Source organism: Buteo buteo, chromosome 4, assembly GCF_964188355.1.
Source record: "Buteo buteo chromosome 4, bButBut1.hap1.1, whole genome shotgun sequence".
NCBI lineage: Eukaryota > Metazoa > Chordata > Aves > Accipitriformes > Accipitridae > Buteo > Buteo buteo.
Genome location: NC_134174.1, coordinates 45,002,305 through 45,579,020, shown reverse-complemented (window position 1 = coordinate 45,579,020; position 576,716 = coordinate 45,002,305). Strand labels below are relative to the sequence as shown.

Sequence of the window (576,716 nt, the reverse complement as noted above, 5' to 3'; positions counted from 1 at the left end):
CTTCACCGTCCCCGTGCACCCTATCCACAGGCACAACTGTCCTAGGCTTCTGTGCTTTCCCAGAGACTCAGCAAATCATGGCGCTCGTTCTCGGCAGAGCCTCCTTCCGAAAAGCCAAACGTCCGGCTCTTCTCCCACAAGAAACGGGCCAGCCCTGAAAGCTCTTGCTGCTCTTCACCGTCCCCGTGCACCCTATCCACAGGCACAACAGCACTGAGGTTCTCTGCTTTCCTATAGTCGGTACATCTAACGGCGCTCGTTCTCGGCAGAGCCTCTTTCCGAAAAGGCAAACGTCCGGCTCCTTCTCCCACAAGGAAGGGGCCAGCCCTGAAAGCTCTTGCTGGGCCTCACCGTCCCCGTGCACCCTATCCACAGGCACAACAACACTGAGGTTATCTGCTTTCCCACACTTTGTCCATCTCACTGCTCTCGTTCTCGGCAGAGCCTCCATCCGAAAAGGCAAACGTCTGCCTCCTTCTCCCACAAGGAAGGGGCCAGCCCTGAAAGCTCTGGCTGGGCTTCACTGTGCCGGTGCACCCTATCCACAGGCACAACAGCACTTGGGTGCTCTGCTTTCCCAGAGACTCAGCATCTCACGGCGCTCATTCTTGGCAGAGCCTCTTTCCGAATAGGCAAACGTCCGGCTCCTTCTCCCACAAGGAAGGGGCCAGCCCTGAAAGCTCTTGCTGCTCTTCACCGTCCCCATGCACCCTATGCACAGGCACAACAGCACTGAGGTTCTCTGCTTTCCTATAGTCGGTACCTCTAACGGCGCTCGTTCTCGGCAGAGCCTCTTTCCGAAAAGGCAAACATCCGGCTCCTTCTCCCACAAGGAAGGGGGCCAGCCCTGAAAGCTCTTGCTGAGCTTCACCGTCCCCGTGCACGCTATACACAGGCACAACAGCACTGGGGTGCTCTGCTTTCCCACAGTCGGTCCATCTAACAGCGCTCGTTCTCGGCAGAGCCTCTTTCCGAAAAGGCAAACGTCCGGCTCCTTCTCCCACAAGGAAGGGGCCAGCCCTGAAAGCTCTTGCTGCTCTTCACCGTCCCCGTGCACCCTATCCACAGGCACAACAGCACTGGGGTGCTCTGCTTTCCTATAGTCGGTACCTCTAAAGGCACTCGTACTCGGCAGAGCCTCTTTCCGAAAAGGGAAACGTCCGGCTCCTTCTCCCACAAAGAAGGGGCCAGCCCTGAAAGCTCTTGCTGCTCTTCGCCGTCCCCGTGCACCCTATCCACAGGAACAACAGAACTGGTAATCTCTGCTTTCCACGATCAGCACATCTCACGGCGCTCGTTCTCGGCAGAGCCTCTTTCCGAAAAGGCAAACGTCCGGCTCTTCTCCCACAAGGAAGGGGACAGCCCTGAAAGCTCTTGCTGCTCTTCACCATCCCCGTGCACCCCATCCACAGGCACAACAGCACTGGGGTGCTCTGCTTTCCCACAGTCGGTACATCTCACGGTGCTCGTTCTCGGCAGAGCCTCTTTCCGAAAAGGCAAACGTCCGGCTCCTTCTCGCACAAGGAAGGGGCCAGCCCTGAAAGCTCTTGCTGCTCTTCACCGTCCCCGTGCAAGCTATCTACAGGCACAACAACACTGAGGTTGTCTGCTTTCCCACACTCTGTCCATCTAACTGCTCTCGTTCTCGGCAGAGCCTCCATCCGAAAAGGCAAACGTCTGCCTCCTTCTCCCACAAGGAAGGGGCCAGCCCTGAAAGCTCTGGCTGGGCTTCACTGTGCCGGTGCACCCTATCCACAGGCACAACAGCACTTGGGTGCTCTGCTTTCCCAGAGACTCAGCATCTCACGGCGCTCATTCTTGGCAGAGCCTCTTTCCGAATAGGCAAACGTCCGGCTCCTTCTCCCACAAGGAAGGGGCCAGCCCTGAAAGCTCTTGCTGCTCTTCACCGTCCCCATGCACCCTATGCACAGGCACAACAGCACTGAGGTTCTCTGCTTTCCTATAGTCGGTACCTCTAACGGCGCTCGTTCTCGGCAGAGCCTCTTTCCGAAAAGGCAAACGTCCGGCTCCTTCTCCCACAAGGAAGGGGCCAGCCCTGAAAGCTCTTGCTGAGCTTCACCGTCCCCGTGCACGCTATACACAGGCACAACAGCACTGGGGTGCTCTGTTTTCCCACAGTCGGTCCATCTAACGGCGCTCGTTCTCGGCAGAGCCTCTTTCCAAAAAGTCAAACGTCCGGCTCCTTCTCCCACAAGGAAGGGGCCAGCCCTGAAAGCTCTTGCTGCTCTTCACCGTCCCCGTGCACCCTATCCACAGGCACAACAGCACTGGGGTGCTCTGCTTTCCCAGAAACTCAGCATCTCACGGCGCTCATTCTCGGAAGAGCCTCTTTCCGAAAAGGCAAACGTCCGGCTTCTTCTCCCACAAGGAAGGGGCCAGCTCTGAAAGCTCTTGCTGCTCTTCACCGTCCCCGTGCACCCTATCCACAGGCACAACAACACTGGGCATCTGTGCTTTCCCAGACACTCAGCACCTCACGGTGCTCGTTCTCGGCAGAGCCTCTTTCCGAAAAGTCAAACGTCCGGCTCCTTCTCGCACAAGGAAGGGGCCAGCCCTGAAAGCTCTTGCTGCTCTTCACCGTCCCCGTGCACCCTATCCACAGGCACAACTGTCCTAGGCTTCTGTGCTTTCCCAGAGACTCAGCAAATCACGGCGCTCGTTCTCGGCAGAGCCTCTTTCCGAAAAGCCAAACGTCCGGCTCTTCTCCCACAAGAAACGGGCCAGCCCTGAAAGCTCTTGCTGCTCTTCACCGTCCCCGTGCACCCTATCCACAGGCACAACAACACTGAGGTTCTCTGCTTTCCCACACTCGGTCCATCTCACTGCTCTCGTTCTCGGCAGAGCCTCCATCCGAAAAGGCAAACGTCTGCCTCCTTCTCCCACAAGGAAGGGGCCAGCCCTGAAAGCTCTGGCTGGGCTTCACTGTGCCGGTGCACCCTATCCACAGGCACAACAGCACTTGGGTGCTCTGCTTTCCCAGAGACTCAGCATCTCACGGCGCTCATTCTTGGCAGAGCCTCTTTCCGAATAGGCAAACGTCCGGCTCCTTCTCCCACAAGGAAGGGGCCAGCCCTGAAAGCTCTTGCTGCTCTTCACCGTCCCCATGCACCCTATGCACAGGCACAACAGCACTGAGGTTCTCTGCTTTCCTATAGTCGGTACCTCTACTGGCGCTCGTTCTCGGCAGAGCCTCTTTCCGAAAAGGGAAACGTCCGGCTCCTTCTCCCACAAAGAAGGGGCCAGCCCTGAAAGCTCTTGCTGCTCTTCACCGTCCCCGTGCACCCTATCCACAGGCACAACAGCAGTGGGGTGCTCTGCTTCCCTATAGTCGGTACCTCTAAAGGCACTCGTACTCGGCAGAGCCTCTTTCCGAAAAGGGAAACGTCCGGCTCCTTCTCCCACAAAGAAGGGGCCAGCCCTGAAAGCTCTTGCTGCTCTTCGCCGTCCCCGTGCACCCTATCCACAGGAACAACAGAACTGGGAATCTCTGCTTTCCCACAGTCGGTACATGTCACGGCGCTCGTTCTCGGCAGAGCCTCTTTCCGAAAAGGCAAACGTCCGGCTCCTTCTCCCACAAGGAAGGGGCCAGCCCTGAAAGCTCTTGCTGCTCTTCACCGTCCCCGTGCACCCTATCTACAGGCACAACAACACTGGGCATCTGTGCTTTCCCAGACACTCAGAACCTCACGGTGCTCGTTCTCGGCAGAGCCTCTTTCCGAAAAGGCAAACGTCCGGCTCCTTCTCCCACAAGGAAGGGGCCAGCCCTGAAAGCTCTTGCTGCTCTTCACCGTCCCCATGCACCCTATGCACAGGCACAACAGCACTGAGGTTCTCTGCTTTCCTATAGTCGGTACCTCTAACGGCGCTCGTTCTCGGCAGAGCCTCTTTCCGAAAAGGCAAACGTCCGGCTCCTTCTCCCACAAGGAAGGGGCCAGCCCTGAAAGCTCTTGCTGAGCTTCACCGTCCCCGTGCACGCTATACACAGGCACAACAGCACTGGGGTGCTCTGCTTTCCCACAGTCGGTCCATCTAACGGCGCTCGTTCTCGGCAGAGCCTCTTTCCAAAAAGGCAAACGTCCGGCTCCTTCTCCCACAAGGAAGGGGCCAGCCCTGAAAGCTCTTGCTGCTCTTCACCGTCCCCGTGCACCCTATCCACAGGCACAACTGTCCTAGGCTTCTGTGCTTTCCCAGAGACTCAGCAAATCACGGCGCTCGTTCTCGGCAGAGCCTCTTTCCGAAAAGCCAAACGTCCGGCTCTTCTCCCACAAGAAACGGGCCAGCCCTGAAAGCTCTTGCTGCTCTTCACCGTCCCCGTGCACCCTATCCACAGGCACAACAGCACTGAGGTTCTCTGCTTTCCTATAGTCGGTACATCTAACGGCGCTCGTTCTCGGCAGAGCCTCTTTCCGAAAAGGCAAACGTCCGGCTCCTTCTCCCACAAGGAAGGGGCCAGCCCTGAAAGCTCTTGCTGGGCCTCACCGTCCCCGTGCACGCTATACACAGGCACAACAGCACTGGGGTTCTCTGCTTTCCCACAATCGGTACATCTCACGGCGCTCGTTCTCGACAGAGCCTCTTTCCGAAAAGGCAAACTTCCGGCTCCTTCTCCCACAAGGAAGGGGCCAGCCCTGAAAGCTCTTGCTGCTCTTCACCGTCCCCGTGCACCCTATCCACAGGCACAACAACACTGAGGTTCTCTGCTTTCCCACACTCGGTCCATCTCACTGCTCTCGTTCTCGGCAGAGCCTCCATCCGAAAAGGCAAACGTCTGCCTCCTTCTCCCACAAGGAAGGGGCCAGCCCTGAAAGCTCTGGCTGGGCTTCACTGTGCCGGTGCACCCTATCCACAGGCACAACAGCACTTGGGTGCTCTGCTTTCCCAGAGACTCAGCATCTCACGGCGCTCATTCTTGGCAGAGCCTCTTTCCGAATAGGCAAACGTCCGGCTCCTTCTCCCACAAGGAAGGGGCCAGCCCTGAAAGCTCTTGCTGCTCTTCACCGTCCCCATGCACCCTATGCACAGGCACAACAGCACTGAGGTTCTCTGCTTTCCTATAGTCGGTACCTCTAACGGCGCTCGTTCTCGGCAGAGCCTCTTTCCGAAAAGGCAAACGTCCGGCTCCTTCTCCCACAAGGAAGGGGCCAGCCCTGAAAGCTCTTGCTGAGCTTCACCGTCCCCGTGCACGCTATACACAGGCACAACAGCACTGGGGTGCTCTGCTTTCCCACAGTCGGTCCATCTAACGGCGCTCGTTCTCGGCAGAGCCTCTTTCCAAAAAGGCAAACGTCCGGCTCCTTCTCCCACAAGGAAGGGGCCAGCCCTGAAAGCTCTGGCTGGGCTTCACTGTGCCGGTGCACCCTATCCACAGGCACAACAGCACTTGGGTGCTCTGCTTTCCCAGAGACTCAGCAAATCACGGCGCTCGTTCTCGGCAGAGCCTCTTTCCGAAAAGCCAAACGTCCGGCTCTTCTCCCACAAGAAACGGGCCAGCCCTGAAAGCTCTTGCTGCTCTTCACCGTCCCCGTGCACCCTATCCACAGGCACAACAGCACTGAGGTTCTCTGCTTTCCTATAGTCGGTACATCTAACGGCGCTCGTTCTCGGCAGAGCCTCTTTCCGAAAAGGCAAACGTCCGGCTCCTTCTCCCACAAGGAAGGGGCCAGCCCTGAAAGCTCTTGCTGGGCCTCACCGTCCCCGTGCACGCTATACACAGGCACAACAGCACTGGGGTTCTCTGCTTTCCCACAATCGGTACATCTCACGGCGCTCGTTCTCGACAGAGCCTCCATCCGAAAAGGCAAACGTCTGCCTCCTTCTCCCACAAGGAAGGGGCCAGCCCTGAAAGCTCTGGCTGGCCTTCACTGTGCCGGTGCACCCTATCCACAGGCACAACAGCACTTGGGTGCTCTGCTTTCCCAGAGACTCAGCATCTCACGGCGCTCATTCTTGGCAGAGCCTCTTTCCGAATAGGCAAACGTCCGGCTCCTTCTCCCACAAGGAAGGGGCCAGCCCTGAAAGCTCTTGCTGCTCTTCACCGTCCCCATGCACCCTATGCACAGGCACAACAGCACTGAGGTTCTCTGCTTTCCTATAGTCGGTACCTCTAACGGCGCTCGTTCTAGGCAGAGCCTCTTTCCGAAAAGGCAAATATCCGGCTCCTTCTCCCACAAGGAAGGGGCCAGCCCTGAAAGCTCTTGCTGAGCTTCACCGTCCCCGTGCACCCTATCCACAGGCACAACAGCACTGGGGTGCTCTGCTTTCCCACAGTCGGTCCATCTAACGGCGCTCGTTCTCGGCAGAGCCTCTTTCCAAAAAGGCAAACGTCCGGCTCCTTCTCCCACAAGGAAGGGGCCAGCCCTGAAAGCTCTTGCTGCTCTTCACCGTCCCCGTGCACCCTATCCACAGGCACAACAGCACTGGGGTGCTCTGCTTTCCTATAGTCGGTACCTCTAAAGGCACTCGTACTCGGCAGAGCCTCTTTCCGAAAAGGGAAACTTCCGGCTCCTTCTCCCACAAAGAAGGGGCCAGCCCTGAAAGCTCTTGCTGCTCTTCACCGTCCCCGTGCACCCTATCCACAGGAACAACAGAACTGGGAATCTCTGCTTTCCACGATCAGCACATCTCACGGCGCTCGTTCTCGGCAGAGCCTCTTTCCGAAAAGGCAAACGTCCGGCTCCTTCTCCCACAAGGAAGGGGCCAGCCCTGAAAGCTCTTGCTGCTCTTCACCGTCCCCGTGCACCCTATCCACAGGCACAACAGCACTGGGGTGCTCTGCTTTCCCAGAAACTCAGCATCTCACGGCGCTCATTCTCGGAAGAGCCTCTTTCCGAAAAGGCAAACGTCCGGCTTCTTCTCCCACAAGGAAGGGGCCAGCCCTGAAAGCTCTTGCTGCTCTTCACCATCCCCGTGCACCCTATCCACAGGCACAACAGCACTGGGGTGCTCTGCTTTCCCGCAGTCGGTACGTCTCACGGCGCTCGTTCTCGGCAGAGCCTTTTCCAAAAATGCAAACGTCCGTCTCCTTCTCCCACAAGGAAGCGGCCAGCCCTGAAAGCTCTTGCTGCTCTTCACCGTCCCCGTGCACCCTATCCACAGGCACAACAACACTGGGCATCTGTGCTTTCCCAGACACTCAGCACCTCACGGTGCTCGTTCTCGGCAGAGCCTCTTTCCGAAAAGTCAAACGTCCGGCTCCTTCTCGCACAAGGAAGGGGCCAGCCCTGAAAGCTCTTGCTGCTCTTCACCGTCCCCGTGCACCCTATCCACAGGCACAACAGCACTGAGGTTCTCTGCTTTCCTATAGTCGGTACCTCTAAAGGCGCTCGTTCTCGGCAGAGCCTCTTTCCGAAAAGGCAAACGTCCGGCTCCTTCTCCCACAAGGAAGGGGCCAGCCCTGAAAGCTCTTGCTGGGCCTCACCGTCCCCGTGCACGCTATACACAGGCACAACAGCACTGGGGTTCTCTGCTTTCCCACAATCGGTACATCTCACGGCGCTCGTTCTCGACAGAGCCTCTTTCCGAAAAGGCAAACTTCCGGCTCCTTCTCCCACAAGGAAGGGGCCAGCCCTGAAAGCTCTTGCTGCTCTTCACCGTCCCCGTGCACCCTATCCACAGGCACAACAGCACTGGGGTGCTCTGCTTTCCCAGAAACTCAGCATCTCACGGCGATCATTCTCGGAAGAGCCTCTTTCCGAAAAGGCAAACGTCCGGCTTCTTCTCCCACAAGGAAGGGGCCAGCCCTGAAAGCTCTTGCTGCTCTTCACCATCCCCGTGCACCCTATCCACAGGCACAACAGCACTGGGGTGCTCTGCTTTCCCACAGTCGGTACGTCTCACGGCGCTCATTCTCGGCAGAGCCTTTTCCAAAAATGCAAACGTCCGTCTCCTTCTCCCACAAGGAAGCGGCCAGCCCTGAAAGCTCTTGCTGCTCTTCACCGTCCCCGTGCACCCTATCCACAGGCACAACAACACTGAGCATCTGTGCTTTCCCAGACACTCAGCACCTCACGGTGCTCGTTCTCGGCAGAGCCTCTTTCCGAAAAGGCAAACGTCCGGCTCCTTCTCCCACAGGGAAGGGGCCAGCCCTGAAAGCTCTTGCTGCTCTTCACCGTCCCCGTGCACCCTATCCACAGGCACAACTGTCCTAGGCTTCTGTGCTTTCCCAGAGACTCAGCAAATCACGGCGCTCGTTCTCGGCAGAGCCTCTTTCCGAAAAGCCAAACGTCCGGCTCTTCTCCCACAAGAAACGGGCCAGCTCTGAAAGCTCTTGCTGCTCTTCACCGTCCCCGTGCACCCTATCCACAGGCACAACAGCACTGAGGTTCTCTGCTTTCCTATAGTCGGTACCTCTAAAGGCGCTCGTTCTCGGCAGAGCCTCTTTCCGAAAAGGCAAACGTCCGGCTCCTTCTCCCACAAGGAAGGGGACAGCCCTGAAAGCTCTTGCTGAGCTTCACCGTCCCCGTGCACGCTATACACAGGCACAACAGCACTGGGGTGCTCTGCTTTCCCACAGTCGGTCCATCTAACGGCGCTCGTTCTCGGCAGAGCCTCTTTCCAAAAAGGCAAACGTCCGGCTCCTTCTCCCACAAGGAAGGGGCCAGCCCTGAAAGCTCTTGCTGCTCTTCACCGTCCCCGTGCACCCTATCCACAGGCACAACAGCACTGGGGTGCTCTGCTTTCCCAGAAACTCAGCATCTCACGGCGCTCATTCTCGGAAGAGCCTCTTTCCGAAAAGGCAAACGTCCGGCTTCTTCTCCCACAAGGAAGGGGCCAGTCCTGAAAGCTCTTGCTGCTCTTCACCATCCCCGTGCACCCTATCCACAGGCACAACAGCACTGGGGTGCTCTGCTTTCCCGCAGTCGGTACGTCTCACGGCGCTCGTTCTCGGCAGAGCCTTTTCCAAAAATGCAAACGTCCGTCTCCTTCTCCCACAAGGAAGCGGCCAGCCCTGAAAGCTCTTGCTGCTCTTCACCGTCCCCGTGCACCCTATCCACAGGCACAACAACACTGGGCATCTGTGCTTTCCCAGACACTCAGCACCTCACGGTGCTCGTTCTCGGCAGAGCCTCTTTCCGAAAAGTCAAACGTCCGGCTCCTTCTCCCACAAGGAAGGGGCCAGCCCTGAAAGCTCTTGCTGCTCTTCACCGTCCCCATGCACCCTATCCACAGGCACAACTGTCCTAGGCTTCTGTGCTTTCCCAGAGACTCAGCAAATCACGGCGCTCGTTCTCGGCAGAGCCTCTTTCCGAAAAGCCAAACGTCCGGCTCTTCTCCCACAAGAAACGGGCCAGCCCTGAAAGCTCTTGCTGCTCTTCACCGTCCCCGTGCACGCTATACACAGGCACAACAGCACTGGGGTGCTCTGCTTTCCCACAGTCGGTCCATCTAACGGCGCTCGTTCTCGGCAGAGCCTCTTTCCAAAAAGGCAAACGTCCGGCTCCTTCTCCCACAAGGAAGGGGCCAGCCCTGAAAGCTCTGGCTGGGCTTCACTGTGCCGGTGCACCCTATCCACAGGCACAACAGCACTTGGGTGCTCTGCTTTCCCAGAGACTCAGCAAATCACGGCGCTCGTTCTCGGCAGAGCCTCTTTCCGAAAAGCCAAACGTCCGGCTCTTCTCCCACAAGAAACGGGCCAGCCCTGAAAGCTCTTGCTGCTCTTCACCGTCCCCGTGCACCCTATCCACAGGCACAACAGCACTGAGGTTCTCTGCTTTCCTATAGTCGGTACATCTAACGGCGCTCGTTCTCGGCAGAGCCTCTTTCCGAAAAGGCAAACGTCCGGCTCCTTCTCCCACAAGGAAGGGGCCAGCCCTGAAAGCTCTTGCTGGGCCTCACCGTCCCCGTGCACGCTATACACAGGCACAACAGCACTGGGGTTCTCTGCTTTCCCACAATCGGTACATCTCACGGCGCTCGTTCTCGACAGAGCCTCCATCCGAAAAGGCAAACGTCTGCCTCCTTCTCCCACAAGGAAGGGGCCAGCCCTGAAAGCTCTGGCTGGCCTTCACTGTGCCGGTGCACCCTATCCACAGGCACAACAGCACTTGGGTGCTCTGCTTTCCCAGAGACTCAGCATCTCACGGCGCTCATTCTTGGCAGAGCCTCTTTCCGAATAGGCAAACGTCCGGCTCCTTCTCCCACAAGGAAGGGGCCAGCCCTGAAAGCTCTTGCTGCTCTTCACCGTCCCCATGCACCCTATGCACAGGCACAACAGCACTGAGGTTCTCTGCTTTCCTATAGTCGGTACCTCTAACGGCGCTCGTTCTCGGCAGAGCCTCTTTCCGAAAAGGCAAACGTCCGGCTCCTTCTCCCACAAGGAAGGGGCCAGCCCTGAAAGCTCTTGCTGAGCTTCACCGTCCCCGTGCACCCTATCCACAGGCACAACAGCACTGGGGTGCTCTGCTTTCCCACAGTCGGTCCATCTAACGGCGCTCGTTCTCGGCAGAGCCTCTTTCCAAAAAGGCAAACGTCCGGCTCCTTCTCCCACAAGGAAGGGGCCAGCCCTGAAAGCTCTTGCTGCTCTTCACCGTCCCCGTGCACCCTATCCACAGGCACAACAGCACTGGGGTGCTCTGCTTTCCTATAGTCGGTACCTCTAAAGGCACTCGTACTCGGCAGAGCCTCTTTCCGAAAAGGGAAACTTCCGGCTCCTTCTCCCACAAAGAAGGGGCCAGCCCTGAAAGCTCTTGCTGCTCTTCACCGTCCCCGTGCACCCTATCCACAGGCACAACAGCACTGGGGTGCTCTGCTTTCCCAGAAACTCAGCATCTCACGGCGCTCATTCTCGGAAGAGCCTCTTTCCGAAAAGGCAAACGTCCGGCTTCTTCTCCCACAAGGAAGGGGCCAGCCCTGAAAGCTCTTGCTGCTCTTCACCATCCCCGTGCACCCTATCCACAGGCACAACAGCACTGGGGTGCTCTGCTTTCCCGCAGTCGGTACGTCTCACGGCGCTCGTTCTCGGCAGAGCCTTTTCCAAAAATGCAAACGTCCGTCTCCTTCTCCCACAAGGAAGCGGCCAGCCCTGAAAGCTCTTGCTGCTCTTCACCGTCCCCGTGCACCCTATCCACAGGCACAACAGCACTGAGGTTCTCTGCTTTCCTATAGTCGGTACCTCTAAAGGCGCTCGTTCTCGGCAGAGCCTCTTTCCGAAAAGGCAAACGTCCGGCTCCTTCTCCCACAAGGAAGGGGCCAGCCCTGAAAGCTCTTGCTGGGCCTCACCGTCCCCGTGCACGCTATACACAGGCACAACAGCACTGGGGTTCTCTGCTTTCCCACAATCGGTACATCTCACGGCGCTCGTTCTCGACAGAGCCTCTTTCCGAAAAGGCAAACGTCCGGCTCCTTCTCCCACAAGGAAGGGGCCAGCCCTGAAAGCTCTTGCTGCTCTTCACCGTCCCCGTGCACCCTATCCACAGGCACAACAGCACTGGGGTGCTCTGCTTTCCCAGAAACTCAGCATCTCACGGCGATCATTCTCGGAAGAGCCTCTTTCCGAAAAGGCAAACGTCCGGCTTCTTCTCCCACAAGGAAGGGGCCAGCCCTGAAAGCTCTTGCTGCTCTTCACCATCCCCGTGCACCCTATCCACAGGCACAACAGCACTGGGGTGCTCTGCTTTCCCACAGTCGGTACGTCTCACGGCGCTCATTCTCGGCAGAGCCTTTTCCAAAAATGCAAACGTCCGTCTCCTTCTCCCACAAGGAAGCGGCCAGCCCTGAAAGCTCTTGCTGCTCTTCACCGTCCCCGTGCACCCTATCCACAGGCACAACAACACTGAGCATCTGTGCTTTCCCAGACACTCAGCACCTCACGGTGCTCGTTCTCGGCAGAGCCTCTTTCCGAAAAGGCAAACGTCCGGCTCCTTCTCCCACAGGGAAGGGGCCAGCCCTGAAAGCTCTTGCTGCTCTTCACCGTCCCCGTGCACCCTATCCACAGGCACAACTGTCCTAGGCTTCTGTGCTTTCCCAGAGACTCAGCAAATCACGGCGCTCGTTCTCGGCAGAGCCTCTTTCCGAAAAGCCAAACGTCCGGCTCTTCTCCCACAAGAAACGGGCCAGCTCTGAAAGCTCTTGCTGCTCTTCACCGTCCCCGTGCACCCTATCCACAGGCACAACAGCACTGAGGTTCTCTGCTTTCCTATAGTCGGTACCTCTAAAGGCGCTCGTTCTCGGCAGAGCCTCTTTCCGAAAAGGCAAACGTCCGGCTCCTTCTCCCACAAGGAAGGGGACAGCCCTGAAAGCTCTTGCTGAGCTTCACCGTCCCCGTGCACGCTATACACAGGCACAACAGCACTGGGGTGCTCTGCTTTCCCACAGTCGGTCCATCTAACGGCGCTCGTTCTCGGCAGAGCCTCTTTCCAAAAAGGCAAACGTCCGGCTCCTTCTCCCACAAGGAAGGGGCCAGCCCTGAAAGCTCTTGCTGCTCTTCACCGTCCCCGTGCACCCTATCCACAGGCACAACAGCACTGGGGTGCTCTGCTTTCCCAGAAACTCAGCATCTCACGGCGCTCATTCTCGGAAGAGCCTCTTTCCGAAAAGGCAAACGTCCGGCTTCTTCTCCCACAAGGAAGGGGCCAGTCCTGAAAGCTCTTGCTGCTCTTCACCATCCCCGTGCACCCTATCCACAGGCACAACAGCACTGGGGTGCTCTGCTTTCCCGCAGTCGGTACGTCTCACGGCGCTCGTTCTCGGCAGAGCCTTTTCCAAAAATGCAAACGTCCGTCTCCTTCTCCCACAAGGAAGCGGCCAGCCCTGAAAGCTCTTGCTGCTCTTCACCGTCCCCGTGCACCCTATCCACAGGCACAACAACACTGGGCATCTGTGCTTTCCCAGACACTCAGCACCTCACGGTGCTCGTTCTCGGCAGAGCCTCTTTCCGAAAAGTCAAACGTCCGGCTCCTTCTCCCACAAGGAAGGGGCCAGCCCTGAAAGCTCTTGCTGCTCTTCACCGTCCCCATGCACCCTATCCACAGGCACAACTGTCCTAGGCTTCTGTGCTTTCCCAGAGACTCAGCAAATCACGGCGCTCGTTCTCGGCAGAGCCTCTTTCCGAAAAGCCAAACGTCCGGCTCTTCTCCCACAAGAAACGGGCCAGCCCTGAAAGCTCTTGCTGCTCTTCACCATCCCCGTGCACCCTATCCACAGGCACAACAGCACTGAGGTTCTCTGCTTTCCTATAGTCGGTACCTCTAAAGGCGCTCGTTCTCGGCAGAGCCTCTTTCCGAAAAGGCAAACGTCCGGCTCCTTCTCCCACAAGGAAGGGGCCAGCCCTGAAAGCTCTTGCTGGGCCTCACCGTCCCCGTGCACGCTATACACAGGCACAACAGCACTGGGGTTCTCTGCTTTCCCACAATCGGTACATCTCACGGCGCTCGTTCTCGACAGAGCCTCTTTCCGAAAAGGCAAACTTCCGGCTCCTTCTCCCACAAGGAAGGGGCCAGCCCTGAAAGCTCTTGCTGCTCTTCACCGTCCCCGTGCACCCTATCCACAGGCACAACAACACTGAGGTTCTCTGCTTTCCCACACTCGGTCCATCTCACTGCTCTCGTTCTCGGCAGAGCCTCCATCCGAAAAGGCAAACGTCTGCCTCCTTCTCCCACAAGGAAGGGGCCAGCCCTGAAAGCTCTGGCTGGGCTTCACTGTGCCGGTGCACCCTATCCACAGGCACAACAGCACTTGGGTGCTCTGCTTTCCCAGAGACTCAGCATCTCACGGCGCTCATTCTTGGCAGAGCCTCTTTCCGAATAGGCAAACGTCCGGCTCCTTCTCCCACAAGGAAGGGGCCAGCCCTGAAAGCTCTTGCTGCTCTTCACCGTCCCCATGCACCCTATCCACAGGCACAACAGCACTGGGGTGCTCTGCTTTCCCACAGTCGGTCCATCTAACGGCGCTCGTTCTCGGCAGAGCCTCTTTCCAAAAAGGCAAACGTCCGGCTCCTTCTCCCACAAGGAAGGGGCCAGCCCTGAAAGCTCTTGCTGAGCTTCACCGTCCCCGTGCACCCTATCCACAGGCACAACAGCACTGGGGTGCTCTGCTTTCCTATAGTCGGTACCTCTAAAGGCACTCGTACTCGGCAGAGCCTCTTTCCGAAAAGGGAAACGTCCGGCTCCTTCTCCCACAAAGAAGGGGCCAGCCCTGAAAGCTCTTGCTGCTCTTCGCCGTCCCCGTGCACCCTATCCACAGGAACAACAGAACTGGGAATCTCTGCTTTCCACGATCAGCACATCTCACGGCGCTCGTTCTCGGCAGAGCCTCTTTCCGAAAAGGCAAACGTCCGGCTCCTTCTCCCACAAGGAAGGGGCCAGCCCTGAAAGCTCTTGCTGCTCTTCACCATCCCCGTGCACCCCATCCACAGGCACAACAGCACTGGGGTGCTCTGCTTTCCCACAGTCGGTACATCTCACGGCGCTCGTTCTCGGCAGAGCCTCTTTCCGAAAAGGCAAACGTCCGGCTCCTTCTCCCACAAGGAAGGGGCCAGCCCTGAAAGCTCTTGCTGCTCTTCACCGTCCCCGTGCACCCTATCTACGGGCACAACAACACTGGGCATCTGTCCTTTCCCAGACACTCAGAACCTCACGGTGCTCGTTCTCGGCAGAGCCTCTTTCCGAAAAGGCAAACGTCCGGCTCCTTCTCGCACAAGGAAGGGGCCAGCCCTGAAAGCTCTTGCTGCTCTTCACCGTCCCCGTGCAAGCTATCCACAGGCACAACAACACTGAGGTTGTCTGCTTTCCCACACTCTGTCCATCTCACTGCTCTCGTTCTCGGCAGAGCCTCCATCCGAAAAGGCAAACGTCTGCCTCCTTCTCCCACAAGGAAGGGGCCAGCCCTGAAAGCTCTGGCTGGCCTTCACTGTGCCGGTGCACCCTATCCACAGGCACAACAGCACTTGGGTGCTCTGCTTTCCCAGAGACTCAGCATCTCACGGCGCTCATTCTTGGCAGAGCCTCTTTCCGAATAGGCAAACGTCCGGCTCCTTCTCCCACAAGGAAGGGGCCAGCCCTGAAAGCTCTTGCTGCTCTTCACCGTCCCCATGCACCCTATGCACAGGCACAACAGCACTGAGGTTCTCTGCTTTCCTATAGTCGGTACCTCTAACGGCGCTCGTTCTCGGCAGAGCCTCTTTCCGAAAAGGCAAACGTCCGGCTCCTTCTCCCACAAGGAAGGGGCCAGCCCTGAAAGCTCTTGCTGAGCTTCACCGTCCCCGTGCACGCTATACACAGGCACAACAGCACTGGGGTGCTCTGCTTTCCCACAGTCGGTCCATCTAACGGCGCTCGTTCTCGGCAGAGCCTCTTTCCAAAAAGGCAAACGTCCGGCTCCTTCTCCCACAAGGAAGGGGCCAGCCCTGAAAGCTCTTGCTGCTCTTCACCGTCCCCGTGCACCCTATCCACAGGCACAACAGCACTGGGGTGCTCTGCTTTCCCAGAAACTCAGCATCTCACGGCGCTCATTCTCGGAAGAGCCTCTTTCCGAAAAGGCAAACGTCCGGCTTCTTCTCCCACAAGGAAGGGGCCAGCTCTGAAAGCTCTTGCTGCTCTTCACCATCCCCGTGCACCCTATCCACAGGCACAACAGCACTGGGCTGCTCTGCTTTCCCGCAGTCGGTACGTCTCACGGTGCTCGTTCTCGGCAGAGCCTCTTTCCGAAAAGTCAAACGTCCGGCTCCTTCTCCCACAAGGAAGGGGCCAGCCCTGAAAGCTCTTGCTGCTCTTCACCGTCCCCGTGCACCCTATCCACAGGCACAACAACACTGGGCATCTGTGCTTTCCCAGAGACTCAGCACCTCACGGTGCTCGTTCTCGGCAGAGCCTCTTTCCGAAAAGTCAAACGTCCGGCTCCTTCTTGCACAAGGAAGGGGCCAGCCCTGAAAGCTCTTGCTGCTCTTCACCGTCCCCGTGCACCCTATCCACAGGCACAACTGTCCTAGGCTTCTGTGCTTTCCCAGAGACTCAGCAAATCACGGCGCTCGTTCTCGGCAGAGCCTTTTCCAAAAATGCAAACGTCCGTCTCCTTCTCCCACAAGGAAGCGGCCAGCCCTGAAAGCTCTTGCTGCTCTTCACCGTCCCCGTGCACCCTATCCACAGGCACAACAACACTGGGCATCTGTGCTTTCCCAGACACTCAGCACCTCACGGTGCTCGTTCTCGGCAGAGCCTCTTTCCGAAAAGCCAAACGTCCGGCTCTTCTCCCACAAGAAACGGGCCAGCCCTGAAAGCTCTTGCTGCTCTTCACCGTCCCCGTGCACCCTATCCACAGGCACAACAGCACTGAGGTTCTCTGCTTTCCTATAGTCGGTACCTCTAAAGGCGCTCGTTCTCGGCAGAGCCTCTTTCCGAAAAGGCAAACGTCCGGCTCCTTCTCCCACAAGGAAGGGGCCAGCCCTGAAAGCTCTTGCTGCTCTTCACCGTCCCCGTGCACCCTATCCACAGGCACAACAACACTGAGGTTCTCTGCTTTCCCACACTCGGTCCATCTCACTGCTCTCGTTCTCGGCAGAGCCTCCATCCGAAAAGGCAAACGTCTGCCTCCTTCTCCCACAAGGAAGGGGCCAGCCCTGAAAGCTCTGGCTGGGCTTCACTGTGCCGGTGCACCCTATCCACAGGCACAACAGCACTTGGGTGCTCTGCTTTCCCAGAGACTCAGCATCTCACGGCGCTCATTCTTGGCAGAGCCTCTTTCCGAATAGGCAAACGTCCGGCTCCTTCTCCCACAAGGAAGGGGCCAGCCCTGAAAGCTCTTGCTGCTCTTCACCGTCCCCATGCACCCTATGCACAGGCACAACAGCACTGGGGTGCTCTGCTTTCCCACAGTCGGTCCATCTAACGGCGCTCGTTCTCGGCAGAGCCTCTTTCCGAAAAGGCAAACGTCCGGCTCCTTCTCCCACAAGGAAGGGGCCAGCCCTGAAAGCTCTTGCTGCTCTTCACCGTCCCCGTGCACCCTATCCACAGGCACAACAGCACTGAGGTTCTCTGCTTTCCTATAGTCGGTACCTCTAAAGGCGCTCGTTCTCGGCAGAGCCTCTTTCCGAAAAGGCAAACGTCCGGCTCCTTCTCCCACAAGGAAGGGGCCAGCCCTGAAAGCTCTTGCTGGGCCTCACCGTCCCCGTGCACACTATACACAGGCACAACAGCACTGGGGTTCTCTGCTTTCCCACAATCGGTACATCTCACGGCGCTCGTTCTCGACAGAGCCTCTTTCCGAAAAGGCAAACTTCCGGCTCCTTCTCCCACAAGGAAGGGGCCAGCCCTGAAAGCTCTTGCTGCTCTTCACCGTCCCCGTGCACCCTATCCACAGGCACAACAACACTGAGGTTCTCTGCTTTCCCACACTCGGTCCATCTCACTGCTCTCGTTCTCGGCAGAGCCTCCATCCGAAAAGGCAAACGTCTGCCTCCTTCTCCCACAAGGAAGGGGCCAGCCCTGAAAGCTCTGGCTGGGCTTCACTGTGCCGGTGCACCCTATCCACAGGCACAACAGCACTTGGGTGCTCTGCTTTCCCAGAGACTCAGCATCTCACGGCGCTCATTCTTGGCAGAGCCTCTTTCCGAATAGGCAAACGTCCGGCTCCTTCTCCCACAAGGAAGGGGCCAGCCCTGAAAGCTCTTGCTGCTCTTCACCGTCCCCATGCACCCTATGCACAGGCACAACAGCACTGAGGTTCTCTGCTTTCCTATAGTCGGTACCTCTAACGGCGCTCGTTCTCGGCAGAGCCTCTTTCCGAAAAGGCAAACGTCCGGCTCCTTCTCCCACAAGGAAGGGGACAGCCCTGAAAGCTCTTGCTGAGCTTCACCGTCCCCGTGCACGCTATACACAGGCACAACAGCACTGGGGTGCTCTGCTTTCTCACAGTCGGTCCATCTAACGGCGCTCGTTCTCGGCAGAGCCTCTTTCCAAAAAGGCAAACGTCCGGCTCCTTCTCCCACAAGGAAGGGGCCAGCCCTGAAAGCTCTTGCTGCTCTTCACCGTCCCCGTGCACCCTATCCACAGGCACAACAGCACTGAGGTTCTCTGCTTTCCTATAGTCGGTACCTCTAAAGGCGCTCGTTCTCGGCAGAGCCTCTTTCCGAAAAGGCAAACGTCCGGCTCCTTCTCCCACAAGGAAGGGGCCAGCCCTGAAAGCTCTTGCTGGGCCTCACCGTCCCCGTGCACGCTATACACAGGCACAACAGCACTGGGGTGCTCTGCTTTCCCACAATCGGTACATCTCACGGCGCTCGTTCTCGACAGAGCCTCTTTCCGAAAAGGCAAACTTCCGGCTCCTTCTCCCACAAGGAAGGGGCCAGCCCTGAAAGCTCTTGCTGCTCTTCACCGTCCCCGTGCACCCTATCCACAGGCACAACAACACTGAGGTTCTCTGCTTTCCCACACTCGGTCCATCTCACTGCTCTCGTTCTCGGCAGAGCCTCCATCCGAAAAGGCAAACGTCTGCCTCCTTCTCCCACAAGGAAGGGGCCAGCCCTGAAAGCTCTGGCTGGGCTTCACTGTGCCGGTGCACCCTATCCACAGGCACAACAGCACTTGGGTGCTCTGCTTTCCCAGAGACTCAGCATCTCACGGCGCTCATTCTTGGCAGAGCCTCTTTCCGAATAGGCAAACGTCCGGCTCCTTCTCCCACAAGGAAGGGGCCAGCCCTGAAAGCTCTTGCTGCTCTTCACCGTCCCCGTGCACCCTATGCACAGGCACAACAGCACTGAGGATCTCTGCTTTCCTATAGTCGGTACCTCTAACGGCGCTCGTTCTCGGCAGAGCCTCTTTCCGAAAAGGCAAACGTCCGGCTCCTTCTCCCACAAGGAAGGGGACAGCCCTGAAAGCTCTTGCTGAGCTTCACCGTCCCCGTGCACGCTATACACAGGCACAACAGCACTGGGGTGCTCTGCTTTCCCACAGTCGGTCCATCTAACGGCGCTCGTTCTCGGCAGAGCCTCTTTCCAAAAAGGCAAACGTCCGGCTCCTTCTCCCACAAGGAAGGGGCCAGCCCTGAAAGCTCTTGCTGCTCTTCACCGTCCCCGTGCACCCTATCCACAGGCACAACAGCACTGGGGTGCTCTGCTTTCCCGCAGTCGGTATGTCTCACGGCGCTCGTTCTCGGCAGAGCCTTTTCCAAAAATGCAAACGTCCGTCTCCTTCTCCCACAAGGAAGCGGCCAGCCCTGAAAGCTCTTGCTGCTCTTCACCGTCCCCGTGCACCCTATCCACAGGCACAACAACACTGGGCATCTGTGCTTTCCCAGACACTCAGCACCTCACGGTGCTCGTTCTCGGCAGAGCCTCTTTCCGAAAAGTCAAACGTCCGGCTCCTTCTCCCACAAGGAAGGGGCCAGCCCTGAAAGCTCTTGCTGCTCTTCACCGTCCCCGTGCACCCTATCCACAGGCACAACAGTCCTAAACTTCTGTGCTTTCCCAGAGACTCAGCAAATCACGGCGCTCGTTCTCGGCAGAGCCTCTTTCCGAAAAGCCAAACGTCCGGCTCTTCTCCCACAAGAAACGGGCCAGCCCTGAAAGCTCTTGCTGCTCTTCACCGTCCCCGTGCACCCTATCCACAGGCACAACAGCACTGAGGTTCTCTGCTTTCCTATAGTCGGTACCTCTAAAGGCGCTCGTACTCGGCAGAGCCTCTTTCCGAAAAGGGAAACGTCCGGCTCCTTCTCCCACAAAGAAGGGGCCAGCCCTGAAAGCTCTTGCTGCTCTTCGCCGTCCCCGTGCACCCTATCCACAGGAACAACAGAACTGGGAATCTCTGCTTTCCACGATCAGCACATCTCACGGCACTCGTTCTCGGCAGAGCCTCTTTCCGAAAAGGCAAACGTCCGGCTCCTTCTCCCACAAGGAAGGGGACAGCCCTGAAAGCTCTTGCTGCTCTTCACCATCCCCGTGCACCCCATCCACAGGCACAACAGCACTGGGGTGCTCTGCTTTCCCACAGTCGGTACATCTCACGGCGCTCGTTCTCGGCAGAGCCTCTTTCCGAAAAGGCAAACGTCCGGCTCCTTCTCCCACAAGGAAGGGGCCAGCCCTGAAAGCTCTTGCTGCTCTTCACCGTCCCCGTGCACCCTATCCACAGGCACAACAACACTGGGCTTCTGTGCTTTCCCAGAGACTCAGCAAATCACGGCGCTCGTTCTCTGCAGAGCCTCTTTCCGAAAAGCCAAACGTCCGGCTCTTCTCCCACAAGAAACGGGCCAGCCCTGAAAGCTCTTGCTGCTCTTCGCCGTCCCCGTGCAAGCTATCCACAGGCACAACAACACTGAGGTTATCTGCTTTCCCACACTCGGTCCATCTCACTGCTCTCGTTCTCGGCAGAGCCTCCATCCGAAAAGGCAAACGTCTGCCTCCTTCTCCCACAAGGAAGGGGCCAGCCCTGAAAGCTCTGGCTGGGCTTCACTGTGCCGGTGCACCCTATCCACAGGCACAACAGCACTTGGGTGCTCTGCTTTCCCAGAGACTCAGCATCTCACGGCGCTCATTCTTGACAGAGCCTCTTTCCGAATAGGCAAACGTCCGGCTCCTTCTCCCACAAGGAAGGGGCCAGCCCTGAAAGCTCTTGCTGCTCTTCACCGTCCCCATGCACCCTATGCACAGGCACAACAGCACTGAGGTTCTCTGCTTTCCTATAGTCGGTACCTCTAACGGCGCTCGTTCTCGGCAGAGCCTCTTTCCGAAAAGGCAAACGTCCGGCTCCTTCTCCCACAAGGAAGGGGCCAGCCCTGAAAGCTCTTGCTGCTCTTCACCGTCCCCGTGCACCCTATCCACAGGCACAACAACACTGGGCATCTGTGCTTTCCCAGACACTCAGCACCTCACGGTGCTCGTTCTCGGCAGAGCCTCTTTCCGAAAAGGCAAACGTCCGGCTCCTTCTCCCACAAGGAAGGGGACAGCCCTGAAAGCTCTTGCTGCTCTTCACCGTCCCCGTGCACCCTATCCACAGGCACAACTGTCCTAGGCTTCTGTGCTTTCCCAGAGACTCAGCAAATCACGGCGCTCGTTCTCGGCAGAGCCTCTTTCCGAAAAGCCAAACGTCCGGCTCTTCTCCCACAAGAAACGGGCCAGCCCTGAAAGCTCTTGCTGCTCTTCACCGTCCCCGTGCACCCTATCCACAGGCACAACAGCACTGAGGTTCTCTGCTTTCCTATAGTCGGTACCTCTAAAGGCGCTCGTTCTCGGCAGAGCCTCTTTCCGAAAAGGCAAACGTCCGGCTCCTTCTCCCACAAGGAAGGGGACAGCCCTGAAAGCTCTTGCTGAGCTTCACCGTCCCCGTGCACACTATACACAGGCACAACAGCACTGGGGTGCTCTGCTTTCCCACAGTCGGTCCATCTAACGGCGCTCGTTCTCGGCAGAGCCTCTTTCCAAAAAGGCAAACGTCCGGCTCCTTCTCCCACAAGGAAGGGGCCAGCCCTGAAAGCTCTTGCTGCTCTTCACCGTCCCCGTGCACCCTATCCACAGGCACAACAGCACTGGGGTGCTCTGCTTTCCCAGAAACTCAGCATCTCACGGCGCTCATTCTCGGAAGAGCCTCTTTCCGAAAAGGCAAACGTCCGGCTTCTTCTCCCACAAGGAAGGGGCCAGTCCTGAAAGCTCTTGCTGCTCTTCACCATCCCCGTGCACCCTATCCACAGGCACAACAGCACTGGGGTGCTCTGCTTTCCCGCAGTCGGTACGTCTCACGGCGCTCGTTCTCGGCAGAGCCTTTTCCAAAAATGCAAACGTCCGTCTCCTTCTCCCACAAGGAAGCGGCCAGCCCTGAAAGCTCTTGCTGCTCTTCACCGTCCCCGTGCACCCTATCCACAGGCACAAAAACACTGGGCATCTGTGCTTTCCCAGACACTCAGCACCTCACGGTGCTCGTTCTCGGCAGAGCCTCTTTCCGAAAAGTCAAACGTCCGGCTCCTTCTCCCACAAGGAAGGGGCCAGCCCTGAAAGCTCTTGCTGCTCTTCACCGTCCCCGTGCACCCTATCCACAGGCACAACAACACTGAGGTTCTCTGCTTTCCCACACTCGGTCCATCTCACTGCTCTCGTTCTCGGCAGAGCCTCCATCCGAAAAGGCAAACGTCTGCCTCCTTCTCCCACAAGGAAGGGGCCAGCCCTGAAAGCTCTGGCTGGGCTTCACTGTGCCGGTGCACCCTATCCACAGGCACAACAGCACTTGGGTGCTCTGCTTTCCCAGAGACTCAGCATCTCACGGCGCTCATTCTTGGCAGAGCCTCTTTCCGAATAGGCAAACGTCCGGCTCCTTCTCCCACAAGGAAGGGGCCAGCCCTGAAAGCTCTTGCTGCTCTTCACCGTCCCCATGCACCCTATCCACAGGCACAACAGCACTGGGGTGCTCTGCTTTCCCACAGTCGGTCCATCTAACGGCGCTCGTTCTCGGCAGAGCCTCTTTCCGAAAAGGCAAACGTCCGGCTCCTTCTCCCACAAGGAAGGGGCCAGCCCTGAAAGCTCTTGCTGCTCTTCACCGTCCCCGTGCACCCTATCCACAGGCACAACAGCACTTGGGTGCTCTGCTTTCCTATAGTCGGTGCCTCTAAAGGCACTCGTACTCGGCAGAGCCTCTTTCCGAAAAGGGAAACGTCCAGCTCCTTCTCCCACAAAGAAGGGGCCAGCCCTGAAAGCTCTTGCTGCTCTTCGCCGTCCCCGTGCACCCTATCCACAGGAACAACAGAACTGGGAATCTGTGCTTTCCACGATCAGCACATCTCACGGTGCTCGTTCTCGGCAGAGCCTCTTTCCGAAAAGGCAAACGTCCGGCTCCTTCTCCCACAAGGAAGGGGACAGCCCTGAAAGCTCTTGCTGCTCTTCACCATCCCCGTGCACCCCATCCACAGGCACAACAGCACTGGGGTGCTCTGCTTTCCCACAGTCGGTACATCTCACGGCGCTCGTTCTCGGCAGAGCCTCTTTCCGAAAAGTCAAACGTCCGGCTCCTTCTCGCACAAGGAAGGGGCCAGCCCTGAAAGCTCTTGCTGCTCTTCACCGTCCCCGTGCACCCTATCCACAGGCACAACAGTCCTAAACTTCTGTGCTTTCCCAGAGACTCAGCAAATCACGGCGCTCGTTCTCGGCAGAGCCTCTTTCCGAAAAGCCAAACGTCCGGCTCTTCTCCCACAAGAAACGGGCCAGCCCTGAAAGCTCTTGCTGCTCTTCACCGTCCCCATGCACCCTATCCACAGGCACAACAGCACTGAGGTTCTCTGCTTTCCTATAGTCGGTACCTCTAAAGGCGCTCGTACTCGGCAGAGCCTCTTTCCGAAAAGGCAAACGTCCGTCTCCTTCTCCCACAAAGAAGGGGCCAGCCCTGAAAGCTCTTGCTGCTCTTCGCCGTCACCGTGCACCCTATCCACAGGAACAACAGAACTGGGAATCTCTGCTTTCCACGATCAGCACATCTCACGGCACTCGTTCTCGGCAGAGCCTCTTTCCGAAAAGGCAAACGTCCGGCTTCTTCTCCCACAAGGAAGGGGCCAGCTCTGAAAGCTCTTGCTGCTCTTCACCGTCCCCGTGCACCCTATCTACAGGTACAACAACACTGGGGTTCTCTGCTTTCCCAGAGACTCAGCAAATCACGGCGCTCATTCTCTGCAGAGCCTCTTTCCGAAAAGCCAAACGTCCGGCTCTTCTCCCACAAGAAACGGGCCAGCCCTGAAAGCTCTTGCTGCTCTTCGCCGTCCCCGTGCAAGCTATCCACAGGCACAAAAACACTGAGGTTATCTGCTTTCCCACACTCTGTCCATCTCACTGCTCTCGTTCTCGGCAGAGCCTCCATCCGAAAAGGCAAACGTCTGCCTCCTTCTCCCACAAGGAAGGGGCCAGCCCTGAAAGCTCTGGCTGGGCTTCACTGTGCCGGTGCACCCTATCCACAGGCACAACAGCACTTGGGTGCTCTGCTTTCCCAGAGACTCAGCATCTCACGGCGCTCATTCTTGGCAGAGCCTCTTTCCGAATAGGCAAACGTCCGGCTCCTTCTCCCACAAGGAAGGGGCCAGCCCTGAAAGCTCTTGCTGCTCTTCACCGTCCCCATGCACCCTATGCACAGGCACAACAGCACTGAGGTTCTCTGCTTTCCTATAGTCGGTACCTCTAACGGCGCTCATTCTCGGCAGAGCCTCTTTCCGAAAAGGCAAACGTCCGGCTCCTTCTCCCACAAGGAAGGGGCCAGCCCTGAAAGCTCTTGCTGAGCTTCACCGTCCCCGTGCACGCTATCCACAGGCACAACAGCACTGGGGTGCTCTGCTTTCCCACAGTCGGTCCATCTAACGGCGCTCGTTCTCGGCAGAGCCTCTTTCCAAAAAGGCAAACGTCCGGCTCCTTCTCCCACAAGGAAGGGGCCAGCCCTGAAAGCTCTTGCTGCTCTTCACCGTCCCCGTGCACCCTATCCACAGGCACAACAGCACTGGGGTGCTCTGCTTTCCCAGAAACTCAGCATCTCACGGCGATCATTCTCGGAAGAGCCTCTTTCCGAAAAGGCAAACGTCCGGCTTCTTCTCCCACAAGGAAGGGGCCAGCCCTGAAAGCTCTTGCTGCTCTTCACCATCCCCGTGCACCCCATCCACAGGCACAACAGCACTGGGGTGCTCTGCTTTCCCACAGTCGGTACGTCTCACGGCGCTCATTCTCGGCAGAGCCTTTTCCAAAAATGCAAACGTCCGTCTCCTTCTCCCACAAGGAAGCGGCCAGCCCTGAAAGCTCTTGCTGCTCTTCACCGTCCCCGTGCACCCTATCCACAGGCACAACAACACTGGGCATCTGTGCTTTCCCAGACACTCAGCACCTCACGGTGCTCGTTCTCGGCAGAGCCTCTTTCCGAAAAGGCAAACGTCCGGCTCCTTCTCCCACAGGGAAGGGGCCAGCCCTGAAAGCTCTTGCTGCTCTTCACCGTCCCCGTGCACCCTATCCACAGGCACAACAGTCCTAAACTTCTGTGCTTTCCCAGAGACTCAGCAAATCACGGCGCTCATTCTCGGAAGAGCCTCTTTCCGAAAGGGCAAACGTCCGGCTTCTTCTCCCACAAGGAAGGGGCCAGCTCTGAAAGCTCTTGCTGCTCTTCACCATCCCCGTGCACCCTATCCACAGGCACAACAGCACTGGGGTGCTCTGCTTTCCCGCAGTCGGTACGTCTCACGGCACTCATTCTCGGCAGAGCCTTTTCCAAAAATGCAAACGTCCGTCTCCTTCTCCCACAAGGAAGCGGCCAGCCCTGAAAGCTCTTGCTGCTCTTCACCGTCCCCGTGCACCCTATCCACAGGCACAACAACACTGGGCATCTGTGCTTTCCCAGACACTCAGCACCTCACGGTGCTCGTTCTCGGCAGAGCCTCTTTCCGAAAAGTCAAACGTCCGGCTCCTTCTCGCACAAGGAAGGGGCCAGCCCTGAAAGCTCTTGCTGCTCTTCACCGTCCCCGTGCACCCTATCCACAGGCACAACAGTCCTAAACTTCTGTGCTTTCCCAGAGACTCAGCAAATCACGGCGCTCGTTCTCGGCAGAGCCTCTTTCCGAAAAGCCAAACGTCCGGCTCTTCTCCCACAAGAAACGGGCCAGCCCTGAAAGCTCTTGCTGCTCTTCACCGTCCCCATGCACCCTATCCACAGGCACAACAGCACTGAGGTTCTCTGCTTTCCTATAGTCGGTACCTCTAAAGGCGCTCGTACTCGGCAGAGCCTCTTTCCGAAAAGGCAAACGTCCGTCTCCTTCTCCCACAAAGAAGGGGCCAGCCCTGAAAGCTCTTGCTGCTCTTCGCCGTCACCGTGCACCCTATCCACAGGAACAACAGAACTGGGAATCTCTGCTTTCCACGATCAGCACATCTCACGGCACTCGTTCTCGGCAGAGCCTCTTTCCGAAAAGCCAAACGTCCGGCTTCTTCTCCCACAAGGAAGGGGCCAGCTCTGAAAGCTCTTGCTGCTCTTCACCGTCCCCGTGCACCCTATCTACAGGTACAACAACACTGGGCTTCTGTGCTTTCCCAGAGACTCAGCAAATCACGGCGCTCATTCTCTGCAGAGCCTCTTTCCGAAAAGCCAAACGTCCGGCTCTTCTCCCACAAGAAACGGGCCAGCCCTGAAAGCTCTTGCTGCTCTTCGCCGTCCCCGTGCAAGCTATCCACAGGCACAAAAACACTGAGGTTATCTGCTTTCCCACACTCTGTCCATCTCACTGCTCTCGTTCTCGGCAGAGCCTCCATCCGAAAAGGCAAACGTCTGCCTCCTTCTCCCACAAGGAAGGGGCCAGCCCTGAAAGCTCTGGCTGGGCTTCACTGTGCCGGTGCACCCTATCCACAGGCACAACAGCACTTGGGTGCTCTGCTTTCCCAGAGACTCAGCATCTCACGGCGCTCATTCTTGGCAGAGCCTCTTTCCGAATAGGCAAACGTCCGGCTCCTTCTCCCACAAGGAAGGGGCCAGCCCTGAAAGCTCTTGCTGCTCTTCACCGTCCCCATGCACCCTATGCACAGGCACAACAGCACTGAGGTTCTCTGCTTTCCTATAGTCGGTACCTCTAACGGCGCTCATTCTCGGCAGAGCCTCTTTCCGAAAAGGCAAACGTCCGGCTCCTTCTCCCACAAGGAAGGGGCCAGCCCTGAAAGCTCTTGCTGAGCTTCACCGTCCCCGTGCACGCTATCCACAGGCACAACAGCACTGGGGTGCTCTGCTTTCCCACAGTCGGTCCATCTAACGGCGCTCGTTCTCGGCAGAGCCTCTTTCCAAAAAGGCAAACGTCCGGCTCCTTCTCCCACAAGGAAGGGGCCAGCCCTGAAAGCTCTTGCTGCTCTTCACCGTCCCCGTGCACCCTATCCACAGGCACAACAGCACTGGGGTGCTCTGCTTTCCCAGAAACTCAGCATCTCACGGCGCTCATTCTCGGAAGAGCCTCTTTCCGAAAAGGCAAACGTCCGGCTTCTTCTCCCACAAGGAAGGGGCCAGTCCTGAAAGCTCTTGCTGCTCTTCACCATCCCCGTGCACCCTATCCACAGGCACAACAGCACTGGGCTGCTCTGCTTTCCCGCAGTCGGTACGTCTCACGGCGCTCGTTCTCGGCAGAGCCTCTTTCCGAAAAGCCAAACGTCCGTCTCCTTCTCCCACAAGGAAGCGGCCAGCCCTGAAAGCTCTTGCTGCTCTTCACCGTCCCCGTGCACCCTATCCACAGGCACAACAACACTGGGCATCTGTGCTTTCCCAGACACTCAGCACCTCACGGTGCTCGTTCTCGGCAGAGCCTCTTTCCGAAAAGTCAAACGTCCGGCTCCTTCTCGCACAAGGAAGGGGCCAGCCCTGAAAGCTCTTGCTGCTCTTCACCGTCCCCGTGCACCCTATCCACAGGCACAACAACACTGAGGTTCTCTGCTTTCCCACACTCGGTCCATCTCACTGCTCTCGTTCTCGGCAGAGCCTCCATCCGAAAAGGCAAACGTCTGCCTCCTTCTCCCACAAGGAAGGGGCCAGCCCTGAAAGCTCTGGCTGGGCTTCACTGTGCCGGTGCACCCTATCCACAGGCACAACAGCACTTGGGTGCTCTGCTTTCCCAGAGACTCAGCATCTCACGGCGCTCATTCTTGGCAGAGCCTCTTTCCGAATAGGCAAACGTCCGGCTCCTTCTCCCACAAGGAAGGGGCCAGTCCTGAAAGCTCTTGCTGCTCTTCACCGTCCCCATGCACCCTATCCACAGGCACAACAGCACTGGGGTGCTCTGCTTTCCCACAGTCGGTCCATCTAACGGCGCTCGTTCTCGGCAGAGCCTCTTTCCGAAAAGGCAAACGTCCGGCTCCTTCTCCCACAAGGAAGGGGCCAGCCCTGAAAGCTCTTGCTGCTCTTCACCGTCCCCGTGCACCCTATCCACAGGCACAACAGCACTTGGGTGCTCTGCTTTCCTATAGTTGGTGCCTCTAAAGGCACTCGTACTCGGCAGAGCCTCTTTCCGAAAAGGGAAACGTCCGGCTCCTTCTCCCACAAAGAAGGGGCCAGCCCTGAAAGCTCTTGCTGCTCTTCGCCGTCCCCGTGCACCCTATCCACAGGAACAACAGAACTGGGAATCTCTGCTTTCCACGATCAGCACATCTCACGACGCTCGTTCTCGGCAGAGCCTCTTTCCGAAAAGGCAAACGTCCGGCTCCTTCTCCCACAAGGAAGGGGACAGCCCTGAAAGCTCTTGCTGCTCTTCACCATCCCCGTGCACCCCATCCACAGGCACAACAGCACTGGGGTGCTCTGCTTTCCCACAGTCGGTACATCTCACGGCGCTCGTTCTCGGCAGAGCCTCTTTCCGAAAAGGCAAACGTCCGGCTCCTTCTCCCACAAGGAAGGGGCCAGCCCTGAAAGCTCTTGCTGCTCTTCACCGTCCCCGTGCACCCTATCTACAGGCACAACAACACTGGGCATCTGTGCTTTCCCAGACACTCAGCACCTCACGGTGCTCGTTCTCGGCAGAGCCTCTTTCCGAAAAGGCAAACGTCCGGCTCCTTCTCGCACAAGGAAGGGGCCAGCCCTGAAAGCTCTTGCTGCTCTTCACCGTCCCCGTGCACCCTATCCACAGGCACAACAACACTGAGGTTCTCTGCTTTCCCACACTCGGTCCATCTCACTGCTCTCGTTCTCGGCAGAGCCTCCATCCGAAAAGGCAAACGTCCGGCTCCTTCTCCCACAAGGAAGGGGCCAGCCCTGAAAGCTCTGGCTGGCCTTCACTGTGCCGGTGCACCCTATCCACAGGCACAACAGCACTTGGGTGCTCTGCTTTCCCAGAGACTCAGCATCTCACGGCGCTCATTCTTGGCAGAGCCTCTTTCCGAATAGGCAAACGTCCGGCTCCTTCTCCCACAAGGAAGGGGCCAGCCCTGAAAGCTCTTGCTGCTCTTCACCGTCCCCATGCACCCTATGCTCAGGCACAACAGTACTGAGGTTCTCTGCTTTCCTATAGTCGGTACCTCTAACGGCGCTCGTTCTCGGCAGAGCCTCTTTCCGAAAAGGCAAACGTCCGGCTCCTTCTCCCACAAGGAAGGGGCCAGCCCTGAAAGCTCTTGCTGAGCTTCACCGTCCCCGTGCACGCTATACACAGGCACAACAGCACTGGGGTGCTCTGCTTTCCCACAGTCGGTCCATCTAACGGCGCTCGTTCTCGGCAGAGCCTCTTTCCAAAAAGGCAAACGTCCGGCTCCTTCTCCCACAAGGAAGGGGCCAGCCCTGAAAGCTCTTGCTGCTCTTCACCGTCCCCGTGCACCCTATCCACAGGCACAACAGCACTGGGGTGCTCTGCTTTCCCAGAAACTCAGCATCTCACGGCGCTCATTCTCGGAAGAGCCTCTTTCCGAAAAGGCAAACGTCCGGCTTCTTCTCGCACAAGGAAGGGGCCAGCCCTGAAAGCTCTTGCTGCTCTTCACCGTCCCCGTGCACCCTATCCACAGGCACAACAACACTGAGGTTCTCTGCTTTCCCACACTCGCTCCATCTCACTGCTCTCGTTCTCGGCAGAGCCTCCATCCGAAAAGGCAAACGTCTGCCTCCTTCTCCCACAAGGAAGGGGCCAGCCCTGAAAGCTCTGGCTGGGCTTCACTGTGCCGGTGCACCCTATCCACAGGCACAACAGCACTTGGGTGCTCTGCTTTCCCAGAGACTCAGCATCTCACGGCGCTCATTCTTGGCAGAGCCTCTTTCCGAATAGGCAAACGTCCGGCTCCTTCTCCCACAAGGAAGGGGCCAGCCCTGAAAGCTCTTGCTGCTCTTCACCGTCCCCATGCACCCTATGCACAGGCACAACAGCACTGAGGTTCTCTGCTTTCCTATAGTCGGTACCTCTAACGGCGCTCGTTCTCGGCAGAGCCTCTTTCCGAAAGGGCAAACGTCCGGCTCCTTCTCCCACAAGGAAGGGGACAGCCCTGAAAGCTCTTGCTGAGCTTCACCGTCCCCGTGCACGCTATACACAGGCACAACAGCACTGGGGTGCTCTGCTTTCTCACAGTCGGTCCATCTAACGGCGCTCGTTCTCGGCAGAGCCTCTTTCCAAAAAGGCAAACGTCCGGCTCCTTCTCCCACAAGGAAGGGGCCAGCCCTGAAAGCTCTTGCTGCTCTTCACCGTCCCCGTGCACCCTATCCACAGGCACAACAGCACTGAGGTTCTCTGCTTTCCTATAGTCGGTACCTCTAAAGGCGCTCGTTCTCGGCAGAGCCTCTTTCCGAAAAGGCAAACGTCCGGCTCCTTCTCCCACAAGGAAGGGGCCAGCCCTGAAAGCTCTTGCTGGGCCTCACCGTCCCCGTGCACGCTATACACAGGCACAACAGCACTGGGGTGCTCTGCTTTCCCACAATCGGTACATCTCACGGCGCTCGTTCTCGACAGAGCCTCTTTCCGAAAAGGCAAACTTCCGGCTCCTTCTCCCACAAGGAAGGGGCCAGCCCTGAAAGCTCTTGCTGCTCTTCACCGTCCCCGTGCACCCTATCCACAGGCACAACAACACTGAGGTTCTCTGCTTTCCCACACTCGGTCCATCTCACTGCTCTCGTTCTCGGCAGAGCCTCCATCCGAAAAGGCAAACGTCTGCCTCCTTCTCCCACAAGGAAGGGGCCAGCCCTGAAAGCTCTGGCTGGGCTTCACTGTGCCGGTGCACCCTATCCACAGGCACAACAGCACTTGGGTGCTCTGCTTTCCCAGAGACTCAGCATCTCACGGCGCTCATTCTTGGCAGAGCCTCTTTCCGAATAGGCAAACGTCCGGCTCCTTCTCCCACAAGGAAGGGGCCAGCCCTGAAAGCTCTTGCTGCTCTTCACCGTCCCCGTGCACCCTATGCACAGGCACAACAGCACTGAGGATCTCTGCTTTCCTATAGTCGGTACCTCTAACGGCGCTCGTTCTCGGCAGAGCCTCTTTCCGAAAAGGCAAACGTCCGGCTCCTTCTCCCACAAGGAAGGGGACAGCCCTGAAAGCACTTGCTGAGCTTCACCGTCCCCGTGCACGCTATACACAGGCACAACAGCACTGGGGTGCTCTGCTTTCCCACAGTCGGTCCATCTAACGGCGCTCGTTCTCGGCAGAGCCTCTTTCCAAAAAGGCAAACGTCCGGCTCCTTCTCCCACAAGGAAGGGGCCAGCCCTGAAAGCTCTTGCTGCTCTTCACCGTCCCCGTGCACCCTATCCACAGGCACAACAGCACTGGGGTGCTCTGCTTTCCCGCAGTCGGTATGTCTCACGGCGCTCGTTCTCGGCAGAGCCTTTTCCAAAAATGCAAACGTCCGTCTCCTTCTCCCACAAGGAAGCGGCCAGCCCTGAAAGCTCTTGCTGCTCTTCACCGTCCCCGTGCACCCTATCCACAGGCACAACAACACTGGGCATCTGTGCTTTCCCAGACACTCAGCACCTCACGGTGCTCGTTCTCGGCAGAGCCTCTTTCCGAAAAGTCAAACGTCCGGCTCCTTCTCCCACAAGGAAGGGGCCAGCCCTGAAAGCTCTTGCTGCTCTTCACCGTCCCCGTGCACCCTATCCACAGGCACAACAGTCCTAAACTTCTGTGCTTTCCCAGAGACTCAGCAAATCACGGCGCTCGTTCTCGGCAGAGCCTCTTTCCGAAAAGCCAAACGTCCGGCTCTTCTCCCACAAGAAACGGGCCAGCCCTGAAAGCTCTTGCTGCTCTTCACCGTCCCCGTGCACCCTATCCACAGGCACAACAGCACTGAGGTTCTCTGCTTTCCTATAGTCGGTACCTCTAAAGGCGCTCGTACTCGGCAGAGCCTCTTTCCGAAAAGGGAAACGTCCGGCTCCTTCTCCCACAAAGAAGGGGCCAGCCCTGAAAGCTCTTGCTGCTCTTCGCCGTCCCCGTGCACCCTATCCACAGGAACAACAGAACTGGGAATCTCTGCTTTCCACGATCAGCACATCTCACGGCACTCGTTCTCGGCAGAGCCTCTTTCCGAAAAGCCAAAGGTCCGGCTCCTTCTCCCACAAGGAAGGGGACAGCCCTGAAAGCTCTTGCTGCTCTTCACCATCCCCGTGCACCCCATCCACAGGCACAACAGCACTGGGGTGCTCTGCTTTCCCACAGTCGGTACATCTCACGGCGCTCGTTCTCGGCAGAGCCTCTTTCCGAAAAGGCAAACGTCCGGCTCCTTCTCCCACAAGGAAGGGGCCAGCCCTGAAAGCTCTTGCTGCTCTTCACCGTCCCCGTGCACCCTATCCACAGGCACAACAACACTGGGCTTCTGTGCTTTCCCAGAGACTCAGCAAATCACGGCGCTCGTTCTCTGCAGAGCCTCTTTCCGAAAAGCCAAACGTCCGGCTCTTCTCCCACAAGAAACGGGCCAGCCCTGAAAGCTCTTGCTGCTCTTCGCCGTCCCCGTGCAAGCTATCCACAGGCACAACAACACTGAGGTTATCTGCTTTCCCACACTCGGTCCATCTCACTGCTCTCGTTCTCGGCAGAGCCTCCATCCGAAAAGGCAAACGTCTGCCTCCTTCTCCCACAAGGAAGGGGCCAGCCCTGAAAGCTCTGGCTGGGCTTCACTGTGCCGGTGCACCCTATCCACAGGCACAACAGCACTTGGGTGCTCTGCTTTCCCAGAGACTCAGCATCTCACGGCGCTCATTCTTGGCAGAGCCTCTTTCCGAATAGGCAAACGTCCGGCTCCTTCTCCCACAAGGAAGGGGCCAGCCCTGAAAGCTCTTGCTGCTCTTCACCGTCCCCATGCACCCTATGCACAGGCACAACAGCACTGAGGTTCTCTGCTTTCCTATAGTCGGTACCTCTAACGGCGCTCGTTCTCGGCAGAGCCTCTTTCCGAAAAGGCAAACGTCCGGCTCCTTCTCCCACAAGGAAGGGGCCAGCCCTGAAAGCTCTTGCTGCTCTTCACCGTCCCCGTGCACCCTATCCACAGGCACAACAACACTGGGCATCTGTGCTTTCCCAGACACTCAGCACCTCACGGTGCTCGTTCTCGGCAGAGCCTCTTTCCGAAAAGGCAAACGTCCGGCTCCTTCTCCCACAAGGAAGGGGACAGCCCTGAAAGCTCTTGCTGCTCTTCACCGTCCCCGTGCACCCTATCCACAGGCACAACTGTCCTAGGCTTCTGTGCTTTCCCAGAGACTCAGCAAATCACGGCGCTCGTTCTCGGCAGAGCCTCTTTCCGAAAAGCCAAACGTCCGGCTCTTCTCCCACAAGAAACGGGCCAGCCCTGAAAGCTCTTGCTGCTCTTCACCGTCCCCGTGCACCCTATCCACAGGCACAACAGCACTGAGGTTCTCTGCTTTCCTATAGTCGGTACCTCTAAAGGCGCTCGTTCTCGGCAGAGCCTCTTTCCGAAAAGGCAAACGTCCGGCTCCTTCTCCCACAAGGAAGGGGACAGCCCTGAAAGCTCTTGCTGAGCTTCACCGTCCCCGTGCACACTATACACAGGCACAACAGCACTGGGGTGCTCTGCTTTCCCACAGTCGGTCCATCTCACGGCGCTCGTTCTCGGCAGAGCCTCTTTCCAAAAAGGCAAACGTCCGGCTCCTTCTCCCACAAGGAAGGGGCCAGCCCTGAAAGCTCTTGCTGCTCTTCACCGTCCCCGTGCACCCTATCCACAGGCACAACAGCACTGGGGTGCTCTGCTTTCCCAGAAACTCAGCATCTCACGGCGCTCATTCTCGGAAGAGCCTCTTTCCGAAAAGGCAAACGTCCGGCTTCTTCTCCCACAAGGAAGGGGCCAGTCCTGAAAGCTCTTGCTGCTCTTCACCATCCCCGTGCACCCTATCCACAGGCACAACAGCACTGGGGTGCTCTGCTTTCCCGCAGTCGGTACGTCTCACGGCGCTCGTTCTCGGCAGAGCCTTTTCCAAAAATGCAAACGTCCGTCTCCTTCTCCCACAAGGAAGCGGCCAGCCCTGAAAGCTCTTGCTGCTCTTCACCGTCCCCGTGCACCCTATCCACAGGCACAACAACACTGGGCATCTGTGCTTTCCCAGACACTCAGCACCTCACGGTGCTCGTTCTCGGCAGAGCCTCTTTCCGAAAAGTCAAACGTCCGGCTCCTTCTCCCACAAGGAAGGGGCCAGCCCTGAAAGCTCTTGCTGCTCTTCACCGTCCCCGTGCACCCTATCCACAGGCACAACAACACTGAGGTTCTCTGCTTTCCCACACTCGGTCCATCTCACTGCTCTCGTTCTCGGCAGAGCCTCCATCCGAAAAGGCAAACGTCTGCCTCCTTCTCCCACAAGGAAGGGGCCAGCCCTGAAAGCTCTGGCTGGGCTTCACTGTGCCGGTGCACCCTATCCACAGGCACAACAGCACTTGGGTGCTCTGCTTTCCCAGAGACTCAGCATCTCACGGCGCTCATTCTTGGCAGAGCCTCTTTCCGAATAGGCAAACGTCCGGCTCCTTCTCCCACAAGGAAGGGGCCAGCCCTGAAAGCTCTTGCTGCTCTTCACCGTCCCCATGCACCCTATCCACAGGCACAACAGCACTGGGGTGCTCTGCTTTCCCACAGTCGGTCCATCTAACGGCGCTCGTTCTCGGCAGAGCCTCTTTCCGAAAAGGCAAACGTCCGGCTCCTTCTCCCACAAGGAAGGGGCCAGCCCTGAAAGCTCTTGCTGCTCTTCACCGTCCCCGTGCACCCTATCCACAGGCACAACAGCACTTGGGTGCTCTGCTTTCCTATAGTCGGTGCCTCTAAAGGCACTCGTACTCGGCAGAGCCTCTTTCCGAAAAGGGAAACGTCCAGCTCCTTCTCCCACAAAGAAGGGGCCAGCCCTGAAAGCTCTTGCTGCTCTTCGCCGTCCCCGTGCACCCTATCCACAGGAACAACAGAACTGGGAATCTGTGCTTTCCACGATCAGCACATCTCACGACGCTCGTTCTCGGCAGAGCCTCTTTCCGAAAAGGCAAACGTCCGGCTCCTTCTCCCACAAGGAAGGGGACAGCCCTGAAAGCTCTTGCTGCTCTTCACCATCCCCGTGCACCCCATCCACAGGCACAACAGCACTGGGGTGCTCTGCTTTCCCACAGTCGGTACATCTCACGGCGCTCGTTCTCGGCAGAGCCTCTTTCCGAAAAGTCAAACGTCCGGCTCCTTCTCGCACAAGGAAGGGGCCAGCCCTGAAAGCTCTTGCTGCTCTTCACCGTCCCCGTGCACCCTATCCACAGGCACAACAGTCCTAAACTTCTGTGCTTTCCCAGAGACTCAGCAAATCACGGCGCTCGTTCTCGGCAGAGCCTCTTTCCGAAAAGCCAAACGTCCGGCTCTTCTCCCACAAGAAACGGGCCAGCCCTGAAAGCTCTTGCTGCTCTTCACCGTCCCCATGCACCCTATCCACAGGCACAACAGCACTGAGGTTCTCTGCTTTCCTATAGTCGGTACCTCTAAAGGCGCTCGTACTCGGCAGAGCCTCTTTCCGAAAAGGCAAACGTCCGTCTCCTTCTCCCACAAAGAAGGGGCCAGCCCTGAAAGCTCTTGCTGCTCTTCGCCGTCACCGTGCACCCTATCCACAGGAACAACAGAACTGGGAATCTCTGCTTTCCACGATCAGCACATCTCACGGCACTCGTTCTCGGCAGAGCCTCTTTCCGAAAAGGCAAACGTCCGGCTTCTTCTCCCACAAGGAAGGGGCCAGCTCTGAAAGCTCTTGCTGCTCTTCACCGTCCCCGTGCACCCTATCTACAGGTACAACAACACTGGGCTTCTGTGCTTTCCCAGAGACTCAGCAAATCACGGCGCTCATTCTCTGCAGAGCCTCTTTCCGAAAAGCCAAACGTCCGGCTCTTCTCCCACAAGAAACGGGCCAGCCCTGAAAGCTCTTGCTGCTCTTCGCCGTCCCCGTGCAAGCTATCCACAGGCACAAAAACACTGAGGTTATCTGCTTTCCCACACTCTGTCCATCTCACTGCTCTCGTTCTCGGCAGAGCCTCCATCCGAAAAGGCAAACGTCTGCCTCCTTCTCCCACAAGGAAGGGGCCAGCCCTGAAAGCTCTGGCTGGGCTTCACTGTGCCGGTGCACCCTATCCACAGGCACAACAGCACTTGGGTGCTCTGCTTTCCCAGAGACTCAGCATCTCACGGCGCTCATTCTTGGCAGAGCCTCTTTCCGAATAGGCAAACGTCCGGCTCCTTCTCCCACAAGGAAGGGGCCAGCCCTGAAAGCTCTTGCTGCTCTTCACCGTCCCCATGCACCCTATGCACAGGCACAACAGCACTGAGGTTCTCTGCTTTCCTATAGTCGGTACCTCTAACGGCGCTCATTCTCGGCAGAGCCTCTTTCCGAAAAGGCAAACGTCTGGCTCCTTCTCCCACAAGGAAGGGGCCAGCCCTGAAAGCTCTTGCTGAGCTTCACCGTCCCCGTGCACGCTATCCACAGGCACAACAGCACTGGGGTGCTCTGCTTTCCCACAGTCGGTCCATCTAACGGCGCTCGTTCTCGGCAGAGCCTCTTTCCGAAAAGGCAAACGTCCGGCTCCTTCTCCCACAAGGAAGGGGCCAGCCCTGAAAGCTCTTGCTGCTCTTCACCGTCCCCGTGCACCCTATCCACAGGCACAACAGCACTGGGGTGCTCTGCTTTCCCAGAAACTCAGCATCTCACGGCGATCATTCTCGGAAGAGCCTCTTTCCGAAAAGGCAAACGTCCGGCTTCTTCTCCCACAAGGAAGGGGCCAGCCCTGAAAGCTCTTGCTGCTCTTCACCGTCCCCGTGCACCCTATCCACAGGCACAACAGCACTGGGGTGCTCTGCTTTCCCACAGTCGGTATGTCTCACGGCGCTCATTCTCGGCAGAGCCTTTTCCAAAAATGCAAACGTCCGTCTCCTTCTCCCACAAGGAAGCGGCCAGCCCTGAAAGCTCTTGCTGCTCTTCACCGTCCCCGTGCACCCTATCCACAGGCACAACAACACTGGGCATCTGTGCTTTCCCAGACACTCAGCACCTCACGGTGCTCGTTCTCGGCAGAGCCTCTTTCCGAAAAGGCAAACGTCCGGCTCCTTCTCCCACAGGGAAGGGGCCAGCCCTGAAAGCTCTTGCTGCTCTTCACCGTCCCCGTGCACCCTATCCACAGGCACAACAGTCCTAAACTTCTGTGCTTTCCCAGAGACTCAGCAAATCACGGCGCTCATTCTCGGAAGAGCCTCTTTCCGAAAGGGCAAACGTCCGGCTTCTTCTCCCACAAGGAAGGGGCCAGCTCTGAAAGCTCTTGCTGCTCTTCACCATCCCCGTGCACCCTATCCACAGGCACAACAGCACTGGGGTGCTCTGCTTTCCCGCAGTCGGTACGTCTCACGGCACTCATTCTCGGCAGAGCCTTTTCCAAAAATGCAAACGTCCGTCTCCTTCTCCCACAAGGAAGCGGCCAGCCCTGAAAGCTCTTGCTGCTCTTCACCGTCCCCGTGCACCCTATCCACAGGCACAACAACACTGGGCATCTGTGCTTTCCCAGACACTCAGCACCTCACGGTGCTCGTTCTCGGCAGAGCCTCTTTCCGAAAAGTCAAACGTCCGGCTCCTTCTCGCACAAGGAAGGGGCCAGCCCTGAAAGCTCTTGCTGCTCTTCACCGTCCCCGTGCACCCTATCCACAGGCACAACAGTCCTAAACTTCTGTGCTTTCCCAGAGACTCAGCAAATCACGGCGCTCGTTCTCGGCAGAGCCTCTTTCCGAAAAGCCAAACGTCCGGCTCTTCTCCCACAAGAAACGGGCCAGCCCTGAAAGCTCTTGCTGCTCTTCACCGTCCCCATGCACCCTATCCACAGGCACAACAGCACTGAGGTTCTCTGCTTTCCTATAGTCGGTACCTCTAAAGGCGCTCGTACTCGGCAGAGCCTCTTTCCGAAAAGGCAAACGTCCGTCTCCTTCTCCCACAAAGAAGGGGCCAGCCCTGAAAGCTCTTGCTGCTCTTCGCCGTCACCGTGCACCCTATCCACAGGAACAACAGAACTGGGAATCTCTGCTTTCCACGATCAGCACATCTCACGGCACTCGTTCTCGGCAGAGCCTCTTTCCGAAAAGGCAAACGTCCGGCTTCTTCTCCCACAAGGAAGGGGCCAGCTCTGAAAGCTCTTGCTGCTCTTCACCGTCCCCGTGCACCCTATCTACAGGTACAACAACACTGGGCTTCTGTGCTTTCCCAGAGACTCAGCAAATCACGGCGCTCATTCTCTGCAGAGCCTCTTTCCGAAAAGCCAAACGTCCGGCTCTTCTCCCACAAGAAACGGGCCAGCCCTGAAAGCTCTTGCTGCTCTTCGCCGTCCCCGTGCAAGCTATCCACAGGCACAAAAACACTGAGGTTATCTGCTTTCCCACACTCTGTCCATCTCACTGCTCTCGTTCTCGGCAGAGCCTCCATCCGAAAAGGCAAACGTCTGCCTCCTTCTCCCACAAGGAAGGGGCCAGCCCTGAAAGCTCTGGCTGGGCTTCACTGTGCCGGTGCACCCTATCCACAGGCACAACAGCACTTGGGTGCTCTGCTTTCCCAGAGACTCAGCATCTCACGGCGCTCATTCTTGGCAGAGCCTCTTTCCGAATAGGCAAACGTCCGGCTCCTTCTCCCACAAGGAAGGGGCCAGCCCTGAAAGCTCTTGCTGCTCTTCACCGTCCCCATGCACCCTATGCACAGGCACAACAGCACTGAGGTTCTCTGCTTTCCTATAGTCGGTACCTCTAACGGCGCTCATTCTCGGCAGAGCCTCTTTCCGAAAAGGCAAACGTCCGGCTCCTTCTCCCACAAGGAAGGGGCCAGCCCTGAAAGCTCTTGCTGAGCTTCACCGTCCCCGTGCACGCTATCCACAGGCACAACAGCACTGGGGTGCTCTGCTTTCCCACAGTCGGTCCATCTAACGGCGCTCGTTCTCGGCAGAGCCTCTTTCCAAAAAGGCAAACGTCCGGCTCCTTCTCCCACAAGGAAGGGGCCAGCCCTGAAAGCTCTTGCTGCTCTTCACCGTCCCCGTGCACCCTATCCACAGGCACAACAGCACTGGGGTGCTCTGCTTTCCCAGAAACTCAGCATCTCACGGCGCTCATTCTCGGAAGAGCCTCTTTCCGAAAAGGCAAACGTCCGGCTTCTTCTCCCACAAGGAAGGGGCCAGTCCTGAAAGCTCTTGCTGCTCTTCACCATCCCCGTGCACCCTATCCACAGGCACAACAGCACTGGGCTGCTCTGCTTTCCCGCAGTCGGTACGTCTCACGGCGCTCGTTCTCGGCAGAGCCTCTTTCCGAAAAGCCAAACGTCCGTCTCCTTCTCCCACAAGGAAGCGGCCAGCCCTGAAAGCTCTTGCTGCTCTTCACCGTCCCCGTGCACCCTATCCACAGGCACAACAACACTGGGCATCTGTGCTTTCCCAGACACTCAGCACCTCACGGTGCTCGTTCTCGGCAGAGCCTCTTTCCGAAAAGTCAAACGTCCGGCTCCTTCTCGCACAAGGAAGGGGCCAGCCCTGAAAGCTCTTGCTGCTCTTCACCGTCCCCGTGCACCCTATCCACAGGCACAACAACACTGAGGTTCTCTGCTTTCCCACACTCGGTCCATCTCACTGCTCTCGTTCTCGGCAGAGCCTCCATCCGAAAAGGCAAACGTCTGCCTCCTTCTCCCACAAGGAAGGGGCCAGCCCTGAAAGCTCTGGCTGGGCTTCACTGTGCCGGTGCACCCTATCCACAGGCACAACAGCACTTGGGTGCTCTGCTTTCCCAGAGACTCAGCATCTCACGGCGCTCATTCTTGGCAGAGCCTCTTTCCGAATAGGCAAACGTCCGGCTCCTTCTCCCACAAGGAAGGGGCCAGTCCTGAAAGCTCTTGCTGCTCTTCACCGTCCCCATGCACCCTATCCACAGGCACAACAGCACTGGGTTGCTCTGCTTTCCCACAGTCGGTCCATCTAACGGCGCTCGTTCTCGGCAGAGCCTCTTTCCGAAAAGGCAAACGTCCGGCTCCTTCTCCCACAAGGAAGGGGCCAGCCCTGAAAGCTCTTGCTGCTCTTCACCGTCCCCGTGCACCCTATCCACAGGCACAACAGCACTTGGGTGCTCTGCTTTCCTATAGTTGGTGCCTCTAAAGGCACTCGTACTCGGCAGAGCCTCTTTCCGAAAAGGGAAACGTCCGGCTCCTTCTCCCACAAAGAAGGGGCCAGCCCTGAAAGCTCTTGCTGCTCTTCGCCGTCCCCGTGCACCCTATCCACAGGAACAACAGAACTGGGAATCTCTGCTTTCCACGATCAGCACATCTCACGACGCTCGTTCTCGGCAGAGCCTCTTTCCGAAAAGGCAAACGTCCGGCTCCTTCTCCCACAAGGAAGGGGACAGCCCTGAAAGCTCTTGCTGCTCTTCACCATCCCCGTGCACCCCATCCACAGGCACAACAGCACTGGGGTGCTCTGCTTTCCCACAGTCGGTACATCTCACGGCGCTCGTTCTCGGCAGAGCCTCTTTCCGAAAAGGCAAACGTCCGGCTCCTTCTCCCACAAGGAAGGGGCCAGCCCTGAAAGCTCTTGCTGCTCTTCACCGTCCCCGTGCACCCTATCTACAGGCACAACAACACTGGGCATCTGTGCTTTCCCAGACACTCAGCACCTCACGGTGCTCGTTCTCGGCAGAGCCTCTTTCCGAAAAGGCAAACGTCCGGCTCCTTCTCGCACAAGGAAGGGGCCAGCCCTGAAAGCTCTTGCTGCTCTTCACCGTCCCCGTGCACCCTATCCACAGGCACAACAACACTGAGGTTCTCTGCTTTCCCACACTCGGTCCATCTCACTGCTCTCGTTCTCGGCAGAGCCTCCATCCGAAAAGGCAAACGTCCGGCTCCTTCTCCCACAAGGAAGGGGCCAGCCCTGAAAGCTCTGGCTGGCCTTCACTGTGCCGGTGCACCCTATCCACAGGCACAACAGCACTTGGGTGCTCTGCTTTCCCAGAGACTCAGCATCTCACGGCGCTCATTCTTGGCAGAGCCTCTTTCCGAATAGGCAAACGTCCGGCTCCTTCTCCCACAAGGAAGGGGCCAGCCCTGAAAGCTCTTGCTGCTCTTCACCGTCCCCATGCACCCTATGCTCAGGCACAACAGTACTGAGGTTCTCTGCTTTCCTATAGTCGGTACCTCTAACGGCGCTCGTTCTCGGCAGAGCCTCTTTCCGAAAAGGCAAACGTCCGGCTCCTTCTCCCACAAGGAAGGGGCCAGCCCTGAAAGCTCTTGCTGAGCTTCACCGTCCCCGTGCACGCTATACACAGGCACAACAGCACTGGGGTGCTCTGCTTTCCCACAGTCGGTCCATCTAACGGCGCTCGTTCTCGGCAGAGCCTCTTTCCAAAAAGGCAAACGTCCGGCTCCTTCTCCCACAAGGAAGGGGCCAGCCCTGAAAGCTCTTGCTGCTCTTCACCGTCCCCGTGCACCCTATCCACAGGCACAACAGCACTGGGGTGCTCTGCTTTCCCAGAAACTCAGCATCTCACGGCGCTCATTCTCGGAAGAGCCTCTTTCCGAAAAGGCAAACGTCCGGCTTCTTCTCGCACAAGGAAGGGGCCAGCCCTGAAAGCTCTTGCTGCTCTTCACCATCCCCGTGCACCCTATCCACAGGCACAACAGCACTGGGGTGCTCTGCTTTCCCACAGTCGGTACGTCTCACGGCGCTCATTCTCGGCAGAGCCTTTTCCAAAAATGCAAACGTCCGTCTCCTTCTCCCACAAGGAAGCGGCCAGCCCTGAAAGCTCTTGCTGCTCTTCACCGTCCCCGTGCACCCTATCCACAGGCACAACAACACTGGGCATCTGTGCTTTCCCAGACACTCAGCACCTCACGGTGCTCGTTCTCGGCAGAGCCTCTTTCCGAAAAGGCAAACGTCCGGCTCCTTCTCCCACAGGGAAGGGGCCAGCCCTGAAAGCTCTTGCTGCTCTTCACCGTCCCCGTGCACCCTATCCACAGGCACAACAGTCCTAAACTTCTGTGCTTTCCCAGAGACTCAGCAAATCACGGCGCTCATTCTCGGAAGAGCCTCTTTCCGAAAGGGCAAACGTCCGGCTTCTTCTCCCACAAGGAAGGGGCCAGCTCTGAAAGCTCTTGCTGCTCTTCACCATCCCCGTGCACCCTATCCACAGGCACAACAGCACTGGGGTGCTCTGCTTTCCCGCAGTCGGTACGTCTCACGGCACTCATTCTCGGCAGAGCCTTTTCCAAAAATGCAAACGTCCGTCTCCTTCTCCCACAAGGAAGCGGCCAGCCCTGAAAGCTCTTGCTGCTCTTCACCGTCCCCGTGCACCCTATCCACAGGCACAACAACACTGGGCATCTGTGCTTTCCCAGACACTCAGCACCTCACGGTGCTCGTTCTCGGCAGAGCCTCTTTCCGAAAAGTCAAACGTCCGGCTCCTTCTCCCACAAGGAAGGGGCCAGCCCTGAAAGCTCTTGCTGCTCTTCACCGTCCCCGTGCACCCTATCCACAGGCACAACAGTCCTAAACTTCTGTGCTTTCCCAGAGACTCAGCAAATCACGGCGCTCGTTCTCGGCAGAGCCTCTTTCCGAAAAGCCAAACGTCCGGCTCTTCTCCCACAAGAAACGGGCCAGACCTGAAAGCTCTTGCTGCTCTTCACCGTCCCCATGCACCCTATCCACAGGCACAACAGCACTGAGGTTCTCTGCTTTCCTATAGTCGGTACCTCTAAAGGCGCTCGTACTCGGCAGAGCCTCTTTCCGAAAAGGCAAACGTCCGTCTCCTTCTCCCACAAAGAAGGGGCCAGCCCTGAAAGCTCTTGCTGCTCTTCGCCGTCACCGTGCACCCTATCCACAGGAACAACAGAACTGGGAATCTCTGCTTTCCACGATCAGCACATCTCACGGCACTCGTTCTCGGCAGAGCCTCTTTCCGAAAAGGCAAACGTCCGGCTCCTTCTCCCACAAGGAAGGGGCCAGCCCTGAAAGCTCTTGCTGCTCTTCACCGTCCCCATGCACCCTATGCACAGGCACAACAGCACTGAGGTTCTCTGCTTTCCTATAGTCGGTACCTCTAACGGCGCTCATTCTCGGCAGAGCCTCTTTCCGAAAAGGCAAACGTCCGGCTCCTTCTCGCACAAGGAAGGGGCCAGCCCTGAAAGCTCTTGCTGCTCTTCACCGTCCCCGTGCACCCTATCCACAGGCACAACAACACTGGGCATCTGTGCTTTCCCAGACACTCAGCACCTCACGGTGCTCGTTCTCGGCAGAGCCTCTTTCCGAAAAGTCAAACGTCCGGCTCCTTCTCGCACAAGGAAGGGGCCAGCCCTGAAAGCTCTTGCTGCTCTTCACCGTCCCCGTGCACCCTATCCACAGGCACAACAGTCCTAAACTTCTGTGCTTTCCCAGAGACTCAGCAAATCACGGCGCTCGTTCTCGGCAGAGCCTCTTTCCGAAAAGCCAAACGTCCGGCTCTTCTCCCACAAGAAACGGGCCAGCCCTGAAAGCTCTTGCTGCTCTTCACCGTCCCCATGCACCCTATCCACAGGCACAACAGCACTGAGGTTCTCTGCTTTCCTATAGTCGGTACCTCTAAAGGCGCTCGTACTCGGCAGAGCCTCTTTCCGAAAAGGCAAACGTCCGTCTCCTTCTCCCACAAAGAAGGGGCCAGCCCTGAAAGCTCTTGCTGCTCTTCGCCGTCACCGTGCACCCTATCCACAGGAACAACAGAACTGGGAATCTCTGCTTTCCACGATCAGCACATCTCACGGCACTCGTTCTCGGCAGAGCCTCTTTCCGAAAAGGCAAACGTCCGGCTTCTTCTCCCACAAGGAAGGGGCCAGCTCTGAAAGCTCTTGCTGCTCTTCACCGTCCCCGTGCACCCTATCTACAGGTACAACAACACTGGGCTTCTGTGCTTTCCCAGAGACTCAGCAAATCACGGCGCTCATTCTCTGCAGAGCCTCTTTCCGAAAAGCCAAACGTCCGGCTCTTCTCCCACAAGAAACGGGCCAGCCCTGAAAGCTCTTGCTGCTCTTCGCCGTCCCCGTGCAAGCTATCCACAGGCACAAAAACACTGAGGTTATCTGCTTTCCCACACTCTGTCCATCTCACTGCTCTCGTTCTCGGCAGAGCCTCCATCCGAAAAGGCAAACGTCCGGCTCCTTCTCCCACAAGGAAGGGGCCAGCCCTGAAAGCTCTGGCTGGGCTTCACTGTGCCGGTGCACCCTATCCACAGGCACAACAGCACTTGGGTGCTCTGCTTTCCCAGAGACTCAGCATCTCACGGCGCTCATTCTTGGCAGAGCCTCTTTCCGAATAGGCAAACGTCCGGCTCCTTCTCCCACAAGGAAGGGGCCAGCCCTGAAAGCTCTTGCTGCTCTTCACCGTCCCCATGCACCCTATGCACAGGCACAACAGCACTGAGGTTCTCTGCTTTCCTATAGTCGGTACCTCTAACGGCGCTCATTCTCGGCAGAGCCTCTTTCCGAAAAGGCAAACGTCCGGCTCCTTCTCCCACAAGGAAGGGGCCAGCCCTGAAAGCTCTTGCTGAGCTTCACCGTCCCCGTGCACGCTATCCACAGGCACAACAGCACTGGGGTGCTCTGCTTTCCCACAGTCGGTCCATCTAACGGCGCTCGTTCTCGGCAGAGCCTCTTTCCAAAAAGGCAAACGTCCGGCTCCTTCTCCCACAAGGAAGGGGCCAGCCCTGAAAGCTCTTGCTGCTCTTCACCGTCCCCGTGCACCCTATCCACAGGCACAACAGCACTGGGGTGCTCTGCTTTCCCAGAAACTCAGCATCTCACGGCGCTCATTCTCGGAAGAGCCTCTTTCCGAAAAGGCAAACGTCCGGCTTCTTCTCCCACAAGGAAGGGGCCAGTCCTGAAAGCTCTTGCTGCTCTTCACCATCCCCGTGCACCCTATCCACAGGCACAACAGCACTGGGCTGCTCTGCTTTCCCGCAGTCGGTACGTCTCACGGCGCTCGTTCTCGGCAGAGCCTCTTTCCGAAAATGCAAACGTCCGTCTCCTTCTCCCACAAGGAAGCGGCCAGCCCTGAAAGCTCTTGCTGCTCTTCACCGTCCCCGTGCACCCTATCCACAGGCACAACAACACTGGGCATCTGTGCTTTCCCAGACACTCAGCACCTCACGGTGCTCGTTCTCGGCAGAGCCTCTTTCCGAAAAGTCAAACGTCCGGCTCCTTCTCGCACAAGGAAGGGGCCAGCCCTGAAAGCTCTTGCTGCTCTTCACCGTCCCCGTGCACCCTATCCACAGGCACAACAACACTGAGGTTCTCTGCTTTCCCACACTCGGTCCATCTCACTGCTCTCGTTCTCGGCAGAGCCTCCATCCGAAAAGGCAAACGTCTGCCTCCTTCTCCCACAAGGAAGGGGCCAGCCCTGAAAGCTCTGGCTGGGCTTCACTGTGCCGGTGCACCCTATCCACAGGCACAACAGCACTTGGGTGCTCTGCTTTCCCAGAGACTCAGCATCTCACGGCGCTCATTCTTGGCAGAGCCTCTTTCCGAATAGGCAAACGTCCGGCTCCTTCTCCCACAAGGAAGGGGCCAGTCCTGAAAGCTCTTGCTGCTCTTCACCGTCCCCATGCACCCTATCCACAGGCACAACAGCACTGGGGTGCTCTGCTTTCCCACAGTCGGTCCATCTAACGGCGCTCGTTCTCGGCAGAGCCTCTTTCCGAAAAGGCAAACGTCCGGCTCCTTCTCCCACAAGGAAGGGGCCAGCCCTGAAAGCTCTTGCTGCTCTTCACCGTCCCCGTGCACCCTATCCACAGGCACAACAGCACTTGGGTGCTCTGCTTTCCTATAGTTGGTGCCTCTAAAGGCACTCGTACTCGGCAGAGCCTCTTTCCGAAAAGCCAAACGTCCGGCTCCTTCTCCCACAAAGAAGGGGCCAGCCCTGAAAGCTCTTGCTGCTCTTCGCCGTCCCCGTGCACCCTATCCACAGGAACAACAGAACTGGGAATCTCTGCTTTCCACGATCAGCACATCTCACGACGCTCGTTCTCGGCAGAGCCTCTTTCCGAAAAGGCAAACGTCCGGCTCCTTCTCCCACAAGGAAGGGGACAGCCCTGAAAGCTCTTGCTGCTCTTCACCATCCCCGTGCACCCCATCCACAGGCACAACAGCACTGGGGTGCTCTGCTTTCCCACAGTCGGTACATCTCACGGCGCTCGTTCTCGGCAGAGCCTCTTTCCGAAAAGGCAAACGTCCGGCTCCTTCTCCCACAAGGAAGGGGCCAGCCCTGAAAGCTCTTGCTGCTCTTCACCGTCCCCGTGCACCCTATCTACAGGCACAACAACACTGGGCATCTGTGCTTTCCCAGACACTCAGCACCTCACGGTGCTCGTTCTCGGCAGAGCCTCTTTCCGAAAAGGCAAACGTCCGGCTCCTTCTCGCACAAGGAAGGGGCCAGCCCTGAAAGCTCTTGCTGCTCTTCACCGTCCCCGTGCACCCTATCCACAGGCACAACAACACTGAGGTTCTCTGCTTTCCCACACTCGGTCCATCTCACTGCTCTCGTTCTCGGCAGAGCCTCCATCCGAAAAGGCAAACGTCCGGCTCCTTCTCCCACAAGGAAGGGGCCAGCCCTGAAAGCTCTGGCTGGCCTTCACTGTGCCGGTGCACCCTATCCACAGGCACAACAGCACTTGGGTGCTCTGCTTTCCCAGAGACTCAGCATCTCACGGCGCTCATTCTTGGCAGAGCCTCTTTCCGAATAGGCAAACGTCCGGCTCCTTCTCCCACAAGGAAGGGGCCAGCCCTGAAAGCTCTTGCTGCTCTTCACCGTCCCCATGCACCCTATGCTCAGGCACAACAGTACTGAGGTTCTCTGCTTTCCTATAGTCGGTACCTCTAACGGCGCTCGTTCTCGGCAGAGCCTCTTTCCGAAAAGGCAAACGTCCGGCTCCTTCTCCCACAAGGAAGGGGCCAGCCCTGAAAGCTCTTGCTGAGCTTCACCGTCCCCGTGCACGCTATACACAGGCACAACAGCACTGGGGTGCTCTGCTTTCCCACAGTCGGTCCATCTAACGGCGCTCGTTCTCGGCAGAGCCTCTTTCCAAAAAGGCAAACGTCCGGCTCCTTCTCCCACAAGGAAGGGGCCAGCCCTGAAAGCTCTTGCTGCTCTTCACCGTCCCCGTGCACCCTATCCACAGGCACAACAGCACTGGGGTGCTCTGCTTTCCCAGAAACTCAGCATCTCACGGCGCTCATTCTCGGAAGAGCCTCTTTCCGAAAAGGCAAACGTCCGGCTTCTTCTCGCACAAGGAAGGGGCCAGCCCTGAAAGCTCTTGCTGCTCTTCACCATCCCCGTGCACCCTATCCACAGGCACAACAGCACTGGGGTGCTCTGCTTTCCCACAGTCGGTACGTCTCACGGCGCTCATTCTCGGCAGAGCCTTTTCCAAAAATGCAAACGTCCGTCTCCTTCTCCCACAAGGAAGCGGCCAGCCCTGAAAGCTCTTGCTGCTCTTCACCGTCCCCGTGCACCCTATCCACAGGCACAACAACACTGGGCATCTGTGCTTTCCCAGACACTCAGCACCTCACGGTGCTCGTTCTCGGCAGAGCCTCTTTCCGAAAAGGCAAACGTCCGGCTCCTTCTCCCACAGGGAAGGGGCCAGCCCTGAAAGCTCTTGCTGCTCTTCACCGTCCCCGTGCACCCTATCCACAGGCACAACAGTCCTAAACTTCTGTGCTTTCCCAGAGACTCAGCAAATCACGGCGCTCATTCTCGGAAGAGCCTCTTTCCGAAAGGGCAAACGTCCGGCTTCTTCTCCCACAAGGAAGGGGCCAGCTCTGAAAGCTCTTGCTGCTCTTCACCATCCCCGTGCACCCTATCCACAGGCACAACAGCACTGGGGTGCTCTGCTTTCCCGCAGTCGGTACGTCTCACGGCACTCATTCTCGGCAGAGCCTTTTCCAAAAATGCAAACGTCCGTCTCCTTCTCCCACAAGGAAGCGGCCAGCCCTGAAAGCTCTTGCTGCTCTTCACCGTCCCCGTGCACCCTATCCACAGGCACAACAGTCCTAAACTTCTGTGCTTTCCCAGAGACTCAGCAAATCACGGCGCTCGTTCTCGGCAGAGCCTCTTTCCGAAAAGCCAAACGTCCGGCTCTTCTCCCACAAGAAACGGGCCAGACCTGAAAGCTCTTGCTGCTCTTCACCGTCCCCATGCACCCTATCCACAGGCACAACAGCACTGAGGTTCTCTGCTTTCCTATAGTCGGTACCTCTAAAGGCGCTCGTACTCGGCAGAGCCTCTTTCCGAAAAGGCAAACGTCCGTCTCCTTCTCCCACAAAGAAGGGGCCAGCCCTGAAAGCTCTTGCTGCTCTTCGCCGTCACCGTGCACCCTATCCACAGGAACAACAGAACTGGGAATCTCTGCTTTCCACGATCAGCACATCTCACGGCACTCGTTCTCGGCAGAGCCTCTTTCCGAAAAGGCAAACGTCCGGCTCCTTCTCCCACAAGGAAGGGGCCAGCCCTGAAAGCTCTTGCTGCTCTTCACCGTCCCCATGCACCCTATGCACAGGCACAACAGCACTGAGGTTCTCTGCTTTCCTATAGTCGGTACCTCTAACGGCGCTCATTCTCGGCAGAGCCTCTTTCCGAAAAGGCAAACGTCCGGCTCCTTCTCCCACAAGGAAGGGGCCAGCCCTGAAAGCTCTTGCTGAGCTTCACCATCCCCGTGCACGCTATCCACAGGCACAACAGCACTGGGGTGCTCTGCTTTCCCACAGTCGGTCCATCTAACGGCGCTCGTTCTCGGCAGAGCCTCTTTCCAAAAAGGCAAACGTCCGGCTTCTTCTCCCACAAGGAAGGGGCCAGTCCTGAAAGCTCTTGCTGCTCTTCACCATCCCCGTGCACCCTATCCACAGGCACAACAGCACTGGGCTGCTCTGCTTTCCCGCAGTCGGTACGTCTCACGGCGCTCGTTCTCGGCAGAGCCTCTTTCCGAAAAGGCAAACGTCCGTCTCCTTCTCCCACAAGGAAGCGGCCAGCCCTGAAAGCTCTTGCTGCTCTTCACCGTCCCCGTGCACCCTATCCACAGGCACAACAACACTGGGCATCTGTGCTTTCCCAGACACTCAGCACCTCACGGTGCTCGTTCTCGGCAGAGCCTCTTTCCGAAAAGTCAAACGTCCGGCTCCTTCTCGCACAAGGAAGGGGCCAGCCCTGAAAGCTCTTGCTGCTCTTCACCGTCCCCGTGCACCCTATCCACAGGCACAACTGTCCTAGGCTTCTGTGCTTTCCCAGAGACTCAGCAAATCACGGCGCTCGTTCTCGGCAGAGCCTTTTCCAAAAATGCAAACGTCCGTCTCCTTCTCCCACAAGGAAGCGGCCAGCCCTGAAAGCTCTTGCTGCTCTTCACCGTCCCCGTGCACCCTATCCACAGGCACAACAACACTGGGCATCTGTGCTTTCCCAGACACTCAGCACCTCACGGTGCTCGTTCTCGGCAGAGCCTCTTTCCGAAAAGCCAAACGTCCGGCTCTTCTCCCACAAGAAACGGGCCAGCCCTGAAAGCTCTTGCTGCTCTTCACCGTCCCCGTGCACCCTATCCACAGGCACAACTGTCCTAGGCTTCTGTGCTTTCCCAGAGACTCAGCAAATCACGGCGCTCGTTCTCGGCAGAGCCTCTTTCCGAAAAGGCAAACGTCTGGCTCTTCTCCCACAAGAAACGGGCCAGCCCTGAAAGCTCTTGCTGCTCTTCACCGTCCCCGTGCACCCTATCCACAGGCACAACAGCACTGAGGTTCTCTGCTTTCCTATAGTCGGTACCTCTAAAGGCGCTCGTTCTCGGCAGAGCCTCTTTCCGAAAAGGGAAACGTCCGGCTCCTTCTCCCACAAGGAAGGGGCCAGCCCTGAAAGCTCTTGCTGGGCCTCACCGTCCCCGTGCACGCTATACACAGGCACAACAGCACTGGGGTTCTCTGCTTTCCCACAATCGGTACATCTCACGGCGCTCGTTCTCGACAGAGCCTCTTTCCGAAAAGGCAAACTTCCGGCTCCTTCTCCCACAAGGAAGGGGCCAGCCCTGAAAGCTCTTGCTGCTCTTCACCGTCCCCGTGCACCCTATCCACAGGCACAACAACACTGAGGTTGTCTGCTTTCCCACACTCGGTCCATCTCACTGCTCTCGTTCTCGGCAGAGCCTCCATCCGAAAAGGCAAACGTCTGCCTCCTTCTCCCACAAGGAAGGGGCCAGCCCTGAAAGCTCTGGCTGGGCTTCACTGTGCCGGTGCACCCTATCCACAGGCACAACAGCACTTGGGTGCTCTGCTTTCCCAGAGACTCAGCATCTCACGGCGCTCATTCTTGGCAGAGCCTCTTTCCGAATAGGCAAACGTCCGGCTCCTTCTCCCACAAGGAAGGGGCCAGCCCTGAAAGCTCTTGCTGCTCTTCACCGTCCCCATGCACCCTATCCACAGGCACAACAGCACTGGGGTGCTCTGCTTTCCCACAGTCGGTCCATCTAACGGCGCTCGTTCTCGGCAGAGCCTCTTTCCGAAAAGGCAAACGTCCGGCTCCTTCTCCCACAAGGAAGGGGCCAGCCCTGAAAGCTCTTGCTGCTCTTCTCCGTCCCCGTGCACCCTATCCACAGGCACAACAGCACTGGGGTGCTCTGCTTTCCTATAGTCGGTGCCTCTAAAGGCACTCGTACTCGGCAGAGCCTCTTTCCGAAAAGGGAAACGTCCGGCTCCTTCTCCCACAAAGAAGGGGCCAGCCCTGAAAGCTCTTGCTGCTCTCCGCCGTCCCCGTGCACCCTATCCACAGGAACAACAGAACTGGGAATCTCTGCTTTCCACGATCAGCACATCTCACGGCGCTCGTTCTCGGCAGAGCCTCTTTCCGAAAAGGCAAACGTCCGGCTCCTTCTCCCACAAGGAAGGGGACAGCCCTGAAAGCTCTTGCTGCTCTTCACCATCCCCGTGCACCCCATCCACAGGCACAACAGCACTGGGGTGCTCTGCTTTCCCACAGTCGGTACATCTCACGGCGCTCGTTCTCGGCAGAGCCTCTTTCCGAAAAGGCAAACGTCCGGCTCCTTCTCCCACAAGGAAGGGGCCAGCCCTGAAAGCTCTTGCTGCTCTTCACCGTCCCCGTGCACCCTATCTACAGGCACAACAACACTGGGCATCTGTGCTTTCCCAGACACTCAGAACCTCACGGTGCTCGTTCTCGGCAGAGCCTCTTTCCGAAAAGGCAAACGTCCGGCTCCTTCTCGCACAAGGAAGGGGCCAGCCCTGAAAGCTCTTGCTGCTCTTCACCGTCCCCGTGCACCCTATCCACAGGCACAACAACACTGAGGTTCTCTGCTTTCCCACACTCGGTCCATCTCACTGCTCTCGTTCTCGGCAGAGCCTCCATCCGAAAAGGCAAACGTCTGCCTCCTTCTCCCACAAGGAAGGGGCCAGCCCTGAAAGCTCTGGCTGGGCTTCACTGTGCCGGTGCACCCTATCCACAGGCACAACAGCACTTGGGTGCTCTGCTTTCCCAGAGACTCAGCATCTCACGGCGCTCATTCTTGGCAGAGCCTCTTTCCGAATAGGCAAACGTCCGGCTCCTTCTCCCACAAGGAAGGGGCCAGCCCTGAAAGCTCTTGCTGCTCTTCACCGTCCCCATGCACCCTATGCTCAGGCACAACAGCACTGAGGTTCTCTGCTTTCCTATAGTCGGTACCTCTAACGGCGCTCGTTCTCGGCAGAGCCTCTTTCCGAAAAGGCAAACGTCCGGCTCCTTCTCCCACAAGGAAGGGGCCAGCCCTGAAAGCTCTTGCTGAGCTTCACCGTCCCCGTGCACGCTATACACAGGCACAACAGCACTGGGGTGCTCTGCTTTCCCACAGTCGGTCCATCTAACGGCGCTCGTTCTCGGCAGAGCCTCTTTCCAAAAAGGCAAACGTCCGGCTCCTTCTCCCACAAGGAAGGGGCCAGCCCTGAAAGCTCTTGCTGCTCTTCACCGTCCCCGTGCACCCTATCCACAGGCACAACAGCACTGGGGTGCTCTGCTTTCCCAGAAACTCAGCATCTCACGGCGCTCATTCTCGGAAGAGCCTCTTTCCGAAAAGGCAAACGTCCGGCTTCTTCTCCCACAAGGAAGGGGCCAGCCCTGAAAGCTCTTGCTGCTCTTCACCATCCCCGTGCACCCTATCCACAGGCACAACAGCACTGGGGTGCTCTGCTTTCCCACAGTCGGTACGTCTCACGGCGCTCATTCTCGGCAGAGCCTTTTCCAAAAATGCAAACGTCCGTCTCCTTCTCCCACAAGGAAGCGGCCAGCCCTGAAAGCTCTTGCTGCTCTTCACCGTCCCCGTGCACCCTATCCACAGGCACAACAACACTGGGCATCTGTGCTTTCCCAGACACTCAGCACCTCACGGTGCTCGTTCTCGGCAGAGCCTCTTTCCGAAAAGGCAAACGTCCGGCTCCTTCTCCCACAGGGAAGGGGCCAGCCCTGAAAGCTCTTGCTGCTCTTCACCGTCCCCGTGCACCCTATCCACAGGCACAACTGTCCTAGGCTTCTGTGCTTTCCCAGAGACTCAGCAAATCACGGCGCTCGTTCTCGGCAGAGCCTCTTTCCGAAAAGCCAAACGTCCGGCTCTTCTCCCACAAGAAACGGGCCAGCCCTGAAAGCTCTTGCTGCTCTTCACCGTCCCCGTGCACCCTATCCACAGGCACAACAGCACTGAGGTTCTCTGCTTTCCTATAGTCGGTACCTCTAAAGGCGCTCGTTCTCGGCAGAGCCTCTTTCCGAAAAGGGAAACGTCCGGCTCCTTCTCCCACAAGGAAGGGGCCAGCCCTGAAAGCTCTTGCTGGGCCTCACCGTCCCCGTGCACGCTATACACAGGCACAACAGCACTGGGGTTCTCTGCTTTCCCACAATCGGTACATCTCACGGCACTCGTTCTCGACAGAGCCTCTTTCCGAAAAGGCAAACTTCCGGCTCCTTCTCCCACAAGGAAGGGGCCAGCCCTGAAAGCTCTTGCTGCTCTTCGCCGTCCCCGTGCACCCTATCCACAGGAACAACAGAACTGGGAATCTCTGCTTTCCACGATCAGCACATCTCACGGCACTCGTTCTCGGCAGAGCCTCTTTCCGAGAAGGCAAACGTCCGGCTTCTTCTCCCACAAGGAAGGGGCCAGCTCTGAAAGCTCTTGCTGCTCTTCACCGTCCCCGTGCACCCTATCTACAGGCACAACAACAGTGGGCTTCTGTGCTTTCCCAGAGACTCAGCAAATCACGGCGCTCGTTCTCTGCAGAGCCTCTTTCCGAAAAGGCAAACGTCCGGCTCTTCACCCACAAGAAACGGGCCAGCCCTGAAAGCTCTTGCTGCTCTTCGCCGTCCCCGTGCAAGCTATCCACAGGCACAAAAACACTGAGGTTCTCTGCTTTCCCACACTCGGTCCATCTCACTGCTCTCGTTCTCGGCAGAGCCTCCATCCGAAAAGGCAAACGTCTGCCTCCTTCTCCCACAAGGAAGGGGCCAGCCCTGAAAGCTCTGGCTGGGCTTCACTGTGCCGGTGCACCCTATCCACAGGCACAACAGCACTTGGGTGCTCTGCTTTGCCAGAGACTCAGCATCTCACGGCGCTCATTCTTGGCAGAGCCTCTTTCCGAATAGGCAAACGTCCGGCTCCTTCTCCCACAAGGAAGGGGCCAGCCCTGAAAGCTCTTGCTGCTCTTCACCGTCCCCATGCACCCTATGCTCAGGCACAACAACACTGAGGTTCTCTGCTTTCCTATAGTCGGTACCTCTAACGGCGCTCGTTCTCGGCAGAGCCTCTTTCCGAAAAGGCAAACGTCTGGCTCCTTCTCCCACAAGGAAGGGGCCAGCCCTGAAAGCTCTTGCTGAGCTTCACCGTCCCCGTGCACGCTATACACAGGCACAACAGCACTGGGGTGCTCTGCTTTCCCACAGTCGGTCCATCTAACGGCGCTCGTTCTCGGCAGAGCCTCTTTCCAAAAAGGCAAACGTCCGGCTCCTTCTCCCACAAGGAAGGGGCCAGCCCTGAAAGCTCTTGCTGCTCTTCACCGTCCCCGTGCACCCTATCCACAGGCACAACAGCACTGGGGTGCTCTGCTTTCCCAGAAACTCAGCATCTCACGGCGCTCATTCTCGGAAGAGCCTCTTTCCGAAAAGGCAAACGTCCGGCTTCTTCTCCCACAAGGAAGGGGCCAGCCCTGAAAGCTCTTGCTGCTCTTCACCATCCCCGTGCACCCTATCCACAGGCACAACAGCACTGGGGTGCTCTGCTTTCCCACAGTCGGTACGTCTCACGGCGCTCATTCTCGGCAGAGCCTTTTCCAAAAATGCAAACGTCCGTCTCCTTCTCCCACAAGGAAGCGGCCAGCCCTGAAAGCTCTTGCTGCTCTTCACCATCCCCGTGCACCCTATCCACAGGCACAACAACACTGGGCATCTGTGCTTTCCCAGACACTCAGCACCTCACGGTGCTCGTTCTCGGCAGAGCCTCTTTCCGAAAAGGCAAACGTCCGGCTCCTTCTCCCACAGGGAAGGGGCCAGCCCTGAAAGCTCTTGCTGCTCTTCACCGTCCCCGTGCACCCTATCCACAGGCACAACTGTCCTAGGCTTCTGTGCTTTCCCAGAGACTCAGCAAATCACGGCGCTCGTTCTCGGCAGAGCCTCTTTCCGAAAAGCCAAACGTCCGGCTCTTCTCCCACAAGAAACGGGCCAGCCCTGAAAGCTCTTGCTGCTCTTCACCGTCCCCGTGCACCCTATCCACAGGCACAACAGCACTGAGGTTCTCTGCTTTCCTATAGTCGGTACCTCTAAAGGCGCTCGTTCTCGGCAGAGCCTCTTTCCGAAAAGGCAAACGTCCGGCTCCTTCTCCCACAAGGAAGGGGCCAGCCCTGAAAGCTCTTGCTGGGCCTCACCGTCCCCGTGCACGCTATACACAGGCACAACAGCACTGGGGTTCTCTGCTTTCCCACAGTCGGTACATCTCACGGCGCTCGTTCTCGGCAGAGCCTCTTTCCGAAAAGGGAAACGTCCGGCTCTTCTCCCACAAGAAACGGGCCAGCCCTGAAAGCTCTTGCTGCTCTTCACCATCCCCATGCACCCTATCCACAGGCACAACAGCACTGAGGTTCTCTGCTTTCCTATAGTCGGTACCTCTAAAGGCGCTCGTACTCGGCAGAGCCTCTTTCCGAAAAGGCAAACGTCCGGCTCCTTCTCCCACAAAGAAGGGGCCAGCTCTGAAAGCTCTTGCTGCTCTTCACCGTCCCCGTGCACCCTATCTACAGGCACAACAACACTGGGCATCTGTGCTTTCCCAGACACTCAGCACCTCACGGTGCTCGTTCTCGGCAGAGCCTCTTTCCAAAAAGTCAAACGTCCGGCTCCTTCTCGCACAAGGAAGGGGCCAGCCCTGAAAGCTCTTGCTGCTCTTCACCGTCCCCGTGCACCCTATCCACAGGCACAACTGTCCTAGGCTTCTGTGCTTTCCCAGAGACTCAGCAAATCACGGCGCTCGTTCTCGGCAGAGCCTTTTCCAAAAATGCAAACGTCCGTCTCCTTCTCCCACAAGGAAGCGGCCAGCCCTGAAAGCTCTTGCTGCTCTTCACCGTCCCCGTGCACCCTATCCACAGGCACAACAACACTGGGCATCTGTGCTTTCCCAGACACTCAGCACCTCACGGTGCTCGTTCTCGGCAGAGCCTCTTTCCGAAAAGGCAAACGTCCGGCTCTTCTCCCACAAGAAACGGGCCAGCCCTGAAAGCTCTTGCTGCTCTTCACCGTCCCCGTGCACCCTATCCACAGGCACAACAGCACTGAGGTTCTCTGCTTTCCTATAGTCGGTACCTCTAAAGGCGCTCGTTCTCGGCAGAGCCTCTTTCCGAAAAGGCAAACGTCCGGCTCCTTCTCCCACAAGGAAGGGGCCAGCCCTGAAAGCTCTTGCTGGGCCTCACCGTCCCCGTGCACGCTATACACAGGCACAACAGCACTGGGGTTCTCTGCTTTCCCACAATCGGTACATCTCACGGCGCTCGTTCTCGACAGAGCCTCTTTCCGAAAAGGCAAACTTCCGGCTCCTTCTCCCACAAGGAAGGGGCCAGCCCTGAAAGCTCTTGCTGCTCTTCACCGTCCCCATGCACCCTATCCACAGGCACAACAACACTGAGGTTCTCTGCTTTCCCACACTCGGTCCATCTCACTGCTCTCGTTCTCGGCAGAGCCTCCATCCAAAAAGGCAAACGTCTGCCTCCTTCTCCCACAAGGAAGGGGCCAGCCCTGAAAGCTCTGGCTGGCCTTCACTGTGCCGGTGCACCCTATCCACAGGCACAACAGCACTTGGGTGCTCTGCTTTCCCAGAGACTCAGCATCTCACGGCGCTCATTCTTGGCAGAGCCTCTTTCCGAATAGGCAAACGTCCGGCTCCTTCTCCCACAAGGAAGGGGCCAGCCCTGAAAGCTCTTGCTGAGCTTCACCGTCCCCGTGCACGCTATACACAGGCACAACAGCACTGGGGTGCTCTGCTTTCCCACAGTCGGTCCATCTAACGGCGCTCGTTCTCGGCAGAGCCTCTTTCCAAAAAGGCAAACATCCGGCTCCTTCTCCCACAAGGAAGGGGCCAGCCCTGAAAGCTCTTGCTGCTCTTCACCGTCCCCGTGCACCCTATCCACAGGCACAACAGCACTGGGGTGCTCTGCTTTCCCGCAGTCGGTACGTCTCACGGCGCTCGTTCTCGGCAGAGCCTTTTCCAAAAATGCAAACGTCCGTCTCCTTCTCCCACAAGGAAGCGGCCAGCCCTGAAAGCTCTTGCTGCTCTTCACCGTCCCCGTGCACCCTATCCACAGGCACAACAACACTGGGCATCTGTGCTTTCCCAGACACTCAGCACCTCACAGTGCTCGTTCTCAGCAGAGCCTCTTTCCGAAAAGTCAAACGTCCGGCTCCTTCTCGCACAAGGAAGGGGCCAGCCCTGAAAGCTCTTGCTGCTCTTCACCGTCCCCGTGCACCCTATCCACAGGCACAACAGTCCTAAACTTCTGTGCTTTCCCAGAGACTCAGCAAATCACGGCGCTCGTTCTCGGCAGAGCCTCTTTCCGAAAAGCCAAACGTCCGGCTCTTCTTCTACAAGAAACGGGCCAGCCCTGAAAGCTCTTGCTGCTCTTCGCCGTCCCCGTGCAAGCTATCCACAGGCACAACAACACTGAGGTTATCTGCTTTCCCACACTCTGTCCATCTCACTGCTCTCGTTCTCGGCAGAGCCTCCATCCGAAAAGGCAAACGTCTGCCTCCTTCTCCCACAAGGAAGGGGCCAGCCCTGAAAGCTCTGGCTGGGCTTCACTGTGCCGGTGCACCCTATCCACAGGCACAACAGCACTTGGGTGCTCTGCTTTCCCAGAGACTCAGCATCTCACGGCGCTCATTCTTGGCAGAGCCTCTTTCCGAATAGGCAAACGTCCGGCTCCTTCTCCCACAAGGAAGGGGCCAGCCCTGAAAGCTCTTGCTGCTCTTCACCGTCCCCATGCACCCTATCCACAGGCACAACAGCACTGAGGTTCATTGCTTTCCTATAGTCGGTACCTCTAACGGCGCTCGTTCTCGGCAGAGCCTCTTTCCGAAAAGGCAAACGTCCGGCTCCTTCTCCCACAAGGAAGGGGACAGCCCTGAAAGCTCTTGCTGAGCTTCACCGTCCCCGTGCACGCTATACACAGGCACAACAGCACTGGGGTTCTCTGCTTTCCCACAGTCGGTCCATCTAACGGCGCTCGTTCTCGGCAGAGCCTCTTTCCAAAAAGGCAAACGTCCGGCTCCTTCTCCCACAAGGAAGGGGCCAGCCCTGAAAGCTCTTGCTGCTCTTCTCCGTCCCCGTGCACCCTATCCACAGGCACAACAGCACTGGGGTGCTCTGCTTTCCCGCAGTCGGTACGTCTCACAGCGCTCGTTCTCGGCAGAGCCTTTTCCAAAAATGCAAACGTCCGTCTCCTTCTCCCACAAGGAAGCGGCCAGCCCTGAAAGCTCTTGCTGCTCTTCACCGTCCCCGTGCACCCTATCCACAGGCACAACAACACTGGGCATCTGTGCTTTCCCAGAAACTCAGCACCTCACGGTGCTCGTTCTCGGCAGAGCCTCTTTCCGAAAAGCCAAACGTCCGGCTCTTCTCCCACAAGAAACGGGCCAGCCCTGAAAGCTCTTGCTGCTCTTCACCGTCCCCGTGCACCCTATGCACAGGCACAACAGCACTGAGGTTCTCTGCTTTCCTATAGTCGGTACCTCTAAAGGCGCTCGTACTCGGCAGAGCCTCTTTCCGAAAAGGCAAACGTCCGGCTCCTTCTCCCACAAGGAAGGGGCCAGCCCTGAAAGCTCTTGCTGCTCTTCACCGTCCCCGTGCACCCTATCCACAGGCACAACTGTCCTAGGCTTCTGTGCTTTCCCAGAGACTCAGCAAATCACGGCGCTCGTTCTCTGCAGAGCCTCTTTCCGAAAAGCCAAACGTCTGCCTCCTTCTCCCACAAGGAAGGGGCCAGCCCTGAAAGCTCTGGCTGGCCTTCACTGTGCCGGTGCACCCTATCCACAGGCACAACAGCACTAGGGTGCTCTGCTTTCCCAGAGACTCAGCATCTCACGGCGCTCATTCTTGGCAGAGCCTCTTTCCGAATAGGCAAACGTCCGGCTCCTTCTCCCACAAGGAAGGGGCCAGCCCTGAAAGCTCTTGCTGCTCTTCACCGTCCCCATGCACACTATGCACAGGCACAACAGCACTGAGGTTCTCTGCTTTCCTATAGTCGGTACCTCTAACGGCGCTCGTTCTCGGCAGAGCCTCTTTCCGAAAAGGCAAACGTCCGGCTTCTTCTCCCACAAGGAAGGGGCCAGCTCTGAAAGCTCTTGCTGCTCTTCACCATCCCCGTGCACCCTATCCACAGGCACAACAGCACTGGGCTGCTCTGCTTTCCCGCAGTCGGTACGTCTCACGGCGCTCGTTCTCGGCAGAGCCTTTTCCAAAAATGCAAACGTCCGTCTCCTTCTCCCACAAGGAAGCGGCCAGCCCTGAAAGCTCTTGCTGCTCTTCACCGTCCCCGTGCACCCTATCCACAGGCACAACAACACTGGGCATCTGTGCTTTCCCAGACACTCAGCACCTCACGGTGCTCGTTCTCGGCAGAGCCTCTTTCCGAAAAGTCAAACGTCCGGCTCCTTCTCCCACAAGGAAGGGGACAGCCCTGAAAGCTCTTGCTGCTCTTCACCGTCCCCGTGCACCCTATCCACAGGCACAACTGTCCTAGGCTTCTGTGCTTTCCCAGAGACTCAGCAAATCACGGCGCTCGTTCTCGGCAGAGCCTCTTTCCGAAAAGCCAAACGTCTGGCTCTTCTCCCACAAGAAACGGGCCAGCCCTGAAAGCTCTTGCTGGGCCTCACCGTCCCCGTGCACCCTATCCACAGGCACAACAGCACTGAGGTTCTCTGCTTTCCTATAGTCGGTACCTCTAAAGGCGCTCGTTCTCGGCAGAGCCTCTTTCCGAAAAGGCAAACGTCCGGCTCCTTCTCCCACAAGGAAGGGGCCAGCCCTGAAAGCTCTTGCTGGGCCTCACCGTCCCCGTGCACCCTATCCACAGGCACAACATCACTGAGGTTCTCTGCTTTCCTATAGTCGGTACCTCTAAAGGCGCTCGTTCTCGGCAGAGCCTCTTTCCGAAAAGGCAAACTTCCGGCTCCTTCTCCCACAAGGAAGGGGCCAGCCCTGAAAGCTCTTGCTGCTCTTCACCGTCCCCGTGCACCCTATCCACAGGCACAACAACACTGAGGTTCTCTGCTTTCCCACACTCGGTCCATCTCACTGCTCTCGTTCTCGGCAGAGCCTCCATCCGAAAAGGCAAACGTCTGCCTCCTTCTCCCACAAGGAAGGGGCCAGCCCTGAAAGCTCTGGCTGGGCTTCACTGTGCCGGTGCACCCTATCCACAGGCACAACAGCACTTGGGTGCTCTGCTTTCCCAGAGACTCAGCATCTCACGGCGCTCATTCTTGGCAGAGCCTCTTTCCGAATAGGCAAACGTCCGGCTCCTTCTCCCACAAGGAAGGGGCCAGCCCTGAAAGCTCTTGCTGCTCTTCACCGTCCCCATGCACCCTATCCACAGGCACAACAGCACTGGGGTGCTCTGCTTTCCCACAGTCGGTCCATCTAACGGCGCTCGTTCTCGGCAGAGCCTCTTTCCAAAAAGGCAAACGTCCGTCTCATTCTCCCACAAGGAAGCGGCCAGCCCTGAAAGCTCTTGCTGCTCTTCACCGTCCCCGTGCACCCTATCCACAGGCACAACAGCACTGGGGTGCTCTGCTTTCCTATAGTCGGTACCTCTAAAGGCACTCGTACTCGGCAGAGCCTCTTTCCGAAAACGGAAACGTCCGGCTCCTTCTCCCACAAAGAAGGGGCCAGCCCTGAAAGCTCTTGCTGCTCTTCGCCGTCCCCGTGCACCCTATGCACAGGAACAACAGAACTGGGAATCTCTGCTTTCCACGATCAGCACATCTCACGGCGCTCGTTCTCGGCAGAGCCTCTTTCCGAAAAGGCAAACGTCCGGCTCCTTCTCCCACAAGGAAGGGGACAGCCCTGAAAGCTCTTGCTGCTCTTCACCATCCCCGTGCACCCCATCCACAGGCACAACAGCACTGGGGTGCTCTGCTTTCCCACAGTCGGTACATCTCACGGTGCTCGTTCTCGGCAGAGCCTCTTTCCGAAAAGGCAAACGTCCGGCTCCTTCTCCCACAAAGAAGGGGCCAGCCCTGAAAGCTCTTGCTGCTCTTCGCCGTCCCCATGCACCCTATCCACAGGAACAACAGAACTGGGAATCTCTGCTTTCCATGATCAGCACATCTCACGGCGCTCGTTCTCGGCAGAGCCTCTTTCCGAAAAGGCAAACGTCCGGCTCCTTCTCCCACAAGGAAGGGGACAGCCCTGAAAGCTCTTGCTGCTCTTCACCATCCCCGTGCACCCCATCCACACGCACAACAGCACTGGGGTGCTCTGCTTTCCCACAGTCGGTACATCTCACGGCGCTCGTTCTCGGCAGAGCCTCTTTCCGAAAAGGCAAACGTCCGGCTCCTTCTCCCACAAGGAAGGGGCCAGCCCTGAAAGCTCTTGCTGCTCTTCACCGTCCCCGTGCACCCTATCTACAGGCACAACAACACTGGGCATCTGTGCTTTCCCAGACACTCAGAACCTCACGGTGCTCGTTCTCGGCAGAGCCTCTTTCCAAAAAGGCAAACGTCCGGCTCCTTCTCCCACAAGGAAGGGGCCAGCCCTGAAAGCTCTTGCTGCTCTTCACCGTCCCCGTGCACCCTATCCACAGGCACAACTGTCCTAGGCTTCTGTGCTTTCCCAGAGACTCAGCAAATCACGGCGCTCGTTCTCTGTAGAGCCTCTTTCCGAAAAGGCAAACGTCCGGCTCTTCTCCCACAAGAAACGGGCCAGCCCTGAAAGCTCTTGCTGAGCTTCACCGTCCCCGTGCACGCTATACACAGGCACAACAGCACTGGGGTGCTCTGCTTTCCCACACTCGGTCCATCTCACTGCTCTCGTTCTCGGCAGAGCCTCCATCCGAAAAGGCAAACGTCTGCCTCCTTCTCCCACAAGGAAGGGGCCAGCCCTGAAAGCTCTGGCTGGCCTTCACTGTGCCGGTGCACCCTATCCACAGGCACAACAGCACTTGGGTGCTCTGCTTTCCCAGAGACTCAGCATCTCACGGCGCTCATTCTTGGCAGAGCCTCTTTCCGAATAGGCAAACGTCCGGCTCCTTCACCCACAAGGAAGGGGCCAGCCCTGAAAGCTCTTGCTGCTCTTCACCGTCCCCATGCACCCTATGCACAGGCACAACAGCACTGAGGTTCTCTGCTTTCCTATAGTCGGTACCTCTAACGGCGCTCGTTCTCGGCAGAGCCTCTTTCCGAAAAGGCAAACGTCCGGCTCCTTCTCCCACAAGGAAGGGGCCAGCCCTGAAAGCTCTTGCTGAGCTTCACCGTCCCCGTGCACGCTATACACAGGCACAACAGCACTGGGGTGCTCTGCTTTCCCACAGTCGGTCCATCTAACGGCGCTCGTTCTCGGCAGAGCCTCTTTCCAAAAAGGCAAACGTCCGGCTCCTTCTCCCACAAGGAAGGGGCCAGCCCTGAAAGCTCTTACTGCTCTTCACCGTCCCCGTACACCCTATCCACAGGCACAACAACACTGGGCATCTGTGCTTTCCCAGACACTCAGCACCTCACGGTGCTCGTTCTCGGCAGAGCCTCTTTCCGAAAAGTCAAACGTCCGGCTCCTTCTCCCACAAAGAAGGGGCCAGCCCTGAAATCTCTTGCTGCTCTTCGCCGTCCCCGTGCACCCTATCCACAGGAATAACAGAACTGGGAATCTCTGCTTTCCACGATCAGCACATCTCACGGCGCTCGTTCTCGGCAGAGCCTCTTTCCGAAAAGGCAAACGTCCGGCTCCTTCTCCCACAAGGAAGGGGACAGCCCTGAAAGCTCTTGCTGAGCTTCACCATCCCCGTGCACCCCATCCACAGGCACAACAGCACTGGGGTGCTCTGCTTTCCCACAGTCGGTCCATCTAACGGCGCTCGTTCTCGGCAGAGCCTCTTTCCAAAAAGGCAAACGTCCGGCTCCTTCTCCCACAAGAAAGGGGCCAGCCCTGAAAGCTCTTGCTGCTCTTCACCGTCCCCGTGCACCCTATCTACAGGCACAACAACACTGGGCATCTGTGCTTTCCCAGACACTCAGAAACTCATGGTGCTCGTTCTCGGCAGAGCCTCTTTCCGAAAAGGCAAACGTCCGGCTCTTCTCCCACAAGAAACGGGCCAGCCCTGAAAGCTCTTGCTGCTCTTCGCCGTCCCCGTGCAAGCTATCCACAGGCACAACAACACTGAGGTTATCTGCTTTCCCACACTCTGTCCATCTCACTGCTCTCGTTCTCGGCAGAGCCTCCATCCGAAAAGGCAAACGTCTGCCTCCTTCTCCCACAAGGAAGGGGCCAGCCCTGAAAGCTCTGGCTGGCCTTCACTGTGCCGGTGCACCCTATCCACAGGCACAACAGCACTTGGGTGCTCTGCTTTCCCAGAGACTCAGCATCTCACGGCGCTCATTCTTGGCAGAGCCTCTTTCCGAATAGGCAAACGTCCGGCTCCTTCTCCCACAAGGAAGGGGCCAGCCCTGAAAGCTCTTGCTGCTCTTCACCGTCCCCATGCACCCTATGCACAGGCACAACAGCACTGAGGTTCTCTGCTTTCCTACAGTCGGTACCTCTAACGGCGCTCGTTCTCGGCAGAGCCTCTTTCCGAAAAGGCAAACGTCCGGCTCCTTCTCCCACAAGGAAGGGGCCAGCCCTGAAAGCTCTTGCTGAGCTTCACCGTCCCCGTGCACGCTATCCACAGGCACAACAGCACTGGGGTGCTCTGCTTTCCCACAGTCGGTCCATCTAACGGCGCTCGTTCTCGGCAGAGCCTCTTTCCAAAAAGGCAAACGTCCGGCTCCTTCTCCCACAAGGAAGGGGCCAGCCCTGAAAGCTCTTGCTGCTCTTCACCGTCCCCGTGCACCCTATCCACAGGCACAACAGCACTGGGGTGCTCTGCTTTCCCAGAAACTCAGCATCTCACGGCGCTCATTCTCGGCAGAGCCTCTTTCCGAAAAGGCAAACGTCCGGCTTCTTCTCCCACAAGGAAGGGGCCAGCTCTGAAAGCTCTTGCTGCTCTTCACCATCCCCGTGCACCCTATCCACAGGCACAACAGCACTGGGGTGCTCTGCTTTCCCGCAGTCGGTACGTCTCACGGCGCTCGTTCTCGGCAGAGCCTTTTCCAAAAATGCAAACGTCCGTCTCCTTCTCCCACAAGGAAGCGGCCAGCCCTGAAAGCTCTTGCTGCTCTTCACCGTCCCCGTGCACCCTATCCACAGGCACAACAACACTGGGCATCTGTGCTTTCCCAGACACTCAGCACCTCACGGTGCTCGTTCTCGGCAGAGCCTCTTTCCGAAAAGTCAAACGTCCGGCTCCTTCTCGCACAAGGAAGGGGCCAGCCCTGAAAGCTCTTGCTGCTCTTCACCGTCCCCGTGCACCCTATCCACAGGCACAACTGTCCTAGGCTTCTGTGCTTTCCCAGAGACTCAGCAAATCACGGCGCTCGTTCTCGGCAGAGCCTCTTTCCGAAAAGCCAAACGTCCGGCTCTTCTCCCACAAGAAACGGGCCAGCCCTGAAAGCTCTTGCTGCTCTTCACCGTCCCCGTGCACCCTATCCACAGGCACAACAGCACTGAGGTTCTCTGCTTTCCTATAGTCGGTACCTCTAAAGGCGCTCGTTCTCGGCAGAGCCTCTTTCCGAAAAGGCAAACGTCCGGCTCCTTCTCCCACAAGGAAGGGGCCAGCCCTGAAAGCTCTTGCTGGGCCTCACCGTCCCCATGCACGCTATACACAGGCACAACAGCACTGGGGTTCTCTGCTTTCCCACAATCGGTACATCTCACGGCGCTCGTTCTCGACAGAGCCTCTTTCCGAAAAGGCAAACTTCCGGCTCCTTCTCCCACAAGGAAGGGGCCAGCCCTGAAAGCTCTTGCTGCTCTTCACCGTCCCCGTGCACCCTATCCACAGGCACAACAACACTGAGGTTCTCTGCTTTCCCACACTCGGTCCATCTCACTGCTCTCGTTCTCGGCAGAGCCTCCATCCGAAAAGGCAAACGTCTGCCTCCTTCTCCCACAAGGAAGGGGCCAGCCCTGAAAGCTCTGGCTGGGCTTCACTGTGCCGGTGCACCCTATCCACAGGCACAACAGCACTTGGGTGCTCTGCTTTCCCAGAGACTCAGCATCTCACGGCGCTCATTCTTGGCAGAGCCTCTTTCCGAAAAGGCAAACGTCCGGCTCCTTCTCCCACAAGGAAGGGGCCAGCCCTGAAAGCTCTTGCTGCTCTTCACCGTCCCCGTGCACCCTATGCACAGGCACAACAGCACTGAGGTTCTCTGCTTTCCTATAGTCGGTACCTCTAACGGCGCTCGTTCTCGGCAGAGCCTCTTTCCGAAAAGGCAAACGTCCGGCTCCTTCTCCCACAAGGAAGGGGCCAGCCCTGAAAGCTCTTGCTGAGCTTCACCGTCCCCGTGCACGCTATACACAGGCACAACAGCACTGGGGTGCTCTGCTTTCCCACAGTCGGTCCATCTAACGGCGCTCGTTCTCGGCAGAGCCTCTTTCCAAAAAGGCAAACGTCCGGCTCCTTCTCCCACAAGGAAGGGGCCAGCCCTGAAAGCTCTTGCTGCTCTTCACCGTCCCCGTGCACCCTATCCACAGGCACAACTGTCCTAGGCTTCTGTGCTTTCCCAGAGACTCAGCAAATCACGGCGCTCGTTCTCGGCAGAGCCTCTTTCCGAAAAGCCAAACGTCCGGCTCTTCTCCCACAAGAAACGGGCCAGCCCTGAAAGCTCTTGCTGCTCTTCACCGTCCCCGTGCACCCTATCCACAGGCACAACAGCACTGAGGTTCTCTGCTTTCCTATAGTCGGTACCTCTAAAGGCGCTCGTTCTCGGCAGAGCCTCTTTCCGAATAGGCAAACGTCCGGCTCCTTCTCCCACAAGGAAGGGGCCAGCCCTGAAAGCTCTTGCTGGGCCTCACCGTCCCCATGCACGCTATACACAGGCACAACAGCACTGGGGTTCTCTGCTTTCCCACAATCGGTACATCTCACGGCGCTCGTTCTCGACAGAGCCTCTTTCCGAAAAGGCAAACTTCCGGCTCCTTCTCCCACAAGGAAGGGGCCAGCCCTGAAAGCTCTTGCTGCTCTTCACCGTCCCCGTGCACCCTATCCAGAGGCACAACAACACTGAGGTTCTCTGCTTTCCCACACTCGGTCCATCTCACTGCTCTCGTTCTCGGCAGAGCCTCCATCCGAAAAGTCAAACGTCTGCCTCCTTCTCCCACAAGGAAGGGGCCAGCCCTGAAAGCTCTGGCTGGCCTTCACTGTGCCGGTGCACCCTATCCACAGGCACAACAGCACTTGGGTGCTCTGCTTTCCCAGAGACTCAGCATCTCACGGCGCTCATTCTTGGCAGAGCCTCTTTCCGAAAAGGCAAACGTCCGGCTCCTTCTCCCACAAGGAAGGGGACAGCCCTGAAAGCTCTTGCTGCTCTTCACCGTCCCCGTGCACCCTATGCACAGGCACAACAGCACTGAGGTTCTCTGCTTTCCTATAGTCGGTACCTCTAACGGCGCTCGTTCTCGGCAGAGCCTCTTTCCGAAAAGGCAAACGTCCGGCTCCTTCTCCCACAAGGAAGGGGCCAGCCCTGAAAGCTCTTGCTGCTCTTCACCGTCCCCGTGCACCCTATCCACAGGCACAACAACACTGGGCATCTGTGCTTTCCCAGACACTCAGAACCTCACGGTGCTCGTTCTCGGCAGAGCCTCTTTCCGAAAAGGCAAACTTCCGGCTCCTTCTCCCACAAGGAAGGGGCCAGCCCTGAAAGCTCTTGCTGCTCTTCACCGTCCCCGTGCACCCTATCCACAGGCACAACAACACTGAGGTTATCTGCTTTCCCACACTCGGTCCATCTCACTGCTCTCGTTCTCGGCAGAGCCTCCATCCGAAAAGTCAAACGTCTGCCTCCTTCTCCCACAAGGAAGGGGCCAGCCCTGAAAGCTCTGGCTGGGCTTCACTGTGCCGGTGCACCCTATCCACAGGCACAACAGCACTTGGGTGCTCTGCTTTCCCAGAGACTCAGCATCTCACGGCGCTCATTCTTGGCAGAGCCTCTTTCCGAAAAGGCAAACGTCCGGCTCCTTCTCCCACAAGGAAGGGGCCAGCCCTGAAAGCTCTTGCTGCTCTTCACCGTCCCCGTGCACCCTATGCACAGGCACAACAGCACTGAGGTTCTCTGCTTTCCTATAGTCGGTACCTCTAACGGCGCTCGTTCTCGGCAGAGCCTCTTTCCGAAAAGGCAAACGTCCGGCTCCTTCTCCCACAAGGAAGGGGCCAGCCCTGAAAGCTCTTGCTGCTCTTCACCATCCCCGTGCACCCCATCCACACGCACAACAGCACTGGGGTGCTCTGCTTTCCCACAGTCGGTACATCTCACGGCGCTCGTTCTCGGCAGAGCCTCTTTCCGAAAAGGCAAACGTCCGGCTCCTTCTCCCACAAGGAAGGGGCCAGCCCTGAAAGCTCTTGCTGCTCTTCACCGTCCCCGTGCACCCTATCTACAGGCACAACAACACTGGGCATCTGTGCTTTCCCAGACACTCAGAACCTCACGGTGCTCGTTCTCGGCAGAGCCTCTTTCCAAAAAGGCAAACGTCCGGCTCATTCTCCCACAAGGAAGGGGCCAGCCCTGAAAGCTCTTGCTGCTCTTCACCGTCCCCGTGCACCCTATCCACAGGCACAACTGTCCTAGGCTTCTGTGCTTTCCCAGAGACTCAGCAAATCACGGCGCTCGTTCTCTGTAGAGCCTCTTTCCGAAAAGGCAAACGTCCGGCTCTTCTCCCACAAGAAACGGGCCAGCCCTGAAAGCTCTTGCTGAGCTTCACCGTCCCCGTGCACGCTATACACAGGCACAACAGCACTGGGGTGCTCTGCTTTCCCACACTCGGTCCATCTCACTGCTCTCGTTCTCGGCAGAGCCTCCATCCGAAAAGGCAAACGTCTGCCTCCTTCTCCCACAAGGAAGGGGCCAGCCCTGAAAGCTCTGGCTGGCCTTCACTGTGCCGGTGCACCCTATCCACAGGCACAACAGCACTTGGGTGCTCTGCTTTCCCAGAGACTCAGCATCTCACGGCGCTCATTCTTGGCAGAGCCTCTTTCCGAATAGGCAAACGTCCGGCTCCTTCACCCACAAGGAAGGGGCCAGCCCTGAAAGCTCTTGCTGCTCTTCACCGTCCCCATGCACCCTATGCACAGGCACAACAGCACTGAGGTTCTCTGCTTTCCTATAGTCGGTACCTCTAACGGCGCTCGTTCTCGGCAGAGCCTCTTTCCGAAAAGGCAAACGTCCGGCTCCTTCTCCCACAAGGAAGGGGCCAGCCCTGAAAGCTCTTGCTGAGCTTCACCGTCCCCGTGCACGCTATACACAGGCACAACAGCACTGGGGTGCTCTGCTTTCCCACAGTCGGTCCATCTAACGGCGCTCGTTCTCGGCAAAGCCTCTTTCCAAAAAGGCAAACGTCCGGCTCCTTCTCCCACAAGGAAGGGGCCAGCCCTGAAAGCTCTTACTGCTCTTCACCGTCCCCGTACACCCTATCCACAGGCACAACAACACTGGGCATCTGTGCTTTCCCAGACACTCAGCACCTCACGGTGCTCGTTCTCGGCAGAGCCTCTTTCCGAAAAGTCAAACGTCCGGCTCCTTCTCCCACAAAGAAGGGGCCAGCCCTGAAATCTCTTGCTGCTCTTCGCCGTCCCCGTGCACCCTATCCACAGGAATAACAGAACTGGGAATCTCTGCTTTCCACGATCAGCACATCTCACGGCGCTCGTTCTCGGCAGAGCCTCTTTCCGAAAAGGCAAACGTCCGGCTCCTTCTCCCACAAGGAAGGGGACAGCCCTGAAAGCTCTTGCTGAGCTTCACCGTCCCCGTGCACCCCATCCACAGGCACAACAGCACTGGGGTGCTCTGCTTTCCCACAGTCGGTCCATCTAACGGCGCTCGTTCTCGGCAGAGCCTCTTTCCAAAAAGGCAAACGTCCGGCTCCTTCTCCCACAAGAAAGGGGCCAGCCCTGAAAGCTCTTGCTGCTCTTCACCGTCCCCGTGCACCCTATCTACAGGCACAACAACACTGGGCATCTGTGCTTTCCCAGACACTCAGAAACTCATGGTGCTCGTTCTCGGCAGAGCCTCTTTCCGAAAAGGCAAACGTCCGGCTCTTCTCCCACAAGAAACGGGCCAGCCCTGAAAGCTCTTGCTGCTCTTCGCCGTCCCCGTGCAAGCTATCCACAGGCACAACAACACTGAGGTTATCTGCTTTCCCACACTCTGTCCATCTCACTGCTCTCGTTCTCGGCAGAGCCTCCATCCGAAAAGGCAAACGTCTGCCTCCTTCTCCCACAAGGAAGGGGCCAGCCCTGAAAGCTCTGGCTGGCCTTCACTGTGCCGGTGCACCCTATCCACAGGCACAACAGCACTTGGGTGCTCTGCTTTCCCAGAGACTCAGCATCTCACGGCGCTCATTCTTGGCAGAGCCTCTTTCCGAATAGGCAAACGTCCGGCTCCTTCTCCCACAAGGAAGGGGCCAGCCCTGAAAGCTCTTGCTGCTCTTCACCGTCCCCATGCACCCTATGCACAGGCACAACAGCACTGAGGTTCTCTGCTTTCCTACAGTCGGTACCTCTAACGGCGCTCGTTCTCGGCAGAGCCTCTTTCCGAAAAGGCAAACGTCCGGCTCCTTCTCCCACAAGGAAGGGGCCAGCCCTGAAAGCTCTTGCTGAGCTTCACCGTCCCCGTGCACGCTATCCACAGGCACAACAGCACTGGGGTGCTCTGCTTTCCCACACTCGGTCCATCTAACGGCGCTCGTTCTCGGCAGAGCCTCTTTCCAAAAAGGCAAACGTCCGGCTCCTTCTCCCACAAGGAAGGGGCCAGCCCTGAAAGCTCTTGCTGCTCTTCACCGTCCCCGTGCACCCTATCCACAGGCACAACAGCACTGGGGTGCTCTGCTTTCCCAGAAACTCAGCATCTCACGGCGCTCATTCTCGGCAGAGCCTCTTTCCGAAAAGGCAAACGTCCGGCTTCTTCTCCCACAAGGAAGGGGCCAGCTCTGAAAGCTCTTGCTGCTCTTCACCATCCCCGTGCACCCTATCCACAGGCACAACAGCACTGGGGTGCTCTGCTTTCCCGCAGTCGGTACGTCTCACGGCGCTCGTTCTCGGCAGAGCCTTTTCCAAAAATGCAAACGTCCGTCTCCTTCTCCCACAAGGAAGCGGCCAGCCCTGAAAGCTCTTGCTGCTCTTCACCGTCCCCGTGCACCCTATCCACAGGCACAACAACACTGGGCATCTGTGCTTTCCCAGACACTCAGCACCTCACGGTGCTCGTTCTCGGCAGAGCCTCTTTCCGAAAAGTCAAACGTCCGGCTCCTTCTCGCACAAGGAAGGGGCCAGCCCTGAAAGCTCTTGCTGCTCTTCACCGTCCCCGTGCACCCTATCCACAGGCACAACTGTCCTAGGCTTCTGTGCTTTCCCAGAGACTCAGCAAATCACGGCGCTCGTTCTCGGCAGAGCCTCTTTCCGAAAAGCCAAACGTCCGGCTCTTCTCCCACAAGAAACGGGCCAGCCCTGAAAGCTCTTGCTGCTCTTCACCGTCCCCGTGCACCCTATCCACAGGCACAACAGCACTGAGGTTCTCTGCTTTCCTATAGTCGGTACCTCTAAAGGCGCTCGTTCTCGGCAGAGCCTCTTTCCGAAAAGGCAAACGTCCGGCTCCTTCTCCCACAAGGAAGGGGCCAGCCCTGAAAGCTCTTGCTGGGCCTCACCGTCCCCATGCACGCTATACACAGGCACAACAGCACTGGGGTTCTCTGCTTTCCCACAATCGGTACATCTCACGGCGCTCGTTCTCGACAGAGCCTCTTTCCGAAAAGGCAAACTTCCGGCTCCTTCTCCCACAAGGAAGGGGCCAGCCCTGAAAGCTCTTGCTGCTCTTCACCGTCCCCGTGCACCCTATCCACAGGCACAACAACACTGAGGTTCTCTGCTTTCCCACACTCGGTCCATCTCACTGCTCTCGTTCTCGGCAGAGCCTCCATCCGAAAAGGCAAACGTCTGCCTCCTTCTCCCACAAGGAAGGGGCCAGCCCTGAAAGCTCTGGCTGGCCTTCACTGTGCCGGTGCACCCTATCCACAGGCACAACAGCACTTGGGTGCTCTGCTTTCCCAGAGACTCAGCATCTCACGGCGCTCATTCTTGGCAGAGCCTCTTTCCGAAAAGGCAAACGTCCGGCTCCTTCTCCCACAAGGAAGGGGCCAGCCCTGAAAGCTCTTGCTGCTCTTCACCGTCCCCGTGCACCCTATGCACAGGCACAACAGCACTGAGGTTCTCTGCTTTCCTATAGTCGGTACCTCTAACGGCGCTCGTTCTCGGCAGAGCCTCTTTCCGAAAAGGCAAACGTCCGGCTCCTTCTCCCACAAGGAAGGGGCCAGCCCTGAAAGCTCTTGCTGAGCTTCACCGTCCCCGTGCACGCTATACACAGGCACAACAGCACTGGGGTGCTCTGCTTTCCCACAGTCGGTCCATCTAACGGCGCTCGTTCTCGGCAGAGCCTCTTTCCAAAAAGGCAAACGTCCGGCTCCTTCTCCCACAAGGAAGGGGCCAGCCCTGAAAGCTCTTGCTGCTCTTCACCGTCCCCGTGCACCCTATCCACAGGCACAACTGTCCTAGGCTTCTGTGCTTTCCCAGAGACTCAGCAAATCACGGCGCTCGTTCTCGGCAGAGCCTCTTTCCGAAAAGCCAAACGTCCGGCTCTTCTCCCACAAGAAACGGGCCAGCCCTGAAAGCTCTTGCTGCTCTTCACCGTCCCCGTGCACCCTATCCACAGGCACAACAGCACTGAGGTTCTCTGCTTTCCTATAGTCGGTACCTCTAAAGGCGCTCGTTCTCGGCAGAGCCTCTTTCCGAATAGGCAAACGTCCGGCTCCTTCTCCCACAAGGAAGGGGCCAGCCCTGAAAGCTCTTGCTGGGCCTCACCGTCCCCATGCACGCTATACACAGGCACAACAGCACTGGGGTTCTCTGCTTTCCCACAATCGGTACATCTCACGGCGCTCGTTCTCGACAGAGCCTCTTTCCGAAAAGGCAAACTTCCGGCTCCTTCTCCCACAAGGAAGGGGCCAGCCCTGAAAGCTCTTGCTGCTCTTCACCGTCCCCGTGCACCCTATCCAGAGGCACAACAACACTGAGGTTCTCTGCTTTCCCACACTCGGTCCATCTCACTGCTCTCGTTCTCGGCAGAGCCTCCATCCGAAAAGTCAAACGTCTGCCTCCTTCTCCCACAAGGAAGGGGCCAGCCCTGAAAGCTCTGGCTGGCCTTCACTGTGCCGGTGCACCCTATCCACAGGCACAACAGCACTTGGGTGCTCTGCTTTCCCAGAGACTCAGCATCTCACGGCGCTCATTCTTGGCAGAGCCTCTTTCCGAAAAGGCAAACGTCCGGCTCCTTCTCCCACAAGGAAGGGGACAGCCCTGAAAGCTCTTGCTGCTCTTCACCGTCCCCGTGCACCCTATGCACAGGCACAACAGCACTGAGGTTCTCTGCTTTCCTATAGTCGGTACCTCTAACGGCGCTCGTTCTCGGCAGAGCCTCTTTCCGAAAAGGCAAACGTCCGGCTCCTTCTCCCACAAGGAAGGGGCCAGCCCTGAAAGCTCTTGCTGCTCTTCACCGTCCCCGTGCACCCTATCCACAGGCACAACAACACTGGGCATCTGTGCTTTCCCAGACACTCAGAACCTCACGGTGCTCGTTCTCGGCAGAGCCTCTTTCCGAAAAGGCAAACTTCCGGCTCCTTCTCCCACAAGGAAGGGGCCAGCCCTGAAAGCTCTTGCTGCTCTTCACCGTCCCCGTGCACCCTATCCACAGGCACAACAACACTGAGGTTATCTGCTTTCCCACACTCGGTCCATCTCACTGCTCTCGTTCTCGGCAGAGCCTCCATCCGAAAAGTCAAACGTCTGCCTCCTTCTCCCACAAGGAAGGGGCCAGCCCTGAAAGCTCTGGCTGGGCTTCACTGTGCCGGTGCACCCTATCCACAGGCACAACAGCACTTGGGTGCTCTGCTTTCCCAGAGACTCAGCATCTCACGGCGCTCATTCTTGGCAGAGCCTCTTTCCGAAAAGGCAAACGTCCGGCTCCTTCTCCCACAAGGAAGGGGCCAGCCCTGAAAGCTCTTGCTGCTCTTCACCGTCCCCGTGCACCCTATGCACAGGCACAACAGCACTGAGGTTCTCTGCTTTCCTATAGTCGGTACCTCTAACGGCGCTCGTTCTCGGCAGAGCCTCTTTCCGAAAAGGCAAACGTCCGGCTCCTTCTCCCACAAGGAAGGGGCCAGCCCTGAAAGCTCTTGCTGAGCTTCACCGTCCCCGTGCACGCTATACACAGGCACAACAGCACTGGGGTGCTCTGCTTTCCCACAGTCGGTCCATCTAACGGCGCTCGTTCTCGGCAGAGCCTCTTTCCAAAAAGGCAAACGTCCGGCTCCTTCTCCCACAAGGAAGGGGCCAGCCCTGAAAGCTCTTGCTGCTCTTCACCGTCCCCGTGCACCCTATCCACAGGCACAACAACACTGAGGTTCTCTGCTTTCCCACACTCGGTCCATCTCACTGCTCTCGTTCTCGGCAGAGCCTCCATCCGAAAAGGCAAACGTCTGCCTCCTTCTCCCACAAGGAAGGGGCCAGCCCTGAAAGCTCTGGCTGGCCTTCACTGTGCCGGTGCACCCTATCCACAGGCACAACAGCACTTGGGTGCTCTGCTTTCCCAGAGACTCAGCATCTCACGGCGCTCATTCTTGGCAGAGCCTCTTTCCGAAAAGGCAAACGTCCGGCTCCTTCTCCCACAAGGAAGGGGACAGCCCTGAAAGCTCTTGCTGCTCTTCACCGTCCCCGTGCACCCTATGCACAGGCACAACAGCACTGAGGTTCTCTGCTTTCCTATAGTCGGTACCTCTAACGGCGCTCGTTCTCGGCAGAGCCTCTTTCCGAAAAGGCAAACGTCCGGCTCCTTCTCCCACAAGGAAGGGGCCAGCCCTGAAAGCTCTTGCTGCTCTTCACCGTCCCCGTGCACCCTATCCACAGGCACAACAACACTGGGCATCTGTGCTTTCCCAGACACTCAGAACCTCACGGTGCTCGTTCTCGGCAGAGCCTCTTTCCGAAAAGTCAAACGCCCGGCTCCTTCTCGCACAAGGAAGGGGCCAGCCCTGAAAGCTCTTGCTGCTCTTCACCGTCCCCGTGCACCCTATCCACAGGCACAACTATCCTAGGCTTCTGTGCTTTCCCAGAGACTCAGCAAATCACGGCGCTCGTTCTCGGCAGAGCCTCTTTCCGAAAAGCCAAACGTCCGGCTCCTTCTCCCACAAGGAAGGGGCCAGCCCTGAAAGCTCTTGCTGCTCTTCACCGTCCCCGTGCACCCAATCCACAGCCACAACAGCACTGAGGTTCTCTGCTTTCCTATAGTCGGTACCTCTAAAGGCGCTCGTTCTCGGCAGAGCCTCTTTCCGAAAAGGCAAACGTCCAGCTCCTTCTCCCACAAGGAAGGGGCCAGCCCTGAAAGCTCTTGCTGGGCCTCACCGTGCCCGTGCACGCTATACACAGGCACAACAGCACTGGGGTTCTCTGCTTTCCCACAATCGGTACATCTCACGGCGCTCGTTCTCGGCAGAGCCTCTTTCCGAAAAGGCAAACTTCCGGCTCCTTCTCCCACAAGGAAGGGGCCAGCCCTGAAAGCTCTTGCTGCTCTTCACCGTCCCCGTGCAAGCTATCCACAGGCACAACAACACTGAGGTTATCTGCTTTCCCACACTCTGTCCATCTCACTGCTCTCGTTCTCGGCAGAGCCTCCATCCGAAAAGGCAAACGTCTGCCTCCTTCTCCCACAAGGAAGGGGCCAGCCCTGAAAGCTCTGGCTGGGCTTCACTGTGCCGGTGCACCCTATCCACAGGCACAACAGCACTTGGGTGCTCTGCTTTCCCAGAGACTCAGCATCTCACGGCGCTCATTCTTGGCAGAGCCTCTTTCCGAATAGGCAAACGTCCGGCTCCTTCTCCCACAAGGAAGGGGCCAGCCCTGAAAGCTCTTGCTGCTCTTCACCGTCCCCATGCACCCTATGCACAGGCACAACAGCACTGAGGTTCTCTGCTTTCCTATAGTCGGTACCTCTAACGGCGCTCGTTCTCGGCAGAGCCTCTTTCCGAAAAGGCAAACGTCCGGCTCCTTCTCCCACAAGGAAGGGGCCAGCCCTGAAAGCTCTTGCTGCTCTTCACCGTCCCCGTGCACCCTATCCACAGGCACAACAGCACTGGGGTGCTCTGCTTTCCCACAGTCGCCCATCTAACGGCGCTCGTTCTCGGCAGAGCCTCTTTCCAAAAAGGCAAACGTCCGGCTCCTTCTCCCACAAGGAAGGGGCAAGCCCTGAAAGCTCTTGCTGCTCTTCGCCGTCCCCGTGCACCCTATCCACAGGAACAAGAGAACTGGGAATCTCTGCTTTCCACGATCAGCACATCTCACGGCGCTCGTTCTCGGCAGAGCCTCTTTCCGAAAAGGCAAACGTCCGGCTCCTTCTCCCACAAGGAAGGGGACAGCCCTGAAAGCTCTTGCTGCTCTTCACCATCCCCGTGCACCCCATCCACAGGCACAACAGCACTGGGGTGCTCTGCTTTCCCACAGTCGGTACCTCTAACGGCGCTCGTTCTCGGCAGAGCCTCTTTCCGAAAAGGGAAACGTCCGGCTCCTTCTCCCACAAGGAAGGGGCCAGCCCTGAAAGCTCTTGCTGCTCTTCACCGTCCCCGTGCACCCTATCTACAGGCACAACAACACTGGGCATCTGTGCTTTCCCAGACACTCAGAACCTCACGGTGCTCGTTCTCGGCAGAGCCTCTTTCCGAAAAGGCAAACGTCCGGCTCCTTCTCCCACAAGGAAGGGGCCAGCCCTGAAAGCTCTTGCTGCTCTTCACCGTCCCCGTGCACGCTATACACAGGCACAACAGCACTGGGGTTCTCTGCTTTCCCACAATCGGTACATCTCACGGTGCTCGTTCTCGGCAGAGCCTCTTTCCGAAAAGGCAAACGTCCGGCTCCTTCTCGCACAAGGAAGGGGCCAGCCCTGAAAGCTCTTGCTGCTCTTCACCGTCCCCGTGCAAGCTATCCACAGGCACAACAACACTGAGGTTCTCTGCTTTCCCACACTCTGTCCATCTCACTGCTCTCGTTCTCGGCAGAGCCTCCATCCGAAAAGGCAAACGTCTGCCTCCTTCTCCCACAAGGAAGGGGCCAGCCCTGAAAGCTCTGGCTGGGCTTCACTGTGCCGGTGCACCCTATCCACAGGCACAACAGCACTTGGGTGCTCTGCTTTCCCAGAGACTCAGCATCTCACGGCGCTCATTCTTGGCAGAGCCTCTTTCCGAATAGGCAAACGTCCGGCTCCTTCTCCCACAAGGAAGGGGCCAGCCCTGAAAGCTCTTGCTGCTCTTCACCGTCCCCATGCACCCTATGCACAGGCACAACAGCACTGAGGTTCTCTGCTTTCCTATAGTCGGTACCTCTAACGGCGCTCGTTCTCGGCAGAGCCTCTTTCCGAAAAGGCAAACGTCCGGCTCCTTCTCCCACAAGGAAGGGGCCAGCCCTGAAAGCTCTTGCTGAGCTTCACCGTCCCCGTGCACGCTATACACAGGCACAACAGCACTGGGGTGCTCTGCTTTCCCACAGTCGGTCCATCTAACGGCGCTCGTTCTCGGCAGAGCCTCTTTCCAAAAAGGCAAACGTCCGGCTCCTTCTCCCACAAGGAAGGGGCCGGCCCTGAAAGCTCTTGCTGCTCTTCACCGTCCCCGTGCACCCTATCCACAGGCACAACAGCACTGGGGTGCTCTGCTTTCCCAGAAACTCAGCATCTCACGGCGCTCATTCTCGGAAGAGCCTCTTTCCGAAAAGGCAAACGTCCGGCTTCTTCTCCCACAAGGAAGGGGCCAGCTCTGAAAGCTCTTGCTGCTCTTCACCATCCCCGTGCACCCTATCCACAGGCACAACAGCACTGGGCTGCTCTGCTTTCCCGCAGTCGGTACGTCTCACGGCGCTCGTTCTCGGCAGATCCTTTTCCAAAAATGCAAACGTCCGTCTCCTTCTCCCACAAGGAAGCGGCCAGCCCTGAAAGCTCTTGCTGCTCTTCACCGTCCCCGTGCACCCTATCCACAGGCACAACAACACTGGGCATCTGTGCTTTCCCAGACACTCAGCACCTCACGGTGCTCGTTCTCGGCAGAGCCTCTTTCCGAAAAGTCAAACGTCCGGCTCCTTCTCGCACAAGGAAGGGGCCAGCCCTGAAAGCTCTTGCTGCTCTTCACCGTCCCCGTGCACCCTATCCACAGGCACAACTGTCCTAGGCTTCTGTGCTTTCCCAGAGACTCAGCAAATCACGGCGCTCGTTCTCGGCAGAGCCTTTTTCCGAATAGCCAAACGTCCGGCTCTTCTCCCACAAGAAACGGGCCAGCCCTGAAAGCTCTTGCTGCTCTTCACCGTCCCCGTGCACCCTATCCACAGGCACAACAGCACTGAGGTTCTCTGCTTTCCTATAGTCGGTACCTCTAAAGGCGCTCGTTCTCGGCAGAGCCTCTTTCCGAAAAGGCAAACGTCCGGCTCCTTCTCCCACAAGGAAGGGGCCAGCCCTGAAAGCTCTTGCTGGGCCTCACCGTCCCCGTGCACGCTATACACAGGCACAACAGCACTGGGGTTCTCTGCTTTCCCACAATCGGTACATCTCACTGCGCTCGTTCTCTACAGAGCCTCTTTCCGAAAAGGCAAACTTCCGGCTCCTTCTCCCACAAGGAAGGGGCCAGCCCTGAAAGCTCTTGCTGCTCTTCACCGTCCCCGTGCACCCTATCCACAGGCACAACAACACTGAGGTTCTCTGCTTTCCCACACTCGGTCCATCTCACTGCTCTCGTTCTCGGCAGAGCCTCCATCCGAAAAGGCAAACGTCTGCCTCCTTCTCCCACAAGGAAGGGGCCAGCCCTGAAAGCTCTGGCTGGGCTTCACTGTGCCGGTGCACCCTATCCACAGGCACAACAGCACTTGGGTGCTCTGCTTTCCCAGAGACTCAGCATCTCACGGCGCTCATTCTTGGCAGAGCCTCTTTCCGAATAGGCAAACGTCCGGCTCCTTCTCCCACAAGGAAGGGGCCAGCCCTGAAAGCTCTTGCTGCTCTTCACCGTCCCCATGCACCCTATCCACAGGCACAACAGCACTGGGGTGCTCTGCTTTCCCACAGTCGGTCCATCTAACGGCGCTCGTTCTCGGCAGAGCCTCTTTCCAAAAAGGCAAACGTCCGGCTCCTTCTCCCACAAGGAAGGGGCCAGCCCTGAAAGCTCTTGCTGAGCTTCACCGTCCCCGTGCACCCTATCCACAGGCACAACAGCACTGGGGTGCTCTGCTTTCCTATAGTCGGTACCTCTAAAGGCACTCGTACTCGGCAGAGCCTCTTTCCGAAAAGGGAAACGTCCGGCTCCTTCTCCCACAAAGAAGGGGCCAGCCCTGAAAGCTCTTGCTGCTCTTCGCCGTCCCCGTGCACCCTATCCACAGGAACAACAGAACTGGGAATCTCTGCTTTCCACGATCAGCACATCTCACGGTGCTCGGTCTCGGCAGAGCCTCTTTCCGAAAAGGCAAACGTCCGGCTCCTTCTCCCACAAGGAAGGGGCCAGCCCTGAAAGCTCTTGCTGCTCTTCACCATCCCCGTGCACCCCATCCACAGGCACAACAGCACTGGGGTGCTCTGCTTTCCCACAGTCGGTACATCTAACGGCGCTCGTTCTCGGCAGAGCCTCTTTCCAAAAAGGCAAACGTCCGGCTCCTTCTCCCACAAGGAAGGGGCCAGTCCTGAAAGCTCTTGCTGCTCTTCACCGTCCCCGTGCACCCTATCTACAGGCACAACAACACTGGGCATCTGTGCTTTCCCAGACACTCAGAACCTCACGGTGCTCGTTCTCGGCAGAGCCTCTTTCCGAAAAGGCAAACGTCCGGCTCCTTCTCGCACAAGGAAGGGGCCAGCCCTGAAAGCTCTTGCTGCTCTTCACCGTCCCCGTGCACCCTATCCACAGGCACAACAACACTGAGGTTCTCTGCTTTCCCACACTCTGTCCATCTCACTGCTCTCGTTCTCGGCAGAGCCTCCATCCGAAAAGGCAAACGTCTGCCTCCTTCTCCCACAAGGAAGGGGCCAGCCCTGAAAGCTCTGGCTGGGCTTCACTGTGCCGGTGCACCCTATCCACAGGCACAACAGCACTTGGGTGCTCTGCTTTCCCAGAGACTCAGCATCTCACGGCGCTCATTCTTGGCAGAGCCTCTTTCCGAATAGGCAAACGTCCGGCTCCTTCTCCCACAAGGAAGGGGCCAGCCCTGAAAGCTCTTGCTGCTCTTCACCGTCCCCATGCACCCTATGCACAGGCACAACAGCACTGAGGTTCTCTGCTTTCCTATAGTCGGTACCTCTAACGGCGCTCGTTCTCGGCAGAGCCTCTTTCCGAAAAGGCAAACGTCCGGCTCCTTCTCCCACAAGGAAGGGGCCAGCCCTGAAAGCTCTTGCTGAGCTTCACCGTCCCCGTGCACGCTATACACAGGCACAACAGCACTGGGGTGCTCTGCTTTCCCACAGTCGGTCCATCTAACGGCGCTCGTTCTCGGCAGAGCCTCTTTCCAAAAAGGCAAACGTCCGGCTCCTTCTCCCACAAGGAAGGGGCCAGCCCTGAAAGCTCTTGCTGCTCTTCACCGTCCCCGTGCACCCTATCCACAGGCACAACAGCACTGGGGTGCTCTGCTTTCCCAGAAACTCAGCATCTCACGGCGCTCATTCTCGGAAGAGCCTCTTTCCGAATAGGCAAACGTCCGGCTCCTTCTCGCACAAGGAAGGGGCCAGCCCTGAAAGCTCTTGCTGCTCTTCACCGTCCCCGTGCACCCTATCCACAGGCACAACTGTCCTAGGCTTCTGTGCTTTCCCAGAGACTCAGCAAATCACGGCGCTCGTTCTCGGCAGAGCCTCTTTCCGAAAAGCCAAACGTCCGGCTCTTCTCCCACAAGAAACGGGCCAGCCCTGAAAGCTCTTGCTGCTCTTCACCGTCCCCGTGCACCCTATCCACAGGCACAACAGCACTGAGGTTCTCTGCTTTCCTATAGTCGGTACCTCTAAAGGCGCTCGTTCTCGGAAGAGCCTCTTTCCGAAAAGGCAAACGTCCGGCTCCTTCTCCCACAAGGAAGGGGCCACCCCTGAAAGCTCTTGCTGGGCCTCACCGTCCCCGTGCACGCTATACACAGGCACAACAGCACTGGGGTTCTCTGCTTTCCCACAATCGGTACATCTCACGGCGCTCGTTCTCGACAGAGCCTCTTTCCGAAAAGGCAAACTTCCGGCTCCTTCTCCCACAAGGAAGGGGCCAGCCCTGAAAGCTCTTGCTGCTCTTCACCGTCCCCGTGCACCCTATCCACAGGCACAACAACACTGAGGTTCTCTGCTTTCCCACACTCGGTCCATCTCACTGCTCTCGTTCTTGGCAGAGCCTCCATCCGAAAAGGCAAACGTCTGCCTCCTTCTCCCACAAGGAAGGGGCCAGCCCTGAAAGCTCTTGCTGCTCTTCACCGTCCCCGTGCACCCTATCCACAGGCACAACTGTCCTAGGCTTCTGTGCTTTCCCAGAGACTCAGCAAATCACGGCGCTCGTTCTCGGCAGAGCCTCTTTCCGAAAAGCCAAACGTCCGGCTCTTCTCCCACAAGAAACGGGCCAGCCCTGAAAGCTCTTGCTGCTCTTCACCGTCCCCGTGCACCCTATCCACAGGCACAACAGCACTGAGGTTCTCTGCTTTCCTATAGTCGGTACCTCTAAAGGCGCTCGTTCTCGGCAGAGCCTCTTTCCGAAAAGGCAAACGTCCGGCTCCTTCTCCCACAAGGAAGGGGCCAGCCCTGAAAGCTCTTGCTGAGCTTCACCGTCCCCGTGCACGCTATACACAGGCACAACAGCACTGGGGTGCTCTGCTTTCCCACAGTCGGTCCATCTAACGGCGCTCGTTCTCGGCAGAGCCTCTTTCCAAAAAGGCAAACGTCCGGCTCCTTCTCCCACAAGGAAGGGGCCAGCCCTGAAAGCTCTTGCTGCTCTTCACCGTCCCCGTGCACCCTATCCACAGGCACAACAGCACTGGGGTGCTCTGCTTTCCCAGAAACTCAGCATCTCACGGCGCTCATTCTCGGCAGAGCCTCTTTCCAAAAAGGCAAACGTCCGGCTTCTTCTCCCACAAGGAAGGGGCCAGTCCTGAAAGCTCTTGCTGCTCTTCACCATCCCCGTGCACCCTATCCACAGGCACAACAGCACTGGGCTGCTCTGCTTTCCCGCAGTCGGTACGTCTCACGGCGCTCGTTCTCGGCAGAGCCTTTTCCAAAAATGCAAACGTCCGTCTCCTTCTCCCACAAGGAAGCGGCCAGCCCTGAAAGCTCTTGCTGCTCTTCACCGTCCCCGTGCACCCTATCCACAGGCACAACAACACTGGGCATCTGTGCTTTCCCAGACACTCAGCACCTCACGGTGCTCGTTCTCGGCAGAGCCTCTTTCCGAAAAGTCAAACGTCCGGCTCCTTCTCGCACAAGGAAGGGGCCAGCCCTGAAAGCTCTTGCTGCTCTTCACCGTCCCCGTGCACCCTATCCACAGGCACAACTGTCCTAGGCTTCTGTGCTTTCCCAGAGACTCAGCAAATCACGGCGCTCGTTCTCGGCAGAGCCTCTTTCCGAAAAGGCAAACGTCTGGCTCTTCTCCCACAAGAAACGGGCCAGCCCTGAAAGCTCTTGCTGCTCTTCACCGTCCCCGTGCACCCTATCCACAGGCACAACAGCACTGAGGTTCTCTGCTTTCCTATAGTCGGTACCTCTAAAGGCGCTCGTTCTCGGCAGAGCCTCTTTCCGAAAAGGCAAACGTCCGGCTCCTTCTCCCACAAGGAAGGGGCCAGCCCTGAAAGCTCTTGCTGGGCCTCACCGTCCCCGTGCACGCTATACACAGGCACAACAGCACTGGGGTTCTCTGCTTTCCCACAATCGGTACATCTCACGGCGCTCGTTCTCTACAGAGCCTCTTTCCGAAAAGGCAAACTTCCGGCTCCTTCTCCCACAAGGAAGGGGCCAGCCCTGAAAGCTCTTGCTGCTCTTCACCGTCCCCGTGCACCCTATCCACAGGCACAACAACACTGAGGTTCTCTGCTTTCCCACACTCGGTCCATCTCACTGCTCTCGTTCTCGGCAGAGCCTCCATCCGAAAAGGCAAACGTCTGCCTCCTTCTCCCACAAGGAAGGGGCCAGCCCTGAAAGCTCTGGCTGGGCTTCACTGTGCCGGTGCACCCTATCCACAGGCACAACAGCACTTGGGTGCTCTGCTTTCCCAGAGACTCAGCATCTCACGGCGCTCATTCTTGGCAGAGCCTCTTTCCGAATAGGCAAACGTCCGGCTCCTTCTCCCACAAGGAAGGGGCCAGCCCTGAAAGCTCTTGCTGCTCTTCACCGTCCCCATGCACCCTATCCACAGGCACAACAGCACTGGCCATCTGTCCTTTCCCAGAGTCTCAGCATCTCACCGCGCTCATTCTCGGCAGAGCCTCTTTCCGAAAAGGCAAACGTCCGGCTCCTTCTCCCACAAGGAAGGGGCCAGCCCTGAAATCTTTTGCTGGTGCACTCTATCCACATCGTTCACGGCTGGCCCCTTCCTTGTGGGAGAAGTATCCGGACGTTTGCCTTTTTGGAAAGAGGCTCTGCCTACAATGAGCGCCGTGAGCTGCTGAGTCTCTGGGAAAGCACAGATGCCCACTGCTGTTATGCCTGTGGATAGGTTGCATGGGGTCGTTGAGGAGAGCAAGAGCTTTCAGGGCTGGCCCCTTCCTTGTGGGAGAAGGAGCCAGATGTTTGCCTTTTGGAGCACCACCTGAGGACGTGGCTCGTGCCCAAGAGGCACCACCATATTATGAGTTATCAGCAGACGAAAGGTGTTATGCTTTGTTTACTGATGGTTCCTATCGTGTGGTAGGGAACCATCGGAAGTGGAAATCTGCTGTGTGGAGTCCCATACGACAAGTCGTTGAGGCCACTGAAGGAGACGGCGAGTCAAGTCAGTTTGCAGAAGTAAAAGCCATCCAACTAGCCCTAGACATTGCTGAACGAGAAAAGTGGCTGGTACTCTACCCCTATACCGACTCCTGGATGGTGGCTAATGCCCTATGGGAGTGGCTACAGCAGTGGAAGAAGACCAATTGGCAACGCAGGGGTAAACCCATCTGGGCAGCAGCATTGTGGCAGGACATTGCTGCCCGTGTAGAACACATGACTCTAAAGGTACGTCATGTAGATGCTCATGTGCCCAAAGCCGTGCCACTGAAGAACATTGAAATAATGAACAGGTAGACAAGGCTGCCAAAATAGAAATAGCTCAGGTGGACCTGGACTGGGAGCGTAAGGGTGAGCTATTTGTAGCTCGATGGGCCCATATAGGTGGGCTCGTGATCAAGGGGTGGACCTGACCATGGAGGCCATCACACAGGTCACTCATGAATGTGAAACAGTTGCTGCAATCAAATGAGCCACCAGAGTAAAGTCTCCCTGGAACAGAGGGCGGTGGCTGGGCTTTCGATATGGCGAGGCCTAGCAAATTGACTGCATTGGACCACTGCCACAAACACGCCAAGGCAAGCGCTACATACTCACCATGGTGGAAGCAACTACTGGTTGGCTAGAAACATATCCTATAAACCATGCCACTGCCCGAAACACCATCTTAGACCTCGAAAGGCAAATTTTATGGCGACACGGTACCCCAGAAAGAATTGAATCAGACAATGGGACTCATTTCCGAAATAACCTCATAAGCTCCTGGGCAAAGAAACACGGCATTGAGTGGGTGTACCACATACCCTATCACCCGCAAGCATCTGGAAAAACTGAGAGATATAATGGACTGTTGAAGACTATGTTGAGAGCGCCAGGCAATGGGACATGGAAGCACTGGGATACAAATTTAGCAGAAGCCACTTGGCTAGTTAACACCAGAGGACCTGCTAACCATCCTGGTCCTGCCCAAACAAAACCCCTGCATACTGTGGGAGGAGATAAGGTCCCCGTAGTGCACATGGGGAAGTGGCTGGGGAAGGCAGTGTGGATTTCTCCTCCCATGGGAAAAGGCAAACCCATTTGTGGGATTCTCTTTGCTCAGGGACCTGGGTGTACTTGGTGGGTAATGCGGAAGGATGGGGAGACCCAGTGTGTGCCTCAAGGACATTTAACCTTGGGGGAAAAATAATCTGAGTTGTATGTTGTAGGAAGTAATGTAGCAGGAATGACCTGAACTGCAGAGGAGTGAACTTCACAAGGAACCAGACAAATGCATTGGTGGCCCAAACCAAGCCAGTGTTGGTGCCCAGCGATCGAACATACTGCTTCTCCTGTCCTGACCACTCATCTTAATGGGTGGTGCCCAAGTCATAACCTGTGTGTGAACATCTGGAGGAGTGGAAGAAGCCCATGGAATATCTATCTCTTAAAGGACAGGGGATAGTAATTAATAAGAATGTATAAATCTGTACGTTGGGTATAAAAGTGGTTTAAGTATGTAGTTTCAGTTTTAAGTGTTGGTAAGAAGGGATTTCAGTAATGAGAATGAAATACGATAGTGTGGTTAGAAGATATCTGTATTAAATTATGTGGGACCTGAGCAGGACACAAATGGTATGGAATAAGGGGTGGAGATTGTATTGGGTCTGGCTGAGATGGAGTTAATACTCCCCATAGCAGCCCTCATAGCGCTGTGCTCTGCATCAGTGGCTAGAATGGTGTTGATAGCACACAGTGTTTTGGCTACTGCTGACCAGTGCTGGCACAGCATCAAGGCTGTCTCTCCAACATTTTTGCCCCACCCCACCCCCAATGGCAGGCTGGGGCAGGGCAAGATCTTGGGAGGGGAACATAACCAGGACAGCTGACCTAAACTAACCAAACAGATATTCCATACCATATGACGTCAGCTCAGATATAAAAGCTAAGTAAAGGGAGACAGAAGGAGGCGGGGCATTTTTTGGTCTTCCGGAGCAACCGCTACGCGTACTGAAGCCCTGCTTCCCAGGAAGTGGCCAGACATTGCCTGATGATGGGAAGTAGAGAATAACGTCATTTGTTTTTCTTTGCTTTCACGCGCGACCTTTGCTATCACTTTATTAAACTGTCCTGATCTTGACCCATGAGCCTTTTGTTATATCTTCTGCCCCCCGTCCATCTGGGGAGGGGGAGTGATAGAGCGACTTTGCTGGGCACCTGGCATCCAACCAGGGTCAACCCACCACAGGCTGGCCCATAAATTTCTTCACTCTGTCAGTAAATGAGTGTTTTGTAGCCTGTGGTACCAAAGTTTTGGCTCTCACTTAAGTTTTTGCTTGCATGGGGATTTTTTTAATGTGTAGGGGTTTTAAGTCCCACTTAGGTGTTTGTATTGCCAAGACATCCCAGCCTTATTTTGGACTCCTTATATTCTTTTGGCCTTAGTAGTTTGTTGGTAGTGCTAAAGGCATGTGCTGTACACATAGCAGTTCCTCCTGTGTACCAAGCAAAGAAGGTGACAAAATGCCATATATAAAGTGCATGTCACAAGTTTATTCTTCTGCACAAACAAACAGAAAGTGACTGTAAATTGGGGGGAACAGAAAAGCAAAAAAAAAGTATTTCCTTAAACAAAGATGCCACCTCTCATCTTCTTCTGGGGTCACATCTGCCACCAGACAGAGCACTGCTCCTGGGCTCCCATTTTCAGAGCACTGACGAGTTTCTTCTAGGAAGAGGGTCTGGTAGGGGTTGTTGGATATTATACCAGAAAGGGAGTGTATTCTTTCCAAGGGAGGATCTTGGATTGCACTGTGCTCATGTCTATCATCCATGACTCCTCATCACACCAGTCTCTTCCAAGATCCTTCCTCTCAGCTGCTGCAGGGTCCTGAGGTTATCTCTGGCAAATGTTCCCATATATTCAGAGGGAAAGGACTGATACTTCTGAAGCAAAGATAAACCCCCAGAACTGCCATAGCTGCAATGTGTAACCTGCAGCATGCTAGAGAGGAGTGATGGTAGGCAGTTTTAAATCAGAACCCATGCAGACATCTTCAAATGCTTAACAAGGGGACACTGGGGTTTGGCCTACCACTGCCGCTTATAACTTAGCAGGTGGGACCTAAAACTTGTCAAACAACTGTTTATATCTGTGCTTGTTCAACAGCTGAGGAATTAGAAATTTGGAGAGGCTCAAGACAAGCTTATATGGTTCAAAAGTATTCCTCGTAACCTCACCTGTGACCTTTCTAACAGGCCAGCCACACTATTTTCATGAGCAGACACTAGCAGAGCTGCTTGAAGCCAGCAGTAGTGTAGGTTTCTTCCTTATAGCTTAGCAGATGCATCTGAGTATTATTTCTCATCTCATGCTACTTGCAGCCACAAGACCTTAGTTGGGATACGCCACAAGCACTGTAGGCCTCATCTGCAACACCCTCTGCTTCTGCAGATCAAGTCCTGTGTCAGCATAGGATCCAGAAAAGATAGGGAGGGGCTGAGATCCATCAAACTACTTTGGCTTTGCTTCTTTGAACCAAGGGTGTTAGAAGTGAAATGCAGGATCCCCAGCCTCCTGGTTCTTTTCCTTGCTCTGATGTTTAATATTCATTCTCCAATCAGACATAACTTTTTTCATCTCCTGCCCACTACATTGTCAGAAATGATGGGCCAAATGCAGTTACTCCACTCACTTGGGTCCTGACATCTAACGGTCAACGGTGTTTGGCCATCACTCCTCCGCTTGCATCAGTGTCTCCCAGAAATCTGGAGTGGGACCGCTGAAATACTAACCACATGCAATCTCCCTTACATGCTAAGGCCAGACCTCTCTTTTTTCCAGTGGCAAAATGAATTTCCCGAGACACTCAGGCCCTGAGAGCACTTAACTTTAGGGGCCTGAGGGAAGGGGACACTGGAGTAAGACTCAGACTTTCTGAGGTTATTTTTTTCACTGCAGAATTATCTTGAGCACCCTTTCTCTGGTCCACACAACCCCGCTTTACACCTGAGTTCAGTAATGCTTTCAACCTAGGCTAGCTTGCCTGTCTAAGCCTAAGTGGTTTTAGCCACTAGCTAGAGAGATGGCACTCCAAGGAGTCTAGAGACAAAGTTTTTGGAGCACTCCTAGTCTTCGAGGTCCTTCCCACACCGTTCTTAGAAAAACGGAAGAATTATTCCATGTTTGGGAAGAATCACAGAGCTTCTTCTTGCTACAGCACAGAATTTTTTTCCAGAAACACTGGCGATGTAATGCAGCACAGGATGAGTGAGAATGCAATTGTCCAAGTTAGGTTTTGTGGCATTGCTGCTCCCCTTCACCAGAACTAAATGGATTCTGGAGATCTGAATTAACGTCCAAGAATACATAAAATCATCTCAGTTACTATCACCATCAGTTCAACTTGTTTGCTCCTCTGTCATACAACCAGGTGCAGCATCTCTTCTAGCTCAGCCACCCCTTTCCTCTTTAACTCAAGGCATTCTCAAAGATTTTCTCTCCATTCTGTCCCGTGACTAAGTGAGGTGTAAGTGCTGTCCTCCTCCCTACTCCACATGCTCATCCTACATTCAGGCCTCAGGAACATGCACTACAACCACAGGCCTGCAGAACATTCTCAGCCAAATCGTGAAGGATTCAAAGACTGGATTGTATAACTTTTCCTTTTCCCTCATTCTCCCCTCCTAATTTTGTCCAGGACTCCAGTTGCCAGCTATATTCTCCAGCCTTCTTTTTCTTCGTGGGAGAGCACACATGCCATATGTGCAGGTGCTCACAGGTGTACTTTAGAACCTCCAAGGAAAAGTAGAGAGTCTAGCTCTTCTGAGAAGGGCTATATATCATAAACTCCAGCTGCGCGAAGGAAGGTTGTCTTGGACATAGTGTGAAATCACACTAGCTGCACTGCTTACCAACGTCGCATCAGCCCTATTTGCACCCTTTTTTCCCAGAATGTACATGTTTGTACATCCAAGTTCTCATTCTATTCAGAGAACGCCTTCTGCTGGAAGGAGAGGAGCAAATCTTATAAGATTGAGACATATTATCAAGCAGGGCTATGAGACCCTCATCATACTGCCAGTACTCATTCCTGAGGGTCTGGGAAAAGGCTGGGCAACCTCTGCCCAGGAAGAGGAGCGAGCCACTTCCTTGTAGCTGGGGCACTTTCTGTTTTGGGCGCCAGTCATTCAGAAGCAATGGTTTCTTGGTGTACAAGAAACCATTTTGGGAATCAAACTGCAAAAGCTGCTGCTGCAAAAGAGGATCACAGGCGGAAAGCAAATGACAGGGGTCTGTGCAAACAAGAGCACAGATGACATGCACAGTCCTTACTAGTATCCTGAATTCTTCTTTGGGAAAGGGAATGCTTTCTTCTTGTATGCCTTTAGTGTAGGGATTAAGTCTGAGGCTAGCCTGGGACATTCAAAGGATAACCGGTCCCGTTTCTGCAGCATGGCCAGCAAACTGAGCTCTCTATGTGATTGCAGATCCCCTGGGACTCTCAGTGCACTTCAGTTCTTAACAAATAGACCCCAAGGATACTTAAATCATTTAGTATGAAATTCTACTTGTGACTTTCTCTTTCCCTGTCCTCCACTTCTATACTGAGAGGCTCTGTAAAGTGTTTCCGTTTTCCATCTCATCACAGTTTTCAGCAACCTTTATATAAGCCATTTCCTATCTAGCCACACTTCTGTCCTGAACTAAAAAAAGATGATGTGCAAATGCACATTCAATCCTGCCTACTTTTAAAGTCAACTCTAACTTCTCCCATGCAATCCTCCTTTGTACTTACCACATCTGTATCCTGTTCCAGTGGGATGAATGCTGCAGGGCCTTCCGTGCATATACCAGCCACTGCCTGATCTTAACTTTGACTTTATGTATCCTCAAAAATTGATACTTCTTTCTGAAGTTCCTCCAGCTTGTGATAGCGTAACCAAGTGCATTCAACGTCCCTCTTTCTCAAGCTGCTCCCAGACCTAATAGTAACATTTAGCACCAGCCCTGGTGACTGGAGGAACGGGCACACTTGGCAACCCTCCTGTGCAGGGCGTAGTGCCCACGTGTGGATGTGCAAGCACCCCTGCTCACTCTGCTCTCTCACTTCCTTTCCCATGCCCCTCCAAAGGGACTCTGGGAGTAGCGTCCAAGTTAAAGCACCACTTCTACTTTCACTCCCTGCTGAGTGTCGCTGTCTGCATGTGTGTGCATGTGTACAGATTGACAGGCTCATAGAAAAGCAGTCTAATGGGGAGGTTAGGGCTTCTGTGCTGTAATCCCACCTCTGTCCTTTTCCTCCGGGAAAGCTCTTGCCCCCCAAGTCTCCCTCCATTCAGGGATGACTCCAACGCCCTTGGGAAAGGAAAAGCACTACCCAGGCCATGTCTCACATCCTTATGTAACTGAACCCCTGCCATTAATCACCTCCAGATGTGGCTTTTGCTGCTGCATGCAAGTTCCCAGTCTCTCTGTACCATACTTAGGCCCTCTATCCACATTCTTCCTCCTGCTGTAGCCACAGCTAGTAGGCCTTGCCATGAAGCTGCCCATCTGAGACCGAGTGGAGGCTGGGGGAGAGGGTGATGCAGAAGGGGAGTAATTTTTTTTCTCTTTTCTTCATTTTGTGTCCTGAGCTGACAGGAAAGACAAAAGGAGCACTATCTCTGCGCGGCCACAGATGGGATGGGAGAGGTGCCTGCCTCAGTGGTGGCCAAAGCTCGGCCTCCACACATTGGCCTGCATTCCTGTTCTCGTTGCTGAGAATCTGGGCCTGGCTGCTTGAAACCGAGGGGCCGAGGCTGGCTTTGGGGAAGGCCCCTGCCCTGCCTGACCAGGCTCTGGGAAGCTCTGGTATGGCTTAAGGGACTGGCTGAGCTCCACCTGGAAGGGTGCTGGTGTAGCGGGGACAGAAGAGGCCATTTCTATTCTCCACACTGGCTCATCCAATGTGGTGGCCGAGCGGGGAGCAAGAACAGTGGGTGCCAGGCTGCTTGAGGCTGGCATGGGAGTCGGAGTGGAGAAGCGACGAATCTCCTGGGCCCTGGGTTTTTTCACGGCGATCTGCTTGGCTGCTGTGAAGGTTGACCTAGTCTGCAGGGCTGGCTGTCCAGGAGACTCTTGAATGCTGGTGCTTGGGGTTTCCTCAAAACAGAACATAGCTGACTTTAATTGATAGGGCTGGTGGCGCATTAAATCAATGACCTTGATCCCTGATTTCTGGCCAGGTGCCTTTTTCACTTTGCTCTCTGCTTTGCTAGCCTGAGATTTACTGGCTGCTAGGGGATAAAAAGGGGAAAGCATTGGGTTGTAAGCTATTGGAGGGGGAGCCCGGATGTTGGGTGAATATTTCCAGGAAGACGGTAGAGAAGGGGAAGGAGAGGGAGTTCTAGGCTTGGATTCTGGCTTCGCTGTTGTCTCCACCACAAATTTGTCCATGCGGCTCTGGCATTTGGCAAAGAGCTCTGCCCCCTTGCCTTTAAGCTGAGGCATGTCCTGGGCCCCATTTACCAGTTCAGCGTCTTGCTGCTGAGGCTTAGGAGCCACTGGAGGTGGAGTCTTGAATTTGCGGCCAGAGGACTGCATGAAGTTGCAGGCCTCAGCACCCAGGCTGAGGAAGTCCTCCTCAGGCCCAGACTCAAAGCCTGCGCCAGGGTGGTCACCTTTTGGCTTCTCATCCAGGTTCTGCACCAGAGACAGGAGCTCAGGGTTTGGTGAATTTTTCTTCTTCTCCTCAATCTTACTGAACATGGGTTTCTTGTTGCCCCGCCGGCGAGCTTCCTGCAGGATACCTGTGCGGGGAGCTGGCGTGGCAATCCTCTGCTCCCTGGAGGTTAAGGGCTCAGCAGGAGTTCGTGGCATAGCTGGAGAGACAGCAGAAAAAGGCTGCTTTGGCACAGGGGAACTGGTTATCATGTGCTGTGATGGCGCTGGAGTAATATACAAAGAAGAAGAGGCTGTTCCAGGGACTCCTGGTTGGGATGCTGCAGAGGCCTCCCCTTCTGGCTTTGAGGGAGTTGACAGAACTATAGAGGTGGTGGATGTCCGGGCAGTGTTGGCAGAAGGCTTAGTCTCTGGAGCACCTCCTACTCTTGGCTCTGACTCAAGTGGTGGTGTTGGCCTTCCTGGTGCAGGAATATACAGAGATGTGCTGGAGCTGACTGGACCGCGGTGTGTTGGCACCGGTGCATTGGTAGGTGTTCCTGGAGCTGGAGGTGAGAAAGGGGGAACCACCATGCTTTGCCCACTCGGATTTTCACTAGGTTTTTTGGGTGCGGATGGCGTGAAGATGACAGAGGTTGTTGCTGCGCGTTGGCCAGAAGAGCCAGGAGTAAAGGGCCGTGCAGACCTGTTGAACATGCTTGTTGAGCTTGCAGAGAAGGAGTCGGGGGTGATCGGGGGAGGTGGGAGAGAAGTGGGGCTAGGGAGACCTAGGAGCTGAGTGGGGAGGGTGGTTGCCTCCTTGCTGGGCACTTGCACACCTTCCAGGTGGATGCTGAGGGGCATGCTCTCTGCCTTCTGTGGCACGGGCATACCTCCGTTCTCTGTGACCTGCTGTGGCTGGGCAACCGTGGTAAACTGGGGGCTCTTCTGCACCGGGACTCTAGCGACTGTGTACTTCCCAGCCCGTTCCCTCTGCTGCTCAAATAATCGTGCTCCTTTACCTGAAGCCTCACTCAAACCTTTTTGCTTCTCTTCCTTCTGTTCAGAGTGAGACTTTGACTTTTCAATGTCCAGGTAGGTGTCCCAGTCTGAGTGATTAGTTAGGCTTCGGGCATCAGAGAAACCTTCCTCATCAAATTCAGACTCACTAGTTGGAAAAACTCCGTCTTCCTCCTCGTAGGAGCGGTCTTCGTCAACACTCCCAAAGCTTACCAATGTATACTTCTTAGCTCTCTGCCTGCGCTTCTTGAACATCAGCACCCCCTTGGAGTGGGGGTTGGGTGCATCTGTCAGCAGGGATGCAATGGTTCTGCACTTGGTTTTGGCTTCTTTCACGTTTTTCTCTTGGATGCTCTCGTGGCGGTGGAGTTCTGCAAGAGACAAAAAAGACACAGGATCAGATCACAGCAAAAGGCTGGGTGGGCAAAGATGGACAGTGATATGGCTGTAGGTATTCAGTGCCCGTACGAGGAAACACACTGTTACATCTGCCCTTCTTTTTCTTTCTTACCTTTGCTGACAGTGTCTTTAGGAATTGCTGATAGAAATCAATATGCAGTTTTCTCTTTCCCTGCAAATACAATAGAAGTCCATGCAGGTGCGGGAAAGGTACTCGTACAACTCTGAGGCCGTTCTCTGTTTCCTGGTCAGACTTGCGTTTTTCTATGCCTGCAGTATGTGGCCAAGAGTCCCAGACTGTATCTCACAGCGTTTTTAAAGTGCATGCCCTTTCTCCTGGGAATTTTTACCATTTACTTATCACCCTGAAGGTGGACCCTGCTTATTTTAGACCTTCTTCCTCCTATATGGATGATTCCCAGGAGCACGTAATCTCTCTTGCCCTGATTTTTTGGGAAGCAGCCACTGCTACTGTTAACAACCATGCATGTGTGCAATGGGAGAAGTCCTCTGCAGGCATAGCCGGGCTGCTCCTGCTCTGGGCCCTTGAGTGCCAGCTACGGATTGTCTTGTAGCAGCACTCTGTGTAGGGCTGTTTGCTGCTCTCTGCAGCAGCCCTGCAACAGCAGGAGGCACGTTTTCACCCTTGCCTTGTTCTGTTGCCTGTGCCCCATGCCCAGCAAGGAAGAATAGCCTTTGCTTCTAAGCAAGAATCCCAGACTTCCACAACTGATCAGCCAGGTCAGAAGGAATCCACTTAGACAGGCTTGCTTGGAAAAGCCAACACCTGTCGGGACGCTGGCATGAAACTGTAGGATAATAATTTTCCACCTGCTCTGCCAGCTCAGCCGTCAGTAGAGCCCCATACCTAAACGTTAGACTAATTTTTATTTCTTTCTTTTCCTTACACCGATTGTCTTTTTCCCAGCATGATAATACAGGTGAAACATCCATCCACTGCCTGCATCTAATAATTTGTCAAAAAAAAGTGTAGCACCTTGTCTAGTGTAGGGGTCGGCGTTCGGAAGATCTCGCGTTGTCACGGAAAGTTAGAGGGTTAGTCGCAGCCTTGTGATGTACCTGTAATCCCACCTCCCCTTGTTAGTATAAAAGGAATTAACTGCGCAATAAAAGGCGGAAGTTGGCGCTCACACTGTGTGTGTTATCTGTCTCTTTCCCTGGTCCGGGCCGACCAGTGATCTAAGCGTGGCACCTTGATATGTAGCGAATGCTACAGTCTAGATCAGACATTCTCAAGAAAGAGGTACAACATTATGCCCTGCAGAAAGGAGAGGAGAGGAGAAAACTGGAAACAGGAAAATCAACGCTAAACAAATGGCTCATTAGTTGTACTTGCACTTGCGAAGTGAAGGCTCTCTGCAAAGCCCTTACAGAATGACTGTGCCTTGTTCAACCAATACTGAAGTAGTGTCCAAGTTTTTGTGGAGATCTTGTGCTCTTCAAGGCAATCATAGACTTGCCTTCAAACACCTCATCTCCATGATGGAAACTAGCTACAGTCACTGAAGGTCTGTCCAGTCCACTTACAGAGCTGCATGCATGTCTGTGACTTATTCACAATGGAGGAAATAAGAGAGATTTCTTTCTTGCTACAAGCATCCTTGCTAGAAGCTACTGCACCTTACCTTCCTCATATTTTGCTTCGAAATTTACAAGGAGGAAGAGCAAGCACTACAGAGTCTTAGTCAAGTGCAGAATATGTAAACTCTGGACTATGAGTGACTCACAGGAGGATTTCTCTCATCAGGAGCTAACAGTTAAGGAGCTACACCATCCAAAGTGAGTGTCTGTATAGCTCCTTCTGACAGCAGAGCACCATGAAAGCGCACAACTCTAGAGTCTGGGCTAGCAAATACTGTTAGAGAAAATATAACAGTAGACAGTCTTGGCTGTGCCTCCACCAACTCTTGGTCCTGGCTTAGCTTTAGCATTTATGTACAGCTTCCCTCAGAAATTGCTTTGAACTTCCCTGTGCTGTGAAGCAGCTGGCAAGTAAGGCTCTCTGGGACCTGCTACTCACCTCCCTCTTCTCTCCTCACCAAAGGCTAAAAGCACATAACTAATTATACCAACAAAAAAATGATCAAGCTATTCAAGATACAGTCTCCCACGACAGTTTGAGAAAAAAAGAGAAAGAGAAATCTTCCTGGGATGAATTTCTGAAGGTAAAGAGCAAGAGTGAAATCAGAATAGGGGAAGGAGAGGAAAGGAAAGGAAAGGAAAGGAAAGGAAAGGAAAGGAAAGGAAAGGAAAGGAAAGGAAAGGAAAGGAAAGGAAAGGAAAGGAAAGGAAAGGAAAGGAAAGGAAAGGAAAGGAAAGGAAAGGAAAGGAAAGGAAAGGAAAGGAAAGGAAAGGAAAGGAAAGGAAAGGAAAGGAAAGGAAAGGAAAGGAAAGGAAAGGAAAGGAAAGGAAAGGAAAGGAAAGGAAAGGAAAGGAAAGGAAAGGAAAGGAAAGGAAAGGAAAGGAGAAAAAAACAAAAAATAGAGAATAGAAAAGAGGAGACATCTGTACCTGTATAAGGCTGATCCAAGCTTGAGAAGGCAGAGTCAAGACCTGGAGAGCTGGGCATGTCACAAAGCCTGTTTAATTCACAATTCACCATAAACAGAGAGAGGCACTAAGAGGAGAAGCAGAGCAGTTCCCTGCTGGAGCAGAACCAAAGAGGTGTCCAAGCCCTTTGCTATCAGCTCCACAATCCTTTTAAAGCCTCTCTTTTGTCTCGTAGGCATTGCTGCCCAAAGCCATGAGGTCACTTTATCTATTTTTGTCTTCTTAGCTTCATCATTGAGCAGTATGATGGACATTGTCACCTGGTACTTGAATGCACTCCTTCTTTCCCCCACCCTCTACTCCTTGTAAGGAGAAACGCCTTTATTTTGAAATAAGAAAATATACGCCATACTCTCACTGCTTCTGCGGTGCAAGCTTCAGGTTAGTGTTCACAGTGCCTCAAGGTCCAGCTTTTCTGTGCCACAGAGCTCTTCAGAAAGTTGAGACTAACACAGTGCTTATGTCCAACATGGACAGGCAGAGAAACCCACCCAGGAGGAAAGCAACTTTCTTGTCTGGAACCCTCAGACAACACCCAGCTCTGGATAAATATAAGGAAGTAAAGAGAGAGGAGAGAGTGTCTGATCCTCTATATATCAATTTCCTTCCTTGTCTGAGGAGAACCAGTCCATGATACAGATTTCTGTTGTGTACTAGGACTGAGGAACATTTAACAGAGAAGCATTAGGATCCTGATGCCTGCAGTGAACTGGTTTAGTTTTCAGATAATTTGAATTAAAATGGCAGAGGCTGTTAGCCACACCAAGAAAGAGCGTGGCTGTGCACAGGGAGGGTGACAGAGTATTTTTGAGGCCAAGGAGTGGTGTTTTGGCGGCACCATTCAGAGTTCCAGCACTGGAGACTGAGAGGTTTTGAAAGATGAGATGCTGATAGTGAGGACTGGGGTCTACGGGGAGAAGGGACAAGAGTGCGCTGGGAGTCTACCAATCTCTGAAGTTGTGGCCTGCTTAGCATCTCCTCACGCTTTGGTTAGGTCTTGTCTTACTGCTTCTTTCTGTACACAAGCAATAAGTCCTGTGAGAGAATCCCTTAGTCGTGGCCAAGGGACACTGCCCTGTGATTTCTCCCTCCCAGCATTTCTAGTCTTAGCAACACTGTAGCCCAGGAACTGAAGCAGACCATCTCCAGTGTTAGTGAGTTTAGAAAATGAAGGTATGACCATGCATGCTGAAATCCCCTAGCCATTGCTGCACGCCAGGAAGACAACTTCCAAAGGCAATGTTGCTGTAAGAGAGACTTGTCATGACTACTATAGAGGCTCTTGCAGCAAGAGCAAAAAGTAGTTCAGTCTCTTCTTCTTTGATGAATGTTTACACATCTAGGGATACAGTCTCTTTGGGAAAACTTTATAGAATCGGATATATACGATATGCAATTGGAAAGGAAAATACAGATTTGCAGTACAGAAAAAATTATATATTAAGAACATTCAAATTAAATGGAAGGGCTATAAAACTCTCTTGTCTTGGTGCGTTGGATAATTTCTATAAAAAACTTTTTGTTACCTTTTAAAGCACTTGGTTCTTGTCACCACTAAATTGTGTTGGAATAATACACAAACCCAAAAAGTTTCTATTAAGCAAAGCCTACAGAGATTTTTGCATTAACTTAATTTAACTAGATTTCACGGAAGTGAAATAAATAACATTACTAATTACACTAAAGAGAAATAAAAAAATGTAAATCTTTTCAGGATCAGGGCTTATTAAAAGAAAGCATTTTAATGCATTCTCGGGAAAACTACACAACAGGCAGACTTACACAATGTCAGATACTGTTGATATTCACTAGGAAACGAACAATGGTAAATTTTAATACTAAAACCCAAATTCTAGAATAGACATTACCATAGAAAATAAGCATACTGCTAATTTCAGAGAGAAAGAGCCTCTTCCTCTGTGATAAAATACTACTTGTCCACAATTTTTTTCACACAGGATCAACTAGAATCTTGTTCTTCCAGCTATTTATGTTAGAGAAGGTCATTTTTTCCATGGCTAACATTGCAAATATCTCAGTAAGTCGTTAGAGGCTAAAGACATCTCATGCAGTTCATACATGGAATTCTTTCAAAATAAGATTTGGATAGGTTACATTTGCCTTCTAAATTTTCCGTTGTTGAAAGCTTCCACCTCTCAAGCTTCAACCAATGTTTGAATTGCAACCAGTACAGCAGAGGAGTATATATTCTTTTAGTTAAAAGGAGTGCTATAGCTCTTGGGAGAGAAAACTGGTTTCTAATTCTTGGATATTTGCACACTTCAATTACGTAATCTGTGCATAATATAAAACGTAGATATGGCTTTATCGCCAATTTAGCATGCTGCAGGCAAATGCTTCTGTCCTACTCAAGTCTGCAACACTTAAGCATGAGGTTAAATACAGAGTTAAGTACTTGTCAAACCTTATTTCTTCTTAAAGGGGTAGTGACTTTAAAGCTCCCAGTGAGACACTGCCCCTGCAATCTTCTAGTTTTAGAAAAACAGAAATCAATCTTCTCTGCAAAATGAATTGACAGCCCATGGGAAAACCCATGCCCAGTCTTTTTTCACCATTCTTAGCCATTCTGCAACATCCACACTGGTATTAAAAAGCTCTGATAGGCAGAGATGCTGCGGACACATTGTTGTGCGTGGTTGCACTGTATTAAGTCTCATGGTATCCTGCTGAATAGCTTGCTCTCACAAAAAAATCTCCCTCATTTGATTGAGAATTTGCCCCCTTCCTGAGCTGGATGAAAATGTGTCCTCAGTGCAAAAGGTAGCACACATAGCCAGTTTTCCTGTGCTGACAGCTCACACTCAGGCCCTGGATATTCCCTACATACTGTTCTGCAACAAGACAGCCAAAGGAGAGGTTTGGTTTTTTGTTTGCCAAGAGAGCACCGTTGAACGCAGTAGTGAAGCTGTCTTTTGCAGTTTTAGGCCAGTTTCCTAAGAAAAGTTTATGCATTTATGCTGCATGTCTTTCAATCTTAGCTGTTTTCCTGTTAATAGCTTTTGAGCCCATTTACTAATTTTAAGGGTCTGAAGTCTCAAAGCTACAACACTCCTACAAGTTTGAATGCAAATATGTGACTGGACAGAGAAGATAGCCCCCACCACCACAGGTAGCAGAAAGCGTGAGTGCAGTCTTAATTAGGCACAAAAACTGAAGAGCACACAGAAGAGAGATTATGAGTTTTCATTTTGAATGTGAGAGCCATCAGATATATTTGCATTTTACTAGACATGAGAGAATGAGATATCAAGTACAAGACATAAATTAAAAGGACACCGGGGTCTTTTAATTCTACTGCTCAGAAAATTGCTTGATGTCTGACAGCAGGATACCATTGATTCATCTTCTCTTTGTCCTTCAGTGTTTCTAGCATCCACTCTCTAGTAATACAGACAAGCATATGCTCACCATCTGAGTCTGACTTGATTAATCCTTGATTAATTGCCATATATTCTTCCAATGAATTGATTTTACTCCTTTCCTGCAACCATTCAAGCTCCTACATTAAAAAAATCAAGCCTTCCACGAGACAAGTGCATACCTTCCATGCTTTATGATATCTGTTGATTAATACACAGCTATCTCTGCTGAATCCTCAGGTCATCCATTAAAAATGGCATTATTGTTATATCCTGTTACTGCTTTTTAGGTACAACACACTCAAGAGAAACAAAAATATATTAAAAGCTTCACTAGCAGAACCTGGAGTCGAAAAAGCAGGTAGGAAGAAAATAGTGTCATACCTGGGAACACTTTTGAACTCCTCAATCTAGGTAACCCACCTCCCTCCCCTGTGTCACCCACACATCTGAGTTTCTGTGGAAAGAAAGACCAGAGAAAAGCTGCAAGGTGTCCCCGCTAGGTCACAGTTCTCAATAGGAGCAGTTTCGGGGCTGCAGGGTGCCCCACAGCATATACAGCCTGTTCTGTCTAGAAGCAGATAGAGGACAAGTGCCACTGAGAGAAGAGTGTTAAGATTTTTAATCATCTGTCTCCTCGCCAGTCATATAACATTGAGGTGGAGAGGACATTTGATTGACATATGTTAGTGTTTAAAGCTCCATGGGTGAAAATATAGAGGTAGATTCAGAAGCCCAGTGAAACACTACTAACAGTTTATCCAGTTAGCTAATCTGACATCATGAGCCATTAATAGTAATGTTTTCTGTTCTATTCTTAGCCAATTGTGCAATTACCTTACAGTAGCCTTACCTCATCCATATTTCTCTCATTGGAAAAGTCATGTGGAACCATATCAGATATCTTACAGAAGCCAACATATACTGTGTCTACCTTACATCTTTAGCCATGAAGTGTTACCTTACTGAACAGGTCAAAGGCTATCTCTTTTTCTGTTTTTTTGTCCGTGTTGTTTTTACTAATCATTTTGTTTTCCACAAAGTGTGCTCAAAAGAACTACTTCATTGACTTAAATGTTTATTATTTTTTCTTATCCCCAGAGCCTGTGTCTATAACGCTGCTATTCTTGGTCTCTTTGCCTGAGACCCTTCCCATTATTCCAGGGTATTTATCAAGGACCGAAGGCCATTCTGATACAGTTTTCAGTAAATCCTTACATGTCACCTTTACAGAGAATATGATTCAGCATTGTCCTTTCAGTATAGTCAGTGTGTCAAGATATGCTGAATCTACTTACCCACATTCCTGCCCCTATATCTTCTGTACAAAGGGCTAGCTTCTTGGTTAACATAAATGGTAGATACAATGATGACAGTGAAGCTTTAGATATTTCACAGTAACTGATCTCTCTCTTCCTACAATGGATCTGAAGGAATGCTTATTTGTCAGGTTGACAGTTTTCTCCTTCCTAGCTATAATTCTCTCAGTTTTGTTGACCAATGACTGTTGTTTAATTACCCCTTGTCAAAGGACTTGTCAAAGTCCTTTTATGCCTCTCCCTCCCCCATCACTATCACTTTGTGTCATTTCAGTGTTGTCTCTGAGCAGACTTGTCCCAACCTTGTCAGCATGTCCCATATCCCTTTGAGAACTGATGGAAACAACAATGGATGAGTAGATGGGAATCCCATTGCCTGTTTGTATTATGATTTCTTTCAACTCAGCTCTCAAAATCCTGGAACATAAAAAGTTTCAGCTTGGCTAAGATAGTCTATGGGGTTATATATGGTTGTTTCAGTGTGACTGTTGCTCTAATCATATTGAGAACTGAATCACTGGTACAATTTTTGGCTTAATCCCATTGGTCCCCTTCAGCCTTACACATCCTAAGTCACTCCAGAAGTGTATCTGCAAGGACAGGCTATGTTAATATGGCAGCATAGTGTGAAAAAAATCACTTGCTGGGGCTCTGCAAGAACCATGGAAGTGTGAGCTTGGAAGAGAACTGCTGACACTCTATCATCAGCAGTAGGATGATGAATGACCTCTGACCATGTCTGAGGAACTGTGACCAGAAGTCAGACTCCCTGCACTGACAAGAGTAACATAGAAAAGTAACGTCTGACTAACTGATAGTTTAACAAAATGCTATCTCATATAGATAGCATAGATAGATGCTCAAAATGCTATCTCATATAGTGGAAATAATAGGACAGAAGAGAGTATATATGTTTTCAGTTCAGGTATCATATACATTTTTCCTCCAAACATATTCAAATACTAAAGATCTCTCCCCTCCCAGAGGATATTATATGCAGCTAGATTTATCTTGGGCTAACACATGTTCAGCTAAATCCATGTCTCTTTCAGGCTCTGGGGCAGCAGGATAGCAGTGAGGTACAAAGGTGAGGCAGAGCAGAACTCTATCAATCAGCCTTACTTCCTGTGCTGCAACTCACAGCATCTGCTGGACAAGTGGTGCCTGAAGGAACAATGCTGGAAGTCTCCAGTAAGAATACCTGAGGAAGATGGCAATTATCTGTGAAAATTTCTGAGATGGCTCAAGAAAGAAGGAAAAATTCATCCACACTAGCCAAGAAAAGACAACGCTAGCTTGTAATCCCTGTCTTCTACCCAAACAGTTAATATGTCAGCCTAAAAATATCACCTCTGTTCTTCCAATAAGAAGAATATAAACCAAAGGCATAAGCTCCAATGCTTTACTAGGCTAAAACTGTAAGAAAAAGGCTGAGGAATGCACTGTGTTTATCTCACTGTGGTCTTCTTTAATAAATGCCTTCCAAACTGCAAAGAATTAAAAACTGAATGTTAGCTATTAAGTGGGATATTCTTAAGCAAAGGCATACAACTATAATGCATACAGAAGTGTATGTAAATTGATTTCCCAAGTGGAGGCAGTTTCCAGTTTAATGCGTGCTGAAGTGAGATCAGGCTCGCCATCTCTGATTCAACCATGGAGCCTATTGTCCTTGTTTTCCTAGTGGATGGCTGCTCACGGAGTAGCAAGGCCCAAGAGTTATTCATCATTGCTTCATACTGCTAGGAACTTCCTGTATGATTGATACCTCAGGCAATTATTTTTAGTCTCCTGGTCTGAGCAGAATGCTTTTCTAATCTACTTTACAGCACATAGGATGGTAACAGTTGGCTACTATCCTAAACCTTTTGGTCTTCTGGACTGCAGGGAATGGTAAAACCAGTAAGCTAGCCTTAACAACTACATAACTATGATCATTAGAGTCACAACTGTCAAAGCTGAACGCCAAGTAGAAAATGTGGTGCAGTAACTTCAAACTGCCATTCAGGTACTTGTTCTTGTTCACAGCTCCTGTGGCCTGTACCGATTGTAACAGGCTGATAGACGGCTTGGTGAACTCACCCTCTCTGCAGAGAAGTGTGACTGTAGTCACTCTTAGAAGAGGCAATCTGTATGATCCTCAAATGAATAGGCCACTTTTATAATCATCCTATCTCGTCAAGTGATGCTGCTGTACATCAGCATTAAACAAGAAGAATTGCCTTTTCTGATATGCAATGCAGTTAACTTCGATGGCTCTGCACAGGCAGCCAGGCCCATAGAAAGCAGAGGAGAAAATTTACCCACCCATTTTTCCCTCCCTTCCCCTACCATACATGGAGAGGCTCTTGAGTCCTAGTAACTAAAAATAGTCCGGTGGATAAGTTTAAATTGAGATATTTTGAAGCACTTCTTGCAGTGACACAAATTCCTACAGTGTGATAGCAAGTTAGGAGTAGACTGCTGTCCTGGTATGTCTGACTTCTCCTAGCAATTGCTATTTCCAGTTGTGAGAAAACTAAAGCCTATTGTCCCTGGGAGACAATTTAGTATGGGGGTGAAAATCATAGAATCATTGATGTTGGAAAAGACCTTTAAGCTCATTGAGTACAACCATGAATCATGCCCACTAAACCATGTTCTCAAAATGGGGTGCACCTTAGAGAGCACAGATGGCTGAGGAGAAGCAGCCCTGGCTTCAGACAAATCCCAAGCCTCTGAGTGTGTGGTGAGCAGCGGAGGACACTGCAGGAGCTATGGGGAATCAAAGAAACTCCCTAGAAATTATTTGTGACAATTTTACTCTGATTCTCCCTGCCACCAGCTTCTGTTTTCCGCTAACTTCCTGAAACTCATTCAGATTTTTTAATTTCTATTTTCTGTCTTGTTGTCCTTTCTTTCCTTCAGAATTGGCCAAGCAGCACAGAAATCATCTCAGGAAGGGATGTGGTTTGGCCCTTTATAGTGATGACGAACTGAGCCCCTAAAGATCCCCAGCTTCCCCAGAGATTAATCACTTCTTTAAAGACAGCAAGTTACTGTAATAGTGGGAAGGAAGCAAATTTGTACTTCTGTTTCTTCAGATGAAGCAAAGTATTGGATATTCACAAGTATGAATGCTCTTCTGCACTTCACTTAAAGTACAAAAAAGAGTCCCTGTTTGCTGGCTGTTCTCTTGACAAACTGAGCAAAGCACCAGGGTGCATAGTAGCCACTGGCTAGCAATGAAGACTGAAGTCCTATTACTTTTAGCACAAGTTCGACACATTTGAATGGTGTGTGGCTCCCCACACTGCCCCACTAATCTGCATCAGCAATGCTCTGAGTGGTTTTTAAGCAGGCATGTCCAACTCATGTGTCCTGCCGAGGCTGGGATGCTGTATGTGGTTATTCTAGAGGTTGGAAAAAAGAGCCAATAATATGCAAACAGGGCGGGAACTTTGCAAAGAGACAGGCTCAAACCTCACTGCAAGGGGTGTTGCCGCTCTACGGAGTGAGCTGTAAGGATTTGTGTCTTTGCTGGGGAAGGAGAGGCACAGCTCAGCAGCTGTCAACATGCAGGGCATCACGAGGTGGCATCAGCTGCTGCCAGCTCTTCCCTGTGCATATTTTGCTCCGCACCAGCCACTGCCGAATCCTCACCTTGTCACCACACTGTGTTCTGCTCCTAGAGTCAAATCCTTGCCTAGTGTAAATAAGTGAGCTCCACTTACTCCTGTGTTACTGTGATGCAAAGCAGCTGTTAGACCGCAGTGTCACCTCTGGCAATTGGCAAGTGACTTGCATCCTCTTAGCAGAGGCAGGGAAAGCAGCTGTAGTTGTCATGCGTTGGTGGAGTTGATGCAAAAAAGTACGTATACTGGAGAAATGGCAACCAGATGAAAATTAAGAGAAAATGAATAAGTAAAAAAACAGAGTATAAAGACTGATCAGCCATTGTCGTGAGACTAGGAAAGATGGTGGAGGAATATGGGAAGCATTTCCTAAATTCATTGATGATCTTGAGGTCAGCATAGAGTCAACACAGATCATATCTGCTAACAACCACAAAAACAAAGGAAAATTATACAGAAAAGGGGAGGCAGGGATGCTGAATCCACTTGCCTACGATCTGGAAAGCTTAGAGCTCTGGTAAGCATGCAGTGACAACAAAGGTCTACAAAACCTCTAGAGACAGGAAATAAAGAGCAGAGCTACAGATCTTAAGTTTGAGAAAAACCAAGAGTTGACAGGCAATAGCAGTCTTACTGAGATCCTTGCAGAGTAATAGATCTTTGAGGAATGTCAGTTGCTACTCTCCCTGTGCAAAAGAATTATTATGTATCTCTGTTGTTGCAGAGGGATTTCAGTTCATTCATCTAGAAATTTGTTCTTTCTAGGTACTCATTTAGAAATACTATACCTGCAATTCTGTTTGTCTGAGTTGCAGGGACAGGTGGGAGAGGGAGAAACTCTCTGTAGCTTAAAAATGACAGTGAAAAATTAGAAAAAATGAATACAAAGGACAAGAGAAATACACCCCAAATTTGAGAAAACATCACAGCAGGCATGAGAAAGGCATACATTCTAGAAAGAAAAGGTGAGGAACCATCTGGGTAATAGTCCCAACAAACCAAAAAGGAGTTTTTCACATTCTTGTGGTGCAGTGGTGGCAACCATGATGGAGAAGGCCATAGCAAGGCAAAGAGGGTGTGCTGAGCAGGTGCGCTAGGAATATATTAGATAGGTAGCACTCCAAAAGGCAAACATCTGATTAGGTAGTCAGAATGGTCCTTAAATGTCTACTGCATTGACCCCCAGGCTTTCATGACTGCTTGTCCAAGTCACCTACCATAGTTAACCCAGATTTTAAAAACTTCCCTAACTTCTAAACTATGAGCTTGATTTTATGTTCTAGTTTAGCAAAACCCAGGAGTCTCTGTGTCCCAGACTAGGCTACTGTACTGTCGGTATTACTAAGGAAGGCAGAGAAACAGACCACTAAACTCTGCTGGCTCTGTGGTAGCCTGAAGCAGCTGTAAGATGCAAGCCCAGACATCCTTGCGAAGGCTACATCTTTCTGGCAAGAGATGCTATATCTTGTGCCTCCCATGCCGATAGCTTCTCTGCAAGCAGCCTCCCCCAGGGAGCCAGTGCAGCTCAGCAGTCCCACATCGTCCTGTGTTTATTCCAGATATAGGTGCTCCTTAACTCTGTTCACCACATAATGAACACCTTCCATCACTCTTCCTTCATTCACAGAGTTACTGGCTGCTGATTGTGACTTTCATTTTAATGGCTGCTCTGCTTCAGCATGATCAGGACATAGAGTTTTGCCTTCACATTTACTGTGAAGATTCGTAACCCAAGAAAAGGCCAAGCTGGCCATGTGACTTGCCATCCATGGCAGAGTAAACCAGAAGGGGGGTAAGCGGTGGAGGGGTAATAGGAGAATAAAATATTATCTCAGTCTGCAGTGCTTCTGGGAACCCTACCTCTAGCTGGCAATAGAGTTGCATCACCTTCTACCACGGGCTATTTTTTGCCGTCACAAACATGGCTTTCCCGGGAGCCTTCTGTATTGACGCTGTCCATGGAAATAAGTCTTGATGTAAAGCAATTGCTAATCCACTGCTAGGACTATCAGGTGGCAGTGAGCAGCTGAACATGCCTTTCTCAACATTCACCTCATGCTTGTACATTATTCAAAGGAGAAAAAATAGCTTCGTCCTTAGGGAGGCTGAAATTGCTAGTTTCTTTGCTGTTCTAAGGAAAGTGAGTGCTAAAGAATAGAAAGACATAATACAAGGCACCAGGTCAGTTGTACTGCCTAGCAGGGCCAGACATAAGGGACCCAACCTAGTCTGTCCTCTCAATACAGGGCACAGCAGTAAGACAATGTTCTGCCTGAGGAAAGCAGCCTCAGTTTGAAAGTTACCTCTAGGATCTCTTAGGCAGACTAGATAGAGGAATGTTTAGCCCAAGGAAAAAAGGAAAGACAGACTTAACAATTGCCTTGCAATATTATCTGGCCTGGGGAAAACATCTAGCATTTGGAGCAGAGAATTAGAAGTCAGCGTCTGTGTGCTTTATTTCTGATTCAGTCTAGTAACTTTTCCGTGTCTTCATTTCACATTCTGCCCCCCAGCTAAGTAACTTTTAAAAACCTGTTTTATTTCTAGGCTCAGAGAAGTGTAAATTAGTCAATCATACTGCACACTGAGGTGCTCATATGAAAACAAGGGGTTTTTATTACCTTGTTTTTAATGTTATTGGATAGATCACAGCTGTGAAATCAGGTAACATCTTGTTCTGCCTTCCTGTTTGGTTATGAAATACTCCATGTGTAGCAGAAACCAGGAAAGATATTCACAGTTAAGATTACTTCAGGTCCATCACCCGTATAAATTTTCAGTACATTATTCCACCTGGGAAGTTATTGACTAGTAAGGATCCCACTACAAGGAACTGTTCCTACAGCTGTTTTACCAGCTCCTGCTTGTCCTCCTTGCAGCCCTCCACTGCCGATACATAAAGAACAATACATTCTACCAACGCTCACCAGCTGTTGCCAGACATGGACAGCCTTGCTGGATTAAGTACCTGCAGTGAAAACATCATACGAAAGCCAATGTAGACAAGTCCTTCCTGAGCTTGACAAGGTGAGAGAAATAAATGAGCTACTGACTACACTCTTTTAGGGATATGCTGACTGCAAATTATCTCTGCTGGGTCCTTAATCATATGTAATACGACATGCCTCTATGCCCATGTAGAGATCAGCTGAACAGAGGACTCCTTGGGAGCCCCTCGGAATAAGCACCCTATGCTTGGACACCCAGATAGCTAAGGAGCAAACCAAGCTTCTGTGAGATCTGTGAAAGGCCAGGCCGGGGAAATTTAACACCCAACTTCTTCCCTGACACCATCATTTCCTCTGAGTCTTCTTCCACCAGAGTGTTGAAGAAACCAACGACCTCCACCCTGTTGCCAGCACATAGAGGTGCTAAAGCACAGCTTGTTGTATGGCAGCAGCTTCTATGAGTGACTCCCATACACCAGACCCTTTCCCTCATCTGTTCCTTGGGACATCTTGGCTAAAGTAGACCGCAGAGCCAAAGCTACAATAGGAAGCCCCAGTCCCTGCGGGTCTGACTTGACTGCTTCTTCCCAAGCTAGAGGAGCTAACTCACTTGACATTTGCAGGAATTAGGCTTTTGGAAGGAGATGCAGCATAGGAAGAGGGCATGGGTGAGTGGCAGGGTGCAGAGGACTTACTGGCCTGCTTGGCTTTCTCCACGTATGTGGTGGTTAGGTCATCATCGACCGGATGCTCCACTGGCCCCACCATGGGGATGAGATGGCGTTCTGCTCGGATAGCCTTGGTGGCATGGGGCAGGAGCATCGCCTCTGGAGAAAACTCCCGTCCCTCTGTCAACGGTGGCTGCAACTGTCCTTCGCTCTCCGAGAATGGAGTGCCTGTGCGGCTGCCAGGCGGGCAGGCAGTCTCCGTCCTGGCCCCCCCCTGCGCAGCAGCCTCCGGCATGCTCTCATAGCCACTCTGTTCGGACAGGGACACCTCGTCCTGAGGCGCATCTGCCTTGCTGTTGGTGCTGTCGGGTGGGGAGCGTTGGCTCTTCTTGCGAGCCCGGCGGTGCTTCTCCTGGGCCACATTGTCAGCATCGCTGTCTGTCTCACCATAGTAGGCCTCACTATCCGGCGGGGAGGTGAGGCTCTCCAGGTGCTTCTGTGACCTCCGTGGCTGCGAGGGCTGCGCAGTGGCTGGGGGTCCAGCCGGCTCAGGGCTGAGTAGCTGTGCTGGGGGGCTGAGTGGGGATGGCGGGGAGAGCACTCGCTGCCCTGGAGAAGGGGAGCGCTGGAGCCGTGGGCCGGTCTGGTCCCCACCAACTATCCTGTGGGGAGAAGAAAAAGCCGTGAGTGAGGTCTGGTTGGTGGGGCTGAGCTGGAAGGAATCCTCCACATGTGGGAGAAGGGTAAAGATCGAGCCAGTTTCAGGTGTCTTTCAGGTGGTACAGAAACCTGAAGTGCAGACATCAGCTACGTGCTATCATCCTGATTTTTCTGCTTCCTGACTCTTTGAAAACCAGGTGTTAAACACTCGAAAAATCAGAATACCGTGAGAGTATAATAATCTACTGAGCCAGCTTATTCATCTCCCCAGTGATTTCTCCTGGGGAGGTGAATGCCTGCATAGCAAACATTCCCTAGAACAGTGGGACATACCCCTACAGCCTGCTGCTTGCCAGGGGTGGACGGTTGGTACCTTAGCCACCACACTGCACTCCTGCTGCTGGGACTCCACTGTGGAGCTATGACAACTCTGCGGATGCCAGCACCCCCAAACTTCTTTAGTACAGACTGGCCTCCAAACAAAGAAGTCGGTGCTATTTTTTTGGCCTGAACGGGGCTGATTGGTTTTCTCTGGGAACACAAATATAAAATGGGAATAGAGATGTGATCAGAAAGCAATATTTTATATAGTTCTCCACTACCTCAAGATGAAGCCAACAGATTACATTATTTCCAAACCACCTGATCTTGGCTCCCAGAGGGCTGTGAGAAGCCTGCCTTTGTCACTTTGCTAATTCAAAGTGTGCTGATTTTGGCCCATTGGAATTTGCCCAGGCACCTGTTGGCTGCAGATAGGGTGAGATAAGGCCCTGGCAAGGGACCAGGAGCTATTCTGGACACCTTGTACAGGGGGTCACTCACTCATCCCACTTAATCACAGCTAGGGTATAGGGTAAGCACATCAGAAGGCACCTGCGCTTTCCCTGAAACCAAGGGGAAGATGCTACATGCTCAGGCTTTCCTCCTCTGAGTGCTGCCCACCTCTGCCCCCACTTTACATATGCCAGCAACCATCATGGCTGTCCTACTGCTCACAGTGCTTTTCAGGGCTGTAAAAAAATAAGATCTGCCAGCTCCCTTCACCAGGGCCTTATTTCCTGAGGGAGACTTCTGTTTTGGCAGTAGTGTGGACTAGCTGAGTCCTCACACAGCTTTGCTGCCTTTGTCTTTACATGATTCATTTACAGCTTGGGCCTCATCCAGTATGCACTGAGGCAATGGGTTAGCTTAGCACAGGTAGAACTAGGGATGTTACTTGGGACCATTTCTGTGCTTAAATTTGAGCCTGGTCTCCAGAATTCTGCTGGCTTAGAGACTGCCAGAGATACTTCTTCCTGTACAAAGGACCTCAACTACACACCTCTTATCTTTGTGGAAGTCAATTCACACCCTGTTGGACTACAATGGCCTGTTTGCAGGATAGCTCTCATGCTGCCAACATTTCCTTCCATCCTGAGGGGCAGGGGCAGGGAGGTCTTCTTTCAGTTCAGCGCCAGGGCCAGGCACTCAGGAAAGCAGCACAGAGACAGTGCAAAACTTTTGGCCGCCCATGTATTAACCATGGGGAAGTCCTCCTAGTACACCTTGCAGTATGGAGAAACCAAAGACTTCCTGCCTGCCGCCTTTCTGCTAGGTGTGGATAACTGCTGCACTGGGTGAAGCCGCCCATACTGTCACACCACCAGCACTTGGGAGCAGGTTACCTTTTCACGTGGATGTTCAGCATGCCATTGGACGAATCGATGATCTGCATGGCAGTAGCATGGGAGAGGCCAGCACATGACTTCCCATTGATAGATACTAGCACATCATTTTCCCACAGGCCTCCGCGACACGCTTTGCTTCTCTTTCGGATCTGGAAAAGCAGAATAGAGAGGATAGGGATGAAGGGAAGAAGAGCAGCTGTTTAGTTCAGTTGCTTGTATCCTGCTGGCCCTTCTATTGCTGTCTGCCTGACAGAATAAAATAAGGCCTAAGACTACTGTGCTGCTAGGGTGGAGGATGTCCTCTTGGGTGAGCCCTGGCTGTGTCTTTCGGTTGCTGTATTCTTGTTAACTCCAAGAGTCATTCTGCTGAGCATAGCTCTGACCTGATTACCAACCCAATTTGAGTCCTTCAGTGCAGGTGAAAGGCTCAAAAACATCCACGTGCCCTTGCCCTCTCATTCCCTACCTAAGTTGTTTAGGGAGTCTTTGTTTTGGAGAGGGAACAGAAACTCTTTCCAGACTGTCCCTGCACATGGCTGTGTGTCCCTCTGTACACCCCAACTGTGCTTCCTTGGTATGATTCCTTGACACTCATGCAGAACTCCTGCAGGCACCATCTTCTGATATTGGGAAAAAGCTGATATTGGTAAAAAATTAGGGCTCTGAGTCACTTCTTGCTGTCAAGCATTCCTACTCTAATGGCTTTGGCCAATGTATTGCTGGACATCTGCATCAGGCCATAATGGTATCTTGTTACCTGAGTGTAAACTTGAAGTAAATCTTTAGCCTTAACAGGAGCTGTGCAGCATATGCATTACTATGTCTGAAAATGGAGTCTGGGTCTATAGTTCCAGGCTAGTTCCTAGATCTGGCCTCTCATGGCCATCTTACACCAGGTGCTTCTTCTCCCTTTTGTTCTATCATCCACCAGTTAGTTAAACTTCTTACTGAAACCCCCAACCCAGCCTAGCCTTTCTGTTAGGGCAAGCAGGCAAATCAAATGCCCAGTCAGCCCAAAACCATGGACGTCTCCAATATAGGCAAGCAATGGGATAGGATAGTCTTGTAGTACAGGTTGGTACCCATAATGCTCTCATTTTGCACATAAAAAAATAGCCGAGCAAAAACACTGGGTCAGGGCAAATCAGGCCCCTGCTGGATTTGTTGATGCTTCTAGGCTATTTCTTCAGATCTTGCAGTTAAGTGAGAGACAAATCAGTGCAGAGCTGTTTAACAGACAGTGCAGTGAACAAACTGTGGCAGATACCTGCAGAGAGATAATACACAGCAGGGCACCTTCTTCCATATCTTACAGCCATTGTGCTTGAGCGATGAGACTCAGATATTAAATTGCACAAGTTACTTTGTCCACACTCCTATGGCAGCCCCAGGAAAGAGAAGTAGGTGTGAGAGGATTGCTGCCCTGTCATTGTTCTTGCAGAGGCAGGAGGGGAGCAGGAAAGGAGAGAGCAGGAGCCCTGAGGAGGTCCTATGGCATGGCTGGCTGGTGTCAGGGCCCAGGCCCTCTGCACCCATGGGGTGTGTGCACACCCAGGGCTCACCACTGCTGGCTTGCATTGGGCAGGCAAGAGCAGCACTCCTCCCAGGTCAGCCTGTCAGCAGAAGATGGAAAGAAGAGGGCTATCCTCCAAGTTGTTTGTGTGTTCACTGGCACTTATCACTCTATAGCCTCTCCAACTTGACCCCAAATTTTGCCTGCATACTTAAAATAGAGACTGGCTCATCCCAGCTGCCACATCCATCAGCTTCTGTTATTTTAGTGCTTTATCTCCCTCCTTGTTAATATAAGCCTGTAATGAGAATGTGTGGGTCTCTAATGAACTACTGCTAAAGAAACACTTTTCTGGTGCTTCCTGATAAATCCCTCAAGGTGCAGCTATTAAGAAGAGAGAGCAGACACATTTTCCAGTGCTGCCTACCAACGCAGCAGGTAATGCAGAGAGTTAGGAAGCTGAAGAGAGGTTAGAACGAGGGTCTTATTCTGGTATTCCCCAAAAGGCCAATTGCTGCTCCATGGCCAAGTGCTTGGTTCTCAGAACTGGATGGGAACACACTTGCTGAGTATCTCTCTCATGATGGAGTGAGGGGACTGTGGGTTAAAGGCTGTCAGCAGGTGCTCAGAGCATTCCTCACATCCCATCATACTCCTCCATGCTCACTGAAAGCAACTGGATGTGGGCTGGTAACGAGCCAGTAAGCTTCCTGCAATCCTCTGGTTCCACAGCACTGCAGGACTTTGCAGGCCAGTATTTGGGATTCCCAGGCAGGGAGGGTAAGGCTGTGTTCAAAACATTGCCTGCTGCTGCTTCAGGCACCTTTAGATCAGAGTAGGCTGGTGGGATGCAAGCTGCTCCACACGGGCTGAGCAAAGTGAACAAGCAATGCATTTCTTTTGTGCCTAGTAAAGATGTTTGGTCTGTGCTCAGATTTTACCAGGGTGGCAGAAGGCCCATGCACTAAAGCAACTGTAGTTACTTCAGTGCTGTTGCAGGAGCCTGCAAACTAGCTCTATAATCCAGGAGGGGACTTCTCCATATAGCACATAAATGTTCCTGATTGATTGTCAGTCTCCCACAGGTTTATAAACCCCTCCCTGGAACTTCTTAATGAATCTGCTTCCCGGGGCAGAGGGAAACAAACTATTCACAGCTTCATTTTAATGACAAACCTCTACCCAACTGCATTTGCCAGGGAGGAAAGCAAAGGGTTTAAAGGCAGAAGAGGATTGTGCAGGGAGAGAAGGAAGAAAGCACAACATAGAGAAAGGACAGTACTTAATCCACAGCAATGACAGCAGGGTGCAGTGTTCCGGAGGCTGGAGAGCCACTAGAGAGAGACCAGCACAAGCCTGCCAGTTTTTTATATGACTGCAAGCACTGTGCTGTGGAAACCTTTAATAACAACCCAAGCTTGCACGTCTCGCTCACAATGAGGGCAGCATTGAGCCTTTGAGGCCCCAGGCCAGGGTAGCTGCCTAGTCCAAAAGCCAGGCTTGCTGCCCACCCTGAAGGTCAGGCTGCCCTCAGGCTCAGCCACTTGCTCCCCATGGCCAAAAGATGCCCTCTCCTGGGCACCTAGTGAGCCACATGAAGAGTCACTATCAGGGAGCTTCTACTTAGGCAGCAGACAGGTTGGAAGGTGTCACCCAGCAGCTGTTCTGAAGAGATGGGAAAGGATGGGAAAAGCGGCATTTCAAAGAGAAATCCTCTCTGCTTCCTGTAGCAGATCCCTGGAGAGTTTTCTTGTGCAAGCGAGAGGCAGCACTGAGGGACTCTGACAAGTGGTCAGGGCTAGCCCCAGACCTGGCCCTGGGGGATTGCATTGTCCGACCTTCTAGCACATACTGCGAGGACTGACCTCTCCTTTTGCAAGGGGAACACCACAAATTCTCTGAGGCTCTTGTAACTAACTGCTTGTTACACTTTCCACTCCATACCTCAGTGGACACACTTCGCCATGGCACACCTTAGCTCACATCAGAGGAATGTCCTTGTTTGGGTTTTAGCTGTGTTTAGGGAGTCACGATTTTGAGGGCCTTACTGATTTGTGCTACTGGAAATACAAATCAGTGTGGAAAACTGGAACTATAAAGTAATGAAACACATTTACTCAAAAGATTGTCCATCTCACTGCTCTCTCAGCAGGACTTCTGTTGTGACAGAAGAGCTCTTGTCAGAAAAGTTTGGGTGCCCACAGCACCCAACTTTCCTTCATTACTTTGCCCTCCACCTCTCATTGATTATATTGAATCAGACAGGAGGACAGAAGCAGCTGAGGGGAAAAAGGGTGAAGGCAACAAATGAGGAGGAAAGGAAGAAGAAAAGGTGTTGAATGGAAGGCCAGTGCTAGGGAAGGCCAGGGCTGAGATCAGGCTTTAACAGTACAATACAAGTTTCCTTGTACAGCCCTGGGGAGACAAAAGGACATGCTGATTATTGTACATGTCTCAGGGGAATTCAGCCTAGCTTTCAGGAACAGAATGCAAGAGAGGAGGGCGTCAGATGCAACTTGGCAGCATCTGTCCTTCAGTAGGGACTATATTTAGATGGTGGTATGTGGGGGGTGAACACACGCTGGGATGCTAAGAATAGAGTGATCCTGATAGTAACTCAGTGGCTTCACCTCTTGCCTGAGTACAGCCCAGGGAACCTGTCTTGAAACTTTGCAACCACCCTCCCTGCTGGCGAGTACCACTTCTTCATAAGAAAGAAAATACGCTGTGGGTAGTCAGAAGTGATTTGCAGTGCATTTTAGGAATAAGCTGTAATAGGTTCATGCCATCTTCCCTCTTGCGTCCCCAAGGCGCCTCCTGCCTCGTCTCATAGGCAGAGCTCAGTCTACAAGGTAGGAAGACAAATTACATTATCAGTCTTCCCCTGATCTCCTAAAATCTTTCTAGCAGCAACCTAGCAAACTCAGGCCGAGTCAGAGTTGTATATTGTATACAGTTCATCTTCCCATCCAATGCACCTTCCACTCTCTGATTGCATCTCTCATCACACAGCTGCCCCCCCTTCCCTCAGCAGCTACAATGCCATGGAGTCCAACACTCCATGGCAACCTGTCAGTGTTTAAATTTCATTCCCGGCCTTATGTGAAATGTAGTCCTGTCACAGAGTTCCCATGGAGAGGTAAGAACTGCCTTGTTGTAGTATAAAGCATTACCAAAAGGGAATGAACTCAGGCAGGCGCTAACCAGCATTTAGGTCTGCTCCTCCCAGAACTTCCTGCTCAGCCGAACTACAAACCCAGTAGTTGCTAGATGCAACTTCTTTCTGAACATCTGTGTTGACATTTTGGTTACTGGAACAGTTTGTTTTTCCCCCAAGGCCAGGGCTTAATCTTTACTTGTGCAGGGAAGGACACCCCTGTGGCTAAAGCACTAGAGGGGGATTCAGGACACCTGGATGATTTTTTTGTGTGACCTTGGAGAAAACACTGAGACTGTGAGCCATAAATGACAGCAGCCTGTAAACCAGGACATTTTTCAACAGTCTTTTGCTCTGGCTCTTAAATTTTCTTTGTTTCAGCTGCCCACCTGAACACAGAGATCCAGTAAGATACTTTTTCTATGTCTTGTCTATTAAGTATGTGACTAACATCACATCTTCATGGCAATGCCATATTTTTATTGGAAGCTATTTTACAGGAGAATATTCACTCTAATCCATTATAATTACACTAACCATTACAATTACATTTCTCTATTTAGTTCCAATAACTTCCTGACCAAACACCATATTCCTGTTTAAGAGGTGACACTGGATGACTTGCCTCTTGGTAAAGTAGGTCCAGTGTCTCTGCAGACTTACTTCACAGGTCATCCACAGTGAAGCTTAATTAGGGATTCTTTACGTAGAGAAAGAAGGGAAAGAACACACACTTTCTGGAATGAACACAGCAAAGGATGGTGGTGAAAGAAGGTACCTTGAGTGGCAGGACAGACTTGGGTGGCTTCTGGGCAAGGGGTTTAGAGAGGAAACTTGGTTGTGGCAGAGGATGCTGGTGCTGGCCAATTGATTAAGTACATACATGACTACTGTAATATGTTAGCACTTAGAGTGTACTGGTGAGGGGGATATTGCTATCCCAGTGTGGGAAAGAGAGAACTTCTTCGGTGCACTAGACTTAATTCTGATTTGTACTGGGGGTACAAGCTGATAAAAAAAAACAAATGCAAGCAATCAGGGGTTGTTAGTTTTCTCTCTCTGTTGAAACCAAGTGCTTCAAAAAGAGCATTTTGTCATGATAATACAAGGGGGGGAAGAGAAAAACAACCCCAATCAATCCACCTTCTTTGCTTAAGCAAGGAGTTTAACACAGGGCTCATTGTTGGCAACAAGTATCTAGCTAGAGTTGACTGCAGGTAGATAAAAAGAAGCTTTATCTCCATGGCCTTTTGTTACTTGATGGGATATTAGCTGAAAAGTGAGTGAAGTGTAATACCAGTGACAAGGAATAATGCCACATGTAATAAATATATAGTAAAAGTACTTGATAAGCATTTTACTCTCAACAGACTAAACAGCAGGTTTATCAAGGGTTTTATATATGAAGCAAGGATTCAGAAGGAACAGATATGTTTGTCAAAAAGCATGAGTCCCAGTGCCCACATCTAGCTGCTGAGACAAAAGGAATTGAGTGTTCAGAAGAAACATGCTTATACATGTCTCATGTAGGTCCTTTTCTAGAGGCTCAGCCTTGCTCCTTTTGATATAAAAGATTTTAGGATCAAAATCTAAGCAAATTAGAGCTCATAAGCAAATCTAGCCACCAAAATGTCTCTTTACAGTGACATGCACTGAACTGGGACAGGAGTGAGAGAGCTTTGAACACAGGTCACAATCATTCAGAGACATGGCTTCAGTCCTCCGGAACAAGGTGTTCTCAACCTTAGCACTGCATTCTGGTACTGTGTTCTAAAGGGCAGCGAGGATATGCAAGCTCTGAACAAAACCCTTACTCAGAACAGAGGACTCTTTTCAGCTCCTATCAATTGTTGAACAGCAGCAATCTTTCTTAAGTATAATATGCCTCCACAGTACTTATGCTGAGAGAGGGCAAACCAGAAGAAGACATACCTACTATTATTTTGATAGGATGTGGATATTACCCAAGACAAAAATAACATGTTTGCAAAAAGTTATTGTACACAGCATTCATCATATTTGCAAGTGTGGGCTACTGTACCAAAACACAGCACTCAAAAACCCTAAGTGGGCCTCTCAGCAATGGTCTGAGGAGGATAAGCACCATTGCTCTGCAGCAGCAAGGACAGGATCAGCCACAGGTACAGCTTAGACAAGTAACCCATTCACCTGAAGCATTCCAGCGGAACTTTGGTACAGAGACCTTCCTGTGCCTTGCAGCATCTTTGTAGGCATCTTGTAGGTACAAATATACAGGAAAAAACAGGCTCAGCCTTCAGAGGTGTATTCAGTAGTTCTGGCAAGTAGCAGGTTGAACAATGCCAGTGAATGAACCTGGGCTCTGGACCACAATTGCCTGTTTAGTAGCATTAAACTATTGAAATTATCCTTGGCACATATTTGGCTCAGGCCAGCTAATGCTCTTCCAGAACAATTCCCAGGCACAGTTTGGGAGCTAGAACTGACCATTCCCAGAGCCACTGCCTGTGGGCAGCTTGCATGTGGCCATCTTGTTTGGGAGAATAGAAGAGGTTAATTGCTGGGCTTTGTTCCACTCTGTAGCAGTTGGCATCAGTGCCAGAGAGTGGTCCCAGGTACCTTTAATGCACCAGGTATAGATGTAGCTTGTATGGTTTAATCACGACTGCTGATTGTCATCTGTCAAGAGATTGTTCCGGGACTCCTTCCTGCTAATGGGCAAATAGGATGTAAAGTTGGAAACTGCCCAGACTCTTCACCTCTGCAAGGAGGAGAGGAAAAACTTTTCTAGCAGTGTCCTTCAAACAGGAGTCTTAGACAACTTGTAGAAGCAAAAAGCATGGGGCAGCACAGCTGTGGTCACATGGCAGAGGAGAAACCATTCAGAACAGTAATGTGTGAAAAGACCAGGAGCCGACATCACACTTTGTCATGGGCATGATTGCCTCATGTCCTTTTTTGGGGAGGTAAGAAGCGAAAAAAAGAATAAACACAGAGTGAAGTAGCTTGGGCAGTGAGAAAGGAATAGTTTAACAAATGGTTAAATATTATCTGAGAGTAAACATAGAGTATAAATCAAGATTCTAATAGTTAGAGGGAACGGCATAACCACCGATCCAGTCCATCCACACAGTCTGCTCTCTGTACTTGCTTTGGGAGGTTGTTCCTGTGTAAGGCTACTTCCCTTGAGGTAGCTCCAAGCCACCATGAGGCACAAGGAATTGTGAACCAGATCATTAGCTGAACAATCAGCAATGGTGATTTGCAACCATGATAATATAGTTTTCTGTTTAGGCTATTTACTTATCTTTGTCCTGGAGGTCCTATTTCACCATCTCTGCAGGGAAGGAAGAGCAGAACTCCTTGGACCCCCCCCAACATTCTCCCAGCGCACAGTGACTGCTGGGCCTAGCTGCTCCTTGGGAAGTTCCACCGGTGCTGCAGCCTGTGCTCCCTCGCTGGCAGCCAAGGGTGGCACCTGCCTAAGTGCCGAAAGGCCATAAAACATGTCCAGGAGCACTCCCAAAGCTGCTTGAGGCACTCTTTCCACAGTGCTGGCAGATATATTTGGCCCTCCAAAACCAGCACTACTGACTCCTATAGACTAGGCTGCCAGCAGTGCATTTTTAAGGTGCGACAGTAAACATTTGTGAAAACAGATAAAGAACAGCCTGCCCACTGAAAAGGGGAGAGGAAGAGAAGGTGCTTGCAAATCTGGAAGTCATCAGACCTATTTGGGCTAGAGCTGGCACCTCTAGCAGGAATAATGTCACATGAGCAAAAGTGAATGGGACAGAGCAGCCAGGCTGTGGGTCACAGGGACCAGCAGCACAGCATACAGGCAGCAAGGATATCTGGCAGAGGAGACAGTAGGAACAGTGAATTGTCAGCAGAGAAACACACAGGAGAAATTGGGGATATGGGAGAAAGAGGTAAAAAGGAGGTTGTGATGAACTGTTCTTAAACGACACAATTCTTGATTTTAGAAGCTATACAATCCTGTGTCACTGCTCCCCTAACAATTCACTCCATTGCTGGAGTATTTGTATAGAACAGTGAACTGAAAGAAGCCCCTTGAGTTATCAGAGCCAATCCCCCATTGTTTCAGATGCCGTATTGTTTACTCCAGTTCATAAACTGATTGCAAAAGGTTTTCAGTTCTTCCAGATTGTAAAGTTGTTGCTGAACCTTCCTGGTTAGTCGTTTTGTGCACATTTGAGTGGTGAAAGTGCTGTCCTATATTTGAACAGTGCTGCTGGTATTTGCCCAACATCTATTCATAGACAGCAATCATATCTTTCAACCTTCGCTAGGTCAAAGAAGCCTTCTCTCCTCCCCTCCTTTTCTATAGCTGCTCTACCTTACTCACATTCATTTTTCTTGAAAGTGGCTGGCTCCATAGGTGGGATATTTCCAGTGAATTCCCACTTGTGCATTAGACAATAACACCAATGCCTTCCTATCTCAGTTAGATATGGCTACCTGAGGCTCATTTGTTTATGTTTGCCTTTTTTTCAGAGATGCACTATTTTGCTGGCTCATTATCCACTTGTGATGCACTAATACACCCAGGTCTTTCTCCTCTACTATCAGTACCAGCTGGAAAGCCTCCACTTAGTTCTTCAGTATTACTCATGCACCGGATTATGCTGGAAGTACAAGTGCCTTCCTTACTTTGTATAGTAAGTAACTGGGTTTCCCTCTCATGGAATAAATCTTGCTTTGTAGCAGGATGCTAAAGGCAGGTTTGCATGCACTTGCACCACCTTAAAGCTGCCCTGTTCATCGTCGTAAAAATTATTTCCCTAATATAGTTCCATGTTATGTTTCTACTTTGCTTGCTTATGGGCTTAATGCCTATGTCCTGTCTTACGACTTTTCTCAGACTAGCTATTTTACATTTTGTTTAGTTTCAAGTGCATTTCATGCACATATACTTATTGCAAAGAAATCCTCCAGAAACCTGACAGTATTGTTCTCCCTTACTCTCTTTTCAGAATGGGTGAATCTTCTCATCATTTATAACTTCTCCTCGCAAGGAATGCTGTACATGTCAAGACCATGTACTTTTCCTTCAGCCTTTCTAAAATAAAAATTTGCCATCTATAGATCCTTTTTGTTTCTTGCTTTTATGCTTGTTTTCTTTGTTTCCTTATGACTGTTTTTGGCCAAAGATTTGTTGTGTTGCTGTGTGCACCACAGCTACAGAGCTATAGGAAATCAGCTTTATTTTGGTAAGGGGTAGTGTAAAATTCCACTATACTTTATCTGCTTCACTAGGCAAGAGTTAAAAGATTGATTAGGAATCACAATAAGCCAAATATGAATGCACAGTAGTTCAACTGATTTCACTTAGAATGATACTGCTGTAACTAAGAACAAAATGGACATTTTCCTTTCCTTTTTGGGTTCTTTACTCCTTATTTTCCCCTTTATTTGTTTCTCTAGTTCTCCATATTCCAACCTTTCCTAATTTCTGCAATTACTCATGTCCTCTGTCAATGTTTGATCCTGCTGTGTATCTGCCTGCTGAGCATATAAATGTCTGCTGTTCTTTCAGCTTACTAAGTTGATATTTTAACACAACCCTAATTTAAAAAAACATCTATTCTTTCTTACTGAGGGGTCCCCAGACACTAATAAATTTTCTTTTGCTTCTTCTTTGTCTCACCCTCGACTCTTACAGAATCTGTTTTTATGAGACTGAATTGCTATGGTACCTCTTTCATATACACATCAGGATGGTATTCTTCATATACACATCAGACATTTTTAGCACCCAGACACTGCAAATGATTGTTTGGGTGGAACAAATAGTCAGTATGTGCTCTTGTAGGCAAGTTTAAGACAAAAGGACATTTGCAGTTACAGATCTGGAACCATATAGTCAGTTGGCATTAATACTAGCATTTCAGTCTTGCTTATGTTATTGAAATTTGAGCTTATTCCTCGATATCCACTGGGCACTGCTGGAAGAAGCAATGTGTGTTTCCCTGACACTGAGGCAAGCAGAGCTGGTAAGGCTCTGTAAGGTTACTTGAACACAAAGCTAGTTATGTATGACTCAAGAGGCTGTCCACAAGATACATAACTCCAGCACCTTGCTCTAGGCATGTCCGTGAACACATAACCTGTCGGGGGATGCAACGAGCCTACGGAATTCCTGACAGTTCGAGAACAGCGCGACCTTGAGCAGCTTGTAGTGTATCCTTGAGAGTCTGGAAAGATCCGAGAAGACCAGTACAAAAACAAGATAGTGATAAGAAGAACCGTCCTAACGAACTCACCAATCATGAATTGTTAGTTACTAACCAAACCAATCATATACTAACACATACTCAAAAGAACGGTATAAAAAGGTGTGTTAGAACAATAAAGTAGCCATTTTGCATGATCTATTACTTGTCGTGTCCGTCTCTACTGCGACAAATGGTGACCCCGATGCGTCTGAGCGAACAGATCATTTAAAGGCAATAAATCCAGCACTAGCAAGAAGTATACCGGCGGCGACGAGCGCTGCGAAAGAGTATACGGGCAGCGAGACAAGCTGCGGAGACGGAGCCCGGTGAAGCTGAGAGCAGTGGAATCTGCCTGGTCCGGACCTGAGCCTAGACACCTAATAAGGTGAGCCACCGGGGACAAAACTGTTAGAATGGGGCAGCAATTAACACAAGAAAAGGAGACGATTTTGTCTACCTGGAGAGCCCTATTAAAAAGAAAAGGGGTTAAGACCCCAGAACAAAGCTTGAAAAGGATTTTAATATGGTGTAAGATGCAAGGCTTTCAAGCCACAACAGTTACTGCATTCAGTGTGGGTGTGTGGCAAGCAGTGGGATGTAAAATGTTTGGTGAAATCTCTAAAGGACAGAAAGAGCTGTGTATGTTGGCGATCGTATGGTGTCTATTACGCGAGACCCTGAAGGAATGGACAGCAGAATGTGATGCGAAAGATCAGCAAAAGAAAGCTGAGGACTCTGACAATGTTAGCAATGAAAAAGTTTCTGCTCAAGTAACAGCTGCAGCCAATGCTGCAATCTCAGCAGTTGCGGGCAGAAAACCCCTCACGGGCAAAATCAGATCATACCCTTATTCACCTCCTCCTCCTCCTACGCCATTAATTACTCTACCGGGCGATGAGGGGCCCTCCTCACCTACTGGTGCGGCGGCAGAAGGGGTGACTCCATCAGCCCCCGCCGAGGAGAATGATGTGGCGATTAACACCGAGCCGGACAGTGTGGGCCGTACTGAAATTGAGGGCCGAAAGGACGGTGAGAGTCAAACTGAGTGTGAGGGCCGAACGGAAAGTGAGAGCCGAAATGAAACTGAGGCAGAAAAATCTCTAACTGACACTATGCGATCTCTGCAGCTCACAGATAAAACCATACCGAAGGAACCCCTGCTGGGGGCTCTCCCTCCATCCACAATAACTGTGGTCCTGAGATCCCCTGATCAGTTCTGGGAGGGAGTTAGAAAATATGCTGCCGACTCTGGCAACTGGGATCTAGTAGAACGCCTCAGCCCGTGCTCTCTAACACCGACGTTTCTAAAGCCTCTAGATAAAGCAGCAGAGGCTCCTGTTACATTTCCTGTTTTCAGAGCTGCTCCAGGCACAAACCGGCACGATGAGCACAATCCAATCAGCTGGAGAGTAGTGCAGGATTTGCAGAATAGAGTACAAAAATACAGAATCAATTCTCCTGAGGTGATGCAACTTATTCGTGTAATCAGCACAGATCTGCTGTGTCCATATGACATTACGCATCTAGCACAGGTGCTGTTTCAGCCCATACAATTGCACATATTTCAATCTACTTGGAGGCAGATGGCATGCACAGCAGCACAGCATAATTTACGACTGCTACAGGGTGACCTGAGATTAGGCCTTGGAGAGGATGCTTTGCTTGGTGAAGGGCAGTATAGTAGCCCTCAGCTGCAGGCTACATGGCCTCCGATGGCTCTCGAACAAGCACAAAATATAGGCCTTATGGCAATGAAGCGAACCATGGACATGGCAGCTCCGAAGCAAAAATATGCCACTATCTGCCAAGGCCCCACAGAACCCTTTTTACAATTTGTAGAAAAAATATCTGCCGCCCTGGAAAAACAGGTAGAAGATGAGGTCTTAAGGCAGATTCTATGCAAACAGTTGGCAAGAGATAATGCTGATGAGGACTGTCAAAAGATCATACAGGCTTTACCAGGAGACCCTTCTGTCCCTGACATGGTCGCTGCATGTTCTAACGCTGGGACACTGGAACACACGGTGACCACCATAGCCAATGCTATGAGAAATTCTGGACAGTGCTGTGGGTGTGGCAGTGAAGGGCATATCAATGTAACTTCTCCACACAAAACATCACCAGGTCACATTTGTGCGATGGTTTCGACCCCCTACCCACCAGTGACAATCCCTAAAGGTACTCGTATTGCTCAATTTGTTCCTTTTTCGAGTTCTATTTCAAGAGCAGGACAGCAACTGCGATGCGATGGAGGCTTCGGCTCTACGGGACCCCCTCAGTTCTGCTGGTCTCAGACTGTCTCGTCATCCCGACCATGTATGACGTGCACGCTGTCGAATCACGGAAGATCGCCGACTACAGTAAGGCTTGCAGGGCTCCTGGACACCGGAGCCAATGTGACTATTACTGCCGATTGTCTGTGGCTGTCCACCTGGCCCACAGAGGAGGCTGGTATGGGAGTAGTGGGGCTGGGAGGCTCTGCGCAAGCAAAGACGGCAGACACACCAGTTCTGATTACCGATCCTGAGGGCCAACAAGCAGTTATTAAACCATATGTGACGGCAGCTCCCCGCAATTTATGGGGGAGGGATTGCTTGTCGCAGTGGGGGGTGAGAATTACCACGGATTTTTAACGGGGGCCACTGTGCTGCAGGGTGTTAGACAACCCATGCTTGTTTTAACCTGGTTAACAAATAACCCTGTGTGGGTGGATCAGTGGCCCCTACCAATTGAAGAATTAAAGGCCCTGCAAGAATTGGTAGCAGAACAACTAGCTGCCAGACACATTGAACCATCTCACAGCCCATGGAATACTCCAGTGTTTGTGATAAAACAGAAATCAGGTAAATGGTGATTTTTGCATGACCTGCGGTAAGTCAATGCTGTCATGGCCATGATGGGGACTCTGCAACCAGGCATGCCTTCACCTGCCATGATCCCTCAAGATTGGGAAATCATTGTCATGAACCTTAAGGATTGTTTTTTTACAATTCCATTAGCTTCTCAAGATGAAGAAAAATTTGCATTTTCTGTGCCTTCTATCAATCATGCGGAACAAGCAAAAAGATATCAATGGAGAGTTCTGCCGCAGGGCATGAAAAATTCACCAACCATTTGTCAATGGTTTGTTGCACAAGCTCTGTCACCTGTAAGGGAAAAATTCCCCACTAGTTATTGTTATCACTATATGGATGACATTCTGTTAGCATCAGACAACAAGGAGCAGTTGAATGACATGAAAAATTTGGCCACAAATTCGCTACGACAATATGGGTTGGTTATTGCCCCTGGAAAAGTGCAAGAAATAGCACCCTGGAAATATTTGGGAATGGCAATTACAAACATGCAGGTTGTGCCCCAACCTGTGAAACTTAATCTTGCGGTTAAGACACTCAATGATGTACAGAAATTAATGGGATCCTTGAACTGGATCAGGCCCTATCTTGGACTGACCAGTTCGCAGTTACAACCTCTCTTGGACTTATTAAAACATTCCAATGATCCAACAGAACCCAGAATATTGAATACGGAAACGTTAAATGTAATTCACATGGTGGAACAATGTATATACTAGAAATTTGTTTCTCGAATTGATCTGTCTCGATTGGTACAATTCTTTGTGCTAATTGCCAAAACTGTGCCATTTGGTGCTTTGGTGCAGTGGAATTCTGAGTGGGATGACCCATTACGTAATTTAGAATGGATGTTTTTGTCATTCCAGCCATGAAATACTGCTCCTGGCTTGTTTGAACTTATTGCTGATGTAATCATAAAAGCCAGAAAACGCTGTGTAGAACTAATAGGACGTGATCCAGCTACGATTGTTTTACCTGTTCAAAATTGGTACTTTGAATGGTGTCTGGCAAACAATTATGAGCTGCAAGCAGCTATGGCGGGTTTTCAAGGACAGATTTCGTATCATCTACCGTCGCGCCCGCTCCTGAAACTTGCTCGAGAAATACCATTTGGTCAGAAAAACTTAAGCCAGCCGGAACCTGTGAAAGGCCCTACTGTCTTCACAGATGGTTCTGGAATACCGGGTAAAGCAGCAGTAGTATGGTATGAAAACAACAACTGGAACGGCAAAGTAGTACATCAAAATGGTTCTCCACAAGTGGTAGAGCTGCGTGCAATGGCTGTTGCTTTTTCTATTTTTTCTACTCCTGTAAATATTGTAACTGACTCAGCATATGTAGCTAATTTAGTTTCTCGACTAGACAAAGTGGCTTTGACCATGTCAGACAATCAATTATTATTTGATGTGCTTTTAGAACTCTGGAAAAGTATTCACCTACGAATAGAACCTTATTTAATCATGCATATCCGGAGTCATACCACTTCACCAGGTTTTTATACGGAAGGTAATGCTAGAAAAAAAAAAACAAAACCAAAAAAACCAAAAATAAAACAAAAAGGGGGAATGGTTGGGGAACCACCATAGGCATGCCTAGATAAAGCAGTTTATGTTCTTACCTTTCTCCGTTACTGGGACAATTCTTCCCTACCTCCTCTTTCTCAACACTTCTCTCTTTTCAACACAGAATTTACAAAAGGGTATCAAAGTACATGTTAAAGATTTAGTTACTGGTCAGTGGAATGGACCATGTGAGCTATTAACCTGGGGGCGAGGTTATGCTTGTGTTTCCACAGATGCAGGCCCACAATGGACTCCCGCTCGATTTGTGCGACCGTCATCATCTGGAACATCCCAGAGGGTGCGGCAATATAAATACCACCTCAACCAAAAAACTAAGTGTAGGTCACCTTGGCCAATATAACAGGTCAAGATTCTCTGTGTATTGCAACCGCACCACAAAGCCCATGAACCAATAGACAGGATGGCTATGACTCGTGCAGCGCGCCTGGCCAGCGAGCGCATGCGTCATAGGTTGCAACTGAGGCGGATTTTGGCACCCGCTGGCCACGTGTGTTGAAATCCGTTCCTCTGCAAATGTATAAATACCGGGATTTTCTGAAGAGCATCAGGCTGGTGTACAGCAAGGCCATCGTTGCCTCCGTGGGGACGCCCACGCAAAGCCGGCACCTACCGATTGCTGGGCTGAGTTCGCAGAGCAAGACAGCACAAGAATGTACAGATGGTTCATCTACCTCACAGTCCTCAGATGGACGTAGTCATGGATACCGCCGCAAACCAAAGAAAACATCTGGATGACCCTGGCTGATGTGACCGGACAAGATTGCTTATACCTTAGTACAGTAACACCAAGCAATCCTTTTTTTGCAGGTTTAATAGGGGGTTACACTGACATCAACAGAGTTTAAGAACTTATTGATGGAGACCCCTGTGCAGCAGGTCATGGACTCAATGGATGGGAATGCCTGGTTTCCACGAATTGGGCATTCACCCTCATTGCCACCCCAGGAATCACAAATTCTGGGGTCCCTGAATACAGACTGGTGTAGTATTATCTGATTTACTGCTAGCCTTTGATAGTGTCAGACATGCTACGCTACAAAATAGAGCTGCAATTGATTTCTTGCTTTTAGCACAAGGACATGGTTGTGATGAGTTTGAAGGGATGTGTTGTATGAATTTACCCGATCACTCAGAATCCATTTTCAGTAGTATTCAACAATTAAAGAAGGGAGTCAGGAAGCTGACAGAAAGCGATGAATTAGATTGGCTGACGAAGATGTTCGAGGGTTGGGGATTGTCTGGATGGTTGATATCTCTGCTCAAGACTGTGGGGGTAGTGATCTTGGTTGTGATAACTATGCTCCTGATGTTACCCTGTCTTTTCAGCCTTCTGCAAAGGGCCCTGCAGAGGGCAGCCAGGACAATATCTTTAGCACAAATACAAAAAGGGGGAATTGTCGGGGGATGCAACGAGCCTACGGAATTCCTGACAGTTCGAGAACAGCGCGACCTTGAGCAGCTTGTAGTGTATCCTTGAGAGTCTGGAAAGATCCGAGAAGACCAGTACAAAAACAAGATAGTGATAAGAAGAACCGTCCTAACGAACTCACCAATCATGAATTGTTAGTTACTAACCAAACCAATCATATACTAACACATACTCAAAAGAACGGTATAAAAAGGTGTGTTAGAACAATAAAGTAGCCATTTTGCATGATCTATTACTTGTCGTGTCCGTCTCTACTGCGACAATAACCCACAGGGAGTTGGATGGCACAGAAGCTCTGTGGCAGCTGGATCCAGCGTGTGAAGATCCAGCTGCTCTTCTACCCCTTTGTGTGGCTGGACTGAAGTTTAGAATTGATCCCTTGCTTGGTCAAATGGTTTGAACTACAGCTATGCATCCTTTCAGTCTGAAGAAAAATGGGTTCACACCCCACTTCCAACATGTTTGTTTACTTTAATTAGTTGCGGCCAGTTGAATACTTTGCGCTAGAAAGGACGGTTTAAAATGCATATGCTCACTGTAGGTTCTGAGTTAGCTGCAATTTGAAAAAAGCCAATCATTTAAGCCATCGTTGTGAACAGCTTATGACAGAACAATCAAGAAGAGGCCGACCGATGTATTTGAAGAAGATAGAGAATAATGCTGAAAACATTCTAATGTCATTACATACCGTCTCATCTCAAAAAAAAAAAAAAAGAAAAAGAAAAAAGAAAAAAGAAAGCATAGAGTAGACCTGAAGAATTTTCAGGAAAACAAAAAAAGGATACCAAGAACAGCAATTAGTGATTGATTTTATCATAATCTCCACATACAGAAACAATAAAAAGATGATGATGACGTAAACTTCAGAAAGAAGAAAGGCAAGAAGACCTATGACTGTGTAAATCAATCATGTAAGATGATGAATTATGCAGGGCTTTGTAATACAACAAGAGTGACTCAAAACAGGAAATCCCACTTCGTGCAACATTTCGTCTTTGGAATGCCTGGCTGCTTGATGTTATCAAATCTTCATTAGGAAACCATATAAGATTTAGTCAGACAAGTAAAGCACTAGTTGTTCACAAATAATTATCTGTTTATGTGTAGGGTAAACCACCAGGACTGTCAATTCTTATGTACTTCGTAGGGCATGCTGATAATCAGCTGGGGTGAAAGAATTTCCCTCCGTATTGCACTACTAGAAAATTAGATGCGTTCGTGAAGTTTACAACTTCCTCTAAAACACCTGCAGGAAACGGGAAGCAGAAGATGGAGCGACCATTAACCTAGTCTGGTCTAGCAATTCCCGCATCTCTACGTTAACTAAAATGTATATCATTTATATATAACTTGTTATACTTGATTCATTTCCCAAATTAGATTTTTATCACTCTTTTTCATCCAGAAAGGTATACAGAAACAATTTGACTTGGCATCTGATGGTAAGCATCTTTCCTTAGTGTTACTACTATGACTTTTCTAGTCTAGAAGTTGAAATTGCCTAAAATGATGCCACTGGAATCCCCTGAGACACCAACCGTATCCACTCATTTATCTCCTGTCACCTATCAGATATTCATGCCTGCATGTCCTATCACATTTTTCTCCAGGTTCATCCATGTTCCTGTTCTGTCCAAATAGCTTTTGCTGTAAGAACAGTATTTCTGTTCTGCTAAGCCAAAGTTTTCCTGGTCTCATATGAACACTTCTCTTTCTCCCCAAGAGTCCTTTGCCAGCAATCAGCTTACTAATAGACCCTCTCATTTATCTCATCTGTCTTTCCATAAACACACAACACATTCTTCACCCTACTAATGAACACTGTGTTGTTATTTGACCCTACCTCTGCTAGGCAGGCTCAATCTCAGTGACACCTCCCTCTGACCACACTTCCCAGTGCTACCCAATGGCACCGATCTCCTGGATGGAGGCCGAACAGAGCAAATTGCTAATCCACATGAGTCCCAGCCATTACAAACCTATAGAGAAACAGACAACACTGCCCTGTTTCTCTATGCTATATCATACGGCTACAATCTCTGGTCAGGCTTCTTTAGCAACGGGACCATTCCCATCTCTGGCTCCTAAAATATCCAAACGGACAGTGCTAATGAAGTCAGAGTTTTGGAACACGCTTTGCAGGCAGCATTTTGGCTTCATCCTGCTGGTGTCAATAGCAGAATCCCAACTGCAGAAGGATGAAGGGTTGATCTTTCAACTGAAAGAGCTGAAAACTGAGATTCAAACGTCTACTCTCCGCGTTGTGAGAGGAGGACAATTAGGTTACTCCATGACTCCTGGGGGTTTATTCTCTTCCAAGCAGTTTACATTCAGGTATGATCTTCCTGGGTTCCTGGTAAGGATCCATAAATCCTTTCTTTGGAGACTGTTTAAATGATGTTGCCTTTAAGACAGTGAGTATGTATGGTCACCTGGATGCTGTTAAATTCTGGACAATAATAGCCCAAAATGATAATTACAAAATCAAAGTCCTGCTTGAAGTATACTTTGAGCCTCAAATGGATATCAATTCTATTTTCCAGAATTATTTTTTAATGCAATATCCAAGTATTGTAAAATATATATATATATTTGTATTGCTAGGCTTAAGGTATGACACCCAGTTCTGGGTGAGAGCTACTTCTAGTTAATACCTTTCTGGAAGGGCTACTAATCCTTGAGCAATATTCCATTCACCTTAAGGTGCAACTTAGCCTGGGTAATGACTAGTTCATGCTGCTGTTCAATCCCGAGTAATCTTTGTAAGACACTCTATCTCCTCCCTCTTCAGTCCCAGTTTCTTGTCTATTGCGGGAAAAAAACGAGAGTCAAAATAATACTAGATCCTACAGAGTTTATGTGGCCACTGAAAATCCCATTTTCCTAACAACCACTGATGCCAGATACCTGTTTCAAGGATATTGTTTTTTTCTCTCCAGCACCTGCAGCTCTGTGAGTATGCACAGAAGTTGTTTTCCTGGAGAAAAATTGTCTTTCGCTATGTAAGAAACATCTACTTCAAGGCCAAGCTATGGGATTCCAAACCATTTGGCAGAACACTACAGGCAAACACTCCTTGACCTAGGGTGGGCCAAATGACACAGAACATTTCATTTTAAAATTCTCTGTCAGAGGCACAGTCTACTTAAGGAAACAGAAGGAGCTGGGCATAGCATTTTTTCATTCCTGCTGCTGGGTGCCTTCCAGTGAGACATCCCAAGATATCATTGTGTCAAGGTTAATGCAGCTGTTATGAGCTTAATAAACAGAGGGCTTTTTTTTCCTAATTTTTAAGCTACTCAGTAGTCTTTATGAAAAAAACAGCAACAGCTGCTTATCAAAAGTAGTGCAACTCAAGGTTCATGTTTATTCCTTTTTTATTATTTAATCGCCCATCCAAATAACTGCTTTCCTTTAATTCTTGAAACAGAACGAATATTTGCTGCTTAGAGCATTAAAAATATTCACTTCAGACAGTACTGAGAAAGTTTCACCAGCAGAAGAGACCCTAAGAAATGTGTGTCTATTTTGAAAGCTGGAATATAATAATCAAGTGTCAGGGACAGTTGAACCGAATTACAAATATGGCTTTTGTTGCTTCGATTTAAATTATTTTTTCCTTAGCTGGATGTCTTGCACAAGTACTGAAGCTTCCACATATGAGCCCTTTTTCCTGCACTGTCACTATGGCTATATCTCTGCTGACAACTGGGGAGAGTTGTACAGATTATGAAGTGTCTGAGCTGTACAGACCTGCACTGAAGCAGGTACTTCACCTGACACTTGTCGCTACCTCAATAGCATCTATTTCAGGACCTGTATCCCACCCCACACCCTGCTTGACAATTCCACCCAAGTTTTCCTTTTAAGATCTGCTGCCACAGTAAGGCTTTCCTGCATTCCTTAACGGCAGTGGAAGATGCCTAGCTCAGTAAGGATATCTGAGTTCAGCAGAACAACTCTGCCCTCACAGTTCACATCTCAAGGTCCTACCTTTGACACTTGAAGGGGTCTTTTCTGCTCTGAACCCCCTTGCAGCCGGAAGCCCCAGGGGGCACCTCCAGACAGAGTGATGAGCATTTCTTCTTCAGCTCCCATGATTTCTGGGCTTTGGATATTTTGTCTTCCCAACTTCAAAACAGACTCCAGTTATTAACAGGTGATATCTGCTACTCCCATCTTCACAATTCACACCACGACTCTGCAGTCCCCCAAAAGGCCCTCTGCTCACTTTCTCCTTCAAGTTCACACACACATAAGAGAAGAGTTGAGACTGTCAAGCCTAGCCTTCCCTGCTCTTCTGGACTCTCAGCTGCTGCTCTGCCTATGATTAGACATTTGATTCTGCTCTTGGTAATGGGCCAGAGTTGTCCTACACACATGTCATGTCAATCTCACCCTCTGTGCCCCCCCACATACACCATGGATCTCTCATCAGAGTGTGGCTGAAAATAGCACACCTCCTGTCTCTCCAGAGCTTTGTCCGACACTCTTAAAGCTGGACGCATTTCAGTAAAAATTTTATTTTCACTTCCCATTCCAAATGCAAATCCTAGTCACCCAGCACTCAGGATTCATTAGTATGAGTTTCAGGCAAGGACATGACACAGCCACAAACTTGTACAAGATCAAATGATAGCACCTGACCCTGAGAAACTGAACAAAACCAGCTTGCAAGTGATGTGTTCTCCACTTGTTTTCTCCGTGCAGCTAGTGTTACTACACAGTAGCACTATCTGTCTGCCCTGAAAACCACAGGCAGACTATAGATGTAATGTGCTCCCTCTGCAGCTTGCAGCTCCCTGGCAACCCCTACGGCCACTCCTAATATTAGACACTGGGACCAGAATAGCCAGGATTAGCTATACAGATGGGATTTAAACAGTTCTCTGCAGGGCACTGCATACAAAGACTCCCCAATGGCCAAGAGAACGGCTTTGCACCCAGGTCATAGAATCATAGAATAGTTTGGGTTGGAAGGGACCTTTAAAGGCCATCTAGTCCAACACTCCCTGCACTGAGCAGTGACATCTTCAACTAGGTCAGGCTGCTCAGAGCCCCGTCCAATGTGACCTTGAATATTTCCAGGGATGGGGCATCTACCACCTCTCTGGGCAACCTGTTCCAGTGTTTCATCACCCTCACTGTAAAAAATGTCTTCCTTATATCTCGTCTAAACCTAGCCTCTTTTAGTTTAAAACCATTACCCCTTGTCCTATCGCTACAAGCCCTACTAAAAAGCCTGACCCCACCTTTCTTAGAAGCCCCCTTTAAGTATTGAAAGGCTGCAGTAAGGTGTCCCTGGAGCCTTCTCTTCTCCAGGCGGAACAACCCCAACTCTCTCAGCCTTTCTTCATAGGAGAGGTGTTCCATCCCTCTGATCATTTTCGTGGCCCTCCTCTGGACCTGCTCAAATAGATCCGTGTCTTCCCTGAACTGAGGAGTCCAGAGCTGGATGCAGTATTCCAGGTGGGGTCTCACCAGGACGGAGTAGAGTCCTTCACTGTCTTCTCTTTAGGACCACGACAGACAAGACCTCTGGGCTATCCCAAGCCACCTTGATCCCTTGGAGTTGCAGGAGAAATAAAATCTATGTTCCCCCTTTGCTACAGGGCTTAAAATGTAATTTTCTGTTCAGATCCCAAGGACAAACTTCTCTCTTCCTTATTCTGCACGCGCGTAGCTCTAGTGACTAACAAGCATCTTGCCAATCCCTGCGATACCCTTGTAACATTCAAAGGACTCAGTTTTGCTGTGACACCATCACTCAGTTGACTCCTCCACTGCCAGTGTTGTAACACCACTCATCCAGCGCTGCTGCATGGAGCTGCTGGCCCCACACCAACAACACGTTACTAGGTAGCAAACAGCTCCTGCACCACCACTGTATTTCGGCGCAAAACTGGCCCTGGGTGCTCCCGTGCCGCAGTCCTTCGCAGGCCGCTGGCGGGACACCCGGCGAGGGGCACCCCGACCAGCGCGGGCTGCGGCTCAGCAGCATTGGGCTGCGGTTGTGCTGCACCGCAGCCATGCCCTCAGCCCGCGACTCAGACGGTTCTCGGACCGGGCAAGCAACCCGAGAAAACGGGCCCCGCGGCTCTGTCTCCCCCCCCCGCGGGCCACAGCCGCCCCGCACCAGCCCTCCCGCTCCACTCGGGGCTCGGGGCCGCCCTGGGCCCACGGGAAGTGCGCGGCGCCCATCGGGCAAGCGCGGCTCTGGCCTCGGGCCGCCCCGCCGACGGCCGCTGCCGCGGCCGCAGCGGCGGCCGGTCCCCGGCCGGCCCGGGGCTGGGCCAGGGTCCGCGGGCGCCGCGGCCCGGCACTTCCGGACGATCGCCCAGCGACACCGCGGAGCGCGAGCACGCCCATCACGCGGCCGCACGGCCGAGGAGCGCGGCGGCAGACGTGCGCCCCCGGAGTGACGTCAGCGCCCGCGGAGCGGAGGCGGTGCGCGAGCTCCCCGCCTCACGGCGCCTGCGCCGCATCCGGGCCCAGCCGGGTGGGGCGCGGTGGCGGCCGGGGGTTGGCGGGCAGTGCGGACGTGGCAGGCAGAGGGCGGGGGAGCGGCGCTTCCGGGGGAGCGGCAGGTCCGGGAACCGGAAGCGGGCCCGGCAGCAGCGCCGGGAGCGGTAGGCAGCGACGGTGAGTGAGGTCGCAGGAGCGGCTCGGGGGTGAGGGCGGGGGACGCTGGGCCTTGCCGGCAGTGGCCGTCCACCGGCGCCCGGGGCGGGCGGCTGGTACCGTGCCTGGCGGCCCGGCTGGGGCCCGCGCCCGAGGCGCCGCTGCCGCCGCTTCCTTCCTCGCCAAGGAGCTGAGGCCTGGCGGCGCCCAGCCGGGTGGCCTGTCGGGCCCGCCGTGCCTGCGCGCCACGCCCGGCCTCTGTAGGGGCTCGGGTGTTCCCCGGTAACGTGTCCGGGCGGGAGCGGCCCGGCCCGGCCCGGCCCGGCCCGGCCCGGCCCCGCGGGTGCCGGCCTTCGGGGCCGGGGCCTTCTCTACCAGGGTATGGGCTGCTCCTAGGGGAGCCGCCGGCATCCCGGTGTGGTGCGGCGAGTCCCGGGGACTACGGGTCGGGCCGTCGCGCCCTGCCGGAGAGGCGAGCGGTTTTTTTTCTGCTCGGGTGCGCTGTGAGGCAGATACCCCCTGTGCAACGTCCCTAATCTCTTATAATCCGCGGATCCTTCCCCCAGTGTTTGTGTTGTGCTGTTCGGATTTCCATTCATTCGAGGCTTGTAAAGGATGGTTGTCCCGTGCGGAGACTTGGTGACCGAGTTTGGCTGCATTTGGTAGTAAAACTGAGCGATTGTGTGTCTGGCGTTGAAGAAGGAAGGAGGAAGGGAATGGAGATGGCATGACAAAAATACAAGCGCAGTCTTGAAAAAGTAGTTCTGTGAGATAGACTCTTGCCTTCCATGTAGATGGTGCTTTAAACGTGTTTGTTTTGTATGGCTGGAGTTCGCTTCACCCTTTCTGAGCAATGCTCTTTGGAGTAGAATGAAGGTAAGTGTAATTTCTTTTTATTCTTGCAATGTACTTGAGTATTTTTCAGTATTTGTGCCTGTTGTCTTACCTCTGAAATCTTTATCAGAGAGACTTTGCAAAACCATCCAGACTGGGCCTCCTCGGTAACTGTCATACCGTAGTTGAAGTTCTGTTTAAACTTACTGGCTGATGGAAGTGGTTGCTGAAACATAGATGAATTGCTTACACCAACATCAGAAGTTATGCATCAGAGTTAATATTTGTACTGTCATGTTAAAATGCAGATTTTTCAGTTTGGTACTCAGTGTTGATTTTTAGCCATTAATGTGATAATTCCATAAAAATGTGTCTAGATCCTTTTCTGTTACAGGGTTCCTTAGTTAACTTCACTAAATGTTGGGGGGGGATGTTAGGGGGAGAGAAATTGCCATACAATACAATGAGACATAACATGCGATGTCTTTTTTTGTTGTTGTTTACAAGCAGTGTAAAATCACACCACTAGAAAGGGAGGTGACTCATTGCTGATTTTGTCCTAAAGTCCTTACTGTTTATGAATATGATGAATATGAAGTTGTCCTGAGTAGGTTTAGGGGACTTTGGCTTTAACCTCCCTGCCCCCCCACCGCCTTCTCATAGAGTAGGTGTTCAGGTTATGGGGTGGATAGGAATATATGTGGCCTAAAACTCCAGAGCCTCTCTCTTCAGAGGAGACTTACCTTCAATCACATATATACACTGTCTGTGGAAGCGTAAGCGTTTATATCCATTTTGTGTGGAAAAGGATCTTCCTTCTGGAACTACCCTTTTCTGCTTGAAGCTGTACCACTCAGGATTGTTTATTGCTATAGACAGACTGTGAAGTGGACATCAATATAAGGAAAATTTCTTCTTAATATGCTGTGACATTCACTCCAAGTTCTAATTTAATGGCTGAAAGCTGAGTTATAGCAGTGAACAGATGTCTAAAGGATTATTTCTTTAATGAGTTTTTTGATGCTTGTACTTCTTTGAATGTTTTCTGCTACTGTAGGACTATATTTTCTTCCTGTAACACTTATTATCAGAAGGAGGGTCAAAAATCCAAGGAAAAATTGATGGTTGGCTAAGGAAGGGCAAGGTACAAAGAGTCACTGAAAGTGATCGACAGCAAGGTCTCCACAGAAACGAGAAGGTGGATGTTTCTTGTTCTTTAGGTTTGAAAAGCTGTGTTAGTGATGAATTGTGAAGATAGAGCTTGTTCTTATATGTTCAGCAAGATTCATTGTTAACATAGAAAGCACTAAAAGGCAGTATAAACTGGGCAGTATGCGTCAGGAAAAGCTAATTCTGAGCTTTTTTGTTTCTTGCAAGTGATGGGAATTGCATAATGCATATTTGTGTAGAGGAAGTCAGAGTACAGAAATTTTGGATGAAGATGGTCAGTGTTACAATGCATGTGAAGAAAACTTGTTTAGTATTATAACATGTTTTTTAGTCTTATTCTGTATATTCCTATTCATCCATTTTTCCTTCTGGCCTCTTCTCTAAACTTTAAACTACTCTTGTACCTTTTCCTAATCAATTATACTTGTGCAAAGTTCACAGAAATGAGTCAGATGACTTCACATGTTGTAACGTGTATGTGGAGGTAGCTAAGGAAGAGAGAAATCTTTCACTGTGATTTTGTTGATGTCATGTTTTCAATGACTCTTGCCTCCACAGGGTTGCTCTCCAGAAGCAACACTCAGTGAGCATTTTTTGAAATCTTTTCTTAAATCTTTATTACAGAGGTAGTGATGTAAATCAGTCCCACCAGGAGACTTAAGTCAACAAGCAGTATAAAATGTTATTGAAGTAAAAATCTGGTGGTGGTGGTGGCAGGGGTTGGAAATAGTGGTAGGTTGAAGGTAAGGTCAAGACTAAGCTTGTTTTTAATTCAGTTTTTAATCTCTTTCACTCTCATGACTTGTATGTTATATGGGACCTTGCCCAAGATGATGAATCAGCATAACAAAACAGGGTTTAATGTGGCCCTTCTTTAGAAGAACATAGAAGTGATTACACCTTAGATGTGAAATGTGATTTTTATGTCCTGAAGCCTGAAAGACCTCTTTGAATCAGCCCAGGAAAGACTGGGCTACAAAAATCTGCTCCAGTACCTGTTGTGTCATGAAGTTCTAGCAGCTAATCTATCTTTTCTTCTCCTGAAAGTGTCTTCAGTGAAAATGTGGTGGCTTCTGGATTTTCACTGATAAACTCAGTTGTCATTTTGAAAAGTTTCATTTGTTTCATTTTGAAAACTATGTGTCTTACACCTCTCATGAACTGTTAAAAAAGATGTTTCTGTCAGTGACTCAAAATGCATAGATGAAGAGAATATTACCTATGGTGTGACAAGTTGAGAATGTGCCCAGGTGCAAAGACAAGACCACCACAAAAACCCAACTGAATTGGAGGGTCAGTTCCAGTAGCTTCGTTTGAATTGATTTGGACAAATGTACCGGAGGCATTTATTATAATGGCCTGAGTGCTTCCAGATCAATTGCCAGTCTCTGACTTCCAGGATGTGAGCTTCTCTTCCAGGATTTTCTGTAAAAAAACAAAACAGGAGTTTCTTGTATCTGAAAAGAACCAAGTGTTCCATGAGTGCTTGTAGAGGAAACAAAAGCAAGGACAACTGCATTTCAGAAGAGTGTTCTTAGCTCCAGAGTCTAGGTCTTTATAAGGGTAGCATAACTTTTGCTACTGCTCCAGAAAGTTGCAGAATGGAACCATTAAAAGCATTGTAAGTAATATCTGAATTGGTCTCTGAGGATGCTGATTGTCCCCTTCTGTCACATCTTTTGGAAATGGTTTTGATTTCTGTGTTCAGAAATTAAGTACAAATATTTCCTTCATTTTCAGCATAATATAGGAGGCCATGTTGTTGGTGGTTTTTTTTTGTTTTGGTTTTTTTAAGGATCAGTCTCCCCAGAAGTTGAAACAAACAAGCCTTTTATTTCCCTGGGACCAGTAAAAAAGGCACTAGCATCTTTCTGAAGGAAAGTAATTTTGCTGTATGCATTTCCTTTAGAAAGCAGTCAAGAACTGATGAGATCAAGCTTTTTGGTTTCAAAAGGGAATTAACAGTGAATCCAGACCATAAAAAATGATGAATATGCAGTTTTCAGTGATTTGGGATATTTGCTGATTGAAACAAGCTCATATGAATCACTAGTTTTTTAAAAAAAAAAAACAGGTCATAAAAACTGCATTGTAGTCTGCTTTGTTTGGATACTAAGAAATCTGGAAACTACTGTAATAGTTAATAGATTTCCACCCACCCCACCCCCAATATTACTGTGTATTTTTCTCCTATCAGTTTGTTGCTGATCAGCACTGTTTTCTGTCTTGTATAACAGCTTTCCAGTATGAATTTTAGCTGTGCAACTATTTTGACCAAAACTTCCATGGTAAACTGCCTTTATACAGAGGAATAGAAAACAGCATAGAGTGACTGCTTCGTGCCTTGCAAGGAAATTTTTTGTTATTTATAGCAATGACCACTTGTCATATTATTTTCCCAATAGCATGAGTCCTTCTTATTTGAGCTTTGTGTATTGTAACTGCTGAGCAGTAATATGATGTTCAACAGCATGTTTTAATATTATGTTTGGCTTAGTTTTGGTAATGTGTTACTACACGCAAAGGAATATCCTCAGTATTTTTATCGAGTCAAACAGCCTGTTTTCTCTGTTTCTCCCTGCCTGGTGTATGTGTTTCATTCCTTCTGTGATTTTTTTTTCCTTCACGTCATAAGACAGCATAAAATTCTCCCTTTCCCCATATCTCTTCAAGTGATTAGGTTTTAATTTATGTATGTATTTTTTGACTGGAGACAAAATGAATGATGTTTCATACAAATAACTTGTACTGGGGGAGAAGGAAAATGGACACTGTCTTCTGCCTTCTTAGAGGTAGATACTCTTGGCCCTGTCCTGTATGGTATTCCACATCAGTGATGAGCAAGCATACCACTAGCCTTACGTTTAGAGGAAGCTGAGCAACCAAAATAATGAAGCAGCCTTGTCCCGAGCTTCAACACCGGGCTTGTTCTTGATTCTTTCTCCTCCTTTCCAGCTCCCTCCTTGATCCTCTGCCAGTATAGAACAAGCACCAGCTAGTGCTATCGTGGAGATTAGCCTGTGCTGGCTGCCACATTGGCTAGCTAAAGCTCTGAGGGATATCTACCTTTCTCTCAGTTCGGACATTGAGTTAGAACCATCTCCTTTGTGTAGCTACTTTTTCCATAGAAAGTGTAGGAAATTATCTCAAAACTCTTTTCGTTTCTAAGACTTGCATTAAATGAGCTTACCTCTTGGTTTCAGTATTATCGTGGAGAGAGAAACAAGCCAACAGATATCGCCCGCTCAAGCGGGAAATACTGATATTCATGTGAGGGAGGGGAGGGAAGGCTGATAAGCCAATAGTGAAAGATCATCAGGTAAGGTCACTTACTGAGTATACACTCAAAACAGTATGTCAGAAGTGGTTTCCAGGGGACATGCTTGAGTTCTTGCCCCATCATGCTTTTTAAAAAAAACAAAACAAAAACAAAAAACAAGAATTAAAAAAGCATGAAAGATTGATCTCCTGCCCTGTAGTAATTCCTTGTTCAAACATTAGATCTGTTTGGGGATTTCTGTAGGTGTAACTTGTGAAGAGTGTCTTGATGATTATAGCTCGGGAGGTATCCTGCAGGATGCTGCTACTTTGCCTGCAGCTCCTCCTGGAGGAAGGACCTGTTTGTAGGAGCAGTGACTAGAAGCCAACTTCCTCATGCACAATCCAATAAGCAATAGTCAGGGGCAGGAAGAAGAGAAAGCAGTCCTCCTTCCTTGGCAGGAAGTCCTGCCCGGATGTTCCAAAGTGTGTGGGTAGAGCAGTCGTGTCGCCACATCCTCCCTTCCCTTTACCCCACCTTTGCAGGAGGAAGTCTACTGCTTTACTGCTTCCACTGAACAGGAGGTGGTCGGGGGTAGGGCTGTGATTGCAATATGGTGACACTGGTTGCCTACCTGGGGAGGAAGAGGTTAACCTGCAGGGGAACTTGGGAAGGGAGCAGGTCCCAAAGTCCAGATTTCCTGGCCCCATAGCTGCTCAGGTTAGATTGTTCTGCAGAACTAAGTCAAAGGTGATGTGGGGAAACCAGAATGTTTAGAAATTACTCTCTTGCTGTCATGTTTATCATGTGTAATCATGTTTAAAAGCACTGTAGGCGGAACAAAAATTCTGTTATACTGTTGTAAGCTGTTGCAAATGATATTATGTTACTTTCAAGAGCAAATTACCTTTAAATATTTAAGATAAGTTCTTTTTCTAAACAAAAGCCCTATCATTACCTTTATACAGCTTGAAGAATAAAAATATAAAACTATTTTTTCCATATAAAGTTTAATATCTAATTTCAGAGTAAGCATTAGAATTCTTAATATTGATGTTTGTCATGTTTACTAGCTACAGGAGGTTAAATATAGTACGTATGTATTATGCTAGCTTTCTTCTCTAAATAATTAGATTGCTCTGTTGTGATATATGTATTTTCCTATTATTCTATATATGGATCTGAAAGAATTTCTGTGTTAATGGTTCTTACAGAGCTGTAGTTATTTTAGTACCTTTGCTGTACAGCTGTGGTGTCAGCTTTTGAAATAATGCTTTGACATCATATTTTTGGTAATGTGATGAACCAACCTGAGCAATGTTTGGCATACTCTAATCAACGTATAGGTAAAACAGCTCAGGTGTTTGCTACCCGCTTGAGTTAAGCTGTGGATTCCTCATTGGGATTTGCCTCAACTGGCTGGTGGCTGTTGCAGCTGTATGTCTCCTCTGTGTTAAGATTTACTGTGTATCTTTAACGCACAGTTCATCATAGAGTTTGGAGCAAAATATGAGGGCAACATTCGTTATTTGCTTTACCGTACCTTTGCATTTTTATATAAATTGGAAGTTTTTAGTAAAAATTAAGTTGTTCTAAGCACACATTTCTTTACAGTGTTAGTGTAGATAGTCTTAGCTGAAGAGGGTAACAGTGACATATGGAGTGTCCAAAAGAGTACAGGGGATGCAAAATATCCCTGAGAAATAGGCCGGGAGGGAATCTCCTGCCCATGAAGTCATCTCCTTGGTTTTCCACAACTCAGGGGTTCTGTGGTTTATCTGCTTGCTTGGTACTGTGGTTTTGTAAGAATTGCCTGCTTGGTTTGGGGTCTCCCAATGCTGTTTCTGTTTTTCTCTTGATAAAGTTAGTCAATCTCTTTAGACAGTTAATTAGCAGAATTGGGAATCTGCCTGTTAGGCAAGATTTCTTGCATAACTTTGCTAAGAAACATCTTTCCTGTCTCTGATGCTTTGTTTCAGATATTACACTTTTGTATAACTCCTTTAGTGACATCTTTGCCTGTGATGCTTTTCCATTTTGAACATCTTTCTTAGGAGAACATGCTGCTTTTGCAATATCTTAGTTTTCTGAAATCTATGTACATAACAAGGACTTTAAATCATCTATTTAAAAAAAAAAAAAAAAAGGCCAAAACCCCCTATATAGGTCCTGTTCTGGATTCTATCAAACACTTCAAGAAGCAGCCTTTGCAGATGGTGAAGTGTGTGTTGCCCGTACCAAGGAAACATGATCAAGTAGACTAACATAGAGATGAAAGCTGAACTTGTTCAGTGTTATTGAAGTGTTGTGTTAAGGAATCTCTCATCTATGTCGTGAAATCTGTTTTCTGTTGGTCTGCTGTTCTGTGAGGTTGAAGTAGTTCGTAAGGTGTCTCAGCAAGTTTGGTAATCATCTGCTATGAAATGGCAAATTATGGTATCTTTTTCTAAGATGATCATCACAAGTCTAACCAGGATGAAGCAGTGAATAAGTTGATTAGAAAACATAGTTTCTGAAAATATTGCTTTCTAACTAGCTGTTGTAAAGATTTTATCTTAGTTGAAAAAATTGCTGTGCAAGAGTAAATTACCATTAATGTCTTACCTTCCCTAGTATCTCAGGAGCTTTCATTTCTGTGAAAACAGTTGGGAAGTTGGCCAGTTTCGTTTTATGTCTGCTAAAAGCCACTTTTCCCCCCACTTTTTGCAGGTGAGATTAGTTTGGGGATGTGAATACAATGAGTGTAAACCAGCAAGCTCACACAGGGCCTCCTTACGGGCAACCTCAGCCTGGATATCAGGGATACCAGCAGCCTGCCTACGGAGGACAGCCATTGCCAGGGGTTCCTCAATCGCAATATGGAGCTTATAATGGTCCGATGCCAGGATATCAACAGCCAGTCCCTCCACAAGGTACTTCTCAGTCAAAACTTAATGATTGATAACCTGTGAATTGTTGCGTGCATGGAATTTTTTTCTGTATGCTTCCTACTGTTAGTCTTTATTTTGTGGTAGCAATTATCTTTTCTTCTGTATGTAGCTTACATGATGTTAAAAATCATGTTCTTCCTGTACATTCTGAGGTTATTGTTCTGTTATTTGTCCATTTTAGTAGGGCTTACTCTTAATAGCTCATAAAACTAACATGTTGAGAAGTACAGCCTGCTTTTTTTCTGTATGTCTCTGCTCCCATGGTACTGAAGCACCTGACTAGGACACTCTTCCTGATGAGGTTATGCTGAGCGGCAGCAGTTAGGGACTGTAACAATTTATAACTGAGACTGCCTTTTGTTATTGTGTGGAAAGCTCTGCACTCCATCCTGAAAGATTATACATACAACTTTAGGCAGAAAGCGTATTTGGAGCTACTTTCTCTAAAGCCTTTAAAATCAATAGAAAGTTTTTGGACATGTGGCAAGCTAATGTGTTCCAGAATTTCCCTGGTTCTGCAGGATCATATCACTTGTTGGTTTTGTATAAAAAAAAAAAAGGAAAGAAAGAAAGAAACAAAGTAGTTCAGCTTTTCTTTCCTGTTTTCAAAAGAAAGGATAATTTAAAATAATGAAAGAACTTTAGGAGTCTTTGTTTCCAAGTACCTGAATTGCTTTGGGAGATCAGTAGTGACTTTAACATCTGAAATGTAGAAGAGAAAATACTATTGCATTGAGTAGAAGTGGTTTTTGCCTTTCAAAATCATGTGGATGGATTCAGATAAGCACAACATGAACTTCCACTCTGAAATGTTTGTTTAGATTTCAGATTGGTATTCTAAGGAAAAGAGGAATATGCTAATCATGCTAATGGTGTCTCTCTTATTCTCCCCTCCAAGTACATCTTGAATTTTTTGCAGCTTCTTGAATTTTAAACCAAACTCAATGAGAAGGATAGAACAATCGAAGTGCCTATAGTTGTCCTGAAACTAACAGAAGTGGGAGACTTAAATTTGGGAGCTGAATAATTACCCTGTTGGGCTTTTCGTCTGGAGTTAGCAGGGTAGTGGAGCAGAAGAAGAGTTAGTGTGGTGTGCTAAAGAATGGGTTATTCAATTGCTGCATCTTCCTTTTCTTTCCTTAATCCTCTTCTTCCTCTCCTCTCAATAAATCTCTTCCAACAGCACTTTTAATCTGTGAATTTTGAACTAATTTCACAGAAGGCTTAAATTCCTATAAAAGTAATGAAGATCAGCACTGGGCAGAGGAAAGAAACCCTGCTTCCTGGGAAGACCGATGCAGAGCTCAGCCATTGAGTGCTGTGTCACTGCTCAATGTAGCCATTGACTAACTAGTGTTTCCTGTCCCATGGAAGGAATGTGGAGAAATTGGACTTGCTTCAGTGAGGGAGAGAAGGAGATTCAAGAAGGACAAAGATTACTACAGATTTGTTGGAAAAGTTTCATCAGTGCAGCTATTAACAGAAAACAGGTTTTGGTTGTTGGCAGTGTGAAGAATCTTAAGGATGTTTGTGAAAAGAAACTGATAAGCATCTTCCATCAGATACTTCAAGAACTTTTTAGACTTTACAAGTCTGAAAAGCATTTCTTTTAAGGGAGCAAACTCTTTTCCTTCTGAATTATTTCTGGTTTGCCTTTTTTAATTTTAGAACAACAGAAATGTGGTTCATGACACTCAGTAAGGACATACCTAGAAAGCTTGATAACATGCATATAAACTTGTGCAGATTAAAAATGCAGATTTTTGTTTGTGCCAGTAATGATTAAAAGGTAGTGTGACACTGAGGGCAACAAGGTGGTCTTGTTTGGACAACAAAAATTTATTGCACTACTCTTTAGTATCTCATGTACTTTATTGATATATCAGGCAAAGACCATCCATGGTTTGTGGACATTTCTCTTCCAACTTTTCTTCTGAGACCATCCTTCCTAGACTTAGCAGACTGTATTAAGGAAATGACAGTTGTCAAGTTGTGCATTCTGGACCTGATTCCTATCTTTAGAGGGAAGGAATGTAAAATTCAGAGCACTAGCACAACAGCCAGAAGTTGACCAGTTGATAGCTGCTGAATATGACATCCAGTTGGAAGAGAGTGGCAAACAATGCATTATCAAAGAGAGCAGACAGGTGATAGTGAAGATGGTGACAGTTATCCTTTCTATTCCCATTATGTTTATTGCAGGTCTTTGTAGCAAGACCTGTTGCAGCTGCATAATGTAGAGGAGAGAGAATTAATTTCAGAGGCACTAGAGTGACAGGAATTTAGTGAACACTGAGGAGTAAAAGGAAAACTGCCAATGTTATTCTGTGATCTCAAAGCAGATGTCTTAGGGATTTATTTTAAAAATAACAATAAAATTGCTTGGAGGACTGAGTGGAGAAGTGTTGGGAGCAGATGCCATCCTCAGTCAGGGAGTCTTTAGCATCTGATCTGTGACAAACCCCAGCTCTAACTAATGGAAACGTGGGAATGCTGTGCCAGTGATGCTAGTCTTACTTGGGACCAGAAGCGGAGTACTGTGCTGCTAGCTGAAAATAGCTGCTTCTTGCTATGAGTATGTTGAAAGAGCCAAGACAACTTTTTACCAGTCTTTCAGTCAGTCTGTTGGTTTCCTTCTGATGAGGTTGTGCAGTTGAAAGTGCAAATGCAATTATCTGAATACCAGTAACAATTAGGCTGCCACTGGATTGTTTTACATAGACTCAGTTTACGATAGTATTAACACTTGTATTAATGTTGATATATGAACTGTGTTGGTGATTGATGTTATGCGTTGTAGAAAAGTGAGATTTTATGTATATGATATTTTCTGCACTGCAGACTGTCCTCAGCATTGGAAATACTCTCTCTTGGTTCTTTCTCTCAAGCTTGATTTACTGGTGTATTCTGTCTTTCCAGGTTATTTTCCTTCCTTGGGGTTCCCTTCGAAGGGCTCTCCTGTATCTCTCAACTCTGACACTTCTTCTCTTGCACCTAATTTCATAGGTAAATGGTGTCCTTTCTGTGGGAGTATTTGTGCTGTGCCACTTCTTCTGTGCCAAGTTCCCATTTAATATGGATATTTATCTCAAAGGTGTGGGTACCTGGTTATTCAGGCAGAGGTGGGTAGGACACTTCCCAATCTATTTGTAGGCAGCACTCCAGAAACATAAATAGGATATGAAGAAATAGTCCTAGTAGAAATCTCTTATGCAGATTCATAGGTAAAACCTGACTTGTGACTAATGTTTTCTGAAGAATTGTTCCAAAACCTGAATTGGCCCATTCAGGTTTTGTCAGGGGGAATCCTTAGTTTAAAAGAGTGCAGTCTCCCACTTGAGAGAGAACTAAAACGTGAGGTTTGAAATTATAGCATTGCAAGGAAGAAACAAAAAATCTCCCCAAGCACCAGGAGGTTATTGGAAGTCATGAGATTTTTGTAACTTGGGCCTTCATTTAAGGGGAAAAAAAGGTTTTTAGCTTCTTTGGCTATAGCATAGAAACCAAATATATGTTAGGAGTAATTATGATTCCAAAAGCTGTGGCTTGAAGAAGGAAATACTTTTGCAAAGCTAGCAATCAAGATGTAAGAATTAAAAACACTGCAAGAAATCATACTGTATTTTTCCTTCTTTCCAACTAGTGGTATTTTGAAAGAGCTATTTCCAGCAGCATCAATTTGCTTAGAAGAGTAGGGTGTCAGAACTGGGCCAAGACCGTATAGTCTCGGGGCTTTGAGTAAAATCACAGGCATTTCCCATTTTGCTGTAATCTACCTCCATTTTGAGGTCTGTGATGAGTAAGAGCAATATCTCAAAGGTGTTGAAGGGGACCTTCAGGATTCTTCAAGACTAATGAATCTTAAGCTAATAAACCACTAGATATTCATACCTGTTCAAGTGAATTTTTTTCAGTGGCTATTTGAGCAGTCTGTGGTAATAGTTACAGAAATATATTTGTGACAAGAACTAGAAAAAGAAGACTTCAGAAGCTTTTTCTGAAGTAAGGATGTATTTGTCAAATTGTATGCCTGTTAAAGTTGAGGGGGAAAAAGTTAACTTAATGTAAAAAAAAATAAAATGTAGGATCCCTCCAGGAATTGCATTAAATATGCTTTCAGAGACAAATGATAACAATGCCAAACAGTTTACATGTACTATCAAAAGAAAGAGATTCCAATATAGATGAAAGTATATCAAATTAAGTGAAAAGGTATCACAAAAGACATTCAGAAATAGAAATGCCACACAACATACAAATAGAGAACAGGAAATGCTTAGCCAGAGGAACAGTAAGATCAAGGTGCTGTAACAGTGGTTTAGAAAAGACAAGATTTAAGGAGATGAAGGTATATAAAATAATAAATGTCTCTGGAAATAATTAAGTCCTAAGTCTCAAAATGAAGAACAGGAAGAGGTTTAGTAATAAAGAAAAAAGCCCCAAGAAGTTACCGATTATTCATACAAGGTCTAGTTAATTTCTTCCTTGAATTTACATCCACAAGCTTACTAAGAATTACATGTAGCAGATAAGGTAAAAATATATATGAGTTGAAACCTCATGCTCTGGTGTATAAATTTATACTGTAGAATTGAGAAATGGCTTCTCTTATTTCCTATTTCATAATGGTTCCTCACAAGAAGGTTTCAGAGTCCCTTTTAAACTTGTCACGCCAGTCACTGTCAGAGAGATATAACAGTGTGTATGTGCTGCCCTGGTCTCATGGGGCAGTTTAGTAATCTGTATTTAACGATACCCCATATGTGAAATATGTTCCCTTGTGGTTAGCAGGCAGGGTCATATGGTTGTTCTGATTGTCAGCATTTTTAACATGATATCATTACAATAGAAGTTTATATTATCTTTTTTGGAAGTAGTCACTGCAGTTGGTCTGCTGGTATTGAATCCAGCATTGTGTGGTCTGTGGAAAGTGCGAATACTTGTTTCTGAGGCAAATATGTTTGGGCTGTGCCTGAAGCAGTTCAGTCTCAAAGATGAGGAAATATTTGCATTAGCCTCCAACCTTGAGAGGCTGGGAAGAACAGTCTGTGGTGGCCGCCATTATGTTATATTTAAAGCAGTTAGATGTAATTTTTGAAAACTGAATCTTCTCACGTAACCTGCTTACCTTTCAAGTAGGGAAAATTGACCTGTAAGGAACACTAGGTTCCATGTGAATACTCTCCTTGGTCTGGATAAAAATAATTGGACTTGGAGGGAGAAGAATGTAATACCTTACTCGTAAGATAATGATTTTTTCTTTATCAAAAGATTAAATTGTCTTTTGAAGACCCTCCACAGTACATATTTTCTACTTGGTCTGTGTGGAGATGGTGACTAGTGACACTGGCTAAAAATATTTGTGCTTTCAGTTTAGCTACTTCTAATATAGTTGTATAAATTATTTGTTGCTCATGGAGTATTGATAAATCACTTTGGCCACCACTAAACTGTTTTCTGCACTTTTTTTATTTCCCAGATTTTTCCTGGTAATTGGTTCAAGGCCTTGTTTCTGTGAGTAATTTGTGGTTGGTTTTTTTTTGGTTGTTTTTTTTTTTTTTTTTCCTTATGTCTGTAGGTTCATTAAGAGCCCCTCCAACATCTGGAGCTCCCCCTCCAGCCTCTGGGGCATCTCTTTCTTCTGGCCACCTGGCATACAGTCAGTTTGGACACGGAGATGTGCAGAATGGGATTCCAGCCTCGGCAGTCCCGATGCAGAGGTACATACAAGAGCAAATCATAACAAAGGCCTGCCTTAGTAGACCTATGCTAGCTGTAGACCTTTTAGGGGCCAAAACAAATGAAATGCTTTGTTTTTCCTGTGGTGGACATTGACTTTCTTTATTGCTTCCTTATTGTTCTGGAACAACATTTTGCCATAGGGGTATTTGTTAGACAATAAGAATCTTGGAGGATGAAAAACTTCTGGAAGGATGTGAGCTGATGCCAGTGACAGATCAAAATCACTTCTCCAAAGGTTTTCTTTGTGGTGGTCATTTTCCCATAAGGAATTTTCAGGTTCCCATAATCTGTCTTGTTTTAATACAGTTGCATCCACACAGCCGTAGTATTTGATTCCTTGGCAGTGTGAACTGATCTCTGGAGCATGTTGCTGTCTGTCATTACTGAGTAATTCCTTAGTATTGATTCTGGGTCCTTTTCTGTCCATTATGGATCCCTGAGTTATCTTCATCTAAAGCTCTTGGGCATCATCTCTGGAAAGATACTGCCATTACCTCTGTGGTGAAAGTAGCAACAGTCCTCACTGCTTCATTCTGATTACTGGTTGTGGGGAAAGGTAGTTGTTTTTGTTTTCCTTTTGGTTAAGCTCAGCACTGTCAGCTGGAGAGTCCAAATCCTTTGAGCGACAGAGCATTCTTACATAGCTGTGCAGGCCTTAGTGTTGCTCACCCTGTAGATTCTGTTGCAGTATTTCTGATTTGTTGCAATAACTAAAATGGAATTAACAAAAACAATGCTATAAACACAGAATTTCTATTTAAGAACTAATAGATTTTTTTTTTTTATGAAAGGGATTCAGAGCCATGCAGGATATGTAACTATTTTTCCAAAACTGAGCTACAGTGCTTCATGTAAATAATTGAGATCCAGCTAGTGTTTATGTGGTAGAACAGTTTCAAAAGGCACAGAGAATTGTAACTGCTTGTATAATGGGGAATCCAGTGAAGTTTCTTATCTTCTTTCTCAGGCCACCTGCTTCTCAGCCGTTTCTGCCAGGCTCAGCACCCACACCTGTCAGCCAGACAGCTACGTTCCAGCAATATGGTCCACCCCCAGCAAGTGTACAGCAGCTCAGCAATCACATGGCAGGGATGACAATTGGCAGTACTACAGCCTCTGCTCCTTCCCCAGTTGGACTGGGCTATGGTGAGGTTTCCTGGCTACAGAAATATGCTATTGCTTTTCATTTATGCTAATAATTTCATAAAAGATTTGCTCTTATCAATGATTCATTACCATATGGTGATGGGAATTCTCTGGGTCTTGACATCTGCCATAGTAAACGGTAGTTTCCTTGACTGATAAGGTCATTATCGGGGAAAAGAAGAACTGAGACTATTGTTGGGGACGGTGCAGGAAGTACTGCAGGACGTGAGTAACAAAAGAAAGCAATAATATTTCTCCTCAACTAGGTGAATCTTGGTGTGAAACACAAAACCAGTCTATTCCTAAGTAAGCTGTTGGAGTCTACATGTCTTGCCACTGTTATGCAGTAGTCCAGTCAAAAAAAAAAAAAAAAAAAGAAGGGAAAAGAACTTGGTAAATCACAAAGGGCTGAAATTACTCTGACTGATTGTGTGAAGGGGTTTACTGGAAGTTGAGAAGAAACTTACTTAAAAAGTATAAACTGAATTTAGATATCGTGTTTTATTGTATTAGATCTACAGTCCCACCGCTGTAGATTACAGGATTTTATTTTATTTTTTTTAATTGAAGACTAGAGATTTGTCTTTAGTATGTATAAGCTGGTCTCCATGAAGCTCAAAACCATTCTTGAACTACAGGCTCCAACTTAGTGTGGAGTTCAAGATATAAACTTATTTCAGTTCAAGAAATCAGTAGACAGGCTTTTCATGGTTCTTGTTTGGCATACTCCTGGCTTTGCTTCTTTTTTCTGGCCATGAATCCTGAAGTGTATTCTGATTATGTAAAATAAGAAGCTCAGACTTTGAGAGAGAGAGAGGACAATGAAGGAACTATCAAGTTTCAGATCCCTTGGAGAAGTTTCAGCGCTCCGATCAATTTAGGAGGGTGTTCACTTAAGGTTTGTCTCTTAGTAGTGCCAAGTCCATCTAAAGACAAGGAAGTGGTAGACCTATTTAGATGATCCTAGAGCAAATGGCTTTTGCTTGCATCTTAATTGTCTTGAGGATAGAAGAAAATGGTGTTATATCTTCTTCTTATCAGGTCCCCCAACATCGGTTCCCCCAGTCTCAGGAAGCTTTAGTGCAACAGGATCTGGTCTCTACACACCTTACACTGCGAGCCAAGGACCCTCTCCTACCAGTGTGTCTCAGGGTCTTCCTTTGGCACAGCCTCTGTTTCCTGGTCAACTGATGTCAACTCAACGCCTACCTACTCAAGTCCCTGGTTTTGCCCCACCTCCCTCTTCTGCAGGGATTGGACCTTCCTCTTACCCTCCTAGCACAGGTGCCCCAAGGCCACCTACCATGCCAGGCCCACCACTGCCTGGGCAGACAGTTGCTGGACCACCAACGTCCCAGCCTAATCATGTATCCTCACCACCACCTCCATCAACTATGTCAGGGCTGCACCCTGGGCCTCCCATGAGTGGCCTCCATGGACCACCTCCTCCCACTCATCCTCCTCAGCCAGGATACCAAATGCAGCAGAACGGTGAGTATTCCTAGTATAGGAATTGTGAGTCATGTGTGTTCTCTGTGTGCTGCAAACTGAGAACTGGATTTCAGGTTTGTTACTTGTGCGCTTCTGGCTGCACTTCAAAGCTTTCTTCTTGTTTCCTTGTGGTCCTGTCTGAAGGACAAATCCAAGCTAAACAATAGGATGTGTCATTCTAAGATACTTGTCATACAGATTTTAATCAGATTAATGTAACTAAAGGAATCCTAGCTTACTTGGCCAAAAAGTTGTTTAGTAATTAGTACCATAATACTACAAGAATTTGTGATCAAAATTTTATGATCTTTAAATTGATGTCTGCACCCTCATCTGTTCGAAAGTAGAGATTTGAAATTCTGCAAAGCCTTATCTTTTTTTTTTTAAGATTTGTGGCAAGTGTGCATATACAACCTGTATGAGAGGAAGTTGTTAAACATTGAAAAGGAGTTGCTACTTCTTCTTCTTTAATTAGCAAAACTGTGTATTTTTATCCTTTTAGAACCTTTTACATTTTGTGTGTGCTTAGAAGTATTATCAGTTAAGCTTTCTGAATTACAAACAGTTTTGGTTGATTTTTAATCAGTAACATTTACAGATAGCTAGGATAAAGTAATCAGGTGCAAGTGTCAGGATTGAGAATCCCATCCCCCATGCAGCTTTACACGACTGGCCAGGTAAATTACTTAAAAATATCTGTCCAAATTGCTGTGAACTCTAAAAACACTAATGGGGTAAATCATGCTGTTATTCCATAACTGACTGAAATTGTCTAAAGTAATATGAAATAACTTCATGTAGTTACAAAACAAAAGAGATAATCACACATTAACTTATTACTGTAATTTCAGACAAGCCAAAACTGCCTGAAAGAACTCCTTGCATACCTTTAGTTTGAGGAATTATGAGTCATCCACTAGCTTATTTGGCTGTTCTGTGTGCGCTTTCTATTAGGCAGTTCTGCAATTTAACTTAAATGTTCATAGTGCCTGATCTTAATGTGTATTGTAATCGTATTATTCTAAAAATAGTTATGTTAGTCTAAAAATCTGTTTCCTTAAGTCTGGTTTTAAGGAGGACTGTATCCATCAATTTATTGGATTATTGATAGAGATGTACGGTCTAAACTGAAACACTGTGATAAATATGTTTAATCCTAATTAACTGAAAAGCACATGACTTTCTTTTTCTTTTTTTTTTTTTTTGACGATGACAGGAAAAGTGGCAAGTACCTAATAAGGAAACACCTAGTATTAGCCATTGTTTGATTTTGCTGTCCCTTTCTTGTAAGGTTCCTTTGGGCAGGTGAGGGGTCCCCAACCAAACTATGGAGGAGCCTATCCAGGAACACCAAATTATGGAAGTCAACCTGGACCACCACCTCCACCAAAACGCTTGGATCCAGATTCCATTCCTAGCCCTGTAAGCTTACTTTGTTCTTACCAGTGTGAGTTCTTCCATAGTGTCTTTACATAAAACAGAACTGACAAAGACCAAAGCTGAAAACAGGTTTCTCATTCCAAAGAACATCAGTCTGTTTTCCTGCTTACTTTTCTGTCATATATCCAGCTTCAGTCTTATCTTATGAATAAGCCCAGAAGCAGTATTTTTCTTCGTGACTACAGAAAGGCACTGCACATGCAAATCAATGCTCTAATTCCTCAGGTCTTTTTCTGTACTATGTTATATTTTGAGAATCCTTGACGGCTTTGATTAAACTTGTTTCTCCATTTCTGGATTCCTTCTTAATGACTTTCCAAGGTGAACTAACTTCAGGTTTTGAGGTGACAGTCTATGAACCGTATGATCCACGTTTAAAATATGGTTAATAGATAATTGTAGTGCTTTTTCTTTCCTTTTTGCTATAATCTGTCAAAAAGCTGGTTAGCGTTTTTGGGGGTCATTAAGTCATGACACTACTTCAGTCAAATATGGACAACTTCTCAAATTGGGATTATCTTTCAGAATGGAGATTCTGAGAAAGGACGAGCAGTGATGTGTAATGGTTAGCAATGATGAGTAATATTAAGCCTGGTGGTATTATGGCCACTAGTCTACTGTGCTGTTCTTTCTACTGCTGCTGATGCTGTTCTGTTACTGTCTCAGAAGGCCACAGTCATTTGATAATAGGAAACCTTTCCAGTGCAGTGCTGGCGATCGCTTTACTTCAAAACTATAAAAATAATGTAGAGTTACATCTTAGGTCTGGACTGGTGCTGTTCAGAAGTTATTGCTATTCAAAAAAGATTATCTGTTTAGACTCCAAAGTTTATGACCGTATTTTTTTGTAGAATATAAGAAGCCTTTAGTTGCTTGTCTGCTTCTCTTCTCTTACACTAAATGAGATCTCAAATGGCTTGTATCAGTTGCCTTCATTTTAGCATGTTCTTAAAGCATAAATCCCCAATTTCTAACCAAAATGAGCACATGAGCCACTACCTCTGTTAGCAATGTGTTCAGAGCCCAAGCCCAATATACTGGCGAGGCTGGTTTTGGGATCCATGTATGCTGCAGAAGCTGATGTTTCCTGTTGCATGAACCAATGTCTAAATGTATCTAATTCCAGTGCTACAGGTTTGGGTAGAGAGAAGTAACACTGTTACTTTTTGGTTTATTCTCTTTTTCTTTTTTCTTTTTCTTTTCTTTTTTTTTTTTTTGTGGCACTCTTTTTATTTTTTTTAAAAAAAGCAACTTAATGAGCTGCCACCTCAGCAGAAACCCAGGCACAGAATAGACCCAGATGCAATTCCTAGTCCAGTAAGTGTTGTATATGTCAATTGTAGTCTGTGTGTTGGTGACCATCTGTGCATGCCTGAAACCTGAACTTCACCTCACTAACCCACCATCATTAATCCTTTACCCTTTCCTTGCTGTCTTCTGCTTGCCTTATCAAAATGAGTAACATTACACCACAAGAGGTTGTTAAAATCTTCTCTTCTTTGATGAATGGTGAGGCAATAGAAAGCAGACTGTTTCAGAAACAGATCATGAAGAATGTCTCCCCTCACTTCGTCTGATCTTTAGAATATCTCCTTCATCAGATTCCAACTGGCATTTTCAGTGTAAGCCATCAGTATAATTGTCCATAGAATGTGTGTCTCATGTTAATGTACACACAGCATGAGCCTTTGTAGGCATGTTTTCTACCAGTTTTGAACAGAATTTGATTACTGTTCTTGTTGATATACCAGTACCAGGCTAATGCTTTGAAGGTCTAAAATTGCAGATGAACTGTTTTGTTTTGATGTTAATTACTGATCTAAATCTTCTAGTAGATTAATATGAGGCATGGGGAGCTATAAACATTCTATCATTATCTGTGCTCATACATAACCATTAAATTTTGAATTTGAAAATTTAATGTTTATGTGTAGAGAATCTTACCTAAAAGAAAGAAAAAAGCAGCTACCTTTTGGATTTGAAGAAAATAAAAAACCACGTTTGACTTTGGATTACCCTTGTATCACTTCTTCCTCGTTTAGTCAATGTTGGTCGTATAGTCATATAACAGGTACCTGCGGGTGAGATCACCAATATCAGTCTGTAGACTTTTGAAATGGGATGACATTTATCCTGGAGTAGTCACTGTCTGATGCTATGGGAGGCTTTTTGCTGGCAACTTAGAATCCTTAGTGAAAGGGTAGAAGTTCTGCCAAGCAAACTTAGGCATTTCACAATTTACTCTAAGCAAAGGCATGTGTATTTGGTGGCAAAGTAAAATCAGAAGAATGATTGCTAGTTTTAATGCTTTCATTCAGGCAGCAGTATGGAAATGTAGTTAAAACTGTGTGTAACTACAATTTGCTGTTCTTATCCAAAGGTCAGTGGATATTTTAGTCAAGTAAAACTGTTCATTGCATTTCCATTATCTTAAACATATTTGCATTAGTGAAGAATTTGAAATACTAAGAAATTTAAGATTTCTGCTGGCTTTGATATTTAAGCTTGATCCATTGACAAGTCCATTGAAACTTCACTATCCACATCCCCAGAATTCAAATCACAAACTCTTGAGCACCGTGGAGTAATGAAGACTTCCACTGGAGCTTGCAAGCATCTGTCTTTAGGTCAGAGTTACAGTGGTTAGAAATAAATGCATACTATGACAACAGTGGAAACGTAACAGAAAGGAAAAGCCAGGTTATCTATGGAACTTCAGCCTGAGGCTTACAGAAGCTTCTAATTTTAATTTGGCTAGGACCAGTATACAGGGGAATACTACCAAAAATTCCTTTCTTGATCTGTGTTTGGCTTTTATGAGTTCAGATCAGGCCTTAAAACACAAAATATGCTGCTACTCAGAATACTTGGGGAAAAATACTATTTGCAATGTGTAATTTATTGTTAGTCATTAAGTACTATTTGAGATCAAACTGAGAGGTGACTGCTTGACAAAACTTATTTGCTTTAGACTTCTTATTTTTAGAGATAGTAATGTTTGCCTCGGGTCCCCTTTTCACTGCCTTACAGATATAAATTTTGTATTTTACAGTACTTTGAAACCAAGCCTCCAGATATTAATGTGGTGTTTTTCATCATAGATTCAAGTGATTGAAGATGACAGAAGTAACCGTGGGTCAGAACCATTTGTCACTGGAGTGAGAGGGCAGGTCCCACCTCTTGTTACTACGAATTTCTTGGTCAAGGATCAAGGTGAAATATTTTTCTTTTCCTAAACAAACAAACAAAACAGAAACCCCAAAGAGTCAATGACAGAACTGTCGATGTCTTTCAAGGAAAAGTCTGAGGAATTCCGTGGCTGGGGATACGTGTTTTACCAACAGAAGCTTAGCTTCAAGTCCTGTGTTGATTTGATCTCAATTTAGATTCTCCTCATTGCTTGGTAGCTAATAAGCAATTCGCAAGTGAAAAAAAAATGTTTTCCAGGGCAGGTACCTGGGATCAGCATTACCAGGGATATCAGAAAGCAGCAAATGAAGCCTCTTCTGAAGAGCTATATCAACAACAGTTAAGAACTGAAATTTACTAGCAATATCATTTGAATTGGACTGGGAACTGTATTTTTTTTAATTGAGTGGAATGTCAGTTGGTCCATGGACTTCAGAGAGAAAGGATATTTAATCTTTTAATTTCCCATGCTTTTTTTGAGACTTAAAGCTCCCTTAAAACTTCAGAATCTGATTCTACAATCAAGTGCTTTACTCTTCAGCCAAAATTACAAAATCAAACAATAGAAATGTTTGAGTTGTTTTCTGCCCATAGTATATTTTAGTCTGCAAAAGACTGAAACAGGAATACCTTTTTAGAGGTTTAAGTTGATGTGGAGTCAAGTTCATTTGTTTTGACTTAAGGGCTTTTATTATACGTAGTTAGTCCTAAAGAGGCACTTTGTTTGGAATTCAAGTTTTGCATAGATTGAATTTAATTGATTGTTTAGGTAAGCTCTTAGTCTCTGGGGCTTAACAACACAACTGAAGGTATCTGTTTCTGTTCTTGAATATAAATCTAACTTGTACTGAAATTTGTGGGAATTTTTTCTTTGTTCCCCAGGTAACGCAAGCCCCCGCTACATAAGATGCACATCTTACAATATTCCCTGCACCTCAGATATGGCCAAACAGTCCCAAGTTCCCCTAGCTGCTGTCATAAAACCACTGGCTACTCTACCCCCAGAAGAGGTGAGAATCATATGCAAAGTTACATAGGCACTGTATGCACTCTAAACTTGCCAGGAGAATGCTATTAAATGTCAACATTTAACAGATACGTTGAGAAGGACTGTTCAGGTAATGAAGACTAGGTAAACATTGATTCTCCCACAAGTGTGTGGCAGAGATCTGTAAGGCGGAAGAACATTGTGTTCAAAACATTTAATATTTTGATCACGGTGATAATTTCAGCTTTTTTGCAGTAACTGTCAAGCACTGTGACTGAATGACCAAAATATTAGGATGGTCACAAATGCATACACTTCCAGTTGATCTCAATTTCTTTCTTGGCCTAAAGTATTTAAACGGTTACTAATCATTGATGTTAAGTCTTTCCTAGGATATCAAGTTGTGCAATTGCACACTGGTTAAGCTGTCCAACATACATGCACAGCACTGTGTGCGATGACAGCACAAGCCTGAGTACTGGGCACTGCGGAGCTGCACTTGTATTTCTGCCCTTGCTCTGTGCACTAACTTACTTCTAGGTGTAATGTGTGGCTAGCTAGCCTTTTACCCACTTTGCTTGCTGAGAACATGAAAGCTTCAAGACTATCACAGAGCTAGAAATTTTATAAAATATTCTAAATACTCTGGCTACTGTGTAGTGTTAGCCTGCTTGGAGCAGTGACATAAAGAAGAATATGCTTGTTAAATTTGAATACATATGTTTGCAGTATTCCGTGCCCTGTTAAACTTTAGCATCTACTAAGGAAAGGAATATTCTCTGGGTTTTAAGGGTGTTTTTTCCTGTTGCATTTCATTGATGTTCCTGAACTATGGTTTTGATTTTGAAAACTGGTTTGTGATAAAACTGAGTAGTGAAGTTAACTTCTATATTGCTGTATTGTGGTTGGAGTTTAAAAGGAGCACAGTATGAGAATGTGGTCTTATTTGAGAAACCCGGAGGCTTGTGGAGCTGCACACTTTTAGAGAAGCTTTACAAACAACTAGTTGTTAGGTCTCCTGGTGTGTTTATGCTTTGAACAAACATTTGTGATATCCAGAAAAAACATGGCTAGGATTGGAAAATTGCCCTGGAGACCGGTCAGTTTCTAGCATTGGGAAGTTCTTTATGGCAAGGGCAAACTCCCTGTGGAGGGCCCCTTCCAACAGATGAAGGCTCAGCTGTTCAGAGCAATAAGACTGTAAATAGAGCTGAAGCTTAACATATCACTAATGAGAGGATAAATGTCTCATGAAAATAAAGCATTCAAATAAATCTGGAATATACAAAAATTCAGCACCTGGTTGCCAGATACAGGACCTTTGCCCTATGTTAATGCACAGTTCAGAAAGCAAAGCTTGAGGCTTCAGAAAGAAGTATCTCTGTGCTTTCTGGGAGTAAGTGGTTACAGGAAGATCATGCATAGCACTGCATGTTTACAGCACCCTTGTAGTTTGCATGCATGTTACTGAGGGAGAGGCTGAGGAAAAAAGCTTATTGTGTGGAAGTACAATACCAACATTGCCTGGCAGTTAGAAAACTTGAAATTTTGTTTCCCCTGAGGAGGTCAGCCTTGGGGATAAGGAGCTGAGAAATGCTGGCAGCAAAACCATTGTATTGTCAATAAATGATTAATGGGGTTAAATGAGAGATGGGACACATCTGTGGCATGAAGAGGAAGAAAGTGACTAGAACATTTGCTCAGTTCCTGCTCAATGAATATGTTGTCTCTTAAACATCATCAGAGGTTTAGGGTGACTGAGAGAATTAAGACTGGACACCTTTAGTGTCAGAAAATTTAGAAGTAAGTAGTTAAACTTTCTTTTGAGATAGATTCTTAGTTATGAAAGATGCTTTGAACTATGAATGCAGCTTGTAGCTTGCACAAGTTCTGTCTTAACCATTTTAATGTGCTTCCTGCTCATTCTGAGGTTGGGAAGCTGCAGAAGTTGCTAAGCATCTTATGCTGGTTTGGCTGCAAAAAGAATATATTATCAGTAGTAGTTCAAAAATGGTATTGCTACGTAACAGTTTTGAGGACTTGCTGTACAATGGGGTCAAGACAAGCAGAACTTATGGATATACTGTATTTCATGGTGGACTTCAAAAATAAGTATTGGCTGTAACTTTTTTAAATGGTCTGGATGCTCTATGTTCTTGAGTATATGGAATGCAATGAGTGGCTTCTATTTTGTCAGAAAGCTTGCTTTTTACAAGGGAAAAATATAAGAGGTGAAGAGTTACTTTTAAAAAAACCCAAGCTGTGATGAAATGTAAAATTGTATGCTCGCTCCCATGAGGTTATTGCAGCCATTCTTTGCATGGCTTCAATCTTTCATGTTCACTTGGGATACATCTGTGCTTTGTGGTGTGGTACTCCTGCTAAAGCTTATGCTCCTCAAGCAGGCTACTATATAAGGTAGTGCAGCAAAGTACCTGTTTGTGTCTAAGTGGGATAGCCCATTAATTACTGCAGCCCACAAAGAACTGCTGTGCTAGAGCTTGAGTTAAAAAGTATTCATGAAATACTTGTTCAGGCTTCCCTCACCCCCTGCGCTCTCTTCCATAGCTGCCAAAGTGCTAAATCCTATGCAATGTACAGGGAGATGGTTTTAAGCTCTGCAATATGTGTGGTCACTTCTTTCTCATCATCATGTGACCTTTCTTTTCATTTTTCTCCCCTGCTTCCACAGACCCTTCCTTATTTGGTAGACCATGGAGAATCTGGTCCTGTCCGATGTAATAGGTGCAAGGCTTATATGTGCCCTTTTATGCAATTCATTGAGGGTGGAAGGAGGTTCCAGTGTTGTTTCTGCAGCTGTGTCACTGAGGGTAAGGTTTCTTCTGGAAATCGGTCTCTAGGCTCTATTGGAGTGATCTTTGAACAAGATGCAAGCAAATAAATCTTTATCATGTTATGATCATTTATAATATATACTATGCTTTAACGTGTGTTTAGTCTTGTAAAAAAATCCGTTATAAAACATGTTCAGCGCTCAGTTCTGAAATTATGTTCAAGTTAAGCAGGTGCTTATGCATTGCAGTATTATTGTACCAAATTTTTAACATGAGGTACTTGTAGCATAATGTATGATGTCTGAAAAATTATTTATGCTATTTTCTTAGGGTATTTCAAATTTACATTTTTCTGTGACAGACTGAGATGTACATCTAGTCAGTAGCATGAGTTAGGATTTTTTTTCTCAATTTTTTTTCTCACAAAGCCTCTTTAAACACTGCTTAGAGATGAGATTGCAGCTAAATCTGCTGCAGCTGAATAGCAGTGTCCAATATATGCCAATTAATCTTGGTTGCTCTTCTAAATTAATATAAAACATGCTTCATTTTAAGCAGAAGTCACTATGTGCTGCTCATAGCATGACATCTGTAGATTTGTTTTGAAGGCACAGTGGAATGTAAGGTACAACAAACCTTATGGTGATATTTTGAGTGTTTCATTTGGTAGCACTGATGGCTTTTAATGGACTGTTTGTTCTTATCACCTTGGTTATGCTGTACAACTGTTTGTACAAACCAAAATGGGAAGCTGATGGGGGTTAGAAATGGCCAACTTCAAAAAAACTTTTTTGTCTGGTGATTTTCAGCCTGCATGCATTCCCTGTCCCTGCCCACTCAGCAGCTGTATGAATGGCTGTACCTGTAAAAACTGAGCAGGGGCAGAAAAGAGAGGGATGCTCAGAGACTGCTGATGAAAGCAATGCTGCAAAGCCCAATGTAGTTGTACCTAATACTTGAAAACAATTTCTGCTTTCTCTGCAAAAAACAATCAGGTAATTAGCTTGTACTGGATGTGTACTTAGAGAGAAGAATGATAGGTGCTTAGAGATATATATATAGTCGTAATGATATCACTTTGTTTTCTTTTGAACTGTTGAAACTTTGAATGTTTAGAATAATTGAAACATGGTGAATACTATCATTACAGATAATCTCATTTTAGTCTCCCCTGGAGCTATATAAGCAGCTATAACTGAAATACATTTTGTTACCCTAGCAATTCTGCAGGAGGGACTCTCTGTCGTGGTAGTTCATGGGGCACAAGGCAAATGCTTTCTTTGTTTCTGCAGCTGACTTTTGTAGGTGAAAACTTAGCTTAACTCCCATTTTACTTTCTGATGCCTGGTACCAGCACAAAAGTACTGGGTGCTGATCACGTGGTTACACTTCCAGTTCCTCCTCCTTAATGCTTTACAATCCACTGTAAGAAGTACCCTGTCTATTGTGACAAAAGGATTATGGCAGAGTGCCTAGAATGCTTTACTCTTGTGCAGCATGGGAAGGGAAGGAAAAAGCTAACTCAGCAAAATAAGGAGCTCAATCTTTTAGTAAGCCTGAATTAAGTCAGTAATGTTGTAGCCTGTAGTTTGCCTCAAACTCTATTGTAAGTCATTTGTTACTACTTATACAAGATTTTTGTATTTTTCCTTTGGACTAAATCCTTCAGAAGAATCCTAAGAGCATGTTGTAGTGACATTTCTGATATGAAACAGTGTGCCACCTGGTGCATAAGACAAACTGGGAGCAGTTTGCCTGTATTTCTTGACTTTATTGATGCTCTTAAATTGCATTAATATTTTTAGTAATACTTGCATGCTAGCACAGAGTGCTAGCTAGCTTTCCTGGCGTTTTATTTGAAACAGCTGTTGTCATGTTAGCTCTCTAGTCACAGTGTTTATCATGGGTGTGTCACTGAACTTAATGATTTTTCCTTTCCCAGTGCCACCTCACTACTTCCAGCATTTGGATCATACTGGAAAACGAGTAGACTTCTATGACCGACCTGAGTTATCGCTGGGGTCTTATGAGTTTCTAGCAACAGTAGACTATTGCAAGGTACAGTAGTATGTGTTTATTAATGTATTTTGTTTTGTTTTTAAATAAAAAGCCTATTTTCCTAAAAGTAAGAATGACATGAATTGTCTGGGTCTGCTTTCTAGCTGGCAGACATAATTAACAGCATTAATCCAACCCACTTCATTGTGTAAAATAATGTGCTTGTCTGCTTACTTCTCAAAGTAGAGGAAGTCTTGATCACACATGGCATAATATAATTTTATTATAGGTGCCTCTGTCATTCTCTTCTGGAGCTATATAAGCAGCTATAGCTGCTGTTACTTTAGCAGGAGGGACTCTCTTGCAGTAGTCCTTGGGGCAGAAGGAGAATGTAGGAGAGATTCAAGAAAGTACTATAGTAACTATGCAATGTGCCACCTGTTGCCCAAGACAGACTTTACCTATTGAAGTTCAAATACAGCCATACTAGTTAAAAACCACAAGAGTAGTGTGGAAATATATATTGTCAGAGCTGGTTTACTTTTAAATTAAAGATTTAAATAATAATTAACTTCTAAGGAATAGGAAAAATATGTGCAAGGTGCTTATTAAATCAACTTACATCACTGCTGAAATAAATGCTGGGAAAATAGGTGTCTAAATATTGCAACTTTATACTGGTTGCCTTCTGATGCCTCAGCTTTACTTTGAGTTAAGGGAAAAACCAATTCTCTTGCTTCTAACAGTGTAAGAAGCATTTTTACTTCAAACAAGATGCAATCTTCCCAGCTTTTTTGAAAGTTCTTCTGTTTTGTTTTTGCTCTGTGTGCTCCTTCCAGTATGACCTATAGACTTCAGAAAACTGTTGACTGAAACAATTTTTTTCCTTCCCAAAGCAAACCTGATATTTAAGTAGAAGGGAAAGGTTGCAGTTCTCAGAGAGGAAAATCTTTTGTTTTATATTGATGAAATCACCTATAACAAGTCTTCCAAAGTCTTGAGAACTGGCAGGAAACTTCCCTGTCTACTTTCCCTATCTGGCCTAGTCATGTAAATGGATGATTTGGTTATAACTAGCCTCTTCTTCACTGAGCAATGGTAAAATCAGTCTAGGGCATGCAATGCCAGTCCATTTCAAGCAGAGTATGCTTACATGACTGTTAGTTGGGCAGGGATGGGAGAATGATCTGAAGAAAAGATTACTGCTCATGAGTAGAAAAGTACATGAAAGCTATTAGAGTTTTGACCAGCATTCATTTGTCCGTGTTACAGAGCTGTTACATGGGCTGTATTACATGGCCATAATGTGACTTCTTCCCTTTCTTCCACAGAATAACAAGTTTCCCAGTCCACCTGCTTTCATTTTCATGATTGATGTGTCTTACAATGCTGTGAAGAGTGGCTTAGTGAGGCTAATATGTGAAGAATTAAAGTCACTCCTAGATTACCTGCCCAGGTAGGTATATTGTGTACTACTGTAACCAGTCAAAATGGGGAAAATTGACACTTTTTCCCTTTAAAAGAAGTTAAAAATTAGAAAATTATTTGATAATCCTATCAAGCTTTTCTTTAGAAAAAGGCCAAGCAGAACATCTTTCTGAATACCTTTCTAGGTGAAGATAAATTTTCCTTCATTTTTCCCTTATCCCTGTTGTGTTGGGTTCTGTGTAATGATTTCACTACCTACTTAGATGTGAAGGCAAGTATGTCTCTTGCAGGGAAGGCAACATGGAAGAATCAGCCATTCGAGTAGGCTTTGTCACCTACAACAAAGTGTTACACTTCTATAATGTGAAGAGCTCATTGGCACAGCCACAAATGATGGTTGTCTCAGATGTGGCAGATATGTTTGTGCCACTCCTTGATGGTTTTCTGGTGAATGTGAACGAGTCCAGGACAGTTATTGCCAGGTAATGGGAATTGATTTACAATGTGTGTAGTAAACTTCTTGTTTGGTAGATTCAAGTGTTGCATGCCTATTTGTCAAGTTGTTCACCTAGAAGTCACTCCACGTATTTTAACTTCCTATACTCTGAGATTAAGCTGGCAAAGTAGGTTGGGAAAAGTCATGGGGTAAGGGTGTATTTGGCTTGTAGTGCAGCCTGGCAGAAGGTATATATAAGGAAATTTAGTACAGAAGGGCATTTCTGGGGAAAAAAAAACCGAAACAAAACACAACTAGAATGATGCAGAGCGAAAGTTGTAAGAATACTGAATCACTATCTTTAAGGCAACTGCCTAAATAACTGAAAACTGAGGCAACAGTGGTGTCTAATTTTGGTTCTGTGGAGAAAATTGAATGAGTGGGATAGAGAAGATAAAATCTAGAAGGAAAGATAGAGAAATTAGCAAAGTTTTGGCAAACTATTTAACATGATACTTGAACTGTAATTAAATTATGCTGTGTTGGTTGCTAACTATGTTTTGGGAACTAGACGTGGCACTGCTTGTTTTTAAAGAAAACTTCTAGCCTATTCTGTAGTGCATTAACAAACATAAATACAAAACTCTGGATTAAACCTATTAATCTTTGAATAGTACACAGGATGCTTGGCAAACAGAGGCCAAGCATCACTAGTCTTTCCTAAGAGTTTACTTACCAATATATATTGGAATATGTTAAAAGAGCAAGAATGCAGAAGAGCTATTGGAGTAGGCATCAGCTGAGGCTATGCAGCAAGCACTGAGGATATGGATGAGAAAAGCCAATGAAGAATGACAAGACATCATTTTTTTCACAGACAAATGATGAGATGCCAAATACCGTAAAAATTATAAAAATTTACAGACATGTTAGGGACTTCTGTTTAAACCACCTCTGTCTCCTAGGTCATCAACTGCAACTGTGGCTTTTCCAATTAAATGGAATATTGAATTCCTCTTTTTTCTTGTTCTTTGCTAGTTTGTTGGATCAGATTCCAGAAATGTTTGCAGACACAAGAGAAACAGAAACTGTTTTTGCACCTGTGATTCAAGCAGGGCTGGAGGCGCTGAAGGTTAGTAAATGCATTGTCACAGCAAGTTGTTTTCAGTCTGAGTACTCTGAAGTTCATATTCTGCTAACACACGCTAATAAGACAATTTGTAAGTTTTTCATAGTCGTCTTGTGGTAGGTGCAGTACATGTAGGGAGTACTTGGCTCATTCTTCAAGTATATGTACCCCTGGTTCTATGTAGCTATCTATCTGTTCTCTACCCTTTTTTTTTTTTTTTTTAGTGATTTTTGCTCACAGTACAAGACATCTGGCTTACTCTCAGTTACCTGGCTGCATTTGGCTTTGAACAGTTTACAGAACCTACACAAAAAAAAAAAAAAAAAAAAAAAAAAAAAAAAAACAACAAAACTTCCAACATTAAAACCAAGTGCTGAAGTCCATCATGTCTCATTGAGGAGTTCTGTAACATGGTGTCTTTCTAATCCTGTGCTTGAAGCTCTGGTATAATCTTAAATAAAAGGAGAGAATACAATCTGTTGAAGTTGCCCGCAACAATGTGCTAACCAAGTAAACCTTTCCTAAAGTTCTTCCATTCCAGTACTTCATCCAGATAATTACATGCATGATCTAACTCTGACTTGTATATACTGATAGAATTGACTGCCTGTATGATTCCATCCAAAACTGTTCATATAGCTCTATTTGTCTGTCATGTAAGTCCTTAGAAGTCTCTCTTAAACTCAGTTTTCATGACAATTGCTCAGTCAAGAAATAATATACATTACTAATTGATTGTTTACATACTGCTTGTGTCAGAGAAAATAACCTACTAAACATTGGCTAGTGGTGACATAGGTTATTGATTTAAAATTAATGTTCTGTTGAAGCTCAGATTACAAAATCCTTTGCCATTTCTGTGACTCTTTTACACAAATTCAGTAGCTGCAAATCAGAGAAGAAAACAGTCTAACACCTTTGCGCAAAACCTTTTGTAGCTGAGTCCTGCTTACTGTTCTATGTCTCCTTGGAGCCAGTCCTTTTCTTCCTGCCATGGAACTAGCGCAGGTCCAGTAGAACTGAAGCTTGCTTTTCTGTAACTGACAAGTAAGCTGTGCTCCCTGTATTGGATACCACTGAAGTAACCAAGTGGTCACTGAGCCTGTGTATCTGATAGAGAGCCTTCCTGACATAAAGAAGTGAAGTAATGAGGATGCTTGAATGCTTGTACTTGAATCACAGTTTCCCTTACAGTTTTCGAAATCGTTCTAACCTGTGCTATTGCACTCGCTTTCCTGCAGGCAGCTGAGTGTTCTGGCAAGCTCTTCATTTTCCATACCTCTCTGCCCATTGCAGAGGCCCCAGGGAAGTTAAAGAACAGGGATGACAAGAAACTGATCAACACAGATAAGGAGAAGGTAATAATGACTTGCATGATGCTTACATAACAGGTCTATATTATACTCTTTATGGGATAAAATAACTCTGAAACAACATTAAAAAAATTACAAGGGTAGCACGTAATGTAACCATCCCAGCTAATATCTTTTAACATTGCACTTTTATCTTCTGTTCTCAAGCAGAGTTGTGTAGACTTGACATCATAAGGACAGCGCTGGTATGAGAACAAGAAGAGAGAGGTCTAGATCCTTACACAGGATAAAATACCATAGCTGGGTTAAAGTAAATGTGCTGAGCTTACAATTAAAGCAGGATGTGTAGTAATTTCATAATATTCAACAGTTCTTCAAAGGCAGGGTCAGGAAGAATTTATATGATCCTAATTTCCCTGAAGAGAGACTTAAAGTATAAAAGTGTATTGACTGAGATTATAAATGCGATCTCACTTTCCTTTTCATACCACAAACTTCTGATGTCATCTCTGACTTCCTTCCCTAGACTTTGTTTCAACCACAGACAAGCTTTTACAACAACTTGGCCAAGGACTGTGTGGCCCAGGGCTGCTGTGTGGATTTGTTCCTGTTTCCAAACCAGTATTTGGATGTGGCGACTCTAGGTGTAGTAACTTACCAGACAGGAGGATCTATTTATAAGTATGCTTATTTCCAGGTGAGAGTGACATTGACTCAGACTGGTATTTGATGTAAATAAGGATTATTGTTTAGTTAAGAGTTCTTTTTCACAGTGTGAACCATAGTGAACAAGTACTTCTTTGGAAATAAATTGCTACTTAAATTTCAAGATTTTCACCAAAATGATTTAGTTAGCTTTATGTCTTTACACAAAATATATCTATTAATAACAAAAACAACAACAAGAAAAGCTATGCTGTTACCTTTTAGCACAATATTTTATTAGCAGGGCACTGAGCCCTCTATGATGCCTGATTTTTAGACTGAGACTGCAGGAGATAGTACCTGTTTTTAAATTACTTTATGATTTATGGAGCAGCTCTGATTTATGGGAGTATTGCTTGTGTTCTAGCTGGAGACAGACCAGGATAGGTTCCTGAATGACTTGAGGAGAGATGTCCAGAAAGAAGTGGGATTTGATGCTGTAATGAGAGTTCGCACAAGCACAGGTGGGTGTTAGTATGAATGAGTCTTAATAAATGGATCACTTCAAGCATGTTATATGGGAAGCAATAGATTTTTCCCTAATTTAAAACATCTTGAGATTAGGCTATGCAAAAAGCTCTGCTAAAGCTTTGAAATTCTGAGACTTTTTTAGAGACTGAGCAAAGATACCTGCTGAAATCTATCAAGATAACTTAGTGTCGTCAAGATAACTTAGCATCACCGATGACAGGATTTTCAGGGCTCCAAAGGCTGGCTGTCTTGTTATTCTGTTGAAAATTGTGGTTCACGTTGGGGTTTTTTCTTTTTTAGGTATTCGAGCAACTGACTTTTTTGGAGCTTTCTATATGAGCAACACAACTGATGTAGAGATGGCAGGTTTGGACTGTGATAAAACAATCACAGTGGAATTCAAGCACGATGACAAACTGAGTGAAGATAGTGGTGCACTCCTTCAGGTGAGGGGGGAGGCTTTCTAGGAGAAAGAACTGAGTTGACAATTTAGAATTGTCAACAAAACCGTGTCAAGGCAGAACCAAATCTCAGCTGGGGGCAGTGCCAGTTGCAGGAGAGGATGAGGTTGCTCTGAACTGAAGTATTAGACACTCCTTCAAGGAACTGTTCATTCTTTTCTTCTGCCCCTTACTATACCCTTAACCTTTGGCATCCTTGTTCTCAGGGTGACCTAGATTGCTTCAAACTACAATCTATTTTCCAAGACCAGTTGCCTTAATATAAACTGCTAACATTGCTGCTTGTTCTTTCATTGACCCTGATTCTTAGCATATGCTTTTAGCTTATTGTGCAAGTCTTTTACATAATTATCTTATTTGTTTAGGTATCTGAGTCCTAGTTTTTATTGAATTATATTCAGACCCTGCCTTTCTTGTTGTAGCTGGACCTAATTTTTCTATATTCTGGCATTTTTGTCTTCTACAGTGTGCTCTGTTATACACAAGTTGCGCAGGACAGCGACGACTCCGCATTCACAACCTCTCCTTAAACTGTTGCACACAGCTTGCTGACCTCTACCGAAACTGTGAGACAGACACTCTCATCAATTACTTGGCTAAATATGGTAAGGGTAAATATGGTAACAAGAACTGCAACCTTTAACTGCTGTTAAAATGCCTGTTATTACCCAACACCACCTGTTAATTCTCTTTGCATCAAATATCAGGTAGCAATCCTGATACTTCAGTCATTTATGGAAAAGAGCATAAAGTTGTCATGATAGTATTGTTGCTTAGGATGAGAGGTATGGATAGAGGGTGTAGGCTTATCCTTTATACAAATTCTTGTCTAAATTTTATTAATAGAGGTTTGTGTTGACAGCTATCTGAATTCATCCTTGTATTTATTTTTGCACTGTTTTAGTTCGTTCTCTGACTGTTCCAGAATTTTGCTCTGGGAATAGGAAATGGTGGCCTTTGCTCATAGATCCGGGTTAAATGTCATACTTCTATGCGTTGTGCCCTATTTACCCTTTCTAGTTAGCAGTAAAAGCCTACAAATCCAGCAGAGATTTAGAGTTGTGTATGTTTATTGCTATTAAAATGTAAGAAACGGTCCATTTTCAGTCCATTAAAGAAAGATGGCCAGGCTATAAAAGGAGTTTTTATAGTACCTCATGCTTTCAAGTATGACTAAGTGTATTTTAAAGTACACGGGAGATAGAGAGTTGAAGAATATGTAATAAAACCAAGTAAATGAGCTTCTTCAGATCTTTAGCAGGAATGTGTCATCTCTTTCCCACAAGTTTGAAGGGGAGGGAAAAAAGACTTTCATAAACAGTAGTTGTTTAAATTTACTTTGTGGAAGTAGCGTTGGTTTTTTTTTTACTTTTCATGAGTAATGACTTGATAGCTGTCCATCTCTTTCCTCTTTCTGTGCAGCATATCGTGGCGTTCTGAATAGTCCAGTTAAGACTGTACGAGATGCACTGATCAACCAGTGTGCTCAGATCCTAGCTTGCTATCGAAAGAACTGTGCTAGTCCCTCTTCTGCTGGCCAGGTAAACTCTGGATGCTTTCACTTGAAGCATAGGCTTGTGTATTAAAAGGTGATGAGAGCTTTTTCCTACTTAATCTGCTCAATCAAAAAAAGTCAATTGCTTTGCTAGCAGAAATTTGCAAAGAGAAGACTCAGGGAAGTAGAGAGACTGCAAGTAAAACTGTAGTTGAGAATGGCTTCTTGGGCATCTGTCTGGAGCCCAGGATTAGACTATCAGCTTTCACTCCTCACACTTTGTTGGTTCATGCAAGCCTTGTTTTGTCAGGCATAAGCTTATTCAGCAATACAGCTGACCAACTTCTGTCTGCTTGTGACTTGTAGCTGATCCTCCCTGAATGCATGAAGCTGCTTCCTGTGTACTTGAATTGTGTGTTGAAGAGTGATGTCCTTCAGCCTGGTCCGGAGGTCACAACAGATGACCGTGCCTACATTCGTCAGTTAGTCACATCCATGGATGTGGCAGAAACAAATGTTTTCTTTTATCCCAGGCTTTTGCCCCTGGTGAGTAATTCAGGATATTCTTGAGACTTATTGTTGTCTTGACTCATCGTAAGGACTGGCATTTATATTTTAGCAAGGGAAAGCAATTTGAGAAGGATTTGGGATCTGCTGTCTGTTGGGATACTTCAATTTATTCCACTCAGTGATAGATGCATTACTGCATCTTGTGAATTTACTGGGGGATTTTTTTCCTGAGCTATGAGCATAGGACTAGTGGCAAAAACAACACTTTTGACCCTTTCATGGTCTTTTAAAAGTCATGAAGCTTCTTGTAATTTTTTGTAGTAATTTTCATCATTGCAGGGCAACTCCATGTACTATTCTGACTTTTCAGTACCATAGTTACTGGAATAACATCAACAACTAATTACATTCCTACTCCAGGAGGCAATATTGGAACTACAGAGTAATTTCACAGAAGTCTTATGTTCTCTTTTGCTGACAAAGAGTCTCTGATCTGCTTGTGTATCATGTTCAGTAATAAAAATAAGCTAAGGAGATGATACTTCAGTCACAGCTATTGCAGTCTTATGAGTCCTAGAAATGAGAAAACCCTTGGGGTCTTAGTAGCAGAAGTCTTCAGGATTTCATAAGATGTTCTTAGTTTATAACCTTTATTTTATTTTATTTTATTTTATTTTGGTTTTTATTTCACTTTAAAACAGACCAAAGCAGATGTCGACAGTGACTCCTTGCCAGCAGCAATCCGGAACTCAGAGGAACGTCTGTCCAAGGGTGACATATACCTGCTGGAGAATGGGCTAAACATCTTTGTGTGGGTGGGAGTCAACGTGCAGCAAGGCCTGATCCAGAACCTCTTTGGAGTGTCATCCTTCAGTCAGATTAGCAGCGACTTGGTGAGCTGGATGGCAGTGCGGGAGCTAGTGTATGTGATAGTCAACCAAAATTTAGAACAATGAGAAAGAAAGTTGAGAAAATAGTGTTAAATTTTTCATACTGGGAACAAGAGAAGCACAGATGTGAAACTAGTGGAAATGTCCCTAGTCTGGGCATGTCAGGCATGTTTTTATCTAGCTTTATTTGACATTCCACATCTCCACTGACAGTGAGGAAAACAGTCAATACATAAATGGAATGAATAATTGACCTTTAATTCTGATATCATGTTACATTCTCTTTTAACTAGTTGAGATCAAAGAGATTATATGTCAGTAGGGGTAGATGCATCTCTACCCTTATGTAAGATGACAAAACTGCTGAGTTTTGTTTAATCTTGCTCTACTTCGTGTGACTAATGGGGATTGGATATCTTTCACTCCAGAGTACCCTGCCTGTCTTGGAAAACCCCTTTTCAAAGAAAGTACGATCTATTGTTGACATGCTTCAAGTGCAGAGATCCCGCTACATGAAGGTAAAAATGTTGTCCCCCATTCATAGCTTTAAATCCCCTTCCCTTTTAGTAGAGCAGGTGATGCCTGGTAATGCTGCAATGCTGAACTTATTCTTCCTGATTTCATAAATGTAATTCAAACAAAGTTTTCAAGGATCTGAAAGAAAATTTGTTACTAGTTTTGGAGTTCTGTGCTTACCATAGTTCTAAACCTAATTTTTTTCAGACCTATTATAATATACTACTGCACAAACCATGTACATGGTATTTTCCTTCTGTTTAGAAAGGATTGAGACTTAACCCAGCTTAGTTACAGAAGTCAAAGCACATAAGCCATATATGCTGTGATTCTGGTTATCTCTTTTTGGATTTTTGAGCTATTTACCTTTTTGCTCCTTTTTCCAAGAACATAAATTCTGCTAACTACTCACTGTTGGTTTTGTTCTTGTTTTGTTTTTTGTAGTTAATAATTGTGAAGCAAGAAGATAAGCTGGAAATGCTGTTCAAACACTTTCTGGTGGAGGACAAGAGCCTAAGTGGGGGAGCTTCATATGTGGACTTCCTGTGTCACATGCACAAGGAGATTCGGCAGCTACTGAGCTAGAGGAGGGAGTGATGCTGGAACTCAGCAGTGACATTTCAGTCTCCACTAATGACCTGATCAGAAGGCCCAGCGCCCTCCAAAAGGACAACATAGAAATCTGTACAATTCCATAATTTTTAATACACATTGCATAAGCAGAAATCCTTTTAACCTCTCCCAGTCCCATATGAGAGATGAAAAATTTTCCTGGTGAGGGCTAAAAAAAAAAAAAAAAAAAAAAGGGCCTTTGATACCAGGTCTTCTACTTGCATCTAAATTGTTTCCTGTGCTTGGCAGGAGTTCACACACCCCACCCCCACCCCCCCACCCCCATGCTCGCTAATCCTGTCGTAATGAATGTAGTTTTTTTGGTTCACTGTACATGATTCAACATTGGGTGAAAAAGCGATAACTCTTCAAAATTTCTGGTAGTTGCTGTGTGTTTGTATGGGCGCGTGTGCATGCTCCAAGTGTGAAGAGGATGTGCAGGTGGGGAGGACAAGAGGCAGGTCAGGTGATGCGAGCTGGAGCAGCCAAACATTTTCTGTCTCCTCTTAAGAAGGAATCATGACGTTGCAGAGCACAAATGTATCATGTGGCTGCCTGAATCAGAAATCCATGAAAAAGGAAAAGAGTGGTAAGCCAGGAGGCAACAGGGCAAATTTCTTTCCACAATCTTCCCTGTACTATAAGTTGCTGTGCAGATCTGTAATGGAGTAAGTAGTAGTTCAGTGAGCAACAATCAACAGCTTCTGAACAGCGTAGGGGTAGAGACAGTGCTTCCCGTTGGCGTGTGTGGTGACTCCTTTCCTTCTCATTGCACAGCTCTGTAATGTCCTACTCAATCCACATTCCATGGCCTCTCCTGCAGAGCTTACCTGTCTATCCAGATGGTGGTGGCAACAAAAGCCTCTTAACTTTAAGCAGAAAATACTTTTAACAAGGTGATGTGGGGCTGTCTAGGAACTGGATGATAAGGAAGTGGCTGTTTTCAACAATATTATTGTGAATCATAGCAAACAAACAGGAATTTGATTTATACTGATGCAAATTTGAGACTGCTTTGTATCCTGGAATACAAGGAAGGGGATACAAATACTAAGATTTAGACTGTACTGTAGTAGGTATTGCAAGTACCTGATTTCGCTTATTGAAAGCATCTGGGCCATAGTGAAGAGTTTCATTACTGGATGTTTATACCCTCCCCCATTCTACCTACTGATCAGCTTGCACAAAACCTTTTTATAAGCCTGTTTGTTAAACTAAAATACCTCAGACAGATTAATCCATCCACTTCGGCCACTCTGCTGCTCTATTCTGCAAGGGTGGATGAGAATACTCCTGTGAAGAGGGAGCGAGTGTAAATCAAATTCAGAATTCTAAGGGCTTCGTTTATTCACTTTTGAAAGGGGGCTTGTATATTTTAGCTTGAACGCTTAACAAGTGTTCTTACAATACCCAGGAGTTTAAGCTACCAGTAGCACTAAAAGTGGAAGGAAGAATGTGGGTGGATTAGAGAACATATTATCTGGGCTTGATATTTCAGAGGAAAGTCCTTGTTAAGATCAGAAAAATATCTGGCTGTGGTTTTAGTTCCATATCCTGTAGCATGTATATAAATTCATTTTTCGTCTAATGCTGCTAGTTTGTCTTCCCTCCCATCACTACACAGAAAGGGGAGTATGAAAATTATAATGGAGAAACTCTTTCAAGATGTAGCTGACAGAACCTTCAGCTTTTTTGTATGAATGTGGCCAACTTTTTACTCCACGTACTGCCTCCAACCAAAAAATCTAGAGGAATTTTAACCAGAGGAGAAAAAGAACTTCCCAGGAATATAAGGCGTAGCAACCACAGACTTCCACAAATACTAATTTCTAGTATTAATATTGGGGGGTGTGGGGGTGGAAATGAAATCATAAATGAACCTTTCATTTTCTTCACTTGTTTTTCCAATGCATCTTTTAATTTGTAAAGAAATAAAAATATATTAAGATGTATTTTATGTCATTGTTAGTAAATAAACACTGCTTATTTTTCCAAACCCTGTATTTTGCGGGAGGGAGGCAATGGGAAGGGCTGAAGTCTAGCTCACTGATCCTTTATAATCCAATCTTCTGCTGACCAAGTTCAGGCTTTTTTTTTTTTTTTTCTTCACACTGAATGATGATAAGAAATTCAACAAGTCAACAGAAAAAGGTGCTGTTTAATCTCAGTGTTACTTTGATTAGATGATTGCTTTTTTAACTTTCTGCCCCTTCTGAACTTTCATTTTGCAAAGAGATTTCCCTTTAATGCAACTTGAGTCAGATTGATTGGGGGTTTTTTGTTCTACTTTGGAAAGTATTACACTTACCTTGTGACAATGTTAACTTAAAGACTTCTGCAGTCTTAAATTTTTCAGAGAAATAGAGCTCCTCTTTCAGAGTTAAGATAGCAGGGAAGCTGGGTGGGTTGGTTTGTGGGGTTTTTGGGGGGGGGGGGGTGTCCTAACTGCAACAATAAAGTTCAGAGTAAACTGGCAGTGTAACTTAACTGTAGCCTAGAACATCGATATTGTACAATTTGCTGGTAACGTTACAACAATCTGTATGAAAGCACAAGACAATAATTGCTAAATATCCAATGCTACTTGGTTTGCTGTAGAATATTTTTGAGATTACTCTCCTACAGAATGTACATTATGTCCAGAATCTGCTACTTAACTGTTATATTGCAATAATGATGGGCCTTGTGGATCTTGTACATTAATCGTGTGGAGTAAATGCGCTTGTGGGCATTTTTGTGGCAGCACCCCTTCTGATGCATGTGGAAGTTGCCTTGCAGAGCCCATGTCTGTTAGCGTGCTGTGGCAATGTAAGTGGAGGAGCTGGTGGGGGTGGTAGTCTTTCTGCACTGGCTGTGGTGTTTCTGGATCCTGACTGCACAGTGTCAAGACCTAACTTTTCAAAGGAAAGTGAAACAATTCATGTGTCTTAACCTGTTCCTTATACAGACAGAGCATACTTCTTTGCTGCTGTCCGTAGTAATAGAATTATGAGTGGTAAGTATTGTGATTGGGATTAAGTTCTCTCTTCAGGAATGAGTTTGAAGCTTTTAGTGACTCCATAACCGAGTGGTAATTCTAGCATACTTCTGTTGGATTTTTATAATGTAGCCCAAGCTCAGTATCTGCAAAGCTAATCTACCCCTTACAGAGTATTTTAACACCAAAGAAGTTAGTTAAGGTTGGTACAGAAAAGGAGCTTCAAGGGAGCGTTAAACCAGCCTCTAGATGTGAAGAACCCCAACGTTTCTGTTAGTAGAAGGCGTTTTCTGCTCCCTCCCCCTATGGTTTTCAGCAGGAGCTAATCGGGGTGTACTTTCTTGCACCACCTAAACACCCCCCCCCCCCCGGTACCGCCCCTCCGCAGGCGTGTTTGCTCTCGGCATGCTGTGCCTCAGAGAAATAGCTCGCGTTCTGCCCTGTCAGCTGGAGGGGCTGCGGGCGCAGGTGCGTTAGAGGCAGAGAGGATTTACATCCCCTTGAACTAAGGCTGCGCCGCTACGGAAGCGCTGCGGTTGTCGTGACAGAGCCGTGTCACGTTTCGCGGCCCCCGCTGGCCACTTGTAATTTACGTTGAGGATACGAAGTGACGGGAGGGGGAGAAAGGCGGTGCGGCGGCGGAGCCCGCCTCCGCCCGGCCCCGGCCCTCCGCCCGCCGTTGCGGCCCTTGCGGCCTTTGGGCGCGCGCGCCCCGTGACGGAACACCGCCCCGGGGCGGGACCCTTGCGGCCGTTTCCTGGGGCGGGGCTGGCCCGGGCCCGGGGCGGCGGGGATGGGCCGCGGCAGCAGGCTGGGTCGCGTGCTGCGACGAGCGCCCGCCTGCTTCTGGGTGGTGCTGGCGCTGGCCTGGGCGGCGGGGGCAGCGCTGGCCACAGAGGGCCCAGCGGAGGAGGAGGGGGCGGCGGCTGGGCTGGCGGACGCCGAGGGGCTGTGCGGGGCGGAGGGGTGGGCGCAGGATGCCGTCTCGCCGGGCGCGGCCTTCGTCGCCTCCGCGTCGTACCGCGGCCCCGGCAACAACGACTCGCGGAGCAACAAGGCGCTGCCCATCCTGCTGTGGTGGAGCGGGAGCCTCTTCCCCCACTTCCCCGGCGAGACGGAGCGGATCGACTGCCCGCGCGGCTCCTGCCTCGTCACCCGGAGCCGGCGGGTGGCCCAGCACCGCCGCACCAAGGCCCTCATCTTTTACGGCACCGACTTCAGGGCGTACGAGGCGCCGCTGCCCCGCCTGTCCCACCAGACCTGGGCGCTCTTCCACGAGGAGTCCCCCATGAACAACTACGTCCTCTCGCACTCGCCCGGCATCCAGCTCTTCAACTACACGGCTACCTTCCGCCGGGAGTCCGACTACCCCCTCACGCTGCAGTGGCTGCCCGGCGTGAGCTACCTGCGGGGCCCGGCGGTGCCCCTGGCCGAGAAGGACGCGTGGCGGTGGAGAGGCTATGCCCCGGTGCTCTACATGCAGTCCCACTGCGATGTCCCTTCGGACAGGGACCGCTACGTGCGGGAGCTCATGAAGTACATCCAGGTGGGTGGGAAGCTGTGACACGGTATTGCTATAGGAGCTGGGTCCGCCCGGCTGCCCCCCCACCCCATCCACCTCCTCTTGTTAACGGGGTTTGTTCTTGTTTTTAGCCGAGACACGAATCGTAACGGGATGCATGCCACCCACGAGCTGGACAGAAAAACTAGTTGTGTTCCTTCCCAAAGCGTGGTCTAGACTACACCACGTGTCAGTAGGTAGGCCTGATGGTAGCTGTTGGCTGTGGAGTTGGCCAGACTGGGGGTCAGTCACAAGCTGGGCCAAGCCTGAGCAAGCTTGCTCTCGTGGACCAAGTGCTAGAAGTTGCTGAAATCTCCAGACCTTTACATTGGCATACAGGAAGGCTGTTTGTTTACAGGCCTTGTTCCCGTTTGAAAGTATGGGCGTGCAATAAAAAGACAGGTTGCTGTGTTTTGAGAACCTGCTCCTTCTCTGTGTTATGCTAGGACCGTGTTATTTCTGTGGTGGTTTGTGCTGCTGTGGCACAGCTGATAGAGAGTAGCTTCATAAACTGAAATAATGTAGTTTCTTTCAAGCAGAAAAAAAGTTCAGTGCTTTTTTTCTTAAAATTCTGAAGGATAGTAGATTAGGGGGAAAAAAGCATCTGTTTTTAGTCTTTGTCTGAAACATCTTTTTCCTTGTCATTTCTGCTGTTTCTATTGGTTGCAGTTAATTTATTGTGCAAGTTTGTCATGTACTCAGTAGTGAAGCAAAGACAAAAGGATTTTTAAGATATGACTGTATATTGTCAAAGTATGAAGCAGATTCCAGATCAAGTGTATTGTCTTTCATTTTTAGACAGTATTCTTTTAGTTCCCTGCATCAATTTTTCTCAGTCTAACAAATGGCAAATTTTTGCCAGCTTGCTGAGACTGGCAGGGACTGTGTATAATAACTGTTTGGAAAAGTACTGGGTCTCTGTTAAGTAGAAAGATGACTTTTAAATTAACATAGAGTTGAATGCTCTTCCTTGTCTCTCTGCTTCTGATTTACCTGGTAATAAATACATTTTTGAGTGATACCTTCTTTTCTGTGCCTTCCCCCCACCCCTCAATCTGTAGCATAGTTTATGCTGCTTTTAAAACTGAACACTCTGTTTTCTCTAAAGCTGTTAGAACTGGGACTCTAGGAATAGTCACAAGGGAAAGAACTCAGGAGTGAAAGTGAAGCTAAACTAAAGTAGCTAGGAACTGATCAAAGTTAGGAATTTTACAAGAAGTATAAGCTCTGAAAACAAGCTTCAGGCAAACAAATCACTTTGTAAAGATGCCGGTTGTTATTTTAGGTTGACTCCTATGGGAAATGCCTGCATAACCGTGAGTTTCCCAGTGAGCGACTGAGAGACACGTCTACAGCGACTACAGAAGATGCTGAATTTATGACTTTTATTGCCAGGTACAAGTTTCATCTGGCCTTGGAGAATGCCATATGTGACGACTACATGACAGAGAAGCTGTGGCGTCCAATGCACTTGGGTGCTGTCCCAGTATACCGAGGCTCCCCAGCTGTGCGGGACTGGATGCCAAACAACCTCTCCATCATTCTTATAGATGACTTTGACAGCCCCCAAGAGCTGGCAAAGTATCTTGATTTCCTGGACAAGAATGGAGAGGAGTATATGAAGTATCTAGAGTATAAAAACCTTGGTGGAATCAAAAACCAGTTCTTGCTAGAGAGCTTGGAGAGACGGGAGTGGGGTGTGAATGACATGACTCTGCCTAATTACCTGAATGGGTTCGAGTGTTTCGTCTGTGACAGGGAGAACACCCGGGTCAAAGAGGAGCAGGAACACAAAAAGTCTCGTGGGAAAATTCCAGCTCCCAGACCTCGCATAGCTCAGTACAAGCACATGGGATGTCCTGTGCCAACGCCTGGGTTTGGAAGTGTTGAAGACCTCTCTGGAGGAGACAGGTAATGTACCAATACTATGCTTTTTGAAGGAAAAAAAGCTTCAAATAATAGTAGCTGTAACTTTTAGTAATGCTTTGTACTTAAAGGATCTCTTAATACATTTCCAGTTACACTTTATATTATGTCTCGTCGGTGGTATGGTAGTTCTGTTAATCTTATGTGACACTGAGGCCAAAAAAGAGGCTTGGATGGTGGTATCTGTTAGTGGTTGAATGAGGAGCATGAGACACCCATAATATTCTGTTAAAATGCTCTGTAACATTGGGCAATGTAGTTATCCTATGTCTATCTTAGCCTCTTTGTTTGGAGGACGGGTGTTTTTCGGTACAGTGATGGTAAAGCACTTGGTAGCCCTCGGGTGAAAGAAGCTCTATACCTCATTACAAAGTACTGTGTTAAGAATGGGGCTGCCACTGTTCAGTGCAGGCCTAGTTAACTCCTATTGACTTCAGAGCAGAAGTTAGGCTCACCCAGAATACTTTGTAAGACTTTTTGTTGTTTTTTGTGACAAAATTCTGGCTTGTGTTGAAGGATGCCATCCCATTTATTTAGGAGAGGGACCATGCAGGACAGAGAATAGGTTGAGTAGCTTCTTGTCCCCTTTGTGCACAGGGATTGGTAGTGTTGCTGGAATCTCCAGGCCTATAGCCCAGTGTTAGCCATCTCCAGTGCAAGCTGCGCTGAAGTCTGTCAGCAGGGAACTAACCATGCCAACCCTCAGGCAGCTACTTTTGACAGGCAGAATAGAGTTTTATTTGCATGGCCTACTTCGTATTTATACGTGTGTTGGTACACAACAAGTCAGTGCTTGGGTTCCCAAACCTTGAGTTGTTCCATTGACAGTATTTGAAGTTGCAGTTGCTAGAAGGAAAGGTTCTTGCAGTTCATAAACCACATGTGCACTTTTTGTAGTGTGTATTACTAGTGTAACATGTTTGGATCCCCCAGCTTTGTCATTGTGGTGGGTTGACCCTGGCTGGATGCCAGGTGCCCACCAAAGCTGTTCTATTGCTTCCCCCCACACAGCTGGAGAGGGGAGAGAAAATATAATAAAGGGCTTGTGAGTTGAGATAAGGACAGGGAGAGATCGCTCACCAATTACCATCATGGGCAAAACAGACTCAGCCTGGAGAGAATTAACTTAATTACCAATCAACCAGAGTAGGGTAAGGAGAAATAAAACCAAATCTCAAAACACCTTCCCTCCACCCCTCCCTTCTTCCTGGGCACAGCTTCACTCCCAGATTCTCTACCTACCTGCCCCCCCCCCAGCGGCACAGGGGGACGGGGAATGGGAGTTACGGTCAGTTCATCACACATTGTCTCTGCTGCTTCATCCTCTTAAGGGGCAGGATTCCTCACACTCTTCCCCTGCTCCAGCATGGGGTCCCTCCCATGGGAGACAGTCCTCCACGAACTTCTCCAGTGTGGGTCCTTCCCACGGGCTGCAGTTCTTCACGAACTGCTCCAGCATGGGTCCCTTCCACGGGGTGCAGTCCTTCAGGAGCACACTGCTCCAGCGTGGGTCCCCCACGGGGTCACGAGTCCTGCCAGAACACCTGCTCCAGCATGGGCTCCTCTCTCCACAGATCCACAGGTCCTGCCAGGAGCCTGCTCCAGTCACTTTTCTTTGTGTTACATGCAACAATTTCTGCCTTTTTAGGCAATTACTCAAGTGCATGCAAGTCACTTTCTATAAGCCATCAGACAGCCATCATAAAGATAAACCCTCAGCTGTAGCAGATCTTGCCTATGCTCATACATATCACCAAAGATTTCAATGTTCTGATGTCAGTCCTGCTGTAGTATTAAATTAATGACCTTTTGAAAATATTGGGAAGATGTCATGCACTGTCCAGAAGGAAGTTGTCAATATATTCTATCCCAGTTTATATCAGTTTACAGCTTTGTTAATAATTGAATTGAATGCTTAGGAGTGTTAAAGGTTAGAAGAAACAGTGTGTTGAAAATGTAGAATCCATCATTTCAAGTACGCTAACCCAGAACGACGTTCTATGTGGATATGAAGCTCTCAAAGTTTTTATTACGTTATCATCCACAAAAAAATATGAAGAACTTTAAGTGTGGGGAACTACTTCAATGTTTGGATGCTTTGAAAAATGGCCAACTGAAATTGAAAAAGGGAAATAAGCCTGAGGTCATTCAGGTTGTTTAGGAAATGCCTATTTCACAAAACTTCTGATGTTTGTCATTAGAAAGCATTTTTCACAGTACAATTAAATCTCATATTGACAATTGAAAAGTTATGCTTGTAAGTAAAAGGGGTCCATAATCCTTTGTTTTCTGTTGGTTGATTGATTTGCTGGAGGTTTTTTATAGTAATACCTTTTCTCAGTCTCGGTAGCAAAGTGTGTTTTTTCCTTGTAGCACGCTCTGCAGCATGCTCCTCGAGTATTCTTTACTTTTTTGTAGATCTTCTTTTGCTTGAGCAGCAGATGGCAGTAGAGAAATACATTTGAAGGCCCAGCCTGGGTGCCTATGCCATTTACTTGCAAGCTCAGGTACTCCTGTCATTCTGTGCAGTGGTCATCAGTAAGGAGTTTTGAACAGTTGGTCCATAATCCAAGCTGCAGTTGCATCCCATGGAAGTTTCCATGTCTCATTGAACCGGAGTATGTATTCTTCTCCTGTTTGTAGATATGAGATGTGTCTGGAAAAATTGTACCAGGGAAGCTTCTACATTGTCTGCTATCTACTTTAGAAAGAGATGTATCTATACCTTCTGAGGCATTATCAGGGGGATCTCCAGTGAAATACAGTGGTTTCTATCTTGTAAGCATCTGAGTTTTCACTGTGTTTATCTCCAAAATGGAGCATGATTACTTAGAATTGTAAATGATGTGACAGTAACATAAAATTGCTGCCAAAGCATTAACTAAACAGATCATATTTTGTCAGAGTTTGACAGTAATATTATGTCAACAGTATGATCAATTTAGATGATTGTCTACTGAGTCAGTCAATTGTATATTTTGTTACTTAAAAAGCATTATTGTGGAAAAAGGATGCAGGCCTAGTGGGATTACAAATGATAGACTATATGCAACATACAAGGTCTGACTATAAACATACACTGTGACTTTTGAGTTCTGGAGGCTTCTGGAACTAAGAGAACAGCAAAGGCAATTGGAGTTTATATATTTTTAGAGCAAGTACCCAATTACAATAAGGTTACCCTGCGCATTTGCATGCTCTGTAACCCTTATTCCCAGATGTAATTTGTTTTTAGGGTTGACAAATGTGCTGAATTGACAGAACTGCTGCATCAGAATCTCTCTCTATGTAGGTATATGTAGCCGGAGTACGTTATTGTACCTTCACCTTGCTGTCCTTTAGCTCTAAGCATGGAGACATGGTTCCTAAATCCTTATGCTTGCAGCCTCACTTGTATTTGGACTTCTGGGCTTCACAGTCAAGTGAGCTTAAGAAGAAAAGGTGTAGAACAACTATTTGTATGTGTTAGGTTATGGGTCAGTCACTATAGTCTATTGAATTCTTGGCTGCTTTGTGCAGAACATAGTGAGTTACAGTGCTACTGATGAGTAGAATACCTGTTTAGTAGGAACCAGAATCTCCAATTATTCTTGGACTCCTAGCTTTGTGAAGAGAAACGTTTGGTTTGTTTCATTGATGATTCATTTTCCAAAAGTGGGGTGTTTGAGAGGATAACTATAAGAACACTAAGTGACAATACTTTTTCGGTTACCTAAAGTTTTCATCTGTGATAGCATGAGAAAAGAGAAGCCAGTGTGCCTTTAATACAGGAATATTTTGAAACCATCGTGGTTTTCCTAGTTCCATTTTTATGTCGATGTCACAGTTTATTTATGATGAGAATAAACAGCTTGAAAGTGTATCAGATTTGCCACGTGTACAGTGTAAGGTGTCTCTTGCAACAGAATCCAATAATCAGCCAGGATTAAAGATCTGTATCTCATGGTAATAACGATTCAGGTGTACGTAGTTGGTAGTTTCAGGGTATTTGTACAGTCCTGTTTGTGCTGGGGTACCAATTTTTTCCAAGTTACATAATCAGAATGAAATTATTTTCTTAAAAACCAATAACAGCAATGTAAAAAAAAAATACCAAAGGGTTCTTATTTAATGTTTTTGACAAAAGTTTTCACTTGGATACTGGAATTCCTTTCAGTGTTGGTTCCATAGAGTTCAGCTGGAAAACATTTTCTGTTACCTAGTGCCACTTAGTCTTGTGTCTAGTACTTAATGCAAGTATACCCATTTTCCTAACATGTGCCCTTATGCAGTGCTGTAAAAAAACAAGTAACTCATGTGGGCAGTCCTTGAACAAAGGTTAATGAATTTAGCTAGTAAGCAATGTGATCTCACAATAAGTCGAAGTGCTGCATTTTACAAGGGAACCTTTTGGCAGACTTTTTTTTTTAAGGTGGAAGTAAGCCTCTGTCCATGATCCTTCACATTGTAATCTATGTTAAAAGCTTTATTTTGAGGCTTCTGTTTGTGTACACTGCAGAAATGTCCCACCATAGATGATGCTGTTGACCACAGAAAACTAATTTCAATGGCATAAAAGTTGTATGCTGCTCCACAAAGAAAGCAACTATGACATGTTGTGTGTTTCTTTTGGTCTTCCTGGAGTAGTGGGTGAGATCTGCTTCTGGGCAGTGCAGCCATGTTTGATTTAATATATGGTGTATAGAGTGAATGCAAATGGCACTGTACTTATTTCTGTGATTGGGAGGGAGAAGAAGCAAAAAGCTTTGTATATGTTAACAAGTGTTGGGTAACTCATATGGACAGATTAAAAAGAGCATCATGTTTGGTCCTTATTCCCAAAATTTGTGATGGGCTTATGTGGCTAGGTAGCAGATACAATGGAGGAGAAATAAATAAATTATTACCATACCTTGATATAACACAGATGAGAGAAGTAGTCCACATGATCATGAATGGGAAGGGAATTGCTGAAAGTTGCAGTGATGTAGTCTGTGCTATGAAAACTTGGAGGTGTGCATTGAAAAAGAGAAAGCCTATACTTGACCATCTAGTCTGGAGATAAAGAATAGAGTCAGGGCTGAGGGATATAATGATTTTTTTGTCTCTGCCATGTATAACCTGAGTTAGTAATGAGTAGCCGTCATTCTCTAATTGTTAAATGGTTTATATGAAAAAAAAAAAATAAATTGATTCTTAGGCTGTTACACACATACTGGCCATAGAAGGCTACTCTCAAAATCGTGTAAGGACTCTGTGCTAGATTTTATTTCAGTAGAAGTTTTTATTCTCTCCAATTAATAATTTAGTCTCTTTGGTTAATACTATAGTCGCATGCTGATATTTCTAGAATGTTGTAAAGCTAATAGTTAACTTACATTTTCTGTAGAGAATTTTCAGAGCAAGTTTCTTTAAATTACTTGGAATGCAGTGGCACAGTAACAACATACTTTTTTATGACCATCTCTGGGCCTGTTTTCCTCTTAGGTGAAAGAAAAAAAAATGGTTTCAGTGCTATTACAGCTGCAGACTCATTTGGTTTTTTTTAATAATTTATGGTGATGTTTCTTTTTTGTTTCAGTTGGAAAGAGATGTGGCTGCAGGATTATTGGCAAAGCCTTGATCAGGGTGAGGCCCTCACTGCTATGATTCATCGCAATGAGTCACATCAGGGAAGATTTTGGGACTATATGCATGAGATTTTTCTCAAGAGGACAAAGCAACACTGACCCATCTTTGTAAGAGCTTGATCTGAAAATTGCATTGAAAGTTGAGACTGCAAATTCTTACCTCTCTCCAAATGTTTGCCTTGAAATAGAAGAAAAACTCTCACAGAGACTATTTTTTTCTGGTCATGAAGTGAGTAAGTCTCTGTTATGATTGGATTCCAGCAGTGGAGATCTTAGCAACTGCTTTGATCTGAATTTCAGCTCTGTGGCGTGAAGCCACTCCTAACTTGCAGGTGTCAACATGTGGGGCAAAAGAGGAATTTACTCTCCTTTTGCATTTGGTATAGTTTCCTTGTGGCTTACATGACTTCAGAGGAACACCTCTTCAGACTCTTGCTCAAATGCCCAAAGTTATTTCAGGGATTTTTTAATCTCCAAAATATTAATCATTTTTTATAAGTATTTTATCAGTCACTTATTCTCCTCACTAAGGTGTACTTTTAGCTGCTATTAACAAATAGCTTTTCCAGTGAAGGAATAACAAAAGACAAATGTCTGTGGAGAGCAATTGTGCCTTATGAAATTGCAGCAATAAAGTCTCTTCTCCCCAAGTAAGCATGCCTCAAATACTCCTACTTTTCAGGATAACTGAATAGCTATGGGCAGGTCACTTACTCTCTGCCTAGTTTCTCTTTTACTAATTTACCAGGTGATACGTACAATGGGATGAGAGACTAAATTATTTAATTCACAACTTCCAACAAAGTATTTCACACAGAAAATGTATTACCTGGTATTGTGCAGAACTAGAGTAAAATTAGTATGCTTTGGTTCTTTAAGTTTCCATCAGATCTGAAATCCCAGCTATAGTCTTGACTTCTTGTTATCTCCTTAATGCTAGCAATTCAGAGGCCTTTGATTTGTTCCTTTTGAGTATCTGCAGCTTTCTGCAAAGATAAATACATTTTAACGATGGTGCCTTTCCAGTGGTCTCTGCAGTTTGGATACAAACCTTGCAGCCTTTCTATGCTGAAGTGGGCGATCAGAATCAGGTGCACTGAAACAGTTTTGTATCTTTACCCAATCTTAACACTATATGATCCTGGTCTGTGACCATAGTTCCTAAAAGTAAGTGATCACATGTGGATAGCTCTTCCTTGTTGTGTAGCCTGTATCTCTTACAGATATAAATAAAGTTCTCTGTTCCCTGCCATGTTGGGTACCTTTCTGAAATAATTGATCTTGCATTGGAGGGAGACTAATTCACCTAGTGTCACTGGTTTAAAAGCACAGGCAAATACAGCCACACTGCTGTGATGTTTCTAATGGTATAATGGTATCTTATTTCTCCTCCCTCTTCAGAAGTAAATACTGACTAAATAGCCAGAGTTTATCTATGCCTAAGATAGGATGTTGGTAATGAAAGTCTAGAGTCTGTGGGGTAATTTCATTTTATAAGGCAGTTCATGCATTGCTATGGGAAGCCTGAAGCCTGTTAGTAAAAGTTAGGAACGGGAGTGAATCTACATTCTGTCCCTAATTAAGTCACTGTCTATTGCTTAGCTGTGGATGGATCACTTAATCTCTTTTTTTTTTTTCCTCAAATTCCCATTCATTATGTTATAGATATGATATCAGTATAGGCAATGATATGCATCTCAAAGTTTGCCTCTCAGGTGGTACAACAATATTACAATGTTAAAATCAGGGCACCTTGACAGAGGAGACTTCAGACCCATAACTGTCACTGGATTCTTGTAAATGTAGAAAATGCATACACTATACACTGATCTTTTTTTTTTTTTTGGAGAAAACTGCTTTTTTTTATATCTCTTCTGTAATAATAGTAACAAATGGTTCTTTAGCTAAAATGCATTCATCAGTTTACATTCTTTTTTTCACTTACTCAGGAGACATGAATATATCTGAATTAATTGTTATAAGTGGATTACTCAAATCAGATTAAGATTACACATATGTGTATTCAGAAATGAAGTGGCCACAATGTTCTTGAGAAGTAAATTAAGATAAAACAAATTAAGGCTGCTTTAGTTCTATTAACTTCTACTGAATAGTTTAATGATAATTAAATAAGTTGTTTGAATTAATGCCTTCAGTTTCTCTTAATTTCATGTTTCTGTATAGAAAATCATTCAGTCTTCTTTGCATGGTTCTCTTAATTAGCTATATCTCAAAACCCTTTCTTATTCAAGTGTTTGGTGGCATAGTCAGGAGGAGAAATTCTGATCCTGCTTTTTGTCCTAAACAAAAAATAAGAACCAGGTACTAGCACACTCTGCTTTTTCTATTTTGTCATGTAATTTAAGTAGATTTTTCTAGAAGTGAAGTATTTATAACCAAGTCCAGGTATTTGTTATATTTTATCTGCTGTTGCCAAAATTAGACATGCTACATTTAATATATTGTCCTTGCAGGAATAACAGGACGAAGTACCAATATAAGCATGTGTATCATAGCACCTGCTTAGTTCTTGATTAGCGATGTCCTAAAGACTCACTTCGTCTTCCCACTCAGCAAAATGAGCGTGTTTGTCAACTAACAATCGAATAGAAGATATGGTGGTACAAACTTAAGAGTAGCTAGCAAACCAGATAAAAACTTAGTGCTTTGGACCCTGATTCATTACTTTGCTAGTTCACAACCAAGTATTCCTTCACCCCTATTTATTATCTGTACTCAGTATATTACAGTCACCAGTCAACATGGTTTTTTTGTTACCCCTACAGGGGGTGTTTTTGTTGGTTTTTTTGCTGTATGTATGTACTACAGGAGGCTGTTGCTTTGAGCTTTGTGACTGTTGCCAAGCGTAAGTATTTCTTATTGCCACATTCCTTCCTAACATGGGTATGAAGGTAGCACAGATATGAAAGTAACTTTGTCACAGGTATTCTGTGTTTTTTGTCTGAGATTTTCAAAGTACAACTTTTGGTTTGTAGTTAAGAGTCACTAGCCAGTTTCAATAGCTTTGTCTTCTGAGTTCTTAGTGTCTTCCTAGGTTTAACTGGTTTTTTTACAGTGTTACAGGTGGTGAACTTCTCAAAAGGTAATGAGTATCAGCTACAACTCTTCATAGCTGTGATGTTCACCCAAGCCTTGTGTTTCTCTTGTACCTGTAGTAATAGATCATACTAGCTTTATTGTCTCCTGTATGTCACAATATGACCATGATTTATAAACAGGGTGTCTATTGGCTATATTAATATACTAAATTTGTTTCACTTACTGTACATGGTGCGCAAGAATTAAGGCTGAAATATTTCTTCCAGTGCGTAGTATGAATAACTTGCATACCTGCCAGGCAAACTCAGGGGCAGGAAAGATGGGAATCCTCCCCAGCTGGCTAAAGAGTTGTGGTTGCAGTTCGACCTTCACAACATCCACTTCTCTGCACAGCCAGGACTGCAAAATGTTGCATAAAGGTTGTTCTACCACCAGGTCTTTCCTTTCATCTCCCTCCTGTTATTTCAAGGAGGCAGGAGGAGAAGCTGGGTCTCATAACCTTGAAGAGTTTGCAATTAATTTACATAATAATGCATTTGAAAGGATTCCTATGTAATGTCCAGAGACTACTGCCAGTCTTAATCAAAGTGAATTCAATTTATGATCCTAGTTGTCATTCTACTAATGCAAGTATGTGAATGCAGACAAAGAGGAGGGTCACTGCAGCAGCTATTAATATTTTGCAAAAAGGTTTCTGATTTCTGTTCTTGACTGCTAACTGGATTTCTCACTTCACTGCTTTAAATCCAAACCAGCTAGGAGGTGGCTGAATGTAGTTGTGGCTACTGGAAGGCTTATATGATACTCAGACTGAACAGTGTATACAACATCTTTTTAATCAAGTTCTTACAGTGCAGGTGCCCATACTCATAAAAACACACAACTGAGACTAATCAGGAATTTTAGCAAAGATATCAAGTATTGAGGATGATAAAGAGATTACCTTTGTAAACCCTTTGGTAGGCTTCTACTAACTATGGTGAGTCACTTCACTGCTTTTCATGCATTTTGCCTGTTTACTGTGTGACTAGAGGGAGGATTTCAAAGCCATTGGGATAGCTTTATTCACTAGCATTGATGTTCTAAAAATAGGTATTTCCTCATTACTGCTTATATGAAACACTAGTAGATTCTATTGATGCTGTGTCTCAGAATTGACTCGACAAGCTAGGATAAGTTTATGCCCTCTTAGAGGTGAGAGAGGAGAAACAAATGTCTGACAGAAGGTTAAAAATCTAGCAATCCAGTTCATTGCATTGGACAAGCTAAAGTTCTTATTCTTCTGCCTGTGATCCCAGGTGCTGCCTATTTTTTCAGTAAGAAGCTGGGTATTTTATACACTGAACTAGTAGTCTGTGTTTTCTGTCCTTTAGCAAGGACTGCAATTTCCAGGAAGCATGTAACCTTAGTGAAGAATATTTATTTGATACCTAACATTGATAATTTCTAGAACTGAAAAAGAATTGCCTTTTCTTATTCTGTCACTGTAATTTTCAAACTGAAGGATCTCTGGGTCCGCTGTGATGGTAAGTAGAATAACAGCCAGGCAACAGTGGATTGTATATGTTTGGAGGGAAAGAAGAATGAGATTCTTTCCCTGCAAATGGTCTGCAAAGTGCAGCAGCTGGAGAATCACAGCAGAAATGCCCCTTTTGTACCTTGGCAGAGGGTAGTTTTAAGTGGCGTGGAAGAACAAATAATTCCTAAAGGACTGGGAACAGGATAAATTGAATTGAAACACAGCCATCAGGGACATCACTGTTTAAACAGGCTTTGCTGTGTTAGACAAGGAGCCATCTGCCTCTTTTACCATCCTTGCATACACACTCTTCAGCCATTGTCCCAGGAGAGCCACTCCCTTAATGATAAGCTGTCATCCATTTGGTTGGATTTAATTAAGATTGTTGATGGATCTCCAGGCACCTTCTCGGAAGTTGTATTAATCAGAAACATACAGGGTGGCAGGTTCCTTCATTCTGCCCCGAGACCTCTACTGACAGGTTGAAATTAATCAGAGACAAAATCCTTTTAGTGATATGACCAACTGAGCCAAAGCTTGTGTCAGGCTTTAACAAACTGCACTTCTTTTATGATTCAGTGTCTTGGAACTGGCAGTGAGAGATACATGGCCCTGCAGAGGGATTAGGAAGGGTGGAAAAGAATGGAGCTGCAGGATATGTTCCAGAGCTCTGACATGATTGGCATCTTAATTTGTATGCTGTTATATACATTCCTGCAGAAAAGACCCATCTAACGCTGAAGTGTCTCAGCAAGAGATGGTTCGGGGGATCTTGGAATGGATCAGAGCAGATCATGATATTTGTGGCATCTCTGAGCAAATAAGGAGGCATCAGGTAATTTGCAGTGGAAATGAGCTGGATTTGAGTAGATCTGGGAGTTAGGGATGGCAGCTCAGAACTAGTCAGGTGGACAGAATAATGCAGGGCAGCTGATCTGATCGAGATAGCTCAGGATAAGGTATGCTAGCACTGGAGTTGGGGCAGGGAGGTGACAGGTCAGAAAAGAAATTGCATCTGTCATTGTGATAATGAATGCATTTGTGCTAATAAGTCCATTAAGTGCTAATATTGTCCAAACACAATAGCTCTGCAGACAGGAGTAAGTCTGAACTGACTGGAATCTTAGCAAGACTTTAACTACTAAAGTTAAAGTGGGGGTGCCTTAACTTTTAAGGCATCTCCAATTAAATTGGAGTTTAAGGAGGTCAGGGTGAGACAGCTGAGAATAAATTGTGGTAGGTGAGGGCATTATGAAGTTGTATGAGACAAATTGGGGCATTCAGGATAAACTTGGGTGAATATACTGGAATTTACCTGAAAGCTAGATCCAAGCAGTTCAAAAAGACATGGATATCAACTCTATTCATTTCTCCCAGTACAACTGATTTCTCAGCCTCATCCCCCAAATGTTTTTTAGGCAGTGCGTGGAGGTTTTACATAGTTACTCCAGAAAGCAAAGGATTCATGGTGTAATTTCTCGCCTCTTAAAGAGGTATTTAAGACAACAGTCTTGTTTTAAGGGTGTATTTTATGACAGCATTGTTAGCATTGTATTTAATTGTGGCATAGCTTTTACTGTAGCATCATAACTGTCCTTTATTCCAGTTGTGATATAGATACTTTTCAAATCTAATATTAATAGCTTAATCTCTCTGGTTTTGACAAGCTGAAATGTGGGCTAGGATTCAGCTTTAACTACGTTGGTCCAAGTAAAGTAGTTGTAAATGCAGTTAGAATTTTACATTTTCTTTATAGTTGTACATTCAGGATTCACAATGAAACATCTGTGGGGTTCACTTGTCAGTGTGTTGAGGGAATTGGGTTTCTGATTGTCCCTGTGAAGTCAGAACTTCTGTCCCATCCATCAGTGTCTCTGTGCTATCAGCAATACGCAGTACAGGCTGTAGAGAGACTTGACTACTGAGTAACACACTTCTGTTGTTCCACATTCTCCATTAAAAACAATGTTTGTATCTTGCTTCAGACATCTTTGCATGGTGTGTGCAGACACCATCACGTACGTTATTCTGTCTGCTCAGGAATTTCTTAGGCTGATGCTCCAGTCCCAGGCTGAATGCCAGAAAAAGAGATTATAATGCAGACAGCAGTAACTGACAGGAAGCTATTACAATTCTCCTTGTGTAGCTTGCCTTTCTCTTTCTCAGCCTCCCCCCACACACACACACACACATTTTTCTTGGAATTACTTGAGAGAGCAACTTTTGAAGGTGAATGTAGCTGAAGGTGCTGCCATCATTAGCTAATGTAATTTGGAAAAAGGGAGGTTGATTTACAGGGACTGCAGTTCAGCTTCTCTTATGTCCTAGTATTTGCATCTTTCCTTTTTATTGTTGTGCAAGTCTACTTAGTAATTGCAGCAGGCAAATGCAGCAGAGAAAAGTGGGTATCAGTAGGGGTAACTAGAAGAGGCAAAACCAAGAGTAGCTGAACCTCACATGAACTGGAATACTGAGAAATACTTCCCTGTCTTGAATTTGCAAGATTTCTAATGCTTAGAGTTGCAGGGTGCAAGCCTTCTAGCCTAATTTGAACGTGTCAGCTTGTTTTTCTTCTCCACTGGTAGCCAAGCTTGAATGATAGCTCATTTCCTGTCCCATCATAAAAAAATGGAAGCAGAGAAACATCCCTCTTACCAAAATGTTTCAGAACTTCCAGACAGCCCGTTTGGACCTAGAGAGATGGAAATTTGCTTCTAAAGAGGACCAAAAGACATCTTTTGTTTACCTGAAAATGTCTTCTCATATTCTTTAAATTGGACTCTTAAGAAAATACTATTTTAATGGTAACACAAAAATAATTATAGAATTGGACATACCAGAATATATATTAAATCTGCAGATGCAGTGAATTCTAGTATTGATACTGATGCAATAAATTAATGATACTGAGAATATTCTGGTATTGGTCTGGTGATGTTTAAATCAAGGTAACAAAATTTCCAATGTCTTGTTAACTTCCTTGACTGGGCAGAGGCAAGTGGCTTTTTTTTTTTTTTTTTTTTAATGTCGATAGCTAGGAGTTTGAATATATTCTTTTCATCCAAAGCAATGTACTATGCAAAAAATCCTTCCAGTGTTCCTGTGGAAGAATGATTCTTCCTGTGTCCTCCAGTGACAAGGGAGACTGGTGGTGCCTGAAGGAGCCCTGATACGGTGATAAGGTGGCTTATTCAGTGACCGCTACATGACAAGCATCTGAGTATTTTAGGTCCCCACTCCGATGTCTTAACTCCTCAGTTCTCTCCATCTACCTTGTACCCTCATGCTGTGCAGACATCTGTTTGTACCTCGGCCCTTGAAATGTTACTGTGCCTTCTGTATTACCTGTCATTTTCAGCTGGGGACATAAGGGCTCCAGAATCAGCCAGATGAGTTGAAGACTTTCAGGGATTTAAGTCCTACGCTAGGGAAGAAACTTCTGGGAACAGCGGGATTCTCTGCTCATACCGAGTATGTGAGAACACCAGCAGTGTTTCAGAAGCAGCAGTTTCAGTATCTTCTTGGAAGACAGGGTAGGAACATCAGTAAACAACGCAGGAGAGACCCAGCTGTTAGTATGTAATGGAGAGAGATGGTGGGCTGGGAGCGAAGTGGTGGTGAGTCTCAAGCACCAAGAAAAGTTTCCATACAGTTGCAAAAGACTTCCTTAAGTTCCATTTGTATCACTTGAAATGGTGATGATTTCTCCTGCTCTGGTTGAAGCGCGTATGCTCCTTCACGGGTTAGGTTTGCTGCAGAAGAAGTTTTGAGATGTGAATTGCTGCAGTTGTCACGGGGTGGTTCCCTATGGCACAGAAACCGTGAGAAGGCAGGCAGTTAATTTTCATGGCCTTTGCCCGGAGGAACGGGGCGGGGGAGGAAAAACGAGGTTACACCACAAACGGATCGATTTGCCCTTTAACGGGATGAGACGACGTTACCTGTCGTCCACCGGGCTCGGTCCCCCGGCCGACGCCGCCCCTCGCAGGACGTGGTAACGTGCCCGTGCCCCAGCCCAGGGACGGGGAGCGGGAGCAGCAGGCTGTTGCGGCGGCCCCTCCCGCCACAGAGGCCGCAAGCGCCGGGCCGCGCAGGCGCCCGCCGGGTGGGCGGGGCCGGCTCGCCGCGCGGCCTGTCGCAAAGAGGATGGTGGCGTCCGTCTACCCGGCCTGGGTCACCCGCTGGGTCTCCGGGCAGTGGCGGCAGAAGAGGCGGCCCCCGGCGATCCGCCCGACGCGGCCGCTGGTGCTGGCCAACAAGGTGGCGAACCGCAGGGAGCAGGCGGGAGGTGAGTTCCCGGCGCCAGGCCGTTAAACGCCCCCTCTCCGGGGAGAAACGGACGGGGGCGGGCGGGGCCCCCGCCCCTGCGGGGTAGACCTGCCGCCGTCGGGCCCTCAGCGTTGCTCCCGGGAGCCGTCCCACCACTGGCCGGCGGGAAGGGCTGCGGTGATGTCAGGGCTGGGTCGAGCTGGCGGTCGGAAGCTCCTTGCGCTCTGCAGGGCAGCGGAGGGGAAGGGGGTCTGGTTTGTGCCGTAGGGTTAGCACACGGGTTCTTTTGAAGAAGTTAATTCCTCATACAACAACCCTAAATTTGCATCTTGTGGTACTCTGTATGAACGCGAAGTACTTTGTTACATCTCAACATAGCATTTACCGTAAGAACTCAGCCAGCGGTTGGGTGGCTACAATGGTGCTAATCTTTGTGCTAGCAACATCTTCTCTATGCAAAACGAAAGATGAGATCTTTATTTTAGTGTTGGTTTTTCTCACCTGCCTCAACCCCATCTTAAACTTCTCTCTGGAGATTTATGCACTGTGGAGGCTGTTAGCATGACGTCCCCAACACCTGAGATTTTGGTTGTGTCTTTCCCTTCTAGAGGCAACATGCATTACGGAGATGTCAGTAATGATGGCCTGCTGGAAACAGAATGACTTCAGCGATACAGCTTGCGCCGAGGAGATCCGGATGTTCTATGACTGCGTGGCAAAGGCAGAAGTAATTAAGGCCTCTTTTGCGTTCTTAAAGGCTGGTAGTAGGAAAGCACAAAGCCCCCAGTCGTTTTTTGTGTGCCAACAGTAATAATGTTCTCTGAACAGTTTGATTGGTGTTGTAACCCATTTGAGCTGTAGGAGAGATGCAGGATGATATAGATCAAACATGCAGTCCTTCCTTTTTGAATGCAGAAGTTAAATTAAATTAGAATTAAAATGAAGGACTGTAGGAAGGGACTGGATGTTTGGTATGTTCTAACTAAGGATGAAACAATAGTCACATCCAGTCCTTTTTGGGTTGTCAAATTCTTGAAGTAGACTTCAGCCGCTGTCAACTGACCCTAACCTAGGCCATTTATTTTGATTTCTTCCAGTTTTTAATCTCTAAACTTTCAGCACTAATGAAGCAATAACACTCACTGCTCTTCTCCATAGTACATGATAGTTCTGAATGAGGGAGAGTACTATTTGGAGCTGTTAAGTAGAACAGTGATTTGTATGGTGCGAGATGTGGATTGCATTGTAAATGGGGAGATGTACAGTGTAGGTAAGTTTCCACAACTGCTGTGATTCATAAAATTAAGAAATAGCTGACTCGGGTACCAATTCAATACTTGCATTATCTAGACAGTGGGGGAGTGTCTAGATAAAGTCTGTCATAAATCTGTATATAGTTCTGTGCTTGCGGGGGTGAGAAATAACTAGTGGTTTCAGTAATCCTCATAAGGAACAGAATTTTCAGCATACATGAGATAGTTTACAGCTATTCTCCATTCTCTGAAAATTAGGAGTTCTTTTAGGCTGTTTCTGGCTTCAAAGGCTAGACGTTTCCATGAAAAATAAATTTCATATTGTCTGGAAATTAGAGGTTTCCAGCTATATGATAACTTTGAAATCAAGTCAGTTTCAAAAGCAGACTAAAGGTAAGTATATGTACTAAACTTGTCCTTAAACTGATTTCGGGTTTCAGTCTTTTTTCAGTAACAGTACCATCATTTAATGAATAGTTATTTACTGTTGCTCTTTGACAGCACAAGTGAAAAATGGTCCACAATTTATTTGGTAGATTACAAAGAATCAAATTGAATAACAGAAAGTAAAAAGAAAAAATCTGAGTTGTTACTATAAGTATGTAATATTGTTAACTAAGAATGTGGAAGAATGTCATCTTCACAAGATGTCAGTCAGTCATTAATTACATCATTTAAAGATCATCAGCTTTTGAAAGCCTTGTGATTATTGAGCCAAGTGTTCCTTAAAGAAATAGCATTGTTCTGAAAGAAACTTCCCAGTACAATTAGTAGTAGTCTTTGGGGGCGAGCGTCAGCTCTGCAAATAGACAGAGGTAATATTTTGAGGTTTCTTTTTCTCTTTCAGAAGGAGCGCAAGGATCAAAGTGCGGAGACCCTGTCACCCAGGGGAAGCTTAACTTCAAGCAAAGTGAATAAGCTCCTGAGGAGGTTTCCTCAGATCACACATTATGTATAATGTGCTTTACTAAAGGGACTGCGGACAAGCAATTAAAGTTGGAGTCTTTCGCAAAAAAGTGAAAAGTAGACTTGAGTGAGTTATTTGATGTCAAGTGTTACCCATCAGCACTGCTGTATGGATCTTGACTGCACCAGAGCGGAAAACACCCATCTTGACCATCAGCTGACTTTGTTCATGAGGTTCTTGGGTCTTAGGGTCCTAGGATTTCTGCGGTATGTTGTTCAACTGCTACAGTGTGGAGTCAGGTCCTGACTGTGAAATAAAATCTTATAGGAATGCATGTAAATGCCTTTTCTAACAGTTAGGGGGTGAGTTTTCCTCATGTATAAGCTTCTGCCTAACTTCTGAGCTGCTATCAAAAAGTGCTCAGGCCCAGACATTGAGCCAACTTAAAATTGATAGTAATCTCATGGCTCATACCCCTACATGTACATATACACAGTTTGGTTCCTCTTGAAATTTTTTTAATTACTGCTGCTGTACAAGAAGGCTGTAGAATGAGGAAGAAATCTCCAGCAAAATACCTTGTTAATACACAATACGTTGGTAAGGATCAAATACAACTTTAACATAGAAGCTTGTGAATTAAGCTCTCTGATTGCAGGTGGGGCAGGTATGGTGCCATGTCAGATTGATTATGTTGTCTGTACTATAATAAAATAATGCAAGACTGTTGTTTGGTGTGGGTGACTCATAATCTACAACAAAATATTCCATTGTTTTGGTAAAAAAACTAAAAGGGAGAGAAAATTTCAAGCATGGACTGATACTGAAATCATGTAATTAATTGCTGGGTTTGATTTGTTTGGGTTTTTTTTTCACTAGAGTACCACAAAACTGCAGGCAGATCCCTGTTGTTTTAGGACCAGTACCTAACCGGTAAGAAATATGCAGTACCTCAGAATGCTAAGGATAAAACCATTTATATCGCTAATTCTTTGGGCCGTAAAGAAAAAGCAGAGGAGCATCAGGCACATACACACTGTGTGATTACCCACACGTGACCGTGGAGTTTGCATGGAGCTGGAGCTGACTTCTCTGGAGCCCCAGGCCAATACCTGTTCATCACATAAATATTGATCAAGTGTATGCTTTCGATTTATTTAAGCAATTTTAATTTACCTGTTACTTAAAATGGCTCATTAGTGGGTAATCCCACGGGGTAGCTTATTCTGTTGTTGCTATTATGGCATAATTGGGTCTTTCAGAGGGCTTGGGGTCAGTAGGAATGTGATGTCCACATCTAAGTTTGAGGAAGCACTTTGGTTCTATGACATTTTGCATTTTCAGTCCAAAAGACGTTCTCTGAAAAGGAGCTACTTGCTGATTCTTTGTTTCTGAAGGAGACAAGCTAAGTTGGGGGTGAGGAACCGATGAATACTAAATTCACTTCTGTTGATGATGTTTTTTCTTTCTTTGTATTAAAACTTGTAAGTATAGTTTTGCGCATCTTAAGCTAGCAGCTGTGCTAAATGTACCAAATTCTAGTATCTGTGAAGAACTGTCTCATCAGAGAAACTAATACTTTTTTGTTGTAGTTTTACTTTTGAAATTTTGCGCAGCTCCCACTAATCTGGACAGCTATTTTTGGATATTACTGCTTCACAGTGAACTTCACAAGTTCAGTTTTGGGGGATTTTTTCTGAACTTTTACATGTCTTCTGTAAGCTTGAAATTACTATGCTAAGGTTTTCCAGTCCTTAAAGGAATGCATTTATTTGGAAGAAGAAGGAAGGAAAGAGAATGCTTTTCAGATGGATGCAGGTTTTACAGTGCTGCTTTTAACAGTACTCTAGCAGTTCTTTCGGCTCAGGATCCCATGCTGCAACCAGAAAACCTCCAGTTACTGATTGTCCTTGGCAATTTGAGCTGCTGCCATTTCCCTGTATCTCGCTGTTAAGCTTATATTGGGTGTTTAAACACGTTCTGTGACATGCTCATGTTGGTGATCATTCCATTAATAGTTCATGTGCGTAACTGCAGTGAATGACACTGTCCTCTCTGAGTTCAGGGCTTGTACCACCCCATGATGCTGTTGCTGGGGAATAAAAGAACACTGGGTTCTGGTGCTGAGCCCACTGTTTAAGAATATTGCTGCAGAAACCTGTATGTGATTGCGTGGTGGGGAAAGAATTAAACAAAAGCTGACTAGCTGTTCTACCCTCCTAAGTCGGATTTACAGGATTTAAGCAAATCTGCTGGAATTCCTTGATCTTATTCCTGTTCCTTACAGTTTGAGTATTTTACCAGCTCTGGGTATGATTGCTGTGAACTACCTCTCTTTTTAGGCTTTCACTGAAGATCTCTTGTGGAGGAAGCATTGATGTTTCAGCTGGTTTTGATGAATAGTAGTCCTGCCAGTTCAGGAGAAATAGGTTGAATTCCAGAGAGCCAAGAACATTTTAGAAGATGGTACTTCTTGTTCGGAAGCGTCAACACAGAATAATGTGGAAAAATCAAGACAGACTCTGTAGGGAATCATAGACTTACTGTTATAGAACTGTGCTTATATCAAGGTGAGAAGGTGATTTGTGTTAAATAGTGGACTTAGGTATTTACAACCATGTCAAACTTGCTCACACAGGAAAGTTCAAGATCTGTTTTACCTTATCTTTAGATACATTACCTATCTAAACTGCCATAGTTATATTGGTATAATTTCCTTCTTGGTCTTCCTCTCCACCTTGGAGAGGGCCATGTAGCCATGAGAAGCTTTTGAGAATCTGAGTTCCATCTCTCTCAAGAAAATGTCATTACCTGTGCCAGGAAACCAGGGGGAGTCTTGGCAAGAAGGAAACAGTTCCAAAAGAGGACCCACCACAGAGGAGACAACTGCAAAACCCACTACATCTTTGCATGGTTTGTCATTCCTCCAGAAACAATACCAAACTTGGACTTCTGTTGCTCTTGGTGCAGTAGTCTGTGTTTCCTTTAAAATCACTTTATCTAGGAAATCACTCTATCTAGGAAAGCCTTGCCTTGAGAGGGAAGCAACTTAGAAGCTACTGTGAGAGAAATCCAGTACAGGCTTTTACTAGAGGTTTTAAGCCCTATTAGTATGTGTCAGAGGGCTAAAATAGGTGAGTGTCTTATGGGAGTTCTGAAGGGGCATCAACGACCTCTCTACTCCTGACTAAGAAGCAAATTTCTCTGAATGCTAGTAGATTTTCTGTTCATGCCTCCAGTATATCCTTTCCTTGTGTTTTCACTGGAGTAAGTGGTTCTAAATTCCAACACATTCCCATACTTTCATTTTGTTTTGCTCTTTTTTTTGCCAGTGCTGCCTGAGAGTTGCAGCATGCTGTAGCATCTAAGCTATTTTCATCCTCTGTTGCTCTGATCATCTGCCTCCCTTGCTACGAGGATACAGGAGATTTGCTCCTAATTAACTGAGTGTAATTCTTGGCCAAATCCACTGTGTCCAGAATGCACTGTGGTACAAATCCACTCCAGAAAGGTCTCCCTCCTAGCACTCAGCGACTCCTCTAGAAGATCCAGCATGTAGTGGAATTTCCTTCCATTTGGTGAGTGACTGAGGATGAGGCAACACAAAACGGTCATGTGAAGTGAGTAATGGGGCAGTAAGTGAGGGAAGAAATAGAGGCTTTTTGTCAAGCCAATGGATTTTTATCAGCCCTTTCCTTGTTTCTATGCTGAAGGTGTCTTCAGAAATGCTGCTCAGCAGACTTGGCCAAAGGTGAGCTCATTTCTTAAGGTGACCTTCATGTTTCATGCCGCAGAACACCAGGAGTTAATCCCTCCAAAATCAGAATATAAATATGGGAAATGTCCATTAGACTGGGCTGAGGGAAAGTGTAAAAAAATTTTGAAAAAGTGTAAAAAAAGAGTGAACAGCTTTAAATGGACCCATTCCCTTCTTAGATTTAATAATGTTAGAAACTTATTGTAGCCTCTAAGCCTAATTCATATGAAGGGGCAGTAGGCTGAAAACACTAAAAAACCCCGTAGGATTGTTCATTGCAATACAATAATGAACAACCCTCTGGAAAGCATCTTAGCCAATCGAGAGAAAATAACTTTACAGCCCAAGGTCAAGGAGACGCTTGCTGGAAAAGATCTCTGGAGGCAATACCGGTGATGGCGAGATGCAGGGCTGAAAACTGGGAATGCACCCTGGAGAGGGCTGTGCCACCTGTGGGGAGATCTGGAAGCTGCTTTATGCGAAGTTTTCTGGGTCCCGTTTACCTGGGTTCAAATCTGCGGAGAGTTTGACCTAAGGAAGCTGCAGGCGGCTAATCGAGGAGGCAGCGGTGGGGGGATAAAGTCCAGATTCCTTCCAACAAGTCTAATCTCTGGCAAGTGTGCGCGCACAAGCCGTTTCCTTTCCCAGTTGTGTTGCTGGAGGTTTTGCGGTAGGATACGGCCCCGGCTCCCCGCCGTGGACGCAGCCTTTACGCCTCAGGGAGAGAAGGAAGAGGCGGCTGGAAGGGGGAAGGAGGCATTGCAGGAGAGGAGAGGAGGGGAGAGCGGCGAGCCCCGGCGCTGGGTAGGCAGGGGCGGAGAGGCGGAGGCTGGTCCCGGGGAGAAGCGCGTACCTGGAGCGGGCAGAGAGGCCGGGGGAGAGGGGGGGAGGGAGGGGACAGCGGGGTGCGGAGCGGGTTGAGGGCTGAGCCCCACACGCCTGCGCTGCCGCCTCCCGGTTTGAAGGGTGCTCGGGAAATTCTGGGGCATGTTCTCCGCCCTTCTCTCTCCTCTTTTTCGCCTTTCCGAGGAGAAGAAGCAAGAAGGCATGGCGAAAGGAAGGGGAAAGTGAAATTCTAAGATGCTGCCGGGAACTTTGATCCCTTACCTCACGTCCCTTTCCCCGCACAGAGATGGAAGAGGCATCCAGCTTCCTCCGGTGGGGAGCGGCTAGTGCCCTGCTCCCGGGGAAACCCAGCTGCAGAGCCCGGGCGGGAGGCAGCTGCTGAGCCCGGCAGCTGGACGAGCATGTGATGCTTGAAGAAGCTTCTGCCCACTTTGCGCACAGGGATGGAAATCCCCAAAGTGCTCGGGCTCCTGGTAGAGCTCTCGAACCTGTTCTCCTGTCTCAGATGTGCGGAGGTAAGAAATGGTTATTCTTCTATCTGCTTGTAAGAAGTCACATGGCTCTTTTAACAGCCTCACTGTGAGTGGATCTTGTTATTGCTTGAGTGTGTTTTCCAAAGCGTCTAGGCAGCTGTGATCTCTGGGAAGGGCTTGGGGAGGGATTTATTTCATTGTGCATATGAAATTCAGAAAAGGAAACAAAGCAGGAAAGCAGGATGCACAAGGGCTTGCAGATGCTTTGGCCCTGGTTTCCTATGTTTCTCAGGTGCTGCAGTGACCCTGGCAGGAGAGATCCTTTGTTTCTGTTCTTTGCTGATTGACTGATTACCCTGATTGCTGTTGTGGACAGATGATTTATAGCCACAGGGACCTGGGGCAGTGACTGCAGCACAGGCTGTTTACACTAAAATTTGGTGGTGGCGATGGTCAGCATTGGGGGATTTGGTAGCTGCTGTGGGAACTGGCAGCAACTAATTTTCATTAGAAGGGAAGCATATTACTTGGATTGCAGTTCTTTCATTTATGGTCCGTCTCCAAGAAGAGCAGGTTCAGGCTTTCATATATAGCCTGTTATTAGTCCAACCCATCCCTCTACCACCTGCAGGCTCACATGTGCATGCAGGTGCACACTAAAAGCTAGGAGTCGGGGGACTTGGATTGTGGCTCCATCACCTGTTTGGTGCAGTCACAAAAGTGTAGCTTAGCTCACTTTCCTCTCTTTGCAAAGAGCTTTGAGATCCTCAGATAAGTCCTTCAGCATTGTTGGTTCATAGACTATTACATGGGCTTGCAACGGCCTGATACATGCAGATAGATGGATTTTTGGCTGAAAAGGGTTTTTCGGTTAAATGCTGGTTTATCTGTGCATCCCCTTGTGCATACACACCTGAGATCTGATCTGCTGTTCTGAACCATGGCAGGAATTCATCTTCAATGCGCAGTGTCACATTTTGACTTCTAGAGGGTGATGCTCGAGCTTGACCGTGGTTGTCAACACCTGCTGGACCATAATCATAAGCTCGATTTGAAAATGGTATCTGCCATGAGTAGGTGTCATTCTTGTCAGGTATCTATGGGAACTATCTCTGCTTATTCCAGCAGTGGATTTGGTTTAATTCCAAATTTTACTCTTCTCCTTTTCCAGAGAGAGGTGAAGCTGAGAGAAGCAAAATTTTGAAGAAAAACAGAACCATTTCCAATAGCTAGTATTCTTTATATACATATCTCCTCTCTGTGAATTATAACTCCGTGTTCATATAAAAGTATTAGAAATGTAATTAAAAAGTATTTAGAAATGAGTTAAACTACAAGGAGCTAGCAGAAGCATGTATAGTTTCTTCTTTTCACTCTGGGTCTGTGAAAATCTGGTACCTACCTGCACACTATGTAATGGTGTTGAGGGGAGATCCCTATCTCTCAGCCAGCAGCCAAGTTACAACCACCAAAAACACTGCCTATAAGAGGAAATGCAGTTTTGGGGCTGGACAGGATACTGGAATTCTGAGGGCTTTGTTCCATGTTTTTTGTTCTTAGCTATTTAACTCGATTTGGATAATAATACCATAGGCCATATCATATTCTCACGTATTAAAACCAAAATCCTCAAAAAAACCTTGTTGTATTTTCTTCTTTAGGTGTTTCCCATGTTGTACATGGATGTTTATTACTATTTTAACAGGGATCCCTGGGGGTATCATCCCATCACGTAGATTTATCTGTTTGCTACTGTGGCCATAGATGACTTCCCTATAAACGGAGAGAGAATGAGTGGTTATTAATTATTTTTCTTACTGGTAACAATTATTTTCTTCTAGTTTTCTTTCCATAGGCATCTCACTCAGGCTTCCAATTCTATTGGAAAAGAACAAGCAGAACTGTAATGTAGTGCTTAGATCAAGGGTAAATCTCTACAGGCCACTAATTCTTAATTTTGCTGTTAGTAGGAAGACCTGTGATTGGATTTGAAGAGAAGCAATGGGGAAAGTGGGGAAGAGGCTGGTTACTAGGGTGTGTTTGCCTAAAGCAGCAAAAAGCTGAGCTGCTTTTAGGACATGCCCATGTTTATTTCATCGGATAATCATCTCTCTGCTTTTGCTCTGTTTCTCTTCCCAGGCTTTCCTGGGATCCCAGCCCAACCAAAACCATTTGCAGAGTGCAGGTAAGAACAAGAAGTTATTAATTCAGTCATCGGGCAGATTCTTTCCTGCAGTGGTGATCTGAGACCATAGGTACAATGAACCACTGCTACCTGGCGTTCTTCCTTTCTTTCCATCACTTCTTCCATCTTTTCTCCTGCCTCAGTGCCTGTTTATCTCCTTCCCAATATGGCCAGACCACTTTCTTTTCTTCATGTCTAATACTCTTGCAGTTCTCTACTCCTCCCACATGTTATTTTCCTTTCATCTCTTTCTCTACCTCAGTCTTTTTTGTATGCTCACCTTTCCTCTGCTCTAATAACTACTGAATTCTCATTCACCCCCCCTCTGAGGCTTCCAGCTGATGCAAAGCGCATGGTGTGTTTTCCAGACACCTACCTGTAACTGCTTCTCATTTTTATACCTTGCAGTTGACCTTCAGCTCTCACTAACACCCTCTGGGCTTGGCAGCAGCTAGAAGGCAAATGGCATGAGCAAAAGTTTCTTTGTACCCTTACTGTTTGCCCTAAGTGTCTGTATGGCAGAAGGGTTTTCTGAAACTGTCAGCTTCTTTTTGTTTATTCAGTGAACAGAACTATAACTTATCCCTTTCTGAGTCTCTCTTCCCATTTTATGGACTCTAAAAAGCTCACTCTCACGGAGTGTCTGGTTCTGGTTTCCCTCTCTGTTATTTCAGGGTCATGACCATATTAAATGAATTGTTGAGGTTTCTTTGCATGAGATACTTCACATGGGCACTGGCCTGGAACATTGGCATCTGCACCCCCCCCCCCCCAAATAGGTTCCCTTTCCCTTCCTATACATTGGTCATGTTCAGATAAGCCAGGTGATGTGCTAATGAGTATAGGGAACACACATACAATGAAATACAATGTCATTTCCCACCTTCCTGCTTTATAGAATGAAATTGTAGCTAATTTTAAACACTTCTCAGTTTTGATCAATTTAGACAGGCAATTAATCTTCTAAAGAGCCTAGGATCAAATGTAAGAGTATCTAATTCAGGTGCCAAAGCAGGTGAGGAAGGAAGTGGAGGAGTGTGTGCCACACTCAAGTGCTGCTCCAGAGTAAGTGAATACATCTATTGAAATAAACGGTAATGGGAACTGGTTCAAATTGTCTGTGTTTGGGCCCAGAGTTAACACATTTCAAAGGCCTGTCTGGGCAGTTCATGACGTTCAGATCAATTTCTTTTTTTACATAGTGTGTATTATAAACATTCTTTGAGCAGCTGCCTTGAAGAGTGGTAGAACTGAAATCAAGCAAGTAGCAATGAAGACTGCAGAGAGGGGAGGTGTTTCAGGAGATCAGCTGGTATCTCCCATATTGTCTGAGCCTCTGTGTGTGTTGCCTTAAGTGATGCTGACAGCTCCTTTCCTGTGCCCAGCATCCAGTGTGTGTGGTGTCGGACCTCTTGGGTATTACAATGGCTCGCTGGCCGTCACTGAGGCCGGAGCAGAGTGCCTCAACTGGGCAGAGTTCCCCGATTATGTTCAGCAGTACCCAGACCGTGGCTTGGGGGACCACAACCACTGCAGGAACCCAGATGGGGGAACTACACCCTGGTGCTTCTACCGGCTTGCGTCAGGGGCCATCGGCTGGGCTAACTGCGACTGTAATCAAGGTAAGGACTGCTGCGTGTCTCTGCCAGCACCCGGGGTGGGGCTCAGGCCAGAAACGCGTGCTGTGCAGACTTGCAAGCAGCAGGTGGGACACCCTGTGAAAGAAGCATAGTACAATAGCTGTCCCAAATTGTCGAAATAGTTAGGACTAGACTCTAGCCTGTGTGGGAGAAGAACGTCTGTATACAGTAGGGGGTGGATTTAAGCTGCTGTAGTCATAATGCCTTGTATAGATGTTTTTATTCTCATACAAGGAAACTTTTTTTTTTTGCTGTTAACTTACGCCACTTTGAAAACAGTTTAAGATATGTGGAAAACAACCCACTCCTGCTCCTTAAGTGTCCATATCAGAACTCTCCTCATGTAAGTGTAGCAGTTCAAATATAACAAGGAAAAATCTTCTGTGGCTAGCTTTGTAAATCTTCTGTGGCAAGGTAGGTCATAAGCTTGCTTTAAAATTCCTCGCAGTGCTGACAAAAGGACTGCTGCTTACTTTGAGGCATGCAAGGGAGCTGAGCTCTCTCAATACACTGACTCCAGTGCAACATTCTTGAAAACATTTGTTTGTCCTCCTGTTTTCTGACCTTCTTTGCTTTTCCTGCATTTTGCAGAACAGATGAAATGTAGGGTTCGGCGTTCAGAAGATCTCGCGATGTCACAGAAAGTTAGAGGGTTAGTCGCAGCCTTGTGATGTACCTGTAATCCCACCTCCCCTTGTTAGTATAAAAGGAATTAACTGCGCAATAAAAGGCAGAAGTTGGCGCTCACACTGTGTTATCTGCCTCTTTCCCTGGTCCAGGCCGACCAGTGATCTAAGCGTGGCACCTTGATATGTAGCGAACACTACAATGAAACACCAGTTTAATAAACAAAAGGAAAAAGTCTTTCCCCTTGCCAGTGGAAGTGCTTTCAAAGATGGCTTCATTAAAGTGAAGGATACAAGTGTAGCTGTGCTGTGTGCCTGCATTGAGGTACTAGAGACAGAAGGTGTAGCCTTCTCCCAATACATAAGTGAGTGAGGAGATGTGCTTTCTAAGCAGTGGTAGGTGTTTGTGGTGCAGTGGGAATTGAAAGGGCATTTACATGGCACTTGCTTTTCTTAGAGAAATTAAAGAGGATTCACCTGCTGTTACTGAACATCTAGCTGTAGAAACAGTGACTCTCATAGGTGAGGTGGCCAATCGAAACTAAATCAGTGGAGTGTTAGAAGGAATTAGAGAGCCTGCCATTTCCATACATCTTTTCAAGGCAGCATGTAAAATAATCCCCATTTCACAGAAGGAGAATCCAGGAGCTGTGGCAGAAGCCAAGTTTGCTGCCGATATTACCATGGATTTGAAAAGAACGTAGCACCAGCCATCCTCCTGAGCAGCCGCTGCTGGAACTGGGAAGGTGACATGTCCCATGCTTCTTCATTCAAGTCACTTCAGTGACAGCATCAGCAAAACAGGGGTGGGAGAAGCCAAGTGCAGTTCAGCTCAGCTACATGCAAGTTCAAGACTGGCTGACTTGCTAGTCTGAAACATCCATCAGAAGATAGCTTTTTTTTTCTCTCTCTCTCTCTTTTGGAAGGTGCTGTGCGGTTGGCTGAAGATAATAGTGTGGAGCTGTACTTCAATGGACTCTGGGGCACCATCTGTGCTGACCACTGGACTGATTGGGATGCCAGCGTTGTCTGCAGGCAACTAGGTCTCAGGTGGGAACCTCAATCTAACTGCAAGAGTTACATGCTCATGTGGCCTTTGAAAGAACAGCCCCTGTGGTTACAGTCCCTCTAGCATAGTGCTGGGGGAGAGGAGTTCATTTTGTGGGCTCATTTCCCACTTTCCAGGGTCCTTTTGTACTGTTTTCTTTACATGGCTATGCCCATCCCAAACAGCATTTGCAAGAGTTTTTTAAAACAGTAGTTTGTGCTTGGTGCTCCAGACTATGATGAGTGAGCTGTGAGATCGTATTCCCTTTTTAGTATTACCAGCTGGAGTTACTGTAGTAATCTAATAGAAATTTTGAGAGCATGAACCCTCCTTGGGAATCTGGGATTTGGACCTTCAAGATTCCAAACAGCAAGGAGATAAGGTCCACAGAGATATTTGGATGTTTGAGTCTGTTGATGGGTTTGTTCACCACTCTCAAACGAGGGTGCCGTTTCTGACCAGACCAACTCCTCTGCCGTAAGTAGGAAGACAAAATGGGTTAGATGGTAGGAATTGCTTTGTGTTTGCTTGTGCTTTCCCATTAGACTGTAAATGGACACCCCTCTATGCACTCCTAATCAACTGGGCTCACTGGGATGTGAAATGGCACAGTTGGACTGGAGAGTCACAAGAACTGAGGGGAACTCGTAAGTCAAGCAGTGCTATGGCATTTCCATTGCTCTGTTGTGTTCTCTGTTCCAGTGAGATCGGCACAGCTCGGAAGAAGAGTCATCTCAGACTGTGGCCTGTTCCCCTGCACCTGCAGTCAGCAAACTGCCATGGGGATGAGAAAGCCCTGCTGCAGTGTGGCTATCGGGAGGCTGTGTCAGGAGCTTGTAACCAGGGGAGTGCCATGGTAACCTGTGTCCCTCCAGAAGGTAAATCTCCAGAAGAGGTTTGCTCCCTGTTTCTTGCATCAGTGTTGCTGATAAGATGTAAAATCTAAGGTCATGAAGCTGTGGAGAGCAAATCATTGGAGCATGTTCTTTTTTCACCTGCTATACAGGTGGTTATCTTCCTTCCAGTGGAAAATTATCCATCCTTTCCCAATCCCAAATACTCAGAGTGGGCATACTTCTACAATCACTGAAAGATGGCTGTTGCTTATGACCGTATTCCCTTTTTATCAAACCAGGTTTTTGTCTGCAGGCAGCAAAGTCTTAGTCACCGTAGCAGCCAGTTAAAGAGCCATCCCTGGACCAGCAGTACCCCATACTGTGGGCTGCAATCACAGATGCTTCTGGGGGGTCTAGAGGGGAGGATGTGGTAGGGTGGGATGAAAGCATCCCAAGAGCTCCTCTGGCTGGTGAATGGTTCTACACCCTGAACTGCTGGATGTGCTTTGTCTCTTTCTTGTTCTGCTGTGCTCTCTTTCCCTTTCTTGAAGCACAGGTGTTGGTGCCCCACTGCGTTTAGTTGGGGGAAAGGAGAGCTTTGAAGGGCGAGTGGAGGTTTACCATGATGGCAAGTGGGGTACCATCTGTGATGACCAGTGGGATGACCGGGATGCTGAAGTGGTCTGCAGGCAGCTGGGACTCAGGTAATTTCCCTGTTGTATGTCACAGAGTGGTAATAGAAGTAGGCAGAACAAAGAACATGAAAACGTGTCCCTTCACTATAGTACCAGCCCTTTCTATAAGAGGTATACAGAAACCCTGGGAAAGATAATTCTGGACTGATCATCCTATAAAGGGATTTTGTACTTAATTCCTGTCAGTCTTATGGATTTATGCTGTGAAAAAAAGAGTTGGTGCATCCCTATCTAAGGTTTGTTTGTGTTTATCCCTGTTCATTATTTTTGCACACATGTCCTAATGCAAATCTTCTTGGCCTCAGTGATAACTTGTCATGGTGATTTTCATACATGAACTGCAGTTGCTTACTTGGTTAAGTTTAAACACCTCCAGTTTCACTGACTGCTCTTATCCTCTTCAAACAGGAAAGCAAGAGATCACCTCATTCTCCTGTGTGCCATTCAGTGCTCAACATGGGAGCTGTTGTATACTGAGCATTCTTGAAAAATCACAGCGGTACAGAATTGTTTAAAATAGATGATTCAAATTTGAGATCCCTCAAACTTTGGGAGTTTTGCCTGTTACTGAGATTGAAACATCATAGTCCTCAGAACTCACCAGGTGTCTGAACTGTTCATGTTGCAGGCACTTTTTTGTTATGTGTTGGAAGGTCTCATTACAAAACTTTCTAACAGATTTTGGTTAACAGTTGGCAACACCACTGTGTCAGAAATACAGATTATCTATGGGAGGACACTGACCTAGCATAGGAGAGTGCCTGTGCAGTGCAAGGCAGAATCTGAGGGCACAAGACTGTGACCTTCCTTATTGAGCATATGTATCTGTAATGTTTGCAGTGGGAACCCAAAAGCGTTGTCATGGGCTCACTATGGGCAGGGATCTGGCCCAATCCTGCTGGATGAGGTGGAGTGCTCAGGCAATGAACTCTCACTTGACCAGTGCAAGAAGAGTGACTGGGGACAGCAAAACTGTGACCACATTGAAGATGCTGGCGTCTCCTGTGACCCTTTCACAGGTACAGATCTACAGCTCTATGCCAGTCAGATGTGGCCGGTCGTACTCCCATATTACATGGCTTGCTCAGCAGATAACCCCCCTGCTTCAGGATCCTGCAGGTCTTCTATGTATGGCTCCCACAAGGGCTGCCATAAATGGAGGCAGAGAACAAGCAGCAGGTGGGAGTGGATCAGAGCCAGGCTTGGTGGTGTTCCCATGGCTTTCCACAGGTGGCATGGAAAGGCTGAGGTGAATCCTCCCCTGACAGATGGGCATGTTTGAGAGCAATGAATGTTTGTTTTTTTGAGTACCTACAGATATCTGTGTCATTGGTTTCTTTCACTCATGGGCTGTACAGAGACTTCAGCAGTGGGCTCAGGCTGTTTCTTTTCTCCCCTGCTGAGTGCTGACCTTTCCTTCTCCCACCCCTTGCAGAGGGCACTGTCAGGCTGGCTGGTGGCCGCAGCCCCAGTGAAGGCAGGGTAGAAGTTTATTACAACGGAGACTGGGGCACAGTATGTGATGATGGCTGGACACGCCTTGGTGCCCAGGTGGTCTGCAGGCAGCTGGGCTTCAGGTAGGACTGAGAGTGTGTGTAGTGTCTGTGCTTCCTAATTTCAAGGATTAGATTCCATCACCCTTCACTGGGATAGGCTGGACCTTAATCCTTCAATGCTTTCTTTGTTAGAAGGGTTATTACCATTATACAGCTTTATTCACGAAAGATTAATAGGTACCCACATCCTTTCCAATGGGGGGAGTGGGGGATCTGTATTATCTCTTGCCTCAGCCTGTTTTGAAAGCTTGATACTGTCTTTATGAACCCCTCACCAGAAAGTTCTCTTAACACTCCTTAAATTTGCATGTGTTGCTCAGCACTGCCACTCCCTCTGCTCTGCCAGCTAAACGGTATCACCCATCTGCTCTCTCAGCTAAATGTATCACCTGCTTCAGCAGTTGAAGGAAGACCATCAGGGCAAAAAAGAGTAGTAGTAGGGATTTTTGTAATGCTTTTCTTTCAGCCTGTTGCTGAACTGTCGTCCCTCCAGGTATGAGTTTGAGGAAGATTTAAAATCAGGATACTGTAGTCTTGGAGCCAGTAAAGTGTTTTTTGTGTGTGGATTTTTTAATATGATTAGGGTATCTTTGTAAAATTTTAGCTTTATAGACTGAAAAAGACTGAGCTAAATTCTTGTCTTCGAGTTCAGCTGCATACTGTGTTTGTCATCTCTTGCAGTGCCTAAATGTTTGCAGCTTTCTGCATTTCAATTCCAGGTAGACGCTTCCTATAAAAAGAAGTAGAATTACTTAAATGCTGATATTTTTGATGCCTCCTCTGCTAGCCCATCCCCAGATTGATGTACCTGGTGTCATGTCTGCTAAGCAGCCTCTGTGGTATATCTGTCCCTTTGTGCTACACTGACTGTGCCTTTGACCAGACACTAGAAAATGGACTGGTCTGAGCTGGCCACCCTAAAAACTGAAGCTGGCAAGATGTGCAAGCTGCTTGATTGCCATCCTGTGTGTCACTGAGTGGTTTAGGTCAGGAGGCCACCGATATCACAGCTGGGCTCTGCAGGGGAGTTTTCCTTTGAGTCTGAGCTTGGGTCCCTCTGTGGGATTAATGAGCTTAATGAATCTGATGTTACATTCTGTTTCCTTCCGCTAGTGGTCCTGCTACCCTGGCCTCTGAAGGGGACTATGCTGCTGGCCAAGGCTTTATCTTACTGGATGATGTGGCTTGTGCGGGGACAGAGCTGTCCCTCCTGGACTGTCCCCACAGCAACTGGGGGCAGCATGACTGCTCACATGCCGAGGATGTGGGAGTCCGCTGTTCCCCAGAGAGCAACACAGTCATGGATGTCAGCCTGGGTAATTCACCTTGCCCCTTGCCCTGGACAGTGGGGAAGTGTCACCTGCTGATCTGTTCCTTTGGAAGCTCTGGCAGATGTGGGATTTTTCCCTGTGCTGTTCCAGTCAGGAGGCTGCTTTTTGAGAACTCCTAGAAATGAGCCCTGGCTCTCTTGGGGCAGAGCCACAGAGCTGTGGTTCCACCAAACATATGGCCAGAACTGCAGAGAAACTGAAACTGGAGAGAATTGTGTTGGCAGTCTCTAAAACAAACCTGAGGGGCTGAGGAACGGTGGCTGCCTTAGTGTGCCATTGCTCACCGACGAGATGCTTCAGCCCTGTGTCTGTGGGAACACAGGGCCCCTTTAACTAGACCCTTTAGGAAACTGGTGTAGTTACATTAGTGTCACACCTTGCCAAGATAAGAGGACTTCCGATGCAAGGGGCTGTTGTGTGGAAATTTACACTCTCCTGTGTGGATGGCACACTTTTAATTAAAATTGTGAATGTATTTCAAGTTAGCATAATTTCCTTATTTATATGAGGCCTGATACTCTCCCCTTTCCCTACTACAGGAGACTTTTTCCATTTTGTCAGACAATTTTTATTGAAATAGACGGCATCCAACTTTTTTTGTTTTTTTCCTGGATGTAGAACTCTTCTCTTGCTTGGAATAATGTAATAGGTTTATGATTTAATGGATCTCTTCCGCAGGCATATTTAAGCTTGTCCACTCTTGCCTCAGGAGTTAATAACTCTCCTTCTGTTCTTGTTCTCCTCTTTAATCAGCTTTCAGAATACGATCCACTAATGATTTCCAGTATGTATTAAATAAATTAATAGCTATGTAGTCTTCTGATTCAGCACAGAAGTGAAATGTCTTCATATAGAAACACTCCTTTTTTTCTTTTTTCTTTTTTTTTAGCTTATTGATATCTGGGATTCATCTTTTCCTATAGAACCCAAGTTCTGGGCACTTCACTCTCTGGTGGTTTTGCTTGCAGTGACCCACATGTTTTCTCCTGCAGGGCCTCCTGTGCGGCTGGTGGATGGAGAAAGCACCAAGGAGGGACGGGTTGAGGTATTCCTGAATGGGCAGTGGGGCAGTGTCTGTGATGATGGCTGGACAGACAGAGATGCTGCAGTGGTTTGCAGGCAACTGGGATTCAGGTAAGAGGTCTGGTACATGCATCTTACAGATCCAAACAGCTCTCGGGAATTGCTTCTTTCTGGACCTCTTTCTGGGGGCTTCATTTCTTAGTTTTGGCATACCCACATATGCATGAGGGAGTAGGGTCCTATTCTCACTGTACTACTGTCTGTGTGTGGAGTGACACATAAATACTATTTCTCTTAAAATGTGCTGGTCCATTAGGTTCACCTGCCTCCTGCTTATTGCAGATTAGCCACCCTCTCTCTACTTGCAGTGGTACAGCAAAAGCCAGGGCAATGGCTTATTTTGGTGAAGGCCATGGGCCCATCCATCTCGACAACATAGAATGCAGTGGCATGGAGCACACCCTGGGGCAATGTGTCAGGCCTGACACCGGGACTCACAGCTGCTGGCACAGTGAGGATGCTGGTGTGATTTGTGACTATGTGGAAGAGAAGGTCCAAGATATCAGGAGAACAGGTGACATGCCCATTTCTTCTATATAGAAAACTGGAGCTCCAATTGTAGGATCTCTACATGCTTTTATGCTTTTTCCCTGTAGTTCTTCTCTTTGGCTGAAACTTTACCTACAAAATAAGCATGTCCTGTCCTGCACCTCCTAGTTTTTCCTTGTTTTCATTGTCTCTTCTTAGGAGCACAGGGTGCTCCAGACTAGTCTGAGGAGCTCCACCCGTGTCAGGCCTTTGAGCCTGCAGAAATTCCCTGCAGCCAAGTCACCATACCTTTCTTTAGAGCAGTAACCATGAGCAAACTTTGGGTTTTAGAGTACTGAGGAAATAGCTGTAGAGGTCCCATTCCTGGCATAAGACTACACATACTGCAGGTAAGGACCTCCACCAAAACTGAGGAAATCTATGGGATCAAATCTTCTATGAATTCCATATGTACAACACAATGCAGTCAACTGCCATGAGGATTAATGCCCTCAGGGAAGGCGAATGGTATTTGGCTCTATGAAAGCAATTGTTGATACTTAAGCTGAAAGTATCTACCCAACTGCTCTAACTTTGCTGTGCAGATCCAGAGTCTGGTGTGTGTGGGATGCGTCTGCTTCACCGTCGCAAGAAAAGAATCATAGGTGGAAACAAGTCTCTGAGGTACTACCCTGTAATTGCTGGGAAAGCCAGAACTGGTTCCAGCTTTCCTACAGGCTCTGGAAATAGCCTGGCAAATGCTGAGTACATTAACACATTTTCACTGGTGATTTTTGAACTTGATTTGAACCAGTGGGCCTATCTAGGGAAGAATTCACACCAGCTGAGCCCGAATGGGACAGAGCAGATGGGAAAAGAGGAAAACAGCTCCCACATGTCCCCATGTGACACCTATTATTCCTGTTTCTTCTTCAGAGGTGGTTGGCCATGGCAGGCCTCACTACGGTTGAAGGGTTTTCGTCGAGATACTCGTTTGCTGTGTGGAGCAACACTGATCAGCAGCTGCTGGGTAGTGACTGCAGCCCACTGCTTCAAAAGGTGTGTTTGAATGAGGAGCCCTGAGGGACACTCAACGATGAACAAGATAACCTTATGCAAGGTTATCCTCCCAGCCCAGTGGAACCACATGAGCAAAGTTTCTAAACCAAGACCTTCAGGTTATGATGTGTGTGATCTTGGAGCACTTACAGGGATGAGACAATATAGGTTTGCTTTATCCTTCACTATTTACACCTGCCCTCTTAACTTTGAGGCTTTACAATTCAAAGGGAACCAGCATTTTGCCATTCTATAGTGCTTTAAGGAACTGTGAACAGATAAGGTCACAAGCCTGTTGCAACCATTGTAGCCCTTTTTATAGGAAAAAAAAGTCCTGTGCCTGCTAGTGATTTGGGAACACCCACTGGCTGCAACAGCTGGCATTATCACATCTGCTAAAGAGGTCCTGCAGTCCTGTAGCTGGCACTGTTTTATCAGTTTGTGAGGAGGTGGTTCAGTCTCACAGCAACTGAGACTTGTGTGAGTCTGTTTCCCCCTTAGTAGGAGTATCAAGATCTTGAGTCTCTTTTTTTCCAGGTTTGGTGTTGATGTGCGGCGCTACCTGCTGCGGGTGGGCGATTACCACACAGGCATGAAGGATGAGTTTGAGAGGGAGCTGCCCGTGGAGCGGATTGTCCTCCACAGGAACTACTGGGCTGGCAGCAATGATAATGACATTGCCCTGGTCCGGATGCAGGGCAGAGAGGGGCACTGTCTCTCCTTCAATCGCCACGTTCTGCCTGTCTGCCTGCCCAACAGGAAAGAGAAGTCTGACATCAACAGGCAAGCCTGCATCATCTCTGGCTGGGGAGACACAGGTGAGTGACAGGGCTTTGAGGAGCAAGAAAGGTGGGGGAGCCTGGGTTCAGAAGCCTACATGGGCCATTAATTTATATCTGCACAACTCAAGGCCATGTTCTTAATGCTCCTATTGTCTGTGCCGGTGCATGGTGTTAGGGAGCGGGGAGGTGAGGTGATTTTTGTGTCGTTGTGTTTTCTTCTGACATTGAGGCTTCTTCAGCCTGCCGATGGTGGAAGTTTTGGTTGCTATAGCATGCCTCTGAAGCTGTGGGAGAGAACAATGCTGCCATTTGACCATAGTCCCCTCTTTCTTCCCCTTTCTACACACGTTTGCCCACAGCAGACCCCTTAGGCAGCAGCCAGTGCAGAGCTGGTGTACAAAGCCTATGGGAGGGCGCCACGTTTCCATGACCTCCTGCCTTCTTCGTGATACTGTAGTAGTGAAGTGGGGGCTTAGAGGTGGAAGGAATCTCTCTCAGACTACCTTGCTCAATCTCCCTGGATATTGTTGCAGGGACAGCTGGGCTCTGAGGCTGGTTTCTGCACTAGGTTCGAGACAGCCTGTACCTGTCCTTTTGCAGCACATTGCTATGGAGCTTCCTAGGTAAAAGGGAGCAGGAAATATTCTAGAAAGTATTCATTATTAAATACTTAACTCTCTCAAGGTGATGTTTTAAAATGCTGGGCTTGGTGGAGTCCTGACATGGAGGCATTAGCAAGGTCTGGAGACAGCTATAAACTCTAAACAAAGCTTTATAACTGTCTGTCCAGTCCTCCCCCATTTGAGGATCAGAGATGCAATGCAGGGCTTGGGGCAGGGAGGCCTTTCTGGGGCTGCTGTGGCTGGAGCAAAGCCATGTGTTCAGAAAGACTTGCTGCCAAAAGGCAAATAGCCCTGGGAGCTTGTCTGTTGATTTTGGACTTACCCATCCTTCCCAGCTGTTCCCCTAGCCATTACCCCAAGTGTTTAACTGCAAGTACACATTTGCCTTTGGAGTCAGTTGCGCCACATGCACGTGTAACTTTGGGGTGTCTGGGGCGGATCAAGGAGGAACTTGGCCATGTAACTTCCTTAAGCTGTACTGGGGCTTAATGGCTAGAATCCCTTCCACCCCCCAAACCCGGCTTTCCCAGTGAGAGGGGCAGTTACCTACTACCTTGTGAACTTACCATAAACCTTGGGCACAGAAAGGTCGCACTCTAATATAGCATGTCAACCTTAAGTTCTGAGCAAGTCTGGGGTAATAAAGAGATTTGAGCAAATAAAGACAAATCTGGCTGGCCAAAGATGACATGAGCTCCCTTTGAATAATATTTGGATGCCTCTGAAACATCTTCCAAAACTTCTCTGAGGATTGAGCACTTTACAAATATTACTGCATTTATTCTCTTGAGAAAAAACACTGTCCTGTTTTACAGAGGAGGAAATGGAGGCTCAGAGAGGTGAAACAAATTGAACGAGATTCAAGTTACTTGTTGGCAGAACCAGGAGTAAGACTTGTCCTTTGATCTAACCTTTTTCTCCAACCTCTTCCCCATTTCTTTGATCTTACAGCTCTTTTTTGTGGGCTGGCTTGGCAGCACTGTTTTCTGAAGCTCTGGTGGCTCAGAGATGCTGAGCTTGGCCTATTTCTGTGCCGCAGTCTTGACATGAAATGTACAAATATCTGGGTTTGTGCGGAGTGCCATTGCTCTAGGTCACTGCAGTTGTCTGTACGTGAATTGGTCTGGCTGGTGTGTTCCAGGGAAGTCCTACTCGAGAACTCTGCTGCAGGGGGTGGTGCCTCTTCTTCCACGGGGAGACTGTGAGGTCCGTTATGGGCAGAAGTTCACTAACCGCATGATTTGTGCTGGGAACCTCTCGGAAGACAAACGGGTGGACAGCTGCCAAGGTGACAGCGGAGGGCCACTCATGTGTCAGAGGTCAAACGGACGCTGGATCATTTTGGGGATCACTTCCTGGGGTTACGGCTGTGGTCGGAAGGACTCCCCCGGTGTGTACACAAAGGTCAGCAAATATGTACCCTGGATCAAGAAAGTGACCAAGCTAAAATGAAAATGTCTGAGCTCTAGGAACTTCAGTATATGGTCCTTTTGCCCTGCAGCAGCAGAAGGCTGTGGCTTCTGGCCTGTGACTGATGGAGAATTATTTTGTTGTTGGACACTGGGAAAAGACTTTAATGTAGAACTGGGAGAAAAACAGCTATGGCTGATTTTTTAAAGTCTTTGGTTTCACTTTAGTCCATAATCTCTGAGAAGAGAAAGCGGGTGCACACTGTTAAGAATGATAAGTCTATGTTGTTCTGACTACCTGAGCCCTGTAATGGAATCACACTTGTTCCTTTGCCCTGGCACACAGAAATGGTAGAAGCGGAGAGATACCTGCCTCTGTAAATCTGTTCCTGTTTTTGTATGTTTGCACAGTTGAAAAACGCTGCAAGGAGAGGTAAGATGCTTGGAAGATGGCACCAGGCGCTGGCATAGTGGAAGTCTTCAGATATTTTTTCATAACAGCTCTCTTCAGTTCCAGGAATCAGAAGTTTTGAGCTGAGCTGAGGAACAGGCCAACAGTTGGGTTTTTTTCCTTCCCTGTTATGTCTCTAGGGGGAACCTTTTCTCTTCTGGATAGTAGGTCTGCTCCCTTATGATCCCTTTAAAGTGGCTGTCCCTGCTAAGAGATGCTTGCCCCTCCTGCTGTAACCCTCTATCACACATTTCCAGCTGTCAGATGCTATGGTTTTATTGCTGCTTTCTCACTATGGTGGTTCTTTTGTGTTTGGGTTTGTTTTTTTTTTTCCTTAAAGCAGCATCTCCTAGAATTGGTTGTTGGTGTTGAGAGTAAATCTTCATTTTTAAGAGACAATAGCTTTCTTGCCCTCATGATTACTATGAAAAACTTAAAATGTGACCTCAAAAGGCTGAATAGACATATTATTTTTCTTTAAATCCAAATGTGATGTTAATCTCAAACATTCAGGTGTCAAATCATGATTTAACAGCACTGCAGAGTCTTTCTCTTGATACCTTATTCAATATAGTTATTAGCTGCCCTTTATTTGTGATGTTAGTCTTTAATATCTCTGTGTTCACAGTTCTTCCATGAAACATGGAAATACTCCTGGGGTATAGATACACCTCAAGCAAATTACTCACTCCTTGTATAAAACAGTAAGTGTGCTGCAAAGCAGCTTCCCGCTTTCCTGAAGTGTGTCCTATTCTTGCAACCTCTGAGCTATGCTTCCTCTCTTCTCTTCTTTGCACTATTTATCTTTTCATTCCTCTCAGTGGGAGTAAACTGGCTTAACTCGAGGGTATGCAAGCACTGCCATCAATCTGTAGTTCTCAGCCTGAACAGAAATAATGCTGAGAGAAAGCAAGGGTTATTGAATACTTCAACTCCTTCCTTCCCTCTCATGCAAACAAATGAACAGTTTCCTCTTAGGCCTTAAGCACTCTTGTAAGTTAATTTATTATTCTTGAGTAGGTAGAAAAATATAAAAATAGGCAGAAGGGCTAAGTGCATTAACAGTTGTGCAGTGCACAGTGTCTTCTCACTGTGTATAGACAAGCCAGAGAGAAGACAGGTCTGCTCAGGAGCAGGGGCAGTAAGCTTTGATGTATAACCAAGGACCCGAACATGGAGTAATAATACAGGATGGGACACATGGAACTTGCACCAGATGTGCATGTTTTGGGTTCACTCATGCGCTGTAGGATATGCAATGACTGGGTCAGGCACTGGCCTGCTGTTTAGAAGGTCTGCACTCAAGGCACTAATGTGTTCGGTACCTAGGTATTACCAAGGCAAGGAGAGAAGGCAGAGCACAGCCTGTGGATTAGCATGTCATATTACAGGGCATGTGGTGACAAAGTCCTAGAAATTGCCTTGGATTCAATAAGTAGTGATTGCCTAAAGATTTAATTTGTCTTCTATAAAACAGCTTAATGTAAAAGTGCTGACCTGGCTAGGTGGCTGATTTTTGTGTTTGAAAGCTGAACTAAACAGTTCCATTATAGGGATTATAGGATAGTTGGGCTACCTTAAACAAAGGACTGTTTAAAGATCCTGCTTGGAAACTTTATTTTAAAAAAAGAATTGTAGGAATCTTTAAAACATGCAATGTCAGAACCCCTGCAAACTGGCCTTTGAGACAGATCTGATCTGTTTGTGCTTTTTCTCTAGGGGCTGAATGTCTGCAGTGCAGCTTGTGCTGATAACCCTATTTGAAGTGTGAGGCTTGATCCTTTGGCAGCACTGTGCTTGGCTCCATGCTGGCTGTATTGTCCTACAGCTGCTGGCAGAGTGTCCCTAAGACGCAAGCTGCAGGCTGCTCCTTATCTCCCAGGAATTAAAATGACAGGAGGACTGAGGGCAATTGTGTCACAGACCTCTGGTCCTGTGGGGGATTAAATGCCAAGTTCCACACTGGCAGCAACAGTACCTGTCTGGGAAACGTGGAGGGATTTGGCTTTTACCTTCAGCCTCCCCCAAGCCAGCATGCTACAGCAGCTCAAATGGAGTTTCAGTGCCTTGGGTGCTGTCACATCTCTAGTTTACCCTGGTTTGATCTTTCACTTTATAGTCATAACCCCAACAGGCATCAAAACACCCAAAGGATTGAAGCTATGAAGTTATTTCCCTAAGCCTGTTCAGCTGGTTGCCATTCAGAAGTTAGAATAAATTACCTTGTAACACAAGTGAGACGCAGGCCTGGCATTTTCTTCTGAAATTCCCATGTTATAGTTAAAAATATTTCTTTCTCCTAGATCTTGTCACCATGAAAGCTGTGAGAATCCTTGTAATTAACATCCTGTGAGTCCTGCATGAGTCAGGAGGAGGGAAGGAAGTATCCAATCTCCTTTGCCTACTTTTACACCTTACTGTACTGGTACTGTAGGCAAACCTGCCAATACTCTCCTGAATTGTCCTGGCCTGTTTCAGAGAACCACTATTGCTCTTTACTGTTTAAACTGGGACCATGGCCCAAGCCAAACTCATGTGCTTTGCCACCGAGTCTTACTGGAACTGCCTGGTTGGATGAGAGGCACTCAGCCGCCCTAGGACTGTATTTTGTACCTAATGTTGGCCAGCAGCAGATGTTTCGAAGGATAGTACGTGTGAGTTTGTAGTGAACAAGTTTTAACAACCTTTCCTTTGGGGTAATTTTGTTCTTGGCCCATTTAAATTAATTACTTGCATTAGCGTTATTATCATTAAAAATAGAAGTACAAGTACTTGGTCCTCTAGGTGTTGTACAAACACTATGCACTATCCTTCTGTGATTCTTTTTTTTCTAAAGCGTGAGAATTTATATCCCTGTCTTTTAAAAAACTCTTTAATGTAACCAGCCTTCGTCTTCCATATAAATGTTTAATTCCATATTTAATCCAACTAAGCTCTCAGCCTCATTATTTTCTGACAATGAGAACCAAGATAATTTTATTCTCCATAGCACATAATTTCTTTTTATAGTTCCTGAATTAATTGCCTTGTGGTCTCACCTGTGAGAGGAAATAAGGGGCCTGTCTTTACATTCTCTGTTGTCCATTACTCTAGAGATAGTCCCTTTTCTAAAACTGTGGCATCTCCATCTCTCTTCAGCCCAAACTGGCTAGGTATCTGCTAACATGCTGACTGTCTCTCTGTGTCTTCTCTTTCTGCTGGTTGTTTAAGCTTTGGTAACCAGAACTGAATGCAGTTTGCCAGGGGAGGTTGTGCCATCTGCTGATTATTTTCAGTATTATTTTCTATAGTAGCCAATGCAGTAAGTGATTTCAGTGCTGTATGTGTATTATGTATGTATGCCGGAGCTAGCGTTAAACTTGCTAGTGTGGTCTTGGTGGCAGCCTAGCTACAACGGGATGGAGACCTGTCAAGGTTAATTCCACTCATGTCTCAGGCAGGTGCAGCAGCTCCTCTGAGCTCAGAGTAGCTGCTGTAGGTACGCCTGGGGAGCGTAACGCAGCTCTGGGCAGGGAGCACCTAAATAGCTCTGTAGAGATTTCCTTGGCTGACATACCTGTAGGGTTGATAGAGTCTGTCTTCACAGCACTAGTCTGTTGGATAAGGCTAATACACATACACTATTTCCAGGAGCTGACAGCTCAGTCACTGCTACTGGTGGCTGCGCTGTGCCACGTGGATGCTGTGAGACAACTTCCCATAGCAGTGTGGCACATGCTGGTTATGTGGGAAAGGGAACGTCACTGTGGCTGGCTGGGAGCATTGGAGGAGTAGGAACATGGCTATGGTAAGGGTCTAAAGAGCAGCTATTAGTGTTCCAGGTATCCTTCTTTGAGGGAATACCCCAGTGCTCTACAAAGGCTGACCCTGTGCCGGTGTCTTCCTGACCTGCAGTGTCTGGACTGGCACCCTTATCAGCTCTGTCTTGACACCAGTCCAGGCTTTGGCCAGCTGAAGCTGGATTAAAGATTTATCCCTTTTCTGTAGCTGAACACTGTTCTGATGATTTCTATGAATTAGGTTCTATGCTATAATTAATCAGGCAGCTGTTTATTAACCTGGACAGGATGTCGATTACCCTTGTAATCCTTGTATGCTTGTAGCAGAAAATAACAGATCAGTTTCTCAGAAGTGTTAGTGGAAGCATTGGTGAAGAACCAGGAACATGGATATTTGCTATCTCAGGGGTAAGAGAGGTGGGCGTGCCTTTTGTCTGTCTTCCTTCCTTTCTAAAGCCAATATCCCAAAGTCTCTTCATGCCCAAAAAAGCTGCAGTAATCCATCAACCAGTTGAAGACAGATTTTTATGTGTATATTCAGCAATCGGATTAAAGGTTTTGAGATATGAACTGCAACTGCACTGGTATTTAACACCATCTTGATAGACTTGCTGGGAGTTTCTTGCAGCTAAAGGGAACAGAATGGCCCCTGGTGGCAACCAGCTTGGGACCACTCCTTGTGGAATGAGGCACTGTGACCCGGACCCATGCACATCTCTTGGGCTGGATTTTTACTTGTTCAGAAAAATATTTAATTTCCCACATCAAAAATAAAAACTCACTTGTGTAGTAGCCCACTCAGTCCTATTAAAATCCCTTTCTACTAACCAGGGGCTGAGTATCTCTGAAATCAGTCAAGTGCCAAAACTGTCATGTCCCCTGGATCAACACCAATGGCTCACAAGGTATGCTAATAAATGGATTATACTGTGACTGTGTGGGGCTCTGTCTTATTTTTAATAAAGGAATCTGTTCCAAGGGCAGGGTTTAGGATTTTTTCAGCACTGAATTAAGCTAATTAAATTTCTGTATTAATGTCATTTTTAGAGGAGCTTTAACATGCTAAAGCGTGTTACAAAGTCAGCATCATGTTAGCTACCATTACAATGAAATGCAATAGTTCTTCAAATGCCACATTTTTGGCCATTTGGAACAGGTAAGGGGTATCTGCAGGTCAACTCATTGCACTTAAAACTTAACAGGATTTAATATATCAGCTTTGTAATTTGTTGTTATAGGTAATCTTTCTATACTACCTTTGAACAAACTTGTTCAGCATGATTTAGTCTCCTTTCAGTCTAGGATTCATATGTCACCACTCTAAGAATCAAAGCCAACCTCTGGAAAAGTGGAAGTGGGAGGAGGGAAATGCAGTTTGAATGAGCTACTGATGCAAGAGCATTGTTCTACTCTCCTCCACTGCTGAAATCTGCATTGCTGTATAAAAAGTGCTTTGAAAAATAGTCCAGCTCCTTGCAAAGGTCGCTGCTACTGACTTTCCCAAGTCATTAGCATTAGACTGGGGCTTGGTGTAGCTGATGCCTGCAGACTCCAAGTATTATTTACAGTGTATAATTTTGTGTGTGTACTGACTGCAGCCTGCTGTTGGGAACTGACATGCACTCACTGAAGAAAGAGCTGCTTGTGGTTAACACCTCCCTCACTTCATGTCTGCCTTTAGGGTTTTCTGCACCTACCTACATTTCCTCTCTTGCTTGTGCAAAACTGGGAAGCACAGTGCAGGCATTTTAGATGCCCATCCATGTGTCAGCAGGCACTGTTTCACCAAGTCAGTTCTGCAAAGAAACAAAAGTCGAAACTGTGGTTAAGGTTACAAGTCTGTCAAGTCTCGTGTTTTGTATTAAAGCACTTGACTGCTGACTTCATGTGGTGAAAAGGCTTGGGAGGAGTGTATGGCATGAGTTTACTCGTTTCAGTTTGCCAGCTGTAGGATAGCTGGCTTTGGATTTTGAATTTGAAATAGGAATCAGGAGGAAATTGGTCTTTACTTCATGCAGTTTTCTAACTAGGCTAGCTACCATATTCATTGGGAGAGAGGAAGGTGGCCATTCACATATCACCACTGACACTAAAAAAATTCTTACTTGGGCACAATTTCCTCTTTCTAATGGAGGAAGACAGTATACTGCTTGGACAACCTTGGGTTGCTGGGCTGGGTGCTGTGCCTCTCTTAAACTGGCATGTCTAGAGGGGTACCTAGCATTGGTAGGAGGTTTCTATAGAATTGTGTTTATGTGCAAAAGTGAAAAGAGGAAGTAGAGCCAGCAAAATGGATCTTTAAGTGCATGGATGATCCAGCCAGAGTCATTTATGCTTAGAAAAACCCTTGGATTTAAGACATGCTGATGGAGGACAGACAAATTCAAACAAATTGGTGAAATCCCAGTGTACCACTTGATCTTCCCCTCCCTGCTTTTAAAATCTGACACATTCTGCCAGAGATAAAAGGCATCTTTCTCTTCACAGATTTTCAAAACTAGCCTGTCTCTTGAAAGGAAGAAACAGCTGCTTTGAATCAGCTTTACCAAAAAGAAGCTGTGAAGCTGTGTTGCTCTGATGTCAGCTAAGCAAAAGGCCTTGTTTCTGCTATTTCTATCTGTGCTGGCCCTCATACAGACATCAGGGCAGCTGTGGCTTAAAGGGCTGGGCTGGAAACAGAGGTAACTCAGTTCTGGGCTCATGTTCAGTTGCTGCCCAATAGAAGAAACAAATGGGCAGGAATTAAAATTGCAGCACTTAATCCTACTGGGAAGCGTTTGCTGAGCATGTTGAGATTCCCAGCCCATGCCAGCCCTGGGGCTCAGAAGCCAGGTACCTGTCAAAGGTTTCCACGAGAAGAGGTCATGCAGCTGCGTGCTGTCGTATTTGCCTGACGTGCTAGCCTGCACAGTGGGCCCTCCTCAAGGCGGAGATAGGGAGTGTGGGAGAGATTTACCATGGCAATGTAACTGGACAACTCAGCTGAAACCACTGTAAAAGTTTATACTTCTCTGTTACTTTCTTAAAAGCAGAACAAAACCTCTTCAAAATACAACAACAAACCCCTCTTCTTTGCAGTTTAACTAATCTGCTCTGCTTGAAACTGAGCTGTATACAAAGAAGAAAATGTGCTTCTAAAGGTTAGTTCCTTCCTTACCCTTTTCCCTCTCCCCACTTGCATGTACAGGCTTGCTGGAGATAAAGTAGGATTACAACCTCCGATTGTGGAATAGAAACCTGTTTAAGAGGGGACAAGTGTTCTATTCAGAGTACTGAACACTCTGTCGTTTTTTTGAACCAGCAACCCAACACACTGGAGGAAAGCTCCTGTGCTTCAGGTTTACCATTTCATTATCTCTAGCAAGACAAAGAAGGAGATCTTCTGATTCAGCACAACTATACCGAGGTCTCAACAGAAACCCTTTTAACTCCCCAAATATATATAAATATATAAATATTTTAATAAATATATTAATATAAATATTAATAATATTAATAATATAATATTTTAATATAACTATTTAAACCACAGCTAGGCTGATTAAGACTTGAGACATCTTTATAGTCCTACAAGGCTTGTCTTTGTAGTTACACAGGTTTAACAATTTGCTTAAACAAACTTTGTTGTTGGCACTTGGGGGTGATGCATTGTCTGAATCAGCTGCCTTTGTGCAGATGAGGCAGGAGTGTCCACACACAAGATGCCTGAAGAAATAAGCAAAGAATGTGCCACCACTCACTAAATTCCTACTACTGTTATATTTAACCATCCTGAATAAATATAGGTTGCTAGATTCAACACTAAATGTGATGCTAGAATTACACAAATCTGCTTTTCATCCCCCAAGAAGACATGGGAAATTACCTTGGGAAATGTATTAAAGTTTTGGATCGTAAGTTTTACAAGAGTTTGTCACAGCATTTTGCAGGCACACGGCTGAAAATGAAGATCTGCCTAAAAAAACTTAGTAGCTTTTGAGTCAGCTCATAAAACCACCAGCTGTCAGTACCTGCTAAGGGCTGGTCACCTACCTAGAGAGGAGAGGTGGAAAGAGAAGCAGCTGATTTACTGTGGGAATCCTAAGTCTCCTAAAGGAGGAGGATCCTGTTCAAAGAGCTTGCCTCCTGAGTACATCAGGTATATGAGATCTGCAGGTAAAATAGAATGAGATGAAAACTTTTTTACCAATAAGCATCCAGATAATTTTAAGGATTGACTGATTTGTTTTACAGAGCACCCTGCAATAGGTCCTACTTGCTCAAGTAAGTAGGTCTAGGAAAAAAAAGATAAAATCTTTTCTCCCTCTCTTCTTACAGAAACAGAGAAGTGACTGAGAGGTGTTACCTCTATATCTAGCAGCCCAAGTAATTTTTAGTCATCATGACATGCATAATATTTTTGTTAGTGTCTCCTCTTTCTTACACAAGAGGCCAGTTAAACATACATAACTTGGAAAGCGCTGACCGTTACCCACACTCATGAGCACAAAACTTGTCAAGGTGTGTTTTCTTAAATGGAGTACTGCCGTGTGGTTGTAGCAACCTCACTTTTTGTAAGAGAGAACCTTATGTTGAGTTGATAATTCGGTTGACAATTGAACCTCCCACTGAATTCTGATGGGAGGTAGCATTAATTAATTTTTTAAAATAAAAAGCTTCACATCCCTAACTCTAGATTATTTTTCTGACAAAAGGCTGTACAGAATACATTGACTATTTTACCATCCATGTAATATTGTACAGTGGTGTTCTTGCACTTCAGAATCACCTTTTCTTAGCAATCTTTTATTCCTATATTTAAGTGCTAAAGTGCCTAATCTTTTTATTTTGAAAGATTTAAGTGCTGAGAGGCAGCTACAGTGCAAATTTTGCTATGGCCAGTTTCATCTGAAGGAACAGGTTTCATAGCATGTAGAAAGTTTCCGCACCTAAAGATGCGAGAATCATGTAAATACAGCAGAGTAAGGTACCTCTAAGTTTGAAGGATTACTTCCGTTAGCCAGGATCTGCTTACATATTTGCAGAATAGTGTATGTTGACCTTGAGATGAATGAACGGACTTCCTATGTCTCCCAACAGTGATTCTTTACTTACTGACTGTACCCTCAACAGCAAATACAGAAACCTGGCTTCTACAGCAAAGGTGTGCTGAGAGTCAGCTACTGCAGCACTTCCATCTTCTTTTCTGTGATTATCATTTTTGATTTCTAAAACTGCAGATTGATAGAGAAGGAATGTCACATTTAGAAACTTTCCTTGATTATTTTTTGACAGACTGAAAATAAGTCAAGGAACCTATGTTTTTGTTAACGCCTGCAACAAAAGAGGTTTCTCAGAGTATTTAGGAAGCTTTCAAGTATGTAACATTGCTAGTTAGGGTAATATGCTCTCTAGACAAACTGAGTTATCAATTGCTGGATTTCCATAAATGGGGTATCTGACCTGCTCTCTAGACAGAGGAGAGAGGTATTACTGCTTTCACTATCTTTTCATCTTAGCTGAGGAAATGTCTAAATGTGATATCAACTGAAAAAAAAGAGAACTTGCAGTGTAACAGTTGTTTTCTTTCCCCTTGGAGAAATGGAGAACATCTCTTTCCAATTCCTTTTAGCTTGATGCTACTCCTTTAATTTATCTGTGAACTTATAGTGCATATTAAAGCCTGCCAGACTGTCAGCTTTGGTAATGGCAGAAGAAAGAACAAAGTGTGAAAAAGAAAACAAATGTTTCTGCAGGTTACTGTGAAAGGAAGAGGAAAATATACTTGTAACCTGTGAAATACAAGACACCAGACAAAATATGCTCAGTAATCCTTGCAGGCAATATTATCTATAAATGTCATCTTATGCGTTCTGAAGAGCAGTAGTTATGTTCATACATGAGGTTTTAGCTGAAATTGTTGTCTTCTGCTTTATAACAACAATTTTAATAGCTGTTGCAAAGTGGTCTCCTACTGACTCCGTTTTCCATGTATGTATGTACATACCAGTCATTTATCTCACAAATAGCGAATTCACTTTTGAATAAGGCTTTAATATCAGGCATATGTTCATATTCTATAAGATTCCAAAGAAAGAACCTTGGACACCATCAGTTCAAAGTCTCCTGTGGAAAGGATTAGCCAAAGATTGGAAACTGCTCAATCCAAAGGAAGGAAATTTGTTTCCAGAGCTTGTGATTCCTCAGGGCTGCTTTGCTTTCAGCTTCCCAGTGTGCAGTATCTGGGAAAGCTCCATGCATATTGCACAGCCAGTTGTCTAGTTAGAAGCAGAGCAAGGGGAAACAAGCTGTGTGCTGTCCCTTCTTTTGTGCTAAAGCAGTATTTGCTCCATCTGTTCTACAGGCCCAGTGTTTTGAAATAAATAACAATGGTAGTTGGTTGTAATGTCTCTGGAGATGTTTAATATCTGTTATTAACAGTGATCAGTATATATCAGTGATATTGAACCAGTGATCTTCTAGGAGGAACAAGAACTTAAGATACGAGAATTATCTGTCATAATGTCATAGTGCCAGAGCATGAGAAACTATTCCTCTGCATATTCAATGTATTACTTAGACACGAAGCCATATGTATGCTTTAAAAATTTGCCTTTGCTTGTCATTTCTGAGTGCATTATCACATGTGAAAGACAATGAAATCTTTGCCGAGTCAGAATGTAGCTGAACAGCTGGGTCCCACTGCATCAGCAGTGATAAAATCTCTAGAGTGCTTTATTTTGTTACTGAGTCTGTGTTAGATTCAAGCCGTAGCAAGGATGTGTTTTACTTTCCATGTGATCAGAAATAAAACCATGCTGGATATGACTTGTAGAATACCACATGACTCACCAGTGAAAAGCAGACAATTCTGGGGTGCAATGCAGACTCTCTTTGATTTTTAGTCCCCAGTGAGAGCTTAAGACAGGAAACAAATGTAAATGTTGCAATTCTGCTTCAGGGTATGTGTGAGCGCTCAGATGTGTCTCTCTCATATGAAATGCTGCATTTTGAAAATCATGTATAACAGAGGCAGAGGAATTCTGAACAGCAATTTCCTTCCTCTAAAATATGAGAAAAAGGAAAGGAAAAGAAAAAAAAAAGTAGTACATCCCTGTAAGGGAGAAATCATTCTAAGTGGCAACCTTGTCATCTCTGCAGGATTTCTTATTGAATTTCTTTCTTCCTAGCAGAGGACTGCTGAAATTGTCAGATCCTATTTTTCATGGTCTCCTCAACAGTGACTATAGTTTTTGTCTGTTGGGAGATCCACAAGGGAAAATATATGCCTGCCTCATGCAATAAGTTGGCTGGAAAAAAAATGGATGAGTGTTAATGAACTCCTGTGCCTTTCCAAGCCATAGCCCTGAAGACATTGGAGAAGTGAGTAATCACACCTGCACTCCCTCACGTTAGCCAGGGGAACAACACACCCAAGTCTGGTCTGCACAAGCCAGAAGACACATTTTTTCAGTCTCTTGAAATGCATTTTAAGATAGCAGTGCAAATGTTCACCCTGCTTTACTTGCCTCATTCTTCCATCAGGTTTTCCATGCTTTCAGCCTGTGGTGTTTGAGAAAGTGAAAGCAAGATTTCTTTGGAAATTTCTGCACCTTGTGGTGTCCCAAAGCTGGAAGAAGAAGGAATGGGAATGAGGATTGCTCCCATTTAATGCAGTTAAACATAATGTGCTGAAGCCCCCTTATAATTTGAAGCATGTCAAACTAGTATTGAGTGTCACTCTCTAGTATTCCTCCTCTCCTCTGCCCTTTCTTGATGTAATGTGTATTCTCTCCTGGATTCTGGTAAAAGCTAACAGTGCTGTGTTGTACCTAATATTGACAAAAGATATTAGGGAGTAGCACCAGGCTTATGCTATCACCGTATCTCCCTGCCCATTTATGCTGTTCCAAATACCACAACATCTAGGTCAGGGTGCTGAATCTCACCTGTAGTTACCACATCAGTCCTTGGATGCAATGTGTTTAGTTCCTTATTTTGCTCTTCTTTCATCTCCTTTTCCCCTGTCAAAATACACTTTAAAATTTAAGCTGTATTTTTTTTTATTCTTTTAGACTCCTACAATCTTCTAAATAATTTTTCCTCACCAGGGAAACACTTTTCCTGCAGGTGAAACCCTTCTTTCATGCAACACTCCACAAAGTACTGTGATACCTTCATGTAGCTCTGCTTTCTCATGTGGCATTGATTCCCTGCAATGCCCTTGACCCAGACTGCTATTGATGTAACCTGCCAGAATTCCCTTTATCAGGCAGGTGTGTCTCTCTGGAATTACTGCTGGGCACGAGCAGGTCATTGGGCAGTACAAATTTGATCCAGTCGGGCATCAACGCAGGACAACTTTTCTGTTGGATTAGCCAGAACACAAGAGACAGAACACATACCTGGCTCTCATGGTGTCCTGCCTCTGCTCGCCTGCCTAGTGCACCTGTGGGATGTTGACCTTGCTGCATTGTGGGGACCTGTGTGGTAGATTGATTGCTTGGAAGAACCACCTGTTACCAGCCTTAGCCAACACCTGGGAAAAAGTCTTGGGAGATGCACCAAGCCCATGTCAGGATGTCATCTGCAGCCTAGCATTAACCAATCATTAACATGGTGAAAAACATGAAAAGCCATTTTCATCAATTTGTTTTCTTTCAATATTCAGCACTGAGGAAGAGGCAACAACCTTGTGGCAAACGGGACTCACTTTATTATATGAAATTTTGTGCACACTGTAGAAATTTGTCTTCATTGTCTTTTCTGTGCATGTGTCTGTTCATTTGCTTCAAAGTTGTTGCCAGCTGCATCAGACATAGGGAGTTCAGGAGAAGGTGTAGGAAGGGACAAAATACCTAGAGTAGGGTAGTGCTGTGCCTCCCCAGACCAAGGGTGGGGAGACAGCGTGGTGGGTATACCCTGCCGAGATGGACAGATTGGGGAGTTGTGGCTGTGATACCAGCCTGGGAGCATGGCATGCAGTAGAAGTATGCACTCGGACAGAAATGGTGGGAGCAGAGAGCCTGAGAGCTGCTTCTTGGCAAAGAGCCCAGCACTTGGCAGAGTACCCAGAAACAAATCAAGACAAACCAGAACCATCCCAAATTAATGAAGGGATGCACTAATCAAGTCTTTCTTACCTCGAGTAGTGTCCCCTCATCCCACCCTCCCTAGCTTCTAAAGACTGGGCATCTTCTTGGAGAATTTGATTCAGATGCTTGACATTGGGAGCATCATCCTGCCCTCCCATAGTCTTTTCTCTCATGGTGTTCTTCTTCTTATCTTCTTTCTTGCCACTGGAGGATGCAAACTGTCTTTGAACTTTGGGAGTCCCAAACGCTGCCCTGGAGGATCCCAACTGAATTTGGGAATTATTTCTGCATCTTAGTTTAAGAGGTGATAATCCTCCTCAAACCACGGAACAGAAGCCGTGCTGACAAGGAGCATTCATTACTGACAGTTGTCTTGTGAGGCTAGGAGAGAACCTGTACTCTGTATTGGCTCAGGTCACTGAGGTGTCCACATGAGCACCTGAGCAGGTGCTCAAGTAACTGCATAATTCCTCAAATTCTCATACTAGCCCCCACATGGAAATTTTCTCCTCCCCAAACCAAACCACTCCCGTACCTCTGCCTGGTAAGACTGCAGTGGGCTATGCCTGGGGAAAACTATCCTTTATCAGAAGGATGAAAACAGTCATCAAGTTTGCATGCTGCCCTGTGACCAACTGTTGTTTTGACCTTGGCTATGACTTTGGGCCACTTTGGGTTAATCAGGAGGTCAAAATTTTTGTTTATTAAGTATTACATTGCATTTTGAGATAGTCTTAATCCAAGTAATTTGGTAGAAGGTCAACAAAACTCCAACTCTGGTAAATTCATAGGTGAGAGAGTACTAGGGCTAAATCTACTTGAAAAAAACAGAAGTGACATTCCTGCACCTCACTGACAATGGAAAAAAAAGAAAAGAAGAACCCATGGGCTAGACAGTAGAATGGTGTGGTACCAGCTGGAGCTTTGCTGATGAAGATCCTCCTTCAGACATCTGTGGAGAACTTTCTATCATTAGAGTCACTTTGCACCAGCTCAGCATTGACATACTGCTGTGGTGGTTTCAAGGATATCAAGTATCCTATCACTGTTATCTTTGTGGAACCAAGGTCTAAACATTTTGACTTTGTAGAACTAAGGGCAAAGCATTTTACTCAATGCTCTAAATCCCCAGGCTCTGCCAAGTATCACTCTCTGCTTGTCCCTGCATACTGTAGAAAGGGACTGAGCACAGTAATTACCTAATTGCCTCACTGTGTGTCATAGCTCACAGGGTAATTGCAACAACTATTGTTAATTAATACTATTCCTCACTAGCTGAAAAACAGGTTCTAGGCAATGCTTTTATTTTCACCAAGGAAGAGTCTCTGAATTTCAGAGATCCTGAATTGATTTAATAGGCTTTGATACACAGATTTTTGTGTAACAGACTGTCCTGGTTTTGGCTGAGATATAATTTTCTTCCTAGTAGCTGGTATAGTGTTATGTTTTGGATTTAGTATGAGAAGAATGTTGATAACACACTGATGCTTTCAGTTGTTCCTGAGTAGTGTTTAGACTAAGTCAAGGATTGTTTAGCTTCTCGTGCCCAGCCGGCAAGAAGGCTGGAGGGGCACAAGAAGTTGGGCAGGGACACAGCCAGGACAGCTGACCCAAACTGGCCAAAGGGGTATTCCATACCATGTGAGGTCATGTGCAGTATATAAACTGGGGGGGAGTTGGCCTGGGGGGTGGATTGCTGCTTGGGAACTAAATGGCATCGCTTGTTTTGTATATTCCAATTTTTTATTATTGTTATTATTGTAATTGTTATTTTCTTCCTTTCTGTCCTATTAAACTGTTCTTATCTTAACCCATGAGTTTTACTTTTTTTCCCCGATTCTCTCCCCCATCCCACTGGGTTGGGGGGATGAGAGAGAAGCTGTGTGGTGCTTAGTTGCTGGCTGGGGTTAAACCACAACATAGACTATTAAAGATAGTATTGCCCGTGAGATGTCAAGCCTTGCCATACGTATGTGTGCATGAGTATAAATGAGCTCTTCCTATCTCATGGAAATGTATATGGATAGCCTGATGGCAAGACTTTCTGAGAAAAAAGCACAGCAATCCTATTAGTGTTGTGAGAGTTTATTTGGCTAAACATTATTTATTTATGTAAAAAGACATGAATTGAATACTTTTCTTGTAAAGCTATTACCTCAGATACCTCCTCAAGAGGATCCCTGAAAGGAATTGTGTATTTTTAGAACAGTAGCTTTGGACAAGCATCACATTGTTAGATGCAATCTGGGAGAAAGATTTGAGGACTAGGATGCTGCAGACTCTCCCTTTTTCTGTACTGGTGGGAAAGCCACCGCCTTCCTTTGCTCAGGGTTCTGGCCCTTCCCGGAAGTTACATTACACTAGGAGGCACTGAAGGATATGACATTTACACAAGTAAACATACCTCTTAGATTTGATGGACATTTTAGTGATGCATCTTTGTGTTCAGGATCTTAAACTGGTAAGCATTATGTATGTAAGAACAAGCCACAGAGGAAGTTGCCCTTGAGGTCCAAGGGGCATCTCTTAAGACCCACTATGAGGGCGCATCAATTAATGTAATTTTTTTGGATCAAGGACTATAGTGAATTAAGATGACGGAGATGGTGAGCGTTCCCAGACAGAGCTCAGTTTCCCTCAGCTCTAGGATTATTGTTTCTTAGTACATCATTCTTTTTCCCATAGCTCTTTTTTTTTTTTCTTTTTTTTTCTGTCATTTGGTTTTTTTCCTCTGTACAAACATGGGAAGGGACCTGCGGGTCCAGCCTATAGCTGTTTGGCTGATGCTTACTCAAGAGAGAAAACTTACCATTTGGTATTTTGCTGGTTCACTCTCACAAGGAACCAAGGAACTAGATCTCCAAAGCAAGACAGAATTATAGAAAAAACTCAAGCAGGCCCCCCCCCCCCCCACTTTCAGAGAGGGTAGGATGAGAAAAACCTTACCTAACCTATGCAACTCCTTACGTAACTGGCACGTGAGTTACTTTCTCTGTTTTAGTTCTGGAGTTGTTCAGACTCCTGCAACTCCCCAGACACCTGCTTCCTTCCCTCTGGCCTCTGGTGGAGTGTGAGGGGCTTTTTCAGCCTGAGGAAAGAGGTCATGGAGGTTTGACTGGTACCTTTGAAATGGGCTGCTTCTTCTAAGAGCCATATTCCCCTCATGTTTTATTTCCCTTGTGTTCTTTCCTGGCTGTTTTATTTTTATTTAAATAGAAAATGTTACTGGGAAGTTGAGTATTTATCTCCCATCAGATGGTCACAGCGGAGTTGTTTCTACCTTATGCAACTTACATGTGGTACGTTCTGGGGGTAAAACCCCCACGTTTTAGTGTTGCTCATGCTCTCCTGTTGACTTTGGCAGTACGTGCAGGTACAACAGGCAAGTTTTTTGTTTTATTTTTGTTTTATTACAGCCCCATTCAAAGCTGCTCCAGCCTGTCCCCGGGTTCACCCGCTTGTTAAGAAGCAGCAGACAGGCCTCAGGCCGAGTGCCACGGCCCTTCCTTTGGGACTCCACCTTCACAGCGAGCCTAACCCGGCTACCGGGCACCCCTTTTTCCGCTGGTAGTTCCCTCGGCTCTTCCCTGCCTCCCTGACCCGGAAGGGTCGGGTCGGGCCGGGGCTTGGCTCGACCCTTCCGGGAGACGAGGCCCGAAGCCCCTCACACCGCCGAGACCCGCGGCAGCTCGACTATCCCGGCATGCCCCCCGCGCCCGCCGGAGCCCCGTGGCGGAAGCCGGAAGCGCCGCGGCGGAAGTATGGCTCAGCTGGCGGGGGGAGAGGGGCGGGGTGTCGCAGGTGAAGCTGGGAAGCGCGGAGCCATCTTGGTGCCCGCGCCGGGCAGGGACCCGCCGCCGCTGCCGCTGCCGTCGCGCCAGGACAGCGAACCGCCGTCGGGCCGGGCACGGGGGGGCGTCCGCGCGCGGGGCCCTGCTGGCCATGGGCACCTAAGAACCGCGGGGTCCGACCGCGACGGGAGCAGCAGCAGCAGCAGCGGCGGCAGCAGCGGCGGCGGCGGCGACGGGCTGCCTGCTCCCCCCCCCCCCCCCCGGCTTGCGACCAGAGCTGGGCTCTCCCCGCCTGCCGCCGCCCGCGCCCCCATGAGGCCGGAGCCGCTGCCCGCCGCCCGCAGGCGCCCGTGACGAGCTCGCCGGGAGGTCGCGCCGCCCCCGCCGCGGGCGCCCCGGCCCCGCCGGGCCGTTTTTAAGCCTCCGCCAGCGGGAGGGAAGTTGTCCCGTCCGTCCCCCCCTGCCCGCCCCTCGCTGCCCCTTCCCGCCCTCGCCCTCCCTCCGGTTCCTGCACCGAGAGTGAGAAAAGCACAACCTCAGGGAGACTTGGCCCTGCGCACAGATACCTGCTTTCCCCCGGCGGGAGCCCCGGAGAAGGAAACCGGCCCCTTCCCTCGTCCTCCAGCGCCGGGGCCGTGGGCGTTGGAAGCCTTCAGACCCTCCGTGTGGCCGGCAGGCACCTGTCCCGCCTGGAGGCAGCTCTCCTAGACCAGCCAGTCTCCCTCCGCCTCAAGTACATTTTGTGGACATAAGCATTTTTTTAACTTTTTAAAGAACTCGGGGTTTGGGTTTTGTTTTGGGTTTTTTTGTTTGTTTGTTTGTTTTTTCCTAGGATTTTTACGAGCTTCCCCTCGTTTGATTTCCTGCTTCTCCCACCTCAGATAGCACTGGCTCTGTTTTTCCTGGTACTGTAGTATGGGGATCGAATCAAAATTGAGATTTTAAGTACTGCAGGAGCCCTCAAGTCCATCCACCTGTTAAAAGTGAGCAGTGCTGTTTCTGTCTTTATTCTTTTCCCCCCACGTCGCCTGTCGGATGTGATGGAACTCATGTTCGCAGAGTGGGAGGACGGGGAGAGGTTTTCATTTGAAGACTCTGATCGCTTTGAAGAAGACTCTCTTTGTTCCTTCATCTCTGAGGCAGAGAGCCTTTGCCAGAACTGGAGAGGATGGAGGAAGCAATCGGCTGGACCCAATTCTCCCACTGTCAAAATGAAAGGTGAGGTCACCTGGTTTTGTTGGGATGCTCTTTGGACTCGTGGAAGCTGTGGGGCAAGGGGGGTTGGTGGGTGAGGAGATCTGCAGAAGGAATGTCAAAGCTGCAAAGAGAAGTCACGTGTAGGATCATTGTCAGGATAATTTTTGACCAAAGATTGAAACTGAAAATATACTGGGGATCTTAAGACAAAGCTGTCTGTTGGGTGAGTTTTCACCTGCATGCACTCTGTAGTATTGTAGTGCTGCTTTTCTGAGTAGATTTTGTGGGCTTGCTCTTGGAAATCTGAAAAGAGTTTTCTATGAACAAACTACAGATTTGGCTGGGGATAACTATACATAGGTTCCCACTTGCTTTGACTGAAATACACTAAAGTTTCATAGAGGTTTTTGTAACTGCTATAAAACTACTCGTGTAGAAGCACTAAGCCATCATTGTATAGAGCAGTCTATTTTCCTTGTCTGTTTCTTTACATTTCCCTTTTTTCTAGTAAATTAGCAAACTTTCTTTTGCAGTAGTAGAGCAAGAGGGCCTTAAGACTGTCACAAAGAAGTCAGCAAACTAGTGTGTCTGCTTCAAGAGTTGTTATATTTCCTTTCTTTTGATAGTAATTTATTTTTAATAGCAGACAAGAAAATAGATAACATCAGCAATTAAAAATTATTTAAAATTATTATATAGCTACTAACTCTTTGTTTGATTTTTTTTTTCAGAGTAAAACTTAATTTGTCTGTTATCCTGATGCATCTTGACCCTAGAATTCAGGTGGTGTTTACACAAGCAGAGCTAGACATACAGTTAACAGAAATTACGCAAGCCCTTTCTACTCTTCATTTTATCTCCTTTCTTTTCTTTCAGTCCAGTGTCAGTACTTTTCCTGTTATTACTGACCTTTGTGACCATCAACTGCCTCATTAATATCTCCCTATCTGGAACTGCAGAACTTCATTCTCTTCTGAATGTTGGCCTTACATGAACAGAGAATGCAATTTATATTGAATTGTGCTGAAATCTGGCCATGTTATGCTATGGACAAATGCTCACTTGTTACTGGATTAGGACCAGAAAGTACACTTTGCATTAACTGTAGGCTTTCGAGAGCAGCTTGAGTTTTAAATTTTTAATAAATTTGAGAACTGTCCCTAGCCCCAGGTGTGTAACTGCCTGTGTCTCCTGACTAGTCAGGATTAGAGTTGAGGGTAGGATGGGCACTTAAAATAAAAAAAATCCAAAACGAGAGAGAGAGAGAGAGAAATGCTGAATACATGTCTAACTTTCATAGCTCTCTTGGATCCTGCTGCTGGGACACAGTGGTTTTAGTATGGAACATTCTACTGGTGTAAAGAAGGGGAATAGTGTATGTGATTTTTCTGGGTCTTGGCCTAGTTCCTTCATCTCTCTTGACCAAATTAAAAGCAAGCAGCAATTGCTCTCTCTGTTGTCATCAACTTGTTGCATTAAAATGAACAATCACTTCAGTAGATTGTGCATATTTGCAGTCCTCAGTCTCTTTCCTGACATGAGAAACACAATAGCTAACATTATTGTTGTGATAACTGTAATTATTTACACCATATTGAGATGTTGCTGTTCCGGATTCTGTGAACCTGCATAGGCGAGGGTTGTATTGCTTGTACTTGGTTCATATTTTTTAGGTTTTATCTGTAGAGAGACTTAATTCCTTTCTATGAAAGTTTTACTTTAACAAGAGAGACGTCCTGGAAGGATACTGTTGCCTGCTTTAAGGCCTTTGCTGGCAGTTCCCAGGCTCTGGGTCAGAGTTATTTTGAGAAGTATGGGAACATAGATTTGCTGCCTAAATAATTATTTATCTGCTCTACGAAGTCACATATGATATTACCAACATGGAACACTTGCAGGTACTTTACTGTATACAGTGTGTTGCCAGTGAGTCTGGTCTGATGAGGAATCCGTCATCATCAGGGATCTCCTTGGATTTCGGAACTCCTGTACCAATTTAATTATTTTTAACACCTCTTTTTGACAGTGTTTTTGTAGTCAGAAAAAACAGTTTGTATTGAGAACTTGCTGGATGCTGAGGTTGTCAGTTGTAGTGAGTCTTCTAAAACATGATCATTCTAAATTGAGCTGTGTGTTTTTATTTCCATAGTTTACCCTTTTCCCGTGGCCTGTGATGTAGCTGCCTATGTAAACAAAAAATGAGGTTAGACACTGAGTTCTTTGGTGTTAAATGCTAAGGGAAAACAACAGGAACTATATTCTGTTAGCCTTTTCCTCCAGTTTGGAGCTTAGCCTGTGTTTTGATTTGGGATCAGCCAGACAAGTTATGTAATAGAAAGGATTTCTAGCTTTTTCAATTGTTTTCAGTTTGTCCTTGTGAGCTTCCAATTCTTCATTAATTAGTTCAAAGAGAATCCCCCCGAGACTGATGTAAGTGCTGTTGGATGGGGAGTACTCTTCTTAAACAAACAAACTACCCGCACACACACACGTTATGGCTTGCTTTCTTTTTGCAACTTTTTATTTTCTTCTTGGGTATTTTTAATATTATGATTATGCTTACTGTAAATTTAACAATAAGGCTTGGGGTAGCTTGTTGCAAATATACACAGTAGTCACTGCAGAGTGTCACCAAAAAGTTGAGTTATCCACTTGTTTGTCAGTCACCCCATCAGCTTCCTAGAAAGATGATGGAAGGTAGAGAAAAATGTCTGAGTTTCTCTAATATGATCCTTGGAACAGAACTCTTTATTAAATCAGGTATCTTGAGTAGTTACATCAGAAAAATAGGACTGTAACTGTAACTAGTTGATTTTCCCTCAATTAATTTTCACTATGATAAAGTTCTCTTATAGTCCTCTTATATTACTTTCTAGAAAGGAATTTTCTCTTTAAATGTAGAATTCTAATGTGAAGGAGGAATGCAATGCGTCCACTTTATGGATGCCCTTAGATTTTGAAACTGTTCTCAATCTCCACTGATTCACCTGTACTGAAATCCCAGAGGAAACTTCAGCAAAGCATGTCAATTTTGGGAATACCAAGAGTCCTGTCATAATTTTGAACGCTTATTTTAGGAATTACTTGTTCTCTTGTTAGACTGCCTTGATTGCTTGTTTTTACCCCTTGTTTTTTCATTTTGAATGAGGTAATGCTTGTAGCTGATATTTGGCCATTGCCTATATATGTCATTGATTAGAAGCTTTCAGCTGTACTAGGCAGACAGGGGATTCACCTCTGAAGTTAAGGTGAATGGATGTTTTGAAGAACAATGTCCTTGCAGTGTATTCAGAACCATCTGGTTCTCCAATTTGGCCTGTGGCTCCAACTCACCTTCTTCCATATTAAATTACTTTCCACCAATTTGTTCCCTTTCTACCAATGAATGCACCTGCTTGCCATTTCTCCACTTTTCTGGACAGTCTTTTCTTTCCCAGAAACCATATGAGAGCCATTATGATCCTGTCATTTCCCTTCTCACTTTTTAAAACAGTTATATTTGTCATTGGTAATTGAAGTAAGTCTAGTGTTTCTGCAAATGTTTTGTTATCAATTATCTTCACATAAGGATTTTTGTGACAGAGGTCTTAAGAGTAAATGTTAAAGTACACTCATTATGTCTCCAAACCCATTGTGGCTTTGTTTCTTCCTGAAAACTTCTAAGCTCTTTCCCACCCTTAGTCCTTTCCATTTCACAGTTTCTGAAGCATAAATGTTTACCAAACACTTAAGAAGTTGCCATAAATACTGTAGGATTGCTAAATAGTGTGTTCACAATACTTTTGCTCGGTTTGTATTTATTCATTCACACCAGCTTCTGCTGGAAGCGTGCTGATGAGTTGTGTTGGAACTATTTTCAGTAGGCAGCTAGTGAGAAAGCTTGATTTTTTTTCTTTCTTTTACTGTAAGCTTGAACCGTTGTATACTGTATTGCAAAACCCCCTCAGACTTAACGAACGATTGATGCAAGCAGTGATCTCCTAGAAAACATTCTTGTTATCCAGCCCCAGACAGTTTATGTTCTTCCAAACTGTTAGGAGTGCCCACAAAGTTAAGTTCTGGGCACAGTGCCTCAAGAATACAAGCTGTAGAGAGGGAGTCATTGGCAGAGAATAGGCAGAGCCTGAGGTCAGGATATGATCAGTTTAGAGAGACAACCTGATCAAAGTCTGAGTAGTGTCTACGCTCATAAAACGACAGTGACTGATTTTCATTAATTACAGACAAAGAATAAATGGCTTAGAGAGCAACACTTCTTCCTCAGGATTGCCAGGAACTAATAAATTAAAGTTAACCCTTACTCAAGCAGTAATTGCAGAAAACAGCAGGAGAGAGATGTAGTCTCTTTCAAATTCATACTGTGCTCTTCAGGCTCTTGTTCTTTTTGGAGAATACTGGTGTTGTCCAAAGTGTGTCTGCTCCTTGAGCCTGCTGAAGCTGGAAATGAAGCCTCTGTAGTTTGCTGCTGGTTTGTTACTGACTATTACTGTGTGTTATAAAGTTACAACTGACTTTTTTTTTTTTCCTACTTTATTTGTGCCTCTGGTATTAAGAGGGAGATTATGTAATCAGCTCACACTTCTGGGAGATACAGGTGTAATACATCTTGTGTGTTGTATTTTTTTAATTTAGTACTACGCATGACAAATCTGTTTTAGCCTAAATATATCTGTTATAATATATCCAAGTTCACTAATAACATTAAAAACCCAAAACAATAACTGTTGAGCAAAAGTATTGCATTGTTCCCCAATGAGTTTCTTTATAGAAGCAACAGAATTTTAAAAATATAAATGTTGGTGAGAAGATATCACAAATGCTTATGAAATAAGCAGAGATCAAGTGTCCAAAGAGTAAAGGTAACGTGAAGGTGAAGGCTTACCTGCTAGTAGAAAAATAGGTTTCTTTATATTTTCTCACCCTAGTAAATGCATTTCACCTACTTTTGTACTCTATTCCATAGTGGCTGGTGATGTTGACTTGCTATATAGCAGAAGCAAAAGTTCAAGTTGAGGAAGAGACCTACTGGCTTGTAATATAAGGTGCAAAGGGGACATTGATTCATTAAAGCTGAAGATATCACAGAGAAGCTCTAGAGACAGTCATTTGTCAAGACCAATTGGCATAATTAAATGCAGTGCTTCAGAGCTGGGATGCAGATTTCAGAAGCTGTCTAGAAGTTTCTACTAAACAAAAACATGGTTTCACAATGTAGTAATACCTCTGTCTTTTGGAAGGATGACAAGTTGAATGACTTTCACACATTTATCTCTTCATTTGCATTTTCCTGTGCCTTTCTGAGATAACTGAATGTGTGTATCCCTCTCTTCAGAAATGAGTACCAGAGAAACCACATAAAGAAGCTATCGGGAAAAAATTTTGAATGACCAATCCAGTTTTAACTCTCTTGTGGTCTTCTGGCCTTTTCCTTTACATAAGTTTCTCTTCTCCTCACAATAAGTCTTGCACATTACTTCCCTGTTTTAATGTCTCATCTTTCTGCTGGGAAATGCCTCATTTTCTCCTGTCTCATCTTTCTACTCATCTTTCTTCCTGGGTTCCACGGATTTTTCCTTTTTGTGTTTCTTTTCTCCTTCCTTTCACCTTGAGGAGATTCCTGTGTTGCTGAATGACCAGAGATCACAGATGCTCTATCTGCATTTCAGGCTGACTAAAGCTACAAGGGTTATTCTCTTCTGTGGCATGTTTACCTCTGGGGAAGCAAGGATAAAGATTTGGATTTGATGCTAAACTCCGGATTGTGCTCTCCCTTTATTAACTATTGCTTTCTTTATCTTCTTTTTTTTTTTCCTTAGACCTGTTCTTCATTGCTAAAAAGTGGGTTTTATTTTTATCTATTTATTTTTCACCTGTAGCTAACTAGGTCTGTCCTGAGGTAAAAACAAAGTGAAGACAAAACATCTCAGGATTTCTGTCAAGCTACACTTCAGGTTTGAAGGGTGTGGTTATCTGGGCAAATGTAATTCTACAATGAAATGCAAATGTCTTTTGATCGTTCAGTATTTTACTCGTAATAACACATGTTAAAACAGCTTTTTTCTTTTCATGCTTAAAAGTTTTTTTTCATGCTTAGAAGTACTGCTTATGTCACTTCGAATGCTAGCACCAAAAGTTGTTTTTTTTGTTAAATTAACATATTTGAATATCTATATGATCTGGTGCTGTAAGTAGGAAGAGCAGGCAGGAGATTAATTTTGTGTGACTTAACAGCCACCTTGTGTTTTGAGCTGTGCTCCTTCTGCGTACCTAGGGTCACCCATCAGTGAAGCAGTGGGGAATGAAACTGAAAAAGTATTCCCGCAGCTTCTGGAGTGTTGCTGATAAAGGCCAGGAGCGAAAGAGACTAGATTTCTTTTGGTGATAGATTATAAAACATGTAGCAGAAGATGTAATTCCTGCCCTGATGAAAACCCTAGAAGATTTAAGATTAGAACTTAGTTACTCTCAAGATGCATCTTCATTTCTAGGCAGATTACTCAGTTTCAGAACCTGCATTTTCTGGGTCTGCTTTTTCCTAATGTCCTACAACATGGGTGAATCTTTGCGACTCTTCACTTGACCATTAGAGATTTTTTTGCGAGCTGCTGAGTTCAGAAAGTGATGGGAAGTTTCAAGAAGCTAGGCAGGCTTGTTCCGTAGGTGGAGGTGTCCTCTTAGCTTCATGAATTGCATTGAGCTGTTGTCAGTTCTGTGCTCCTCTTGCTCTGTTCTGGTGTTGCTTCTAGTCCTAATATAGTGGCACGATCTGTATGTTTGAAGAGCCATCAGTTAAATGTGATATAATATGCAAGTTTACAACTTTGGAGTTCCAGTTCAGTTTGAGGAATAGCAACAAAGCCATAGCATAACCTATAAGCAGAAAAATAGCACCTTTTCTATGTCTACATTTCTTGTGGCTTTAGTGAGAAAAGAAGAGGTGAGAAGTGAACTGATCGAACCTAGGAATGGCTGTTTTCAAATATAATATGCCCAAAGTAAAAATTATTCTGTGTATGAGCTCTGGTAGTAAAACTCACATGTTGACTTGTGGCCAGGCCCTTTTCTTCCTCTCTGAAGTAGTACGTGCTCTGATCAACATCTGGTTTGCAGCGTTTGTGTAATAACTATGGTGAAGTTCATTTTTAAGCAAATGTGAATTCAGTGATTTCAGTTACTGTGAAAAGTTGGTAGAGGATTAGAGATGGCTTAGTTACTCAAATGGATTTTTTTTTTTTTTTGGTAGGGTAACTAGGAAAGTTGCTTTTTGTATAGCCTAGTTTATGAATCTTTGCTTGGTTATGATGTTTAGGTTTATTAAAATAGTTGTTACCCTATTAGCTACTGAGTGTAACAAAGGTGTCCTTACATGTTTTTAAGCTCACATAGAATTGAAGGGAAATGTGTACATATTAATGTTAGTCTAGTGAATAGGAGAGAGCTTTCTTGTCCATATCAAGTTCTTGATAGTCTGTTGTTGCTGAGTAATATAATTTTTACTAGTATGCTGAGGAAAGCATAACACAGTGAGTTAAATGTTAAGAATAAGGAATATGAAACCAGAAATAAGGCATTAAAAAAAAAGGGGGAATGGCAAGGATCATAAGGTAGTGTTTTAAACAAACAAGGAAAAAAAACCCCTTCTCCCCCAATATACTTTTGAGGGGACAGAAATAGACATCAGAGATTTGAACAGCATCTCTTATGCTGGTTATAAAACCAGGAGCAGACACCATCTCCTCCTAATTGTCTGTTGTCCTAGTTAATATACAGTACTTTGCTCCAGAGGAAGAAAGGAATGTACGGCTTCAAAAGATGTTTTACATACTTTAATGAACTTTTGGAGTAAATGTTTGGCTATTTAGAATATAATTAATTTGGGGGTTTTGTTTGTTTGTTTTAATATTTTTAAGTAACATTCCAAAGAGTGAAAACCAATTTATTCTTTAGTTCTTAAAGAGCAAGAATGTCTTTAAGATTTCATTGCTCTTTTTAGACCAACAACCTTTTTCTGTCACCTATCTAATTGTAAGACTGTAAAGCAGTTATAAGAGTAATTTAAAATAGTCTCATGGCTAGAAGTTATTTTTTCAACTTTATTTTAATGCACTTTACCTGTATTAATCTCTTCTCTCCCTCCTCCTGTTTTGTGACACCCTTCCAAACCCTCCAAACATAAAATTCAAAGCATCTATATATCAACTAGCTAAAATATTAGGCCTAGATTTTTTTTTTAAATATTAAAGAGCAGTGATGCATAATATACAAAATATTTAAAATACTGGTTCTAATTTCAAAATACCATATCACACATTTCTAATTTACCTCCTCTGAGGCTGTGTAGACTCAAGCAATAAGTATAGGGTTACTAACCAGAAGATTCTCATACTTCTCATGATTTGTGTGTGTTTTGATGCACCCTTTTTTCTTCGTTTCTTTTCCTGTAGAGTGGCAGTAGTGTTCTGGCAAAGCTGTGGATAGTTGTGTAGGATTTTTAACAGAAAATACTGAAAGGGATGACTCTAAGCATGTTTCTTGATGGTGCTTTAAACGTTGTAGGCAAGGCTTGCGGAATCTCTGCTGTTTTGATTACATTTAGTTCATCTATATTCGCTTCCATACAGCTGGAAACATACTATCTTTGAAAAGAATGAAACAAAGGAACTCTGGTCAGGCTGTGATATACCTATTACTTAAAATCTTCTGGAATTGCATATTTTGGGAAAAGTGATGCTGTGAAAAGTACCTGGGTTTAATAAAATACTGTTGCTATTATGAATCATTATTAGTGTTTCTAGATCGCTGCAAGAAAAACCTAAGAAAGGAGAAAATGTCAGTATTTACCAGTATCAATTAGGAGAACGTTGAGCATGTTTAAGATGTATACAACTGGAAAATCTGTGTGTTGATTTTTCTGTATTTAGCTAAATCTCTACTGGTGTGTGGTTAGCACTGAAAAAATTTGGAAGTTAAGACATTCTCTTTCCATAGAAGAGGGAAACCTGAAAAGATTGTAGGAGTAGTGTCTTTAAACAAATTCTTAACATCCTCATTCAGCTGCTGCAAGTAGGGGCACCTGAGTGTTGTTTCTCCATGTCTCAGTGACTTTGATGCCTTTCTTTTGTCTGCTAGGTTTAGTTTGTGGCTGTGAGATGTATAGTAGAGCTTTCAAGCTTCTTTTTCACATGGGATAAGGATTGGCATATAGAAGAAAGGGAAAGGATAAATGGATAAGAGGGAGGAAGGAAGAAAAAGTCTGTCCTCAGAAGAAATCCTGTCCCTTTGTGGGAGAAAAGTTGGATGCTGGAGGGGAGAATAGACTTGAGAGAATGGAAAAGAGGGAGGTCAGAGACCAAAAACAATATAGAAAAAGAAGTCCACATTTTTTTACAAAAATATAAATAGGTAGTGTGATAAAAGAAATATTACCCAGAATGTGTCTGCAAGCAATGAGAGTCTTTACAGAGAGGCATCCAGCTGTACTTTTTCATACCAAGGTAAAACGCTTATGAGGTGACTTGTTGAAGCAGTGGGCAGGTGAACACCTGGGCCACCAATTCTGGCTTCCTCCTCTGTTCAGAGAGATGAAAAATTTAAGCAGGTGTTCATAATTCTTTGCCATCCAGAAATACCAGTAAACATGAGGAATTCATTGGTGGAGATCTGAAAATGAAAACACTGATGTTTTAAAATCTGGTTGGTATGGTTCTTTTTGTGTGTGTGTGTTTTCCAGATAAACTAGTGGAAAAAGTTAATTGCAGCTTTTCTGTTCATTAGGCTTGATATCTCTAAAGATGCTGCTTTGAGCATGTCTTCCCAGACAGAACTAAAGAAAAAGTGAGGTGGCCTTGAAGTGCACATAGTCAAGTTACCATCTGGACTCTTCTTTAGATATATTGATTAAAACAATGCCAATGTGCAACCAAGCCATTCTTACTGGCATCTTGTCAATGTATGTGGCAGAACAAGGTTCTTCCTTGAAATACAGAAAAGTTTGCTGAGCCTCTGAATATTGAGTATTGTGTGACCTTATGGAATCTGTCCATGTCTTGTTTCTGATCTTTGTAGGACTTCAGGTTTACTGTTCTCAGTGTATGCTTACGTTTGCCAGACTTTGTATATCACAAATTGTGATTCTCAAGACTTACCCCTTAATCTTCTTCTTTTCTTTTTAATATCCCTATACTGGAATTCTTACCTGGTAAATTTGCGTGTCTCATCCTGTGGTGAATATACCAACACAGATCCTTTTTAATCCATGTTAGGGGTTGATTGGATAGCTTGATGATGTCTTGAATGCCCAAGTTCCATGTTTTTAGGAAACACTGATTGCTGATGTAAAAATTATTGGTAAGTATTTGACATTTAAGCTTCATGGTAGTCCTGCTGGTGGGTTACTATGTATTTAATAGGTGTACAAATGAAATGACAACTTCTTCTGAGAATCTAATACCTTTGTGAAGTCTGTAGGACATCATTTAGTAATTGTCTTGAGCTGTTTACAGTTCCTGCTGCATATTGCGTGTAATTCCATTTCCTACCTCATATTTAGGTCAGTAAATGCTGAGATGGGAGAAAAAGGGAAATGTGGCTGTAAATTTGTTTACCAGAGCCCCAGGTGAAAATGTTTGTAACTTACACCTGCATGTAACTTTCATATGTGACTTGAAGAGAAGGTGATCTGACACAGTGAAGTTAGTTGTATTTGACCCAAAATGCCTTTGGAAGTTTTCGTTGATTAATTGATTGCATTTAAAGCAGTAGTGCATGGGGTCAGCTAAGCTGCTTATCCTTCTCAAGGACAGGGAGTTAGTTTTCCCTGGCTAGTTATGAGCAGCGTTTCAAGACTTCTGCAGACATTTTTAGAAGGTGGTTGACTTTGCTTCAGTCTTGTGATGTTGGAGAGATCTTGGGGGATAGTATGCATTTGCCTAAGTGAATTCGTGCAATTGACCATAGTTAATCAGTGCTTCACAGTTTCCCAGTGCTGCTTTTGTTATTATTTTTGTGCACTGAAAATGATAGATGTGCTTGTAATTCATTTCTCCTCTGTAAACATTCTGTAGCTCTCTGCTTTCTTCATATCTTCCTTGGTACCCAGTTTTGTTTCCCCCCCTTTTGTTTTCTCTATAGGTGATGTGAGGGAAATGAAAGAGAATTTATTTCTTGTTAGAAAAGGAACTTTCTCCAACTGTAGGATACTAAGAAATGATCAGATGGATACCTTATTCTGAGTGAGATGAAGTGTAATTACTGTGGGCTGAGAGCTTGAGGAGGGCTAGGGACTGCTGGCTTTGGAAGCCTGTGTCCTGCAGTGGCGGTTCAGGCTGGTCAGGGACTGCTGTGCTGCACCTTTGAACTGCGGTTGGAGAACCTAGAATTGAAGGACATTGCTGAGTGGGCTCTGTAACCTCCCATAAAGCCATAGGCCTGGGGTTAGATTTGGGGAGATTTTTACAAAACCAAAGGAGATAAAGAGAGGAGTCGGGTAAGATTTTTTCAAAAGCATTTCAATATCTAACTTCTTTTGACTCCTGTTTATGAAACAGATTTTTAAACTTCTAATGGTTTCCTGTTGGTGGTATTAAGAGGCGGTATCTTCTTTTAGCTCCTGACAGATGTTTAATTTTTATTTTCTTTTTACCCTAGAGGTGAGAGTGCCTTTATCCTTTTCAGACAATAACTTTCCCATCAGCCCCAACAAAATTGGCCTGATCTCATTCTGATATGCTCAGTAATACAGCTCTTCAGTGTTTGCCAGTGCATTTGTCTGGATGCCAAGTGATACTGCTCTGGGATTTAGACACAGCAAAAAAGCTGGTTAGAGATTAATTTTGCATGTAATACTTAAGGATGGATACTAATGGTAGAGAGCAGCACATTAAATAGTAGAGGTTGCATGGTGTTTTGTATGACTTCCTTTCAGGATCTGAAAACATATCAATACTTCTTGATAGAGATTGATCCTCAGCTGTGATGCAATCTGACTGTTTGATTTGTGTTTGTGTTCCATCATCTACATTCAGGAAAGTATCTGTTGGTCTTTGTAGCTTGGTTTTTTTATCGTAGGCCAGTGGAGATAATTTTGAATTCCAAGCTTTTAAAATACCTTGCGTGGGGCAGAAGTGGGAATAACTGGTAGTACTGAGCCTTGCTTTCAGGAAATGGGAGCTGTTTGATGTCTGTGCTCTGAATGCACAATCCTGGTAATGCAGTATGCTTTCTGCATACTGGGGTGAGAGAGTGAGGAGTAACAGTGCAGGGGAAATGACTTGCCTGAAGCTGATCTGCTTCATCAGCTGTAGAGTTATTCTGAATGCAAGCTGCCCAATTTGTCATGAAACCTTGGCCAGTACTGGCATGAATTTGTGTTTTGTAGCACTGCCTGTCTTGCTTTACAAGAGTCTGCTGTTCATTTTAGGATTTCTAACAGCTGTCGGTTCCTTGCCCAGGCTGCTCTTTTTTTGAAATGAATTCTTTTTTTAGGGAGGGAAATGGAAGGGTGTTTGGATTGAGAATTTTTTGTCTGAATTTCCAGAGGAGGTTGTCAAGTTGTGAATGCTGCATTGCCTGCCCAATGCTGGTATTACAGTTTTGGGATCTCAGTCATGTTAGAGTGGGTGAGAGTTGAGAAAAGAGCTTACCGACATTTTGCTTTTGAGATGCAGAGCTTATGAAGAGGCAAATAGATCTCATTTGGCATAAGGCATCAACATAACATCGAATACTCCAATTTTGAGAGCACAGCCCTGTGCAGAAGATTTTCACAGTTACTGCATAGAAGCAATAGAGTTAAATGGAAAATACACCTTTCTAATCTGGACTTGTCTTGTGTTTGGACAGGTTCTGACATTTGCTCTGAGCAGATGTTTTCTGTAGGTATGTTGTACGCATCTGCAACAAAATCTTATATGAACCATGAGGCAGAAGTTAGGTGACTGGGATCTTAGGAATTCAAGTTTAGTGATGGAGCAATGTGCTGGTGTTTCTGTCCTGAAGTCATGAAACCAAATCGTGGGTTTTGGTTTCATCTTTATTTCCTTCCCTTTGCCCATCAAACATCTTTTTGGTTACCAGATATAACTTGTAGCTTTCTACCTTTGCCTTGTCCTCAAGTTCTGAAGACATGATTCAAGTGTTTGGTTTTTTTTCTAGAGATCTGGTTTCTAATATAGTAATAGTGTTGTAGCTATGATGCTTTAAGGACGTAAGGAAGACAAGTTTGTAAGGAAAGAAGGGAAATCTGTTCTTCAGCCAGCTGACCTTTGGAGTGCAGAAACAGGTTTCAGATGTGCAGCTTTTCTTCTGTCTACTAATTGCAAGATGACCTTTGAGGGATGATTACACAGCAGGTTATCTGCTTGGCAATTAAGGTTTACTTGGGCATATTGAAGCTCTTTAGTCATGTTTACCAGTGGTGAAAGGAGGAATAACACAACAGAGTGGTTATTTTTCTTATTAACATCTCATACTGCTCTGAAGAGAGGATTCCTTCAGATGTTTTGCTTCCAAAAGTGTTCTTGCTGACACAGGAAACCACAGATGAAGTTGGGAGGGGTAGAAGCAAGCAGCTGCTTCAAGAAGGTGTGTTGAGAAGTTTGCCTCCATCTTCATGTACATTGTAGCCTCTTGCCGTGAGGAGCTGTTTCTTGTGTCATTTTCTAAAAAGTCCTGTAGCAGAAAGCATTGGCCTTTTTCTTCTGGCATACCTCTGCTCAGCAGTACTAAGCTCCCCAGCTTTCCCCTGGTAATGCCAGTACTATGTTATTTGGTTAAATTGTATTTTCTCCCTATTGATTCAGTTCTGACGAGAGTAACAGTATCCTCCGCTGGCTGTCCTTGCAGTAGGATTATGGCAGTCACTGCTATTTTGTGGCATGAAGGAACATTCTGAATCATTTTGTGAAATTTTTTCCAAACAAATTTGTGTTAGGATTGTCTGACACAAGGTGACCTGAGTAGTTGGTCTGGCAGTCAGAGGACGTTGAACTTGCTCCCCGTGTGTCTCAAGTTCTCATCCAGTGTGGCACAGGGATGGGAGGTCTGATTCTCAGTGGAGAAGTCTCATTTGGAGAGAGTGCGGGAAGAAAAAAGGAACCATTTCCCCACAAATCTCTAGAAATTCAGGGAAAGTAAGTGCTGTATGTATTAGTGTGCACTATGCAGGCTAACATAAGAACCTGTACTTTTCATCAGTGTCTGCTTGCTTGTTTCAATGTTGTTTTTGCTTTAAAAGGAGGGGCAGTGGGAACTAGAGCATCTCAAAGCCTTTCTGAAGTTAGATCATGACCACTTTATACAGCAGTAGAAGGTTTTGCTACTGGTAGAAGGTTTTTGCTAACAGGAAGAAATGATTACTGCAAGGAAAGTTGAGACATGGCTGTGGGATTTTTGGCATACTCTTACTGAATTAAACTCTTAGCAGGTTAGGATTCTTGGACCTTACACACATATCATGCATCTTCTAAGTTTTAGTTCTCTGACCAGTTATTGTTTAGCATTATAAAGCCTCACCAACTTTCTTTTTGTAGGGCTTTTTTATGCCTCATGAAATCTTATGGAAGTCTCACCAGGAGTTGGCATAATACTCGAACACTTTATGCTTTAAAAGATGTAACTTTAAAAATAATAACATAAAGATAAAATACTTTTTAACTCAGTCTAATAATGAAACAGCAGAAGTTGAGCTGAGTATGTGGGATCCCTCCTCTGTTAGGTGCTCAGATTCTTTAACAAAAATTGTTTTGGGATGCAGTCTCTATGCTTGATGTTAGCACAATACTGATGCCATTTCTCCACAGGTGAGCAAAGTTAAGTCAGCTGGGTTTTAGTTGGTTTTTTTTTAGCTCTGTACACACGCAGAGAGTGAGTGTAGAAAACCATTGTGAAATGGTTTTGTCAGAAATGTTTTTTTTTAATAATTCAGATGACCAGAAGGGGAACTGCAAGCCTTAACAGGTTTAAAACTAATAACACTTGAAAAAAAAAGACCCACTCATCTACTCCAAATCCACAATGTGATTTAGTATTGTATTCTGCAAATCTACAGGGCTTGTGTGCAAATAAAAAATGGGTATTATTTTTTTGATATTTTGATGTATTTTAAGGTCTGCCTTATAGAAGAAACTAATTCTTACTTCCTGAAATGTCTTAATCTTGGAGGCAGAAGTCATGATCTCAGGATATGTTTATGCAGTCAGCCAAATAATATACTTCTCTCATTTTGAAGGGATATGTAAATACAGCAACAAAAAGATAGTTTGAGCCATTAAATATTTTGACTTAAGTGATGAGCTGTTTGTGATGTAGTGTTAAGCAATTTTCAGAAATCAAATTGACCTGAAATTTGACTCTGTGCTATGGCTTTTGCTGTAGGTGGCAGAGATTTTGGGGGTGAATTGGACACCCTCCTGTGATAAAACAACCTTTTTTGCATCGGATTAGAAAAAAAAAAAAGCCATTCTTAGAATGTTATTGTGATGGTTGTAACAGAATTTCTGTAGTAATAGTTACTGCAATTTGTCAGTTAAGCATGAAGTTTCCAATTCTGGACTGTAATCTGCCCATCTGGGATTTGTATTTTTAATGGGTTTTGGCTATGAATCTCATCAGTCTTATCCAGTAAATGCTAATGAAAAAGTTCTGTTGCTTATTCATCTTCTCAACTGCTTTGTACATAAAAATGTCATTCTGTGGCCTAGGGCTGATGTAGGTCTCCCCGCAATCCTTCTTTTCTCTTTCAACATGGTCTTCTGAATCTCTGCATTTGCTACCTTGTGGCTTTATTCTCAGTGTAATTTCGCTGCTGCAAAATGGGATCCAGACAGAGTTGTATAAATCTAGTTGAGGAAATAAGAGGTATAAGAAAGTCTTGTAAACACAGATCCCATTAGGGTTTTAATACTGTTAGTAAGCTTATGGGCGTAGTAGTAGTGGAGGAGGAGGAGGAAGAAGACAGCAAATAGAACAGACCTGTTCCTAAATTTAAACCAAACATACTTAGTTGATAACTTTCCTTCCTGAGAGTTCTGCACTATTTACAGGCAGTAAAAAGGGTAATGTGCAAATTTAACAGCTGAATTACATGGACAGAAAAATATAACCAAGTAACCCTGATAGTTCGTTTTTCTTTTGCTTTATCCTGTGAGCAAATCAATGTACTAGTGATTCAAACTGAATCTTTATTTGTTCTGTGGAGCATTTTGCTAGTTTGTTGATCACTTAGTTCTCTTTAGGGCTATGTTTTCAGTTATATAAAAAAAAGTGTCTGTATATATATATATGTGTGTGTGTGTGTTTATATATTCATTCTTGCATAGTGAGAATATCATCCTGCCATACAACCCTAGTGGAGAAAGCCATATTTTTAGAGCTTTTCCTGTGGCTAACTTTGCCTGAAATGCCTGATGATTGCATTACAGTGCCCTGTCCTTGCTGCTTTTCTAGATCAGTTTAGCTGCACTTGCTAGCCTGTTATGAGTCTGGCCATTTTAAAAATACAAAAACAGAGAGAGAGAACAAAACCAAAGGAGCCCTCAAATCAGAATGCTCCCTCCAGTCATCTTTTCTGAGCAAGCTTGATTAACAGTTAATCAGCAGCAGCATTTCTAGCATCCTTTCTACATCATTTGATCCCTATTCTTGTCTTGCCTAACCTTCTTGGTCTGTCACAGCATGTGAAAAACTCACACAGGTGAATTCCACCGAGGGCTACTGTTCTCCATTCGTGCTTGCAGCTGGCTTTGTGGATGGTGAGGTGTTTGGCAGGGAACTGGTTCAGAGTGGGTAGTATCTGAGAAACAAATAGCTGAAACTTTATTCTGACTTGGTACAGCAGGTGTTACAGTGTAAAGGAGTTGCTTATTTTCTTAAGATTGACACTGCTTGAATAGTTGAGGAACCAGGAACATATATCTTCACATTGGTTTCCTTAGTCTGTAAAAGGAAAATAAACTCCTACTTTTTAGCAATACTGTGGTTTGCTTGTTTTTTACAAGGAACATTGTGGGTTTTTTTTCACTTGGTATAAGATGGCATGGAATTATTAGTCTGAAGCAGAGGAATGCTAATTGAAGACAGCCGGGAGTCAGTATTTGAATATTGCACTGTCTTCAGCTTTCAAATGCTTCATCCTGCACGTAATCAAGCTAGACCAGGACTGGGTGTGGGGGACAGTTCTTTGTGTCCATTCAGCTGTCAGGGTCTGACATTGCAGGGTCTTGGTTCAGTCTTGGGGTCCTCACTCCTTGGCTTGCCAGTTTGGTTCCTTCTCTTGTACAGTATTTGCAGCAAGAAAGTTCAGTCTTGGTGCTTGTTCAGTACTTGGCATGTCTGCTGGCCTGCCATAAGAGCACCCATTAGTTCCAATTGTGCTGAAGCAATCTGTGCTCTATGTGCGTGTATCTGTGTGTCCACTGTGAACACCACTGAGACCAGCTACATGATTTGGAAAGATCATCTACAACCCAGAGAGTGACAATTTTTTGAAGGGAAATGAGTTCCTAATTGTAAGAATCAGAATACAGGCCTGAAAGAGGGCATCTTGAGTGAGATTTTTCATTATTATCTAATGTGCTTTATTAGATAGTCTATTCTTGGCATATGTCTAGCTAATCTTTCTTTTACTGCATGGTATAGCTTCATAGCTGCGCCAGCAGCTCACCTGTGGGCCTTTACAGCTGAAGCTTCTCATGCTGTTCATTTTAGTTTGAACTCTTTTATCCCAAATCCTCTCTTCCCTAACTTTGGCCCATTTTGGCATGGGTGTTTAAAGGTGAATACTACTTCTGTTGCTTTAAGTGCTTGTATATTGTCCCTTTCTCTTCTCTACATTTAAATTATGTTAACTATTTCAGTTTTTTTTAATGTTAAATATTTAGTTTCCTTCTGGAGCTTGATGGTTGTGGTTCAGTACATCATATGTGTTCCAAGTAAAGTCTTCATATGTTCCAAGTCTTACAGGCACAGACTAGAGTAGTCTTACAGGCACAGACTAGAGTAGCTGCAGTATCTCTTCTACTCAAGTGGAGAACTTTTCCTTTACGTCTTTGAAAACATAGCTATCCTGCTTGTGACTGCATCATGAAGCTTACATTTAATTGTGCTTAGTCTGATTTACTCCCAAGATTGTAATCCCAAGACTATTCAAGGATGCTCTTAATATTCCACCATTTCTATGTATTATGTACTAATGCATTATAAGTGTATTGTATTTTTTTAATAATATTGCCTGAAGTTTGGGAAATTGTGTGGGACAGGTATTAACTACCCATCTCACAAGTCTGTGCTTGAAGGCCACAAACCGGCAAGTGGACAGAAACATACCCTTACTGCTTATGTAGGCTACAAGTATATTAGTTCAACACTTCTGAAGATACTCGCTTTCTGATAACTTTGTAGGCCTGGGACCTACCTGGGCAAAGTGTTAATGTGACAGCAAACTGACTGGTGGTGGTATGTCTGTGACCCATTGAATCAGTTCTGCTCTTAATTTAATGCCTCTTTGAAAAGAGAAATAAAGTTAATGAGCCTTGTGGTTGGAGCTTCGGTGAGAAATGCTCTTGAAGGAAGAGAAGACATCTTATTTTCAGACTTTTGCAACATGCTTCTGTTACATACCATGTGACTTATCCTCAGTTCAGAGGTGAATTTTGTTTATTTTTAAAAACACATATGTTGCATTTTATAGGATATTGATTATGTGGTAAAATGGAAGAAGAACAAGTAAAGAAGTCTAAGTAATGGCCTAAATACCTTGGATTTATTTGAGATGAAGAGTAAATTTTTAATTAAAAAGCTCATGTTTCATTTTGCAATGTTCACCTTGGGAAACTGTTTTTTTAAGTACATTCAGAGCATTCATCTTCGAGTGTTACAGAGTTCAAGACAAAGGTTAAGTTTTCTGATTTTCTTGCAGAGTTTGAGACCTGACGGAGTATATTTCTCTGGCATGTACTTCTTAAAGACATCAACTCTGAGAATAAATTTCTAGAAAGGAAAAAAGAACAAGAGAATAAAGTAAAACCCACAGCAGAATTTTAGAAGGAAATGTACAAAAAATAGAAAATAGTAAGAAACCAAGTATTTTTGAAGAGTTTTGATTTAGGTATGTTACGGTTAAATGTAATGCTTGCTCTGCTTGCCATAGTTGAGAGTTCTCAGCACTTTTTGGTTTTAAGGGGTATCAGAGGGAGAATATATCAGTGACTTAAATCAAGGGGCAGTTTACTGATAGGCACTTAAGTAAAACAAACAGATACACTTGAAGTGCATTCTATAGTAACAGATGCATGGCAAATCCTGTAAAAAGCAATGTAATATTTACCATTTTTCAAATGAGGTTTGTAAAACAGGTTTTATAGCACTCCTCACATACTGGTCAAGATTGCACTCTGCTTATTTCCTGTTAGTTTTACTGTTCTTCTCACTTTAGCTTTTGATATCAGAAGTGCTTCACTTAATTTTCTTCCTCTTGTTCTGTGTATAGTTGCATTACTTTGGTCTGCTCTGTTACATTTTGGACTGAAGCCAGTGGGAAAGGTGAGGGGAGATGTGAGATGGGACCAGGCATAACTATAAAATCAAAGCTGTAGACTCATCTCTAAAAAGATAATGCAATGTAACATGCCATTTTTCTTAAGGTATATATAGCAAAAGCAATGTGTCCTGTCTTTGCTCTTTGTCTTATCTCTTGCTGTGAGATTTGTTCACTTGCATTTGTATTTATTCACTTGTACATATAGTTTATTTTTAGAGATGTGTGTCAAATGAAAGTAACCCAGTGGAAATAATTTAATTAGATAACAAATATATTCAATGCTTGGACTAGTTGTTTTTTCTTTCAGTTCCATTTAATACCTCTTTGGTATTCTCGTGGCCCCTATTTTGCTGATTATTCAAGCAGTTTCTTCTCTATTTGTCTATCATGGAAACTCAATTATTGTACTGAAGGAATAATAGCTCAGTTTGAACATGATCTGTTTTTATGAATAATTGTTGGCTGCAACTTGTTACAGACTACCCTATGTTAGGAAAGGCTAAGCAATGTAGCTACACGTGCATCCCTATGTCAGTAAGCCCTGCTGGCACAGAAGTTGTTTCCACTGGTGAAAATGCATGTTTGTGTGCATAGCTTGTGTTGGCTGTTTTGGGGTTAGGGGTTTTGTTGTTGTTGTTTCAGCAGAAATAAGTATGTCTATACTAAAGTTTTAGCTGTTATAAAATGGCTATAAAAATCACACCTGTAATTCACACAAAACGGTAGCAAAAAGGGTGGGATAGTCCTCACCAAAGCTGCATGTTCCATGTGGCAGTAAATAGGTGAGATGTGATTTATTCAGAACAGTTTACATATGCTTGATCCTGCTTCTTAGGTAGGAGGTGTAGATTAGACAGCCTCTCAAAATCCCTTCCTGACCTGGGTTTTGCTAGTCATTTAACCTGTAAGTGAGAATTGTTTGAGGTTGCTTATGCTTTGCCTGTGACTTTATACTTCCAAGGCTTGAAATATTTCCTTTGTTCTGCTTGGGTCATCATGTCTGCTTCCCAAGAGGGAAGCAGTGATTCTTGCTAGTTTTGCTCCACAATTTAAAATTATCTTCTCCCTTGGATAGATATATCTTGCAGATTTGTCAATTTTGTATTACATCTTTGATTTCACTACTGTATCATTTTTTATATTAAATTTGCAATCTTCCTTGCTGTCCTTATTGCTTTCTGAGCAGAAGCTGTGATTCTTTCTCCTTTTCTTTGTTAGCAGACTTTTCCTTTTTTTTTTTTCCTTCCTCAATATATTTATTATAGAGCCTGAGAGTACCTTTTGTCTGTTTTATTGATAATACCTTTTGATACAAGTAGGTATGAATCCACCAATCCTGGGTTTGTGTATCTAGAAATAAACTTTTTGAATGAATCTCTGTTTAGGACTCAAAGGAGAGTATTCAGGGTCTAATTTAAGCACCTAACTCAGACTATCCAGCCGACTTTATAGGAGCCCTAATGGGAAAAGGCCCTCTGATGCTCTGAGTCACATTCTTGATAAGTGTCTAACCTTGGCTACATGGGGGTCTACCCCCTTGAAACTTAGGGCAGTTTTTCTTAATTTTATTATTTACATTGTGTGCCAAGTTAGCTACTGTGAATTCACTCACCCTTAAAGCATAATTGAAAATTATTTTCTACTTTTCAGTTATTTTCTACTACTTCTTCTCTATATCTCTTTTTCCTTATACAAAATTAAACATTTTAGAAAGATGCATGGTCTTATAGGTAAGATTATTGCTTTTTAGATTATTTCTTCCCCACCAGGTTTTACTACTTTCACCTTATTCTGAAAATGTCGAAGCTGTGTGCTGTGAATGTTTGACTGTGGGTTATGATATGCCAGATAATTGGCCACCTGTCTTCTGCTGATTACTACTAACACAATACAGCTGATGAATCAGTTAATGAGTTCAATGCAAAGTCAGCCTGTTACCTTAGTTCGCTGTGTAAAACTACTAAAATCAAGCTGGCTGACTTGCACTGGAGCAGATGAGGAGGGCTCATGTTGTCTTCCCACTTGGAAGAAATGCTTTCTCAGGAGAGGTAACTTCAGTAACACTTGTCAAAGTATTTTTCTTGAGTTAGTTTAGTTTAGCTTGGAAGGGAACAGCCACACTATGTAATGGAGAGATTTGAGGGTAATTGCAGTGATCATACTGCTGCTCCTAGTACCAATACTGCTCTACTAGTACCACTGAGACTAGTAACTGATTGTAGTGTGTCATAGTCCATTGCAACAGTAAAGTAAAATATTTTTAAGAGTAAGGTGTACTGATAGAATAATAAGCAGAATGTATTTGCCTTTGCTGCTTTTTTGTCAACTCAGTCTGTCTTTATCATTTCTAATTTGACCTTTGTACCCAGCACAAATCCTTGTAAAAAGGAACACCACCCAGGCTGCAGGCTTGCAGCTCTTTGAAGAATGTGCAGGTGTTTCACCCGGTACTGAAGTCTTTTTTGAGTCTTGTACCTTGCGGAGGTTGTTTAGGTGTTATCTCTTTTCTAGTATTGTATAATGAAAGACTTGGATAAAGTGCCTCTATACAAACAGTGCAGTTAAAACCACAAGGAATACTTCTCCTTTCATTGCTCAGTGTAATTTCAAGTATTAAAGTGCCTCAGTTTAGACCTTTGGTGGTATCTACTACTACTGTTGGAGTAGCAGCAATGATATTTAACTTGACTATGTTGCACTAATTAAAAACAGTATTTTATTTTTTTTTGTGACTAATAAAAAACAGTAATTTTTTTTTAGTGACTTAATGAAAGCCTTACACCTGTTCCGGTTGTCAAAAGTGGAAATGAGATGACTTTTCTGCCAAAATCTTGTTTATCTGCTAGCTGTAGAGAAAGGGACACTCCATTTTTCCATCACTGTTCATTTTACAATTTGCTGCTCTCACATTTGTGGATGGGATTATAGCACTGTAAAACAGAGGCTCTGTCTATAACGTAGAGTAAAAGTTACTGGGATGGAGATACAATCCTGACAGTAAAAGACTAACTCTGTCTGGGAGTAAGGAATGCTGCCTAATGAATCTAATTTCACTGCAATCAAAAATTCATAAATGTGGATGTTTGAAAACTGTATTTTCTTTCCATATTTATGTAATCCTTCCATTTGACAGGTCTGCTCAGTACTGGGGGAGATGTTGGCTGCTTTGCTGCATGCATGCACTTTCAAAGCCCTCTCCTTTCCTATCTGTTTCCCAACTGTTCTGACTGGAGGGCATCTCTAGGCAAAGGGTGAGAAAGTGCTTACTGACATCAGGGCTTAAGTTTTCCTTTGATATGTTGCCTGGAGGCTGGTGGGGAGGGAAAGCTGAGGGTAAGATTGGTTTACATTCTGGCTTCCAGTGGTGTTTTTAGAAGCTGATTAGGGAGATGAGGAGACATAACATCAAATATCTGAAAGTAACTTAATTAAGCTCTTGGCAACAGGGTTTGGAAGATGGAGGAACCAAGACTGCTGTAGTGATGGATCAGGAAGTGATCTCAGTAAAGCAGTGAGGTGCTTGCAGATAAGACAAGTCTGGCATTTTGTATAGAGTGTAATCTAGCTTAGAGTGAAGCAGAAACATAAGGCTCCCATAGCCTGATGATAAGAAATCTTCATCTGCGCTTAAAAAGATAAAAAGTGGAGTTGGTTTGGTAGAAAGGTGGTGGTTAAATGTGTTTGTATAAAGCTCTTGGTGCCTTCAGTTAAGATCCTCATGGGCTTAGTGTAGTGAGCCCTGTACAAACATGGGAATTCCCAGTTGCTTCTGTAAAGAACTTGAAAAATAAAGACAGGTATTGTACAAAAGGTGGTAGTGAGGGGAATAAAACAATAAATACTAATCGAAATTAAAATCTTGTAAATAGCTGAATACTGAATGTTACCAAAAAGGTCAATACTAAGGTTCCTGGATAACTTTTCCGTTGCTGTCTTGTGCATATACACTGTAACAGTTATTCTCTGTGTAACTACCTGGCATTCATGGGATGTTGCTGCCATATTGTAACAGAAATGTGTGAAAAATATTTGGTTACCTTAAGTCTTGCTAAATGGCTTCAGTTTTGTCTGGAGACAAAGTTCGAACCACTGATGTCTGTTAGGCTAATGTAGCTCCCCTGACAAAGGACTGTTTTTTTAGGAAAGTGTACCCATGCCCTAGGGGGCTGAAAACAAGTAGTAAGGTTGGCAGGCAATTCTTCAGAAAATTTCTGTGCTGCCTTTTACTGTCTATCCAAATTGGTCCTTGAACTTGGTGAGATAAGAGAGGAAGTGGAAGAGCTCTCTGCTCTGAACTCTTCAGCCTCTTGTGAGTTTTGTTCTCTGAATGGCTAATTGCATTTTATGTCTTGTCTTGCTAGATGGGCTGGTGATCCCATTGGTGGAACTGTCTGCAAAACAGGTTGCATTTCACATTCCATTCGAGGTGGTGGAGAAAGTTTATCCTCCAGTGCCTGAGCAACTGCAGCTTCGAATCGCCTTCTGGAGTTTCCCAGAAAATGAGGAAGATATCAGGTAATTAATACTATTTCTGTTTCATTGATGCTTAAGGAAAAGTTCTGTTCACTAGTGGAGAATTGTTGTCCATTTGATGTCCTGTATGTTTGCTGCTTCTGCTGTTCTCGTGCATTTTGTGATATGTGGATGGATTACTGTGGGATATACTACGATACGGGATTTTATTTTGGGGTGAGCTGCACTGCGTATGTCCCAGGCAAAGCATGTACACGTGCAGGTTTTGTGTGTAAATGATAGCAAAATAAATGCATCCTTTAATTTCCCTGACAGTAATTAGTTCATAGAGTTTTGTCCTTATGTTAGTCTTATGCAGTATTCTTTCCAGTTTGAATCTGTTGCTTGAGTCAGAGCTTTAACTGGGCTCAGAAATTGCTAGGGAGGTCTAGTTCAGTATGCTGTGCAAGCCTCTTGTTGGTGTTAAGTAGGGGAATCAGAATTTGCTGAGTACATCAGTGATTAGAGCAGATACAGTCAGAGAGATGACTATATTGCTTATGTTTCTACATAAATTGTGTAAGTATATAGTCAAAACCTGTGCTTTTAGATCTTTTACCAAAGTATTTTTGCTGAAGCTTTTATACTATAGGAGGCCTACCCATGTAACTATGCATTCAGAATTTTGTTGCAAAGTAGTGATATTACACTCTTTTAGACAGAATCATCCTGAAAGTGGTTAGATGCTTTTGTCTAATGTTCTGGTATCAGATGCGGGAGGTAATGTCAGAAGTGCTGATGTAATTCATAAGATCACCTGTGGGGGAATAGAGCAGTTGGTTGTTGTACATGTTCATTATTCTGACGAGCACAGATGTAAAAAAACCTCATGTGAGCATGCATGTAACTCATCTAGAAGTGCAAAGAGTTTTTACTGTGGCATGCTAATATTGAAGCTTAATTTTAGGCTATGAATGAATTTGTATTTCAGAGTCTTAGGTTGAAATTCCTAGAAATACCAGTGGCTATACACAAACCCAGTTAGGAAGAGACTAATGATTTTTGTAATGGTTGAATTGTAATGGAAAAGCGGCAGAAAAGAGCTGGACTTCATCTTAAAGATGAAGATAGTAAGGATTTTTAAAAAGCCATGTGAACAAAGAATGCAAGAGAATAATACTGTGAAGTTTCTCAAAACCGGACTGATCTTGACATGTTATGTGCATCTCTTGCAGATTGTACTCATGTTTGGCAAATGGCAGTGCAGATGAGTTCCAGCGAGGGGAGCAGCTGTTCCGGGTGAGGGCTGTCAAAGACCCTCTCCAGATAGGTAAGAACATTGCAGCTGCACATCTCTAGATATTTCAGATTCCCCAAACCATATCTGCAATGGGACAGCAGTGGTATGACCATGTCTCAAAATGAACTTTTCTGGCATCCTAGGCTAAACTCCCTGCCACATGTATTCTTTATAATGTCTTGAGGTAAATACTATGTTTATTTCAGCTTCAATCAGGTTAGCTGTGAAACTGAGTGAAAAGCCAGAAATTTTCTGAAAATTAGATCCTTAATCTGTCTCAAGTGTTTTGGAAAAAACTGTATAGAATGCCTTTGTCTCCATAATGCTTAAATTCCTTGTTGATAAAGAGAACTTGGTTTTCTAGTGGTCTGATCAAATGAATGCCTTGCCTAAAGTGTGTGTATGGCAGAGAGGAAGTTTGCAAGGTTTAATTATTCTTGTAGCAAAAGAGTTGTATTAGTAACACAGTTAGTCATGTAATATTTTTGCAGAAGGAAATCCCTGTTGCTGGACAGTGGGTTTTATTGCTTCTCCTCACTTATCTTGTTCTTTTTCTATTTTATGGTTATAGAAACTAATCTTATCTTAAAGAATTGGACTCTGGCTTTTTCATTAAATCCTTTGAAGTAAAGAGCAACGTTGAGCTGGCTTTTCCAGTGACAACTGTTAGACAGGGAGGCATTATGTGAAATAAAGACACTAGTATGTCAAGGCGGGCCATATCAATCCAATGCAGATGTGGTGTTTTTTCTGCAAGTCTCAACTTTAGAATTAGAATATTAATTGGCATGTGGGAACTGAGCCTGGTTGTAATAAGAAAAATGATGATAAAAAAAGGTGTATAATGTTAAGGAGGAAAGTTCCTGTGTTCTCCTGTGGTGAGGGATAGAGACTTCTATGGGCCTGTTTAGTTGCTAGTACCAGTAATACTTAACTCTCTGTGATCAATGGAATGAATAAATTTAGGTAAAGGACCCTCAAAAAGGGAATAAAAGGGACTCGTACTGTAAAAGTTTGGGGGTAACAAAAAGAGGAGGAGATAGTAATTGAGATAGGCAAATTGCAAGAGACTAATGAACTGTTATTTGAATATAGGGTAAAGCATCTGAAAGAATTTTACCTTGTCCGTTGTCTACTGTAATAACAGTAGCAGGAATTCTTGGGAATGGAAGTGAAATACTTCCTCATATATAAGGTATATTGAGTTTTCAGTGAGACCAGATAGTAGTTTTGGAACATGAACGAAATTGAGCTAAATAGGATTAAACTGACTTTTGAGTGCATTCATAAGCTCCTGATGTCAGGACTGAAATGCTGTGAGAGGCCTCTAAGGCATCTGCTGAACTTCAGGAAGGCAAATATTTAAGAGAGACAAAATGAGTTAAAATGCAACTGGCTGAAATTCAGTAATTCCTGGGACTTTTACAATGGAAAAGAGCAGAATATTTAATATACAGTGCTAAGACTGTGGTCGAAACTTGTTTCAGTAATAAATTAAAAAGGTGAGGAGGTGTAAAGCAATGTAAATGAACAAAGGCTAGGAATATTAGTGCAAAAACTGTGCTTGGGGGAGGAGGAGAGGAGTAGGGAAAAAGGAGGCAGTGAATGATATAGGGCAGGGACTTCTAAGTACACATACAGCAACTGGGCTTCTTGGCAAAGGATTATGTGTGTGCAAGGGAAAGAAGTAACTTTGTTTAAACAGTGATGTTGTTTCCTCCTTAGTAAAGAAACTTCATCTAATGGAGAGATTTTATTATTTTTTTTTCCATGAGTAGCAGCCCAGAAGCTGGGCAGTACAGGTGGGGTGGATATAATTTCAGTCATTTACTCTGAATGACTTTAAGGTGTGTGGTTGCATATACTGACAAAGGGGAAAGAAACACAGAGAATGAAGTGGCCCTTGAGAGGGGATTTGATTTAGGGGGGGGATTGGGCAGTGCATTGTGATATTGTGATCAATAGGACAAAGCTTGAAAAGTGCTTTGTGCTCTTTTTGTCCCATTTCCCTTTGCAGTATAATTTTTTTTAAACATCAGTGAGTAATCTTAGTCATCTTGTCCACATGCAAATCCATATCCATAATTTCTGAACAATAGCACCTCTTCACCACATTCCAAAACCCCACTTTTTTACAGTGTTTGACTGTGTATACACAAAGAATTGGCTTTTGTAAACCTTCTCCTGCACATTCCCTTTGTAGCAGTCATATACCCATCTCCTTGTGCTGAAGACGTTATTGCTGTTCTCAGATAGGTGTGTTGTAGTTGCTGATCTCAGGGACTTCTTTTCTATCATAGTCCTAATTTCTTTTTAACAAATGAGGAAGGCAGGAGCAGGTTCAGTCTGGATTCTAACTTTGCATCTCCTTGAATAGTGTTTCTAAGTCTCCACTTTTTAGAGATTCTCCTGTCTTGGTTTAAAAGAAACAAATGTCCAAAATTGCCTTGCTTTTACTTCCTGTCTAAAAGCTTTTGTTCAGCTCTTGTTTTCCCATTTCTATTAGTCCTGGGAAACCCAGATAAAAAGTTCTTAAATTCTGTGCAGAGGTGTGCTTGCTGTCATTGTTACAGGGGCATCAGAACTACCAAATATCAATGAAGAAAGCTTGGAACCTGTATTGGAAGAAGTATTCTTAGCAGGGTGTTGTTAACTCATAGGTCACTTAAATCTTTTCATTCCAGTTGCTTACTGAGTAGCTTGGGGTATTTCAAATTTGTGCATTTCCACCTGAAATCACAAGGACTAGGAGGATCTCAGAAAAATCAATAAACAGACCTGAAATTTCACAATAAATGAGTTTCATGATAAAATAAATACTAAATGCAAACGACATTGATGTAGCTATCCTAAAATTCTAAAAACTGGATTTGAACCAGTGGGAACCATACATTTCTTTTGGATACTTTTCCTACAAGATTAAGTTTCTGGCGTAAAGCAGTGAGAAGGATAGGTTATGGACTGAAAAAGAAGCCATCTCTATTCTGTAGGACCTAGTCTAGGCAGCAGTTGATTATTTCTAGCTTTTACATTTGATGAAACCATGTGCCTTAACTGAGTGTCAGAGAGGACAGTGTGCTGCTACCCCTTCTTCACTGTGTGATAAAACCTGCTTCATGGGTGCAGTAGATCACTCCTGGTGCTCTTTGCGCATGTCGAGTATGTTGTACAGTGCATGTACCTGATACATCCTCTGAAGCATTGGTGCTGGCTGCTTGACGTATTTGTTCTGTGCATGAGTAGTAAATCTGGTGCTCATAAGTATAAGATGCACTTTCTGTTTAGAAAGCCAAAGTGCTTTCACAGAAGCACTAAGCTTGCTCTGTGCCCACAGTGCATTTAAGAAAAATGGTAGCCAGGGGGGTGAGATTCCTGACAGAGCAATTCCTCTGGCCTGCAGCTCATTCTTGAGGTCTGCTGGGAGTGGAGCTTGCCAAGAATAGGGTATAGATCTTAGTTTTTTCTAGTGGGCTACATGCAGTTGCAGAATGAATGCTCCTGGTACATGCAGACATGTTTTTGTAATGTAATGTATTGTTGTGCATGGAGTAGATAAACCATTACTGGGTAGTGGGAGCAGGGGATGGGTGGGAGGGAAGAACATATTTGTGGTCTCCATGAGGTGGCCAGGTCACTCAGGTGTGCAGTAGATGTGATTCTTGTCTTCACTTTTAAGTAGGAGGGTAAGAGCTGTGGTCTGCAGAAGACAAAAGTTGCACTTTGACTGTAAACAAGTACACTTCTTTAAACAGTAGTGTTGGGCTAAAGCACTCCAGAATAGTCCCCCTCATAGTCACCTTTTCAGTTCCTGAAGGCTCAGACTTTTGTAAGCTGTGCAGTGAACTGAATTGTGGTATTTTTCCTGGTAAAGGTAACCATTAATTTTTTCCTGTGGTTTCCTGTGCCATCCCAAAACCAGTTGTTCAGCACAGCAAGACTGGTGGTGCAGAAGAATTCGGCAGAGCTGCTTGAAGTAGCGGTGTCAGTGGCAGATGTGTTCATCAAGATACAGTTTGACTTGAAGCTGGTGATATGTCATGCTGAAGCCCTTAAATTTTCCTTGTCTCTTTTTATAACTGTTCTTCCCTCTTTGCATTTAATCAGTCAGCTGTCTTCATATACAAATAAAAATTTCATGGTAGGAGCTTGATAAGAGTGTAAAGCTGTGATCCATTCTTCTCTACCACCTTTCGAATACTTCTTTTTCTCAGTGAAACAGAATTGCTGCAATTCTGATTTGTGAAATGCTTAATTTGCTTTTGTGAAAATTAGGGCATTTTGGCATTAGTCTGAGATGCTTCTAGTATAACAGAAGGACTAGCTGAACTGTTTGGGTTGTATTATCCAAGTGTGCAACGTAAATTAGAACTGTAGCTAGTAATAAGCAGTGCTGTAATTTTGCGTGAATGCCTTGTTTTGTTTTGATTCTGTTCCAATTGCTGAAATGGCTGAAGAATTTGGGTGGCATTATGTGTACTAATCAAAATAATCACCCACATCAGGAAGAGGATTTTGAATTCTGGTGAACGTGAGAAATAGAAAGGTTAAGCAAGGTAAGAGCAAGTTTGTATGGGCACAGAGATTATATTTTGAGGAAGAAATAGTGCACATTGTTTTAAATGGGATTTAGTAGGTCACGTGCACTCCTGAACACCATCATTATTATAATCTCACAATATCGTAATAAAAACTTAGTAGTGTGGATTTATAATGTACTTCCCTGTGCTGATGATGGAGAAACTATTTTAATCACCTGTCCCAAGCCATATTTTTTCACTTGAGGTAGATTGTTGGACTGAATTTTGGTTATGGCTTTGATACCCATGGTGCTTTCTATGCTTCATTAAAACTGAATTTGAGACTAGCAGAAAGGTTCTGAGGCTTATACTCATTGCTGTAGAGATTGATTAACTGGAGATAGGGACCTTCAAGACAAGTAGAAGATTCATGTTCCTGATGGCCTTTTCCTGCTTGTAATATGTATGCCTCTGGATAACCATTATCTGTAGAGGAAGCTGCATTATGAGTACAACTGGTATGCATTGTACATGAGTTTACATGAAGCCAAGCCTCATTAAAGTTCTTTGTCATCCTGCGTAAGATGAGATTAATAATTTATTTGTTTGATCACAGATTAATGGGGCTGGATTTGCTCAAGTGTTATTGTTGGAATTTCCCATTTCCACTGATTTTAGTCTGAGCAAGAGGGGGTTTTTGTTTTCCGAGTACATGGTTTATAAAAATGGGATATTCACGAAATTGAAAGGAGATAGATAATTTATGAGAAATGGGTAGCTTCTGAAGCCACAAAGTGAAAGTATTCATATGTAAGTGCTGCCTTCTTTAGTTCACTGTAAAATTATGAAAGTTGACTGACTTGGAAATAATTCTGAAGAAGTCACCTGCCTGTTCTGCACCATTGCTAGAGTTAATTAACATAGAAACCATGCCTAAAATATGCGTAGTCTAGCTTTGACCCTGTGATCAGATAAACCACACTTTTCAGTGGTGGCTTTTTCCAGTTCTGCTTTGTTTGTTAAATATTAATAGAAGTAAGTATATAAATAAATTAATGTATTAAAAGCTGATATTTTTGAACCTTTTATAACATGTTATGCCTCTCTGCTAATATTCTGCCATAGCTGATTAGGAAGAAACAAGTGCTGGAGACTCTAAATTCATGTCCATCCCCATACGGATGTTGTTGCTAGAGATGTTGTTTCACTGTTTAAATGGCACATACCTAAATTTCTGTGCTAGCTGAATCTGTCTCCCAAGCACCAGAAGAGTAACTTTGGACTTTGAATTTTAACAGGTTTCCATCTAAGTGCCACTGTGGTACCACCACAGATGGTGCCACCCAAAGGTGCGTACAACGTGGCGGTGATGTTTGACCGATGCAGGATCACATCATGTAGCTGTACCTGTGGAGCTGGGGCCAAGTGGTGTGCTCACGTCGTGGCGCTCTGCCTCTTCCGGATACACAATGTAGGCCTTTAAATACAGTTCTGCTCTTCCCTAGGCATCTTCTCTGAGTCTCTCCCCATTAGTTTCATGCAACACGCACTCTCTTTAGGGAAATTTTTCTTGGCACTCCTTTTGGTTACAGACTCTGCAAATGTGTGCTCACAGTTGCAGTCTGCAGAGTGAATTGTCTGAGGCTCTAAACTGCAGAATGTCCTTTGATAATGTGCAAATTGCTACGGGTAGATACAGAGTCCTTTTTGGCCCCTTCCTGTTTCTCATTTAAATGCTAGAATTGCTCGTTCGTCCTTCAGTTCTGCAAGGAGTGAAAGGTCACCAATAGTTAGTCTTTTATTAAAGGTCTTTGTAAATATGGGATTATTTGAAAGCTCTTCTTTAGGTTGTTTGATCAGAATGCAGAAGGAAAGTAATTTTGATCACTGTTGGCCTTTATGTTCAACACATACTGAGGCAGGTAACTGTCATTTTGACTTGTAGATTTCAACCAGTCATTTAAGTTTATGTTTTTATTTGACTGCTTGTATTCTGTGAGGCCTTATATAGAGTGAAAAGTAGGTGTTTCTTATCCCAATGAACTCCAGGTGAAAATGCATAGAATCAACATGAAATACACAAGTTGAGGGTTCAGTCTTGCATACAGATTAATTTCCTCAGTCTTTGGGAAGCTGAGAAATACATCTTAAGGAAGGATTAAGCTTGGATGATTGAAAGGAACAGAAGATTTTCTGCTGTCACAGAACATTTTATAGCTACATGCTTATGATCAACTCCAGATTCTTAAATAAGTGCTAATAACCTGCTGAAGCTTGTTAATATTTCACAATGGAAAATTGTGATAGGCTTAAATTGATACTCTTGTGAAATCATCATAATACTGTCTGTACTTTAAGACTGGAGAGTTGGCAAAAAAATGGGTTCAGCTTTGAATTATTAGTTCCAGTTTTAAAAGGTGAGTATGGAGAGTGAGGATAGGAAACAAATTTTCATTTCTATTATTTACACTCAAAGTTTAAACCTTGTGTAAGATAAAAATCATTCTTTTCCCTCCAATCCTTTCTTCTACCTGAAAAATGATAGTGAAAGGATTTTCATGTTTGTATGTACCAACTGCTGACACTAGCAAGTTGCAAGCCAAGGTATATTGCTCTATGTAGGCAGATCAATATCAGAAACATCTTTACTATCAAACTGCTCTTGCCTGTTAAATTTTAGGTAGGTGCCATTTGGGCATTTTTTTGTTCTGTAGAGTGAAAAAGGTTAAGAAACTAGTGGTGTGGTTTTTTTTAACATCTAAGTTGTTCTAAGATATGGGAAGAGACTGATTTTAAGATTTTATTCAATCTTCTAATGAGATAAATGAGGTGGTTGTGATTCTGTGAAACACCCCACCCCCCCCCCCCCCCCCCGAACTGGTTGGTTTGCCAGAAGCTTAAAGAATAATGTCCTATTTTAGAGGTTTGTTTGTGAAATCCCTGCCAATATTTGTGCAATTGCTAGCAACAACAGACCTTAAGCACAGCTGTTAAAGCAGTTTCCTTGAAAAGAAACTCTTAAAAACAGTTTTTTATAAAGCATAGACAACTTATTTGCATCTTGTCTGCAACACACCACGTAATTACAGAAGAAAAATTGTCTATCAAGACCAAGCATGATATGCATCAGCATAGCTACTGTTCATGACACTTCATTCATTCAGTGGACACAGCTTCATTAAGTCTGACCTGTTAATGGCAGTTCATATCTCCTTTTCTTTCTTCAGGCATCTGCGGTATGCTTACGAGCACCTGTTTCTGAGTCCTTGTCTCGGCTACAAAGAGACCAATTGCAAAAATTTGCTCAGTACCTAATCAGTGAACTTCCACAACAGGTAAATGGGGACAATTGATAGGGACTGACTTTTTGTTAAATTCAGTTATCTTTATTTTGGGTCAATTTATATGATGTCTTATGTTGCAAGATAACCACATATGCTATTCAGTTGTGAGTTGCTGGGAAGGCTTTCAGTTCTTGCACTTTTCAGGTTTGCCATTCTATTATTTGACAATTGTCTATTGCCAAGTAAAAGATTAGAAGTGTCTTAAAAGGGGAAAGAAGAGTGGTGGCTATTCATATTAGTGTGACTATGCGCTTAGCTTGTGGAAGATCAAACACAATAAAATAAATGCATGGTGGTGAAAAACTTGGGTCAGAACAAATCAGGTTGCTTCTTTCTTGTGTGTGTGGTTAGTTAAGTGGAGAAGACTACCCAGGGGATGTGTTGTATATGCCTTAGGTGGGCACTTTCTAATGCACCCAACTGGTGACATTTTGACTGTCCCCAGTATAGCTTCTTGGTGATTCATAAGAACCATTTGGGTTATGGAAAGTAGTAGACATGACATTTAATTAGTCAAAGGCAAAATCTGCTCTCTTACTCCTTAAATATCTATGTTGTTCAAGGCCAGGTCATTTATATCATCTGCCTAAAATGCTTGCAGAAAATACCTAAGTGATTGTGAAATGTTTGCTTTAAAAAAATAAGGGCTTAGCAATTTTTTTATGCTGGTTCAACCAAAGGAGTTGAGAAAAACTGACCTGCATGGATATCTGTCACATTTCAGTAGTGTGTGCATAATGTATTAAGTAGGAGTTAGATTACTGTCAGCATGTGCCTAAAATTCATATTATGGTGCTATGCATGGGACACTAAGGTATTCTACTGCTAAAACATCCTCTAAATTTCCTACAGAATTACTAATCTTTTTATGAGCGGAAATCAAGGAATCGTATAATATGGAAGTGATATAAAAATACTGGGGTTTTTGTTGCAGAGAGTTCAGCACCAATAGTGTGTGCTTCTTGCTGCATTATGTAACAGACAAAGCTTTTCTTCTCTCCTTAAGGACTTTGAGCTTTATGTCACATAGTCTGGTGCTTAATAATAGGAGGGTTTTGAAAGGCTAGCAGCGGTGGTAGTTTTTTCCTGAATGGCACGCGAGTTGCTTGCTTTCAAATATTCTGTGCCTGCTCCTTTTTGCAGGGTTTATTTCTGCTTTGGTCATGTGTACCAGCTGTGTAGCCAGGAACATCTAGATTATTTAATTTAAATATTACTATCTTGCAAGATAATCTGATTGGATGCTGCCCAACAGAAAAGTTTGGGCTTTATTGGCAGATGCATCTTAACCTGTGTTGTGTAATTCCCTTGAAAAAAGAAAGGCATGCCCCCAAACTCTTCCAACAGTCTCATTCCCGGTCTTCAAGGTTTCTGAGTGGATAGAGATACTCTGATACCTTGGGACCCCATATTTTGACTACATGATGTAGAATTAGAGTAGGCTGTATACATGATTTTATTTTATAATTATTTCCAGCTTGTGAATGACATTATGGTACAGCAATATATAATGCTTAATTACTTTCAAGTGTAAAGGGATGGTGGTCTGTAGAAATGCAGCTAGATGAGGAGATGTTTTGCAAAATCTCTGTAGAAAGTGTTTTCCATATCTATGAAAATGTCAGTGATTCTGAGCAGCTGGAATTTATTACCCAGTTCTTCTCCCAAGAGCTATTTCCCTTCATGAAGCCAGTACTCCTATTCCAATTAAATATGAATATCTTGGCAAAAATGCCTGAAGGAGAGTCACTGCAGGTCCCTGATACTTCAACCTTAAGGTGTGACATTGCCTAGACCTGTGACTTTTCTGCTTTGTGGTGACTTAAAATATGTAGTAGTGGAAGAAGGTACAAGAATAGCTTAATGCTGAGTTTGTTTCTTCAGGTGACTGAAAAGCAAAACATCCTTCTGAAGCATTGTTTTTCTTCCATCTGTTTGAGATGGACCTGTGTTATTTGTAAATATAGATGTACTGAATGTACCTTGCTTTACAGTAAGTGTGATCTTTAACCTCAGCTGTTGTGTGGAGAGAGGTGGGGGGATATCAGACATTCTGTTGCAAGTCATTTAGATCCTAACTATATGCCTAACCTGTTGTAAGTGTGCATGCTAAAGGCTAAATGGATCTGTGGTTTCAACCCAGACTTAGTTTGGGAAAAAATGCTTTCTACTGTGCATTTTTCTTTCAAAAAGAGGACATTAAGGGTATATCTACTTAGGATTTTGCAATCAGGTGTGAGCTTTCTCTGCTTATGCTCTGAACTGTCCAGAAGCTATGATTACTTTAGTGCTGACCTTGCCTTAGCTTACTCTTGTGTCTGAGTTAATATATAGATTGTCCCTTTGCTAACAGGATGGTAAATAAGCTAAAGTCTGCCCGAAAAGTTATGTATAGATGTAATTTATAGTTTGCTCCTCTGTTCCCATTAGCTTGGGTTTTAGATAAATGATTTGGGAACAAGAAATAAAGAACATTCAAAGTGCAGAAAAACGGTGACCTTGACTACAGTCACTTCCATATCTCTCAAAATTAGCTGCAGTATCACTCTCTGTGGGCTGCTGCTACTCAAGAAATGAGAAGGGAACTAATAACCTATGATGTTTTTGTTTACTTCTTAAGATGTGATGTAGGAAGTAAGTCTTGCATATGCCTTTGCTTTGAGAAAGGAGAGGAGAAAGTGTAACAGCTGGTTTGCTATTGTATAATCTTTAGCACCCTCTATCGTCCTTTCCCAAAACATGATGGTGTGTATTCGATACTTCTGAAATTATGAGAGTGCTTCAGTCATGAAAATCCAGGCAAATCTTTGGCTGCGTATATCAGGATAAGAAATACTGTGTATATTGAAAGTTTGCTTCATGTTTTCAGATTCTTCCAACAGCTCAGCGCTTGCTGGATGAGCTGTTATCTTCTCAGTCTACTGCCATCAACACAGTGTGTGGAGCCCCAGGTAACCTTGATATATTTTATTTCAGTAATCTGTGCCACACCTAGGAAGTGGATATATTTCCATTGCTTTGAGTTTCTAAACTGGTCTGTTATCACGTAGCTGGGATTGCAGTTGGAGGTCAAGGGAAAGGGTTAAGTGCTTCTTAGAGGCACATGCACGTATATATGGCACAGAAACAGGCAATTGTTGGTGTAATGGACGACTCAGTGTATGCAGAGGAAGGGAATGTCAAACAAGGCACCTTTCTAACAAAAGATTTATCTTTTTAAGTCAGTATTTATGATAGACTCCTGGAAATTTTGATTGGAGGAGACCTCTCCAAACTCCTACTTGAAACAGGACTGTTTGCAACACTAGATTGGGTTAGCTGTGGCTTGGGCTAGCTTAGCCAAGTCTTGGTTGCCAGAGACATTACAGAGTATTCCTGTTTTAGTGCTGCATTACCCTTTTGGTCAAGAATTTTTTCCTGATGTCCCATATGAATACCCGTTTTTATAGTCTTCTAATGCCAAGAAGGGTTCGTTTGCATTGTGTTTGTGATGCCAAGTAGTTGTAGGCTGTTAATGATCACGCCTCACCCTCTCCTTTTTAGATTAAATTAGCCCATCTTCCTCAATCTCGCCTCATAGATCATGTGCTCTGTGCTCCCAACTATCCTGATACCCCTCCACTATATCCTCTCTGGTTTCTCAGTATCGTTCCTGGACTGGGGGACCCAAAATTGGATACAATATTCCAGATGTAACTTTACCAGTGCCAGGTAGAGAGGGATAAAATAAGTTCCTTAAATCTGCTAGCTGTGCTTTTCTTAATATATTCTAGTTTGCAGGTTGGGGTTTTTTTTTGTTTTGTGTTTTCAGTGAAAGTTTGCCATTGGTTTGTGTTCAGCCTGGCATCCACCATAATCACCAAGCCCTATCAGCTACATAGCCATTTGGTTTTCAATCTGTACTGATGCAAGGGGTTTTCTGTCCCAGGTACAGAAGTGTACCTTTTTCCTCAGTGAACTTCATGAAGTTTCTGTTGGCACAGTCCTTTAATTTCTTCTGGTGCCACTGGTTGTAGTGCTACCGTTCAACATGCCAGCCATGTCTCCCAATTTAGTGTTGTCAGTGGTTAAGGTAATGTTATGATAGCATTTTAAGGTAGTTCGGAATAGTGAGTTCTGCAACGGGTGAAATAAACTGTAACACTGCCTGTGTACTCCCTATAATCTCTGTGGTTGGGCACACAGAGGAAAATATCTTCAAAGCCTGCAGACTGTATATGTGTTATTCTTTTGTCAAGATCCCACTGCTGGACCCTCTGCATCAGATCAAAGCACTTGGTACTTAGATGAATCTACTCTGAGTGACAACATAAAGAAAACCCTTCATAAATTCTGTGGACCCTCTCCTGTTGTTTTCAGGTAAACTGTTTCCTGTTGAAGGGAAAATGTGATATTCCTGCAATCTGTAAGCTCATTCACTGTATAGCCTGTATGCTTATGTGATGCCATCAGCTGAAGGATACTTAGTTTCACGGTCACTCTTCTGGACTGTATTTTTGCATAGCTTGTCCAATGTTATTTCAGTAGAGCATGCTGTATTTGCACAATACCTTGCTTGCGTAGCGTTCTCGGTCTTGTAATGCATCCTCTCTTTTAGGTTATGCATGTCCGTCCCATTTAAGGTGCAAATATACTTCTGGACATAGAATATAATTTTGTATGGCTGTGCTTGATTTCATTTTTTCGTATCCCTGCTCTTCTGTTTTATCTACAGTGATGTGAATTCAATGTATCTCTCTTCCACGGAGCCACCAGCTGCTGCTGAGTGGGCCTGTCTTCTGCGTCCCCTGCGAGGAAGAGAGCCTGAAGGAATCTGGAACCTGCTTTCCATTGTGCGGGAGATGTTTAAGAGACGGGATAGCAATGCAGCTCCTTTGCTGGAGATTCTGACTGACCAGTGTCTCAACTATGAGCAGGTATAGGATCACATTTGCTTGACGGTGCCACTTTACATCAGTGATTCAGAACCAACTTTCTTCTCTGTTTCTGATTAATGAACACGGAATTTAGCAACACTATAAAAGGAGCTACCTAACAGACGTGGGACTTGCTGTACACTGAAGACCCTGCCACAGTGGAGCAGACATCAGGCACACCACCTGAGGGGAACGCAGAATGCCATCTCTTTGCTGTGGTGGGGAAAATTCTGGGGAACCAGGCTGAGCCAGTGACTGGTGCCACGTGCTTGTACAATCCATGGCTGAATAAATTTTTTTTAACAGTCTTTATGCATTATAGGCATGTGCTTCTCCACACTAAGATGATGTTACAGTTTGCTCTTGTGCTGATTTAGTGATGTCCTGGTAACGCTATATCCCAAAAATACCTCAGTCCTTTTAACATGAATATATGGAGTCTGACCTCTTTTGTTCAGCACATTTGATTTGATTTCTGCCCAGTCAAGGTGATTTACTGTAATGGGTTTTTTTTTGATAAACAAAGTACATCACATATGAGCTGTCATTTTGATAAACACTGAAGATATATGTTGGGTGGCAGAATCTCAGTGTCTTTTGTTATTTTTGTAGAAGATATCTTTTGATGGGTTTAAGTAATAAATTTTTAATACTAAATTTTTAATAGTAATTAATTTTTATATTTATATATTAATATATAATTTTATATAATTTTATATTAAAATATATGTTTTTTTAAAATAGTATTAAGAAAAAGGTTTCATCTGAGAGTTCAAGACACTGATCTCACTCTGTAACATAAATTGCAGTTTAAGTTTCCTTATTGCTCTATCACATACCTCAACTTTGAGCAGGGGAAAAGGATATGCTTCATTTATCACATTTCTTCACTTTTTCCCTCCAAGTGTGAAGGCCTTTAGTAAGAGAACCTCCTGTGAGTGTTTTGTTCTGTGGATATGTGCCTTCTAACCAGAAAAACTTTGAGAAGCCCTTAGTTCTCACAAACCAATACTGCTTTAATGTTTGTAGTTATGTTGTAGTCAAATGAAAACATGGTACTAGCTACAGATCCTGTTTCCTTGCAGTTATGAGGTTAAGTGAGAGCAGGGGATGAGATGTTGGCCACAACACAGCTCCACTGAACATTTTCTTCTGCAGATAACCGGCTGGTGGTACAGTGTGCGAACATCTGCATCACACAGCAGTGCTAGCGGGCACACAGGGCGCAGCAATGGCCAATCAGAAGTAGCTGCTCATGCTTGTGCAAGTATGTGTGATGAGATGGTTGTTCTTTGGAGGCTGGCTGTCCTTGACCCAACTGTTAGTCCACAGAGGTGAGCACCAGAATTGGATCCAGTCTCTCTTTTATTTCTGTGATATTCAAGCACACTCAAGAGTTTCTTCCTGTAGATTTCTTGTGTTTGTATCATTACCTCATTACCTGTTCAACCATTAGTCCTTCTGGACTATGTGCTGTGTAAGGTTGAGGAGCACTATAATTACTTTAAACTTTACTTGTTATTGCTGCTCACTTTTAGCAACATCATGTAGTGTGAATAATTTGTTTTCTGAGAGTTCTCTTTTATGTATGAGTGTAATTCTGCATTTTAGTGTCCCAGTGGAGAACATTTCTTTGAATTATAACACCGGCTACTGATAAATTTTAATACTTTCTAAATTTAACTATTCAGCAGTTTAATAGATTTCTGTTTGGCCCAATCATTCATTGTTGTCTGTTTCAAGATGAACCATTTCTTGCTTTCTGTGCTCTTAGGGAATTTATTCTCTGCAGTGTATTGGTAAACAGTGTCACTGGTGTATGATTTTCAGTCAGTGTTTTCAATTGTCTGAGTTAAAGTTATGAGGCTTTTGCAGGTTTCTAAACCATATTGTGCCTTGGTAAATCACTGCCATCTTTATTTAGCACTGGTTGAATAGCAGTGGAGGTACTGAGGGCTCGTGTTGAGATACTGTGGTTGACATTGTAATAATTTGGTTTGTACATCTAGTCTACAAAGTGTGGTGTGTAAAATGTACTGAATTAATGTGCTATAAATGCTCAGAGAAAGTTTTTCAGAACAAATGAAAACAGGATGGTATTTTCAATACAATTACACATTAACAGGATTTGCTTTCTGTGAATTGTTGTGTAACATTAATAAAATGCCCTAGGTACATCAGGAACACTAAAATGGATGCAGTTCCTGTCTTGTACAGTTTACAATATGAAGTAGCTAAATATAGGAGATGAAGACAAACCAAAAACCATAGAAAACTGGGAATGAGGCTTAAAATAAACACAAACATCAATCAGATCACATAGAAAAACCATAAAAGGTTTTGGCTTTGAATGAAGTATGAAGTTGTGCTATGTGTATTCACATTTGAGTTATTTGGCGCAGTTCAAATTTGCTCAGATCTCCTACTTGAGCTCACACATAATTGAAGTGCTCCTGCTTGATTACCTATTCTCTTGGCATTTGAATAGTCATCAAGAAAAACCCTCTTCTACCTATCCTTGCTGTTCTTTCCAGTGAATCATAAGGAGACTTGCTACCTCCTTCCTAGTTGATTGCAGGCTCTCATCCTTATGTTACCTTTCCTGAGTACTTGCCCGTTCTTTTTCCTTCTGAAAAACCTCTCCTTGATTAAGCCCTACCAGTCTGGTCATTTGTTAATTCATTTCTTTAGTGGACAAGTAGAAGCAGTCCATTTCGTTTAGACTCTTTTGTCCTAATACCCTTTGCACCTAAATTGGGTCACCCTGTTTTGATTTGATTTTTTTGTTCTTTTGCTTTTGATAGGAAATCTGAGAGGATTGAAGTGTTGGGCTTGTATCTCAGATCTCTGAAATCTGTGGCAGAAACAAGATGGCAGTTGATTGAGACACTTGGTGCAATTTCTAGAAATGTCTTTTTGCTCTTCTTGAATTAGGTCACCCAAACATGTAATCCATTTAGACTATCTTGCTCGTGCTCAGGCCCTGCATGAGATTTGGAGCTGGGAAATGCAGAAATGCTTTGTTCTTCCATGGTAATATGGGGCATGGGACTAACTGCTATGTAATTTAAGTCTATATAACCCTACCAGCTTGCTTCTTCCTCAGAGTTATTTGAACATCAATTATTTTTCTCTTGCTTGTTCTGTGCCTATGGCTTGCAGGAGTTCAGTCTCCCGAGGACAGTCTGCTAAAGCCTAAATTAAATTATTGGGCTCTATATAGGCATATCAGGGTAAAGAGGTAGATTAGGTGGTCCTGTCTGGCATTGTGCTTCTCTGGGTAGGCTGTTTAGATTGTACTTTTGAATGTCTTGACTGGAGTTGTTCACAGGGCTGTTTCACAGCTGCTGCAAACTGTTTTATGAATGATTCCAAGAGCAGCTCCCCATGGCACTCGCTGGTCTCAGACTGCTGAGGCTCACATCGCTAATACCTTATTTGGGGCAGAGAAGCAAACAGGGCAGACAGTATTTAATTTTAAACCTTCCAGTTTGTATTGTGCTTTCATGTTGGTACGGTTCATGTTTTGTTTCAATATCATGGGCCTGTCTAGGACTTGGTTGTTATTATACCTGTTTCCTTTTTTCAGCCTGTCTTCTTACTAATGCTGTCTATACTTAATTCAGCAGAAGATGTTTCTGACCAAAAGGAAGTGTTCTGTAGGTTAAGAGGTAGTTTGTCACAGGTGCATTTTGTTTTCTGCTTTCTAACCTGTCCTCTTGCTGCTTCTTTTAGGCGCAGGGACCTTTGCTCACAGCTCAGACAGTGGCAGCTGAAAGTCATAGATAATGTTAAGAGGGGTCAGCACAAGAAATCACTGGAGAAGCTCTTTCAGGGTTTCAAGCCAGCTGTGGAAGCCTGTTACTTCAACTGGGAGGAAGCTTATCCCATTCCTGGGATCACATATAGCAGCACTGACAAAAAGAACTCATTCTGTTGGGTAAAGGCCATCCAGCAGAGGAGTTGCCGGTTGCAGTGTACAGAAACTGCCTGTGAGGCTGGTAGAACCCATGGACAGGAGTCCGGGGGACCATGTCTGCAACCTGGGGACAGGCTGCGTCCCTCTCCACAAGAGCCAGCAGTTCGTCCAAAGGAACTTACTGGAAAGCGGAAAGTTGTCTCTGAAACGCCACAGAGGGTTCTGAGACGGCTTTCAGCAGAAGGTGATAAAGCTGTGTACAAGACTGCAGCGGGCAAAGCAAAGTTGCCAGTGAGCAAAGGCTTGACCAGTAAACATAGTGGGAAACGCCGCATGAGCAGTGAAGACAGCTCTCTGGAGCCAGACTTGGCAGAGATGAGCCTGGATGACAGCAGCTTGGCTCTGGGGGCAGAAGCCAGCAACACATTTAGTTTTACAGAAAGCCCACTGAGCAGGAGCTATAGGGACACCTTTGAGGAGGATGGTGGGGTGTACTTCTCCGAGGGACCTGAGCCCAGTGTCAGGAGCAGTTCCATGGCCAAGAAATCGCCCAAGGATCCTGTGGGGGAAATGGGTAGTGGTGATGATGACCTCCCTTCTGCAGATGAGAACAGTGGTGGTGTGAGCCTGAAGCCAGAAGAAGTGGGAGAGAATGGTGCAGCAGGGGGTGGGGATGATGGAGAAGACGACTATGATTACCAGGTATACTATCTGAATCCACAAGAGGTAGCCAAGGAAGATGATGACAAAGCTGAAGGGGGAAATGAAGAGGAGCAGGATATATTTGCTGGTATAAAGCCTCTGGAGCAGGAGAACCGGATGGAGGTGAGCTGAATCTAGTTAAAAACACTGTTTTGCAGTTTTGCAGTTTTATGTATTGTATACATCATGGTCTTGCCAGCCTCCTAGCTGTCACACTTAACCTAGTATGTTAAATCAAGTGCTTAATGATAATGTCATCATAACCCATTGTATCATAAGCTATCCACTTAATCCAGTGGTATCACACATGTCTCTTTCCCACAAGCTTGACTCCCTGTTTCTGTGCTAACTTCAAGTGTATCCCAGTTTTAGCTCATCCCATGTCACACTCCAGGATTTACAGATGTAGGCAACACAGTGTGTGCTTTTTTACCGAGTCTCACTCCTGTAAATGGCAAAATTGAGCTGAAATTAAAAACAAGTAAGTGCCCAGCAGGAAAATCTCAAATCCAACCATGTAAGCAGAAATTCTCTGGAAAGCCAGAGGCAATCTAAATAGACTGTGTCACGTTCCTGTAATAACCTCAAAATATGTTTAGAGCATGCACCTATATGAGCAAGCAGCTGAAATGGAGATGCATGGAAATAGTCAGTTTGGGCTTTAGTTTTATTTTTTGTTGAGTTCTTCTCTGATCTCTTATAGCACTTGGAGGGAGGATAGGACTTAATCATGGAAGAAAAGACTTTTTAGGGGAGTGCTTAAAGGGATGGTGGTGAAGGTCCAGGCAAGAAGGACTCTGACAACACCTGCTGCTGAAGTTAATTGTGAATTGTATTTGCAGAGTCTTCGCAACAAGTAGTTTGAGCAGGCTAGCTCTAGCCTGGGGGAGTGTGGTTTGAATATGACCATCTGTTCTTTCTTGCAGATCCTGTTTGCCTGTGCAGAGGCCCTGTATGCACATGGATACAGTAATGATGCATGCCGCTTAACTGTAGAGCTTGCCAGGGACCTACTGGCCAACCCTCCAGATCTCAAAGTGGAGCAACCACCAACTAAGGTAGAGAGAGAGCTTGCCTAGTTTTGGGGGTAGAGTAAGTTAGAAGGAATATGTGGGATGGATAGAACAGCATTCCCAGGCATTTCTCATTCACTGTGATTCAGGGCACTTCACTGATGCTCTGGGATGAACTTCTCTGGATGTCATTAATGTGCCTGATCACTGCGTGTGTGGGTGAAAAAAAAGGAGAAAGAAAATAACAGGCCATTCAGCAAGACTTGGAGTCTTCAGAAACTCGAGTTTAATTAAAAGCTCCTTCACTTTTCCTTATGCTTCAGAGAGAAGCTTGGTTTGTCTGTTTAAAGCTGCAAGTCCTTTAGGAATCTATTTTAAATCAATTGGACAAAACACTGTATTTAACATCAGCTTCAAAGGATGTTTTGTTTAAGAGATACCTGCTACTGTGTGCTATGAGAATATACAGCAGCTGTAAGAAGTCTTGATTTTTGTGCAGCTCTGTGCAGGTGACCCTGTTTCTTGTGATTCTCTCCAAAACCTTAGTCTCCTATTTCATAATGTGCACCACTGGAAATGTTAGAAGTTTTGCTGGTTCACAACAGAGGTTTGGAAAGGAAAGAAATAAGCATAAACTTCTGGAAAATCACTTGTAGTGGCACTAAGCAGTGTTTGTTGTATGGAAGGGTTCCCTTGGAAGGGACAGGCATGCGACATCTGCCTGCACAGCATCAGTCCAGTAGTGGACATATGTCTTATCAACAGGCCAGCTCTTCCACTGTGTCGTGTTGGGGTGAGGTAGGGGAAGTAATGATGTTCGTCAGTAACCACTGGGATTTGTGATTCCTCAGTAAAGGGAATAAAATTTAAATATGTTTTATTCTTTCTCCTGTCTACTGATTATTGCAAAGGGTAGAAGGACAAGCATAGAATCATTTAGGATATGTAGGAAAGTCTCCTGTGACAAATTCCTCCTCAAACAGGGCAAAAAGAACAAGGTATCAACCAGCAAGCAGACATGGATGGCAACCAACACCTTGTCTAAAGCTGCTTTCTTGTTGACTGTGTTGAGTGAGCGGCTGGAGTACCACAACCTGGCCTTTCAAATAGGAATGTTTGCTCTGGAGCTGCAGAGACCACCTGCCTCTACAAAGGCTCTGGAGGTACGAAACATCGCAAAAAGGCAGTATCCATAAGCTCATAAGCAACATTGTGCTGCTTGAATGCTTTTGCTCATGTGGTTTCCATTTCAGCTCCTCAAGTTTGGTTATGCTTTTATATGTTTCCTTTAAATTGATTGCAGTGGGACTAAATGGATTGTGCGCGTGTCCTATTAGCACACGTTGATCTGCCAGAAAAATTATTAGAAATATCACTTCATCTGGCATTACCTTCATTGATAGGAAGCTCAGACCTCATGTGCCATCAGGCCTTTGATCTCACATGAAGCTACAGGCTTGAAAATATTTAAATGAGTACAAAATCTTCTATGAATATATAGTTTTGATTAGAATAGCTTACTTCTTATCTTAAAATATGTTTCCAGTTTGCTTGGCTAATCTGGGGAAAATAAAACCATTTGTAAATGGAACTGTCCATATTCGCATTGGTGAAATGGTTTGAAACTTACTCTTCAGGGTGAATTGGTGCAATTGTTACATCTGAAAATAGTTGCTCTTGCTGATTTCATTCATTGGCAAGCGAACGTGTGCACTGTGCAAGCATATTATTTTGGATGCTGCTTGATTACTATTTGGCTTCCTGTTTAGAAAAAGGAAGTGTCCAATTAAGACCTTGTCTGTGTGATTTGCAGCTGCCTTGCTTTTCACTGCAGGGTTGTACAGTCCCTGGAGGTGTGTATTGTTGCTAGGTATCCACCAACTACACTTGTTACACTAATTATCTGTACTTCTTGTGGTCTGATCAGAAGATTGTGAGGTTGGCAGTTTACTTGCTACCTAAAAGAAAACAATCACTTTCACATGTTAAGAATGGAGAGAATGCAGGTATGGCAGAGTAGTGAAATGTAATGGTCTTCATCCTGGTGGCATGTGTGCTGCCACCCCGTGCCCATTCTTCTCCTAGTAAGTCTCTGTTGTCTCAAATGGGTATATTACTTAACATAGCATCCTTTCTTCCTACAATTAAGAGTAATCACCTTTTCCACTGACTTATCCAGTCAAATGCTTCTCCTGATGTTCCTATGAAAGCTGATGCGTTTTTTTTCTGTATGCAGCTCAAGAGTGATAATTTGAGTAAAAAATGTGTGTATAAATATGAGGCAAGACTTGTATTAGATTTGAAAATCTGTATTTAGTGTGGAGAGAATGGTAAAAGTGGCTAGGGTGCTAAGAGTTGCTATAATTTAACAATCCAATAAAAACTGTTGCTGTACTTCATGTATAGGGAAAAATGGTCCACGGCCCATAGGCCCTGTGCTGATGAGAGCTGATGACAGCTTCTTCTGTTTCCTTGTGGATACTACCAGGTGAAGCTGGCATATCAGGAGTCTGAGATTGTAGCCCTCTTGAAGAAGATTCCCTTGGGCACTAATGAGATGAACACTATTCGAGGAAGAGCTGAAGAACTGCGAGAAGGGACCCTATGCGATTACCGTCCTGTCCTGCCTCTGATGTTGGCTAGCTTTATATTTGATGTCCTGTGCACTCCAGGTACTGTCTGCATTGGCTTGAGTGCATGAAGGGCATGTTCTGAGATGCCAGGTCTTGAGGGGTTTTCAAAGAGCAACTGTCTTCTGTATAAGAACAACCTAATCTTGATTCTTCACATGCTGTTGCTTCCGCTTCCCTCCATATTGCTGTAGAGGTACTTTGTGCCCCAATGGAACTGCCTCTCCTTCTGCTTACATTTGAAAAAAACCTGGAAACTTACCACATTTCAGCAGTTCGTGTGTATTTGTAAAATAGTTATAAATGACTGACTTTTCTACTCTTATGCTGGTTGTATTCAGAGGAAGCCAATATAAATCTAGTATTTTAAAAAAGAACACAACCTGGGATTAGTAGACTGACTTGGCAGTATACCTGCCTGGTTTGGAACATTCTGAGTTTAGAGAGAAATGGAAAAAAACCCCCAAGATAGTGCTGTTGTCTTGAAACTGGTGCAGGGCTAGGAATAGGACCACAGGAAGCTCTGCAAATTTAGAAAGCTCTCAGAAATGGCTTTTGCCTTGAGGTCCTAGTTTTGAAAGCTGAGCAGTAATTCTATTGTCTTCTTTCAGTGGTTTCTCCTACAGGCTCTAGACCCCCAAGCCGTAATTGGAATAATGAAATGCCTGGAGATGAAGAGCTTGGTTTTGAGGCAGCGGTTGCTGCTCTTGGTAAGAATCTTTTACAAGAAAAGTCTTTCTTCATCTGTGTTCTGCATCCTGCCTCATTTTGGATGGTGAGAGTTAGTAGTTCGTTCCAGTTTGGTGCAGAAATGAAAGTGTTTGCATGGTTTGTCAGAACCAGGTGCAGAAGGATTCTACGTGCCAGGGTTGAGGTGCCTTTGCGAAGCTGTGAAAAATGGAAGGGGGATGCGGGACAGGAACTGAATGTTAAAGTAGTAGCATGAATTTTAGCTTTCTTCTTGCTCTTTTGTTGCAGAAGATGTATTGCCTGGACTTTAATGGAGGTGGATAATTTCAGAGAACAAAAGGCAATAATTTCAGAAGAGGTCTTTCAATGATAGTGAAAGACTAGCAGAAGTACTCTCGAGCATTATCATATAATTCAGGGTCTTAGCATAATGCTGGATTCTTGCCTCGTTTATCAGCTTCAGCAACAAAGCAGTAATTATATATAGTATGTTGACAATATTGTATGCCTGTGTTAAAGCAGCATGCAAAAAGGAATAGAATGGATTAAACAAGACCTGTCCTCTGTTGCCTCATCTCTGAAAGGAGGAAGATGAGTTCTTTATGGTGTGGGAATGCTGGCTCGTAGCATCTGCAGAAACTGGAAAAGTTTGTTTCAAGATGAAGTTGTGGGCTTGCCTGGACTCTTTTCCAGTGGCATAGATTAGGATTTGGTTGTTCTGACAGTTGTAGTAAGCTTAGTATTCTGGGGACAGACAGCAGCTCCTGTTTATTCGTGACCTATTTCTGAAGTTAACAGAGAAATAGGGGAAAAAAAAAAATCTTTTGCCTGTGACAGTGAGGTGAATAAAATAGTCTGAGGTATAGATAGTGCTCAGGATGTGGTGTAGTCCCCTGGGCTCACTTATCTCTTCATCCCCTCTTTTCTGGCCTGCAGGCATGAAAACAACTGTCAGTGAAGCAGAACATCCTCTGTTGTGTGAAGGCACCCGAAGGGAGAAAGGGGATCTGGCACTAGCCCTGATGATTACTTACAAGGATGATCAGTCTAAGCTGAAGAAGGTGAGTTTCCCTTTAAAAGGAGAGAGGGAGGTGCAAACCGTGTTTGGGTTTTGATGGATTTGATAGTTTTGTCAGTGAGCATAAGTTGCTGTGTCATGTACTGGTGATTTACAAGCTATGTTGTGGTATTTCTATTCTTCCACTGATGTAAAATCTGATTGTGCAGTGTGCATTGCCCTGGAAGAGGCACCCTTTCCATAAGGTCTTAAGGTCCAGTCGGGAGAATGCGTTCTCAGTGCTTTTAATACTTTTGCTTATTTGCTAAAACAAGTCCTTTGTTCCAGGGGTTTTCAATGTGCACTGTGTGTGTGGTCTGGGGATTGAGTCTGTTTTGCTGCAGGGATGTTGGCTTGCAGAACAGTATATCTAGCAAAGCCTTTGTTTCTTAGCTTCTCACCTCTTTTGATATACTAGTTCAGTCCACTTGTGCCTTAATTTCCCATGCAAGAGAGATAGTAAAACTCTGCCCTTCCACCCCAAAAGAGGAAAAAAAAATCAAAAAATGCTGAAGCTTCAGGAAGGTTTCATTAATCTTTTATATTCAGAAAAGCTTCTACCCAGCAAGAATATAATTAGTGTCTTTCTGCCTCCTAAAGAAGTACTTTTGCTATACTCTTCTCCAGGGAATAGCAGTGACAATGTGATATCAGTCATCTGCAAATAAATGCTCTGTCACACTCGTGGTGTTTGTTTCATCTGGAGAATGAACAGTAGAAATGGACAAACCCATAAAATGTGGTCATGCATTGCTGCCCAATTATGTAATAAATAAGGACAATAAAGTGTTATTGTAGGCTGGTAGAAGGCAGTTTCTCTAGTGGCTTTACCAGTTTCTCAGTAATGGTCTGACAGGATTTTTTTGAGTGGTGAGCACAGAATTTTGGTGACTTAAACAAGAACATCTAATGACTGGCAGAACTAAATATAAAGTCCTCCATTCTGTCCTTGATGTACCAGAAGTACTTCTTTATTGTGAGTTTTTGGTGCCTTTCAACTAAAGCCAGTGGCTGTTCGAAGTGAAAATGGGGATATTACTGTGTACAAATGAATCTTTACTTCCTCAGTGATACAGACCACGTGGCTCTCAACTGTGCATTGCTGATCTTCAGTGCGGGAAGACAATGCATAGTTTATAGAGAATAAGCATTTTCTTTTTTTCTTCAACAAATGGAATTTATTGTGCACCAGGAAGCTGATTTGGTACTTTCCCTCTATGTCTTGGTGTAATGCCTGTTCTTTTACCCTTCTGCTAAGCTCTTTTATTTTTTTTCTTTTTCCTTGCTGTTAAAGATTTTAGACAAACTCCTGGACAGAGAGAGTCAAACTCACAAACCACAGACTCTGAGTTCCTTCTACTCATCCAGCAAGCCTACAGTAGCAAACCAAAAATCTCCTTCCAAACATGCTGCCCAGTCCACTGCAGCTATCCAGCAGCTTCCAGGGACCTCTGTCACTCAGCAAGCTACTGTAAGCACTGCAGTCCAGAGCAGTCCTGAGAACTTTGTGGAGAAGAGTGCACAGGGTAAGAGGTGCTTTGTAAGGGCTGTGCTGAAACCCTTCTGTTATCAGTGCAAAACTGGAACTGTACATTTTTGTCTGTTTTGGGAAGTAGTCAGAGTGATTATATTACCATCTGGCTGCTTGGTGGTTACTAGAAAGTCATTCCCCCATGATCTGTTTGGCTGTATCCTTTTCTGTAAACATTCTTGTTGCATAGAAATTCAAGCTAATTTTCAGGTTTTCCTATCTTGAGCCAGTTGTATAACCAGTTAACATAAAACTACTGTGACTCTGTCTTTTAGGTTTGTATCACAGAGGTGCAGAATTTCAAAAAGTAACACACTGAGTCAGGTACCTTCATGCAAGATAAATAACTAAGGTTGCTGAAGAGCGTTAGAGGTAAACGTGGTTTTCTTCAAGCTGTGCCTCCACTTTGGTGGCAAACATCACATACAGCAGCATTTGGTGGAAAGCAAGTGCTGTCTTAACCCTTCCTAAAGAGATCATTACTAGCTGAGGATGACTGCAATACGATTAGGGTTGCTGGAGCATTTTTATTCTAAAATTTTTCTGTAGTCGCAGCAAATTTTCCAAATCTTGAGTTGTTAAGGTCAAATGTTCTTGGCCTGGTATTGGATGATATGCTTAATACTGAAAGAAAACTGAGATAATCCTGCTCATAAATACCACTCATTTCATAAAAATCCTGCATCTTTTGATGTTTATATCTTTTAAATGGCCACATCTGGTTTTAGAGATACAGAAACAAATCATAATATTTACCTTGTCACTGTCCTGTTTATGCAGAGAGCTCTCAGAGGTCCCCCTGTGAGCCAGCTGCGGAGGCCACTGTCTTGAAACAAGAGGGAAAGGTCCCCAGTCGTCTGGCCCTTGGAAACCGAGGTGGATACAATGGGAGATGCTGGGGTTCACCTGTCAGGCAGAAGAAGAAACACACAGGTAGGAACAGACTAGTTCATACAGCATCTAGTGCTGTGCTGGCAGTCTGCTGGGCTTTCAGCAATTCCCTTGCTCTTTCATTCCACTTGTCAGCCTTTCCTGTACTACGGAAGCAGTTGATTGTCTCTGAGATGTTTGGCATGGAGAAATAGGTTTTGCCCCACAGATTTCCTGCCCCGTTCTGTATGGGAATTTACCATACCTTTCTCACACTAGATATGTTCTGGGTGATGGATTAGGTATCTGGAGCTGAATGATGGCTGGACTCTGGGAGCGAAGCACTGTGCTCCTGGGTCCAGAAACAAATTCAGAGGAGCTGCCGCCTCTACACTTCTCTTGGGAAGGTTATAAGTTAGAGGCTGGGGATGTGAAGAACCTTTGTGTAAATTGTGCAACATATACCAGAAGGGTTTTCTTCATGCTCATACAATCTGTGGAACTTGACTTTGTATGTGTATTTGTTTCTTGTTGTTGTTACACACTGCCACAAAGCTTGGCAGGTGGAGCAAGGGGCTGGAATGGTGTGAAGGGGGAAATAAAGATACATTGTTCTTGGACTCTTCTGCTTTTTAATCCAAGAGCTGCAAAATGACACTGATATCTGTGGCAAAATTGTCTAATTTAATCTTGGTTTGCAAAGTTGAACGCCTGGCAGCTGTAAGGCTGACTGTTACTGACACAACTGATCTTGGTTGGGACTGTAGGTGATGTGGGTAGGAGTTTACCTATCCACGTTACATTTACCAACCCTGGTGACGTTACTGTGTTGGTTCTGGTGTTGTAGGCATGGCTAGTATTGACAGCAGTGCTCCTGAAACCACCTCTGACAGTTCTCCGACACTCAGTCGGCGTCCACTACGTGGGGGATGGGCAACAACATCGTGGGGCAGAGGACAGGACAGTGACAGCATCAGCAGTTCTTCAAGTGATTCGCTGGGATCTTCCTCTTCCAGTGGGAGTAGGAGAGCCAGTGGGGGAGCCCGTGCAAAGACTGTGGAAGTTGGCAGGTAATGAATACTACCAGTGCACAGAGGCAATCTCTAGGCCTGATGTCAGGAAGCTAGCACACGTGCATCAGGAAGTACTTCTTTGGGAGAGTTTGCTTCCATTCCTCTGGACCCTAAAGACAGGAAATCTGCACTCCAGCTAGTGAACTTGGGGTACTTGTTGCTGTCTGAAAGGTTCCTCTGTCTTTTTCTTCTAGGTATAAAGGGAGACGGCTGGAGAGCCATGCTCCTCATGTCCCAAACCAGCCCTCAGAGGCAGCTGCTCACTTCTACTTTGAATTGGCCAAGACAGTCCTTATCAAAGCAGGTGGAAACAGCAGTACCTCTATCTTCACCCACCCTTCCTCCAGTGGTGGGCACCAGGGACCACACCGCAACCTTCATCTCTGCGCCTTCGAGATTGGGCTGTACGCACTAGGGCTGCACAACTTTGTGTCTCCCAACTGGCTCTCTCGAACTTACTCCTCTCATGTCTCTTGGATCACAGGTTACAGCAAAACTTTATCAGGAAGCTTACTTCTGGGCAGGAAGGAGGGGAGGGAGGCAAGCTTATTCCCCAAAATGGTGATGCTGATGTGCTATGGTAACCATGTCAGCTGCTGGCACAGCTGGCAGTAGAAGCTGAGCACCAATGATTTACAGAGTGGTGCTTGCTTTGGCCTGGAAAGTTCCTGTGATCTGTTTCTTCTTGTTTGTACTGCAACATGCTTCAGTCTTCAAAGCCATAGACCACTTCTCACACAGAGACTGGTCTTAGTTTCTCTTTGAGGGGTCTGCTGAAGAGAGAGACATTTGTCAAGTCTGAACATGCTCTTTGGCTGCGTTCAGCATTTCACTTTCCTCCTCCTTCTGTTTGCACCCAGACCTACTACCTGCTTTCTATCCACATGGCTTCTAGAGCCTGAAAAACACACCCTTGAAAAGTCATGTTTTCCTGACATGGTGGAAATAGAGCGACAGTCCAGGCTGTGTTTTATGGGTACTAAAATCAGCTATAGCAAGTTCCTCTCACTGCCTCAAATGCATGTTTAACTTAACTTTGGTAATGGTACCCTTATTCACTGCTTGCTTATTGAGGGCTCCTGCCTGTCCTGTGTTTTGGGAGGAAGAGCCTAAATTTGATGTGAAGCCTAAGGGGAGCAACTGGGCTCTGTCACTGCTTCTGAAGAAGTGAGGAGTGCAGCTCCTGTTGAGGGAAGGCTGACTAGAACTGCGCTGGGCATACAGTGGTGTGAGAATCTTCTCTCTTCCTCTTAGGGCAGGCCATGGAGATCGGTAGCGCAGCCTTGAACATCTTGGTGGAGTGTTGGGATGGACATCTGACTCCCCCAGAGGTGGCATCATTGGCAGATAGAGCTTCACGGGCCAGAGACTCCAACATGGTGCGGGCAGCTGCTGAACTGGCACTCAGCTGCCTGCCCCATGCCCATGCCCTGAACCCAAATGAGATCCAGAGGGCTCTGGTGCAGTGCAAGGAACAGGTGAGCATCACGTGTGGGCTGGCTAGTGCAAGCTGATTTCTAGCATCAAGGATGTGCTGTTATTTGTGGGATTGGCTCCTCTGCCACTGGACAGCCTTAATCCCAGTTCTGTGGATTTCTTATGTTTCATGAATAACTCTGGTTATTCTGCTGCATAGTTGTGATCTGTCTGCTCCCCATAGCGTCAGTCATTTTAGAGCACCTTATACTTTTCTCATGTTGTAGTTTTGCCTTCTTGTGTTTCTCGTTTTGCGTTCTTCACTTCTGCTTTTCTTTCACTGCTCCCAGGACAATCTGATGCTGGAAAAGGCCTGTATGGCAGTAGAAGAGGCAGCCAAAGGAGGTGGCGTGTACCCAGAAGTCCTGTTCGAAGTAGCTCACCAGTGGTACTGGCTTTACGAACAGACTGTTGGTGGGACCCCAGCCCAGAGAGAAGGTGCCACTGGCTGCAGTGCCAGTGGTGCACGGGCTGCCTCTGAAGCGGCACGTGGGTTGACAGACAACCGGGTGACCTCTGAGCCGACCACTGTAACAGTGGCAGCTGCGGTAACTGCAGCAGCAACAGTCATGCCAGTGATCTCTGTTGGGTCGACCATGTACCAGCAGCATACAATGGCAGGGCCAGCAATGGCACATACGCACACGCAGGGTCTCCATCCTTACACCACCCTTCAGACTCACATCCCCTGTAATCCCCAGTATATTGGACACACTATCCAGCACATGCCGCGCCCAGCTGTCTTCCCGGTCCCTGGCTCGGCGTACCCACAGGTGAGTTTTCCCTGTGCCTTGTTCATTTATGGTGAACTTTGTGTGGCTGCTTCCAGAGGGAGTACATCGGACTGGAGAGAGTGTGGGGCTTAGACCTGCCATGGCTTGAGATCTAGCTTCTGCTCCCACTTACTTGCTGATTTGTGATACTTACTTTGGCTTCCCAGCTCAGCATTTGCGTAATAAGGAGCCTTCTATGGGTGCATTTAAAGTCTCAAGAGAATTTAAAATATAATACATCAGTAGTTTTTAATTGTTATTGCCCCATAGTTTCTCAGAAGGCACTGGACAAAAATGTTGTCGTCTTCAGAGCTTGCAGACTAAACAGAGACTACAGAGGGAAAACCAAATAAAGGTTATTTTAACCTCCGCCTATTTTTGAAAGTTTTTGGAGCGGTTTTCTGCTTTAGATTTAAAGGGAGGAGGAGCAAGCAGATGTAATGGTCATGTCGTGCCAGGTAGTTTCTGTGCTACTTTTTCCTGTGCTTCCTCCTCCCTGTCAGATTGGACTACCCATGCTCTGAGGTTTGTGTGGGGACATTGTGTTTTGGACTACTTCTAAATGGTCAGACGAGATAGACATGACTGTTACTTATGTTCTGTTTTAGGGTGTCCATCCAGCATTCATAGGAGCGCAGTACCCTTATTCGGTAACAACACCGTCATTGGCAGCTACAGCAGTGTCATTCCCTGGTGTGCCTGTCCCATCCATGACGCAGATTGCAGTGCATCCCTATCACAGTGAGACAGGACTGTCACTGTCTTCCAATGTAGCGAGTAAGTGTTACAGCTCTGGGCTGTGCATAGCATGGTTTATTTACTGTGCCTCCTAGCTGTACCGCAGTCAAGTCCTGCTCCTCATTGACCACAGGTGGAACCAGGGTTCTTGCACTGAAAAGTTCTGGCCAAATCCACTCCATCCTAAAGATATGCATGCTAAGGGGTACTGGGATTCATAAGGGTGCTGATTCCACTAGTGGAGCTTTAATTTCTGTTTGGCTGAATTTCCAGTATGAGATTATTTTGGCCTCTCAGACTAAAGTGTGGTTGGAGCCCTCCTGGTCTTTCTGACTTCTAAGTTGTTAGGGCATTATTCCCCTTCTTCTTTGGGCAAGGTGAGCATAGATGATCTTGAGCAGTGTCTTGTGGTTCCTTTGGGTCAGATGAATAGAGTGCAGGAAGCAGACAGCAGTCAGACTTCTGCTACACTAGCACTAATAGATGTCTTTCCAGCCCAAAGGGATTGGAGGCGGCTAGTACCTGAAATGTGGAACTTCATTAGAGAGGACAGATGTTTTGGCAGGAGCATGTCAATGGTAATCTGAATGATTGCTCACATGTTGTGTTGGCACTAGAGCAGTGGTGAAGACCCATCAAGTAGAGTGCAGCACTGGAACAGCAGATGTTGACTGAATTGTGGACATGCTCTCATTGCCGTGGGGTTTTGCACCAGTGGGTCATGGTTGACCCAGGCTCTGTTATCCCTTCACTGGAGAGGTTGTAGTGTTTGGCTATTTGTACATTTGCGTATCAGTGCTTCGCAACTCACCAGGTGCTGGAAGACTGGTATGTGGGAAAACACTTAAGAGCTCTGTTGGCCTCCTTCATATCCAGATTATCAGGAGAATCTTTTCAGTTATTTTTATCTTGCATTTTGATGCCAAAAAGCCACCACAAAAGCAAATAGAATAGTCCTGAAGGCCTCAGGATCTGAAGAGCATCCTTTGCTGTCAGCCTTCGTCCTGGGCTGATGCTGTGACTCTTAATTGTGAGAAACCATTTCTGTACTCCAAGGAGTTATGAATCTTCCAGAACTGCTAACTCATCCTAGGGCACTTAAAATAATGAAAGGAAAAAACAACTCCACCCTTCCCAGTTGCCATTGTTTATGGCTTGCATAAACTTCTGGTTTTGGTTCTTAAAATACTGTTTCATTGTTCCTAGAGTACATAGTCACATGGTGACGCTTGAGCTCTGGCAACTATTCAGCTCATTCTTGTGGGTTATTCTCCTTGGCCAGACTTCAAATGCAGCACAGATTTTGCCCCACTTTGTGTGTCTGCTTGGTTGAGGAGGTCAGACAGATCTTTCCTGGGAGGCATATTGTTCTCAGGTAGTCAACTATTTGCTAGTAAACATTTAAAAAAAAATGCTTGTGGTGGCAGGGGAAGAGGAGAAATCAGAACTTGGAGTATTGCCCAAGGTGTTGTAGTAGCACCACAGAGAAGCTGTGAAATAAGGTTAACAGTGTGCACACACCTAATGGCATCTCTGCTCTGGAATTCTCAGGCAAACCTTGCTTTTTCCTTTCTGTACCTTTCTTGAGAGGGAAAGTTAGATACACTTGAGTCCCTTGTCAGAGTACAGCTTACTGGCTCAGTCTTAACTGCTGTCCATGCAAGTTTAGGTGGTACAATGTAATGGATTTTCCTGTGATTTCTGATTTTCCGTGATTTTGCCCATACTAGTTAAGTGTCTGAAGGTGACAGAGCTTCTCAAGTTTCCTTGCTGTTTTTATTGTCAGTATGTGCTGCCAGTGTATGCAGTGGCTGTTCTTTCTGAGGATGTATTGGAGACTAGCCTCCAGTAGCACTCTTCCTGCATGGTAGCTGGATGGAGTCATAGCTGTCTTACAGCAGAAGTGGAGGAACCTCACAGTGTTGGACTTGATCTTTGAGTGACTTAATACTGTTCCTGCTCAATGATTTTCCTCAGCAGTTTCTCATCAGATGTAGACAAGCACGTGCTTGTTTCCTTGCACAAGAAATCAGAACCAGACGTCATTTAATAATAGCAAAGACCTTTGAGTCAACACATGTTTTTACATGTAAAACATGTATCATGTGCATATTCATGGTATGCTGTGAAAGAGATGGACAAGATTGTAACTGACCGCTTTCAGGCCCTACTTGCAAACAAAACAGAGATATTTCTAGCCCGTTGTATTTCAGTTGTAAGTCTGTGGTTTTTGGTTGCTGTATTGTTCTGTTTAGGGGAACAGAACACTACATTGGCAGGGGGCGGTCAGGTAAGGGAGATGATGGCCCAAGTAAACCTTCTTTTAGGCTGGTGGTGGGTCCTAATGCTGCTGTTTTGCTCTCTTCAGTAGGAAGTGTCCATGCAGGATCAACGTTCCCAGCGATTCAGGGGGCTTCCTTGACAACTCTGTCCTCACAGCCCAACTCCCTTGTTACAGGGAGTTTTCCTGCCGAGGATGAGCAGCACAGTCAGCCTGTGAGCCCCCAGGGTCTGCACTACCTCCACTCCGCATACCGAGTTGGTAAGGACGGCCAAGTGGGTTTCTATGGCCCCCTCGAGAGAGGGATTCAGGGCAGGGCTGCAGGTTTTCACTGTCATTTGGCAATTTGCTACTGCACCTGTTGGGGGTGATGGCATCTTAGCTACATGGGGAAAGCCAGTTCATGATCATATATGGAGGCTAAAAATGGACACAAAGCAACAGAAGATTGAACAGCTGCTGTTGAGAGCCATCAGAGTAGAAGAGAAAGCTAAGTGGGTTAGAGCTGGGAAGAGTCTTGCCTTTCAGCAGGTGTACATAAAGGAGTCTGGATAGGGCTCTGAGGATGTGGTTGTGCAAGTTGTGACTATGTGAAAACAATGGAGTTCAGCTCCTGCGGCTCATGGATGGTGCAGGCACACTTCTAGTTTAATAATACCAGCTGAGTCTTCAGAGGCACAGAGGGATGTGCACTGTGCCTTTCCAGCTAGGTTGTTGAAGACTGACATGGAGGGAACTTATATTTTGAGGAGAGTGGGTATGTAATTCGCATTCCTTTCCCAGTCACGCTGGTTATGAGGAAATAGAGTTTCTGCCTGAACTGCCATCAGTGCAAGGATATCAGTCTTGGGGTTTCTGATTTGAGCTTAGATTGCAGTAAGCTACTTGTACATAGTCATGGTCCAACCCACTGGATACCTGGGGAGGGAGAAGGAAGCCTCTAAGATAAGCAAAGCCAGCGCAGGGTAGCAAACAAAGGGAAACAGGAAGAAAATGGAAGGAAGGCTATCTAGAGGTTGCTTGAGTTTTTTTTGTTGAAAGCTAGAGAAGAAAGTACTTGTTAGCCAGAAAGGGGTGCTGATGTCATTGGAAACATCACAGTGGTAAGCTTTGAAAGGCATTTAATAGCCCGAATAACAGAGAAGCGAGGGGAGGGAGGGAGAGGGTCTGGAGGATGAAGACATAGTGCCTGTTGGTATTTTAAAACTCTTTAAATGGGAGAATTTGCCTGAAGAACTGTAATGGAATAAGTGAAATGTTTGCAGATTGACAGTACTGCAGCTCAGTGTTGGCCTGTTGTCTTTGCAGCTGAGTAAGTTGATTTGGGTAGCTTCTCTGTTGCAAAATTTGGAGCAAATGCGTTGCTTTCAGGACACCTTTTGTAGTGCAGCCTTTGGGGCTATCTTCTTGATCCTGCTGTAGATGCTAGTGGAGAGTCTCTTTGCAGCTCTAGTGAGGTGTGATGGCTGTGCAGATTTCCCAGCCTGGAGCAGCAGATCCAGCCATTCTTGCAGATACTGCCTGTGGTGACAGGCTCCAAGATGGGCCTTTCATTTCACTCTGGACTCTTTTCAGTTAGGGAATTTTCTGCTGATGAAGGGCAGGCCAATCAGGTTGTGTTGCAGTGAGTGAAGTGCTAGACTAAGTCTTACTGGGCAGAAGTGCTGCTTGACTCTGGCTGCCCCTTTCTCACAGGGATGCTGGCTCTGGAGATGCTTGGCCGAAGAGCTCACAACGACCATCCCAACAACTTCTCCCGCAGCCCACCCTACACAGAGGATGTAAAATGGCTCCTTGGGTTAGCTGCAAAGTTAGGTAAGGCTCAGAGCAGTACTTCAGCAGAAATCCACTTGCTGGGATTTGGACCATGGTGGGAAAAAGCTCTCCAAAGAGTCAAACTTCAAAGATTGGGTGAGCCTGGTATCTGATCCCATTTCTGAGAATGTTTCAGAAGATCCCTGCTGCTCTTCCGTCCAGGCAGTTGTCCCATTTCTGGGTTCTGTAGACATGCTGTTGAATTTTGAGGCGTTGGATTAAGTGCATGGGGTTGGACAGGGCTCAGAGCTTGTATCTCTTCCATTCTATAACAACTTTTTCTTTTCCCTTTCTACTATCTTGTAGGTATTGCTCTTTCTTACGTATACTTACACCTTCTGAAGACCTTGTATAGCAGTAGGTGCTCAAACGACCAATTGTTTGGTTTTTGGTTTTACTTCCACTTTGCTCTTGGATCTTTTTTGTCACCCCTCTGCAAACAGCCTGTCTAGTGGTGTGGCTTCTCCTGCTGCTGCTGGGGGAGGTCCACTGTAGGCAGCAGTGGGGAAGCTTGATTATCTCTCCAGCCTCCCTAAGACCTGAGTGCTGGGGTTGCAGGTGCTTCCTAGATGGGTAGGCAAGAAGCAATGGGAGGAGGTGCAGTGTGTCCTTGCCTCTGTAGTTACCTTGCCACATCAGTTTTCTTTCATATCCCCTTTAAAGACAGGTGAACTGGGAATATCAGTGACTAAGGTGGTACCTGGTCTCTACTCAGACCTGATGAATGATCTCTTGACCCCATGAGTTTGCTAGACTTATCTCCCCTAAGCTTGCTGGAGGATATATTACACTGAGAAGGTGCTCCAAATCCAGGTTCTTGCTGGCAAGTACTTGATTTCTTGTGTGTCTCTTACCTTAACACTGTTGTTCTGACTTCTCCTTCCTGTGCAGGTGTAAACTACGTGCATCAGTTTTGCGTTGGTGCGGCCAAGGGGGTGCTGAGCCCTTTTGTGCTCCAGGAGATCATCATGGAAGCTCTACAGAGGCTCAACCCTGCCCATGTGCACAACCACCTGCGCACCCCAGCCTTCCACCAGCTGGTGCAGAGGTGCCAACAGGCCTACATGCAGGTAACGTGTGGCCTGTCTTCTTGCCTGTCAAAGCTGCCAGGCCATTGCCTGCCTTGCAGATACTGCCTGTGTGTGTGTATGTGCAGAGGGGAAGGGGCCTTGGGTACTCGTAGCTAAACTGGTCCCTTGCCTGATGCATCCCTCTCCCTCAGCAGGGACTAGAATAAGCATCGCTTGCTTGTATGGAGGCTGCATACAAAGGACCTCATTGTACTGCTTCTTCCAGGGCCTCTCACCTCCTGTGCTAACCATGAAGGATGGGGTGGTTCTGTGTTCCCTGTCCTCTTTCTTCCTCCAAATGCTACCTGTACCTTTTAACTTCTGTACTTTTTCTTTGCTATGTTTTCAAGCCCTCTGTCCACCTTCCTTCCTAGCCTATCTTTTTTTTTTTTTTCCTTTCCTTGTTTGTAACCTGTCTTCCCCTTGTTGTGAAGCCCTAGCATGGCTGTCTGGTGTGCCAGTGCTGGCACTGATAGTGGAAGTGGCTTGGTCAGCTACCAGTATGGATGAGATATCTCAGGATTTATTGAAACCAGGAAAAATGTGTTTCAGCGAGCCAGCTGGAATACCAGACCTGCCTGTTCCTTAAAACAGTGTAAACAGGACAGCCCACCTGTACCTACTTCTCTTGAATAAATGACCAGAGGGTGATTCTGTAGACATACTGTCTGGGTTGGATTAGCTGTCCTATCACCTAGGTGATATTTTTGAGAAATGACAGCTTCTTTACTTAAGCTCTTTTTCTGAGCTACATTAGGGAAATAGGTTTCTTAAAACCTGGACCTGCAGTTTTGGGGCCTTAGTTGAGAAGCTGATGGAGGTGACAGTGCTAAGCCTAGAGATATTTTGTAGCAACTTGGTGCAAGCATTACTCCTTCGTACCCCTTAGCAAAGGAGAGGTCTGGTGAACATGCTGGGTCCCCATGTGTAACCTGCAGAATGAATGGTGTGAGAGTTAGTTGCTGGTGGGTGGTGGGGTGGAGTGTTAGCTGACCCTTTTGCACTGTACTATGACACAATTTGGTGCTCATGAAGGAGAGAACACCTGCTGATGCTGTGTGGTGCATTTTCATGCTCTGAGGGGACACTCGCCTTGGCCGTGTTAGGATGTAAGATACAACACTGCTGTCTTTTGACCTAGCTCTCTGTCAGAGCCTCTGACTCTCGGGACCTGGTAGCAGGACCATGTGATCTATCACCCTGGGAGCTCTTGAGTCCTCCTCTGAGTGTCACCAACATGAGGGTGGCGAGCAAATACCTTAAGGCTCTTTCCCTGTTCCCATCCAGTACATCCATCATCGGCTGATCCATCTCACTCCAGCTGACTACGATGACTTTGTGAATGCCATCCGCAGCGCCAGAAGCGCCTTCTGCCTGACTCCCATGGGCATGATGCAGTTTAATGATGTTCTCCAGAACCTAAAACGCAGCAAGCAGACAAAGGAGCTGTGGCAAAGGGTCTCTCTGGAAATGACCACCTTCTCGCCGTGACAGCAGGTGGAGCTCCATGGACACACAACCCTTTGCCCCACATAGTTGTAGTTCCATTTACACCATCCTTCCTTCTGGTGTCTTTTTTATTTTAGTTTTAACTTGTTGGAAACCACTTATCTGATGTATTTATACCATGACATTCCTCTCCAGCACTGTTGCGTGTTGGCACTCTGCTTTGCTCGCTCTTCCTCCTCCTTCCCAGTGGGCTGCAGACTTCAGAAGTATCAGGAAATGAGAAGGAAGTTGAGCTGGCTGCCCTGTGGTGTAGTCACTGCTTTTTTCCCTGAGCCCCTGGAGGCTGTCCTGTGAGCAATTTGCAGTGTGATTACGCACGTGTTAGAGGGGTGGGGGATTCTGTCTTAAATATTTATTTTGGCATTTATAAATATGTAAACTTTTTTTTTGTATGGGCTTCTCTTACTCCACACACCAACTCCTGTCGGGAGAGGCTGGGACTGCTGTGCACAGCCAGTGCTCCCTCCATTCCTTTCAGCACCTCTTGCTGAGAGAAGCTGAGACTGGAGTAGCAGGGTCAGGGCCACCTCTGCAGCTTTTTTGCAGCAGCTGCTGAGGGCAGAGGCTGGAGCTTGGGCAGTCAGAGTCTATGACTGCACTGAGCTGCCTGGAGACTGCCAGAAGTGCTTGGGCTCTTTCTCAGGAGTGTCCCTCACTGGGCACTGCTGGCTCGTAGGATGTTTTGATTCTGGTTGTTCTGAGTTGTACAATCGTGTTTCTTTTGGCTGGGGTATTACTCTTCTGTAATCAGTTTCTTATCCCTTGTCTCTTCTTGTTTCCTGATTAAACACTCGTTTTCTTAGACTGACTCTCTCTTCTCTCTGCTATGATGTTGACAGTCTGATGGAGCTGGCCAGTTGTGTGTCAGTGGGAGCTCCTGCGAGCCTTGGTAAATAGCTGTCCTGGTTTGGGGAACAGCAGTCCAGCACAAGGCAGGTGGCCAGAGGTTTTACACAAGCTGTGAGCCAATGGTTTCTTGTATGGTACTGCTATGAGAATGACATGCCTCTGCAGAGGCTGAGGTATGTGCGGATTGGGTCATTGGTGGGTGTCAGGGGAGTTGGTTCTAAGCCTGGGATGTTCTGCCTACACTTCTGCCAGCCACCAGGTTCCTTTCCTGGTCTTGACACCAGTGATATTGTGTGGTAATGCAGACCTTTGTATTTCCAAAATATTGTGCAAAACAGTAGCTGCTCACCCTTCATGCTATTGTTAAAGAAGGCTAGGGGTCTGTTACCATGCGTTTAGAGTTGTTTGGTAGACTATGCAAGATATCCAATAGGGACAGCATTGCAGAAAATTAATTTTAGAAAGCTTTTATTTTTATGCCAAGGAAATTTAAAAGGCTACTGCTATTTGTAAGCATAGAAGCACATAAATATCAGGGCTTTTAAAACTGGAAGCCAGATGGTTGATGGATGTTAAGAATCCATTTCTCAGTAGTAACGTCTTTTGCTTCTTACTTGGGTTTAGCCAATGACAACGGGGAGCTTTTTGTTTCTGCAAGCTAGAAATATGTGCCTGTTTGTATTTGATATTTTCAATGATACTCTTAAAAAATAAACAATCTAGCTCATGGGCATAGGGCAAAACAGATGAATGGGCTCCTTTGGTTTGACTTTGTGTACTGCACAGGCCAGAGAGCGTGACTGAGGTTCCTCTACTTCTGATTGTGCAACAGTAACTATTTAAAGATCTCCTTATGGCCCCTGGTATTGCTCCATAAGGTGTCTAGTTACATGCTAGTTATAAATGCTGATGTTCGTAAGAATGTGTTAAGTTTTGTGGTTTATAAACTAAACTCCATGTTGATTATGAGCTGCCTGTTACTCGGCAAAACTCCTGGATTTGACTGAAGAGCACAGCCTGATGTCTGGAAGGTTTAGGTTCCTGGAGCACTTTCTGTGCTCTCTGGTTCTTGCATGTTCAGAACTGGGAAGGGAGTTCAGAGAGAAATGATTTTTCTAATAAAGTCTAATATTTTCCTTTCTACTGCTTATAGGATAAAATTAGGGGAAAAGAGGGGAGCATCTTCTAGAAGGAAAGAAGCAGAAGTCAAATGGGCAAAAGAGCTGAATGTGTTAAATATCAGGAGCAGAAGTAACTGTTACTGCATTGAGGATTCGGACTGAATAGGGAAATGAAATGGCAGAGCCTTATCTGTGATATCTATTAGAAGACTACACTTAGATCCTGAGCAGGCAAGTTTTCAGACTACTGTAATTAAGAAACACCAGGAACATGAAAGCACTGTAACCAGTATCCTTGTTTTGGGAAAATACAGTGGAGCTGCTTACTGTGAGGTTAGAATGGACGTTATCTGGAAGTGTACTTGCTTTCATTCTGTGTAGTCCCCATAAAGACTGTAACAGAAAAGAAATCCCAATGCTCGTTATCTTTCACTGTGCTCAAAACTTTCTCTCTTTGGTTATTTTACCCATTCTAGCTCTCATACAGATTGCACTGCTTCCATATGACAGACCCTGTCAGAGTTGTCTTCCAGCAGCGGCAGAGACCAAACAGAGGAAGAGCCAGGGAATCTCACCTCAGGCTGACATTGACTGAACAAGCAGCTTGGTGGTATGAGGCACAGGTCGGTTGTTTCAGAAGTTTCTAGTCTTTTCTCTGAAGAAATTCCTTAGAGTGAGCAGACAGAGATGGGAGCTGTGTGGAGGTGCTATACCCTCATTTATTCAGGTCTTCCAGAACACACTTTCAGTCTTGGATCTCTGCATCTGTTAATCTGTTGTTGTTCCTGAGCCATGTCCCATGGAAATATATCTAAGCCAGGACAGGATAAAGTAGAAAGTGAGAAAGGAGATGGTGATGTTTTTTCTCGCCATGTGGCTGGGAGGTTCTTGAGGTATTTTTCTTTTATGAGAGATGAGATGAGCCCTGGTGGCCCCAGAAGCATTAATCTACTATTAAGGCAGAAAAATTATTACCCAGTGCAGTCTTGTTAGTTTGGTCACTATTCCAGGAATGGGGAAAATACTGAGGCTCAGAAGTTCTGAAAAGACATTTCAGAAGATGACCTGTAAGAAAGCAGAGGTTGCAGCCAACTCAAATTTCCTTTGACTTCAGTTAATCCATGTGTTTTTTCACTCAGAGCAAACGTTCTCTAGGTCCTCACTCTTACCAGCAACACGTGAAGTAGCTGCAGTGAAGGGCAGCTGCCACAACAGCTGGATGCTTTAGAGCTCTTCTAGAAATGGTTTTACATAGCTGAGAAGCTGTTCTTTGTGTTGGCAACCACCTCTTCCCAGGTTGGGTAGCAAATGCTGAATTTAGTCAGTACTAATAGCTACAGGTATTTGTCTGGATAGGGCCTGGCCCCCACTTGCATGAAGACAGATGATATTCTGTGATGGGTTATTGCAATGGGTTATTGTCACGTTTGGTGAAGTCTAATTCACTGTCTGTTCCTTGAAGGTAAGACGAATGAGGTTTTCAGACTACTTCCTGTGTTCTTTGTTCACAATGACTTGCTTTCACTTGCCAGATTTGTTTCTTCTTGTGACCACAGGAATTGTACTTTCCCTTTTAGCTTTTAGTGTCTCCGGAAATAACAGCTCACTTCAGTGGGGAGTTGGAGAAGTCAAATTTGTACAGGTGCAGATGAAACCAGCTGAGAAATGGCTGATGTCTTTACTGCAAGATACCTGTAGGGCGGTTTTCACTGTCCTGCTAGTGTTGAAGATCAAACTGCTTAATAGTCCTAATTAGGGCATTGCACTAAGAGCAGCCTTGTACTCTGAGTTAACCCACTGTCTGCACTTGAAGTTTCATGGGTACTTGAGCTAAACAATTTGGCATGGTGCACAGATGTGCATTTTGATGCTTTGTCCAAGAATGCAGATAAAAGAAGATGCAGATAAAAGAAAATGGTGTTCCAGTGTTAGGATACTTACAAGCAACTCCTTAAAGTTGGAAATTCCCTCTGTGTCTCATTTTATATATATGTATCTCTACACAGTGGGGGCCATATATAAAAAAACGTCAGGGACAGGGTGTGAGAAGATACAGATGAGGTACTGTAAGTGAAAGGGCCTTCCTCCCCCCCTCCCCTTCCCTGAGGACCTTAGTGGGTGGCCATGTAGTGTCTTTACCCTTGTCTTTGTATGCACTCTTACCCTGTATCTGAGACAGCAGTGTTTCTAGAGCTTAACCTGTTGATCCCTGCAGAGTTTCTGAGTGTTCAGGGGTAAAATCTTGGCATTAGTGTGGTTGGTAGATGACATGCCAACATTGCATCTGGACTTTTGGCTGTTTGGCTCATTGGAAGGAATAGTGTGACTTTTGCTCTTATGGAATGGATAAAATAAAGGTTTTAGTCATTGCAAGCCTTATTCCTTGGAAGACATCTCGTGCTGCAGGTACCCTTTTTCTGTGTAGATCAGGCATGCCAACCTCTGAGAGGGCCGATTCCCCTCCTCCCTCTCTGGACGTGCTCACCTACAATTATCTTTCTTGCCTGTGAAAGTTTTCCTTTGGAAGCACTTTCCAGGAATATGAGTTAGCAGAACAGTATTTGCCTTTGGACACTAAAGTGTCTTTACAGCCCATGAACAAGTTGAGTTGGAGTTGTCATCTGATGAAGCAACGTGCCTAGCAACAGGTACAGCTGCAGTTAGCTGAAAAGTGTGTTTCTGTCTAGTTTTCTTTACTGTTACTAATATTTATTTGGTATATGTATTTTCCATTCAGAAATAGCCTCCTGGGGAGTTGTTGAACCCAAACTGTTTAATTCTTTGCGTGGGTTTGGATTTTATCAAGCCTAGCACTGTTGTATTTTGGAGCAGAATACAGGCTTTTACTTTCCCAGCTTATTTAGCACTAGCTCGGCTATGGCTACACAGTGCTAGAGTGCACTGGACAGCCTTGCAAATGCCAGAGTCAATGGAAATGGAGTAAGTGTTGAAGTATCTATAAAGTTTATCACCACCTCCTGCTATAAATCAGTCAGCTGTAACAGGACATCAATTTGAAATCGTTTTATGTAGGAGTTGGGAAGTTGTATTTTTCTTACCTAGGTGATAAGAGAGGGGCAGGATATTAAAATGAATTTTCTAGGATGCATCTGGGGGGAATTGTGCTGAAACAGAAGTGTGCTTACAGTCTGCTACTGATGCCTCTCCTTTTTCCAGCTTACTTAAAAAAAAAAACCAACAAAAAAAACAAAAAAAACCACGCAGGTTGAGCCATGAGGACTTCTCAGCATTTGATAACCATGACTGTTGTATGACTGACTTTGCTTTTAAGCCCTACTGACGGCATGATCGGCTCTCAACTACAGTTTATTTATTTAGAATGTTTTGTGTTTTTTCTTTCTGTGCTCAAATTTGTGCCATATGACATGATTATGGTAAAGAGGGTCTTTCTTAAATAGTACTACTTTTTGGTTTTTTTTAACTACCTCCCATCTCACTACCCCTCTGCCCGAGCACAATTCAAATGTGGCTTTTGAACTTCTTTCTGCTTCCTGTTTCCATTTTAAGGGTACTTGCACTTGGGGCAGGGTAGTGGAGGCACCTGTCCAAGAGTGGCATTAATCTGTAAAAGCTGCATTAATCTGTAATAGCTTGGGGCTATTCTGTGCTAGGGTTTTTGTTTGAGCCTATGACTAGTTAATGCTTTTACTCAGGGGTATTGTCCAAATGCAAACTTTGTGTGCTGTTAGAAGGTAACTTCACTACTTCATAGTGTTTCTTGTTGTAAAGACAAGTGAGTGCTCTGTAAGCAAGTAAGTGATGTTTTTCTTGTTGGCGTTGCCTGCTTACAGTTACAGCATTCATTGCCACACTGCACAATTTACTGCCATGAAGGGGATGTGAGCTACAAGATAGGGAAACTGCTGGAAATGCATTAAAAGTCTATTGTATATAGTACATGTACATAGATAGCATGCACTATGAATGGGGACTGGGTTCCCACAATTTCCTTCCATGTCATGCTTTACTTTTTGCCTCATTTAAGTCAGCCAGGAGAGCTTCTCTGTCAGGAAGTTGGGGGCTTAAAGGGCAGCCATTGTGCAGGGCCTTAGTGTCAACACATTGTTGTTCTAAGTAAGTCTTGAAATGCACCTTTTCCAATGACTTGAGGGGTTCTGAGATCAGCCTGATTTAAGATCGTTTGTTACCATAGGTGAAATAAACATGAGCTGGGTTTCAGACTGCTGGGGCAGTGTCACCATTATGGATGTGCTCGTTTACAAGCATTTTGGAGACTGGCAAGTTGGTAAGTCTATATAGATGAGAATGGGAAGAAATCCACTCTTGAAAGCCAAAAATAGATGGATTAATAAATTATTTCTATATTGTTCTCAAGAGCAGTGGAGATGAGTGTCAGGAATACTTTTTTTTTGTAGCAAAACCAGCTTGCAAATTGTTTCCCAGAGGCAAGCATTAGTTCCTAATCTTAACAATGCTCAGTGTTTATGCTCCCCCCCCAACCCTTGCCTTTAAGAAAAAGGGGAAAGAAATAAACTGTAGGTAAAGCCCTGATGACTGGAGCAGAGGTACCAGAGCTCAAGCCATGTCTTGCTGTGTGATGATACTGTTCGTGGCTTGAGGCAGCCTGCTGAAAACACGTGTGCCCATGCGTGTTTTAGCCTGTGTGTGTTAGCTCCTACTGTCTTGTTTTCTTGCTTGCAGCTGCAGCATGTCAGCTGGGAGACACTCAGGATTCAGGCGGGGAGGGGGGGGGTGAACAGGTTACTTTCAGATTCATGTGGCATGTTCAGTTGTGTTTGTCATTGCTTTTCTTGCCATGTTACTATTGATACAGCAAAATGACCAGCAAAGAATCAAGGATTCTCTTACCAACTGAGTGTGGGGGCTGAAAAACATCAGGATTTGATCAAGTTGCTTGTTAGATTCATATAGCTAGACTCTTGTGTGTTGTTCTGACTTCGGGAGCTGCAGACTTCTGCCTTTGCAGTGTTGTCATTAGTTGAAAACTGCAGATGTTTATGTAGAGTTGATACATGCTGCCACCTAGAAAGACATTCTTCCAGTTCCCTTAAAAGGTCTTCACCCTATAGTTGAGACTCATACCAGTATTTCCTGTACCTAGTAGGAAGAGCTAGCAGCCTACTTTTAAGTATCTTCCCAATTGAATTCCAGAGGTTGTGTGTGAGTAGAAGTTCCAGCTTCATATGCTGAGCTTTCTTTTCTGAAGTTGGTGTATATAGATACTGATGGCTTTCTTAAATAAATAAATAAATAAATAAATAAATAGTTTGTTTTGCCAATTCTCACCTTTCATACACCCTTCTAGTTCTGAAGAGTGATATGACCTGGCTACTGTTTCTATTACAATTGCATGCCTTTTTGATACCTGTGTCAAATCACTCCTTTTTAAATGGGTCAGTTTCCTATGTATTGGACTACAAAAATATTTTTAATACATTACAAAAAAATTTTCAGGTAATGTTTTGTGCTTACTGTTTTCCTTGTCTTAGAAGTGAATTGCTTACCATGAAGTCCTGTTACTAAAGAGTGAGGTAAGAAGATGAGGTTTATTTCCACTATCACAATGAAGTGTGAGGGTCTGTAATGTGTAAGTGCCTAATGGGTCAGTATCCTAGTAACCAGTGTATCCTGCTAGAAAAGATGTTTTTGTTGGCTTTTTGGTATCACAGAGCTGCTGATATTTTAAGAGCTTCTCTTAGGAGGGGGTGTTTGTTTCCACAGCTTTGAAGAGATGTCTGGAAAGAAGGTAGTTTCTGCAGCAATGTGCTGTCAGACGGAGTTACCAGATTTGAAAATAACTTGTCATCAGCTAGATCAGATAAGGTTGTCCCACATTTGGATCTGACCACAGCAGGTGATTTGTTTGCTGTTAGCACAAGCAGTAAGAACAAGCACAGCATAGAAATGAAGCAGTTGTGGGGAGGGAAAGAATAAATGAGAATACACAGCTGTCCTTTGCTGCCTTGAGTGAAGGACTATCATCAGTAAGCTAACCCTGACATTCAGTGAGCCCCTCCCAGCACTTATTCCCGATACCTTGATTCTTTTAATGTTTAAATCCATCTCCTCAAAGATGTACCATAGTCTGAGGTAAAGTATGAAGTAATTGTGTAAGTGAGCGACACCCTATAATGGATTAAGAGCAGGAAACTGTGTTTAATAGAGCATCAGTAGCATTGGTCCGGGATCCTCCTCCTCCTGTGGCAGCATGCAAAAATAGCTGCTCTGCTGCTGCTGTGTTTATTTGTGACGTGCTTGGTGAAGTGAGAGCTGTAAGGCTGTTTTATAATGCTGACACAACTGTGACTATTTAAACAATGTTTTGCTTCCAGTTCAATGTAAGGTTGCTTATTACTCTAGGTCTGCTGGCCCAGGCCAGGTGACAGAGCACACCTGGACAGGAGGTGCACAGCAAAGCTTTGTTGCTGCAGCACAGCAGCTGGAAACTACTGCAGAAGCCAGGGATGGCCCAAAAGCCATCACTAGTGCAAACCAGTAAGAATGACTCTCTTAAACTAGAGGTTGTGTGCTATGCCAGCTTCTGCAAGCCTACAGGAGCACTTGCAGAGAAACAAGCCTTAGGACACTGTTTCTGTGTTGTTACAAATTTAAGTTAAACACCTTTGTTGCCCTCCCAAATACCAGGTTCTTCTGTTTTTTCTTACCCTTCTACCAACTTAGGGTCCATGACATCACTCCAAGTCATCACAAAGAAGAAAAATAAGTAGTACATTTATTGATTCTCCACTTACTACTACTTCTAGCCTTTATTCAGACACTTGTGCTCAGCTTCAAGAGCCAAGAATTTCTTCATTATCATTCAATGTGAATGATGCTATACATGAATCCAGTGCAGGAAGTCAGGCTCTTCTCTCCACCAGGAATGAGAGAGGGGTTTCTAGTCTTTCTGTCCTTTTTTTGGCTGCACAAAATAACCCTTTCCAAGGGCACATGAAATAAAATACTATATTGCATACTATATACATTTACATACAACGGTAAATGCACCATTCATTCAGAAATACACAATACCTAAGGCTCAATGGAAAAGCTTGGTTGAAGCAACTTCTCTCTGGATAGGAGAAAAGGAGCTTATGACAGTTGTGGGAGTTTCCATAATCTGTGTTCATATGTCCTCTGTCCTCTGGAACTGCAGCAATCTCCAAGCACTATTGGTGCATGGGAGGGAGCGGCGATGGCCCACACAATTCCAGAAGCCCATGGCTCAGTGACAGAAAACATGTACAACCATGATGGAGGATTTCCTCTGAGAATAATTATGCAGCAACTACAGGAGGAGGCAAAGCACCTTAGTGTACTTACTTGACTATGTGCAGAAGTAGTAAACTGAACAAACAGCCCCTTTTGGACATAGGAAACCACTTCTAACTCCAAGCCTTCCCTTTATATCTGAACAATATTTTTAACTGCTTTTTGCTTTTCTCCTTTGATAGCAAGGGAATTAAAACAGATGCTAGCTATCAGCATATGTGGTAGGGGCCCTGGAGCTGTTGGAAAGAGAAAAACATTACTTTTTTTTTTTTTTTTTTAAGCTGATCAGACATGGGGAACTGAATTGTCTGTTTTCAGCTGCATCAGCCTTATTTTACAATACCTGAGCTTTGCCTCCCCCGGCTGCTGTACTGCACTAACACATGCCTCCAGAGTGCTCTAAGGGGACATACGGCTCCTCGGTTATCTTTTGAAATGTCTAAAGTCCCTGCAGAGAAATACTTGCTGCGTTGCCACACATAGCAACCTTTTCCCTAAGAAAACAAATTAATTCTGTGTGTCACTATCTGCAGCTTTGCCTTATCTCCCACTGCCCACTGACCAAAGTCACTGGACACTGTATCACACCAACAATGCTGTAGGTAAGGAGAAACAATCTTACATCTATTACATCAGCCTCCAAGAAGGTGCAGTCCCCAGCAGCCACACACAGTGGCACTGTAAGTAATGATCATGGCCACTGTACCCTGCATGGGGAGGAACAAGGCATTCTTGTACCTTGCTGTTGCCAAACAGACTACTGGATAAAAGCTGGGGTTCACTGGACTAGATTCCCCTTTTATTAAGCTGCTGCTCTTTTCTCAGCAGTGGGCTCAATAGCTCATCTCTTAATAGCTTACTTCTGGACTCAGAAGAGTAATACATTAACCCTGCAGCTAGTCCCTGTTTCATATACTGAGAAGAGTAATTTAAACAAAGTGTTAACCATGCTCTCTCCACTGCTCAAAGTAGGGCAGGTGTTCCAAATCCTTCCTGTAAGTAAAAGTCAAAGTGTAACACACCATTAATACTCAAGAATGTGACTTGCACTCCATGCCCCAGGGCAGTGTCAGAGGCAGGAGCCCTTCCCAATGGTGGGGAAAGGCTCTACATGCACATTCTTGCTCCTCCTCATTTGTCCAGTTGTTTTGGCTTGACAAGAGATGGCATCATAGCACACTTCGGAGCACCACACATCCCAATGGCACTGGGGGCAAGGGAATCCCTCTCAGCTCCAGCTGGAGTTCTGCAGTTCCTCTCGGAGCCAGGTTGGAAGGGGCTGCCCAAGTCTGTTCATCAGCTTGGATAATTCAATGTTGTGCTCCCGGTAGAAGTCTCTTAGGAACAGCCGTGACTGTGTGGAAAACACAGACCACATTAGTGTGAAAGAAAATGTTACCCTCAACACATCCATAGGTAATCTAGGACACAGATGATAAGAAAATCCAGGTTGGTTTGCTGGGATGTTTCTACACCTCTTGCTGCCAACAGATTTGAGACAGTTACTCACCGAGGAATCCATATCAGGGTATTTTCTTCCTTTACTCTTTCCTAGGCATTTAGTTTTTCCTCCATCTAGCAGCTGGCACCAAAATCCTTTTGCTTCATCAAATCTGAAAAGGACACTTGTCTTTAAAAGATACAGCCACATGCCCAATTAGTAGCAGCAGAAATTAAGTAACTCCATAGGTATTTTCCATTTCAGTGCTTTACAAATTGGGTTTGGGTTTTATTTATTTATTTGTGGTATTGATTCCTTTTTTTTTAGCACTTGACTACTTTGACAAGAAATCCATTACAACCATGACTGTTTCAGCTTTTTGCAAATTTCAGAGGTAATGTGGTGTTACAATATTTGTCTGTTAAGCTTGGGGTGGGGGGAGAATAATAATCAATGTTTTACTGTATGTAAATTCTTTTACATCTCCTCATGGAGAAGTATTAGAGAATCCCCCGACCATTTAGAGTCAGTTTTTCTTTTCTTGCTTAAACACAGGTATAAGGCAATGCTGGGAACCATGTCTGGTCTGGTCTGTCCTGTCTCCTCAACTGGCTAAAGGTGAGCCTGAGGTTTGAGCAAGTACCTCTACCAAACTCTGAGGCCAGCTGACCAATACCATTTATTTTCTGACCCTGGCTGAAGGTACCACCCAGTACCACTACTGTAAATAGTCCATTTACCATCACCACATGGGCTTCAGCAAGTAAGGCTTTCAAGTAATCTGCCATTTCTCTAAATCTGGCCTCCCCTGGGGAGCTATGTGACATCCACTTGGAAAACAACTGTGGGAGAATTGAATTGGTTCTCCTCTCTTTACTGTTAAAGGAAGGGACAATTGCCAATTGCCTACACACATGTGCAGCACCTGCGACCCTCAACTAGCATAGGCTGTGATAGCAGAGAAGATGGGAAAACAGGTTGCAGCTGCAAGGAACAATATTCAGGATCTCCAGTGGGCTTGCAGGATTTTCACTGAAGACTGATATGTCCACAGTTCACCTTCAACTAGCAGTTAATCTATTCAGATTAATTGCACTTGCACTTTGGGCAAGATCACAGTAATGGCTGAGTAACATTCTTCAACTTAGTAAGAGTAAGGTAGTGCCTCTGCTAACACTTCCTCAGATAGCTCTGGGCACCTGTCAACTCCATGCCTTCTGTAATAATAGGCTCTTTACCTCAAAGCTGTGCGATGTGTCCCTAATCTCCATCTGGTTGAAGATATGAGCAGCTCATCATATATTTTTTTATCATACCTCCTCTACTTTCTGTCAGATATAGGTATAACACAAAGCATAAGGAGTGCTAATAATTCCAGCACCTTTTCTGAAACCACAAAGACCAAATTGTAATTACTGCTGTGAGCAACTTCACGCTTCTCCATGACAGTGCCAAAAAACACCCCTTCCCCTATCATTTCTAGAAAGACAAAGCTATGATTCCAGTCTCGGCATAGCATCTCATGCTATCTGAACCTACTTTTAGGGTTAGGCATACCTCTGAAACCTTAGCAGGTCATGTAGTCAGAGCTAAGTATTCTTCCAATCAAGTGCTCATTAGTATCACACTTGGCTAAGAAAGCATCCTCCCCAAACCAATTTCCCTACCTGAGGGCCTGGGTGTAGTTAAAGAGCGGTGTAACTCCTAAGAACTTCTGGATGTTGTCCATGACAGAGGCAGGGTTGTGTCTCAGCTCCTGGCCATCCACAATGAGAAGCTGAAAAGAGAGCAGCTGCCTTAGCCTCTGACAGTTTGTGCTGAATGACACGCATGAGCTTCCTGGATCTCAAAACTGCCCCTGGCCTTTGTGCCTGTGAGTAAAGGCTGCCAAAGCCTGTTTATTCTAGAGCAACATGGTGAGGGGATATGGCCCGTTTGTCACCACAGATAGAGAAGTTTTGATACAGGCCACAAGTACCATAAAACAGTAGATCATGACAGGCTTTGCTTAATAAACTTGCCTTTGGCCAAATGCCCTGTAACTAAGCACTAAGGCCCATCAGTAGCATGATTTATAGATTGTCTCTGGAAACCTCGTATTCTTTTTTGATCTCAGCAGCCATTCTGCTAAGTATTCTTCTGTAACCTATGGTTATTCTCCTGTTACATGTATGATAGACAATAACAAATAACATTTGTGCTAATTAATTACCTATTTCAAAGAACAGAACAGAAAAATAGTCGCATGAACTGAAGTAGGAGACCCTGACCCACAGTAAGTACAAGGATGGCGTGTCTGGCTCTATTATTCCTCACAGCAGTAACCTCCAGGAATGAGGCAATGAGATAGAAGCCCAAGAATGTTTTTCCATGTCTCTTTTCAACTTGGCAGATCTGTCATGTATGGTTTAGGCTGCTGCTTTGTCAAAGAATAAGAGACTAAATGGGCATTATAAGCCTCTGCCAGATTACAGACTGTAAGGATAATCCCAGCAGCAGAAAGGAACTTTAAAGAACACATCCTGATTCACACTGTGTTGGACAGTTTATAAATTTCTTGGAAATTTGGAGACAGTAATGATCTATACTGTCTATTAATTGACTTTTTCCAAATTTATACACAAAACACAGAATCCTGACATCTCTGCAGCAAAATTTCCCTTCAGCAGACAGCTAAAGTCTTCACAACACAGAAACTAACAAGTGACAGAGTCCAAGAGCCTCTCTCTAAACCCATGAAACTGCAGCAAGTAGCTGAACACTTACTGGGCCTGAAGAGGGTCCCTGGGCTGCAGGCTGCCAAGATGAAAGGAAGGGAGTGCTAACACTGCTGTTCTTGCTGAACTTCTCAATATTGTGGAGCAGTCTGGGAGATCACAGTATCCCCCTGCACTCATTTAGTTTTACAAATACAATAAAATGCAAAATTGGAGTATTCAAGCCTGATTTCTTATCAGCTCATAATAGGAGGAAGGAAGTGGTGGCTCTTGTTCCAAAAGACAAGATAGAAGGTGAAATGAAAATGGGGTGGGGGGGGCACATGCATGTGTTACAGTTTGTTCTCCTCTCCACTAAACCTGCAAGGGGCTCCACAAGAGCCTCTGACAAACCTCCTACCTGCCCAGAGGGGTAGTATGTTAGCCAGCGCTCTAGGTGAGTTGAATACCAGCCAGGGAGCAGGCATCGGCTTTGCAGGTTGCGCAGTTCCTGAGGGGCCTGGGATTTCGCAGAGATCACTTGGTAGAAGGTATAATTGAGCGCCACAGGGTCATTGTGAGCACGCTGGTGCTGAAAAATGTAAGCTAAATTTAGGAGTAGGAACACAAAATTTTATCTATCACATCTCTGTGCAGACTCCACTCACTTGGCACAACCACCCATCAATGCCTTTGTCTGTAACTGTCCACACCCTGCAGGCAGCCTGCATCACGTCCCCTGGCCCCTCTACCGGGAATGGATCCATGGGCTTTAGGCCCTGGGCTTTCCCCCTCACCCCACTGGAACGTCTCTCTGGCCCTCACCCACAGAACAGTGTAGCGAAGTTACCTGGTACCACGAATAGGCTCGGTCAGCAGGGTTGATCAGAACAGTAATGATTTTGGCTCGAGGCAGCAGGGCTGCACCACGTTTTGGTACCACCTCTGTGTCAAAGTAATTGGCACTCTTCTCAAACATGAAGTCTGTGCTGGCATTGGAGGGGATGGGAAAGAATTCCATGTACCTGCCGAACAGATGGGATGTTGGTGAGCAGCACAGCCCAACAAAGAAATGTCACATGACAAAATGATCTTGCTCCTCTTCAACAGATAGAGTTTGCAGAACAACAGCACCTCCCCAGTAATGCAATGAATGGGCAAACAGGTGCAGAGCTGGCAGAGGCATGACTTGGAAAGGGGTGGTGGAGCACAACATAGAAAGCTGGAGATCATAAAAGGCTAAGAAAGTCTTTTTCTGAGAGTGTGTTCCCCAAGTCCTTAGCCAGTGGAAGGAAAAGGCTGAGAGTAGGGTACTAGTTGCATGCTCTACAGAAAAGAGTTTTTTTTCCAAAAGTAAGGTCAGAATCAGCTGCCTGCCCTGCCACTGACCGTTTGTTTAAACCCATCTAAATCATTTGTCTCTTTGTACCTCGGTCCATAGCTGAGATGCAGGGTAAAGAGCTCTGCTCTGCCTCATAGGAGCTTGTCAAATTAGTCAAGTGGAAACTGTAAGATATTCAAGTAATGGTAGGGTAGAGGGTAATGGGGAGACAGGGCACTGTAAAGCACTGGAAGACTGGTCTCTGCTGAAATTTAAGCTGTACAATGAACTTGAATTCCATGCTAAACACAAAGATTCTCCTCTTGCATGTGATGCTACACTCAAATCAAGTTGAGTGACTTTTCCAGGGGATGCACATAAAAGCCTACGCTTTTGAGGCCCATCTGTCAGCTAGTACAACTGCTCTGTAGTGCTTGACTCGGAACACTTCACTTAAGTACCAACCACCTTCCAATATCTTTTCAACAGTCCTCTAAATGATCAGAGAAGTTAGACAAAATCTCCCACAGCTGACAGGCAAAGAAATCCCACAGCAGAATGCCTTATTGCCACACAGCTGTCCCTTAGAGCCACACATGAGGGAGTGCAGTGCCACAGCTGACCTGAAGTTAATGTTTCGAGCAAGAAACTTCTTTAAAATTTTTTTGCCTGGAAACATAGTGGCATAATAGTGCCATAGTTATACTAGAATTTCCCTGCCAGGTGGAAACACTTTATCCTAATTGCATACTTTTGCAGGTAAAGATGAAGGTATGCATGTGGACACTAGAGCCTGTGCAAGGAATGCAGTGATGGCTCCAAGTCTAAAGGGCCCAGAACAACAGTAGGGAGGTTGGCTCCTTAACTTGGAAACCACGAAGAACTTTTTAGTGAGCACACTGTTGTCTGTTTTGCATATCAAAGGATAAGAAACCTCATGACAGCAGTGCATTCAACAAAGACTGAATTTTTAAAGCTAAATCATGTCTACAAGTCTCCTGGTGAACAGTCAGTAAAATCAGAACCTACCTGTCCTGCTCCTGGGACTAAGCAGTTGGGTTAGCAGGAAAACAGCTGCTCAGAAATAGAGACACTACTGAGGTGGTCAAGGTGGACATACAGAGATACTCGGGAGAAAACAACACAGGCGCATCTTATCCCAGAAGAACACGTGTCAGGGTTCTTACCAATCGATTCCTTTATGATAGTTGGGTCCATTAAAAAACTGGATCTCCTCGAAGGTGGATGGACTTGGGAAATTACTGGTGACAGCTGGATGCATGGTCAAGAAGAGGTGCACAGCTGTTGTGCCTGCAACATGAACCAGTTAACAGGACCTGGGTCACACATAATGCTTGGCTGAATGAAAGGCCCTACCTACACCACAACAAACAGTCCCCAGATGGGCACACTCCTACCATGCATGGCTAACCCACCCCTTAACTCATGCAGGTTACAACAGCAGTGACACCAAGCACTTTGGGATTTAACTTCACTGAGGAGTCCAATACCACATTTCAGCTCATACAGCTGATTTAAGTCACCTCCTTAGCACGACAGCTGTCACCCATGTCAGTGACCCCCACACCTTATTTTCCCTGGTGGCATAGCCACACTGTCACATGGTAGAACCCATACCTGCCAAACAGGAGATGGCCTGGGCACCACAGGACAGCATCATGTGTTTGGGAAGGAGATGAGCTAGGGACAACATTAGTGTCCTTAGATGGGAATTCAGCTAGAGATGCCTTGGCCTGCCTCTGCTATAGATGTGTTCCCTTTACCCAGCCAAACCCAATAATCCTGCTCAGCGCACAGCTGTAGGCTTCCAGCAGGCCAATAGATCAGCTGAGAGAAGGGTTTTCTTACGGTGTCATTGCAAGCTTGGGCCGTGATATGGGAGGGCTCTTGCTGCACAGACACCAACAGAGCTTCACAGTGACACAGGCAGGAGACAGCATTTTGGCTGGGACAAGCTTCCTCCCAAGGCCAGGATCACCATTTGCTGTGCATAGTTGGCAGCTGCTGTTTCACTGCACTACAGAGAAAGCCAAGGTTTGAAGACCTGGCTTTGGCTGAAGAGATTTTGCTCTCTTCAGCCTAGAAGGGACTCCTCAGTACAGTATATACAGCCAAGTCACTGCCAACCACAATACCACAGCAGTTAAGTGATGGTGACAGAGGTCAGAGAAAAGAGGATCTCTACCTCCTGCTGACAGTGACATGGAGCATGCAGTGGGTACACAGATCTGTTGCAATAAAAGCACTAGGGGGCATTCATTGTAACCTTTGCTAAGCATGTACATTTAGTCCTGCTGACAGCTTAGGTTTGTGACACACTAAGAAAGGTCACAGTTTCTCTGAGCTTACATGGAAAAGCCAAAACACAACCCTGCAGGTAGGGCTTTTCTCTGCAAATCAGGACCGAGCCAAGCAAAATGCCAGGATGCAAAGTGCTGATAGACTTGCCAGATTTAGGTTTGAACAAATCTGAGATTCTCTGAAATGTGGCTATTTGGCAGCTTGCAAAAAGGGCAGCTGTACAGATCTAAAACACAGACCTTTCCAGCTCTCATCTCTGGAGGAATAAGATGGAAGCTGCTATCTATCTTTAGATGAAGTATTCGCATTACCAGTTTTCTGAGGTCCCACGATGAGGAACTTGGGGAGTCGATCACATGTTTTCTCTTTGGACCAGATATCCTTGTGCCTCTTATCATCGCAGGGATTCTGCAGCACAAATGATGGGATTAAGCTTTACCACAGGAGCTAATGGGAAAGGGGAGGAAAAGCTGGAAGGCCAGTCCTCTTGGGAAAATACTATTAGCATATGAAGAACACTTCACAGCCACACTGCTGCTCTGCCAGGCACCAAGAAGAGTTAAGTAAAAACATGGGGGAACGTTTCCAAAAGCTCCAGAGTGACACAGTAGCCAAGGTCCTTCTGAGGGTGTTAACCACAGGCCTTGCCCTGTGTAGCCGTGCTGGGCTGGGCCACCACAATAGTACAGCTCAGCATCTGTGAACTTCTGGCAGACAGACAACTCTATCACCTTCAGTTAATTTCATCTGCTCATTACCATGCAGAGAGCTGCTGCACTGGGATAAAATGGAATAAGCATGTTTTTATTTAATGAACATGAATTCTGCAGTGTGAAATTACTTTAAGATTAATCACATTAACACGCCTGCAAACTCCTCCAGCACCAAACAGGGTTCTTCCTTGCACACTTAACATTTCACAGCAGCTTGCTCTAATACAAGCCCTTTAATGACCCAAATGCTTACAAGCTTGCCCCCTAGTCACTTATGACAGTCATCCCTGTCCCTAAGTTCACACCATGACCATGCCCTGCTGCTCCTACTCCCCATCCCTTCCACCTTGCAATTTGCCACTTGCAGCCTCAAGCCACAGAGGTTAAACCTAAAAAGCTTTATGCATTACCCCTCTGTGCTCTGGACCAGCAGTCTTGCCACACTTTAAATGTGGGACATACCTCTTGGAAAACCACTAGGAGCAGTTAAAGCTGCCTTCTCACCTGCCACAAGGGATTCTTCTCCTGGGGAAAGATTTCAAAGTACTTTTTTGCAAGTTGAACAGGGGGCAATGTTTGCAATCGAAGGTTGGTCCAGCACTGCACAAACTTGACCAGGCTCTCAAAAGTGTACAGTCCCAAACGGTCATTCCCATAGTTGGACAGGTGGGTCATGAAGATGCTGATCTGAAAATAGGAAAGACATGGGATACTGGTAAATTGGGTAACAGTATTGTCTCCTGCTAGCTTGATTCCACTGTCACCAAGACACTGTTCACACCTCAGACTGCCGTGGCTGTCTGAGTTGATGAATGTCCATCTGCCAGGATACAGCACTGCCTTGATGAAAAAGAAAGAAATTTAGTGCTTGCAAGACAGGAGGAACTCAGGAGAGGAGGGACACAGACCTCACGGTAACCCCTGGGAATGGAGGGGGGCGGGGGTAGGGGGTGATAACTGAGCCCCGGATGTGAGGCCAGAACAGTTTCAAAATCCCATTCCAGTGGCTCTGGGACATTTAGGGGAACAAGGGTTAGTCAGTGACTCTCTCCTAGTCAAAACCTTGCAAAGCCTCTTTCATGGGAGAACAGGAGCTTCCCTTCCTCTCCCCAAGGCACAACCAGGTCAACCTCTCTAGCTGTGGTGCCTGCTACAGCAGGGGAGCAGGCCAGGGCATGGTGGCACAAGGGACAGTTTTCGCAGGAGTTATTTCTAAGCCCACAGCCTGTCAGCTTTCATTCACTTCGGAGTTGACATCCCAAGTGTAAAGAACAACTAGCAATTCACACTTTAAAACACAAACAAGCAATACCTGGGGATCTGAACAGGGACTGCAAAGAGACATTGTGCTAGGAGATCGTTCTAAGAACAGACTGATAAGGTTTTAGCTCGCAAAAGCCTTCAGAACAGGCAGCCCCTGAAAAATGTCCTGCCAAGCCTGAGGATGTAAACCCTTGGGCAAAGTGGCACCGAGAACCCATGGGAGCTCCCCCAGCACTGCAGTGCTCAGGAGCTGGTGTGCTATCTCTGCGTTGCCAAGCCATCCCTTCTCTCAAGCAGATACATTTCCCTCCTGTCTGTTTTTCAGTATTTTAACTTTTGGAAAAGAGTGTAAAAGACTGCTGTCAGCTTGACTGTGGTGTGTGGCTTTGACAGGTCCCATGGCGTTCTGCATCCCAATACCTGTAACACAACAGCACTTTGCCAGACACAAGCCACACCATGGCTAGAAGTTAGCAAAACAAAAGCAGAACACTAAGGTCAATGGAAGAATGACTATATGGATGATTTAGCGCTCCTTGCCCAGTGTCTGTTAGTGCAGGGAAGGGAAGAGACCTAAGTCACAGTAGGGGCACCCATTGCTGCACAGTTCAGGGCTGAATCCTGATGATGCCAGGTAAGGTCAGCAGGCAACAAAAGGCTTCCCTGGCAGGGGGCAGGAATGGCTTTCCCACTCACAGTAGGGGAAGAGCAAAAGGGGGAAGCAGGAGACAGATGGTCTTGGGATGAAGACATTTGCTGGCACTTAGGAGGTCTGAATTAATTTTTCTGCCCAGTGTTGCCATGGTCTGGTCTCAGTGCAGCAAGAGGTACTGATAGATAGTAGCTCTTTGTGCCTGAGCCATCCCCAAGACACTGAAATGAATTTAATCCTGTGCGTGAGGTGCTCAAACCCCAGGGTCTTTGGGTAGGCAGTGGTAGGACTTTGGGACACATGGAAAATAAATAGAGTTAAAGATTTATCACGTTCGTCTGCCTGTGAGTTTTCACTTCTGGTTTCCTACTGAGCTGACAGAGAGGCCCTGCCAGACAAGCTCTCGCACCTACACTTCAAAGAGTAGCGCGTGCTTGGTGCTGTTGTGTAAAAATGATGTGCTAAATAAAACACAGAGCAAAGGACAGAAAGATCTTCTGTGTATCAGCAGGAGCATGCCATGGAGCAAAAGGCAGCAAAAGGATGTGTCTCATGTTGTATCTTGCCATTTCTGGGAGACACCAGGAAGGTGGTGTGACAGCAAAGGGTGGCTCATCCCTTTAGCTTGCTAGTGAGACATTTAGAGGAAAAGTTTACTGCATGAAGCATCTGGCTTACTGGCATAAACCAAGTACTGCAGCAGGGAGGACGCAGGTCACCACCTGGGACCCCTTCAGGATTTCCAGAATAAAAAAAGCCTGCATGTGATCCAGGTTAGCAACTGTGTCTCAAGGCTGACTACATTCAGTAAAATGGCTCACACAGGTAATGCTGTCACCTGCAAACAGTCCCAAGCAACCAGATTTAGAAGACAAGACAAGCCCAGTTGAAGAGCCATCTCCCTATCCTTCTTTCTGAGCATGCAGTCATGTCCCATAACACACATGCACTGTTAACAAGGTCTGGCGGCTTCCTCTGCCTCGGCACAGCTCCTGCTGCCAAAACAGCTCTGAGCACTACTTCTGACATAAGCTACACTCAAGTCCCATCTCTCCCTCCCTCCCATCCACACCCAGTGACCCCGGGGACTGGCTTGGTAATAACACCTCCCTCCTGTCCCCCTCCCTTCCACTGTCAGCATGCCATGGTTTCCCCTCCTTCACACTAAGGAAAGATGAGAGGAAAGGTCACAGAGAGCCTAAAATACAGAAAGCATGAGGGTATGAGCATTCTTGCAATATGTAACAAGCAGCTGCGGGCACAGAAGTAACCTGCCTGCATAGTGTGAACAAAAGTATTTGTGAGAAGCGATCAGCCTGTCTGCTGAACATCAACAGCTATTCTTCCTGACATCAGAGCTTGTTCACTAATCAGAAGATCAAACATCTTCTGTTTGCACTGTGGAGTTAATTATACGCATACAGGCTTGGAGACTCCTGCATGTGTATATCCACTCAAAGAGAGCTGGAAGCACCAAAAAGGACTGAAAGAGCCTGGTCCAAGTCTGCTATGGATCACTGCTGGGGCTGTGGGGCTGGCCAGCTTTCTATCAGGTCTGTGAGATGGCTCTATCAGCGAGGGGAGGAATGCAAGGGTCTGAGTCACTGTGCAAACATGAGCAATGAAGAGGAGCTTAGAGCACAGTACTCCACTGCCAAAAGGAAACAAAAGTGTAAACATGGGAAGCATCTGAAGGCACCTGAGTTTTAAAAGTCACCACGAAGAGCCAACAGTAAATCTGGCAAATAAACTCATCCTATACCACAGCACAATCCTCCCAAACTTTTTGGATGACAGATTATTGCCAGCTGCTTCGACCATCACATGCTTATCAGCAAATTTTAATGAGGAGCTCTAGAAACTCTGTTTCTACAAATTCCTTGGCACAGCCTCCTAGACCAGCAATGATCTCTGGATTACAGTCTGGCAACTGGTTTTCCAAGAGAAACCTAGAGCTCTTAAGTTTCACAGTGGCTATATCTGCAGGCATTCTTTAAGATCTGACAATTATGAAGTGCAGCAAGGTGGATTTCACCCAACATATGGGAAGAGAAGCCCAGAAAAGAAAGCAGTTTCTTTCCATCTGACTGATCACTCCATATATAATGCAAAGAATAGCCTTCTCCTTACTACAGACTTTGATTAAGCAGGTAGATTTGGTTTTTGTGTGTAAAGATAACCATTCTGTCTCAGGCGACAGGGACAGAAGGCTGGCTTCCAGACCTTGGGGATGGAAGGTTGGCTTCAGACCTGGAAATACGAACCCCTAGCTTTTTAGCTAGGGCTGTTATAGATCCATACCTTCTGCAGATCATACACCAAGCCAGAGCTGGTCACAGGCTAACCTTCAGAAACACATGGCCTGTTTGTAAACTACAGCCTGTCTATGTGATGCACCCAAAGCACATTGCGAGTATCTTTTCACTATCACAGTTCTAGGAGTAGAGAGGCACAAAAAAAAAAAAAAAAAAAAAAAAAGAAGAAAGATACAAGAAAAAATTAAGCTCATTGAGGGAAAAAACTTGATTTTCTGATTCACTGAGCCTCTACAGCCTTAACCAAAAGTGGCTAAAGCTGAGTATTCAACCCTGTGATCAAGATGCAAAAGAAGGAGGGAATGAAAGAAAACATCACAGTGAGCAGAGCCGCTGATGTTTATGGGATTTGTCATGTAACAAGTACTCAATAACTGGAACCAGTACTCAAGGGTTCCCACCTAGGAAGCTAGTGAGAAACAACCTACTTTCAGATCTGCTTGCATGGCTTCTTGCCCATACTAAGGCACTGGTGGAAAAGATGTATAAAGAAGTAAGAAGACAGAAATTTGGAAGTCATGAGAAAAGAAAAGATTAAACATCATTACATCCAGGAGTGGCTATAGAGGTAGACATTTTAAAATCACTGTCTAAACCTGGCAGGGCAATGTCCATTCAGACAAAGGAAGGACAATAGGTGCCAAATCAGCTTTAATAAGAAATAAATTCAGGTGGGGAACTGAGAAAGTTACTGTACAATCAAAAAGAGCAGAATGTCTTCCTGCTGCAGCCAACAAGAAGGAATTTGAGGCAGCATGATCTGTGGTTGGAGAGGGCTACAAAGCTTCATTTCCTAATTCTACCCATTCAGGACTTTCTAAAAATGACCGCTATTTTTTGTGTCTCTTGCCACCTAGTACATCTTCCCAGCTTCAATGGGAAGTGAGGAACTCATGTGATTTGCCATCCATGGCTAAGAACTGGGAAGGGACTGCAGGGTGTTGAAGGTACTATATTAACTTGGTGGCTTGATGGAACTGTCAAGCATTGAAAAGGGAAAAAGAAACACCTGTGTTAGACCCAGATTTCCCAAAAATGCCTTAGGGTCACAGCTTCATCACAAAAAAAGCATGCAGAAAATGTTTCAGTGTATACATATTGAAAGAAAGGGAAGGACACTTCATAACGAAAGCCCAGAGAAAGCAATTATTCCGAACAAAACTCATCAGTGAGCCAGGGAAGAAGCAGCAGATGTGCATGGAACAGAAGGAGCCAAGGCACATCTCACTTCTGATTCATGAAGATGCAGCAGCCTAAGTAACACCCACTTTACATTGGGCCATGCTCAGCACATCACCCTGGCTAGTTGCACTTGTCAATACTCAATACTGATGCTTCCTTGGCAGTGTGTAAAGCAAAGCTGCATTAACTAGCAAGTACTTCCTTGGCCCTCTATTTCGCATCTCCTTAGCATCACACTGGAGACGGCCACACTGTGATGGGTAGTTACACTGAATCTCCCATAAGATCTAGTCCTTTCCCAAATCAGGCACATAAATCGAGACACCCAGGCACTGATTCCCCTTTCAGATGAGCTTACAGGGTTCAGGAGCACTGTCAGGAAGAGTTCACCACCACGAATGCTCTTGTCCAACTCCTTTGAGCCACCGGGATATTCATTATAGAATATAGTGTGAGTAAAAAGACCACAGGTCTGTCGAGGCAGAACCTGGCAATATCAGAGAAAAGCAAGGTTAGGTCAGAGGCAGATGCAGCAGAATCTACACATGAATGTGTCAAAGCAGCGCTCTGTGGAACAATATAAAGAGTAAGGGACATAAGTGACATAGGTTCAGAGGACTCTTGGTATTCCTCACAAACATTTATTCATGACAGTGCAAACAAGTCAGTGGGATCTCAGTTTAGTCTTGTTGTGTTTGGTTTTGCTCTCTGTTCAGTACTGACTTCTGAATTGTACTGAGAAACACAGAAACTGGCTCTAGCCAAGTTTCTTCTCTTTGATTTTAGAAACACTGGTGATATCAAGATTAATGTCTCTGATGCAGGTCACTAGGAGTCTGTCCCATGGGTAGGAAAGTGGGCTCTGCTTGCCCAGCTGTGCTCACCATGATTCCATTATGGATGAATCCACGCCGGTACCGGGCAGGCCGTAGGTGTGGGTATTCCTCTGTACTTGTTACTTGGATGCTCCAAACGGATTTCCACGCCTCATAGAGTTGTGTGTGGACAGGATAAACCCCAGAATGATGGGGGGCTACAGCATAGCCCAAGTCTGTGGGAATCCCATGCTCCTGGAAGCAGAATATGCAGCTTGATCATTCAATATTTAACTAATATCCTTAATAAGGACCATATTTAGCAATGGACTCCAAGTTGGAGCAAGGTGACTGTTGTGTTTTAACCCCAACTGGCAACTAAGCACCATGCAGCCACTCGCTCACTCCTCCCCCCAGCCTCAGTGGGATGGGGAGGAGAATTGGGGGGGGGGGGGGGGAGGAGTAAAACTCATGGGTTGAAATAAGAACAGTTTAATAATTGAAATAAAATTAAAAAAGAAATTGTAATGAAAAGCAAGATGACAAAAAGAGAGAGAAATAAAATCCAAGACAAGTGATGCACAATGCAATTCCTCACCACCTGCTGACCGATGACCAGCCAGTCCCTGAGCAGCGATCCCTGCCCGCCCCTGTCACCAACATGCCCCAGTTTATATACTGAGCATGACATCCTATGGCATGGAATATCCCTTTGGCTAGTTCAGGTCAGCTGTCCTGGCTGTGGTCCCTCCCAGCTTCTTGTGCACCTCCTTGCTGGCAGAGCATAGGAAACTGAAAAGCCCTTGACTTAGGATAAGTGCTACTTAGCAGACATCACTGTTATCAACATTATTCTCATACTAAATCCAAAACAGAGCACTGGACTAGCTACTAGGAAGAAAATTAACTCTAACCCAGCCAAAACCAGGACAGTGACAGAGTAACATGAAAACTCTCTGGATTGGGAAACCTAAAATACTGCTTGTACTTCTAGTTTTACGCAACTACATAGATATAAGAGTGATTCTGTATCAACAAGGACATCTAGCACTGGTAACAGCTGCTATAAGAAGGGTCTTGTAGCTTGCAGGTGGGATAAATCAGATTAATTCACAAGCAACAGGTCAGGTTCCTTGGTTACTACAAACTAATAAATGCTGTTAAACGGCACATCTCACTCCCACAATGCCTAGATCTGAGTCACTGGAGGAGGAAACCAAAATTTCCTTAACTGATACAGAAGGAAAGGAAGATGACGACTAGGCTCTGTCTTGTCTCTAGCAATTCAAAGAAAAGCAGACATGAAGCAAGAGACTGTTGAGGGTAAAGATATGGGGCCTGGAGCTATACTAAAATGACAGGAAATACCTGAATTTCATGGGGTTTAATTCCACTGTGTGGTTCTGGTAACAATATGAATGATGACAGCTCAGCCCTGGTTGTGTACAATAAAACCAGAGCAGAGCCCCTAAATGAAGCAGCAACCTTCTCCTTCCCACTGCTAGCCTGTTTTACATTAAATATGTGTAATTGCATTCTGTGCTTTCTCTCTCTTTGCAGAAGACTGCACTGTTATTTAATCAGTAAAAGAAGGAGCCTAAATTGTTCCTATAATGCTGCAACTGTGCTCTGAATTCAAGATCATTCCTAATCTGTGTGTGTCATGGGAACACAAGACAGCAGCCTGTTATTCCCAAGAGGATTACCAACAAAAGAACCAAACTAGAGATGCAGAGGACATTTCTTTTCAGTGAAACATGTATACTATATTCAACTCTGGGCTGTAAACATCAAACAGACATTGTTCCATCAATGCAGGATGTTCAAGGCTTCCCCCTCCTCTGCCAAAACCCAGGGAACTTCCCCTGAACTTCCTAGATAAATAACTTCCTTCAGCATTGTCTGGGGAGGCCAGAAGTAGGGCTGTTAGCACACAGAGAATTTCATACTACCAACCAGGTGACTTCCTTACAAAACCACAGTGAATAAGGATGGAAAAGGAAATGCTTTCTCACTGCCAGAGTTTGTAGATTAATTGGATTTGGATGGTAATGCTACAAGTTCACACCTCAGCAAACAAGAGCCTTGGGATTTGCACCCTGGAATGTAGTGGGGCTGCCTGGGGCCATGCAGGTGCCAGGAAACACTTCCCACTGCACAAGCAGGCATGCAAGTGGTGTTTCTTGCCTGAAGACAGCAGGAGCCATGCCCCAATTTAAACTTCCAGAATTGCTTTTCTTAAATGCAGCTGAGTTTCTAGACTAGTATTTGATTTCAGTGGGGTCCAACCAGCTATCCCAGGAGAAAAATGCTTAAGGATTAATACTGTAAAGTAAATAAACTGTGATGTCCCTCACCACTGCAAACTGTTTGTTGAGCTTCATCTGCTCAGCCAGCACAGTGACATTGTGGAAAAGATGAGGCTGCATGTGACTCCACATGTGAGGGAACCACCAGAACTCCTTCCTGTGTTTGAGCAGCATGTCATCCCCTTCATCTTCCTCATCTGTACCTACAGACAGCAGAAAGAAAGTGCAAAAACAAAAGGCAGAAGAGGGGCTCTGTTTCAAAGCAGTGGCTAATCCCCTGAAATGCTGAGTCGTTCCAACAGAGAATCATGCTCTCTCTGTGTTACACACATGCGCGCACACACACATGGGGGCTGTACGCAGGCGCTTGGACAAAGGAGTGCCAGGGGCTTACCTGTGTGGTAGAATTTCCCTGAGAAGCCCAGGTTGAAGGTGAAATTTGGGACTAAAGTTCTCAGTTTATTCTGGGTGCTCAGTAAAGCCTGTTTGAATGAAAGGAAAAAGAAGTGTTCATATTCAGTTGCTCTGTTAACATTTCTCTGTGCTCTACTGGTGCCCAGTTCAGCCTGAAGAGGTATCACAGGGGATAGGGCTAAGGCATTGTTGCCTGTGGAGTGAAGCACAGTAACCAGGTGCTCCACATACAGAGTCTTTACTTGAAGTAGTTCCACTGTACTAAATGATGACACTTTAAAATCACAGTCAGATGATGCTCTCCAATGTGAAGGACCCAGAATGTCTGTGCTAAGGCAAAAGGAAAATAAATCTCACTTTCAAGCAACACATCCCTTACTCTTCCCAGGTTCAATCTCCCTTCATCTCCCATGTTGGCTGGGACTTTGCTATGGAACCTCTGCCCTTTCTCTAAGCCTATGAGTTAATGAAAAGGAGGATGGGGCAGCATATGGTGCACAGTCAAAGGAAGATAAGTCAACAGTATCATGAACAGTAACTAAGTGATCCAAAGGGAGGGGGCTTTTATTTAGAGAGGAAAGGTGGATTCACAGAACTACCCATGCAAGGAGTCCTGCCACAGCAGGGAGGTATCCCTTGCTTTGTGTCCCTTGAAAGTGCCCAAATCCTTCCTTTTGTGGCAGGAAAAGTTTCCTGGCTTCTGCAGAGAAAACCTGGGGGAGCTGACATTCAGTCATCACATATCCTACTCTCTTACTCACATTTGCCTGCTTTAAATGTCCAAAATAATTGCTATAGCCAAAGAGAAGGAGCCTTGTGCCACAAACCCCAAGGCCCACCACTGTACAGAGTAAGACAGCAGACAGTCTTGAGAGGAAAAAAAAAAAAACCCAGAGGCTCAGTATGTCACAGACAAGTAAGACACAAACTAATTCCAGTCAAATTTCTTCTGCTGGAAAACAATAAAAAGAGAGAAGCCCTGAGATGCATGCTCTGCTGCTACCTGCGTGCTTTGGGGAAAGTGTCACTGCTGCAGCTCCCCATGGGAGAAGTTCTCAGTCAAATAGGAACCTGGCAGGAGGACTGTTGGCAGGTGACAAAGATGGTCCTTGCCCAGGCAGTTATTTAGATTGTAATAGCTTTTCTAAGCAAGCAATGGATCAGTGGCTGCATGAAGGTCAAGGTGATGACCTCTCAACAGCAGATCTGGGCTAGATGCAAATACACAAGCAACCTGGCACATAATACTGGGAAAAGTATACCAACTTTTCAAACTGTGCAGGGGAGATGGGCAGATCTTTCTGCATTAGCTGCCCTTCCCCAGCCCCAAGGAGCACAAAAGAGCACTACAACGCTGCCTTCACATGGTTCACACTCTATAGGCATTGTCTAGGCACACTGCTCCATTGGTAGTGAAAATGCATTCACAAATGCAGACTCTCATTCAGTGGAGGGACCAGCCTTGACACCTACCACTTAAGGATATCCTGACAAATCACTGCAGTCACTAATATTTCAAAACAGCGTTAACCAAACACTGATCATCACGTTAATTTAAAAATTATGACTTCTGTAATTTACTTCAATCACCCATCCACTGCAAATGTATCCTGGAGCAAATAAGTTGAGTGGTTTTATTCCCAAGGCAGGCAGCCCTTGACCTCTCACACACGGCAAGGTGGGAAGACCAGACAAATTATTTCTGCAGCGCTGCAGACACTCTCAATGCTCCCTTTGAGGGAACCAAGCTTTCCGACTCTTCCCTAGAGACACACTTAATTGTTGTGTGGATGTGGGGAGGAGGAACAGGCAGTGACATCAAGTACAGCCTGGGACAAATTTCAAAGATCCCAGCTCCTCCATGGCCACATGCCTACCACATCCTTACCCCAGTCCCCACCCAAGAGCAGTATTTTGATAAATGTATGGCACATGACATCTCCAGGACCTATAAAAAATGTAGGCAGTGCTTTTAAAAGGTGACATGCCAGCAGCACTGATGGCTGAAGCCTCCTTTGCTGCACAAGATCCAGAATAGGCAACGGGAGGTCAAGTTCCCCTCACGTAACCCCGTAAGACACAGGGACTCATTCCATACACCAGGGAGCACTGACTAAGAGCTGTGCATCTCTCCACAAAACACCTGTCTACCCAGCTGGATGACAATACTGCATCAGATTTCAGACCAGCACCTTGAACACATCGCCCAGTATCTTAGACACTTTCTTTTCTTGTCTCCAGAGCTGTCCCAAGCCTTATCACTTCTCTCTGCTGCCCTGAAAGGCACATCCAGTTCTTCAAGCTCTTCAAGCTCGGGTAGGAAGGTGGAGGGAGGAAAGACAGCGGTTAAGAGGCTTAGCATTCCTCTGCACAGAGGGAGATTTAAAGCCTGGCTGGGGTTACCATGACGACACATCTGTCTGATGATAAATCCCCAAAAGCCCTGCTCCAGCAGACAGCAATCCTTTGTGTCCAGGGAGGGACCAGGGAGAAACCGTGGGGGCCCCAGAAATTCTGAGACTATGGAGCCCTATGGAGTCCTGCTTTCCTGGCGGGTCGACTGCTAATCATGTGCCATCCCTCTGCTGATGCTGGGTCCTCTTCACAGCCACATCTATAAGGTGGCACAGCGTAAGTTTGAAGAAATGTCTTTCCCCTGCACAGGACAAAAGAGACTAAGGTGCCAGGTAAAATCTGGAAATGTGTTTCAACAAATTATGCATTCGCTGCTTCCTAGCACACTGGTTCAAAGAGGTCTGTGAGCTGTAGTACGGTAAAACAATACAGATGTGGGAATGGGCCGGGAAGATGGCACTTCTCTCTGCTCTGACGCCTCTTCACTCCGTTTCTCTCTTATAAAGTAGGATGAGTATGATAGTGCTAATAATATCTTACAGATGACTCAAGTGGCATTTCATTTATATCCATAATGTGCTCTGAGATTCTTAAACAAAAGGCAATCAAGAAATGTGGAGTAGGCTATCCATTAAGATATGAAAGAGCTAGCCAGATGCAAACAGATCTTCATATGCGGATTTAAGAAATTTAGTTGCTCACATGACACAGGACAGAGGACTAGCATTTTAGTTATCCCCCATCTCTAAAAAGCCAATCCTTCCAAGTATTTATATTTTCTAACTATCTTCCATTCAAAAAATCCTTCCAAGATTCAGCCAAGCCCACTAGCTAGCCACAAAGGCCCCTTCCGCAGCTAAGCTCCCTTCTAGAAGCTCAGCAATGCTCACCCCAGGAAGGAACACATGGGGTCGCCAAGAGATTCCCACCACTGGCCACCAGAACTCACAAGCCACATCAAGGCCAGACCTACTTCACGCTTATCACAGGCTATCAGCAAACATCCTCTGCAACTCACTACCTGTATTTGTGGAGGCCTTTAGTACTTAATTGGGGCAGCCATGCTGCAGGCCCAAGTGACAGACATCTACATTCCAATGCACATTTCTGGACACAATGCAAAAAAGGTCTAAGCTTCAGCCTGATGTTTGATGCCTATCACTTTAAAAAAGGCTTTTTTATAATATCAAATGATGATAAATATTTACTTCTAAGCAAATGTTAGGGGAAAAAAATTTAAAATTGTGCCTTTTGTTGCAACCCATTTAAAAAAATCTATATAATCTCACTGACGGATCTGCAAAGATTTACTCAACAGTCATTACAAGCTCTTGATGCTATCCAGTGAAAGACAAAAACTCTCTCAATGGGGTTAAAATTCTAGGAGCAAGGAAGAAATCAGGGGAAGCCACAGCATCCTCACTGTACCCTCTTTTAGGCTGCTTCTTTAGGATCTCATCCTCTTCTAAGATGTCACTGTGTCCTTGGCATTGCAATAATATGGGGCTAAACCTTCATGCAACTCTGCTTTTTTAGCTATAAAATTTTTAGCTTCCAAAAGTGTTTGGAGAGATTTTAGCTGTTTCATACAAACCCTAAATATTACCTCCCCTATCTCAAGTCCCTCTAAAAAGAGGCAAAAGAAAAGGTGGAAATAAAGTTGAGAGTCAGATGCTGGGAAAAGAGGATTGCTGTGAGTCTAGGAAAACAGTAGGTGGACAAATGAAGAGAAACAGATGATAAAACATGGAGGAAGAAAGCAGAGTGCTTTGACAGCCTCTTCTCAAATGCTCATGCAAAGCACACTAGGAACATGTTGCAGAAACATCTTCTTCATAGGAACTGCCCCTGTGGACACGGGGCAGCACATTCTCAAGAGGATTTTCTGCAGTTTTCTCACTGCCCAGCAGTAGCATTGGCATAGCTCAAAACAGTGCTGTCAAAAGAGAAAGCATTCATGATACTGGTACTTCTAACTCCCCTACAATGTTAGAATCAGGGAGTTCAAAACTGCTGAGTATTTTCATTTCAGGTAAGATCAACCTCTACAATTTAGAAAGGCAAGAGCTGGCTGACAGCCACCTTCACTAGATTCTCTCTCTTCCACCCTCACCATTCATAACCCAAAATGAAATGATTGTCCTTGATTTTCACTTAGCTTGCCCTTAGACTTGCTAGCAATGATTGCTCACTATTTATGCCCTTGTAGAGACTTATCAGCAAAAGTTGCAAAAACTCATCTACTTAATCTTCTTTCCTCACACCTAAAGATCACCAGGAAGGATCATAAAAGCCAGATCCTTTGGCATTAGAAATGGCTCATCTGCGTTGGCCAGTTCCATGGAGGTTTGGTAAATTCCGAGGACTGATTTTAGAAGGGGCTAAATGTGGAATAATTGACAAGAGAAGGGATTTTCTGAGATTTTTTTTTTGTTAATTATGTGCAGCTCAAATCTCTGGTAAACTTTACAAGGGAAAAACGTTGGGAAAAACGTTTTCCCTGTGCAACTTCCAACTGTTTCACTTCAATTGAGGACTGCAAGCTCCTGCTGCAGCCCTTCAGCAGAAACAGACACTCAAGGGTTATCGTCTTTGAAGTAAAAGCAAGCACAATTCCTTTTTTTCTTGTTAAAGAAGAAAACTATTCAGGTCTCCTTTAAGCATCACAAATAAAAACATTCCTCCTCTCACATAGGACGTCTACCATAGGCATGCATTTGAACAAACTATACTCAGCACTTTCTTTTAATAGTCATTTTGTCTGGGAAGCTCTCTGAACATGGACCTGCATATGGCAAACAGGCTCACCTGGGACAGCAGAGTCAATTTTATACCTTCACACAACATCCAATCTTCAAACCACCACCCTGACCACTGTTAATCTAAGCTTCAAGATAAGGAGCTGTGTGTTGAGATAACAGCCCTGAAACACAGCTTTGATATAAAAGGCCAAAGAAAATGCCAGCTGTTCTGTCACTGTTATATCCCTTTCTCTCCCCATAGCAAGAGGCTATCAACAAATCCATGTAGTTATTTCTCGCTTTTAAAAAATAAAAATTCATTAAACTCTCATAGCTCTGCAATCAGAGAGCTTCTTTTAAATGGATAAATCTGCGTTTCATCTGCTTTGCCTGAGATTCTCTGCTTACTGATCACAGATTATTCCTCCATTTCACCCTGTTAAAACCCAAAAAAGCATCTTTTGGAATTATCTTGTCTAGGTTTGCTTTTAACATCACTAGAGCAGCCTTTGTTTCCAAGAGCTTTGGCCACCCATCTCCTGTTTTTCTCACATGGGTCTGTAACCTGCACAAACACTACAGAGGTGAGAATCTCTGCCAGTTTGGACTAGAGGGTGTAGGGCCTGCTTAGGACCAAGATAAGATTGTGATCCTTCAAAAAAAATCTTACAGAGCATTTCAGCACCTCAAAACATAGAGACACTGCAGTGAAATGAAGAAAATAAGTATTATATACAGCTGTTCCATTTTTCTATACCTGTCTGCTTACAAACACTTTTTTTATAGCTGATTGCTTAGAGAGTTATGGTCAAAGGTGGCTCTGAAGATTTATTAAAGAATGAAGCAAGTAAAATAAACAATGGCATGCAATTAGAGCTGCTTCAGGCATGCAGCTTCAAATAAACTGAAAAGATAAAGCTAGCTCTAAACAGAATGCAAGGGTTTCCTTTTCCCCAAGCTAAATCTGGGATCAGAAGCAGAATTTAAAATCTCAAAGACCTGAAAAAAATGGAGATTAACTGAGTTATGTCTTGCATGGATGCATAAAACACATAGAAAAGATGGTAAGAGTCCTAGTGAGGTGGAAGAGTGCTCTTGGGAACATGTAACGGATGAGGTTCAGTTCAGATAAGGGGACACGCATGTACAACAGTATTTTGTTTTATACCTTTGGCTCAAATGTTCTGTGCCCTTGGATGAAAGGTTAAAGGATGCTTCACTTTGAAGCTGTTTTGGAAACATGCTAAGGCAGCTGCTGTCACTATCGTCATCATAGCTGGTACCCAGGGAACTCCACCCAGGACTTATCCACGGGCAAGTGCTAAATGGGAATCCAGAGTGAAAGGCCTGGGGCCTCATACCTCTGGGAACAGCCTCAGCACACCTGGAGAAACAGGCAATGCACCTGCCTCAATGGCTACAAACCAGAACTGATGGGGAAGATACAAAGACAAGTCCCTGGCTCCATGAGACAGCATATGTACACATATCGCAGACTTAGAAGAACACTTTTCCGTGTACTTTCAAGGACACAGAGAATTAGAAGGGGCGCTTAGTTTTTTACCTTCTTCCTACTTGTCTTCTCCTTTGCCTGTCTCACTTCCCTTTCCTCCACAAAGTCTCTCTCTCTGTGCCTTTCCCATATCCTTTCCTAATAAGTCACTATTACTCAAGGAACTGCCAAGGAAAGCAAACCACAAAGATGTCATCTCTCTTCCCAGTCATGAGGCCACAGAGACGGTTCTCATGAAGGGTTGGTCTGAGCATGTTTCCCTGGTGAATTTTTGGATATTCCCTGCCCAGGGATGGGGGTTGCTGGTGGAGGATATGAGGGGGGTGTAACGAAGGGTGAAAGAAAACCTTTCTTTTCCCAATTTCGTTATGTCCTCAAAAGCTAAAACATAGACTATAGCAGTTTACACCACATGGACTGTCTTACAGTTTTGCAATATAATATACACAGTTTATATATATATCTATCATAAATAATAACATAACAAATATAGTTTTTCTATTCTATTCTAACACAACTTGCCTTTTCCTTTCGAAAAGTAGACTTTACAGCTACAAATAGGTTGACAGAGGAAATCTGCCTATGCTTGTTTCCCACGTTAAAGAGGAGACAGGATAGACCACCACAGACATCCTCCTCTTAAATTCAGAGAGGCCAGCTACAGGTCCCAGAATGAAAAATTCTCCATTTAAACCTGCAAAACTGTTGAGAGAATCACGTACGGTGCCTCAGCATCTTTGCAGGCTACCTCTCTGTTTAAGATGAGAACAATTGCAGCAATCAACTCACTCAAATTAAATGCAACCTTAACTTTCCTGGCATACCGCACACACTAGATATTTGTCTGGGGCCTGTAGTTTTTCTGGGGAATTTACCTCTACATCAGACACCTTCATGCGAGTGCCCTCTTTTCCCACAAATATATCATCAATGTCGACGAGGATATAGCGATCGAGTGTGAGACAGAGGCGCTTGCCAGTCAAGTAGGCAATGGCATCCACAAAAATGAGTTTGTGCAGCCAAAAATTGAGGTTATTGCCAAAGAGAACCCGCTGGATCCCATCATGCAGGCCCAGGTCCTGCACCACTGTGGCATGCAATGCTTTGTGGGTGGCCAGGTGAGGAATGGACTCTGAGGACTTCGTGCTGGCCAACAGCACCGGCTCGTAGGTGCTGTGGTTTGACTGGAACACAGTCCAGTCATCACCAGGCAGGGGACCCTGCTCCACCTCATTAGCCCGCGTGACGTAGAGCAGGGGAGCACTAGGGTTGATGTGATAGTCCCGCAGCCCCAAGTTGGAATGTAGGAAAAGGGGGAAACCCTTGAGCTGTGCACTGAGCAGGCTGTTCTCATTGGCTTTGAAAAAGCCTATAATCCCCACTCCATACTCTACACAGTATTTGTCCAGCAGCTCTCGGTTCCAAGCATCTAGGTTCACATATTTAAGGATGTTCTCATAGATAATAAGAGCATAGCGTCCTCTATCTTTGTCTGTCAGGGTGGGCATATCTCCTTTGCCAGGAGCAATCTCTGTCCTGTATTTAAACCGGCTAGATTCCAGGATGGCCACTATTTCCTGCCCCAGCTGGGAGTAAATGCTTTCCACAAAGACTAGCACCACAGGATCTGTGCGTGAGGTGTCCACAGATTTCGTGAGCTTCCAGCTGGCTTGCGGTGGGATCAGGATGCGGTGCTGGTTGCTGCAGTCACTGAAGGGCAGGGGTGGTGGCTCCTTGATTTTGGGACTGTTAGTGACGTAGTAAGCCAGGATGCACATGGAAATCAGGCTGAAGGCAATGAGCAGCAAGATCAATCTGTGCAGCTCCAGCTGTCGCACATGCCGCACTACTTTCCACAACTGAATCATGGTGAGGCGGGCTGCCCACCCCCTCCTCACACTCTGCACCCACGTTGCTCTTGAAACCTCCAGTGCTGCTGTGGCAGTACCCAGCAGCAGCTTGCAAAAAAGAAAGAGCAGCTGCGGAGCGAGACAAAGCTAAAGGAAACAGCTACAAGGCTAGACTCCCAGGGATCTGCCATTTATCTCAAGTAACCATGGCCCTCAATTCCCATTGCTCTTTTGTGTGCTTCCTCCTGTTCCTCTCCTCTCACTCAGGAAAGTCTTTTGGAGGAGCAAGGTTTCCTGAATCTCGTCTCCAACAGCAAATCAGTCTGTCATCCTGTGCACAAGCAGTTTCAGCTCAGCCTTCCCAGGTGTCCTGTTTCTCATTTAGCTGTTTCACATTCACATGATGGCACCTTCGCTTTGCATCCTGCAATTTAAAAAGAAAAAGTCAATTCTCAGTATGGATTCATGGTATTTAATGGGTTTGAGATGAAATAGCAGGATCAGCAGGTGCTAGGTGGGCAGCATCACTCGCCTGTCAGCAGGCAGACCTGTTCCCTGGGAAGTGACGCACACCGTTTGTGCGTGAGCTTGGCAGAACAACCAATACGGCCTTTGGAAGAAAGGTCCTGACAGTGCACAGGGACTCAGGATTCGCCTTGGGGTGAGATTCTCACACACTACAGCAAACAGAGCTGGTGTACCTGGCCTTCCCCCACTCCCCTTTATGCCACTGAACAGAAAACATGAACCCCTTTTATTCTAGCCTATATTTCAAAATTAACAAGAGGAGGAGAGATCCGTCACATTCTCTGTCTTGTCTTGTTCACATACTAATGACAATGAGTCCAAGTCCTTGCCAGTGACTTCCTAGGCCCTTGGGATACAGCTGTCCGAAACCCAGCAGGATGCCTCAAATTCCCACCAGTTCTCTTGCCCCACAGCTCCCGATTTCCATGGTTCCCACCCCTCTCTACAAGGCCACCCCACTTGTCCTGGGAACTCAAGTTCTTCCAGGGCTCTCAGAACACGGCTCTGGGGAGGCATTGTCCCTCAGGCAACATGGAGCCAGGGCACACAGGCTGCCCATGCTCTGCACACGTAATTGCTGCCAACTGATTCAGTGGCAGTTGGAGAGGAAACATCTCCTGAAACCTTCCTCACCTTTCCTCATATGCCACTGAAGAGCATGAAGCCAGTTTTAAATCACCAACAGCACGACATAAATTTGGGTTGGTCTCAAACACGTGAAAGCTTGTTAGGAAGCTCTCTCACCTCCCGCTTTGTATTTATGACAGCAGACTATTTCACCATATGTTGTTATTTTTCTAGGATAAAATGCTCAACAAAGCCAACAAACACCAAGCCATCTAAAATATAAACACTAGGGAAAATAACTAAATTGCTCCTTGGTTTAAAACTAATACAAAATCCCTGTGTAGTTTTCTCTCCCTTACCAGAAGTCTGACTTACCTACAGCAATAGCCCCCAGGTGTGCATTACCTGGGATACAGGCATATTTTGGGGGAGCACCTGCTGCCCCTCCCAGCACAGTGCAAGGACACCCTGAATGCCAGATCTTCCTCACCAAGTCAGTCATGCCCAAAATGAGCTCTCTGTAAAAGCTAAACATCTTTTTTCTCTCAAAACCTTTCTTACTCACACACCCACACTCCTGCAGACACGTGTTCCACCACATACCATCCCTCTAACCACCTGGCATAGCTTACACCACCAGGAGGCACAAGAGCAACAATAACGTAAAGTACTACCAAAACAGTTCATCCTTTCTCCATTCCTCCCATTTTTGAGCCTTTTTGTTACTATCATTCTGATAAAACAAAGAATAGTAGAAGACTAGTTTGTCCATAAGTTTAAGACAGACATAAGGTTTTTATATGGTAAAGTCAGGGTTTTAACAACTAGCTCCACCAGAAATGAAACGACTTGCGAGACAGATGCTTATTTTGTAATGTTTATTACTAAACAGAAAAAAATCCTTCTGAGTCAGAGAAAATACCAGTTCACAGATGAGGCCAAAAGTCCCACTCTGAAGACTCCCACTAGGCTGTTTTCCGAACGGCTGGTGCAGCTTGAAGCACAGACAAAAAAACCCAAGCAGATTTTATATGGAGAGATATAATATTGCTAACTTCGTGACAGCAGATGGAAAAGAGTCAGAGTGCTCTTTACACAAGCCTTATAATGACCATTAAGTATTATCTCAAATAACTTCCATGCTATAAGCTCGGCAGAGCAGGGACTGGCTTGTGTAGTGCACAATGAAACCTCAGCCCCGATGAGGTCTTCAGAATAGCTCTAGACTGTAAATGTAAAGTATATTACAGAAATAATTTTCCACTGCAGAAACTGAGACGCAGCAAATCTTACTGACGGTCACACTGCAAGGCAGCAGATGAATCAAGATTAAAAAAAAAAAAAATCTCTGTTCCCCAGACTCCAAATGGATCGAGTCTCCATTCCCAAATGGCCCTCTAATGACAGAGCTGGCTTTGGAAATCCAGCTCAGCCTGTGAAAATAAACTGTGTTTTCTTCAACACAGACAACCAACCACCTTTCAGTTTTGTCTCTACATGCTGTTAATTTCTTCTTGGAAAAACGACAAGGGAGAGAAGGGGAGAAATTACTATGGAAAGATGTAAAAAACAGAATTCACGCAGTTTTTTCCTTGTTTTGTTACTGACGTGACAACTGGTTTTGAATGCATGACTCTCTGGACTGAGTGCAGGATATGGCTTGTAATTCCAGTTCAAGTCAGGTTCAGTGCTAGTGATACAACGGGATTGCCAGTGTATCAGCATAGTACCCAAAACCATGTGCCACCTTTCAAAAGCAACCAGGAGAATAACCTTTCCACCTCCACAACGAGCCTTTCCCCTCCCACTGACTCTGCAAAGAAAGCCCCAATGATACCACCCTCGTGCTTGGCACTAGAGCTCCGAAGTCGCACTGAACTGCAGAGAGGCAGGAGCCAGCGGAGGCAGAAGTCAGTAGGGCAGACAGAAGTTAGATAGAAATATATAATAAACACTGTATCTTTTTTATGAGGTGAATTCCCTGTTAAGACACAATATATACAGAGCTCCATGGGTATCAGTTGCTATGAGAAGTGGTCTTCCTTCTACTCCTGTGCAACAAATTCATGCAGAACACTCCACTCAGATCCCTACACACTTGATTTTCACTGAGAAGACTGAGAATTCCAAGCCAGTGTCTTCCCAAATAGCTCACATCCTTTTACTTTTTAATCCCATTGGATAAAATAGAATAATTAGACTATTTTGGATTCAGAGGTTCACTATCTTAACATGTATTAGACAAGAAGTTGTTTTTGCAGAAAATAATCTAAAGAGGGACGTACAGGCTCAGGAGCCCACGCATTGCCTGCAGAAATTTCCAAGCAAGTGTTTCTGGGGTAGAATTTATAATCTAAACACCACGTTGTCCTGGTTTCAGCTGGGATAAAGTTAATTTTCTTCTTAGTAGCTGGTACAGCGCGTTTTGGACTTAGTGTGAGAATAATGTTGATAACACACTAATGTTTTATTTGTTGCTAAGTAGCCCTTACTCTAAGTTAAGGATTTTTCACAGTTTCCCATGCTCTGCCAGCAAGCAGGTGTACAAGAAGTTGGGAGGGAGCACAGCCAGGACAGCTGACCTGAACTAGCCAAAAGGATATTCCATACCATAGAACGTCATGCTCAGTATGTAAACTGGGAGGGGCAGATCACTGTTCAGGCATCGGTCAGTGGGTGGTAAGTAACCACATTCTGCATCTCTTAGTTTTTCCTGGGGTTTTATTTATTTATTTATTTTTATTCCTTTTTGTTACCATTATCATTATATTTTTTATTATTATTATTATTGTTAACATTACATTTTATTTTACTTTAGTTATTAAATCATTCTTATTTCAACCCATGAGTTTTACTTTTTTCCCCAATTCTCCTCCCCATCCCACTGGGGGTGAGGGGGTGCAGAGTAAGCGAGCAGCTGTGTGGTGCCTGGTTGCTGGCTGGGCTTAAACCACGACACACAGTAATAGTAAGAAAAACCAAGAGTATGCTTAACTATGCAAAAGCCTGGCAAAGCACTGTACTACTTTTACAACTCTTTATCCCCAAAACATCAACCTGGAAAACACTTCTCTTCCCTGGTTACACTCACTCACCTCTCCAATTTCATTTTTAGTATTGAACTGAGTCTCTATTTTGCAAAAAGCTGGAGCTTCAGTTTCCCAGATATTGGTTTAAAGATGAAAATCACAAGACAACTGGATTATTCTGTAGAATAATGATGAAACCAGAGTTTAAGCTAGGCTGCCACACCTGCAGTGCCCAGCTGAGGGGCAAGAAGGAGAGGAACCCCCTTTGCTGGGCACTTCTGAATCACAGCAGTGTTTTGGTAACAATGGCTCCATTCAAGCCTCTAGTGAAGCTCCCAAACAAGCCCCCATTTGTTACATGGGTGAGCTCAAAAAAACAAATTTTAAAAAAAGGCCTGTATCAGATTGCTGCTCAAGAATCTGTCAGCTCCTATCTCTTTAACAAGGCTTCACAGCCAGAGGGCATGCCAGCTGGCATGGTATGCATTTAGCTCTTTGGGGACCACATCAGCTGGTTTAGGTTCAAATGAAAAGAAAAAAAAAAAGCAAAAACCCAAATATACCAGTGAAAATTTATATGAAAAGGTGAGAGAGCTGTCAGAAACCATCCGTACCCAAAACACAAAGCCCAGAAAGATCTACACTGGAGAAAGAAAAGGAAAAAAAAAAATCACACTGAAAATTGCTTCCTCTTAAATGAAAAAGAAAATACCTGTGTCCTCTTTTGAGATCAAACTCCTTGAAATCTAACACCACAAAACCCCCCAAGTTTATAAATAAATTAAGGTCCATTCCAAACTCCTGCCAGGACTGTCTGAATGCGAATTGCAGGAGGTGGCAGTCAGATCGTACAGCAAGGATGAAGTGTTTCACTGGTGCAAGGATGCAGGCTCAGCAGGCTCCTGTCCTGCCAGAAAAGCATCACTAGATCAGAGAGCATCAGCTGTAAGGTCAGTTATCTCACAAATCACCAGCATTAAGACAAACACTTTATAAAACTTAGATGTTCTGTTTCCTAGTGATATACAGTGTTAATGTGAAACATAAACCATTTTGTGAATTATCAGCTGCTAAGCCACATGGCAACTGATGTGATATGAAAGCAAGATAACAATCAGAATTGTGCGGTTTTAATGTCTGATCTCCAGATACTTCCAATGCTTGGAAAATATTGTGGGGGATCAGTACAAATGATCAAAACCAGCACTTATCCAAAACCAGTGACCAGAATATATGTATTTGGGGCTGCTGGTAGTACCTTCATGCCAAGGCACATGGAAAATAATTTGTGTCATTTGACACCTTTATCAAGAACTTCTGTCACAGAAGCTCCTTCCTAGCTGAGCCACAGAAGGTCTTACCACCCTAAAAAACAGTGTCACGAGTACATTTCCCCAGCCCTTTTTATTATTCATAATATAACCCCTCTTTCTGGAATGCACAGTGGCAGGATCTTGCCTTTGTCCACAAGAGCTCTAATTCAGAGGTCTTTCTCTGGCATTTCCTGCAAGATGGTTGTTGCCTTGGGCCCCAGAAGGACTGCAGTAATTGAGTTACACAGTAATCAGAGAAGGAATCTGATTGATTTTCCAACCCATTCCACTTTAATGGTGTCATCATGACATAAAATTCCTCGTTAGTCTGCTTGATTGCGAGACACCGCAGCCCCTCCCTTGTCTGTGGTGGTACCTGTATGCCAGGCCTCCAGGTACAGCCCCCGCACCCCCCCATGAAGGTAGGGAACCTTGCAAGTAATGTCAGCAGAGCACAGCGAGCCACATGGCAGAAGAATTAGTAGAAACTCAGGACGATGAACGCTGCTTGTATTCCACACACTGGATAAAAAAATACTGTGGAAGTTACAGCCACATGGTAACGTAATTGCCAACCGAGCTCATTTTTGGGCTCTAGGCTTGTGTTTCAGCTAGCACCCACTGCCAGTCAAATCCTGTGGTGAGAGACTGCCTGAGGAATACAAAACTCAGATCAAAGAGGCAAGAAATATTAACGATGCCCATGCTGCTCCAACATACAGGCTTGCAGCCTCTAGCCAGCACTGTGCTCTGCTTCAGCAAGTCCCCACACAGGGATAGGCCTCTTTCAGTACAGACCTGTGGTAAGCTGGAAAGCTTCCAGCTGGCCAGCAGTCTTGAAACGTGTCAGTCTGGTATAAGAGGAGAAGACCTGTGCGATGAAGTAATAATTATTCTTATTTTTTTATTGTCATCCCCAGACAGGTATGTAACTTCACACCTTCTGCAAAAGCAACAAACTGCAGTCCATGCTAAACAGATCTGCATGAACTCCTCTCAGCCCAGTCTGGTGGAAACCCAACTGCAGGCTTGAATTTACCCTTGCACCAGTGCAATGAAGTTTGAGGGCACCATGAAGGCACAGATCTTGGAGAGGCTGGCTCATGCTGCCAGGCCAGCTCCATGGGGGGCTACACAGGGATCCCGTGATTCCTGCAAGGTTCTTGCTGTTCGGATACATGATATATCCCTTCCACCGACAACCTAGTTTGCAGCAGATCTTTGTTCTCTTACTCCTTTACAGTATAAAAAAAAGAAAGAACAGGTTTAGTCCTTCCCATGCCAAGGACAGAGGCATGGCCCAAAACTACCTGCTAGCAATGTAAACCAATCCTTCCGTCTGAAAATGAAAAGGTCTTTCTTCTAAGAGCTTCCAGGAAATCTGGTTTTCAGCTCCCTGCCTTCTCCCATCATACTACACTCACTGCTTAGTGTCATTACCACTGACCTGACTCATTTTCAAAAACAAGGGAATTTCAAACATTTACACTAAGGTATTCCCTCAAGTTAAATGTCAGCACCACAAGCCCCTACATGTTTCACTGTCTCAGCACAGAACAGATTTGGGAAGGAAAAACAGTCATCTTGTTTTGCAGCCTGCCTAAAGATCAGATGTGCAAATCAGGAACCTGAAGAATTGTTTAAAAAACAAACAAACAAAATTTCAGCCTTCAACAGCTGCTGATGCGATCTAATTAATAAAAATAATACATCCCTTGGCAGCTGCACACCTTTGCTGGAATGAAAAGGAAAGACTACAAGTATTGTGGCAGTGAAGTGCTCACAGAAGTCAGAGTTTTCCACCAGCTAAGGGGATGTTAACTCTTCTAGGGGTGCACAGGTCTCTGTAATGCAACTGCTTATATGAGAGAAAGGAGGCACTTTACTCAGAGGTAACCAAAGGGTCATACCCACTTCTTTATTTCATGTGCTACTGAACTTCTAACACCTAGATATCAGGCCACCACAAGAACTGCACAGTTTCATCTTGGCCTTACCTTTCCTTCTGTTTTGTGTCTTTCCTGACACGTAGGTCTATGCACGCTCTGACCCTAACCCTTCTCCCAAACCAGGTGATAACATCGAGACACCAGCTCCTTTCTGCAGCCAGCCACTTGGAGCTGTGAGACTGAGAACCAGTTAATGCAAGTTAGAGCCTGCCACGCAAGAAGTGTAAATGCTCTCCAATCCCACCCAGGTGGGAAGTGAGTACCTCAGTCACCCCAAATGGTGGGAACATACCAACTTTAGCCTCCTCCTTACATCAGTAATCAACACATATGCTCTATCATGGCATAACATCTTCAATTCAACTGTGAGAACAGGAAACAAATGCAGTTCCTTCTGCATTAGATATGGACAAGGATCTAATTTCCACTTCCTCATGCACCCTGCTTATCACAATTCAGATAAATGATCCTGCTGCAGAAAGCAAAATGTCTTCTCTGCTGTCTTCTCCTAAGTAACTTAAGTGGGGAAATACAGTCAAACTGTGGCAAAACCAAGACAACTCACTGTCATTCAGAGTTGAAGTGTCTTAGTATAGAAATGTACATTATGAAAGTTTATCTGTAATTGCTACGAAAGCAGCCTAAGCATTCTTCTTTGAGCTATACTCTAAAAATTTTACCACAATTAGCAAGAAGCTGATTTTCTATATTCAATTGCCTCCTCCTGTCTGGTAACACATAGGAACTAATCTTGTTTTCCAATCTATTTTATCTAGGAACATAGGACAGTAGGAAACAGGTTCGATACTGTTACACTGAAAGTTTGACCAAACTGACACCAGAAGAAAGCCATAAGTATGCTCTACCAAAGCATAAAACCTCAGGAGAGCTCTTGTGCTTACTTGTTCTTATGTATTTGCACCAGGATTCACACAGTCGGAGTTCACTGGGCTTGTAAAAGAACATGTTCCCCAGCTGTGTACAGCAGCTGCCTCCTGCCTGCCTTCAGCTGAGGTCTTACAAGACCTCCACCCAGTGTAAAGCTAATGGCTTATCTCCCAGCCTTTGTAGTTTCTAGTATCCAGTTCTCTATTACCTTGGTGCAACTGAAATAAATAAGTCTCCTGGACTCAGAAAACAAAATATTATCATTTTTGCTGCTTGGCTATTGCAAGAAATTCAGAAACTTCAGAAAAAGGGGGTAAAAGTGATATAAGCAAGCTATAAATCTGGCCTAGCAAAGGCAAAATGAGTAAAAACAAGCAAAGGGAAGAAGAGCAGAATGGGTGGAAAAGGCATGACTTGAGGTCTACGGAGATTACACAGGCTGGCTGAGACAGTGGTTTGGAAGCCTGGGTTTTGCAAGACAGGAACAAATGCAAAATCCTAAGCCTTCATGGCCACCCATGCAATGAAAATCATCATCTGTTTTTTCACAAGCATTATGGCAGAAATAGATCTCAAGGGGGGGCTCTGTAAGGAAGACTGTCAGGGCCCTGCATACGCCAACAGCCTCTGAATGCCCTGACCAGCCTTCACCTACTGACCTGTGAGCTGCACCTGAGCTCAGGCCATGACCTGAATTACAAGTATGCTCTGCCTTGCTTACCTGACTTTGGACCTGCCTGATGACTATGGACTGATCTGGTGATTGCTGGACTCTAGGCTGAACCTGGTGGCTGTCACTGACCCCCTCTAGTTGTCCTGTTTAGGTACTGTTGTTGAGGATGCTGTCTGTGCCGGAGAAGGAGGAGGGTGGATGGAGACCCCATGCATGGTGGGTGAGGGCAACTCCAGCCTACTAGGGTCCTTATGGCTTCGATGGACTCTGCAGCAGGTTCACGTACTAGTTAGTTTTCAATGCATGAAGGATGTCTAAGTGACAGCAGGATGGAGTCTGCTAGAGAAACAGAGTGATAAAGAGTTGTGGCTATTGTTAGACTTCCCTGTCTTAATGTAGGTGGAATTATTTAATTTTCTCTCAAACCATCTGTGTTTTTAATTTTTACAAAATCAGAGCAACACAGGCAATGCACACTTATTTCCAGACCACAGCTTATACTATGCCATGCTCGCTACCATTATTAAACAAGAATTTCAACACTACCTTGTTCCCCCTTGTAGAAACCTTGTTTTCAGACAATCAACACAGAGCAACAAAACTTGTTATTTGAAAAGACATACATCTCAAATGTATTAATTCATTTTAAACTGTACTGTATTTACATGCCACTAGTTCTTAGTCTTCCTCCCATTTTATAGACTTAATTGCTAAAGTGGGTGCTACATTCTTACATTTTTAATTAGTAAACTGATTACAAGTAGAATTTTTTTTCTACTATGAAGCTGCATCTTTAAAACACTCCTTCATGAAAAGTAAGTCCAGGACCTCAATAACATCGTAATTAACAGTACAGACAAACTCAGGAACAAAAGCTGCCATATTTGCAATCAAATCTACTCTCTGATAAAACTGAAGTTTTGCCAGGAAAGCTCAAGGATTTTGAGCAAAATGTGTTTCCATTGAGGACTGCAGCTGAAGACAAAAAGGATCTGGGTACTGAAAACTCTAAGGTGCACAACTATGAGTTTTGGAGACTAACTCAGCTATCTTGGAGACTTTTTTCCCAAATTTACAGGTAGTAAAATTCCCCAATAAAATGCATTCAGCTACTGAAAACTGGATTCATCTTCCATTATTAACATAGAAGCTATTTATGTTTTGAAGTAAGAAATTGTTTTTTCCATGAAGAAATTTAGTTTTGAAGTTCACTATTAGTTTCTGATAATGGAAAAACATATGCTTAACCTTCAAGTCCAAATTAATGAGGTTAGTCTTGTGTGCCATTTTGCAAGCTTGTATAAGTATTCATAGGATTAAACAATTATGAAACTATTACTGTTTTACACATAGCAGTACGATACAAGGTCATATATTATCAGAAGTGGGACTTAAGAAAACAGAAGTATTCAGAACGCTGTTTATTATGAAACTTAGTCTAAAGCAACATGAATGTTTTCAGAGTTTCTCTTTCTCTCTCAATAAATCTTCAGCTTGATTCAAATAACTGAACTGAAAACAGAAAATCTCAATAACTTTTTAAAAAAATCAATGATCAGAGTGCCTTGTCTCAGTTGGAATGGAACGAACAGAATTGCCAGAAAAGTGAAATTCTCTCCAAGTAGAAACGTTCATCAGCTTGTATGGTGAGGTGTTCAGCAGGAAAGAGAACTCACTTCTCAGTCTAGCCTGGCGGAAGGTATTCAGCCTATGAAATGCATTGCAAAAAACGCTGTAACTTGATCCACCACTTGCATACAACAACATAACGACTTACCAACACATAGTTCTACTAATATGGTGGGTCTTGTGCTTTTCTGCAATGTTTTTGTGGTAAGACTTGTTCCACAAACAAGGATGCAAAAATGCTTTATAAACAGTAAACAGATACAACTCCATGCATGCCTCTGGGAGCTTGTCCATGTCAGGAAAATAACAGCCACAGCACCACAATTACCACTGCAGTGAAGCTATGCAATGACAGTAATATTACTGAGCACCACCAGATTTGCCCAGAGCCCTGTGTTTTCTACCACCATTTCATGAAAGTTGACAAACACAGCTGAACTTTGCCTCTACAGACAGGCTAGCTGATAACACTTGCTGTAATATAGACACTAATCTTCCACAGCCCAGCAATTACCTTAAGATAAAACATGGCTGCTCTTTAATAGCATACAGAAAACAGTGAACTAAGTGAAAAATCCTGCACTCAAAAATGGGAAGGGGAATTTATTACTAATCATTGTATAAAGAGTTAACACAAACAATTCTCAACAAAACGGTGGCAAATACACTCCTTTATCCTGCCATAAGTACTCTCTCACTTTAAGAAATATGATCCACAACAACAGATACGGGATAGAAAGCATACGGAGAGACAATTAGTCAAGTAAACAACTCGGGAATGATTGCTGGAATAAACAGGTTCACAAGAGCAGAGAGAGGGAGGGAGGATTTGGCAGCAGGGATTGGGAGACTGTTCCAGGAATAGGAGGCAGCATGAAACAAAATGCAAAGCTGAGAGTAGGAGGAAGAGATAAAGGGAGGACTGCACAGGGAGTCAGAGGGGAGTAGGAGAAAATGACAGCTCACATTGCTTAAGGAGGCAGAAACATAGTGCCTAAAGACAGAATTTGCCCAAGACATTAGGTCTAGCTTGCCTACTTTTAAAAAACATAGGTTCTTTAATAATCAAAAGAAGCAGAATCTAAAAGGCTTAAGAGCTCATCTTCAAAGACAAGTACCAGCAGAAATACACTAGCATGCTTACAGCTTATGTATTTAATGCTGATGGAGGAGCTCATACAGTCTGGAAGCCTAAAATTCACCATGTCTTGCAATATTCCAGACACACCACAGCATTATTTCATCCATATCCTGACTAAAGCCACTCTGCTGGTTCGGTTGTGAAAATCTAATACGTTTGCAGTACTAACTGCCTTCATCCCTTCCCTTTGTCCAAAGAGAAGCGTTTGGGAGAAAAAGAAGGCAAGGACTGCATTAGGCAGGAAAGTTGCCTCAACTACATTCTTACAGTGCTTTCTGCCCTTTCAATTGTAAACTGTTTCCCATAAAGAGACAAAAGCGGTATCAGCTAGCTGACAGTGTAGATTACCTACATTAAAGTACACTTACAATAAAACATTATAAATGCTGAAATTTCATCATTAATGTTGAAATCTCAAGTACAAATGTGCTAATTGATCTCAGCGAAGTAACAGATACTTTATAGTTTTCAGATCACTTAACACTAAAATCTTGTGCACAGATGTGACTGGAGAGAAACAACTGCATTTAGAGCATTCAAGTAATTTAAACTCGACTTTGCAGTAACACAGTAACTAAATAATTAATGCTTTTTAGTAGCCCCAGATTAGATTAACACTATACTTCCAGACAAGATTTTTTTCTTTTTATACTCAACATTGCTGCAAAGGGGAAAGCAAAAGCAGTCTGGATATCCAAACTCTGAATTTTCTTATCTTCTTCGTTGTAGCCAAAACACAAGATTTAAATAATTTTTAGCTATGCAGCAACTTTGAAGAACTATAATTATGTTACTAAAAAAAATACACAATGATAAACATCTTTTAAAATTTTAGACATTAAAGTTAAATACACAAATTAATTTTAACTCTAATTATTTGGTCTACTTAACTCTCACAGAATTTATTTGGTAGCTGGAATATAAAGATTACAGCTTTCTGGAAGACATGCTCTGTTTTCTTACACAACAAAGAAACAAAGCTTCTACTTGAATTGTAAAATTCAGTCTTCATTATGAATCTGGGTTAGTGTTTCTGCAATCATTTCAAATGCTTTGACTTTGTCCTCACTCTCCCATGAAGTGCTAAGTGGCTTGCAGGACATCTGTGATTGCAAGTGTTAACGGAAACCGCATCAAAGGACCTGCTGACATCTTGGTACCTGTAGCAAGAATCCTGCCCCAGTCCTTTTATGCTTATTTTTGCCCATATTCCCCCTTGCCTGCCTGTATTTTTCTCAGCCAATCTGACACGACCAGGCAGCATCATGAGGCAGCTGCCTGCTGCTGGATGCAACCCAGCCTCCTCTGTGCTCGCCAGGTGCTTGGCTTTGCTGCCTGACTCCCCTCTCAGCTGAGGGGGACACAGGTAAATGTGCAAATTCACCAGTATCCCCCCTGCCCTGGCCAGAGAGCAGACCTGCACATCCTTCTCCTCCTTGGCTACACAGGGCTGCCAGTTTGACAAATGCATTGGTCGTTCCAGCTCCAGGAAACCCACCAACGTGGCTCTCTGTTTCAATCCCCCATGTCCCTCTGCTCAGTGAGGCAGTCCCTTGGCAGCAGTGCCAACAGGTAACTCTATGCAAGCAGTGACAAGGGGTGTGTGTAGGGGTTATCAAGCCGTATGCTACCCTTATTCGGTTCCTCCAGAGTTAAGACAGAGTGACTGTTTTCTAACTCATTCCTGCACATGTAAACTGAGGATCCAATTTTGTTCTCTCATCCAGACACTGATTTTCCAGAGCATTCAGAGAGGAAGATTCCACAGCTGAGCCACAAGCAAGGGCACCATGTTCAGCAGACCAATGCTGGGAACTGCCAGGGAAATTTCAGTGCTCTTTTTGGCTTCCTTCTCGCACAGTTACAGAAGGAAGAGCAGCATTATGGGAGATGAGACAGGGTGGGGATATTAAAATCTTCAACTTCCCTCTGTGCACGGGTCCACAAGCATCAGAAATAGGTTCAAAGACCATCTTTGAGACAGTGAGAGCTCTTCACATACCCTCTGGGAGGGAGCTAGACATCAATCATCCTAAAAGCTAGAGAATTTGAGAGTAAGCCTGAGTTCAGTCCTTTATTTCACTTTTAACTTCATACGGTTACCCATTTCCTGAACGCCATCTGTAAAATGACAATCACATTACACAAGGATGCTGAGCACCGATGCCTCAACAGCACTTTGTGAACATATCAATGAATTGGTATCCTGATGTTACCTGGGTAAAACACAAACTTCAAAACAGCGATAACGGTGGGATTGCCACTGTTTACTGCTCTACTGCAAACACCCCAGAGAATGAGATTTGAGACAGACAGAAGGTGAAAAATCCTCTAGCAATTCTCAAATAGCAGAAGGATTGTAACTCAGCTTGGTTTGCTGACAGCTCCATGGAAGGGGTGAAAATTCTCTTCCCCTCCACTGCATTTGCCGGGCTCCCATACATTTCTTTCTCTTCACTGCGGCTATTTCCATCAAACAGGGGAACCACGCTCATTCAGCAAGGGCCACCTCAGAGGTTAAACTACTGGCAATGGCATTTAATTTATTGGGAAGGGGGAAGAGAGTGAATTTATTTTAGGTCAAATTGCTTATATGAAGAATCACTTTGGACCCTGCAAATGCTGGGAATACAAATAAGAGGAGATATTTGAGTCCTCTACTTTTTTAGAGAGAGGTCCACTTTCCTTCACAATCCTAAACAGACTAACATCTATCAACCAATTTAACATGTGCAGGCTGAACCAATGCCACGAAACCAACCTCTAAGTACCCTACCACCTCAGAAGAGACACCTTAACTTCTATTCCCGACTCCTTAGAGAAATTTAAACCAGAACAACTGTACAAGTATCAGTGGGAGACACTGGAGGTCTGCATCGTGATCTCCCACATTCCCCACACCCCCCACCCCCAGGAAAAACATTTGGTCTTTACACAAATACATTCTGCACTTGAATTTTCAGTATAAAAATGATTACTTACTCTGAAATGAAGCACACAATATGGAGTGGCCACTAAGCACCACAGAAAGGCTGAAAAGCTACAACATGCTAAAGCAGAGAGAGGTGAACTTCTCCATTTGGTCTTTTTCAGCTCCAGAAAGGAGGGTCTCTGCATAACGTCAGCTCATATATAGGGGTATGAAAAAGCAAGATTGTGCTTCCTTTGTTGTACAATACCTAACTTTACAACCTTTTGTTTGGAAGAAGGCATCACACTGGATTGAAAGCAGCTTTTGAAATGGTAAGCAACAAAAACAAATCCCTTTGAGGAATATTTTGCATTAAAGATGGCTTCAAATTTGCAGTGAAAGATTCCAGTGCCAGCCATATTCTGAGAACAACGTGTGTTCTCTCTCTGCCAGCCCCTGGGGCTGGCTTCCTGGCTCTATAGTGAGTTTGTTATTGCCCTAAGGGAGTATTAGATAATGAAGAGCCCCGAGTTTTCCTTTCGCTTCATGCCTGGGCTCATCCTAATGTGTGCAAGCAGTCTTAGCGCACAGAGTTTCCTTCTCAACCTCTTTCCCCTCCTATTTTCCAGCAACATTTTTTATAAATGAGCACTACCAATTGCCTCTCTTGAAACAATCTTATTGAATCGATCACCTTCTTTAGAGTGTTTCAGAGATTAAAATGAGGTTCCCAGCTTTCAAACACACCCAAGTGCTTTTACTGCACTAGGTGACTCCATCATGAAGCATCAGAAAACAGGCACCCCACAGAGTGATAACTACTCAAGTACCTGCTCCAGTCCAGCTCTGCGCTACAGGTGGCACTTCATCCTGCTAGTAGAAAACTTGAGCAGGGTCCAGGTGTGTGGAATGAGGTATGACAACAGAGACACATCTATACAGACTGAAGCTGTAACACCAGGCTGAACGGGAGCTTGTGCAACCAAACCTTAATTGTGGTTTCAGGCAAATGGCTGCATCCACTCACAACATGCCTCTGACATGCTATAGCATTTTACTGAATGCATAAAATGTTTTTTTCATGATGAAGGACAGCAGTGGGGTTAATAACTTTTCATTGTATTTCATTTAAGGTAAACAGACCTGAGACATCATTTCCAGATAGTTTAAAACAATGGAGAACGTTTTTATTGAAAGATCATTTCTATTTTTTTAGTTATTTCTTTCAAATCTTCAAAGCAGAAGAGCCACATAGGAGGTTGTCTGACAATTCTAGCAGTGAGGTAAGACCCTAGAATCCTGGAGTTAGCAGCAGGCCAACCTTTGACAGGTTTCTTCAGCTCTGTGTTGGTTAAACACTCCTGTCTACATACACCTTTTCATTATCTCTTTGGGATTCTTGAATTGAATGGCCTATGGAAAGGCCAGACCCTAATACAATATGGAAAAAATTTCACTGTAATTTTAACTAACCTGAAACATATGACATCACTTAGGCAGAGACCACCACCCTTCCTCATCCTTTGTGAGCTGAAGCTGGGGAGTGAAGAGGGAGGGCAGAGAACGGAACTGAAAATTGTATCTCCTCTTCCATATAGACACATTGTAGAGGGAAGGTTTTAGACAGCAGGAGCTACATCTACACAGTTACTTACAAAGCAGCCTAACCATCTGACTACATTCGTTACTGTAAGAGGAAAAAACAAAGACCCTTAAGAGAAGAGGCCCTGTGAGAAGTTTCTGGTCTGTGCTCCAGGCCAAGCTCTTGCTTCCTACATCTGCAGCGTTTGGCTGCATTGCAGAAGCATCCGTACTATCAGCATGAACTTGACTAGTTAATTAAAGAACATATTTAAAGGCCAAAATTCTGTTTAATGTGCCTTGACCAGGAGAATGGTGGCTACATCTCAGCTTGAGGATCAAGAAATTTCTTCACGATCAGAAAATCCTCAGTGTTCCAAGTGAATCTTATTTCCCAAGGAACTAAAAAATGGAAATCAAACACATTGTTAATCAAAGGGTCTTCTTTTACTAGTTTGTGGAGAAAGGAAAAAGAATACCTACAAAAATTTCCACTTCTAAGCTTTCAAGATGCTAAATATTAACTTAGCACAACTAGCTTTGCTCTTGAGATGCAAATGAGAATTTAGATTGCTGTGTGACAAACCACTAGAAAATGTGGTTGCATTAGTCCTCAGGGAACATACAAGACATCATCTGATTTTTAAAATGTTCTATCTCTAATGACTCTAATGTTCACAATTATTTCATCAGTTACCAATACTGCTGATATCTGTTCATCTTCCAGTCAGATACCCAAGACATAAAGCGACTATGAAGGGTCAAGGGAGTATCTATTTATAGTGCAGCATGAGCAGTAGCCTAGGTGAAGGCAAGCAACTATAACCAGCTTCCTTGTACTATTCAAGTGCATTTGTGAGCCACCAGCTCCTCAAAGGCCAGATTTCATCCTCCTCCAGCACATTTCAGAACCTGAATTTAACCCAGCAGCAAGGTCAGATGCAGAGACATCCTCTCAGGGAGGGAAAGGGAGAGCAGAGGGAGGAGGAGGAGAAGGAACTAACAAAGAGCTTAATGAGCAAGGAATGTTGCAGGCACATCAGTGCCAGATACAAGCCCTGCCAACTCCACTTACTGCACTGCCTAATGCAGTCACTGAAGAGCAGCTCCTCCATGCTCCTCTCAAAGCACTGTCATTGCAGATGACTGGTTAACAAGCAGTCAAATAACAAGGCATGAAAGAAAACACTGTTTTCTTGTAACAATCTAGGTAACAACTAGATGAGGAATAGCAAAGATAAGCACAAAGACTGAAATTCCTACCTTTAAAAGCGAAATCCTCGAGTGAAGTTACTCTCTCAAAAGCAGTCTGACAGTCAGCAACCCAAGGAAAGACATGGAGCCAAAGGGAAAGCAAGAAAGCCTGAGAGCTGCTCTTCACAAAAATCATATATAAAGTGAGCTGGCCTTTCTGGAGAAGGGCAGCTGCGCTGCACAGTTGGTAGATGGCTGAACCATTATTAGCAGCAGCTGCCTTCCCTTCACTCAGTGTTGCCAAAATCTCTCAGATCATTTTGTGAACCTAAGGATGCTGGAATTGTAAGTGCAGACAAATGGAAAAATGTAAATAAATTCATGCTAAAAAAGAGCACATCGCTGTTGAGCATAAGCACTATTAACCACTAGCTGGTATATCATACTGCAGCTACAGGTGGGTGGTGGCCAAAGCACAGTCCCACATAAACAGTCCAAAAGTACAGCCCTCTTCTCCCCAGAAACTATCTTGCCTTGCAGCTCCTCTCTGAAAAGCTTCCATATCACTCCCTGAAATTCCAGGAACAATGAAAGAAAAGTAAAGAAGGTGGTGTGCAGAGGAAGGCAGAGAAGCATGGTCCAGTACTCAGATTATCATGGCACAGGGCAGATTTGAGATGCTCCTTCAGGGTGGGGATACAGTTCCATTCCTTCCTCCTCTTACAGAGTGCGCATCTAATCATGGCAGGGCATTGAACTCCATTTGCACGGCTGACAATGGGATCTGGCAACAGTTCAAAGGCATTTCTAGTGAAGTGACTGAACAAGCTCACTGCCGGCACAGGCAGCCAGGGATGCAGAGCACCCGCTTCCCTCCCCTTTGCTCGCCAGGCTTCAGGGGCAGGTGCTGCACCACAGGCAGCCAGTTCTCCTTTTGTTCCAGTGGCAAGAGGATCAAGGAGGAAACCAAAAAGGTACCGCCACAGAGAACAGCAGCACCTAAACCCACATCAATAAGGTAGACAGAGGCAGGGAGCGGGAGGGAAGAGGAGGGAGAGGGGGAGAGAGAGAAGAGAGAGGCAGGCAGGCAGAGGGAGGGCAAGCAGGCAGGCAAGGGGTGAGAAGGGAGCCCACAGACAGCAGTGCCTGGCACCCTGACAGTTTGCTGCTGGAGTTCATCTTCTGAAGCTGTCACGGGTTTATGGATGCCTCCAGACTGACAAGCTGAAGGAAACTACATTCAGAAAATGTATTCAGCAGCAGTAAATTGCTTCTCTTGCCCTAATGTGGCTTGCAGTTTCACTCAGTGAACTGATCTCATTATCGGGGGGCGGGGGCAAGCCAACCCAACAGCACACCAGCTAAGTATACTCAGACACTATTATTGGAATCCGGAGGCTGGAACAGATCTGCAAAGGGACACAGAAAAATCACCTTCCTGTGCACCACAAATAAAAAAATTAACATGTTAAAAGAACAAATACATAAATCTAAGATATGTTCTGGCCCTATCTAAGCATGTTTGGTCGCAGTGGTGATGGGGGAGCTAAACCCTTTTTATACCCCTGGAAGACTGGCACAAGAGGGGCTCTCTACTTTAAAATGTACTAGAAAACAGTGTCCTAGAGGAGCGGAGAGGCTGGCCAGAAAGGAGGCACTTCTGACCACAGCAGCATACTCTGCTCTTTGAAGATGCAATGCCCTAGGTACGCTCAAAGTTGTATCCTTTCCCAGTCAGGGTTTGGGAGAAGAGGGTTTTCAGACAGGATGACACACTAGCACACATCTCTAGAGGAGTTATTTTAACAGGAGCTGACAGCGCACAGCAAACACTTCTGTAATAAGACAGTGAAAACTTAATGCGATGGAATGTTACAGGGTATTAGAGACCACTCTGAAAGGGGCCTGAATCTCAGTGATTCAGGTGCTATCTGTTATAAAGCGGACAAAGCACCTCCTTAAAATGTTATCCTGACAATAACAAGCTAAAAACTAAAATCAGAAACAAGGGTCAATTATCAGGCTCTTGGGGTTACCTACTAAGACTTAACCTGCTTTTGCAGAATGTCACAGTTACATTGACCAGCTGGCTGCAGTAAGTGCAGTAAGGTCCGTCCCAAACGTATTTTCTACTGGCTCATTGCTCCAACAGGACAGGAACAAGCCCCGGAAGCTAAGGTAGAAAAATTTTTAAATTGTTTATTATGAGTAGATTATTTTCCTTTTGAATTAACAATAAAACTAATTCAGAATGGGCATACTATTATGTATTCTTTCTGTCCTGTAATGGCACAATGATTTGCTCAGTGTTGTTTAATCCTAGAAGGTACATTACAAAAACATAGCAAATTATTTATTCATTTATCTAATACGAAAACTGAAAAAAGCACTGAAGTCTTTCAGAAAGAAAAGCATAGAGACAGTAAGATATTTATTGCTAAGCGGTGAATAAAAGACGAGGTGCTGAGGGATAAGGATTACATGCATGAAACCAGTGCTGCTGTCCTAATCAATGAATAAAAGTTAAATGGATGTTGAGTACCTTTGAAAAATGTGGTTTCCACATCTAACAGAAGAGACAAGTCTCTATTCTGCCTTGTTCAAAAAAATCTCACATACATGTCATGCTACAATGCAGCACTGCAAGTTTGCAAGCCTCTTTGTGAACTGCAGATAGATGATGCTGACAAAAATTTTCATTTATACATAACCAAAAACCATTTAAATTTTTAGCTTCCAGCTCCTGTCTATACCAGTAAACAAACCCTTTCCATTCAAGCTGCAGTATGCAAAAAGCAGGTGTTGGAAATTTCTCGATACTCCACTAATCACAAAGATGACAGATAATCCTCACTCCACACAACACAGCACTGATTTTTAGAATAACCAAGATCTTCATGATGAGTTTTCACCATACCCTTGATACATTTTTCTCCAGTCTTAGTCTTTTAAAATTTATTCACTTCGGAAATGTTAGAGAGAAGAATTACTGCTGCTCCATGTATATGAAGACAATTAACTTCTGCTCACTGACTAAAGTCACAACTTCAGTATCTCTCTCAAAGGCTAAATTTCCTCTCCTCCATGCTCCCTACCCAAACCTCCTGCACTTTCCCACTCCCCACCAACTCCCGGAACTATTCCATGCTGTCCCCCAGATCAATGGCAAGCAGAGAAAAATTTAGCTCAATTGCTGTTAAGCGTCACTTAAGAGGCAAGTACATCAACTGTGTCCTCGTGCTAGCAGGTAGTTACAGTGAGATTTCAGTGACATTTTCCTAAAGCATCAGTCCTAACTACCCTCGCATGATGCAAATTGTAGTTCTGCTCAGTATCTTTTCGTGGTGACTGTCTCCAAAGAGCCCTGGAAATAAAGGGGGAAATGCTGGTTGTTGCTACCAGTTAAGAGACAGCCTCTACTGCTGCACATTGTTAAGTACAGCCTCCCCTTCCCAGACAGCTTTCCCAGCCACGAAGACTGGGATAATCATGTAGGTCTCTCTATAACATTCCCTGTGCTGGCGATGATATACAATAAGGCCTTTCTAACACTACCATTACATGATCTCTGTATTCACTACTCAATGTATTTTAATCATTGTAGTGAGAGCAGAGGCACAGCTGCAGAATTATACAACACCAGATCAGAGGTTTTCCACCAGATCAGCAGACTATTTCTGAGGGGTCCAAGGAATAGTTACCAAGAAAATCAAGCCAATCATCAGTAGCTTTAATTCACTGTCAAGGTGTCAATATCTTTATTAGACATTTTTTGTAGATCTGTGAACTCAAACAGATTCTAGAAGTAACTTTTGTTATGGTAATGCCCAGGAAAACAAAAGCAAACTCAAAATGTCTAGTCATGACTCAGAAAAAAGTCTCTCTTCTGTCACTGGCTGAAATCATGTCCCCACTGCAGCATTTCTGGACCAGCCTGTATCTTTCGTCTACTTCCAATACTCATAATCTGGAAAACCCATCTGAAAACCAGAACCAACTATTTGGAGAGAGGGGCCTTTCAGAGTCTCTATACCCAAAGTAAGAATGGTGGTTGTTACAGAAATATTAATAGTATTTGCAGTATTTCCTCCTTACCAGGGTCATAGTGTGTAATGGCATAATTTCCAAGACGTTGGCTAGACTGAAACCTCTTGCTGTGCTTTGTATCAGTAGCTTAAAAGGGTATATATGGTCTCAAGGTAAATATGTTTTAAGTAAGTGGCCTTAGTTTGTAAATAAACCAATCTTAAGTTAAATTAAAAATGAGCAAAATCTCACTGTCCAAGCAAATCTGCTAACCGACCTGTATTGAAATCCTGGCTTCATACTCCAAAAGACACTCGACAATCCTCTCTGATATCTCTCATTCATTGGGCTATACTACAAGGTGTTTACTTGGACCTTTACAATGACTTTAAATGGCTAGGCAAAACACATTTTTCACGACCTGCCACATCAAAAGGACATATACTTTTCTGTTACACGTTTTTCAAAATACCTCAGGTTTAGGATGCTATTTACACTGATTGCACTTAAGAAACAGACGGGACCTAAATGGTTCTGAACTACCAAGACATAGCAAGACATATGTTTGTTTAGTTTACATTCTTTGAAAAATTTTCTTGATCAAGGCTTATTTGTAAGCCACCATGGCACAATAGCATTAATAGTGCTATCCCTAAACAATTCTTAACCTTCAGACAGAAACACATAACAAATCTAGCGTGGTTTACAGGAATGTGCCAAACAAGAATTTCTCACCCAGTTCTTCAGTCTCACACACACACCAGTCTCCTCTATGCACCGATCTTGTCCCCCAGTGCTCTGCCCACTGTTTCACTGATTCACTTTACCACATTTTACAGATAGAGACAACACACAGAATATGGTGTAGCCAGACCCATAAATCTTGAAACTCTCACTGGAGCCAGTGAAGACCAAACATGTTTACGTGTAAATTTCACTGGGAAAATACTAGGAAAGATCGGTCACTATTGAGGTATTTTAGTACTGCACTAACCTGAAAAAAGTTATATTTGAGCTCCTCCATCCTTCCTCACCCAAATATTGATAAAGAACCTAGATTACCTTAGCTCTTCTCAAGAAGATACTTGGACACAAAGCAGATTTTCTGGGGATCACCAACTGAGGAAGGAAAACTTCTCATCCTCTTTAGCAGCCACAGAAGGGATAGGAAAAGATTTAAGGATGCATTTAACCCAGCCAGTATCTATTAACAGAGAAACAGCTTCCTGTCCTGAATTTTCCCTTTTACTGAGGTTAACAGACATCCACTCCATAGCACAAGGAAGACTACAATCAAACCCTACAATTAAACTACAAATAAACTTCTTAGCATAACAAACCATGTGAACACTGCCAGAACTGAGGCAGGGATGGGGGCTGAGAAAGGAGATGAACCTGCAGACTTGTGCAGGTAAAACCTGTTCAGCTCCAATAAGCTCATTTTATTTGCACAGATTTTGGTAAATTTCTAGCTGGCTTGAATGTTTATGTTGTCACTGGTGAAATCTACCCTACCTGAAATTCAGTGGAAGACAACTATGTCATATTATCCTTTTTTTTTGGCCTGCCACTGAAAAAGAAAAGAGTGGTTCTTGAGAAGTTCTACATGTAGTTGATGTTGGGATTAAGGGGGTGGGTGGGGAACCCCAAACAAAAACCAATAAAACGTTTGCATTCCTAAAAACATACCTCTGTCTCTTACACCAGGACACAATCCACCCTGTTGGGAATTAAGTGCCTATCTGCGGGATGACAAGAATTTCTGGGGCCAGAATAAGCATATGTGGGAAAACCCTTTTCTTCCTCTTCAGTGAAACAAAGCGGCTTTCTTGTAGCTACCAGTTATATCACTAAAACTTGTGAGACATGACAGCGTATAGAGCAAGCAACGTTTCATCTGTCCAACTAAGGAGCTGGAGGTGTCAGGACGCTGAGAGCACCATGAGCCCTTAACAGCACAGACCAGTCTCACGTGGGACCTCCACCCACGCCCTCTGCCTATGGTCCAGCATCCCCATTTAAGCTCAGGCCTGGGCCTTTGCTCTTTGCAGGAACTTTGCTGTAGGTGTACCCATCTGCAACCCTGCCTCTGGCCCTGTCTCCTAGATTGACTTAAGGCTGTAGGTAGCTTGTCTCCTGGAAAGACCTCTTGTATGTACAATGAAGCTTGCAGCCAGTCCTGTCTTTGGCCCTGTCTCCTGGGTGGACTTTGTACCCATGCTGTAGCTTTGTCTCCAGCCCCGTCTTTTAAACTCCTGGATGGAGCCTCATTGCTCCATCTTGCCTGGGACTGTCAACAGACCCTGTTACTAGCACCCGGCTCTGCCTGTCATGCTCAGACCCTGTGGGACTGCGCCCCATGGGTGAGGGCACTGCCTGCACTGGGGCCACCCTCGCCTCCTGGCTTGCCTCAGCTCCTGGCCCTTGCTGGGCCCTGACAAGAGGCTGGTGCATAGTGGTTGCAGGAATAGATTCAAAAATCAATGGAAACAATATTCATCTCTTGTAACTGTTGACTGGACAGGTCATTTCTGGGAAGCCCTCCAAGTTGTCCATAATCACAACCTAAGTTGATTTCCAAGCCTTTCAGCATGGTTTTAGTACAGCCCTTGGCAGTTTGGCAAGGGCCTTGGAGCAACAGCTTTAATGCCAGATACAGTAAATACAATCTCGGAGACTAACAGAGTTTTGTAACATATAAGCCCATGAATCATTTTGTGGAAGAAGGTGAAAGAAAGGAAGAACATGTGTTTGCATTTACAAGAGAAAACTTAATGGTAATGTGCTATTTTTCCTCTTCCATGTTAAAGCAGAAAAAAAAGCTCTTGATGTATTGAACACAGCATTCCCCAGCCATAAAATTGTATTCATTTAAAATGCACAGTGAGAAGGGTGAAAATGGCCAGAGTTAAGCCATTCAATTGACAAATAGATGATAGATTCAGAAGAGAGGAACGTGCCCATGCCAGAGCATTCTAAGTCATGCCCTTCTGCTTTGTAATTAATTTTTTGCCTCTGTTTAGCTGTGCTCACATTTCTTACCTCACAGAAGATCTCCAAAGCCCACTTGGGAATAAAGTAAGCTTATATGGAGGAAAGGATATTGAGGTTAGTAGGTGTTGCTATGCAGGTTGCTAGACTTACATAGTCTTTACACTTAGTAGTGCCTACAATCTGAGACAGTTATTTCATTTTTGCATTCAACTTTAATACTCAACAGGCTCATCTTCAGCAACAGCCAATCCTTAAAAATGATGTGAATTATAACCGGCAAAGATCCACCACTAACTTCCCAGTTCTCTTGAACTTCAGTCCAATACGCTAATTAAAATGTTTAAGACCAAATCCTGTCCAAGCACTAGAATTCATCTCTGTTGCGTAAATGTGGCATGACGTCCTGAAGACACACCATTTTAGTAAACCAGCATACTTCTGGAGACGCTTCAATGACAGGACCTCACTGATATGGTTAGATCAATTCCACCAGTTTCAGAGGAACTGGTTACTATAGCCGGCCCCAGGCAAGGAGATGAAGAACTGGTGACTGCAAAGAAACACCTGGTAGACAAGTCCTTATTAGAACCAACTGACAGAACAAAATAGACAGAGTTAGGAACCAGAAAAAGATAAAACATAACGGAAGAGAAAAGGAGTTATTTGTCCCTCTACTTCTGCTACAACTGAAAAGAGTTGAGATATCTCACAGGAAAATAAAGGTTTCAAGAAAAGTAAGCTGCAGGCATTTTGTGGCTCGCTCTGTTCGTTTTTCTGTAATTTAACTGTGGGATATTATTGGCACAGGCATCTCATTGCAGGAAACATTAAAACATTATTAACCAATAAGTAAGTATTGCCAAGGATGAACTAATTATGGGTTAGCACCAGGAAAGCCCAAAGTCCACTTTTAAATTAGTAACTATAACTTACAGTTTCCAAACACTCTACTTTCATGTACATTGAAATGAGTTCTGCATGGCCTACCTGACTATGTATTCTACTGCATGGTCTCCTTTCCATCTGCTATCATTTCTACATTTTTGCTATCTTTCCCCATTTCCTAGCCTTTATGTCAATGAAATCAAAGGTCCAGTGGTGACTTACTGTGGCTGTACCTGAAATCAAACATTCTTCTCCCTTTGCTGTTCTAGCCATGATGTCACATAAATAGGCATTAGTAGAATATATTATTATATTAATATTTTCACTCTCTCACTTATAATTATTTATCAATTTCTCGTATGAATATTAGACCAAGTGTCTCTGGAATTACACAACTATTCAAACTGGACAGAATGCTAACGTAGCCATTACACTCATTCTACTCCATCACAAATATTTGTTTAATGTATTCTGTTTCTACTCTTTTGTGTTTGCAAAAGTAGCCTGGCTTTGATTGCCACTCTACTCCTCACAACAATATATTGCAAGTAGAAAAACCTTTATCACATTTCAAGTTATTTTTGCTCCTTTACTAGTCTCTGAAAGTTACACCTCCAAAATTGACAACAAAAAGTTTACAGGAGAGAAGATTTACTATTTGAATCACACTAGAAGAAGGAGCTGTCAAAACAGGGGCACACCAGCTAGATAGGTTCTACCTCTTTTCCAACCCTCCAAAATCCTTTTATCTGACCAATGCCTGAGGACCCTTGTCTATGTGTCTCCAGGAAACTCAGGGTTATGGTTGAGAGAAGAAAGCACAGAGCTGCAGTGTGAATGGGGCTGGGAAGGGGCTGCCAAAAGAAAGTGCGAGCTGCATGGAGACTGGCCCTGGAAGAAATCTTTCATTTGGGCAACAGTATCAGACTCATCTATGGTTTTCCAGAAAAATTAAGGTTAAAGTTCAGTTTCCAGTTGACAGTCAGAGGAAGTTTAGAGCTGTAGCATGAGTAGGGCTCGGAGAGTCCTCATTTTAGCATGTCCACCTTTCCTCACCACCTGAATTTTTGTACACTAGAACTCAGCATTAAGTACTAGCTCCCGCAATTTCCTTTTTATAAACCCAGTCTACTTGCATAAGGAATGGACCGTTCCACCGTCTCTTTTTTGCTCTCTGATTTTCTGCATAGCTGAAGCCATAATGGTCTGTTTGTATAAAGCAATCTGAGATATCCGTATAACTGAGAACACTCTTCAGGCATGAAAAAGTATTTCAAGCAGACTTGTCCAGCACACACACAAACCCAAATCATATCTGTTCTTTCCAAGCAAAGAATCTAGGAACCTTTCAGTGGAGGCAAGACTTAACCCCATCATCCCTCCTCTAATGCACTGACTGTAGGAACTTCCACTCTTAAGATGGGATTAGCCTTTTTGCAAGTACTGCAGCACCTGAAATCCATAAATGTCAGAGGAGCCTGAATCTCTGCAAGTTTTGCATCAGGCACCTTGACAGGACCAGTGCTTTTTCTGCTACATTAAAGTGCAGTATTCAAACATATGTCCTAAATAAACTCCACAAGAATTACCTTCCCTCTCTATTCATCCAGACAGAACTGAGGGAAAAAAATTAGAAGCCCTTTCCTTCAGCACAGAATTTGGACCAACCAAATATTTCTATTTTTAATTACATTTATGATATTCCCTGTGGGTATAAGTCATGAATGCAGTCCTACTATGCTGGGAGCAACGTAAATATAGTCATTCCCAAAGGGATCTTACAGCTGTTATGCACAGGTCAGAGATTCTGTGAAATGCAAAATCTGAAACTTTAAAAGCTTTTTAGTCCACATCCTTCCCATTTCTTTTCAAAGGCAGAGTTAATGGATACTTAATATTGCCCCCAATTTTGCCCACAAGGTATGGAAGTAGTAACTCCATTTAAATAAAGTAATATTTAGCAATAAGCAACCACCTGGTCCTATCTCTCTCAGGAACTGGATCAGAAATTCCATTCTGATCCAAATTAACTCATCTGCCACTTCGTGCTGACAACTGTGCAACTGAAGACAAGATACATGGAACTGTCTCCTCTGCAAATCATTCTAAGGGGAGGAAGGAGTGCAACTTCACACTGCAGCATACAAGTCTAGCCGCCTCCTCCTCCTCCTATCTGATTCCTTGCCTCTTATTTTGACATGAGACCACTCAAACGGACTTAAGTAAGCTCTTCCCCATACAAATCTGGAGGTGTCAGCCCATAAAAATGCAAAAGATTCTGCACTTACCTCTGATCACAGTCTGGTGAAGGAAAAGTACTCATCAGCTGCTTCTCTCAGGAACAACGTTCTGTTTTAAAATAAATAAAAAAGAAACAAGACTTCAAACAGTGCTTCTCTGTCTCTTCCCTAATGTTAGCCTTCATCAGCGTTCATAAACATTTACTTAGCAGGAGCACCTTCGCTCTCCAGAACCAAGGTAATGATTACATTACACTAGCCATGGCATGAGGACAGAACGAGGCCATGACAACAGCCTTGCTGGCACCAACTAGACTACGATGTAGGCTTGCACTGCAGCAGGCTCAATTGTGCAAGAGTGAGGAAGAGTGGGGCGAGATGAGAAGTTACAAGTGCAGGGCGAAAAAAAACCCCAATCAACAAACCAGGACCCTGGATTTACAGGTAAACCACAAAGAACAAAGAAAGTTCACAGAACAAGCAAATGCAGTACGAGCTGAGAGAACTGGACATGCCAGCGTAGTCCTAATGGGATTTCTCACATCTGTTCATGAATATCGTTACCTTTGAAACAGTCAACAAAGCAAACCATAAGACCCTACCTTCTTTAGTCCTGGCCGCAGCTAAATCAGTTCAGTAAAACTTCAGTGGTGTGACAAAGTCTGTGTAGTCTATTGCCAAAGCCTTTTAAAGAGTCAGAACGATTAGGTATACTGCAAAACAAAACCAAACCACCGAAGGAGGGAGTTACACCCTTCCTCCACCCCTCTACCTGGCTAGAGATCACACAGATGAAAGTACTTTGTGAAGCTAACTGAAGCTCAGGAAGCTTCTGTGCGTGTACACACCAAGACACACACTCACAGAGCAGCTTGCCAGTGAGAGCGTCTCAGCAGAGTCACCAAAACCCCGAGGGAAGACACAGATTAGAACAGGGTTGGGGCTAAAAGGCTAATTTTACTGTACCTGTTGGACAGCCTCTAAAGGCAGCTCTTCCACATCAGCTGGGTTTCAGATACACAAGTACTCTCCTGTAGCTTTCCAGCTCACACAGACCTTGATTCAGCAAAAACTCTGACCTTTGAGTTCCAATAATCTTTAATACATCTACAGCCAGTTAGTAAACAAATAAGAACCACACTTGTGCTGCCTGTAAATATAACCAAGCGCGCCCAGCTCTCTGCCTTCCTCACAAATTTACAAGAGCAAAATTTTCTCTTTTCCTTTTTCCTGGTTAGATAAAGATTAGTTCAGGAAAAGAGCACATGCCCTTCCTCAGTACACAACTTTCCTCTTTTATTTTGATCCATAATTCTTATGTTTCTTCACTGAACAGTTTGAGAAGGCAGAACGAGAAGCCTTGCATGCCTGGCCTCCACAGATCCCAACACACCAGGGTAAACATCAGAGCAGCCAGATTCAACAGCAAAACAACTAAACTACAAAAGGGATGAATGTTTGATGTCACTATAAAAGGAACAGACACCTAAAGAAATGTTTTTCACGGAACTGTGACAATCCAGTGAAACTCACTGATAAAAATCAAATTATGAGGTTAATTATTAGTAGAATTTATATGATGGCAGCAGATAAGACTCTCACATGTCCACTGCCCCCATGGTAGTCATTAAGACCCACACAAGCAGATACACCAACATCCAACTAGTGGCATTTAATATAAGTTTCCCATAGGGGTTAGCCGTCCCCTGGTGTTTCACTGCAAAATATCTTGCACTTTCTGATGCGAACTATTACCAAAGTGGTGACTTGGATCAAGACGGAGTATCACTCCGGTCTAGTTGGTTTTACTTTCCAGAATACAGCAGACTCAGAAAAAAGTAAAAGGATCAACAGATCACAAATGCAGGGGAGACACTCAGAGAGGAACATGAATTACAAATAATTTTCTCGTTAGCTTTTAAAAATGCAACTTGCTCACACTTAGAGAAGCTCAGAAACAGTTCTATCAATGATGTAAAGAGACTCCTGCTCTTTGCAGTTCCACAGTTCTCCTTTAAGGCATGTCACAACTGATAGAAGTAGAAACCCAACAGGGCAGGGTAAGAGGGGAGGCAGAATTTTAACACTAGTTGAATGGGGTAACAAGGAATTTAAACTCAACGCAATAATTGATAAGTAGCCAGTGACAAAACACAAAGAACAGAGTGATATTATCAAGCAGATACATTTTTCCATCAGTAGAATATGACTGGAATTGGCCAAATCTGAATTCACTGCAAGATTTATTTTGAAGAACCTTCAACAAAAGGAGTGGTTTAAAGCAACACTAAAGGGATGACACTGCTGTCACTTCCACAGAAAGCTAAGTGAGGTGGCAAAAACCTTGCCTAACAATTTCCCATTTCCCTCCTCCATAGATACTCATCTGCCTACATTGTCCTTGAGAAGCAAACAGATTTCTATGTTTGGAAAACCCTCAGCAGGAAGCGCACGTTACCACCATTATCAACAGCTGCTAAACACCACCTCCCAAACGCTAACAGAGAAGGCAACACCACATTTCATCTCTAGGCATCAAAGCACTTAACTAATGAAAATGAAGAAAGCTCAGGAGCCTGTGTGCCGGCCACGCAGGCTCCTGCAGGAGCTCCCGTTAGTCAGGGTGTGTGCTGTATGGAGATTTAATAAGCAATGACATTTGTATTCCTGACACTTTTATTTCTTTAAACACCAGCCACACTGGAAGTTTCACTTTACTTTTTACTCCAGAAAAAGAGCCAAACCTGAGTGTAACAGATGCTGTCTGGAATGCCCAGGGCACATACAAGAGCATGTGTGTGGTCCCCTTCACCGTTACAAGATAAAACAGCTTTCAGGAAAATGGGAAGGGTGCTTAGTTTTCCTAAGCATGAAAACCTTAATATTTACAATAATCAAATACAACAGAGTCCACTTAGAACAGTATTCACACGGGAGCCCAAACAAGTAGAAATATTTTCCCATGAAGATCTTATCCTCAGTCTGGGCAAACAATCCATGTCACACTGGACAGGCAACAGTTTTACTCTATATGTCTCTGTAGTAATTACACCAAAGAAACATGGCAGTCAGTTTAAAAATAATAACAACAACTTTAAAAGCCCAAATCAGAAGCACAGTGAAAATATATAATCATAAAGCATACACTGGGAAAACACAGAAGGTAGTTTGATACAGTCAAAATTTGAAAAGATTTACAGGGACATGAACAGAAAGCCCTGCTTAGTAAATGGTGGAGATTTTTAGTTAATTTCTGTGAAAGAATAAAATAAAAACAAAATAAAATAAAATAAAACCACAGGCACCTGAGGTTTGCATTTCTTCCTGGATAACAAATACTTTATAACATCACTGAAAGAGTTGTGTAGCTTTAAAGTTCAAAGCTACACAAAGACAACAGAGAGCAAAAACAGGGGTGACTTTTAATGGGTACGGGGAGGAAGGATGGATGGACTGCAGCAATAAAACAGGAAAAAAGGGGAAAAGGTACATAGAGAAGGGGGAGAGAAAAGGTGTAGAGCTATGTGGGAAAGAGTGAAACCAAGGAACAATTATCAGAAAAAGTCACTGTCAGAAACTGCAAATGCTCAAGAAAGAAGCACTATGGAGAAAACCACATTCCCTGTCAGGATCTCCAAGGAAATGAAAGAAATGGAAACTAAGCAGCAAGGATATACTTGAAATAGTTAATCAAGGATATTTGCCATCAAAACAGATTACCTTAACACATATAGCTCCTTTATGGCTCATTCATGTGCATCCAGCAGAACTGGTTTGAGAAGTGAAATGCTTTCTGAGACCCAGTGAAGCTCTTAAGTGAATTTCTATTTCTGATAAGAGAAAGCAGTCTTATTTTCAAATTTCTAGAAGTGATCTCTTAAATTCCTCCCCTCCCTCTGGTATGATGGGTTGCCTGCAATGTAATTCACCAGAGAAGCTTTCACAACAGAAGAAGGCGGCAGAACCATCTGAGGAAGGAGAAGCATCAGTTCAATAATGGCTTAGCATGGTTCATCATTTAGCCCATGCCCTACTTCAGATTTTGCATGTCCTTATGTGGCATCCCCTCGTCTGCACACAACAAAGGAAAGGATTCCTCCCTATAAGCCTATTCATGGCATGGAGTGTACGTGGCCCAGACCCGATCTGCCATCAGCATGACTCTGCTTGCCTGCAACCGTGCTGCTCTGAAATGCCCATGAACCTGACTGCTCCAGCAGTCCAGTTTTCAGAAAGGCCAATGCAAGCAGTGAAGTGTTAAAACTGTAATGCTATCTGCCTTTGCCTCTGTCCTTTTCTCTTCTGCTATTAGCTAGCTGTATGTCTCCCAACAAGCAAAAAACCAAACCAATTGCCATCAAGGCCAATGGGGAAAAAGGTATCAATAACAACCTTCTTCCCAGTGCTGCAGCCTAGCAGCTAAAATCATGCCATCTTTATGAGAAGAGAAGAAATTCATAAAAAAAGGGGGAATGACTACAACTAAAATATTAGGAAAAGATCTCTCCTTGTTCTCTTTTGCTTTCTGCTCTCATCACGCAGGTAAGAAGGAAACAGCTTTCTCAGCTGATGAACTTCCATTGCTACAGTTCTCTCACCCCCCCCCTTGTTTCTGACTGTTTCTCAATGAGCAAAGAATGGTCTTGAAGGAGGAAAAATTATGATTTATGTATCAGACAGATATATCTTTAAAGACTGTCAGTTCCATCCTGCCACAGAGCCAACGACTCCTGACAGCAATGCTGTAATTAAATTGATAGCATTGAGCATTCTCTGAATTACTGGGTTAAAGTAGCAGAGCACTGTATTTAAACCTTTCACCCCATTCAGATCATATAAACAATTCTGCTCATGACTTGTTTAGGCTACTCCTCCCCAAAGCATTCAAAATTAAGAGCACTCAAAAGAACTAAAGACACCTAGTTCGGTACTAGTCTTTCCCTGGTCCTAATAAACCATGGCTCACACAGACAAAGCAATGCCTTATCTCCCCTAGACCAGTCATAAAGCACTCATTATCTTAAGAAAAATAGCATTTTAAAAAAAAGCAAACAAATAACCAGATTAATGAAAGGCAATCATGTTAGTTTCCAGACAGCCTGAAAACACCTAGGAGCCCAAATCCCACAGGAATGAATTTAATGTCAACAGAAAGCTATGTAAAGGCTTTGTGCCTAAATGGTGACCGCCAATTTACAGTGAAGTTGACAGCTACCATGGAGAATTTCAAGTGGAAGAGGGTCATTTATTTCTCTCACTTTATTCCTCCATTAAATAAAGCAAATTAAGTCAGCAGCCTGCTGACTTTAAGTCCATGTAATTCCTTCTCTACATTTTTCATTTATCATTGTCAATATTTGATCTGGACAGCGTTGCCTCTTCAGGTTCCTTAAGCTTACTTTTATCTCTGTCCTTTATCATAAAGCAAAGTGCACTCTGCGTTGCAGAGGAGATTCCTCCAATATCTAAGGTGATGTGGGGGGGAAAAATAAAGTATAAACAGCTCCTCACTTAACCTCACTAATGTGCCTACAATGTTATGAAATGGCAATTCCAAGTTATGATACAACCCTACCAAGGAGCTAATTAAAACTAAATTTAACATTGTTCATTTTTTATAAAGGGAAAAACCAATAAAGCCAATAATCTGTACCCAAATAAAAGATATAAAACACGTTTGATATGACTGTACAGACACACTGCAATAAAGAAAATGGCGTTTTGCCCATAATTCAGCTCTAATGTGCTGTTTAAACAGCTTTCCTTGTATGCACTTTGAGGTTCATAGCAGCAACTTCCAAGATGCCCAGTAGGTGGCCATAGCACAGCTGGCTGTACAGAAAAGATACATAATGAGAAGAGATACTCCATTCAATAAACCAAATAAAAATTACAGATATAGGGCTTCCTGGAAGCAAACGCACATAGCTGAATGAAATCCAAATCTGGAAGAATAAATATGATATCTTGAAACCAAATTGTGAAAGAATAAGACTTGTTAGCAGATTGGCTGTATCTGCAGCTGTTTAATTAGGTGCATTTTGCCTTTTTCAGAAGGTGAGAGGAAGGAAATTTGCATACATGGAAACAGAGAAAACAGGTAAAAATAAGTCATGCTTTCAGGGGGATGAGGGGAAAGAAGACATCAAAACTTCTTACTCAATTACCTTTCGTGTGTTTAGCCAATGTTCAGCCCCAAATCCAGCTTAGTCAATGCTTAGAAACAGACATGCATCTTCAGGATTTTTCCCGCACTTTGAGGTGCGACAGCTTCCTTTCTCCTTCCACACAGTTTTCTCAAGCTCTGCTCCTCACTGCTGCTACTTTCCAAAATGCTTCTATACCCAGCCACTGATGGCGAAGGCTGCAGGTGCAGTCAGCTGGTGAGTAACGCACAAATGTTGAACAGACTGTTGCCTCCTCCCTGGGGGCTCCCAATTGCCACTGAGGTTGACTATATAAATGCTCAAATTGTCACCAAACTTTCCCACAAATGGAAATAGATACCTGATACACCCACAGAAGTCTCCACTACCATATGAGCTTGTTTGGAAGAATACTTAAATGCACTATTTTAACTGCCTACCATCCCTCTTCCTTTATGTTTTCTGGGATGCAGAGGTAAAACAACCTGGTACAGACATCCATGTTAAAAGAAAATAAATGATGCAGCTGCTTGATCCTATTGTTCATTATGCCTGGAAAAAAATCTTTGCATGAACCAGTAATTCTCTTTCTCCTTATTTTCCATGAGACAACGCTACAGATTGTGGCTACTGAGAGAGTAGTGCCAGAACAAAGTGAAGAGAGGAGTATCAATTCTTTCAATGCTACAGGTTCAAGAACTTGGCCACATCTTTTCACTTGGTCTTTTGAAGTCAACAATCTGACTGTGGTTGAATTGTCAGGAAGAATAGCATCTGAAAAAGGTACACATGATCAACCAACCTGAGTTCAAGGAACACCATAAATGCTTTGAGATTAGTAGTCAAAAAAGCCTGCATATTCTCTAGGACACTGGGTTACGATCAGGGAGAATTTTCAGTACTTACAGATTGACTCATGGAAGTGCAACTAAAGCAGCTCTGTGTGGCATTGTTTGAGAGTCATTGACCCAGAAAGGCACTAAAGCAAAGCTGTACATAACACTCCCAATGCAGGCACTCAGCTCTGTGCTCTGCAGCTGGAAGGAAAACACTGCACAGAGCTCCACAATTTCATAATTCACATAAACAGCTAAGGGAGCTTTTGTGCTTGCAATGCAATGAAAATTTCTACTTCCCTTCTTAATTTCTTTTCATACCTCAAGTTAAAAGCTCTCTGCTGTCTTATTCTACCCTTTCACAGTGATTCTGAGTCAATCGGTGATTAAATTCCCTGTGTTTTCATGCAAACATCTGACTTTCCTGGCTTCACTGGAACATCAGTGAAGGCCCCCCTCCCACTCCTCTCTCATCCCAAGAGATTGAGGCATACAGAAAATTGCCTGAGCATCATTTCAGAATAAGGCCACACTTGTGTTTTTAGAAGAGGCATCCAGCCAGCTGGAGGTTTCTTTATGGCTTCACTAAGTGCAAAGCCTTTTAGACTAGTAGACTGAGCCAAAACCTTGACCTACCATGCCCTCGTGGGACCAACAATATTCTTCCACTACTTGAGAGAGAAAATACATGAACTGTCAGTTTAAAAAGCATGCAACATGGCAATTGAATATTATCACTGTAGGATACTATCAAACAGTGTTTCAGTAGATGAAACACAGCAGGATCCAGTGTGCAGGACAAATTTTTTTTAAGACTTTCAATCAACTCTTCTCCATTTTAAGACAGGTAGAAAAAAATTATGCAAAAGCAGAAGCTTCGGTTTGAGTTTTAGACCACATTTACCTGTCAGCGTGAGAATCTGATCTAACACTTGTCACAACCATCAGAAATATTTCCACAAAATTCAACAAGCACAGGGTCAGGATTTAAATTTATGTTGTGCCAGTATTTGTACATATATTTACATATATAAACACCATACTGTACAGTATTATAATTATTTTTTTTGGCATGGAACTCTCTAAGCATTATACATGAATCACAGCAAAGGGTTGGGTTTTCTCCTTTGGGACCCAACCATAACCCATTCTTATCTCTGTAATAACATAGATTTTCATCTCATTAATCTTCTCCCCTCCTCAGTACAAAAAGAGAATTTGCAAAGTGGATGACTAACCAAACCCCTTTCAGTTAAGGCTCCTGCTTAGGTGTTTTGACACTCCTAAGCTATATTTTTCTAGTCATTTTTTGAAAACGCATGTTCCTTTTGTTTCAACAGATTTACAATAGAGTCAGAGACAATGCCCCATCTGAGTTACCTCATAAATCATCAAAAATGTCAGGGGAAACTACCTTTTTTATCTTAGCAGTGCAAACAGAAATTGCCCTTGTCCAGCTTTATTTATCAGACCATCTTGCTGTGCCCTTGTCCAGCCTTATTTACCAGACCATCTTGCTGGTGAACTGCGTAACCCTCACACTGTATCCTAAACACATCCAAGCTCCTGTGGACCTAGGCAGTTGCAGATTATAGGGCTTTGCATGGGAAACACTTCTTTCTTATACCTTCCCTTCAGCTTAACTACCAGTCCAACCTGAACAGTATAAAACCAGACAAAAGGGAAATAATTTCCCAAATACCAATACTCAATCCACTTTGTACTTCTCATTGCCATTTTCTCTAGGCAAAGGCTCTGCCATCTCACCCTCACCCAGACACAAGTCTGACTCAACTGTCAAAAGAAAAACAGAGCTGTTTATAAACACAATAGCATTTAAGTCTTGTGTCAACAGAATCATAGCAAAGCTCTCCCTAAAACAGGCTTCCGATTTACAGGACAGCAAAACTGAGGAACAGAGCACAAACTTGGACACTTACCATGTCAGCAGCAGAAGCAGGAATGTGAGTTTGCAGAACAGTGTTCACAGGCTCCTAACCATTGCCTTTTTGCCTCTGGAGCACTATCTTCTGCCTGCCCAGAGCACCCCCCTGATTTTTTGCCTCACATGGAGCACAGGCCAGACTGCGCTCTCTGAGGTTGCTGGCATGGCCAGGGTTGGGACTGTGCCACTCTCAAAGTTGTGTCTTCCAGGTGTCATCCTTTGTCACCACAAATATTAAATACCCAACATTCAATACAGGCCACCTTCAAGTGTTTATCAATGAGAAAAGGCAGTCATTTGATGCAAAACCAATTTCCCACTAAAAATCACGATTCCTTCCTTTTTTCCTAGCACCTTCTTGTCAATTCCAGCTCACCCTCAGTTATATATTTTACCTACCAAAGAATGTCCCACACCGCACCACAAAGTTAAGGAAAACATTTTTTCAGCAACAAGAAGACTGATACCTTCTTACCAAGCAGAACAAGAACAGTTCTTTTAAGAAAATCAGATTTTACAGGTTATCAGAGCCATCTCTTCCCTGTTTCAGTGGTGGCTGGATGACTGTTTTCTGTCCCTTTTGCTGCCTTTCTTGTCTATCTCAGCTGGACTCAAGCTAATAAGTTTCTCATTAATGAAATGACTATGCCAAGGTACTGGCAGATGGTCCTATGTTCCAAGCACATCCTCCCATTCCCTCCCTCCCAAAAGTCCTAATCTATACACAATGTAATCGTCACAAAAGCATATGCTCCCTGACAGAAAGCTTCCCTTCCATTACCTCTGTACTCTAGGGGATTGCCCCCGAAAACTCAATGACACAAAGCAACTCCATTCCTACTCAAGTCTCAGTTTCCTACATGCCTGAAAACATATTCACCAGGTCCTGGCCAAAGTGCCTGTACAAGGCTTAAAATCCATGCTACTCTCTCCATAGTACTGTCCATATCCTAGTCCATTACTAAGCAAAATGTACATAAACATATATATGCATATTAAAAAAAATATAAAGTAATATATACCTCATATCTTACATGTAATACTTTGCCACTGTTTTATTTACAGGTCCCTGTAACAGCACATGAGCCTTTCTCTTAGATGAAAAACCATATAGTATAATTTATTACATTGGTTACTAGTAAATCTTGTGCAACACTTCCATTTAAATGCTGAGTCAGTCACTAATTTGGCATCTCACGTATCTTAAAATAATCTGTTTCATCTGCTGGCTCCCTCTCCCCCATCAATTTAATCAGATTATTGTGATTGATGAATTCATTAATATGGTTGTCATATCCTGAGAGCATAGCAACTTCTACAGAGAAAGTTTAAGGAAGGAAGAACAAATATCTCCCTTTTGCACACACAGATAGATATGGGCAAAGGAATAGCTAAATGCTATCAGTTTCCCAGCTGTAGGAAGGGCTGCACAAACATTATGTCTAGACCCTTAGGATCACTTTGGCTGGCTTTGCTGGAGCTCCTCAGAGAAGGGTCAGGGTATGGTGGGCAGAGACAGGACACCATAATGTGAAAGGTTGTTTTAGCTCTCCAAATTGACTCTGAACCTTCTGAAAAATCACTACTTTCCAGAGGAAGAGAAAATTTTATTGTCAGGTCTTCTCTGCATTTAAACCCAACAGTACTAAACAGATTTTCCCGACTGCAGATAGGGAAAAACACCAACAGAAAGTAGAAGAGCTTCCCTTTAATCTTTGCCACCTCCTTTTTTTTTTCACTTCAAGTTGAAAGTCTTCAAAGCAAGACCTTTTCTCACACTGCGTGACACCTTAAATCACTCCTGACTATTGTAGGGAATAACTTAAGCTTAGTAACTCTGAAACTATCTGCCTTACAAAACGTGAAAGAGTTAAAAAGCATACTCATTTCTAGACTGAAACAAAACCCAACAGGTCAAATACAGGCAATGGTGGAGAAGAAATGGCAAGAAATATTATTTAGCCAGCAATAAAAATAACATAATTATGCTTCTGTAGCTTTTGTCATCCAAAAATAAAGAAGCCAAAGCACTCCGACAGCACACCTTCCCAATCCTCCCAAGCAGTAAAGGAAAGGAAAATAGAAGGAACTTGGCACTTACCGGGAAAAACAGTAACTACAGAAAAGCATGCAACAGCACTGCTCAAGTACCCAGGAACTGTGACTGCCTGAGGAGGATGATATAAATGACCTCCACCTGTGCTTCCTAGTTGGCTGAAACTGTATTCACAAGTGAGACAACTCTGACTTGAGCTGTAGCTTTATATCTTTCTAAAAACATCATAAACCAGATGAAAGACATATTACCTAAAAACATGGTAAGACACCAAATTCCTAGGGAGAAAAGCCAGTCTCTACCTTTTGCTGCCCGCCAGAGCAACATCCAAGATGACACTGAGCATTTGAGGATCAAAAAGGCTCTCGGTGAGCATCTGTCAAGTGGAGAATTTGGATGAGGATTACTTTGGGAGGATGGCCAGCCTGGTAAACAGCAGCAAGCAAACAAGAAAGGCTACTTGTTGGAGGCAGAAATGCACAATAGGCTTCCAGAAAGTAAACACACCATACGTAATTAAAGCAATTTATTACAGTTATGTGGCTTTGCACATTTGGAAGCGCATTTCCCCCTTTTTAGTCTCCGAGTGGTGTGCTTATTCATGTAAACCGAAAGGAAATATGTAAACAGTTTAGAAAATGTAAGAAGAAAGTGTGAGAACGGAACATTTGATATGGTATTATCTTGCAAATGCCTCCAGATTCCTCTCTGGTCACTGTGTGGGCAGCACATTCCCAGGACAGAGCGGGGTGGGCGGGAGAAAGGGGACTATAAAGCTATTCATGAACTGCATTTTGTCTTTTCCTGCTGAGGTTCATTAGCGACCTACTGGAGCACTTGGGAGGAGGGAGGGCTGGCTCTGGCAGGAAGCGCACGCACAAGGAGCCCCCAATGCGCTGGAGGAGGCCATGCCAAGGGAGCACGGCCCTCTCGCCGACTCCCTGCCCACACAGGGCCTTTTAATTGCTCTGCTCGGGCTGCCAGGCTGCTTTGCAATCTCTCATTTGGATGTACCATATGCAATCATTCAAAAGGAAAGTTAATCTGTCATAATGAAGTTCTTACAAACCAGGCAGCCCTGTAAAATACATCGTCTTGATCGCTTAGACTTTCCCTGACCCCACTGAAGCTCAGAGACGTAGGCAACAGCTCCCTGAGACAGATGAGCCGAAGAGGACAGCAGAGAACCCGCGCTCACTGCTATGCTGAGAAACAAGGCCTAGGGGCACCCAATGCCAGCAAAATGAAGTGTACACATACTGCATCATACACCTAGCTGCTGTAAAAACAGGAACTGTCCTGCGTCTCCCTGCTACAGCAAACGTCAGGAAATGCCCCATCACACAGCACGTTAATTTTGACAACTGAAGATCCTGGTAGAAATAGAAACTCAGACCTCCAGCTTACTAGGAGAGGACTCTACCCAGGATTTTTCTCTCCACCATCCTCTGCCAGCAGATCCTCCTGTCCCCCATTCACCAGTACCCTTTGTAGCACAGGGCAGCTCTATAACCAAGGCAATGTGAGAAAGCAAGGTCTGCCTGGAGGTCTGAAGACAGAGATAGATTTTGAAGCTGTGGTATGGAAATAATGTGCAATTGCTGACAAGTGGATGATTAGCCCTCAGTACATAACAGATAGCTACTGGTGTGGGCTGGCTGTGGACAGAATAGCACTGAGTAGTGCCCACAAGGTAGGGGCTAAAGGAAAAGGGTGGGGCTAAACACAGCTGGAGAATCTGGATAACTGGTTTATCTGCGTAGCCCATTGTTACTCCAGGTATTCCTCACAGCAGAAGGATGTCGAAATGACAGTGCTGTGATATAGCCCTGGCCCCTTAAAAAATGTTCTCCCTGTGAGAGGCATCGAGATGCATTCATACACGGTAGCCTCTAAAAGTGGTAAAAAAAGAGTGTTTGGGGTCTTCCGAGTTCAGGGTTAATTTCTGTCCCATTTTTAGACCAGTAACATCTGGGGCTCAAAAGGCTGATGCAGGATGAAGAATGGTGTAAAAGAGAGAAAATTACTCTGCCATGTAAAAAGAGAATGACATAACAAGAAAAACTGAAATGCAGTAGAATGACAGAAGTCACTAGACTGTGATTACAGTGGGCTATAAAGCAGAGTATATCACATTAATGAGGTAGAAGATTTGTCATATGTAGAGGATTATATAGAGTCTAACAAAAACATTCTCTATTAAGAGAAAAACATAATCCAATTCGTATGGAAACAACTTTCGTATTATACACATCATGGTACAAAATGCAGAACACAAATTCAGGAAAAAGGGCACGTAACACTGACATAAAGCAAACTCTTAATAATATCTGATAAAATCGTAACACTGGTGAACAGAATATATGTTTGATTAGTTCAAATAAATATAACAGTAGGAAAATATTTTAAAGATTCGAAATAGCAAATGCTGTACTCTAAAGAAGCAGAAATGGTGGCACAGTGTGTTTTTGATTAATAAACCTGACTTCCATAGCTTGCATATGAGTTGAAATGAAGGATTTGGGTTTTTGTGCTGCATTCACAGAGCATCCAAAACAGCTGGCACCTGACCTGTGATGAGGACTTTATGCACTTTGGCAATGCAAACAAACTGTAATTCAAACAATAATTTCATTCATATGCATTCCCCTCAGAAGAATCGAATTAAGAAGAAACATGATGATACATTATATTTAAGCAAAGTACTAAACAGTAAAAATTATAACCACTCATACTTTTTTTGAACAGGGTCATAAACAAATTGCTAACTCAAAAAAGGGGGAAAAACTAGACACCTTCATGAAGGCATACTGTGTGCTCAATCAGTAGTGACAGTAAAAAATGCAGTAAAAATGCAAATTAAGTTCTATTAAGATGTATAAGGAATTAAAAGGTGAGTAGTACAAGAACTAACATGTGCTTGCCACTGTGAAACACTGTTCAGTTGTCACCGCTTTATCCTAAAACAACAGAAAAACACTGAAGTAACGGATTGAAACTCTAATTGAAAAAAATAGTCTGTTGGTTTTCTTCTCTTTTTCGTCTTTAAGTCTGACAGGAGGTTTAAGAGGCACATGAAAAAAATCCAAAACAATCAAGAGGAGAGACTGGACAGATTAAGAACTATTAATTTGGTTTCCTAATAAAAGAACAAGGGAATATATAATGAAACTCAAGGGCAAAAATCTGGGTAATTTGAGATTATATAGTTTCACATCATACACAATTATCCAGCAGTGCTTACTATGGCATTAACAGTGATGTTAATAAAATTATGAAACATTAACATTTATAGTAAGCATATTTGAATTAATAACAATAAACATCGATCACAAAGCATAGAAACACTCCTGTTTCAAGGCAAAACATAACAATAAACATCTAGGAAAAGTGTAATATAATAATCTTCTACAGATTTTATTTTTTTTTCTTAAACGGAGCTACTGTTGATAAGGGAAGCACTTCGAACCTTGACGGACAGATGCTCTGATCCACTATGGGCAATGGAGAAGACATACCAGTAGCAGTTTCTTCTGCAGGAAAAACATGTTATAAATTATATCACTGTAGCTACAGTGATAAAAAGTCTTATGAAGTGTGCCACACAAATGCAGAACTAAGAAGAGCTTATAGTTTAAGGTTAAGAAAAGAGACAACAGAGAGATTTATAGGCAAAGCTGCAACAGAGGGTAAGACAACAGTAATCAACAAAACTGGTCTAACCTTTTTAAAATCAAGGGGGTTTTGTAGGTATTTTAAACATTTCTAGAGACCTTCCTAAATGAGGGGCAAAATGAGAGAATGATAGTTGGACAATTTATGAAGTGCAAAATGGAAGCTGTTATCATTGACCTGAGATAAAAGAAGCTATATATTGCCACAAAAAAGAAGACATATTACTTAGTATTTTGACAAGATCTTATGCTTGCTGGTATATAAACAGATGCCTTCATTTCAGGATCCCTTTCATTCCAAGAACCCATATCAGTGACAGTAACCACCACCAACAGCATCACCACTGCCTCCCACTGTTGGTCCTGTGGCAAGTATGGGGAGACAGAAAAGAGAATTTCTCCTATGTGACATGTGCTGATTTTGGCTGGGATAAGAGTTAATTTTCTTCATAGTAGCTAGTATGGGGCTATGTTTTGGATTTGTGCTGAAACCAGTGTTGATAATACAGAGATGTTTTCATTATTGCTGAGCAGTGCTTACACAGAGTCAAGGCCTTTTCTACTCCTCACTCCATCCCACCAGCGAGTAGGCTTGGAGTGCACAAAAAGTTGGGAAGGGACACAGCTGGGACAACTGACCCCAACTGAACAAAGGGATATTCCAGACCATACAATGTCATACTCAGCATATAAAGCTGGGGGAAGAAGGAGGAAGGGGGGAACGTTCAGAGTGATGGCATTTGTCTTCCCAAGTAACCATTACGTGTGGTGGAGCCCTGCTTTCCTGGAGATGGCTGAACACCTGCCTGCTGATGGGAAGTAGTGAATGAATTCCTTGTTTTGCCTTGCTTGTGCTTTACCTATTAAACTGTCTTTACCTCAACCCACGAGTTTTCTCACTTTTACTCTTCTGATTCTCTCCCCCATCCCAACAGGGGGGAAATGAGCGAGCGGCTGTGTAGTGTTTAGTTAAACCATGACCCATGTGTTGTTTACCAGTACTGTGGGTGGCTGGTGTCAGGCAGGAACAGCTTTAAAAAACAAAAAACCCTAAAATACCACCAGCAAGAAAAGAAACACTAACCCTGTGTTCTCATGTTTTCACTTTTACAACTGTTTCAGCTTCAAAAGGAGACAGTGATCTTGCAGATAGTTTGTTACACCTCTTCTGGCTACTTTCTCACCAGCAATGACTCAGTCAGTACAATGCCTTGTGGTCTCAGGGTCCATCAGGGGCTGGCAGCTCCAGAAGAAAAAGAGCAGGAAACCCCAGGGCACTTACAGGGTGCAGTCCCACCATGTCTGAACATGGTAGGCAGAGCTGTATGCTGGTGACAAGGTCCATTGACAGTCCCAAGCAAGGAGAGTGATGAAACAGGTCCAAGGGCCACCCAGTGGTCCAGTTAGGAGCAAAAGGAGCTGGAGCCTAGGGACAGGGCAAGACAGAAGACACCCTATCTACAACATAAGTTCATGGTCCAGGAAGCAAGGCTAGAGACAGGCACACCTACCACACCACTCAGGCCAGGACTTAAGGCCCAGGCTTGAGCTTGAGGGCAGTCCCTGGACCCCTGGGGAAACAGTGCACAGGTAGAGGTCCTGAATGAAGCTTCGCAGGGCATTGGTGCCCTCAGGGCTGATGGTTACCTGGTTTCTGCAACCTCTGAGTGCAAGGAAGGGCTGTGTGCATCTGAAGGAACAGACAGATTATGTGCCAAAAATGTGGTATCAAGGGTGGTTTATATTCACACATTCTACTGTCCCCACGGGAATATACACAAAATTACAGATCTCTGAAAGCACTTCTCCCCATGGGAATATACACAAAATTAGATATTTGAGAGCAGTTTTCCTACTAATTATGTAAACACATTCCTGTCAAACGCGGGGGAGGGGATACTTTTTTCCTCACTTCAGCTGCACTGGAGTGCTCTCTTGTAATTGCTCTTTCAACCCATACTGGCCTCTTTATACCAGTGCAATCTCCACTCAACCTTATCTTTAAAGGTCTGAAACAGCGTTATGCCTCCAGCCATCACCATCCCAAGCGTTCTAAACACTCTTGACAATACAGGCAATACAACTGCATGCCCTTCTTCAAAGTTCTGCTATCACCTCTCACACCCTCTTCAAACAAAGATCAGGGAAGGGGAGCCTCACCTGCAAGAGAAGGCAATCCTGGAAGTTAGAAGGAAGAATAGTGAGGAGGTGTGATGTGAGCAGCGAACAGCAAACCTAAATAGAAGATAAAATCTTCTGGACCAATTCCTTCCACATAAGCAGCACTGGGCTTGTCTACACCGATACTCTTTAAAATTTCCTCTGTTTCACTGCTGCCAGTGCCTGCAGGGGTTGTAGCGTGAAGTGCTGCTCTGTACCAGTTTCCCAGGCACAGCCATTATGCCTATATGCCGATTCCAATGGGAGATACCCATTTCCCTCTTGCCTTGGATTTCCTTGCTTTAAAACACTTGACAAGCATGGTTCAAAATTTAAAACCATAAATACACGCTTCTCTGCATGCTGGAGGAAAAATCCAAGCCCAAGAGTTGCATTTCACATGTTCAATTAGGCCATGAAGAAAAGTACTATGGATAAAGAAAAATAACAGCCTTCTGCGATTTGTTGGGGTTTTGCCACATAAAAGTGCCATAATTACTAAATTTTCGATTAAAAATCATACTCCTAAATTTTCTGGTTTTTGTCAACTAGCTTAAAAAACGTAAAAGTACACAAAGTTGTTATCAATGCTCAGCCAACAGTTACAACACACTGACCTCTACCTTAACTCAACATGGCTCTAACTTCAAAGCCTGCTTAAAACTATTTAAATACCAACATTATTAAGCATAGCAGGCATGCCGAATACTCAAACGGAGTCAGCATGCTTTATGCAAAACCCAGTCTCTGCAGTTCCTCCCCCTTATTTCCCACGCTAAGCTTACCTGCTCTCCAGAGCAGGACTTACCTGTCACACTTCTGACAGAGAGGAGTGGTGTTTCCCTGCTCTCTCATCCTTAGACTACTGCTTTTTATTTCCCCATCTCTTCCCCTTTTTACTAACTGCAATGGAGGCTAAGCACATAGCTTCTTTGTTTCAAGTCACAGGCTTGCACCCTTAGCCCAGTGGCTCCGCAGGCGCCTTCACAATTGCTGGTGGGGGGAACTGAAGGCTGGACTGAAATCCAAGCATGGCTCTCCTGCTGTACACCTGGTGGAGGTGAACGGAGACCCCCGCTACCACTAACTGAGCTGGGAGGGCTCAGTGGGGTTCATGCCTGACTGCACCTGTTCATGCTGTTTTAGAGGCTGTAACACCACAGAGGTTTTTTTAAAATAAGCAGCTTACAAGGAATCTGAAAGTATTTCCTACAGAAGGACAAAACAATACAGGAATTTTTGCAATCGTTCACAAAATTAACTGTGGACAGAGCTATTGTAACAGGCTCTGTGTCATGAGATGACAGGCAAGCGGTGGAAAAGCCTGAAATGCTAGAGCCCTTCAACAAAGACTTTCTGGAACTTCCAGCTTCTTTTTTACTGTATTCAGTTACTGATTGTACATCTTAATTGACACTGAAGCAAAAACACCACATCAGGAAAATTATCTGCCATCAGCAATAGTTATAAGGAAATGCTGTAGTTGAACCAATGTCCAGAAGGGTTTAACTGCTTAACTATCAAATGCTTAGCATACTTTAAAAGTAAGGCAAAGCTTCCATCACAGTTTCTCAATCATCACTCAAAGGCTGCTATTAGTAACATTTGGATCTCAAGAACATGTATTGCTGATATCTGCCAGCAAAAGAAATGTTTAGTAGCCTGAAAAATGTCCAAGGGGTAAAATTGCAACAGCACATTTAAGATGCAGTTATGCGGCTGCACAATCAAGAGCATAATCCCAGAGGAACAATCTTCACAAGAATGACTTTTTTTTTTTTTTTTTTTTTAAAACTCTTCTCCTTTCTGTCTCTCAAGGGTCCTGGGTGTGGTTATGATACCCAGACTGGTACTAATCACTGTGGTTTATGTATCATTTTCCTCCTGGTCCTCATTGCTGTGGCCCAAACACTTTTAGTCTCTCCTGAAAACCAGAGCATGGAAGATACACTGTTCACTGAGACCCTTTATTCCAGACTGCTGGACTCCAAGGCACAGTCTTTTAATCAAATTATTCTTAAGTCTTATGTCAAGTGGCAAATGCATCAAATTCTTGGCTCCAACAAAACCAAAACAGCTCCCTCCAATCTAGAAGACATATACTTTCCAGGGTAAAATTTTCAGAATTATCTTTTACCTAAAAGCCACAGACCTTGTGCTTCTAAGTAATAATTTGCTTTTAAAAATATTATGCTTGAACGTGATTTTCTGTAAGTGGGAAAGAAAAAGGAGTCGTCTGGATATAAAGAGTTTGTGAGCACATGGGGAAATCTGTGTTCCGTGCCCACAAGTTAACCAGTACCTGGCACAGGTATTGCATTTTTCCACCAGGAGTTACCTTCCCTGCCTCCAAAGTAATATATTTTAGTCCGAGCTACAAAAGCTATGTACGGTATATCGAAGTTTAGACATCCTTAAGCTTATGCACCAGCAAAGGATTTCTATTTACAGTCACTTTCTTCACTCCCTTCCCAAAGTACCTCTTAGCCTCTGAGTGAGGTCATTCTCCACCAGTTTGCAATGATCTGTTTTACATTCTGGATACTTGCTGTGAATCCTCAGAAGAGCTGGGAGATAGACAGGGAGTAGAAGCTGGATATAAGAGCCCACTCCAGCACAAACATCCCAGATCAATTACCAATATAGATCCACTGCACTAAAAGCCTCCTCGTTTCTGAACCCTTCCTAAAAGTCCCCTCGAGCACACAGTCCTACTGTATGTAACGATGGGATAAATTAAAAATGGTAGGAGGGAGAGGAAGAAAAGAAGAATCCTACACATAAGGAGTTTACCTAAGGAAAACATGTTCAAAGAAACAATCACAAACACAGTAACATCTACAGACTCAAACTGGAATTCACGTACAGATTTCTGGTACCTGATCTACAAATCATTGAGAAGTCTTGGCTACTAGAGTCAGACTTAACATGCTGAAGCCTTCTACAGCAAAGCTTTCCATAGCATCATTGGAAAGCTTTGAGTACTAACTCATTTTGCAGCTTCTTTTGAAACTTGGAAGACATACTTTGACAAGGAAGGATAAGGCAGGAAGGGACCCTAGGACTTACATATAGGTTCAAGTAGTCTTTCTATCGCTTCACTGCAGAGTACTCTTGAGCACTTTCTTAGATGAGTTCAGAGTTGAAATCTGTTTTCCCCTCTCTTAGACATGATTCTATCCCCTAAACACACTGCCAAAATTATTACTTTGGCAAGAAACCTTCAATATATCGCTACAGGGTTAATTTCCTTTTACCTCCTACTATCACACTTGAGCGCTGAGTGCTTAGCTTGGCTAAAAGCTCAAAGGGCATGAATAATATAAGAGGACTCCACTGCAATGACCATTAATGCCTCAGAAAGCCTTCACTGGATCTCTCACCAGTTCTCACTTGCCGAATCCTTCATTTCCTTTAAATGTTACAGTACTAGCGCTAAATCAAACTCAAAGCTCTCATGTCTGGCATCTCCCCACCAGCAATGCAGCCAACAGACTACAGGGACTTGAGAGTCAAAAGGGGCCAGGAGGGGAGTGGCCCCCACAGCCTTCTGGCTATGCCAACTAGCTCCTCCACCTTCTCAGCCTGTTGTCAATTGCTCCTCCACTTCTTTAGCTTTTGCCTTCAGCACTGAAATATTACATCTGTGGTTTAAATAAAATCGTTTCAACTGCCTTTGAGTTATATAAAGACCTAACAAATGCAAGAAATAGTTTTAATATTTGGAAAAAGTACTTTTTGCTTTAAAGGATGGCTGAAATCCAACTAAACTATTCACCTTGTAACATAACACGGACATCGACCCTACTAGATGGCCCATATATTAAGCTTGCGAAAATCTGGAAATAAAATGAGTTGTGGTTACAAGAAAACCCAGGCAGGTGCACACACGGAGGGAAATGGTGAGCCTGAACGTTATCTGATGAGCCACAAACTTGATACTAACATCACACATCTATGAAATTACATATAGTTCTTAATTGAATCATTCCAAATCAAATCAGGAAAACACAACCAGAATTACAGGAAATACTGGCATCTTGGGCAAATTGCCTTCAGTGTCTGCTCTCAGTTATGCTATCTGTAAAATACAATTGATAAATGTAACCATTAAGTAAATGCACAACATGATTAGTCCAATTCTTAAACAGAAAAAAAATTAGACAGGGACTTGTTCGGTGTCATGTGTCAGATACCTGCTTTGCACTACATTGCAACTATAATACAATTTCCGAATGCTGGAAAGGCTGGAAAATAGGAGCTGAAAAAGCACGTTACAGGTAAACAATTTGAACGTAGAAAATCCTTAATTTGCATATGCACAATTATGATTTGTATCAGCTTTCCCTGCATACATAAACTGAAGTAACAAAATACATAAAAACAAATCCTGAGGACTTAAGGAGGAATGTCTTAACCCATACCTATGAACCTAACACTGCATTAAAAAAAAAACAAAAAACCCTCTGCACTTCCATTTTCAGTTAGTTTCGCAAAGCCCACATGACAGGAGTTTTACGTGATGCTGCAAGTAGGCACCAAAGAATAACTGAAGGGAAAGATGGGAAATCACCAATATTTTCTGTGGTGATAAAACAATATGAGGAGAGGCTTGAAGAGCACTAAAGATTCTAAGACTGGCTGGAAAGGATGACTTAAAAGTAGTTTGAAGCTGTGGTTTGAAGTATTTAATATCTGTAGAGGCAACTGTTCCAACCTTTGGAGGGTTAAGCACCTTCTGCAAGCTATATTAACTGAGGTCCGTGTTAGAAACCACTAGACAACTATTTTGTTCTGAACACTAAAAATTGTAATACAAGACATCTGTTGAAGTTATAAAATGTCCTGTAGCTCTTTAAAATGTATAAATTTGCTTTGGTCATTATATGTTTTCCCAATATCATACAGGATTACGTGAAGTGCTTTGAAATGAAAGATGCTATATGTAAGTGCAAAACATTACTCCAATACACTCAGCTTAATTTGGACATGCTATAGTAGGATGGCTCCTTTATTGAGACATCTGCTAGGAAACCAATTTGTCCAAATCACAGTGAGTAATAATGAGTGCTGTTTAATCAAGACAGTATTAACATAAATTTTAACTTGTGTCAAGTAGCTTAATGGTAAATTACTGAATGTTAAACAGACATGGAATTTTACACTCTGGTCTTTCAATAAACAAGTTCTTGAGTAAACTAAAATGTACAGTTTGTTCAATGTGCCGTCAAAAAGAGCTAGATACAACAAGAAAGAGCTGAAGTCAAACAATGCAAGACTTGAAATCATAAACTTCATTTTCAATTTTAAAAAGGTTCAGTACTGGAATCCTCTTCATCTTTGAACTAAATATAAGATCTTTAACAAGAAAAGTACATCCAGATAAGCTTATAATTATAAAGTAATAAAAGGTATTTTAATTAATTTCTGGCTTTTGTACATCTATGACATTTCTGACTTGGATACATAATCCTGAACAGCTTTTTACATTTTATATGGATAAGCATCAGTGAATTTCTGGCCTCAGCACTGTAAAGATGGCTATAAACAACTGTCCTGGGTTCAGCTGAGATAGAGTTAATTTTTACAGAAACCTGAAAGGTGGGGGGCATAGCCGGGGCAGCTGACCTGAACTAGCCAAGGAGCTATTCCATACCATGTGACATCATGCTCAGTATATATATAGGGAGCGGGCCGGGGGGTAGATCCTTCTTTCGGTGGGGGAAGTGGCGGAGCGTCGGGTCCCGGGTGGTGAGCAGTTGCACTGTGCATCACTCTTTTTGTATACTCGTTCATTAGTACCGTTGTTGTTGTTGTAATTCCTTTGTGTTGTCCCAGTAAACTGCCTTTATCTCAACCCTCGAGGTTCCAGGTTTTTTTTTTCTCTTCTCTCCTCCGTCTTCCCCCCATCCCACCGGAGGGGGGCGGGAGGAGTGAGCGAGCGGCCGCGTGGTTCTTTGTTACCGGCTGGGCTAAAACCACGACAACAACGTGCCTTTCCATGATAACCCCAGATTATGTGGTTTCACCCATTAGCCATTGATTTTGCCAGTCAACACATCCACTTACTATTTGTCCGAGAAAAATATAAAACTTCTGGCATCATGACTCAAAACTACTAGGAACTAAAATACTGATAGTGAAGAGCCACCACACTCTGACATCAAGCAGAAGCCTTTACTGCAAAAGCATAACACAGTGACAGATACTGCTTTAGATATTGACTCCAAAAGGCAGGGAGATTCCTGAATCCAATATTAATAATATAATTGATTTATCTGAATTTTAAATTAAATGGAATTTTAAATTATTCCACGACATACTCAGTTAATGAGTGCGTTAAGAGCAGAACAGCACTTACTACAATGTTCCTAGAACATCCAATTCCTAAGAAAGGGAAGAGGAGTAAAGGAGACAAAGAAAATCACAAGGAACAGCTCAGTACCACAAATTACACGCTCTGCAGGAAAAGATAACAGTTCAGTTCTTAGGACCAGGATACAAGGGAAGAAGCAAAATAAAACAGTTGAAAAAATAAATAAATTGTATTTAGGCTTGCATTAGGCACCCATATAAGAAGAATCTGCTTTCTTAACTACAGATTAAAAAAGCCAACCCCAGCAAGATACCAGTATCAAACCATATGCTTCTGTTCCTACCCACCTTTAAATGATAACAAGGGGCTGATCTATGGAAGTATTTAAGGAGTTGAAAGCTTTTTAGTCCTCCGCACAGCAGCAGATGTTGAGACAGGCAAGTGTACTTCAGTTTGAAGGGAAGTCTCTTACTACTTACAGGAGGTACCATGCCCAAGAGATGGATTAACATTTACTTCCTATTTTCGGTGGAGCAATTAAACATAACATGTCCCTTCCCCACAACGCTAGGACAAATGCTGTGAGACAGCAGAATAGGTTTCTTAATGTGACATGCACACAAAAAGTGTCTATAAGCAGGTGGACAGAAAAATGTACACCTGGTTTTGTACTGTGCATGAACGCATGCATGAAGTGGAAGTGGGTCCTATATGATAACAAGAGCACATGCAGAGAGCTAAAATCCTCATTGCTAATGTCTCAGTCCCAAGCCTTTCATTTGCAGAGCTTAGAAAGAGCCATGACTTTCAACACAATCATTTTATTAACGCTAAACTGCACAATTAAATAGGACTCATATTCCTTCCACTGTCACTTCATAATCACACCAGCTCTGCTGAGAGTCACACTCTTCCCATCCTACTCCTTCCACTCCTGACCTCTACAAGCTGAAATCTCAACAGGGGACAAGAAGTCCAAGCTTTTCCACAGTTCCAATTCTCAAAGCAACAGCCACCTTGAGAGGGGAAAAAAACAGCAAGTGTGCTGTTGCTGTGGAAACAGAGCACAAAAATACTCCTATTAGATCAAGTACCTCTTGGACAATCGAACACACTGCCAAACAGTTACTGGAACTTCCCCTAGCATGCAGGAAGGGTTAGGACAGGGAACACAGTCAGCCCAGGTGTCTCCACCATCACCCAGATTTCAGGAGATCTGTGACAGCTTTTCAAAAGCGAGTCCCTCACTACACTTGGTGAGGAAAGATACCTTGTTTGTGAAAACAATTACCATCACATAAAGGCCCTGAACTGGGAAGAGAATAAATTGCACAGCTTGCTTAAATTTTTGACACATGTATTAATAAAGAATCCAGGCCATGGTGTTTAACAGAGGACTGCAGAATGGCCTGAGCCTGCCCCAAAAGTTTACAGGCTGAATTCAAAAGCAATACTGGTAAATAGTAAAGAAGAAAATTAACCTACATCCTAGTAAAGTTCTGCTGTTCCTTGTTCCCTAAGAGATGAAAGGGAATAAATAGAATGCGATAATGTAATTAAAGACTACATGATAATTAACACACAAAAATATCTGAATTCAGATCACATGGGCAAAATCAGTATCAGACTACTCTAATTTTCAAGTAACTTGACTTTAAAATCATTCTTGTACATAAATCTATAGTTTTGTTCCTCTCTCCGTTCCCTTTGAGATGCCTTAACTGTGTAAGCTGTTCATAACCTGAACTACAGGAACAGTATGAAACTGTAAGATTCTAATAAAAATCAGCCAGAGAGAACACTGTAGTTACAACCAGTATTAATGAAAACACCACATACACAAAAGCCAGCTTCAGGTTTTCAGGAAGAAAGGAACTGCCAAGCGTCAGCACTCCTCATACTATCAAAGATCAGGTGAAACCAGAAATTTGATACTCTAAACCACTGATTTTGCTAGGACATTTTAAACATCAGACAGAGATGGCAGGGGATTCCAACAGGTTAGAAATTTGTTTAGTTTATCAATGCTACCAGACATTAATTCCCTCAACTCTGAATCTTCTACCCTTCCTTCCCATCCCTGCAAAACATCTCATATTAAAAGAAACTAGACTTTGGCAAGGTAGAAGAATGATTTCTTTTACAAGGGTGTTGTGAAGCTTAATTCATGTTTGTAAAACCCTTTGTATTGTGCCTTTCATCTACTGTGGGAACCTCGCACTATTATCAATAAGGTCTTTTCTACAGTAGAAAGGCTTTGCTAAAATAGCTATACTAGCAAATCTGCCTAGTCGAGATGTGGTTTACACAGGCAAAAAAGTTATTTTGCCAGAACAGCTAATACCAGTTCCTTGAAAAAACAAGCTATACTGGTAGAAGCACGTTTTTGGTGGTTATCTAACCGAATCTAGCATAGAATTTGTATGACAACTAAGGGTTATTTCTGCAGAATCTTAACAAAACACAGGTATGCTGGCAAAACCTTGAAGGGTAACTCTGACCAACATATTTTGGAGACTGCAAATGAAGGATGTATATTTACTACTTTCACAATACCAAGCCTCTGTGTTCATTTATTCATGTGAATGAGGTAGAAGCAACAAAGTCCTCTAAAGAGATCCCTTCAGCAGCAAATGCGTTTGACCTTGTACAAAATAATTGTTGGATTATTTTTTTCCTTTAAGAAGCAAGAAGCCAAAGGAATAAAGACAATTAAGATCAAGCCTTAGTCAGATATATTTTGTCAAATAGAAAAGAACAGAATATTAACAGCACTAGAATGAATGCCTAGAAACTACTTATACAACTGCAAAGAACACAGACTGTGGTACAAGAAAATAGTTCACGCGACAGTAATTTTTAACTGTGCTATTATTATTTTCTATTCAAGACTGCAGTCTTCTCACTCACATTTATAAACAACATCAAACATCCAATTGTTATTTGTCTCTTAACAAAGGTGGAGAGGCACCATCATGCCAGGTTCCAAAACAACTACTCGCCATTTTTTTCCAGTCGTGTTTAGCCGCCTTCTGAGCTGCTTAGGGTGGTACCCTGCAGCTACCAGCAGTAGTGCATTTACATTTTGCCTTTCAATGTTTCCGCATCTTGCTAGAAGTCTGCAGCAAACCTTATCATCTAAGGGCTTGCTTACACAGGGAAAGGAAACTCATCTGTTTCACATCCCTGGAAGACTTTTCTCCAGTAGACACCTGTATTTATTTTAGAAGGGTGTCTCTCCATATCCGTCTGCAGTAGCATACAATTTTCTAACACCCACAGCACCAAAGCTATGCACTACAGCGCAAGGCTTCATCAGAGCCATGTTTCAAATCTGTGGTGGATTATAAACTGCCTAAACATTTTCCCACAAACTGATTCGGCTCAGACATGCTTGAATCTGGAATGGAGCTCAAAATCCAAAGACAGAAATTGCCATAGTTAAGGGAAATAAGCTACTTAACAATACGGAAAATTTGTTTTCCATATGAAAGATGGTTTCATTACAGAAATTTAAGCAGGTGTATTCAGTTGTTTTCCACTGAAGAGTAAAGCTAAATCTACTTTAAAGCAAAGCTAAACATGAAAATCTTCTCTGCTATTGAGACAAACTAGAAAAAGACTAGCTACCATAAATTAATCAGTAACCTATTATTTACTGACATAGCACTGTAGAATACACAGCCTGCATACCAGGACTACCTGATGTGCTGTTTTGTTACACCTAAGAAGTCTCAGTCACTGGTGTACCTGTCTGTGCAGCATAAGGAACAGCACTGACCTAAAAACCAGACTTGACAATTCTGCCTAGGCTTAAAAAGAACAAGGTTCAAATGAGAGCCAAAATACATTAAATCCTTTTGCAGATTGGCTAATACAGCACCCAAAAGCTGGGCTTTCTTGCTTCCAGTTAAGAAGCACTTTCTTGTCATGAGAACATTAAAAAAAAGCTGGATCACGTTTCCTTTTTCCACTAGCATACATTTTGCATGTAAGCAGCTGTTGCTAATCAGTGAGAGATATTAACACTTCATATGACATGATAAGTTCTATCACAGCCTTCTTTTGAAAACTATAAAGACACTTTCCCCACTAGCTCTGTGCCATAGGCCAGACAGCACTCAATTGCTGTACCTACAGCATAGCAACCATGTACCCCCCCATCCTCCATAGCATCCTCCATTGGCATCACTAGAAGGTTTGCATGAGGATCAAGGACAGAATATGGCCATTAGACAGTAACTACGTTTCTAGCTGGAAAAGTTCATTCTTGCCTTTGGGATACTCAGCAGGAAAATTTAAGGTTCATCACCTTTAAAGGCAAGGCTATCTTGCCCCTCCGTTTTCTTCCCATTCCACTTACTTATCTGTTTTGGCTCCTTCCCGTCCCTTCTTAACTACCATCTCTCTTTAGCCCCTGATCACGCTGACTGATCCCTTCATTTCTTCCCAGTAAGAGAGCTCACAGGGAATTTGCAGGGTTCAGTGCATAATCTTTCTGTATGCCCGGGGTCCTGCCCACACAAAACTGCTCCCTTGCTGAGCAGGCCCTGGCAATGAAGTTTAGCTAAAGCATTTGGAGCAAAAGTCTAGGAGCAAGTATGTGGAGGCTGAGGCCAGACTTCCCAGTGGAAGGCCACCTACTCTCAAACATCCCTCCATCACTGACAAAGATATCCCACATTTATCATTCTCAAGTTCAAGTACACTTCAAGGCCAACTTTGTTTCTCTTATGCAAAAAATGGAAGAGAAGGCATACACTCAGGCTGAGGCTTTTTTCCTCTTAGTTTTCTGGAATTTATAACTGCTCCAAAGTTTCTGCAGGGGTAGAAAGGAAATTTAAAGGGTAGAAACAACAGTTACTCAGCATGATCAGCTGTTCTGTTCTACACTGAAGCACGAAGCCACAACCACAAAATAAATGCAGTTAAATGATGAAGAACTCACTTTTACTCTGAGACACAGCTGAAGCGCCCTGAATGGTATGGGAAGACTGAGGCTACATGTTTTCAGCGAGCTCACACAAATAAGCTCAAGCTGTTATTTTTGACCTTTGATGCCCTTCATGATTTGTGTCCTGAATGACTAAGCTCAGGAAAAAGTCTAGGACAGGTTAAAGATTTAGCCAGTAAAGAGCATTTACATCTCAATTATGAACTTCCTAGTTCTAACAGAATGGAGGTTTACAGACTTTCAGAGCATGCTAGGGCTTACATACTCAAACTTTACAGGGATGATGGGAGTAAGGATAAATACAGAGGAACAAAAGATTTAATTTTTTCATATGTAGTTTTTGTAGCTCTCAAATTATCTGTACAGATGAAATTTAGAATTAGCTCTAACTGTACCTAAAGATATTTATTGTAAAGGAACAACACAATTGGGGGGGGGAAAGCAGACTTGAAGATATACTGATTTTGCACAAAGGGCTGTAGTACAATCAAAATCCGGAATTTCTTGCATATTAAGTATCATTTTAGAAGTCAACCATAAATACATGAATTTTGTTGCAGTAAAAAAAGCAAACAGAAAAAGCAGAACTCTGGGAAATCAATCACCCTGTCTAGGAATCCATTTGTGCATACTATTTCTTTGAATGTAAAACACAGGCTTCAAATGCAGCTGCACCTATTTCATAATTCACATCTTCATCACCTAACTATAAAGGCAGCATAACAGTCTCTGGTTATGCACAAGGTATCTATGACAAACCAGCAGTCCTAATCGAGGAAAAACATTATAGACACAATGTTTAGAAAATTAACTGCCTTTTTGCTTCCGAGAAACAGCACTGAAATTCCAATTTGTCCTCATCTTAACATATGTCTGTATTTTAACATAATGAACATGGATGCAGTTTTATCACTTCTTTCACAAAGGAAAAGAACGGTCACTTTTCAGCTGAAAACAGGTCTGAAAAATGCTACCTTAAGACTGAACATGCAAGACATTTTGAATGCAGGTGCTTCCTCCACCAAAATGTTAACACTTTTAACACTGCTTTTCCACAAACATTTTATTTATAAACAATTTTTTTATAAGAAGTTTTTCTTGAAACAGCTGTAAAACAAACAGTTGAAGATCAAAATTGCACGATGTGTGTTACCCTTCTCCTCACTTTCCAGAGCACGTGTCAGAGCCAGTGTCTCTCACAGAACTACAGAAGAGTACCTCTAAACAGGCAGACAAACCCCCAAATCAAAATCTGTAATGCGATCTTGTAACAGCTGATCCTAAATTAATTTTAGAGTCCTAAGTCTGAAAAGTTGAAGCAATAAAATCAGTGCTGGGTAAGTTTCATATAACCATCTGAATGACTCTATTGTCTCTTTCGTCATGCTAAAGTTTGCTTTGTTGTTGTTTTCATCTTTCCTTTCAAAATAGCCTCCTGCAGCTCTAAGCTAAAGATCTTCCTGGAGCTTCTATGTGACAGCTGCAGTATCTTAGCCATCTGTTTAATTTATATTTGCTAATGCAGCTCCTGCTGTTTTCAACTGACAGCTTTTTTCTCTCTTATTACCCCCACACAGGAAATCATTGCACTTGCCAAAGTTTCTCTGTAGTCTCAGATGTCAAGTCTGGTGACAAAAGGTGATGAATGAGGCTCCTATGCACCTCCCTTTTGTTTTGTTAAAATTATGAAAATCTGTAAGTGGGTTTTATGTTATTTCTTTAAAGAACGATTATAAACAAAAAGAAAGGATGGAGTGCGAAACAGAGGGAGATAGTAAAGGGAAATCATACCCCTTTCCTCTCAACACAGCAATTCTGTGGGAAAGTTGAGGCTGGAGGATCTCCAAGATACTCTCAGAAGCAGAATATCTATTCCATATGTATTCCTAAAGCTGCGATTCAACCTCTTCAGTCATCTATGCCCACCTACCAAGCTCAGGGTTTGGTCGACTACTGACTTTCCCTCACTTGCAACCAACATGCCTCCTAACTTTTCTAGAGTGCTCTGGATCTCAGAAGTATTCACAAGTCAATGGGAAGTGATGGAGCCTCAAAAGGCCCACACATTGCAACACCAGTACTTACTGCCATCCTGTAAAGCCTCCAGCAGGAAGGTGCAGGGCCTGCACTCTCTGTGCTATTAAAAGACACTAGATAAAAGCACAAACTAGCTCCTGAAACAGCAGTCAGCTTTATACACCAAGCACAGATGTTACCGTCCCTGTAACTCCCCTAGAGCATAACAACAAGAAGATTAAAGAGTCTAGCCTTGCTGAAAAATAACATCAGGTTTAACATAAAACTTTGAAATTTAACATAGATACCCCTGTCCTGCTTAAAACCATATCAGCTGAATCACAGTGAGCTCTGCAATACCTGTCCCAAGTGATGCAACGCTCCTATGTTACAAGGACCACATTTCAGTGACTAGCCCCAGTCCAGAAACAGGCAGACATATTAAACGCAAAGAGCTGCACATAAACCAAACCCAGAAGTGTGACCGCTCTTCCTTTCTAAATTCTCCCTTTCAAAACAACTTTATTAACTGGAGAGGCACACAGAAACATGAAATGGACACTTCCTGAAGGACTGGAAGATGCGCGCTTTCTGGTGCCAGAGAGAGCCCAGTGCAGCAGCTGATAAGGAGCTAGCAGGGATGCATGTTTGAGGGAATACTTGGGAGACCAACAAGTCATAATCTCTTACTATCACTGTTCCCAGAAGATGATGACGAGAAATTAAATCCATTGTTCTGACACTCTAGAGTTGGCTCCAGCTCCTAACATCAAAGCAACCCATAGGATGGAACTTGTGACAGCTCCCTATCTTGTGCACAATCATCCCACTGAGCTCTGGAGGATGAAGTCACTTGAAACAAAATGAACGTTTCTGCTTTTGAAAGTACAGCAAGCTAGTACCAAAAAAAACTACTGCTGCACTCTGGAGAAGGTTACTGCTTCATCTTCATATCCCCACTCCTTTAATAATTGTGGTACAAAAAGTCAATCTTTGAAGAAAATATTGGACAAACCAGAAAAGCTAAAAAGAATAACCTAGAATAACCTTAGACCTAATATACTAATAGCTACACCATACATGAGAACATTACATCCTTTCCTACCCAGGAGATTTTGTCCAAGAGCCAGACAAGTTAACTCCTGATTTTTATTCTGTATCTCAGTCTTTCCAACTGTAAATATACATAACTGTTGATGTACTTCACTATAGTACGATTATCCAGTGCTATAGGCTAGTTACCCGGCACAGATTCTAATCTTTTTATAACTCAGTGCCAATACCAGGGGAAAAAGAAAAATCACCAAGGAGTATACAGGCCTGAAAACGTGAAGAGTCACTACTCAGCTTCAGTTCATTGCTTGTACTTTATGGCATTTCATAAGTAACACAATCAAGAAAGCATAAAGTATTAAATTATAATAATATAGATAGATTAATGTCCCAAGTCAACAAAGAATTGTTTCTTTCGAGTTTCTTCAATATACTGAACCAAAGACCCACCAAATATTAATTATCTCCCAGTGTCTCCCTCTACCATGCTACCCAGGCCAAAACTATCCTTTATATCAGTTCCTCCTTACCTCAGGAACTCTATGTGCAGTCTCAGAAAGAGCTGTGTTGTACCAGACACAGACTGAGTGAAACCACCATGAACCTGGGCAGAGAGAAGTTTTGTATAAATACGTGTACCTGACAGTGTAAGGCAGTAATATTTTCCAAAGTGCAAACATTCTCCAGCCAGGGTGTCTGATTCATTTCAGAACCTGAACCACTGCAGTTTTCAGCTTAGGAAATTAAATTAAAGTAGTGCTGATTTTAGTGGTTCCTTCAGCCAGGAACAGGAATAACTGAACTGAATAGAAATTACCCAAAGTTGCAAATAAAATAAAAAGATTAAAGAACTGTAAGGTAGGCATACTGGTCTTATCTTTGTCAGCCAGATATTTTTGTTTTCCTCCTTTTTCCTGGGTTAATAAGAATTATCAAGTGTTACTTTGACTAGCCTTTGGTCACAAGCTCCTGAAGAAAAGAGGAGGCTCAGCCATGTGCTGTTGCTTAGTCTGTTACACATTATTGTACCTGTTAAGCAGAAAGGCTAAATCAAGGACTAGGAAGACCACAGGATTCCAGCGGAAAGGAAAAAACCAGTGCACAGTGAGGTGCTCTCCTAGGTGAGTAAATGATGTCTTGCACAGTAAGACACAAAACTACTAAAGAACTGGCATAACAAATGTTGCAAAACCAGATGCAGAAAACAAAAACTTCAATGTAAGATGGCAACACATTTTACAACTAACAAACCCAGTTAATTTCTTCTCTATAGACTACCACAGCCCAAGGACAGAACAATACTTTTCTACCCCTTAGGGGCAAACACAAGTAAATATTAGATTCATAGAATTCTTTAGGTTGGAAAGGACCTTTAAGATCTTTGAGTCCAATCATTAAGCTAATACTCCCAAGGCCACCACTAAACTATGTCCCTAAATGCCCCATCTACGTGTCTTTTAAATACCTCCAGGGATGGTGACTCCACCACTCCCCTAGGCAGCCTGTTCCAATGCTTGACAATCCTTTCCGTGAAAAATTTTTTCCTAATATCTAATCTAAACCTACCCTGGTGCAACTTGAGGCCATTTCCTCTTGTCCTATCACTTGTTACTTGGAAGGAGACACCAACACTCACCTCCTTACAACCTCCTTTCACATAGCTGTAGAGAGTTATAAGGTCTCCCCTAAGTCTCCTTTTCTCCAGGCTAAACAACCCCAGTTCCCTCAGTCACTCCTCATAAGACTTGTTCTCCAGACCCTTTCACCAGCTTCGTTGCTCTTCTTTGGGCACGCAAAGCATTGCTTCCTATGGGAGATTACACGATGGCAAGTAGTGTATTTGTGCACACCTCCTTTTGGACACCTTTTCACAATTTTACAACACAATGTGTAAGGCGGAAAAACCTGACACTTTTTGCTAGAAGAAAATTTGCCTTTTTTTTTTATTATTTCATAAAATACCTCTGCTATACAACTTCTTAGCACATACAAACCACACAGGCCTACAGGCTTTCCTGGAACTGGAAAATAAAAACGCATCTTTGCCATTTATAACACAGAGATAAAAGATACTTCAAAAACTGAGTAGGTTTGTTTTAGGAAGAAAGCCATTATTCAAGGGTATATGGATTTAGGAGCAGAGTCAGGTACAGGATTATCTGCCCTCTCAATCTTTTCCATAAGTGTTCTAAACATTGAGCATCCCAGGAGAAAACATCTGAACTAAACACTTGATTCTTAGCTTGGTCAGACACCACTTGATACAGCCTTCAACCAAGCATTAACAAACTAATTTCAGCTTTCCATTGTCCAGCATAGTGGGGGATGGGAATAGCCACATTATGGAAAACCCCAAGCACACAAACCCTGCTGCACAGAGGCAAAAGCCCAGTGCCTGTGCACCATACTTCGCAGCACTCCAGGTTCTGGGAACACTCTTAGTTGGGGTACAGAGGCAGCCCTATAAGAAACCCCATCTGACAAATCTCTCAAAGAAGAAGGGATCACAATAATATGGTACTCTTTCACCAGTCATCCCTCCTAGAACTGCTGCTATGATCAGCTCCATGGCTCTAAGTCTTGCAGAGCCAGAGCTTCAGCCCAAATCCACAAGTTATAGGCTCCAGCTGGCTCCCGAATGCTCCTCCAGCTCCTCCAAAGCCAGTTTCCCAGCGTCCCATGTTCCGGGAGCACAAAGCAGAGACACCAGCAGTGGCTCTGAACAAAGCTGGCAAAGGTTCAGCAGGTGAATTAGCTCAGGGTCTGAGCCATGCAAAAACCTATGTACTGCTTCCAGGTCTGAGCCTGGGATTTCTGTATGGATAACTTGTTACCTGAATAATGTACCCATGGAAAATAAAACATTAGCCATAAAAATTAAATAGAAGAAAGGCCAATTTCAGTGCCTACACAGTAATTCAGAGGTCAAAAATTAACTTATCATGCTTACAGAGGCTACTTGCAACATCCCTCATGCAGTGTTTGAAATCCCGTTCTCTAAAGTTTTGCCTGTGTGTATTTCTCTTCACTTCCCAGCATCCTCAGGCATTCCCCAAGAGCCACTTCTTCAAAGAGTATAAAGATGATACTCTCAAGGAAATCAGACTTGGCTCTCTAGGCTGTCCAATATATGCAAGTAATATACTTAATTAAGCATGAGTGTCCATACATACACAGCACTTCAAAACCACACCACTACAGACCTTAATACTCATCACCCTGAACTTAACTCTGAGCTCCAACAAACAGGTCGCAGCCTTCCCCAGAAAGGTTAATGCTAGTTTTCTTCAAGCACAGAGGCAACAGCTTTCAACAAATTCCCAAGAATTTAAAAGTTTTACCTTCCAGAAAACCAAGTTTTGTTGTTAATCTGCACTTTAGGTGCCTAGATTTAAAATGAAAAGGCAAGTACAGCTGCTCACAGCTGATAAGGCCTCATACTACTGGCATCTATTTATATCTATGATACAGAGTAACAAACCCCTGTACTTCAAACAACTGAAGCAACTGTTAGATAAAATATGGAAATAGAAATATGGGGCTAGAAGCCATGTCCTTTACTGTATAAATCCCTTCCTGTCGTGGTTTAACCCCAGCCAGGAACTAAGCACCACGCAGCCGCTCACTCACTCCCCCCCCATCCAGTGGGATGGGGGAGAAAATCAGGAAAAGAAGTAAAACTCGTGGGTTGAGATAAGAACGGTTTAATAGAACAGAAAAGAAGAAACTAATAATGATAATGATAACACTAATAAAATGACAACAGTAGTAATAAAAGGATTGAAATGTACAAATGATGCGCGGGGCAATTGCTCACCACCCACCGACCGACACCCAGCTAGTCCCCGAGCAGCGACTCCCTGCCCCCACTTCCCAGTTCCTAAACTAGATGGGACGTCCCATGGTATGGAATACACCGTTGGCCAGTTTGGGTCAGGTGCCCTGGCTGGGCATGAGAAGCTGAAAAATCCTTGACTATAGTCTAAACACTACTGAGCAACAACTGAAAACATCAGTGTTATCAACATTCTTCACATACTGAACTCAAAACATAGCACTGTACCAGCTACTAGGAAGACAGTTAACTCTATCCCAGCTGAAACCAGGACACTTCCCCATAAATCAAGAAAAAGCATATTTGGGTAAAGGTAATAAAAGACCCATACTGCCTCTGAAGACCAACTACCAAAGCAGGGAATCTTGAAAACAATTTCCAAGTTAGTACATGATGGCAACTCCCGATGGCATCTTGTTGGTTCTCATCTGAATGCTGGAGCCAACTCTTCCACCAAGCCAGTTAATGTCTTTTTACTGAGGTCACTAACATGCTGCTTTGTGTACAGGCAGCTTCTGCTGCTCAGCATTGCTCAGGAGCACAGCCATTGCAGGAAGACATATGGGAGCATGAGTTTAGTGTTTGTGATTAACTTCAAGCAATGCCTGATTTGCAGGGTTGCGAAGCATAGACGGAAACACAAGTTTAAGGTCCCAGGAAATAAGGAAGAGGTAATTGGTCCTATGGGCCTAGGTCCAAGAGAGAGCAAATATGACAGAAGACAGAGGAGGATGGAACAGAACTGTGCTTCCACCTATGGCCATGCCAGCTTGGCCCAGAGCTGATGTTACTCCTGCAGATGATACTCAGCCCAACCAAGTCTGAAAACCCCTACATAAGAGGACATCACAACTCACACATACACAGTTGTTATACTACGTTGACATACTACTTATAGGAGAAGAAACTGAAACATAATATTGCTCTGTGCTCAGTCGGTTATCAAAAAGCTTATTAGAGAGGAGGGTTAATAGCTTCAGGGTACAGTTCCACAAGGAGCATAAACCAATGTTAGTGGCTACCAGCAAAAAGGTGGACCCACAATCTCTGGCTATTCATAGCACACTGATCCAAACAACTAATCCACCAAAAAATTATTATCAGTCGGTCAGATTTATGAGCTGATCGAATGCACCCTATAGCTCAGGAACTGAAGCAAGACAGAAATGCCACAACCATGGCAGATGAGAGCAACACTGATCTTTCCAGGAGAAGCATAGTCTGAGATCACCTTTCACAAAACAGTATCTTTATTATACAGCCTATAGGGGAAAGCAAAGGATATAGAGGCTCGCTAGAGAATGTCCTAGTCCATTAGACCATGTATTTTGTGCGCATGTGTCTAGTCCTAAATCTCAAGAATCACTATGCAACGGAGACACTGGTTATTTCCATCTAGACCTTTAAACTGTAAAATGGTGACAAACTTTGAATATGTTCTAGGAGTCAAAACCCTGAACAAGAGTGAAATACAAGCAGCATTTTCAAAAGCTCTCCCTAGTGTGCCCTGTTTCTTCTACAGTGTCTCTCTGCTGTGAACTTTTATTTAAAACAGAAGCAAATACCACTTTCAGATATCCCTGCTTTCTCCTATCTTTCTGCTTTACTGATAGAATAAAAATCCAATACCACAGTTGGGGAAGAGCAATACAGAGCTAACAAAAGATAACCAGACTGGGTGGGGAAGGATGTACTGGTATAGAATGCTACAGCTCTGGAACAAGACTAACAGAGAGGATTTCACAGGGACACATCTGAAATAGCCAGCAGCTCGCCTTAAGGCATACTCTACACAAATTATAAGAGGCATCCTTTACGTTGCACCCAAATTTAACCCCAACCCACACTAACTTGCTATTCCTAGTCTTTATGGTAAACTGACATCAAATAACTATTCAGAAATCCAAGGTTAGAGGGGAATAGCATTTACATTAAAAAGATTAATCCCAATTCTTGTCATGCCTACTGTGCTGTATTTTGGTGTACAGTTTTTCATTTTGATTTTGTGTTCCAAGTTTGGGTTATGGCAAGACAACAGGAACTTCAGTTGCTATGCATAATGTAAAATAAACAAAATAAATAAAAAGTCTCAGCTCCGAGAATCCAATGCTCTACATCTATAGATAACGTAAGCACCAACACTATGTGCGTGACATTTAGGCACAAAAAAATCAGGCAGAAAATCAGTCTCAGACACTGACCAAGGTAATTTTAAACATAAAGCCAGATGCCACAGAGTGACTTGGACAGGGATTACAGGCAAAAGCAAACGCACAGTACCTGAAATTGTCACATTTCTTCCAGTCAAACCCTCACGAGTATTTAGCAATTATTCAAATCTCCCCATCTCTGATGAGCAGTAATACTGCACATCTGAGTCTTTTAACTAGCAGCCACATGGTTTATGGAGCAGCCACTCTGCCAGGTAAGGGGAAATGATCGCCTGTTGTGCTGACCTAGCACAGAAACACATTTTGTCTCAGCTGGAAATTGTTCTTACACAACCAGTGCTCTCAATACACTAGAAAATAGCTTAGATACCTGATATCATAGGTTTTAATATTCTGCCTGTGGATATGGCCATCAAAATCCCCACTGCCTCTCATTCCTCACGCACTTAATATGCTGATTTAATTATATGCCTGTAATTCAGTTTACATTTTACAGGAGGCAAAAGGTAGAGAGATTCCAGTAAATGACACTTGAGGCAAGAGAATGAGCAACTGGAGACCATTCTTTGCATATAGACCAGGGCTTAAAAATTCACTCAACCAGAGCAGGTAGGAAGCCTTGGCAAAAGCTAAACTAAAATTAATTTTCCAGACTTTAAGGTTATAAAGGTAACTTGCAAACTACAAATCAGTGAAAAGCTGTCTTCGTAAATCTGTAGGCAGACAGCTTCCGTCTGCTGCTCCACTCGGGGCTTTTTCCCCAGCTGCAGTGCACAGTGCACAAAGCTTTGCCCATCCTCACTGACTGGGGCACCGGGGATGGCAGCGGAGCTGAAGCAAACAAGGTCAGTTCCGTGCTGCACTGCCTGGGAAAGCTCTGAATGGAAACCCAGGCACTGGTCACTGAGGAAAAGGTGAAGTAAAACATCTAGCAAACTGAAGGAGGTTTAGAGCTGGATCTTCCTCCAGTTGCCTGTACATAAACAGCAGCCAGGAGGCTTTAGCCCAACATAAGAAAATGACAAGCCCTGGCTACTGTTCAGATGAGAAAGGAGAAGGAAAAAATGAATCAAACAACTCTAAATCTATAATGAGTGGGACATTAAAAAATTTTCCAAAAATAATTTAACCAAAGACCAGATGGAATGAAGCAGAGAAGCTACCAGATGTGTCCTAATAATAAAATTTATTATTGTTGTTGTTATGAAGTCAGTCCAATTGTCATTAGGGAAAACATAAAAATAAAAAAAAACAAACGATCAAGTAAAGGTCAATCTTGGTGAGGGGAAGAGGAGGTAGCATTTCAGAGGGCAAAGTGAATCTAAATATACCCATTTTGAAAACTGGAAGATTTCAGAAGTTGAAACCTGTCAAAAATACCCAGAAAAAATTTTGACAACCTCTAGAATTATTAGCATAACAATCCTCACAAAGAGAGTGGGAGCGAATGATTGGGGATTTCATCTCATGCAAACTCATAAGCAGGTAGGAGTCTATTTTTTTTAATAAAACAGTATCTAAATCAAAAAAACCCAGCAGATTAACAGAATAAATGGAAATACACATGCAAGCCTTAATACTGATGCTGTTTCAGCTCACTCAAAATCACCGCGTTAAAACAAATGCTCACCCTTTCCCCCAGCCCTTACAAATGGCAAAATGAAGCTGAGTGCCTATTAGGAAGCTAATCCCAAACTACACTATCATTCTGTGTCACAATGGACTTCCCCCCCTTTTCTCCTCCCTGTATCACTTTCTTTCAACTCCATCTGACATGGGTGATGTATTTATGACAAAAAGAAGCTGCTTCAGCAGTGTATTTTTGAAAATCTAAGTTTTTTACAGTACCCCAGCCAACCAGGTTCAAACAGGAAATCAAAGTCCTGCATATTATCTCATATAACTAGAAGTCATAGGTAATTGGGTCTACTACGCATGTATCTCTCTAAGAAATCCCTAGCTCTGGGGACAAAAATACTACTACAATCTTTACAATAAACTAATTAAGGAATGGGATGGTATATTCATACATATTTCATATACCTGTTTCTATTTTTATTTTGTATGTATTGACATACACATATGCCTTTCTGATGCAGGAATTAAAAATTCCCCTTTAACACACCAGTGGCCAAACAGCTAACATTAGCATTTTGGAAGTGGCTTGCACAACATGAAAAGCGACCGCATGGTAGGAAAACTCCAGCAGGGAGACAACAATCCAACAACAAACAGGACATAAAGCATCAAATGGTAAGCGAACTCTCAAGGAGCTAAGGCAGATGCAAAAGCTGTTGGTGACAGTGTAGAAAGATGTATTTGTTTAGCAAGTTTAGAAACATATAAGAGGTGTGGAAATATTTATCAGTGCAGTACTCTGAAAAGATGTACTGAAAGAAAGAGTTCACAAACGTTTATCAAACACAGCTTTTCAAAATCACCCAGAATGAATTTCCACATATGACCTCAAACAAATTGAAATGCTACCTGCTAAAGTACACCATCAGTATTAATTAATTCCTATGCTGGTACGGTCCTCACACAGTGGGTTTTTGCAGAAAGCTCACAAAAATACCTTCCCTCTCCCAACGAGTATATGTTCGTGGAATGCTTCTAGTTGGAAAAAATGTCTGAATTTAAATTCTAAAAGTCATATAATTTACTAAGCATTACTTCCAGAAGCGAAATCCACACACCTACCAAACAATGCCAGGTATTCACTTCTCCCAAACTCTATTAAGTGGTCATCAGTCAAAACAACTCCTCCAGTAAAAAGGACATGCTTAAGCCTTTCAGCATAAGCTGAAAATTCTCCTGATCCCCTCCAAAGCCACAGTTATCATGCATGAAAAGTAATAAATCACAACAAAGAAATATTTTCTGTGTAATTTTACAGTGCTATCAGTCTGATTTTTCTGCTTTGTAGCTCCATTTCATGCACTTCAGCAATATCCCCAACATCACATTTCAACCTTGGGCCTGTCAAGATCCACAATTTCACATATTTGTTATTAAAAGGTACCTTACTCAGAAAGCTGTTTTGACTCTGCACTGATAATACCGCATGTAGGCAACCAGTGCATACGGGGACTGTTAGAATCCCACTAAACACAGACTCTCCTGCTAACTTCAGCATCGCAGCCAGGAAACCAGGCAAGTCAGACTGCAGCAAAAGAAATTCCACTTCTCATGTGACATGGCACTAAGATGAAGGCTAAAAGAAGTATATACGAGAGGAACAGGTTATGCCAGAGCATGCGTTGTATTCATTCATTCCTTACCTTTCCCTTTACATTGCAGAGGTTACATCACCCCTTGAAACAGTCATAAGCAGGATCAAGCCTCGTACATGAATCTTCCCTTCCCTGGGTGCTTTGGGGAAGCAGGAGCATGCACTCAAGTGAGCATTCATGCCTCAGCCAGCTTGAGGACAAGGCTCTGCACTGAAGTCCTGAAGACCTCCTCACGGCTGCCGATTTCATCCACAGAACTGAAAGAGCATCTCAGCAGGACACTGCCAGCCTCCTTTTCAGTTCCCTCTCGCTCACTGCCAGTCTCTGGCAAGTGAAATGTCAAGAACCAGGCAGGGGCGGTGTTTGGAGAAGGAGGGATAAGAGATTCTCACCATCCATCAACCTCAAAACCTATTCAGCCGACAACTTGAATGGAACTGGCATTTCATTCTCCATGGTAACAAGAGATGGAAGGAGGTTGGAAAGAGAGAGAGGACAGACCTGGGAAAATCTGATCTTGAAGAATCAGGGAAAGTTGTAAACTTTGCAACTTCTCTTTGCTGTGCAAGCTGCATGTAGAAGAGGGAAAAGCCCCTTCCTTGCCTGCACAGTCCCTGAGACGAGCTGTCACATGGACATGATGAGGTGTCCTTTATGTAGGGGGAGAAAATCCCTTCTTCTGCACCAGTCCTCCCCAGAGGAAAAACAAATATCTTCTGAACACTGGGAATTAGGGAAAGCTGCAGATTATTGCCCCACAGAAAACAGAACTGCCTGAAAGGGAAAAGATACTGTCGTTCCCTATACGGTACTTCATGTCTACAGATTGAAGCCACTGATGCCAACTCAGTCTGTGTGCCAGCACTGACCACAAACTGGAGTGGAGAATTAGCATCACCCTCTTTGCCTGCTTTGCATCTTACATGGAAGTAAATGTTTGTTACTTCTGTTATGCTGAATCACTTAGATGCACAGAGAAACAATGTATTTCTTCTTCTACAAGGCACACCAGAATGAAGAATGGAAGCAGCTAGACTTAAAATTCGGGCAGCACCCTTGCCAAGCTCAGGGGAGCTCTGGGTAAGTCAGTTCTTATTAACATTTCAGGCCTGGCCATCTTCTGAACTTTTTTTTTCTGCTATTTTACATTCATAACTTAAGCTGTCACAGCCAGAATGTGCACAACAGGGAAATTACATTTGGATTCACGCACGTTTGTGTTCCAAGCTGGCCCCATGCAGCTACTGAAAGAGTCTCTGGCTAAAGCACTTATGCAAGATAACCAAACAAAGGACTGAAAAGCTCTGCAAATCCTGGCTGCTGCTGCTGCCATCTTATTTCTTTCTCAATTCTTTACACAGATTCTTTCCTGAAGGACACATTTAAATCTCCCTCCCCCATCCAAACCCACTACCTCTCAATTCTGAGTTTGTTCTCACTTTTGTATTGCATATGGGACATACGGTTGTGTGGTACTTTTTTTATAGCCTTATCTATTCAGTGAGCTTTTTGTTAAAGGCGACCTGCAGAGTTGTTTTGAGTTCTCCCAGTAGTCCTCATGTATCAGCAAATATGTTTAAAAAAAATCATAGTTTTTTTAAAAACATCAATTTTTGTTCATTATTCCTATTTGAATTTTGGACATTCAGCTTTCAGTTTCTTATGTTAAGTCTTTATTTACCATTCGTGACATTGCAATCCATAAGGCATGTTAATACACACCCCTGTCCACTGAACTTCAGCCTTTATCCACCACCAACCATTTCAAGGCCATGTGAATACATTCTTGCTTTTGAAAAATACTTTCCTCCTCTGAGAAAATGTATTTAATTTTCCCCTTTGTCTTCCAAGACTCTGAATCTTGGAAAAAGCAAAAGGGAACCTTGGAGGGAACAATCCAATAGCCACTTCACTTCTGCAGCCACTTTCTACTGTTCTCCAACTCATCTTCCCAAGACAGCCTTTTCCTTAGGTAAAGGGGGTCATATTTACCTTTTGAAATGTACTTCAGATGCACGGTTCAGAAGTATTTTCCTTCCTTCTTGAAGGATTTAACAAGGAAAAGATAAACAAGACTGTTCCATTCTCCCTCTCCCAGCCAAAGCCAACCAAACTGGGAGTGACACACATCAGTTAGAAGATGTTGGCCTCCTGCAAGTCTAAATAAGCAAATAAATGCTGTTAAATGCATCCACACAATCAGATTACTTCAGTTCTTTTCACTTACTTTTGAAGATATTTCAGAATTCCAAGGAGATATTTCAATCCCTTTCAAAATATATTCTCCCCACATCTATTAAGATGAAGATATTTAACATAAAAAGCTTTTTATGTTCCTTTCATAGAACAATCTCAGAGTACTTTGTTATTTTGCTTTGCTATGGGAGGACAAAAAGGAAGGAAGGTATTTTTGCCACTTGTCACAAAGCAGGATCATCTTCTCTGCACTTGCTGTTCACCAAGTTTCACCTTGATCCTCTTGAAGGTTTGAAAGCATTGTTGTTTATCTGTAGCTCAGGGAAGGGATTTTCTCTCTCTCTGAAGTTGATTCTAACGGTACTTCAAAGGCTTGCCGTCTACTAACATCATCCACTTGTCTTCCTGTGATCCAAAAACTATACCCATACAAATGGAAAGCTTCCCCAAATCTGTTCTAGCAGCACGCTTTAGGCAAGGGGGAAGACACTGACAAAGTTATCAATATTCAGAAATGTGCTAAAAAGCATTCCAAGAACAGAGAGCTGTACCAACCATACTGTCCTACTGTGTGTTTTCCTACAGCCACCAGAAATGGCATGTGGATGTGTCTCACCAACAAGATACACATTTTGGAAACGACTCTACTATGAATTGGCTAAAGCCAACATCTCAAAAGGCACCCTACCGAGAGGTACTGAAGCGAGGAGAGAAGAATGCACCCACAGAATCAAGGTCTTATCCAGCTTTCCAAAACAGAAGAATAAACAGTACAGCACAGCCAACATTCAAAGGACTGCACACCATGTGTGCCTGTCATGCAATAATAAAAGCTGGGATACAGCAATAGCTCCAGGCTGACTAAGAATGAAGCCGACTTTGGTTCTGATCAAGTTTGGGGGTCGCCACACAGGTCTCACGTTACAAAAGCTATCATCTCAACTGGCAGCAATTTTACAGAGAAGTGAACCAGTGGTGAACCTGAACCAGTGGTGAATGTCACTGGTAGAACAGCATTGGCAATGTCATGTCCTAACATCCTGTATTGCACCTGCTCGAGGAACAAACAGATTTTCTGCTGCCACAGCTGTGAACCCAGAACTAAATGCAACTTTTTCAAGTAGATGCCTGCTCTGAAAACCTTGTCATGCCTACCAACAAAATTAACATGTAAAGCAACTACGCTGTAACAGTGCTATGATTTAGCAGTAGAACGCCTTACTACAGCTATTCCCTGAAGTCCCACATTAAAATAGGGAAATGAGCAATCCTTTTCTACATTAAAAAAGAGAATAAATACAATAAAACTTTGCAAATATGTCAAGTTTTGAGTTAAGTATCCATCCACTGACCAACACAGCTGAGACTGAGCCAGAATTTAGAGTGTCCAAGAGAAGATGTCTTGAAAGGTGTTTTAATACAACAGAGAGATACCGAAGCCCCAGACTGACTCGCCTGACACGTGGAAATGGTGGAGACCAAATACTCTCCTGTTCCTGCTCACAACCTTGAGGGAAGCTTAGTCAATCAGATAGTCCATATCCTCAGGTACTCACAGAGACTGATACTATGCCATAAACTAACACAACAGCAAAACCCCCTGGCTAAAAGCCAGAACAGTGGAGGGACTGGCAGGGCAGCCACGAGTCACTGTTCACTAAGATGCTTTTCTGGTCCTCAGTGCCCTCTTATTTCATGTAAACCAGAACCCTTCAGCCCCAGAAAAATGACACCAGAGAAGTGGGCATTTATCAAGTTGAGAGGGCAAAAGACTCAAGTCCAGCAATCTCCACCCAGGCCAACATCTACCCCACTGAACATCATGGGCAAGAAAAGGCAACATCTCAAGGCTTCTACATCTCTGAAGCTACAATTCTGGTTTGGTTTTGGTTTGGGTTTTTTTTAAGGAATTTTTACTTCTGAATTAAACAACACATTAACTTATCATCACCATCTGAGGAATAAACACCTGTTTTGATTTCAGGTCAGAAAACACTCACCATCACAGAAATAATTTATGTAGTTTTTAGTTTAACAGCTTTGCAGATCCTGTCAATATCAAAAGTTCATCTGCTGTGGGAAAGGAATATTTATTTTTTTGGTTTGACATTCCCAATTTCATCCCAGCTTAACAAAAGACAATTTCTAATAAACATGGCAAAAGAACTACAAATATACACTTAGGAGCATCATGGAATAAAACTCCTATTTTACCTGGCTGAAATGCAGAAGTGAGAAAAAGCAAGCAAAAAAGACAGATACTCACTGATAAAGATTCAGAGGACAAAACTGTAAAAATACTACACATGAATCTTTCAAAGCATACACTAAAATGGTTTCTGGGAATAAAAAAGCCTAAAAAACAAGATTAGAAAGCACACAAAATTCTTCCAAGAAGTCCAGACTTCAAAAAATTCTGGGGACAGCATTCTGGAAAGCCAAAGCATTGTGATGTAAATTGACAACCATGGCTGAAATACCTCTAAACTATGCTCAATACAAGTAATTTCAAGGTAGGAATGAATATGGACACAGAGTACGCAGACTGAGTCAACTTAAGACACAACACGTGTCATCAGTAAAAGAACACACCATACCACTGATTTACCAGTCATTTCCCACTGCAGACACACCGCCCCAAAAGGGGAGGGATGGACTTCTTGCATACAATTTTATCAAAACATATTTCTCTAATAAGCAAAATGATACTAACTCCATAGCTTCCTAACTTCAAGTGTGCCACAAAATTAATCAAAGAGAAGAGTTTAATAAAAATCTCTTCAAAAGAATCAGCATGATTCATACAGACCATCCTCATAAGGGTGAAGATCTTCAGAATGCCATAGGATTGAAATTTTAATATACTTTAGGTTAAATAATTTTTTTCTTTTTTTAATTAGAGTGTTTTAAAAACTTTTCCTAAAATAGGAACTCACATTCAACATCATCCATTAACCAATCTTTCCACTACTTCAGAAACAGAAAGAATAAATGCAAAATCCTTTGCATCATAAGAGTTTCATGTTTCATAACAGAGAGCAAATGACTACAAGAGTCCTAACAATTTGTTCGACTAATGCTATCTAAAACAACACACACAAAGTCACCTTAATCTGTTATCCAAGAACTTGCAATAGCACTACACATTAATGACACATGGAGAGGTGAAAGCTATCAACCAGTGAAGGAAGAGCTTTTAGAAGAGCATTAGAGGCATATATGTTTTGAACTCCGAAATGCTGTATCTGCAGTAAAGGTTTTCAGTACTTAACATGCAAACATTTTCATGCAAATAAACGTGTGTTCCTCTAAACTGACAAAGTTTACAAGGGTACAATTAGCTGTTTTCATTGAGTATAAATTAGACAGCTGCCTGTAATTGGAACCAGGAGCAAAAGACATGTAAGAAATGCTTTATTCTTTGCAGGTGTTTTTCTGAGATTTAAGGGAAAGTTCTACTTCAAGAAATGAACATAACACTACCCAAATCTACATGGTCTACAGCTTTAATGGGTAAATTTACATGTGAATAGTTGGGTGGGTTTTTTTTTCGTTCCCAATTTCCTCTTGGATTTTACCTATTTCATATAAGATTAAAACAGCTACAAAGATTCTGCAAGCCAAATTAAGCACACCGTGATACCTCTGCAAATAAAGATAATCTTTTAACAAGCAGCAAGGGGGGTCAATGCAAATCAATCAGCGCTAACTGCTATCACTAACAGTGCAAAAAAGAAAACCGCTACCCTTTCGTTCTAAGGGGGATCAGAAATGGCTGCAAATTGTGAGTTTTACAGATGCAGAAATTAGATACAAGGTTCATATGACAGTGGCATGTCTAAATGTCTATTTCTGTCTACATTTCATAATGTTACTGAAATACAAGTGATGTCCAGCATATGCTTGTGACACAGGACACTACTTAAGGCACAGCACTAAGCTATGCCTTAAAGGTCCATCAGTGTAAATAATGCAAAAACAACGGGTTTGGGGATTTGGGGGGGAGGAGGAGGAATGGAGGGAACACATCCTAATGAATCTTCTTATTTTCCCACTAAGTCAGCATCTCAACAGCTTAACTATCTATAAACGAACCTGTCCCTTAAGAAGAAACTAATTTCATTTAATTCTATATCATTCTGCAACTAAGAGGACAGTATTTAGAACAGATGGCACAATTTACTTCAGCCTTTGTGCTACAACTAACTGCTCCCACAATTTCTAAAGCACTTTCCAGTTTTACACACAGTGACTCCAGCTGGTAAAAAACCAGAGAAACTTCCCCTTCAGTGGGGTGAAGGGAAAACCAGAAACAAAACACTTTTCAACATGCCAGCTGACCAAAATGTTGCAAATAAATATAAAGAACCGTAAATTACATATTTTTATGCACCCCCAGTCCTAAGATACCAAAATAATGGAAGAACCAGCTGAGGTACCAATGCAGATGTGACCTAAGAGGCCTCAGGCACAGAAAAATAAGTAAATTCTCCAACTTTCAAGGCAACAGAAGTTCCCAGCTGCTGGCTTCTCTTCCCCAGTGTAATAAGATATAACACGAATTCAGTTTACAGTATGATGCCATATTTTGGCTGGAAGGCATAAGAGATCTGAATTTAACAATGTCTAAAATTGGAGTGTAGCGCCTGTGTCTTACTACCAGCCTGCTTGATTTCCCCAGGGCGGGAGATGTGCCTGCCACCTGGAGATGGGCAGTTCAGGCTGACCTACTCTTCCTAGGCAGAGCTACCTGGGCACAAGGTCCCAAACCTGACCGCAGATCTTAGGCACTGTGATAGTGGTGTGGAGGGGAAGCACACTCTGAATGCTATTAAACACTTCAGAGAAAAGGGTTAGTCTCCATAAGAAAATATTTAACATCGTTTACAAGCATCTCTCACATTATCTCCTCCCGCTTGTCTGTACTGATATAAGAAAGGTGGGCATACATTATAATTCAGGCAACAGCTTCAAGTGACCACACTGCAGACAGAAGCATCAACACCTACTACAAAAGGACACGTTAGGGAGGCTTGTCTCTCCTACAAAATGCTTTTAAACAACCCCCTCTGCTGCGACATGGACTCTAATCAAACACCTGCATTCTCTCAAGGTATCTTACTGACAAACACAAGTACTATGATGTGTAATGAAAGGGGATAAAGCCTTGCTTCCCAGAAAATAAAATCAGACAGCTGATTTTACCAGAGGAATAAAAGGAGGTTGAAGCTTTCACTAATGGCTTTTTAAGTGTCTGATTTCTAATCTAAAAAGCTTCCTGCACTTAGGTTATGAATTTGGAAGGAAAAAATTATGAAACAAAAGTACGTTACACATTGTCTCACAGGCATGTTAACTTCTACCTCTTCTGTGAAAATAATTTTACACTGCAGTTTTCTGCATTTTGAAATTTCATCATCTTTTGGAGCCGCAAGAAAAGAGACACGTTGCTGAAAACATCTCATATTTTCTAGGCTGGCCTTGTGTTCACTGCTTCCCCACACAAACAAATGCCAAAATACCAGACCAATCCTTCTGTCCTGCTGCCTTTTCTCTCTGACCTCCAGGTATTCCTAAATATTCTGCGACTGCTTGGAAAAAATCTACTATATTCCCACCCCCTCAAACCATTCCCCTATAAAACAGTTAATCTTAAAAATACAATGCTGTCACCTTCCTTTTACAGGTTTCTGTCATTGCTGTCACTATGGAAACAATCAGAACATCAAATATGTCAGTAAGTATGGTTTATAAAATATGAAAGCGCCAAAGGTAAAGACTCTACATAAAAAACAATCGAGACAAAATTAGCTTGTTAGCATGGAAACATTGGCTTTAAAGGATTTTCAAGTTCATATTAATTTCTAGGGCAATGCTGCAGTGAGCTATGGCCATGGAGAGAGCTGCCAGTGCAGCATCATGCATGAAGTCACACAGCCAAAGGCTGCAACTATCCACCAGGACAAAGTGTTGTAAATCATCCCTTTTCCATCCATTTAAAACACAAAAATCAGACAGTAAAGAAACATCAGTATAACCCCAAAACATTACACTAACATAAGAAATATTAGAAGACATACAGACATTTGTTTCTTTCAGATTTAGAAATAAATTAAGGCCCTTGCAGCTTGCATTGCGTATATGTCGATAGCACATTCAGTCATCTTCCCCTCTGTTCATCCTCTTCATTCACATCTGCATCAGAAGCAAAGTCAAAGTCAATTATTCTTAGCTTCCCAACCAAACAAAGATTTAAAGCAATTCTTAGAGAAACATCAGCTACAGAGCTTGGTTGGACAGCTATTCTGTTGTGTTGTGGCTTCAGCAATGCAAAAGCAGAGTGCTTATAATTGCTCTAAGACGGGGGTTCATCCAAGCCCTGTATGTGCAGAAGCAGCAGTTTTCCCCTGCTCCCGAAGCTCGCCACATACTTCACTTTGACATGTTGACTCAATTATAGCACACGGGAGCCTCCAGGGAACAAACACAGCATTTTGAGACAACTCCCTCTCTGCCACACACACATTCTCTCTGTGCTTTTTAGAAGCTCATTTCTGAGAACATTTTGCCTTTCATCATCCCGTTGTTCTTTCTCTCAGCTCACTACATTACTGTGATGAACCTACCCCCTTTGTGTTGCTGCTTTTCCTCACCTGTACTGACTTAGGAAGTAAGCCACTATTCTACCTCAAATTCAGCTACTGAAGTTATAAAACAGATAGCAAAAGCAAGAGGGACCTCTTCTTATGCCAAGATAGAACATTTCAGCTTAAGAAAAAAGAGCAAAAAACCAGCTTGAACACAAATGAGACCCCCAGAGCACTAGCAGAAGAGAGGAACAGACATGCAGCTGCAAAGCACTTCTAAAGCATTGTGGAGCTGAAAGAATAAACATATACTTTTCTTAATAATTACATGGCAAATGGTAAGCTCCAGGTGCCACTTCAGGTAGGGGAGACAGTTTGCTAACTAGTCAGTGCTGGAGAGGTGACCCTGCAGACTGCTTGCCGCCTTTAGGACTTGGCTGAAAGACTTCTGCACACCCGCTGCCTTCAATGCTACACGCATATAGAGTGAATTCCCTTACATTCAGATTCTCCCAAGTGGCTCAGTAAAAGAAATAGTCTACAGTATTCTTGACTTCAAAACAATTTCTTTGACTGGATATCTTAATGATAGGTGGAAATTTACCAGATTATTCACTTTTTGCCATGGGACTGGCCACTTTGGCAGCAGTTCAGATACTCTAAGATGGAGATAACTCCCTTCCTCACTTGAAACATACGCTTTTGATTCCTGATTTCCAAAATATGAGATCACATGCTTTGTCTGAGGTTGCCTCTATTAGACTGCAGGAGTCAGCTGGGATGAATCCAGACAGGAGCTGTAAGGTGAGAATGACTGAAGGATTTGGCATCCTGCACTATCAACAGGGTAAGGAAGAACAAAAGAAATTATATATTACAGAACTGAGAGGAAAGGCAGAACATAGGACAAGTAAGCTGAATTAGTAAGTCTTCTGTGGGAGCTCCCCTTCCACAAAACAGATCTTCCAGAAACAGAGAGTGAATTTTGATGGACTGTTCCCTGGTAGTTAATGATGACATTAGTTCACAGTATCAGGAAACACTATGATAGTACAGAAGACAATTCAGAGCTGGAGATTATCTTGCTCAAATACTGGACAATTTGAAATAAGCCATACCACCCCTTTTGAAAAGTTTCAAGAAATCCTAAATTAAAGTATCTTCATGGAAATAATCAGTCTTTAGAAATTGACTCACACATTGTGTCGTGTGAGTTTATATCCTCTTCTACCTGGCTCTTTTTTTTTTTTTTCCCTTCTTTTCCATCAGTCATGCATGCTGAGTCCCACTGATTCCCATTTACACCTCAGAACTAATAACAAGCATGGCCATGAGTTCCGTGGACAAATTTGGGCATAATAAAAAGTACCCCCTGTTAGCAGTTTAGGTTTGCTTCTGCTCAGCTCTTCTGAATAACTCTTTTTTTCTTGCATAGATAAAGAAATGTAAACAAGAAGGTTTTAGATTACCTGTGGTAAAGTATTCACTACTTTCAAAATATATTACTTCAGGTTTGTCATGTCTTCAAAAAAAGTTCCAAATTTTTTAACTTAGAGTATTATTTATATGGTACCATGCTACTTCTCATTTGTCTATGTATCTCTCTACCCCTCTGTTTCTGTTGTATCCTTTCCTGCCCTTTAAAGGGATTACAAAACACCACACTTTGAAGTCCAGGTAACAATATGGTACCTACACAGTATTTTCAGTATTATCATCTATTGTGCATTTCAAGAGACTATAGTACAATTCTGAGACCATAATTAGGCTACTCTAATCAAGCTGATGCTAATCACAATCTGACCTCTAGTAAAGATGGCTCTTAGGACTGTGAACAACCACCACAGTGCCACAACATCAAGCTAAGAAAAATCTAGGTGATACACATTACAAATTTTCGCATTTACTGTATGAATTCTGCTGGATTAATTATGCCACCAAGATCAATAGGGGAGATTATTAGCAAAACTTCTTGATGTACATGGAGGGAGCTTTTATTCCTTGGACATTTGGAAAGGAAGCTAAAGGAACAGCAAACTCAGGTTAACTTACTTCTGAATAAGAAGTCCACACCATGATTGAAGCTACTTGAGTTTACATACTGACTTCCTATCTTTAAAAAGTTAATTTCACCTTTTCTCAATGCATTCATGCAAGCAAGTCTTCAGCAGTCAACATGGTGAAACTCTCCCACCCTCCACATGCCTTCAGAAAACAAAGTGCAAGGTAGAACTGTTTCAGGTGAAAACATCTTCTTGTGATGGTGGATGTATCAAAAATGAAAATTGATTTTACCAGACACTGAAATGAGTACTTTGTCTCAATGGAGAAAAGGTCCCTGAAAGGGTCATTATGTTACTATAAATATCATCCCCTACAGCCCTGAGATTGATTACTTTCAACCCCATTACTTGGATGTAACTTCCAATAATCCTCTTAGCAGGAAGGATCTTAGAAAAGACGGAATACTAAAATTCTCCAATTTATGGAAGGAAGACGTGGGCAACTGGGGACAAGGTTATCAGCTATCTCAGCAGAAATACTCAGTGCAGGGAAGAAGTCATCCCTGAAGACTGATGCATCCTGTGCATAAGTAGTCAGAAATACTGCTTTCTTAGGGTGTCTAGAAGTATAGCCACAGTTAATCATCTAACACAATATTTGCACATTTAACCAAATATATTTGAAATCACTCAAGTTGGCCAACAGGCATTAAAGGCTGAAGAAACCAAGCATATCTGGATCTTTATAAGATAAGAGATTGATATCAGAGAACCAAGAAGCTTCATGAACAGTTATCAATGTGGCAAACTAGTACTAGTGTGGAAAAAGAGGAGTTTCATTATCTGTGATTTCACTGAAGAAGACATAAATTTATGGGTCTTCCTTATAAAAGGGCATACAAAGGAAGCAAGTACAGAACTGAAGAGAAGAAGGTAAGTAATCCTGTTTAATGGAAAAATGGACCTGGAGTCTGAAACACATACACATTAATCTTCTCAGGCTGTTCCTTGCTTAGCATATCCAGAAAAGAAAACTGTGTCCATTACCTCTTCCATCTTTGCTTATCTGATTAGTGAACTAAATATTATCTTCTTACTCTGGGTTCTTCAAGTTTCATTTTAATAGATTAACAACAATGGAAGAGCCACAACACTGAATAGCGCACACTTGCTATTTTCTTTGCCTTTCATATATTTTCAAACAGCATTCCAAACTAGAAGATACATTTCACACATAAATGCAAGGTTCGCAGGTACAAACCACAAACAGAAAGGAGGGAACATGGCACTGCATGAAGTGTAATCGAGCCACAGATGTGGGCTGGTCAGTACTGACTATACCTGCAGCAGACTGAACTTGCTCCAAATATCCTGATACTCTAAAGCAGAGCACCAACAAGGCAAATAAGCTTCAGAAGATTTATATGTTTTGGAAAATGACAGCAATTCTCAGCCATGTAACAGTTGTCTTCAAAGAAAATAAACGAAATCCAAAGCAGCCTACTGATTCTGCACTGTTCAGCAGCCAGCACTTAAGACCACCTACGCCCTAATGCAGCTCTATCAGAGTGCAGCAGGCTGTCCAGAGGAATCACACACTACCAGAACAACAGTCAAAATCAACATGTAACCCCAGGTTCCCATTCTACATGGTATACCCCAACTATTTCAAATATCCCTTCACATTAACATAAGGGGCAAGGACAACCTGTTTGGTAAAAATGAACAAGTAGCAGAAAAGACAGGATAAAATGTAATTTATTGCTCAGTAAATACATTAATTCTATGAATGAATTGCATTGATGAGATCTGTGCCCCTCTTCTTTGGCGTAAACAAAGCAGTTACCCTGCTGAGAGAACAGAACATCTAAATCCAAATGAAGTTTGCCATCCATGTAGAGAAAGAGTAAGATGACAATCATGTGACATTTATCACATTTTTAATGCAGTTCTAGAAACTGGAGATGTTCAGCAACAAGCACAGCATAAGAAGTTAGAACAAAATGAAACACCTGAAAGCATGATTGTTGGCAAGGCGCTCTCCCCAGGAAGGACTGAGGAAGAACAGCCCTTCTCAGCAATTTTTCAGACCCAATACACATTCAAAGCTTCTACTTTGTGCAATCTCTCCTGCTCTTCCTAGTTCATGGGAAATTCCATCTCTGCCAGACAATTCAAGGGAAACTGAACTGCAAATTCCATAAACTTGAACTCTGAGACAGCAACTCGGCTACTGTGAGACACTGACATCTGGGAACAATCCTGCCAGCTTGGGAGAGACACCAAATCCAATGCAATATCCTCCCCCCCCCCCGTACACTCTAGTCCACAAAAACCAGCACATCTGAAAGGAATCACAAGGATGCTACTGCTTACTGGAGAGGGAGATGTCAGTCTGCTTGAAAAAAATCCCTCAGCAGGAAGGGCAGTTGCTGATACAGCCCCACATGCCCAGAGCGCCTCAGCAGAAGAGCACTTCATGTTCAAATCCAGTATTTCTAACACAGAGGTCCAAAACTGTTCTGCACCCGAATTTCTGGTTTGAGTGAGGATCTCAAAAGGGGGCTTAGAAGGCTTTCCTGCAGTAAACTTATGTACTTAATTACCTCCAAACCATCAGTTCTTTGGGTATGGGAAAAGAAGAGTAGCATGCAGTATGTTAACATAAGGACTCCAAAGATCCCTTTACAGATTTCACATGTATCAAAGACGGTGTTCAAGTCTTCCTCCATCACGAATCAGAGCACAAAGAAACAGATACCACAGAATATCAGGGGTGAGCAATCAGCTTCCTTCGATACCTAAAATTACACTGCTAAATCCAACAATATTCCAAATGAAGAAATATTTTGTATCTTTGGTCTCATCAGGCTGTCTGATTAACAAATCTGACTTGTGCATTATACACTGCTTTTGTTAGCTGCATGAAGTTACTGCATGTCTACAGCTCAGCCAATTACACAGATATGACAGAAGGTGTACAGTAACTCATTTAAATGGGTGAGAGAAATGACAAGAGGAAAGAAGCAACTTGATTCAGATCCCTAAAACTCCATCTTTTATAAAAGTATCACTTTTGGAAATAAAGTTAAGGAAGTTAGTTTGTTTGAGGGATTTGTTGGTTTTTTGTTGGTTTTTTTTTTTCTTTTTAAGGAATCCATGCCTTCTAGAGGACAACCACAAAACCAGAAGTATACTCAGTAACTGCCCTAACAATTTTCAACACATAATCTTTGCTTGCGTTTAAGGCCTTGTCTATAACAGCTAGTTTTAGAGAAAAAAAACAAAATGCTATTTCCAACTCAGTTGTACCACTGAGTGTCACATGATTTAGCTGCTAACGGTAAAAAGACCAAAGATGCTTAGCCTCAAGAGTACCTTGGTAATTGCTGAATTAAACCTTACTGGAAATTATTATTCTCTACAACTCCCCAGGTACAGAGAATTATTCTTTATGATTATTTAATAAAATTACAACCTCATAACTGTAACTTCTTCCAGGCCAGATCCTTACATCTACCTGCCACCTCTTGCTATTAAGCTTGATCCTTGCTTGCTTGCAAATGCTTCTGCATATTGTATTCCTCATGATTGCTCCTCACCACTTCCTGACAGAAGAAACATGCAAAACACAACTGGTAACTCCAATTCAATTCATACTGTTGTGCCAAATGTCAGTCAGGGACACACTTCTGACACACAGAACTAGTTTTTGAGCTGTATGTAGGAGACTACTTATTTTGGTGTCCTTCTTTTAGGAGACTGTAAGCGTCCTTAGTCAGAAAGGTTTTTTTCATAGATATCATAGAGCAAGAGAATCACAGATCAAGATCTTGCTCTACCAGGCATATTTATCTATACACAAAACCAGGAAAGAATCTTGCTTTGCCTTTCATGATTTCAAAGACATACCCTGAAATTTAGTAGACAGCTTTGAAATGACCAAAGCCCAAAAATAACCCAAAACCCAAACAAACACAAAACCAAAATAAATGAAAAAGGAAATAAAAAAGTGTAAGACCTTTTGGACACTAAACTCCATGAAATATTCCTGTAAGGTCAGAAACACGACTGTGATACAATAGTGGCATGTTAATATGGACTTCTGACATCAACAGACAAATCTTCTAAGACAACACAAAGAGACTCCACATGAGACCAATAGCAGTATCATGAAAGCACTGATTTTTAAAACAAGTGGATTCAAAAAAACAATCCAAGCTGCAGTTACAGAACAGGAGCTCTTCCAACCTCTTTCCTTTTAAAACATACTAATTTCTCTCCTAAGAAGTGTTTAACAGCTTCTTACAAGACAAGGCAGTACTTAAATAATGATTTTTAGGTAATTAATAAATATTTTATTACATATATATAAAATAATCACATTTCTCTTAATATGATACAGTGATATCCCTATTAAAAACTTTACTACAGGAAAAATTAAGCAAACAATAACATTAACTGACAAAATTTAAATCTATGTATCTCAGTATGTTGAAGTTTTATCAAGTATAAAAGTCCAGCTTTCTAATGAAATATACAATATCTGCTTATAATCTTGAACATTCCAAGATATTTTTCTTCATGAAGTCAAGATATTTACTTTACATACTTTACTGTATATAAAAAGCCTTTTTCGGCTACAACTTGGAAGTTTCTAGAATGTTTTACCCAGACTCTCTTTAGTTCCTAAAATATTAAGCTAATAACTCTAATGCAGAGTGGTTTTACAGGCAGAGGTAGATAACACTAGTATTTGTAAATACAGAATATATATAAGGAAAACTATCTGCACAAGACCAATACACACATAACCTCCGACAGCATAAAGTTTTACAGATGCTCCTGAAGAACTATCTTCAAACCTTATGCATGACATCCCCATTTCTGATGGTTAATGCAGTCTCATGGAAAACAGAACAATATAAACTTTACAGTATCACATATTTACTTTCATCTACCCTTCCATTAAAGTACTAATACTCTCCTATAAACAAAGGTTTGTTTGTGTGCAGATAAAACACATTATTTCTCAACCATAAAGCACTCTAGATGTTTCTAAATGTTCCCTTCTGTGCTAATCCTCTGTTGTTTTACTCTATTCACTGCCAGTTGGAAATACTTGTAAAATGACACTCTCTCCCCTACACTGCACCTTTGCATGCCTGGCACACTCAGCATTTCATTTCACTCGCTGAAAGGAAAGGTTTCAAGAAATTCCTGCTAAGTACTCAGAGCAGAGCAATACCATTAAACTTATCCCCCATCTCATAAGTAGCCTTCTCGATTTGATAAAAGCCTGTTTTCTTTTTCTTTCAGTTAATGCTCAGGTACCTCATCTACCTTCAGAAGACAGCTGATGTGAAGACATTAGATTTGATGAAGAATTCACACAACTATGTAGGAAATGGGTAGTCACACACACCTGTCAGCCATCCCTTCCCATGCTGGTCATAGGGTAGGAATTGTATTTTTATTACTGTTTATTTTCAGGGTCTCAGAGTTTTCTCTAGCTCTAAACTCAGATCTGTTCAAGAGATGAAACATGCCTACCTTTCAGTTTCTCTGGTCTGCAGTGCTGCAGAATGCCACACAATTTACAGTAAACCAGAATTTAACAGTGCTTTGAGGGCCGATGCTCACAATTTTATGAGCTGGTAGGTTAGATTTTCTCCATTGCAAACCTAGATACGGTTTAAGCCGACAGGTTTGGTGAGTCTAAATTTATCAGTTCCTCTGAACATAAATCTGCACATAAATCTGCATCAAAGAGGATGGAAGTTAAATACTCACCTTTTGAGCAGCACCTTTGTTCAGAAGCCAGCACACAGAGCAAAAGCCAACAAGCCAACAATGCCTGGCTCACAAGTACGCCCTCCAGCTGTGGGGGAGGCAGAAGAGTAAAATGGGTCTGGATTAGAGACACACATGAAAGAAAGATCAAAGAGTACTTTATTTTATACACGTATGAAGATCATCGCACACGGGCTGAGCAAACAACCATTTTGTTCCAAACATGAATTATTCAACAAGACAGTGCACACACTATTGTGTCTCATTAAAAACATGGCAAGTGAAAGTGAAGACAATATTTCTTAATCACTGAAACTGATTCCCAATTATATAAAAGGAAAAGCAGGAAGGGGAAGAATATGCTAAGAACCTTCTGGCTTGTTTTAAGTGCTGATGGTCCAACAGTCGGAAAGTTCCAACTTCCACGACTATAAGCATCATGGCACCGATAACTTGGCTTTGAATTTCACATGAAGACCTTTCTTCATAATGAAACATTTAAAACACACCCTCAGATGGAGTCCTCAATACTGGAGTTTAAACAGCAGCTTAGATCCTTGTACAGATTGCATGTAGAGACCATGTACAGAAATGCAACATAGCATCATAAATTCGCTTTCTCTTAGTGCTGTTTGAAAACTAAGGTTTAGAGTTTTGTGCTTTACAAAGGAATGCTCCAAAACGGATACACTTTCCAAACTTTTTAAATAATCTCCTCAAATTAATCCCAGGGCTGCCTTCCAGCCAACAGGAGTCAGCCAGCAAATGCTAAGCATAGCCACATCTTTGTGACTGGGGCAGCAGCTCAATGCAACTCCTCCTCGCTGTCTTCCTTCACCACACCAGAGCCTAGCAGGCACCTGGCGTCCATCCAGACAAGAAGCCACCAAGAGTAGTAGCGAACCTGAAGACCTTTTACTATTTAGCCTATCGCCAAGCCAAACGGAGCAGCTTAGGGCTGCTCTCAATCCTCTCAGATGCAGTCAACTGACTTTCTGGCTGCAATTTAAGATGCGCCTTGTTTCATTATGGAAAAATTCTCTGCTGTCTTCCTCTAAGCTAAAAAGGGTTTTGCTCCTATTCTTACCATCCCATCAACTGCAGGTTGGCTGCATGTAACACAAACAGTAACTCACAGGCTGGGAGCTCCCTCAGCTAGATGCAAACAGGAACAAAACAGTGCAACTAGACCTCTATATCTGGCATTAGCTTGCTCCCATTTATTTGCAGCTACAGCTTTTAGGCAGAGTGTAGACAGACAATGTTCTTGAAAGTCATTGCCAAAGCTTACTTGCCTTTCTTTTCCCCTTATATCTTTTTACATTGTTTGCCCAACTGTTCCTTTTTTAAACATTTTTCTAAACACAGACAGCATCTAAGATTGGTATGCAATAACGTAGATTTGAACCAGTAGTAACCATTAGGGAGACAAAATTAAAGAGTTAAGAGAGGCTGCCAACTTGCCTTAATACCTCAAAAGCAAACATAAATTAAATGGGTAAAAGAGACTTACTAAATTATTCAATCTATTTTCATCAGAAAGCTGACTCTTTGATGTTAGATTATTTCCTGAATCTTTCTACCAGTCTTATATATATTTGTTCTTCCAACCTTTCCTTTGGGCAGACTATTCCATACTTTGATATATTTCATAATCTCATTCCCTTGTTTCTAGTTATGCCCCTTCTCACCCTACTAAATTAATTACTTTCTATCTTTCAAGTATGTGCCTCTCAAATATTAGTAGACTCTTATCACACCTCCCAGCTGCACTTCTAGTTATCACATAGCCAAGGTAGGCATGTTTGCCCATCGGTCCCTTGGTCTGTACTCATTTGTCATTCATCCCTCAACTCTCTTCAGTTGGTTTACATCTGTCTAGAAACAAGATGTTTGGGCCTGCATGCTTGGCAAGTTAACTCTCACAGTTGTTCAAGAGGGAGCTTCTCTTTAATTTGTGTAACCCCAAACCGTATTACTTTGTATTTTGCTGCCATGACACATCTGCAAACTAATTTATCTATTGCGCTGCTGCTCACCCCAAAGGCTTCCGGTGCTTGGAAAAACACTAGTGCTTTTCCAGTTTCACTCTTGCCCTGGCGCACACACAAACACATTTCAGGTTAAACTTTTTTGTTCTCCAGTGCCTCCCCACAAATGGGAAACACCTAATTTTGATACTCTCGTTATTTCTAGTACCCCTAGTTCTTCTCTGTTAGTGTCTTCACCTACATCTGATTCATCTCAAACATTTAGCATCTCAGAAGTTTAAAAAAAAAAAAAACAAGCCTGTAATAAAGGTGTTAAAAACATACATTTCTCAGTAAGATACAACGAGACAAGGTCTCCACATGACTAAACATGACATTGTTCAGCACTACTGTGTTTACGTTTCTGTGACTTTCTGTTGAGCCTTTCCTACTCTCAGCCTAAATTACCTAATGCAAAAGGAAAAGATGAAAACAGACAATCCAACATATCTTAAGCCAGGTATGGTACATGGTTAAGCCAACAGCACTATCAGAAGGCAGCAGCTATCTCCCCTTCTTCCCCTCCCTTTCCCACTCATTAAGCAGCTGCACACTGCTTTTGTCATGCTGACACTGCCCTGTACTGGCATAGGCTGTGGTGAGCCAGGTATTTTTCAATTTTAGATTTAGTGCATTGTGCATCTGCACAAATACTTGCAATGGCTCTACGCACCAGATTTATGCAGGGACAGAAGAGTGGGACTGTGTGAGAACTTAGACCACTGAAAAATGTCCATGGGATATTGGTCCTGTATTCCCATTTGTAAGCACAACCTTGGCATAGGAAAGCAAACCTGAAATCCTGTAAACTGGGAAGTCTGCAAAAACCCAGACTTCTCAAGAACAGATGGAAGGAGAATCCTTCTGAGCATGTGAACACTGAAGATTTCTGCACAGTTGAGAGGACAAGATGAATTAAACACAAGGTAGATCTGTTAAGGAGCTGAATTCTTTCAAGGATTAGAAAAAAAACCTGATGGAGCAAAGGAATACAAGAGCACATTGTTTATTGGAACTTTCTCAAAAGATTTGGTCAAGTCCTTTACAAAGGGCTACTCAAATCACTGTGCAAGGCAAGAAGAACAAAGTACTGTCACAAGCTGGAAACTGGCAAAAAGAAACAAAACCAGAATCACTGATCACTTTTGAGCATGGACAAGGGTATCTGCCAAGCTCTCAAAGACTAGCATCTATTTTTTTTCAGTTTGTTATTACATAGTTGCAAAAGAAAGCAAAAACTGAAATAAAATTTCAACTGAACGCAGCTTTCAGTAAGGTTAGTTGAATACACAGAATAATGTGGGTTAGTTTAGGAAATTCTAACACAGAGAGCTGTTGCGCAGTTTGGGGCCACAGCAACAAAGAAAATGAGAAAGAAATAAAAAAACAGAAAGAGAGAGGGAGGTTTTTAATTACGAGCTATAAATTACCTAAAGTTACTCTGCAAGAATTTATGTTGTGTGTCAGTAAAAACAGTCATTTGACCAGCATGGTAAAAAAGCAAACAAGATATTTAGAAAAAATATTGACATTATATATATTAACATTCTTTAACATACATTTTCTTAACACATATCTTCACTTTTAATGTATTTTAATCCACCTTGACTGAAACTGTATTTAGCAGAAAAAAAATCCTCAAGAAAATACAATGAAAATTATCTCGGCAAAGAATATGCTTAAAACTGAAGGGAAACTATCCAGAAACAATTTTGGTACCCTTGAAATCACAGACAACAGGCTTGGAAGGAAATTCTTTCAGGTGGGATCAGTGATATCTAAAGCATTCCTGACACATTTGCCTGTCACCTCCACTAACATCTTCCAGGACAGAGCATCCAGAAGGTCCCTAGGCAATTCAGTCTACAGCTTAACTGCTTATGCTGTTGAAAAGTTTTTTCTGAAGTCTATTCTAATTCTGCAATTTAAGCTCTTTATTTCTGGTCTTACCCTGTGTGAACACGGCAGAGAAATTGTTCTTTTTCTCTTTGCAGCACACTTTAAAATATTTAAATTATTTTAACTTCTCCAGCCTGAACAATCCTGATTGTTTCATTCTTTCCTTGTAGGTCACATTTTCATTGCTATCGCTTTCTCCTGAGCTACTTCCAGCTTGTCCTCATCTCTCCTCAAGTATGGTGTGCAAAAACAGCTGCAGCAGTCCATTGTTCCAGGACAGAGCAGAGAGAAAGACTACGTGTTTCAGATGCTGGGCTCCTTCATATACATTATTTGCATTGTTGCCTCAGGTACAAAGTATGATCCACTACTACACCTGCTGCTTTTCCACAAGCCTACTACTTAGCTAGCCTTCACTGTTCATCAAGCTGATAAGTCTTGCCTAAACAAGATGTTTACCTTAAGCAACAGCAAAACATACAGTAAAATTAAAAGTCAATTTATTTAAAGTGGAAGGGAAGGATTGAGAAGCTGTGCATACTCACGTAATCCATTATCAGAGCAGTATTTTAGTAAAAGCTAGCAATAAATACGAAAATAGAAACATCTTTAGTTTCTACAAACACAAAGGAGATAGGCATTTATACAGTTTGGGGTTTTTTTAAACCTCCTCACCTTTCAGTGAGATGTGTGTGCTTAAATCTCTTAAGTGTTTCTGAAACTCTCACTCATAATTACATAATTGTCCATTATGGAGATTTGATCACTTCCTCCAAAACAACTGATCATCAGGTACTACTAGAAACAGAACAGCATATTACACATATCATTTATCACACTGGATATGGCATTCTCATCTTCGTTATTTCTCATAAGTGCATTTTATGACACAAAGTGAGCCAAAAAGGCGACTGGGTTTTATAATAACATGAATCATGATATCAAAGAAATAAAGTCATTAAATGATGGATAGAAATTTTTCTTTTATGTATTTGTGCATGGATGTATGAGTTCTGAAAGCTATCATACAGTATTTATGGCAAGACCTAAAAGTCCTACAGTTAAAAACAGGAAGCTGTATTTTGTGACCAAATTGTTGGGAAAGCATCGTATCATTTGTTTCAACTATATTCTCATTGCTATTTACATTACAGCACACACCAAAAGGCTTCAGTCAAGGTTAGGATTGCTATATATTATCTATCTATCAAAACACATACACAAGCACACAACTGTATCTGTATATATAATCAGATTTCTGTATGCCTAACAAAAGACAGTCCCTGTTCCACATACTTTTCAAAAGAAACAGAGATAGTACACAAGTATTAGAACAGAAGTATTATCCTAATTTGTCAAAAACAGAACTGAGGCAGCAATGAAGTAAACTACCAAAGTTCACATGAAATGCAGAGCAAGGTACCACAGTCAAATTTACTAATCCCAGTTACAGCATATTAACCACAAAACAATCCTCCTGTATTCCTTTCCCTAATCACCAAATAACACAGATGTAAGATGCCTGCACCTAACACTCATTCACTGTAATACTGGCGGCTAAACAACATGTAACAATTCTCCAAAAGAAAGCAAGAAATACTTTCATTCTTTACTGTCCTGAATTTGGGAAGCCAGTATCACTGTTTTCATTCCTCTTTCTTCTCTGCCAGTTCATTCCAAAGGCCTACACAGGCAGGGTTTAAGCAAACAATTTATTTTGCAACTGAAGCAAACTAAGAACTCAGTCACTGCAGTCCACCTCTAGTAGTTGGTTGTTAAAGTCATGAGAACTAAAGAATTGCTTCAGTTACTTCACCCTTAAAACGAAAGTATCATGGAGTGCTACTAGAACAGCTGAGAAGAGAAAAAACACACCTTAAGTTCAAGTACAGCACGTCTATATGTGAACAGACTTTAAGAAATAGAGAATTAACTGAAGAAACATTACCAAACCTGTCACAGACATTTTCATCTATGCTTGAAAAAAAGCATGCAAAAAGCAGTAAGAGTGGCATCAGAAGTGAGCATATATTTTCATGAAGAAAATCGCAAACGCTGCAGGAAATGATGGACAAGAGAACAACTGAACCAGAAACTAGGTTAGAAAGGGACATCTCCCCAGAGCCCTAACAAATCCATTACAAGACCCTAGGGAGATGTTAAAAAACAAGCAGCTTTTGTAGCGATGTTTAACACTCCTTTATGTGACACAATGCATATATTTACCAAGAAGAGTAATACAGCACACTGAAACTAAAAATACAACTGAGTACTGAAAGAAATTAAGACAACAAGACAGCATTTGATCAAAGACACACAAAAGGTAACAGATTATGGAAGGGTACAAATGATGTGAGAAAAACCAATATGGGTTTATTTCAAAGAACAGGGAAGAAACCACAGAGAGAAAGCTGGCAGAAAACATCACAGAGGTTACACTTGCAGTTTAGTGAAAAGCCTAATGCAGCATTGGCAGCAAAGCACAATCTGCAACAAGCAAGCAAAAGAGCCAAGTACCAACATGCACTGTGGGCACACAGGAAAAACATCTAACTGGGTACCTTTATGACCTATTTTGTTCATTTTATATTAATGATAGCTTTCTAATCACTTTATGTTTGTATCCAGGCAACAGGACCAACCATGTATGTAACAGATCAGGATGCTATTAATATATCTTTAAGCTGGGGCAGATGACAATTTTTTACAGAGGCAGTGAAGAATCCCAGGCCTTGCTCTCTCCTTACCAACTGGAAAAAAACCCAAACATCCCACTCACACTCCAGATTATACGCTCTGCTGCAATACAGCAGCAAACTACTCCCATCACACAAAATATCATAAGTGCCAATTCCACTTCCATCATGTGATACAATTACTTCCAGTCAGAGGACAGAAAAATATCAGTAGAAGTTGGCAGGAAATGGGTAATTGGGACAACTCATGAACTCCTCAACTTGGTTTCCAGCACGTCTGCAGAGTCCTGAGAAAAAGGGGTGGCCCATGGGCCAGATTAACTTTTCTACTGCCATAGATCCGATCTGCTGTCCAACCTTCTCACCTTTGAGTGAGATATGACAGTTCTTGCTCTTATCCTTTATCTCTCACACAACTTTCAATCTAGCAACATCAGAGTGATTTACAGAAGAAAATAAAGAGTCCTCCCAGTAAAGATAAGGTAATGTATGCAAACAGCTAAATAGCAGTGGGATTTTCTGGCTCATGCCAAAAAGAGTAGTACACTGACCTCAGCTAAATACAGAATCCATCCCCTCCATCCAAAAGAAACGTCTGTATGCTATTAATATCACAAGATGAAGCTCAGCTGTACAAATAAAACCTCTCATTTCAGCTAAGTCTTCATCATCTTTCCGGCATCCACCACCTTCTCCTCTTCACAACAAAACTCTCAGGAAGGCCTTCAGTGTAGGTTTCTCGTAGCAAGACTGTTGCTCAAGTACAGCGGACAGGAATGCAAGCCTGGTTTTATTATCTTCTCTTGGCAAGTTAACATTTACAACAATTAGGTTGGAATTAAGAAAAAGAAAATCAAACAATGAAGTTCTGAAGGAAATGCTGAAGTAAGTATTTGCAAGTCAGCATGGTTTAAAATGGAAACATATTGTCTGGAAGTCAAGGGAACCTGCATGCTCTTTCAAGAGACTTGCTGACGTGCTGGATGACCTCAAGCACATCACTTGATCTCTCACACATTAAAAAAAAATTTCCTTATACGACCTTCCTAGGTACCTCACTTTGAGAATTAAAAAATAAATACACTGTAAATACTCCTATTATTATCACTGCTGTTACTATGGGGGCTGGAACTGTCGTCAGCAAACAGGCAGGACAATTTAATTTTCTTCAAAAAATTTCTTCACGCAAATATTTATTATGCGACAACATAGCCATCTCTTTAACACTCACTATATTTAGTTTCTGTCTTAAAAAACACAGGGAAAGAAAATACCAGCTTCTGACTCTCACTTCCACATATCCTTTCCAGCCACATATGCGTTAATACACAGCCAATATCCTTTCAACTGTAGCACACAAGAAATTGCAAGGAAGCAGACAAAATTTCAGCTTGGATGAAAACAATCCCAACTACAAATTTATTCTCCAATATACCAAAACCAGGATCTCTAGTTTTAGCAGTATTAAATAAATTTTAATTTCAGCATTGAGGTCAAAGGACAGGATATGAAGGAAAATGGTGGGACAAGAGGAGATAGATGGCAATAAAGCACTGTGCACAACGACCATATGCTAAAAGAGGGCAGATACAAGAATGTTACATATCTATACAGAAAAAATAACTTTTCAGTAGCATTAATTTCTCTCCAGTACATTATAAAATAAACCATCATTCTTAAGTAACAGCTGTTATACAAAGGTGCCTTTGGCATCTAAATGTATTCTACTCGGACACGTTTATGAAAAGGCTTCTCTTCTCTCCATTTGCACCGCATTCTTCCATCAGCCTGTATGCAAAAATCTTTATCTAACACGTCTCACGTCACACCATTGGGACTTTGACATAATTCAAGTTAAGGAGGTAGCAAAAAATCTAAACTAATTAACACACACTGAGTGAATTTGCTAATGAGGAAAACAAAAAAACAGAAGGCACCAGCTAAAAAGCACTCATCTCCTTTTATTCCTTCCTATTCTCTCCTCTGCTATTCCAATCCTGAAATCATGAACTGCTCCCAACGCATCTCAGCTCCTGGCAGCAGCATGCCTTACCACGCCAGTCCTGGTCCACCAGCAGAATTCCAACATACAGAGCTCAGCCCTAACTGGGAGTACACCCTAATTTTCTAGAGCTATTTATAAATGGTGATACCACATGAGGTCAGTCATGCCTCTCTCAGAGGCCAGTATCTGACACTGCAATAAAAAAGGGCATGGAGCTCAGGCCAAAGAAACTCCAGCACACAGGTGAAAATGCCTAAGCCAAATGCATAAATGCAAAAAGATGCCCACAGCTGCGATGCTTGGATTGTTTTAAACAGTTTCTTTTCAGATCTCCTATTGCTGACAAGTCTTCCTCTGTTTTCACAGAATCAGAAGATACACTGATATCATTAATTTATTGGCATTTGATAGCTGAATGAATAGCAAATAACACCTCCCTAATATAGTGTCAGTGTTTTGTCCATCAACAACACAGATTTGTTGATATGTCTTTTTGCTCATGAACTGTAGATTCCAAATATGCAAAGCAAATGAATTTTTAAAAAACAGGGACTAACAGAACCACGACAGGGGGACACATTAAGGCTGTATAAGCAAAATTAATTCTGATATGTTCTATCTTATGAGTGTTTGTCCTCACAACCTTCAGAATATCTGAATGTGGTGGTGTACATCCATACACATGCCTCCGTGTGTGCCTCTCCTCCTGTCTCCAATTTCCATGTTTAAACAAAATCCTAAATGATGAATTCCACTACATAATCATCTGACTGATATCACACAGGCAGAGCTATCACCTGATCTGCCACAGGGGCATCTTGAGCTAACCATAAGTTACAGCAACTATAGGTGGTTGTTCTCAGTGGGGAAGAACTAGAAAATGGAAGCAGCATTGCCATAAGGTTTTAGGTATTCTCTGACAGCCAGGTCTTCAAATTCAGAGACCTGGATTACATCCAAGGCACAAGAAAGTGCTATAAACTGTTGTATCTACTTCTTGCTATCTGTATCTTAGCTATTTCATCTTCTTTTCTCCTCCAAAACCTGTCTCTCCCACCCAACCTGTTATAATCTAACCTTCTGTCGTGGTTTCAGCCCAGCCGGTAACAAAGAACCACGCGGCCGCTCGCTCACTCCTCCCGCCCCCCTCCGGTGGGATGGGGGGAAGACGGAGGAGAGAAAAGAGGAAAAAACCTGGAACCTCGAGGGTTGAGATAAAGGCAGTTTACTGGGACAACACAAAGGAATTACAACAACAACAACGGTACTAATGAACAAGTATACAAAAAGAGTGATGCACAGTGCAACTGCTCACCACCCGGGACCCGACGCTCCGCCACTTCCCCCACCGAAAGAAGGATCTACCCCCCGGCCCGCTCCCTATATATATACTGAGCATGATGTCACATGGTATGGAATAGCTCCTTGGCTAGTTCAGGTCAGCTGCCCCGGCTATGCCCCCCACCTCCCAGGTTCCTGTAAAAATTAACTCTATCCCAGCTGAACCCAGGACACCTTCTCATGTTCCTCATGCCATACTTGCCCATCTTTGCTGATCATCTGTCAGTCCCCTGTCTAATGTTTCCCCGTTGGCAACACAAGCTGACAGATGCAGTACCCTCCTGATGCAGTATTTTCCATTTCATTAGCACCCAAAAGCCTACTAGCACCTCAGCACATCCACCATTTCTATGAAACCCATTCATTTCCTACAATCAGACACCTTTTTTCAACAGCCATAGTCTTCATTTCCCACAGCTCCCAGCTTCAGCTTCTGTCTCCTTTAAGGATCAGTCTGTATGCTGGCCTGCTCCAGCTCACAACCCCTGAATCCCCCAGTACAGGAGCTCCCTCCTATCCCCTCTATAAAGAGACTGCAGAGTCCAGACTACAGGACAGGTTCTCAGTTCTGGTGCAACTCCAGTGCTGACCATCTCCCATGGGCAGGGACCTGCAGTTCAGGGGAGAAACCAGGGCCAGCCCCAGGCTTACACATGCTCATTGGGGGTGGCATCTTCAGGATTTCTAAGCAACTCTACAATGTCTTCAGCATGCTTAAAGCTACATTTCTTCCCTTGACATTGTATCTCTCAGGTAACTCTCATAGGAACATAAGAGAGTATTCTAGCTGTAATGCAATATCAATAACCACATATTATATGTATTTTGTAAATATACACTTCTATTCTTTTTGATAGTCAAAAAGACAGTAACAGGTATTGATGTTCATAATAGTTCATATCCATTTCCCTATCCCACCCATCCACATTAGTGAAAAAGACACCAGCCTTAATACACAGATTCTCTACAGTGCAGACACAAACTCACTATGTTGCTTAGTTAACAATTCTCATAATTCTTATCCACCTACCAAAAAAAAAAAAAAAAAAAAGTGAGACTACCGTTCCCCTGGAAGGGGAACTGAGGTATGGTGGTAAAGGATAGAACTACAGTAGAAAATGCTGTAATCATTGTAAGTACTAGCCCAAAAAAAGACTCCATGCTTCCACCATCTTCTGGTGAAAATTTAGGTGGCAAAGTGCTGAAGCAGACTCAGCTCTATTTACAAATGCTTTAAATACTTTTATCTTTTGCTGAAAAGTAAGCTCAAAGTTTTCCAAGGCAAAGGTAATGTGTATTATATACTTTGAAAATATACAGTGTGGTTTAGTAAATGTTTATCATTACTTACTCACTGGAAGGAAGAAAAAAGAAAAATGGAGCAAAATACAAAAACCTTCCAAAGAATCAAATTTTCTCCTTTTCCAATTTGCGTACCTGTGTTGGGAGGGTTTTTTGATAAAGCCAGTGGCCAACCAGCATATGCTATTTAATTGTGATGAACAGCATGATGTGGTATGATAAGAACAGCTCGGAAGGCTGAGAAATAGCACTTGCTGAAAATCAATCAGATGTGTTAGGGGTGGAAATCTTCATAGGACCTCTGATGTATGGACATCACAGATCTCTCCGTGCAATGAACTTTCCTGAGATAAAGCTGCTCTTTAGAAGAAAGCAAGTTCCGCTGTGTGAAGCATAGCCCGTGCAAAGTCATACGATGAACAGCTCTTCTAACCAGAAATAAACTGCTTTAGAAAATGTAGCTTTTTATTGGAACTGACTTTTGGGGCTCCTTCTGAGAGCTGACATCTTTCTCCAAAGCAACACAGCAGAATGTCTGGTATCTGTAAACTACTTTAGATCTCACAGTAACAGAAGAAAAACATTAGATTCACTGTTTAAACAGCACAATCAGGAAGCACTCTTACAGAAATTGCCACATCAGATATCACAACTGGGTGGCAATTGGTTTGTAATCTCTGGTATGGGGCCTTCCAGTCCCAGCATCATCTTTCAGAAAAATAGCAGCTGGCGCACAAAGATCAGAAACATCAATATTGATTAAAGTTATATTCCAATTTGAAAATTTTAAAGCCATATGAAATTTTCAGACTGCTGGGCTTTGGGGGGGAAAAAAAAAAGCAATGTTGGCTTTCAAAACAGGTTTCTGATCTCCTGGAAAATCCAGATTGGTAATGTAGTAAAAGCCAAAATCCCAGCAAGAATGAAGGTGCCCTATTGTAGGTGCTCTCAACCTCACCACACACATCCCCCCCTTTCTCACAAACCATCTGAGTGCAAATGGTCAGGAGGAACCTCGGGCTTACCTCTAATTGTTAAGAGGTTGACACACTTCACTGCAGTTAGAAGCAGAAGAATATGGTAGAGGTAATCTTATGACTGCCCGGCTCTTGGAAGGGCCAGGGGGCTCTGACGAATGTATTTATTGCTGTAATCTTGAGCCAAATGCCTAAGGGTGACTGCTATTTCAAATCCTCTAAAGCCTGTGAAAACAGATAATCCATTGTTTAAAGATTTTAACTAAAAAAGGCCAAGGTTGAAAAGCCTCAGGCAGAAAGAACACTGAAACACTAGACAGGAGAGCACTTTGCATTAGTTTGCTGCCCACATATTGCTATGCTCTGAACACTATACAAGAAATAGCAGCAATTGGACCTTTGTGCCAAAAAAGAGCTTCCACCGAAGGAAGAAAAAGGGGATTCCTCTGCCCAGTCTCATAGCTACCTGCTCCCAGATGCACTATACACCAAAGGTTTTAAGCCTTAGAAGTGATTAGTTATGCCCAACATGAGCTGCATTAAATAGACCCAGAATTTTTAAATCACTCGGTACTTGCTCTGGTAATGAGGCCCCTTTAATAAAATGCCTCAAACTGAATACTTAAATATTACTGCATTCAAAAAAATCAGTAGTTATTTATAATCTCTGCAGCTAGTACATTTAAAGCACGAGGATGCTGTGCTACCAGTGTAATGGCAATGCTGACCTTGTGCAGGAAGTTTGCCAAGCCAAAAAAATGCACTGTATGACTTGCTCCCCAGAAAAGAGACACCATACCCAAGCAACCACAACAGAGGAAGAACTACTCCACTTGCTGCTCTCATGTACTACTTCCTAGAATTTGCCGTGTCCAAAACCAAGAAAAACTAACAAACATTTCTAAGAATTCTTGATGTGACGTTTCCTCATCCCTGTTTAAGATGGTCTTGGGTTACAGCAATAGGACAGTCTTTCGCACCAGTATTACCAACTTGAATCTAGATTCGGATCAGTATTAGTCAAAAGCAATTTCTACTTTTTTCTCGTATTCCCCACTGCTCTCTATTTCTGCAGTCTCAGTGAGGCCAGCCTTGAAGGCAGAAGAAAGGGATGAGAAGCCTCCTCACATTCACAGGATGGATTTCACTGCAATAGCCAGTCTGTTCCTGTACCTTTACATAAACAAAACATTTCTTTCTGCTTCTCCTTCAAGACAGGTGGAATCAAGCTAGATGGCAAGATTTTCCTAAAAAATATTACCTAAGGATAATTCATTGCAGGAAATCTAAATTTAAAATTAGAGTATTAGATTATATCCTAAAGTCTCTGCATACAAGGTCATTCCCATTTCATTTGGCTGAGAGTTCCCTCATCTTATTCTGGCCGTCACGAAAGCCCTGGCATGCGTGCTCACGAGCCTTGCAGCCACTTCCCCAGCTTTGTCAGCAGTTTCATAGCTACACTGGAAGACAGCTATGGTAAAAGGTCATGATTGCAAAGGAAGATGGTACTCCATACAGCCGCAGGAAAAGTTACAAACACCACAACAGAGACCCAGCAGAAGAGGCTGTATAACACCAGTGCCAAAGGGTTGCGAAGACAGGACAAAACCAGTAGAGCTCTCAACACTCTTTTTCAAGCTTGGTGCCATCAGTCCCATCCTGGTATAGCAAGCATGAGGTTTCTAAATCACTAGCCCATGAAGACCAAACAACCTCTGCATCCCTACCTAATGCTTTCTCCAGACGAAACCTAACGACACGGGAAAAACGGAACCTCACGTTTGTGGTTTACACCCTACATCTGTATGAAAAGGTGTTTGTCTTTCTTATTTTTAGAAGTTTGGTCATTTTTAAAACTACTCAATATAGACTTTAAGACCAAACAGTTTACAGACATACCCTTCAAGAACAGCCTTGTGTCCAGTGCAGACACACTATCAATTTCCACTGCTTTGTCTTTCAGCATTGCCTCTCACTGATCTTCACCCTTGCACAGGATGCATTTCAGGAAGATATAATTGCAGGAAGGGGAAGGGGCCTGAGCATTTACAACAATTTCAGTCCCCAAAGATCTGTCCAGAATAGTACCAAGGGTCAGACCATCAGAGGCAGGGTGCTAGGAAAAGGTGTTGAGGAAAACTCAGAAATACATATGTATATTTTTTTTTTAACAAGGTATGGAAAAAAAACAAAACTAAGAACCATTCTATGGAAACGTAACTACTTTTCTTACATAACATGTCATGTCTTTTTGGTAAATTGCACAGGAACATAAAGATAATGCAGCACTGCTCATCAGAGAAGCTGGCAGGTCCTGGAGTAGGACACAAAAAAATACAGTGCAGAACCTGCGACCCAAGGTCTGGTCTGCACCTTGATCAGAGCAACTGCTTTCCTCTTCCCCTGGACACATCTCATTTAGAAATTACTATTGCTATGATTTCTTCAATCTTTCCCCTCAGCGGAAATCACTGAAATAAAAATTAACCCAGTATCCAATTAAAAGTGGAAAAGAAAAGGCAGCAATGAAGGGCTGCAGTTACTGGCTTTCAGTCTGCTGGGCATGCAGCTTGGCTCTTAATCATGCTGCCTGCTTCCGATACCCTTTTAGAGTTTGTCATGACCACTGTTAGTTAAGTCTAACCTAGATAAATTTGACATTCAAAAATTTTGCAGGACTGATACAAAGAGAAGTAGCGTTAAGACTCCTCTTCAGTTTGTACCATGTGAAATTGTACTTTTAAGGGGATCGTGATCATCTGGCATGTGTTTAGGTGGTCACACCTCTCCTCCAAAGACAGCAGTCCTGGCACCTCATCAACTCATCCTATCCCCAAGGCACTCTGTGGTGTGCCAATACATAAGTATTTGAGCCTGACTGGGTTTCTTACTGTTCAACTGAAAAGTAACTTTTTCCTCTCCTGGAGAATAACACAGCAAAAAAGGAGGTTTGTTTTGCTGTTTAGTTTAATTTCCACATCAGTTTCCTGATCCTGCTTGCTGAGTGGTTGTGCCCATATTGAGAAGGGTCCATATAGGATTGGATTGCTTTCCTCAGTAGTAGCATCAGCTTAAATGCAAACCAACAGGAGTATGTCCAAGGGGTATCTTCACCCCGTTTTCATTTACCAATGGGAAAAAGCTAACACTGACATGTAAATAAGATAATTATAGAATGGCTCTACACACGCAAAAGAATTAACTATAACAATCTCAGAGAAACATTATACTCAACACCAACTGCAATTACGACAATCCCTGAACAGTAGCTTGTTCTTAACCTGCCCACATATGCAACGGAATACCAAGAGGGACTTCCAAGCTCTGCCTGCTACCACAGGCACTGTATCATCATGTGTGGTTACTGAGGAATTTGTATTTAAAAGTAATGCTGGGAAAGGCAAACATCAATATTTTGTTTGAGGCAAAGCAAGTTTTCCTGCAGAAAGCTCTGTGTTTATATGTTTATGTGGACTTGGGCCATGGAAACATACCCTGTTCCATGTATGGCTGATACTGAACTATAAATGCTAACACATGATAGCAGCACGTTTTCATGGTAGCCTTGACTCAGGGAAGTAGGCTTGTTCACATCATAGTTTGATATAAGTGGCCAGACCTGAAACAGGAACATAAAGGAAGGATATGGATGAAAGCCTGCAGACAAAACTAAATCAGGAGACAGTGACAGATCTGTGCTTATGAGGAAGATGATTATGACTCAGCCACAAGTAAAGCACATGCAGTTTGAGCTGAAGTATCATTGACTGAATCCAGAACATTTAATTAAAAATGAATAAACCCAACAAAATTATAAGTAACAAAATACATTATTTGTAACTGAAATGGAGGGGGCAGGAAGAAGCTTGATGTTTCAGAGGTGTTCTGGACAACAGATCAGACATGGAGACTAACAATTTATGCCAGGCTTCAATGCTGGAATGAATCTGCCTCTTTGCAGCTGCCAGACTGGGCCAGGATCGCACTTTATCCCACTGAAAAGACAGATTTGACATTGTGGTAGCTCACATCGTTCCCTGAAAGTGGACTCTCACAGCTGATGAAACAGGGAGCTGCAGCAGTCTTCATGCACGGCCACTGTGCATTGATGGATGCAATGTCTACATTAGTTTGCCTGCTCTTTTTTAATACCTCTGCAGCCCTCGATAACTGGAAGGACAAGCAGTTCACCAACAGTAAGGTGCCAATGATTTCAGTTCTGTAGCTCCACAGCCAAGACAAACGATGCCACTTCAAAGACATCTCTACACTTGAAACAGACTCACACACAGGTGATGCCCAGAAGAGAAACACAAACAAGACACAGGTGATGACAGATGGAGGAGGATGACATTTTAAGGAGTCAGCCAAGACACCAACCTTTTCTCCACTGAAAATTTCGGCCTTTAATTAGATGCAAAATTCCCAGGCTTACTGTGCTCCTCGTTCACCTTGGGCTGTCAGATATTAAGAGGTATTCAACTTGCTGTGAAATTACATTATTCATCTCAAGTAGGGACCTAGACACAATGTGCCACTGCGTTGGGCCACTCCAAGCCTGACCTCACCCTTTGTTCAAAGTTGAAACTTCCAGCAGTGCAAAACTCAAGACTGTGCAGGAGAGAAGCCTGTCTCTTTACAGAAAAAAAATCATAGAACATTACCTGACATTTTGACAATCAGCGTCCTTCCAAAGCCAACTATCATCTTAGCTGTTAAGGTTTTCAATTGAACGAAGTCCTACTCATGACCTGGTCTGACTTCTCTGGGACAGGCATGGCTGGCCAGGACCACAGTAAGGTCACAGAATCATAGAATGGTTTGGGTTGGAAGGGACCTTAAAGATCATCTAGTTCCACCCCCTCCTGCCATGGGCAGGGACACCTTCCACTAGACCAGGTTGCTCAAAGCCCCATCCAACCTGGCCTTGAACACTTCCAGGGATGGGGCATCCACAATGTCTCTAGGCAACCTGTTCCAGTGCCTCACCACCCTCACCCAGTGAAGAATTTCTTCCCTACATCTAACCTAAATCTAGCCTCTTTCAGTTTAAAGCCATTACCCCTTGTCCTATCTCTACATGTCCCCGTAAATAGTCCCTCTCTGGCTTTCTTGTAGGCCCCCTTTAGGTACCGGAAGGGTGCTGTAAGGTCTCCACAGAGCCTTCTCTTCTCCAGGCTGAACAACCCCAACTCTCTCAGCCTGTCTTCATAGGAGAGGTGCTCCAGCCCTCTGATCATCTTTGTGGCCCTCCTCTGGACTCACTCCAACAGGTCCATGTCCTTCTTATGCTGGGGGCCCCAGAGCTGAACACAGTATTCCAGGTGGGGTCTCACAAGAGCGAAGAAGATGGGGAGAATCACATCCCTTGACCTGATGGCCATGCTTCTTTTGATGCAGCCCAGGATATGGTTGGCTTTCTGGGCTGTGAGCACACATTGCTGGCTCATACTGAGCTTCTCATCAACCAACAGCCCCTCAAGTCCTTCTCCTCAGGGCTGCTCTCAATCCACTCATCACACAGCCTGTATTTGTGCTGGGATTGCCCCAACCCATATGCAGGACCCTGCACTTGGCCTAGTTGAACTTCTTGAGGTTCCCATGGGCCCACCTCTCAAGCCTGTCAAGGTCCCTCTGGATGGCATCCCTCACCTCCAGCATGTCGACTGCACCACACAGCTTGGTGTTGTCAGCAAACTTGCTGAGGGTGCACTCAATCCCCCTGTCCATGTCACCGACAAAGATGTTAAACAGCACCAGTCCCAATACCAACCCCTGAGGAACACCATTTGTCACTGGTCTCCACTTGGACATTGAGCCATTGACTGCAACCCTTTGAGTGCAACCATCCAGCCAATTCCTTATCTGAGTGGCCCATCTGTCAAATCCATGTCTCCAATTTAGAGATAAGGATGTCATGCAGGACAGTGTCAAATGCTTTGCACAAGTCCAGGTAGATGAAGTCAGTTGCTCTTCCCTTAACCACCAACGCTGTAAGGCCATCGTAAAAGGCCACCAAATTTGTCAGGCACAATTTGCCCTTAGTGAAGCCATGTTGGCTGGCACCAATTACCTCCTTGTTTTCCGTGTGCCTTAGCATAGTTTCCAGGAGGATCTGCTCCATCATCTTGCCCGGCACAGAGGTGAGACTGGCTGGCCTGTAGTTCCCCACAGGTCTTCCTTTTTTCCCTTTTTAAAAATGGGGGTTATGTTTCCCCTTTTCCAGTCAGTGGGAACCTCCCCAGATTGCCACGACTTCTCAAATATGAGGGACAGTGCCTTAGCACCTTCATTTGCCATTTCCCTCAGGACCCAGGGGTGCATCTCATCAGGTCCCATGGACTTGTGCACCTTCAGGTCCTTAGATGGTCTTGAACCTGATCTCCTACAATGGGCAGTTCTTCATTCTCCCAGTCCCTGCCTTTGCCTTCTGCATCTTGGGCAGTGTGGCTGAAGCACTTGCCGGTGAAGACTGAGGCAAAAAAGTTGTTGAGTACCTCAGCCTTCTCCATGTCCCAGGTAACCAGGTCTCCTGTTTCCTTCCAGAGAGGACTCACATTTTCCCTAGTCTTCCTTTTATCACCGACGTACCTACAGACGCTTTTCTTGTTGGCCTCAACATTCCTGGCCAGATTTAATTCTAGCAGGGCTTTAGCTTTCCTAACCTGATCCCTGGCTGCTTGGACAATTTCTCTGTATTCCTCCCAGGCTACCTGTCCTTGCTTCCACCCTCTGTAGGATTCCTTTTCGTGTTTTGAGTTTGTTCAAGGGCAACTTCATCCACACAGGCCTCCTGGCATTTTTGCCTGGCTTTCTCTTTGTTGGGATGCATCACTCCTGAGCTTGGAGGAGGTGATCCTTGAATATTAACCAGCTTTCTTGGGCCCCTCTTCCCTCTAGAGAGCTTGATCCTATGGTACTCTACCAAGGTCCAGGTTAGCAGTTACAGGGGAACCCTGGCTGCTGAACAACTTAATCACATCACCATTAGCTAAACAAAAAAAACCCCAAACATACACCACCACCCCAACCCCCCCAAAAAAAACCCAACCCCAAAAAACAACTAGAGAAAAAGTGCTCTAAAGATGGGAAAGCTAGTTAAGATTAGAACAGACAAATTTATGTAACTCAGTTATCAGTGAAGGTATTAAAAATGCTACACTAAAAGCAGTCCAGGATTAGGAGCAAGTTAGTGTCACTCTGGGAGGTGTTCAACTTAGCTTCTGCTCAGATATTTGTCCTGCTGACATTTTCTACATCTGGACTAACATCCTCAGTTTTCATTATATTCAGTGGAAAAACAAATAAGAACTTCCAGAATGTGATTCACCTCACCAAATGTGGACATCTGCTTTTGGGTGAAATGAATTGCACCCTAACATACCCTTAATATTAAGGGAACTTATGGTGCCTAGCTCAGATGTGGACACTTCAGTTGTAGATCTTCATGCATAGTCAGATGAGCTCAAATCTCATCATCAAAGAGATGACAGAACTGACTGTTTTAAAAGCCCCTTCTGACATGAAATTTCCCATGCACTTTAAAGCACTGGGTAGGGCTAGAGAGCTAACGCAAAGCTGTTCAGTAAGAGGCTCTTAAGACAAAACCAGACTTTTATAAAATGTTCTGGGGTTCTTATAACCTTTCTGAAGTAAATCTCAAGTTTCCCTTCTTTTCTAAATTGATCTCTACTACTTGGAGTCTATTACAGCTAAGGCCTGTCATCCCATTGTTTCCTTTGAGGAATTTATACCAAAGTGATTGAAAATTTAAAACTTAAGATCCATTGAAGAGCTCTAAAAATCCACATGCTAGCTCTGATTTTACTTCAGAAGTACAGCCAAGCAAACTAGCATTAATTAGAGAAAGTTGAAAGACCAATAAAATATTAGGCTAATGGAATCATGAAACTGTAAAACTAAACATGATCAAAGAAAAACAAGTTGCTCCATCACATCATCTAATGGTTCTGACACAGGAGCCTCCCAACATGAGCCACTCAGAGGAACACCATATTCTTGGAGAGTTTCTGATGCAGAAATGAAGGATGTAGGAGATTGGAGAAACAAGCAGAGAAGAAAGGACAGGGTGCTGGAGTTGTATGCTTTCTAAGTGACTGACCAGAACTGCAAAAAGAGATTAAGAAGGGATAAAATTGTCATTTTGCTGTCCCTCTTTCCTCCTTCCTTGTTGCGTCAGCTATGCCAACCTAGGTCCCAAGGAAACTGCTGAATACAGAGGAAAAACATACATCAATATATAAAAGCAGCAGTGATCCCTAGCCCTAGAGAGGGCTATGACTTGTTGGCACATCATTTAAACACATGCAGTTTCATGTCCTACTCTCTCCCACGCTGTGGAAACCCTTCCTCCCTGAGGAGGTACCTGCGAGCCCTTGTGTCCTCTCGTGAGCTACCGTACTGGGACAGGAAGGTAGGAGAGGAATGAACAGACTCTGCTGTCTCTTGCTTTACAGGGAATGCCCAAGACAATCTTTTCCACTAATATAGACACTTCCAAAGGGGGGAAAAAAAGGGGGGGGGGGGGGGTAGAATTTGGAATAACATACTGCAGCACAGGGAGAAAACAGCTCAGACTAGTGCAGTACAGCTGCACTGTTCAGATCCCACCAAAACCCTAGATCACACTGCCTCATTCCCATCCCACGCTCAAAACATGCGCCAAAGCGCCAAAGATGGTAACTGCAGTGTGACACACACACAGCACAGAGACCAGCACTAGGACATGCATAGGCCCCATACACTGGGCAGAGGACAAAACGTGCCTCTCCTTTTCACCCTCCTTTGATTCTGGAGGAAAAAAAAAAAAAAAGAAAAAAAGAGAAAGTTGTTATCTAATCGCTGTTAGTTCTAATGCTTAACTTCATAATTTGTATTTAATGACAAATATTAAATTCACTTCATGGAAAGAAAATGTGCAGTATTTTAGGCTAAGTTCAGGTGTTAACATTTCAGCCTGAGAACAGCTGCAAACGCTGTTGATATTCAATGTCTGCAACCCCAGCATGAAGAACAGCTTCGGCTACACACAGCTACAAACACACTTGGAAGAGACAGGTATTTCTGAACATCTTCATAGTGTTATTAGTACATAAGCAAGCAGTACGTGCCCTTACTTATTTTGCACTATCCATTTTACTCAAATTCAAAAGCAGGCTGAGCCTATATACAGAAATAGGCTGTGACCATTCCTCTCCTTGTTTGGAGAGTTTGGGCAGCTTTAAAAAACAAGCAAGCACCAATTCCCACTTCTGTGAAAACAGATCTTGTGACATTGTCCAGCATAAGCCACAAATATTTTGAGAAGGTCCAAACTGCATTTACAATCTTATCAACCCCCTCACATTCACTGCTAGATCAGTTAGCTTACTAAAAATACTAGAACAGGCAAGAACATGATGGAGGATATCTTCCTGGTGCAGAAGATTAATTCATCATTCACGTCCAGAGATTTCTACTGCATTTTTAATAGGGCATATATGGATTGAGTCTAGTGATCTATATCATCTCCTTTCTGGATATGGGTCTTATTGAAAACCAGCCCCCAAAGAGCAAGGGCCAGAAGCCTAAGACCTTCAAATATCGCTATGGAGAAACAACAGTTAGGGCCCTGATGTATGTACTCCAGTAAATCTTTCAGTGGCGATTTAAGACATAACTGTGCTCCACAGCTCTGCTGGAGATTTCTGCCTCCAGAGAAGGATCAGCAAAGCAGAAAGTCTGCCCATACCTTTGCTGCTGCACCCCCCAGCCCGGGATCTCAGCTCCAGCAGCTGAAGCAGAGGCACGTATTCCCTTCTGATTTTGCTATAGTGGGAAAATCGCCAGTGTAAGGGCAGGGGGCACAGCTCAAAAAAACCCAAACAAAAAAAAAAAACACAACAAAAAAAACCCAAAGAGCCTTTGAGACTTCCAGAACTGATGTGAGAGCACCAGCAGATCAGGCGCAAGCTGCACCAGCGCACCATGCCTGCGGACTGTGCTGTTACAGGCCAGAGGTGAAGCGCCTCGGTCCAGGCATAATGAAACGCAGAGCTTCACCACTTTGCATTACATTCAATTAACCAAAGCAACTGTGTTCAGGAAAGTCAGAGGGAATTTTATCAAGACAGCTAATGTTGCTCTGGGCCTTCTGAAAATACGCTCCCAGCATTAGCCTTCTACCTATCCTGTGCTGCTCAAAGCCTGTCATCAGACAACAGCAACTTAAATGTATTTGCATTCAATTGCAGACTGGAAAGAGAGCTAGAAACAGAAAAATTGAACTCAAAGACCCTTGCATCAGCAACGGCTACAAAAAGGCTAGAGAAGCAGAGAGAGCAAACAGGAGCATTCACCCCAATTATTTCCAGAATCCGGGACAGAGCCGGCACTCTTGCCCAGCGCTGCCACCACAGACTGCTTGTGTGCTGCTGCTGCAGCATCACTGCCTTACACCCACAAACTCCACTGCAGCTGCCTGTTGAGCTGGAAATTTGATACACTGCAAAGGTTGCTGACAGCCAGAGGCTGCTCCCTTGTCTATAAAATATCCTTTAATAAATTACATTACAGAGCGGGGAAAAGGATTCGGAAGAAAGAGAATTAAAACACAACCTTGTGAGAGCTAAATGAGACCAATTAAAAGAGATTTGCTACAAGTGCTGAGGGATTTTGACCTGAGCTGTAATCAGGGATGGATATGCGTTCCTTTAAAAGAGGAAAATGAGCGAGAGATCATGTGTAAACAACTCTGCCAATTAAAATGAAATGGATTATCTTACCTATGCAGCTCTGCTCAGAAGATCACCACATATTCCAGATAGTCCACAGAGAGATCCGAGATAGGCGTTTAAACCTCTGAAACAAGGCTCAGTGATGAGGAGATATGCTGTGATTCAGGACACATCAAGGCCTTAGCTGCATTTGGGTATATCCTCCCCCCCTTCTTTTAAGAAATCATGGAATTATAAATGCTAATACAAAAGTAGGCTCGGGCTTTTTTACCAGGTCACCTACATGAATTCCGATGCAGATCAGACTGAAGGTGAGGCATTGCAACAGTAAAACATACCTTACACCAAAACCATGCAGCAGATAGCACCGTCACTGCACCACTAGATGCTCCTGAAAAACACGTAGCTTGCCAGTGCACACGCACTTGTCTGGATAAACACTCACAGATATTATACAGTGATTCTCATTTTTTCTGTATCCCAATCCCATTTTGCTGCCAGATACCCCAGAACTCCTCTCTCCTCACAGTCAGCAATACTGGTGAGCAGGATCAGCCCCCACTCTCCACTCTGACACCAGGTCTTGAGAACCTGTACCCAAGAGCAAAAGTTATTTCTGCGACTGGAGCAAAAAGATTTGATGTGGACAGATGTGCCACCTCTTCTGCTCTGCATCCTTGCTCTGCAGCTCATTCTCACTGCTTTTTGAAGTTTCCAGTACTTCCTAGTTCAAAAATCATATATACGTTCAAAACCACAGTTTTACAAGGGCTGAAAAAACATTGAAACAGAGAAAGAAAAGATACATTAGGAAACCATGCTAGAGAAGCAGCAGCAGCAAGAAAATAGTATCATGAACTTAGGGAAGAGCAAAAACTAACAAGGAAGAACGAACAAAAAGAGGAATTTGGGATGAGGAAGAAAATTTTTAAAAAGAAAGCCGCAAGCATACAAGGCAATAACCCTAAGAGACACGTACTTGTTCACAGTTGCTGACAGTGGAAAAGTTTTAGAACACTTTACACTGGTTGCCAGATTCAAGCACGGAGTTTTTCCACTGGCTCAAATGTGGTCTAGCGGAGTCTGGCTCCTTTTGGAACCAGCCTAGCTCTTAACACAGAGCAATCACTTTTGTGCGGCGTGAAGTAGAAACTAAAAAGCCTTTCTAGGTCCAATCTGCCAGGAGTTGGATCAATAATCTCAGTGCCATGAGAACAGCTGCACTGAGAAGCCCAGTGCAGGAACACCACTCCATCCACGGTGTGGATGGCACGCCTCAGGTGTCTCTGTGCAGCAGTCCTACAGGGTTCGGTTCCGGGACCACTCGCTGGTGCAGATAAAAAGTCAGCTCTTATGGGCAATGTGAGCACGTGTGGGCACCCAGCCAAATAAATTCTTGGGGCTGATGCTGAGCTTCTAATTATTTCTGGTTCTCAGGGTGTTTTTGTGCACACGGTGCCCCACCATACTGGTGCTACCTAGATTCTTCTACCACCCAAATTTCCCAGCCCAATTACTGTAGGTAATTGAATTGACTGCACATAACCTGAAAAATTCATCAGAAGTTTCTAGTGTACCTCTTTGCCACAAAGGGCAAGGTTACCTTTCCTAATGAGAAACGCATGTACAAATAACAACTCCAAATGCTTCTTTGGCAAGATTGGTCACAAAGAATCCTAGTGTGGAGCAGTGTAACTTGTGGTTAATTTCAGATATATGGCATTTGCCCACTTCTATTTCAGGCAACACAGAGTTTATTCACTCTTGCATAAGCAAATGGGCGTCTCACGCTTTATCTATCACTTTACCACTGCATGTATGTTTTAACGACTCAAGGATGGGAAGTACTATAGGAACGATTCCTCATGTTCCATCAGCTTCTCCTACGCAACATCATTTTTGTTGCATCTTCATGCTACCACAGCTGTACCCGCTGCCGGCCTCCACTGAACACAACCCCCCAAACAGAAGCATAAGCATGTCCAGCACACGCAGTCGAGCTGCAGCCGTATGTCGGGGATACAAGCATTCTTTACCCCGCTGCATGCCGACTCGTTCAGCGGCGGTTAACGCCATAACAAGCAACCCAGCCCTTCGCAACCCAACGCCATCGGGTAAACAAAGCCGGAGCGAGGCCGGGAGCGCAGCTCCGGCACAGGACCGTGCCCCCAGCTGGCGCCCGGGGAAAAGGGGGCTACGAGGGGCTGGAGCCACGGCAGCTGCGATGGGGAAGGAGCCGCTGCTCCGGGCCGCGCGCCGGCGGCTCGGCGCCCACGAAGAGCAGCCGGGCAGGGCTGGGAAGCCTCCGGCCGCGGGCGCCGCCGGGAGACGGGGCGCCGTGGCGAGGCCGGGCCTCCCCAGCCGCACAGGTGGCTGCAGGGCGGGCAGCGCAGCGCCTCAGGGGTGGGGGGCAGCGCCCCCCCCTCGCCGCCTGCCCCAGCTCGGCCCCCCCGGCGGCGGCCGCCGCCGCTCTCCTCCCGCGGCCCGGCACGGGGCCGCCCCTCGCAGATCCCCCCTCTCTGCCCGGGACCGCCGTGCCCCGGCCGGCACGCAACTTCCCCCGGCCCACCCCCAGCGCCGCTCGCCCTCCCCCGCTGCCCCCCGAGCCGAGCCGGGCCGCCGCCACCCCGCTGCCCTCCTCCTCCACCTCACCTGCCGCAGTGAGGCCCCGCCGGGCGGACTGGCGTAGATAGGGCACGGCTCCCGGCGGGCGGGCGGGCGTCCCCCGGCGCCGCGGGGAGCTCTCAGGCCGGCCTCGGCCCGCCGGCTCCCGGCCGCTGGGCGTCCCTCCAGCCGCTGGGGGAGCCGCCGCCACCGCGCCGCTCGGCCGCCATCTTCCGCGCGGGGAGGGACAGCAGGCCCCGCCCTCCGGCCGCCGCAGCCGCCGGGCCGGGCGCGGGACGCCGCGGGGAGGAGGGGCTCCGGGGGACGGTGGTTTTGGAGCAGAAGCCGGGAGGGGTCGGCTCAGGTCCGGGCTGCTCCGGTCCAGGAGGGGCCGCGTCGGTAGCGAAACACGTCGCAGCGGATTACTTCTTCCCCCCCTCCACCCCCGCGCCTGCAAGCGCGGCCGCTCGCTGCGGTTTCGCGGCGGCGGGGGGAGCCGGGGGACGGCGACACCGCCGCAGCCCGGGATTACAGGGCACGGGTGCAGCCGGCGTGCTCCTGGCAGCGCGGAAGGCGTGGGATGCCCAGAAAAGCAGCAGGTAGGGATTGACACTGCTGTAACATCCCCGGTGGCGGCAGCTGCCCGGGGAAAAACAAACATACACACGGTGCAATTTCCTACTTAGAGAGAGAAAATTGTAGTAGGAAGCCAGAACGGGATACGGAGCCACATCACAGGAACATTTCTTCTCAGCAGCAGCTGGAGAAGCAGACAGCAGTTTGGGAGTGCTGTTCCCACGGTCCTGTTTTTGAACCTGCTGTGCAGAAAGCAGCCATCGTGCTACGAAGCAGTGAAAATCTGTGACAGGTTAGCAGAAGTAGGGCCTGGAGTGGTCAGCAGAACTGGCTGGTGGCCAATGAGGAGCAAGGAAAAGGAAAGCAGGTGCTCAGGGAATGAGGCCTCATCCCAGCAAAGCACTGCTGCCCATCCCGCCATCTGAGAATTTCTGGGGCCCTGTGGATCACTCCCAGGAAACCTTCAAAAAGCAAGCCAAGATGTAAAATTGCTGTATAGGAACCTGCTCCTCCACTGAAAAACTTGAGAGTCACTGCTTTCAGACACGTTTATACAGGGATTTTCATCTTCAGCTCTCAGTTTGTACCTGAAGCTCTGACCATGCTCCTGCAAGCCTGGTAAGCCTGAGTTAGCAGGTGAATCAAATAACCAAAGTAAAGCAGACAAAGCTATGAGCAAGCATATCTTTAGTGCAGCCTGTTCTGCTTCCTGGCCAACAGCACCCCACCTCAACAGAGGCTGACGAGGCAGCTGCTCCCACCATCTGCACAAAGACTGCGGTCCCATCGCAGTGGGTCCACGCACTGCCAAAAATACCCAGTAGCACGTATTTGAACATGTGATTGCACCTCTGTTGAATTAGCCCAAACGTGTGCCACAGCACTTACATCAGATTAAATATCACCCCCCTGCCTGCAGCCATCCTGAAGCTAGCGTGGCAGCAGCAGGTGATAGACGATCCACCTTGCACTTTCCAAAAGAGCTGAGCAAATCTGAGCCAACAGAGGGAATCTGTGGCAGTTCAGCACTTTGTGTCATGTGCTTGTAGCATTTATGATCCAGTACTACATTCTGTGAAACTGGATTTACCAATTCAAACCACAGTCTGGTATTCTGGTGTAAATACAGGTTTTTGGTAGTTCCCCTCCCTCCCTCAGTCCAACCAATCTCAATAACACTGAGGGATGGGAATCGTTGACAGGAGCATACGTTGTACACTATAGTGCACTATACAAGTGCAACAATATTGGCTTAAAATTCCTCTTAAATCTTCAGTGGAAGAAACAACCCCAAAATACACCCCATCTCTCCAAACTCCTCCTCCTTCCTCAAACCACCAGAGCAGAATTCACCTGCCTTCCTTTTCATTTCACCACATGACAACTCTCAATGCCTCCGTCATCACTGTCTTTCTAGCTACCTCGGATGTAGCTTCCTCTAGTCACTTGCAAGACACCTTTAAATCCATCTTGCATCTCCGCTCTCTTCCCCACACCAGCCTCCTCACACTCCAAACCACTCCGAATGCTTGGCTTTATTAGTCCTTTTCCATCTTCCAGGCTACCATATTGCTCTGTGCCTATCTCACTTCGCACGTGCTATCCCTACTAACGTTGCGTTTCTCTGAAGTAACTTCTCCTTCTTAAGGTTACATAAGCAAACAAACAATCCTTCCCTCGATAGTCAGTAAAAAACTGAGTTATAATGAATATTTCTATTTGCCCACTTCTACTGAAGTTTTAATGGGTCAGGAAGCCTGCTTCATTCAAAAGGGAAGGTTGAAGTATAAAGCTGTATAAAAGATTAAACGTGTTACTGTTAATGTAGAAGCTCAATGAAGTATTTCTAATAGGTATGGAAGATTTTTACTGATACTGTAACAGATGAGGTGGTGTTCAAACTTGCTGACTTATGAAATTTAAAATAATTTTAGCATTAATACTATTTTGGAATGAACAAGGCTGAAATCCATTTACAATTCTTAAAAACATTTGAGACAATCTATCTCAAAGTTTGGACCTTTTTTATACAATACGATAAATCCAAAGCAATGAATTTCGAGCAACACATGAGCAGAACACCTCCCTCCTGTATAAGTACTCATTTTCAGTTTATTTTGAACTTCTAAACACATAGTAAGAAACAAATAAATAATTACTTTCTGGAACAGGATCAACCATACAGCAGTAGCACTACTGTAACTACTGATACAACGTATAGGATATTCCAGTGTAAACAAGGCCTCTGAAGAGGCCTTGATGCCATTTTTGTTGGTTATGAACACTACACTTTTCCACAGAAACATGAAAGAGAAATAAATCATGATGAGACAGTATTTCATCCCAACAAGAACTGGCCAAATCCCAACTCTGCCAATACACAGTCGCATGATGCATTAACAAAAAGGTTTTCTGTGAATAAACCATCATCCTGCCCATCCATTCATGGATAATTATGGTGAGTAAAGTTATGCAAATTGTCACAGATTAGGGACAACAACGTTTCCTCTCCCTCACATCCACCTGTGCTTTAGAAGACCCCACTACAGCATAAGGAACTTTCAGACTGAGACTGTATTGACTTAATTATTTGCATCCTTTCAGTGTGGCCAGGTTGTCTTAAAAACCATGAGCATATGCATTTTTGTTTTCTAATACTTGTTAAGTATAGAAGAAATTGCTTAAAATTCTTCATAATACTACACACCGACCACTAAATTCCTATTCCTTACTGGCAGGCAGGGCATTCCTGCAGGTCAGGAGTTCTCAGGCACTATGGACCTCAAGGGAAAAATTCATAACTCTCCACTTGAGCCATTTTAAGTGCCCCAAGGACCACCTTTCCCAACTCTAAAATAAATGTATACCAAACCCAAATAAACAAGCATTCCAGGTGCATTAGTCTGCAGTCCCAAACCTTTCTATTTCTCAGAGTGAGGGGGGAGCCATCTGTGATAGGTAGCCACAATACCACCCAGCTGCTCTGCATCACTGTTCATCAATCTCTTCCAGCGGTTTCTACAGAGGTCAGTCTCATTATCTGCATGGACAAATGGGAAAGCTGAAGCACAGAGCACACAAGTGGCTTGTCTGCAGTCACCCTGCAGAGCCACAGCAAAACCAGAAATAGATCACAAATCTCCTGATCGCTAGTCACATGCTCTGTCCATTTGTCTACATTATCAGTTACACATAAGTAAAAGCTAACAGTTTGCATAATAAAATAGAAAGGATATTGACACTTGAGGTCTAGTTCTGCTCCTCCTTCTCCCCACATCTCATACTTACGATAGCATAAAAGCATCCTGCCAGACTTTGTGCCGCTAGCCCAGCAAGTGAGAACAGACAAATCCTAGTTTAAAAGGAAATCTGATTTGAGCACAAATAAAAGCGACCATCAATCATATGTCTCCCACAGAGTAATCCACCTACATGTACAAGCATACATGGGCATATACTGGGAGAGAGGGAGGGAACTTGGAAAACAATGCTCAGACACTTCTCTTAGGGAGGAAGATGGCAAAATGCCATCCAATAGGGCGAGCAGATTTTAACCAGATATGGCATACTGGAAAATAAGTTTCTGGGAATATCACTACTTGATAGCTCAATACGGGAGCTATCACGCTACAGATAAGTACCATTCCCAATCCCTGCTGCCAGCTAAAACATAAGAAAGCATAAGACAGGAACCCTTTCTGGAGCAGATTCTATCCCATTTTTCAGCGCTCCTGCCCAAGACTGACTAATAGAGAACTTGCAAGTGGTAAAGGCACATACAGTACAGCTTAAATGGAACACCATCACCTTTTTTAAATGTACTCAAATCACCCACATACACAGGAACCCTCTGAAAGGCCCCATATATATGCCACATAAATATTCTTGACATAAGCATTAGTCTGACTATTGTGCTTTCAGCAAGTGTTTAAATTACTCTTGTCCTGGTTAAAAGAGCTACTAAGAACATGGGAAATCATCACTAACTTTATGGGTATCTTCCTAGGGCATATTGGATCATACTGCAACATTTCTTCAAAGATCATTAAGATATGATTAACTACTTCAGGAGAGACCTTACCTGATGAATGATGCCGCCTTGGATGTCAGAAATGATAGCAGAACCTCTCTTTGCTACTGTAATAGCAGGAGCTATCTCTCCCAGCCATGAACAGATTGTCTTCAGTCCCAGTGAAGTGGGCTGTAAAACTCTTACCTTCTCCCTTTAAACACTAAGGACAATTTTCCTCCTGTTTCATCAGGCAGCAAAAGCGATCATTTCTTTAAGCAGCAGCAACTGACACCTATTTACTAGGTAATTGCTGCAGTTAAAGGGGATTAAGCACACTGAACTCTCTTTCGGTGATAAGGCAAAGCCACCCCCTCCCACCTGCAGCTCTTCTCAGGTGCACCTGAGGAGAGCTCAGGGGAGCGGGAGGCCAGCTAAGCCTGCACAAATGGGGGCAACAAACACTAGCTAGAGCCCCTCAGGCTTAGCTGCAGCCAGTACCAAAACAAGATGTGTATCCCCAGTGCAATCACAGAAGTAACTCTGCCAGAACCGGCACACGCTCAACTACCACAAGGCCAGCGATACCAGGAGATGCAAAAAAGCACACAAGCATCTCTGTCCCAGTGACAGCCACGCTCCCCGGCCCCAGCAGAAGAGAAGAGCAGCACACACTGCAGGCTCACTGCTGAGCTCACCTACCCTTAAGACAGCAGCGTGAACAGGACAAGGTGGGAAATAAGAAGGCCTGAATGGAACAAAGCCCACCCAAGGGAGCATAAATGAAATGCTAATAACAAGAGACAGTATAGAAACAAAACAGGCTAAATGCAGCTAACTTCCAACTTCTGTTAGGAAATCACGCTTACGCTGCTAGACCAGGCAAATTTGTACAGGTGAGTGGTTGATCTGTGCCTCTGCAGGAGCATCCCATCTAGGACACAAAATACACTAGCTCACAAATATAAGAGCTGCCACCCAACTTGAGTTCAGCATGTTTACATCAGGCAAACCTAACGGCAAGACGACTTCTCCTATAAAGAGTCTGAAATATTGGTGAGGAAAACAAAGACCAAGAAAGAAAGTAACAGCATAGACTTGCCAAGGCCTAGGCTATCAGGAACAGAAGCAACATTTCCCTATTATCCTATGGTCTGTCAGGGAAATGCCATGAAGTTAATCTTAACAGGTTCTGTTGTCCCTTTGTTTTTATTAACACTGGTATTTTTGGGGGTTAAGTATGGTACCACTTACCCTTTTTCCTTTTTAAAAATGACGTTTTTAAATCATATGATTTACTGACACAAAAAGAAGCTTCGCAGATTGATTCTTACCCCAGAAGTGCCAATTCCACACTGTCCCGTGGTTTAAGAGAAAAACACAACACTCAAAACTTTGCACTGTTTAAATGTTATTTTATTAAATATCTTCAGTTCAAGGTTTCATTGTAACAAAGCTATGAAGGTTCTACCAACATTCAGACCAAACAAACAAACACTAGCTAACTTTAATTATTTCTATATCATGCAAAAATTCTGCATCAAATGCCTTCCATTTCCTGTTTAAAATGTGATATTTATAATATATATTATATAGATGCTTATATTAGCCCCATAAGAGAACATTAAGAATGCTAAAGGTGTACAGCTGTGTTTGATAATGGCCATACCAAGCTAAGGTTCTCATTAACTTAAAAGGAAACAAAACAAACAAAAAAAACCCAAAAGAGAGTTTGTCTCCAAGACTGTGCAAAACCAAAAACCCCAACAGTTCTGTTCTTTTAAAATTTTCTCTGTAAGATGCAGATATTTAATACAGAGGGTTTTCTTTTTAATTATTAATAATCATCAGGTAAAGAGACATGGAAGATCAGACCTAAAGAAGGCATGCATGTTTTGTATTTATCTTTTTAAAATGGCATAATTGTAATCTCCTGTTTGCTCTTTGTGGCTTAAAAAAAAAACACAACTGAATAAAACATCAAGGCTTTCCACTTTTCCACTTCACTCACTGGCTTAGTGCTGTCTTAAAACGGTTTTGAAATAATAAAATCTAGTGTTTGCTCCCCATGAGTTCAATCCCCACACTCCTCCCTGGGGTGGCAGAGGGAGGAAGGAAAGGGTATTTGCTCAGACAAACCTGGGAAATGGGGACGTATAGTCTTCTCCTTCATCAGAGGTTAGCTGATCTAATCCTGGTGTGGGATAGCACCTTTCCAATAAAGGAAACAGAGAGCTATCTGTTGCAAAGTGACAGCTTCACTTTGTGCAACAGCTTTTATTTTCTGCATTCTGTTAAATAAGTATTAAAATTCCAAATTGGCTTTCTTCTCTTCCATAGTCTGTAAAAAGGTTGTCTCACACTTAGTATGCTGTCAATGCAATCACTTTAACTCCCTCGAAAAATCTGAAAAATGATTAGGGGTAGGCAGAAATTCAGATAAAAGCCCATCCCAACTTCTGGAAGTGATGCCTTCCCTTGGTCAAGACAAATCCTATCAGGTCCACCAGAAAGGCCATTTTCTTCCTGGGGCTAGGCTCCCTCCTTGGCAAGGTCAACAAAACACTTCCACATTCCCCACCCAATGAATAAAGAAAATGGACTCCTTTTACAGCAAAGAAAAGAAAAAAAGATGAATTGGCCCAAAGGACAAACATCAGATCACATGTGCTACTTCCCTTTCCCCTCTGCTTCATGAGGTATCCTCTAACACCCAGAGGCAACACAGGCAGGTGGCCTGGAGTCCTGCAGCTATAGTTTCTGAGGTTCTGATCTGATAGTTTTCTGTGTTACAACATCACTGTAAAAAATAGAAAAATTACCCAAATAAACACTAGGAAACATGACACTTACAAACATCAGATGGGTTAGTGGTGGGGAGAAGCACCTGGCTGGGGCTGCTGGCTCCCACTACTATTTTACTCGGAGACCAAACAAATCAAACAGGAGGCCAGGTAACCCCTTTAATTCTATGGGTGCATATATTTCAGTATAAAAAACACACGCTATTTATGCCTCATATAGGAGTGTATGTGCAAGTTTTCATGAAGAACGTAACACTAAGTTTTTTGTCTGCTTCCTAAGGAACACATGTTCTGCAGCACTGTGGATCCCAACTATGCTACTAGAAAGGAAAAAAAAAAAAAAGAAAATCCCTTTCATGTACCCTCTTCCTCCCAAATCTCTGCTCTTAATGCAATGCTTTTTTTGTCTTGTTAAATTAAATAAGATGGCTTCAAACCTCCATGTTTGGCCAGGTAGTGGCTGTTTCTAAAACCAGTATCTCTGAAAAGCAAGCTTCTATTTAAGTTATATTCACTTAAACCCTTTTTTTTTTAATCCCTACCTCCACCTTTAGTTTTAATTCAACATCCCATTTTGGTTTGTTTTTTTTTTTTTTAAAAAAAAAAAAGTCTGTTTTGGGATCCAGCAGCTGAGCAACCAGCTTTCCATAGCATTCTTGCTGTGCAGAAATTGAAGAAGAAACAGGCTGAAGTCAGTCTGCTGGGCAACAGGAAGAGAAGCGCCTCCTCTCTCTTGAACCCCAGTCTTCACACTGGCTCCTCTGGGGTCTCCTCGCCACCTCTCACTGACTGAAGTCGCAGCACAGCCTGAATGCAATGTTAACTTCCACCACGGCTTTGCGGAGCACAGTTCAGTCATCCACTGCTCAAGCCGCTTCCTTTTTTGCTCTCCCTCTCTCTTTCTCTCTCCTTCACTTTTGCTTTCCCCCTCACTTCATTTCTGAAAGATGTTCCAGCTGCTGCCATTTTCTTAGCCCTGGGGGAGGGGGCATGTTGGATAATCTGTCATTTATTTAGCATTATTCCTGGGTTTTATTATTTTATACAAACAACATGTCCTTTTTTTTTTTTTTTTTTTTTTTTTTTTTTTTAAGATTTAAAAACACCTTCGTACAGCAGAAACAGACACGATGGATCCATGGAAAACAACAGAAAGGCAGCGCCCGGAGCATCAGATGCATGCAGGGTTTCGTGCATTTGGCTGCTGCCTGTTTGTAATTTGTATTTTTTTTTTAACGTCAAAACAGACATGACCGTTGCTGTCACTCAGGCACTCCAGAGCTGCTTGCTAAGAAGATATTGCCCTCCAGCTGAGTATCTCCACAAGTTGCTGCAGTCAGGAAGAGGTGGTGTCCACCCAGAAAGGAGAGGGGGAGAACAGGATGGAAGATGGAAGAAATAAAGCCAAACATTAGCTGTACACAATTAATAAAACACGCTTTTTACAGGCTAATTATTTGGTGCAGGCAGAAACCCTTCCTAATGCAACACAGACTGGGGCTCATGAGAAGAGCCCAAAAGACAAGAGGCACACACTTTCCCTTCCAGGTGGCTGAGTGTGCCAATGAAAATGAACTACTTGCTAAAATGAATTACTAGCTTGATTGGAGCAGACCTGGGCCCACTATCCAACAGTGGCGTCCCAGAAGCTGAAGAAATTTCCCAAGGCGTGATCAAAGGCTCTGGTCCTAAAGAACAGTTTCTGCCTCACTTCCCATTGGCTTTTGCCTTGAACTGAAGGATCATTCTTTTTTTTAATTTTTCTTTTTCTTTAAGTCTTAAGTAATTTTGTCTCTGAATGTTCTTTATATTTAAACAAATGTATGAGCTTTTCTGCAGTTTTGCAAAGTTATAGTCCTAGCGACTGCTTTTAGCAAAGGCTCCTCCTGGCTAATATTCTTGTGTCAAATTACTGGATTTATTTTGATCAGTTTTATGTTTGGGTTTTTTTCATGTTTGTTTAGCACTGTCCTGCCACGAAAGTGTAGCCAAAATCTTCTTTCTACCATTTCTTAGTTTGCAAATCTTTGTTGCAAAGCCTCTTACTAGTCTTCTCCCTTCTCAGTTTCCACTCTCTCCTTACATGGAAGTCCTCTGATTAACCTCAAACTTCCTTTACAGCTGCAGTTTCCTTTTAAGACGACCTACCCAAAACTGAACTCTGCCTTCCAGGTGAGAACAAACCACCGATTTCTATTTAAGCACTCTTATTCACCTCATCCCTCCATCCTTGCCCTTCACTGCACACGGGCCAATGCTGCTCCGAAATGATTCAGTGTGTTCAGATGGGGGCTGCCCACTTGTAATTGCACATGATCACACCTCCTTCAGAACCCAGAAATGCATGCAAATACTTCAATTTAGTTTATAGGCTTTTTATAATATTGTTTTAACCAACATTTTGTGGTTTGGAAATGGCTTCTGCTCTGCAGTTTTCAGAAACCCTCCAGCACATACTTTTGGAGGAGGTGCAACATTTCAGCAGCCAAGCCAAGGAAACATAACTCTTCTGTAGCGGTTAACACTCTCCATTCCTAAGCTTTCTCAGAACTCCGAGGCACAGCCACTGAGCCATACCAATCTTTAATTTAGTAATTTCTTCTGCATCTTTTTTTGACTAAATCCAGGACAGAAGTGTCCCTTAACATCTCTGTGATGAAAACTGATGCAAGTAAATTATTTTTTGTTTCCCTGCAAAGGTTTTATCCTTCTCACTGCCTTACTCCCTGGAAAATCAGCTGATTGTCCAGCTCTCTCGAAAGCTTCCTTGCTTCTGGTGCCCCCAACTGGCTTTTGCTTTTCAAATTCCATCTGTGACCTCTGCAGTTTGTTTGTGATAGATAGTTCACATTCCTTTCCATTGCCTTCAGTAGGGTTGAATCCCTCACAACACATAAGAAAAAAACCTGCTTTTGGCTTAGTCCCAAGTAGTACTCAAGACTAGGACTCAAGTAGTAACTATACGTGAGTGGTTCACCCTCAAATGACTGCATTAAAAAAAGCTTGTCTCCCAGATGTAAATGTTTTTTGTGTTTGCTCTTAAGTAGAAAATCTTTAGTAAAAAGGTCCTAAGATGAGGAAACTTAGATCTTTAAAATGGATGTGACGTATAGTTCAGCATAAAACAAAAAGGAAGACTTTGTACATCTAACTAAAAGAAACCAGTAAGGCAGTAAACAAGAATGCCTATGCTGCAGAAGTAAATGGATCTGCTGTCCTTCAGGAACAAGCAACAATCATTTCTTCATGTCAAATTTTATAATCAAAGTTTCCTCTAATGCTGAATTGTGGCAAGCTAATTGGAGCTTATTTTTAAATCCTCTGATATTATTATTTGTTTAGGTTTTTTTTTCCTCTGAGTTCTCTCAACATTGTACACTGAATAGCTTCTGTTAACAGAAAATCAGTAGTAAAATTTATATGAATAAATCTTTACCCTTACAGCATAGAAATTGTTCTGTATAGATTTTACAATATCCTCTCTAGAATACAACATTCTCATCAAAAAAGTCCTCTGAAATCACCCCCAGCATGTAAAGGCAGGTCCCTGACAGCTGGGAAACAGCAAACCTGTGCACAGCATGAGATACTCTTCCTCTCTGCTCTGGATTAGCACTCTGTCCGAGCACAGAGCTGAGTACCTGGGAGGAAGCACTACTGCTACAGGGGTAGCTATGCTCAGGAACAAGCATCTGACACATGACTCCAGTTCGTCATGAGTGGCAGCTAATCCTACTGACTCCGGATGACAGAGCTTAGAGAAAGGACCACCAACTGATCAGCAGAAGTTTTCAGCCTACAGACAGCTAAAAATGGTTCTCTCACAGCCAGCTAAACAACCTTGAACAGTGAATTCCCACATACAGCAGCCTTAGCTGTGTGCATGATATACTCCTTCCTTGATAGTCCATACCCGTATTTGATCCTCACTGGAGAGGTGCTGCAGGAGCTCCAGAGCAGTGGTAGTGGACATTAAGCCACTTGCCATCTCGGCGGTGCCAGACGCGGGTCTCTTCAGACTGCGTGGTGCGGGGCCGGCCTTGGCCATCGATGTACTGTGTCAGGCGGATGTATGCGATGCAGGCAGCATCTTCACCAATGACATGGACATGGGGGTTCAGGATGGTGGTGTGTATTGGCTTGCTGTTCTTCGAGAGTACTGGCAGAACATGCAAAACCATCAGCTTCATTTTACTACTGAGGAACAGCTCCCCACATCCTCCAACCTCTTTTGTATTCTACTCACCTTCCACTGGATTCTGGGATACAATAATAATTGCTCCTGCAATTTTCCAGGCAGAATCCAAGCAATTCTTTCCCCTATCACCTGTTCTTCTCCTTAGGAACTGCACACTTATTATTGCCTAGAATCCCCTGGCCCCTTTGCTCCCACTTCTTCTGCAAAGCATACTCGCCACTTTTTTAACATCAGCGCTGCCATTTTTTCAGTTACAGAAAAGATCTTTTAATTACAGAATATTGTTGCAAAGGAGTCAATAATCAGATCTTTAAGCTAGACCTGCATTAAATATGAACAAGCCTCAGAGAAGTGTAAAAATCACTCCAGAACAGGCTTTTGAGAGAGACAAAGTCTGCATATTTAGAGCACTAGGAATTGCCTATACTAAGGACCTTGACCTAACCCCCACAATAAAACAAATTGAACAGCTCAGGATTTAAATTTCAATGATCTCGTCCTGTGAAGACATCCAGGAAGGGAGGCAAATCCACTAGTATAAATGATAGCATTTCTCCCAACTCTTTTTCCTGCCCCAGGCTGACAAGGTGACCCTTGTATCCACATAATGGCTTCACTAGGTGTTAGAGATCTGAAATGTCCAGGGAAAACTCACAGCGAAGGCATGACTGATTTGTGCATGACTATGTCTGACCATTCAGTATGTCTACCCCAAACATACACGTTGTTTCCATCAAAACATGCTCATTTTTTCCATTTCCATATCAGTAGGAAATCCGGCACCTCAAACTTCTAAAGTTCCTGCAGTCCATGCTTACAAAATATTTGGGCCAGGCAAATTGTATGCCTGCAGTGCAGGGATCTGGGAGTTAGAATTGAAATTGTTGCTGAAAAAGGCTTTTGAGAGAAAGCATGCTGGCTCTCATGAATGCATCATAACCCATGCACAATCAAGCTCTTGCTGGTTCTGACAGCCAGTAAAAACAAGGGCAATTCTCTCCCCAAAATGTGGCATAAAAGAAGATCAGAGAGAAAGCTGTTGGTGTTACCAAATCTACCCACTCACGGTTCTCAAAGTAAAACTTATGGAAATCCATTCCTTCAACCAGGTTCCCCAGTGCTTCAGGTTCAAATGAGGTCAAGCCAGGATCACAGATTTTTCTGCAAAGAAAAGCACCACAGGCTTACAGTCTGCATTTGAGCCCAAGGGCTATTTACACAATGAAGTGCTGGTACAACTTTTGACTCACACCCTGTGTCCACCTATTTATTTCCCTACTCCAAGGAGTAAGTTCCTGGAGGACTCAGTCCTACCGCAACAACACAAGAGTTGGTGCTAGTTAACATTTCACATAAAATAAGCCTCTAGGTTTCTGGCTTTTCCTTTATTGTCCTTCTGCCCATCTCATTGTCCTTCCCCCTACTTTTCTTACAAAGCCAGGACATTTTCCTTTTGTTGCTCCTGTTGATGTTTGATACGTGACTTCTACTTGATGTTCATTTAGAGAACTCTACCATATCCCTACTCCTAAATGATGGAGGCTAAAGAGCATAAAACTTTTTACCATCCCTGACTGCATGACAGCTCTTCACACCCAGGAGCCGGAACATCATTTGTACACAAACTGATAAACAACCTGTCAGAAGACATCCGGACTTACGTATAAGCCTCAAAGTCTCCATTGTTGATGGCTTCTATCAGCTGCTCTGTTATCTTAATGATCTCTTGCTTACGCACTGTGAACAAGAAGAAAGAGCAATTTAACTGCGCATAAGACTTTGATGGGAATATGGGGCTAGTGGGTGCTTCCTACAAGCAATTTGCGGAGCACCATTAGTCTAGATCTCATAGGATGCTGCTCATTGCATTGTGAAGATATGCAGTAATGACAGCCATCCACATGAGAGTAGGGGGGCAATGGTATGAAAGGGGAATGGTGATCCCATAATGTAGGGAGAAAGGAAATAAAGATGTCATATTCAATTTTTTCTTCTAGAAAGGTCTAAGGCACCAGAGGTGTCTCCTGAATGACAGCCTGAGGTGCTTCTGGGGAGTCTGACCAATGAATGTCAGTGAACCTGCCAATGTGAAGCACTTGTCTGGCAGCTTAAGGTGTGGAAAACCTTCACCACAGTAGTCATATACAAACAGCCACCACACAGATATAGCCAACTGGAAAAAGTCTCCCAACAACTTGTCTATCACGATCACCAATACCTCAGCTATCATGAATGCTGCAAACAAGCAACTGGGACATGTAGGGATGACTTCCACAAGCTAGAAAGACAACCGCAGCAGGATGGATGGGTTGGATGAACAGGTCCTAGCTATCTACCAGCGTGCACTCTGTTCCTCAGGCAGTTAGATTCTGCCAATCCCTATGGCACAATTCTTTTCAACGTTCTGACAGAACTGCCATTAACCCAACCCAGCAGCCTGGACTTCAAGATGAATGAAGACAGGGGCTAGCTGTCTACAGTTATTTGGCCCCTCTCTGGCCAGCACCTCTGTACTCTCTTCTCTTGGTTTCCCACAACTGATTGCTCAGGCCCCATCCCCCCTGAGATGTTCCATCACTCATGCTGACCTCAAGAGTTCTTAACACTCACAAAGTTTGGCTCGGCTCTGTTAAATAACACAATTCTAGTTCTACAACTATATGTGCACCATATATATGCCTGAGCCTATATGCACACTCTCACATCTCTTCAGCCTTCCCCACACTTTCCCTGTAGGTAGAATATCCTACATGTTATACAAGCATTTAGGAGGTACTCTAGCATTACCTTCGATGTTACCAAATAATTTACAATTCCTACCACCAGAAGTGGAATTTACTGCCCTTAGGCAACTAAAAAGTTGGTGTCTGAAATGGAACCAGTCACCTGACTGTTCCTCCTTTAGGCCCTGAAAGAAGTAGGCACTTCTGGAAGTCTCACCTGAGGCATCTCCGATGCCTATCATTAGGCAAACAGCATTTAAATCCAACCTACTGTCTTTAGATGTCCAAGTCAGGGAAGCTGAATTCCGCTCTAAGTGCCAGAAGGTGCTAGTCTGAACTGTCCTCCCCTCTAAACTTTCCTCCACATGTGCATCTCATCCCACCATCGATAAGTGCAGCTGAAGAACAACAAGATGATAATCTGGCTGGCTATGAAAGATGTCTGTACCCACTCTGGAAATCAATTAAGAGAATTACACTACCCAGTCAGCCACAGAAACATCTCAGATAGGGAACAACTGGCTCATAATAGTAAGGGAGCTGGTTTTGCCACTCAGGCTGTATACATTTCCACACATCGAAAGATGTATACAGGGAATGGATCAAAACAACACAGTGGGCTGTCTATTGTAAAAAAAAACATCCTTACAAGCAAGCCATCTGGAATTGCTTCCGCATGAAGCAGGGCTACTTGCTGGACCTCCTTCCCATGCAGAGCACACACCAACGTGTGCAACGTCCAGAAGATGGAGTCCATGGGAAAGGCTCCATTTGGGATGAGCGAGGAAATCTGCAGCCCACAGCCACCATGCGCTTGACTCATCTCAAGGAGATCTGCACCCCCTTCCCAAGCGCAGCGATGCAGCAGCATCGACCCTGTCCTCCAACACAAGTCCATTCCATCAGACTGTGCTCATCTTCTTGCTTTTACTACATGTCCCGAGCTACAACCAGCACACGGGAGTTGATCCACTTTTTCTGAAGGGCAGAGAGCCTCGGGATGTCACGGGGGAAGGCGTTTGTGCCTGCCGCTCCTGACAAATCCACGGGGCCTCCTAACTTACATTGCGGAGAGGCACAAAAGGGAGGCAAGCACGCATCAGCACGGATGTAAAAGTGTGACTCACGGCTTTTCTGCCGTCTTTTCTGAGTAACTGACGGGGGAGCCCCGCTACAGCAGCCCGCCGGCGCTGCCGCAGCGGCACCGCCGAGAGGAGACTGCAGGCGGGCACAGCGCGGGCGCGGCGGCAGCCCTGTTAGCGGAGTTCCGTTTGAACCCCGCGGCAGAGTTCGCAGCCGGGCTTTCCTCCCCGGCGGCGGGAGGGCGCCGGCGGCCGGCGGGCCGGGCTTGGAGCGCCCGCGCCCCCGCCTCCGCCCGGCCCCGGCCCCGGCCCCGGCCCGCTGCACCGCGGCGCCCCCCGGCGGCCGCCGCTCCCTGCAGCCGGCGCCGCCCAGCGGCGAGAGCAGCCCCGGGGCGCGGCGGGCGGGAGCCGGCGGCCCCGCCGCGCCCGCGGCTGGCTGCCGGCGGCCGTGCCTCCCGCCGGTAGGAACTGGCGTCAGCGGTTAGCTCAGAGGGGCGCTCCGTCCCTTCTCGGGCGGCCGAGGGGTGAGGGGCACAGAGGTGGAGAGAAGAAGGGGGGGAGCTTCACATCTACGGTATCTAGTATTAGTTGCACTACTCCACTACTGCTACCCAGCTGCTAACTTACACGGTGCACGGTTAAGTACAAAGGGAACTACTGGAGTTAGCAAAGGCTCCGACCGAGCACGCTCTAACTCCAATGTCTGCCCTGGGCTGTCCCAGGCAAGAAGCTTCTCTTCACAAGACTGCGTAGCTGCAAAACAAATGTAAGCATTAAAATAGCAAACAAACAAAGACCAGAAAGCAAAATAAAAACCAACAAAGAAGTAGAAAAACACACAGCCCCAAGCCCGGTCGGCACACAGAGACATCCACATCCCAGCAACCTCTACCTGCCCTCCTGCCTCTGTCACACATCAGCTGGGCCGGACACTGCTCAGAGGGGACCACACTGGCACCAGTGCAGAAGACCCCGCAGAGCACAGCATGAATCGCACTAATGCTCCTGGAGGTAGGTTGAGGGTCACCTAAAACACTGGTCGGAGTAGTGACAGAGCAGCACGAGGGCAAGTACGAGATGCAAGCGAAAGGGAAAGGAAGTAGGGCATCCAAATCACTGCAAATCTCAACTCGGAGGGGAGTGGGGTGGGAGAATGCCGTCCCACCTGGCAGAGAAGTGATTTGGCACTCCTCAGCGTACCAAGCAGGGCCTTGCTATGAGCAAGAGGAAGGAGTTAATAAGAAAGCAGTGAGGGGACAGTTCACAGCAAAAAGGACTTCAGGAGAGATCATTTCCCTTCCGTTCTGGCTGGGCAAAACACCTTTCCCATTGCACCTCACGAACCAGCAGTTTGACATCCTTAGACCTTAATTCAAAAATAAGTAACAGAGAGGCTCCAACTGCTGCATCGTATGAGATACTGGTACTGTGTGCAGGAAAACAGGGAAGGAAGACAGGAGGAGACAGAAGAGGACATGCCTGTTCCTTCCTTCCCAGACTGACCTGGACAGAATCAAATACTCCAGATGTTCCCATCTCGCATCCTCAGATCCTTCCAATATAGCTTTAAATAGTCAGGCAGCTAGTACAGTATGCCTGTGTAGAGGGAAAGGCTGGGAATTCCACCTAGATTTTCTCCAACCTACTACCTTTTTCCATATTAATTTTCAGAGTTTTTCAGCCACAGGCTCCTCTGCAGAGGCAGCCAATTCAGGAGAGATCAGGCAGACGGTACCAGACTAATCACGGTACCAGCTAACTGAGCTAGTGAGAGAGACATGCAAGGTAAAGCTCACAACAGAGAAATGCCCCTCAGAGCCAACATTATCCAAGGATTTTCACTCAGAGCACCTGACAATGGATTCAGAAACACTGTGGGATCTTCCAGCAGCCACAGCCTCCCTTCCAAAGCATCCTTGAAGCAATCTGTAAAAACTGGTTTTCGTTCCTTTCGTATTTCCCGAGCACCATCCGTGTCTGGGGTGCTCAGAAGTTCTTGACAAGAGAGACTGAATTCAGCCTCGTACATCCCCTCCATAAGCATACCTGCACCACTGACCCCATTTCCCACAAGGAAAACTAAGAGATGCAGTGACTTGCCCGAGGAAACCCCAAAAGATAGTGTCTCTGCAGAGAACTCCACATCTCGCCCAGATGAAAGCAAGGGAATGAAATTAGCTAGGATGAGGTTCTGTTGTTTTTTTTTTCCAAAAAGGGAAGGAAAGGTTTGGAAATTTTCAGTGTGCAAAGGAGGGTATTTTGCAGGAAGGGAGATGATTTCTTTTTATTCTGGAGTACTGGAAATGAAAAAAATCAACATTCTGGAAGGAAGTTGAGGAAAGGAAAAATCGTGGGGAAGGAGAAATGGGAAAGGAGGAGGGAGGGGTGGAAAAAAGATGCCATAAAGCACTGCACCCCTGGACTTACTGGCTGAGAAACAGAGAGAAAGCTGGGACTGCATGGACTCAGTCTGTGTTTTGCTCTCACTGTGCCTCCGTCCTTCAAGCACTGAGCTGCCATCCCCGGTGGAGAGAGGGGGAGCTAGCATGGCAGGGAATTAAAACACAAACACAAACAAAACACGCAAGTTCAGTAAATAAAAAAAGAGAAAGGAAATAGGAGAACATTAAAGAAACCACAATGCTGGGCACAAAACATGCAGGAGTATCCTCCAGGGCAAAGCCAAGTAGACAGCTCTACAACATGGACCTGCTGTGCAATTTAGAAAGACACGGGGCAGGGGGGTGCTGCCTTTAGCCCCACCACAGTGGAAACAACATAACCCTGAGGCAACTGTCAATGATGGATCAAGACAATGTCTCCTACATGACAGCAGAACAGATCTGAGTAACCTGTTGTCTATTGAAAACAAGAAGTTGGCAGAGGAATTGCACAAGCATTGCCCTTTTCCTAGAGTCATGGCTATGCAGAATGCTGAGAACTCCAACACCCCCAAACCTTCTGGTCCATTTAGTTTTGCTTGAGTGCTTCCTTAGCTTAAAACATGGAGTGGCAGGAGTTGAAAAGGAACACTTAAAACTGAAGCACTAAAATTACCAGAGCTGGCCATAGCACAAACCATTACTGTGCAAGCTCCTTCCCTCCCAACCACCATTCAAATGCTTCCTTCAATTAAAATCGTGACAGAATTTTCTAACCTCTGCCAAAAAAACCCCTACCAACCCTCAGTTTTGACCTGCAGCTATGTAGCCCTATACAATTCTTCATAGATTTAGCCCTGGCCAGCTGCCCTCCTTTGCCCCCCCCTTCTGTTCCAGTCCTAGCCTTACTCTCCTCACAGCATTCATATTCCTGACTTACAGGACCCCTTGCCTCAACTGGCTCAAGCCTCGGACCCCTCCTGAACAACAGCTGCCAAAGGAGACAAGGTTCTGGATGGATATCTAGCAGAGATTAGATAAATCAATTTCATTACCACACTACCAAAACCATCCAGTTCCCTCAAAGCTAGGTTCTTAAACCAGGAATTACTCTTTGGCAAAAAGGTGGGAGCTAGAATACTGTCCTGTAATGAGGTCAGGTCTTATCTGAAACAATCTGTATTGCAGAGCTTATTTACTCACTGGCATGTGTTTCTGCTCCCTGTGACTCCTCAGAAGAGGACCCAGCAGCTTGTGATAAGCCGCGGGAAAAGCATCAGGAACTAGCCCACCTGACAGAGGTGACATTTGCTACTACACCACAGGGTCAGCATTGATTTTTTTCCCTGGATATGTAACTAAGATTGACTATGGGGAGCACAAGAGTACCTCTGCCTCAAAATGCAAACTAGTAATACATTTGCCTCAGAATGCAAACTGCATTCATCCATCCCAAACCTGCTCATTCAGGAAAATGTCTGCTTGTCCTTCTTTAGGGAGGTCAGGAAAAGGACAACTGCTCAAACAATATGAGCAGATATGGGACTTGGAGTTCCTTCACCTAAAGAGTTTTACAAGCACAGAATATTTATGATACGGTCACTGAAAGGGGCCAAATCTCTTCTCAGCCTCTCCCTCTACTGATATCTCAGTCAAGGACATAAAAAATAATTTCCATTCAGAGATGACAGGCTGAGAATGATCTTCATCTTAGAAACAAAAAATAGACCCAAAGAGAAAAAAATAAAGAGGGAAGTGTGTGCATGTCACTAAAGAGATTCCCAGAAAGGGGTAAGAAGGGTGACTGAGCAGTAACAGAGAGGTTTCAACTCCCTGTAACCTACAGGGAAGCACAAAAACACAACCGGACTCCAAATCTCAAGGGCCTGGTAGGGATTTTCCACACCTAGAAATGGACTGGAGATGAACAGATTATGATTTTTGCAAGAAAAGAATTCCAACTCTGAGACAAACCATATTAGCCCAGGGCAACAGTGTTTATATACCACAGAGGCCAAGTCAGCTGGTTCCCTAATGCATGGTCTCACTGTGACAGGAATCACAGCGTCATGGCAAATTTATGAACTGAGTCAGACACAGAAATCTGGGAAGCTAGTTCAAGGCAATGATCGAATCTCCAGGATCCCCTGCCTGCACTGAACTATATTAGAAATCACAGGCAAAACACCTACCTTTCAGATCCTCATCTTCCGTCGTAGTGTTACAGCTCTCTGTGGAACCCTGCACAGCAGAACAGAGCATTACCAGGCATCAGCAGTCGGGAACACGAGTAAATAGTTTGATTCGTTTGTGAAGAAAGATGGGGAAAAGCGCAAAAACCTTGGCAGGTATGGCAAGGGAGAGGAGGATATAAGGAAGATTTGGATGGAAGCAGGACAAATATTAAGCAAAACTTAACAGCATCTCTGCTCAGCTTTTATGTGCTCAAGCCATTCAAGCCGTCCACCCAGAACTTTTACAAGGACAGAAGTTACCAAATTCTGTCAAATGTGATCAAATGGGAGTTGCTTCTGTTTGGAAGAAGAATAGCCGCAAGAAGCTAAAGAAGGGCTCCTAGGCTTTCTCAGAGGAACAGGTCTCCACTTCCAGAAGGAAAAAAAAAAGTGCGTAAGTGCCTGTATGTTTCTTCTCTTCCACCCCACATATGAAAGAGAGTGGTGATTACACACCGCAGTAGGAAAGAGATGATAATATTTGAACAGTTGTCCCTACTCAGCCTCTTCCAGAGATCCACAGCCATACAACACAACCCTCGCAGTCTACTGCCAGCAGTATTCAGGAGCATGCTACAAACCAGACATTGGAAAGGTAGAAACCAAAGTAAGACACGTGAAGACAAGAACGACGAGAGAAGCAGAAGTTTCTCTGGCAACACTCCCATCCCTTACCTTTATGCCATCTGTAGCATTATGGACAACAGTTGTTTGAGGCTCCTAGGAAAGGATGGAAGAATCATTAAACTCCAGTTCCAAAGCATTCTCTCATTTCTTTTCACTCCCCAGCAAGTGAAGAAAAGGTGACTGACATAAAAAAAAAAAAAAAAATCAAACCACAAACTCCAAACAGCACATGTGTGCTTGAGTGTGCACGCACACACTTCGGGCACAAAAGGTTTCCTGAAGAGAGAAGCTGTGCTAAAAGCTACAGTCACAAGGAGACAAAGCCCCCAGCTTCACTGCATTTGCCCCTAACTCCCAATTTGCCTCCAGTGAACCAGGTTGGCACAAACGCCAGATGGCAACCAAGCAGCCAGTCTGCACCCTCTGCAGCTGTTCAGGAAGTAATGATCCCTCAGCAGCATCCTCACTGGAAAACGTTTCAGAAGAGGGAGAGGATAATACTGGGCTGGGGCCTTTGTCTCCCAGTTTTCTGGGAAGTTTGCTGGGTATTTTAGCCTAAAGAAAGGGACATTCATAATTTCCATAATAGAAAGGTGATAAGCCAGACCACCTCAATGCCTCTCAGAGAGGAATTCTAAGGGAACTGGGCTGTAAAAAAGGGCACGTTTTTCTTAAAGTCTCTAAAATAAGATCCAATTCCAATAATAACAACAATAATTAATAATTTAGAAAGGCTCCCTTAGTATCAAAACTATCATGAACAAAGCCAGTGAAGGGAAAACAGAAAATTATGAAGTGTCCCAAGAATGCTTTGTCCTACAACAAACCACAAAAACATTAAGTCCCACCCTTCCACCCACCAAAATTGCCAAATCCAACTCTCCAGAGACACACAACAAAGAGCAGCTACCGGGTCTACAGGTGCTAACTAGCTCCTGCACTCATCCTTTCATTACTGGGACAAGACTTCAGGATCCTGCACCATCTCCTCCCACTGCTATCACTCTTGCAGGGTGGTTCAGTGAGGGCACCAGGGACCGTGACAGTACAGTGAGGTACACTCACCCATCTGCCTCTGTCACCCATTGCACTGCTGCCTGATCTTCCAAGCATACCAAGGCAGACCACACCGAGCTGTGCCGTTAAACATACTAGGCACAGGGCACCCTATGAAGCCTGCTGCACACAGCCCAAACAGAAAATGCCAGCCCAGCAAGTCAGCGAGCTGCAGAGAATCAACTGCCCAACTAAGCAGGCCAAATGGGCCATCAGGGGATTCCTCTAAAAACCCTTTGCCTGCCCTTTCTTCTGTGCTGTCCTGAAGTCCATCCTCCATTTCCTGAGCGTTGGAGAGTGGATGGAGCTTGCCACTCTCTTCTTCCAAACCAGCCTCCCCAAAGCCAGCAGGAACAGTTGAACCAGACACACAGAACTATACAGGGATGGCACACGGGGAAGACCAGGCAAGCTGCAATCCCCACATCCAACCACAGCTCTGCTCAGCACCCCCACCCCAAAGCCTGTGAGGCTGTGATCAGGCCCCACAGCAGCACAGGGACATCAACAGAATGAAGCCAAAACACAAGCTGAAACAGAGCAGCACAAGCAGCACTTGGGATGGGGGGGAAGGAGAGAAGGGGAGAGGACAGAATCAAAATTAAACCAAACAGGAAAAAAAATAGCGGTCGGGGAAGATACCATGGACGTCTGCACTGGGGGTGTTTCTTTTGCAGTGCTTACTATACTGGTTTTGTTGTTGCTCTGTGGCTGAGACAGAAAAACATGGTTTTAGTTCCTCTGCTGCACAGCAGAGGCAGCAAGAAAACAACAGTATTGCTTCAACCCCAACCATCTCCGTAGACCCTCCCCTCCCCACTGGCTCAATCACCAAGAAGAGGGAGGAAGGAGTGCTGCCCGGCTCGCTGGACATCATCCTTCCCTCAGAGGCAACAGATGTTGTAAGGGATGTACGAAACCCAAACGCGCATGGACTGCTAGAGCTATAAGGAAGGAAAACAGAAGGGAAAAAGGCAGCAGCCCAAAGGGATGGGGAGAATCCTGCAATGAGCACCAACAAAAGTATTTGGTGAAGAAGAATGAGAGATGGCAGCAGTCCCGAGAAGACAAGACTACAGAAGTGAGAGACACGCAATAGTCATGGTGCAGTCTCAAACAGAGGACAAATGGGAGTCGTGTCCGAGGAGTCCCAAAGTGTGCAGGAACAGTCCTAGATATGTGATGATGCTGAGGGTCTCAGGGAATCTACTGATGCAAGATAAAAGTGTCGTCAGCCCTAGAAAAGGTAGAGAAAAGGTGAGGTATGGTGTGTTGTGCCCCTGCTGTGACCTGAACAAAGAGACTTCAGGACCAAAACATGGAAAGGGATGGGGGTGGGACACAAGGAAAAGGCCATGTAGTTCCCCAAGTAGCAAGTCCTCTGGATGGTGCCCAATAGTTTTTCGTCATTCCCCTCTTCAGTCTCTCTTGTAGCTGTGGTAGAAGAATAAAATCTCCATTTCCTGCATTCACACAGCACAACAGTGAGGCAGTCACCAGCTTGCTGCAAAGAAATGTCCCACTGGGTCATGTGCGTTGGTTATGTCAGGAACGAGCAGTCTATGTTTGTATGAAGCCAAACCTGTGTCCACTAGTATATAGTTCCTAGCCCACAAATCCAGTCAGTTGTTGGAGAATTAGGCCCACAGTTACACTGCCATGTAACCCCCACACCAGGTACATAGCTCTCTTGCTGCCAGGCACCATCAACAATGTCAAAATCAGCACTGCAGGAGCGTCACTCAAACTCCTTGGTTTACAGATCAGGGGTACTAGATGGAAGCTCACAGCAGTGTGACCTCATTGCAGCTGCTCTCCATCCCACCATTCTTGGGGAGTGCAAACTCATACTGCAAAACATCAGGCCCTCATCACCCTGTAACCACCACAAAGAATGCAAAAGTCAAATGCTGAGCTGGAAAACACCTGCCAAAGGTTTAATTATGTCAACCAGAGACAGATCCTATGAGGTTGAGACGTCACACACACCTACTAATACTTCAGTTTTTCTTCATAAGCAGCATGCCTTGGCTTAGCTATCCCTTTTGGAGAAGGAGAGAGGAGAAACAGAGGAAGATGGGGCAGGTGGAGAAGGGAGGAAGTACAAGAGACAGGCAGGAATGAATTTGTTAGAAGTCCATGGGAGAAAAAAGAACATATGACGCACACTCATCCCCAAAGCTAAGAAAGGAGAAACACTTTACAGATTACTGTTTACTGTCTCTTCCTATACATCCCCGCATTGTCCTAAGACTTTGGCCTTCCAAGAGCTTTGCTTCCTGCATGTATTTCCAGCCTGATGGTAGAAGAGATGACAGGCCACTGTGCATGTAAGAGAGGAGCAGATCAACTTGAAAAAATGAATCCCAAGCTATTTTGTGGCATAAGCACAATCAATCTTCTGCCAATGCCTGGGTCCACCCCTCCACACAGCACTGAGGTTCCCGTACTTCTTCAGAAACAGTGATCCTAATGCAGAGATCTATCTTCCAAACCTCTTCAGTGAGAAGAGCACAGCCCATTTTTCTTAGTCCACTGGGATAAGAAGATAAAGTTAGCATGAAAGAAGCTATACAAAAATAACTCTGATTTTCTGAAGGCTTTATAACTGAGGCCAAATGGGAAAAAACCCCAAACCATCCAGGAAGCCACTGTTCTGAAAAAAAGTTGACAGCACCCTGTTAGGTGTTAGACGTCACCTTACAAAGTGCAAACCCACACACACCCAAAGCACGCAGCCTACCCTCCAGGCTGCACTGAACACCCAGTTCATACTCTTACCCATCATACTCTTACCCAGCCAGTGGGTTGAAGAAGACCAAGTATCATGTTTGCTAGTACAGAATCACATAGCATTTTACTCCAGGACAGAGTCCCAAGGAAGTAAGAGGCAGAAGACTTAGCCTAAGTGTTTTGCACAGGTCTTTCTCAGATGGAGGTATCTGACATACGGAGCTTCCTGCACACACTTGTGTTTTCTGCCCCCTAACCAACTGCCCTTCCCTGGAAAAGACTGGCCTGCCCTTCCCAGAGCCCCAGGCAGCACAGCCAGCTCTTACCCCTCCCCTTCCCCTCCTACTGCCAGCCAACATCACAGTCACTGGGCAGGCTACAACCCTTGGTAATTCACAGCGATACAGCTCAAGTTGAAAGAGGCCAATTCACCTAAAAAGGTGACAGGCCCTTCTTAAAAATCTATGTAACATGATTAGTTTTGGCACAGCAGTTGGCAGTGCTTCCTGAGCTAGACAAGAGACAGACAGACAGGCACAAACAACATAGAGGGTGCAAGAGAAAGAAAACAGACCAGTGATCATATCGCTAGGGACACACATTTCTAGCCAACTAAAAGAAAATAAGTACCAACACATGGGCCATCTCTGGTTATTTAGCCACCTTCACTGCTTCCATGTTTTCTGAGGCTGACACAGAGTTTACATATCCCAGCTGCTTTAAAACAACATGCAGAGGGAATTTAAGTATTGCTGGCCGTGGGCAGAGAAGGGCAAGAAAGGCCCAATGAACTCCTGCCCTGGAGTTTCATAAAGGCAGGGCTGGTGAAAAGTCAGTCCCTCACATCAGATTTTCCAAGCAGTACTTTGGGATTACTTTTTTGTGTTTACATAGTTTTAAGCTGTCATTCAAGGAGGAAGAGGAGAAATATCTTCCAGATAGTGATGTAGAAACAAATTATTCTGCTTTCTCAGTACTATAACATTCCTGTTCCTACCTGCAATAGGGGAGAAATATTTTCTGTTCTTTTTCTGTATAAAGGAAATAATGCAATAACTAATTTTTGTACTTTACTTTCTGTTCATATGTCAGTGTCAGAGACAAAGGCATCATCTAATGGGCTGTGTATGCCTCCTTACAATATGGCACTGGACAATTTTCTCTTTGCTCCCTTGAGAGTGGATTTGACTAGTTTTCTGACAAATTCTATGGAAGTCAAACATCTGGATGGATGAAAAAAGGAAATGAACAGGACAAGGGAGGCAGTTACTAGGTATTTGGTCATGCTGGGATACATAAACAAGATCAGGACAAAAGGAAGTTTTGGATTATAAAGGCTTTGACAAACCTTTTCAGTAAGTATGCTAAAAAAAGAAGTAACTGGCAGCTCTGAGCTGCCTAGCGGTGCTGTGCCCACACATTTCATCTGAACAGTGGAGCCCCATCAGTCTCTGCCACATTTGGAGCGACTCCCAGTTTGTTCTACACTGCAGGGCTCCCACCAAGGATGATGGCACCAACACCAGGCAAAGCACCTGCTCCTCTTTTTGGCACCTCTGCAACAGAATGACAAAGCCCCATGTCCAGGCAAGGCACGCACCTGCTCTGCTGAGCCCAGGAGAACCACTGCCTTTTTTTATTTCACACTCAGAGCAGGGAAGGTCAAACTGCATTGCCAGCAGTTGATTTTCTGCACAAAGTGGGAACGGTACGACTGGCCGGGGGCCAGACGATCACAGGCCCATTTTAGTGAGGACATGGACCTTTCAGTGCACAATGATCCCCACCACCACCACCCTGCCCCTGCACAGACATGCTATGTAGGGTGATGAGCACAAGCCGAGCGTGCATGGCATGAGAATGGCGGACGCACGAATCGCAGGCAGCTTACGGGAGGTGCTCACCATCAAATGCACACTGGAGCTCGACTTCCTTTTCTGGACACACCATTGAGAGAGGGAAAGAGAAAGGAAGAGAGGAGATGAGAAGAAAAGCACAGAAACTATTCACACTTTAGTGTGCCAGCAAGGGCCCCCCTGCCAATAATGCTCCCTTAGGGACAGGTATAAGCAGCAGCAGAAATGCACAGACACATGAGAAGGTGCAGAGAGAAGTAATCATTAAAGAACATGACTACACACCAGGGGAAAGGGCAGGGTTGAAGACCCCCATCCACTCAAACATCGAGGTCAGAACATAGGTGCCCCACACGCTGATGTGAGAGGAGAAGAGAGAGGAATATATATTCACAAGATGTGGGATGCAAGGGGGTGCCTCTGTGTGCTCTCCCACCTCCGAACACTGTGCAGCTTCCCCAGCCACACTGAAGAGGTAGGCAGACCCCCCCCCATGTGTTCCCATTTGGAGGAAACAGAGGTGTGTTTGCAACTAGAATCAGAGGGTAGGGAGGAGGAGCATCCCCAAGGGCTAAAGAAAGAAGAGGGAACTTCTGTGCATAGCATGGGGAGGAAAAAGGCTCCCTCACACAGAAACTGGGGCTGATTGGAGAGGCAAGGTGCACCCATGCTCAGACAGAGGAAAGGCAAGAAAGACAAAGAGGCACTCAAAAGCCAGAACACGCTGCACTCTCAGATACTTGGAGAAGAAACAGGGAGCAATGCTCAAACACTACCCAACCTTCTTGGATTCTACTCTCATTCAAAGGCATCTGCAGTCATCTTCAAAGATACCTTCACACCAAACTGCACTCTCCAGTAAACCAGGTTCAACATGCATTTCTCTGCTTTTTCACAACACTCTTAGTGTCATCCTGTCCAAGCTGAGCCTGGCAGGTCTTTCAGCATTACAATGCTACCTCTTCACTCTGCTGTCTCCACATACATTTTCCATCCGCCCTTCTCCTTTGGTACTATCTAGGCTATTTCTCTGCTGCTTACTACAGAGTCTAGCTCACAGAGTAGTGTAGGACAGCACATCCCAGCCAAAAACCACAATGGCTTGGGCTCAACTGCACAGCTGTTGACTCCCGCGTGCTACCATGGCCCACATCTGTAGTAGCCCTTGAACTCAGTACAGGCCACGGAGCTGTACCTCCCCATTTCATACACTTACTGCGCCTTCACAGCTTTCACCTTGAATATTGCCTTCATCCCTGCTATCCTCACATCAGAGCTCAAGTACACATACAGACTGGCATGTCTTTGAGAGCAGAAGTGCCCATGCTCACCTCATACCCAGAATCACATTCCTAATCACACCATACAGTCCAGGATCACGCAGCCACTGCACAGACTCAAACTAGCAAACCTTCTGCCTCATCTGATTTTTAATTCCAGTACGGACAGACTCCAAACACTGATCTGTTCAGCATTCGGCTCATGAATCTTCCACTTTGTGGGGGCACAACATAGGGCTTGCCATTACCTCGTTTACAAACTTGTGATTCCTCTCATCTTTTAGGACAATTTAGCTTCTCCACAGGCTTTTCCTCAAGCTAGAGCTAAAATAAGATGCACTACCAGTGCACAAATACAATGCTTACACCACCACAACCCAGAGGAATCCTTGTACCCAGTCACAACAGGGAGTTTTTAACTGGGAGAAGTGGATATTCACACCAGCTGAGAAACTGCTCCAAAACTTCAGGGTTTATTTTTAATGTATCTTATAAGTTGCAGCAGACAAAGGGTATAGGCATACTGCAGGGAAACTTATCTCTAAGGAAGACAGTCTCATTTGAAGTTCATACAGATTTCCAGTGAGTTACAGAAACAAGAGGGGCAGAAAATATTAAGAGACAAGCAAAAGGTTCAATATGAAAGGAGAGTCAATCAAGCTGTGAAGAAAAGAATCACCCTCCTATATTAGAGGCACAAGTAACACTGACACAGGAGGAAACAGAACCCTCTGCAGATCAGAATTTAATTAGAGTACAATCTAAATTTAAAACAGCGTTGGTCTATTAACATGGCATGATGTATTATAGAAATCCCTGAAAGCACATTATTACTGGCTACTATAATAACAGGGGTAAAAAAAGCTAGCTAGGCAGCATGTAAAGGGTGGGGAGTAAGGTCTGTGTTAAGACCAGAGCATGAAAATACTACTACAACTCAAGACAGGTTGGATAATGCCAACACGAGGCACCAGCAGTAAGTGCTAAAGCATCAAAACTTATTAAGTCAAAACATACACAAGGAAATAACTAAAACCACATCAGTCTCCCAATCCCCTCTGTAACTGCTACATCAGAGCCATTATGTTACCTTCCCAAGATGACTAGCTGAGTGAGCAAACCTTTTTGTTCTTCTGGTAATGTGACTGCGATTCAGCAGAGTAAATAAGGTAACAAGTTTAGTTACAGAGAGAGTTCTCTTTCCCTTCCACAACACAGCTACATCTCTAAGTATTTCTAGGCAGTGCAGAGACATCCCAGGGAATGCAAAAAATTGTTAAAGGCAGACAGCCTATGGTAAAGTACCTCACTGATCACTTTAAGGATTTCCCTACATTTGAGTGACAAAACATTCTCCCAAAGCAGTATGGACAACATTTTCCTCTCAAACCCAGGGATGAATGTTTGTTAAAGTTCTATTTCTGTATTTGTACGAAATTCGGGTGTTCATCTCAAAAGAGGAGCAGATTCTCTACAATGAAACTTAAGGAAGACTCTTGCTTTAGGTAACAACAAAGTCAGCAGGTGACAGAAGACAACCTGGAGAATCACTGTCCCTTCAGCAGAGCACTAACACTAGAAATGCAAGTGTAAATCATTCCGAGCATCTATAGAAAATACAACACATACTGGAAGATGCTATAGGAAGTGGAATGATTCCAGGCAAGGTCCCATTCACAGTTCTGGACACTTAATATGGGTATCTTTTCACGACAGCTTTTTGTATCTCTATCTTCTATGTGCAGTCCTCCCCCGGTTTGATACTGACAGTATATTTATGTTAAAACATCATGCTTGCTGCAATTCATATTCCTGTAGAGAGTATAGTCATTTCAGGACTTAAGGTAGGAAAAAAAATGCTGAACTCAAAGCAGATCAGTGAGAGGCAGCCTGAAATAGCAGATTTGAGGTCCTATTTCTACTTTACTTTAGACCTTTTGTGTGATGCTGAGCAGATCATTTAATCTTTGTCAATCCATCTTCTCTCTTGCCCTTTGTCAGTTTGTCTATTTAAATTGTAAGCTAAGAGGCAGGGATTTTCTGCTTAGGCATCGCTACAGTGCTAAGCACACTGGACCCTTGATCTCAGTTGGAGTTTCTAGGCATTACAACAATGCAGTAAAAAAAGTGAATGCGTCAAAGGTGGGTAGAATGCGTTACTGGATGTCAAGCACTTAAACCAGATCTGAAGTGCTCCCCAAGCATCTTGCACAAAACACTTCAGCATAAAACTCTGCTGTTCAGGTGAACTTGTGTTCTCCTCATTTAACTTCACCACAACAATCTTTAAACAGTATGGCTTTAGGATCATAAAAAGTCCAGATACAGAAGTAGGAGCATTAACTCCTGTTGGTCACTGCATGGATGTTACTTGACCCCTGCAAGGGGGAATTTCCAGTACCTTGCTGATTTTCAGTCCCTTGCAGGTTTTCCAAGGATTCCCTGTTGGTTCACCTTGCTACTGTGCCTTCTCTACCTAAGGCACACTTTCACAAACTGCCATGCCAGCTTACAGAGTATCCTGCCTTCCCCACATACTCTTTACTGGGCAAAGAGCAGGGAAAGCTGGTACCCGCCAGGCATCAAGTCTACACTTACTGCAATATTCCCTACAAACAGCAGAACAAATGGTAACTGGTGCCTCTTTGCAGTTATGTAAGATGAAGGCAGGTTTTACAACACTAACCTTGCCACACCAAAAATCTGGATTTTTACTCTTTCAGCTGAGTCCTCCTTTCAGCTGTTCAGCTTTTACTGGGAAAGAACACAGTGTGCCGCAGCGAGACAAGGTAGAAAATCAACAAGTTTTGCAGAGCATTGCAAGTGAATTCTGTTAAAATCTCCTGCATCTCATAGCATTCTCCACAAGTTACTATTTACACAGAGTGTTACACTGGGCCTGAAAAACATTATTGATATAATTTGTATCCTCTAATCAAACCAAAGTGCTCAGGAAAAAAAAAAGAAAGAAAAGAAGAAACTGACAAAGAGCTTAGAGGAGAACTAATTTTAAAATACTTACATACTTAACTAAAAATAGCACTTTGTGCATTAACAAATTCTGATTATAAAGATGGATCTGACAGGCCCTGCTAGAACTGGAAACACACACATCCTCTCACACCAGTAGGAAGGGAAATTCCCCTTTGGGAAAAAAGGGAACACAATTGTTTGAAGTGCTGCCCAGAGACAAAAAAAAAAAAAATCAACAGTAGGACTGTAACACTAACTACAGGGAGCCCAGATCCCAACAAGGTCAGAGAAAGGACATTCAGCATAAAGTGTCCTTAATCTTCACCCAGATGTCTGCCCCAGCCCATTCCTTAACCCCTCCCTCACCTTGCAGTGGATGGCAAGTCCACATTACAGGCAGAAAGGGGAACAAGAAAGCAAGTAGATTTGACATGAAACTATGTAAAGTCAATTTTAAAATGGTAGCTGCACAATGTTGCTCACAGATTTAGAATCTTAAAAAAAAAATACCTGGGACCTACAGTGGTGGCCACAAGACACATGGTACGTCACATGGCTCTGCAATTTGTCACCCAGTATCTTCTAGCCTCACTTTCTCGATTTGAAAGCAGAAAAACATGTTCCTTGGGGATAAAACCTGGGCCTTCCTTGCTGCTACTCCATCAGCTTGGATCCAAATTCTGCCTCATGAAAGTGAGTGCGGCACTACCAAAGGTTTGGTGAGTAGGGACAATTTAAGATTCAAGGCAGTTTAAATCATTCATTATTTAAGATAATGGAAAAGTTCTCAAGTGCCAAGCTGATGAAACATCTACCAATTAGCAGAATTAGTACTTGAAATAGAAGCAGCAGTGCAAAATGAAAGCTAGGAATGCTTCAAATAGATTTTTGGAAAGGAATTTGCCAGAGGAGAGGGTCACACACATGGAAATTTATCAAAATAACCCCAGTGTGGATACATGTACATCAGAATAAAAAAATGTTTCCTTTTTGTCCTCCCCTCCTGACTTGAACTTCCCCCCCACTCCCCCAAATGGTCTAATGCAAGTAAAATGCATGCATCCCCATTGCTTTAGTGTGTTAGGCTTCCTTCAGCAAAGGATTAAAGCCAATTCCTATAGAAACAAAAAATGTGGTGGTTTTATTACATATCAGCTCAACACGACTCACACTAGATGCTCATATCACCACAAATGACTAATATATCATTCCTCTCTCATTTATGCTAAATCAGCAACAACATGCTGCACCTTGCATCAGATATTCACCAATACACATTGTCATGGAGTTCTTGGGAATAATGCATGAGAGAAACATATAGGCCTCATTCAAACTTGCCTATTACTATGTAATAGCAATTCCTGCTGCATTTGTCAAATAAAGCAAGATTCTAGCATAGATAGCTCTGAATATCAGCCAAAAGTATGGGAAAGTTACCTTACCTTGAACAGAAAGTAAATTAAGACAAACTGGCAATGTTGGGTTTTTTTCAATGGGCTTAAAGCCATTAATTTTTACACTGGTGTAATCATCAGTTTGTGGAAGAAATACTCTTCCTATTCCCATCTACTGTGTGGACATCTATGGCAACAGTCTCATGGAGCACAGTCACCCTGGACCAGATAAAGCCAGTGAAAAAACAAACATATTTCCTCTCAAATCTCTGTAAGGAATTAATTTCCAAGAAGGTTTTAAGAAACAAGCAAACAAAAAACCCAACCACCAAACAAACCAGGAGTCTCCATATCTGGAAGGAACATAAGAAACAGTCTCACCACGTGGCAGGTGGTCAGCAGCAGACTACAGTTAAAGATACAGCATGCAATGCTTGTTCTAAATCTACATCTGATGTAAAATTATTTATATAGGAAGTGGGAGTGAAAAAGGTACCACAAAGCTGAAAATCTGTTTGGTGTTCAAGTCATGGTATCTGTGCCCTGCACTACTGCAGTGGGCAGAAAATCATAGCTTACTACGAGTAACACAAGGCCAGATGCTCTTAACTCAACCAGTCGCTGGCACAAGTTGTTTGTCAGAACTACGTAGGATGAGAAGATCAGTGGGGCTAAAATTACAAGTTTCCCACATAAGGAGCAATGCATGAAAAGCAGACTGGTCACAATGGTGAGGCCACCTGCCAGACAGTGACCAGCACAGAGACTGCTGCACAGCAGCCAACTGTGCCAATACTGCTCCAATAAGCAAATGGAAGTGGTAAAAGGCTATATACTTCCATAGGATGACTAATGGGAATCAGCACTGTACATGTAGACAGCCAGGGCAAGGAAAGAAATAAGCATGTAGCCACAGAAATCCTACAACAGAAGTGTTAAGGATGTACTACAAACACACACAGACCACCACCTGCTCTCTATCTTGTCCAAACTTAGCACCAGGGGGAAGAGACCTGTACTTTTAAAAGTCTGCATTATTGAGCAAGAGGGTTACTCAAAACACCAGCTTTAAGAAAAAATATATAACTTCCGAGTTTTAAAGCTTATAGAAGTGAGGACTCAAAAACCACACCTGAAGATAGATGCTGTCTGGGGAAAATGGGAAGCTTAAACAACTCTTCGGAGGTCCCTCAGTGCAGGTTGAAAGCATGTAACGCCCCTCATGGACACCACTCAGGTTCATACTGCAGGGCAAGACTGCTCTCTTAGGAGCAAGGAAGTTGCATGCAGAGACTTGAGTGCAGGTCTCCACTGTCATGCAGAAGTAGAAAAGAGGTTCCCAGAGGACAACCCCATTCACCATGTACAGAGAATGCTGTGATCTCTAATCTACCTTCCACTTTATCACAAGTATTCAATTGTATGTATCAGGAACAATATATACTGTGAAGAGTTGAAGAATACTTCAGCTAGAAAAGCAAATCCAGCTTTACCCTTTTCACAGAGGAAGACACCGTGTTCTCAATAAACCAAACACCACAAGCTTTCTATGGAGCTGGAAGTCTTTTAACATAACAGGTCTCCTTGTAACTACGTGACCAGGAAGCTGTGCCTCAAAACCCATGCGCACATCACCTGTCTATTTCTGGAAGATTTTGACCCAAGCTGTAGCATTCCCTGAGACCCTGTTGGAAATCAAGAATCCTGAGAAGAAAACAAGTTTTTTCTAGGTAGCTAACAAAAACTATGTAGATGTGTTGGTATCTGCTGCTTTCCCAGTTGCTTCTCCCCTGCCACATTGGGATTTTGAAGCAAGTATCTGCTGGTTCTCAGTTCACAACATTTGGGATCACCCATTCTTATTCCACTGGGATTTTACTGCAATGTTTTCCGTATTGACAGATGCGACAACTCAAAACACACTTGCTGTATTAGTGTGCATGTGTTCAGTGCATGTCGGTACAAGAGGCAGGCATGTGCAAAGGCACAAGAGCTCACTCTTGCAGGTACATTTCAAAGATAAGTATCCTAGGGCAAGAACTGCAGTTGCACTATAGCATTTTGGTCAAAAAAAAACCCAAACTTGGGTGTCATTAGGGCAGAACATAGCAGAACTGCAGGAATGCAGGTTTTACTAGAGCAGTACCTTAAAATAAACACAACTCCTCTGAAAACACCTCTTCTTCCAGCAGCCTGCTTGTATTGTGAGCCCTCTGGAAACAGAGCCTCATTAAAATGGAAAAGGGCTAAGAGAGCAGGAGAGAACAAGCATGCTGGTCCTGCAGTGTGCCTGTCAACCCCCCAGCATGGGGAGAATGAAGACTGTCCACAGTGTAAAACCAGATGATGAACTATTCCGCCTAACAGCTGTGGAGAAACGTTTGGACTTCCAATGGAAATGCAAGCAAATAAACCAAACCCTACTTTCCCATGTGGAGGACAGTTATCCTTTGGAACAGTTAGGGGAAGACAGTGCTCTAGCCCATGACTGTCTCTACTCCAGTACCAGATGGTAAAGGGCTATTGCCTGCAGCAATATACAGCCTTGGGAATGGCCTATTTGACCTCCAGAACTAAAGGATGACTCTGCATACAAAGAGTGAAATTGAAGTGGGGAAAAAATAATTCCCCTTAGAAGGGAACAGGGGAGTGCCTGGCCCTCAGGGACAGGGACCAAACTCTAACACAAGACTCAGTTTCCATTCTGTACAAACATGAACATCTGGAGGCTCCTCCTTCTCCACCCCTCTTTCCAGCTCAACCTTCAGCATCTGTCCAAGGAGGGAGACAAAGAGACTTCCATGAGGTCTGCTGGGTATCATCAGTCACTGACAATTGCTCTGTGCAATTTCGATACCTGGAAGCATTCTGCACTGAACAGAACAGACTAGTCAGAGGTGTGTGTCACACTTGAGCAAGTCCTTGGTCTTTCTAATCCACAGCACTGACCAGTTCTCCATACTTCAGAGAAAGGGGAAAAAGAAATCTTGCTGGTACAACAGTGCACTTAGCTAGTTGTGTGATGTATAAGGTGCATGTAAGGAATATTAAGATCCCACACTGGGCTCTATAATGATACACTGAGCATAACAATCCCAGCCACAGGACAGGGCTGTGGTTTTACCCTGGAAGGGGAGGGGCACCAGGGAAAATGGCTGTCTTCTGTTCAGATGGTGGGAGAGACAGTGAAATGGGAAAGCAAGAACTTACCTTCACTCCATCTGACTTCTTGTTCAGCAGGCTTTTGGCAGCTGTGGAGAGAAGCAGGAGAAGTAGGTCAGATTTTGGTTTCAAGACTATTCTCTCCCCCCCGCCCCCATCCGGCCCCTTCCCTCAAAACTGCACGAGACTTCAGAAGGACAACCATCCTGCTAATTCCTCTCTAACAGCAAGAGACCTGGAGAACAGGCCAAGTCACTCATCAAATCCATCCCGGTGGCAGAGGGTCACCCATCCTAGCTGTTGTTCACCTCCTTAGGCAAAAATACTCCCACTTTCACCATCTCAGGAAGACCAAATCTGAAATGAGACTTTAGAGCTCCATTTCAATGCTCTACTCACACACTGTGACCCCATCCAGAAGTACCAGCAGTTACAGGGAAAAATGCTAAAGAAATTTGCCACATCTTTGCAACAGGATAAGGGCTTTCCCCTCAAGTGCAGCCATTCACATAACAGACTTTGCTTATAAAGGGGGCACTCATAATGCGGAGGCCTCTTAATTACTACTATTCACAGTTACTCTGGGGAAACATCTGGATAGCTGAAAGGAAGAGACTGGAAAAGTGCAAAAGGCAGCCTCTGATAACTGTTTAAAAAAAAAAAAAGGAAAAGAGAATGAGAAAAGAGACAGGAACTAGGCTGAATTTCTTCACTGAAAGATAAAGGTGCTCTGCTGTGCTCAACTTGAACAACTGGCACTAGCAATGAAAGGGAGAGCATGATAAGCACAGACAGGGAACCCACAACAAATGCCTGGCAGAAGGCACACTTCGGACTGATGAAGGAGCTGCTCCATCGATTACAGGTAACTGGTATGTTGACAATGACTGTCAACAGTAAGACTCCATCTACAACCTCAACAGATATAAAACATAGCTTGCCTACCCATGAAGAACATCTTCAGTTGTTTCAACTTCTGTAAACACACTGACATGCCTCTGCTAAGCAGCTGCTGGGAAGCATACCGGTCTGGGTATTTGACCTGGATTTTAGCTCCAGAAAAGATAAGGCCTAGAGAAAAGGCAAGTCCTAAGACAATGCTCACATGACTGTTGAAATGCTTCGCTCCCAAAGACATGCTGACCAACTCGCACACAGAGTGCTCAGTCTCTCTCTAGAAAGAGCAACATTAGGCAAAAATGCTTTTGCAATATCCAAGCAACTGTTCAAGTTTTGTGTCAAAAGCATTTTCCACCTTGCTTTCCCTACCATATGACCCTACAGATATGGATTAACTAGACAGTATTAGCTGAGCTGGTGCAACGACTAAGGTGTCTCCTCACAACGAGGTGGCACCCCATATAAGTTTATTACAATCTCTGAATTGGTCTTCCTAATTCTACTTCCTAATGCAAGTATAAATCTAGATCAGGATTTTGTCTTCATTCCTGCTCTCGGAAACCATCCAAGAACACTGGAAGAACCTCATGCAGAGGTTTTCTGAATGTGATGTGTCAAAACACAATGCTCTAGTGCGCACACATGAAGGTGGGCAAAGTCATCCAAGCAACTCATCTGTCCTGCAACAGTTTCTTTGCTGAGTGTAGACATACTAAAGCATTGCAAGACTGAATCTAACAGAGAAGTTCTTGCCACCTTCAAGGCATGATGAAGACAGCTTGATTTGACATCGAAGTGAGGAGAACAACGGGGTCAAAAAGGGTCCAGCATTTATACCACACATACATCAAGGCATCTCACACAGCAACTGCTGAAAACAAGAAACTGTTACGGCCTTAGAATACTTCTGAAGGAGTAAAGGATTCTGCAACTTAACAAATATCACAAACGGGACATCCTTGAAGTGAAAAAAAACCCAAAACATCAGAGAAGGGAAACAGCACCACCTTATGTCCTGGGAATGACCCAGACACAAGCTGGGAAGCAACATTTTTTACACTTTCTGCAGTTTCCCCAGAACCTCACATTTGTCTTTGTGGACAAAAGACAGCTAAAATCACATTCTACACCATTAAAGCAAATTCAGCTGAGAGACCCTCTGTGCGGCCCAGCACTATGTAATGCTGACCCAATGCTCCCCAGTGCAGCCTGCCCTTCAGCCCCCTTCCCTGCTTGTACCTCTGCACAGTACACACTCTTCTCCCACAAGCCTGTCAGCATCCCAGCAGTGTAGAAGGAAACTCGGTCTGTGGTGTATTTAGTTCACGCATCATACTGTGGTTTGTAAGGACAACCGGAGAGCCCATGAAATGCATTCACATGCAAAGACGACTGCAGACACCTCAGACAAAAGGGAGGCATGCAGATTTACCCACAGGTCAGCCTGTACATGTTGTGCGACAAATTAATGGCGATGCAAGTGGAATTTCTGCAGCAAGCAACAGACAAGGCTTCCAGTAACAAGAATCATTTTACGAGTCTGGCATCAGCCAGCATGCAACTTCACAAACAGACAACAGGAGGCAGAAAATCCAAGGCAGAGTCTTCACTGTTCAGGAAATGGTCTTGTACCCATGCTCTGCAGTTTTCCAAGCATGAGATACCAGTATTTATTTTCACCATCCTTCCTACTTCTTCTACACATTAAAGGGATTAAATTCCCTCTTCTCAGTGGAATTAAGAGTTCCTCTATAATGAAATAGTACAAAGGCACATGCTGCTAACCCGGTAACTTAAAAGCACAGTTCTGTTCCTGGTTTAACAAGACACCCTCCAGTTAATCTCTGAAAACACAAAAGGCCCCCCCCATATACCCCTCTGTCTTCCCACATTTCTCAGTTTTGACCTCTGTAGGAAACAGCTTGGGCTCTGGACCACGATCCTGGCAGAAACACAAATCCCTAACACTGAACTCATCAGCAATAAACACTAGACACTGGATGTACCAGAGCCAAGAGGGGGCAGTGGAGGAGGGAATTTCCAAGAGGGACTGAAATACCCACTCTAAACACAGCCGTGGATAGTTCCTCCCCACCACCAGCCCCACTCCTCCTCTTCCAGAGAGAGCAGCCCTTCACCCAGCCTGCCCTGGTTTGCCCTGTCCCCAGCTGTCAAATCTCAGTTATGTTTCTCATCTCAGTTAAGCTTCCAGAAAGTATTTTTTAGGATGCAGGGATAACACTGAGGTTGCTTTTATTAAGCCTGACTAACTAATGATGCTAGTCTAACAGACAAGCCAAGTTCTGGCTTCTAAACACAAGCATTTACACCACGAAGAATTTTGGACTTTGCTGAGACTTGATTATTAGAATAAAAATAGTATTATACCAACACAGAACTCCCAATGACATAGAGCTGTGACTTGTCATCCTCATATTCTAATTTCAGCGAAAGTCTGATTAACTAATTCTCAACTTGATGTCACTTCTGGGGCTCACCACAAACCAACTGGCAGTCAGTATATAGCCCCAAAGAGACACCTCTGGCTACCATTACAAATGATGCCCACAAATGCAGTGTAACTTCAAGAACATCTATTTATTAAGGACAAGATAGAGCAAAGACTGACTCTTAACTCTCTGCCATGATGGCTATTTAGGCACAAGTCACTCTAGAAGCAGCTGTTTAAACACAGCAGAGTGATTTCACAGAATAGAGGGGAGTTGTTGTCTTGTGTTCTCTACCCTCACTTTGGCTTCTGTCTCAGCAGTCCCCTTTCTCTTAGATTCTCCAGTGACTTGGTACAGGAATGTGTTGCAATAGCAATTGCACAGGAATGTTATGTGCTAAGTGAGAGACTAATAGAAAGACAACCTATTTGCATGGGATAACTGCCTGGCAGAATTTACAGTGTGGACTCTCTCTTGCTGAATAGTTGGTTTTGGTTTTTTGTTTTTTTTTTTTAATCCTGCTTTGCTATTAACTCCCTCTGCCCCCTAAACAACACCACTGTTCCAGAAACATACCTGAGCAGCAGATAAGCAGCAACATTTAACATTTCCCTCCCTCAATGAAAAGCCTTCCATGAGAGCTTCTATTCCTCAGCAAGACTAAAATTATTCTGTTCAAAGAACTGCTACAGGATAAACAAAGGGTCATGAAAAGCAGTCAGTCACTTCAAAACACTCTTTTTAAAACAAGCAGAGAGAAAAGGGTAAAAGCAGGTGGAAAGGCAGGTAAAAACTCCACCCCATTAGGCAATGCAAGCCTTTATGTGATCTGGACCCATAGGATCTCTAGACATAGCAGACATCTTCCTTCCTATCCAATTCATCTCATCAGGCACAGACAATGCCTAGACTTGTACAAATCACTGTACAAATACTTCCAATGCTTTGGGAAAACCTCAAGGTTAGATAGTGTTTGAAGATGCACACCCATCTCCCAGACATGCCCCAATGGTTTTCAGAGAAAAATTAAGAGGGAGCATTCATTAAAACTAAAGCCTGAAATACACTTCTCAGCACTTTGTGAAGATGGCTGTATCTAGGATGAAACCCAATTTTGTCCATCCTTTCACTCAGTTTACAGCAGGCTTACTTACAGAGCTTTATCTACATAAATGAGTCCAGGCACTCTTAAATACTGCAACTATTAGGAATCTCTGAAAGCCTTGCCAACTTTCTCTTAGTAATAAATTTACATTTACTTCTCAGAAGGTGATTTAGGAGTTTCTTGCATATGATCTAATCAATTGATTTACCTGACTATACTTCTGTATTCCATAAGTGAACGCAGATAAAATCAGCATTTGCCTGGATCATCTGAACATCAAAAGCCTCAAGTGAGCACTCAAATCATCCTGTGTATACCCTGGTGCAACTCTGAATATCCCACAGCAAAGTTTATATTGCAACGTTCTCTCTTGCAGCTGAGTGAATACCTACCAGAGTGTGTACAGAAACTACAAACCCCTTATTGTAACCAGGTCTCAGTTTCCTGAGCTACACTGAAAGGAGTGCGACTGTATCTGCTTTTAACAAATAGCCTACAGCTGACCTGAGACACAATCTTTTAAGAACCACCACAAACAGCTAATATTAAATTGTTGAATATACTGTAACTGGGGAAAGGAGCCAGATCACATTCCTTCATCTTTAGGAACTGATCTGGGGCAAAAGGCACATAGCAAGCAACAGATTACTCACAAAAGAACAGAAACTTTTGGTTTTTTTGCTTTGTAAAAAGTAAGGGTTTTTTGATGGGAAAAAAGAGGAGTACTGCTACAGACTCTAAGCATACCATTTGTCACAAGCTAAAACCACACTCTCAAATGAAGGAACTTCATATTACAAAATGTGTGACAGGAGATAGCAATAAAAACAGGATTAAATAAGTCTTCTCATATTTCCTGCAGATAGTACTATCGCGCCTAATCAATTGATACCAGGGTCACATGAGCCTTCATTTTCTTCCTGGTTCAAAACATCTGTGAAGAAGCTTTTAGAAGATCTCATCCCCAAACAGGAAGAAGCTGCTTTCTTCATAAATCTAGTTCCCTATCTGCTGGGAATGGGGCTTTTAGAGGCCCACAAAACAGTGTCACCCCATTAGAGAAAATAAAAACCTCTTAAAGTCTTTAGGGAAAGAAGCAAGTACTATTTCAGAAATTTTCAAGTGCAGTTAGATGACCTATCATGATAGGAAAAGTCTGAGCTCTACCCAAAGTTCCCACATGGACTTTGTAATTCTTTACTTTCAGTTAGCATGCACTTATTCTTCAATTCCAGCAGATTTATGTATTTCAATTGCAGCAATTAAAAAACCTAAGTAAACTGAAAAATAGTAATAATTTTAAAAAGTCAAGCTCATATTACACACAGTCCTGCAAAGAAAACAAGAGTAGCTGATCCCCCCACTTTCAAAACACATCAAAAATTAGGAATTGCTACTATCCGCTGAGGCTATAAATGCTTTGCATCTAAATTCACAACATTTGTTTCTAGACATTTTTTTAGCTTGTCTCATTACCTGGGATTGCAGCTTATATTCAAAAGCAGAACTCAGTGATACTGAGAACCCTGCACTCACTATGGGTCACCTAGGATTTCCTTTTTTTCAGCTGTTAACTGAAGCAGATCCAGCAGCTTCAGCCCTTGAGACAGAGAAGAATGAACAGAACAAGCCTTTTCCTCCTTGATACTAGCTCAGGGAATAAGTGGATGTATAGGTCACACATCATTAAGGAGAACCCTTCTCTCAAGCATTTCATGTACTCAGAATCTGGGCCACAGGAGATTTTCTTACCCAAGCACTTCTGCAGCTTCATTAGAAGTGACAACATTTGCAGACTAACAATGACTCTGAAACTGCTGTTTAAAAAAAAAAACAAACCCTGACTATTTCAGAATCATCAGTTAGGTGAAATAAAAACTAGCTGTGTAAACAGATCAAAAACTGTTCACACTAGCAGAAAGCCCAAGAAAATGTTAAGTTTCATACAGTCCTGCAGAAGCCATGTTGTTGTGCCATACCTCCTCAAACAGTTATTTCAGAACCATTCTCAGAAAACAATGTATAATTTTTAAGTCCTGTAATAGCACAATCCTGGGACAGGTGAATGGAGAAAATTATTCTGTCCGTTTAAGGCCAAACTATCAGAAATGCAGTAAAGAGAAATTGCTGTAGTCACAAGTAGTCCCGATATATTGGCACAGGTTCACCTGAAAGCAAGAACCAAGGAAAAACCATCCTGAAGTTGCTGAGGGTTGTCCCTTACTTGTAGCTTGATTTCACATCCTTTACTTTTTTTTCAAATCACCATACACCATTTAAAAATGCTGCCTTGATTTCACAAAAGAATGTATGCATGAATGTGCGCTTTGAATGCTGGGATGGGGTCTTCATGCCAATTAGAAGTTTACTGTAACATCACCCAGAATACAAGTATTAGTATCCACCATTAGTACGTGGCCAGATGACATTAATACACTTCCATTTCATTCATCATCACTTATAATCCATATAGCAGACTTTCACTTGAAAGTAACTGTAGGCAGATGCAATAAAAATTTGACTCATGCATTCAATGATTACCCTTTTTAAAAGAGGGAAAAAAATGGCAAAGACGGCAAAGAAAGCAAACAATCCCACAAACCAAAAGCACTTGCAAATGGAGGTTTTCCACGCAAATGGAAGTGAACACAGATAAAACTGCATCACCTAGATGTGCTGAGCCAAGACAATCATCTTCCAAAAAGCACTGATTTGCATGTTGAGATTTGCATTTTCAGTAAGTGCACTATGTAATGCAGTTGGGTGGGAGCCAAGCTACCAGTTATTCAGCTTAAAAGGATGAAAACCACTTCTGAGACTCCAAGAAGGAAAACTGTAATAGCTAGATGCTTCAGACCCATTTTTGATGAGTCAAAGTAATACAATACCCAAATAGCTGTTGTCTCTATTCTCACCAATATTATTACTTGCCGTGTCTCTCCCTCAGGTCTAAAGGAATCACTGCTACCTAATAAGAGTTTTTGACTCCTGGTTTCAGACGTGAAAGCTAACAAATGCCAGGTAGAATTTCCCCAAAATAATCTGATAACAAAGCATATTGAGAGGATTGTTGCAGCTGACTTTATTTCTGTTTAGTACCAGACTACAGTGCCATGTGCTCCTCTCCAAACAAATCACTTCCTATTTCATACTGGTCACCAGCCAAGGCAAAGTGACCACCAGTGCACCATGACGAATTGTGAGCATGTTTCCTCCCTTCCTACTCAACCCCAAAATAGTTAAAATATCCCAACCACTCACACAAAACAAAACCAAGGAAGGGATAGGAACAATGAGAACTTACCTGAAAAATTCCGAGACACAAGCATTGTTGTGAGGATTGCACCCTGTGGGGAAGAGAAAGCAGGGATAACAGACAGTGTCACTTCAGAAAGGGGCTGGGCTGACCCATGGAGAACACAGTGCGTCAGGTGCCAAAGCAGAGGTATCCCAATGCTACCCTGGAAAGTCCTAGTTATATCCAGGATTCCCACATGTGGCTGTTGGACCTGATATGGGACTGCTCGGAGTCGTGCCCTTCTAGAGCGGCAGCTAGAGGCCAGGCTGGATAGCCTAGGAAATCTAAAATGGCACTAAGTTATGCTTAGACACAATTGATTCCTAGCTTTCAAGCAGCAGACAGCTGCTTCATGCACAGGCCAGAGGCTTTGCCCTAGCTACAGGCAACTGATACACTATTAACTGGGAGGCAGACAGTGATTAGAACTAAGAGCCCCAGGATTTAAGTAGTCGCTCTATTTCAACTCTATTGCAGAACATAGAAGGGGTGATTATGTAGCAGAAGAGGCACAGGAAACTTACAGCTTTGGAGAAAGAAACTACCTAGCTCCTCAATACACTACTTCAGTACCCTGTACTGGAGGCCCACATAAAGTACTTCACTAATGTTAGTGAGCTAATCATAAAAAAAAAAATACTGTTGCTAGGAAGGCATTAACCTCAAATTCAGAGGATTAAAAACAAACTTAAGGCAAACTAGAACATACCTTTAGCTTCCTTCTAGCATTGAACTTTCTCAAGCATTCCACAGTCTCCTGCCTGTGCATCATCGAAGCAACAGTGGATCGTTGCTGAAAAACAGGAACAGCAAAAGATCAAGAACATACCCTAACTAATTCAGTCTGGGGAGTTTGCTCCACTTGCACACAACCATGACATGCAAGCTGACATGGCCAAGTCTCTCACCACTGCATGGCTGCAAAACACTGTAATGAGTTCATAACTAAGGAACTTCCCAATACAGTAAGACATATTAAGTGAAGGTTGGCTGTTACAGGACTGTGCCCAAGAAACTCTATGACTGAGGTACAGGTGAGAATCAAGGCTCCCTGTCTCGCAGGCACACAAATGGACCAAGACAGTAAGAAGACAAAGTCAAATGGACAAGCATACCCACAGGGGACTGAATTAAAGGCACTACAGAAAAGATCTACGTTGCATTAGTTATGTCTCTAAGGGGAAATTCCAAGCAGTAAGTGAATACTAGTGAGGTGTAGCCTTCCTGGACATGGCAACTCCCTGAATGTAAGTGTTTGACTAGCAGAGGCCTCGGCATCTTTGCATCAGTTTTGCAGAAACAGATTTTCAGTGTGTAAGAGGAAAGATCATATAGCTTTATCATACCAATGCAAAAACCTGAGCATAACCTCTAGCCAGTGATGCACACCTGTCACCCACAGTAGACTGGGATCCCATCAGCTGCAAAATGAGAACTTCCCAGAAGTGTTGCCAGTCATTAAGCATATGAGGAAACCAGAAACTGATGCTGCCAGGCATTTAGAGTGCATAAGGAAACCAGAGGCTAATGCCAAAGTAGCTGTTGCTCTTGCATAGAGCCACAAGCCTGAATTCCCTTTACAAGGTCAGCGTGTGAATTACTAACTTGGCAGATCAGCATGTGCAAACCCGCCATTACCCTTCTCCCGCTTGGAAAAAAAATCTGCAATACCCAAAAGAACTGTAAACCATGTTCATACTCAGCTAGTTTCATGTGAAGTCTCTGCTTTGATCCTGTCATCAAAGCTAGTGACCTGCTGCAGTACACACAGCAGTATGGAGGGAGGATATAGCTAAACTGTTCTCTAACAACTTTGGCAGTCACTGTTCATCCAGCCTCCTTAGGAGTGACAGTAATGTCCAATTGTTCAATGTGGGCTTACAAGAGTCAGGACACGTACTTCAGAAGTTCAGTGATGCTAAGAAACTCAGTGTCTCAGATAAACTTTTAAGATTTCCTACCACATTTACTTCAGAGGAGCAATACCTCTCCAGAAAGAAAACATGTTGCACACATAGAGACTGCAGAGCAAATGGAAACAACTGACTCAACAGGAGGCAGTTTGGGTGAGAGGCTGAAATAGCTGTGAAGTGAAATTGAACTCCCCATAACTCAGAGAAGGAAAGCCTCTCTTGAACCGTTCTACATTATGTTGCCACAGGGAGTGAGCTATCGTAATACATACAGCTTTGGTTACAGGCATTTGGACAAAAGTTAAATATACAGGAACTGCTGTTGATTACAAGTATGCAATGAGGAAAAAAAAAAAAAAAAAAAAAAAGAGATGCAAAGTCTCAGCTAGTGTGAAGTTTTGACTTCCAAGGAACTCGCATCACTTCACAGCAGACACTACACTCCTGTTACACAGATGTTCACATAAGTTTAAATTGCTAAACTGTTGTTTTGTGGCACAAGGAATAAAACACCACAGCTTCTCAAGAACAAAGGAGCAAAGGAAAACACTAGATACATACTAGAAGGCAGAAGCATGCTATGGTATTAGCACCACCATTAGGTGGAACTATTCCATCCTGCAGAGATAAAAGTGCACCATTGCTGCCCACCCCTACGTCCACTCCCAGCTGCATTCTGGGATTTCCTTGCCAACTTTGCAGAAGATGAAAAATGCTTATGTGTGGGGTCTGGCAAGGCAGAGACTACATACACAGAACAGCAAAAGATTTTTGGCTGATTTCAAGTTTACAGGCAGTTAAGCTGCAGCACTGCAGAAATGTTCCAACATTGCAAAGATGCAATGCAATAAACTGAAGTAGAGATGAAGAACAAAACAATCCTAAAATACTTTGTCTGATGCCAAACTCCATCTGACATTTTAGGATGATATGGATTGGAAGAGGAGATGTGGGGAAAACCAGAAAGTGGGCATTCACAAAACTTCTAAAAGCATAAGGGATTTATTTTCTTTTTCCTACAGTGGCAATAAAAGCACCACAGCATGACAAAGTCGGATTGTTGAAAGCCAACCTCGAAAAAAAAAAAAAATCACAATTTGAAATATTTAAAATATTCTGAGTTCCCTGCAGCTAAGTCTTCTTGATGTGTCAGTTCAGGGTAAACCACAAATCAAACTGTAATAGAGGAAAACACTTACACAGACCCATGGATGTTTGAGAGCCTGGTCAGCTGTGATGCGCTTTGCTGGGTTTATCGTCAGCATCTGGTTGATCAAATTCTTTGCTTCTGGAGTCACAGTGTCCCACTCAGGTGATGGGAACTGAAAGAGGAAGAAGGAACGGATGATGAACTGAAAATGCCTTCTACTAGCAAAAGAGATTCTCCCTCCTACAAAGCTGAATTCCAGCTTTTGCCCTTTTGATACAAGGGTCAACATATTCACAAAATCATCAATTTTTGTGAAAACCCACACTGAAGTAAAATCCTACAGAATCCAGCAAATCAATGGTACCAGATAGCAGGACACATCTGTACCATTCACCAGACACAGGCAGGAAGATTAACAGTTTAAAAGCCTTTTAGGAATCACTCAGACCTTTGAATTTCTTTCACACTCAGCAGTCAAAAAAGTAAAGTCACAGATCTTTTTAACTGAGTTCTGACATGAAAAACACAAGCACTACCTTTTTTACCCCACCTTGCTCTTTCTCCAGCATTCTAAGAAGCTATAACAGCATATGCAAAATCACAAACACTTAACTACAGCAAAACCTCATGAAAGCAAAAACCACTAACAGAGAACATCCCATCATGTATACCTTCCCCACCCTAAAGCACAATATCCCGGAACAACACCAGTCACTTAGGTGTAGCAACCCACCAGCAAGTTGTTAGCAAAGCATCTACCATACCAAAAATCATTACATGGAGAGCAAGAGAGATGTAATAGTGGGTGGGGATACAGAAGCATGGAAACAAAGACAAGAATCTCAAGTATTTCATCTGCTGATCATACATGAGGGGTAACTGCTCTTTCCTATAATTCTAGTAATGATAAAGATGAGATATTTATGCCATCCTCCAGATGCTTGCATGTGGTATAGATGACAGCATGCTGAGATTAAATGCAGTATGTCTCTCTCCCCTATGAATCTACTGTACAAGTACAGGTGAACTTGAGAACACAAAGATAAATGTGCTGTTGGGATAAAGTCCCCTGTCTTTAAGGGGTGGGGAAAGATTGATCTATCCTGAGAACATTTCCTTACAGTACTACATTATTTAGAAAGATTATCCCATCTCTTTTCTCTTGCATTTTGTGCTTTGCTCAGTTGGGTCATAAAAATACATCCACCATATCTGATTTGCATATAATTTTATTTCTGCATTCTCAGGCATCAGAAAGGCATTATACAATTTGTTCTGCAAATGTTGCAAGACACTACTCAAAAATTATGATACTGAGCTTTCTAGCCAGGACACTTTCCCCCCACCTGAACTCTGAAGCATTCATGGTAACACTGCGCAAAACTCCTACCCAACAGCACAAAGTCCAATTCACCGTTGTCACTTCCTCTATGGTCAAGAGAGAACAACAGACCAGTCCAGTGCATACAGGCCCCTTGATGCTTGGGTAAGGACAGTAGGGGCAGGTACACCAGTAAAACTTGAGCTGTTTTCTACCAGGCAAAACAGGAGAGGAATCTAGTAGAATTTGTTCATTATAGGTAAGAATTCAAAACCAACAGGTAGATAGGAGGCATCAGGCACTTCACTCCTCATGACTTACAGAAAGAGTTAGATATTTAACCCCTGAAGTGCTTTGAAAATCCTCATCGATACAATTAGTGCAAAACCACTTCAAATAAGAACAAGCAACACAGGAACAAGAGAGGCAGGAAGGCAAGAGAAGAACACAAGTCCATTTAAGGTATCAAGTACAAAGACATCACTTTGCTTTCACTCAGGAAGCCACTGAGCCAGGACACGGGGTTAGGCAGACCTTTGTTCTCACCAGTACAGCTGCTCTCATGGTCTCAGGCACAGAAGCTGTGAGGTAACTGGGGTCCAGCAGAACCCTTGCTTTTTTTTTTGTTGGGTTTTTTTTTTTGCCTTTTTTGTAATACAAACCAGAAGACAGCCTACAAAATTATCTCCCCAACTTCCTCGTGATATTCATGCCCACAGGCTTTGAGCTAGGATTTCCAGGAGTTCCTTCTTCCCTCCCGAGCCTCTCCTTACATGGAAGAATTTATGTCCAACATTCAAGCTGTGGTACGCAAACCACATTCCACACCACCTTTGCTCCCCAGTACTAACCTCCTTGCTACTCCTCTCCCTCAGGCACCTTTTACACCTCAGTTTTGCCATGCTCTGATGACTGTTCCATGAACTGTTTGGCTTTTTATCAGAACCTCCAACCCACCACGCTGATGCCCACCACAAAGCCACCCCTCCAAAGGCCCCTGCCATTCAGTCTTCTGACTGGGCTCCATGCTTTCCACGGCTGGAAGAAATTCCACTATGGCACTGAGGAGACCAGAAGCCATAATTTAAGATATTATTCTACACAGTGCTGCCCCGTACTTTTAATTAGGCCTTGATAAAGACAGGCTCCTTCATTCTACCTTCCCTCTGCTCCTCTGAAAGAGTTACCATTGGCTACATCTGCAGCACTTTGTGGTAAATGCACTACAAGACACCATTTCCCACCATTTGTATTTCTAGCTCCGCATTTCCCTAACGACCAGCAACCTCTTGGTGCCCACTGCAATGCTTTCCACGTATCCTTTCAGTAGGCCCGAACAGGACTGTATCCCAGGCAGTGAAGACAAGGAGGTATATGAACATGTCCAACATCACTTTGCACAGTAGCTTGGGGCCTGCTGCTGGACACCAAGTATGATAGCACCATGTTTTGGATGGCTTCTATACCCATGCAGGTACTCAGCAAGAAAGTGCCCTTACGTCATAGGCTCCGGCTTTGATCTGCTGATAGAGTTTGTGCTGATCTTCATCCCAAAAGGGAGGGTACCCCACTAGTAATATGTACAGAATCACTCCTGGGAGGGAGAGACACAGATATACTATGGTTAGGCTAATACGCCAATTATTCCTTCAGCCCCTCTTCCTTCCCTCTTGACAGTCCCCAAGGCAATGATTGCTCTGTATCTTCATTTGCCATCACATTTAGCCTTCTGAGGTAGAAAAGGATAGTACAAACCTCTCCTCTTTTGAACCTTTCCCTGGCACTTCATGTTCAGCTCTTAAACCAGCTACCAGGAGCTAGAACAAGGTGCATGAGGTCCTTCTACCCTCCTCTGGCTATGATGGCTAGTGAGCCACAACTCCCAGCTCTCTCAGAATAAAATGAAGCCACATCCCCTGGGGTTGCTGGGCAGCAAGGGACTTTTTAGGAAGAACTATGTTTTTAGATGCTTACTGTGCATGGTCTTGGGACAAAAATTACACTGACAAAGCTAACACTCCTGGCCTGCAGAGAACCATTTAGTCCATGTCAGGCAACACTGATATCATATATCTTTAAACTTATCAGTCCCAGATACATGTACACTTCATTTTTTCCTTTTTAAAAAAAATCAGCTCTCTTCAGTATTTCATCTTTTACATAGTGTAATAGGAAATTGCTACAGTTATCTAAACAACTGACTCTACAAAGCATAGCCAGGTCCTATCTCTTGAGTCTCAAACACCTGATTGATGGCCTGAGGAAAGGATCAGGAGCCAGAATCAAATGAGTTCAGGCTCCAATATTAACTCCATCTACACAAGGTGCTTATCCTCAAGTATGCCTTCACCTCTCCACCCAATAAGAAGGAGCACTGCGCACCCTCCCAGCAATAGGTTTTAAGGAATTGCTCTTCTACATGAAATGGTGTTGTTTAAGTGTAAAACGTTTTGACAGAATCTTACCACAGGCCCATATATCCACTGGTTTTCCATAAGGATCTTTTCTTAAGACTTCAGGGGAGAGGTAGCCTGGAGTGCCAGCAAACCCTGCCAGGAAATGGATGACATGAAGTACTTACAGTACGCAAGCACAAGAGATCTTGCCATATCACAAAATCCACTAGTGGTAACCAACAAATTCGAAAAGCCATTTCCCACCTTTCATCTCATATTTGCTAGAGCTACTTCTTGGTAAACCAACAGAAAGAGAAAAAAGAAAAAAAAAAGAAAATCAGATGGGATCAAGTGTCTATGTATTGCAAGAAAAACAGAAAAGAAAGAGGGACCATGTCAACCAGCTGGGCACAAACTCACATGCCAGGCCTTATATCATTGTTATATATAATGGCTTGGAGTTTGAAAACACAAGACACAGATGGGACACATCCGATTGCCAAATGGCATGGGTAGACCAGGAGAAAGCAGCCATCTCTCTAGAATCTCTGCAGCGCTGCACAGTCTCAGAGCTGATGTTTAGCCTGAGAAGGTCTTATTTCTAATTATGTTTTAGCTAAACAAAGATAAGGCCAGATCCAAATGTGCCTGAGGAAGGCCAGGTCAAATGCATTTCTGTAAAATGACCAAACAAAATTCCAGATGTCTACACTCCTGAGCAGTAGGAAAGTTCAGATCAGGGTTTAAACTTAGCAGCTGCATTTGTCTCTCATACTAGCATCTACTGTAAACTGAGAAGAAAAACAGAGAAATACATGGCCATTTTTTCTGTCTTTATTTATCATATTCTTTCCTCTATTGCACCTAGCCTCATGCCCAATGACCCAGAGGCTGTGATGCTTGGAAAGGAAGCAGCAATGCCAAATACACACAAGCGTGCTGGAAGAGCTGAGAAAGGGCAGGTGCAACTCAACCAGCCACCAGGAAAGGGGGGAGCAAAAGTGGGAAAGCTCAAACACTCTTACCAAACCAGGCCTGCTGCTCTCCCTGGACTTCTATAGCCAGTCCGAAGTCAGCCAGTTTGACAGCAGCACCCTTACATTTACTTGCCAGTAGTAAATTCTCAGGCTGGGGAGAAGAAAGAAAAGAGGGGGTAAGAATGAAAGACTTGACAGCCTCATTAAAGTCTCCTACCTCAGTATTCACATCATTAAATTCAATCTGCTGACTGAACTTAGCAGGCATGTACTAAAGCTGCTGAGGTGAGTGCAGAGCAACAGCAACAAACAGCTTCGACCTAGAGTGGCAGAAAATCCTCAAGTCTAACACAAGTCCTCTGTGGGAGACAGAGCCTCTCCTAAACCAGCCCATACGTTACATGCTGACACCAGAGGGCACTGGCAGTACAGTTCCTGCAGCACAGAACCCAAAATTTTTTTCTGTCATCCCCGCAGAGAGTAATCAGGGGGAGAGGAAAACGGGGAAAGATGCAGTAGATACAATCTGCAGTGATGTTTCTCCCCATGAACATTACACAGTCCCCAAGGCACTGGAAAAGTAAATATGATGCTAATAAGGGCTGCCAAATACAGCACCGTAATGCAGGAAGGCATCATCTGGATAGGCAGTAGCTTTCATCCCTTACAGAAAAAGCCTCAGCCTCAAATTGGCATAAGCAGCACAGCAGTGAGTGTTCTTGTAAGCTATTTTTTCATGCTACATATTTACAGCAGCGTAAAATATGCTCTCTTGCTACTGCTGCCGACACCTATACCGTAAGCAGCCATGTCACTTCCCCCATGTGCCAGGAAAGAGAGGCAGACCTTTGCCCCTCACATTTCCACCTCACATGAATCTCACTCATATCATAATTCTGTTGTGTTCCAGCAGAGAGCTTCAGCAGAAGGCTTATCACAACTCCAAAAGCTGGACTGAGAGTCAGCAGCTTCCTCTGAAGCACCAGAGCAGCTAGTTACATGGGACCCTTCAAAACCCCAAAGCCTTTAAGATGGTGGCTATTACAGCTCTGCAGGAAACCCAACTTGTAGACAGGCAGGACAAATGCAATTTCTCATCCTACCCCCTTCTGATCATTTGTGAAATTCCTACCAACTTGATTTTTTAACTAAGCAAGATGGAAGCCTGGAAATACAGAAACAGGAGGTTGTCTCAGTTTCAAAAACCCGATGAAGGTCTTTTTTGCAGCCTGCTCACCAGTTCCATCCCACAGCAAGCCTCTATCCCTGTTCTGCCTTACAGGAACATGATGCTTTGCTCATTCACCTGCCTTAAAGTACTGGGCATGTGCCTTGCTTCTGCTTTAACGAAGGGAGAACAGCCTTGCCCATCACAGTCCTTGCCATAAGCAGCATGGAAGGAAGGGGAACTGGGTCTCAATACATTTGGATGCCACTGGCTTTTCACTATATGGGAAGTGGAAAAGATTGTGTTAATCAAGCTACACTGATGAAAATTCACCAGTGTAAACAAGTCCCTAAAGCAGAAGACCAATGAAGTCTTCTGAAAATCCCTCCCAACTTCAGATCACACCTGGGCTTGGCTTGACTAAGAAACAGTGAAATTTAGGCCTGGCTTGTGCTAGCTAAGCACTGTTTGCTTCTAAAATACAGCTACAAACACCTTAAGGCTAATGGTGCTTATCCATGTGCATGGGTGCCAACATATGGGTTGTCTCAGGTTTCACATACTTTTTGGTAAGGATGTGAATGCATTCCCTAATTTCTTATGGTCCCTATGGGCAGCCCAACATTTTAAGTTCTTTAAGAACATGTCAGCCAAAAGACAGGCTTATGAGAGGGAGTTGCGAAAGACAAAGCTTCACTTGAAACAAGCTCTGCAGTTATTACGCACTGATCCTGAAGGCCAAGCTTTTGGCAAGGAGCTAATTATTAAATAAAGAGCACAGGATCTTTTATTGCTAGAAGGACCAGCTACTCCTCAGGCCTGGAGAGTTTCAGTGAATCAGAGCAAGTAACAGAAGAAACACATTAACTGCAGTGGGGAATGTCTAGCAGCTGATAAGTTCTAAACAAGTTCACAATTTTCACACAAACAAAACTTGGGAAGCAAACAGATTATATCTGAACACAGGATGCAAAGGAAAACTTAAACCATCCTGTACTGGAAAAACTACTGTTTTTCAAAGAGGCCCTAATTTGGGGCAGTAGTGCCTCTTGTAGTCTGCTTTCTCAAGAGCAGGTGTCAGCTCTAATCCAGAGCAGCCATTCCATAGTAGATCACTTGCATCTTTTCAGTGTGCTCTGAATCAGGCAGCCAGAAGTGTTGCACAGGAGTTTGCCAGAAACACTAAGGGTTAACAGCTGTCCACTAGATCAAAACACTGGGGGAACACTGCCACTGATCTTGCAACATACTTTTACCTTGCTCTCTGCAAAATATTTTTGTACTTTTCCCCTTATGCATTGTATAACAAACCAAAACCAACACTAGTAGCAGGTGTCATCCTGCATTAATTTAACTGGACCACTGGTGGCCATCACCATTCCCACTTTAGACAGAGAAGGCTGCAGGGCAGGCAGACCTTCCCGCACAAACCTCTTCATTCTGGAGCCTGCCCAGCTCCCAGTACAGCTGGCACTGCATGGGAAGGGAGTTTAAGTAACTACACTGTGGGGGCTCTGGGTCTATAAATGTGTTATAATGTGGCAAATGGTTGATTGACCCAGTGTTTAACTAGCCAGCAGTTTTGGGTCTAGATTAAAAGCACTTCTACTGATGAGAGAAGAAAGAAATGACACAAAAAATTGTTGTGCATCTCTGACCTAGCCCAATGGCATGTGTTTGGCAACAGTGAAGAATAAAAATATACATGCCTTATGCAGACAAACTCATCCTGGCAGATTGAACAGAGATTGCCCCAGGTCTCTAGAGATCTCTTCAATGGCAGACTAGAAAGCGTCCTTCATTATAATGAATCCTACCCAAGTTTCTCTGAGAGCCTACCGCACTCCAAGGTTCACAACTACTCCATCCTGGAGCTGCCTCAGAGAGGCTGAGAGCTGGCAAGGTTCATGAAGACTGAAAACTTCCTCAGGAGTTCAGCACACACTCTAGAAAATTCTGAAGGAGCAAATTTGTGCTTCAGGAACCCCCGAGCCCAGTTCAAGTTAAAAAAAAAACAAAAACAAAACCCCTGCCAGCTGGCGGCACAGTATTCCTGTCTTGCTTCTTCCAATGATCCCCTGGCTGCTCTCCTCAGCCTCTGTGGCATGGAGGAAATATTACCTTCAAGTCCCTGTGCACGATATCATGCTGGTGAATGTGATTCACACTCTCCAGTATCTGATGAATACAGTGGCTGCAAGATAAAGGGAGAGACACACAGAGTTATGCACACACACACACACATACACTTGGCATCTCATCTCATCCCAGAACTATTTCCCTAACTTTTATATTTGTACCAGGGCAAGTTCAAGACCCCAGGCTGAATTCCTTCATCACGCCCACTGGTTGCCACAGCTCAGTACTGTCACAGCTGGACACCCCCACCCTCCTCAGCAACAGGACGCTAAACATCCTATCTATAGCAGGACCACAAAGCCTCTCTCCTGTCTCCCATCATCTCCTTCCTTTCCTCCCCATCACACTAAGCATCTCACTTGTTCCTTCAGCCAACAGTGCCCACCCCACACAGGAGAACTGCGGCATCTGAGTATCTGCAAACAGCAGCCAAGATTGGGCAGGCAAGACCCAATCACTCCAGGAAACATTCAGCTGGGCTAGTCCCAAGCAAAGAATAAACTTTTAGAGAGCAGCAGCAGCCCCCTGCAAATTCAGGATGATGACTCCTGGGTGCCTGCCAGTTTGCAAAGCTTTCAGAGCAGCATCTCAAGCACTTTACATACACAATGTGCGCACACACCCGCTTGCTGGGTGCCTTTTAAGTACAGATCCCACTTAAGGAGTTAGTGATCTGAGAAGCAGGCTCATTCCCTGTTAAGTGCAGTGTGCTGCACTCCCCCAGCTCACAGAAAACCCTTTCTCTGCCACTCTCACTGCTGTAACCACAGAGGGCAAAAGCAAGATGTTGTTTACACCTATTGCATAAGAACAGCACAACACACCCACGGGTGAGATTTCTGGTTGAAAACATCTCTTCCACTAAACATTTACTCAGCTCCCAAGGGTGAATGTGGAATGGAGTAGGGATTTTGACAACTATGGCTGGGCAGTAAGCACACACATGAGGGCAACTCAGATGGGTCTGTGTCCTCACTGCAGGATCAGTCAGTCCACTCACCAAGTTCTACAAATCTCAGGGGAACAAATTTGAAATGAGTGAAATATTTGAGGGAAGGGAAATTGGCTATTGGAAAAGATGGGAAGAGGGCGAGGGAAGGAAGAGGAGAGGAGGTGCAGCACTGTGTATTCGCTACCACCACCCCTCCGGAGCTGGCAGTACAATCCTCAGGGTCGGAGTCCATGAATATCTCCCCGCTCCCAAAACAAAAATGTATAATTAGAACAGAGCCGAGTCTGAGCGAGAGAGATTTTCTGGCCAAAAATGGCAAAAGTGTGAGGTGTCCCAGGCGAGCCAAGTGCGGCAGATTGGCACAGACCTCGCTCCCTCGCTCTCCCAGCCTGCTCTGGAATTCAGCTCGGCATGGGGAGAGAAAGGGAGGAGTTTCACTCTGTCATCTGGTGGGCACTGCGAGACCTGGCCGGTTGACAGTCAGAGGGCTGAGCACCCTGAAGAAGGCTCACAGAGCAATAGACAGTTCTCCTTTTCCCCTAACCCTGTCATTAGTTTCCTGAACAGTGTTGGTCACTGCCAGCTCTTGACCATTTCAGGGAACAGCCATTGGCAAGAGGGACAGGGGGAAGGATGATGATTGATAACGTCAAAACCTCCCAACTTCAAGGCAGAATAGCTTGAGAGACCATGTATCTGTCAGAGATGCTGCACCTACAACATCTGTACACCCCACTGAAAACACCTGCAGGGCTCTCAGACCTCTCTACCAGGAGCGCCATCAGAGATGACAGGCCCACTGGCCTTCCCCATCAGCAGACGGCGCATGGCGGAGCACACGGTGCAATGCCTCATTTGAAAGCATTGTGTAATGCCCAGATGACAAAGGCTGTAAGCGTACCACAGGGAAAGCAAATAAGCGCCCACAGACTCCACAACAGTACCTACACTAACACACCAAGTCATACTCTTTGCTTCCTTGCACTCAGTATGATCTTCCTCACAGTACTGCCTACCAAGCTCATCCTGCAGCAGCACCCACTACTCCCTTCTTACGCCTCTCCTCTCATGGCTCCCCAAATTCCTGCTCCAGCAAGGGTTAGGATGGGATAAGAACATGGGTGCAGAATAAGCCGGGGTGAAGTGTCACCATTGGGCCACTTCCAGGCCCTGCTAAAGCAGAACAGGAGCTGCCTAATCCCAGGTTTGATTCCAAATGCTACATGTCCAGCAAATGGATGGGTCAGAGAACACCCTCAACTACCGCTGCACAAAACACCCACCCTGTACAAACAGCAAAGGAACAAGCACAGGCCACTTGAGGAAGTTCATGCATGGGAGAGAGGGGGGGGACACTCAGAAAAAGAAGGGCATAACTCTAAATCTTTTTAATATTAAAATTCAAAGGTTGCTCTCACATATTGTGCCTTTTCTCACTGCACCAACCGGCTCACAGAGAGGGCTTCCACAGAAACATAGCCTTCAAAGTCCCATCTCCCCCCTGCCCCGTAAACCGTTACCTAGACACAGGCAAATTTAGTGGGTCTGCCCAACAGCAATGGCACATCACTAGAATCCCTACCAGAAGGCAGAGACCAAGCAGGCAGTGCTGTCACAGCCACAGGACAGTTCTCCCCTATGTTTGCTCACTAAGGACACACTGTCACCACCCACCAGAAAGGTTAGGCAGACAAAGCCACTAGCAACGGGACTCCCAGCAAAGAGCACAGCGTCTGCAAGCAGCAAAGACAGAAGCATCTGCAAGCAGCAAGGGCTAGAGCTGTGGTGAGTTCGGCTGACTGGTGACAACAGTTTATGCCAATAGCAGAAAGAGAAATTGTTTTTTCCAGATGGGGAGCAAGAGTGTCAGAACAAAGCCATGCACAGAACAGTAGTCAGGACACTCGTTCCACTTGCCAACACACGTGGCACATACACAGAAACAGTCTTACCTGGCGTCTGCTTCACTATAGTATTCTCTGGCAACAATATCCTCAAAGAGCTCCCCACCAGTAACCCTGGAGTGCAAAAGAACAAGGGAGGTTACACAGCCTGCGCACATCTAGCTCAAGGCTGCACAGGAGGTACGTGGCTGCCTGTCTGGGCCCCTTCCCACAGACTGTGTGGGGACCTGTGGCACAGGGGAGCCAGGGCAGAGTTCCACCATGATGGCACCAGCACTGGTACATCCATGTGACTGACCCCTTGGACTGCTAGTTCACCAGCAGTGTACAGGACACTGTTGACACACTGGGCACAAATTGCCCATGCACCTCTACAGAGCTTAGTATATGCTAAGCTTGGGCAGAACATCCCTTCTCTGACCCCCTTCAGGCTGCCTCAGAGGCAGAAGTCAAACAGCCTCCCTATACAGGATAGCCATCCTTTGCCATCCCACACTTACACCTGCTACCAGGAGCTTTCCTGGTCCATCCCCTACCACACAGTCAATGGATTTTTGTCAAATAGGCCAGAGGTATCTACAGGTCTCAAAAGAGAAAGGGAGAATATATTAATGCAGGTGTTTTTTATTCCACTCTTAGTCAACCATCCATGTGTCTGTATCACTGGTGAAGGATCAAAGCCAAAGAAAGACACTTACAGATCAAAGACAAGGTAATGGAAACCTTCTTCTGAAATACTGTCATGGAGCCGCACTGCAAAAACATAATCAAGAAATGGAGATTTACAGAGCATGTAGCAACTATGACACTTCACAAATCAAACCCATGCACACAGCCAAGTTCTCCCTCAACCCAATCAGTCTATTAATTCCCCATGCCCTTCACTTTGTGTGCTCACTTAGTGACCTGTTTCCTTCCATTATCTCAAAGGAACAGATGGGTGTCCTTCACATACATCCAGCCCTCCCCAGTGTCAAAACAAACTGTAAATATCTTTGACCTCCTGTTCATTCTCCTTCTCTAATGCTTCAGTACCCTCCTTTCACATCTGCCTACTCTCTCCTTCACGCTCATGTTTTGCCATCTCTCCCGACCCATTTTTATTTCCCAAAACAAACCCTTTTCAGAATCTCCAAACAAGCCCAACCCAAAAAATTTACTTCTGACCTCACCTGCATGTCAGTGCCATTGATCTCCCTTCTGCCTTTCATCTGTAAAGCTCTATAAAGTTCCCTTTTACTTCCTTTTCCTCACTTCATTCTTACATCCAAAATCCTTACTCAAAATTCAGAGCCAGTTTCTTGTCTCGTTTTTTCTCACCTGTTTGTTACCACAGACTTATCTGATCACATTCCCCTTCTCAAAACTTCACCCTCCTTCAGCTTCCTTACCTATGCCCTCCTAATTCTGCTCCTATTACCTAAATTAACCTTCATCTTTTCCCTTTCCTTGTCCCCCTTAACCTACAGGATTGGAGTTACCCCCGTGATGGGCCACTACCCCCAGTATTCTGAGGTCTCTGGGGCTCTGTCTTCCTTTCGCCATGTTACACATGGGCAATAACTATTTTATCTATGTAGCCAACACAGTGTCATTTCCTCCTGTCTGAATCAAAATCTCAGTTTCTTTGACGTTTCTTGGATACCTAGGCACTAATTCTAACCCAAGAGGAGAAACTAAGCCCTTACTTTCACAATGCTACCTACCTCCTATTGTCTCCCCTGCTGGAAAACTTCACTATTTTCCCTGCCAATTGGGGTCACAAGCTAGCAATCCTATTTGACTCAATTCCTAAACCTTCACACCCTGACTAGGATGAGTTGTCTTCTTCACATGCCCATCTATGGTCTTTCCCTATTGATTCACCCAACTAAAGCAACTAGCTGAGACTAGACTGGGTCTCAGCCACTGTGACACCTTGTAATTGAGTATTGACCAAAGTAACATTACCATTCTCATCCCTGTAAGAAAAATCTTGTTATTCTGCTCTGCCACTTTAATGGTACCTTTGCCTCTCTTGCCTGTCTTCTATTCTCTTTCACATAAAATACAGGTGACCTGTCTTGACTTTTCCCAACATCATGATTTTCTCTCGGTCAGTATCAAGAGGTCAGTTTGCGTCTCATTGATGCATGATATCAGCTACCATCACCATCTTGGGAATGTTTCAAACTAGCACTTGGCACATGCTCCTGCCTCATATGGAACAGTTTTTGCAAATGTTCTCAATGCTCTCCTCTAATCCTCCTTGCAACTCTCCTTTGCTAAGGCACCCTTCCACATGCACACAAACACACACAAACTCAAAATTGAGAGTAGCACAGATGTGCAGAGACCACTGCCAGTACCTCTCCTAAAAGGATTTAATTCTTTCCTTATTTTCTGCCTGTAGTTTGCTATATTTTCCCTGCCTTAATCTACAAGCTCTCTGGGCTGGTCCCTTGACGAATTTCCTTTCCTTAGCCTTTCTACTGCATCTAACCGCAGGGGTTTGGGAGGAGCACTCCACCCAGCATAATGCTGCAAACAAGCAAGTACAGTTAAGAATACTGGTACAGCAGGTGTTTCAGGTACAACATGTTGTTCCTATAGCATGAAAATACAGACACATCACCTTTAAGAACTATGTTCCTCAAATTATTCACTACAAAAAAAATATTCTTCCAAGTAAGCAGTTTTATTTGGCTTTGTAATAACTTCATTGCAATACAACTTTGTGTTTATAAGAAAACTTGCCTCCTGAGCACTTGGCAGAAACCAGCAGAGGTAGCATTACGAAAACGCAAGCGAGAAGGGTATTTCCTAGGAGAAAAGATTTCCATTCAAGACTGGAAACAAGATGGGAAGAGGCTGAAACAGACATTTGGATTCCCAGCGCAGGGCAGTTTCCACTCCAGTGCACAAGACTATTTGAGGTGAATGCAGGAGATGGGCACATGAACAAGAGCTGAGGCCCAAGACACAGGCAAAAGTCTGTGAGGAGACCTTATAAAGAGGAAACAGATGGAGAAACTTCAAGGAAAGCTGAATGTGCTAATAAGGTCCTGTCTGGTGATGCTTGGTGTGCACGAAAAAGCATTCTTCTTCCTCTGGCTCCTGAAAGGTCATCGAATTGCTGCAAGAAACACCAAGCAGAGAGGAAAGTGGCAAGAATGAAATCCTTACAGAGGAGCATGACCACCAGCAGGCTGAGAGCAGTGGCCATGAAAAGGGAATAGCAAACATGTCTTCAGGTAGAATTGGGAAATAGTGAATGATAAACTCTGACGCAAAGATGCAGGCAGCAAATTACATCAGAAAATAAAACATAAATGAGCTGATTGGTACTATTTCTTTGTCCTGAGGAAAGCAATTTTGTCAGATACGTTACGAAAAGAGAAGGCAGTAGCACTTCAGCTGGCAGAGACTGGCAGAGGCAGCAGAAAGCGCCTTCAAGGACGGTAAAACACTATTTGCGTCCTTAGGTGCGTAACCATGACAGGAGGACAGAGACAGTTCATAAATACTGACGCTAGACATCATCCTAGGGCTGCACAGCAAAAGAAGGCCTTGGAGGCAAAACGCAGGTCATTAACTTAACAAGGGAGCTGCTTCCTCGCGACAGGCCAGGGTGATGCTAGAACAAAATCTGCCCAAGATTTAATCTGCTGAGGTAACAAAGCTCGGGGAGTAACTGTAGAACAGCAAAACCCAGAAAAGCTATAGGAAAGATGACAGTGGGCCCCACCACCCTGCATGGGAATAATTAGCAACAGCTCAGAACACTAGGCTTGAAGTGTGGAGAGGGGCAGTAATGAGGGGAGTCAAAAACGGTTAAGAAAAATCTGAATATACCAAAACTCTTGTGACTTTCAATTCCAGCCCACACCTACTTCATACCGACGCTGATGGGAATAAACAAAAGCAATACCCAGTAGCAGAACAGCAAGAGCACCCAGTGCCATTTCACTCTAACATTTTGCTTACCTACCCTCCTGCAGAGCCACAAGAGCCTTCCTGACCAGCAAGGCTACTGCAATCAGCAGCTTTGATGCCATGGTTCACTCTGCCGACACTCAAGTTAAAATGCTCTGCTTCCTAATACAGTGCTAACTACCAGGGACTGTCAGCTGAAAAACATGACCTGCCTTTTCCAAAACCATTCAGCCAGCCCATGAAATGGCATACATTCAGAAGTAACTCCACCACCTTTAGCTCATGTTAAGGATAAAAGCATTTAAAAAGTTTCTTGGCCTCCTCTCCACTTTGGTTCATAAATGCGACACATAGTGTTAACATTCATCATGAAGATACACAAACCTCAGATGCCATCTGATACCTCCACCTTCCAGACAGCATAGAGCCCTCTTTGCTTTACAGATGTCCTATGCGAGTGCCCTCCACCTGAAGGCAGGACACAGGTTCCCGAATGGCCAGTTCCAACAGTGGGTAACAGGAACCTGAATACTGGGCTGTCCTCTGTTTCAGACATTTTCCCATGAAAAGGAGATCCCATTTGTGCTACAGGCTTCTGGTCCTCACACACCATCTAACATCTCCATTACTACCACAAGTTCAGCTTCAACCAAGCAGTTGAGCAGAGCCCACATAGGCTGTTAGTACCTGTGTAACCTGTTGACATGAGAGGGTGAAAAACATAATCATATGTAGATGTTGGAGGGTAAAGGATTCCCCAAAACTGACTATACATGATAAGAAAAATAGAGAACTAAAAACAAAAGTATTCATCCAGTTAACATTTTTTTCAAAAGTATTACAGAACCGGTTTTTTGTTTGGTTGGTTTTTGTTTTTTGTTTTTTGCTCCTGTCAGGGGAGCAGTGACATCTATGTCTAGTGCAGCAGGCTAGACAAAGGCACACATCACAACAAGAGTCTCAAGCTGCAGCAACAGGGAAGTTGCACAACAGCAACACAGGGTCTTCCAAAAGATGACCAAACTACAAAAGAGTCCAGTACTTGCCAAGGAACCTGATCTCACTCTATTCACCAGAAGATGAGGTAGATTATTTCTATTAACTGATTCTGACGCCCAGAAGCAGTGACTCAAACCGTATTTCCTTCCTAACTGAACACTTTTTACATAGGGATTCTTACAGATGTAGGAAATCAGTCCTTGCATATTAACTACAGAAAATTAAGCATTTTAGTGAGAAACAGCAATACAGTAACAGTCATGCCACGTGGTTTGCATTCTCTGCCTGAATAAAATGACCCTGTACAGGCAGCCGCAGCTCTCCGATGCCTGAGCGTGATACAAAGCAACTGAGCATAAGAGGAAAATCTCCCTCATAACAAACTGTACCAGCCTAACAACCAATGCAAATTGCTGCTGAGTCACACAAAGCAAGACTCTGTGAATGCAAAAGTTGAAGTGAATCACGAAGAAATCAGAAAAGAACTTTCTGTTTTTATAAAAGTCCACCTGAACTACAGGAACATCAAGAAACATTGAAAAGCCACAGGCATCTCATTTTTAAAAGGTCACATGTAAAAGGCCAACTGATATTGGGGTCGCAAACACAGGTTATGCCTAGCCTAGATTTGACCCACACCTTCCCTTCACTCTGCCCAGTGTGCTGCTTATTATTATTTTTTTAATCTTACATCAAGCATAACAGGCCAGGAGCATTTATGCCTGCCACATAAGCCCCAGGATGAACATTCCCCTGTATCCCACGTCCACAGCAAACAGTGGAGCAGGGCTGCCTGGGGGCTTAGCCCATGGCTGGGGCAGGCAGGCTCTTGTAACACAGGGTGGTTTCTGGTTACCTGCTGCAAGTAAATCTCTGCAAGCAAAGCAGTTACTGAACTCACAACAAAAGGCAAGTACACAAGCAGAAGAAGAATTTTGCGGGACAATTCCCAAGATCTTCACTTTGCAATTACTCATCTCTGCTTAGGAAAAGGTAATGTGGGCTGAAATATGCTTGCTTCTACATTCCAATGGCCTTTGCCTGTCCTTAGGGACAGTGTTGAAGCTACAGGGTAGGGTAGTCTTGTCTGCTAAATCTAGGTTAACTGGCGTTCCTAAGTGTAAAGCATTTGGGTATTATGGGAACATAAAGGACACTATTAGCCAACTACCTCTGCACCAACACACATCATGTACTGTGATTATGTATCATTTGGGGCTCCCAAATGAAGTTGCCTGTGTTGCAGTACCTGCAGCAGAGTCAATACAAGGCAACAAAGATTTCTGGTTCTCTCCTGGGTCATGGTAACTGCAACGCAGCCTTAGTAGTGCAAACTCAAAAGTGCTCTGGGATCTTCTGGACTCAACAATGCTATTTAAAGGTCAGCCACTCATTAGAAACAGCCACAGCTTCACTTCTCAGCAGTTTCCAACCAGACATCAGACATTTGCCTGTATCATGCAGAAAGGGAGGAGCTAAGAGATACCACAAGGGCGATACTTCAAGAGACAGTGCATACCAGAAGCAGCAGAATAAAATTGGAGGCTAAAACCTGCCTGATGCCCTCTTCCAAAGATATTCTCCAACATGCCAGGAGACGCTGAAACTATAGATACAAATATACACGGCCCGACAGACTGCAAACTGAGCGCTATCATCTGTGGCAGCACAAGTGACAAGTAAACTGACACAGATGGCTACCACCCACTCTCCACTTCCCCAGCTGCTCACCAGCCTGGGCAGCCAACATGGGAATTGTCCCACCACCTCCGAGCTTGGCTGTGCGCCAGGACACTTCCCGCACAGTTCACATCACTCAGGATGCCTGTCCCATGAGGAGCCACCATCAACCTGTGACTGCCTGTGAGCTGGGTGCTCAGCTCCCACCCCAGCTGTTTCTCTAATTACATTAAACACACAGAATTCAGCTGCAGCTGCTCAGGCTGCTTCCAAAAGGACTCTCCTTTTAATTAAAAATTTGCTATTAAAAAGCATTAAATTCTGTAATTCAAATAATCCTCTAGAAATCATCTGCTCCAGCAGCTAATGACCAGCTTTGTTAGAGCAGTAACTAACAGCAGTAGGACAGTTAGCTAACAGGACATAGCATGCTGCTGTTAACCAGTCCCTTAGGAACATGTACTCTTTCCCTCCTCCTTCCAAATCTGACACAGAGAGGTTACAGTATGCTGGATATATACCAGCTTGCTGTAAACTCCCCAAGCCCACAGCATTTCACACCAATTGCAGTTTTAAAGCTTTAGAAAATGGAAGAGAAGAAGGACTTGTTAACACTCTGCTCTGGTTCAGGCAGAAACAAGCTGCTGCAGGCTCTGCAGACAGACAAGGAACAGTCCTAAGGGAGTATGAAAAGGTGCACACACACAGAGGTGTTCCCCCCCTCCCCCCCCCCCCACTACACTGTTCTCACTGTAACCTTTTTAGCACTCTGGCCCTGGAAAACAAGGCTAAGGCAGTGCCCTTTCTGCCATACATGGTGCCAAGTCAGGGGAAATTCCCTTATGCACAGAAATTCACAGCCTAGAAAGAAGTTGTAGTGAGAACAGTATCCTTCCTGTTACAAAACTGGTCCTTCTGCAGAAGCAAAAAGCAACAGTAAAAAAAGAAAACACAAAGTATTTTTTAAAAACATTTCAGTGCCAACTAAACATTTTTCCTTTGAATTTGCAATGTCTATATTGAAAGGCTGAAGTTCAGCATGATACATAACATTTAGTATGCCCTACTTAAACATTACATGAGCCAAAAGAGTGCATTAGCAGGAATATTTCCTACTCTTCTGATAACAGTGCAATCACGACCATCCAGAATTATTATTAATAATTTCCAATTATCCACATACCAGATAAGCAAAGTAGTTTTGATAACAACTAGTATTATATGAGAGCTTTTTCTAAAAAGCCCCAAAATAATAACAAGCCAACTTTATTGGTATCTCAAAGAAAATACACAGAGAACACCCACTTTATTAGAACTAATAAAATTAAGATAGAGGCTGTGACAAATTTTAGGTCTCTCATACAGGCTCTGCAACTTCGCTAGACACATTTCTGCCATCAGGGATGAATCAGCCTTTGGTGTTGCAAAGCAGTAGCCCTGCCCATGCAGACAGGAGTTCTGCCTAATATCCCCCCAGCCTTGCTGTATTAACCTGATTTTCACAATTCTTTCCTTGCGTTGCCCAGGACAGTCATGAAACCTTGCCACCCAGGCAAGCTCTGTTCAAAAGGCAGGCTGTCACTTGCACAATTTCACCAGAGTGCAGCCACTTCTCTTCTGTTTGGTGCTCGGGCAGGGGGAACCCCAAAGGAGGCTCCTTCCACTTCCTCAACACTATTCTAACAGGGGCGGGGGGAAGTAGGGGAATCCTCCTCCTCTAGCTTTTGCAGTACCTTTGAGTTTGAGTGCACCGAGTCTAGCCATCATCTCACTACTTTTTTTTTTTTTTTTCAGGGATTGCTTGCATACAGATAAACCTCACAGCTGAATAGATGAATAATGGAATTTGAATACCTCTGTAGTACAGATCACAAAGACATACAGAATAAATATATCCACTGGCAAGGAAGAAAATGCAATTGTTACTCCATTCCCAAATTGAGGGGGATCATGGAGAAACATTTTTCTCAAAACTACAGGAAAAGCTGTGGGAAGAGGATGCAGAAAAAGGACAAAACAAGAAGAGGTAAATAAACAATAGGTGGTAAAAAAAAGTAACTGGGAGAATCAGAATGAGAAATAAAAAGCTGGACTGCCTGGGGTTCTGGGGACCCTCCTCTCAGCCAGACATGCATAGGCACTCACCTAAAACCCTAACAGTGCCAGGACTGGAAATAATAAATGGTAACTTGCAGCTCAAAGGCTCAAACTTCCCAGCAGGAATGCACTCTAGCTGATGTTCTGTTTGGTTTTTTTCTGAGTGGTTGGTGGTTTTTATTGGGGGGGGGGGGGGGAGAAGGGATGGGGGGAAGAGGAAAGCAGGTTAAAGGCTTAAGGCCCAGAACATCATGTTTGACCTCTTAGGAAGCACAGCAACTTGCTGTCCTCTCAGACAGCCTCATGACACTTCCAAGGAAAAAGCTGCTCAGTAACTGAGAAAGCTGTAAAGCATAACTCTTGCCACAAAGTCTCTTCTCCCCGCTCTTCCCCACACCATCCCCTCTCCACACCAGTTTCACCTGAGAAAAGGAGCAGACCCCAGCAACAGAAATTGCAGGGCAGCAGCTTTAAACAGCAGGCCAGGCGCAGGAGCATCCCACTTGGAAACCGCTGAGTTTCCATAGCGCAGCAAAGGTGGCCAAACCACTGGAGAATCCCCAGCATTTTAACTATTCTTTGCACATAACATCCTTTCTGTCCCAATTGCAAAGTCAGTCTGGATGTCTGCAGCCAAATGAAAACAAGGAAATCTGCTGTTTACAGCAAAACACAGCCTACTTTTTTTTCTTGTTCACTAAGGAAGCAATTCAAATCTCTTGCTAAGGAAAAGGTGATGGGAAAACATTCCAATTGGCAGCTGGGGGGGGGAAGTGAGGGCTTGCTTATCAAGAGTAGTATCTCAAAATAAGAAATGAGTGAACTTTAAGTTGTGGATGATAGCACTAAGACAACAAGTTCAGTATTAGGTCTGCAGACTTGATCAATGCACTACATTTCCCATCCAGGTTAGTTATGAGCATTGTGAGATTCTCCAGCTGGGCTGCACACAGAAGCACAGCATCCTTCTTGATCCTTGCAGCAATTTGCACCTTGATCATAACCATCATTTAAGGGCACACAGACTGGAGGCCTTTTTTTATACACATCCATCAAAATCACTCCCACAAGACAGAGGTACTAAGAGGACAGACCACTTATCAAAGGAAATAAAACGGAACTGGGTCAAAACAATTCTTCTAATTCACAAGAAATTTCTATACCATTCCCTCCCCATTTTAAATAAGGGCCAGTCCAAAACTGTGGTTTATGCTGAGAGAAGCTGACAGGTAGAAGTTAAAATAAAAAGAAGTCAGGCGTAAGTGTATTTTGGAGAAAAAGTCAGAAGTAGGAAAAACCTGAAAACGCAATAATTCTGATAGATGCTGAGGACAGCATTTCACTACTGCTACAAATTCCCTCAAACAAATTAACTCTGAAGCAGTTCAGCAAAGAATATGAAGGCAGAAATCAGAAACAGAATTTGGCTGCGGGTCTTGGGCTACTACCAGCCTCTCCTAAAGTATGTATTTTTTTATCACTCTAGACCTAAGTGCATGCAGTTTTTCACAGCAAAGGCTGCCATGAGCTGGGACACAATAACCAACCAGAAGTGCTCAGTTCAAACTATGAACAAAAGATATTCAAGAACTACTTTTGTACTGTTGGGTTAAAAATATCTAAGAAAAAGTTCAGATCATCTGGTGACAGATCCAAAGAGGAGGCACATATTTAGACTGGGGTAACAAAGAAAATTTAGAAGGAGAAGGGCAACACGGTGGACAAAATCCATGCACAGAGCAGACTTCATGGTGCACTGAACAAGCCACAATCCTACTCTTGTAGGATAACATGGGAATGCTAGAGAAGTGCTTTCAAAACTATGAATGAGGATTTTTATTAAATTTTGCACAATTATTGCTTTGGGAGTCCTAGGACAGGAAGGGTCAAGTTCAGCACTCTGCTGAACTTCACATCTGCACTGAACAAGCCTGCAGGAAGATACTGGGGTTCCCAGCTCTGTCACTGCTCTAGTATTTGATGGGTAGCAGGAAACATGGGAAAAAAATGAATTTTCCACAAGAGAATCCCTATGTAGTGAAAGAATTATAGGACTTAAAAATCAAATACACAGACTGACTGAAATTAAGTTTACAACTAAGCAGAAGACCAAAGCAAGAACCGATATTCAACACATTGTAAGTTTAGCTCTACAACAAACAGAAGGCAATGGTGAAGTTTATTTTATCTTAGCCATTGCACAAACTTCAGTGTCACAATCAGGAAAGCATCTGCAAATGAAGGGTCAGGGCTATGAGTGTGCTTAGAAACCTGCTTCCTTCCTGCAAAGCAGGGACCAAGGGAGAAGAGAGCCATATCATTCTCTGTGTTCCCAAACACATCCATGTCAAATGCCCACAAGATTTATAGATAAGTGAATCACTGGAACAGTAAGTTGTTCAAGAAGTGGAATTCCCCATAGAGCTGTGACTCTTGCCAAATTTCACAGGCATTTTATCTGCTTACAGACAGTGGGGTTTTAATGATGTTGCCTTCTGCCTCCCTTTAACACTCTGATATCCTCAGAAATGGGTGCATCTTTTTTGCCTTTAACACAGGGTGAACAGTTCACTGATTGATCTCTGTTCAATTCTGCTGTATTTGGTGAACATGGTTGGCAAATGGTTTCCCTGGACCAGAATGCAAAATAGAAAATTGTCAGGAGGAAAAAAAACAAGTTGAAAGTTAGGGAAAGAAGTCCTTCCTCTACTGAACTGAAGTTTGAGGTGACCAGCTATAATGGCACATTCAAATGGATGGTTTGCAATGAGAACATGGTACATACCATGAGCTGGAAATCAGAAAATTACCTCAAGTCAACTTTCTTCTGTCCAGACAAAAAAACCTTACTGCAACACTAGGCTCTTAGAAGGATTACTCCACTGTGATTACCTTCGCCATAATGTGCATCTAAAGACAAGCAAAACGCCCAATTACAGAGCAATAGCCAATAATTAGGGCTGAGATTTGATGAAAGCATGTTAGGATAACTCAGAAAGTGGTCATTTCACAAAGAGCAACAGCAAATGGAAATATCACTATTATTTTGTACCTAGAGTAACCTTTATTTTATCGGAGTAGCGGTGTTATGGTCAGCGTGTTGCAGTCCAGAATTTCCATAGCAGAATCAACTGTCTTGCAGAAAATGGGTAAAACCCACAAATTCAACAACAGGTTTGCTTTATATCCTGTGTACAGGCAGGAGAGAAAAGCAGCCCAGCTCACAGGGTCCTAATTTTCAATCCTCTGCCCTGGACTCACTAGAGGCTCAGGTCACTGTAGAAGACCAGGACATGCTGCAACACAGTTTGCAACAAAAACAGTAACGACAAAACTTAATGGGGAAATGAAAGCAAGTGCAAATTCTGCAGAATTCTCCAGGACTGCTGCAGTGTTAATAGCATAGCTCACACTGAGGCAACACACCAAGTATTCATCCAGAAGAGTTTACAACATAGAATGGTAGTAACTAGGTGATTACTAACTGCTAATACACATTTCAGGGAAAGAACCTATTGCTATGTCAGAACAACATGTTTCCTTTCTATGGCAACATAACAAGTCCAAGGAATATGGAAACAGCAATGCATGTAGCATCTGGACTTCAGCAAGGCTTCTGACAGCATCTTATGTGCTATCTCCATAAACAATTTAGAAGAAATATGTATTCAGAACTAGCTTACAATGGTGTATACAACTCATTGAAAAAACATACTCAAAATTGACCAAACTGGAACAATATATCAAATGATATCTTCAAGAGTTTGTCCATATTCCAACAATATTCAACAGTGTTATTAATTATCTACATGATGCAATATATGGCATTGTTATTAAAGATCACATTACTGTGGAGGGAGTTGCAACCCTATTATGTTATCAGAAGATAAATCAAAATGGTCTTGAAAAATCTGGGGGGGAATCCAGAGAGTGAATTTCTTCCCATTTGTTTTAATAAAGACAAATGTAATGTACAATTGATAGGAATCTTCAACTATACAAGATGGAAAAATTATTTGCTTGCCAGAAGTTCTGCAGAAAGTAGTCTGGAGCAATAATGTGTCAGAAAACAAATGTGCATCAACAATATATTTAAATCAAAAGATTCACAGGCTGATGTACAAAACAAGAGTATCCTTGGTAGCACAGGTGAAGCAGTTCTTCCCCCTCTAGTCAGCACTGACATGGCCTTAGTTGGAATCTTACACCCAGCTTTGGGCATCACATTTCTAGAAAGATATGAAGCAACTGGATAGAGTCCAAGGAAGGGGAAAGAAAGAAAAGAAAAAAAAAAAAGAAAAAAGACTGGAGGTCTAGAAAACATGACGTATGAGGAAAGATTGAAAGAACTGGGTTTGTTTAGTCTGAAGAAAAAGAAGACTAAAAAGAGACATGATAGCAGCCTTCAGATCTATAAAAGGTTGTTACAAGAAAGAAAAACTACTTTCCACATATACTCCGGATAGAACTAGAAACAGCAAGCTAAGATAGCAGCAAAGCATGTTTTTTCTAATGTCTAACTGACACAAAAATTAAACACCTGAAAGACTGCCACTAGGGGCTGTGGAATCATTAAAGGTTTTTAAGAACAAACATGCCTGGAACCAGCCAGGTATAAAAGGTTTTCACAGGACTGCTGAATGGACCATATGACTCCCCGAGGTCTTATTCAACAGTTTGATTCTGTGTTGTAGGCATAAAACTTAATTCCTTGATTGCTATTTGTGACCACCTGTTGGGTTTAGAATGACTAGTCTCTTTATCTTAAAAGAAAAACTGTTCCTCCTAGGAAGACAAGAAATGCTCTGTAGAAAATGCAAGAACCACTGACATTCCCCCAGACTGTCTTTTCCAAACCACAATACAACAGGAGACAAGCATTGCCACTCATTACAGATGAGGAACAAGCTGTAGAATTGAACCAGGAATGTGGTACGTTTCTGTTTTTGGTATGGTTTACTCATAAACATGGTTTTCCTCTCATGTATAAGATTTACTCTGTGAGAGGCCTGGCAAGAAAAGATGCAAGAAATGAAAAAAAGGAGAGATGATGAAAGCGAAGTTAAGGCCAAAACAAAAAGTGACATCACCTACTAAACTAAGTGAAGCAAGTCTTATTGGGCAAATGAAGCTTGATAACTAGCTAATTAGTTTTAGTCATTCTGAATATTGCCAAGCACTAATTTACTGGCCAATATATTCACCAGGGCAAATGACTGTAGAAGGTGGCCGCTGCTCCCCTCCTCATGCCATACCTCCACAACTACACTCAGATGCAACAAAGCTCTTTCTGCTGAAAATCTGCTATTAAGGTGCTTTGCATTTTGTGGGGTCCCGAGCTTGTGGAAATGGCTTCTTCATCACATATGGAATAGGCTACAGATGTTAGTCCACAGGGTATGCTATAAGGCACCTTTCCTCTCCCAGGTCTTCAGAGGATTGGAGCAAATGATTACGAAGCTGAAAGTCAGGAGACCAGACAGATGCCCTTAAAACGTTATGTACACTGACAGACAGGGTTATGAAAAAGAAAGACAATGTAATGCATCACAGGTTTCCCAGACAGGGATATTTCACAGTGGTTTGGTTGAAGGTGGCATTTGGTATTTCTTAATGTTTTCTTAAATAAATTAACTCAAATTAGATCTTAGCTAGGATCCTAGAGGCTTTATTTATTTAAAGATCCTAAAAAGGGAATTATTCATGGTCCAAATTTTTTGCTCAAAGCAACTTCCAGCAATGTAAAATTTCTCTAAAAGAAAAGTTAGGACAAACTTCCATGGTGTTTTGGAACTAGATAAAAATCCATGCCCTCTTTCTACAGTTCAGTAAATAATGTAGTTTGGGTTTGAAGTTGTGCCTTATTTTGCCTCTTCCTGTATTTCTAGACAAAAATATTTCCTTTATTCATTACTGTTTGGTTTTTGGTTTGGGGGGTTTTTTTTGACCACTGCAAAAATAGGCAATTTGGTTTTGGCCTCTTGTTTATAGAGCAAGTGGCCAGTGTAATGCAAAGAGCTGACATATTAGCCTGCCCTCCTTTAACTTGGGGCATGTCACTGAATACAGCATTTAAATGGATATGTCAAAAAGTGCCAAGAAGAGGAAACAGAAGACGAGTGTGGGGAAAAAACCCACAACAGCTCACTCCTATTGCAGAATGTCAGAGGAGCAGACAAGAGTCATGCATCACCCAAGGAACAGGGACAGCTCTGCACAGGCAAGCGGACGGCAACACAGCACACTGGTGACCATCTGGGCCAAGATGCTAAGGAATGAGACAGGGTCATATGCAGAATTTGCCAAAGAAAGAAACTGAGGTGATTTCAAAAGGCAAGTTTGACAAGTTGTTGTGAACATTCAGAATACATCTGGTCTCTTACAGTGCACTAGATGAGACACATTACTTATCCCTCACCCCCATCCCTCTGAGCCCAAGGAGGTTTACCAATATTTGGATGCTTTAGAAGTCGGCAGATTCGAGCTTCACGTTCCAGTTTCTGGTGATCTGAAAGAGAGTAAGAAACAAGGTGTTAAGCACCACAACTGTGAACTAAGCTCTTGTTCGTATTCAACAGAGAATGGAACACAGTGACCCAGCAGACATCCAGAGGGCTAGAAATTGCTGGAACATGACTGCCTCCCAAAACCTGACAGCCGTTTCAGGCAAGGGCTATGCAGCCGAGGCTGCAGGAGGACCTCCACTCCTGCTACAGAGCTAGCACTAAACTGATATTCCCTCCTTGGATTCAAAGTGAGTAGCAGCAGAGTCAAAGACACCGCTCTTCCATCAGCCCCACAAACATGCAGAGCCACTTCCAGTGATACTCCTTCCAAAACTTACCCCCTTCTCCAAGGCTGGAGAGGAGGAGGAAAAGTCTCTGAAGAAGTAGCCCATATGAAATGGGAAAAGGACCTGCTTCCACTCCAGAGAAACAACTGGGGAAGAAGGGCAGAGTAGGAGGGAGAAATGCACAGCTCCTGCTAGTGCACAGCCACCACATGAAGCAGGGAACTCTGCCAGCTCCAGTGAACTGTAAAGGTAACCATACTTCAGTACCCATGGATGGACTCGCTGGTGAAATGCTGATCAAGCATTTCGAGATCTCCAGGCGAGAAGTTCTGCCCAAATGCTAAGTGTGCTTATTCCAGCCCAAAGGCAACAACGGTTCAAGCACAACTGTCATCTGGATTAAAGAAAAAAATATCAAGGAAAGTAAAAAATGGTTTCTCCTCCCTAGAAATGTAACAACCATGAGTTCAAGGAAAGGAGAGGGAGATAGAGCAACTCTGCCCATCTTAGCCAAGAAGCAGGGGGCATTTTAGCCACTGAGGCTCAGACAGGGGATTTTTCACTACAGCAAGGATTGAGTCCTGAATTTTCACTCCAAAGCCCCCATCCTCTCAAGTGAAAAGCTCACACCAGACAAGGATCCGAGGGAGGCAAATCTTTTAGGCAGCCCTTGCAGCTGCTAAACTCCAGACTTTTGGGGATGCAGTTGCCTAGAAAGAGGCAAGAAACAAGGACTGCCTGTCCTCCCCAGTCCAGCCATCAAAAGAACATAGCAAGGGGAAGTAGCAGTCCCTACCCAAGCACACAGGCTTGAAAACACACCTTCTCTGCATCCCCTGTGACACACAAGCCTTCTCCACATGAGTAAGCAGGACCCTTGGCTGGTTGGGCTACTCAGCAGATCACTGGTAGGAATGCCACATCCTCAGATTTATAGGAAACCTGCTAGAGACCCACTTCAACAAAGCCACACTGCACTGCTCTGCCTGAGAACAGCTCCATGGTCTCTGCATGGTCTTCCCTTCCCTTTGTAAAGGAAGGCTTTGGGCAACTGTTCCTTATGAGCAGAAGACAGAAACCAAGCCAGATCTCAGCTCAGAACACTCTTCTCTCCCAGACTGGGAATAGCAGCTCAGGGCACTGCAGGCTTTCTGTCTTCTTTCCCACAGCTGAACTGTAGAAAATGTCCCAATTAACACTTTATAGGACTGAGATGTGCTTACATCCTCATCTGCTACTGTTCAGGGATGGGGGAAGGTAAATTACTCCTTTCATCTCTCCTTCCTTCTCAGTCGTGGAAATTATTGTTGTTGCATGTATTTTACAGTTCTCTGCCAGAACCACTCTCCAATAAAGTAGCAGGCAGCAAGAAAGCCTGGAGAGCTTCCACGCGCCTGAGGCCTTGGTGCAGTGCAAGCGCTTTCTCACCTGCATTGCTGGGAAGTGGTGGGGGTGTCTCGTCTTCCCCTTTAGCAACATCTCTCACAAATGAAGTTTTGCAAAACACAGTTGCAAGGTAACAGACTGTGCTGCATACTCTGCACTCAGGCCAGATTCTCACAGCAGGACAACAGTTTAAGATAAACTATCCATAGCCCACTTGCACGCCTGGGTCTTGCAAATTCCCCACTTACCCTCCCAGCTCTACTTGGAACTCCTACAGAAGGGGATCCTTCATCCACCCAGATCACGTTGCCCTCATGTGCAGTTACGCTTGCTGAGAGTCTGTTCCCAAGTGCAAGGACACAGGGAAGCAGACAGCAAAAACAGCTGAGCAAAGGGGAAGGAGAGGTAAGAGCTCACCACGTGCTGCTCAGCCACTGAGTCCTGACAGCCAGGACAGACAGCTGACAGGAGCAAGGCTCAAACAAAATGACATAACCATCAAAATGCCATGGGAGATGTAAATCAAGAGCAATTGCTCCCCTGAAATCCTACACCATCGTGCAGAGGGAGGGGAGCAGGCAGCGCAGCTAGTGATCATGGGCAGCAGCCACTCCAGAACTTGTGACAAGAGGTCATCACCCCACAGCCCATCCCGCCAGCACGACACAGCCTGGCTGGAGACCAGAGGAGGAGTGTAGCGCTCCGGTCACAAGGTACAGGAAACTATTTCTGGTCAGGGGGAAAGCATACCACACTCTCCTGTCTCCAGGGCAACAAAACAGGCAAAGTCAAGCACAACTTGCAGAGAGAAAGCGCACTCCAGCCCCAGGAGCAACAGCCCACAGCAGCCAGGCCGCAACTGAGAGCGGTGAAAGGTCAGGCTGGGCGGGTTTCCTGCTGCAGGTCCTGGAGGATCATGGATCCCCTTCCTGCAGGATCACCTATCCCGTTGCAGGTGGCACCAGAACACAGCCCAACCTGTGACTTGAAAAGAGCCCCCCCAGCCCCCAAAGAGAGCCCCTTTTTAATTTTTCTTCATCGCCCAGCAGGCTTTGGCACAGTGTAGGCATTAGACTCTTGTTCCAGGGATCAGCAGCAGAGTCGATTTGGTACTCGTGGGGAACAATCCAGTACCTAAACGTGCAAGGAATAAACACGGAGCTGCAATTTTTCTACCTTTCTTTGGTCTAACAACGGTTATTCACAGTAGGAGACAGAAAAAACAAAACTCTGTAAGTCCAGCAGAGCAGTCAAAGGCAGGGCTTTAACACTTCTCTTATACAAGGTCTCACCAAACCATAAAAATGCACGATGAAAAGATGACATGGGTTCAGATCTCTGCCTTACTGAGAGCTTGCAAAGCAAATAATTTCCTCTCCCTCTGCCCAAAAGATCAAACTTACTTCTGCAAGCCATTTGTGGAGTGAAGGAGTTTATTCTTAACGCACAATGGAAGTACACCTTGTAGCTAACAGAAACACAGTGACACATCTGACCTACTTTACAGGATCCCAGGCCTGCGACATTGTGAAAGGTGGGAAATAAGCCTAAAGTATGAAATTCAACCAGCAATTTCCATAACTTGCCTAAAACACAGTATATCCTTTAGAAAACACAAGGGTTCACATTCAAGACTTCAAGAGATAAATAAAGCCATACACCCACAGAAGTTACTCCAAATGTCAGTTATCCTTCCTGTTAAAATCTAGTACTGCCATTCCAAGTCTGAATTCATCTACCTCCTGCTTCCAAATATTGGATTTCATTAAGCTATTTTCCTGCTATGTTACAGAGCTGTCTAGCCTTGAACAATAGCTGATGCTTAAAACTTAAGTACAGGATATTACAAACACTCATCTAATATTCATTTACTGTTTTCCAGCCAAAAAAATAGAATCTTGCTATTGGACAATTCTTCTATCTACAGTCTGAAGCAATGAGTATCTACACAGACAGAAAAGTGTGGTCTATGTAGTTCTTTTGCAGCAAAACTTAAAATGTAAATGCTTAAGGAGATGGTGCTTAAAAACTTGATATACAGACTAAGGCGTGAATATCTATTTCTCTTCATTACTCCTTTAGATGATATGATTTCTGCATCTTGGTTCAGCATGTGAGACTACACTTAACCCAAGTACCTTTAACATTATTGCTCTGCAAATACTGCGCTAAGTGTCATTCCAACAATGTTAATACTGGGCTTTTCAGAATATACCTGATAACAAACTGCCTGTTCAGAAAACTGGGATTTCTTTGGGTTGGGCTTTGATTTGTCTAGGGATTTACTTTAATAGAAAACAAGAATCATTGTGTTACCATCATCTATGAAAGTTAAGGACCTGCAAAAATTAAACTGCTTCATTTTGTACAAACATGCAGTCCGTTCACTGGGACAGGACTGCTCGTGTACAATGGACAGAAGTGGCCATGCACAATTAATAACATCACAGCTGTAAGAAGCTCTAACTGAGCAGGTTAAAACAAAACCAACCCTGCCTGAGTACAGAAGACAGCAGACCAAAACCATGATACTTTGGCCTGTGTCCTAAATGCATCAAACTTCAGCAGATAAACAGCATAACATGATGTAAAAGAAAGGTGTACCCAACAAAAATAAAAAAACAAAATGCGGACAGCTTTTCTTCATGAAAACCTGGCGATCTCCAGCAGGGTAGGGAATATGACTAGTTTTATACTGATGTGCATTTCTCACTCTTTTCTAAGAAAATCCTTTCATTGTCTGACCACTTCAGTCTGTTACCTGAAAGATGCAGTGGCAGAGATGGATAAATAACACAAAACCCAACTTCTGGGCTCCATTCTTCTCCAGGGAATCAGTTCCCGGTTTTCCACTCTAGCCACTACACACACAGCTGCCTCGCAGGTTTCTCCTCACCAGGTCCTTCTCCTCCAAGGGTACCCGAGGCCTGGAGGAGAACATTTTCAGACACACAGACAGGGCACAGGACATCTAGAAATCCCAGTAGTCTAGAGCTGTCAGGTGAGAACATTTCCATAACAACGACAAAAAGAAGATGAAGAAAAAGGTCACTGTGCCTATCAGCCTGGTAGGAAGCTGTGCTGAGAAGGGGCTCCCAGGAAAGCACAGGGAGACCTGTCTGCATGGAGCTGAGGTATGCTTGCAAAAGGCAGAGTCTGGGGAAAGACACCTGCAACAACCCCAAAAAGAAAATCAGTCCCAAGCAAGCAGGGTGAGGGCCAAACTTGAGCCAGGGAGCAGGAGAAGACGGTGGGTGTCAGGTGCCGACACTGCCACCTTGCACAGGCAGCACAGCACAAAACCCTCCCGGCTTTGGACATAGCTACAATGCCCTGACTCCCGCTCCTGAGAGACATGGAGAGGGGTTTTGTTTCAGCTGCAGGTAGCTGCCACACAAACATGCTTTCCAGCCAGAGCGTTGCCACAAGCTCCTCAAAGGACCAGTGACCAGGGAGATTGAAAGAGATGTGCCCTTTGCACCCCATCCCCTCCACCTGCCCAAGGAACACTGACATTTATTGCTCTAGGAACCAATGTCAGCAAAACCAAACCCATTTCAGGTAGTTCCTTCTCCTGGCAAGCAGAAGATAGCATTAAAAACTAATTGAAAGAGTGGACAAAACAGTTATTGAAATAAATCAAACCAAGATTCATCAGTGAAAGTGATTAATTTCATACCTACCAGAACACAGGGTGGAAAAGTTAATTCTACCACACTTTCTTCAACAAGCCTTAGAAACAGCACCGTTTTGAAACAGTTCCACATGCAAAGGAGCACATCCACTGCAGCGTTTACTGGCTTACTTTACCAAACTACAGCTATACTGAGGTCCTGTGGCTAAAGCTCGCTCTTTAGTTAGTACACCTGCCTTAAGAAGAAAAAAAAAAAAAAAAAAAAAGGTGCAGGTGCAACTTTTAGCAGCCTAAAAGTTTAGCCACCCCAACAGGAAGGCAGATTCTTTCCTAAATGCGGTAAAAATAAGCAGCAACAAAACTAACGCTTAGTTGTGAATCATCTCTGTTTGATGAGAAACTGTGTCATGAAGAAAAAACCCTTGATCCTCCCTTTACCAATACTTAATCTTCCTGCTTTCAACTGGAATACACAATCCGGCTGCTCAATACTACAGTCCACCTGTCTTCATCCTGCACTAGGACCATGCTCTATCATTGCTGTTAAAGGAGGCTTGAAGCTATCATTCCTGTGGGAACACATTCTAAATTACATTTCTGAGAATGGGAAGAGTCCGGAAGAGGAATCAAACCCAAAGCAATAAATTTAGTTTGATTGCTGTCATCATGCCAATTACGGGAGATAGTCAATTGGTGCCAGCTGCTAAGAGATTATTGGAGTTGCTTCGAGACAGAAATCGAATTTGCATCAAATACATTTTGTAGTGTGAGACTAGTCTGAGCCTTCAGGTTCCTTCATGCTCTTCTTTGCTTGTTTAAATTTAAACTTCCTCTCCAAAGATATTCCCAGCAAAAGACAGCCAGCTCCCTCATCCCACACTTCAAGCCACAGACTTTGCCCCGTATTCTTTTATTTTTCCAACAAGACTGTGCTACAGAACAGCTGAGATCTCTCAGCATTTGCAGTAGGGTGGCAGAGGACAGTATGCCATGCCACACCACCACTTTAAACATGAATACCAGCAAGTCTCAGATCACCACCATTTCCCCTTCTGCAGAAGTTAGTAGAAACAAACAAAAAATCATCCTAGGCCTTAAGAATGACTGGGGCCCCTGTAGATACAGTATATCCTTTCTGACAAGAGCTAACAGCAGATGCCTAAAGAAAAATAGAAAGAAATTAAGCATATAACAACACTTCCCAAATGCTCTTCCTCCCTCCCTCCAGCTACTTGCAGCTAAGGACTTTGACATTTCCATTTCAGTGTTTCTGCATTGCCATTTCAAAGACCAGCCAAAATTAACAGCGTACTACCCCCATTGCAGGCGACATTTCTGAAAGTCAAAGTCTATTTTCCAGCCTCCCAGTGCAGAACGACCCCAGTGGCACGATGTCCCAAGTGCGAAGGCAGAGGGGCACCCATCCCCTACCACCACCACCAGCATCTCTGCTGCAGCAACTGCGCAAGAGTCATAAAGTCACCTAGGGGAAGACATGGCTGGAGCGAGCAAGTGAAGATGAAACAGCGAAACTCCACTTTTCTTACCCAGTGAAAGCTAGAGACACAAGACCGTGGTGAAATCCTCATCACTTGCCTTCAGCTACTGACAGAGGAGGAGGTTCAAGTGCCAATAGGACATAATAAACAAATACAAGACTTCTTTCAAGAAATGCCGTAGATGTACTTTCTGACAAAGCCTTTCCTCTAGCAAAACCACTAATGTTATTACTTTGTAACAGCCTTTTCCCATGCTCTCCCAACCTCCCAGAAACAAACAACTCCTCACATAAAAGTGTAATACTACCCCTAAAAGTACATACATACATGGATCTTAAAGACAGCCAGAAAGCTCACACATTCAGTAACAAGCTGTGTTTCTACACACTAGTATCTGTGATCCCCTTGGTATTACTGTACTGGAAACACAAACCAAACAAAATAAAAGGAATGAACTACAGAAACTTAGAACAGAGTTTCCACTTTTTTGTTCAAGTAATGCAGAAATTATACTATCAACACCACAGAGTAGAAGTCAAGATGGTTTAAATAATTATATTTGCATCTCTGACGAGCACCCTGAAGAACAGGCCAGGGAAATTTATTCTCTTTTCCAGTATTTCATTACCTTGTACTTACTTTCCAAAGATAATCTAAATGAAGGCAGATATGAACAGGTGTACAACAGTGGCAAAAGGAAATAAGGTATTAAAAATACCTAAAAGGGGTGGATCTTTTAAAAAAAAGTCATAGTGTGCACCTTTGCCATTGCAGTTTCTATGCTCGGTGTCATTCAAAGCTGCCTTTTCTTTTCACATGCACATTTTTCATATCAGCAAACAACTTGTCCAATATTTTTCTTCCTGGTAAAGGAAGGAGAATTCCTGTCCTCTTGTTTTCAGCAGGAATGCATACCCTGAGTATTACCTATTGTACACATTATAAAGCAAAAGAAAAGCAACCTGATGTGCACAGTAAGAGGAAGCACAGAGCTTGGGTTCTCACGGACACCAGCAACTTTCCAGGAACTTCAAGAGTCAAAGGAGGTCAAATTACTGAATCAGCGCAGGCTCACAGCTATAGGTGAGAGTCATCTCTGTCACAATTTACGATGTGAACACACGGGGGTTAAGTGTACTCAAGCCTGACATGCCATTCCTTGCCTAAAAAGGCACAGATAAAGCCAGATTAAGTGTTTTCTTTCTCTCATATAGAGCTCCCACCATTCAGCTTAGGTTCTTGCCTACAGCAGATCCCACAGTTTGACCAAAGCCAGCACTGCAAAGCAACATGAAGTCTGAATGCATGTCCATGCGCCAGTATATAGAAAGGAAAAGAGCAAGCACCGCAGCCATCCACTCTAGGCATAGTCCTTGGCTTAAAATTTGAGATGAATTCAGAATCTGGGCAAAGAACCTCCTTCCAAGCTTGCTACAGCACCCAGTGCAGGATTTTGTAAACCCCTTGATAAGACATCCCTCCACAGCATTTGCTGTGCCCTCCCCACCTGACCCGTCCTTCCCCACAAGCCACAGGCCCCCAGAGCCCCTGATCTTCAGGCTGTTTTGAAAGCTGTTCCCAGTCTTATTCAGCCAAAAGCAATGGGCCAAATAGAGCCCAGTGGATTCAGCCTGAAGCCTCAGTGTCAGTGCAACCACTGAAAATGAGCCAGCACCACATCTGCATTAGAAGGGTGGAGGCTATCTGCCTACAGAACAACTAACACAGGCACAATTCAGGCCCTAGTCGAAGTCTTCGATAAGCTCTGGCCTAACACACATGCCATCCCCTCACGTACAAGCCCTGCTTCTGGTCCACCTCTCCTTTTGGGGCACATCAATTCCTTGCTGGCAAGATAATGTCTCTTCATCTCCCCGGTCATCCTTCCCATGTTGCCAGTGGGATATAAAAGGCCTGTGCCAACTCTGCTTTATTCTGTGTTTGCTTTTCCCATCAACCAGTTACTTCATTTACTAAAAACCAATGAAGAATTTCCAAGAGCTTCTGATTTGAATTACATTCCCCCTCTTTTTTCCTGCTAGCCATCAGCTTATTTCATGCCACCCTGATGGAAGAAAGTCATAGAGGGAAACATCCCTTCCAGGTTCGGTGGTGAATAGGTGGGAAGGAAACGCTTCACTACTGAGGTTACCTTCCAAACTGTGTGCCAGGTTAACACCTATGGCCACAGAAGTCAGTACCTACCGTCTGCTGCAATAATCAAGAATTCTACCAATTGACCATTAAACTACCCACCAATTCACCTGCTCCATTGGCTACTGCAGAGTGCCATTTCTTGCTTCTACAAGACTTCTTCCTTGCTCAGGGTGGGATGAAAAACAAGGAAAGACAGCACTGCAGTGAGAGGTACTGGGAACTATTCCTGCAGCAGTGCATTGTAGCTCCCCTCTGAAGCAATACATCCTCCAGCTGACAACAACAAAAACGCAGCCACCTTCCTCCTGACCTGAAGCAATGGAGATCACTAACCACAAACACTGACAGGCAGATGTAAGCACAGCAAAGAGCAGGAATTCTTCTATCTCATTTTATCTGCTGTGGCGAGGAGGCGTTAACTGCACCCGCCACAGTCCTGACACAGGAAGAAATGTGTTGTAATTGTACTCCCCCTAAGAATGATGCAACTGCCGTGCTGTCCAGCTTGGTGGGCCATTGGCTTGAAGGCCTCCACCAGGTTTGTGATGAACATAACAGTGTATTTTAGCTCTCCTTGGGCATATTGGGTCAGTCTAGTTTCAAAAGCTTAAGAGAGCCTACAGCCCAGAGAAAGGAAGAACTGTGGGATGCAAACACAACTAGCAAAAGGAATAAAGTTTTCAAACTAGAAGATGCTAAGCTCCGCAGCTTTGAATGGCCAAACGACTTCCATTTTCTCGCACCAAAACAGCAAAATTTAGCACAACCCTCTGTCACCGACCCTTCAGACCTCATATCATGTAAGAAGACTTTCAGTTCAGAGCACTTGTCTAGTCTAACTCTCAAAACACAGCCCCCCATACCACCTGCACCCCACCCCTCCCTGCGCCAGAGCCCTCCCCCTTCCTTCCCCCCCCCACCTCCTTCCCCCGGTAGGGCTGCGGTTCAGCATGTTCCCCTCCATTTTGCCTCCTGCAGCTCGCGCTTTCCTCTGCAGCCCCACATCCTGCAGCACACGCTCCCCCAAGCCCATGTCCCTCAGCATGGCATCCCCCCAGCTTCCTGCAACTCAGCAGGGAGACATACCCCTTCCCTTCCCTGGCAGCCCTCCACTGCACACAGGGCAGTCCCAGTGCAGCCCTCCCATCCCTTGTTTTCCATCTGCAATGGCACCTTTTTTTTTTTTTTTCCCAAACTGCATTTTACAAGTAAATCACGTGCTCAGCTGCTAGTTTGGGTGCAGAGCCAAGAAACCAGTGCAAGGGGGAGGGGAGCTGATGTAGTTTTTGTTTCATGTGACCAGCTTACCAGCAACTTCACTGAGACCAAGAACACAATCTCTCCCCACACTCCTCCTTCACCACCAACCCCTTACCCCAGATGCTCTCACAGCAAAGGTGCAGAGCAAATGCACAACATAAGGGTCTGGCATCTCATTTGACTACAGCCAAGGCTGAAGTCAGAGAAGAGTTGAGACACCAGCCTCACACCCCAGCTGATCATCCAAAGGCTTACATGCAAGGAGCTGATCTTTCCTATAAAACAGCAATTGGTCATGGAAAACTAGTGGCAGGAAAAATTAAAAAATACAGTATTAAAGGTAGGGCAGAGGGGAGGAACATGCTCTGCTGCTCCACAGGTGTTGGGATGGTTCCTCCTACACCACTGGAAGCATGAGATCCCCAAGAAATGCTGCAGCGCAAATGACATCTGATGTCCTGACATGGCAACTTGAGAGTCCATCTGCATCTCTGAGCACGAGTTCTGGGGCAGTGTTACAGACAGCATGCTATGGTGTCCCATGTAGAGAAAGGTAGAAGTTGTGGGTTAGGGGATTAAGAGGCAGAAGGCTGCAGGTACAATGCTAGCTTCCACACACATGCAACTACATTTCTTTGGTTAGAATGCTGGGGGGTGGGGGGGAGTGTTTCAGATCTAAGAGGCTGGCTGTAGAACATGTGTTTAAAGAAACATCATCCCAACATGCTCTTGCAGAGGTTAAGAAGGGACAAGTGATTTTTGAAATAAACATGCAGTCTAAATTTTAGAGGGATTCCACACACTTTCTGCAATGAGATGGGCAGTACAATATGCACGGCAGTGTCTCTTAGCTCACACTAAGAGCTGTGTGATAATGTTTTTCTTGGGTGCCCTTTGCAGAGCTCTTTTTAACTGTCCCTAGACCTGCAGGCCACAAGCAGAGATTTTGGGAAAATAGAAGTTCTGGCAAATTTCTAGAAGACAGATACTTAAAGGGGGGGGGGGAGATGTTAGAAAACAAACAAAAAATCCCCATAGAAGAACAACTACTTCCATAGCATCTTTTGTTGGAGAATCTCTAGGAGTGTAACAAACATTTACTATGCAGCCTGAAAACCCCTGAAGCACAAGGGGTTTTTTCCTGTCTTTAAAGAGATGGAGGAGAAAAGTAGAGGTACTGAAACCAGAGACCATGTCAGTGACAAATCTGTGAACAAACTCAGATCTTTGGAATTTGAGCCTCACTACCATGTTTTTCAACTTTCTGCAGGAAGACAAATGAAGATAGAAACAATGCAGTTCAATTTTAATGGATTTTGAGTAGTCTCTCAAAGCAAAAACTGATTGGGGCAGCACTAGCACTGCTGCGATACCTCACCGTATCTCACGCTGTGAAGCACAAAATCCTACCTCAATGCTATACGAGGACCTAATGGATTTTTATCATAAGGTCCAGTGTTCAGAAGTGAAAAAAAAAATAAAATTAAAAAACAACATTTAGCCTGTTAGGGTGGAACTGCCACCTGACAAAGCCTGTGTTGCACTTGACAAGAGCACAGCCTGTAAACAGCTTCCTTCATGTGGAAGCTCCAGATCTGGCCTGTCTGGTGAGCACAACAGCTTGAAAGTAGTCACCCTGCCCCGTCACCATGCCTGCTTTCAGATTTCCAGGGAAAGAAGCACTTGACTTGCATCTTTTCCAAAAAAGCAGCTGTTATGCTACAGTTTTGATTTATTCTCTGGCTAAGTTTATTTCTTGTTTTGATGAATGTTTAATGCTCCTGGCTAGATCAGTTTAGACCCTGTTTGCCTGGGAGCATTTAATGCTGCTACATTACTGTAATACTAACTTTAAGGCCATCTACAGCTTTTTTCCTTCCCACAAGTCTTCTGCTGTTGTCTGGATCTAAATTATGTGGTGCATTTTGGCACTGAATTCCACAGCACCATATCAAGATGACAGACACTTACTGAATCTCAAGAGATGGCCAGATTTGCTGATTAACAGACAACATACCCAGAACAGCAATCTTTACTGATTAAGTCCACCTCATATACTGTTCAGCAAAGAAAGACTGAGGATGAGGGATTGAAATTGTAGGTGTTATGTTATCTCAAAGCATGCAGATCTGTAAATTGCTGCCTATCCCAAGCAAAAAATGAGAGGGAGGTGTGTCAGAAGGAGAAAGAAAATGCAGAGAAACCACTATTAAAGCACTAACACTAATATCTACAAAGCAACTTTCTGCGTTGAGACTGGGTTTTAATGGGGTGGCGGTTACGAAGTCGAGCCAACATGTCTTAAGACTAAACCCTCCTTTTTCTAAGGAACACACAAATTAGTAATAGTGGCAGAGAAAGCTTCTCCCACACTACCCACCAGACAGCCTTAGCTCTGACTTAAAAGAAGCACTTCCACCCTACAAACGTTACTTTGGCACAGACAAGTTGAAACTCAAACCAAAAAAAATACAGCAGAGTATGGTCTCTTATGGCCGGTGCCTGAGAAGCCTCTGCAGTCCCATAAGAGCTCCGTGGAGCACAAAGGTGGGATCCAGACTGCAGCACCCCTTGTTAAAAGAGGCTCCCCAACAGCCACCATTCCCAGCAGACAGCATCGTAAAAAAAAAGTCTCCTTATGCTTCCTCTTTTGCCATCTCTACCTGGACAGCTGGTCTAGCCACATGAGACTTGGGACCCTGCTCATCCTATCACCAAAACTGCTATCTCCATTTCAAGGTGAATGCTAGCAAAAGTGATCCCTACCCCTTCCTCAGCCTCTCTCCTCTTCTTCAGTTCTTCTGTCAAGCAGTGTATCCAAATACTGCAGTCCTTCAGCACAGCAGGCAGAGGACAACTACAGGTGTCTGAATACAGTGTATTGTGAAGATACTGCTGCAGCCCCAGCATAGAAGTACATACTTCACACAGCTCACCAGAAAGCTGAGGAACAGAAGAAAACAGAAGTACAGCCCTTGACCTTAAATAAATAAATAAATAAATAAATAAAATATATATTAAAAAAAAAAAAAAAATACTCATCTGTGCTGTCTGACTGGGCTCTGCAGCAAAAAGAGGTTCCCAGGTCCTGCAACCCTGCAGGGGAAGGGGACAGTGGCAGGGCAGGCAGCACTGTTCAGGGCTTAGGAACAGCGAGTCTCCCAAGCTGCTTATATCCAACACAGCCAGGATCTGAAGCGACAGCACCCAGTGGGCAGGAAGGCCTAGAAAGCATGTCCTCTAGGCCCTAGTAAATGCAAGCATAAAATGTGCTTCTAAAAGAAAAACATTAATGACACTTGTAGCCAGGAACACAGACAGGAGACAGAGATGACTAAAGAAGTGTCCAGAGGGAAGCCAAAGCCACAAGAAAAAGTATGGAGCATGGGAAGGACAGAGCACCCACCAATAAGAGCAGCGCAAGGGAAATGTGATCACGTGAGAAGAGAAAGCCCAGCTCAGAGATGAAACTCATTGGCCTTGGTGAAAGGGAGCAAAGGACAGCACAGTGGCTGCCCAGGGCAGGCTGTTCTCCTTCATGGACCATAACCCTCAGCAGCAGCCTGGAGCATTACTGACCATGTCACCCACAGTTCAACAGAAAATAAGCCTGGTAATCTCTGATGAGTCTACCAAGAGCTGTGATCACAAAGTAAACAGTTTTCCATTTTACAATTATTTAAAGAATTTTCTGTACTTCACACTGTCCCCACATTCGTTCTTCTACCACACCATGAAATGTGTGGAGCAAAGCCACCAGACCCTCCAGTCACCACCGCCAAGGTGGCGCCCGGAGAGAGCATTCAGCCTAACAACATCATCCACCATACAAAACAGTGACCATGCTGTTGGCTGATCAGCTTAGGAAGTTTCTGCCTCCAGCCCATCTGCTTGTCCTCACCTCCTCAGCCGAGTCCAGTGCCACGTCAGCTGTTTGGGTGGCAGCCCTATGACCAGGGAAGGAGAAGAGAGGCAGAAAAGGCAATTTTAAATCTTCTCTCAAGTCAGTTAAGCTTCCAAGGCAGTTGATAAAATTAACAACCTTAATAGAAACTGCCCACTGCAAACAGCAACCAAATAAAGCTGCTAGTTCCCAAATGGCTGATGACCAAGCCACAGCTGCGACAGGGGGAGGAGAGGGGGAGAGTGCGCATAAATCCTTGAGTGAGTCACTCACTGCCTGCATCCCTGCTGGCCTAGATAAATGCTGCTGCCAGTCGATGATGGGTGCCACAAACCAACTCTTAAGCCCACAGCATCCCTGCTGCTCATATCCTGGCTGGCAGAGAGCCTGCACTGAACAATGCAATCTCTGTGCAAGTGTGCAAGCAGGAGAGGTAATCACAATGGCCATTAGGTCTCTGAAGTTCCTGTATGGCTCCAATAGACTTTTATGTCTCTTCTTGTCCTTGCTCCTGCTTTCAGAAGTCTTCCCTCAAGGGCTGGGATCTCAGGCAGGTAAGGGTGAAATATAAAGCTCCTCCTTTCAGATGAGAAAAGGTTGAGAAAAAAGTGAAAGCTAATAGATAATAAAATCAAAATAGTGATGAAGACACCATGTAGGAAGTTGCTCCTCATCCCTGTACTGGCATTAGTTTGTTTAGAGTGCTGGCTGCTCACTTGTACCATCTGAGCAATGAGTTCTGATGGATCACATCAGGGCTACTTTACCTCAATGCTGAAGTTCAGGAAGAAGGCAGCAGTAAGTCTGCTAACTACGAAAGCACAAAATTCATAGGAATTATGAGCAAATCATATCAAGTCTAAATCACATGTGTAACATCTTCCCTACAGATGCACCGAGGATAGGGAACTGGTTTAAAATGGACACTCCAGCTAGTTAGATCTCTGCAACACAAAAGAAAGCCTCAAGTGCTGTAATACTGAGGCACCACAGCTGCAAATCCTGCAGTAATGTAATTCAGTGTTTTAAGAATGGAGGGTTTTAATTAAGTCCTGTAGTGCCTAATGCAATCCCTACGGGAGAGCCATTAAAGTTCTAACTATCCTCACCCATTGAGTACGTGACAGATTTCTTTTCCCCAGTTTCATAAGTGTACAAACACACCAGAAGGAATGGGGAGAGAAAAGGAAAAGAACCTTGAAGGAACAGAGAGAGTCTTCATTTTCTACATCTGCAACACTGGTGTACACACTGGATTTCAGCACGATAGTCACAACAAGAAGAAAGGGTCAGGCCACAAACTCTAAGTTTCAGGCTAACGATGTTAAATTTTGCAATTTGTAAATTCCACCTTCTGTGTCACACAGCTCTGAAAACTTCCCTGATGACTCGTGGTTGTGAAACGACAAAACACACAGGACCCTGGGTAAAACACGGTTGTTCTCACAGTTATAATTGCCTGAGATAGCACTGGCTTCTCCTCCAAACCATTATCATAAGTAGCTCAGGGAATGCAAAGAAATAAAAGAACAGCTTATCCTTTGCCTAGTCCACCTATTTCTCTGGCCTGAAGATGTGTCTTACAGTGGTTTTCCCACTCCCTACCACAAAAACCCCATCGTTTAAGATGCACCTGCAAAGCTTCCTCATCTGTAACTTTTAAGACCTGAGATGGAAGGATTACAACGTTGTCACACATGGTTAAAAGCAAGGAATATGCACAGAAGAGAGAGCACCACAAGGCAGAAAGATGCTGCATAAGGCACCTGTCTCAACCAAGAGTATGGTAACAGCAAATCCTACCAAGTATATGTACATTCAATAGCTTCATAAAGGGTCACTGATATAACTAAATATCGAGGAAATGTCAACAGTTTAAACTACTTGTGCAGTCTTTCTACAGCACCCTAGACAGGCAGGATTGCTTGAATGCTTTGGTGCCAGGTTTCCTTAAGGAAACTGCAACCAAAACAAGTGTATCTGAACTCATTTACTGCAATACTAACACGTGAAGAGGAAAGAGATAATCATTTCTGCAGCCTTCAGACCAACACAGTTCACACTGAGAAAGAAAGCAAGAGAGTGAATGAAACAGAGTGGTCAAGACATGAAGTGCTGCCTGCCCTTCCCTAAGGCAGGCAAAGCAAATTGACTATGCTAGTCACGAAAGTACTCTGTCCAGTCTCCAGTTGGGTACTCCAGCCCACTGATTCTCCTGAAGCACTCAATACTGCTACCCTTTCCAAGCAGTTTTCTGGCTAGCAATGCCCATGTGCCAAAAAACAGCCCAGCCCAGGACATGATGCATTCATGAGGTCTCTAAAGTCTCCTGAAAATGCAAAGATATCCCACCTTAAAAAGGCCTGCCTCCCACCCAGCTCTGGCAAAGGTATCCTAAAACACAGCAAATCCCTGCTGTACAAGAAAGTGGTCCACCGACTAAATGAACTATGGAGAGCCAGAGGAAAGCAGCTTCCCATTCTACTGCGCTTCCAAATATCACGTAAAAACACAGCAATGGACAAATCAACCAGTGGACTTGGAGACCTGGGAAGACTTCTTTATTTCCTTCTATCAGTTGAGTCGGTCAATCCAATACCACTCCAGTGTAATCTGTGCTTAACTTCCCTGAGCATCTGGCTCCTGAGCACAGAACATACGTCACGTGCCCCAGTGTTTATACATCTGTGCTGAAGGCAGATTTATATCAACTGGCTCAGGTCCTGCTTGTGCAATCGATCACCCTTTGTCATATTTGAAAGTGGCATTTCTTTAGCCAGACACTGGGACCTGGGACAAGAGGTTCCCCTGACAAGCTGTCAGGGAGCCCAAGAAGTCAGAGATAAAAGGTCTCTGGGAGGAGGAAGTCACTAGGATTGTTGAGCATGTGTGGAACAGAGCAGGGGTCTACGTTCTTCAGAGAAAGAACATTTTTAGGAGGAACAGCTTGATGCTGTTCTGCTACCAGCAATTATGCTAGGTTTTAAATAGCAAATATGTTTCCTTTTAGTGACCAGAGTTTGATTTCATGTCCGATTGCAGCACAGATTTCTTGCTTTTGAAGTCCAAGTTTCCCTCTTACACTCGTCCCATCTCACCATACTTGTGGACTTCTTCCTTACTTCACATTTTAGCTAACAGATTTGTGCTTTTAAATAAAACAATTTTTCATTTTGAAACATAAGCAACAAACTGAAAAGGCCTCTAGAAGAAAATGTGTACTTTGTTTCCTTATACTAAAGTCAGCAGGTAACTTCATATAAATCTTAATTCAGAAGGTACCTGAAAGACAGCTGAGGGTCACTGCTGATGACCTGTAAAGTCAGGCAGACACATGGCACTTGGCTATCTCTACTTCTGCAAACACCCAGGAGACTTGCAAGTGCAAATGTAGGCAAAAGCGAGCAACTATCCTGCCACAGGAGTAGCAAATAAGGCCAGCTATAAGCTGGATATAAAGAGGGGGTGGGGAAAGGCTGCAGCAAAGACCTAGTGTCATATCAGGACAGGCAGGGAGAGTGACCGAAGAGAACAGGTCATGATCTGGCTGAGGGGAAGGGCAGGATGGGAGCTGCAGAGCAACAGAGACAGAAAACAAGGTACCCTCCTGCCAGATAAAGGACACACACACACACAAAAAAAATTAACAAGACAATTTCTTGAAAATTCTCTTTTGTAACATGGCAGTGACATGTAAACTACTGCTCAAGCAGCCAGATGAATGTGACAGAGGCTGGTTTGCACAGAGAGGGAAGGAGGAAGGTGCATTTGATGGCATCCTCCAAAGAGGACGCATGGTCTCACCAAGTACTGCTCTCCTTTGCTCCCTCCAGGAGGTTCACAAGGCAGAGCTGGAAGGACAGTATTTGATGGCAGTAAGACACCGTTTCCTGTCCTTGCTGCCTTGAAAGTAGCAATATATTTGAGGTGCAAAACAAACCAACCAAACTTACAAGCAGTTTTCTAGATTTCTTTTCAGAAAAGGTCAATGTGACAAGCTCAGATAGGCTTTTATGGAATCTGCTTGCCAAATCCAAGACAGCACTCAAGAGCACTCTTGTTGAAGTCCCTTACGTATCTGTCTCCAGTGATGAATAACCTTTGGGACCATGGAAGCAATTCATAGAGCAGGGTTCAGAGAACTTCTGTGCTACGGTTTTTCCTATTTGATATACAATTTCCATCTAAAGCTAAGCCTTCTATTGAATTACAAGTCCTACTTCTTTTTAATAATGCACTTACCATACATATGAGTAGTATCTCCATACGCATCTTGGTGAATATTGTTTCTGGTTCTTTTGGGTATCTTGTTAGCATACTGTGTGTATCTGTAAGGGCTGGACAGCATGGCACTAGAACAACAAGCTTTCTCCAAGAGCTTTTAGCAAGCCCACAAGCTTCCTAACCTGCAGGCTGGAAGCTGTCTGTTGGTAGAGTGCCAAGAGAAAAATGGGATTCCCCTTTGCAAGGACGAGACGCATAATCAGGAGCAAGCATCTGAGCACGGTCCAAATGTACAGGACTAACGGCACACTGTCGAAGGTTTTATCAAAAAAGTTAAAGCAAGGTTTGATTCTCTTGCATTGTGGACATGACACAGGTTCCAGTACGAGAAGCAAAGATCAGCAGATGGAACAGAAGATCACCTTAGGAGTGTGCCATGACCCTAACAAAAATGAATATACGAATTACCATATGGAATTAAGTCTCACATAAGTAAAAGTGGCAATAAGCTGCCTTTTGTAAAAGCACTGCATCCCCTGCTACACCACTGATAAAAGTGAAATAAAACAAAAGGAAAGAGATCCTGTCAGCAGCCTTGCTCTGAGCAACTGCTTTTATTTTAGTGAGACAGGAGGGGAAAGGAAAAAAAAAAAAGCCTAAAGCCTTCATTAGTCACTGATAGGATAAGTTGTATTTACAAAGAGTGCATTAGTCATCCACTGGTTTTGTTCCAGAGGGAGCAGAGGAGGGCTCTCTCTTCCCTTGTCTCTTGGGAGACAAGGCCTCCGTGCCTGAAAGCGCAGCCACTGCACGCTTCATTCCAGAAAGTGCTCACGACGGCACGAGGTCCCTGCAACCTTCCACCCTGGCACTGCCTTCTGCTCTCTGACAGACACCAACTATAGGAAGACGCAGGTAGAAAACAGATCCTTCCGATTAGTATTGGCCTACACTGCCTCTCAGGGCTCGGTCTATTAAGCACACATCAAAACAGCACCGCCAGCTCTGGTGGGAGGAAGATGCAGGAAAATACTGAGGCTGCAGCTTCTCTAGTAGCTGTCACTGCTCACATGAAAGCTCATCCACAAAGGACGATAAGAGTGCAAGGCAAGCAATTCAAAGGTATTGCAAAGACAGCCACTCCTCTTTTCCTCCCTAAAGTCACAGCATGCTGTGGAAAGCCTAAAATACAGAGACCCTACCCTAGCCAGGGCAGTTTGAAGTCTCTGGACTACAGTGTACTTCTGCGCAGCTTCTGTGCATAACCCAGCTCTCTGAACGTGCTTCATCCCCAGCAGTCTGTGATGGGTTGACCCTGGCTAAACGCCAGGTGCCCACCAGAGCCGTTCTATCACTCCCCCATCCTCAGCTGGACAGGGGAGAGAAAAATATAACAAAAACTTGCAGGTCGAGATAAGGACAGGAGAGATCATTCACTAATTACCGTCACGGGCAAAACAGACTCAGCTTAGGGAAAATTAGCTCAATTTATTACAAATCAGCCAGAGTAAGGTAATGAGAAAATAAAACGAAATCTCAGAACACCTTCCCACCACCCCTCCCTTCTTCCCGGGCACAACTTCACTCCCGGATTTCTCCACCAAACCCCCCCAGCAGCACAAGGGGGACAGGGATGGGGTTTACGGTCATCACACGTTATTTTCTGCCGCTTCACCTCCTCAGGGTGAGGGCTGATCACGCTCTTCCCCCGCTCCAGCGTGGGGTCCCACCCACAGGGTCAGTTCTCCACGAACTTCTCCAACGTGGGCCATTCCCACGGGCTGCAGTTCTTCACGAACTGCTCCAGCATGGGTCCTTTCCACGGTGTGCAGTCCTTCAGGAGAGCTGCTCCAGCGCGGGTCCCCCACGGGGTCACAAGTCCTGCCAGAAAACCTGCTCCACGGGCTCCTCTCTCCGCAGATACGCAGGTCCTGCCAGGAGCCTGCTCCAGCACGGGGTTCCCACGGGGTCACAGCCTCCTTCGGGAACCCACCTGCTCCAGCGTGGGGTCCTCCCCAGGCTGCAGGTGGAGATCTGCTCCACCGTGGACCTCCCTGGACTGCAGGGGGACAGCCTGCCTCACCAGGGTCTTCCCCACGGGCTGCAGGGGAATCTTCGCTCCGACGCCTGGAGCATCTCCTCCCCCTCCTTCTTCACTGACCTTGGTGTCCGCAGGCTTGTTTCTCTTACATGTTCTCACTCCTCTCTCCGGCAGCTGTTTCTCACTCTCCCAACTTTTTTTCCTTCTTAAAAATGTTATCACAGAGGCGTTACCACTATCACTGATTGGCTCGGCCTTGGCCGGCGGCGGGTCCGTCTCAGAGCCGACTGGTATGGGCTCGCTCTCTCTCGAACACAGGGGAAGCTTTCAGCAGCTTCTTACAGAAGCCACCCCTGTAACCCCCCCCGCTACCAAAACCTTGCCACATAAAACCAATACACAGTCGGACAGGAATTGTCTCTTCCCACATACCTCCTCCCCGTGTTCTGTCTAGGCCATCAGGAAAGGCTACGGCAAGCAGGACCTGCCCCTCAGTATGGAAGGAGTATCGAGGAAATGCAGTGGCTGTGTTTCCACCAGCACCTGCAGAAAGGTTCCCATGCTAGGGAGCTGGAGGGTCTGGCAGACTGGGGAATGCAAGACTTGTCACAGAATAAATAAGCTGTCCCTTCAAATACTGAACTGTTATCAACTCTTCAAGAGCTTCTGAGCTGCAGGGAATCTGCCTCCAGTTCATCTGAGAAATTCTGGGAAGTTCTCGAACTCCTGAGAAGAGGGCTGCCACCTTAGTGCATGTTTTACTGCTACTGTTCTACAAATCTATTCATTCCTGTTAAAAAAATAAACAAAACAAAATCAAACCTGTAACCACACTCATGTCTGCCCTGATAACAATGATTTTGCTGCCTCCTCCCCCCTGCCCAGCCACTCATTCATCTTCACACAAAGTAGCAACGGGATTACGCAGATGTTGCTTTGCTATCCTGACCTTCTTAACCTATGCCCACGTGCCATCAGTGATGTTATGTGTTCACTGCCCCCTCATCCATATGTCAGAGGCTAACTCCCTCCTGGCTGCAGCCTCATTCAGAAGCTGGGTGGTAATTCTCATCTCCTGCTACACAGCTTCACAGGAGCAGAGACAGGAACCACCACCCTCCCTGCATGAGTGGGAAGCAACGTCCAGAGCACAACACGCTAGTTGTCCTTATCCTTTTCAGTTGTGGTTTACAATGCAAGCAGCATACCCAGAGTTGTATTTGACTGAGGGGCAGCAGGAATACTGGAAAACTGAATGCTCAGAGAGGAGGTCCTCAGCGGGGGCAGTGTAGAACATCTGTGGATCTGTGCCTGGGGAAGAATAAGGGGGAGAGGGAACTGCATCATGAGGAACAGGATTTCACTCCAGCATCCAGCAGAAGCAGCAGCTCAAATAGAGCTGAAGCTACTGCAAAGGAACCACAGAAGGCAGCTGGACCATCAGTTTGCATATAAGTTGTTTTCTACTCCGGAGTGAAAGTCTCTGTCTAATCCAGAAAGAGAGGCTGCACAAGTCCTGCACAACAGGTCAGCAAGGATTTTCATAGTTATCACTTGACCACAGTAGGAACACAGGAAAGTTGCATCCCATCCAGCAAGGATAGCCTAAGAAAAGATGCTAAGAGCAGCCTAGAATAAATGCATGATGATATCCAGAGCATGGGAACAAACACCCTCATGATTCAGAATAACAGCTCAATAGATCTACAGCTGGGCAGGTTCCAGGTGAACAGGGGGAAAGACTCTTAAACTTGCTCAGCAAACTGGAAGAAGCATATACCAGACATAGGACCAGGTGGCAGGGAAATGTCTCTGGCCAGGACAAGAGGATAACTTCTGCATGGCCATCACTGTAACGATCACAGGCAGCATCGTTGGTGAACCTTATGTCAAGACCCAAGCACCAGCAAAATGCAGCTGTCAACACCTATCCACTACCACCCAAAACACACAGGGAAGCAGCAGGTATCTGTTATTTTGATTCCAAGAATCAGACCAAAGGTGGTCTTGGGCTCAGCCCTCCTGTCCCCACAGTTCTCCTCTATCTTCTCCAGCACTCCAGCCCTGGGGAGCCGCAGGGCTGACCCATCCATAGCGCAGAGCAGAATCACCTTCCCAAGAACAATTTTCTCTAGAGCTTTGCGGGGGGTGGGGGGAGGAGAGGGGGTGGAGGCGAAAAATCAAGGCCTCTTCAAACCAAAATCCCCCAGACAAACCAGAACTCAGCTGCTGGGACTTACAAACCAACATAGCTAACAGCTCCCACAGTTTTCCAGGGTGTGTTAATGTGGTTAGGAATACATCTGCCACAGCTGCATTTCCATTCCTTTGGCAGGAAAGGTGTATGAAGGAGCAAAACAAAGCATGCTGCAGCACACATAGGTTACTGGGCTTTTTGGTCACTTTCCTAGTTTTTAGATCCCTTTTTCACATTTCAGAGGCCATGAAAATCACAGTAATTCCCAGTGCACACCACAGCCACAGTACTAACTTTCTTGACCTCCGGAGCATTAAAAACACCAGCATCCCTAATACACCACAGTTAGCACAGACATAGGCTATCAAATCCCCAGGCTTTCCACTGTCTTCTCTTTGCTGCTCTGCCTTGAATGGACAGATGGGTGGCTCTCACCAGCATCTTCCATCCACCTGCTTCCTCACCTCGACTAAGAGAGGGGACAGAAATCACCCTTCCCTAGGATCTGATGATGACGCATCCAGCACTGTAGATAAGCTATTGCCTATAACGACTCAAGTGGTCACACAGGTTTTTCTCCATAGGGTTAGGGGCTGGAAAAGTTCCAAAAGGCTGGGCTTTAGTGAACAAGACCCTGTGCAAGGGGATACCATAAGCAGCTGTTCTCTGGGAAGCCAAGACCTTTGCTTTAAAAGCGCAGCAGCAGAGTGAGAGCTGGAGTAAAATTGAAGTGATAAGCAAACTGCATAACAATTTCCTCTGGACCTGGCACTCCCAAGCAGGAGAGAGACACCCAGTTTCTGATATTGTTCCTGCTGGGCACCTTCTGTCCTTGCAAAAGCACCTCAAAGCTTTATGGAAATGTCTACTCTGCAATAAAAGGTTTAATCGTAGCATGAATACATATCCACGTTAGCACTATACTCACTAGCAGGAGTAGTAATAGCAGGATTCATGGACTTTAACACAAATTGTACAGGCCTGCTGAGGACCTACACGTGCTTAAGTTGCTAGCCCACACTGAAATCCACATCACTGTGAATTCAATGCTATTATCTCTATACTACTAAGAATAAAGTTGGTGAAGTATGTCCTTCATGCTGCAACCACACTTTCTGCTACACTGTCAGCAGAGACCAATCTCTCTCTTCATCATGAGATACTCACTACTTGTATATAGACTAGGAGAAGTGAGATAAAAGGAACAGAGAGAAAGAGGGAAGAAATACAGACACAAGGTGAGAGACTTCTAATTACACTGTCCAGTCCTTTGCGTTCTCCCACTCAAACACTGAACACATCCAGAGACAAGTTCTACAGTAATAATAGTAATAATAATAGAAAGACATATCAAAAAGGAGAGACACACAAAGAGCAGCTCCAGGAACTCATAGCACATGTGGGTGAAGTGATTACACTTCATATCTCGCAACTCCACTGCCTACAGCCAATTCCATTTTCAGTGCAATGAGCAAGCAGTGTCAATCTCCAGCTCAACGGGTGCAGAGATTTACAAACACACACACAGTAGTTCCCATTATGGTGGTCTCTGAGCACAAGCTACCGGCATCCACAGGTGCCCTGCTCTCCCACACTAGCTCTGCATTTCAAAACTAGCACTACAGGGGAGGAAACAAACAGGAGCCAGTTTTGCATAAGTTTTAGAGCCTCCAGAGAAGATCCAGGTAAGTTCAGTCACACACAGGACTAACTTGTTCCCACAGGGCTGGTCCCCCACCTCAGCATGCTGGCAGCTCTACCTCCACATTTGAAACTGTGGTCACCCCCTTCAGATGCCTTTTTACATCACATCACCCAGCAGATGGGACAATAGCAGTAGTCACTTTGTTCAACTTATGCCTTAACTCTCCACTTGAGCATGTTACCCCTAGGTTGAGTTGATGTTCTCCCAGATCTGACAGTCAGGAGTGCTTTCAAATTGTACCAGAAAAGGGATTGCCAAGAAAAACAGGAGGCTTCAAACACCCAGGACTTCATCCTTTCCCCTCCAAATGGTAGGTATCAGAAATAAAAGGTTTTCAAATATCTGTTTCTGAATTTTGTAAAGATTGGGCCACTCTCAAAGACACATGCGTGGCAACAAAAATGAGGGCACAGAACTGAAAAGGGCTTTGGACCAGGAAGGTCAGAAGAATGACACTAACTAAGCCATTATCAACAGGACTGAACTCCATCCGAGTTAAGCATATGCTCCTTGTATCACCAACCTGCTGCCAGGAGCTCAGGAGTCTGAGCTTTACTCAAATTACAAGCTACAGCTGGCTACCTGAGGCCACTGAGCCAAGGAAACTGAGAAGTAGATCAGTCATAATCACACAGTGCTACCAGCTTTGGATGTGTGTTTTGGGACTTCTGGAACAACGAGGTCCATGAGGGCTCAGGGTTACTGTTGCTGGAAGAAGAGCAAGTTGCCAGCAGTTGATTGTCTTGCCTTCATTTCTCTTCCACAAACAAAACCCCCAAAATACATAATTGAAAAAAAAATCTACCAGCTGAACACACTCCTTTCTTCCCTTAAAATTCACATCATGTAAACCTGTGCAAAAGACCAGTGACCTCACCCAAGCATTCAACAAGATACTTTAAAAGCTCAGCAAAGGGGACAGACTTTCTCAATTGCTACAGAAATTGCTTATACAAGAAAGCTTATATAAAATAATCCTGTTTGTTTGTTTCAGAAGTCTTCCTGAGGGAGGGGAGGGAAAGGCAGTGTGGTGGAGAACCCAAGAAAAGAATGGATGTTCCCTGAAAAGTGCTGATGGCAAAGGTGCCAGGGTGGAAAGTAACAGCTTGCCTTCATCACAGACAAAGCATGCTGCCCCACCTGCATGTGCAAACACACATGTACGGAGGGCATTTCTCCCAGCTCCAGCACTTAATAGTGAAAAGGTTTGAATGACATCCCGCCAGGGTACAAAAGAGACATCGTTCTGCCTGATGACCCAGGAAACGCTACATCTTGAGATGCACAAAGGCACAGAGGCAGCAGCTGAGAGGGAAGGCCTAGGGAGATTAACATGTTTATCTCCTCGCTTAAGTCTCTTACCGGCCAATGGTTTCAGCCCGATGGCAGCAACAGGACTAAAAATAAGAACTCAGGCATTACCAGTGACTCACCGTGTGGGCAATGACACTGTGAGAGATCACTGGGAAACCCACTCCTACTCCTGGAGCCTAGCTCTCGAATCATAGGAAATGACTTCCCAAAGAGACGAGGGAGACGCAACATAAAGATTTATTCATTCAAGCAATCTTAAGACTGTGTGACACTCTATTCAGCCGTGCAGTGGCTTTAAACAGATAATCAGAGCAGTCTCAGACCCAAATTTTGGGTTCGGTACCTGCACCTCAGAGTGAAACTCAGGCTTGTATGAGATGGGGCAAACACCACCATCAGATCAAGTCCACACTTTCAGAACATTAAAATTCCCTGCTAGAGGCAACGCTAGCCACTGCTGGTCTTCGTTTCTGTCTGGATCATGTCTACCAGTAAACACATTTCACAGGCATATGAATTCCTGCATTTTGTATTAGAAGAGTTCCTACAGCAAGGACAAGCAGACACCAGCAAAGCTAGCACCACAGCAAGATGCCGTTTAGACTGAAGAACCTCCTGTTCCCTCCAAAAAGCCTGTCTACCCTTCAAATGATATTTTAGTAGTTCAGCTGTATAGAGATGCAGTAGCATCTCCGATTCCTTAGCTAAGCTACTGGAATTGAGGATTCTAGTAGTACAGCTGTATGAGCTAAAGGTCCCACCAGAGCACTGATTCCCCTCACCTTCTTCCCCAAAAGGCCACAGGTAAGATAAAGCCAGATTTTTTTGAGTATCTCTAGGAAGGAAGAAATCACTCTTCTGGCACTGTCTTGTGGTGCAGAGCTGTCCAACAGCAGGTACAGGAGGTCCCTTTGTTGTAACGCTGGCAGTCACTGCAGTCCCATCCTTCCCCTGCCTGTTTCCTAATGGCCCTCTTTGCTTCTGAAGCTGGCACAAGCATTTGTGCAGCAGCACACTGAAGTGGGTAGCTGAACTGATCCATCATTAACCTGGTTCACCATGTAACTATATAAAGAATTTGTGCTGGTGCAAGGAGGGAACAAACAGTCAGAAGAAAGGCTGCTTCTTTCAGAAGCAGCACACAGCTCACACTGGCTGTGACTGCTCATGAAGCTACAGGGTACAATTCCGCTATCCTTTGCTATGATACTCCAAGAATTAGTGCCCACAAGTGGTTTATGTCAGACTGCACGATGTTCTAGTCTTCTGACTGAATTAGTCTACCCCTAATTTCTGATCCATCATGAGACACAACTGTTCATCAGAGCTCCCCCAACAGTTTCCCTTTGTCACTCCTGGCACTCACGTAGGAGGTCATCATTTTTGTAAGTACAGAATGCAGATCAATCTTTACCACCCTCTCATCACATATTGAAGAAAAATATCCAGTTTCACAGATTAAAAAAAGTAAAGTGAAAATAAAGCAATTTATTTGAAAATCACAAGGAGTCAGCAGTACAGCCAGGACTTGCAGAGCCCTAGAACCTGCACCTAAAAGAAAGAAAAACCCCAGTCATGTAATACCAGGATATCGCATGAGATCTGGCTAATAGCAAAGCAAGTATGACATTGCTATTGGGACAGCACCGTTTCAGAGACAGGCTATTCAGGAGCTAGTGAAACACACTGATTTCCCAAGAAGTAACTATGCAGTTGGCTGCTTACAGTCAGAACCAAGGACCTCACCAATGACAACAACACACAGCGACTGATACCCATCAGGTTGTCTACTGCTCTTTAACAGGGACAGCCAAAACCAGAGGATACCAACTCCCAAATCTACACGTAGCTCCCATCCATTCAATATACTGGAGAACTTGCAATGAGCAGCATCTCCTACTGTGTCTACAAGCATACAGAGCAATTCTCTCTCTAGCTCTAGCTGGTCAGGAAACCAGCAGGCCAGGGCACTGAAGAATTTACATGATCTGAAGTTAAACTGGAGACTGTTAAAGCTCTCAGTTTGCTCTACAAGGACAGAATGGAGACCACACATCAAGAATTATTCAAATATTAGAAAGATAGGACACTTGACTCAGTGACTAAAAGAAATGGAAGCTTTAAGGGGAAAATTACTTAGACAGCAACATATCTAATAAAGCACACCACTGATTGCTTACAGGAGAAACTTTTATTTATTACAGCCTATACATAACTCCGCACTCTAAGAGAAAAATCACAAAGATGGCACCAGAGGAACAAAGAAAGTGAAGACAGGTTTGGGGAAAGCAGTTATCAAATTGCCGTGGCAGGTATGGGAGGAAGGAGTTTCAGAAGGAAGAGCCAGGTGACACCACCAAGAGCTGGGGCTGGGAGGAAGCACTGCACCAGCCTCACACTGATGGCAACCTGCACCACTGTGGGCTACGATAAACCCGTCTTGGCCTCTCTCATCAGCAGCACAGGGAAGACAAGATAAGCATTCAGTCCAGAGAGGGAAAACACCCAGATTACCAGGAAATGGGGATTTTGCATTTGTTTTGTTTATCAAACAAGCAGGTTCCATGTAGGAGGACCTAGGACAACTCATTCTTGGAAGTCAGAGGAGGAAGAGGGCAACATATCTCAGAAAACCAAACATCTGCAGCTCTAAGATGCTTTTCCAGTCTTCTCTGCCTCCTGCCAAGTTTAAACATATTTTGCCAAGTCCAATGCAGCTACTCTGACAAGAGCTTGTCCTTATGGACTTCTGGCTGCCTTCATGATACCAAGATGCATCGTTGAGTCTTAACCACTGGGCAAAATCAGTTTGTAGCTCTGTAGTGATCCAATGCTCCCAGGAATACAATTCGGACAAGAGAAACAATGAGTCATATTTGGGTAGAAATATAGTATAGACCACAGGTATTTATTTTGCATATTCCTGTGTTCATCAATATAAGTTAAACCTGGCTGCTTCCCTTTATTCCTCACACTTTTAAAAGAGCAATAACCACCCTCCACCTGCCAAAAGACTGCTTTATTATTTCTTCTGATTTTATGCTGAAGATCGTATTCCCAAGATGATAACTGTCTTCATCATGTCTGAGTTACTCAGTAGGATCATTTGGATTCAGCTCCAATTTCAGATACAGGCTTGTTCTGTGATTCCCCAGCTCATGACTGCAATTCAGTCGTCAGCTTGGGATGTACTTTGAGATCCTTCAGCATATGGAATCTTATTACAAAGACAAAATCTTTGCTCCTGGTTTAGTTCGTAAGATTCTGCTTAGTAAAGCCCTGAGGGCATCATTAGACCATCTCTAATCATCTACCCCAGTAGAGACTAGAGTGACACAAAACATGACAGCTTATTAGCAAATATTTCACATGTACATTATAGGAAAGATCCTTCTGCTCAGCACATATATTGTTAAAGTCTCCATTTATCATATAGAAAATACAGGTTAACATACAGACGGGTCTTGATTAAGCATCAAGAAGAACAATTTGAAATGCCCTTCAAATAAAATACAGATCCAGATTGTTCGTACTGGCTGCAAAACAACACCTAGCTTTTTCTATGACACCTTATGGCACTGGATTTTCAGGTGCTTTAAACAGCAATTAATTTAGCCTAGTATCACCAGCAATAAAAGGAGAATACACTATTTTGCAGAAACACAATCTGAGACTCAAAATAGTCTGCATTTTAAAAGGGTGAGGCCCAATATGACTCCGCTTTTCCATAGATGTGGCCTGCCCAACAATCAGATTTCCTTTGATTAGATTTCATCTACTCCTGAAAGAATGAAGACAGATCAAAGGGGGGGAAAAAAATAATAAAAGGGGGTATTGGGTTTTCTGTCTGAATTTAATACCAAAACTGAACAAACACCTGAATGCAATGACTTGCTTATCATCACACAAGCTATGAGTAAGGCAAGATCAGATAACAGATAGCTCACCATCTTTTACCCTCTTTTTAAGGAAAAGGGCAATATTGCCTCAGACATACTCATTTGCTATAGGCACTGCTAATAAAGGTCACTTCTTGTCCTGTAAATGGCACCTCCTCTTCAACACCAGCTACTTACAAACAAAGCTCTGATATCCAAACTTGAAATGCATCTTTAAGTGGCACCCAGCCATTTATACTGACCTACTCTAGCCAAAAGACATCTTGAAAGGGATGGCAGGTTATGACAAACTGTGTCTTGTCTTCCCCATGCTCTTCTGTACACTTTTCAAAAGCCAGAGGAAGAGAAGAGAAAGAGATGAAGTGGCAGCTACTGCAAAAGACATTATCTCTTAGTGAAGGATTCATAGAGGTAAAAGCATTCCTTCTCTACCAGCCAACAGTTAACCCAGTAGTGTGAGCAATAAAACTCTGGGCTGCAGCACTGAATGACCAAGCCAACGAGCCAATGAAGAGATAGAGGAAAAATATTTATCTAGACCCAGTACACATAACACATTTAAAAAAAAAAAGTAATACTTAAGTTCTGTTAAAAAAAAAATTCTTTTACAAAATACCTGGAAGTTTAAAAAATAGCACAATTAATAATACTGTCTATGCAAATTGGTAGTGATGCCACATCATAGATGTGATTACAGAACACATGATTAAATGTTTGATCCCAAGGAATACCCAAAAATTGGATTTTCAGCAATTCTCGGTATGCCAAGATAAATTATGCCCAGCAGAAGCATGGGTGCTCAATGCTTCCATCTCTAAAACAGACAAGCTAAGGACGGCAAGTAGCAATTATAGGGTCCAAGTTTTAGCACAAGCTCACATCATGGTGTTCAGATTTGCAACTGCTTTTTCCCCTCCCTTTGTTAGCACTGTATTAGAACACATTAAAGCCTACGGGAATCTTCTCAGTTTTGATTTTTCAGTAAAGAAATCCCAATCTTTTCAAACACAACAGTCTAAGAAAATGGAGCACAGGCATATCCTTGCAATTCTGGGTCAAACTTAGAAATCTTGGCCTTGTAGCAACATACAGCAGGAGAGCAAGACCTGGAAAAGAAAATCTGGCCAAAACTGCACACATGCAAACCTGGCGCTGTTGAGTGGTTTTGGCTGTCAGGCCACAAAATGTTTTGCACCAAGAGCTAATTTCTCCTCTCACCTACACAGCAGCGCTCTGGACAGCCCCATTAGCGGTCTGCTCCATGTCACACTGCCAGCCATTTCGTCCTCCACGCACTGGCCTGCTTCCTGTTCAACAAGCTTGCAGCTCCACCGGGGATGCAGCAGCTCGCCACAGCATCTTTCTCGGCTCCATTTTAACTGAAGCTGCTAGCCAATGCTCCTGCACATCCTAGGCATCCACCAGTTTCCGATTTCTGTTTGTAAACAGCTTCAGAAGTCTGTTTTCTTTTCAAGCAGTTAAGTCTCTCCCACAATGGCTCAACAGTCCCTATGGTAGGGTTTTAGTGCTCAGTGGCAAACACTCCAACCCGCCTCTTCCGCAAAAGGGCGGATGTGTGAGTACATAACACATCCTGAAAAATTACATGAACCCCCCAAAGCCCCTCTACCTCCACATGGAAGAAGCAACTGCTAGAGACAAGCGCAAGGTGGTTTGAAATGCTTCCATTATAGCACAGAAATGGCTCCTTTGAGAGCAGATACTGACATCCTTCTGCTTAGCACCAGAAGAAGAGACAGAGGAATCACCACTGAGCTACCCACTAGCTATCCATCTAGGACCACTAAGCTTCAAGCACATGATCCTGCCACAGATGGCAGTTAATAGGACACCTTATTAGAAGATGAAGTCCAACTAAAAACCTAAAGGGTCTGGTACCATTAGCTCAAGTTGGCAGTCAGGGTCTAGAACCAAGAAATCATGTCTCTCTCCAGCAATCAATGCTGCCCCCCAAATAGGAGAAGAAACATCCGCTTTATGTGAAAATCTCCCCTTTGTCCTAAAACCTGCCCACTTTGTCCCACAGCATGGAATTTCCCAATATACAGAACACCTGTAATCACAGAAAGTCGTAATTCTTAAGAAGAACTTAGCACAAACAGCAGAGTCAAGAGAACAACCAGAGAAATCCTTTTTAATGAAGATGGACAAGCTGGTCCCATATTAGGGGAAGCTATTCCAAGCCTGCGGAGTGGCACGACAGGCTGTCCTATCTCAAAAGGAAATTATTGGTACTGTACCCACATGTCCATTCTGAGTGGGAGGACACTAAGGCAGAGATAAAGGGAGCTTCCACTTCTCTAGACTTTCCCTGTAATGCCTTACTATTTATTCATATGAACAGACATCATCCATGCTGTCTTCTTGTGTCAGCTCCTAAGCAGGGATGTGGGGTTTTTCTTGTATTTCAAATCATATATAGTCGTTGCCAATCCTCCCCTTTCCTCAAGTAGCATTATTCACATATTGAAAGGCAAGGCATATCCTTCCCAACTAAAACAGCACATGATGCGGAGGTGGCACCACACTAAAACACAAACATAGCCAGATGAATAATTATGCAAAAACATCACTTTCCTACTCCACGCAACTGCTCTGTGTTGCTGACTCAGATGTCTTCATTCCAGCAGACAAAAAGCTGGGTTTTACCACTGCTACTCCCGCTGAGGCTTAGGAAAGCAAAGTCAAGCCTACACCAGTCTCGGCTAGGCTCAGTCTGGGAAGCTCTTTAGCCCTAAAAGCCCCAGCCCTGCAAATCCCCAGCGGGAACTGCCGATTATGGGCACATTTGTAGGAGAATAATTAGTTTCAGAGCCAAGACTGTGCTCCTCCCCCACCCCCTAAATTAAATAAGCCAAGAAAGAGTATGCAGCCATCCAGTCATTCTTGGAGAATCATTTTTCTGATTAGGTCTGCACTTTCAGAATGCCATTTTTCATTATTGTTAATAGGTCTCATTAACTAGAAGCTCTTAAGCACAAGACCATTACTAAATGCAGTTTACACTGCACAAAGCAATGCCCTTATTATGGCAAGGGCAGGAGGGAAGGAAACAGTTTGCCTTTCCATAAACACTGATAATTCAAGTACTATTTGCCCTTCATTTGGCTTCAGAGTTATTCCAAATGAATTGACAGTTAAGAGAAGAATGCCTTTAAAGATCTCCAGTTTGCAGTCAAGGTGTAGTTCACGACTTAAAAATGAACACAGCAATTGGAAAAAAAAACAAACACACCTACTCTTTTTCACTTAAGAAAAACTTTCAAAGCTTTTTGGGGTTAGTGATCACATCATGGATTTATAAAGATATGCAACCACATGCTTAAATTTCAGACACATAAGCAACTTAAAGGAACAAACATTTCCACACACACCCCCCCCCCAAACAGCCAGACTCTGGATAGCGAACTCTCACTTCAGCTGAAAGTCCAAAACAATGCGTGTTCTTGGAAGCCTAAAAGAGAAGGTTGTACAAGAATTTCACTCTTATGAAGCCACAGAGCCACTAAGCACAGGGGAAGCTGGCATGCTTCTTGCTAGAAGAGTCAGCCCAGGCAATAGTTAAAACCCACTCTCAAGAGTCAAAGAAGTACCTACCCAATTTGTTGTAGTGTTTCAGTGCTCCACAAAACCTGCAGAATCACCAGGGCTTTCAGTTAAGTAATATAGTTGATATCCCTATGACTTGTACATTGAATCAGCTAATAACTTACAATATCATTTTCCACAGAGAAGCCTTGACATCATACTTTTCATGCTTTTGATTCAAATACTGCTTAAATCAACCTGAATTTCTAGTAATAAACAGACACAGTGTTTGTTTGGAGGCAACCAGCATACCATCCACAGAGAGAAGCAGAACAATGTTTATAGCTCCAGTGTAAAAAGTTATTTCCAACCACGCGTCACATCCAGGCAGTTCACAGGACTGAGCCTGGGAGGACTGTGCTCCACATCCTCCTTCACAGCATTAACATTCCTTTTCATAGGAGGTAAAAAACTGGAGGGGGGAAAAATGCTTCCTAAGTGTCTTTTACATAGGACATAGAACTTCTAAAAACAGCATCACGGAATGCTACATTATTAGTTCTTGAGGCTTTCCCTTTGCTCTCCTCGCCCCTGCCCTCCATCAAAAAATCCCCAACAAACTAGCAGAAAAATTCTTTGCAGCCTGGAGGCCAAAATGTTACATGCAATAGTGCTAGCATAGGTTCACACACCAGCTTTAGTCCTCAGCAGCATTACACATTATTCTAACATGCTAAAGATTAAGAAAACAAAGCTCAAGTGCAAAGAAAGACAAATGCAATTTCCAAAAGTGGAGAAAGTCAAGCCATGATAGGCAGTACTGTCAGCTCCTAAATTTAATATACACTCACTGCCAGGGCACTAATTCATTTTGTCTCGCATTCTGTAACCAATGGTGGCTGAAACCTGCTAATTCAGGTAGAATAGCAACAATTCAACTTAATTCATGCTAGAACATTAGGACAGCCAGATGGCAGAAAAGACAGACTGAAAAAGGAGAGTGAGTGGCTGGATGTCCTTCGGGGTTTTGTTTGTTTGGGGTTTTTGTTGTTGTTTTTTGTGTTTTTTTTTAAAATCAAGTTATAGGGTGGACTACTCCCAATGCTGGAGTCAAACCTCCACTCCTTCCCCCATCTTCCACTCTCCTGCTGTGGTGCTAGGAAAAAGGGAAGATCTTATTCTTCTCTGAAGTTACAGAGAAAACAACTGTCAATAAAAACAAAGACACAGATCTATGTTTCAGGACTATCCCAGTCACCCTGTACAAAGGGCACAAGGGATTAATCTCCCATTGCCAAACACAAATAACCTGAAGAAATAAGTCTGTAAGCCCTTTACTTTTTAAAAAGAATTCCTCTCCAAATATGCCGACTTTAATTACACATAAGTTTCTCATCCTTTTTTCCAATCTATGATATTTGTCTCAAGGCAGCAAGTTTGAAATGAATTATTGAAAAGATAAATTTTCAATTCGTTGCATAACCACATATGTCTCTTATTACAGAAAGGGCACACAAGAACATTTAACTAGTTTTCACAGCACACTTTAATTAACCTTAATCACATTCCACCTCTCTCTAGCATTTTCCTTTTCCCTCCGCTCCCCCCCTCATATGGATTCTCCTTCCAACACCTCCACAGCATGGTTTCTAAATGCCTTCTAAACAAAACCTGAATCACACTGTTTGAAATGAGAGCAGTATCCCCAGCATATATGAAGTGTAGAATAACTTTCTGGTCATTCTCTCCCATTTTTTCTTCCCTCCCCTGAACCAGCTTTCAGTTAATGACAGGTCTTCAGCTCTGTCCCATAACTTCTCATTATTCCTTCTGACAAGCTAACAGTAATCTCCTTAAACGCATCCAAGATTTTATTCCTCCCTGGGTGGCAAAGGATGTTCTACACTTGAAGACTTCATATTAGTTTGGCCCTATCGCATGATCAAGAAGGCTTGCAGCAGTATACCTTGTGCATCTACAGCTGTTTCCTTTGGAAACACTTCAAATGCCTTAACCATACATTAATGTGCATGTTTACAAATTCTCCAGGATGTAGGAAACCTTTGCACAAACAGACTGATTAGTTAGCCAAAGAGACACAGCGAGTGGGGAGCAGGAACTGTTTCCTGAGAACATCCCATAATCTAAATTTTCACAACTGACTCAATTACTTACTCAGATCCTGAAATGCAGCCAGTCTTAGAATTTACCTAAATTCTTGTCATAAGATTGTTCTTATTTTCGCTCTTGGGTACAGTTGCTGATCCTAGAGATCCAAGTTTTCATTTTTGCCGCCCTACTTTTACTCATTTCCGAAAGCAACCCATTGCAGATGTTACTGTCCCCATTCCTGTAGTTATGACTGATACAAGGAACAATTTTATATCTAAGTGATCTCCTTTACTTTTTCTGATTAGTCTTCACAAACACACACACAAAAAATCATGTGATGTTTATTGTCATCTGTGTAAGAGCCTTCTGTATCAACAACAATTACCTGTAGTTTTCAAACCATCTCTTATCACTGAAAAAAATAACAGAAAGGTAGAGAGTCCAAAGGCATGCCCGACATAATGTACATCAGAGATGTACTCCATAAACAATAAGCAAATCAGAGGGAAAAGCAGTACAAGGAACACACCAAAATCTTATTCCTATAACCAGCAAGTTAGACTACAACTCCTCTTAATACTACATGCTTTAGCCCACGTTATTTTCCTGCCAAATGCCCACAGTCTTCTTTCTACCTACACTCTTCTTATCACTGTCATAGCAAAGAATATGACTTGGACTCTTTTCCTAACTCATCATGGCTTATTGCCAAGTGTTCTGGAAAGCACTTAAAAATTTGCATCTCTCTCAGTATTTCCATGAGTAAAACCGAGCTAATACTTCCCTGCCCAGCAGTGGTACTGGGAGAATAAAGGATGTTTAATGAAAGCTATTGATGCATTACGTAGTTGATAGGGGGAACAACAAAGCAAGACTGAGGGTACATGGCTAAAAAAAAGCTACAGAAACACTTTCCTGGTGGCACAGAGGAACACAGTGCAGTGGAAGGACCTTCTTTCAGGTAGGGGAAAACAAATTTTGGGAGGACAAAGGGTGGGGGGAATCAAACTCCTGGAGAACAAGACTAAACACCCATCCCTTTCCATAGGAGAGAGCAAACTCCTAACAAAACCTTGGGAAAAAACCCTACTTGGAAGAAGTTCCTGGCATTGACTCCACCTTTACTAACATACGAACAGAAACCATAAGGCTATCCTGTGCAGGAGGGGCTACGCAGGCTCCTTCTCATACAACCCTGACAAACTTCAATTCAGACGTCACTATCAGGGCTGTCCAAGCCTGCAGACCTACTGCATCCAGTCCCCAGTTTCCCAACAACACATCTGTATGATGTGGCCCTTGAATAAAATGCTATATGATAATGGAACCACTGGTCATCAAACAGTTGGATTTCTTTTGAAGGAACCAAGGAAACCTACGTTTGAACCCAAATGATGAAAACTCAGGAGGGAAACAAAACCACAGAACTTTCTGCATGCTCCTAATGCTAGTATTCAGCAGAACGCCATTCTTCACTGCACGAGACACATTGGGGGCGCCTGTATCCACGCAACAGCAAGCCTATATTCATCGCTTTTTTTTTAGCTATTCCAAACCAGTTGAAAGAGGGAAAGACGCTGGAAATGCTGCCTTGATTTGGTATCTGAGGGACATGAACGAGCGGAGTAAACTAACTGGAAAATCTTCTTGAGAACACAGATGAATGGTTCTGTACCCGAGTGCTGAATGACTCCTCTCCAAAGAAGATAATACCTCTGTCGAAATACGCTCTTCTGACAAGAAACACCAAGTCTTGGAGGATTAGAATAATTAAAAAAAAAGAAAAAAAGGCCAAACCATCTATTTTAAGACTAAGTTCCCCTAGCAATACTAGGATAACTTTAAATTAAGCAGAGCAAGCTGTAAATACAGAGCAGGCTACCAAGAAATTTCACTGAGAGAAGACTTAAAACGTACACATGCACCATACCAGATATCACCTACAGCAGAGCCACCAAAACACTTCTATACAAAAGGGCAAAATATACCACATATCAGTAAGTCCACACAGCAGTTAAGAACATGGAGCAGGGTGGAGTGGGGGGGGAAGAGACAGCATGGCTGCCTCCAGTTCCTGAAGAGTCCAAAAACTTGATCTTGTGTATGCAAAGTTCTTGGGTACTTCTAGGTATTGTATAGAAGCAAGACAGTGACAAGACATTTTAAGAGGAAAAGTTACCACTCACTAAAGCAACTTTAAATGTAAGGATTACTTAAAAACATACACAAAACTGTTTCTAAGCACTGATAACTTTGAAGACACTCTATCTAGTCAGGGAGGAGTGTCTCCCAATCTTTCTGTAACCAGGCTCCCCTTCAGGCAGCTGGCAAGGCTCCGCATTGCATGGGCACAGTGCCCAGCCCCTTGAGACTGCTGCCACCATCCCTGCACCGCAGCCACCCGGCTTCCCAGTCCCAATGGCATCAGGCCTGAAACCCAAGTTGCTATTCCCCACTACCTGGATCCAAAGCCACTCAGGGGTCTCTGCTCCACATGCTCTCTTCCAGGAGTACAATACAGGCACGCAAGAGCTATCCACCGGTCTGGTGCACTAACACACCACTCCATATGCACTTTTCTCAGTCCCATCTGCAGGAAATCCTGGTTCCCAAAGCTACTCCCAAGCAAACACTTCCATGGCTGCTCCAAGAAACCTGTGTGGAAACCAAATGCCTTCCCATCCCTATCACTTCAGTAATTCCTTACTGAAGGGCTCTTCTGAGCTTGGTTTCCTGATCCAAGGGATGAGACAGAAAAGGAAAGAGACCTGCTGCAATACAGAGAAGGGAACAGACATCTCCAAAGAGGCAGATGCTCCTTAAGCTAACACTGGCACCAGAGACTGCATTTTGTCAACCCACAGCCTCATTCAGCTGGACTTTGTAACTTGTCCGTATTACATTCATGCTTTGCTGACTGTAGCTACCACAAAGATCAGCTTTTTCAGGTGTTGCAAGCTGCAGATCTGGGGTGGGAGAGGTGTTTAAAAAGAATAAGCACACACCTTCTCCTCTAGTCTAGACCAGGCATTTGGCAGTAACCCAGTGCAACCTAATACATCCAGTACAAGATGCAAATTGCCTGTTAGGGACAGCCCTGTACACTGGACACACAGCTCTGCAGCACTGACATCCCTATCTACGAAAACCAAAAAGGTCAGAAACAAACTCCAGTGCAACCAAAGAAAGGCTTTTTTCTTCTTTCTTTTTTCTTATTTCATTTTTTTTTCCCCTACGCCAGTTCAGTTGCCACATAATCTATCTGGATCACACTGGAAGCTCAGTGTGCTTTCCACAGGGAGTCATGCTGCACAGTCATTGTGGTGTCTCCCTAATCACAGGTGATGTAGTGGTAAGGGACTCGTGTCCCCCATGAACACCCTTATAACAGAAAGATCAGGCATGCTAGCAATGAGTTGGGAGTCCTTTCTGCACCTCAGTGACATTTTCATCACCATAACTGGCCACGGGTAGAATATCCCAGGAAGCAAACCCTAAAAATAACTTCTTACAACAAGTCAGCCAGTCCTGCAGCAAAAGGGGAGGGAACATTGCTTATACATGGTTAGCACAATTCAGTTATTATGAGAGGGACAACTAATGCCCAAGCAAACAGGAGAAGCAGAGAGGAAACAGAGGAAGAAAAGCAGGTGGTGAATCATACCCCAATTTCTCCTGCATCACCAACGACTGTCAGTAGGAGATGCTTTCCCAACTGGAAATAAAGAAACCAAAGTAGAAACCCAGAACCAAGTCTGCCCAGAATACATTCAAATGCAGTGAAGGAGGGAGCCTTGCTTGCTAAGCATCAGAGTGAAAAGGAGCATGCACTCTCCCCAGCTGAAGCCACCTTTAAGGGAGGTCCTGTGAGGCCCTCCCCAGCTCTGGCCCATAGAGTTCCAGGTATCCCTGTGGATCCCTGTGGGAAGGCATCACGCTTCCCAGCTGCTTAATCGCAGAAACCACAGAGGACTTTCTTCACCAAAATATCCTCAGAAACTTGTGGCTGGGGAACCAGCAAGCAATCCTGCAAGTGCTCCCAGGCATGGCTGATACCCAGGCAGTCTTCCAAAGGGCTTCTGCATACTGGAGAAGCGGAGGGGCAGGGGAAGAGCAGAACAGCAAGCCATCCAGTCCTCAGCCACATGCTCAAAACCCCACAGTCCCCAGCCAGCCTCCCTGACATGCACTTGAGGGGCTGCAATCCTTGCAGAGCTCCCCCTCCGACAGAGCATCTGCCCCACTTACAGCAGGGCTACGGCAGCACGTGGTCCCTCTCCTCCTCCCTGTACCAAGTCACTCAGTGGCAGTCCCCAGCCTGCCAGGTACACAGCCATGGCACTCCAGCTGACTCCACCTGTGGGCTTCCTCCCTGGCATCACAGCATCCCCACAGGTCACTGGCACCATCCCCTTGAACCAGCAAGTGGTCACTTTGACAGCCCGTGCAACAGAGGAGGGCACAGCAATAAACTTGCGACTCATGAGGCCTCTGCATGCTTCCGAGTCACGTGCAGAAGCTCACAAGCTCCAAATTGTAACAGGACATCCTGTGTGAGAAGCGAGTGTGCAATAAAGACATCCTGACAGGATCAGCCCTAAGCAAACACCTAGTTAGACTCTGTGGCAGAGTGACAAGAAAAGCATGACAGGACTTTCCAGTTCCAGGGTTGCTGCCCGTTGTGCTCTTCCACACATTTTCCAGCTCCTGAGCAGCTGGTGCAGACACAGGCACAGAAAGGAGGGGCTCCTAGCATCAGCACTGTGCTACCATCCCTTTCAACTCCTTCTCCTTCAAAAAGTCTTTCTGAACAAGTTTCCTTGTGCTATGGGTAGGACCCAGCCACAACTGCAGACATCAGGCTTGCCTGCGCTCGCTCCCTCTTGATTTACAGAACTTTCCCACTAACAGCTGCATTGCAGATGAACCCTCTTAAAGTGGACATGCAGTAAGCAAGACAGTAGGGCACGGAGCTGTTCCGAAGGCAACACAGCCATACTGACAACCTCTCTGCCACACACACAGCAACAGTGTTCCGTGCAAGAACTCCAGCGACTCTATCTCGATCCTGCTATGCACAGAGGGTCTGAAGTGCACAGCTTAGCAAAGAGAAATCCCACAAAGTGAGCTCATTTCTGGACATGAGCTCCTTTCTTCTCCCCATCAGCTGATCATGCCAGGTGCCAGTGGATTTGGATGAACCAGCTAAATAAATATCAGTCTACAGCTGGTTAGCAGACAAGGTAACAGTGAGGCAGGGAGGCATGTCTCAGCAGTGTCAAGTCACTGCAATGCAGGATCCAGGAACTGAGAGATGCAGAAGGAAGAATATAAATTCCTCTGGCTCAGCCAAGCTGTATGTTTCCTTGTTTCCAAGCTGGCCGCCCCCACCACTTCAGATAAGCTAACTGCATTGGTGAGACCTGAGTTTTGTTTCTAAGATGGGGATGGAGTTTCAGCTATTTTTCAAATGAGAAAAAACTTCAACAGTTAATATTTCATATTTCTTCAGGGAGAAGAGCAGGCTGAAAAGCCTAGGAAAGCCAAGAAACTTCTTGACCATTTGTGAGGTGGTGGGAGGGAAAGCTTTTTAAGAGCAGCTTCAGGACTATTGAAGAAACTAAGTGTACACAGCCACAAAGAGTTAACAAGGCATAACATGCTTCCTTAAAGCTTGGTAACCAGCTCTGCAGCAACATAAACTGCTAGCAGCAGCCAGAGTCACCTGGACTTGTCAGCAATATTTGATAATGGTTATCAAAAAAGCAAACTACCTTGTTCCTCTTTTTTCCACATCCCTGATGCTGAACTTGGCTGTCTGGAGAAGACAAGTGCATTATGAAAGCTCAACTCCCAGTCTGCTGCTGTAGAAGCACTTCCACACAAAGGACGAGCTGACCAACACTTCACTCCTCTACATCATCCTTATTAAGTGCAAGAGCAATTCAGACAGACAGTGAAGGCTGTGGATCATTGCTCTGCACTGATCAGGCAACACTGAAAATTTTAATTCGGGCAACTTCATAACAAGCAGTAGATGCAACACAATAGCCTAATCTGCAGAGCTGGCAGGTTCTAGGCCAAATGACATACAAGTCAAACAAAAATGGGCAGAGCTGGAAGTTGCTTTTCAATCCTGCAGTCCAAAAATCAGGAATATTTAAAGTAACACAAGTGCTATGAATCACTACTTTAACTTGCACTGAAGAAGCAATCCATCACGATTGAGCTTTGCCTCTGCACTGGCACCAGTTACAAAATAAAGCTGCGCAACTTCAACTCTTCCAATCTCTCTGACACAATCTCAACAGAGGACATTTGATACCCAAATGTAGTACACTGAGAGGCACCGAGGCAGGCAAAATTAAACTTAACAGCACACCAACTCTTTGGGCAAAAACCAGAAAGAACTTCTGCTTGGCATCACAAAGCTACACTCTCTACTAGCCTCCAAGAACAACCTTCCAGCAAGTGCCTGTGTGTTACAGGTGGCACTAAAGACAACTTCCTTCTTCCACATCTATTTTTTCCTCCAGCCCCACTGGGTGATTTCTTGGCCCATCACCCACAAATGTTATATGCTTTGACACAAGGTGGTAGGAGGAAAACAAACAAACAACAAAAAAAAAAAAACCACCAAAAAAACAAAACCCACAAGATACACGATACACATGGACATTTTCAGAATGGCAGCTGCTCCACTACAGTAGAAATGCTAAGTATATTTGGCAGGGACTGGAGACCAATACAAGAGGTTTAGCAAGCTGTTTTCCCTGCAAAAGCTTCCAGGGCACCCATGCTATTTGAAATGTGCATCTAGTAAGTGTGTCCCAGAGAAAGCACTGGACTATCCCCTCTGAAGTCACATTTTGAGTCAGGTGTATGACATCAGATCTCTAGCAGCAAGCACAGCAGCAGGATCAACACACACATCTCACACATCTCCAGAGCTGCAGGGAACTTTACACACTGACTGTATTCTGCTACACAGACAAAGAGACCCCTCACTCAGAAGGAAGTCCACCAACTGCAGACTCCTCTGGAATGTATGACAGATTGGAACAAAGCAACAGGTTCAGGAAATAACCTCCTTCAAGAGAGAAGTTGGGGTAAAACTCATCTGCTTGAGCTATCTTATGCTCAGTCCCACCTGTAAAAGAAGAGAGCTCAGAGGAAGAAAGAAAACCCAGTGCACTTAAGTTTAAAGGTTTCTAGCTCTTCTCCCTCCTTTTTTCACCTCAGACTTCAGGCTGTGTCAGACCACTTTTCCTTTTCTCACTGCTCCCCTGGGATTGAGAAAATCTCTTCCTTCAAAGGAGAGTTGTCTTCAACATCAAGAAATTATATCTCCCTCTTCACGGCTATCACCACAGTGTACACCAACTGACTTACCAGAGATGACACAGTAACAGCAGAAGATAAAGCACATCCAAATACTGAGTTACTCCACTAGACAAGCTGCAGCCTACACCAGCTAACTCAGGTGCCTAGAAGAGGAGTGGAAGTGAGGGAAGGGAAAGGAAAGAACCCTTTCCACAAGCTTTCAGAAACTGGCTTTGGAGCCTTAACATCCTTGTTCTCACTCATGGCCTGTATTCACAGGGGCTTAAAAAGCCCACTGGGATTTGGGCTACTGGGAAAGACCTATACTATTAATTTCCATAGGTATTAATGTCTCATTTCATAAATAAATGTTTTAAGTTGAAGAAGCCCTTCTAGAAAGGAACTAGTTTTTATCACCACAATTCTATCTTACTAAGTCTGCAAACATTTTATGCTAGTATGTGCATTGCTGCTGCATGTGGTTTGCCGCGCATGACCAGGTAAGTCTTTGCTGAAGCAGCCTGCAAAAAGGTACCATGATAACTTGCAGTACTGCAAACAACCAAGTGGTACCAACTTTTGAGCTATGGGGCATTGAGATTTTGGGCACTGAGGGCAGAGACCCCCGTCACCAGCTCCTTGCTCCCCAGCCAACTGCAAATCATTAATTCTTCTAGGACCAGTCCTTATAATGATCAACCTCCACAAAGGAAGCTGCAGCATAAGGTAGTCATAGGACTTCCCTTAGACTCCAGTGGAGGGAAAACTCGCACTACCTGCCCACCACTCAGGCCTTCCCCACCATGCTATCAGCTCTGATATGCAGGGACACCACTACAGCTCTGGGAAGAGAAGCCAGCAGGGACAAAAGCAGTATGCAGGGTCAAGACCAGTACTAGCCCTAACAGGGCTAACATGGTTTTGCATCAGACATTTTCAATGACATCAGCCTTGCGTTATCAATAACACTAGTGCAGGCTGGTTAGCTTTATGTTCGATAATCTGAAACCTGCAGGCAACACTGAAACTTGATTATTTGCACCAACTCTGATACAGAAAAGCTGTAAGCATAAGGTAGAGAACTAGAGTTATTTGTGAGTATAGGGAATAGAAAAAAAGACCGAAAAAAGAGAGACACACCATCTTTTCCCACTTCTTACATTTCATCTGCCAAAACAATGCAAATTCTGCCCATTTACCCAGTGAAAGCAGGGTGCATTCATCCCCTCTTCAAACAGAGAATCTGTCAGAGCAGTATTGCCCACAGTTTAGACTGGAGGAAGAATGCCAGTCCGCATTCCCCTCCACCATCCCAGTGGCTATAGGAAAGCGACCCTGGTACTTCTCACTAGGATGCTGTCCTTCATTAATATGTCATCACTCGCCTTCCTCCTCCTCCCCTCCCTTCCCTCCTATGAGAAAGTTTAATCCTTTGGCTCACACGGATCTGGTAAATTTTTCAGTCCCTGTTTGCCACTGTCGTCATGGCAACAGCCCCCCAGAGATAATCCAGCAGCTCTGCCACAGCAGGCAGGCTGCTGCTCCCTGCCTTCTCTGCCATTTAGCCTTTGCCTCGTTAGGCCTACAAGAGCTATGCCCACTCCCAGGCTCATCTTCACGGGCACCATCCTTCCCTAGAGATATGTTTGCATGGGTAGTGTTTTAAATTAACTGTGTCTTCATTCCCACATTGCCTACTCTTTACTCCAAGACAGCTCTCAGCTCAATTTTTGGGACTCTGACAGAATCACACTTAACAGCAGCACTGCAAAGAGACATGCTACCTTTGCTGCCCTGGAGAAAAAGGGTCTTGTGTTTAACAGCCATATCACCTGTGCCTTCTAGCAAAGAGAAAAGATTAGCTAGCACCCTTCTCAGCAGCAGGACACTAACCTGGACTTGTCCCAGTGTCACTGCTAAGCAGACTCCAGCCACAGGAAAGACAAGACAGCCCAGGGCTGTGGCTGCCTTGCCAATGGCTCACTCAAGATGGGAACTTTTGATTGAAGCAGCAGGACAGCGGGTCACCACTTCGGAGAGATATGTAACTCATGCTCTCAGGAACATTATGCAAAAGTACTGAGAGTACAGTATCACATCTATATGCACATGCACACACACATTCTCTGAAAGGTCATCACATTTACTCAACTCACATCTTGGAGACAGGGAATTCTTCTGACTCTACCAGGAGCAGAGCGAGGCAGATCCCGACACCAGGAGTAAAGCCACAGTTACTTCCTCCTTTCCTAATCCCATCATAAAAAGGGAAGATACAACATTAACCAGCTCTCCTTATATCTCCGAATTATTCTTAGAGTCATCAGTAATTAGACGCTTGCACCAGCCACCATCTTCCCCAGTCTGCTCATCTAACAGGTGGGAGCAACAGGAATTCTGCAATATTCTCTGGAAGGAAAGGGGGAGGGTAAAGCAGCATTACTAAAGGGATATTTTCAATCAAAGCATTACAGATTAATACAATTACTGGTTAAAGTAACCAATCCATGAGAGACAAATGAACATTAAAACCAAATTCAAACAGAAAGAAACGGAGCCAGAGAATAACAGGTGGAAAAAGCTATAGGGAATCAAAATCTAACAGCTATAGACTCAGTTTCCCCAGAAGACTAAATCCATGCCCCACTGATCTTCAGCTACCCTCAGTGTTCAAAAAGCTGATTTCTAAGATACTGCCGGCCCATTTCTTCAGAAGTATTCCGCTACTGTTCTCCAAAAAACACGTAGACAGCAATACCAGAATGCTTGGGTAGCTGTAACAGAAGTATACAGTGATATTTAAATAGACAGCAAATTTAAGAAGGTACAAAAAGGAACCTGAGGTCAGCCTAGCTCACAGGACCCCACATTTTGAAGCATTAAGCTTACTGTCACAAGGGCCAGCAGGAACTACAGTTGTTTAAATTACAGCTTGACATTTCCTCCATACACTAACAAAATATAGCAAACAGTTCAAAATTTTAAGTATGCATTTGCCCATCAGAAACCAATGCACCTCTGCTTTCCCCAACATGACTACTCTGAGCACTGACAACACTTCTGTTGCAAGCAAACATACAATGAGGTAAGACACTCCACGCTTCTTCTTACAACATTCAAGGCTTCTTTCCTGTGCTGGTGGTCCTGGTGCCAGCTGATATTGCCCTCTTCCCCCAGCCAAGCCAACAGCAATAGCTCATTCTATAGTCAAACACTGGCAAATTAACATTTTTTGGTAACATCTATTAACTTGGTCAAAGTCAGGAGGTTTCAAGAACAGAGGAAAGAAAAAGAAACACCTGAAACACCACAATAGGTGATAGGCCAGAATTAATGAAAAGGGGGTGATACCCTGGTTGTCAGGGTTGTGAAGCAGATAGGTGATGCTCATAGGTGGCACAGAGGAGGAAGATTTTTATATTAGCATGCTTCCCTTTTAAAAATTGTCCTCAACCGATTTGCAGGGCCAGAAAAACTAAAATCCTTCCAGGGCATGGAAGGGAACAAAAAGATTGTCGTAGCCCTCTCTTAAAACAGTGGTATTAACCCACCATTTTAGCGCAGCGGGGAAGCAGCACTCTTCCGAAATTTCTGCATGATCCACGGATAAGTCCTCCTCTGGCAGTGATGGTTTTGCACTGTCCAGAGAATAATTAAATTTGGAGGCAGTGAAATTTCCATGCTACACCCCAAAACCAACAAAAAACCCCATAGCTTTTGCACTGGACCCTTCTTACAAGAAATTCAAGAAGCTCTCTCTGCCCCAAATATCTACAGTGTGCTCAACATCCCGCTCTTCATTGCAGGGATACCTGGAAATATTTCAATCATGGCTCGCTGATCAGAGTAAATGCTCTAGAGCCAAGGGCTTTGGGACACGTGCGGGAGTTAGTCTAATCATATCTCTGCCATACACAAATCCAGTTTATATTGGGAAAACAAGAAACACGACTGTCTCGCCAAGCCCCTTTCTCCAACCTCACGTGGAGGCAGTAGGAACTCCTGCCCAATCTGTGTGCCTACTGCCCCCCCTCCTCATTGTTAATGCTGGAAATTTAATACTCAATGTGACCACTGAGAAGACAGACACAAGCTGAAATCCTGTCTGCTCTGTTCCAGCTCCTTTATAAAATATACAGCGTAAACCGAGAGGCAACCTAGGGTAACCCCAACCATCGCCAACATCCACAGCGGGAGGAAGCCAGCTTCTGGCCATAGGGAGTCACAGCAAAAGCAAAGCTTCCACCGCTCGCCACCCTGCCAATCTCTGCCAGCTCTCATGCCAGGGCACTCTCCCGCCCGCGTCCATGCGTTGGGGTGGGCGAGAAGCCAGGCTGACCCTCGGCAGCCCCCCACCAAGCTCCCAGCCCCAGCCTCTCCTCCAAGGTCAGGGTCTCTGCTTTTACGCATACTCCTCCTCTTCTCCGAACACCTCCTCCAGCGAAATTCCCCCTAGTGACATATAGCGCTTGAACACCTCTTCCCCTAAGGCGGGCTGCGGGCGGAGGCAGGGAGGAAGAGGAGGGGGAGGCAGGCTGCTGGCGGGAGGTAGAGGGCTGCAGTTTCTGACATCAGCGGAGCAGCCCCCCCGCCACCCCCCGCCGCACGCATGTGTGCTGCGGTGCAGAGCGGAGAGTTCAGGCGCTCGCTGTCCACGCACCCATCCGACCGACCGAGTCCTCCCCCGCAGGGGGGATGGGGGGGGTGCAGCACTCTGCTCTGCTCTGGGCATCCCTCCACGTGCACAAGGACCTCCAAAAAAATCCCCAGCCATCACTGCAGCGGATCTCCTATATATGCTTCCTAATCACAGCATCTCTCAGACTCCTCGAAGGTGGCAGGGGGGAGGAGGAGCTGGGCTGCAGGGAAGCTCTTCACCCTCAGCCCAAGGCCCACCCTGCGGGAAGGGCAGCTCCTCTCCCACACCAAATGACCAGACCTGACTTGGCTGCTCAGCAAGTACAGCTGAGTGGACTTGGTTGATTTGCCGTCCTCTGCAAGAAAGGACATTCGTCCCCAACCTACAAACACAGGCACACACAGAGGACAGCTATTAGAGGACATTTCTACACATTCAGATTTGCGCTTCAGCCATCTGTGACCGGTACGCTGGGCTTTCCTTGCTTTCACACAGAGCCGATTTGCCAGGCTGCAGTGCACCACCACTGCGTGCGGCTAATTCTAGCGGGTGTTCTGTAGCCCACAGGGGACTTCAAACCTAGCAGCCACAAGAGCAGTCCAAGAGAGTCCTAACTCAAACACCGGCTGAGAATGTTTACAGAGCAGATCAAGACAGAGGTTAGGGACTGATGCTGCTAAACTTCCTCTGCAACATTCAAGCTCAATGTTTCAGTGTCCAGGTAAATTACTACTGACACCTCCAACCAAACATACATACAAAAGCCCAAATCAGCAACCACTATGGAACTGAAAGCCAGAAGAAGAGAAATGTATGAAAAAAAAGCTGAGTTGGAAGTGTCAAGAGAGAGCTTTCTTCCTGTCAGGGTCTGATACAGAGAAATAATTCCCTGTTCCTCCCACAATCCACATAATCCCCGACAGGAACAATAACAGAAGAACCAGTAGACTGCAAATTTTCATCTGGTTTACAAATTTGGAAAGACAAGATCAGGGAAAGAATCGACCTCTTTATTCGACAGGCAAGAGCAAAGCCACAGTAAGGAGAAAGCAGTGAAGTGGTCTAACTTCCTAGACAGCTGCTTTTCATTTTTTCATCAAGAGATGTCACTTGCAAGAGTTGAAAGATACAGATTATCAGCAGCAAATGAAATTCAACAATATATGTGATGCACAGAGATTTCTCACCCCCCACCTAAGAAACAAGGGCCAAAAATCCTACACATGGTGGTAGGATCACTATATACTATTTGGCATAAACAACATCCTAAAAATTGTCACAGGATAGAACTGTGCCTACCTCTTTCCAATGCAGGACTATCTCTTGAAGTATATGCTGGAGAGTCAAATCCTGGATATTTCCCTACTGCTACTAAAGCTACTGCTTCTCTCTTGATCCTTTTGATCACTGCAAGTAATTTTACTTCATTTGAACTTCTCTGCTGCCCAGGAACTGAAGCACTACTTGCTATGAATTTTCATGTTCAAGAAGTATGGTGACACCCACAAGACAACTTCCAAAAAAATTACAGTTATTATTTCCCTCTACCCACAGCTCTAGTAAAAGCCTGTGTATTCAATCCCATAGGAATTTCAGATGACTGAAGCATTTTATTTTCCCCATGTGTAATAACCACTGCTCTTATACGTCAGCTGAACGCTGACTAAGGTGAAGTCTCTTTCCCTTCCATTTCCACAAGCTTTTGGCCCCTATTTGACATTAAAGTTCTTGGCACACTCTTCACCAGGCAGTCTTAAGCCTCAAAACAATGTGAATAATAGCAAATACTTCATTAAAGCCAAAATATGAATTTTAATCTAGACCAGCTCTTACTGACACAATTTATTAAAAAAGAGAACAGGCATCCCAAAATCACAGACAATACAGAAACGAGAGACTCTCCTCTCAACATATGACTTTGTATTTACAAAGGGTGAACCTTGCTAGACTGAAGTTGTTAGGACCGCCCTTCACCAAGACCAGCACCGCATTCATCCTCCTTGCTTTCACAGAGAAGCCTTGTAACAGCACCATGCCTCTTCAACTCTTTACTGCTTTAGGAAGAGAGTTTGATAAACACATCAAGTAATACAGAACCCTTTAAACGCATACAATTCACCCTGAAGTGTTCCTCTTCCTCCTTTTCAGCTACGTACAGCAAGCTGTTCATCACTTCCCAGTCAGCTATCTAGTATCTCTTCACCAACAGTCTTGAAAAATAAAGGTAACAAGAAGTACTGCAGAAGGAGAGCAAGGCTTTGTTATCATTTTCTTGGACATAATCAAGGGAAGCACTACAGCAGGCAAAACTTCTGCAAAGCAGCAATAGGCTAGACATACTTCTCAGCTGCAGCAAGACGCTGGCTCTTGAAGTAGCAGTTACCACATCAGGCATCCATACAGGTTCAAATTCTGCTAGAGAAGATACAAAATGTTAAATGTAGCTATGCTTAAGTTGGAGAGAGGCAGGGTGTTCCCACATGAGAGAATATTCTGGTGCTGTGACCAAGCCTAGAAGAAAACCAACAAGGCAGGAGGCAGGTCAGAAGGGTGGGTTCGCCCATGCAACAGACAGGCACGGAGTTGGGTGCACAGGAGAGCCCCGTGCATATGTATTGCTGGGCAGAGACATGGCCTCCCCAGGAGAAGTGCCAGCTTGGGGAAAGGAAGCATCAGGCAACATATATCCAGGATACTGCAGAATTAACACCATAATTCTCCTCCTGTGGGAGACAGCTTTCTAAAACGCCTTTCCCCAAGACTTCATTTTCAAGTTGCTGAATTGAACCTCCCTAATCACTGATTTACAGCTGCAATGCCTAAATAGCACACGTTCTTCCTTCAATGCTTTAAAGACCTATTCCAAGGTGAATTCAGTAAGTTCCTATCAAAATATTCAGACCCTTTTTGTACTAATCACTTGAGCTATCAGCAAACACAGCTGGAATAACTGAGGAACCTATACATTCAGCTGAAGTCACCATCCTCTTTTCACTGTAAATGCAGATTCTTTACTCCTCAGGTAAGATTTCAATGAAACCCGATCAGTCCCTTGTTTCTGGTATTCTTCTGCACTAGCAGAAACACCCATTTCCCTTCTCGGCTCTTCCCACACCTGCCTTCTACCTAACCAATACCTTTGTAAGTAAATCATTGCCAGCTGCCTCGAGTTATGTAGCTGAGGACCAGGCTAGTATCCTCAATGTATTTTATTTATAGGAAGGTATGAAATCTAGAAAGTAAGTACTAGATCAAAACATGGCCTGTATTCACCCATACTTACTTTTTCTACTTGCTGGGTCATAAAACTGTCATCCCCTTAATATGAAAAACAATTAGAATCTATATATTGCTTCCTCTGTAACTCATTAGGTGCCCAAACACTTAAAAACTGACTCAATCAGTTCTGCTACTTTTGGACTTCTGCTAATGTGTTTCTGAATTTTGTTGCAACTATATTCATCCTGCAGTTTTCACCTTTTTTCTTATCTCCAGAGTTAACTTCAATACCACCTCCTTTGTAAGGAAACGGTTTCTTATTTGCGATCAGTTTATCAACCTACCCTCTCCCTTCCCTAAGCAGGCTTGTGTCCACTAGCATCTGAGAAGATGGCTCTCCTCAGCTTTAGACCTTGCTACAGGATCGACAGGGAACTCTGTGGAGTGAACACAGCATTAATGGCCGTCAGCAAAGCAAAGCCACCCTTCAAACCTCTCCCATATTAAGTTGAACTAATTTTGAACTCAAAAGATTGGATATCCCACTTACATCAGCAGGCACTGTCACCTGACCATGGAGGGACACCAATTCCCACAGGATCTGCAGCCACCTCCTAAATAATCTAGGGCTCCACTGGTTGGTCCCCAACACAATCTGACTCAGGCTAGATACTGAAAAAATACATTATCACATATGCTTACTTCCACAAGTTGGGGGGCGGGGCACGGAAATCAAACTTCATGGCACTGCACTCTACTTCTGACACTACTTCTCCATGCAAACTATAGTAAATGGAAATTTTTCACCATTCTTCAAGCTATCTTCTGGTCGTATTCTGGCAAAAAGGAGAATACATATTCTATTTTTCTCTTTTATAGGCATTAGGCAAAACATTCTTCACTTCTAAATAATTTATCAAGATCATTTACCTCCTCCTGCTTTTTCTTCATTTCTCAGTCAATCACCCTATTAAGCCAACTATTCAAGTAGCAAGACAGGCAAGGGCCTAATACATTAATCCTGTCAAATCTGAAAGGCCTCTAAGAACTTAGATCTTGTCTTGTTCACCTCTCCTAGAAACAGTCGCCTCTGGCATCTCAACTTGTTGCACTCTGCTTTCAGCATCATTTACTGCAGTTTGGTTTCTCTTATTCTCCCTCTCATCCACCCCACCCACGAAGCAACTTTAATCCCTGTAAGGGATTCCCTACACACTAGAAGATACACACTCCCCGCATACTACAAGGTACACTACCCTTTGTGTATATGTATGTCCCTGGAAAACAGAAGACCAACAGCTTGGGGGAAGAGTTAAGATTTTTTTCTCTTTTCATAAGACTACAGTCTCGTTTCAGAAGTCTCCAGGACTAGCAAAAGCAAAGAATACTTGTTCTCATTTGTTGAGAAGTCAAGTTCGTAAGATTTCTCCATCCAGCCTACTTCTGACTTTGAAGGCAAACTTGTTAGTTTCCAAACACACCATGCTTAACTACAGCAAGGCCTATAGCATCTAAGCCTAAAAAAAAAAAAATCACATCTGTTCTGCTAAGACAGATCTCCTAGGTAGAAAATACATGCAGCAAAATCAGTCTGCAACACTTCTCTTTATTATGAGTGATCAGTACACACACACGTAGATAAATCTTCTATAAATGTACCTCTAGCTCAGCTTGCAGAAGAAAGATCTCAAAAAGAAAAAAAGACAACATCACTTCACAGAGTATACGTTTCCAGATACAGGAATTTTTCTATCACCCTACGCTACCTCCTTTCAATCTCCACTTTGCCACGCAACTCAATTATTTTGTAATGCTGAAATAATGACCAAGACGAGCAACTTCAGATCCCTTAAACTTATTACAGCTTCAACTCCAGTGAAGTAATTTCTATTAATAAAAAGAAGGGTAGATCGAGATACTAACCTCTGGCTGACAGTTTTTTGGTGTTGATGATTTTTGCAGCATATTCCTGTGATGAACTCTTCTTTACACATCTGCGGACCACAGAGAAGGCTCCCCTAGAAGACAAATAAAGAGGGTAGGAGCTATGAAACTGAAAATGAGAATACAATAGCAGCAATTTCTATCCCCAGAGCAGGCCAGATTAAGGACATGGCAGAAGACATACAGAGGAGGGAATCAACACATGAGAATCTGATGAGCAGCGCATGCTGTCTGATCAGCAAATAAAACCTAGTCTACATGGTACTCAGGCCTCCTGAAGATCCCTCAAAAGCCCCCTCACAGACAGCACAGTAAGAACAGCACGCTGTGCAGGGAGAGAGAGACACCATACAGGCACAGAAACAGGACATGAAGGGATTGATGAATGGGAGACAAACAGCCCAGGATGACACTGTAAAAACTAGCTGCTAAGTCCATCTCCCGAAGACAGTACCCCCAGCAGTTACATCAGACAACCAGGACTCATTTCTCCCATGTTTAAAGTGCCAGCTTGGTCATGAAACCGCTGTAACACTTTGCAGAAGTTACTAGATCTCTTACATCTCTCTACCCACCTGCAAAATGGAGATAAGCATGTACCTATTAATGAAGTGAGTAGGAAGCTACAAGGCTTTGTACATTTTCTCAAGCTGCAACTATTGATATTATTACAACTATTCCAAAGAGCCACTTGGAGAACAGGTCTGAGAGAGAGGGAAGAAGGATTTCTGTGAGGAAAAAAGAGATAATACAACAGAGACCAAGGTGAAAAGATAGGGACTCAAAATCTACAGGACTACACAGATAAGCGCTTGAAAGCGGTCCCTTCTTTTTAAAAAAAAAACAACAAAACAGGGTGGGAAAAGAATAACAACTGGCTTTACAGGAAAGATCTGAAAAGGGAAAAAGGACAAGTAAGAGAAAACTGGCAGAAAATTCTAAGTCCTTCAGACTAGGAACGTCAACCCGTGTCTACAGACAAACGGACAAATGTACATATCTGAAGTATAAGAAAGGGGAACAGAAGCTGCACAAGGGCCCCACAAGACAGTTAGTCCTACAGAGAGCCTAAAATAGCCTGAATCCTCCTGATACTGCAGAGCCCTGCCTTATTCTCCCCTTCCTCAACCTCTACATACAAACCAATAAGCAGCAAGGTGAGCACCGGCACCAGGGCCCAGGCTCGGTGACACACAGCTGCAGCAGTGTGGGGAGGGACAGGGACACCGGGCTGGAGAGAAGAGATGCAGCAGAGCCCAGCGGTTGGTGCAGGAAGGGAGGGAGGGGGAGAGCAGCAGCACCCAGGAAAGCACGGTCCCCATAATCCTACCCTGGTCGTTGCTACACCGCCTTCCTGTCCCGCCGGGTCTCCCTGCAAAACCCTGTCCTAGGGTGCAGCAGCAGGTCTGCCAATGCAGAGGCAAGTGCGGAGAGAGGGAGGGAGAAGCGCGGTGCGGCAGCACCTGGCCCTTTCACAGGGACAAGGAAGCGGGGACTTAAGCATCGCCGAGTGGCAGTAACAGTGCCGTGTCCCGGCGCAGAAACACTTGAAGGGAACGGCAACGTGCAGCAGGGAAACGGCGCGGGGAGAAGGCGGCGGCAGCCTGGTCCTGAGGAGGGCAAGGGGGAAGAGAAGAAATCCCGGGGTGCAACAGGAGGGTGCAGCCCGAGGCAGGCTGCGGGGACACCCCATCCAGCGGCGGGGATGACCCAGGAGCGCAGAAACACCTTTCCCTTCAGCGGCGATGCCGCCGGGGCGGACGAGGGGGGGGGTCTGGGGCGGTGTTGGCGAGCAGGATTACAGCGCGCGGCAGCTAATCCTCCTCCGGCTCCCGGGAGAGCCGGGGCGCCGGCACAGGGCTCCCGGCAGCGTCGGCGGGTCCCGGGGCGGGCGGCGGGGCGCGGCGCGGGGCGCGCAGCGGGCTCCGTACTTGCCGAGCTCCTCGTAGAGCTGGTACTCGTCGGTGAAGCGGGTGCACGTTGCCGTGGTGGCCATGTTCGGGCTGCGAGAGGCTCAGCGCCGCTGGGGCATGGGGCAGGGCGGCCGGGACGGGACGGGACGGGCGGCCGCGCTGCTCGGCAGCCTCCCTCCTGGCTCGGCGGGGCGGCGCGGGCTTCCCCCCGTGCCCGGCTCGGCGCTCCCCGCTCCGCCGTGCACAGTCACCGCTCGCCGGGGAGGGGAAGGAGGCTGAGCCTGGCCAGCACCGCGAGAACTGGCTCGGAGACACCCCGCGCCGGCCCCCCCTGCCTCCGCCCCTCTGCCGGCCCCGGCCCGCCGCGGGGTGTGGCCGCCGGGGGCGCTCCCGGGGCGCCCGCAGCGCCGCCGCCCGCGCGGGGGGCTGCGGCCGGGGCGCGGCCACCTCCCCGCCCCCGCCCGCGGCCGCCGGAGCGGGCACTGCAGTCAGCACCCCCGCCCCCGCGCACGGAGGGTGGGCAGACTGCGGCGGGCTCGCCGCCCGCTCCGCGGCGCGCCGTAGGCGGCGGGGAGGCTGCAGGGCCGCGAGGAGACCCGCGGCCGGGCGCACGGCGTGTATTTCTCGTACGTCCCCCTGTGGGGGCGCCGGGCCGGGGCCGCAGCGCCCGGGGCGGGGAGAGCCGCGGCCGGATAAACTTCCTGCGTGCAGCGGGAGGGAAGGGAAGGGAAGGCCCGGGGGGCCGCCGCCACCCCACCGCCCTCCCCCGGGTGCATGTCAGCGGGGCTAGCGCCGGGCTGGCAGCGCCGGGCGAACCGGCCGCCTCGCAGGCAGCAGCCGCCCGGCTCTCTCCCCGCCGCACTGTGCGTGCTCCGGCCGGCGGAGGAGGAGGAGGAGGAGGCGCGGGGAGGCAGCGGAGGCAGCTCCCGGCCGCTGCTGCCCGGCCTGGCCGCTGTCTGAGGCCACCGCCCAGCGCAGGGGACCCGGCGCGCTGCGTTGCCCCCCGCGAGAGGGGAACGGGGAGCCCCAAGTCCTCCTCCCGATCCACCGCAAAGTTGGGCCCGGGGCGCTGCCGAGCGGGCGGCGCTGTCAGGCTGCCCGACCTTGGGGGGTGCGTGCGGGAGTCCCCGAGGAGATCAGCCATCTGGTGCGGAGGTAGAGCGGTAACACGCGCCATGTCCTGAAACTGCTCAAGAACGAGACCCGGCGCTCGCACACACGTAGGGTTTATGGTGATGGGACTTGGAGGCAGAAGACAAACAGAAATCGTCAGTCTCCCAACCGCAAAAGAAAACAAACCAGCCTCTGTTCTGTCTCTAGTCTGAGAGTGCTGTCTGCAGTGCCTTCCTAAGCAAGTTTATTTTCACCTCTTACTTGAGTCTGTCTCTCTCTGAACAATTGCCAAATCTGCTTAATATGCAGATTTATATAGGGCAGTCACTGATCCAGCCAGAGAGGGAAAGGCTGCTCCGGCCTCTCCTGCGCGACTGGGAGCTCGAGCTGTTTTAAGAACATACAGAGAGACAGATGAGCATACCGTGAGCCAGGAGCAGCATTAAACTGATCTGAAAAATGAAAAGCACTGTATAAGTACCATGCATGCCTGCTCTGTGACTGGACTATGAAATTGTCATGTTATTCAGTCGCGTGAAAAGCAGTGACAGCAGCCACCAGCATATCCCCCCCCACTCCCTGTCTCCAGGTTAAATGCAGCCAGCCCAGTGCTGCAAAGCCTACACCTCAGCGATGCAGTGGGCAAACATTCACCCAGCCTATGCAGAAAGTAGATAGCAAAAGTAGGACAACATAACAGTAGCACTACAACAAAGCTATACTTCTAGAAGGTGATTATGAAACAACAGCATTCTGCATCTTACACCATGCCAGCATTTAAACCTGGAAACCTGCTGACCCAGCAGAATAACTCAGAGAACCAACAAATGATCTATCCAACAGGTGCCAATCAGTGAATCTGCCTCCTGCCGAGCTAAAACTGCTCCAACGGCCTCATTCAGTGGTCCACTAGTTTCTCTAACAGTTAGAAGAGTTGCAGACGAGGAAGAAAGCAGTCTGACAACCCACAGTCCTTACCAGGGGAATCAGCTGATAACACAAAACTCAAGTGGGAGGTTCTAGGTGTGGTGATAGGCAATGTTGCCAGTATACAACCTGCAGCGCACTTCCACCATCCAAAATGACATTAGATGTTCTTTGTGGCGGAAAGGTGAGCTGTTAAGTTTGTGCTGTGGTTGCACTAGGCAATGTAGTCAAGATAAATGCAACCCAGTCCCCTATGTTAAAATGTACAGGGCAACTGGAACAGGACTCTGTTCCACTCTTTGTTCCTCAACACAAAAACTAAGGGTGGACATTTAAGACCGGATTTTAGCACACTGGGCCAAATGAGGAGCCAGAGGGAGATGCACTTTTGTGCATTTGGCCTGTGTTCCTACAAACTGAGGAAAGATGGTGAAGATGAAAAGGGGTACAAGCCGCGACAGAGAAATACAGCAACAGGAGAGGTTTACCTAAAGCTGTGTATTAAACTGAGTGAGATTCTGCAGTTGAAAACTGTTTTAACTGGACTCAAGGACTGTTCTGTGCCCCACACAAAGCACCCCATGATATTTAAGAAGCCCTGATCACAGCGGTCTCATAAAAATACATGAGGAACATAAAAAGAATGGGACAGAAGAGGAAGTTTCTCATCTTCAAGTGTTACAAGGAAAAGCGAGGTCTGGAAATCAGAAAGCGAACAGAGAAGCAAGTGTGGAAAGAAAAGCTAACCATGTGTTATGCATAGTAAGTGCTACAGAAACAGATTGCTAACTGAGAAACTTGTGTTAAGCGAGAAGTGGGATACAAATTGAGTGACAGACTTGATTAAACCAAGTACTGAGTGGGAGACTAAATTATGGGAGTAGAGTTTTCAAAAGGAATGTAGACAAAATGAAACAGGAGGAGGGGTGGCAATATGGATAAGAGAGTATTGTGTCAACAGAAAGAAATATTGATGTTCTAGCTGACATAGCAATCTACTTGTACTGAGAGTAAAACTGCAAACAGAGGTGAATCTTGAACAGTGCCTGGTCAGAATAATGTTGTAGGGACCAGAAAATATCTGAACAGTAAGAAATGGTTTTGAGAGAGCCCATGCGCTAGTAATGGGAGATTCAGCTAATGAAGAGTAAAAGTGAGATTCTGACCTCAGTTATGCAGGATTGAAATCTGGAAGTAATGCCTTGCTTTTAACATTAGCCAGCTGCAGATTTCACATTAGCAGAGTAGCAATTTTGGTCTCTATCTTTTGAAGTAGCACAGGTTGGCTTATACAGGATGCTGAACCATCAGGGATCTGTCAGGGATTAATCTGATTTTAATAACTGGAGCTGAGTAAGAGGCACTAAAGAAAGTAAGTAAAATGCAAAGGATTTAATGCAAAGCCCATGGGCATAAATGGACATCTCTGATGTTAATGGACTTTGGATCAGGCCCCATCTGTCCATTGAACCTAAGGTCAGCTTTGGCATGTTGAAGAATGTCTGTGGGAAGGCAATAATGCAAAAGCGTTGGTCTTGAGGGAAGCAGAGTGAAGGACTACAAAATGAGTTCACAGAAACTGACTGGAATTTGACCCACTGTGGAAAATGGGAAGGATGCTGGAGAAGGTGCATGATAGCGTCTTTCCAGCAAGGTTCAATAAGCCAAAGGCCAGCATGTATCAGTGTGCTGAGCAGAGCAGCGCTGGCTAGTGCCAGATATGAAGAGAAGGCATTAGCAAAAATAAAGGACCTGGGAAAGGTAAGAATGGGTAGAGTCAGAAATCAGTCTGGGAGGGTCAAGGCAAGACGCAAAAAAGAAATAAGCAACAAACAAAATAAATAGGCATATTTTTTAAATAGACATTCTCTGGTTTTCTGCTGTTAACTTAGGGTCCCAAAAGAATCAAGGAATTTTTTCCTCTGTGCCTCTGCTGTCCAGTCTGTCTATTTAGAGTGAATAACTCCAGGTAGGTCTTATCACTCACAAAGCATTTACAGGACATAAAATTCAACCAGCTCTGCTCTTACATGGGGCTTCCTGGCACTACTTCAGTATAGTAACAAATAAAAACACAAAACAAAGCATCCAAACTTCTAGAATTGTGTGAAATATTGCATTGTCTTAAAAGGAGATTTTTTTGGCAGGTGAAAGTGAGGAAAAGTGTTAGAATTCTTAACAATTATTTTGCTTCAGACCCTGCAAAGAAAAATGCAGACAGTTACCTATATCAAGCATCATTTTATCATGACTGTCAACAGACTCACTGTCATGTACACAGAAAAAAAAACCCCTTATTTTCATAAGTGATTATTCATGTTGGCTATACAATACAAGATCTCTCAAAAAACTTTTTACTTAAGCAGTTGTTGAGTATCTACCACAAAAATCAGGTTCCTTTAAAGTGCCTGGTTGTTCTCTTCCTTCTCCCAAACTGAGGTTCATTTGTTACCTCTGAAAAATCATTATTCAAATGAGCCTAAGTGAATTTGTAGGTGTAGCTGATCATAATAAGAAGTAGTGTGCATATAAGGAAGGTTGGAAAGAGAGGAACTTTTTAGCAAGTGAATATAAAATTTATATTTGAAATAAACGTTAGAGTTCTGGAGAGAAGCAAACGTTAAATTACCCTCTTAGTACAGACTATTCAGCCATCCATCTAGTTTAGTGTCTTGTCTTCAGTAGTGACCTATTCCAAACAATAAATGTGAGGGAGGGGGAACAGGAGGGGATGAAAGGAAGACAGAGAAGGAGAAGGGAGAGGAATCAAAACAGGCCAATAAAGAGATCTGTATAACTATAACGCACGTGCATACTGTGCACTACTCAGAGAGTGGCTTTCCTCCTGACCCCAAGCTGATGATCAAAATATGCCCCGAAGCACAAGGATTGGTAGCCCTTGTAATTCTGATCCTAGCTTGTGTCAGTGCATATGCTATTCTGTTTCATGTCAATGCCTAATCCTTTTTGATACTTACTAAGCTATTTAAGTCAATAATATCCCATGGCACTGAGTGTCGCATGTTAATTATATGGCTCATAAAACATATAACCTGACACCATTGCAAATTTGTTCTATTTTAATGTCACTGAGTGCTCTCTCCTGTTATAAGACAGGGTCAGTAGGTACATCCAAATGGCCAGCCCTGCTCTTCAGTGCTGCCCCCAGGGGAGTTCAGACAAAGGAGGGGGCAGCTGTGGTCTGGCAGGGTCTCAGTGCCTGCATGCCCGCGTGCCCCTGGACAGGCCCTGTGTACCTGCTGGCAGTCTGCCTGGTTCCCCAGCTCCCCCAGTGACTCATGGGGACACATGCCTTTCACTGGGACTTTTGCAACCCACCTAGACGTGAGGTATTTTCCTCTCAGCTTGCTTGTGACTTTGGATTTCAGAAGCACAGGTTAGGTCCCCAAATAGGAAAGGGAAGCATTCGGTACGTATTCAGCTCCTTTAGCTGCTGTAAGCTTACTCCACACAGTCTTTTCTCTGGAGCCTTATCCTACCTTTACTGAGGGATCAATACCAGGTTTATTGGCCAATTTCACAGCCTGTTCTGGATTCCTGCACAAGTATACATTATATAGGCAATGCCTGGTGGAAGATAACACATGGACCGTCTTGAAGAGCTGAGTACTTCACCCACAGACCCATACAGAAGGGGCTGCAGCAGCCTGATTTTATGTTTCTCATCTCATGAAAATCCAAGTCCCTCCAATACTAGCCTGACCTCTAGGTTAGCAACTGAGTGAGCTCCAGAAGCGTAGCCTTTCTAGCCTCCTCTTTGAAGCTTTCTTTGCTAGAGAGACAGCGCTAAACAATTTCTAAATGGTGAGCTGCAATGTCTACTGGCTGCTCTCTTAAGTGATCAGTTCCACAAAATATTTATGCTTCTGTCACATCTAAACTATCCTTTGAAATGTATCAATAAGACCCTATAGAAAACACCAGTGAGGATTATGGAAATGAGACAAATGTTCTGAGCAGTAAGAGCAATTTCCTCTAGTTCTGTATCTATAGCAATATTAATAATACTGCATTCAAAGAATTTCAAGTTTTCATTCCTATCTCCTTGAAACTGGCCAATGTCAATTGTTAATCAGGTGAAGAGCAGGGTTTCCCACCATTTATATGGCAACAAGGTCATGTTCCATGAATTCCTCTAATAATTATCTAGTAACAATAACTGGTATGTTAAAATGACCCTCAGATGAGCTTAGCCTCAAAATGTTTCATGTCTATTGCCTTGCTTGGTGGGTAGATGACAGAGAAGCAGATTTTCCTGCTTCACCAGAGCAAGCAAACAAATCTGTGTGTCTAGTGCCTAGTGTAGCTTAATACTGTCTCTAGACAGCTCTGCTGTCACCAAAGGGTTACTGTGTGGGTATACGATAGTGGGGAAACATCTTGAACATTCATTTGAATATGGCCATCGCGGTGGAATGTCCAGGGGCTATTTTAAGATTCACACTGTTTGTTTAAACAAGATTGCATGACTCAATGACTGTTACGTAAAGGATGAACACAGATTTCTCCCTGTACCCCAGATATCTGCACCAACTTAAAATATTGTATGGCATTATACATATACCATACTGAATGGTATTGATTACTGAATGAATACTGAAAACTAATGCCACATCCTGGGGTGGGTCTCCCTCTTATTTTTTAAATAAAGTCTCTGTCAAGGGGAAGGCTGATACTACAAAAAGGGTGATGGATGGACAGTCCTCATGAGCTGAATGCTGTCTTTCACAGTGTGGAGAAGAATATGAACAAGCAACTCCCTCATTGCTGTGGGTCACCGATAACCAAAAGGAATGACAAATGAGCAGTTTCATTTCTGTGGATCAGTCATTGCAATCTATTGCTACTGCTAAAAAAAAGACTTCCATTTAGTGCCAGCTACAACAAATTTTGTTTCTTTGCTTTTTTAAAATGGAGCACAGATCACTGGGAAAACCTCCAGTTTAACTCTCACCACCAAAGTCATCATAACATTTGACCATTACTAGCTCTGTCTGAATTCAGCTCAAAGATAAACTTCATGTATCTCACACTACCCATCTTGCAATTCCTTCCTCTTGCCATCTCAGCTGAATTTATGGCACAGTCCTTGGGGAAATACTAACTTTTTCCATTAAGTTTTCAGTTAGGTCTTGATTGAACTGGCTGTTGATTATTGTCCCAGAATAAGAGTACTAGACACCAAACCTACTGCAGTGTATGCAGACACTTGAGATTACAAAGAGACCAAATCATTCCCTCGGGGAATCTGCCATCATACAGTATCTTGAAAGATCAGTCTCAAACTGCAGTCTCTTCAGAACAAGGCATCTGTCTAGTCTTGTTTGGTAAAATACACAGCACAGCTGGTAGCATGTGATAGACTGATCAGTTTGAACTGCATCAGCTCTCAAATCATAACACCCTACCAATTAAACATCAAACCAAGACCAGAGTTATTTAATGCTATCACAACAAAAAGAGAAGTTCTTAAAAAAAGTACAGTGTTTTGCTTTCTTCCAACTTAAATATAACTTAATAGTGTCCCATAAAGCTTGATTATTTTTGTCAAACTTGCAGTTTTAAAGTTTTGGGTTTTGAAAAGAAGCACCCTGTGCTCCTTACCCAAGTGGGAGTGCAGCATTATAATATGCAAAATGACAGAATCATCCAGCGCTGGCATTCTCAATCCTTTTTCTCCTGAGAGATTATTCCGAATCTGGGAGACCTCACAAGCAACATTTAATCATCACAGCCTCCTGGACCATTATAAACCATGAAGTAGTACACTTCTACATCACAAACATCACTGCCATAACCGGCATGAACTGCCCCTCCTGGCAGTCTCAGGAAGTCAAGGTTTACAGGTTTACAAGGTTTACTTTCCTGTCATCACTAGGCAGAGGTCCTTTCAATTTAGGACTAAGGCAGGAAGGGTGTATTTTCACTAACAGTGTCCCCGGTACAAGTACAAATGAGTAGATGCAGAAGCAATCAGTCTCCAAAGTATTTCACCATCACTTTCACCAGCACTAAACTCTCAAATAACACCTGTTGGCAGAAAATACTGGGTTTCATTTTTTCATTTCTGAATCCTCTTGGTCCAGTGCTTCATCTTCTCAGTTTAAACAGTAACTGTTCAAACATGACCTTGACATTTTTCAAGGAGCCTGTAAAACCTCTCTGCTGTAAAACAGCCAGATTAACATTTATGCACAGTTAAAAAAAAAATAAACACTTTCACCAAAATTGCCTGAATGTTTATGTGAGGGGAGACATGGCTCACAGGACTCTTCAAGGAACATTGGCAGCAATTTCCTGCCCTGAGTAAAATAAATTAATTAACACACACATCCTGTTTAACATCAAAAGAAAATCTAGCTCCAAGTAACAATTCAAAGGAGAGGGCCTGTGAGTGTTTACAAACACAGCCTGAGCCAACAAGTGCAGCAGGAGGGTATGTGGGAACCACAGCAAAGCCTCCAGCCAGTAGCTGGCTCTCCAGTTTCTCCAGGGTTCAGTTCTGCCTGTGTGTGATGAACAGAGAACACACAGTGAGAAAGATGGGCTGGATTTCCCAGCCAGAGCAACAGTAAAACAGTGATTTACACTCCCCATTAACAGCCACAAAACCTGTGGGAATAAGTGAAGCAAATCATGTTTTACAATGAGAGAAATGAGGCGGAGAGCGGGACAGTGACTCTCTCGTGACCTTATGGGAGTGCAGCCACCATGGAAAGGCAGAATTCAGGTCACTCCTCCAACATGAACAGATACAGATGCTTTCCTATTGATCTTGATTTTGGGTGAAGGTAATGCAGCGGTATCACTCTGAATTAAACATGCAGCTCTCACCAGATTTCTCCACAAAACTGTGCCTTCAGCACAGAGTGCCATTCACAATTAAAAACTCACTAAACCTTTGTTAGACTCCTGTGACAATTTTCTGTGGAGTGGCAGCAAATGTTACTGCTTTCTATGCCTCCTTCTGAGTGTACTTTGTTCCTTGTATCTTGTTAATAAAAATAAAATGCAAAAGAAAAAAAGATGGTTCTTGACAGGTTAAAAAAATTACACCCAAGATCTGTCAGTTTGGGTTGGGATCCCCATTAAGAATCCACTGCTGTGAGTCTGCAGTGACACAGACTTCCTGCCTTTGAAGGGCAGGAGGCAAATAAACCTGACTGTGCAGAAACACAAATATTTGCACATTCAGAAGCCCTCAAAGTATCTAAAGGTATTTCTATACTGCAGAGGAAGGTATTATTTCCATGTTTAATGACCTTATATTACATTCAAAAAGTACTAGTGCAAAACACAGTGGCAGAATAAGATGCTAGCTCGTGGCTGTTTGTTTCCTGAATACTTGCAAATCACAGAAGTGCATGCGAATGCATGAAGCAGAACTGTGTTTCTGGTCACGAAGATGTGGATAAGGTGACTCATGCTGAGGTGTGCATGTGTACATGCAACTGGATGGTGCTTAGCCTATGTGTATGTATGTACTACAGTCCCATAAATGGGAACAGGAGCAGAGAGATACCATAAACTGTGCAAGAAAGATGAAAGACACTTTTACATATATATTCCAAGCCAAAAAAAAAAAAAGAAAGAAAAAAAAACCCCAAAAGTCAGAATGTGTAAAGGCCAAGGATCCAGAGACAATGGGAAGGAACTGACTTAAAGTGAGCTCCCTACAGCAAAGAAGGATTAGCTAGTGGGTGCATCAGAGAAAGAGTGACAAAGCATTTTATGTTTACATGAGAAAATACATGCTGTCAATACAATTATGGGTCAAACTTCATTTAGCTTTGGCTCTGAGTGAGTTTGGAAGAGGATGTGCACTCTGTGATCCCATGCAGCTGTAGCACTGGGCTGTCATTCTCAAGGAAAGAGCCAGCTCCCTCTGGAAAATCACACCTGCTGGCTCTAAATAAAATCCACAGAACTAACAATCTGTCTCAGCTTTGGCATCTGTCTCTGCTCCTAGGAAGGCTTGGAGGTAGGTGAAAGCATGGTTCGGACTGTCCCTGACTTCACTGGATGGCCTCCAAGCCCAGGGCTGGGATAGTATCGGCTCAGGAGCTGGGGTAATTAGTTTGACAAATGAATGATGCCAGCTGAGGACTTGAAAATCCTAATCCTAGGTCAAAATTCCCTTTGACAAGGGGCGGCACAGGAGTTAAAAACTTACTTGTATTGAATGTCACTAGAATACCACTACAGAGTGAAACTCAGAATTTTTACAGACATACACAAAACTTTTGGACCTCCTATATGATTCCATTTCTCTGGCTTTGAGGATAGCTTCCTATCAGGCCTGTATTTTTTTGTCAACAACCTAGACAGTCTCTAAACCTAAATATTGCCTATTTATTTCAATCTACATCTTCATCCTTTTGTTTAGAGGGTATAATCCTCTTGTTCCCTTGGGATGGCATGCACTTCTTGGTAACCAAAACAGTTTCGTTAGCATTTTCTAAAGCATATTTACCAAGACTGGTATCACAAAGGTGGCTGCCTAGATCATCAGGTTTTGGGGCACATGTGACAGTCCAATACCACTGACAACAGGCCTGCTTTACTATGAGTAACATTTGCTCTTTTCTGTATATGAAACATTGTGATGGATGCCGTTTTGCACTATGATCACTGCCCAGCTGATTTGCAGATGCAGCCTTCTTATAGACACCATGCACACTTCGTGCATTAAATTTATATGCACTTGATTGTCCACCTGCTGACAGGCCAAACCTCACAAAAATTTATCTGGTTGCCAGAGTCTAGGATCCAGCCTGCTGTGTTTGCAATGTCTTTCACCAGCTAAAACTTTGTTAGTTACAAAGTGTATAGCCAGTACAATAGCAAGTGTTCTATCAAGTGAAAAGGATACTTATTATCAGTGGTTTCTGGTTGCCTGGAGTCTACCATCCCACCATTTTAGCATAAGGTTTTACTCAAACACGCAACACATGGTTCCTCTAGCCTTAGGCTGGTACAAATGCAAGGTCCAGCAACAATGACATTTAGAATTCAAGTTTCCAGCATAACTTCTCCAAATGCCAGAACAGGCTGATAGTCAACAATGTCCTGCACATGCTGGGCTTGTGTGCAACCCTGTCTGTGTAAGTTGCTTCTGGAACTGTTTTTGCTTCTGGAACTGTTTTAGGAACAGAAGCAAAGGACAAGTGACATTCAGGACTTGCCTGTGGCTTTCAGCACCACCTTGGAAGCACACATGCCCTTTCGGAATGATGCTTGTGGGGAGTCATCCCCATGTGAGTCCATCTAGCACAACTGAGAGGGAAGAGAACCACTGCTGAGTATTTAGTCCATGAAGGCCAGCCTGTAATGTACAAGGGAAGTTTTGTAACAGTAAAGATTTACGAAGCAGCAGGGGAAAATATGGAGGCTACATAGAGTTGAAACAGATGTGGGACATCTGAGTGGAAGGTGAGGAAGAGAAAAAGTTTCGGGGACTAAAGGAACAGTCCTGCTACTACTGACTCAAAAAAAAAAAAAAAAAAAAAAAAGGCCACGGTGGGAGAAATAGCAATCTGTTGCTAATACAATTTAGCATTTATAAACCAAACACTAGTACAGCAAGATCTCAAGCCCTACAGACAGCAGTGAAAAGGGAATGTCATCAGGAGATCACAGTATGCAAAACCATTAAAGACGGTCTGAACCAAACGGCTTCAAATTTCTTCCTTAACAGTCAAAAACTGCTAGTAGAAGGAGGAGAGCCTTGGTTGAGCTGTGTGCTGCACTGGGAGAGTTTTGATCGCCAGTCAGATATTTGAGATGCTCAGATGTCCCCAAGAAAGCACTGCCGAGGGACACCTGGTAGCAGCAGCCGCCCTCGCCCTGGAGCGTCTGCCACGCCTGACCGCCAACACATCGGTGAACGCTCGCTGCAAAGGGAACTTACCTGCAACCATGGCTAAGGCTGGGTAACTGAACATGTAAACCTCTCCCAGGTGTAAAAACACCAGCTGCCAAGATCTCTAGACTGCCCGAGGATTAAAATGACATCCACAACAGTAATTTTAGACTACTTAATCCTGTGGTTTAATTAACTAAGAAAACCCTTCCAGTTTAAGCGGTTATGAATTACCCACATTGCAAAACTATATTCCTTTCAATCAGCTTCATCTGTGTGTCTCTTTGTCCCACTCTTGACATTACAACTTCTGCTTTTGTTGTCCTCTGTGCCTGTAAAACCATCTTTGTGCTCATTTGCCAGTGTTCCTTTGTTAAAGTCTAACCTTACAATAGGATCTTGAAGCAGGTGACCCTGCCTTCTCATCATATATCATTTCCTCTACTGAACGGTTATTGTGCCTTCTTGCAGGTAAACAGAGCTCTTTGGAGGTGGGCTGCTTATTTGCACAGGTCAGCAAGTATTTATGTAGTGTTGTACAACAATAAAATGAGATAATAAGAGAGATGCAATAATAAATCATGCTTGGACATTATTACATAGGCAGAACTCCTAATCAAGGCAAAAACTATTTAGAGAAAGGACTCAGAAAAAAATTCTCTCTCCCTTTTCTGTGTCATTTACCTCAATGGAGAAATCAGAAACCATCATTTAGATTCAGTTTACTAGGTTTATAGAGATTTTTGGCACTTCTGAAATTATGTCTATCACTCAGTATTTTTTAACTATTTAAAGGAGAATTGACAGATATCCATGCATATATTTGAGTAAAATACCTGATCTATACAAGATAGCCAAGAACATATTTTCAAATTTAATTTCTAAGAATCTATTTAAAACAGTCTTTTAATACTACATATAAAAAAGAGTGGGAAAACCACAAGAGGAAATGTGGAAGCATACCCCATGATCCCATCATAATTCACTTAAGTAATTTTTCCTGAAAATTACTGCAGATTTAACATCAGGCTGGGGTAGCTATGAGGTACTCATTCTTTTTTTCATCCATCTCAGAAAGCTCCTGCTGCAAAACATTTCTAAGCATGAAGATGTACTACAACAAAGCAATCAACCTATCTCAATTATTAATTTCTTGTGTTTTTCAGAAAATAATGATGCTGTACTGTGTTTGCATATACACTGAACAGAGGAGAAATCAAAGACCCCAAAGCATATCTTTCAGCACCCAGGAGAAGTCTACTGTGAATTAAGGCTTTCCAGGCTGAGGGTGCCACTTGGTTCTGTCATGTGTCACACTACAGGCAGGAGAACCTCTAACTGCTGGTTTTAGCAGTTTGCCTGGACAACCTTTACTGAAAGCCCAGCCTCCGTGAAGGGTATCTCTGTAGGGTCCCTCCAAAGAGCTCTCTACTAGGAGAGTGTAATAAGGGAAAAATCAACATGCCTATGTATTGAGAAAAAAAAAAAAGAAAAAAAAATAC

The 576,716-nt window shown here is 45.1% G+C and overlaps 8 protein-coding genes and 1 long non-coding RNA gene across 66 annotated transcripts; 5 read left to right on the top strand and 4 right to left on the bottom strand.

Moving 5' to 3' along the window:
* Positions 1-85,183: 85,183 nt before the first annotated feature.
* SYNPO2L (synaptopodin 2 like) lies at positions 85,184-129,601 on the bottom strand. Its single transcript, XM_075025787.1, has 4 exons — positions 129,290-129,601; positions 108,539-108,690; positions 106,242-106,876; positions 85,184-91,686 (listed from the first exon to the last, which is right to left on the bottom strand). Exons 1-4 carry the CDS (start codon positions 129,392-129,394, stop codon positions 89,357-89,359), a joined length of 3,222 nt encoding a protein of 1,073 aa, XP_074881888.1. The 5' UTR covers positions 129,395-129,601; the 3' UTR covers positions 85,184-89,356.
* Positions 129,602-131,843: 2,242 nt separating this feature from the next.
* Positions 131,844-170,803, top strand: SEC24C (SEC24 homolog C, COPII coat complex component). Of its 4 annotated transcripts, none has more exons than XM_075025782.1 (25): positions 131,844-131,938; positions 139,890-140,092; positions 143,030-143,116; positions 145,689-145,830; positions 146,820-146,998; positions 148,040-148,489; positions 149,781-149,911; positions 151,178-151,246; positions 153,031-153,142; positions 154,001-154,128; positions 156,799-156,937; positions 158,844-158,959; positions 160,231-160,355; positions 160,618-160,809; positions 161,802-161,895; positions 163,134-163,250; positions 163,732-163,902; positions 164,278-164,374; positions 164,682-164,827; positions 165,309-165,447; positions 166,265-166,383; positions 166,704-166,883; positions 167,549-167,740; positions 168,166-168,255; positions 168,698-170,803. In XM_075025782.1, exons 2-25 carry the CDS (start codon positions 139,918-139,920, stop codon positions 168,836-168,838), a joined length of 3,531 nt encoding a protein of 1,176 aa, XP_074881883.1. In that variant the 5' UTR covers positions 131,844-131,938; positions 139,890-139,917; the 3' UTR covers positions 168,839-170,803. The 4 variants fall into 4 exon arrangements, with proteins under 4 accessions (XP_074881883.1, XP_074881887.1, XP_074881885.1 ...); XM_075025783.1 differs by lacking the exon at positions 131,844-131,938 and adding an exon at positions 132,506-132,793; XM_075025786.1 differs by lacking the exon at positions 143,030-143,116.
* Positions 170,804-172,627: 1,824 nt separating this feature from the next.
* POFUT4 (protein O-fucosyltransferase 4) lies at positions 172,628-181,588 on the top strand. The gene is made up of 3 exons (XM_075025781.1): positions 172,628-173,388; positions 174,689-175,314; positions 180,890-181,588. Exons 1-3 carry the CDS (start codon positions 172,636-172,638, stop codon positions 181,035-181,037), a joined length of 1,527 nt encoding a protein of 508 aa, XP_074881882.1. The 5' UTR covers positions 172,628-172,635; the 3' UTR covers positions 181,038-181,588.
* An 8,044-nt stretch (positions 181,589-189,632) lies between these two features.
* On the top strand, positions 189,633-192,675 carry CHCHD1 (coiled-coil-helix-coiled-coil-helix domain containing 1). Its single transcript, XM_075025780.1, has 3 exons — positions 189,633-189,805; positions 190,395-190,513; positions 191,887-192,675. The coding sequence occupies exons 1-3, from the start codon at positions 189,664-189,666 to the stop codon at positions 191,995-191,997; spliced, it is 372 nt and encodes a 123-aa protein (XP_074881881.1). The 5' UTR covers positions 189,633-189,663; the 3' UTR covers positions 191,998-192,675.
* Positions 192,676-196,400: 3,725 nt separating this feature from the next.
* On the top strand, positions 196,401-217,520 carry LOC142030147 (neurotrypsin-like). The gene is made up of 16 exons (XM_075025779.1): positions 196,401-196,507; positions 196,834-197,064; positions 199,162-199,207; positions 200,593-200,829; positions 202,400-202,523; positions 203,224-203,399; positions 203,914-204,061; positions 204,893-205,071; positions 205,488-205,629; positions 206,722-206,924; positions 207,932-208,073; positions 208,331-208,536; positions 209,096-209,174; positions 209,427-209,549; positions 210,087-210,367; positions 212,096-217,520. The coding sequence occupies exons 2-16, from the start codon at positions 196,993-196,995 to the stop codon at positions 212,404-212,406; spliced, it is 2,469 nt and encodes an 822-aa protein (XP_074881880.1). The 5' UTR covers positions 196,401-196,507; positions 196,834-196,992; the 3' UTR covers positions 212,407-217,520.
* Positions 217,521-220,717: 3,197 nt separating this feature from the next.
* Positions 220,718-229,269, bottom strand: LOC142030146 (uncharacterized). The gene is made up of 3 exons (XR_012650112.1): positions 228,614-229,269; positions 224,098-224,202; positions 220,718-220,742 (listed from the first exon to the last, which is right to left on the bottom strand). It is a non-coding gene; the product is annotated as an uncharacterized LOC142030146 (long non-coding RNA).
* A 683-nt stretch (positions 229,270-229,952) lies between these two features.
* Positions 229,953-333,694, top strand: ZSWIM8 (zinc finger SWIM-type containing 8). Of its 12 annotated transcripts, XR_012650098.1 has the most exons (31): positions 229,960-230,676; positions 254,551-254,704; positions 255,877-255,971; positions 261,757-261,929; positions 263,686-263,793; positions 266,672-266,753; positions 268,041-268,161; positions 268,517-268,718; positions 269,877-270,052; positions 272,454-273,462; positions 274,266-274,397; positions 275,336-275,515; positions 276,841-277,024; positions 277,594-277,692; positions 278,609-278,733; positions 280,024-280,255; positions 281,041-281,193; positions 281,978-282,200; positions 282,398-282,687; positions 283,458-283,681; positions 283,970-284,452; positions 285,061-285,229; positions 287,559-287,732; positions 289,167-289,286; positions 290,178-290,356; positions 291,644-291,853; positions 294,312-298,102; positions 302,879-302,945; positions 303,107-303,169; positions 330,641-330,786; positions 333,370-333,694. XR_012650098.1 is itself a non-coding variant. In XM_075025735.1 (27 exons), the coding sequence occupies exons 1-26, from the start codon at positions 230,499-230,501 to the stop codon at positions 291,845-291,847; spliced, it is 5,469 nt and encodes a 1,822-aa protein (XP_074881836.1). In that variant the 5' UTR covers positions 229,960-230,498; the 3' UTR covers positions 291,848-291,853; positions 294,312-300,121. The 12 variants fall into 12 exon arrangements, 5 of the variants coding, with proteins under 5 accessions (XP_074881837.1, XP_074881838.1, XP_074881839.1 ...); XR_012650097.1 differs by lacking the exon at positions 333,370-333,694 and having other exon boundaries at positions 330,641-331,169; XR_012650099.1 differs by lacking the exons at positions 330,641-330,786; positions 333,370-333,694 and adding an exon at positions 317,391-317,427.
* On the bottom strand, positions 300,500-437,374 carry NDST2 (N-deacetylase and N-sulfotransferase 2). 10 transcript variants are annotated; one of them, XM_075025743.1, is made up of 17 exons: positions 437,176-437,373; positions 411,535-411,622; positions 386,247-386,320; positions 354,609-354,669; positions 326,038-327,436; positions 318,534-318,621; positions 318,188-318,342; positions 315,900-316,085; positions 315,374-315,502; positions 310,108-310,290; positions 309,202-309,298; positions 307,756-307,879; positions 306,098-306,272; positions 305,669-305,839; positions 304,219-304,328; positions 302,621-302,723; positions 300,503-302,464 (listed from the first exon to the last, which is right to left on the bottom strand). In XM_075025743.1, exons 5-17 carry the CDS (start codon positions 327,028-327,030, stop codon positions 302,339-302,341), a joined length of 2,640 nt encoding a protein of 879 aa, XP_074881844.1. In that variant the 5' UTR covers positions 327,031-327,436; positions 354,609-354,669; positions 386,247-386,320; positions 411,535-411,622; positions 437,176-437,373; the 3' UTR covers positions 300,503-302,338. The 10 variants fall into 10 exon arrangements, with proteins under 10 accessions (XP_074881850.1, XP_074881844.1, XP_074881841.1 ...); XM_075025740.1 differs by lacking the exon at positions 386,247-386,320; XM_075025742.1 differs by lacking the exons at positions 386,247-386,320; positions 437,176-437,373 and adding an exon at positions 423,833-424,014.
* An 8,172-nt stretch (positions 437,375-445,546) lies between these two features.
* CAMK2G (calcium/calmodulin dependent protein kinase II gamma) lies at positions 445,547-563,591 on the bottom strand. 35 transcript variants are annotated; one of them, XM_075025750.1, is made up of 24 exons: positions 563,310-563,586; positions 561,358-561,452; positions 558,556-558,630; positions 509,028-509,087; positions 494,587-494,641; positions 493,937-494,002; positions 491,015-491,087; positions 487,774-487,876; positions 486,818-486,901; positions 485,852-485,946; positions 483,081-483,203; positions 480,678-480,761; positions 479,975-480,017; positions 472,264-472,304; positions 463,455-463,487; positions 459,460-459,528; positions 457,810-457,854; positions 457,093-457,141; positions 454,947-455,060; positions 453,147-453,272; positions 450,376-450,451; positions 449,781-449,875; positions 448,430-448,675; positions 445,547-445,846 (listed from the first exon to the last, which is right to left on the bottom strand). In XM_075025750.1, exons 1-23 carry the CDS (start codon positions 563,372-563,374, stop codon positions 448,443-448,445), a joined length of 1,902 nt encoding a protein of 633 aa, XP_074881851.1. In that variant the 5' UTR covers positions 563,375-563,586; the 3' UTR covers positions 445,547-445,846; positions 448,430-448,442. The 35 variants fall into 35 exon arrangements, 26 of the variants coding, with proteins under 26 accessions (XP_074881851.1, XP_074881852.1, XP_074881861.1 ...); XM_075025751.1 differs by having other exon boundaries at positions 558,556-558,627; positions 563,310-563,585; XM_075025760.1 differs by lacking the exon at positions 563,310-563,586 and adding an exon at positions 561,979-561,995 and having other exon boundaries at positions 558,556-558,627.
* Between the last annotated feature and the right edge of the window lie 13,125 nt (positions 563,592-576,716).

Bases quoted from the DNA above. Each gene is read 5' to 3' on its own strand.
- SEC24C (XM_075025782.1), top strand. From the start codon at position 139,918: ATGAGTGTAAACCAGCAAGCTCACACAGGGCCTCCTTACGGGCAACCT. The intron at 145,831-146,819 runs GTACATACAAGA...CTTCTTTCTCAG, and splicing joins TCGGCAGTCCCGATGCAGAG to GCCACCTGCTTCTCAGCCGT. The intron at 148,490-149,780 runs GTGAGTATTCCT...CTTTCTTGTAAG, and splicing joins ATACCAAATGCAGCAGAACG to GTTCCTTTGGGCAGGTGAGG.
- POFUT4 (XM_075025781.1), top strand. From the start codon at position 172,636: ATGGGCCGCGGCAGCAGGCTGGGTCGCGTGCTGCGACGAGCGCCCGCC. The intron at 173,389-174,688 runs GTGGGTGGGAAG...TTGTTATTTTAG, and splicing joins AGCTCATGAAGTACATCCAG to GTTGACTCCTATGGGAAATG. The intron at 175,315-180,889 runs GTAATGTACCAA...TTTTTGTTTCAG, and splicing joins GACCTCTCTGGAGGAGACAG to TTGGAAAGAGATGTGGCTGC.
- ZSWIM8 (XM_075025735.1), top strand. From the start codon at position 230,499: ATGGAACTCATGTTCGCAGAGTGGGAGGACGGGGAGAGGTTTTCATTT. The intron at 261,930-263,685 runs GTAGGCCTTTAA...TTCTTTCTTCAG, and splicing joins GCCTCTTCCGGATACACAAT to GCATCTGCGGTATGCTTACG. The intron at 268,719-269,876 runs GTATAGGATCAC...TTTCTTCTGCAG, and splicing joins AGTGTCTCAACTATGAGCAG to ATAACCGGCTGGTGGTACAG.
- CAMK2G (XM_075025750.1), bottom strand. From the start codon at position 563,374: ATGGCCACCACGGCAACGTGCACCCGCTTCACCGACGAGTACCAGCTC. The intron at 483,204-485,851 runs GTAAGGGCACTT...TTCCTCTTTCAG, and splicing joins TCAAAGCCGGAGCCTATGAC to TTCCCATCACCTGAGTGGGA. The intron at 450,452-453,146 runs GTAAGTTAGCAG...TCTTGTTCACAG, and splicing joins TGTACTTAACCGTGCACCGT to TGCGTAAGCAAGAGATCATT.
- SYNPO2L (XM_075025787.1), bottom strand. From the start codon at position 129,394: ATGGGAGCTGAAGAAGAAATGCTCATCACTCTGTCTGGAGGTGCCCCC. The intron at 106,877-108,538 runs GTAACCTGCTCC...TTCTCCCCACAG, and splicing joins CTGAACATCCACGTGAAAAG to GATAGTTGGTGGGGACCAGA. The intron at 91,687-106,241 runs GTAAGTCCTCTG...TGTCTCTTGCAG, and splicing joins GGAGAAAGCCAAGCAGGCCA to AACTCCACCGCCACGAGAGC.
- CHCHD1 (XM_075025780.1), top strand. From the start codon at position 189,664: ATGGTGGCGTCCGTCTACCCGGCCTGGGTCACCCGCTGGGTCTCCGGG. The intron at 189,806-190,394 runs GTGAGTTCCCGG...TTTCCCTTCTAG, and splicing joins CCGCAGGGAGCAGGCGGGAG to AGGCAACATGCATTACGGAG. The intron at 190,514-191,886 runs GTAATTAAGGCC...TTTCTCTTTCAG, and splicing joins ACTGCGTGGCAAAGGCAGAA to AAGGAGCGCAAGGATCAAAG.
- NDST2 (XM_075025743.1), bottom strand. From the start codon at position 327,030: ATGATTCAGTTGTGGAAAGTAGTGCGGCATGTGCGACAGCTGGAGCTG. The intron at 307,880-309,201 runs GTAATGCGAATA...TTCATGTTGCAG, and splicing joins CGTGGGACCTCAGAAAACTG to GCACAACAGCTGTGCACCTC. The intron at 306,273-307,755 runs GTAAGAACCCTG...TCTGTTCGGCAG, and splicing joins TATCATAAAGGAATCGATTG to GTACATGGAATTCTTTCCCA.
- LOC142030147 (XM_075025779.1), top strand. From the start codon at position 196,993: ATGGAAATCCCCAAAGTGCTCGGGCTCCTGGTAGAGCTCTCGAACCTG. The intron at 202,524-203,223 runs GTGGGAACCTCA...TCTCTGTTCCAG, and splicing joins TGCAGGCAACTAGGTCTCAG to TGAGATCGGCACAGCTCGGA. The intron at 205,072-205,487 runs GTACAGATCTAC...CACCCCTTGCAG, and splicing joins CTCCTGTGACCCTTTCACAG to AGGGCACTGTCAGGCTGGCT.